The sequence below is a fragment of the Anas platyrhynchos genome, chromosome 8, assembly GCF_047663525.1.
Source record: "Anas platyrhynchos isolate ZD024472 breed Pekin duck chromosome 8, IASCAAS_PekinDuck_T2T, whole genome shotgun sequence".
Classification (NCBI taxonomy): Eukaryota; Metazoa; Chordata; class Aves; order Anseriformes; family Anatidae; genus Anas; species Anas platyrhynchos.
In genome coordinates, this window is record NC_092594.1 from 24247315 (window position 1) to 24707862 (window position 460548).

At 44.1% G+C, this 460548-nt stretch overlaps 9 protein-coding genes and 3 long non-coding RNA genes across 31 annotated transcripts; 6 read left to right on the forward strand and 6 right to left on the reverse strand.

Annotated features, from left to right (window-relative positions):
- Positions 1-2076: 2076 nt before the first annotated feature.
- Positions 2077-22022, reverse strand: LOC113844376 (uncharacterized). Its single transcript, XR_005267461.2, has 5 exons — positions 21765-22022; positions 6521-6745; positions 5522-5792; positions 3430-3666; positions 2077-2800 (listed from the first exon to the last, which is right to left on the reverse strand). It is a non-coding gene; the product is annotated as an uncharacterized lncRNA (long non-coding RNA).
- A 4163-nt stretch (positions 22023-26185) lies between these two features.
- LOC119717614 (pre-mRNA-splicing factor CWC22 homolog) lies at positions 26186-41705 on the reverse strand. Of its 9 annotated transcripts, none has more exons than XM_072041549.1 (16): positions 41353-41617; positions 41130-41225; positions 39902-39969; positions 38504-38623; positions 38137-38394; positions 37451-37579; positions 35710-35878; positions 35247-35300; positions 34146-34281; positions 33850-34056; positions 33668-33730; positions 33154-33249; positions 31788-31869; positions 31392-31452; positions 27470-27647; positions 26186-26521 (listed from the first exon to the last, which is right to left on the reverse strand). In XM_072041549.1, exons 2-15 carry the CDS (start codon positions 41154-41156, stop codon positions 27513-27515), a joined length of 1605 nt encoding a protein of 534 aa, XP_071897650.1. In that variant the 5' UTR covers positions 41157-41225; positions 41353-41617; the 3' UTR covers positions 26186-26521; positions 27470-27512. The 9 variants fall into 9 exon arrangements, with proteins under 9 accessions (XP_071897650.1, XP_071897649.1, XP_038038997.1 ...); XM_072041548.1 differs by having other exon boundaries at positions 26186-26574; XM_038183069.2 differs by lacking the exon at positions 27470-27647.
- A 3491-nt stretch (positions 41706-45196) lies between these two features.
- Positions 45197-47536, reverse strand: LOC119717615 (uncharacterized). The gene is made up of 3 exons (XR_005267462.2): positions 47277-47536; positions 47109-47202; positions 45197-47027 (listed from the first exon to the last, which is right to left on the reverse strand). It is a non-coding gene; the product is annotated as an uncharacterized lncRNA (long non-coding RNA).
- Positions 47537-85097: 37561 nt separating this feature from the next.
- Positions 85098-91312, reverse strand: LOC119717616 (calcium-activated chloride channel regulator family member 3-like). 5 transcript variants are annotated; one of them, XM_072041554.1, is made up of 7 exons: positions 90970-91312; positions 90432-90569; positions 88629-88779; positions 87928-88036; positions 87716-87818; positions 86975-87183; positions 85102-85635 (listed from the first exon to the last, which is right to left on the reverse strand). In XM_072041554.1, exons 1-4 carry the CDS (start codon positions 91273-91275, stop codon positions 88002-88004), a joined length of 630 nt encoding a protein of 209 aa, XP_071897655.1. In that variant the 5' UTR covers positions 91276-91312; the 3' UTR covers positions 85102-85635; positions 86975-87183; positions 87716-87818; positions 87928-88001. The 5 variants fall into 5 exon arrangements, with proteins under 5 accessions (XP_071897657.1, XP_071897655.1, XP_071897656.1 ...); XM_072041555.1 differs by lacking the exon at positions 85102-85635 and having other exon boundaries at positions 86040-87038; positions 87164-87183; XM_072041556.1 differs by lacking the exon at positions 86975-87183 and having other exon boundaries at positions 85098-85635.
- Positions 91313-94088: 2776 nt separating this feature from the next.
- Positions 94089-118313, forward strand: ODF2L (outer dense fiber of sperm tails 2 like). Its single transcript, XM_072041545.1, has 17 exons — positions 94089-94532; positions 95694-95852; positions 97217-97395; positions 98986-99109; positions 100062-100193; positions 101109-101171; positions 103413-103484; positions 104939-105055; positions 108226-108426; positions 109673-109782; positions 110463-110694; positions 111255-111365; positions 112803-112961; positions 114279-114364; positions 114467-114629; positions 115567-115692; positions 118140-118313. Exons 1-17 carry the CDS (start codon positions 94425-94427, stop codon positions 118266-118268), a joined length of 2271 nt encoding a protein of 756 aa, XP_071897646.1. The 5' UTR covers positions 94089-94424; the 3' UTR covers positions 118269-118313.
- A 20099-nt stretch (positions 118314-138412) lies between these two features.
- On the forward strand, positions 138413-288824 carry COL24A1 (collagen type XXIV alpha 1 chain). Of its 6 annotated transcripts, none has more exons than XM_027463007.2 (60): positions 138413-138582; positions 163026-163090; positions 167542-168827; positions 176506-176559; positions 179614-179667; positions 183200-183253; positions 184272-184325; positions 190262-190306; positions 192323-192376; positions 193552-193596; positions 195747-195800; positions 196422-196466; positions 199802-199855; positions 201971-202015; positions 205379-205432; positions 205524-205568; positions 205944-205997; positions 206603-206656; positions 208179-208232; positions 216693-216746; positions 220775-220828; positions 222222-222266; positions 227337-227390; positions 228461-228505; positions 237541-237594; positions 239395-239448; positions 241193-241246; positions 241922-241975; positions 247673-247726; positions 248050-248094; positions 248211-248255; positions 249170-249223; positions 252154-252207; positions 253206-253259; positions 253468-253521; positions 254837-254890; positions 255508-255615; positions 258614-258667; positions 259205-259312; positions 260275-260328; positions 261077-261130; positions 262148-262204; positions 263628-263681; positions 264721-264774; positions 264885-264938; positions 267820-267873; positions 269500-269607; positions 271523-271630; positions 272776-272883; positions 272970-273023; positions 273335-273397; positions 274614-274667; positions 276114-276149; positions 281541-281576; positions 281669-281695; positions 282491-282556; positions 283308-283476; positions 284832-284941; positions 286084-286299; positions 287119-288824. In XM_027463007.2, exons 1-60 carry the CDS (start codon positions 138428-138430, stop codon positions 287263-287265), a joined length of 5160 nt encoding a protein of 1719 aa, XP_027318808.2. In that variant the 5' UTR covers positions 138413-138427; the 3' UTR covers positions 287266-288824. The 6 variants fall into 6 exon arrangements, 5 of the variants coding, with proteins under 5 accessions (XP_027318808.2, XP_027318809.2, XP_027318814.2 ...); XM_027463008.2 differs by having other exon boundaries at positions 167545-168827; XM_027463010.3 differs by lacking the exon at positions 138413-138582 and adding an exon at positions 156135-156415.
- On the reverse strand, positions 147907-156148 carry LOC119717608 (uncharacterized). Its single transcript, XR_005267445.2, has 3 exons — positions 155952-156148; positions 153418-153547; positions 147907-148346 (listed from the first exon to the last, which is right to left on the reverse strand). It is a non-coding gene; the product is annotated as an uncharacterized lncRNA (long non-coding RNA).
- A 684-nt stretch (positions 288825-289508) lies between the features above and the next one.
- Positions 289509-323179, forward strand: ZNHIT6 (zinc finger HIT-type containing 6). The gene is made up of 11 exons (XM_027462888.3): positions 289509-289657; positions 290750-290815; positions 290897-291003; positions 291097-291182; positions 292515-292618; positions 301877-301945; positions 302720-302800; positions 303301-303381; positions 313563-313640; positions 317924-318048; positions 322772-323179. Exons 1-11 carry the CDS (start codon positions 289590-289592, stop codon positions 322855-322857), a joined length of 951 nt encoding a protein of 316 aa, XP_027318689.1. The 5' UTR covers positions 289509-289589; the 3' UTR covers positions 322858-323179.
- An 8646-nt stretch (positions 323180-331825) lies between these two features.
- Positions 331826-334362, reverse strand: CCN1 (cellular communication network factor 1). The gene is made up of 5 exons (XM_027463187.3): positions 334199-334362; positions 333880-334096; positions 333194-333541; positions 332854-333056; positions 331826-332744 (listed from the first exon to the last, which is right to left on the reverse strand). Exons 1-5 carry the CDS (start codon positions 334256-334258, stop codon positions 332445-332447), a joined length of 1128 nt encoding a protein of 375 aa, XP_027318988.1. The 5' UTR covers positions 334259-334362; the 3' UTR covers positions 331826-332444.
- Positions 334363-334843: 481 nt separating this feature from the next.
- DDAH1 (dimethylarginine dimethylaminohydrolase 1) lies at positions 334844-427294 on the forward strand. 3 transcript variants are annotated; one of them, XM_072041620.1, is made up of 6 exons: positions 334844-335379; positions 409296-409395; positions 410513-410586; positions 411173-411292; positions 422195-422338; positions 422788-427294. In XM_072041620.1, exons 2-6 carry the CDS (start codon positions 409305-409307, stop codon positions 422902-422904), a joined length of 546 nt encoding a protein of 181 aa, XP_071897721.1. In that variant the 5' UTR covers positions 334844-335379; positions 409296-409304; the 3' UTR covers positions 422905-427294. The 3 variants fall into 3 exon arrangements, with proteins under 3 accessions (XP_071897721.1, XP_038039299.1, XP_038039300.2); XM_038183371.2 differs by lacking the exon at positions 334844-335379 and adding an exon at positions 373212-373596; XM_038183372.2 differs by lacking the exon at positions 334844-335379 and adding an exon at positions 392968-393088.
- A 3619-nt stretch (positions 427295-430913) lies between these two features.
- Positions 430914-439422, forward strand: BCL10 (BCL10 immune signaling adaptor). The gene is made up of 3 exons (XM_027462839.3): positions 430914-431358; positions 435591-435879; positions 436970-439422. The coding sequence occupies exons 1-3, from the start codon at positions 431119-431121 to the stop codon at positions 437332-437334; spliced, it is 894 nt and encodes a 297-aa protein (XP_027318640.2). The 5' UTR covers positions 430914-431118; the 3' UTR covers positions 437335-439422.
- A 695-nt stretch (positions 439423-440117) lies between these two features.
- Positions 440118-442934, forward strand: C8H1orf52 (chromosome 8 C1orf52 homolog). Its single transcript, XM_027462840.3, has 3 exons — positions 440118-440431; positions 440520-440727; positions 442384-442934. The coding sequence occupies exons 1-3, from the start codon at positions 440168-440170 to the stop codon at positions 442464-442466; spliced, it is 555 nt and encodes a 184-aa protein (XP_027318641.1). The 5' UTR covers positions 440118-440167; the 3' UTR covers positions 442467-442934.
- Positions 442935-460548: the final 17614 nt, after the last annotated feature.

Consider the following 460548-nt stretch of genomic DNA (forward strand, 5'->3'; position numbering starts at 1 on the left):
GGGGTTTCACAAAGGAATGTAGGCCAAAGTAACACTGGACTGTGTGCCATGCCTTGTGCTGGAAACACGAAAGACTTTCCAGCTGAATCAGGGAAGTGATCTGGTTTACCAAGGCTACTTGGTGGCAGCTGAAGGAGGGTGGTGGCTGAGCAGTTATGGGTAAGGGAGCAGGGCCTGTCCTGGCTGCAGCACCAACTTCTTCCAGACCAGGTCCCCACTGAAATGCCTGGGTCATCCCTTTTCTTCCTGCTCCTTTTTCCATCTCACCTATTCCTGATCCTAAATTCATTGAATAATGCAGAGTTTTATTTCTTTCACCTCCTACATTAGTATAGGAACTCTTTAAGCCTCCAGATACAAAAAAAAAGTAGTGGATAAAAATCCACCACTTCCCTAATTCTTCACTCCATAAGGATCAGGAGCAGGCAAGAGGGCCACCTAGCTCCAGTAGTTTCATGCCTATTCCTTTTACACCACCCTGTCTCTTTCACAGAGAGAGATCTCACTGGGAGAAGTCACTGAGAGAGAACTCAGCGTTCTCAGAAGAGCCCTCAGTTTTTTACTCTGTATAGATTGTGACAAAGGTCCTTCCTGTCCCCAAACTCCTTTCCCTGCCCTTCCCTTTCCTTTGCCTTCGTGCTTTTGCTCTTTCTGATCTGCATTACTGCTGAGGAACTAAAGCACCAAACAGCAATCTCACTACTGCCATAGACTGGTTCTCAGCAGAACCCATTTATTTCCACCTGCAGCTGCTACAAAATTGGCTGCTCCTGGCGTGCAGCAGCAGCAGCAGCTGTCACCTCACAGAGGTGCAATAAGGAGATGGTGGTGATGACATGTAAATGTCAAATTTTAGCAATGTGACAATCTCCCGAAGTTTGCATCTGCTCTGAAATGCTCTGTACACTTCTGTATTCTCTGAGGAAAAGATCCTTTTAGCAATACAGAATCTGTCTGACTTTGTTGTATTTAATTCAGTATCCAATTCATTTCAAAGAAACAATGCAAATTTGACTTTACATAGAGGACACATTCTACAAGTTTCCTCAATTCTTTTTCTTCCAGGTACTGAAGAACAAATTGACCCAGACTCCAGCTATAAAATATTGCACTGCCTTATCTTCATACATGGTTTTACAGCAAGATAATCGTTACGTTTGCGATTTGATGTTACAGGAAACAAATTTAACCACACACATTGCATGCACACACATGCACAATACACTCATATATATTAATATGCAGAGATGTAGTTAAAAATGTGTTTATAGGATCAGAAGAGATCCTTGAAGGGCATAGTAAACTCAAAGCAATCCCAAGTGTTGATAATCAGCACTTTTCAGTCTTCTAAACCCCAGCAGAGCAGCAACAATAGGGCTAATCCAATTCTAATGCAACTGTTTCCTTTAGTAGCAGCTAGCAACCAAGAGATTCAGCTCTGTGGTTTAAGGATGTAAGTGATGACTAGAAGAGAATAACATACTGGAAACACTTGTACACTGGCACAGTTTCCCTCCAAACACCCTTAATGTGACACTTTAGATGTGAAAGCAGAGAGTGTGCAGGATTGGCTTTGTGTATACCTCTTGTGCTCCTTCCCTTGTCCGCTCTGGTTTCCAGTAAACACTCTTTTGCCTTCCGAAGGGTCAGGACAAAGGTTATTTCTGCCTCAACAGAGTTTCTCAATTAAGCGCCCTCAGCCTCTGATCTTCTTCCTGTGGAATTCCCCACCACACGTGGAAGCTGAATGGCACATGTGCTTACATAACTGTAAATGAGAACTGTAGGAACTCATACTGCTTTGTTTTGCTCCTTCCCCCCCCCCCCCCCCCCCCTCCTCTCCTCTCTGTTCTCTCTGTTATAAATGGCTCAGGATTCAAATTAGGATTAAATAAAAAATAGGATTTATTAAAAGAATATAAAGGAATAGAGGTAAGCAAACAGCGCTGGGTGCACCGGGAGTCTCCGCTCCACCAGGACGCACACCAGTTACATCAAGCAGCTGATTTTTATTGGAATTGTTAAAACATTCCTCACACTCTCCTCTCCTCTCATTTTTAAATAAGACACACTGTCTTCGGTATCTCTGTCAATTTAATTACAACTTTTTCACCACACAATAAGAATACACTATGACATCGCACAGCACCCATGTAAGTTCCTAGACAGATATTGCATCTCTATGGTGCAAGATGGTACAGCATATGACTTGTTTTACAGCAACCAAGCCTTCTGTTATCAAATTCATAGACACTATGATATGGCTAATAAATCACTTCAATATCTGGAATGTGATTACTTATTTATTCTGTTTATTGTAGGATATCTACTTTTGTAAGTCAAAGCAGTTAAATATTATCAAGTATCCGGAGCTCTAACAAGCTCTGACACTTTATGTTAAAGCAACTTAGCTGCATTTTCTGGAAGTGTCTTTTTCTTCTTCTTTACTAAACAAATGGTTGTGCTTACTGTAATACATACTACTGTTAGTAATCCAAAGACTAGTAACAATATTGTTGAAACTCCATATTAGCAGTGGGATACACCATTGGGGGAACAAACTTTACAGCTTGTGCAATATTAGACAGCTCAGAGTGAAGAAAAACATCATCAACGGCACACATTGCAACATAAATTATGGTTATGTTTCCTGTTGTAAAAGCTTCTGGTTTAAATGCAAATATTTCTTTGCAGCCAGCATGCTGAGGTGATAAAGTGGAAGTATTCACTAAACCAGTTTTATAGAAGCTGCCCCTTAGTTCCAGAGGACTCTCACTTATCCTGATTTCATAACTTGCAGCTGAAAATACAAATATTAAAAGATATTGTCATCTGTGTATTAGCTATCATTCAAACTTCTGATCTCTCTCCAAATACTCTCTTTACAAAACGCTTCCAAAATAATACTTACCTAATATTTTCTTCATAAGTCAGTTGAGCACCATAAAAAATTAATGCAGCATGACAGATAGATCTACAAAAACTTGTTACCTAAACTAAGTGCTTGAACGATTCAATTTCTCACAGCAGAGCATTGAAATGAAGAAGTGATGGTGGTCATCATGAGCCCACACTGAAATCTGACAGTAATTCTGACTTCACTTACTGTTATGTTAAAGTTGGTGAAGTAAAATTCCTACTTGAGCAAATCTGATGTTTATTTACACTTTTTCTTTACATGTACAGAGTAATATGTCTACCTTCCATGAGTAGCAGAAAACATCAACTTAGTAAAAGTAAGCCTTCCATCAAAATCACCAGCACTGATTTTGAAACTCTCAAAAAGCTTATCGTCTAATTCCATTTAAAATCTTTGCAACTAGAACCACCATAGTTTATAAGAAAATTCCCACTAGTGTCAGTGAGACTAAACTCCATTACAGATCTTCCACTTTGGGTAGGAAGCAGACTGGCAAGCTACAAACATACCTCGGCTTTTGTCAAAATCATTTCCTGGTGCGGTCCATGATAGAATGACCTTATCATCTTATATTCTGGCCACAAGGTCAATAATTTTACACGGTGGAAACACATCAGCATGAGGTCCCATTGGAACTGCAGATATTATGAAGGATTCTCCCACAGCTGTTCTATGGAAACCTCCTCTTCTGACTTGAATATCACTTTTAATAGCTGGGGATCTTGATGGGTTCATCTTGAGTTTACCTACAGCATTAAAAAATGCTCATCAATCTTAACTTCTTGCATATTATTGTACTCTGCAGGTGACCTGAACATCACCTCATTTATACTGTTTTAAATCAGAAAAATCTATAAACCTCAATTATGTACAATCATTTCTAGTATAGTATCTGTTTCTTTACAGTTTCAAGAGTGCTAATTACTAAGAAAGCTAATATAAAATTACAGTAACTGTTGCTTGTTATAAAATAATTACAGGAGAGTTTAATATCCTAATACTGTAACTGTTCTTAATTTAGGATGACTGAATATAAGTAATAATAGTCATTATTACTTAATAAACTTATTGTTAGTCTTTTCACAAACAAAACACAAATCCTGTCTATCTGTACTGCATAGGTACTACCCCATTATAGTTGTTTGTGGTATACTTTCAGTATTCTGGGGTATAGACACTCTTTTGGTGTTAATGCCTTCATAACTGAACATTTCCTAGCTGGGCTGTTGTTGTTCTAATGCATCCTCCTAGTATTTGTGAAGGGATGTGATGTATTCAGGTGCTGGAATAGATAGCTATATCATTTTCTCTTCATTGCTTTACCTTACCATTTTCTATATAACCTGGTATATACATGGCATGACTCCACAGCTTTGCAGTTTGTGGCACAATAGTCCTGTTAGCTTGGACATGAGCTTTCAGGCTGTATCTGCCACTCCCAGGGAAAGAAAACAAGTACTTGGAATATATGCCATCATTCTTAACAATGTCAGAACGTAGACAGAAAAATGACATAAATTAACATCAAACAAAAATGGATGTGCTTATTTATGCTTTCTAGATTCACATACAGAAACTAGAATGTAAGAATAATAGGTAAACTCTCCTCTGATGTGCAACCTGTGCAGATCCTCTGCATTTGGTTGTATGTTAAAACTTAAAGAAGATTATGATCTGAAGCTAAGATACCTCTTTGTATGGCATGTTAACTGAAGGAAGAGCTAACAGGAAAATCATCTATTATTTCATAAGTTGTTACACTTTGGCCCCTGAGCTGGGATCTGGGAAACCGCCCAGGAATTCAGGGAAAATGGGGTGGGTGGACCTTCACCTCCAAAGTCCTCAGTGTACATTCCTGAAACACACTTCTCATTTATGGACTTACTCCTATGGTGGCACAAACCAGAGAGTATTCGTTACTACTTCTGACTGTTTTCAGTTGTGAACTTTAATATAGAAAAAACACTTTATTGAAGTAGCTCCAAAAGTTACCAAAGTGATTTTGTAACTACCTACTCTACTACTCTACTCTTCATAACTATCCTTTCTACCAATATGATGGACTGCATGTGAGATGTTGCCTTGCAGCATGCTGAAGTAACCAGAATAATTTCTGCAAAGCAAATGCACAAGTTAAAATATTACTAAATCCAAACTCCTTTGGATATTTACATCTTTGCTTGGCAACTGTAAGAGGGAGTAAAGCATAGGGCCTGCAATTTCTGCCTGTAAGTGGTCATACTTCACTCTGCTAACAGCTGTTTAAGTTACTGCTCTTTGAAGACCTCATCTTCCAATGTGCTGAACATCATTTATTTTGATCAGCTTGAATGACAACTGGTAGCTCCAGCACACAACACAATTCTGATTACTGGAACATGTCTATGTATTTTATTTATGCACATAAATCCTTTTCTGAATCAAAGTGCATCTAGAAACAGCACCAACTGTTTGTTGCACTCTTGTGTGTTACCACAGAATCTTGGAAACTCGGTCTCAGTGCATTGTATCATACAGTATTCAATGAAGGTAGCATTTAGGGGAGCCCTATAATTTCATTTTCTAGATATTTTTGAATTTATATTCCTAGAGTCTTTTTACCTGCTCCGTTGTCCAGAAGTTCCAAGGAAATGGGATCTCCATTCTCTGGACTGATGACAGCAGTCACGCTTGCTCCAAGAACAGGGGAAAAGCCGTGACTCACCTGTACATGGACAACCATTGCACTGGGATAGTAATTTATATCTTTACTCATATGGGTTTTTACAGCCACAGGAGGTATAGTAGAGTTTGCTGCTCGAGAAGTTACTGTCATTGTTAGAACTTGAGGAGCCAGGTGAACATTTGTCAGTGTGTATGTCCACTCCCCTGTCTGAAAAAACAACAATCAAATATTTTCAAATGAAATAATTCACTTTTGGATAATTTAATTTATGCTTATTTAAATTCTGACAGCCTCCTTAGACTAAGTAACATCCTTCAAGTAACTTTGTTTCTGTCACTGGGAACACTCATAAATGCAACTCAGAATGAAGAAGCGTTTTCCAGCTGTCCTCTGTCTTTTGCCAATTGTTTGGCAACTATTCCATGTGAGACCACAAGCATCAGATTTGATTTAGTTTCCTAGCGTCTGTGGACTATTTAAGAAATTAAGGACTAATTTTTATGGGGAAAAAAAAAGTTTTCAGAATTTTAATGATGGGAATATGTTTCTATGAACAATGGAGTAATTTTAAATGAATTATTAATTTAAAAAGAAAAACCACACACTTGTAATGCTATCTACTACTTAGAATAGTAACAAGACAGAAGATTCGCCTACTGGCTCAGTTTCTGATAGTTCTCAGAAACTTGTAGTTAAGTTGTAAACCAAGTGTGAAGTAATAAAAAAAACACACCTTCAGATAGCACTCTTGAACACAGCAGATGCTTCTGTTTGGCACGCAACAGCAGTCATACTAACATAGTGTAGCAGACCCATTCTGTCTCACGCTATTAAATGATTTTCCTTAACATAACTTTATTAGAATCTAGGCAATGTAGAGTCAGGATGTTAAAAAACAAAATTGTTAAAAGGCAAAAAAAGACCGTAAGTTGTACCTCTGCAATTCCTGGAATCTGGAGACGTGCTACATGGAAAACCAAATCAGAGACAAAGTCCTTGCTGGTGTAGCTTTTCCGATTGGGATCAACCAGATTGATCTCAGGTGGTTTAGCAGCTTGCCAAGTGGCTACAAAGAAGGTTTCTCTTCCCAGGGTGCTATCAATAGTCACTGCCCTCCTGAGTTGTTTGTACCCTCCAATACTTTCACTAGCACTTTCGATCTATCAAAAACAAAATTATTCTGTCAGTTTTGAAAATCACATATATTCTGTCAAAGAAGGACTTATTTTTATTCAGACTACTTTAAATATCAGACCAGATAGACTTGAAAAGAATTGAAAACACACACCAATATTATTCTTTTATAATAAATGGGGACTTTATTCTCCCCCTCAAACACAAAACAGCAAAATTTAGTGACAGTTCCATGGAATCACAGAAATGACAGAAAAATTAGGCCCAATGGCCTTCTTTTCATGTTAAATTTCTGCTGGATGGAATTCCAGAAACATATAGCTATGTAGTATATTGCCACTTTCCCAGCTCTAAAGCAATGCTGCTGTTAAACAGCATGTTAGAAATGGCTCAGGATTCAAATTAGGATTAAATAAAAATAGGATTTATTAAAAGAATATAAAAGAATATAGATAAGCAAACAGCATTGGGTACACCGGGAGTCTCTGCTCCACCAGGACGCATACCAGTTGGGAGCGAGGACTCGGGGAGCGAGGACTCGGGGAGCGAGGACTCGGGGAGCGAGGACTCGGGGAGCGAGGACTCGGGGAGCGAGGACTCGGGGAGCGAGGACTCGGGGAGCGAGGACTCGGGGAGCGAGGACTCGGGGAGCGAGGACTCGGGGAGCGAGGACTCGGGGAGCGAGGACTCGGGGAGCGAGGACTCGGGGAGCGAGGACTCGGGGAGCGAGGACTCGGGGAGCGAGGACTCGGGGAGCGAGGACTCGGGGAGCGAGGACTCGGGGAGCGAGGACTCGGGGAGCGAGGACTCGGGGAGCGAGGACTCGGGGAGCGAGGACTCGGGGAGCGAGGACTCGGGGAGCGAGGACTCGGGGAGCGAGGACTCGGGGAGCGAGGACTCGGGGAGCGAGGACTCGGGGAGCGAGGACTCGGGGAGCGAGGACTCGGGGAGCGAGGACTCGGGGAGCGAGGACTCGGGGAGCGAGGACTCGGGGAGCGAGGACTCGGGGAGCGAGGACTCGGGGAGCGAGGACTCGGGGAGCGAGGACTCGGGGAGCGAGGACTCGGGGAGCGAGGACTCGGGGAGCGAGGACTCGGGGAGCGAGGACTCGGGGAGCGAGGACTCGGGGAGCGAGGACTCGGGGAGCGAGGACTCGGGGAGCGAGGACTCGGGGAGCGAGGACTCGGGGAGCGAGGACTCGGGGAGCGAGGACTCGGGGAGCGAGGACTCGGGGAGCGAGGACTCGGGGAGCGAGGACTCGGGGAGCGAGGACTCGGGGAGCGAGGACTCGGGGAGCGAGGACTCGGGGAGCGAGGACTCGGGGAGCGAGGACTCGGGGAGCGAGGACTCGGGGAGCGAGGACTCGGGGAGCGAGGACTCGGGGAGCGAGGACTCGGGGAGCGAGGACTCGGGGAGCGAGGACTCGGGGAGCGAGGACTCGGGGAGCGAGGACTCGGGGAGCGAGGACTCGGGGAGCGAGGACTCGGGGAGCGAGGACTCGGGGAGCGAGGACTCGGGGAGCGAGGACTCGGGGAGCGAGGACTCGGGGAGCGAGGACTCGGGGAGCGAGGACTCGGGGAGCGAGGACTCGGGGAGCGAGGACTCGGGGAGCGAGGACTCGGGGAGCGAGGACTCGGGGAGCGAGGACTCGGGGAGCGAGGACTCGGGGAGCGAGGACTCGGGGAGCGAGGACTCGGGGAGCGAGGACTCGGGGAGCGAGGACTCGGGGAGCGAGGACTCGGGGAGCGAGGACTCGGGGAGCGAGGACTCGGGGAGCGAGGACTCGGGGAGCGAGGACTCGGGGAGCGAGGACTCGGGGAGCGAGGACTCGGGGAGCGAGGACTCGGGGAGCGAGGACTCGGGGAGCGAGGACTCGGGGAGCGAGGACTCGGGGAGCGAGGACTCGGGGAGCGAGGACTCGGGGAGCGAGGACTCGGGGAGCGAGGACTCGGGGAGCGAGGACTCGGGGAGCGAGGACTCGGGGAGCGAGGACTCGGGGAGCGAGGACTCGGGGAGCGAGGACTCGGGGAGCGAGGACTCGGGGAGCGAGGACTCGGGGAGCGAGGACTCGGGGAGCGAGGACTCGGGGAGCGAGGACTCGGGGAGCGAGGACTCGGGGAGCGAGGACTCGGGGAGCGAGGACTCGGGGAGCGAGGACTCGGGGAGCGAGGACTCGGGGAGCGAGGACTCGGGGAGCGAGGACTCGGGGAGCGAGGACTCGGGGAGCGAGGACTCGGGGAGCGAGGACTCGGGGAGCGAGGACTCGGGGAGCGAGGACTCGGGGAGCGAGGACTCGGGGAGCGAGGACTCGGGGAGCGAGGACTCGGGGAGCGAGGACTCGGGGAGCGAGGACTCGGGGAGCGAGGACTCGGGGAGCGAGGACTCGGGGAGCGAGGACTCGGGGAGCGAGGACTCGGGGAGCGAGGACTCGGGGAGCGAGGACTCGGGGAGCGAGGACTCGGGGAGCGAGGACTCGGGGAGCGAGGACTCGGGGAGCGAGGACTCGGGGAGCGAGGACTCGGGGAGCGAGGACTCGGGGAGCGAGGACTCGGGGAGCGAGGACTCGGGGAGCGAGGACTCGGGGAGCGAGGACTCGGGGAGCGAGGACTCGGGGAGCGAGGACTCGGGGAGCGAGGACTCGGGGAGCGAGGACTCGGGGAGCGAGGACTCGGGGAGCGAGGACTCGGGGAGCGAGGACTCGGGGAGCGAGGACTCGGGGAGCGAGGACTCGGGGAGCGAGGACTCGGGGAGCGAGGACTCGGGGAGCGAGGACTCGGGGAGCGAGGACTCGGGGAGCGAGGACTCGGGGAGCGAGGACTCGGGGAGCGAGGACTCGGGGAGCGAGGACTCGGGGAGCGAGGACTCGGGGAGCGAGGACTCGGGGAGCGAGGACTCGGGGAGCGAGGACTCGGGGAGCGAGGACTCGGGGAGCGAGGACTCGGGGAGCGAGGACTCGGGGAGCGAGGACTCGGGGAGCGAGGACTCGGGGAGCGAGGACTCGGGGAGCGAGGACTCGGGGAGCGAGGACTCGGGGAGCGAGGACTCGGGGAGCGAGGACTCGGGGAGCGAGGACTCGGGGAGCGAGGACTCGGGGAGCGAGGACTCGGGGAGCGAGGACTCGGGGAGCGAGGACTCGGGGAGCGAGGACTCGGGGAGCGAGGACTCGGGGAGCGAGGACTCGGGGAGCGAGGACTCGGGGAGCGAGGACTCGGGGAGCGAGGACTCGGGGAGCGAGGACTCGGGGAGCGAGGACTCGGGGAGCGAGGACTCGGGGAGCGAGGACTCGGGGAGCGAGGACTCGGGGAGCGAGGACTCGGGGAGCGAGGACTCGGGGAGCGAGGACTCGGGGAGCGAGGACTCGGGGAGCGAGGACTCGGGGAGCGAGGACTCGGGGAGCGAGGACTCGGGGAGCGAGGACTCGGGGAGCGAGGACTCGGGGAGCGAGGACTCGGGGAGCGAGGACTCGGGGAGCGAGGACTCGGGGAGCGAGGACTCGGGGAGCGAGGACTCGGGGAGCGAGGACTCGGGGAGCGAGGACTCGGGGAGCGAGGACTCGGGGAGCGAGGACTCGGGGAGCGAGGACTCGGGGAGCGAGGACTCGGGGAGCGAGGACTCGGGGAGCGAGGACTCGGGGAGCGAGGACTCGGGGAGCGAGGACTCGGGGAGCGAGGACTCGGGGAGCGAGGACTCGGGGAGCGAGGACTCGGGGAGCGAGGACTCGGGGAGCGAGGACTCGGGGAGCGAGGACTCGGGGAGCGAGGACTCGGGGAGCGAGGACTCGGGGAGCGAGGACTCGGGGAGCGAGGACTCGGGGAGCGAGGACTCGGGGAGCGAGGACTCGGGGAGCGAGGACTCGGGGAGCGAGGACTCGGGGAGCGAGGACTCGGGGAGCGAGGACTCGGGGAGCGAGGACTCGGGGAGCGAGGACTCGGGGAGCGAGGACTCGGGGAGCGAGGACTCGGGGAGCGAGGACTCGGGGAGCGAGGACTCGGGGAGCGAGGACTCGGGGAGCGAGGACTCGGGGAGCGAGGACTCGGGGAGCGAGGACTCGGGGAGCGAGGACTCGGGGAGCGAGGACTCGGGGAGCGAGGACTCGGGGAGCGAGGACTCGGGGAGCGAGGACTCGGGGAGCGAGGACTCGGGGAGCGAGGACTCGGGGAGCGAGGACTCGGGGAGCGAGGACTCGGGGAGCGAGGACTCGGGGAGCGAGGACTCGGGGAGCGAGGACTCGGGGAGCGAGGACTCGGGGAGCGAGGACTCGGGGAGCGAGGACTCGGGGAGCGAGGACTCGGGGAGCGAGGACTCGGGGAGCGAGGACTCGGGGAGCGAGGACTCGGGGAGCGAGGACTCGGGGAGCGAGGACTCGGGGAGCGAGGACTCGGGGAGCGAGGACTCGGGGAGCGAGGACTCGGGGAGCGAGGACTCGGGGAGCGAGGACTCGGGGAGCGAGGACTCGGGGAGCGAGGACTCGGGGAGCGAGGACTCGGGGAGCGAGGACTCGGGGAGCGAGGACTCGGGGAGCGAGGACTCGGGGAGCGAGGACTCGGGGAGCGAGGACTCGGGGAGCGAGGACTCGGGGAGCGAGGACTCGGGGAGCGAGGACTCGGGGAGCGAGGACTCGGGGAGCGAGGACTCGGGGAGCGAGGACTCGGGGAGCGAGGACTCGGGGAGCGAGGACTCGGGGAGCGAGGACTCGGGGAGCGAGGACTCGGGGAGCGAGGACTCGGGGAGCGAGGACTCGGGGAGCGAGGACTCGGGGAGCGAGGACTCGGGGAGCGAGGACTCGGGGAGCGAGGACTCGGGGAGCGAGGACTCGGGGAGCGAGGACTCGGGGAGCGAGGACTCGGGGAGCGAGGACTCGGGGAGCGAGGACTCGGGGAGCGAGGACTCGGGGAGCGAGGACTCGGGGAGCGAGGACTCGGGGAGCGAGGACTCGGGGAGCGAGGACTCGGGGAGCGAGGACTCGGGGAGCGAGGACTCGGGGAGCGAGGACTCGGGGAGCGAGGACTCGGGGAGCGAGGACTCGGGGAGCGAGGACTCGGGGAGCGAGGACTCGGGGAGCGAGGACTCGGGGAGCGAGGACTCGGGGAGCGAGGACTCGGGGAGCGAGGACTCGGGGAGCGAGGACTCGGGGAGCGAGGACTCGGGGAGCGAGGACTCGGGGAGCGAGGACTCGGGGAGCGAGGACTCGGGGAGCGAGGACTCGGGGAGCGAGGACTCGGGGAGCGAGGACTCGGGGAGCGAGGACTCGGGGAGCGAGGACTCGGGGAGCGAGGACTCGGGGAGCGAGGACTCGGGGAGCGAGGACTCGGGGAGCGAGGACTCGGGGAGCGAGGACTCGGGGAGCGAGGACTCGGGGAGCGAGGACTCGGGGAGCGAGGACTCGGGGAGCGAGGACTCGGGGAGCGAGGACTCGGGGAGCGAGGACTCGGGGAGCGAGGACTCGGGGAGCGAGGACTCGGGGAGCGAGGACTCGGGGAGCGAGGACTCGGGGAGCGAGGACTCGGGGAGCGAGGACTCGGGGAGCGAGGACTCGGGGAGCGAGGACTCGGGGAGCGAGGACTCGGGGAGCGAGGACTCGGGGAGCGAGGACTCGGGGAGCGAGGACTCGGGGAGCGAGGACTCGGGGAGCGAGGACTCGGGGAGCGAGGACTCGGGGAGCGAGGACTCGGGGAGCGAGGACTCGGGGAGCGAGGACTCGGGGAGCGAGGACTCGGGGAGCGAGGACTCGGGGAGCGAGGACTCGGGGAGCGAGGACTCGGGGAGCGAGGACTCGGGGAGCGAGGACTCGGGGAGCGAGGACTCGGGGAGCGAGGACTCGGGGAGCGAGGACTCGGGGAGCGAGGACTCGGGGAGCGAGGACTCGGGGAGCGAGGACTCGGGGAGCGAGGACTCGGGGAGCGAGGACTCGGGGAGCGAGGACTCGGGGAGCGAGGACTCGGGGAGCGAGGACTCGGGGAGCGAGGACTCGGGGAGCGAGGACTCGGGGAGCGAGGACTCGGGGAGCGAGGACTCGGGGAGCGAGGACTCGGGGAGCGAGGACTCGGGGAGCGAGGACTCGGGGAGCGAGGACTCGGGGAGCGAGGACTCGGGGAGCGAGGACTCGGGGAGCGAGGACTCGGGGAGCGAGGACTCGGGGAGCGAGGACTCGGGGAGCGAGGACTCGGGGAGCGAGGACTCGGGGAGCGAGGACTCGGGGAGCGAGGACTCGGGGAGCGAGGACTCGGGGAGCGAGGACTCGGGGAGCGAGGACTCGGGGAGCGAGGACTCGGGGAGCGAGGACTCGGGGAGCGAGGACTCGGGGAGCGAGGACTCGGGGAGCGAGGACTCGGGGAGCGAGGACTCGGGGAGCGAGGACTCGGGGAGCGAGGACTCGGGGAGCGAGGACTCGGGGAGCGAGGACTCGGGGAGCGAGGACTCGGGGAGCGAGGACTCGGGGAGCGAGGACTCGGGGAGCGAGGACTCGGGGAGCGAGGACTCGGGGAGCGAGGACTCGGGGAGCGAGGACTCGGGGAGCGAGGACTCGGGGAGCGAGGACTCGGGGAGCGAGGACTCGGGGAGCGAGGACTCGGGGAGCGAGGACTCGGGGAGCGAGGACTCGGGGAGCGAGGACTCGGGGAGCGAGGACTCGGGGAGCGAGGACTCGGGGAGCGAGGACTCGGGGAGCGAGGACTCGGGGAGCGAGGACTCGGGGAGCGAGGACTCGGGGAGCGAGGACTCGGGGAGCGAGGACTCGGGGAGCGAGGACTCGGGGAGCGAGGACTCGGGGAGCGAGGACTCGGGGAGCGAGGACTCGGGGAGCGAGGACTCGGGGAGCGAGGACTCGGGGAGCGAGGACTCGGGGAGCGAGGACTCGGGGAGCGAGGACTCGGGGAGCGAGGACTCGGGGAGCGAGGACTCGGGGAGCGAGGACTCGGGGAGCGAGGACTCGGGGAGCGAGGACTCGGGGAGCGAGGACTCGGGGAGCGAGGACTCGGGGAGCGAGGACTCGGGGAGCGAGGACTCGGGGAGCGAGGACTCGGGGAGCGAGGACTCGGGGAGCGAGGACTCGGGGAGCGAGGACTCGGGGAGCGAGGACTCGGGGAGCGAGGACTCGGGGAGCGAGGACTCGGGGAGCGAGGACTCGGGGAGCGAGGACTCGGGGAGCGAGGACTCGGGGAGCGAGGACTCGGGGAGCGAGGACTCGGGGAGCGAGGACTCGGGGAGCGAGGACTCGGGGAGCGAGGACTCGGGGAGCGAGGACTCGGGGAGCGAGGACTCGGGGAGCGAGGACTCGGGGAGCGAGGACTCGGGGAGCGAGGACTCGGGGAGCGAGGACTCGGGGAGCGAGGACTCGGGGAGCGAGGACTCGGGGAGCGAGGACTCGGGGAGCGAGGACTCGGGGAGCGAGGACTCGGGGAGCGAGGACTCGGGGAGCGAGGACTCGGGGAGCGAGGACTCGGGGAGCGAGGACTCGGGGAGCGAGGACTCGGGGAGCGAGGACTCGGGGAGCGAGGACTCGGGGAGCGAGGACTCGGGGAGCGAGGACTCGGGGAGCGAGGACTCGGGGAGCGAGGACTCGGGGAGCGAGGACTCGGGGAGCGAGGACTCGGGGAGCGAGGACTCGGGGAGCGAGGACTCGGGGAGCGAGGACTCGGGGAGCGAGGACTCGGGGAGCGAGGACTCGGGGAGCGAGGACTCGGGGAGCGAGGACTCGGGGAGCGAGGACTCGGGGAGCGAGGACTCGGGGAGCGAGGACTCGGGGAGCGAGGACTCGGGGAGCGAGGACTCGGGGAGCGAGGACTCGGGGAGCGAGGACTCGGGGAGCGAGGACTCGGGGAGCGAGGACTCGGGGAGCGAGGACTCGGGGAGCGAGGACTCGGGGAGCGAGGACTCGGGGAGCGAGGACTCGGGGAGCGAGGACTCGGGGAGCGAGGACTCGGGGAGCGAGGACTCGGGGAGCGAGGACTCGGGGAGCGAGGACTCGGGGAGCGAGGACTCGGGGAGCGAGGACTCGGGGAGCGAGGACTCGGGGAGCGAGGACTCGGGGAGCGAGGACTCGGGGAGCGAGGACTCGGGGAGCGAGGACTCGGGGAGCGAGGACTCGGGGAGCGAGGACTCGGGGAGCGAGGACTCGGGGAGCGAGGACTCGGGGAGCGAGGACTCGGGGAGCGAGGACTCGGGGAGCGAGGACTCGGGGAGCGAGGACTCGGGGAGCGAGGACTCGGGGAGCGAGGACTCGGGGAGCGAGGACTCGGGGAGCGAGGACTCGGGGAGCGAGGACTCGGGGAGCGAGGACTCGGGGAGCGAGGACTCGGGGAGCGAGGACTCGGGGAGCGAGGACTCGGGGAGCGAGGACTCGGGGAGCGAGGACTCGGGGAGCGAGGACTCGGGGAGCGAGGACTCGGGGAGCGAGGACTCGGGGAGCGAGGACTCGGGGAGCGAGGACTCGGGGAGCGAGGACTCGGGGAGCGAGGACTCGGGGAGCGAGGACTCGGGGAGCGAGGACTCGGGGAGCGAGGACTCGGGGAGCGAGGACTCGGGGAGCGAGGACTCGGGGAGCGAGGACTCGGGGAGCGAGGACTCGGGGAGCGAGGACTCGGGGAGCGAGGACTCGGGGAGCGAGGACTCGGGGAGCGAGGACTCGGGGAGCGAGGACTCGGGGAGCGAGGACTCGGGGAGCGAGGACTCGGGGAGCGAGGACTCGGGGAGCGAGGACTCGGGGAGCGAGGACTCGGGGAGCGAGGACTCGGGGAGCGAGGACTCGGGGAGCGAGGACTCGGGGAGCGAGGACTCGGGGAGCGAGGACTCGGGGAGCGAGGACTCGGGGAGCGAGGACTCGGGGAGCGAGGACTCGGGGAGCGAGGACTCGGGGAGCGAGGACTCGGGGAGCGAGGACTCGGGGAGCGAGGACTCGGGGAGCGAGGACTCGGGGAGCGAGGACTCGGGGAGCGAGGACTCGGGGAGCGAGGACTCGGGGAGCGAGGACTCGGGGAGCGAGGACTCGGGGAGCGAGGACTCGGGGAGCGAGGACTCGGGGAGCGAGGACTCGGGGAGCGAGGACTCGGGGAGCGAGGACTCGGGGAGCGAGGACTCGGGGAGCGAGGACTCGGGGAGCGAGGACTCGGGGAGCGAGGACTCGGGGAGCGAGGACTCGGGGAGCGAGGACTCGGGGAGCGAGGACTCGGGGAGCGAGGACTCGGGGAGCGAGGACTCGGGGAGCGAGGACTCGGGGAGCGAGGACTCGGGGAGCGAGGACTCGGGGAGCGAGGACTCGGGGAGCGAGGACTCGGGGAGCGAGGACTCGGGGAGCGAGGACTCGGGGAGCGAGGACTCGGGGAGCGAGGACTCGGGGAGCGAGGACTCGGGGAGCGAGGACTCGGGGAGCGAGGACTCGGGGAGCGAGGACTCGGGGAGCGAGGACTCGGGGAGCGAGGACTCGGGGAGCGAGGACTCGGGGAGCGAGGACTCGGGGAGCGAGGACTCGGGGAGCGAGGACTCGGGGAGCGAGGACTCGGGGAGCGAGGACTCGGGGAGCGAGGACTCGGGGAGCGAGGACTCGGGGAGCGAGGACTCGGGGAGCGAGGACTCGGGGAGCGAGGACTCGGGGAGCGAGGACTCGGGGAGCGAGGACTCGGGGAGCGAGGACTCGGGGAGCGAGGACTCGGGGAGCGAGGACTCGGGGAGCGAGGACTCGGGGAGCGAGGACTCGGGGAGCGAGGACTCGGGGAGCGAGGACTCGGGGAGCGAGGACTCGGGGAGCGAGGACTCGGGGAGCGAGGACTCGGGGAGCGAGGACTCGGGGAGCGAGGACTCGGGGAGCGAGGACTCGGGGAGCGAGGACTCGGGGAGCGAGGACTCGGGGAGCGAGGACTCGGGGAGCGAGGACTCGGGGAGCGAGGACTCGGGGAGCGAGGACTCGGGGAGCGAGGACTCGGGGAGCGAGGACTCGGGGAGCGAGGACTCGGGGAGCGAGGACTCGGGGAGCGAGGACTCGGGGAGCGAGGACTCGGGGAGCGAGGACTCGGGGAGCGAGGACTCGGGGAGCGAGGACTCGGGGAGCGAGGACTCGGGGAGCGAGGACTCGGGGAGCGAGGACTCGGGGAGCGAGGACTCGGGGAGCGAGGACTCGGGGAGCGAGGACTCGGGGAGCGAGGACTCGGGGAGCGAGGACTCGGGGAGCGAGGACTCGGGGAGCGAGGACTCGGGGAGCGAGGACTCGGGGAGCGAGGACTCGGGGAGCGAGGACTCGGGGAGCGAGGACTCGGGGAGCGAGGACTCGGGGAGCGAGGACTCGGGGAGCGAGGACTCGGGGAGCGAGGACTCGGGGAGCGAGGACTCGGGGAGCGAGGACTCGGGGAGCGAGGACTCGGGGAGCGAGGACTCGGGGAGCGAGGACTCGGGGAGCGAGGACTCGGGGAGCGAGGACTCGGGGAGCGAGGACTCGGGGAGCGAGGACTCGGGGAGCGAGGACTCGGGGAGCGAGGACTCGGGGAGCGAGGACTCGGGGAGCGAGGACTCGGGGAGCGAGGACTCGGGGAGCGAGGACTCGGGGAGCGAGGACTCGGGGAGCGAGGACTCGGGGAGCGAGGACTCGGGGAGCGAGGACTCGGGGAGCGAGGACTCGGGGAGCGAGGACTCGGGGAGCGAGGACTCGGGGAGCGAGGACTCGGGGAGCGAGGACTCGGGGAGCGAGGACTCGGGGAGCGAGGACTCGGGGAGCGAGGACTCGGGGAGCGAGGACTCGGGGAGCGAGGACTCGGGGAGCGAGGACTCGGGGAGCGAGGACTCGGGGAGCGAGGACTCGGGGAGCGAGGACTCGGGGAGCGAGGACTCGGGGAGCGAGGACTCGGGGAGCGAGGACTCGGGGAGCGAGGACTCGGGGAGCGAGGACTCGGGGAGCGAGGACTCGGGGAGCGAGGACTCGGGGAGCGAGGACTCGGGGAGCGAGGACTCGGGGAGCGAGGACTCGGGGAGCGAGGACTCGGGGAGCGAGGACTCGGGGAGCGAGGACTCGGGGAGCGAGGACTCGGGGAGCGAGGACTCGGGGAGCGAGGACTCGGGGAGCGAGGACTCGGGGAGCGAGGACTCGGGGAGCGAGGACTCGGGGAGCGAGGACTCGGGGAGCGAGGACTCGGGGAGCGAGGACTCGGGGAGCGAGGACTCGGGGAGCGAGGACTCGGGGAGCGAGGACTCGGGGAGCGAGGACTCGGGGAGCGAGGACTCGGGGAGCGAGGACTCGGGGAGCGAGGACTCGGGGAGCGAGGACTCGGGGAGCGAGGACTCGGGGAGCGAGGACTCGGGGAGCGAGGACTCGGGGAGCGAGGACTCGGGGAGCGAGGACTCGGGGAGCGAGGACTCGGGGAGCGAGGACTCGGGGAGCGAGGACTCGGGGAGCGAGGACTCGGGGAGCGAGGACTCGGGGAGCGAGGACTCGGGGAGCGAGGACTCGGGGAGCGAGGACTCGGGGAGCGAGGACTCGGGGAGCGAGGACTCGGGGAGCGAGGACTCGGGGAGCGAGGACTCGGGGAGCGAGGACTCGGGGAGCGAGGACTCGGGGAGCGAGGACTCGGGGAGCGAGGACTCGGGGAGCGAGGACTCGGGGAGCGAGGACTCGGGGAGCGAGGACTCGGGGAGCGAGGACTCGGGGAGCGAGGACTCGGGGAGCGAGGACTCGGGGAGCGAGGACTCGGGGAGCGAGGACTCGGGGAGCGAGGACTCGGGGAGCGAGGACTCGGGGAGCGAGGACTCGGGGAGCGAGGACTCGGGGAGCGAGGACTCGGGGAGCGAGGACTCGGGGAGCGAGGACTCGGGGAGCGAGGACTCGGGGAGCGAGGACTCGGGGAGCGAGGACTCGGGGAGCGAGGACTCGGGGAGCGAGGACTCGGGGAGCGAGGACTCGGGGAGCGAGGACTCGGGGAGCGAGGACTCGGGGAGCGAGGACTCGGGGAGCGAGGACTCGGGGAGCGAGGACTCGGGGAGCGAGGACTCGGGGAGCGAGGACTCGGGGAGCGAGGACTCGGGGAGCGAGGACTCGGGGAGCGAGGACTCGGGGAGCGAGGACTCGGGGAGCGAGGACTCGGGGAGCGAGGACTCGGGGAGCGAGGACTCGGGGAGCGAGGACTCGGGGAGCGAGGACTCGGGGAGCGAGGACTCGGGGAGCGAGGACTCGGGGAGCGAGGACTCGGGGAGCGAGGACTCGGGGAGCGAGGACTCGGGGAGCGAGGACTCGGGGAGCGAGGACTCGGGGAGCGAGGACTCGGGGAGCGAGGACTCGGGGAGCGAGGACTCGGGGAGCGAGGACTCGGGGAGCGAGGACTCGGGGAGCGAGGACTCGGGGAGCGAGGACTCGGGGAGCGAGGACTCGGGGAGCGAGGACTCGGGGAGCGAGGACTCGGGGAGCGAGGACTCGGGGAGCGAGGACTCGGGGAGCGAGGACTCGGGGAGCGAGGACTCGGGGAGCGAGGACTCGGGGAGCGAGGACTCGGGGAGCGAGGACTCGGGGAGCGAGGACTCGGGGAGCGAGGACTCGGGGAGCGAGGACTCGGGGAGCGAGGACTCGGGGAGCGAGGACTCGGGGAGCGAGGACTCGGGGAGCGAGGACTCGGGGAGCGAGGACTCGGGGAGCGAGGACTCGGGGAGCGAGGACTCGGGGAGCGAGGACTCGGGGAGCGAGGACTCGGGGAGCGAGGACTCGGGGAGCGAGGACTCGGGGAGCGAGGACTCGGGGAGCGAGGACTCGGGGAGCGAGGACTCGGGGAGCGAGGACTCGGGGAGCGAGGACTCGGGGAGCGAGGACTCGGGGAGCGAGGACTCGGGGAGCGAGGACTCGGGGAGCGAGGACTCGGGGAGCGAGGACTCGGGGAGCGAGGACTCGGGGAGCGAGGACTCGGGGAGCGAGGACTCGGGGAGCGAGGACTCGGGGAGCGAGGACTCGGGGAGCGAGGACTCGGGGAGCGAGGACTCGGGGAGCGAGGACTCGGGGAGCGAGGACTCGGGGAGCGAGGACTCGGGGAGCGAGGACTCGGGGAGCGAGGACTCGGGGAGCGAGGACTCGGGGAGCGAGGACTCGGGGAGCGAGGACTCGGGGAGCGAGGACTCGGGGAGCGAGGACTCGGGGAGCGAGGACTCGGGGAGCGAGGACTCGGGGAGCGAGGACTCGGGGAGCGAGGACTCGGGGAGCGAGGACTCGGGGAGCGAGGACTCGGGGAGCGAGGACTCGGGGAGCGAGGACTCGGGGAGCGAGGACTCGGGGAGCGAGGACTCGGGGAGCGAGGACTCGGGGAGCGAGGACTCGGGGAGCGAGGACTCGGGGAGCGAGGACTCGGGGAGCGAGGACTCGGGGAGCGAGGACTCGGGGAGCGAGGACTCGGGGAGCGAGGACTCGGGGAGCGAGGACTCGGGGAGCGAGGACTCGGGGAGCGAGGACTCGGGGAGCGAGGACTCGGGGAGCGAGGACTCGGGGAGCGAGGACTCGGGGAGCGAGGACTCGGGGAGCGAGGACTCGGGGAGCGAGGACTCGGGGAGCGAGGACTCGGGGAGCGAGGACTCGGGGAGCGAGGACTCGGGGAGCGAGGACTCGGGGAGCGAGGACTCGGGGAGCGAGGACTCGGGGAGCGAGGACTCGGGGAGCGAGGACTCGGGGAGCGAGGACTCGGGGAGCGAGGACTCGGGGAGCGAGGACTCGGGGAGCGAGGACTCGGGGAGCGAGGACTCGGGGAGCGAGGACTCGGGGAGCGAGGACTCGGGGAGCGAGGACTCGGGGAGCGAGGACTCGGGGAGCGAGGACTCGGGGAGCGAGGACTCGGGGAGCGAGGACTCGGGGAGCGAGGACTCGGGGAGCGAGGACTCGGGGAGCGAGGACTCGGGGAGCGAGGACTCGGGGAGCGAGGACTCGGGGAGCGAGGACTCGGGGAGCGAGGACTCGGGGAGCGAGGACTCGGGGAGCGAGGACTCGGGGAGCGAGGACTCGGGGAGCGAGGACTCGGGGAGCGAGGACTCGGGGAGCGAGGACTCGGGGAGCGAGGACTCGGGGAGCGAGGACTCGGGGAGCGAGGACTCGGGGAGCGAGGACTCGGGGAGCGAGGACTCGGGGAGCGAGGACTCGGGGAGCGAGGACTCGGGGAGCGAGGACTCGGGGAGCGAGGACTCGGGGAGCGAGGACTCGGGGAGCGAGGACTCGGGGAGCGAGGACTCGGGGAGCGAGGACTCGGGGAGCGAGGACTCGGGGAGCGAGGACTCGGGGAGCGAGGACTCGGGGAGCGAGGACTCGGGGAGCGAGGACTCGGGGAGCGAGGACTCGGGGAGCGAGGACTCGGGGAGCGAGGACTCGGGGAGCGAGGACTCGGGGAGCGAGGACTCGGGGAGCGAGGACTCGGGGAGCGAGGACTCGGGGAGCGAGGACTCGGGGAGCGAGGACTCGGGGAGCGAGGACTCGGGGAGCGAGGACTCGGGGAGCGAGGACTCGGGGAGCGAGGACTCGGGGAGCGAGGACTCGGGGAGCGAGGACTCGGGGAGCGAGGACTCGGGGAGCGAGGACTCGGGGAGCGAGGACTCGGGGAGCGAGGACTCGGGGAGCGAGGACTCGGGGAGCGAGGACTCGGGGAGCGAGGACTCGGGGAGCGAGGACTCGGGGAGCGAGGACTCGGGGAGCGAGGACTCGGGGAGCGAGGACTCGGGGAGCGAGGACTCGGGGAGCGAGGACTCGGGGAGCGAGGACTCGGGGAGCGAGGACTCGGGGAGCGAGGACTCGGGGAGCGAGGACTCGGGGAGCGAGGACTCGGGGAGCGAGGACTCGGGGAGCGAGGACTCGGGGAGCGAGGACTCGGGGAGCGAGGACTCGGGGAGCGAGGACTCGGGGAGCGAGGACTCGGGGAGCGAGGACTCGGGGAGCGAGGACTCGGGGAGCGAGGACTCGGGGAGCGAGGACTCGGGGAGCGAGGACTCGGGGAGCGAGGACTACATGACAGAAACTTTAAAAAACCCCAAGTTCCATGTTACAGACACAGTCAAAAAAATCCTCAAGCTCCCCAACCCGTATCAAATTTTTAACCCAGGAGTACTTACCTGCCAGCTTCTGAATTTTACTTACTACCAAACAACTTCATGGGGAAGTAGCACCACCAGGGTTTTCCCATTCTGAGTAGTCACCACCGATGTTACTAGCTCATAGAGTGTCCCAAACTATTTCACAGAGATTGTAGAAAACTGGGTGAAAAAGCAGCCAACTTAGGAACACTGAGTCCATTTTACGAGGACAGTAGAAAAAGCACCCTAAGTAACCTGAATCTCATACTCCCCTAGAGTGGCAAGTCTTCCCATGCTCCTCATGCTTCCTTTATATCAAATGTCAAATGATCCCCACCTGGCAGATTTCGCTTCACATGTGTGGAGTCATGAGACCTTGTGGAATAGGCTCATCAACCTAGGTTTCAATGTTTAAGGTTCAATTGCTCCTTATCGCTAATAGAAATAACCTGGCTTAGTGGTTAGAGTTGACCTAATGAATTAAATACAAAAGGCACATAAGGCTCATATTTCTGCTAGTCATTCTGTGAGGAAAATTAGTACAGAGCCTGTTAAAATAAGATCAATAAACTTAAATAAAATAAAAAAGAAAATGACCTAAAAGGCAAAATTGCTGTCATAGTTTTTCATCTGTCTAGTCACGACAGATAAAGAATATAGCAATCAGAAAGACTTTGCTTGACATTAATGTTGCTTAAATTTGCTTTTCTGAGATCTCTTCTTTATGCCGGACTTTTCAAAATCTAGCGCCATGACCTCCGACTGCAGTATTTACTTTGGCTGCACATAACCTATCACGTATAAATGCCAGGATACGGATCCTCACTCCCTGTTCAGGTCAAGGACCGGGCTGAAAGTTTTGGCTTCAATTTGGTTACATGACTACATTGCTGTTGTCATGGTTTCCCCTAGCCGGCAGCTAAGCACCACGCAGCCGTTCGCACAGCCGTTCATTCACTCAAGGCTTGTTGGAGCTGTGCCAGGGGGAACAATGGCAAGGCTGGGAGAGAAGGCAATGGCCTGGCTGAAGTGCATCTACACCAATGCACGCAGCATGGGTAACAAACAGGAGGAGCTGGAAGCCATCGTGCAGCAGGCAGGCTACGATTTGGTTGCCATCACGGAGACGTGGTAGGACCAGTCTCATGACTGGAGTGCTGCAGTGCCTGGCTATAGGCTCTTCAGAGGGGACAGGCAGCACAGAAGGGGTGGTGGTGTGGCTCTCTATATTAGAGAGTCTTTCGATGTTGTGGAACTCGAGGCTGGGAATGGCAAGGTTGAGTCCCTTTGGGTTAAGATCAGCGGGAAGGCCAACAAGGCTAGCGTCCTGGTCGGGGTCTGTTATAGACCGCCGAACCAGGATGAGGAGACGGATGAGGAGTTCTACAGGCAACTGACAGAAGTTGCAAAATCGTCGGCGCTTGTTCTCGTGGGGGACTTCAACTTCCCTGACATAACCTGGAAGCACAACACAGCCCAGAGAAAGCAGTCTAGGAGGTTTCTGTGGAAGGTAGTTTCCTGATGCAGCTGGTTAGTGAGCCTACCAGGGGTGGCGCCCCGCTAGACCTTCTCTTCACAAACAGAGAAGGACTGGTGGGAGATGTGGTGGTCGGAAGCTGTCTTGGGCAGAGTGACCACGAAATGGTGGAGTTCTCTATTCTTGGCGAGGCCAGGAAGGGGACCAGTAAAACCGCTGTATTGGACTTCTGGAGGGCTGACTTTGAGCTGCTCAGGACACTGGTTGGTAGAGTCCCTTGGGAGGTGGTTCTGAAGGGCAGAGGAGTCCAGGAAGGCTGGGCGCTCTTCAAGAGGGAAATCTTAATGGCGCAGGAGCGGTCTGCCCCACGTGCCCAAAGACGAGCCGGTGTGGAAGAAGAACGGCCTGGCTCAACAGAGAGTTGCAGCCTGAGCTTAGGAGAAAAGAGAGGGTTTACAATCTTTGGAAAAAAGGGCGGGACACTGAGGAGGACTATAAGGATGTTACGAGGCTGTGCAGGGACAAAATTAGAAAGGCCTAAGCTCATCTGGAGCTCAACCTGGCTGCTGCCGTTAAAGACAACAAAAAATCTTTTTACAAATATATCAATGCAAAACGGAGGATTAAGGAGAATCTCCAACCTTTACTGGATGCGGGGGGAAACCTTGTTACAAAAGATGAGGAAAAGGCGGAGGTGCTTAATGCCTTCTTTGCCTCAGTCTTTAGCGGTAATACTGGTTGTTCTCCGGATACCCAGTACCCTGAGCTGGTGGAAGGGGATGGGGAGCAGGATGTGGCCCTCACTGTCCACGAATAAATGGTTAGCGACCTGCTATGGCACTTGGATGTGCGCAAGTTGATGGGGCCGGATGGGATCCACCCGAGGGTACTGAGAGAACTGGCAGAGGAGCTGGCCAAGCCGCTTTCCATCATTTATCTGCAGTCCTGGCTATCGGGGGATGTCCCAGTTGACTGGTGGCTAGCAAACATGACGCCCATCTACATGAAGGGCTGGAGGGCAGACCCGGGAAACTATAGGCCTGTCAGTTTGACCTCAGTGCCAGGGAAGCTCATGGAGCAGATTATCTTGAGAGTCATCACGCAGCACTTGCAGGGCAAGCAGGCGATCAGGCCCAGTCAGCATGCGTTTATGAAAGGCAGGTCCTGCTTGACGAACCTGATCTCCTTCTATGACAAAGTGATGCGCTTGGTGGATGAGGGAAAGGCTGTGGATGTGGTCTACCTTGACTTCAGCAAGGCTTTTGACACCGTCTCCCACAGCATTCTCCTCAAGAAACTGGCTGCTCTTGGCTTGGACTGGCGTATGCTTCGTTGAGTTAGAAACTGGCTGGATAGCCGGGCCCAAAGAGTCGTGGTGAATGGAGTCAAATCCAGTTGGAGGCCGGTCACCAGTGGCATTCCCCAGGGCTCGGTGCTGGGGCCGGTCCTCTTTAATATCTTCATTGATGATCTGGATGAAGGCATTGAGTGTACCCTCAGTAAGTTTGCAGATGACACCAAGTTAGGTGCGTGTGTCAGTCTGCTCAAGGGTAGGAAGGCTCTGCAGGAGGATCTGGATAGGCTGCACCGATGGGCTGAGGTCAACTGCATGAAGTTCAACAAGGCCAAGTGCCGGGTCCTGCACCTGGGGTGCAATAACCCCAAGCAGAGCTACAGACTGGGAGAGGAAGGGTTGGAAAGCTGCCTGGCAGAGAAGGACCTGGCAGTATTGGTGGATAGTCAGCTGAATATGAGCCAGCAGCGTGCTCAGGTGGCCGAGAAAGCCAACGGCATCCTGGCTTGTATAAGAAGCAGCGTGGCCAGCAGGGCTAGGGAAGTGATTGTCCCCCTGTACTCGGCTCTGGTGAGACCGCACCTCGAGTACTGTGTTCAGTTTTGGGCCCCTCTCTACAAGAAGGACATCGAGGTGCTTGAGCGAGTCCAGAGAAGGGCAATGAAGCTGGTGAGGGGTCTGGAGAACAAGTCCCACGAGGAGCGGCTGAGGGAGCCGCCTGTTCCTCCTGGAGAAGAGGAGGCTCGGGGCAACCTTATTGCTCTCTACAGGTACCTTAAAGGAGGCTGTAGCGAGGTGGGGGTTGGCCTGTTCTCCCATGTGCCTGGTGACAGGATGAGGGGGAATGGGCTAAAGTTGCCCCAGGGGAGTTTTAGGTTGGATCTTAGGAAGAACTTCTTTACCGAAAGGGTTGTTAGACATTGGAACAGGCTGCTCAGGGAAGTGGTGGAGTCACCATCCCTGGGTGTCTTTAAAAGACATTTAGATGTAGAGCTCAGTGATATGGTTTAGTGGAGGACTGGTTAGTGTTAGGTCAGAGGTTGGACTCGATGATCTTGGAGGTCTCTTCCAACCTAGATAGTTCTGTGTTTCTGTTGCAGTCTCCCAGCTCAGAGCCAGCCACCTATTAGTCTGGCGCAACGGATTTGTGTGTTCCTTGCACTAGCTCTTCCTTCACCTCCTCTTCACATACAAGGACACGCATCTCTTTCACGCTCCTTCAGGAGTAAATAAGCCAGGAGAGATTAAAGCCTCTTTCCTCAGGTCAGTAAGATCCCTGCCTTTGGTTTCAGTGAGAATTCAGGCCCTAAAAACTCAAGTGTCTTCTGGACGGTGTTTCTTCTGGTAGGGTGATTTCATTTCTCTTTTGAAGGCTTACAGGGATGTAGTAGCAAAAGCAAAGGCATAAAACGGTACCTGAGGCACAGGCTAGTTTTCAGCCTGCAGCAGACTACAGGTATGATATCATCCTTTGATATCATACCTATATCATATATCACGTTATCATATCAAGAAATGTAGAAAACTGCCTGTTGCTTCTCGGGTTTAAAGTTTTCCCTTTAAAGGTGTATGCAAAGGTGTAATCAGCTGTCTGAGTACAATTCTCACGTATACATGAACATTTTCCTCTCCCCTTCCCAACTTGGAGTGCAACACTTTTCATCATACTGTTATAAATTCCAAGTCAACTTAGCTTTATGAGATTTATTTATGGGGTTAATAAAAGGCAAGTAAAGAGCGCTGGGTGCGCGGGGAGTCTGGGCTCCTCCAACACGCACACACGTTACATCAGGCGGCAGCTTTTTCTGCTCCTAGGCTAATACATGTTCATTACTACTTCTAGAAAAGGCAGTGTTATTATAATTAGTTCCCGGATTCTGAACCCTCCCACTGGCACATGCATATCAGTCCCCGGTGGTCCCTCTGGGGGTCTCTCGTGCTGAAAGCTCATAGTCTTCCTCCCAGGCTTTGTCCTTGTCCTTCTCCTTTGTCCGTCTTGGCTGGATATCAGGCTTGCCTCTAACTCTATACAAAAAAGAGAGAGGCACACCTTTCTACTCTGTCAGCTACTGGCAGACCTAGAGAGAAAAAAAAAAAAGTTGTTAATTAGAAAGTAATGTTGTTTTAAGGCATTTCACCAAATATGTTAATATTTGGTAGAAACCAGACAACAAATGAAAGGGAAGAAGAAACGGTAGAAGGTACTTGCATGACCTTAATTTACACGGCAATGGACAACAACAACAACCTGCAATGATTCAGAAGTGCCTTACACCATTCACCCTTGAGACAGAAAACTGGGATTCCCATATGATGTAAGGGGAGTGCAATCCCTCTCAAAATACAAGAGCCTGGGGGACACTACCAAGTACTGAAAAAGTTAAGGCTAGGCAGCACCAAACTCAACAGAGAAGGGAGGCCGAGTCTCCCTGGCTGTTCACGTAACAGACAAGAGCCTCAGCTTTTAGCCCTAAGCCACAATTCGTAGTGCCAGGCGGGGAACTAGTTCTTCTTAAGCCAGGGACCATTTCAGCATCTTTAAAGCTACAGAAAGGCTTGAAGGCTCTGTGGAATCATGTTCCTGGCACAAAAATCTGGGGACCAGGACTGGGCAAGTGGGGCACAAGTGTGCTGGGGAGCAAGCTCTCTGGGCTGATTACCAGGGCTTTAAACTAGGTTTGATGGGGGAAGGGAGGGGAGCTAAAGGTGACAGAGAAGGGCTGGGCGAAGTCCTCACTACTCTTATAAATGGCTCAGTCTTCAAAATAGGACTATAATCAAAGTTTACAATTTATTAAAGGAATAGAGGTAAGCAAACAGTGCTGGGTGCACTGGGAGTCTCTGCTCCACCAGGACGCACACCAGTTACATCAAGCAGCTGATTTTTATGCTCCTAGGCTAACACATGTTCATTACTGCTTCTAAAAAAAACAGGGTTATTATAATTAGTTTCCAGAATCCAAACCCTCCTACTGGAGCATGCGTAACAGTCTCCGGTGGTCCCTCTGGGGGTCTCTCATGCGGAAGGCTCATAGTCTTCCTCCCTCTGGTCCTTCTCCTTTGTCCAGCTTGGCTGTAAGAGACTTGTGCAGCATCCCCTGCAATCTTTGTCTTTTAGTCGTTCTTCAGCTTTCCCCGTCTCCTTAGTCTCCTGGCCAGATACCAGAGACTTGCATAGCGTCCCATGCAATAGTCATAATAGTTAGCAGCTATTCTGAACCCCCCCCAGATATCAGAGACTTCAAGTAAAAGCCTACAAATACATTTCCCTTCAAGCTCTCTATTGACACAAATTGAATTGCCAAAATATTCCTTTGCAAGGTACAAGAACTACATACATGTACATTAACCACTCTGTTTTTCTTAGACTTGTGCTTATAGAAGGGTCTGTAGGACAGAAGGTCACATTCATCATACCATGCAGCCCTAGCATTGTTCCATACTGCCACGGATCAGATGAACACATTTCACACCACTGTCACTGTTGAAGACAGGGAAAAACTTCTGAGCTCTCCCATAGGATTGTCTGAGGGCTCCTCAGAGAAGGTAGCGTTCCCAATCCCCCGTCCAGTATCTTCTTCTTGCATCCTCCCAGGGTAACTGTACCTGCTGCTTCCCTAAAGTGCTTGTGCATGGAGCGTGGGAAATAAACAGGATGAGCTCAAGGTCTGCATTCGGACGCGGGGCCACGATCTCGTTGCGATCACTGAGACGTGGTGGGACAGCTCACATGACTGGAACACAATCATGGAGAGCTACACCCTCTTTAGGAGAGACAGGCGGGGGAAACGAGGGGGTGGGGTTGCCCTTATGTGAGGGAGCAATTAGAGTGTACCCAGCTCCAGCTGGGGGAGGGTGATGGACAGGTGGAGAGCTTGTGAGTAAAAAGGGACGGGACCAGGACTGGGGACCAGGACTGGGGACCAGGACTGGGGACCAGGACTGGGGACCAGGACTGGGGACCAGGACTGGGGACCAGGACTGGGGACCAGGACTGGGGACCAGGACTGGGGACCAGGACTGGGGACCAGGACTGGGGACCAGGACTGGGGACCAGGACTGGGGACCAGGACTGGGGACCAGGACTGGGGACCAGGACTGGGGACCAGGACTGGGGACCAGGACTGGGGACCAGGACTGGGGACCAGGACTGGGGACCAGGACTCTTACAGATGAGGCTAATTTACTGAAGTTCCAAACTTTGCTGTAAACCAATGTTCACATCACATCACAACCACTGAAAAGAACAAATAGAAGCCAAACCTATTTTAGCCAAACTTCTAAAGAGCAAGAACAAGGTGTATTTTTTCCCCACCGCTGTGGGCTGAGCAACAAGGGAAGAACACTTTATGCTCTCAGCTTGAACAATGCTTAAATCCTTTTGAAATTAAGTAGTTTGTATGCAGTAAGATCTTCCAGAAAAAGCTCTGCATTCCTCATGCACTAAAGAAGGAATGATTCTCTAGTTAAGCGCTTCTTTCTTTCTGTCTAGATCTGTACTACCATGAAGATTCTCAAATCCTTTTAACTAAAACCACCAGAAACTGAAACATGCTCGTCCAAGAGCAGAGGCAACAAAAATCTGTTAAGGGAAAGCAAACTGAAAAGCCTATTTCTGACATTTTAAACAGGCTTCCTTTTTGCTTTCGTTGTAGTTCAGAAGCCAGAAAACTGGTAATATCATATTCCTCTACTAGTTTTAATTTATTTTTCTTTGGCAATGCATTACATTAATGCAGTTTTAACACAGATAATAACAGTACTTTTTAAGAACAGAAATAGCCCAACAAACATATGCTTAAGAACTAACTGAAAGGCTTGTTTAGAACAGCTTGTCACAGGCTCTAGAAGAGACTACAACAAAGCTCTTCAACTTCTGATCTGCAGGCAGCAGTTGGTCCCTTAGCACTTAAGAAAAGCAAGTCTCTTATTAAATTTACTGTAAAGAATATCAGTAATGTTTTTTTTTCCTTACAAGCCAAACAAAAAAGAAAAAAAAAATCTGAATATTTTACATACTAAGTACTTCAGTGCTACTGCTAAACGGTGCAGAGCAGAGCATACCAAAATGCATCAAATCAACAAAAAAAAAAAACCTTAAACCCTATGTTAGAGATCAAAAAAGGAAAAACTGCCTGTAAACTTGCAATACAAAATTGTAGAAAGAAAGGGTGGTTTAGATAAAGAATAATAGACACTGAGGCATAGAAACTTTGCATCCAAAAAAAAGGAGCATTAAAAAAAAAAAAAAAAAAAGATGAGGTTTAGGTGAGTAGTCTCAGGAAGGAGAATATACAGCTGAAGAAGACTACAAATTAAATGCATGCAAATCAGATAGGAAATAGAAGACTGATGCTTCTGTTTAACAGCATCATTTATTTCTGAAAAAGCAGCATTTCATAGCAAAAATAAGAAGTGTCTCCACCTCAAGTCAGAGAAAAACAGCTTACTAAATAAAAACAAAAAAAAAATGTTGACATTCTCATCACTATCCTGTAGTACACTGCAGTGTCAAGGAGTATTCTGTTGTTCTTGTATTTTAAATTTTGATTAGTAGGGGAAATACCAAGTTTCTCAAAGCCCAAACTTCCGTTTTTATTTCTATAAAGCACATACAATTCATACAATTATGTAACGTAAAAAGATTCACATTCAGTAAATTAGTACCCTATAGATTAGTCCTACATGGAAAGTAACACCTTCATTGCATTTGTGCATCTTGGGATATTTTATTTTCAGCAAGTAAGGCATTCACAGAAAGTAAAAGCAAGTATCCTGGCAGCAAATATTAAATCTCAAAAACACCTAGTCTTCCCAAATTAAGTGATAAAAAAAGAGTCTGATTTACATACCTAAGATTCTGACTTATGTTGTGGTGTTTTTGTTTTGTTTTCTTTTTAAATACATTTACTTTGTAGATCTTGATCACAGAATAGCTGGTAGTTGATAGACTGCAGTGGTATTAAACACCAACATTTGAGAAGTATTTTGCAAAGCAATTACTCAATAAGCAGCATTACTCAATTTATACCTTCATTGTATGATGTAGCATATATATTCTAGATTGTTCTCCCTATAGCTGAACTGATTTGCTGCAAAACAGGATTTCTTTCCTCTACTTAGAATACTTCAGGTTATGGTTTCATGGGAAGCCATAATCCTATGTGTGCTTAGTATTTCATTTAGGTAGACTTGAAATACTCCATGCACAGAATTAAATACGAAAATACACAGCAGTCATCTGAATTCTTCATATGCTTTCATGTAAATTACTTACTGACTGAGGAACAATTTCCTTTACTTGAAAACATACCAATGAAAACATACCAATTGATCTTAAACAGTGTCTGCAAACAATTTCTTTCTGAGAAGATGGCAATAAATCATCCATACCCAAGTTGTTTTAAATCAATACACACTATTATTCAGAACACTGTAGAAGCAAAACCACAATTCATTCTTTTAGTACTAGCCTATATTCCTAGCTCCACTGACAATGTTCACAGCTGCCTTCAAGTATTGTCTCCAACTCCTCTTTCAGGGACAAAATGCTGAGAATGTCTGCCATGCTACAGTACTTTTGTTAGAGCTTAACTCTTCCAACAGTCCAACCAACCAGCATTTTCAAATAGGCCTTAAACATTTAAGCTGCTTGATAGAAAGTAGAAACTGTGTGAAAAAAAAAAAAAAAAAAAAAAAAACATTTTAAGAAACAGGTATCAGCCTATTTGCTCTAACAGTTTAAAGACATTATGAGAAACACCTGTAAGGAGACTGCCTGTTCATCCGCTCTTTATAGCAACTGGGTCTCAGGACAAGGAAGTATTCTATATACTACCACAGGACTACTTTATAATCATGTTAATAACAAAAAAGAATAAAAAGCAAGGCTTACAGTTTGACTTTCGGGGAAGTCCATCTTCAGCAATTTGTGAGCACATTCTTCAAAGTCTAAGCTATAATAAGATAAAAAAAATTCTCCTTATCCGTGCAATGTAACTACAATAAAAACCACTGACCTTTGTTCACTAAAACAATTCTGATTACAGCAATATTAATAGAAAAGTCCCAGCACGCTAATTTCATAAACACTTTAAACAAAATGAATTTCTCTTAGGATGATAACTCATCTACCCATTTGTCAAACAATAGTCTGCTTTACACTATCAGATCGGGCTCTGTATTGAACTTCTTAAATCCTGATTTGGCATACAATTTAAAGAAAAAAGAACATTCAATTTCCACCACGTCAAAAGAAACGCACTTGAATATAAATTATATAAACCTTTACCTTGACTGAATAGCAAGATAAATTGTACGACGGAAGGAGACCAGGTTAATTTCTGTTTTGTCATGGACTGTAACTTTCTGGCCTGGGAAAAGAAAAGCAGTTTGAAATAGCAAAACATCAAGGCAGGTCTAAGTAATCTCTTATAACACATCTGTTTTTATTAGGTCTGTAACACACTATGCAATACTTTTTATAGTCTTAAATATTTGTAATTAGCAACTTTGTGTGTGATATATATATATATATATATTTTCTTTTACAGGGGGGAAAATAAAAAAGCAGTGTTTGTATGATTATTGACCAACAGGTAAATATTTAGATAAAATTTTAAGAGTTTGATTCCTTTGAAATCCTAAAACCTGATTTAGCAATTGCACCACTGGGTTTAACATTCTTTGCTTACGTTATTAACAAAGTATTTTCTGAATAATGTAACTATACAATGCTTTATATAGGTCTTCCTGTATTTTACAAGAGAATTTTTATTTCCACTACATGTAGAATACATTCTGCAAAGTCCTTTTTTCTCCTGAATCAAGAGCAGAAAAATCTATTATTCCAAACCACAACCATTCCAGAAACACCTCTATTCACTATTCCTTCAGTCTTTAAAGTTTAGCAATAGCATAAACATCCTGTGAATTCTCATGCTCTTCCCTTCCTTGACCCCTCCAGTCAGCCAGAGGTTCTGTGGAAGTTCTGCTCTACTGTAAAATACTCTGCTAAAGTAGTGAGGAAATTTCATTCTAAGTACTCTACAAGAATAGCACTTTGCTTGCTTTTCAGTTACAGACTCTACACTAATGTATATAATACAACCGAACTGAAACAACGTATATACAACAGTATATGAAAACACATGAATAGAGGACTGGCACAGATCAAGCAAGGGGGCTGAACAGAACTGAGATATAAACAAAAGATGTACATACATTTTTAAGAAAACCTAATCTGATTTCAAAAGCAAGTTAATAACAAGATATAACACTAGACATGACCATAAAGTTTTTGTTTGTTTGTTTGTTTAAGTTAGCATTTTCATGTAAGTTATTTTTAACATTTTAGGTCTGCAAGGATCTTCTTGAATTAAATTGATAAGGTCAAGAAAAATCAAGCAAAGATCTCTCTCGTTTTGTCTATGCTGAATGCTTCCTTTTAAACGGAAGGAATACCGGATGGAATGGAATACTACTTGCTAGTATTAAATACTTAGATCTAGGAATAAGTTTGGATTAAAACCTCCCTCAATATTGCAACATTCTTAGTTTTGGAAAGCGTGTAACAGAAGTTAAGGTCTCCTTTCCTGTTTCACCTACAAAAAAAACACACGCACAATAGGTCTCCAAGCTGCCAGTCACACACTTACCATCTTCATTCTCCTCTTCATCTTCCTCTTCATCTTCCTCACTACTTCCAGCTTCTTGATCTGGTTCAGATTCACTGTCACCTTCATCAAGGATTTCTGAAAGAGCAGTATCCCAGATTAAAGAAATGTAGTATCACAGTAGTTTCACCATTAATGAACACCTGTTCCAACACCTAAGAGTGAAGGAGTGTCTCAGGTGGACAAGGTATGTCATAACCGAATGATACATAGTTGCAGAAACAACACTGAAGAAGACAGCAGGAATACACTGTAAAGGTGTACCATGAACTAAAAGACAGTTATTTGGGATACAGATACCACCTGCTGTTAAATAATAAAATTGGTAACAGTTGAATAATTAAATTAATTATTAATTATTAAATGAATAATTAAATAAATTAAATAGTTTACATTTATAAACGTATATAAGTATCTATAGACATAAATATGCACACATTATACATGTAAAATACTTAATACCTCTGTTATATATGAAATGTGTATACACACCTACCTTTCTTGAGCATTTTATGTTTCTCTTCATTTTCTATAAAGTTTGGATCCATCTTGAAAACATCTTTAAAATAAAAAGAGAATCTTTAAAATACATCAGTGAAGAAAAATACTGCAAATTACATCTCCAGTTTATATTCTTGGGGAATACAATCACAGAAGTACCTCCCATTTCTAACTTACTAAGAATATCCTCTGGGTTGTATTCATCCTCTAATGGCAACATATGAGTAAACTGATCCTCCTCTTCCACTAGATCTAATCCCTCTGGAAGGATTGGATGATCCTTGAAGCCATCTTTCCGTACAGCAAACATGACTTCTATCATGTACTGAACACGCATGTCAATTTTAGACTCATGCAGGATGTGTCGAAGACGGTCAAAGATTGCTTTCAAAATAGACAGAAATGTTAATATGAAAAAGGACTTTCTAATACAAACAAAAACAAACCCTAATGTTATTGCTAATTATACTTACCATTAATACCTCTAGGAGAAACTTCAGTTAATTTGAGCCCACTCTCCTTAAGAAACCCAATTGCTACTTCAATACTGTCATCAGTAGGCCTTTCAAGAAGCAAGGTGAGCATTTCCAAACATAAAACCCCATGAGCCTGTAAAAAGAATATCAGTAAATAACATGAGTTTACAATGTTCCACAATTAGTAGTGATTTACTTGACTGAGAAGTCTAGCCTTTGAGGATGTCACATGACTCTTGTTTAATCATGCATACACAAGACAACACGCTGGACAAAGCTAATTAAGATGTAGTCAACATTTCAAATACAATTTTGCTATCTGTACATACATCATCTCCATAGTCAATGACAATACTACCGAAATGTGGCTACACTCTGGTGAGCAAGCAATGAAAAACATTTTGCCACTAAGAAAAACAGAATGTATTTCCAACAAGCAAATAAAATAACACATTACTAAAACTACCTGGATGTAAAATGCTAGTTTTGGAAGTGAATCGTGTCTATAATCAAGCCAATCTTCCAGGCTTATGTATGTAAGCAAATGGCATATATGAGATTGTTTCTTTCAGTCTTTTAGAAAACCATTGGGAATATACATAATTTTATTAAAGAAGAAACTAATGTTTTAAACTGGGGTATCCCATTTAACTGAGGTAGAAATCCTGGTATTTATAACACAGAAGATAGTGGCATACAAATAGGTTCAAATTTGATTTAAATACAACTGAATCTAATTCTGCCTACAAAGATGCTTAAGACTGCGTGAGATTACAGCATTGTGAGAAAACTCTGTTTAAGATCTGTGGGACAGAGCCCCAGACTCAGCCTTTGAAAAAAAGCAAACTATTGGAATACTAGCCTACACACTTACATGAAGTTTTGGGAAACTCTGAAGCATAAGTGCAATGGCAAGTGAAAACATCATAGCCAAATTACCAGATAGAACGTCTTTTCTAAAAAAGGTCCTAAGCACTTACAGCAAATACTGTAACCTTTAGAATAGAGAAAACATCTTCACTTGGGCTACCATTGTCTTGAAACTAAAAAATAAATACAAGAATAGCCATACAAAGTATGGATCAAATAGTAACATACCACATTCTGATTCATCAGATGTGCAACAAACTTTGAAGATGTTAGACAGAGTTGCTGCAAAAAAATAGAGCAGGAAATTACAATGCGTCAGGAAATTACAATGCATCTTATACAGAAGAAAAACTTACAAGTCAGACACTCTTACTAAAGATTTGTGCATATCAATCAAATTAAGTCATGAAAATAAATATTTTGGTATGTTCTACAATTAGGACTACATATTTTCAAATAAAAAACATCACAGTTCCAACATGAAATAGGTTGTCAAGCTTTCGTGATACTCTAATACTACTGTGCTTCATGTACTTATGTTAAGTCAACATGTTAAGTCAAATATAATGATGGGTCCCAACCCACACGTCTCAGCTGCGTTCCTTCCAAGTACATCATTCGAATGTACACGGTAGAAGTTCAGCACAGAAGAACTATATATCAGAATGCTGCTTCTTGACATTTTACATACCTTATCATTTCTGCGATATCCTTTGCGAAAATTTAGTATCAACCTCTTGAGAATCAATTCACCAATATTTGGAAACTTGGAATTGATAATTGCCACAAGAGCTGCATAAACATGGGTAAAAATTAGAGAGGCACCTTGAGCTTGCAGAATGGATCTAGACAGCAACCCCCTGTAAAAATACATAAATGTTTTATTACAAGAAAAAACTTTTATGCAGTACATATCATAAAATAGGATTGCATTGTTAGAACAGTTTGAAAATGACAGTCTGGTATCCTTCTATCAGTTGTTTATTGTGCAACAAATGGAGTTCTGCAAAAATCAAGTTTCCCAAACATGACTGAACCCAGAAACTCTTAAACTAGCACCATATCATTCAAATATTATGCCTATTAAAGGTATCTTTTTAAGTGGTAAGCACTTAAAAAGTCTCTATCTTGTAACCTGCAATTATCCTATTTTTAACCACACTGCAGGCTCTTAAGCTTTTAAATTTGTATGACTGTGCTGTTTCTTCCACAGCCCCCTCATTGGAAATAGCAAAAATCGCTTTGTGACAGAAAAAACATCTGCTCTGAAACTATTTACAATGAAGAATTATGATCCAAAATACTGAATAACGTAAGCAAGCAAAACTAGATGGGAAATCAAAATTATATTTTCATGAAAGATCCTTAAAAGATCTACCTAGGAATAATAAAATTGAATGCTTAGCAAAACCAGAATAGGCAAAATAATACTTTTCAATGATTTTCTCAGATGAACCTGCATTCTTCAGCATCGTAACTATGTTTTGAAACACAAGATCACCTTTTTAGAACCGAAATAAATAAAAGCAGCGAGCTTGGCTTATAAGTTATTACATCATCCTATGTATATTTCAATAATGAAGTCTGAAAAGAATCTTCTGAGACCTCTCAGATATACTTTTTCTAGTGCAGTAGTAGATAAGCTAATGCAACAACATGCAAATTCTATAACAAAAGGGAGACAAGAAAAAAACCCTCGCAACATAAATCTTTAAAGTACATACTTGAAAAACAACTGTCTTGTCTATGGTCAATTGAAATTCGACTGTCTTTCAAAAGAAACCCTACACAGATCTAAATTCAAACTGCATCAGCTTATTTGTACTTAAATCAGAAGTCATCAGTTGGAAATAATCACTTTATACTGGTGTACAGGAACAGAATATTTTGTTTTGAAACTTAGATGCTCTCAGACGCAAGTGAAAATAGTCTAGTTCAGACCGCATTTACTTATGCGGTTGCCATGACTTAGTAGTGATCTCCAGGAGCACAGTAATCATTTCTCCACATTACAATGGCAAAGATAAAGGTGGAAAACAATCTAGTCGAACAGCTGTAGTAAAAAGTGTATTTTCAGACAATATTTAGCTCCAGATAAAATCTGGGAATACAGAAGTAAATAGACACAGACATGTATGTTTCAAAACATTCAAGAAAAATGAGCAGGTAAAACTACTGTGAAAAGGAAAGCTATCATCTGTTGTACTGTCTTATTCTTCCAAGCATACAGTACTTCCTCTACCTCCCCCACTCCCAGTCCCTTTTCCCAAGTAGGGAGCTCCTCTACACTGGACGATACAGCCTAAGGTATTTAAGGAATTTTAAAATCAGACCAGTATCCATATACTAAGCACACAGAGTGATGCACAAGTGAACAATATACCTATTAACACAAAGACAAAAGAGATGCTTTAAAATATTTTATCGCTTACCTTCCCCGAACAATATTTTCCTGAAGGAGCTCATGAATGATATTTTCTATATTAGAAACATTCACTTTATTGACAAGACCATTGATCGACTTCTTCAAGGCTTCCCAACTCATTCTCTGATATGCCAAGCTATTACAAAGGTATCACAAATGATTAATATGTAAGTTTAAGGCAGTATTGTTGTAGAGTGTTATATAAAAGCATGAAGGCAAGCTGTATTAAATAACATAGCAAAGAAAACATTCACTGCATAAATGTGAAGGTCAGTTCACAGTTATACATTTAACTACCAGGAACCTACAAAACCAACATGATATACGAAAATGTAGTTCTCCACAGATATGGTATTAACCCAGCATGTTTGGTTTTCTGCGGTATTACAAAAAAAAAAATAAATCCCTGTTTATGCTCTGTATTCTACTTCTCCATTAACAGCAGAAGTGCATATAGTCATAATCTGGTTGTTGTTTTTTTTTTTGTTATTGTTTGCTTTTTTTTTTTTCTTTGTCTTGTTTTACTGGTTGGTGTTATACTGTTTTCCCAAGAGACAAGAAGGAAGAAGACTACAAGGAGACAGCTCACAGCTGTTTTTCTGAGAAAACTGTACCTTCAGAAGAATCATTACAGCCCACAAAAGGTATCCCATTTTCACCAACATTTCCTAAAATCCTTTACCATCAACTCACCTATTTTTATCAGTGATTTGTTCTTGCATCATCCTGAGCTTGGCAGGTGGAATATATGCACCACCTGTGCGAGTAAGGATTGGATCCACTTCTTCTTTCTTTTTCTTTGATGTGGCCTCATCATGAGCAAGCGAACTCTGAACTGTTGATCTCTCTGGACTTCTACGATCAGGGGAAGAGAGTCTTCTCTGCTTCCTTCGATCAGATTCTCTTTCCTCCCACTTCTCATAATGTCTGTCTCTCCCTCTTTCCGTCCTTCTAAGGAGACAGAAAAAAGGCAATGAAAATGTTTGTGAGAAGTTTTTGTCTTTTATTCTTTAAAAATCAGTACTTCCATACTGATTAAAAAACATGGATTGGTATTCACCTTCCTTCTGAAGTTCTGTCATCGTAGTAGTCCCTTCTTGAACATTCCTGATCATACCTGCTGTCATCAGAGTATCTTCTTCTTCTTCTGGGAGATGGAGACCTGTCCCGCTCTATATGCCTATTCACAACCCAAAAAAACAAAGTTCTCAGTAAAAGGCTATGCTATTCTCTTTGTTCAGAGAAGGGCGACGAAGCTGGTGAGGGGCCTGGAGAACAAGTCCTACGAGGAGCGGCTGAAGGAGCTGGGCTTGTTCAGCCTGGAGAAGAGGAGGCTCAGGGGCGACCTTATCGCTCTCTACAGATACCTTAAAGGAGGCTGTAGTGAGGTGGGGGTTGGCCTGTTCTCCCACGTGCCTGGTGACAGGACGAGGGGGAATGGGCTAAAGTTACGCCAGGGGAGTTTTAGGTTAGATGTTAGGAAGAACTTCTTTACTGAAAGGGTTGTTAGGTACTGGAACAGGCTGCCCAGGGAGGTGGTGGAATCACCATCCCTGGAAATCTTCAAAAGACGTTTAGATGTAGAGCTTAGGGATATGGTTTAGTGGGGACTGTTAGTGTTAGGTTAGAGGTTGGACTTGATGATCTTGAGGTCTCTTCCAACCTAGAAATTCTGTGATTCTATTAATATCTACTTGAAAACAATCTTTTACATATATGCCAACAAGTCCACCTGTGCACTCTGGGTCTTAATACATGCATCACTCAAATAGAAGATGCTCCCTTTATAACAACATGTTGACAGCCAGGGAATAATTTTATATGTTTCACATATTTATATTTCTTAATCAAGAAAAGCACTGTAAAAGGAAGCACCTCCTACAACTTAGAAGTATGTGCCAAACAGTAATAGCATCAAATACCAAAGGCAAATGCTGCATGTGGTATTTCTTAAGATGTATGCATTCGTTTTGCCTACTTTTACTGGTGTTGCGTGAAACAGAAAACACACTATTGAAAATGATATTCTGTTTGGTACAAGATGTTTTATACCAATTAAAACATGAAATTAAATTGCTAGCAGTTCATCTCCTGCCTCAGTAGACTGCCCTTCAAATGATATTTCTGCTGGCTTTCATAAGCTTGCTCTAAAGCAACAGTTGTAGTATCAGCAATGAGTCAAAGAAAGAAGCTGGCATCTGATTTCCATTTTTGAGACCCTTGAGATTTTAACTAAATGAGTAAGGAATTTTTAAATAATTAGTTATAACAAGAAGTCTATTTAATTACCGTTTTCTTGGCATGCAAGTATTTTATTAAACCTGCAGTTATTTTTCACTGCTCAGTTATGGTAATAAATAAAAAGATAAAAAGCACGGAGTTTTTTTTGTTTTGGACTCATCTCTCTATGGGAGGTACATAAATGAAATAATAGGTTATATAAATCAGTCATTTCTACCTGTCCTCTGGAGACAAACTTCTGTGGCGTGAACTGTATTCCTCTTTCCTTTCGTGACTGGAGCCATGCTTTAAAGAAAACAGGGAAAAAAAAAATCAAGCCCCAGTGTTATAATATACTCAGTGTGAACATATGTATTTTGACATCAAGGCATATCATGGCTTTAGTCTCCTACTCCCTTACAAGAAGCAAAGGCCATCAAATAAAGCTTATAGCAGTCAGACTCATGACAAGGAGAGTTAGATCCAAATAACGCCTGCTTAAGCAGCTGAATTCCCTGCTACAGGATGACCCAGATTTTAAGTTTGGGCATGGGTTCATGACTCTCAGACTGAACACAGAAAACCAAAAATCACACAGGTTACCAAAGAAACTATCTGGCTCAGGAAACTGCAAGTAGGTGGAGACTGGGAATGCGGTTGTGAAGAGCAGGGCAGCCATTAAAGTACCTTCCTGAGGCATCTACTGTTGATTAGTACCAGAGACTACGGTAGGCTGATCTTCAGTCTCCCTTTGATCCTTTACTGCTTTCTTCCTCCACACATTACTGTACACTTTGTCACATCATATCCAATACTATTAACAGATTTCTACCACTTTGGTGTCTTTTCCCTCTTCTAAGAATCCTCTTTATTACATGTTTTTTGTTACACCTTCCTCTTTTTTTTCCTAATCATAATTTGTTTTCTTACTAAATCATTTCCAACTTCATAAATCATATAGATATCATAAATACAATATGTATTTAACACATGGGTAGAGCCAGGTCTTTTTAGGACTCCATTCTCAAGTTCTAGGCACACACAGCATGTGCCTTCGCACAAGCAGACCCTAACAGATAAGCGAACGTTCGCAGGAGTAAAACAATACTGTGGATGCAGCTGAAACTGCAAGTTCCCATGTCTCCATGCAAAAGCCAGCGATATTTGTTGAAGTCACCTGCAGCTCTTGGCCAGGCTTCCTGCCACAGCCACCAGCCTCCTTCCTAATCAATTTCCAAACGGCACACCTCTCCTAACTGGCTTATTTGGTAGATGAGGGAGCACTACTATAATCACATGACTGGGAAGATACAAGAAGATATCAACGTATCCCTCAAGCACCCCTATCAAAAGCCACATCAATCAGAAAGGTCAGGACAAACCTAAGAGCAAGGAAGCCCATGGGGGGTTCTAACCACCAGTAACAGAATAACCAACCCCCACAATTCAGGCTTAAGAATACTTACATTTATTTGCGTCACCCTGCTCTTCATCTCGACTTCTATTTTATGAAGCTCTGAACACGCAGCAAAGTGGAGATCAATGCATCAATAACATTTCATCTATAACACATAAAACACAATCAGTTTTTTTCTACCGCGTGAAATGGAGGAACCCGAATTTCTAGTTTGCTGTTTTCATACGCTCGAATGTTAAACCCAAACAAACAGCCCCACCACAGGTACGCACCCAACCCCCTCCTAGGGCTGCACAATACAGGCACAAGGCCGTGCGGGGCGCACAAACAGCAGCTGGACTTGGCCAGCGCCCCGCCACAGCCGGACCGGGCCCAGCCACACGGCCCCGAACCGCCTCAGCGCTGCGCCACTGCCCACGGCGGAGGCCGCGACCACCGCACCCCAGCGGCCGGGAGACCCAGAGGGGCCTGCCCCGCTCCCGGGGCTGTGTGCGTGTGTGTGGGGCAGGGCCGCCCCGCTCCCCTCCAGCCCCTCCCCCCCCCCCCCCCCCCCGAGCCGCCCACAGCGCAGGTCCCTGTGCAGGGCCTTCCTACCGTCTGGCAGATCAATGCTTCCCTCCAACTTCGTGTTGTCTGCAAACTTCCTGAGGGTGTGCTCAATTTCCTCATCTAACTGATCAATAAAAATATTAAAAAGGATGGGCCACAACACTGACCCCTGGGAAACACCACTGGTGATCAGTTGTCAACTGGATTTCACTCTGTTCACCACTACTCTCTGGGCCTGGCCATCCAGCCAGTTTTTAACCCAGCAAAGAGTGTACCTGTCCAAGCCATGGGCTACCAGGTTATCCAGGACAATACTGTGGGGAACCGTGTCAAAGGCCTTGCTGAAGTATAGGCCTTTTCTCTCATCCACCAGGAGGGTCACCCAGTCGTAGAAGGAGATGAGGTTGGTCAGGCAGGACTTGCCTTTCATGAACCCATGCTGACTGGGTCCCACGGTTGTCCCACAAACGTTACGTGATTGCATTTGAGATGACCTATTCTATCACTTTTCCTGGCACCAAGGTCAGGCTGACATGCCTGTAGTTCCCTGTGTCCTCCTTACGACCCTTCTTATAGACGTCCATCACATTAGCAAGTCTCCAGTCATCTGGGACCTCCCTGGATGACCGTGACTGCTGATAGATGATGGAAAGGAGCCCAGCAATCACATCTGCCAACTCCTTCAGCACACTTGGGTTGGATCCCATTGGCTCCATAGACTTGTGACAGTCCAGGTGGAGCAGCAGGTCTCTAACTTTCCACCTGAAGTGTGGGGGGTTTCTTCTGCTCCCCATCTCAGACTTCCAGGTCAGGAGGCTGAGACTTGACCACCTTCCTGGGCAAACCATTCTAATGCCTATCCAGTCTTCCTGAGAAGAAATGTCTCCTCATTTCCAACCTAAACCTCCCCTGGCACAACTGGAGGCCATTCCCTCTAGTCCTATCACTGGTTATCTGTGAGAAGAGGCCAACCCCCAGCTCCACACACCTTCCTTTCAGGTAGCTGTAGAGAGCAGTAAGGTCTCCCCTGAGCCTTCTCTCCTCCAGACTAAACAACCCCAGTGCCCTCAGCCGCTCCTCACAGGACTTGTGCTCCAGGCCCTTCCCCAGCTTCGCAGCCCTTCTCTGGGCACGCTCCAGGGCCTCGATGTCCTTCTTGTAGTGAGGCACCCAAAACTGAGCACAGTACTCAAGGTGCGGCCTAACCACAGCAGAGTACAGGGGAATGATCACCTCCCTGGTCCTGCTGGCCACACTATTCCTGATACAAGCCAGGATGCCGTAGGCCATCTTGGCCACCTGGGCACCCTGCTGGCTCATGTTCAGGCAAGCATCAACCAACACCTGCAGATTCTTTTCCTCTGCAGAGCTTCCAGTCACTCTGCCCCAAGCCTGTAGCGTTATCTGGGGTTGTTGCAGCCAAAGTGCAGGGCCCGGCCCTTCGCCATGTTGAACCTCATCGCATTGGCCTCTGCCCATCGATCCAAGCTGTCCAGGTCCCTCTGCAGGGCCTTCCTACCCTCTGGCAGATCACCACTTCCCCCCAACTTGGTATTGTCTGCAAACTTCATGAGGGTACACTCAACTCCCTCATCCAAATCATCAATACATATACTAAAAAGGGTAGGCCCCAATACTGACTGCTGGGGAACAAGAGTCAAAGAAATTTACAGGATACCTGTCTGTACAAATAAAGTACAAGTAAAAAAAATAATAAATTAAAATAAATTAAAAAGAAAAGAAACAAGCAAAAACAAACAAAAAAACCAACAACCAACAACAACAACGAAAAAAAAAAAACACCTTCCCCTAAGGGGAAGAGAATCGCTCCAAAATGTTTCATCATCACTGTGAAATGTGTGGCAGTGTGGTACATCCATCCTTCCAATAAAACCTGTACCTGCAGCATGCATGTCTGTCACTTCAGTAGGAGCTGTGGGTGAAACATTACCTGAAATACGTCAAGGACGTGCACTACGTAATACATTATACCATTTTGAGTGCTTTTGTGTGCTGTTGATTAGAGGGTTTTTTTGGCCGCTGAAAGTTTGAAGTAGCAGAGCACCACTGATTGACACTAAAGGGGAGTCTGGCTCATTATAGGCCCAAGTTTGTTTGGACTGTAAAAAGTAATTAAAGGTATAGGGGTGAAAAATAGGAAAATGCTATGTAAGGTCTTAAAATGCTTACAGTTCATTTTCAGCTCATGTGAGATAATGAAAACAAACTCTTAGAGGACACAGCAGATCAGGGTCAGAAAGGCATTAATTCAGCAGAGCCAGATGGTTTCTGTAGGGACATCTGGAAGTGAGCAGCGTGCCGGGAGCCAGCAGGGCAGGAGCTCTGCAGCAGCACTGCCTACGTGCAGCCTGCCAGCTCTGGTGTGTGTGCCCCTCTGTGTGCACACCTGGTGGGGTGCAGTATTTTGTAAGGTGGAGGCAGTGGCAATGAGGTGGGAGTCATGTTGGCAAAGCACATGATTTCCTCCTTCAAACAAAATGAAGAAACGTAACAACAGAGTAATTCTGGTGATCATTTGTGTACTTTGGCCTCACGGTTACAGCCAAGAATAGTGATGGTACTCTCTGCTAGCGCATTGCTCCAGCTGAAATTTGTTTGATCATAATATCCATAGACCAGTCTACAAGAGCTGCAGATATTAGCATGCAATATCCCTGTGATGCGTTGGGAAAGCATGTCATTTTACATGCCTTATTCACATTCCCCCTTTCCTTCTGTTAGAATTGTGCCCACGGTCACACACGGTGGTTGAGGCTGCAGGACAAGGATCACTCTCTTGTGTCTGGGTAGTTGTTAAGAAGACTCTGTCCTCCCCTGTACTGTAAGGTCCTTGTTCTGTCCCAAACACTCAGGGGCAGCTCAGTGCTTCATCTCCACTTTGTTACATGATGCTGGGAAGTCTTACACACCAGACAGCAACAGTATGGGTAAACAGCATGCATGGGGAAAGAAAGTAGAGACGCATTACTTCCTGAAAGATTTGGGAAATGTTACTGAAATGGTGCAGAAAGCCAGCTAATTAAAAGTGCTCCAAAGTACCAAATAAACACTGAAATCAAAATGGTTAACTAAAGAAAAATAGAAGTTTAATTAAAAAAAAAATACTGAAAGAAAAACACTTTTAGAAGTACCACTTGGTGCTTATTTCTAATTAAAATCCCTTTAATAGATAGTTTGACATCCTAGTATTTATAGTTTAGGTAGCAAATTCAAAGCTCCCTACTTTTTTTTTTTTTTTGGAATATGTATTTCTCTTTATTTTTTTGCTAGTTTCTAAAACTAATTTACCCTCAGGAATCCCAGAATTTTTTCATGTTCACGAGAGGTCTGATTGCTGGAATATCTAACTTTTTTTTTTAAATGACCTTTCATGACATTCATTTGCTTCTTTTGTTATTTGGCAGCCTTATTCTTCCGTTAACACATGTAATTCAGTACTTGGCTCCTTGTGGGAATGGTGCAAGGCATCCGCTTTTCAAGAATGGGACATTGATTAAGAAAAGATAGTTACTGAAAAGATGGGGATGTTTGTTGCTCTTAATAACAAAGCATTCTTAATTTGTGCATGCTCTGTTATATTTGTCATTGCTTAAGTACATGCGTACAGACCACTGGATAAGAGTATTAAAAATTGAATAAAATGTGAAGTGTTAAATATGTAAGCACATTCTCATTAATATGGAAATATAGTATTTATTTTTTGAGAATTCTCTCGAGACAAAGCTATTTGTACTAAAAACAAAAATACTTTTTAAATCCCAGTGATGAACACAACCTCCTCATTGTGCCCTGAGGATTGCTTTGCAAAATCATGACTGCAACATGCTCTACATCCAACAGGGGTGTTCTCCTACTTGAAGTATGGTGTGGAGCTGGTGAGTTTGCAGAGCTGGGGCCAAATAGTTGTGAATTTGTGAACAGCATGGGCTTGGGATGATGACTTTGAGTGGAGCCTTAATTGCATATTTTATTTATTTTTAATGATTGTCTTGCATATTTTCTAAAAATAAATAATATGTTTAGTTATATAACTAGCAAATGTGACCATAATTATGATTCACTTTAGATAAGCCTTGATTCTACTACCAGGTTCTGTCCTGTCAGATGATTGCCACTGATATTAGGACATTATATCACATCAAAAAATATTCTGAAATGATGTAATTTGGAAGAACCATTCATGCGTGGTATTTATGATCACATTGAGTATACATAAACATAAAAAATATGAAGCAGCTATCTTTTGATTCAAGTATAGGAAAATGTTTTAGTCATGCCAACTTTCATATAGTTGCACCCTGTAGTTAAAAGACAAGTAAAAGGCCAATAGCAGGAATGAAGGCTACTTTTTAAATAGGTATTACTTTATGGAAATGAGAATTTCCATTTTAGACATAATTGGCTGCAACTTCATTATCTGAAACCTGCAGTGTGGTGTACCATATCTCACAGTATTGCTAGAAGAAGTCTGCTTTACCAGCAGCCATCCCTCAAAAATTAGCTAAGTCCTTATTCAAGTCCAATTTTAAAAATGTATGCTGATACAGCTATAATATGCAATTACAGCTGAAAGCAGGAAAGACGCATTCATGCCCACGCCCTGTGCTCAATTCAAAGACAGATTCCAAGACGTTTTGATGAAAACACGCATCTGTAGCAAATGTTATATCGTCAGACACATAGAACTAGTAATTCCCATTTCTTAATTATCAAAATTGTGAAGTAACTCAGGAAAGAAAACTGATCAGATAATGAATTATCAGGTGTAATCTCAGTCAGAAAATCTACTTATACCAGTGAGGCACCTGTTGGGCCAGACTTACAAACTTTATGACCAGCATTGAGTAGTTTGTCAAACATCTGATTCATACAGATACTGTATATGATGCGGAACACCTGCTATTTTGCTTTCATTTTAACAGACATTACAGGCTTCAGACCTCAGCATTCAACACACAAAATCGTGACATAGTGAGTCGGGGACACTCATTAAATAATAATTATACTGGTCAAAGTCTAGTTAATTTACTGCAGCAGTTTAAGACTTAGCCCCCAAAGTGTAAGCTGTCTGTCCTGCCAAAGAATACAATCCCACACAAGAGTCAGGGAAATGGAACATCAGGCCATGCCTGAGATGGCACAGCATGTATGCAGCATTTAACTCAAACCACTTTAATTTAAACAGTCTTTGCTCTTGAAGACTTGAAGAACTTGAACACTTTAACGTACTTGAAGAACACTTGAACATTTTAACACACACAAATCCATGGGCCCCGATGGGATGCATCCATGTGTGCTGAGGGAACTGGCCGAGGTGATCGCCAAACCACTCTATCATCTTTGAAAGGTCTTGGAGAACAGGAGATGTGCCTGAAGACTGGAGGATAGCCAATGTCACTCTGGTCTTCAAGAAGGGCAAGAAGGAGTAACTGGGAAACTACAGGCAAGTAAGTCTCACCTCTGTCCCTGGGAAGGTATTGGAGCAAATTCTTGGGGGGGGACCAGGAGCGGGGACCAGGACTGGAGACCAGCTGAGAATCCATCTAAGTTCACTGGAAACAGACAAGGTGAAAGAAGTCCTCAAGCTCCCCAACCCAAATCAAATTTTTAACCCAGGAACACTTACCTGCCAGCTTCTGAAGTTGACTCACTGCCGAACAACTTCACGGGGAAGTAGCACCACCAGAGTTTTCCTGTTCTGAGTAGTCACCACTGATGTTACTAGCTCATAGAGTCTCCAAAACTATTTCACAGAGATAGTAGAAAACACAAAGAAAAAGCAGCCTACTTGGGAACACTGAGTCCATTTCACAAGGACAGTAGAAAAGTACCCTAAGTAACCTGAACCTCAAACTCCCCTGGAGTGGCAATTCTTCCCATAACTCCTCATGCTTGCTATATAGCAAAGGTCAAATGATCCCCACCTGGCAGATTTCACTTCACATGTGTGGAGTCATGAGACCTTGTGGAATAGGCTCATCAACCTGGTTTCAATGTTTAAGGTTCCATTGCTCCTTATTGCTAATAGAAATAACCTGACAAGGGACTTAGTGGTTAAGAGTTGACCTAATGAATTAAATACAAAAGGCATGTAAGGGTCATATTTCTGCTAGTCATTCTGTGAGGAAAATTAGTACAGAGCCTGTTAAAATAAGATAAATAAACATAAATAAAATAAATAAATAAAAGAAAAATGACCTAAAAGGCAAAATTGCCGTCATAGGTTTTCATCTGTCTAGTCACAACAGATAAAGAATATAGCAATCAGAAAGACTTTGCTTGACATTAATGTTGCTTAAATTTGCTTTTCTGAGATCTCTTCTTTATGCTGGACTTTTAAAAATCTAGCGCCATGACCTCCGACTGCAGTATTTACTTTGGCTACATATAAACTATCACATATAAATGCCAGGATACGGATCCTCACTCCGTATTCACGTCAAGGACCGGGCTGAAAGTTTTGGCTTTAATTTGGTTACATGACTAAATTGCTGTCGTTGTGGTTTCCCCCAGCCAGCAGCTAAGCACCACACAGCCGTTCGCGCAGCCGTTCGTTCGCTCAAGGCTTGTTGGAGCAACATGTGTAGGAGCAGTTTAATATTTTATGCATACAAGGGATTGAAGTGTAAATATGGCCTCATGGCTGAACAATGGGTATTATTAAGTTTCCATTGGTCTTTGTGGGAGAACAGCACACAGGGAATCAGCAGGAAACAGCTAAAAGATACTTCATCACAATTCATAGTGGTTCTCAAAATTACATTTTATTAAGAAAAGTTATTTTATTAAGAAAAGGTTACACATAGACAAGTTCATATAGCAAGTGTGGGGTGTTGCAGAATTCTCGTCTGCAGCTGATGGCACTATCTGCTCCTCTGTAGGACTGTCCCGTAGGATGTTGATGCATCTCCAGCAGTGCATCAAGGAGAGGTGGCCAGGAGCGTGGTATCATGGGCTCGTGTCCATGTCCAGCGCTGAGGCTAGCAGAGAAGCAAAAGCACTAACAAGCGAACCCCTGTGTGTTGTGCCACCCACCTCCTGGGCCCACCCTGTCACCAGCCCCACTGTGATGTGACCGTGATATCAGTGGGGCTGGTGCCAGCAGCACAATGTGGGAAGGGATTGGGTGTTGACCTTCCTTATCATGTGGCCATGGAGTCCAGAGATCTCTCCTGTAGAGTGTTGACACGTCTCCGGCGGAGTGCTGGAAGAAGGCTGTAGCCATGGTCTTGCTATGTCCTTTTCCAGGATTCTATCTGTAATAATAATAATAAAAAAAAAAAAAACAGCTGGAAGGGAGTGGCTGCCCTTCATTGCCATGGAGGGCCTCTCCTCTCCCTTCTCAGCCCACACTCATCTGGCTACTCCTCGGCCGGACTGGCTGGACTGGCCTGCTGCGGCCCTTTTATAGCCGCCAGGGCTGGCTGCATCACAGGCTCCCTCTGTGACATGGCCACCGCCAACATTCTGTCCCCTGTGACATGGCCATGGCATCATCAGGACCAGTGCCCACTGAGCAGAAGAAGCGGTTAAATAAAATAAAGTAAAATAAAGTAAAATAAAGTAAAATAAAAGTAGAACAACAAACAACAGCCACTTGTAATTCTGGGGAGAGAAATTCAGCAGCTGTAAGATCGGTTTGAAGATCAGCAGCTCAGCAAAGGTTAAAAGAGCATCAAATCCTGCAGGTACTTCCTACGCACTGCCACATTTTAAAGATTTGTGTGGTACTTCCTGCTGAGATTTGTGGGCTTGAAGGCTCATTTGCAGCAGAAAAATGTTTGCTGTCTGGAGGTGATGCTTCACACTTTGGGTATGAAAGATGTCCAGAAATTCTGTGATTCTGTGTTCATCCTAATCCACAACATAGCACCCTACCAGCTCCTAGGAGGAAAATTAACTCTATCCTAGCTGAAACCAGGACAGCTGTTTTCTGGCAGGTCGCGGGGAGAAGATTGGCTGGCTTGGGGGAGCTTCTGTACATGTAGCTTTTAGGCTGCAGACAAAGTGTTCCTCTAGATCTGGAAGTCTGAAGATTTGCTGAGTGGTTAGAAAGCTGCCTGGCAGAAAAGACCTGGGAGCATTGGTGGATAGTCAGCTGAATATGAGCCAGCAGTGTGCTCAGGTGGCCAAGAAGGCCAGCAGCATCCTGGCTTGTATAAGAAGCAGTGTGGCCAGCAGGGCTAGGGAAGTGATTTTCTCCCTGTACTTGGCTCTGGTGAGGCCGCACCTCGAGTACTGTGTTCGGTTTTGGGCCCCTGGCTACAAGAAGGACATGGAGGTGCTCAAGCGAGTCCAGAGAAGGGCAATTAAACTGGTGAGGGGGTTTGGAGAACAAGTCTTACGAGGAGCTGCTGAAGGAGCTGGGATTGTTCAGCTTGCAAAAGACAAGGCTCAGGGGCGGCCTTATCGCACTCTACGGGTACCTTAAACGAAGATGTAGTAAAGTGGGGGTGGGTCTATTTTCCCATGTTCCTGGTGACAGGACGAGGAGAAATGGGCTAAAGTTGTGCCAGGTTTAGGTTGTTTAGGTTGGATATTAGAAAGACCTTCTTTACCGAAAGGGTTGTTAGACATTGGAATGGGCTGCCCAGGGAAGTGGTGGAGTCACCATCCCTCGGTGTCTTTAAAAGATGTTTAGATGTAGAGCTTAGTGATATGGTTTAGTGGAGGACTGGTTAGTATTAGGTCAGAGGTTGGGCTTGGTGATCTTGGAGGTCTCTTCCAACCTAGATAGTTCTGTGTTTCTGTTGCAGTCTCCCAGCTCAGAGCCAACCACTTATTAGTCTAGCGCAATGGATTTGTGTGTTCCTTGCACTAGCTCTTCCTTCACCTCCTCTTCACATACAAGGACACGCATCTCTTTCATGCTCCTTCACGTGTAAACAAGCCAGGAGAGATTAAAGCCTCTTTCTTCAGGTCAGTAAGATCCCTGCCTTTGGTTTCAGTGAGAAGTCAGGCCCTAAAAACTCAAGTGTCTTCTGGACGGTGTTTCTGCTGGGTAGGACAATTTCATTTCCCTTTTGAAGACTTACAGCAAAAACAAAGGCATACAACAACAAAAGCAAAGGCATAAAACGGTACCTGAGGCACAGGCTACTTTTCAGCCTGCAGCAGACTACAGGTATGATATCATCCTTTGATATCATACCTATATCATATTATCATGTTATCAGGAAACGTAGAAAACTGCCTGTTGCTTCTCGGGTTTAAAGTTTTCCCTTAAAAGGTGTATGCAAAGGTGTAATGAGGTGTTTGAGTACAATTCTCACGTATACATGAACATTTTCCTCTCCCCTTCCCAACTTGGAGTGCAACACTTTTCATCATACTGTTATAAATTCCGAGTCGACTTAGCTTTATGAGATTTATTTATGGGGTTAATAAAAAAGGCCAGTAACGAGCGCTGGGTGCGCGGGGAGTCTGGGCTCCTCCAACACGCACACACGTTTCATCAGGCGGCAGCTTTTTCTGCTCCTAGGCTAATACATGTTCATTACTACTTCTAGAAAAGGCAGGGTTATTATAATTAGTTCCCGGATTCCGAACCCTCCCACTGGCTCATGCGTATCAGTCCCCGGTAGTCCCTCTGGGGGTCTCTCATGCTGAAGGCTCATAGTCTTCCTCCCAGGCTTTGTCCTTCTCCTTCTCTTTTGTACATCTTAGCTGGATGTCAGGCATTGCCTCTAACTCAATACAAGGAAGAGAGAGAAGCACACCTTTCTACTCTGTCAGCTACTGGCAGACCTAGAGAGAAAAAAAAAAAAAAAAGTTGTTAATTAAAAAGTAATGTTTTAAGGTATTTCACCAAATATGTTAATATTTGGTAGAAACCAGACAACAAATGAAAGGGAAGAAGAAATGGTAGAAGGTACTTGCATGGCCTTAATTTACATGGCAACGGACAACAATGACAATCTGCAATGATTTACAAGTGCCTTACACCATTCACCCTTGAGACAGTAAACTGGGATTCCCATATGATGTAAGGGGATTGCAATCCCTCTCAAAATACAAGAGCCTGGGGGACACTACTGAGTACTGAAAAAGTTAAGGCTAGGCAGCACCAAACTCAACAGAGAAGGGAGGCCGAGTCTCCCTGGCTGTTCACGTAACAGACAAGAGCCTCAGCTTTTAGCCCTAAGCAATGATTCGTAGTGCCAGGCGGGGAACTAGTTCTTCTTAAGCCAGGGACCATTTCAGCATCTTTAAAGCTACAGAAAGGCTTGAAGGCTCTGTGGAATCATGTTCCTGGCACAAAAATCTGGGGACCAGGACTGGGCAAGTGGGGCACAAGTGTGCTGGGGAGCAAGCTCTCTGGGCTGATTACCAGGGCTTTAAACTAGGTTTGATGGGGGAAGGGAGGGGAGCTAAAGGTGACAGAGAAGGGCTGGGCGAAGTCCTCACTACTCTTATAAATGGCTCAGTCTTCAAAATAGGACTATAATCAAAGTTTACAATTTATTAAAGGAATAGAAGTAAGCAAACAGTGATGGGTGCGCTGGGAGTCTCTGCTGCACCAAGACGCACACCAGTTACATCAAGCAGCTGATTTTTACGCTCCTAGGCTAACACATATTCATTACTGCTTCTAAAAAAAACCAGGGTTACTATAATTAGTTTCCAGAATCCAAACCCTCCTACTGGAGCATGCGTATCATTCTCCGGTGGTCCCTCTGGGGGTCTCTCATGCGGAAGGCTCATAGTCTTCCTCCCTCTGGTCCTTCTCCTTTGTCCAACTTGACTGTATGTCGGAGACTTGTGCAGTGTCCCCTGCAAGCTTTGTCTTTTAGTCATTCTTCAGCTCTCCCCGTCTCCTTAGTCTCCTGGCCAGATACCAGAGACTTGCATAGTGTCCCATGCAATAGTCATAATAGTTAGCAGCTATTCTGAACCCCCCCAGATATCAGAGACTTCAAGTAAAAGCCTACAAATACATTTCCCTTCAAGCTCTCTATTGACACAAATCGAATTGCTAAAACATTCCTTTGCAAGGTACAAGAACTACATACATGTACATTAACCACTCTGTTTTTCTTAGACTTGTGCTTATAGAAGGGTCTGTAGGACAGAAGGTCACATTCATCATACCATGCAGCCCTAGCATTGTTCCATACTGCCACGGATCAGATGAACACATTTCACACCACTGTCACTGTTGAAGACAGGGAAAAACTTCTGAGCTCTCCCATAGGATTGTCTGAGGGCTCCTCAGAGAAGGTAGCGTTCCCAATCCCCCGTCCAGTATCTTCTTCTTGCATCCCCCCGGGGTAACTGTACCTGCTGCTTCCCTAAAGGGCCTGTGCACGGAGCATGGGAAATAAACAGGATGAGCTCTAGATCTGCGTTCGGACACAGGGCCACGATCTCGTTGCGATCACTGAGACGTGGTGGGACAGCTCACATGACTGGAACACAATCATGGAGGGCTACATCCTCTTTAGGAGAGACAGGCGGGGGAAGCAAGGGGGTGGGGTTGCCCTTATGTGAGGGAGCAATTAGAGTGTACCCAGCCCCAGCTGGGGGAGGGTGATGGACAGGTGGAGAGCTTGTGAGTAAAAAAACAAAAAGGGTGGGCTTGTATAGGAGACATGGTGGTGGGGGTCTACTACAGGTCTCCAGATCAGGAGGAGGAAGTCGACAAGGCCTTCTACGAGCAGCTGCTAGTAGCCTCACAATCACGAGCACTGGTCCACATGGGGGACTTCAATTACCCAGACATCTGCTGGGTAAGTAATTCAAACAGGCACGAGCAAATCAAACGGTTCCTAATATGCGTTGAGGACAATTTTCTGATGGACTCGGGCCCTGGAGGACTCGGGCCCTGGAGGACTCGGGCCCTGGAGGACTCGGGCCCTGGAGGACTCGGGCCCTGGAGGACTCGGGCCCTGGAGGACTCGGGCCCTGGAGGACTCGGGCCCTGGAGGACTCGGGCCCTGGAGGACTCGGGCCCTGGAGGACTCGGGCCCTGGAGGACTCGGGCCCTGGAGGACTCGGGCCCTGGAGGACTCGGGCCCTGGAGGACTCGGGCCCTGGAGGACTCGGGCCCTGGAGGACTCGGGCCCTGGAGGACTCGGGCCCTGGAGGACTCGGGCCCTGGAGGACTCGGGCCCTGGAGGACTCGGGCCCTGGAGGACTCGGGCCCTGGAGGACTCGGGCCCTGGAGGACTCGGGCCCTGGAGGACTCGGGCCCTGGAGGACTCGGGCCCTGGAGGACTCGGGCCCTGGAGGACTCGGGCCCTGGAGGACTCGGGCCCTGGAGGACTCGGGCCCTGGAGGACTCGGGCCCTGGAGGACTCGGGCCCTGGAGGACTCGGGCCCTGGAGGACTCGGGCCCTGGAGGACTCGGGCCCTGGAGGACTCGGGCCCTGGAGGACTCGGGCCCTGGAGGACTCGGGCCCTGGAGGACTCGGGCCCTGGAGGACTCGGGCCCTGGAGGACTCGGGCCCTGGAGGACTCGGGCCCTGGAGGACTCGGGCCCTGGAGGACTCGGGCCCTGGAGGACTCGGGCCCTGGAGGACTCGGGCCCTGGAGGACTCGGGCCCTGGAGGACTCGGGCCCTGGAGGACTCGGGCCCTGGAGGACTCGGGCCCTGGAGGACTCGGGCCCTGGAGGACTCGGGCCCTGGAGGACTCGGGCCCTGGAGGACTCGGGCCCTGGAGGACTCGGGCCCTGGAGGACTCGGGCCCTGGAGGACTCGGGCCCTGGAGGACTCGGGCCCTGGAGGACTCGGGCCCTGGAGGACTCGGGCCCTGGAGGACTCGGGCCCTGGAGGACTCGGGCCCTGGAGGACTCGGGCCCTGGAGGACTCGGGCCCTGGAGGACTCGGGCCCTGGAGGACTCGGGCCCTGGAGGACTCGGGCCCTGGAGGACTCGGGCCCTGGAGGACTCGGGCCCTGGAGGACTCGGGCCCTGGAGGACTCGGGCCCTGGAGGACTCGGGCCCTGGAGGACTCGGGCCCTGGAGGACTCGGGCCCTGGAGGACTCGGGCCCTGGAGGACTCGGGCCCTGGAGGACTCGGGCCCTGGAGGACTCGGGCCCTGGAGGACTCGGGCCCTGGAGGACTCGGGCCCTGGAGGACTCGGGCCCTGGAGGACTCGGGCCCTGGAGGACTCGGGCCCTGGAGGACTCGGGCCCTGGAGGACTCGGGCCCTGGAGGACTCGGGCCCTGGAGGACTCGGGCCCTGGAGGACTCGGGCCCTGGAGGACTCGGGCCCTGGAGGACTCGGGCCCTGGAGGACTCGGGCCCTGGAGGACTCGGGCCCTGGAGGACTCGGGCCCTGGAGGACTCGGGCCCTGGAGGACTCGGGCCCTGGAGGACTCGGGCCCTGGAGGACTCGGGCCCTGGAGGACTCGGGCCCTGGAGGACTCGGGCCCTGGAGGACTCGGGCCCTGGAGGACTCGGGCCCTGGAGGACTCGGGCCCTGGAGGACTCGGGCCCTGGAGGACTCGGGCCCTGGAGGACTCGGGCCCTGGAGGACTCGGGCCCTGGAGGACTCGGGCCCTGGAGGACTCGGGCCCTGGAGGACTCGGGCCCTGGAGGACTCGGGCCCTGGAGGACTCGGGCCCTGGAGGACTCGGGCCCTGGAGGACTCGGGCCCTGGAGGACTCGGGCCCTGGAGGACTCGGGCCCTGGAGGACTCGGGCCCTGGAGGACTCGGGCCCTGGAGGACTCGGGCCCTGGAGGACTCGGGCCCTGGAGGACTCGGGCCCTGGAGGACTCGGGCCCTGGAGGACTCGGGCCCTGGAGGACTCGGGCCCTGGAGGACTCGGGCCCTGGAGGACTCGGGCCCTGGAGGACTCGGGCCCTGGAGGACTCGGGCCCTGGAGGACTCGGGCCCTGGAGGACTCGGGCCCTGGAGGACTCGGGCCCTGGAGGACTCGGGCCCTGGAGGACTCGGGCCCTGGAGGACTCGGGCCCTGGAGGACTCGGGCCCTGGAGGACTCGGGCCCTGGAGGACTCGGGCCCTGGAGGACTCGGGCCCTGGAGGACTCGGGCCCTGGAGGACTCGGGCCCTGGAGGACTCGGGCCCTGGAGGACTCGGGCCCTGGAGGACTCGGGCCCTGGAGGACTCGGGCCCTGGAGGACTCGGGCCCTGGAGGACTCGGGCCCTGGAGGACTCGGGCCCTGGAGGACTCGGGCCCTGGAGGACTCGGGCCCTGGAGGACTCGGGCCCTGGAGGACTCGGGCCCTGGAGGACTCGGGCCCTGGAGGACTCGGGCCCTGGAGGACTCGGGCCCTGGAGGACTCGGGCCCTGGAGGACTCGGGCCCTGGAGGACTCGGGCCCTGGAGGACTCGGGCCCTGGAGGACTCGGGCCCTGGAGGACTCGGGCCCTGGAGGACTCGGGCCCTGGAGGACTCGGGCCCTGGAGGACTCGGGCCCTGGAGGACTCGGGCCCTGGAGGACTCGGGCCCTGGAGGACTCGGGCCCTGGAGGACTCGGGCCCTGGAGGACTCGGGCCCTGGAGGACTCGGGCCCTGGAGGACTCGGGCCCTGGAGGACTCGGGCCCTGGAGGACTCGGGCCCTGGAGGACTCGGGCCCTGGAGGACTCGGGCCCTGGAGGACTCGGGCCCTGGAGGACTCGGGCCCTGGAGGACTCGGGCCCTGGAGGACTCGGGCCCTGGAGGACTCGGGCCCTGGAGGACTCGGGCCCTGGAGGACTCGGGCCCTGGAGGACTCGGGCCCTGGAGGACTCGGGCCCTGGAGGACTCGGGCCCTGGAGGACTCGGGCCCTGGAGGACTCGGGCCCTGGAGGACTCGGGCCCTGGAGGACTCGGGCCCTGGAGGACTCGGGCCCTGGAGGACTCGGGCCCTGGAGGACTCGGGCCCTGGAGGACTCGGGCCCTGGAGGACTCGGGCCCTGGAGGACTCGGGCCCTGGAGGACTCGGGCCCTGGAGGACTCGGGCCCTGGAGGACTCGGGCCCTGGAGGACTCGGGCCCTGGAGGACTCGGGCCCTGGAGGACTCGGGCCCTGGAGGACTCGGGCCCTGGAGGACTCGGGCCCTGGAGGACTCGGGCCCTGGAGGACTCGGGCCCTGGAGGACTCGGGCCCTGGAGGACTCGGGCCCTGGAGGACTCGGGCCCTGGAGGACTCGGGCCCTGGAGGACTCGGGCCCTGGAGGACTCGGGCCCTGGAGGACTCGGGCCCTGGAGGACTCGGGCCCTGGAGGACTCGGGCCCTGGAGGACTCGGGCCCTGGAGGACTCGGGCCCTGGAGGACTCGGGCCCTGGAGGACTCGGGCCCTGGAGGACTCGGGCCCTGGAGGACTCGGGCCCTGGAGGACTCGGGCCCTGGAGGACTCGGGCCCTGGAGGACTCGGGCCCTGGAGGACTCGGGCCCTGGAGGACTCGGGCCCTGGAGGACTCGGGCCCTGGAGGACTCGGGCCCTGGAGGACTCGGGCCCTGGAGGACTCGGGCCCTGGAGGACTCGGGCCCTGGAGGACTCGGGCCCTGGAGGACTCGGGCCCTGGAGGACTCGGGCCCTGGAGGACTCGGGCCCTGGAGGACTCGGGCCCTGGAGGACTCGGGCCCTGGAGGACTCGGGCCCTGGAGGACTCGGGCCCTGGAGGACTCGGGCCCTGGAGGACTCGGGCCCTGGAGGACTCGGGCCCTGGAGGACTCGGGCCCTGGAGGACTCGGGCCCTGGAGGACTCGGGCCCTGGAGGACTCGGGCCCTGGAGGACTCGGGCCCTGGAGGACTCGGGCCCTGGAGGACTCGGGCCCTGGAGGACTCGGGCCCTGGAGGACTCGGGCCCTGGAGGACTCGGGCCCTGGAGGACTCGGGCCCTGGAGGACTCGGGCCCTGGAGGACTCGGGCCCTGGAGGACTCGGGCCCTGGAGGACTCGGGCCCTGGAGGACTCGGGCCCTGGAGGACTCGGGCCCTGGAGGACTCGGGCCCTGGAGGACTCGGGCCCTGGAGGACTCGGGCCCTGGAGGACTCGGGCCCTGGAGGACTCGGGCCCTGGAGGACTCGGGCCCTGGAGGACTCGGGCCCTGGAGGACTCGGGCCCTGGAGGACTCGGGCCCTGGAGGACTCGGGCCCTGGAGGACTCGGGCCCTGGAGGACTCGGGCCCTGGAGGACTCGGGCCCTGGAGGACTCGGGCCCTGGAGGACTCGGGCCCTGGAGGACTCGGGCCCTGGAGGACTCGGGCCCTGGAGGACTCGGGCCCTGGAGGACTCGGGCCCTGGAGGACTCGGGCCCTGGAGGACTCGGGCCCTGGAGGACTCGGGCCCTGGAGGACTCGGGCCCTGGAGGACTCGGGCCCTGGAGGACTCGGGCCCTGGAGGACTCGGGCCCTGGAGGACTCGGGCCCTGGAGGACTCGGGCCCTGGAGGACTCGGGCCCTGGAGGACTCGGGCCCTGGAGGACTCGGGCCCTGGAGGACTCGGGCCCTGGAGGACTCGGGCCCTGGAGGACTCGGGCCCTGGAGGACTCGGGCCCTGGAGGACTCGGGCCCTGGAGGACTCGGGCCCTGGAGGACTCGGGCCCTGGAGGACTCGGGCCCTGGAGGACTCGGGCCCTGGAGGACTCGGGCCCTGGAGGACTCGGGCCCTGGAGGACTCGGGCCCTGGAGGACTCGGGCCCTGGAGGACTCGGGCCCTGGAGGACTCGGGCCCTGGAGGACTCGGGCCCTGGAGGACTCGGGCCCTGGAGGACTCGGGCCCTGGAGGACTCGGGCCCTGGAGGACTCGGGCCCTGGAGGACTCGGGCCCTGGAGGACTCGGGCCCTGGAGGACTCGGGCCCTGGAGGACTCGGGCCCTGGAGGACTCGGGCCCTGGAGGACTCGGGCCCTGGAGGACTCGGGCCCTGGAGGACTCGGGCCCTGGAGGACTCGGGCCCTGGAGGACTCGGGCCCTGGAGGACTCGGGCCCTGGAGGACTCGGGCCCTGGAGGACTCGGGCCCTGGAGGACTCGGGCCCTGGAGGACTCGGGCCCTGGAGGACTCGGGCCCTGGAGGACTCGGGCCCTGGAGGACTCGGGCCCTGGAGGACTCGGGCCCTGGAGGACTCGGGCCCTGGAGGACTCGGGCCCTGGAGGACTCGGGCCCTGGAGGACTCGGGCCCTGGAGGACTCGGGCCCTGGAGGACTCGGGCCCTGGAGGACTCGGGCCCTGGAGGACTCGGGCCCTGGAGGACTCGGGCCCTGGAGGACTCGGGCCCTGGAGGACTCGGGCCCTGGAGGACTCGGGCCCTGGAGGACTCGGGCCCTGGAGGACTCGGGCCCTGGAGGACTCGGGCCCTGGAGGACTCGGGCCCTGGAGGACTCGGGCCCTGGAGGACTCGGGCCCTGGAGGACTCGGGCCCTGGAGGACTCGGGCCCTGGAGGACTCGGGCCCTGGAGGACTCGGGCCCTGGAGGACTCGGGCCCTGGAGGACTCGGGCCCTGGAGGACTCGGGCCCTGGAGGACTCGGGCCCTGGAGGACTCGGGCCCTGGAGGACTCGGGCCCTGGAGGACTCGGGCCCTGGAGGACTCGGGCCCTGGAGGACTCGGGCCCTGGAGGACTCGGGCCCTGGAGGACTCGGGCCCTGGAGGACTCGGGCCCTGGAGGACTCGGGCCCTGGAGGACTCGGGCCCTGGAGGACTCGGGCCCTGGAGGACTCGGGCCCTGGAGGACTCGGGCCCTGGAGGACTCGGGCCCTGGAGGACTCGGGCCCTGGAGGACTCGGGCCCTGGAGGACTCGGGCCCTGGAGGACTCGGGCCCTGGAGGACTCGGGCCCTGGAGGACTCGGGCCCTGGAGGACTCGGGCCCTGGAGGACTCGGGCCCTGGAGGACTCGGGCCCTGGAGGACTCGGGCCCTGGAGGACTCGGGCCCTGGAGGACTCGGGCCCTGGAGGACTCGGGCCCTGGAGGACTCGGGCCCTGGAGGACTCGGGCCCTGGAGGACTCGGGCCCTGGAGGACTCGGGCCCTGGAGGACTCGGGCCCTGGAGGACTCGGGCCCTGGAGGACTCGGGCCCTGGAGGACTCGGGCCCTGGAGGACTCGGGCCCTGGAGGACTCGGGCCCTGGAGGACTCGGGCCCTGGAGGACTCGGGCCCTGGAGGACTCGGGCCCTGGAGGACTCGGGCCCTGGAGGACTCGGGCCCTGGAGGACTCGGGCCCTGGAGGACTCGGGCCCTGGAGGACTCGGGCCCTGGAGGACTCGGGCCCTGGAGGACTCGGGCCCTGGAGGACTCGGGCCCTGGAGGACTCGGGCCCTGGAGGACTCGGGCCCTGGAGGACTCGGGCCCTGGAGGACTCGGGCCCTGGAGGACTCGGGCCCTGGAGGACTCGGGCCCTGGAGGACTCGGGCCCTGGAGGACTCGGGCCCTGGAGGACTCGGGCCCTGGAGGACTCGGGCCCTGGAGGACTCGGGCCCTGGAGGACTCGGGCCCTGGAGGACTCGGGCCCTGGAGGACTCGGGCCCTGGAGGACTCGGGCCCTGGAGGACTCGGGCCCTGGAGGACTCGGGCCCTGGAGGACTCGGGCCCTGGAGGACTCGGGCCCTGGAGGACTCGGGCCCTGGAGGACTCGGGCCCTGGAGGACTCGGGCCCTGGAGGACTCGGGCCCTGGAGGACTCGGGCCCTGGAGGACTCGGGCCCTGGAGGACTCGGGCCCTGGAGGACTCGGGCCCTGGAGGACTCGGGCCCTGGAGGACTCGGGCCCTGGAGGACTCGGGCCCTGGAGGACTCGGGCCCTGGAGGACTCGGGCCCTGGAGGACTCGGGCCCTGGAGGACTCGGGCCCTGGAGGACTCGGGCCCTGGAGGACTCGGGCCCTGGAGGACTCGGGCCCTGGAGGACTCGGGCCCTGGAGGACTCGGGCCCTGGAGGACTCGGGCCCTGGAGGACTCGGGCCCTGGAGGACTCGGGCCCTGGAGGACTCGGGCCCTGGAGGACTCGGGCCCTGGAGGACTCGGGCCCTGGAGGACTCGGGCCCTGGAGGACTCGGGCCCTGGAGGACTCGGGCCCTGGAGGACTCGGGCCCTGGAGGACTCGGGCCCTGGAGGACTCGGGCCCTGGAGGACTCGGGCCCTGGAGGACTCGGGCCCTGGAGGACTCGGGCCCTGGAGGACTCGGGCCCTGGAGGACTCGGGCCCTGGAGGACTCGGGCCCTGGAGGACTCGGGCCCTGGAGGACTCGGGCCCTGGAGGACTCGGGCCCTGGAGGACTCGGGCCCTGGAGGACTCGGGCCCTGGAGGACTCGGGCCCTGGAGGACTCGGGCCCTGGAGGACTCGGGCCCTGGAGGACTCGGGCCCTGGAGGACTCGGGCCCTGGAGGACTCGGGCCCTGGAGGACTCGGGCCCTGGAGGACTCGGGCCCTGGAGGACTCGGGCCCTGGAGGACTCGGGCCCTGGAGGACTCGGGCCCTGGAGGACTCGGGCCCTGGAGGACTCGGGCCCTGGAGGACTCGGGCCCTGGAGGACTCGGGCCCTGGAGGACTCGGGCCCTGGAGGACTCGGGCCCTGGAGGACTCGGGCCCTGGAGGACTCGGGCCCTGGAGGACTCGGGCCCTGGAGGACTCGGGCCCTGGAGGACTCGGGCCCTGGAGGACTCGGGCCCTGGAGGACTCGGGCCCTGGAGGACTCGGGCCCTGGAGGACTCGGGCCCTGGAGGACTCGGGCCCTGGAGGACTCGGGCCCTGGAGGACTCGGGCCCTGGAGGACTCGGGCCCTGGAGGACTCGGGCCCTGGAGGACTCGGGCCCTGGAGGACTCGGGCCCTGGAGGACTCGGGCCCTGGAGGACTCGGGCCCTGGAGGACTCGGGCCCTGGAGGACTCGGGCCCTGGAGGACTCGGGCCCTGGAGGACTCGGGCCCTGGAGGACTCGGGCCCTGGAGGACTCGGGCCCTGGAGGACTCGGGCCCTGGAGGACTCGGGCCCTGGAGGACTCGGGCCCTGGAGGACTCGGGCCCTGGAGGACTCGGGCCCTGGAGGACTCGGGCCCTGGAGGACTCGGGCCCTGGAGGACTCGGGCCCTGGAGGACTCGGGCCCTGGAGGACTCGGGCCCTGGAGGACTCGGGCCCTGGAGGACTCGGGCCCTGGAGGACTCGGGCCCTGGAGGACTCGGGCCCTGGAGGACTCGGGCCCTGGAGGACTCGGGCCCTGGAGGACTCGGGCCCTGGAGGACTCGGGCCCTGGAGGACTCGGGCCCTGGAGGACTCGGGCCCTGGAGGACTCGGGCCCTGGAGGACTCGGGCCCTGGAGGACTCGGGCCCTGGAGGACTCGGGCCCTGGAGGACTCGGGCCCTGGAGGACTCGGGCCCTGGAGGACTCGGGCCCTGGAGGACTCGGGCCCTGGAGGACTCGGGCCCTGGAGGACTCGGGCCCTGGAGGACTCGGGCCCTGGAGGACTCGGGCCCTGGAGGACTCGGGCCCTGGAGGACTCGGGCCCTGGAGGACTCGGGCCCTGGAGGACTCGGGCCCTGGAGGACTCGGGCCCTGGAGGACTCGGGCCCTGGAGGACTCGGGCCCTGGAGGACTCGGGCCCTGGAGGACTCGGGCCCTGGAGGACTCGGGCCCTGGAGGACTCGGGCCCTGGAGGACTCGGGCCCTGGAGGACTCGGGCCCTGGAGGACTCGGGCCCTGGAGGACTCGGGCCCTGGAGGACTCGGGCCCTGGAGGACTCGGGCCCTGGAGGACTCGGGCCCTGGAGGACTCGGGCCCTGGAGGACTCGGGCCCTGGAGGACTCGGGCCCTGGAGGACTCGGGCCCTGGAGGACTCGGGCCCTGGAGGACTCGGGCCCTGGAGGACTCGGGCCCTGGAGGACTCGGGCCCTGGAGGACTCGGGCCCTGGAGGACTCGGGCCCTGGAGGACTCGGGCCCTGGAGGACTCGGGCCCTGGAGGACTCGGGCCCTGGAGGACTCGGGCCCTGGAGGACTCGGGCCCTGGAGGACTCGGGCCCTGGAGGACTCGGGCCCTGGAGGACTCGGGCCCTGGAGGACTCGGGCCCTGGAGGACTCGGGCCCTGGAGGACTCGGGCCCTGGAGGACTCGGGCCCTGGAGGACTCGGGCCCTGGAGGACTCGGGCCCTGGAGGACTCGGGCCCTGGAGGACTCGGGCCCTGGAGGACTCGGGCCCTGGAGGACTCGGGCCCTGGAGGACTCGGGCCCTGGAGGACTCGGGCCCTGGAGGACTCGGGCCCTGGAGGACTCGGGCCCTGGAGGACTCGGGCCCTGGAGGACTCGGGCCCTGGAGGACTCGGGCCCTGGAGGACTCGGGCCCTGGAGGACTCGGGCCCTGGAGGACTCGGGCCCTGGAGGACTCGGGCCCTGGAGGACTCGGGCCCTGGAGGACTCGGGCCCTGGAGGACTCGGGCCCTGGAGGACTCGGGCCCTGGAGGACTCGGGCCCTGGAGGACTCGGGCCCTGGAGGACTCGGGCCCTGGAGGACTCGGGCCCTGGAGGACTCGGGCCCTGGAGGACTCGGGCCCTGGAGGACTCGGGCCCTGGAGGACTCGGGCCCTGGAGGACTCGGGCCCTGGAGGACTCGGGCCCTGGAGGACTCGGGCCCTGGAGGACTCGGGCCCTGGAGGACTCGGGCCCTGGAGGACTCGGGCCCTGGAGGACTCGGGCCCTGGAGGACTCGGGCCCTGGAGGACTCGGGCCCTGGAGGACTCGGGCCCTGGAGGACTCGGGCCCTGGAGGACTCGGGCCCTGGAGGACTCGGGCCCTGGAGGACTCGGGCCCTGGAGGACTCGGGCCCTGGAGGACTCGGGCCCTGGAGGACTCGGGCCCTGGAGGACTCGGGCCCTGGAGGACTCGGGCCCTGGAGGACTCGGGCCCTGGAGGACTCGGGCCCTGGAGGACTCGGGCCCTGGAGGACTCGGGCCCTGGAGGACTCGGGCCCTGGAGGACTCGGGCCCTGGAGGACTCGGGCCCTGGAGGACTCGGGCCCTGGAGGACTCGGGCCCTGGAGGACTCGGGCCCTGGAGGACTCGGGCCCTGGAGGACTCGGGCCCTGGAGGACTCGGGCCCTGGAGGACTCGGGCCCTGGAGGACTCGGGCCCTGGAGGACTCGGGCCCTGGAGGACTCGGGCCCTGGAGGACTCGGGCCCTGGAGGACTCGGGCCCTGGAGGACTCGGGCCCTGGAGGACTCGGGCCCTGGAGGACTCGGGCCCTGGAGGACTCGGGCCCTGGAGGACTCGGGCCCTGGAGGACTCGGGCCCTGGAGGACTCGGGCCCTGGAGGACTCGGGCCCTGGAGGACTCGGGCCCTGGAGGACTCGGGCCCTGGAGGACTCGGGCCCTGGAGGACTCGGGCCCTGGAGGACTCGGGCCCTGGAGGACTCGGGCCCTGGAGGACTCGGGCCCTGGAGGACTCGGGCCCTGGAGGACTCGGGCCCTGGAGGACTCGGGCCCTGGAGGACTCGGGCCCTGGAGGACTCGGGCCCTGGAGGACTCGGGCCCTGGAGGACTCGGGCCCTGGAGGACTCGGGCCCTGGAGGACTCGGGCCCTGGAGGACTCGGGCCCTGGAGGACTCGGGCCCTGGAGGACTCGGGCCCTGGAGGACTCGGGCCCTGGAGGACTCGGGCCCTGGAGGACTCGGGCCCTGGAGGACTCGGGCCCTGGAGGACTCGGGCCCTGGAGGACTCGGGCCCTGGAGGACTCGGGCCCTGGAGGACTCGGGCCCTGGAGGACTCGGGCCCTGGAGGACTCGGGCCCTGGAGGACTCGGGCCCTGGAGGACTCGGGCCCTGGAGGACTCGGGCCCTGGAGGACTCGGGCCCTGGAGGACTCGGGCCCTGGAGGACTCGGGCCCTGGAGGACTCGGGCCCTGGAGGACTCGGGCCCTGGAGGACTCGGGCCCTGGAGGACTCGGGCCCTGGAGGACTCGGGCCCTGGAGGACTCGGGCCCTGGAGGACTCGGGCCCTGGAGGACTCGGGCCCTGGAGGACTCGGGCCCTGGAGGACTCGGGCCCTGGAGGACTCGGGCCCTGGAGGACTCGGGCCCTGGAGGACTCGGGCCCTGGAGGACTCGGGCCCTGGAGGACTCGGGCCCTGGAGGACTCGGGCCCTGGAGGACTCGGGCCCTGGAGGACTCGGGCCCTGGAGGACTCGGGCCCTGGAGGACTCGGGCCCTGGAGGACTCGGGCCCTGGAGGACTCGGGCCCTGGAGGACTCGGGCCCTGGAGGACTCGGGCCCTGGAGGACTCGGGCCCTGGAGGACTCGGGCCCTGGAGGACTCGGGCCCTGGAGGACTCGGGCCCTGGAGGACTCGGGCCCTGGAGGACTCGGGCCCTGGAGGACTCGGGCCCTGGAGGACTCGGGCCCTGGAGGACTCGGGCCCTGGAGGACTCGGGCCCTGGAGGACTCGGGCCCTGGAGGACTCGGGCCCTGGAGGACTCGGGCCCTGGAGGACTCGGGCCCTGGAGGACTCGGGCCCTGGAGGACTCGGGCCCTGGAGGACTCGGGCCCTGGAGGACTCGGGCCCTGGAGGACTCGGGCCCTGGAGGACTCGGGCCCTGGAGGACTCGGGCCCTGGAGGACTCGGGCCCTGGAGGACTCGGGCCCTGGAGGACTCGGGCCCTGGAGGACTCGGGCCCTGGAGGACTCGGGCCCTGGAGGACTCGGGCCCTGGAGGACTCGGGCCCTGGAGGACTCGGGCCCTGGAGGACTCGGGCCCTGGAGGACTCGGGCCCTGGAGGACTCGGGCCCTGGAGGACTCGGGCCCTGGAGGACTCGGGCCCTGGAGGACTCGGGCCCTGGAGGACTCGGGCCCTGGAGGACTCGGGCCCTGGAGGACTCGGGCCCTGGAGGACTCGGGCCCTGGAGGACTCGGGCCCTGGAGGACTCGGGCCCTGGAGGACTCGGGCCCTGGAGGACTCGGGCCCTGGAGGACTCGGGCCCTGGAGGACTCGGGCCCTGGAGGACTCGGGCCCTGGAGGACTCGGGCCCTGGAGGACTCGGGCCCTGGAGGACTCGGGCCCTGGAGGACTCGGGCCCTGGAGGACTCGGGCCCTGGAGGACTCGGGCCCTGGAGGACTCGGGCCCTGGAGGACTCGGGCCCTGGAGGACTCGGGCCCTGGAGGACTCGGGCCCTGGAGGACTCGGGCCCTGGAGGACTCGGGCCCTGGAGGACTCGGGCCCTGGAGGACTCGGGCCCTGGAGGACTCGGGCCCTGGAGGACTCGGGCCCTGGAGGACTCGGGCCCTGGAGGACTCGGGCCCTGGAGGACTCGGGCCCTGGAGGACTCGGGCCCTGGAGGACTCGGGCCCTGGAGGACTCGGGCCCTGGAGGACTCGGGCCCTGGAGGACTCGGGCCCTGGAGGACTCGGGCCCTGGAGGACTCGGGCCCTGGAGGACTCGGGCCCTGGAGGACTCGGGCCCTGGAGGACTCGGGCCCTGGAGGACTCGGGCCCTGGAGGACTCGGGCCCTGGAGGACTCGGGCCCTGGAGGACTCGGGCCCTGGAGGACTCGGGCCCTGGAGGACTCGGGCCCTGGAGGACTCGGGCCCTGGAGGACTCGGGCCCTGGAGGACTCGGGCCCTGGAGGACTCGGGCCCTGGAGGACTCGGGCCCTGGAGGACTCGGGCCCTGGAGGACTCGGGCCCTGGAGGACTCGGGCCCTGGAGGACTCGGGCCCTGGAGGACTCGGGCCCTGGAGGACTCGGGCCCTGGAGGACTCGGGCCCTGGAGGACTCGGGCCCTGGAGGACTCGGGCCCTGGAGGACTCGGGCCCTGGAGGACTCGGGCCCTGGAGGACTCGGGCCCTGGAGGACTCGGGCCCTGGAGGACTCGGGCCCTGGAGGACTCGGGCCCTGGAGGACTCGGGCCCTGGAGGACTCGGGCCCTGGAGGACTCGGGCCCTGGAGGACTCGGGCCCTGGAGGACTCGGGCCCTGGAGGACTCGGGCCCTGGAGGACTCGGGCCCTGGAGGACTCGGGCCCTGGAGGACTCGGGCCCTGGAGGACTCGGGCCCTGGAGGACTCGGGCCCTGGAGGACTCGGGCCCTGGAGGACTCGGGCCCTGGAGGACTCGGGCCCTGGAGGACTCGGGCCCTGGAGGACTCGGGCCCTGGAGGACTCGGGCCCTGGAGGACTCGGGCCCTGGAGGACTCGGGCCCTGGAGGACTCGGGCCCTGGAGGACTCGGGCCCTGGAGGACTCGGGCCCTGGAGGACTCGGGCCCTGGAGGACTCGGGCCCTGGAGGACTCGGGCCCTGGAGGACTCGGGCCCTGGAGGACTCGGGCCCTGGAGGACTCGGGCCCTGGAGGACTCGGGCCCTGGAGGACTCGGGCCCTGGAGGACTCGGGCCCTGGAGGACTCGGGCCCTGGAGGACTCGGGCCCTGGAGGACTCGGGCCCTGGAGGACTCGGGCCCTGGAGGACTCGGGCCCTGGAGGACTCGGGCCCTGGAGGACTCGGGCCCTGGAGGACTCGGGCCCTGGAGGACTCGGGCCCTGGAGGACTCGGGCCCTGGAGGACTCGGGCCCTGGAGGACTCGGGCCCTGGAGGACTCGGGCCCTGGAGGACTCGGGCCCTGGAGGACTCGGGCCCTGGAGGACTCGGGCCCTGGAGGACTCGGGCCCTGGAGGACTCGGGCCCTGGAGGACTCGGGCCCTGGAGGACTCGGGCCCTGGAGGACTCGGGCCCTGGAGGACTCGGGCCCTGGAGGACTCGGGCCCTGGAGGACTCGGGCCCTGGAGGACTCGGGCCCTGGAGGACTCGGGCCCTGGAGGACTCGGGCCCTGGAGGACTCGGGCCCTGGAGGACTCGGGCCCTGGAGGACTCGGGCCCTGGAGGACTCGGGCCCTGGAGGACTCGGGCCCTGGAGGACTCGGGCCCTGGAGGACTCGGGCCCTGGAGGACTCGGGCCCTGGAGGACTCGGGCCCTGGAGGACTCGGGCCCTGGAGGACTCGGGCCCTGGAGGACTCGGGCCCTGGAGGACTCGGGCCCTGGAGGACTCGGGCCCTGGAGGACTCGGGCCCTGGAGGACTCGGGCCCTGGAGGACTCGGGCCCTGGAGGACTCGGGCCCTGGAGGACTCGGGCCCTGGAGGACTCGGGCCCTGGAGGACTCGGGCCCTGGAGGACTCGGGCCCTGGAGGACTCGGGCCCTGGAGGACTCGGGCCCTGGAGGACTCGGGCCCTGGAGGACTCGGGCCCTGGAGGACTCGGGCCCTGGAGGACTCGGGCCCTGGAGGACTCGGGCCCTGGAGGACTCGGGCCCTGGAGGACTCGGGCCCTGGAGGACTCGGGCCCTGGAGGACTCGGGCCCTGGAGGACTCGGGCCCTGGAGGACTCGGGCCCTGGAGGACTCGGGCCCTGGAGGACTCGGGCCCTGGAGGACTCGGGCCCTGGAGGACTCGGGCCCTGGAGGACTCGGGCCCTGGAGGACTCGGGCCCTGGAGGACTCGGGCCCTGGAGGACTCGGGCCCTGGAGGACTCGGGCCCTGGAGGACTCGGGCCCTGGAGGACTCGGGCCCTGGAGGACTCGGGCCCTGGAGGACTCGGGCCCTGGAGGACTCGGGCCCTGGAGGACTCGGGCCCTGGAGGACTCGGGCCCTGGAGGACTCGGGCCCTGGAGGACTCGGGCCCTGGAGGACTCGGGCCCTGGAGGACTCGGGCCCTGGAGGACTCGGGCCCTGGAGGACTCGGGCCCTGGAGGACTCGGGCCCTGGAGGACTCGGGCCCTGGAGGACTCGGGCCCTGGAGGACTCGGGCCCTGGAGGACTCGGGCCCTGGAGGACTCGGGCCCTGGAGGACTCGGGCCCTGGAGGACTCGGGCCCTGGAGGACTCGGGCCCTGGAGGACTCGGGCCCTGGAGGACTCGGGCCCTGGAGGACTCGGGCCCTGGAGGACTCGGGCCCTGGAGGACTCGGGCCCTGGAGGACTCGGGCCCTGGAGGACTCGGGCCCTGGAGGACTCGGGCCCTGGAGGACTCGGGCCCTGGAGGACTCGGGCCCTGGAGGACTCGGGCCCTGGAGGACTCGGGCCCTGGAGGACTCGGGCCCTGGAGGACTCGGGCCCTGGAGGACTCGGGCCCTGGAGGACTCGGGCCCTGGAGGACTCGGGCCCTGGAGGACTCGGGCCCTGGAGGACTCGGGCCCTGGAGGACTCGGGCCCTGGAGGACTCGGGCCCTGGAGGACTCGGGCCCTGGAGGACTCGGGCCCTGGAGGACTCGGGCCCTGGAGGACTCGGGCCCTGGAGGACTCGGGCCCTGGAGGACTCGGGCCCTGGAGGACTCGGGCCCTGGAGGACTCGGGCCCTGGAGGACTCGGGCCCTGGAGGACTCGGGCCCTGGAGGACTCGGGCCCTGGAGGACTCGGGCCCTGGAGGACTCGGGCCCTGGAGGACTCGGGCCCTGGAGGACTCGGGCCCTGGAGGACTCGGGCCCTGGAGGACTCGGGCCCTGGAGGACTCGGGCCCTGGAGGACTCGGGCCCTGGAGGACTCGGGCCCTGGAGGACTCGGGCCCTGGAGGACTCGGGCCCTGGAGGACTCGGGCCCTGGAGGACTCGGGCCCTGGAGGACTCGGGCCCTGGAGGACTCGGGCCCTGGAGGACTCGGGCCCTGGAGGACTCGGGCCCTGGAGGACTCGGGCCCTGGAGGACTCGGGCCCTGGAGGACTCGGGCCCTGGAGGACTCGGGCCCTGGAGGACTCGGGCCCTGGAGGACTCGGGCCCTGGAGGACTCGGGCCCTGGAGGACTCGGGCCCTGGAGGACTCGGGCCCTGGAGGACTCGGGCCCTGGAGGACTCGGGCCCTGGAGGACTCGGGCCCTGGAGGACTCGGGCCCTGGAGGACTCGGGCCCTGGAGGACTCGGGCCCTGGAGGACTCGGGCCCTGGAGGACTCGGGCCCTGGAGGACTCGGGCCCTGGAGGACTCGGGCCCTGGAGGACTCGGGCCCTGGAGGACTCGGGCCCTGGAGGACTCGGGCCCTGGAGGACTCGGGCCCTGGAGGACTCGGGCCCTGGAGGACTCGGGCCCTGGAGGACTCGGGCCCTGGAGGACTCGGGCCCTGGAGGACTCGGGCCCTGGAGGACTCGGGCCCTGGAGGACTCGGGCCCTGGAGGACTCGGGCCCTGGAGGACTCGGGCCCTGGAGGACTCGGGCCCTGGAGGACTCGGGCCCTGGAGGACTCGGGCCCTGGAGGACTCGGGCCCTGGAGGACTCGGGCCCTGGAGGACTCGGGCCCTGGAGGACTCGGGCCCTGGAGGACTCGGGCCCTGGAGGACTCGGGCCCTGGAGGACTCGGGCCCTGGAGGACTCGGGCCCTGGAGGACTCGGGCCCTGGAGGACTCGGGCCCTGGAGGACTCGGGCCCTGGAGGACTCGGGCCCTGGAGGACTCGGGCCCTGGAGGACTCGGGCCCTGGAGGACTCGGGCCCTGGAGGACTCGGGCCCTGGAGGACTCGGGCCCTGGAGGACTCGGGCCCTGGAGGACTCGGGCCCTGGAGGACTCGGGCCCTGGAGGACTCGGGCCCTGGAGGACTCGGGCCCTGGAGGACTCGGGCCCTGGAGGACTCGGGCCCTGGAGGACTCGGGCCCTGGAGGACTCGGGCCCTGGAGGACTCGGGCCCTGGAGGACTCGGGCCCTGGAGGACTCGGGCCCTGGAGGACTCGGGCCCTGGAGGACTCGGGCCCTGGAGGACTCGGGCCCTGGAGGACTCGGGCCCTGGAGGACTCGGGCCCTGGAGGACTCGGGCCCTGGAGGACTCGGGCCCTGGAGGACTCGGGCCCTGGAGGACTCGGGCCCTGGAGGACTCGGGCCCTGGAGGACTCGGGCCCTGGAGGACTCGGGCCCTGGAGGACTCGGGCCCTGGAGGACTCGGGCCCTGGAGGACTCGGGCCCTGGAGGACTCGGGCCCTGGAGGACTCGGGCCCTGGAGGACTCGGGCCCTGGAGGACTCGGGCCCTGGAGGACTCGGGCCCTGGAGGACTCGGGCCCTGGAGGACTCGGGCCCTGGAGGACTCGGGCCCTGGAGGACTCGGGCCCTGGAGGACTCGGGCCCTGGAGGACTCGGGCCCTGGAGGACTCGGGCCCTGGAGGACTCGGGCCCTGGAGGACTCGGGCCCTGGAGGACTCGGGCCCTGGAGGACTCGGGCCCTGGAGGACTCGGGCCCTGGAGGACTCGGGCCCTGGAGGACTCGGGCCCTGGAGGACTCGGGCCCTGGAGGACTCGGGCCCTGGAGGACTCGGGCCCTGGAGGACTCGGGCCCTGGAGGACTCGGGCCCTGGAGGACTCGGGCCCTGGAGGACTCGGGCCCTGGAGGACTCGGGCCCTGGAGGACTCGGGCCCTGGAGGACTCGGGCCCTGGAGGACTCGGGCCCTGGAGGACTCGGGCCCTGGAGGACTCGGGCCCTGGAGGACTCGGGCCCTGGAGGACTCGGGCCCTGGAGGACTCGGGCCCTGGAGGACTCGGGCCCTGGAGGACTCGGGCCCTGGAGGACTCGGGCCCTGGAGGACTCGGGCCCTGGAGGACTCGGGCCCTGGAGGACTCGGGCCCTGGAGGACTCGGGCCCTGGAGGACTCGGGCCCTGGAGGACTCGGGCCCTGGAGGACTCGGGCCCTGGAGGACTCGGGCCCTGGAGGACTCGGGCCCTGGAGGACTCGGGCCCTGGAGGACTCGGGCCCTGGAGGACTCGGGCCCTGGAGGACTCGGGCCCTGGAGGACTCGGGCCCTGGAGGACTCGGGCCCTGGAGGACTCGGGCCCTGGAGGACTCGGGCCCTGGAGGACTCGGGCCCTGGAGGACTCGGGCCCTGGAGGACTCGGGCCCTGGAGGACTCGGGCCCTGGAGGACTCGGGCCCTGGAGGACTCGGGCCCTGGAGGACTCGGGCCCTGGAGGACTCGGGCCCTGGAGGACTCGGGCCCTGGAGGACTCGGGCCCTGGAGGACTCGGGCCCTGGAGGACTCGGGCCCTGGAGGACTCGGGCCCTGGAGGACTCGGGCCCTGGAGGACTCGGGCCCTGGAGGACTCGGGCCCTGGAGGACTCGGGCCCTGGAGGACTCGGGCCCTGGAGGACTCGGGCCCTGGAGGACTCGGGCCCTGGAGGACTCGGGCCCTGGAGGACTCGGGCCCTGGAGGACTCGGGCCCTGGAGGACTCGGGCCCTGGAGGACTCGGGCCCTGGAGGACTCGGGCCCTGGAGGACTCGGGCCCTGGAGGACTCGGGCCCTGGAGGACTCGGGCCCTGGAGGACTCGGGCCCTGGAGGACTCGGGCCCTGGAGGACTCGGGCCCTGGAGGACTCGGGCCCTGGAGGACTCGGGCCCTGGAGGACTCGGGCCCTGGAGGACTCGGGCCCTGGAGGACTCGGGCCCTGGAGGACTCGGGCCCTGGAGGACTCGGGCCCTGGAGGACTCGGGCCCTGGAGGACTCGGGCCCTGGAGGACTCGGGCCCTGGAGGACTCGGGCCCTGGAGGACTCGGGCCCTGGAGGACTCGGGCCCTGGAGGACTCGGGCCCTGGAGGACTCGGGCCCTGGAGGACTCGGGCCCTGGAGGACTCGGGCCCTGGAGGACTCGGGCCCTGGAGGACTCGGGCCCTGGAGGACTCGGGCCCTGGAGGACTCGGGCCCTGGAGGACTCGGGCCCTGGAGGACTCGGGCCCTGGAGGACTCGGGCCCTGGAGGACTCGGGCCCTGGAGGACTCGGGCCCTGGAGGACTCGGGCCCTGGAGGACTCGGGCCCTGGAGGACTCGGGCCCTGGAGGACTCGGGCCCTGGAGGACTCGGGCCCTGGAGGACTCGGGCCCTGGAGGACTCGGGCCCTGGAGGACTCGGGCCCTGGAGGACTCGGGCCCTGGAGGACTCGGGCCCTGGAGGACTCGGGCCCTGGAGGACTCGGGCCCTGGAGGACTCGGGCCCTGGAGGACTCGGGCCCTGGAGGACTCGGGCCCTGGAGGACTCGGGCCCTGGAGGACTCGGGCCCTGGAGGACTCGGGCCCTGGAGGACTCGGGCCCTGGAGGACTCGGGCCCTGGAGGACTCGGGCCCTGGAGGACTCGGGCCCTGGAGGACTCGGGCCCTGGAGGACTCGGGCCCTGGAGGACTCGGGCCCTGGAGGACTCGGGCCCTGGAGGACTCGGGCCCTGGAGGACTCGGGCCCTGGAGGACTCGGGCCCTGGAGGACTCGGGCCCTGGAGGACTCGGGCCCTGGAGGACTCGGGCCCTGGAGGACTCGGGCCCTGGAGGACTCGGGCCCTGGAGGACTCGGGCCCTGGAGGACTCGGGCCCTGGAGGACTCGGGCCCTGGAGGACTCGGGCCCTGGAGGACTCGGGCCCTGGAGGACTCGGGCCCTGGAGGACTCGGGCCCTGGAGGACTCGGGCCCTGGAGGACTCGGGCCCTGGAGGACTCGGGCCCTGGAGGACTCGGGCCCTGGAGGACTCGGGCCCTGGAGGACTCGGGCCCTGGAGGACTCGGGCCCTGGAGGACTCGGGCCCTGGAGGACTCGGGCCCTGGAGGACTCGGGCCCTGGAGGACTCGGGCCCTGGAGGACTCGGGCCCTGGAGGACTCGGGCCCTGGAGGACTCGGGCCCTGGAGGACTCGGGCCCTGGAGGACTCGGGCCCTGGAGGACTCGGGCCCTGGAGGACTCGGGCCCTGGAGGACTCGGGCCCTGGAGGACTCGGGCCCTGGAGGACTCGGGCCCTGGAGGACTCGGGCCCTGGAGGACTCGGGCCCTGGAGGACTCGGGCCCTGGAGGACTCGGGCCCTGGAGGACTCGGGCCCTGGAGGACTCGGGCCCTGGAGGACTCGGGCCCTGGAGGACTCGGGCCCTGGAGGACTCGGGCCCTGGAGGACTCGGGCCCTGGAGGACTCGGGCCCTGGAGGACTCGGGCCCTGGAGGACTCGGGCCCTGGAGGACTCGGGCCCTGGAGGACTCGGGCCCTGGAGGACTCGGGCCCTGGAGGACTCGGGCCCTGGAGGACTCGGGCCCTGGAGGACTCGGGCCCTGGAGGACTCGGGCCCTGGAGGACTCGGGCCCTGGAGGACTCGGGCCCTGGAGGACTCGGGCCCTGGAGGACTCGGGCCCTGGAGGACTCGGGCCCTGGAGGACTCGGGCCCTGGAGGACTCGGGCCCTGGAGGACTCGGGCCCTGGAGGACTCGGGCCCTGGAGGACTCGGGCCCTGGAGGACTCGGGCCCTGGAGGACTCGGGCCCTGGAGGACTCGGGCCCTGGAGGACTCGGGCCCTGGAGGACTCGGGCCCTGGAGGACTCGGGCCCTGGAGGACTCGGGCCCTGGAGGACTCGGGCCCTGGAGGACTCGGGCCCTGGAGGACTCGGGCCCTGGAGGACTCGGGCCCTGGAGGACTCGGGCCCTGGAGGACTCGGGCCCTGGAGGACTCGGGCCCTGGAGGACTCGGGCCCTGGAGGACTCGGGCCCTGGAGGACTCGGGCCCTGGAGGACTCGGGCCCTGGAGGACTCGGGCCCTGGAGGACTCGGGCCCTGGAGGACTCGGGCCCTGGAGGACTCGGGCCCTGGAGGACTCGGGCCCTGGAGGACTCGGGCCCTGGAGGACTCGGGCCCTGGAGGACTCGGGCCCTGGAGGACTCGGGCCCTGGAGGACTCGGGCCCTGGAGGACTCGGGCCCTGGAGGACTCGGGCCCTGGAGGACTCGGGCCCTGGAGGACTCGGGCCCTGGAGGACTCGGGCCCTGGAGGACTCGGGCCCTGGAGGACTCGGGCCCTGGAGGACTCGGGCCCTGGAGGACTCGGGCCCTGGAGGACTCGGGCCCTGGAGGACTCGGGCCCTGGAGGACTCGGGCCCTGGAGGACTCGGGCCCTGGAGGACTCGGGCCCTGGAGGACTCGGGCCCTGGAGGACTCGGGCCCTGGAGGACTCGGGCCCTGGAGGACTCGGGCCCTGGAGGACTCGGGCCCTGGAGGACTCGGGCCCTGGAGGACTCGGGCCCTGGAGGACTCGGGCCCTGGAGGACTCGGGCCCTGGAGGACTCGGGCCCTGGAGGACTCGGGCCCTGGAGGACTCGGGCCCTGGAGGACTCGGGCCCTGGAGGACTCGGGCCCTGGAGGACTCGGGCCCTGGAGGACTCGGGCCCTGGAGGACTCGGGCCCTGGAGGACTCGGGCCCTGGAGGACTCGGGCCCTGGAGGACTCGGGCCCTGGAGGACTCGGGCCCTGGAGGACTCGGGCCCTGGAGGACTCGGGCCCTGGAGGACTCGGGCCCTGGAGGACTCGGGCCCTGGAGGACTCGGGCCCTGGAGGACTCGGGCCCTGGAGGACTCGGGCCCTGGAGGACTCGGGCCCTGGAGGACTCGGGCCCTGGAGGACTCGGGCCCTGGAGGACTCGGGCCCTGGAGGACTCGGGCCCTGGAGGACTCGGGCCCTGGAGGACTCGGGCCCTGGAGGACTCGGGCCCTGGAGGACTCGGGCCCTGGAGGACTCGGGCCCTGGAGGACTCGGGCCCTGGAGGACTCGGGCCCTGGAGGACTCGGGCCCTGGAGGACTCGGGCCCTGGAGGACTCGGGCCCTGGAGGACTCGGGCCCTGGAGGACTCGGGCCCTGGAGGACTCGGGCCCTGGAGGACTCGGGCCCTGGAGGACTCGGGCCCTGGAGGACTCGGGCCCTGGAGGACTCGGGCCCTGGAGGACTCGGGCCCTGGAGGACTCGGGCCCTGGAGGACTCGGGCCCTGGAGGACTCGGGCCCTGGAGGACTCGGGCCCTGGAGGACTCGGGCCCTGGAGGACTCGGGCCCTGGAGGACTCGGGCCCTGGAGGACTCGGGCCCTGGAGGACTCGGGCCCTGGAGGACTCGGGCCCTGGAGGACTCGGGCCCTGGAGGACTCGGGCCCTGGAGGACTCGGGCCCTGGAGGACTCGGGCCCTGGAGGACTCGGGCCCTGGAGGACTCGGGCCCTGGAGGACTCGGGCCCTGGAGGACTCGGGCCCTGGAGGACTCGGGCCCTGGAGGACTCGGGCCCTGGAGGACTCGGGCCCTGGAGGACTCGGGCCCTGGAGGACTCGGGCCCTGGAGGACTCGGGCCCTGGAGGACTCGGGCCCTGGAGGACTCGGGCCCTGGAGGACTCGGGCCCTGGAGGACTCGGGCCCTGGAGGACTCGGGCCCTGGAGGACTCGGGCCCTGGAGGACTCGGGCCCTGGAGGACTCGGGCCCTGGAGGACTCGGGCCCTGGAGGACTCGGGCCCTGGAGGACTCGGGCCCTGGAGGACTCGGGCCCTGGAGGACTCGGGCCCTGGAGGACTCGGGCCCTGGAGGACTCGGGCCCTGGAGGACTCGGGCCCTGGAGGACTCGGGCCCTGGAGGACTCGGGCCCTGGAGGACTCGGGCCCTGGAGGACTCGGGCCCTGGAGGACTCGGGCCCTGGAGGACTCGGGCCCTGGAGGACTCGGGCCCTGGAGGACTCGGGCCCTGGAGGACTCGGGCCCTGGAGGACTCGGGCCCTGGAGGACTCGGGCCCTGGAGGACTCGGGCCCTGGAGGACTCGGGCCCTGGAGGACTCGGGCCCTGGAGGACTCGGGCCCTGGAGGACTCGGGCCCTGGAGGACTCGGGCCCTGGAGGACTCGGGCCCTGGAGGACTCGGGCCCTGGAGGACTCGGGCCCTGGAGGACTCGGGCCCTGGAGGACTCGGGCCCTGGAGGACTCGGGCCCTGGAGGACTCGGGCCCTGGAGGACTCGGGCCCTGGAGGACTCGGGCCCTGGAGGACTCGGGCCCTGGAGGACTCGGGCCCTGGAGGACTCGGGCCCTGGAGGACTCGGGCCCTGGAGGACTCGGGCCCTGGAGGACTCGGGCCCTGGAGGACTCGGGCCCTGGAGGACTCGGGCCCTGGAGGACTCGGGCCCTGGAGGACTCGGGCCCTGGAGGACTCGGGCCCTGGAGGACTCGGGCCCTGGAGGACTCGGGCCCTGGAGGACTCGGGCCCTGGAGGACTCGGGCCCTGGAGGACTCGGGCCCTGGAGGACTCGGGCCCTGGAGGACTCGGGCCCTGGAGGACTCGGGCCCTGGAGGACTCGGGCCCTGGAGGACTCGGGCCCTGGAGGACTCGGGCCCTGGAGGACTCGGGCCCTGGAGGACTCGGGCCCTGGAGGACTCGGGCCCTGGAGGACTCGGGCCCTGGAGGACTCGGGCCCTGGAGGACTCGGGCCCTGGAGGACTCGGGCCCTGGAGGACTCGGGCCCTGGAGGACTCGGGCCCTGGAGGACTCGGGCCCTGGAGGACTCGGGCCCTGGAGGACTCGGGCCCTGGAGGACTCGGGCCCTGGAGGACTCGGGCCCTGGAGGACTCGGGCCCTGGAGGACTCGGGCCCTGGAGGACTCGGGCCCTGGAGGACTCGGGCCCTGGAGGACTCGGGCCCTGGAGGACTCGGGCCCTGGAGGACTCGGGCCCTGGAGGACTCGGGCCCTGGAGGACTCGGGCCCTGGAGGACTCGGGCCCTGGAGGACTCGGGCCCTGGAGGACTCGGGCCCTGGAGGACTCGGGCCCTGGAGGACTCGGGCCCTGGAGGACTCGGGCCCTGGAGGACTCGGGCCCTGGAGGACTCGGGCCCTGGAGGACTCGGGCCCTGGAGGACTCGGGCCCTGGAGGACTCGGGCCCTGGAGGACTCGGGCCCTGGAGGACTCGGGCCCTGGAGGACTCGGGCCCTGGAGGACTCGGGCCCTGGAGGACTCGGGCCCTGGAGGACTCGGGCCCTGGAGGACTCGGGCCCTGGAGGACTCGGGCCCTGGAGGACTCGGGCCCTGGAGGACTCGGGCCCTGGAGGACTCGGGCCCTGGAGGACTCGGGCCCTGGAGGACTCGGGCCCTGGAGGACTCGGGCCCTGGAGGACTCGGGCCCTGGAGGACTCGGGCCCTGGAGGACTCGGGCCCTGGAGGACTCGGGCCCTGGAGGACTCGGGCCCTGGAGGACTCGGGCCCTGGAGGACTCGGGCCCTGGAGGACTCGGGCCCTGGAGGACTCGGGCCCTGGAGGACTCGGGCCCTGGAGGACTCGGGCCCTGGAGGACTCGGGCCCTGGAGGACTCGGGCCCTGGAGGACTCGGGCCCTGGAGGACTCGGGCCCTGGAGGACTCGGGCCCTGGAGGACTCGGGCCCTGGAGGACTCGGGCCCTGGAGGACTCGGGCCCTGGAGGACTCGGGCCCTGGAGGACTCGGGCCCTGGAGGACTCGGGCCCTGGAGGACTCGGGCCCTGGAGGACTCGGGCCCTGGAGGACTCGGGCCCTGGAGGACTCGGGCCCTGGAGGACTCGGGCCCTGGAGGACTCGGGCCCTGGAGGACTCGGGCCCTGGAGGACTCGGGCCCTGGAGGACTCGGGCCCTGGAGGACTCGGGCCCTGGAGGACTCGGGCCCTGGAGGACTCGGGCCCTGGAGGACTCGGGCCCTGGAGGACTCGGGCCCTGGAGGACTCGGGCCCTGGAGGACTCGGGCCCTGGAGGACTCGGGCCCTGGAGGACTCGGGCCCTGGAGGACTCGGGCCCTGGAGGACTCGGGCCCTGGAGGACTCGGGCCCTGGAGGACTCGGGCCCTGGAGGACTCGGGCCCTGGAGGACTCGGGCCCTGGAGGACTCGGGCCCTGGAGGACTCGGGCCCTGGAGGACTCGGGCCCTGGAGGACTCGGGCCCTGGAGGACTCGGGCCCTGGAGGACTCGGGCCCTGGAGGACTCGGGCCCTGGAGGACTCGGGCCCTGGAGGACTCGGGCCCTGGAGGACTCGGGCCCTGGAGGACTCGGGCCCTGGAGGACTCGGGCCCTGGAGGACTCGGGCCCTGGAGGACTCGGGCCCTGGAGGACTCGGGCCCTGGAGGACTCGGGCCCTGGAGGACTCGGGCCCTGGAGGACTCGGGCCCTGGAGGACGTTGCAAATGGATCAGCCATAGTCTTAATTGCAATCAAGTCGATATAAACCCCTCTTTGTAAACGGCCACTTAATTTTAAATATCTACAGATACTTTTAGAGTCTGTATTTATCAGAGAGAAATAAGGCACTGGTACAGTGGCATGCATCAGATCTATGCCATGCACTCCTAAGATATATGCCTGAGGATGAGAACCTAAAGGCATTAAACCTAAAATAGTTGGTTATGAACCTCAACTTAAGACAGGAGAGACAAATCCTAAATCTTAGTGCAAATATGCTTTTCAGTAGCTGTGTTTTGCTTATCCCCCATAGCTGAACGTGAGAAGCATTCAAGAAATCCAAGCTGGAAATGGAAAAAAAATAAAATAAAAAAAACAAGGTCCACACTTACAGACCAAAAAAAAAATATGTAAAAAATAAAATCAGACAAATCCCCTTTATTCTCTTCTACGCTGTCTTTGCCCACTTAGTGCAGAGGCATACCTTTGTAACTAGGACTTAATTCAGGCACAGATATGATAGCTTTGCAGCATCAAACAATCAACATGCAACTTTCAGCACATACTTACTTTTCAAAGTAAACATTCAAGAATAAGAACTAATTTTTTTACAAGAACTGTCAAGCATTATCTAGCTTCTTTATGCTTTGCCAACTTCACCTCATTTTTACATCTCACTTCCAGGAGGCAGGCTTTTATATGAAGTTGTGTTTTCATACACTCAGAAAAAAAAAAAAAAAAATGAAGCGATTATATCTTTGACAAGCCAGACTGCACGAGCATGGCAATTATACCATACTGTATGTCTCCTGAGGGACAGGAGTTAATCACATCACAACATCATTTTGAGAAGATAAGCAATATCTTAGATGTTTTAAGTTTTTCCCTGTTCTGTACATCTAGCTGACCAAATTGGTGCCATAAATAACTGCTACCTGTGGAAAGCAGATTTGATTAAGTGAAGATAATCTGTGATATTGTTCTTTAGTCTTAGTAGCGGATGCTAGTTTTGATAACATCAATATATTGGAGGACTCGGGGCCCTGTTACAGACACGGTCAAAGAAATTCTCAAGCTCCCCAACCTGTATCAAATTTTTAACCCAGGAGCACTTACCTGCCAGCTTCTGAATTTTACTTACTACCACACAACTTCATGGGGAAGTAGCACCACCAGGGTTTTCCCATTCTGAGTAGTCACCACCGATGTTACTAGCTCATAGAGTGTCCCAAACTATTTCACAGAGATTGTAGAAAACACAAAGAAAAAGCAGCCTACTTGGGAACACTGAGTCCATTTCACAAGGACAGTAGAAAAAGCACCCTAAGTAACCTGAACCTCAAACTCCCCTGGAGTGGCAAGTCTTCCCATACTCCTCATGCTTCCTTTATAGCAAAGGTCAAATGATCCCCACCTGGCAGATTTCACTTCACATGTGTGGAGTCATGAGACCTTGTGGAATAGGCTCATCAACCTAGGTTTCAATGTTTAAGGTTCAATTGCTCCTTATTGCTAATAGAAATAACCTGGCTTAGTGGTTAGAGTTGACCTAATGAATTAAATACAAAAGGCACATAAGGCTCATATTTCTGCTAGTCATTCTGTGAGGAAAATTCGTACAGAGCCTGTTAAAATAAGATCAATAAACTTAAATAAAATAAAAAAGAAAATGACCTAAAAGGCAAAATTGCCGTCATAGATTTTCATCTGTCTAGTCACGACAGATAAAGAATATAGCAATCAGAAAGACTTTGCTTGACATTAATGTTGCTTAAATTTGCTTTTCTGAGATCTCTTCTTTATGCCGGACTTTTAAAAATCTAGCGCCATGACCTCTGTGAGGAATGTGTTAACAATTCGTGTCCATAAAGAACAATTCTGTTTGAATCCTGTCTGCCTCTGGGTCCTGCACTAGCAATTTAATTCTTGAACCACAGATGCAGTGTGTCCCAGTCTCCTCTTCATTCTAGTCAATTTATCGCGTCTTCAGAAAACACTCCTTAAATTTATGAACCTGTTTGCTTTTGTTATTCCGGACTTCTATTTCTAACAGTTACAGCCTTTTTTCCTGTCTTCTTCGAGATTAACTTAACACTGCTATAGATGTGTCTGTGAATGGCTGGGGAAGAATGTTTTAATTACTCATGAAGCGTCAAATAAGAAAGCTGTTTGTGTTTGATGTCTGGGAGTTTCAGAACAACTGATAACAACTAGTGACTGTTATGGGATACTATATGGATCTTTGGTATCTGGCCAGGGGGCCAAGAGATTAAGAGGAAGGAAAAAGAAGCTGAAGGACGGTTGGGAGACAAGACCTTCAGAAAGTGTTCTATAAACTTGGAATTGTGCCAAGTGAGTACAGAGGTGAGAGGAAGACTACGAGCCTTCAGCATGAAAGACCCCTAGAGACCCCCAGAGGAGACTGATGCGCATGTTCCAGTAGGAGGAACTGGACCCCGGAAGCTAATTATAATAATCTATTTTTTTAGAAGTAGTAATGAATATGTATTAGTCTAGGAGCGTAAAAATCAGCTGCTTGATGTAACACCAGCAGAGTCAGATCATGCTTCACCATTTTATTGCCCGAATAGACCAACTTTTATAGTGAATTTTACAGGGGTGGACAGTGTTTCAGACAAGATTATTGGTCAAAAGCACCCAGACAAACCGTTAAGAAAATAACACCACCTGCAAGAAAAGAACCCCCCCTTTTGATTAGAAGTTAGGAAAACAACCCCCTTTGTGCTTAACGGTCGCGTAGACCTAGTCCTTGAGGCCAGCTGCTGATAACAATATTTTCTGAGTTCCTTAATTGGGCGATGTGGGAGTCATTGCCGTGGGAGCTTCTCACAGTTACTCTGGCAGCTTGGTTTGCTCAGCTACAGCAGGCCCTGAGATTTCTAAGGCCTACCCCTGGTTGCTTAAAGCAAGGTTAGATCGAACAATTATGCCAATTCCCAACAGAATATAGCAATCAGACAGACTTTGCTTGACATTAACGTTGCTTAAATTTGCTTTTCTGAGATCTCTTCTTTATGCCGGACTTTTCAAAATCTAGCACCGTGACCTCCGACTGCAGTATTTACTTTGGCTGCACATAAACTATCATGTATAAATACCAGGATACGGATCCTCACTCCCTGTTCAGGTCAAGGACCGGGCTGAAAGTTTTGGCTTCAATTTGGTTACATGACTACATTGCTGTTGTCATGGTTTCCCCTAGCCGGCAGCTAAGCACCACACAGCCGTTCGCACAGCCGTTCATTCGCTCAAGGCTTGTTGGAGCTGTGCCAGGGGGAACAATGGCAAGGCCGGGGGATAAGGCAATGGCCCAGCTGAAGTGCATCTACACCAATGCACGCAGCATGGGTAACAAACAGGAGGAGCTGGAAGCCATCGTGCAGCAGGCAGGCTACGACTTGGTTGCCGTCACGGAGACGTGGTAGGACCAGTCTCATGACTGGAGTGCTGCAATGCCTGGCTATAAGCTCTTCAGAAGGGACAGGCAGCACAGAAGGGGTGGTGGTTTGGCTCTCTATATTAGAGAGTCTTTCGATGTTGTGGAACTCGAGGCTGGGAATGGCAAGGTTGAGTCCCTTTGGGTTAAGATCAGCGGGAAGGCCAACAAGGCTAGCGTCCTGGTCGGGGTCTGTTATAGACCGCCGAACCAGGATGAGGAGACGGATGAGGAGTTCTACAGGCAACTGACAGAAGTTGCAAAATCGTCGGCGCTTGTTCTCGTGGAGGACTTCAACTTCCCTGACATAACCTGGAAGCAGTTAGCAGAGAAAGCAGTCTAGGAGGTTTCTGTGGAAGGTAGTTTCCTGATGCAGCTGGTTAGTGAGCCTACCAGGGGTGGCGCCCCGCTAGACCTTCTCTTCACAAACAGAGAAGGACTGGTGGGAGATGTGGTGGTCGGAAGCTGTCTTGGGCAGAGTGACCACGAAATGGTGGAGTTCTCTATTCTTGGCGAGGCCAGGAAGGGGACCAGTAAAACCGCTGTATTGGACTTCTGGAGGGCTGACTTTGAGCTGCTCAGGACACTGGTTGGTAGAGTCCCTTGGGAGGTGGTTCTGAAGGGCAGAGGAGTCCAGGAAGGCTGGGCGCTCTTCAAGAGGGAAATCTTAATGGCGCAGGAGCGGTCTGCCCCACGTGCCCAAAGACGAGCCGGTGTGGAAGAAGAACGGCCTGGCTCAACAGAGAGTTGCAGCCTGAGCTTAGGAGAAAAGAGAGGGTTTACAATCTTTGGAAAAAAGGGCGGGACACTGAGGAGGACTATAAGGATGTTACGAGGCTGTGCAGGGACAAAATTAGAAAGGCCTAAGCTCATCTGGAGCTCAACCTGGCTGCTGCCGTTAAAGACAACAAAAAATCTTTTTACAAATATATCAATGCAAAACGGAGGATTAAGGAGAATCTCCATCCTTTACTGGATGCGGGGGGAAACGTTGTTACAAAAGATGAGGAAAAGGCGGAGGTGCTTAATGCCTTCTTTGCCTCAGTCTTTAGCGGCAATACTGGTTGTTCTCCGGATACCCAGTACCCTGAGCTGGCGGAAGGGGATGGGGAGCAGGATGTGGCCCTCACTGTCCACGAATAAATGGTTAGCGACCTGCTATGGCACTTGGATGTGCGCAAGTTGATGGGGCCGGATGGGATCCACCCGAGGGTACTGAGAGAACTGGCAGAGGAGCTGGCCAAGCCGCTTTCCATCATTTATCTGCAGTCCTGGCTATCGGGGGATGTCCCAGTTGACTGGTGGCTAGCAAACATGACGCCCATCTACATGAAGGGCTGGAGGGCAGACCCGGGAAACTATAGGCCTGTCAGTTTGACCTCAGTGCCAGGGAAGCTCATGGAGCAGATTATCTTGAGAGTCATCACGCAGCACTTGCAGGGCAAGCAGGCGATCAGGCCCAGTCAGCATGGGTTTATGAAAGGCAGGTCCTGCTTGACGAACCTGATCTCCTTCTATGACAAAGTGATGCGCTTGGTGGATGAGGGAAAGGCTGTGGATGTGGTCTACCTTGACTTCAGCAAGGCTTTTGACACCGTCTCCCACAGCATTCTCCTCAAGAAACTGGCTGCTCTTGGCTTGGACTGGCGTATGCTTCGTTGAGTTAGAAACTGGCTGGATAGCCGGGCCCAAAGAGTCGTGGTGAATGGAGTCAAATCCAGTTGGAGGCCGGTCACCAGTGGCATTCCCCAGGGCTCGGTGCTGGGGCCGGTCCTCTTTAATATCTTCATTGATGATCTGGATGAAGGCATTGAGTGTACCCTCAGTAAGTTTGCAGATGACACCAAGTTAGGTGCGTGTGTCAGTCTGCTCAAGGGTAGGAAGGCTCTGCAGGAGGATCTGGATAGGCTGCACCGATGGGCTGAGGTCAACTGCATGAAGTTCAACAAGGCCAAGTGCCGGGTCCTGCACCTGGGGTGCAATAACCCCAAGCAGAGCTACAGACTGGGAGAGGAAGGGTTGGAAAGCTGCCTGGCAGAGAAGGACCTGGCAGTATTGGTGGATAGTCAGCTGAATATGAGCCAGCAGCGTGCTCAGGTGGCCGAGAAAGCCAACGGCATCCTGGCTTGTATAAGAAGCAGCGTGGCCAGCAGGGCTAGGGAAGTGATTGTCCCCCTGTACTCGGCTCTGGTGAGACCGCACCTCGAGTACTGTGTTCAGTTTTGGGCCCCTCTCTACAAGAAGGACATCGAGGTGCTTGAGCGAGTCCAGAGAAGGGCAATGAAGCTGGTGAGGGGTCTGGAGAACAAGTCCCACGAGGAGCGGCTGAGGGAGCCGCTTGTTCCTCCTGGAGAAGAGGAGGCTCGGGGCGACCTTATTGCTCTCTACAGGTACCTTAAAGGAGGCTGTAGCGAGGTGGGGGTTGGTCTGTTCTCCCACGTGCCTGGTGACAGGATGAGGGGGAATGGGCTAAAGTTGCCCCAGGGGAGTTTTAGGTTGGATCTTAGGAAGAACTTCTTTACCAAGAGGGTTGTTAGACATTGGAACAGGCTGCTCAGGGAAGTGGTGGAATCACCATCCCTGGGTGTCTTTAAAAGACATTTAGATGTAGAGCTCAGTGATATGGTTTAGTGGAGGACTGGTTAGTGTTAGGTCAGAGGTTGGACTCGATGATCTTGGAGGTCTCTTCCAACCTAGATAGTTCTGTGTTTCTGTTGCAGTCTCCCAGCTCAGAGCCAGCCACCTATTAGTCTGGCGCAACGGATTTGTGTGTTCCTTGCACTAGCTGTTCCTTCACCTCCTCTTCACATACAAGGACACGCATCTCTTTCACGCTCCTTCAGGAGTAAATAAGCCAGGAGAGATTAAAGCCTCTTTCCTCAGGTCAGTAAGATCCCTGCCTTTGGTTTCAGTGAGAATTCAGGCCCTAAAAACTCAAGTGTCTTCTGGACGGTGTTTCTTCTGGTAGGGTGATTTCATTTCTCTTTTGAAGGCTTACAGGGATGTAGTAGCACAAGCAAAGGCATAAAACGGTACCTGAGGCACAGGCTACTTTTCAGCCTGCAGCAGACTACAGGTATGATATCAAAGGATGATATCATCCTTTTGATATCCTCTTGATATGATAACATGATATATGATATAGGTATGATATCAAAGGATGATATCATACCTATATCATATATCATGTTATCATATCAAGAAACGTAGAAAACTGCCTGTTGCTTCTCGGGTCTAAAGTTTTCCCTTAAAAGGTGTATGCAAAGGTGTAATCAGCTGTCTGAGTACAATTCTCACGTATACATGAGCATTTTCCTCTCCCCTTCCCAACTTGGAGTGCAACACTTTTCATCATACTGTTACAAATTCCGAGTCAACTTAGCTTTATGAGATTTATTTATGGGGTTAATAAAAGGCAAGTAAAGAGCGCTGGGTGCGTGGGGAGTCTGGGCTCCTCCAACACGCACACACGTTACATCAGGCGGCAGCTTTTTCTGCTCCTAGGCTAATACATGTTCATTACTACTTCTAGAAAAGGCAGTGTCATTATAATTAGTTCCTGGATTCCGAACCGTCCCACTGGCACATGCATATCAGTCCCCGGTGGTCCCTCTGGGGGTCTCTCGTGCTGAAGGCTCATAGTCTTCCTCCCAGGCTTTGTCTTTGTCATTCTCCTTTGTCCATCTTGGCTGGATATCAGGCTTGCCTCTAACTCTATACAAAAAAGAGAGGCACACCTTTCTACTCTGTCAGCTACTGGCAGACCTAGAGAGATAAAAAAAAACAGTTGTTAATTAGAAAGTAATGTTGTTTTAAGGCATTTCACCAAATATGTTAATATTTGGTAGAAACCAGACAACAAATGAAAGGGAAGAAGAAACGGTAGAAGGTACTTGCATGACCTTAATTTACACGGCAATGGACAACAACGACAACCTGCAATGATTCAGAAGTGCCTTACACCATTCACCCTTGAGACAGAAAACTGGGATTCCCATATGATGTAAGGGGAGTGCAATCCCTCTCAAAATACAAGAGCCTGGGGGACGCTACTGAGTACTGAAAATGTTAAGGCTAGGCAGCACCGAACTCAACAGAGAAGGGAGGCCGAGTCTCCCTGGCAGTTCACGTAACAGACAAGGGACTCAGCTTTTAGCCCTAAGCCACAATTCGTAGTGCCAGGCGGGGAACTAGTTCTTCTTAAGCCAGGGACCATTTCAGCATCTTTAAAGCTACAGAAAGGCTTGAAGGCTCTGTGGAATCATGTTCCTGGCACAAAAATCTGGGGACCAGGACTGGGCAAGTGGGGCACAAGTGTGCTGGGGAGCAAGCTCTCAGGGCTGATTACCAGGGCTTTAAACTAGGTTTGATGGGGGAAGGGAGGGGAGCTAAAGGTGACAGAGAAGGGCTGGGCGAAGTCCTCACTACTCTTATAAATGGCTCAGTCTTCAAAATAGGACTATAATCAAAGTTTACAATTTATTAAAGGAATAGAGGTAAGCAAACAGTGCTGGGTGCACCGGGAATCTCTGCTCCACCAAGACGCACACCAGTTACATCAAGCAGCTGATTTTTACGCTCCTAGGCTAACACATGTTCATTACTGCTTCTAAAAAAAACAGGGTTATTGTAATTAGTTTCCAGAATCCAAACCCTCCTACTGGAGCATGCGTAACAGTCTCCGGTGGTCCCTCTGGGGGTCTCTCATGCGGAAGGCTCATAGTCTTCCTCCCTCTGGTCCTTCTCCTTTGTCCAGCTTGGCTGTAAGAGACTTGTGCAGCATCCCCTGCAAACTTTGTCTTTTAGTCGTTCTTCAGCTCTCCCCATCTCCTTAGTCTCCTGGCCAGATACCAGAGACTTGCACAGTGTCCCATGCAATAGTCATAATAGTTAGCAGCTATTCTGAACCCCCCCAGATATCAGAGACTTCAAGTAAAAGCCTACAAATACATTTCCCTTCAAGCTCTCTATTGACACAAATCGAATTGCTAAAACATTCCTTTGCAAGGTACAAGAACTACATACATGTACATTAACCACTCTGTTTTTCTTAGACTTGTGCTTATAGAAGGGTCTGTAGGAGAGAAGGTCACATTCCTCATACCATGCAGCCCTAGCATTGTTCCATACTGCCACGGATCAGATGAACACATTTCACACCACTGTCACTGTTGAAGACAGGGAAAAACTTCTGAGCTCTCCCATAGGATTGTCTGAGGGCTCCTCAGAGAAGGTAGCGTTCCCAATCCCCCGTCCAGTATCTTCTTCTTGCATCCTCCCAGGGTAACTGTACCTGCTGCTTCCCTAAAGGGCCTGTGCACGGAGCATGGGAAATAAACAGGATGAGCTCTAGATCTGCGTTCGGACACAGGGCCACGATCTCGTTGCGATCACTGAGACGTGGTGGGACAGCTCACATGACTGGAACACAATCATGGAGGGCTACATCCTCTTTAGGAGAGACAGGCGGGGGAAGCAAGGGGGTGGGGTTGCCCTTATGCGAGGAAGCAATTAGAGTGTACCCAGCTCCAGCTGGGGGAGAGTGATGGACAGGTGGAGAGCTTGTGAGTAAAAAAAAAAAAAAAGGGTGGGCTTGTATAGGAGACATGGTGGTGGGGGTCTACTACAGGTCTCCAGATCAGGAGGAGGAAGTCGACAAGGCCTTCTACGAGCAGCTGCTAGTAGCCTCACAATCACGAGCACTGGTCCACATGGGGGACTTCAATTACCCAGACATCTGCTGGGTAAGCAATTCGAACAGGCACGAGCAAATCAAACGGTTCCTAATATGCGTTGAGGACAATTTTCTGATGGATCTGGGAAACTGCAGGTCAGTCAGTCTCACCTGTGTCCCTGGAAAGGTATTGGAGCAGCTTGCTTGGGATGCCACTGGGACCAGGACTGGGGACCAGGACTGGGGACCAGGACTGGGGACCAGGACATGTGCTCTATTCATAAACAAGAAATAGGAATGCCTCAAGACTTCATAGAAAAACATCAGGCAGCTTCCTGAAGTGCACCAAAAAGGGCTTGCAGAAGGAAAAAATGCTGAATTACCTTGTAACTTTAACCTGATTCTTCTCGGTGACATAGAAAGGTCTGTCAGTGTCATACTCATCAAACACCCCCCATCAAAGGTGGGCCCACTCATGCATAAAGGCTCTGCCTGCAGGGAGGACAGAAAGGCAGACGTTGTAATGGGAGTCAGCCACTGCCTGCAGAACTAATCAGCAACGCCACAGCAGGGACTTCCTGAGCAGCACTTTTCCAGCAGCAATCAGCTGTATGCAGTTTTAATATCAAGCAATTTACATCTGTGTCTAAGTGTGACTAACTTCAAATAACATCATTTGAAAGTCTTAGATTTTACATCACTTAAAATTGGCTTCTTTGGTCATCATTTGTTTGAGCTTGAATTCAGACTCCAGGAGTGTATGACAAAACAGCAATGCTTTTTAACATACACTTACAGGAGAGTAAAACATGCATCAAAATGTAATTAAAAATTTGATGTTGGAAGTGGAACTAACCTCAACAAACCAGAACTTCATTTTCCATTAACCACACTAGTGTGGGATTAGGAACAAAAGGCTATCTTTATGCACTTAGCACAGGTTTTTGCACAGCAGCACATGCTACTGAGATATGTGCACGAAACGTACAGGAAAGGGTTATGCAATGTAGTTTTTAGTATTCTTCTGTCTTTTGTTCTACACTGCTACGGCAAGCTGGAGAAGTAAATAGTTTAAGGAATTTACCCCATGAGCCATAGATGTCCGTCAAATAATCATTTACTAGGAAGTTAGGTGTGAAGTGAATATATTTTCCCATTTTTCCACATGCTTCATGTTGTAGGGTGTATGGATCATCACCGTAATTCCAATAAGGATTGGCCACTATGACATCTGCCTGAAATTACACAAAAAGTAACTCGAGTAATGATAGAAATATTCTGCTGTAATATTCTGTACATGATCTAATGTTATCCAGCCCATAACAGAACTACTTTCTGACACAGAAAGACTAACAGCAGATTATGGACAGATTTTCCCAGCAGCATAATTGAAGCTTGAAGTGGGAGACTACTGTATTTATTCCTTTATTAAAGCTTTTTACATACTAGACACATTTCTTAGAAAAAAATGCTTCTGACTACAGTAATAAAATAGAGAGCCAAGCAAGCCCTTTCACCAGAAGCCCAGTGATCTTGAAAGGGGTGTTTCTTTTCTTGCACATAGCCATGCTTTTCCTTTCTGTACTGCTGTTTCATGTATTAGCTTAAAATTCTTGGCAGAAAACATCACAGAGAGAAGGAACATAAAATATTCCTCTTTGCAAGTTCCAATGTTAATTTAATTTAGAATATAAAATCCAAATATGCTATTCAGTTTATATCAATGATATCAGCCTTAAATTAATCAAATCAAGGGACTGATCATCTTTAAAGTCAAAACAGACATTTCTATGCACTTTTTTGCTGAGGTCTCCTGTATCCACCCACAGTATGCCTACAAATCTATAGAACATCTTTTATAGAGCTAGCTTCTTTTTATTTAAAAACAGCAAGTGAGGAAGAATCCACATCTACATGTTTTTGCAGGTATAAACACAAGGACAGGTCCAATTTCCAAGGGTCTTTCAAGTGGAAAGTCTCCTTTCTAATTACCAATACATTTTCATGAGGATTTGTTGATATTATTACACAACCTAGTGAGAAAATATATTGTAATATCTGCTGCAAATATCTCTTACTTGTGGAGTTGGTCATAAGTACCAGTGGCCATGCATGTAGCTAAAACACAGATTAACATGCATCCCATTTCCTGGATTCTAGCTACACAAAGTTTGGAATAAACGGAGAAAACTAACCATTATGAACTAGTCTTTGCTTCTTTTTCTACCTCTGTAGCAACAAGCTGACTTTGCTCTTTTGGATTTCCTTGGCTTTTGAGACAGACCTTCCCTAATAAGTCTGAAACTCCACCTAGACAGGTATTGCTGCTGTCATCAGCACAACTGCCAGCCAGGAGTTATTAGAGGGATGATAGGTTAAGACAGCAAGAGGGAAAAAAACAACAACCAAACCAAAAACACAACTAAGCAAAACACTGGAACTCACAAGCAGAGGTCCTTGACTTGTCATAAATGCGAAAACAAGCAGAGAAACAAAACTGAGTAACAACAAGGATATTCAGAGCAGACAGGATATTCAGACTAAGGTTATTCAGTCCAGCTGTCGGCCAGGTTTTCAAAATAATTAAACAATCTGCAAAGGACTGTGTTTATGGACTATGACAGATTTTCAGAGCTTCTTGCAGTTCAGGACTCTCTTGTTTCTCATTTAAAACCAAAAGGATGGTACAGCTCTGTGTTGTTACTGATGCTCATTACTTGTGGTTTTACTAGCAATGGTTCCTAGATCACGATTTTGCCTGTTTTAAGGGCATGTGGATGGTTGTTCACATCACTTTTTAAAAGTTAGTGTACATGTGGGTACATGAATAAATGTTTAAAAGATTTTTTAGTGCACTCTATTCCCTGCATCAGCTGTTGAGCCTTACCTTTTCATAGGTCTCGTGTTTTGGTTTCTCATAACTCTTGTCCTTCCATGTCGGAGGTATCAGAACCTTCACGCTCCTGAAATAGACCCTTCCTCTTGTAGCATTGAACAAATACAAAGAAGCCTCAGTGATCATGTCCTGGCAAATAAGCAATGGAAAAAACAGGTTGACGGATTAAGCAGCATGTTCGCTCTGCGATCGGTCCTGACTACGGCATTTGCCAGCAAACATTAAAGAAAAGAGCTCAGCGATCTCATCAAGGCAGTGTAACGATCCTACCATCCCATCGTCCCATTTCTGCAAGACCTTGCATTCAGGCATCTCAGGGCCGCTTTAGAAGCACTCATTCACCGTCGAGGATGACATAAACACTAGGGCTGCCTCTCTGGAGACCGGCAACATGATCAGTCGAGGTTGGTGGCAGCTAAAGGGATGCGTCGGGACTGTTCTCCCCCGGGGCCGGGGGGCACCGGGCAGTGACCACCAGCACGGGACCACGGCAGCCGTGGGCCTGCTGCCCCAAGGGCCGCCGCCTTACCTGCAGGCTGGCGAGGAGCCGGCCATCCTCCGGCAGCCAGCAGTCCCTCGTAGCCGCCGTCCCGCAGCACCGCCGCCGCCTCCCCTGCCGCCACCAGCGCCAGCAGCAGCAGTGTGGCCCCCACTGTGGCCCCGCCACCCACGCCGGAGCCGTGGGATCCCTGCTGCTACGTGGGGGGAATGGCTTTGACAGGGGTGAAGTGTGACCTCCAACTAGGCTCCGACCCGCCACATTGCTGGCTTTCAACAGCTTCTTGTTTCCCTGCAGGCACTGTCTGTATCCACGCCAACCACATGCCCTACCCATGTGCAGCAGGGCCTCTGCCTCCACACGCAGCACTTGCAGAGTTTTAGGATTTCCAGGACTACTTGTTCATAGTAAGAGAGAAGTTGGCCAGGTGAAGGGCTCTACAAGCCTGTTTAAAACTGAAGTTATACTTATGTCCGAGTATACCTCTGCGTGCTGGAAAGGAATTACTGTAACTGAACCGTATTACAAAATGCTTTTTGAAAATACAATGCTGTCCCAGCTGTTTCTGCCCTTCTGCCTGGAACACCACTGTAAGGTGTTCCCTTCGCTTTCTTTCAACCTAAAGCTCTCCATCCCATTTCCCAAGTCTTGAGCAGATTCCTGTAGGACCTGCCCTGGTTCTGGGACTTCTCCCTGCTCCCCAGGCACTTTTCAGAATATGAAAGAATCTGTAGCAATTTAGGAACTGGTGCCAGCAATTTCCCAGGAAATGCGTACAGGAGCAAACAGGGCTCATATACTCACCCCCTGGGTAGCACTGCACAGGGAGAAAGACTAAACTGAGGAATGTGGAGTTAAGGATTCGTTAGTAAGAGAAATAAAACTACTATTGCCTCTCTAGGCAATACAAAGTCTCCTGCAAGTAGCTGAGCTGTCTGTCTGAGCTAGATGTGACTCACATGGAAATGAGTGGCACCAGTACAGGTGGGTCTATGGGGATCAAAGAGGACTGGGAACTCTGATCTGGGCAGGTTTATGCATGCAGTAAGGGAAGTTCTGCATTGCTATAGCTGCTGTATAACTTGCATGTAGGGTGAGAAGTTCCCAAACACCTCTCAGTCAAAACCTAACAAGATCAACACCAAATCAGTGATCACCAAAGGAAGGACACCCAGACCTTCACATAAAATATTGTTAAGGAGAAAGCGCTCCCTGTTACTGCCCTGTACCTTGGAATTTCCTTATATTTCTTTCAGCTCTTCAGGTGCAGAAATGCCTGCTGCTACTCTACGAGCAGTGAAGATGACCTACTGCTTCTGCCAAGTCTTCTATGTAAAGAGACAAGGGTCCTTGACTGGGACCCTGAAGCATCATAACCCCAATGGGTAGCTCTCCCTGATGCCAATGACCCCGTGCACTGCCAAGTGAAGGACTTCCCTGCTGACATGTTGGAGAAGTTGGCATGACACATCAGGGAGTGGGGGATATTGACAGGCATGCGAGGAAAGTAGCAAAAACCACCACACCTATTTTGCGGAAGAGAGCAGGAAGAAATGTTGTAATCTCTTCTGGACAAATATTGCTGTGTAAGACAGTGAGTGTCTAAAGATTGGACTAGAGAAAGGAAGGGCAAGTTCTTCCTTTTGGAGAGACGGTCAGTCTTAGACCTTGTGTTGGATAAAAAGGGTGGGGAAGGAACGGTTTTATAATCAGGGCAGCAGCATATCAAGAGAAAAAAATCCACCCACTGATGGTGCAGTGGAGGAATTATGCAGGATAACAGCTTCGTTTTGTATTTTCTCTCCAGAAATGTTAGCAAAACCTTCCGTTTGAATCAGAGAGTGTATGACTATGCAGGTTACTCAATGATAAGGTTATTTGATTACTGTTTATTGCCAATTTATGGTCCCATGGGCGCTAACTATGGACTTGGGAACTATTACAGTCCTGTTTATTGATATGAGCATGGAAACTTGAGTAATGTTTCCATACATTTTGCAGTGTATCTTTGCAAATGACAGATTAGTCCGGGTCATGAATGCACTGATTAATCCATGAAGACTGGGGAACTGAAAGCACATTTCTTTCTTCAATAACTTCTCGTTCTCCTGGATAAGATTTGTTATTTGTATTTTTTTTTTCCCTCTTCCTGGTTCTCTCCCCACATTAAAATATTAGCAGTAGTCTAATTTATTTTTAAAGGTTGATAGCTCTTTCTCTGAAATATAAAGATGTAGCAGCACCAGCACAGCATTGCAAACACATTATATGCAGTTACAAAGCAGCCAATTCCATGACTAAGAAGTGAAAATAGAGACTTTTTGTGATAAGAAGCTATTGCCAAAATTTAACAATGAACAAAGACAGACTTTGGAGTCTTGAATTTCTGGCACAGAAACGAAAAGTTCTGTTATACCTTTAAAGCAGATAAAGTCATGAGCTGGGACACTCTGCAGAGTTTCTTTAGTATTTGAAGAAGCCTCTCTCTAGAATACCTCTTTTATTAAGACTTTCAATTATGTGATAGCTGAATTGTGTGTTATATTTCCTTTAATTATCTTCCACTCTGTGGATTGTGCAACAGGGTCATCTAAATGCAGCTTTCAGGACTGAAACTTGTACTTCTTTGTTCATGAGGTACACAGTCTGATGTCAATTATCAGGGTAATTAGCCTTGACGATAATATTTATTACATAAGCAGTCACCTCAATTTTAGATAACTACAACACTGTATTGCTTTAAAAATAAAATTATCTTGGAAAGTTCTGAGAAGCTAAAATTACAAATCTGTCTAAGCTGAATATTAGCCAGAGCTAACAAACTGCTTTGCCAAAGCAAAGCTACAATGGAGGTGATTAATTCACAGTTCAAAGCTAAGGTTCCTGTAAAGAACAAAACACTAGGCTTTACACACGCAAAGCCCCAAAACCCTGTGACACAGGTATAAACAGGCAGCCAATCCATAATGAATAATGGCGTGGTTTCATCTCTCCTAGCACTACAAAGGATGAAATATAGCCTTTGATTTTTTATTTATTTATTTATTTTAATTTATGTATATACGGAAGTTTTTATAGCTGTTCAGAAGAAGTAAATGCTTAAAGCCCATTTGCTCTCGCGGCTGGGGCGCCCGCCCTGGGCAGGCCGCGCCGCCCGTTGCCGCGGCAACAGCCCCAAGCGGGCCGCGGCGGCGCTGAAGGGGGCTGAGGGGGCGCTGCCCACGGGAGGGGGCCGGGGGACACGCAGCCCACCGGGGGGCAGCAGCCGCGGGCACCCCAGTGCTAGGTGAGGGGAGCGGGGCCGAGCTTTCTCATGCGTTAATTGCCTTACATCTCCCGTGAGACTGCTTCTTCCTTGCAGTGCAGAAGGTATTCACACGGTATTTTCTAGTGCGACTGACCAGGGATACCCAAATTCAGCTAGTGACGGATGAACACCGGCAGCAGGTGTCAGGACGCCCAGACTTGCTCCCCAGCACTCCAACATGTCATCAGCACCTCAGGCAGCCTCTGCTCTACCTGCACCTACCTGCGCTGCGCTTTTCTTGGACTCTGAGCTTCAGGAAAAGTTTTTTCTTGCTGATGTTAACGAGGCAAGTTCATTCTCTTCCTGTTAAGCTTGATTTTTCTTTTTTTATTTTATATTTGCTTTGTTACCAAGCTTCAAAACTTTTTTAAAAAAATTCTGTACCAAGCTCCAGGTGGAAGTAGGGGATATTTCAGAAAATGGGTGAGAGTGGGGAACGCAAAAATGGCTCACTGAAACTGTGCAAAAATCTTATTTGTTCTTTTCTGCAAACATAGATGAGCTAGGATAAAATAAATTCTATAATTAATCTTCCAATAAGCTGTTTTCACCGGAAGCTATTAAATTCAACAACTTGTTTTTGGTTATATAACTTACAAAAAGGTAAGAACCTGGATTGTGTGACACAGATGGAGCTCTGTCACGAAATGTAAGCACGTAATAAAACAAGAAATGCAAGTATGTATTTTTTTAAAACACATTGGAGTGTTTAATAACTATTGGAGTATAGTTATTTGCTTTACAGCAAGAGCTGGAAGCAGAACAGCCTACATCCTGATTTTGTGAGGAAGGGATTTTTTTAGTTAGGAGTCTCGCCAAATATTGTTACACTCAAGTATGTTCCTAAGAAGATACATATGGAAGAATATAAACTTAATTCTGATGAATCCTTTAGGAGGGGATTTATCTGGCATAGTACAGAGAAGGAAAGGCGATCCACTTGTGAAACATAATCGGTAGTTAGTGAAGCACAGATGAAGGGAAGTTCCTGGTGCTTGACAAGGAAGTAGGGCAGAAGGCTGTTTTTGCCTGTAGGCCCTGATACTTTGATCTGGACTTACAATGGTGTGGGCAGCATCATTTTCCTGTACAGCTACAAGCCAGGAGCTTTTCCAAACTGGGAAAGGAGAAAAACCGTTTGTGCCTCAAAATTGGCTGATCTCTGCTGTGACATGTAATATCTCTGCATTCACTGAGTTTACCTTTGCCTCATAGATAAGGCGTGTTTTGTGAGTTGTCAGTTTGAGGGTACATCCTATGGTATCACAGGATTGTACGCTTGTTGAAAACAATAAATGAAAGTGAGATTTCTTTGGTCTTTAAAACTCCTTTTAAATAATTTGCCTGAAGAGCTGACTTGTTTTTTGTTGATATGCCTTGAATTGGGAAGGTGAGTGTTCTAACAGTCAGTGATACTAAACAGTACATGATTATGAATATATTTCAGGGAAAAATGTGTGTGCTACCAATTACATCTGGAGAAGCAGAAAAACTCTGTTCACTGATTCAGTTGTATAAAGATGATTATTATAGAACTAAAAATGCCATCCAAAGCGGAAAATACTTTACTGATCTCAGCAAAGAGTCTGATTGTCTTGAACACCAGGTAAGAATATGTGTAAGACACAGTGCCAATGCAAATATAATTTTCTTATGCAGGTCTTCAACACTTAATCTTATCATTTTCTTTGTTAGACATACTTGAGAAAGGTTTTGTGTTTGTTTGTTTGTTTGTTTGTTTTTCTTTTGTTATGTCCTGTGCACAAAAGTAGTTCCTGCAGAGTTGGAAGGAATCCAAAGGGCTAAATGTGACCTTTCATTTCTAACTTTCTTAGTTCTCCTTCATAAGTCATAACCTTTTATTCTTGCAGGATAACAGATGGGTATTTATTCTGAACATATCGTTATAAATGAAGTCTCAACTCACTCTGAATTTAGTAACATAAAATAATATTTATAAAAGGCAAGTAAACAGTGCTGGGTGCGCGGGGAGTCTATGCTCTACCAACACGCACACCCAACCGTCGAACTTTCCAAATATATATAGGACATTGCCGTTACATATTTACAAAAAACCCGAGTACGCCTATACATATGTATATCCCATCCCTGCTTCATATTATAATTCTCTTTGTGGTGGTCGTTGTGGGTGAAAGGCTCACGGTTTCCCCATCACTATTAGCAACCTTTTGTTCCAGACTGCAGGAGCAGCTTCGACTGTCTCCCTCTTCTTCTGCACATGCTCTGCCCACCACAAGGTTCCCGAAAGCAACAAAACGTGATTGCTTTTCCCGCGTTTCGTTAACCCTTGAAACCACACTAATAATATTATTATCATATAATATTAAACAATAAATGTTAACAGTTCTAACCAGCAAGCCCCCCACAGCAACTTCCGTGCCTTAACAGAGGGGAAAACAAGCAACCCCAGATGACAGGGCGTCGCCTCAATCTTTGTTTCCTCTAAACTCTTTACATTCCTGATGACCTCATCGTTAAGAGTCTGATGTTATCACCAACCAGGAGGCTTTCTGACCCCCATTGCCACATTCCCAAATCTCCCCCGTCTTTATTAATATCAACCATTTTTCTGACACAAATTACCACTCCATATATAACAATATATATATTTTTAATTTTAAATACATTATTTTTGATCTTTAGGTTTTCAGAGAGCTAGCTGTGAGGCTACAGCATGAGGCTTTTTATTGATCATTACAGAGGAAGTAGTTTCATAGACAAACTGTTAGAAAGACAACCATGGGAGTAATGGAAAATGGTATTATTAATTCAGGACCAGTCACTCCCAGTTCTTGGAAGTTTACTGAAAAATTCCCTTTAATTTTCTGACTAATTACTCAGAGGTCATAAAATGACCATTTGTGTTTACAATTTACTTACTCTGTGGTAGCAATTCTTATGCATTGTAGTCAGGAATGGATTAAACTAACTGAATACATTGTTTATAAGCTTGCAGAGCCTACACAGGAGAAAATTTGGAAGAAGAGTTGGGGTCCATGTCCTGATAAATACTGGATCAAGATTACAGAACTGTCACCACTGCTTAAAAAAAGGTCACCAAAAGATCACCTACAACAAAGTTTGAATGAAAGTGCATTGAGAAGGTGTGCTTCAGGCAAAGATACATGGTAAAATGTTAAGATATAAGGAATGTATTTATAAGCTACTTAAGCATTCGAAGCTTATGAGTATATTAGGTCTGTAAGTACTGGCCTGTGAAGGCCTAGATAGAGAGCTGGCATAGATTGGTGTTAGGATATTCTTTTTTTGTGTAGGTGTGGTGGTGTTATCCTGGTGGGCAGCTGAACTCCACTACAGCTGCTCTCTCACTCCCCCTCCTTGAAGGAGAAGGTGGAGAAAATACAATGGAAAGGGCTCAAGGGTTGAGAAAAGGATGGGGAGATCACTCACCAATTATTGTCACAAGCAAAACAGACTCAGCATAGGGAGATTAATATAATTCATTACCTATCACTAGCAGATTAGAACAGTAAGAAACTAAAACCAAAGTAAAAACACCTCTCCACCAATACACCCTCTTCTACATTCTCCCCCAGTGCGGTGCAGGGGAATGAGGGCTGCGGTCAGTCCCTAATGCTTCCTCTCAGCTGCTTCTTCACGGTCCCTCTCTGCCCCTGCTCCATGTCCCTCCCATGGGATGCCATCCTTCCTGAACTGAGCCCTCATGGGCTGCCCACAGGCAGCAGGCCTTCAAGAACTGCTCCAGTATGGGTCCGTACCATGGGGTCCATCTGTCAGGAGCAAACTGTTCCAATGTGGGTTCTCCATGGGCAGCAGCTCTCCCCAGATCCCCTACTCCACTGGGGGCTCCTGCACAGGCTGCAGCGTGGAGATCTTCTCCATGTGGGACCCATGGGCTGCAGGGGGACAACCTGTTCCACCAGGGGCTTCTCCACAGGTCACAGGGGAACTGCTGCTGTGTGCCTGGAGCACCTCTTGTCCTCCTTCTGCGCTGACCTTGGGGGCTGCAGGGCTGGTTCTTACCCCTCTCTACCAGCTGCTGTTGCATAGCGTTTTTTTTTTTTTTTTTTTTTTTTTGCTTGTTTGTTTGTTTGTTTGTTTTTTTCCCCTTTTGTTAAATCTGCTCTCAGATGCCCAACCAGTGTCACCCCCTTGTTCAGCTCTGGCCAGCAGCAGATCCCTTTTGGAGCTGGCTCTGATCTGACATGGGGCAGCTGCTGGGCTCTGCCCACAGAAGTCACCCCTGCAACCAACCTCTGCTACTGGGCCCTACCACATAAATCCAATACATTAGGCCCTTCTGAAGAAAGACTAATTTTATTTATTTATTTATTTTTGGTTACAGAGGCACTGCGTTTTCAGTTAAAATCTTGCAATACTGCAAATGAATGAAAACCATAAACCGGTCATAGTTAGGAGGGTATTTTATTAGCATTTTCTAATATATGATTTCAGTGCAAGATATTTTATTTTGAATTTTTCACATTTAACATAAAATATCTGTCAGCAGAGGGCAAATGCTCTTTTGAGTAGTAAGTACAAAGTAAATAATTTCAAATATGTATTTGAAAACAGTGATGTAGAGAAGCCAAAGTATGAGGTACATACCCTGTCAACTTTACTATGCATATTAAAAAAAATCAGTTGTAGAATTCTGTATGAACTAGGCATATGTGTCTTGCTTATTTACTTATTAAGAGAAGTCAATTTGCATTTATTATTTTGCATGTGGTCAGGCAGAAGGAAAACACCCCTTGTGAAAATGGTGCTTTACAGGAGGTTTTTGAAACAGACACGGAAATTAATTCAGCAGAGGACTTTATGCCAATTTTAAAAGATGTTATTAGTAGAATAGAAAATGTAAGTATATTTTAGTCAAAAGTTCGTATACATTCTAAATGCCACATTCAAAATAAATTGTTATTGCTTTAATCTTGTCTCTATCAATGTAGAATTGTTAATTTAGAAAAGCTTAAGTTTTAATCTCTGAAATGCTTGCCACATTTACAGAGGCCATATGAAAGATTTCTCAAAAGAGCACAAAGAGGTGTGAGTTTTCCAATTTTAACCTGTGTTAGGTATAACCTGAACCTGGAGGGCCATAAATGGATGGTGAATGTTTCAAGCATTGCTAGTTTTTTTACAAGAGAGATACTATTTGCTCATTAATTCAGATAAATGCATTTGTTATCTTTATGTTGTTAATTTTGCATGCAGTGAAAAACCTTGTTTACAGATAGTCTTTAAAATCCTGCCTCTTTTTTTTTTTTTTTTTACATTCACAGCCTAACTATAGAGGGGATTTTTTTCAATTTTTTTTTTTTTTTTTTTTTTAAGTAATTTCTCTCTTTAAACTGTTGTCTCAGAGTTCCATTTGAACTTTTCCCAAGAACATTAACATGAAACATTCTGTATAATTATGTGCAGATAAGGATAGGATGATTTCTTTGCATGGATTACCAGTAAAGCTTTTGATGCCAAAATTTCCACTTGTTTTTGTTTTGTTTTTCTTGTAGCTACTCTGACTGGATTTACTCCTTTACAGTGAGATTTGGAACATTTATCAGAAAGAAAAAATAAAGTTGATAAACATACCATATTTCTGTTAGGTTGGAAGATGAATCTCTATGTCTCATACACAGTTTAAACACTACCGAAGCAGCATTTTTGCTTTTAGTTTACTGTGTAGTTGCAAACATTAATTAATTTTTAGTGACTGTATTTTAAAGCCAAATTTGAATATTAATAATGTATGTTTGAGGAAATACTGTAAGTTATCTATAATATCTTCTTGTTTATGATGTTTTAACAGGTTTGTAAACGTTCTGTATCAGAGATGACAATTACTGGTACACAAGAGGATTTCCTGGTAGAGGAATTAGAAACACTCAAAACCACAAAAAGATTGTTATGGCTTTCAATTCAAACAAGAGAACATGACCATGTAAGATTATCTCAAGCAATCAAACCTGTGGGAGCCAGAGATCATGTGCCTGTAAATTGCAAGACAGGTTCTGAATACCTGGACTATGGAGGCAAAGGGAAATGCTTTAAAATAGTGGGAATGCAGAAAGATTAAAGACACAGATTCCTCCTCAGGTGACTGGGCAGGTAGGATGCAGGAGCTAGTTGGGCACAGGTAGTTCCAGCACAATACAGTTTACAGAGCTAGCACAGCAGGTACTAGAATGCCAAATTTAACTTAATTTGACTGTCACTGTGCTGTGGCAAATAATTAAATAGCTGGTACATCCATGCTCCAGGACATTCCATGGTGCTGATCATTACTTTATTGTTGTTCAGAGTTCAGGTTTGATTTGATAAGATGCTGACTCACCCTTTTCTTCTTGGAGACAGTAGGTTCATCCTCTCACCAGTGAAATTAAAATGTTCATGATTTACAATCCGAAAATCCCACCAGATTATGTGGTTTTGTTTGTTTGTTTTCAGATTGAAAGTTAGCCCTCCTCCAAAACTGATACTTTAAAGTAAACATTTCATTGACCATGTTATAACTACATAAATTCTTTTGGATTTTTAGTAATAGTTAACATAGGTTGTTTTTTGTGATTTCCCAGCCTTTGTTTTCCTTTTTGATTTTCACATTCTCATACCTAAATGGAGTTCCTAGAAGCCTTTAACATGTAATGTTAGTCTTTAAAATATTATGGTTTGTACAAATGCTTTTACTATTTGACTACACATTCAAATAAGATTTAAATATTTAAGGTATTTAGACTGCTTCTCACTAAAATAAAAACATATCAAATTATGTGTAGGAGATTCAAAGCCATTGAAAAATGCAGAATCATTTATAATCTGAAGTAATTTGTTAATATTTCCTGCTTTCGTCTTACAGTTAAGCAGCAAAAATATTGATACTTTGATACAGAAGTTAAGTGAAAATGAAACCCAAAATGCTGTAAGTAAATTAAAATTTCTGCCTCTTCTTTTGTTCTACCTTGTACACCTAAAAATGGTTATTTTGTAGTATCATACAATTTTGTGTTAAAGTGGCAAGATGGGCTTAGGAACTATACTGATATAGACTGTATTAATTAGCAACACTGAACAACTACCACTATATTATTCCATATTTTAGGATATGCAGTGCATTTTAGTATTCCTTTTGTTACAGGATTGAATGCATTGCACATTGATTTTTATTTATTTATTTATTTATTTATTTATTTATTTATTTATTTATTTATGTAGAGTAGATTCAGAGTAATCATTACAGTTACTGCAAATGAAATAAATACTGCCATAAAATCACATACTGGCTCTGCCTCATGCAATAGTCTTTCAGCTAGAACCTGTCTTTTGTTCTGACATGAATAGGCAGGTAACATAGTGAACTTTAACTTCTTTCTTTCTTGCTCCCACCAAAATGACTGCTAAAAAAACACAAACCAAAACAAAGAAACAAACAGACAAAAACAAACAATAAAAAAAAACCACTTTATAAACCGGTTCTGATACAAATTGACAGTACCTAGGTAGCCATGATGATTGAGTAACACAGCTTTGAAGCAAAAGAAAGAAGCATTTAAATCCCCGATTCCATTTCATTTATTGTCATTTACCAACATTAAGAAATATACTAATAACAAAAACCCTAAAATTCAAATATTGAATTCAGACAAGTATTTCTTATTACTTTTTTGGGGGAGAGGGAGGTGGACTACTTATGCAAACTACTGCTTCCATAAGTAACTTCCAATTTTTTAAAGAAAAGATTAAGCATATCCGAATTCTGAAGAGAGAATACAAAGAGATATGTCAGTCTAGGTGTCCTGTTTGAGAACACTAATGTTTTCTTGCTAAGACTAGAATAAAGTGTTAGCCCAATGTAACAGATGAAGAAATTTAAAGCACTGAAGGCTGTGATCATGCAATTTTACAGTCTGCCTATGGAAATCAAACTCCACTGCCGTCAAGAGTGTTAATTCTACTTGCTATGCTCCCAGCTGCATTCCTGACCTTTCACTTGAGTTTTTCCCAGGGTAAAGGTAGCCCCGTGTGGCTTGGGAAAAGAGAATAGCAGAACTGCCACTTTCAGGAGTAGTCTGCAATCTGATCACCTGAAACCCTCAAGATACAGAATCACAGAATTTCTAGGTTGGAAGAGACCTCAAGATCATCGAGTCCAACCTCTGACCTAACGCTAACAGTCCCCACTAAACCATATCCCTAAACTCTACATCTAAACGTCTTTTAAAGACTTCCAGGGATGGTGACTCCACCACTTCACTGGGCAGCCTGTTCCAATGTCTAACAACCCTTTCGGTAAAGAAGTTCTTCCTAACATCCAACCTAAAACTCCCCTGGCGCAACTTGAGCCCATTCCCCCTCATCCTGTCACCAGGCACGTGGGAGAATAGACCAACCCCCACCTCGCTACAGCCTCCTTTAAGGTATCTGTAAAGAGCAATAAGGTCGCCCCTGCAATATATACCCTATGTAATTTGTCCAAAGTTAAACAGTGAATAACCAGAAATGCAGGTGAGAGTCTGTGATTTCCAAGCAACCCAACCAGTAATAAAATACTAAAAAAAAACCCAATCTTTTATATTTTAAAACTGTTCTTTATTTGATCATTCAATCTGGTAAATACTGACCTAAGAGCTAAAATAAAAGAGGTCTCCACTCAAAAAAATGTGTTAGTTGGATTTTGTTCACAAATGCTTATTAGGTCTATGGTTATGTTGTATTAGCTTTTTGTTTTCTAAGATCTTTGGACAGAAGCCTAAATATCGGCTCTGTGTATTCATCTTCACTTCTCTTGCCCTCCTCCCCCCATCACTTTTCCTACTGCCTATTGTGTTGTTTTTTGTTTGTTTTTAAGCAACGTTTTTTCTCTGTGTAGCAATAAAACAAGAAAATATTAAGAACAAATTGATTTGGAGGAAATTGTGGCAAACGTTTCAAAATAAATCTTAGTGAAATTAATCAACCTAGTGCCTATTATGATCTATACAGTCAGAGTAAATATTAAACTTCATCAGATGTTTTCAGGTACATAGTTGAGGTATTTGTGGTGTATCATCACAAAATGGAATCTCAGTTATTTTTACAACTGAAATACTTATTGGTGCACATTACTGCTGCATTTTTGTGTAGAAATAGAAAAGTAATTTTTGTTATTTTTTTCCCCATGAAGAATCTCAGGAGAAAAATACTTGAAAGGGAGAAACATGTCAAAGAACTTTCATCAATGCTTCAGTTTAAAAAAGTGAGTGACCAATTATTTTGAAATAAATGTTTTCTTCCAATGTACTAAATTTTTATTTACAAATTTAAAGTTTTGATAAGAGCAATTATTTCAAAAGATTATTAAAAAGGAAGTCTGAAAGGCATTTCTATATAAAAATATATTCAAACCTTCAAGACCGTATCCACACCTACTTAAGAGTATAGATCATCCTTACCACTATTGCCCTGCAGTTCTGGGAGGATCATAAATCCAGACTAATGGCTTTGGACCCCTTTGTGGCTTCTCTTTTGCAGAAGTTCTGGAACAAACTTTTACAGTGAAGTAATACAGAATAAACTAAACTGATACTTTCACAGTTAGTACCCATGGCCCTTTGGAACTCAACAAATAAGGAAGGGTGGTGTAGACAGCAGATCTGATACCATCAAAGGCTGGAAAGACCTCATCGCTTCTCTGAACCAGGCAAAGGAAGGGGCTGAGTGGAGAAACAAGATTAAAAGAATTGTCTGTAGACAATACAAGGATACAATAACAATTTCAAGATTAGTGTGGTTTATACACAGTTTAGCAATCTCTTTTACAGTAGTCTTATACCTGAATTGCACTTAACGTGTATGTAGTGCAGGGTCGCCCAGAGTTATAGAGTAGTCCCAGTTAAATCTTTAAGGTGTACTTTGATTTTTGTAGCTCCTTAGGGTTTATTGAAATCCATGGCTTCTCTCCTTTTTTTTTTTCTCTCAACCAAGAGAATTACCTCGCAGAACTCAGCATTTTCTCAACACAGTTTTCCCCACTAGCCTTATGCAGACTTGGAGAAAGCATTCTGCAGGTTCTAGGTTCCCTAAACACAACCTGGAGTTCCAATCTACTAGGACTGCCTGCACATTATTGCTTCATTCTAATATATTGCCTCAAAAGCAACAGAACACCCTAGGAGGTTTTTATGTTTGTTTGTTTGTTTTTGTTTAGTATCCATCCCTTGCTTCCAAAAGTAGCTATCTAGTATAATAAAGGTTAAATGTATTCAATTGGATACAGGCTTAAACATTTCTTAGCAAAAAAAAAAAAAAAAAAAGAAAATGAAGTGATTGCAAATAAAACATACAGATCAAAGGGATGTCCCATATCACATGGTGCCAAGTGAACAATACTTCCTTACTTGGCAAAGACACTGGCACGTCCTTTTATTTATCTGGAAGTGAAGCACCATGTTTTCATAGAAACATCCTTTTGTTTAAGAGAATAAATGCTGAATAGGGTTGTTTACTTCTAAGAAAGTCCTATAAAAATTCTGAAGACCATAATGACAGCAAATGTCAGCATAGATGGAGTCTACACAGCAAACCATGCCTTTACTAGAACTCTACCTGATACTGAACAGCTTGGAGGGCCCAGTATCTGAAAGTATAAAAGATTATCCATCTATGCTATCCCCTTGTTCCTTTTCAGTTGTGTTTATTTCTCTTTATTAGATCAATGTACTGAAAGAAGACCGCATGTCAAGATCAGCAAGCACGGTAGAAGCTCACCTGCAGTGTCAGATTCAAAGAAAAGGTGTGGAAAATGAGGAATTAAAACTGAAAATACAGGTAACATATTTTTACTTGTGTTTAAGCTTATATGTAAATTAAGAAAGCCCTACCATAGTCAGAGTTTAAATCACAACTGAGAGTTATATCTTTTTTAGATATTGCTTTGATTTCAAGTTTTTTTGTTTTTGTTTTTTTTTAATATATATTGATATATTATCAAATCAAATATTTTTTTAATTTATTTATTTCGGGTATCATTTGAAATAAACCCTTGGTAAAAGAAAATTTTGAAACAACAAAAAAAGAGCATTTTTATTTTGCACAGTCTGTCTGATTGTATTATTTTAATTGCAAATTTACTTTTTTTTTTCTTATTTTCTTAACTTGTCCACATTGAGAAAATAAAAAAACACTCCACTGAAGAAAAGTCAAGCACACAAAAAAGTATTTATACTCTCTTAACTTTATTATCTGGGAGAATTATATCTATCCTGAAACAGTTTCCATATAGTTAACAGAAAGAAAGAGACCAGTCCTCAGAGTGAGTCTGTTTTTGTAAGCTGTTTAAGATGAAACACAGGTGTGAAACACACCTGTTTCTTCTTATAAACTGTGGAAGACTCAATAAAGCTCTTAATGCTGATTAAGAGAGAAATGGTGGGTCTAATCTCATTTTGTTTAAGATAGATAAAATATTTTCCACTTTCTTCAAAATAAAAATTAAAACAAGCAAAAGGAAGATTTAGGTATTTACAGCAGTTAGTGGAAAAGTTAGGTAAGGAAAAGTTCACATGCCAGGGGCTGGAGTTATAAGTAGTCTCTGATTTAAGTATTTGAAGCTTGCAAAGAATGTAGGTATAAATGAGAAAGCCTTGTTTCCAAAACAGTATATTATTAATTTACAAGCTTTTTTTTTAATAGCATGCAGCTCCATACAAATTGTATCATTTGAGCTGGTTAATGAACCTATAGCAACTCAATGGCAAGAAAAAAAAAAGCCACTTACATTTATGTCTATATAGGTACCTCGTATTTTCCTCTGAATAAAAATTGCTTTCTTGTTCTGCCTAGTGTAGTTATTAAAACTACAATATTTTCCTTCAGTGATACTTGAATAAGTAACTTGATATATAACTGTATTTTCTTTAGATCTTTATGTAAAAGTTTCATTTGTTTGCTTTTCAAAAAGTGCTGAAGTCAGTTGCTAGCTGGTGATCATCTTATTAGCATCTAGACAAGAGTTTGGGACCGCTTATGAAATTAATTCTCCCTTTAAATTTACCTCAGCCACTGAAAAATACTCAAACCACCTATTTTTAGTGTGATTGTGACCCCCTGTGGTTATAACAGGGGATAACAGTTGTTTGCTTTTATCAGCTTTAAGGAAGCCTGTATATAGAATGTTCATTTGCTGTTTGTTGAAGTCATTTTTCCCACAGGTCATGTGTTTGTTTATTAAATACCTCCTAAGCACCTATATTTGAAAAATTTCCTGAATATTTTTTTTTCTTCTTCTTTTTTAATCATTTCATTTTTAGAAGTTGTACTTTTATCTTGTTAAGTCCAAGTAAGCTGAGGCCATCTTTCACGTTGCAAGTTACATAGATTTTGCATTGATTGTGGATAAGTTTTGGGGCTGTCAGCAGCACCTTCACTGAGAGATATCCTCTCCTATGCATATTATGTGCACATTATAGCAATTGGTAAATAGCGTCATGAATGAGGCTAGCAAAGTAGCATAGTTACTAGGTAAATGGTGTGTCACTGTGGTCTCATTCAAGTAGATCACAAGTTAAATATTAGATGTTAAATGCATGTTTCTGACCATTCTTACAATCGGGTTGTTTATCAATAACTTTAGGGGAAAAAATTATACTGGTAGCCTACTGATATTGCCGGAGGAATAATAAGTGATATGAATGGAACTTGCATGTGTCTTTATGAAACTAATTGTCTACTGCTAGCTTGCTTATATTTTCAATAAATTATAGTAACTTAAAAATAATGTGTCTGAGATTCTTCTTGAAGCAGAGTCCAATATGACTTCTGTTGTATGTCATCATACAGTGTTTTAATGTTTGGTCTCCTTTTCTATTCATATTTAAATAGAAAGCTTATATGTAGATGAAAAATATAGATGTCAGGAAGTTAGAGAGGTCAGTTTCCCAGATCGGATGGGATTAGTAAACTGTGTTCATCAGACATTTCTGGTTAGTCAGAAACATTAACAACAATAGAAAGGATCATATCATTATAGTTGTAGAACCCAGATTTAATCTCAGTTGAATCATGTGTATTTGATAAAGTAATTAAATGGATGAAAAATACATGAAGGCTGCGAAATCAAACAAGGGGAAATGAGAGTCACAAATTGCCCATACAATGTGTGATATCCTACATTAGTTTAAGCTTTGTCATAGCCAGTTTTAATTATATATTGAAACTGTCTTTGATAGTCTTCATCACATATAAAATGCTAGATTTTTTTAAAAAATTACTTACTATGCAATTTTGTTTCATTAATAGAGTGGTGCCATTATATGCATGGGGGAAAACTCAGAGATCTTGCAAGAAAATAGTATATTGCCATCTAATAATAGAACATATCATAGACCTTGGCTTTTCCTAGCTTGATTTAAAACAGAAGGAACAACAAAAGAAACAAACAAAAATAAATAAAAAAAATAAACCACACAAATTCAAGATCTTAACTTTTGTTTTCAAATTTCATATGCAGTGTTACTTATCTCCAGTCCTAGATATGAACATGCTGACTTTAGGTTCAGAGCACTGACTGCCAGTACATCAGTATGTATCACATTATTAAGGTGATAGTCTTTATAGAATTAAGGGAATGACATAACCACATTTATTTTCCATCCAATAAATGGGTTTAATAGCTGTGCCACATCATCTACATTGAAATTTTACATTCATTGCCAAGAGCACAGCCAATGGTTAGATTGATGTCTCTCCTGCTACTCCTGTTTGTTTCTATTCGTCCTCAACCTTTTCTCTTGCTCATCTTCGTAATGAGATTCCCAACATGTATTTTCTCTTGCCTACTTCTGTACCCACCTTGGCTAGCTCCTTGTGTCAACTACAAGATACAGAGACATTAACAGAAACAGATCAATATTGCAGTTGATGTTCCTCATTATGATATCTCACAAGCTGATTTGTAAGGTACAGAATTTGAGAAGATATGATGTTTAATTATGCTGCAGACTCTAGAAAAGAAAATAGCAGAGTACAATCTTCAAGTTGGAGAATACAAGCATCAGATATTAGCCTTAAGGGAAACAAGTGAGCAAGAGAAGACTGGTCTGAGAAAAGCAATCACATCCCAGAAACGAAAAGCTGCACATTTTGAAGAAACTGTGAAAAACTTAACCTCCAGAATAAGAGAACATGTGAGTGACTATACTGTGAGTAATGTTGCACTGTGTTCTTTTAAACTGAAGATCTGGGAGATTTTTACCTTTGGAAAATGGGAAAGTTGTTTGTTCATGCTATGTTTGCATCTCTTATTTTTTGTTCTTCAGTTAAGGAAAAATTTGCTATAAGTGACCTGTAAACTATTAGTGTATTCACAGCCTTTGTTTGTTAAAAAATTAGTGAATGTCTTAAGCCATGAGGTTGTATGCTCCAAACTGTAGTAAATGAGAGGAGTCTGATCAGCTTCAATTACACTTTTACTGATCTTTCTGTTAGACCTTTGTGGAGATGCACTGACTATTCTCAGAAGTATGGTACAGTAGCTGGCAGTTCAATTGGGGGTTGAAATCTTTATTAGTTTAGGGCATCCCATAGGGATAGTTAGCTTTCTATTTCTAAGCTGCTTGCTCTAGACTTTTTCAAAATCCAAACACAACTTCCTTAATCTATATTGTTCCTTGGATTCTTCCGTGTCCCTTATATCTGTACTGCATGTAATTTTTCAAAAAGGCTAAGTGGATCAAAACTGTGCTGAGATCTTTATTGACCTATTTGGATTTCCAAATAAGCGTGTGTTTTCATACTCCTGTGTGCGTCGCCATCATTCTGGATACGTCAGTGTTAAAGATGTATCTTTCCAGTTAGTATACCTGGAGATGGTTATAGTTTTTTGTTTTCCTTGATCTCTGTGAGAAGACAGTAATAGTAGTAGTACAGAGGAGTGGCATTTGTCTAACTCCTAAACTTGTGATGTTTTGCAGTCATACTATTGTTTTCTTTGCCCGTAGAAGACGTACTTTTAAGATAACGTGTTGGTTAATGATCCATACTTCTCTGAGGGACTTTATATAACATTGCATTTCTTATCATGCTATCGTTTTTTAAATTCTTTAAATGTTTTGGCAGAATTTTATTTTGTTACTAATGTAATTTATATATAGTAGGGATGTATTGGAGAAATATTTTTGTTTTAAGGAAATATTTTCATCTTAAATGCTGGTATATTCTGAAGTTGATATACAGCACCGGTGTTTGACTATCTCGCTGCCTTGAAAGCAACTTTAAATGGGGATAGGGTTTTTTGTTTGTTTTGAGACAAAAAGACAAAATTAATGTTGTTCTGTACTAGGGAGTTCCAGTAGTGCCAGCTTATATTAAATAGCTCTTGTGGTTTTTGTAGAATGAGGTGGCATTCTCTGTGACACCCTTCTGTTACATGATATGTGATTCATGTAGGAAGTCAAGTTGTCTGAAATACTCTCAGCTTCTGATGTCTGGAAAAATCAGCATGATAGAATAGTAGAAGAAAAGACAATGTTAGAAATTCAAACAGAAGACCTTAAGAAGTAAGTTAAACTGTTGATTGTTGATTTTATAGTTTCTGTAAACTCGATATTTAGTTGTGTATTAGTGTTGATAATGTAAGCAAGTTTATGTGTCGATATTGTAAATTTTTGAGCAGAGTTTTATACTTGGAAACTAGAACAAATGTGAAATGCAACTAGAATTATTACTTTTTTTTTTTTTTTAAATTCATTCTCCTGTGGAAGTAAGGAATATGTTATTTCTCTGGCATTCTTGCTAACAGTCTGAGTTTGCTAGTGACTACTATTCTGTTTCCTCAGAATCATTTAATAACTGATTCAACAGCTTGAATCAACCCTTGCATCTGCTGCAGCATAGAAGCTTCTTACTTAGTCTTCCAGTTTCTGCTCTGGACAAAGGAGTAGCAAAATTGTTCTGGTTGCATTAACGTCTCACAACACTAGTGGATGGTTCCTCTCAAATACACATTTGAACAGCTTACTCTGCCTTGGAAAAGCAAGGCAAAACTGTCCAATCTTATTCAAACTATCCAGTCAATGTACATACAGAATATGCCATATTTTCACTTCATTGATGGGTCACATCTCTTTTGGAAAATAACTTATTTCAATAGATACTGCTTTCTTAAGATCTTTAAGACATTTAAACATATTTTCCATTTTCCTTTTTTTTTTTTTTTTTCTGTTTTCTTGTAATAAAGAAAAACAATGAAGAAATGTATCTTAAGGTACAGTTTAATTTGCATAGTGAGAATTTTGGAAATATCTTATGCAGAAGTTCTTGCCTATCTAACAAGGCAGGTCACAAGCCTTTTGGAAGACCTGAAAAGAAAAGAGGAATACAGAAGAAACTCTAATGAGGAAATTCTTGGAAAGCTAAATTCTGTTAACTCTGAAAATGAAAAGATTTATCTTGAAAATGAAAAATTAAAGGTGAGATGGTTGTAAATTACTGAGGAATGGCTCTGTATTTCTGATATATTAAAAACAAACAAACAAAAAAACACATATTAGTTCACTTTTGCCCTTCTGTCTAGAGATACCACACTTGTAGAATAATTTTGCCACCCATTCTTTTAGAGCAAGTGAAATGAGGCATTTAAAATTTATCTACTGGATAGTAGATATCAAGTTAGGAACAGGATTTTCTAATCATCCTGTTTAACCAGGATGCCATTTATTTTACTGTCAATAGCTACAAAATTGTTTACCTAGAAATTTTCTTTAAATTAAAAATAAAGTTTTGCAAACATAAGAATTAAGTTCACCTTGATTACTAATTTCAATTTAAGTTTCCAGATTCTATAGTATATTTATGTTCCCAAGTAAATAGTCTTAAAGCTAATAAATGAACTGTGGACTAATGTTTTTGTTTGATGGGATAAATAGTTGCCACTCCTTTTAATGTCTGCAGGTCACTTGATAGTAATATCATGTTGTATATTATGTTATTTTTACAGCACTGTAATGCTTTTTTCTATGTTTTAATCAAGGTTTCCCTTGCTACATTGGAAAACAGTACCAGTTCCTTTGAAAATGAGGTGTTAGATCTGCAAGAAAAGGCAAAGTTACAGGAAAACCTTGCTGAACAGTGTAAAACTCAGGTGACTAACATATTGAAACATTCAAATATAGGATTTAAATCTATAAGTAGTTTTGAGGAAATTATGAAGCTTTTATTTGTAACAAAAAATTTGTTGTCATGGTGGTTATAATGCTGTTGTAATATAGGAATGACAGAAGCAATACAAATAATTCTATCTTTTCTGGATTTAAAAAAAAATAAAATATGTGGGTATAAATATATTGTGTTATTGGTACAAAAATTATAAATGGAAGTAGAAGGATTGAAATCCAGATATGAAACAGTCCTAAATAAAAACAAAAGAATAACAGAAAACAAATGCTTAGAGAGAGATGAGGTAAGTTTTGCAGTATTACAGCATTCTCCCAAACAATTGTGCAGGACTTCGATCCTTCATATGTTAGCGATCCACTTACTGTAGTAGTATCAAGGTACTGGCTGTCTTCCTTTTTCCATCTACAAAATTGTACTTAAATGCATTGAATGTTGTACTGACTGTTACTTGCGAGTGGATGTGTTTTGCATACTATACATGTATAATTGCAAACAAGTAGGAAAAGATTCTTAGACAAATGACTATAGGCTTGGGCTGCTATTTTAGAATTCATTTTTTCACTGTTAAAAATACAATTTTGTTGATTTAAAAACTAGATCTCGTGACAGAACATCTGTGAAAGTTGTGTAGAGAATAAAACCCACTGTAAGACTGCTCTGCAGCATAACTTCATTTTAAATAGTAGTTAAAAGAGAACCCATACAGAGATGAGATTTAATTTTTTTTCAGCAGGTAGAGCTGAATGCTGGAACACATGGTAGGAAAATCACTTTCCTGAGTTCCACTGTTCATCACAATACATTTTCTTTTCAAGCAATAAAGGTGGGGCAGGGACAAGTCTTGCATTGACCTGATTTTAGAGAATTGAATTAGTCCTCACAGAGGAGCATCTCTAATGTTCATTCTATTTCATACTAACTTTATTTTTCCATGATTCAGCTGTAGAATGGAGAAAAATATTTTCTGATCCCATAAATAATATTTGTGCAGCACTGTATGCAGCTTTAGATGGCACTAGTTGTTGCCTGCTTTTCAAACATTGCAAAACTTTTATGGCCAGAATTTTTCCTATAAGCTGTTTAGTATGTTTGCGTGCCGTCTTCCAACATATATTATGATAAAAATAAAATAAAAATTTAGGTGTTGCATGATTAGCTGCTAACACTTGCATAATTTTGTAAATGTTCATTATCAGTGTTACAGAGTCTTTAATGACATGTAGTCAGAGACAGAAATTTCCCCAGTCATGAACTTGTAACTTTGTTGGTTTTTTATAAAATAGATGACCTTATGCAACCTGTGTAGAATTTCAGATTTACTACTTGCATGGAAAGCTATAAAGTTTTATAATGCTTAATTTATGGTTTCACGCTTAAGTTTTTTTACTGTGATATTATGCAGGTGAAGGACAAAACAGAGGCTGAGTTAAAGGATTTAGGACATATTTGTGACATACTGAATACAGCTGAAGAAAAGCTGCAAGGATTTCAAGAAAAGCTTATGTACTGGGAAAGGATCAGTGCACAGAAAGGCAAAAATCCTAGGGAGCTACAGGTTCAGGTGCCTAGAACACAGTGATTTTTTAAAGATAAATCAAAAAAATGTGAAAGTCTCTGGAATACTTTTTTTCCCCCTCTATTAGTGCATGTGCCTGTTAAGCTGTTTCCTTTGTTTGCTTCATAAATCAAAAGCTCAGAAACTTTTGTCAGAAGTACTTATATGGGTTCAGTATGTGACAAGAAATCCTACTTACTTGTCTTTACTTTCAGATTTTCTATTTTTTAAATAAGTATATTCTTGAACCTTTTGCATAGTTATGAGAAATCTTTCAGGATTCTTCCCTGGAAATAAATGGTCAAATCTAAGTATTATCTGTATCTTGTGGAGTAATTTAATACCACATTCATTTTGTTTTTAATGACTCATTTATAAACCAGACAATATTCATACAGAGAAATAGCCATAAATTATATTTTTAAGATAATCAACTTACTACCCCTATGCTGAAGGTTTCTTCTACCCCCAGTCTGCTAGTAGAGCAGCCTATATAATTAATGTCAGCAAATTCAGCCAGGTTAGCTCAAGTTAGTGAATGGAACTGCTTGAGGCAGTCCAGTGAATGATGGAGGTTGTGTTATACTACGGTGCCAGCAGAATGGTGATACGGCCATTTACTGCTGATCTGAAGCTGATGGTTGATAGCAGGAGCAAAAATCCCACTGCTACTGTTATGGGATTTAAAAGAAAACAAAAATCTGTCAATCTGGATGCTGGGTAGGGGTAAAACAGTTTGGCTTCTTATTTCTTTTTTTCCATGTCCTGCTAGTGATATACCTCTTTTCATGAACTTGATTATCTTTTTTGATTATAAATATTTACCACTTTCTGAAATCCTTTGTAAGTGCTACCCTGTTCTTCACAGGTAACTGTGTGTTTGTGTGTGTGTGTGTGTATATATATGTATATATATATATATATATATATATATATATATATTTTATGGTTTCTGTGACTGTAGAGTGAGGGAATTTATTCTTGCTGGGATTTAAAGCTGAAGAGTTAAAATTCACGAGGAGATAGACCTGGCCAGCTCTCAATACACAACGCTGCATGGGCAGCATATGGGTTTTCTTAGGATTTCACTTTGTTACATAGCAGGTTATCAGTCTTAAGTGTTCACATGAAGTTTTAGTCTGCTACTTTGACTGCATTTTTATTTGTTTCAAATATATGATAGTTCTTACATGAGTATAAGATAGGATGTGCTTGAAATTGAAGTTAAATAATTTGACTGGATTTTAATAGGCAGGTTTACTTTACTTTATAATATCCTGCATATAAGTCTCTTCAACTAGAAAGGAATTGTCATTTTCACAGGAGGAAGACAACATAAATTCCATAGACAGTCATTCCTTGGAAGTAGAAAACTTTAATATTCAGAAGAAATATGAAGATCTTAAGAGGTAATTCTTTAAAAAATAAAAATAAAAAAAATCTGACTGTAAATAATTTTTTTACTGGTTTGCTGTAATGAATTATAATACATTAATCTCTTTTGCCTAAAGGAAATTAGAAAAGATAGAATTTCAAAATGAAGAACTTGCTTATCAGCTCAAAAAAGAAGATGAGAGTCTTCAGTGCGGTAAATTGCAGCTTGAAGAGAAAACCGCAGAGTATAATGATTTAACAAGACAACTGGAATCTGCTTTGGAGGAAGGGAGAAAAATGGTATTGATTTAGTGTACCTCTTAGCTTTGTTTACTATTTTCTGCTTTCATATGGTGTTAAAAACAAGGGAATAAAAGATGGGAAAAGATTATTTGCATATAATTGTTAAAATTTACTTGGAATTCTGGCTGTTTAAATATGAATCATGCAATTCAACTTCTTTCTGGAATACAAATTGTATTGAAATTAATGACAAAGTTCAGTGAACCAACATTTCACCATCATTTTTGTGACAAATCAAGGTGCTTTAACTACATGTACTTAAATCTCACAGAGTGCAGGAGGTTTCTGAAAAGAATCTTAATTCTGCCCTCCACAATTAATTTTGCGGTCCACAAGAACTTTGGTGCTAAAGTCTCTCTAATTTTAGAGGAAGAATTTGCACCCTTTAAGTAGAGATTTGTTGTTCACACAAAGGATGAGAACAGTATGGCAGAGGAAATGTAGGAATTTAGATTGCAGTGTATTATATTAGTTTAATCAGAAAATAGGCATGAGGTTGTAATTTCCATCTTGGCTTATTCATATTGACAGTTGGACTTGATGGTCTTAGAAGTCTTTTCCAACCTCAGTGATTCTATGTTGATAAACACACTATCTCAATACTATTTTTCAGTACTGTCTGAGAATATAGATCTGGTTCTGAAAAAAATAACAAGTTAGGGTACACTTACAAATTAGTTACTATTAGTTACTTGTTTGTGTGTGTATATATATATATATTTATTATTATTATTATTATTATTTTTTTTTCCAAATTGAAACTTTATTCAAATTCAGCCAGAGTACTTCCCAGGTTTTTTGTAGTTTCTGTGCATGGGAAATAGCTGAAGTGTTAGATAATGGAATGGGAAATAGAGCTGTTAACAAGAGAACAGTTTGGTTTGGGCTTTAACTGCAAGTAAATGTAAATATGTTCTATCTTGTACTATAATAGGTAGCTGAAGAATTTGAAAAACTGTCATACACAGAACAAGCCCTTCAGACAAAAATACTACTCCTTGAATCTGAACTGAGAGAGTGGCAAGAAGAGAAAAAACAACTTCTCTGCAGATTTCACCATGTGAGTAAACAATACTGTTTATGACTTAAGAAATTACTTACGACATCATTGTTTCCATAAAGTTTTTTTTACTGAAAACCACTGTTTTAATAGAATTGATAAGCATTTTAGGAAACAGCAAATTAATTCAACTTAACAATATAGTCTGTATATTTACATTTCTAATAGGCTAAGCATCTGTTGAGTTTATCTTAATAACTGGAATAGCATTGAGTTTACGTCTCTTATGCAATCCAGTTTTCCCAGGAAGCCAAAATCAAAAAAAAAAAAAAAAAAAAGACTGAAATTTTAATTTCTCTCTCAGATTAATCATCTTCAGTAAGCATAACTAGATTTGAGTAATAGAATAACAGTTTCATAACCATGTAGTGGTACCTTTTTCCACCCTGAGTTGGTAAAAGAATCTGATCTTACTGGAATTTGTGCAAAACTTTCAGTTGCATACTGATGTTGCACATAAATGTAATTAGTAACAGAAGAGATGTTTTGTTTTGTTTTTCAAAGTTTCAGCCTTCTAAATGCGTAGGCTTTGATATACAGATACTTATCTTCTTAAACTGTGGCTCTGCTGAATAGGTATTTTGGATGGGTAATACTATCTGAAAACCAAAAAAAGTGTTGGGTTGGAATAGGGGGCTACTTATTGTTTTAATGAATCTTGGAAATCTCTTTTCATTGTCTCTTAATAAAATGACAGCCACACCTGAATTCCCTACACTGGCAGTGGTATATCATTTCTTCAACCAAAGTTTTAATACAGTTAAATACTTGTCCAGCAATCAGTGATGATAAAGTACAAAGCTATTTAAAATAAATATAAATGGTGGTAAAAAGGCACTAAAAGATACTACTACACTCCTAGACTCTCAGAAACAATATTATGTATTCTGACTTAAAGCTTTCAAGACTAAAATCTTAAGCCAACCTAAATGCAAATTCTATTCAGGATTCATATACGGCATCAGAGATGTAGTTCCGTGTTTGATATGCTTAATTTTTATCTGCATCAAGTGTAACTTAATGTCTGCATTTGCCCAAAGATAAAAGTGTTGTTAAAACAAAGTCAGACATTTAAAATTATTATTTCAAATATATATTTTTTCATAGTAATCTCTTACTATGCTAAAATTAAGTAGAAGATTAGGAAAATTTTCTTGCCTTCTGTCCCAGAAGAACACTCAGGTTGAATTGGGGTATAAAATTTAATCATATTGAGCCAGCAAATTACCACAATATCTTTGCTTTAATTTTAAGAAAGAAATGAAGTTCCTTGCCCTAAGGAGGTGTATTAAGACTAGGCATTCATAGCTTTTTTTTTTTTTTTGGGGGGGGGGGGGGGGGGAGGGAGGGAAGGGGAAGGAGAGGGGGACATACAACAGTGAGAATGTAGTTCACCTGAAAGAGATATAAAGAAAAAAACAAAAAACAAACAAACAAACAAACAAAAAAAAAACCAAAACAAAACAAAAAAAAAACAAAAAAAAAACACCTCTTTATTGAATCCTATCCCTTATCACCTATGTTCAGTGATCCCAGTTTGGTTTGGACTTCAGGAGTTTTTGGTAGTAGAGTATGTGTATGGTGGTGTAGAAACAGTGTATTTCAACTTTATCTTTTCTATTCTTGTTATGAAATCAAGTGTAATTTGGGAATCCTTAACTAAGTTTAAAGCCCTGGAGATTTAAAGAACCTGAAAATGTACAACATAGTGTGTACCTTTATCATAGAACTGTTCTGGTCATCTTTAATATAATACCAGGGTACAAGGAAAAGAAACAATATGGAAGGGGTCAATGCCAGCACTTACAAGGCAGAGTTACTGTTACGTACACTGTTATTCCTTTTCTGATGTCTGAGCATACTTGAGATTGGATCCCAATTTATTTCTCTCTGCAAAAATTTGATCCAAAATTGGATCTCTAGCACATGGCTCTACTTCAAGCTATTTGCTAATATATTTGCTAATTTGAATGAAAATACCAGCATATTTCAATTTCTAAATTCTGAATCATTATTTGCTTCTTATTCCATTTTAAGTGCTCACGCCAATGACTGGAGGTAAAGAAACTCTAAGAATCACCAATCCTAGATAATAAGAAGATAGATAATAATCACCAATCCTAGATAATAAAAAGGTCACTTGCCAGAATATTCCTGCTGATCATTCTGTGTGAAAATAAAAGATTTTCAAATTGTTTCCATTTTACAGTTAAAAACAAATGCAAAAGGTTTTTTTGGATTATAAACCTATTTAAACATGTTCATTTTGTTTCTGATTGAACATAAATCTTCTATGTCTTGAGACCCTTTTGAGGACCTTATGTTTTCAGAGCCCCTGAGAAGTTTGAGTAACTAAGGCTTATAAAATTTAGGTAGTAATTCTATTACATTAATATTTTGGTTTGTATTTTATTTCTAAGCTGTGTTGTGTTACTTTTTTTCTTTAGAATGAAAAGCGCCATGAGATCATCTTGAAAGAGCTGGAGAACAGCCTACAGAGGTCAGAAAACAAGAACCAGAGCATCCTGAATTATGTGCAGTTTTTGAAAACATCATACATAACAATGTTTGGCTGAATCCTCTAACTTCATTAATTTTAATAATAAAGAAACTTTACAAGATTTGGCTTTAACTCTTGTTAGAGGCAATGCTATTGAGGCCTCAGAATTTTGCTGGATTGAACTATATTAGTTTAGTTTGTTCTAGGAAAACTTCTGCTATGGATCTGGAAACGTGGGTCAATAATTGTATATCCTGTTGGTTGATTACATTCAGATGATTTAGTTGGTATTACTTATATAAATAATTGTATTATTCATGGAAAAGAAAAGAAAAAGCAGTCCGTGATAGTAGTGAAATGTGTGTAAGTGAAGGGTATGTAGAGTTGTAAATTGGTCTCTGAATTTACCACGTGTTAGGTCTTGTGCTATAATTCCTTGTGTGTCCTTTTAGTCCAAGGTAAATGCCAGCTTATCAAAAAATACTTTGCAGTCTCAATGGGGGAAGAGAAACACCCATGGACTGGCTGTATAATAATTTGCTTATCTTTGTTATTAATTATTATATATTATTTATCAGTCATTATTCATCTGTTACTGTAGAGATCTGGCTGCCCAAGGTGATGACACGTTTTGTTAAGACAAGCAGGAATTTAGAAATAATTAGGTTCTCTTCCTTTCTTTTTCCTGTAATTTAGCACCATGTGTAACGTGTAGTGTATTACACAATACTGAGCTGTGTGAAATGCTTGCAGCCACCAGGCTGTTCCATCCAGCCTTGTTCCCTACATCCCACCATCCCATTATGAAAAGGAGTACATCTATCTTTTACAAATATAATTAGAAAAGTATTTTAAATACAAATATAGTTTAAGTTCTGAATGTGTTGAAATACTCTTTCATGTTGACACAGCTTCATTAAGACATTTAAGTGTTTCTCTGTTTGAGTACAAAGCTACCATTCCCTGAGGTAAGATTTACTTATGCCTCAGGTTTTATGTGTAAATATTCAGTTGATACAGGACTAATACAGAAAAAAAAACAGCACACAATTCTTATTCAGAAAGTAGCTGTTCATAGGCTTATAGAACTGTTATATGCTTTTTTTTTCAGAATAATACATTCAGATAAGTTAAATATATGTAATTTATAGTGCATATTTAAATAAAATTTTTGGACTGGAAACAGGTTGGTGCACACTGTTTGTTATGCATAGTATTTTATTGTTATTTATTTGTAGAATGTTGATGTTCTTTTTTCATTATTTTGCAAATGCTTATCCATCCTACCAAACACTGATATGTCATAATTATCTGCTCATGCATACTTTTTTGGATAGAAGTCCATGAATAGCTTTTAAAAGGTTGTCCTGAAAAATTGCATGCTTTTCATTGATTAAATGATACAAAGACATACAGTAATTTGATTTCAGCCTATCTGTTGCTACTCAGGAAATAAGATCTTTTCTTTTTTCCCTTGTGTCATTTGCCAGAAACAGATCTGAAGTTACTAAAGTTGTTGACAGCTTCAGGTACCTCTTTATCTGTGAATGTCCTGAACAAGTTTGTATATGGCAAGTTCTAGATGTATATAACATGCATACTGCTTGTTACTAATTGTATATCTTTGGACTGTAAGTGGCTCATACTCATCTACTTCTGAATTGAGACAGAAAAATTCAGCTCTATGTGAATTAACCTGTGTAGACCTTGGATGTTTTTGAAACCTCTAAACCAATCAGATACTTGATTTAGTTGATAATAGGCATCTGGAGCCACTCTGTGCTGTAAAATGTTATTAACATATTTTGGAGAAAAAGATTCATTTAATCAGAGAAGAACAGTGTATTTTACATCATAGAAGACAGAATTAGAGAAGAAACTTGTCCAAAAAGAGATGAGAATAACCAACATAACTGAGTTTAGCTATTCTGAAGGAACCATAGAGAATATATTTATCAGTGTAAAGATCAGCTGACATGTATACAAGGTATGTATTGAATATCAGACATTACTAAATTCTGATCTGTACAACACTTTTCCTGTGGTGCACAAGTGGGTTATTCACGTGGTGCTGAATCCTTTAACCAAGTCTTCAGCTGCTGAGTAGCAAAAAAAAAAAAAAAAAAAAAGTTAAAGTGCACCTATGTCAATTGGCTGTGGTTCACTTTGAGCCTAAGGGACATCTTAAGTCTGGATACAGGAGATGATTTTGGTGTTTATTGGAGACAAAATTAAGCCAATTCTGCCATGATGGTGATCACAATTGGCCCATACAACAAAGTAGCCTGGACAAACAAATAAGCTTTGACAAGATCAATTTAGTATGCTTGGAAAATAGCAGCTGAGTTGTAAAAATGTGGGGTTAATGACGTTGCATGTTCATAATAGACATTTGTAATGTTATGTGGCCAATTTAGTTTTAGATTGCAAGTAGAGGAACCATGTATTAAGAGTTAATACAAAATATAGCTTACTTGTGCCTGCAATACTATATCCAAGTGTGTGTACTTAATCTCTAGAAAGAGCAATTGGATGGAATCATGACAGCACATACAGTCTTTGCATTTCCTATAGTATTTTGGAAAATGAGACAACTCATCCCCCCTTAATATGACTTTTTATTATTATTTTTATTATTTCTTCCAAATGACTGACCACCTTGCTAGCTCTGTCAGTTCTGTAATGCTGAGCCATACCGATGTGTGTGTTCTGTAGTAAGCTGACTGACAACATTGAAAGAAAATAGTCCCTGCCCCAAATCAATTACTGCAAGAAATGTTTTTTTGAAGTACTGCCACCGAAAACATGCATCTGCATCTTTAGTCATTTGTACTTTTTTTTTTTTGCTTTGTTCTAATTCATATGCCACTGTTATAGATTGTTTTTTAACTTCACTTCTAACTCAGTTGATTTTTTTAAATTATTTTTCATATGAATTTCATTGGTATTTTTCTAATCTGGTTAGTGACAAAATTTGCCATTCAGTCACATCATTCAAGTCAATTTCAGTTTTATTTAACATGTTGTCCTTTGGTTGTATTTGGCACTAGAAAAACACTCCAGAATTCAGTTTATTCTGTAAGCTGTTTATTAAATGTTTTATGCTTTTCAGACAGTAAATTAAATTTGGATAATGCTTTTTTTCCTCTCCTCCTGGTTTCCAATTTATTAATATCACTGCTGTTGTTTCTTTCTTAAGCTAAAAAGGGAGAAACCCTCCATGGATTTTCAACCAGGCAGCAATGTCTTGAGACATAGCATTATGAATTTCCTACATGAGATATGAATCACTCTTTAACTTCAAATTTTCTAGTTATGTTTTGTTTAGAGTATTCCTACATTTATCATCATGGTATCAGAACAATTCCATTTATCTATTTGTAAAGACTTATTTTGGAGATTTGACAAACATCTTGTTTTCTTGAGCGCTCATCTATTTTTCAGTTATGTCAGTTTGCCTGGAAAAGGTATTGCCACTTTTTTACAATCCTGGTCTTGCTTATTTCATTACTCCATCTCATAGCACTGCTCCTGAGCTATTCAAAATAGTCTAAAGAGGGAATGAGACATGGGGCCAAAATATTTAGTGCAGTTCTGGTTTTACTTTTTTTTAAAATGTAGTTTAGAATCAAATATTTTAAACTGTATGATATTTCTTATCAGTGCTTTGCTTACTGCTGTGCATGTTTCCTAACGTGACAGGATTTCAGTGTTACAAAAAGCAAAGTGCTCTGAGGTTGGTAAGTTCACTTTCTGGCTAGTGAATTTTCTTATTCAAACAGACTTTGGGAGCTTTAATTAGGATAAATTGCAAGAAGTTACAGTGCTGAGATGCATAGACTTTAAATGGTTGAGCTGAACTCCCAACTCCTGCAATTCTTTATCAGTGATAAAAATAGAGGGTAACACATCAGTGCCTCACTGTTGTTTTTGAGAAAGAAAGTATTTGAAGCAGAAGATCATTATCTTATCATATGCTTTAGATTCGTTAATGTATGGGAACATGGAATTTAAAGCAGAGGTCTTTGGGCTACTTGGGGCCCTACCCCCCTTTAATCCTATCTGCCAAATAGCTCATTACAAATGGCTTAAGGTTGATAGAAGAACTTTATCTGTTTCCTATCTATGGCACAAAAACTGCTATAAATCCTGTTGTAAGATGGACTCCTTCCAGCAAAACAGAAACTCAGCTATTTCTCTCTGGATACCTGCCTCCTTGAGGAGTTCCTGTGCAGAAGTTGTAGCGATCACTGGATGATTGGTAGCTCCACGTGGACAGCTCATCACTGCAGAGTGATAGGTTGCTGGCACAAAATGTCTTTTGAATAGTCTTTTTATCTGACTGATGGTGAATAAAACCAACACTTGGATTTTTGAGAACAATAAATAAATATATAGGGACTGTTAATGTGCAGCTCCAAGTGTCTGCTGTTAGAACAATGCCCAACACTCTGCCTTGGAAAGGAGCGAGGTTAGACCTTTTGTGACAAAATTACTTTGTTGGTATCTTCCTACAGGAAAAGTGACCCAGCCTCTTCTGCTGACAAGCTGTTTGCAGCGCAACATCTGTGTACAACCCCTACTCTGCTGGGAGGCTTGGAGCTGGCCAGCACAAACAGTGATCAAAGCAGGGCCCCGTAGGAAAGGGTTGTGCCAGGGCATGAAGTGGACACAGTGATCTCTTGCAGTTTTCTCTTTACTTTTGTTGAAAAGCTTCCTGCAGATTGTTTTAGGCTGACATAGGCCATGCATGTGAAGGCGAGAGGAGTGGGAGTACGATGATGATGTTCACTGACAGGGAATTCAAGCAGTCAAAACTGTGAATTTACTGTAGTCACACAGGTCACCCTGATGTGCGTTTGGGTTCAGCGTATTTTCTTGTGAACTCATGGTTGAACACTACTCATACTGCAGCTGTCACTCAGTGGTACAGCTTCCAAATATTTGAAGGTAGAGTATGTTTTATATTTCCATGCCCATTTATCTGCACCTTTCACGCTGAATTCCTGATGTAAAGCTATTGGCTTGCAACCTTTTGCAGCTACAAATAGTACAAGCAAGCAATAGGTAAATCATTCCCTGCCCCAGAGAAAGTTAGTGTCTTTAAAGCTCTGCATTAAGATCGATATTATTTCTTTTCTTTTTTTTTTTTTTTTTTTTTTTGAAGTAACTGATACATAAACAGGCCTTTTTGGTTTGGGTGTTTGACAGAACAGATCTGATTACTGTATCAAATTACTTTTTGACAGAACAGATCAAATATCTGATTACCATATCATGTTACTTTTATAGCTGATTAATTCACTTCACTGAGAAGTGATAGAAAAAAGGATGGTTTAATGCGTAGAGACTCTGCTGCCATCTTGCCTCCCTATTATGGCAGAATAAATATGGCATTTTTTGTCTGTAAAACTGTACCTTCCAATTTAATAACACACTATTTCATATGCTATTATTCCTTTTGGTGGTACAACCAAAAATTCTAACCAAGCCTTATTGGTTAAGCTTTCTATGCTCTTCATCCAATTTAATCTTTCAAAAATCTTTGATAACATCTAATTTCTAAAGCAGCTGTTGCACATCCAGCAACCACCTCCAGATCTCCCATCACCATTTCAGGCACGCTAAGCTCTTGTTCATTATCACGGTGACCACATTCCTATTCTTAGTAAAGTTTATTTTTTGCAGCGTAGCAGCATACTCTGCTGTGGCAGCAATCCACTTACTAATTTACAACTCCACCCACTAAATGCTGCTGTGAATTATAAACTACCAAAGCAAACCATGTATTTTTAACAGCCTCAATTTTACCATCACGCCTGCTTATAAAAGTCGAAGATGTTTTTGAAGTGCAAAAATGCGAAGTTGGCATTTCAGACTATTCTCAGACCATTGGCTGTTCTTCCACAGTGAGGCTTTTTCCTCCTATCCCCACTTGAGAAGGTCAGTACACTAACGTGTTGCAAAACACATATTGTTCCATGTCAGCATTTCATTATTTTCTAGAGGAAAAATACCTTAAGAAATCTGAAGAATGGCCCTCAAGCTAGAAACTTTCAAATCTTTGTGCGAATCCTTTGCCGGAGCACAGGCAAACTTTCCTGATTCTATCCTGGGCTCTATTTCCATTTTGTTTCTGAACTTCTTACCATGCAGTATGTATTAGGTGCTGTGTTTTCTGAGTCACATAAAATGTGGTAAGGACATGAAGAGCTGTTCACTTGCAGCTGTTTAGTTAGTTTTGAATTTGGTTGTGTACTAACAGAGAGGATGTTTGAACTTCAGTGGAATCTGCTGTAGCAATTTTTGTGCAGCCTGGTAATTGTTTATGGGGCATGAGGCACACCAGTAGCCCCTCTGACATAGAAGCTAACCTTTTTTTTCTTACAGATTAGTTTGTAATGACAAACCATATACTTCATGGTTTATCATATTTTGATATCCAAGATGATGATATAATTAAAGCATAAAATCCATCTCATGTTGGCAGTACCCTATCAAAGCTGTAAAGTATATTAAGTCTTAATTATTGCAGTCATATTTTCTTAGAAGTTTTGAGGCTGTGTAACTGCTTAAAAAACAGCAAATACAGAAAGCATGTCACATTAGGGTTTAAATTGCCTGTTTTTCCTCTACTTTTGGTACTCATTGCCTGTCCGCAATGTAGACTGCCCTAACTTTGTGAAACAGTGAAATGACTGACAATATCGACTGACGAATAGAGTCGTAATAAAATTTCAGAACCAGCTCAGCTAGGCTAAAGTGTCAAATCTTTCTCTAGAATATGCTTGAAAAACAAAGCAATACTACTGGGAAAGTTTGTTTGGAGGCCTGGTCGAGGACTGTTAGAGGCAGGCAAAGTGGTTGAGGATTAATGATTTTTCTTTTCTCCAGTGGCTTTTGCCTCCACCTTTTTATGAAACCACAGAGCTTGAGTATGCAAAAGCATCCTTGCTTTGTAAAGCAAGGAGCTGGCTCTGAAACAAGTTTGGTAGGATCAGAAGATCCTGGAATTAGCACTCTGTAGGTGTCAGCCTGGCACTAGAGAGCTGATAGAAACAATCAAGAAAGAGAGGATTGTCTTTAAGTATTATAAAATTGCTTTTATCTTGATTGAAATGAAAGCTGAATGATATGGTTCATCTTGCAATAATTTTAATCCCAGCTATGTTAAACAAACAAACAGTTTCATTCCATTTAAAATAGTTTTCCTACCCTTGTTAAATCTTGTTTTACTAAGATTATGGTTTAGGAGAAATTTTACACAGTTATTTCTGAAGAGATTGAATCCTACAGTTTCTCTACAGAGAAAAAAAAATAGAAGTTTGAATTCTAAAAATGGAGAGTTCAAATATTGCTTTGACATCTGATGACATTCCAAACTTCGGTAATTCGACGCAATTATGCTCAAGCACTGATCTATTCTGTCAGGCATGTACATGTATGACTTGGAAAATGACATTTAAATTCTTCTTTGCATACTTGTATTTCTTGGGAGTTTTCCTGAGCCAGAAGCATTCAGAGGTGGTGGCCCTGCTGATTTTGTTTTCATTGTGCACATATAATAATGGAGGGGAAATGTGGTTGTCTTCTAATGACATGTTTCTAGTAGGCCCATCATCCCAAGATCTGAAATAAATCCCAGAGACAGAAATGAAAACTTCATGCTGTTGTTTTGCAGAAGACATCATTTGCATCATACTAGGTATTTGTTGATAGCACTCTTGGTGTTGTTTCCCTACTGAATTTTGCATGCTTCAGCAATGCTTACATTTTGGATGCTGTTCAGGGAACTGGGAACAGTGGTACAAAGTGCAGTTCCTGTGTTTTGGTAAAATACTGCTTGCTGCAATTCAGCTCTTCTGGCTTCCTTTAGCAACCCAGCATCTGGAAATGGGATAGATTTATGATTTTTGTATAGGTCTTGTTTCTTTCTAGCACTCTAATCATTTCACCGTTCTTGGCATCATACTCAGGGCTGAATGATAGACATCAAAAATCCCTGTTCCCTTCTGTCTTCTCACTATATTTAATAATCTAAAATTCTGTGTTAAAACAGGAACTGTTCTCTAGCCTGTTTGGTCTCCTTTTCAGCATCACATAACAGAAACATAGCGGCCCACCCTGTGAAGGTGGGATTTGTGAAGATACTTTATTTTAAAACAAAGTGCAAAATCTTCAAGTATCCAAGCACCCAATTTTTCACGAGCCCTCAAAGCATCCATACTGTCTGTGTCTTTTGTCATATGCGCACTCCTTGATCTAATCACAGCAGTTTCTAGAGGACACCTTGCTTCTCTTTTCTTTGAGCTACAGTAAAGCTGTTTAACTTTTTTTTTCTTCTGAGAGAAACAACAACAAAAACGTATAATTTCCTAGAACCTACAGAGGAAATTTGCTTTACACCCTGTTATTTACATTAGTTGTGCAGGTTTCAGAAACTGTGGATGATGTACTTCCCAGAGCTTATACGATTCTACAGTAAAGACTGTTTTGAAAAGCCATTTCCACCCCCCTCCCAAGACTGTTTTGAAAAGCCATTTCCACCCCCCTCCCTCCCGGCGCATTTCAGTGACAGCAGTAATTTGGCCAATTAAGTGCTGGAAACAAGAAAATCAGGCCCAAAAGACCTCAGTGTGAACTCAAAAATTGTCCTCTGTGGCTAATTATTTCTGTTTGCCTCTAGCGCAAGCAGCCCAAACCCTAAAGCAAGACAATAGCAGAAACTGTTTAGCAGAAACTGCTCTCCCTGACTCATTTTCTATTAATCTCCTTACTTATTCAGGATCATCCTAATTTTTTTGTTTGCTTTTTGGCTACCACTTTTGTTTTAAAGTGTTACAGTTATTAGTCTCATATAGGGAAAAAGCATATTTTTCTTGTAACTATTACTTCTTGGGTAACTATTGCTTTATAATAGTGAACCTTGTATTGCATGTCAGGCTTCACTTCCTAAGCATGAAAAGATTCATCTGAGAGCTGTGCACTTGGATGAAGTATTAAGAGGTTTGTACAAGGTTGCCACATTTGATTCCAGATTTTGGTGATTTAACTTTGGTCAGGGATGATGCAAATGGAGTACTTCCAGCAAGAGATCATAGCGAAGGCTCATACACACTTGCAAATTTATGTGAAAGAGCATATGGATTACAGAAACCCTTCCAAGGTGAATGGGGGATGGACAGTTTTAGGGACAATGTCTCAATGTCTGACTGTGCAGTCAAGTTGCTCTTAGAATGAGATTATTTCTTTGATGATAGATGAAGCCTCTGATGGGGCATATGATACGTGATCAGGCTTCCTGAATTATCTTACTGCTGTATGTATTTGATTAACCATTCAGAAGCTCACGTTCTTGAATGTAAAAATTTGGAATTAATTATGCTTGTTTAACATTTATCACACTGGAACAGATTAACCATCCTTTGAACTATATTGTTTCCATACCAATATATTACTCAAGATTAACAGAGTTATCAAAATTTTATTAACAAAAAATCCATAGGCTATGAAAAAAGGCTTTCTGGGTGTGTGACAGTCTAGGAGATTTCCTTAAAATCGATGAACTGCTCTGTTTATTTTGATTCTACAATGGCTTTTGATAGTATTCTGTTTGCTACTTGAATGTGCTCCTAATCATTGCTAGCACAGAGCATGTCTCCAGGTGCACAGCGATGAAGGCACACATGGAGATTCAGTCCTATGTTTTGTACGAGAAACATGCAAATGTTCAACACACAGGCTTACAATGGATTTTGTGAGCAAAGTGAGTGTGTGAATGTTTGTGGCTGCAGCAATTGTGCCCTCATTTCAAAATATATTCCCTTTTGTCTGGTGTAGCCCTTATTCCTAGTTTAAATGAAATAATACTCTCATACAGAAATATCTTAGAACTGCTTGGGTTTGTTCTTCTTCCCCTCCCTTCCTTCTTTAAAAATAAAATTTGCATACAATTTCCTGGGGAAAGAACCTCACAAATTTGTGAGCTTCGTTATCTCTACTTGGAAGTTGTACACAGCTTCTTCCATACAACTTCAGGCATGCTTTTGTTCTTAGTTGAGAAGAAACAACGGTCACTGTCCTTGGGGGTGTTTAAGGAAAGGTTGGATGTGGTGCTCAGGGACATAGTTTAGTGGGTGATACTGGTGGTAGGGGGATGTTTGAAGCAGATCATCTTGGAGGTCTTTTCCAGCCTTTATGATTCAATTAAAGGCAAAAAACAACAGCAACAACAACAACAAAAAGTTTTAATTCAGACAATGTGTTACATTACATTGAGCAACTCCTATTCTTACACTTAGCATCTACCTAATACATTATTTGCTATTCTAGATCTAATAGTACTTGTTAGAGTCAACAGCTGTGGTTTTATTAAAAATCTATAGGAATTTCTCCAGTGACAAGAACAAGGCCAGGACCTTGTCACAGACTTTCCTACGCGGTGTACATGAAGTAAATGTCTATTCAGAACTATAGAGAACTGTGGACTGTTTCAACCTGGCCATAAACAAGTACGGTACTATTTTAGGTGGTGATCCTGTTCCAGGTCCTTAGCTTGCCCACTTGAAAATATCTCTATTAAGTGCTCAGAGTCTAGCCCATGGGAGAAAAATAACTTCCACACAATTGACCACTTAAATCTGTCAAATGTGAGAAATTATTTTACACAATATATTTTAAGTTTTGAATTTGGCAATTTCAGTGACATATTGCACCATGAATCATGTTTCTTAAATATGTCCGTAATGATGTAAAATTCATAGCATAATGCACCTGGTAACCACCTGACAGTGTCAAGGCATTTGATTTTAATTTTAGACCTCTTATTCCACTGTGTAAAACTTAGCATTACCATCATCTTATTTAATGTGCATATGCGCTGGCAAATACAAAATTTGTATTTTGAACTGCACACCTGTTTGTGGGTGACTATTGACTGACCATATTTTTGAGATTAGAAACAACAGACTTCGTGTGCATATGAACGCCTCTCAAAAGAACATATTGCTGACAGCTGCTTTATTCACTAGGTACTAAAACATTAAAAGAAGCTATATTTAGATTCCTTTAGATACATATTCAGGGGTTTTGTAATTCTTAGTGTAACCTTAATCTGCAAAATGAAATGATAACTTGGGGTTGACTTTTTGGAGCATCTCCTCAAGAAAGAATGTAGAATAGCCTTTCAATTTTACTGATCTTGTTAACTAAAACCTTCTTACTTAACACAATGATCATATAACAGAACAGAGATAATGATTGAGCTTGGTAAAATGAGATGAAAATTTAATTTGCACATTGAACAGTAAAACTTTACATATAGCACTAAAGGAATTCCAGACTCAGTGAATGCCCTGGTAGAAATTACTTATGTGTTGTTCTACCTTATTTTTCCTGAATACTCACTGTACATTGGTCTTTGCTCATTTGCCTCAATTTGCTTTGAAAAGTTCTCTTTCTCCAGTAGCACTTACCATCTTCATCAAGAGCTATAAAGTTTATGGAACTACCTACGGAATGTAGTACCTCCTGACATTAATCTGGAGCTAAATAGTTTCCGGCTTTTGTAAACTCCAGTTCAACTCATCCTAGAATAACAAATCACTTCGAACAGACAATTTCCTTCTCTTATTTACAGCTGACCTCTGGTGAGTTGCTGCAGCTAACTATTTGGGCAGTTAGCAACCTGTATATGCATGTACATCTGTCAGATTTTTATTTAATCTTAACATTATTGTGTTTAAACAATGTTCACACTCAAATTTAGTGTTGTATTTAAGACTTGCTAAGTTCAAATTGCCTGCCTCTAGTTTGATGTTTCAGAGCCCAACAGTTTTTGAATTATTCCAACAAGTCTTAAGGTAAATATTTTGGGAAACAGGTGTTATATGGGGAAATATTTTTACCATTATTAATTTTATTGTTTATAGAGAGATTTTGTTCAGAGTGACACTGTCCCAACCCCATGGGAAAGCACAGTAAAGCTCAGATTCTACACCGGCTTACAACTGGAGCACTAAAAGAGAGAGCATGATCAGATCATTTCCATTGTGTTTAATTTCCATAGTCCATATAACAGAAATTGTGGGTAAAAAGAAGTTTAGGGACTGCCAAATCCATTGCTGATCTGTGTAAAACTGGGAGCTATCTTTAAAATGTACCATTAGTCATTCAAAATTAGAAATACAGTTGGAAAGTACAGATGAAAGACTGGGAAAGAAACTCTAAATCTGCCTCTTCCAGGGTCGTTGTTCTTAGGGAAATGCTAACGTGCAGAGTCATTTTAGATGTAGTAATAGCATATGTTCATAGTAGGAATAATGAAAAAAAAAACAACTTTGCCATTGACATATGACAGCAAAATACCTCAGAAAGGAAATTGATTCAGTTTTAGGAAAGCATTTATTATGTTTTCAGTCTGCATACTTTTCATTTTTCTGTGCAATGTAAGGGTTTACAACATGGTAATACTGAGAATACTATATTTTGGTGGCTTATGCAGGAATATTCTTAGTAGTACGGCAGTAGTACAAGCACTGGAAATGGGAAAGGAAAATAAATGAAGCATGGCATTATTTCTATTTTATCTGTATGAACTCTCAGATCAGTTTGATTCTGTTCAAATGGCTAAATAGTTGCTCTCCTGTGGGTATCGTGATAAAACTCCCTAGGCTGCTGTATCATAGTATCCAATGAAATGAACTACAGTACCAAACTATCAGTAGTTTGTGATAATAGTGTAGACTATTAGACTTGTAGATTTCCTTTACCCATCATATGCAGTTACATGTACTTACATATGTATGTCCAGAGACCATTCACATTTCGCAACACAAAATAAAGTATTGATGTGAAAAAAATCCTCCAAATAAGTCCAGAAAATACAAATGTATTAAGCAGTACCTAGAGAAGTTGTAAGCTCTCCATTTATGATTATTATTGAAAACAAGTGCTCACATGAGAGCATGTCATAATCTTAAAAGCTTCTACATGTTTCCTGATCCCAGCCTCACAGGTGTTTGCAGCAGTGCTTGTTACTGACTGCTGTGCAGGGGCTGCACAGGCTTTGCCACGCCCAGCATGACTGGGAATGCACAGAAGCAGAATTTCAGGAACCTGTGAAACTTCAGTGTCAAAAGGTGAGGGACATGGACACTGCCAGCATCCGCAGGGCCAGGTGGCACCTGGGCAGAGGTTGTCAGGCCTGAAATCTAGTCCAAGTTTCTGAACTTTGTCTCAACAGCTGTCTGCAGCCCCTGACATACTATATGGGCAGAGAGCTTGTGCGTGACAATGTCAGCCAGCAAAGGCAAGGGCCATTCTGGGAGGGTGGTAAGTGCAAGAAGCAGCATCAAGCAGCAGCATTTGCTCAACAGTTGAAATAGTGATGCCTGATAAAGATGTTTGTGTTCACATATGCATTTTAATACTTTATTTTTAACATAACAGCATGTACTGTATAATTCCATGTATGGATTTTCTATTTTACAGTAATTTTAATACAACCAAGAGGGTCATGCTGCTGGCAGTGGGTGAGAAAAACATTATATGCTCTTCCTCTGATAGGGCTTTGCTATAGGGAGTGATTTGAGGCATCTGTTACTGCAGGGCAAGGAAGTTAAAGGAAGCAGGAGAGGGTGCTCAGCAGTGTGCGACCGGCCTCCATGCTTTTCCAAACTGAGCCCTGAATTCAGTGTGCTGTCCCATGGATGTGTTTTCCTTTGAAAGCTGCAGGAGTGTGTCTCAGAAACATAAGGGTCAAATTAGCTTTCTTTTTCTCTTTCTATTGGGTAACACCACAAGAGAAAATAAATGTGATCAAACCATATCAAATGGGAACAATTAAGTACATTCAGCTTATTAATCACAAAGAGAGATTCCAACATTAGGGGCCATCTCAGCATTGTGTTGTTGTTGTTTTTTTTTTTTTTTTTTTTTTTTTTTTTTTTTTTTTTTTTTTTTTTTCTGCAGAGACAAAGTGAAGCAGATCCTAAGTCAGAAGGAATAAAAAAAAAAAAAAAGCACTGAAAGAGGAGCCTGAAGTACTGGGAGAATTTTCTGCAAGTCTGAGTTGCGTTAGAGCAGGCAAATGCCTGTAATCACATTTGTTCAACTTTTCTCAACACGAGAAGTTCTCAGAACATGTGACCGGGAGTTAATTAGAGGAGAAATATGGTAACTAGAGACCTAAAACATGAAATAGACCCGGAGGCAGTCCAACCGGTGGAGCAGCAGGCCCTGGGCAGTGAGAGCTGCTCGCATATGGCTGTCCTGGAGCCCTGCTGTGCGCATGCTGCCTTGTGTCCTGTCAGCTTCTGCAGAGGTGTTTGCCTGGAAATGTGGTCAGGCACGGGCTCCTGCTGCTCAGAGCCTTCGTTGCCTGCCCATCAGGCCAAACAGACAGGTAGGTCCCTGACTGGAAACAGGCCCTGGCGCCCATGCTTAGGCCATGTTCTGGGTGCAGGTCCTCGAGCACCACAGGGCCGTGGGGAGGTGATGACGTGGGCTGCGACTGGCAGGCCTGCAGCCAAACTGGGCACCTGTTCCTGGCCTACAGGGAAAATTGTTTCCCTCTAATCTCCACCATAAAATCATGTCTCGAGTTAAGTGGTCAAAATGCAGCTTTTACTGGTCTAGCTCTCCAGCTGTGAACAACCTCTCTCTAAACTAGAGCCACATCCTTGGTCCTTTGGAAACCAGTGTTGGGAACAGTATGAGATGCACAATGTCACCAGTGTTGTGCTTCTTATTTTGTTTCTAGCACCTCACAGTAAATTGTTGATTCTTATTCCCACAGGCAGTAATGATGCTCCTACATAAGCCTCAACTTTTCTGTGATTATGTATGATTACCATACTTGCAGTTTTTATTCATGGATGGGCTTTTCCAGAACTTATAACCAATAACTATATCTGAGTGAATTGTAGATACTTAATCCAGTGGTTACAACCAATTTCTGCCAGTGTTAGCTTTGAACTTCTGTCAATCTATAAAACATAATGAAGCATTTGTGATCTCATTCTGGTGGGGAAAAATTCCAGATCAAAAGAAGTTCTTTTAAGCTTCCTTCATTTTATTATCTACAGTTTTATTTCTAAAGGCTATTATGATTCACCAGATGAAAATGCTTAATTAACAGCTAGTAAGCTACATTGATTCCTTTCAAGAACTTACTTCAAAGATGCCAGATGAATTATGCTTACAGCTAAATTAGCATTCTTGATCTATTTTTGGTGAAGATCCTTTAAAAATATACATACAAGTGAAACAGGGAGCTTAAACCGGGCAACAGTTGCTCCCTGTGTGCCAAGGAGTGGGAGGTGAAGACAGACCAGTGCTACTCCAGTATAGCCACAGCCACACTTAGGTGGGACCTCTCCCATGTTTCAGCCCACAGGGATCCTCCCACAGACTGAAATTCAGTACTAAAGTTTTTTAAAACAAACAAAATGGAAATAGAGTCACAGAAATATGCTTTCCTCAGAGCTGTGTTGTTTCAGGTTGCATGCCCTGTAAAAAGGGCTAGATTCACAGAGGTGGTAAGGCTGAGGTTACAGCAAACCTGAAATATGAGCGAAATAAGCATAAACCTAACACCCAGGGACAATTGCCATTTTATATATTTTTTTTACCACTAAACAATGAAAAGAGACCATACAAAGCACTTTGAGATCGACTTTTTTCTTGTTTTTATCTTTTGTTTTTCACTTTTATGTTGACCCAAGCCTACCGATGAATTTCATTTTTTATTAGCTCACAAGCATTGCTCTCAAGAACAATAGGAAGAAAAAAAAATATTTCTTTTACAACAAAGCAAAGTCCTTCACTGTCTGGAAAAATGAAAACTCTGGACGATGTCAGTACAAACATCTATTTCTTTCCTGAATGAGAATGATACAGAGGAAGCATGCTCTGCATAACGATACTGATGTATAAATAGCAATGATAAGTTCAGCAGAAATGTAAGTGGAGAAAACAAACCAAACATTTTAAGTCTGGCAATTACAAATTCAATTTCTTTGCTTGATGGATGAAAGACCACCATCAGGTGCAGTGGGAAGAGTAGGAGCTTTATTTGTCTTTTTGCCCTTGTGATTCTGCTGCAGCAGTAGGCTGTGGCTGAGACATCCTCCTGAGCCTGTGAAGGTGGAAGAGGCAGTAATTTGGCTGCTCTTGGCACACCTAACAGCGGGGTTTGACCTTGAACACGAGCACCGTCAGGAGGGATGGACATGAGCAAGCAGGAATGGAGGTGAAACATCTCCAGAGTGGTTAGGGGGGAAAATGCTGGAACAAAAGATGCAGCAAAAAAGAAATCCTAGCTTTGTATTTGCCTGGACCAGGGTAGACAGAAGGGGGCATAGCTGCCTCCCTCTGCCACCTCCCCCTTTTCTGTATGTGATTAAAAAAATCCTACTGAATTGTTACTAAAATTTCAACTAATGTAAAATCTAGTACTCGTTCAGTTCCCTTAGTTATTTGTGCTGCATGAATGCTGCTTGGTACCACAATAACTGACAGAAAGGGCTGGAGAAATACACTCCTGCCAGTAAAGGAAAAGCCTCTCTTTTTCTGAAACAAGAAGGATTCTGACGTATTTGCTGTATCACAGGACTGGAATCTCATTCAGAAATGGAGCAAAAGCAGTTCCTTAAAAATTTGACATCTCAGCCATTTCAGATCTTCTCTTCCTTATGCCTTTGTAGCTTCTGCTTGTATTTTGCATTGTTAATGCTGAAATATCAACACTTGGTCCCTTCAGAGGGGATAGAAGAAATGTACAAATACTTCTGTGGTGGCTGGCAACTTTGGCCCTTTGCTTCAGATGATTTATGCTCGTTAATTTACTATTGCTGCAACCTCAGTATGATTAATAACAAGATTTGCTTCTTTCTGTTAAAAGACTCACTCCAGAGCATCCTGGGCTACTAAGAACTGGAAATGACCTCCGAAGGAAGTTTCCTCCAGGGATGAATAAAGAAGGTCATCAGAAAACCAAATCAATGTTCCGTATTACATGTGTGCTCTGTTCTGTCAGAGTGGGTTTCAGTAAATCAGGCTCATCAACTGCACCTTTGTTTGCTGCCAGAGACCAGATAAAAAAATTGAAGGAACATGTTATTACCTATTGCCATAGAAAGAAAATGAAGGGGTATGTTATGGGGGAGAGTTACTGTTGTATGGAAAGTTCCTCATGCTCCACATCTAATAGAAAATGTTTTGCTTGGAGAACTGTAAATAAGAAAACACATGGCACAAATTATAGCATAAGTGCTAAACAAATCTTAAACTGTAACCATCCTCTTGAGTTAGGCATTCTTTTAGCCATCTTCTGTCTCTGGCATAAGCTGAGGGCTCCAGCAAATATTATTTTACTAAAAGAATTTATTTTATTTGGAAGTTTGATGCAAGAAAAGCAATTCCATCACTGCGAGAGGCTGCTGAGCAGTGGCGCTACCTGCACGTCCCCACACGTAGGGAGGCAGAGAGCATGGCCTCCGTCCTGGGTCCTGCAAGGCTTTGAGAAAAGGGCTGGTTGTGTGACAGAAAATGCCTCGGTTCCTGCTCTGCGAAAATAGTCAGAAGGAGATTTTCTTCAAGAGGGAGCTGTGTTTGTGAGTCAAATACAAGTTTCTGTGGACATGCATTATAGTAGAGTAAGTTTCTCAAATCTTTTAAGCTGTTGCCAATTAACTGCAAATCTTACACGTGATATATCTTGAGTTCCCACCTGGACTCAGTCAAATGAAGGAACTCTGATAATGTTTCTGGAGTACTTTTGATTAACTAAGTGCATTTTACAGTAAGCAGGGTTGTTACCTGCTCTGTGCTTTATATCTAATCACATGAGACTTTCAGCAAAATCATCATTAAAATTTACTAAGCTCAGGGAAAATTTTTCCAAGGAAATTTTGGTGAACATTCAGTATGAGTAACATCTGTCCAATAAATAGCAGAAAATGGCTTCTGTTGGTGCTCTTGCTGTTTTGAGTAATTTAATCTTATGTCTGAAGCACTTTTAAAATTTTGTCTATTATTTATTGTGAATAAATATCTCATTCATGGCAAAATACCTTTATGTAATGTGAAAATAAAAGACATATGTTCCCTTTACAAAAAAAAACTTCACTGCAGAAGGATTGCCTTCATATTTTTCTAGTCTGTAAAGATAAAAATAAAAATCTTTTTAATTCTGAGGTGGAAAAAAGGAGCTTTTTTAATGCTAAAAATCAACCAACCAACAAACAACACCTGTAGATACTTAAAAATTTGGTCCTCCAAGCAAGACATCAATAACTGCAAAAATGCTATGAGTCTTCTGTGGAGTAGAAAGTTTTTTCATTATACAGATTGTGTCTAACTTTAGAAAGAAATGGGAGAATGGGAAAAAACAACTGAATTTCACATACTTTGCACTATCCATGAATAATTACTGACAACAGAATTATGTATGAAATCACACCAATTGCCTTGAATCTGTCACGTTATCTGAAATAAGTCACCCTCAGCTAACAAAGCTGTCAGATGTCTCGAATACCTCCAGCAAGATGGGAACCCAGGAACTGGTGGAGCACGCCCTAAGCTGCTGAGAAAGCAAGAAAAATACATCTCGCAACTGCTCTTGTTAGCTATGTGCACCATATACAGAGGAATACATGCTCCAAGGGTGAGGGCTGCCTCTGTGGGGCACGTCCCTGAGGAAAGGCAGTTGCTTCTGCCCTGACAGGCACCTGTCCTGCATCCTCAGGAGCAGCTGGTAGTGTCAAGGCAGCCTCTGACACTGTTTTTCTCAGCCTGACAGGAGTTTATCCCTCCTCGCGCACATCTGGTGTGTATTTATGTGCTGTGGAATGTGGAAAAGTAAAAGCTAAACACATGGGTTTAACCCATTTCACCTAAAGAGGTGAAAAGTGGGTGTTTAGATATTATCAGGTCTGTTGCTGGCAGTCATATACACACTGTGTAAATCTCATGGCACTGCAGCTCCCAGGTGTGGAAAGGCATCCAGGGCAGTGGCCTGCAGAGCCCAGCACATTTACCCTTATGGTCTCTCAGTACCCAAAAGATCCAGGAAAGTGCTCAGGTGCACTTCCTCTTGCACAGCATTTGTTCCTGGTCCCACTGAACACTATGCAGTGGCCTGGCATAGACAGATCTCCTCAGTAAACTATGGTTTGAGTAATGATGTCACCTGGAATGAGACAAACCTGGGTCATACACCGATTGTGGTATTTTGGGCTTGCATGCAGTTTAGCAAAGCAAACCCGGGGCTGGAGGGCAGGCAGAAGAAGCTTCTTTGCCATCAGCCCATGCAGGGCAGTTTCCGTGCAGCCAGAGAGGGAGCAGAGAGGGAACACCTCACAACCACAGCCATAAAACATCATCTGGTGGCACGGCCTGGAGGGGTGGCTGGGGCATGGATCTTCCTGCCCCTCTGCTGACCAAGGCCAGATGGGCTCATGCCCTGCCCTTTCTATTGCACCTGTCCCAGTCAGGTGCTTTAAAATAGAAAACCATCAGTGCCACAACATACATCATATTGGAAGATGCCCAGCATCAGATGCAATTTTTAACCTGCTTTGAAGTGTGCCATTTACAGTGACCCCCATTCACTGGGGGCACAAGGTGTATTTATGCTGTGGAGTGAGCCAGAGCTGCACCTGCTTCCACCACTGTATTTATGCCTTTTTCTAAATAGCTGCCTTATTAGCAATTGTTGATTCTACTTTAAAAGGTGCTAACAGACAGATGACTTCACCACATAAATCACTTCAATATAAAGATGGATGGGCTTTATGCAGAAGTGAAATTTGGGGCTTCTTCTCTTGCTTATTTGTATTAACAGGAATGTATGCAAATCTCCTATCTCCCAGCAGCTACAATAAATTGCTCTGGGGCACTTGAACCCCTTCCAGCTTGATTTAGAGGTTCAAAGGAAATGTAAATATATCCTTTAAAAAAAAAAAAAAAATGAGTCAGGGGCAGTTGACAGGTTTTAACCCCATGTTAGCAGATTTTGAAGGTGCTGAGGTTTTCGTGTGATATCACCTCCTTGCATGTGGGCTCCTATTCAATAAGCAGGAAAAATGTAAATAGCACATGTGTGAGTAATCCCAACACATAGTCTGATCGTTAGAGATGCTGTGGCCCTCTGTGCCAGAAACAGCCCTAGCAGCCTGCCTGGGTAAAACCCAGGTGGGATCTATTCTCTCCACTTGCCATGATCAGTCCCAAATGATGAGCCTCTTTCCCTATAACCCCCTAGGCCTAGGCTACCCCTGTTTTGCTGGGGTGAGGTGGCTGGGGCCTTCCTCTGCAGAGCTAGCTCTTTGTGCCTGGGTGAAGGGAGGCTGTGCAGCTGATGTGGGCATCACTGTGAGAAGTCCTGTGTAAGTAGGGTTGTTAGATGTGTTGTAGTTGGAGCACTGGGCTTAGTAGGGTTTGAAATAAATTGATTCACTGTAGAATGGTGGTGGTTTTTTGCCCCTTGCTTTGGGGGGAAATGAGTGTGCTTTCTCCTATAGTTTTTGACAGATGGTTGAATGCAGTTGCTAGTGCGGACTCTGTGTCTGAGTAGAGGCTTTGAACCATTCTTTAGTTCTTCCTCGCTGTTTTCTTTTTCTGTTACTGTGCTTATGTATGAGTGTACGGAAACCCCTTCAGGACTAGCTGTAGAGTTAAATGGTTGTTCAGCTATGCTGCTACTATGTGAGGCTATAGCTGTTATATGTGTGAATATCACAAAGTGGCTGTGCATATATTTGTGACTTAGGCCTGTGCTTGGACTTCTTCACTATAACGTTTCTCTTGTGGCCTTGGTGTAAAACAAAGAAAGCAAAACCATCATTGGCTTTTTGTAATACTTTGAAAAGTGTATGAAAGAACGTTCTGCTTATTTTGCATGCACTGTATTACTGTTTGCAGGATGCACTAATTACTCAGCCCTGTTAATTTTAGGATTACAGGTATATCTTCAGTTTTTGTAGCTAGTAAGAAAAAGAAAAGAGAGAAGATAGCCTAATAAATAAAACATGCTGTGCTCAGCATCACTTTTAAGTCTTTCCCATTAACAACCTTGGCACATATCAAACTTCCATCAGATACCAGGGGAGAACTTTTGCTGCCTGTTCTGGTGGTGTGCAGCTGCTTCCCCTGAGTTTCCACTGTTCCAATTACATGTGTCACACTACACATGAGGTCTTCAACGCCGAGTGATTTAGCTTTGTGCTAATAAGGAAAGCATTTGGACTTCTGCCTGCTGAAGTAAGCCCTCATTTTTCATATCCAACATGCCTTTGCCTCAACCTGCAGCACACTGAGATTTAATTTCAGTAATTTAAAGCTTTGTCAGCTACCTCTTTTGGGGTGCTGGGTAGACTGGGGGGACCTGAAAGCATTCTGCTAAACAAAGGACTTTTTTTTTGTTTTTTATTGTGCTTAAAAATTGAAATATTTTCAAGGGCCTACAGTGCCACAAAAACCTCTTCTTGTCCTTAAAGGCAGGATGTTCTTGGTTTGTTTCTGAAAGCTGACGGGCACTTGGGGTTGAACTGGCTGTGGAAACGCTTAGGAATAGCTGTTCTATCCAGTGTAGTTCTACCCTATTGCAACCACAAACTTCATCCTGCAGATCACACTCTGTGTTTAGCTCAGAGTTTAAAGGCCACATTTTTCTGATAGCTTGATAAGAAATGTTAATGAGTTTCTAGAGCTCTCAGTAGAAAGTGAGTTTATTCATGACTAGAAATGTGCTTCACGTTTGAATAAGGTACTGGTGTCCCCATTACATCTGTCCTCCATCACATGCATGTGGAGATTTTGCTTGCAACTCTAAGGTAACATTTGGATTTTTAGACCAAAAGCTGGCTTGAGAGCAGCTGTGAGTGTGTGGTGTACTGCGGAGTATTCCTGTCTTGGTGTATGCCACATACAGTGTGGAGAGGAAAACAGACCAACAGTGTGGCTTGCTGAGGCACATCTTTAGCTTCCTGTTACACCATTACAACAGAAAAAGCAGTGTTTGGTGGCAGGATGATCAGATTTGTCTGCCATCTGGGGCAGATGAGCTAAGACCATGGTACCTGGGCATGCTCCCACACTCGTGGCACTGCTCGCTGAACAGCATTAACTTCCACCCCTGCTTACCACTGGCAGTGTTTGCATCCACTGGGCTGGCAAGAAAAATGTCTCCTCTGCTCTTGAGGATGCAGGGAAATGGTCAGTGAGGAGCTGCAGCACAACTGATCTGCTGGATCTGAGAAAACAGCTCTTTCACCCTCTACAGGGAACAAAACAAGGATGTGTGCTAACTGAAACCAGGACGGTTTATCTATTTCTCCACTGAATTCATCACTCAGCAAGAAACTCTATTGTAGGAAAGCATTCCCACTGTTTTGGCGTGGCAGCTGCATTGCTTACTTGTCCTGGGAGTATCATTGTGGTAACATAAGAAAGGAGGTGTGTGGTTTTTGGAGAAAGAAGAGCTCAGAGGGGAAGGGAACAATCTTCAGTGTCGTATTTTGGTGAAAGAGGTTTTGTCCTGGGTGACAACTGGAATCATAACACGTTTACTTAGGGACAGTCTGTTTGGTCAGCAATACATGCCAGTGACTTCCTTCCTGCCAAGGACTCCAAGCCTGCTGTGAGCTTCTCTCCATGGTGCAGTGTGGGACTGGCCTGGAGTTACCTGTCTGAGCAGAGGAAGAAGTGAGCCCTGTGCTGAGTTTTGGCCCTGTGCGGTGCCACATGCAGCTTGTGGATAGACTCCTGAAACAGGAGCAGAAGTCGGATTCACCACAAATGGTTAACTTGTACACAGCTCCTCTTTCATCCAAACCAGTTTCCTTCAAGTATTGCAGACTTGGGGAAAGCTGCATAAAACAGGCTTTTAAGTAAAAAATTGCTGAAAGCTCTCAGCTTTGATGCTTTCCACTGGCACTGTCAGCCTGCATTCAGATACCTGTGTGAAGGAGTAAAATGGCAAATACCTACAATTTTTACTCTGAGATACTTGCCAGACCTGGAGGTGTCAGAAGCAGGACTGCACGTATGTTTTTTGTAGCAGCATATAGGGACTGTAATACAATGGGATTTCATTAAAAAACAGTGGTGCACTGGATGCCTTTGGGCCCTGGCAGGCAGGTGGGTGCTGAGCAGGACCACTCTGCAGACCACAGCCCCACTGCTGCACGCATGGCTGCACACCAAGAATCTGCTCACTGCTTGCAGCAAACCTGGGATCCTCTGCTGTGCATGTTCCTGTCCTGCAGTGGAACAAGGCAATATGAACTAGTTTGTATCACATCAAAATGTTTGTGAGAGTCATTCCCTTTCTTCCTCCTGAAACCATTGCATGAACTCAGTCTTGTAGTTGAGCCCAGACCCTTCCTGTGATCTCCCTGCTGTCCACAGGGCTGTGGGAAGCTGTGGATATGATGTTTCAGCAGCACCCCTAAGTCCCTGATAACCCTAACTCAATGCAAGAGCTATTTCTTTTGGTACTCCAACCCTTGCTAAGGGCACCTGGGTGAGGGCAGGCTCCGGGCAAGGGCTGCAGGAGGTGGGGCAATGTGCTGCTTCTCTACTGGGGCCCCTTGCAGGTGCAAGGCCATGGCTTGATCTGTGGGCAGATGTGCTGTGTCTTCTCCTATAAATGGCTCTTCTTGATTATCGGTCTGTCTTGCAGCTTCCGTTTCACTAGCCTACATGTAACTTAGAGCAGGACTATATATTTGCATCCCTACAGCCAGCTCCATGTCCTTAATTATATGTCTTCATATGCCTAAGGAAAATTTCAGGTTTGAAAAAGGGTGAAGAAAAGAAAGGACCCTATATTTGTAGGACTATGTGTTTTTTACCATGTAGTGTTTCCCGTAAAGACTTTTGAGGCTGATTGTTGTTTTATATTAAGGCTGCTTTACATTACACAGAAGGGAATTTGAAGCATGACTGCTGGAGTTTTCTGCTAAAGCAGTGTGGTGGGACTGGCAGAAATGGGAACCTGTCAGAGTCCAGCTGCATGAGTGTGATAGCCCTCTTCTGATAGCCCGCTGCCCTCCCTTCCTGTATAGGATGCTCAGATGTGCTTTTCATGGAAATTGTAACAGTCAAGGACATGTCCTGGCTATCCTGATTTCAAGTAGATAAAAGGGGGACTTCTGAGCCCCAATAGTAGAAACCAATGTAAGCTCCTTGCTGTGAAGAGTGTTTATTCACTGTCATTACAATGTTCATTACAAGTTTCCTATTGTACCTGGCCATTTGAGCCATGTTTGACCACACCAAATATTTTCCATTAAGGTGTTGCTTACTCTTGTCTACTGTCAAACATCTTATGTTCTTCTCAAACATACCATGTTTTCTGGGTTTATAGTATCTGCACAGATTACTTTTTTCCTTCCCCACTCCCCCATAAATAACTTGTGCAAAAGTCACCAACCACAAATGCTTTCATTTTCAGGGCACCTGTAGGATTTGCTTGTTCTAGTAACCTTCCTACAAGAAAGTCAGAATTCACTCTAATCTAGAGTGAAGAGGAAACATGACAAAGCTAACACAGATTTCTTTGTTTTTAATGCACGAACCACAGTCTTTTCCATTTCCTCTTCTAAAACAAGACTGGAAAGCTCATCAAAAAGATGTATTCATTCATTTTAAAAAGTTGAATCAGGAAATGAAATGGAAAAGTAATTTATGCTAGATGTTTTCTGGTGTTTTTCATTTAATGTTCTGGGAGACAGTTCCTTTGCTTTGTCACCAGTTTGCTTCTGTCCAAGTCCCAAAACAGGTATCAATGTTTAATGTGCCTTATAGATGCCAACTGGTTTTGTTGGATCTCTTATTACCTTTCTATTATGGATGTACAGCTTTGGCAAATGGTAAAAATACCTGTTCACTAAACCAAAGTGCCAGATGCGAAGGACTTTCTTTCATTTACACATGTATTGTAAAGAATGACATTATTTCTTTTTTTTCTTGTTAATGTCATTTGTTGGCTGATGAAGGTTCCTGGTTAAGCATGGGTCTTACTACTAGATGAGCTGGAAAAACAAAGATGATAATCACCAGGGAATCCAGAAGGCCTGATTCTACTCTTCTCATTAGTACAAATCTAGAATATGGTCATGGAAATCAGTGAGGTGAGTAGAAAACAAATTTGAAGTGAGGACAGAATTAATTGAATGTATGTGATAAATATAAACAGCTGTATTGAATAGCGAGTGTACTTTTTGATTAAACTTGCTCTTGATTATGTTTACCAATTACCCCTTTGGAGCTAGCCCTTTGCTCCTGGCCCCAGCACTGGTGACTGGGGAATGTAGCTGAGGGCAGCAGGGTTTGGTCCCAGATACATTTGCTCCTCTCTAGCTGCTGTCCCTGGTGGATCAGAGGAGAGATGCTCATTCCCAGCTCTCCACCCTGTCATGAGTTAACTGCTCTGCACAGGCTGCAGAAGTCCTGCTGAAGCGTTCTTCCAAGGGCCACTACTCAGGCCCAGAGCAGACACTTCGTGTCAGTGAGAAGGGCTGTAACAAAGCCACGTTGCAGAGGAGTCCAAGTTGTGCTGGAGCTGGTGGGCAGCTGGAGGGAGTTGCTATCACATGCACCTGAGATTCCATCTCACCAGAATGAAGAGGGTGGGGCAGGGACCTGAAACAACCCTGAGTCTTCCTCCTAGCTCTAGAATGTCTCACTTTTTTAGGGGTAGAGGCTGCTTCCATATGACAATAATACTGACTAATCCTCTAAAATTCACTGTGCAATTGTATAAATCTTAGTGCAACTATACCAGAGGCATGTTCACCTGTAATGCGGCTGATTGAGCTGGCCCACAGAGCAAGGCATGAAATGGAGTCCTCTGACAAACCATCCACCCTACCTCCCTCTATGTTCAGATCAGCACAGCTTGCTGTTTCAGTGTCAGGAGTGCTTCTGTACTGCCCAGGCACTTGCTCCATTGCCATGAGGTGAGAAGCCAGTAGTACCAATGTGTTTCAGCACAGCTGCTTGGTGCTTGCGTTGGTCAGGCTGAGCGAGCTATGAATGTTGAAGAGAACATGGCCCTTCAGGCAGGACACATGCCTCAGCATTGACAGCTGCAGTCCTGGCAGAGGCTTTAGGCTCGGGAAGACTTCTGTAAGCCTGAGGATGGCATTGCACCATGGTTTGTCCACAGACTGAAAAAAAAAACACCAAACTTGTTTCATCCAAAGCAGCCTACAAGTCAGTGAGGTTCAACAGGCTGGTATCTCACATGTTACTCTTTCCACTGTTACGTCAGTCTGATACAGTTCTGGATCTTTAAAGACAGGCATTTTGGTAACTGGTAGTTTTCTCCATGTCCTTTCACACCTCAGCTTCCATCTTTGTTAAAGGGAAAGTCCTGGATCAGAGAGCAGAGGTTCAGACTCCAGGTGAGGAACAGGCAAAGGTCCTAGGGGTGAAAACAACTCAGCCCAGAGGCTGCTGGCAGTGGAGGCCATCTGTCTCTGGATCTTCACGTTAGGAAGCTGTAAAGCAGTCCTAACTGTAAGGTCTTGCAAATAAACTGCCCATGCTTCATTCTCCCTGAAGAAGCAAACAGTGTCAGGTTCAGGTTGAAAACCCCTTTTCTTCATGGAGATTGATGCTCTCCTAACTACATCTGACACTGCTAACTTCCAAGTTAGGCGTCTATCTTCTTCCAGATTTAAAAGGGGTTGAAATTGTTTGCATAAAGCTATGGAGTCTATATACTAACCTTTCAAAAGGTTGGGGCAAACATAATCTTACAGTTTTTCTTCAATTCTGTGACAGGTCTGAAAAAAAAGAAAAGGCCTTAAAGGTTATTCTAGTACAGACTAACACCTCACAGCGGAGTTAACTCCCCTCTAAGGCAGTCGCTTAACCATAATATATTCACAACATTTTATTTCTTAGTTCCTGAGAAATCAAAAAGAGGATTGTCTTATCCAGTAATGATTCGGTTTTGTGCTGGTGAATGAACCGTATTTCTGAGACTTGTTCCACGGTATGGCCTGGCTTGCTGTATTGACACACTAAAGCCATTCCCCTAAAACTTATTTGCAAGCACTTATTTTAATTCTTCATGTACAAAATCCTGTCATCAGTAATACATGAAATGCCAGATGAGATATTTGTAAGTGACTTGCTGTTCCTCTCAGTGAATTTCTAGGATGCAGGACTGCATAATTGTAAACTAAAGTAAAACTGAAAAATATGTCAAAGGGCAGCAAACCAGAATAAACTCCTACTTGTAGGGTGCTGTTACCAGTTGTTGGGGAAGCAGTTGAAGATTTTTGCACAACTGACTATAATGTTTCCTGATCTATATTACCCTGTCAACAAACAACATAAAAGTAATTTAACAAGTGTCAGAGTATTTTTTTTTTTTTCTTGAGGGGAAAAAAAACCCACAACATGGAAGGACAAGGGTATGATTGAAGCTACTGTATGGTCTGTCATGAGAAGCAGTGAATGAGAAGAGATTTTTGAAAGCCTTTTTTGAAGAGCAAACAGGCACAGTGCAAAGTGTAAGTCTGATGCAGTAGCAACAAATGTATGAGGTTCCAAGTGACAGTGAGGAGGTGCAATCGAATGAAACAGGAAAACTAAATAACTTTCTATTCATAGACTGTTCTTGTCTTTGTTTTAAAGTTGAGCAGGAAGATGATCAGGGTGCAGTATATTGCTGTTTGCAATCCTTTCAGATGCAGGAGCTCAAGCAGGCAACAGCAGTCTGTGCTGTAGAGGCTAGTGTGGTGGTAAAAAAAAAAAAAAGTCAATCCAAATAACTGAGTGCTAAAAAAAAAAAAGTTATCATAACACAGCTGGTATTGTTTGGGAGGATAATCTCTTCAGACTTTAGGACTAAAGGACGTTTGGGGGGGAAAAAAAAGCAACACAATTCCAAGTGCCAACATCCATCAAGCTTTTTGCATTTACAGCCCTTGGAATTATACAATAGCAAATAGAGATAGAAGCAATTGTGATAAAACTCTGTGCTGCAGCACTGTTGTAATGAGAGAATAAAGGTTCTTGCAAGGTTACAAAGGGACAGACTCTGCTACAGTACAATTGCCTGATATCACTGTGGAGAGCAGCTCCCGGGGGAGATGGGGAAGTCAATGAAATGAAACAAGACCATGAGTTTTGCATCCCATGGAGAGCCACGATGTTAGCTGATGGTGCTTCATTTAAGTCAGCAGCTCAGGGGAGAGACTAGCAACACAGCCAGCACCTACCTCCAGCCACCAGTTTTACCTCAGGCTCTGCATGGGCTACTGTGAGAAGTGCTCCCTGGCATCCCCCTGCACTGTGTGCACTTCTGGTGCAGCCAGGCTCTTGTGTCTAAAGCTAGAAAACACTGTGGGCTCGTGGTAGCCCTCCATATGTTTAGACCCTTAGAAAAATTATGATTTGAATGATACAATGCAGGAAAAAAAAAGCCTTCATAACTATATTCTCCTGGGAAATGCAAGGTTGGAGAATTGGTTAATATTCTAGACTAGAAGAAGAAAATCCACAGACAGATGTGTGTATACAGTGTAAGTTCAGAGCTGCTGTTCAATTGACTTCAGCCGCATATCTTAGCACATGTATATCTGTCTCCCAAAATGGGGATTTAATCCTTAAGGGTTCCCTTACTACACATTATTTCTCTAAACAAGAGACATATAAGACAGTATTACTAAAGTCGATGATTCATTCTGATATGCTACTTAAAACATGCCAAGGACGTTAGCTACATCCCAGCCAAACCTCACTGTCAGAAATAAACATTGATCTGATGGAACTCTGCATTAATTTTTAAAACATAACAGCAGGGGGCAAGGAGGTCCAGGGATTTTCACTGCTAACCAGCAGCTTCCACAAAGGGGTTGAGGTATGCTTTCAGTGCTTGCTGCTCTTTGTCTAAATAAAAGCAGGATTTGCAGTGGTGGATAAATTTTGAAGAATTCTAAGTTTTTTTTAAGGATCTTTCAGAATAATTCAACTTTCAGTAAATGCTCTAGGAGAAAATGTATCCTGCCTTGCACATTGTACCTAAGATTGCCGAATGTATTTTTAGGGCCATGAGCTAAACTAACATCTGGCTTGATTGATATTTCATCTGTACTACATGCACTTGGACTGAATGTAGCCCGTGGCTTATTTTGTGCTCACATTTTGAAGTGGCATTCATCATATGTTCATATCGCATGCAACCAAGACTAATTCAGCCATCAGGGCTTGCATTTTCAGCCATCTGACATGCTTGCAAGTGCTCCACGTTTTTTTATTACTTTGCTTACAACTAATTACCCAGGCTATATCAGACTATTTATATGCTTTGTAAACACTCCCCCTTCCAAATGTTCTGTGGCATAATTTTCTTCAGTCTCTTCATGGAAGATTGTCAAATGAGTGAAGCAGCTGAATGGGAGAGGCATAAAAATGAATGGAAAATAAATTGTGTAGTGTCAACAAGGAAATGATAGTCATTGTTAGAAAATATTTCTATGATAATTATGTTGTTTAATTACACATTTGGAGTAATATATTACCTGCTGCTATACAAAATGAAGATTGGCGTTTTCTTTCTGTCCAACTGCCACATGGAGTAACTTCAGCACAAATTGCCGTAGTGCAGAACAAACAGCTCTGGTGCCATTGGGACTCTTCCCACTCCTCAGTGATGGTCTGATGGCAGTGGTCAGTCTTCAGTGCCAGCATTTCCTCAAAAGTATCATTAAGATAAAACGATCTTTTTCCTAACAGATGCATGCCTTGATCCATGTGAATTAACGGTTGTATATGCAGAACTGGGGAAGGGTTGCTGCTAGCACATGCCTCCTTCCCAGCAGTCAGTATGAAGCCTGGAAGGATGTTTCCTATCACCAAGTTTGCTAAACCAAAGGCCTTCAAAATCTCTTCCATCCTCCAAAGTGCAGGAAATGGAGTAGAGTGAAGGCATCAAGTTGTGGCTGGCTGTCAGAGGCGCATCTGAAATACTTCTCTCTTCCACCAAGTTTCTGAAATCTGGACTTCTTCCACAGAACCCATGTCTGTGTTTTACAGTTACTGGGATTTTGCTGAGGTAAACTGGACTCAATAGAGATGATGTTGCCAAAAATGAGGGATCTGTTCATGTCACCGAAGTATCTGGAAAGATCTGAAAAGAGGGTTTTATTTCTTGGAAAATGTAGCCCTTTTTTGCTTGACCCAGTTTCCTCTGGAGTCTGCTCTGACAAACGTGGTGTGCTAAGACCTGGGAATGCTTGCTCCACGGGACCTACCCAGGCTTTCACAGGAAGTCTGCTTACAATCAGCTCATACTGCCTCAGCTACCCAGTGAGCTGAAGACCCCTGCCTCCCTCCCACCACCAAAAAAAAAAAAAACAAACAAAAAAAAAAAAAAAAAAAAAAAAAAAACCAACAAACACAACACCCCAAAGCTCAACCTATAGACTATTAAGCTTAAGGAAATCACTTTGTAAATAATGCTGCTTCAAGAATAATGCCAAACTTCTGGAAATATCTGAGGATGTTCATCCAATTTTTAATGTATATTTAAACTATAAAATGCAGGCTACAATTCTTTGTAAAGAAGTCAGATATTGATTTATTTTTTTATTAAAACCTGTTTCTTTCAAATTCTCCAGCAGGTAAATAAGTGCTGTTTTATTACATATGTAACCTTAAAATCATTGTAAGTTAGCTCTTACAGGGAAAATACTTCCCTTTGGAAAAGAGCAGCTAGCTTACATGTGTTGGGCAATCAATTTAAAGCAAAGCTAAACATCTGATAACCATAAATGCCATATTTTTTTGGTAAGCACATTCTAATGCCTTAAATACTTAGGGACAGAAAAGTGCTCCCCAAACTATGAAGTAAAAGAAGAACAAATTATAGAACTTCTATGCATTTTTCTTCTTACTGGTTTTAGGGAGGTCTACATTTCAGACTGCAGAGGTCTGTCTCAGCTGGATCATTTCAGAAAGCTTTGTACTGCCCCAGAAGTTTCTGAAGGGAGATGAAAACCATATTGTTGTGCCTATGTTTGAAAATGGGGACTAAGTTAAGGTTTGGCATCTCCTGCTTCTGCAAAATTACCTAAAGTCTGGTATTAAGATGTATCATTGTGCCAGTCTGATAGCTCTTGCCTTTCCACTAAAATTCAGGCAGGTTGTGAGCCTTTGAAAATGTAGCAGTTCCCTTGTGTCCAGGAGAGACTTCGCAGCTTCCACCACTGCTCTCCCTGGAAGTCACAGGGTGCAATGCTGGTTTGTCTTGAGAGAAACCTGAGCACCAGAAAAAGCTGGAACCCTGTGAAAAATCATTCACAATCCTGCAAGAACTCCAGTGTGCACCGCCAGACTGCAGGCAATAGTTAATGCTAGTACTTTGACTTACAGTTGAGGAGTCCAAAGCTTGTAACAAGGATCACTTACTAAACCTTTGTGTGAGTTTGGGTCAACACAGTGCAGTTACTTGCATCATCTGTTGTTCAACTCTTTTGATGATTTTTAAGACAACACCACATAATTAAACCACCATGAGGCTTCACCACTGTCTAATAAGAATAAGCCAGGCACATCTGGCTTAACAATTTGTTTTAGATCCAAGCAAAAAAAAATCTCATCTTTCAGATGTATTCATCTCTTTTTTTTTTTTGTATTATTTTTTATTTTTAATCAGTGCTTATTGTTTGGTTCGGTTTTACTCCAAGAACAGTCTCTACTGTGGAATGACTGGGGACAGAGGGAAAGGGGAAGCGTTGCTCTGAAATCATGCTGTGCCTGGTGAAAGTCCCTTGCTGTAACAGTAGTTCTTGTTTGCATATCTAATCAATTTTAAATAACTGAAGAACAGGATTAAAACCTTCATCTCTAAAAATAAGGTGATGAAAATAGGCTATTAAAAATACCACACTATATTGGTGGTACAGCTGCAAAGGATTTAAAGAAATTAATTATACTACTACTATAAAAATATCAGCATTGAAGTTGGTGCCAATGTATTTTGGTCTAGGATTCCACATGTTCAGCTGTCTGGTATTTTCAGAAAAAGTGACGTACTTTAAGTCCCTTTCTGTATAGAAAACTTTCCTGCCATTATACATGCCTCATCTAGAACTCTCACTTTGGAAATTAAATATCCGTGACGCAAAAATACCAAGTCCTACTTAAAAATACTTTTGGCTTGCTTCTTTGATCCAGAGGTTCCAAGAAAGTAATTCACAGTTTTTCCCTTTACTGGAAGTTAAAGAGTACAGGAGAAGTCTGATACTGACATACCTGTACCAAAAAAAAAAAAAAAAAGTGCAATTTCCATTGATAATGTTAGTATCTACTGAGTCTGGAAACTCCTGTTTTAATGAACATCATCAACAAATACTGTCAAATTTAAATTACTCCATTGCTCTGCATGATTTAGATAGGCTTTGTAATAAGAGACTCAAAAACCATTGAAGAGAATTGGTGAGAAGTTGGAGGAAACTTTCTGATGTAGCAGATCAATGGGAGAGCATTGTGAGAAGGTTTTCTGAAGTGAGAACAAGTTCCCTTATTCCAAGACAGAGATTTAATGTGGTTTTAACTACCACTCATCATGAGTAAGTGGAGGAGTGAATCTTCTGTAACCTGTCCTTAATGTTGCCAGAAGCTAATTTTGCAGAAACAGGCCAAAAGCATGTTTCAGCCCTGTTCCTCTAGTGAGAGCTGGAAGCAAAGATGGACAAGTCCTTTCTAGGACTAACGAACTGAGGATTGAAGCATCTTCCGCAGTTGCTGAGAAAAGAATGGGAAAGTCTTTGAAAAAGGACTGGCCTAACGCAGATTTCTTTGTGGCTTGGGAGCGAAATACTTCTCAGATGACTGCGCTGTTTCTTCCAGATGTGTGAGCAATTTTTAGTGCTGCTGAGATTTTGCTAGCAGGCTGTGAAAGCCCTATCAGTGTGGGCACTTTCACTTCAAATGAGTTCCATTTTCATTCTTCTACAGAGTGGTTTTCAGGAAATAACTGCAGATTTTATCCTACAGAAAGATGTCCTATACGATGCTAGTTCTTTTGTCCCTTTCTTCTTATGCAGAAGGGTGCCAGTGAGCTCTACCAAGGATGCCAAGCATCCTTGGGTGACACAAATGAGTTTCATATAGAACTATCAGAGTTTTCCTGTTATTTATTTATTTATTTTCAAAAATAGGTTTTTACATCCCTTTATGGATGGAGATGAGGCAGGTTCATACAGTGACAGAGGACTGGGACCCTTTAGGAAAGGCTTCTCCATGGGAATGCTCCTGGAGCCCTGCTGAGAGAGCCCTGTGGTGCAGGAGACCCCACCAAGGTTGCTAAATGCCTGTGGTGGGAGGTCACAGCCACCACCCCAGTGGGAGCACCCACTGAGGTCTGTCTTGCTCTCTGTCTCAGCACATGCCTGTAGAGTTTGTGATTTGGTCCTGGGCATTCCAACTCTCAGCCATATTTATGAATGTCACCTACAAGTAGCTTCTCAGCTCCATGAGTACCCAGAAATACCTCATGTCAAAGACATCTTTCTGCCCGTGAGAGTGGGTATCTCCGCTTCCTTCCTGGATCGCAAAACACACCATTAATGATGGGACAAAGGTTAACTAAAAATGAAAATCATAGGGTTTTCTTCTCCTCTGGTTTTTCTTTCATTAGCTGCTCTTGGGCTTCAAAGCCTTTCTGTGAGATGGAAACTTACTGTGCTTCTCTCTTGGCAGTTTGGCCTGTTTGGTAATTGGAGTCTTCTTGTCTGGTGAACCATTCCCATGGTTCCTATGTTGCACTCGTTCTTGCTCTCGTACTTTCCATTCACTTATTACTTTCAGACTAGCTGCTTCTCAGGCTTCTCTCTTCCTTTAATATTTTCTTGTGTGTTTGGCTAGGCTTCTCCACATTCTTGGTATGGCATATGATGTGCCATCACTGGAACAACACATCACAGATTTTCAGCTGCTGGGTGTGGGTTTGCTTCTCCAGCACAGTTTGCTTCAGTTGCACATTTCAGCTTTCCCTAAAAGGCTCTTTAACTCTGTTAAGGTGAGTTTCTGCCATAGGTGTGGCTTATTAAAATGGGTGATACCAGGTCTCACAAACAATTGCAAGTATCTTGGCTTCATTTAGACACCTTTCCCAGCTGGAGTCGCTGGAGCCTTGTGGTCTGGAGCCTGTACTATGTCTTGCAGTTCACTGGGGCTCTCTTCTCTTTCTCGTTCCTGGCTGGATACATTCCCTTGTTTGCTTTAACTAAGCAACTTGAAGAAACTCACTGCTCTGTATGGTCATTTGTAGTTTGGCATTTTTGTCAGTCCTGACTATTGCATGCTTTTATTTTATCTCAGTTTTATTTATTTATTTTGCTCTGTGCCAGGATCTCTGAACTTTAGTCCTCTGAACTCACAGCATCTCTTTTCTTCTCTTAGCCCCTTCCCCTCACAGTGTTTTGTGTTGGTCTTGTAAGGTAGAAAAATCCTCTCCACTTATAATTCTTTGGAATGTAAATTTAATTATTTCTCTATGGCAGAAATTTTGCTAGTAGAAAATTAAAAGTGATAGAATTCATGTAAGAAGTCATCAAGAACCATGTTCTTCAAAGGCATTTCCAGATTTGGCATATTCAGAACTGGAAAACATTGTTTCTCACTAATTCCTTCTATCAGAAGATAATAGGCATAACTAGAGAGAGAAGGTCATTACAACTTCTTTCACATTCTGCAAAGACAAATGGTTTCAGACCACTTTTCCTTTTTCTTTGATTTTAGGCATTTTTGTCAAAGACATGCTGTAATCCTTTCCATTTCTTGTAATTCTTAATCACATTTGATAGCTCGGTAACTTTCTTTAACCAGAGTACTGTGTTAAACATTTTTTGGCTGCCACAGAGAGAATTCTAAATAAATATTTTGCTGAACTATGTTCCAACAGTTTTGGTACATAGCCTAACACCATATATTGTGGTGTGCAGGGAAAATCAGTCGCCAGTGGGAACTCAATAATGGTGTAGATCTTCTGCCAAAAAATCCTAATTCTGGGACCGGACCAGGAAAGTTGTATGGGTCCCATTCTGCTCCTACCAAAGTCAAAGGTAAAGCTTATTGAGTGCAATGGGATAAGACTCAGAGTCCAACTCCAAGCCCTTACATTCCCATTTCACACATTTTCCTTCAAATTCTTATTCCTTTATTTCTTGATTTTTAGGCTCTGGAAATATACTTACTATTGCTTTCTCCTGTACTTATTTTGGAAGGAGAATTCCAGATAGGACCCTTTTTCCTTGCCTCTTACACCACTTAAGAACCGCTCCTGTTATGTGCCTTGCAGTGGGGCTGGAACTCAGCAGCTGTAATCTGGAGTGACAGATGAGCAAGTTAGTTCATGAAAGGAGGAAAAAACTGATGGAAAATGAGAAAACAAACAGAGCTTGCAATCAAATCAGAAAGGCCAGAAGTGGTGCATTGAAAGAACTAATTTTGTCTTTCAGTAATCTTACTTGGAGAGATAAGAGAAATCAAGGACAGGACAGGCTGTAGTCAAGCAGGAGAGAGCAGACATGGAAAAACGGGATCGCAGGACATTTACCATAGGAAACGAAACTCCAGCATCACTGTGTTGGAATGAGAGCTAACACATTTGGAGCTTGAATGTGTCTTTCAGTGTCTGTAAGTATACAGATGACTAAATATAGCTCTGGAAATAAACACAAGTAATCTGATAGCTTTAAACATGGTAGGCTTTGTGTATTAGGCTGTAAAAACACTTGGAAGAAGTGTAAGATTAAGACTGATGCTGACTTTTGGCATGAAACTTTGAAGAGAGCTGGCGCAGATCTAACACGCAAGGTGATGGGCTACGAGGTGGGGGCTGCTGGACTGTTTCCAGCAGTGCCACGCACTCGTGGAAATGTTTTCCTCATGCTTTTTGATTTGCTTTCTTTGTCTGCATTTGATGGTGCTCATTGCTTCTAGAAGCTAGAAGCTTCAGAGGCTCTGAATGGTGTTAATGCCAAAGGAAAGCAACTGAGCTGCGGAGTAGCATTACTCACTTTACAGAAAGAGGCTCAAGACATGGGCTGGGGGCACAAGGACCTGCCCTCACGTGGCCCCAACCTGCTGGTGCACGCTTGGCTCTGCAGCGTGTGGGCTGCATGTGGCAAGGAAACGGGAGGGCACAAGTAGCCCTGGCCCATGCCTCCCATGTCCTGATGGGCCCCTGGACTCCGTACAAGAAGGCAGCCAAGGACCCTGCCCAAGTAGCCTGAATACAGGGCTCGAACCCATAGCACAGGCTTTAACAAGGACATAAAGAAAAAAGCGTCAAGCAGGAGTCAAGTGTCCTACTTGTGAACTTAATTTTGTCATTCTGCATATAGAAAACTGAACAACTGGTGTTAATTTTTAAACCTTATATTGCTTTAAGTCACTGCATAGTCAGGGTCAGCAAGCTTTATTTATACCCTGCACACACAACTGGCGAGAAGCTCAAGTTGTGCCATCCTTGGCACAAGCACTGCAGGAAGGGGTGATCTTGGCACATGATGTCCCCACTCCACCTCATCTTGTGCTGCAGGACGGCTCTTGGACCTGTCAGTGCACACTGAAATGAGGGCAGGATTCACCCAGGAAGCCACTCAAGTGTGGTTGAAACTAGAAAGAAATACTGGCAAAGACTTGATTGCAGCAGCATCTAATACATCTGGGCAGGAACAAAGTTTCCTCAGTGAACAAATACATTTTCATGTTCTCCTGTCACTTATTTTTAAGGCAAGGTATGTAGACAGGAAGGCAAAATGTTGTCAGTTTTCTCCTTCAGCTTTCAATATGCAAAGGAAATCAGAAATCCCAGGGTAGTCAGTGAGACGATGAACATTCTGGGTGATTCAAGTTGTTGAAAATGAATTTGTGTGAAACTAAACACTGAAACATTAAGGTCAGTTCTCCGGGAGTAATTTATCCCCTGTAACTTTGTATTCTGATATACTCAAGAAAAAGTCAATGGTCTAGGTTTGCCCTTGGATGCCTTGGACCTTTTTTTTTCCCCTATTTTTATGCCTATTCCCAGCTCCTTGGACCATGCAGAGGAGGTCTTTTCAGCTGAGTGGAGCATCCTCAGTGACAACAATACACAATCCTCATCTTGAGCAACTTTTGTTGTGCTTTAGCAATGTTTTTCTGCACATTCAGTTTTATTTCATGTCACCTTTCTCCATACCTACAGCTTGAAGATCTTTGCTGCAAGTCTGATGTAAAATCTTTGTGAAATTACACTCAGAAAGAGCCAAATACCACAATCCTAACTCATGTAAAATTTCTGCTTAGGTCAATGGAAGTTTTGCTCAAGTGAGGCTGCAGGATTTGACCGCGAGTTTGCAGCGTGGTGTGTATTGCAACATCTCGTATCGTCTAACTTTACCTTGTGTGTCTTGAGGGACAGCTTGCATCAAGATGTCTTATGGTTAAAAAGTTGTGCTAGACTGTTCCTGGGATGAGGTAGGAGAACTGCAGATGACAGTTAAGACCTCTGTGTCTTTAGGAAGAGACAGGGAAGGGAGTCATATTTCTTTTGGCATCCCCGTGCTTCTAAATTACATCTGCTCTTCAACCATTTTCCAGAGGGAGGACTGCAGGACCCCACTCCCTTTCCACCCGAGAAGCAGAAACCTGCCGCACGCTCAGCTTTTCCCCCCTCACACCGCATCACCGCCCCAATCCCCGCGTTTTGACCCAACCTGCGCCTTCCAGCCCCGGTCCCCACCTGGAGCCCGGCGGGCAGCGCCTAGCGGCATCACCTGCTGGGGTTTTGGGGTTGGGGTTGGGGCCGGCCCGCCCCAGGGCCGTGTTTGCTGATGTAATCTCCCGGCAGCGGGCGGTGAAATCCAACACCGCGGCGGGTGCCGTGGCGGGCGGCGGCAGCACCGGACTCCGGCAGCCGCGGGGCTTCCCCGCGCCCCCTGCACCGCCCCCGGCCCCGCCGCGCCCCCTCCGGCTCCCGGCCCTGTCCCTGTCCCGGCCCCCGCGCCCCCCCCCCCCGCGGGCCGTGCGCGGAGCTCGGCGGAGAGCTCGGGGCTGCCGGGGTTTGATGGGCAGGACCTGAGGCTCCGGCGGCGCGGCGCTCGGCTCCGGCTTTCCCTCGGACCTCCGCTGCCCGGACAAATGCATACAAATGCATTTGGGAGCCCAGAGGACAAGGCGAGGACGCATCTCTCCCGCGGCACCAACGTAAGCGGGAGCGCGGGCAGGGGACGGGGTGGGATGGGGGCTCGCCTCTGCTCTGCTCCCAACTCGGGGGGTTTCCCGAGCTGCCAGTCCTAACCCGGCGAGGTGCTCGCTTTCCCCTCAGGTAGCTGAGGGGGTCCCGGTGCTCTGTAGTTCTCCCCTGTCCAGCCCTGAGGGGTGTGCGGTCGAGGAACGGTGTCCCCCGTCCCCAGGTTGGAGTGGGGCGCTTGGGGGACAGCGTGTCCCTGCATCCGCAGGTGACCTGGTTGCATGTCCCCCCCCTTACTGAGCGTCTATTGAAGAGCAGCAAGCAAAACCTGCAAGGCTTAACGCTTAACAGCTGAGACTGCTCCCTCTGTAACGTGTATCACCAGGTGAGGTGCCCTGCATTTACGTGCTTCTGCAAGAGGCTTACATGTTTCTAGAGTACAGTCGACTGCGGTGTGAAGGTAGAGCTCGTCTCTCCTCCGTGGTTTGCCTAAATGCAGACTAAGCAAGATGATCATGAACTTTTGATGGTTGAAATGACATTATGGTAACAGTATGTGTCTTCTTTGTAAAGTGCTTATTTTATTCAGGTAGTGGCTAGAACGAGGTTTACTGCGAGGTCTGGGTGGGAAGGGGAAGGATTTGTTTCGTGTTGTAGTGAGGATTGTGCTGCTGGCATGTTACCTGGGTCTGCCTGAGCGGTGATCAGCAGCTACGTGGCTGCCCGAAGGTGGTCTGAGTGGCTGTGTCTGTGGAACTTCTGAGCACAAGTTAAAAACAGTGGTGTTTTTTTCATATTTGTGAGGGGGTATTGCTGATGGAAAAAAAACTGAATTACTGTAAAGTAACACAGATGCAGTTTACCCGAGTACAAAATCTGTATTGCTGAGATAGAATTGTAGTAGATACAATATATGTTCTGAAGCTACATGGACAGTTTATCTTATTTACCTGAATCTCTTGAGAGAAAGCAACCCGGGTGCTTGCCTGTGTTAAGAAACCAGATTTATTTTTTTTTTTTTTTTTGCCAGAGGATCAGGTTTCTTTAGCGTTTCTCAAGCCAGTCAGTCCCTTTCAACTTAAACCACGTTTTTGTGGAAACGCCATTAGGTCAGACCTGCTACTTCAATAGGATTGTCTCTGCAGGTTAAATACATAAAACTCCTAAAGCTGCATGATGCCTGAGTCTGACACAGTTTGCTGACAGAATATTTCATTTTAAAACATGAGCAACCTTGTATTCCCCTTGTCTCTTGCAAGCAGTGAGCTGTAGGATCTTTGAAGAGTGATCTACAAAATACACAGAGACAGTCCTAGAAAGACAAGCATGTTTCACAGGACTGGGAATCCAAGATGTGTACTTATGCCTTGATACAGAGGGAAACTTACTGTCCTCTGTCCAGACAAGAGCTAATATAAGGGATAAAGTACACGCTCATAATAACAGTTCTAAAATCCTATTTTCTCATTCATTTTTCTGCTTTTAGAAATGCTAACACAGTTGGTTGTTCTGGATGTGCTAGGTTGTCGTCATAAGCCACATGCTGTCCCGAGAGCAATGGGGCCACCGGACAGGGAGTTTCTTTCCTCCCACCACAGCCCTGTTGTAGGACTCATCTTAGGCCACTGCTCCTCAGGAAGGAAGAGCAATGCATTTTTTGATCCTATTCCTCTCGCCTTTTCTTCCATCTCTTGCTTCTTCCCTTCTATAAAGTTGTGAGCCTGCTGCAAGGTTTTCAGGAGTCTCACTCTTGCTGGTTACCAGGTGCATGGTGAGTGAAAAGTGTGCAACGCTCACCATGCACCAGGCTGTGGAGGCTGCCATGTCCCTGCCAGCCACACCGGCTGCGGGCCTCAGAACCCAGGAGCAGCACCATCCCTGCCACCTTGTCTCATGATAGTGGCAAAGAAAGATGTCTGTCTTCTCAGATATTGAAATAGGTGGTCTTTAACTGCTTGGGGTCATTGGGAGGCATGGCGTGACTCTGTCCGGAAGGTTCTATCGCCATTCCCCAGAAAACCCTCGGGGTTTTACTTGAGTGCCTTATTTGCCTTCTGCTTTTGAGAGGTCAGAGAGGCTGTGGTGGGCAGGAGCTTGGCGACTCATTGTTCCTCTTACTTGGTGTGGAGACAAGGCTCGTAGGAAACTCTAAGACGTCTGTGTGGGAGGCACAGGGATGTGCTAGGGCTGCCTGGCTTGAGGAGAGCAGTGTGAAAAACAGATACAGTACTTTCAGGATGAGAAAAAACTGGAAGAAAGGAAGGAAATGACACTAGTGCCCATCAGTGAGGGAGCCATGACTGCACTTGCTGTGAGATTTGACTTAAAAAGTTATATTTATGGATACTTAGATGCTCAGGTAGGTCCAAGTATGAACAACTTTGCCAGTGCGAAGCCACGTGGAGGGATGCACCATCAGGAGATAGAAGACAACTGCAACACCAGCCTAAGCACCACTGGAGCCGACAGAGACGGCGTTGTGCTGACTGGAGTTGTAGACTGCCAACAGCAGGGCCATCTGGAGAGGATAATCCAAATATCCTGATATACTACTGTGTGCTGGGTCTTCCCGGTGTTTAAACACTTGCGTAAGATTTCCAAGGGGGCGGGCTCTTGGTTTGAGTGGAATGAGGGGGTGCACAGTCTGTGTTTGCCCAGGTGGTTTTTAGGGGAAGGGTGTTATGGGGACAGCTGCTGGGTGGAAGTCCACATACGCAGCATGCACTCAAAGATGTACATGATACTCTTTCAACTTCTGTGATGGACACAAACTGGGCTATTGTCTTCAGAGGAGACCTAAAACAGCAGTGCGTGTGGGTTCACTGAAGAATGCAGGGTTGAATGCAGCCCTCAGGTTTAGTATGTACTGTGTCTGTGCTGGTTACACTGGGATCAGGTTTTCTAGCCTTCTTTAACAGCCAGCTAGTGGTCTTCCTTCCTTCAAATCTGAGGTTTAAGAAACTGTCAGGGAATGAAGAGGATGCCGTTATGCTACGCTGCAATGCACTGACCAAACCCAAGCTCTGTATGCTGCTGAATAATCTTCAAATGTGGAATTTTGCATTGTTGCTTGCCACGACTTGCTTTGAAGCTTATCAGTTTCCTCAGCTGTCTGTCATCCTGAATGGAAAAAAAACAAACATAGTCACTGTCCACACATAGGAAGAGACAAACAGCCACAAGATCTTAGAGATAAACAGAAAGATAAGCTCTATTTTAAGTGGTGGAATAGCTCAACCACGTTTGGTAGTTCCTTCCTGCAAGCAATTATGTAGTTTCCATCAGCTTGTGCTTCCATATAAAACAGGAGAGAGGATGCAAAGGTAGGAGAAGGGGAGGAAGCTCAAAAGATAATTGGACTCTAGGACAGGACGTTGCGAAGGGGCATTGCTGTTCCAATACGGAACAGCTTCAGGCTCATTGTGTGTTGTTAAAAGGGGGAATAATGATCAACATTTGAGTCAGTCAGAGAGATTGATCTTCCTGCCGTGCACTTCTGTATTTTTCTGTTGTCATGTCCCAACAGGGCAAGTCTCCCCGAGAGCTAAGGCACGTGGACTGGGGCTGAGCTTCTGTGCCTTGCACACTGCTTAGTTCATTCCTGCAGCTATGGCAGAAGACGGGTTCAGCTGCGTATGCGTTATGCAGCAGGGAACCTGGTCTCTGTGTGTGAGGATAGGGGCTGACAACTGGGTGCTTTTCTGCTTCTAATGCCAGCAGTAGTGATCTTGACCAAGAAGGGAGGTTTTGAACGAACAGGTTCTCTTCAAAAGATAGAATTTCCTTTTTTCATCTTCCATCTTTGGCCATGGAGGAGGCTGCATTGTACAACTTCAATTTAGTTTGCACATGGTTTCATTTACAAAAATGTGTACTTGTTGTGGAAAAAGGTAGAAGGAAGAATAACTTTTCCCATGCATTAGGGACCTCCAGACCTATGGTGTTGTCTGTGGTCCCTGTTTTTACTCTTAGCTGATTGCTCATCTGTTCTTAACATTAGCTGGAGTGCACTGTGTAAGCCAGACATTTGTCTTTACTTCTCACTTAATGTTTCTGTATATCCAATTACATCTGTGTAATTTACAGCCCTGGGAGCATTTCAGAATTTCTTGCCTTCCTATAACATTTGCTGGGAGGTGACAGGGGAAGATACCTGACACTCAGCTTGTCCCTGGCTGACTTTGTGGAAGAGGTTGTTGTAATGTTAACGAGTGATCTTTTCACTTTGGGCAGGGTTCTCTGAGTGCCCTGGCTTTGGATTTCAGTTAATTAAAATGTTTCATGTTATTTTTAATTGGAAATCCATTTTGTGTCCATGAAAGATAGGAAAACAGAAGAAAATTTCAAAGAAAAAAAAAGTTATGGCTGATACGGTGCAATACTTGGACTTCCTTGCTAACACAGCTGTCTACTGTCCACCTCCAAGGCTTTTTTTCATTGACCTTCTTACTAGATGCAAGATGAAACACTGTGACACAGAAACTGTTTACTCGTGAAATTACACCAGAACTTGAATTCTGGTCTTCAGAGTTGAAAAAAAAAAATGAAGTGTGAGCCCAGTAACTGACCTGTTGTCTGGATAACAGGCAATATTAACTCTTTTGCAGAAGCAGCAGAACTGGTGCAGTAGAAGTTTTGTAACTAGCAGGAGAAGGACTGAAGAGAAGAATAGCTAGGGACTGCAGTGGTTAATTTTAAAGTGTGCCCTAACAAGCATATAGGGATTTGTGAGGCATAGGCTTTCCCCCCCACCCTTTCTGTGATCAGAACCAGAGCAGTGATGGTTATTGCCAAATAATCTACACAACCTGGAGAGTGGGTGGTGATGGAGAGCATGCTTCTTCCGATTGTCTCTTGAACCGGAGCACCTGTAAGGTGGTAACTGGTTGGGCCTGTAATGCTTCCTTTCTTCTTCTGGCACTTGCTGCAGGTGTTTCTCCTTGTAGCAGGCAGGGGAACACTCAGTTGGTGGCAGGCGAGTGCCAGCAAGGGCGGCTGGGCGGGGGGCAGTGGCTGAGACCCGCCTGCTGCTTGGGCTGGAGCGCAGGGGGTGCACCAGGAGAGACTTGGCTCTGACAGCCTCACGGTAAAGCTGCCTGAGTGGAAAAGGGTAAGTACTCAAACCCACCCTCTCCTAGGTCAATGAGCTTTGACTCTATTTCTCTGAGGAAACGATGATAACAGATTTTTGCTCTGTGATTTCTGGAATGTTTGAATTGCAAACACTTGAAAGAAATATTAAGACTTTCACTAAATACTGCTTTATAGAGGTAAATCATAGCACAATTTATTTTCATTGAAGCGTTACTTCCTGGCTTATGTATACATTATCCTCTGTGCTGAAGGTAACCTGGCAGCGAACACTTGGGGGAAGAAACTTGTCTGCCATTACTGTTTGAACTGTACACTCCTCTACAAAGGCATGAGGATTTCTTCCTGCACTTTCTTGACATGCAAACCTGACTAACTGGCAAGATTAATTTGTACTAAGTTACAGGTGTTTAGTTGCAGTTTTATTACTTTCAAATGCTTTCTGTTTACTCCAGATGCTTAAGCACTCTGGTGTGGTCCAGCAAACCCTTTCTGTGGATCTCATTCATTGATTTTTCTTGATATTAAACATATGTTAGTGAGCAAGAGGGTTGAGCTGAGAGTTGAGCTTGAGGTGACTGCTCAGCATCACTTTGTAGAAATATTTCTTCCCACTGCTAAATTGGTATACGTCGCTATTATTGTTACGTAAAATTGTGTATGTGCCTGGATATCTAACATTAACAGAAAAGATTTCTCAGTTATTATAGGATTTAGTCACTGGTAAGAAGATTATGATTAGGTGCTAATCTGGCTAATTTGTGAATTAGTTGGAAAATAGACTATTTCCAACCCACAGATTCAGCATTAATGGTATCTTTGTTTAATGTGAACCTCAGGTTCATCATCTGTATTGATCTTCCTTGTTTTTTTTTTTTGTTTGTTTTGTTTTGTTTTGTTTTTACCATCAGCAAGACCAGAGTGTTATTAATATTCTATCAGATCATGAAGTTTTAAGTCAAAATGTGATGGGATTTTTTACTTTGAAGAGCGTATCTTGTTTCTAATATGATAAAACTTTATCATACAGGAAGAAAAGTGACACAACACTTTAATTTATGGTACACGATGTGATATGGTGATGAGACATTATAGGTACACTGGGACAAAAGTATGTAGTAGGCATTAACTTGTCACTTGTGTGTTTTTTTTTAATTTCTTTACGGTAACTTTTTTTTCCAGGAAGAAATTTACTACGTAGCAGCATTCATATTTGAGGGCTGCCACAAGAAAATATAAAACAGATGCAGTTATATTATTAATAAAAGCCATTGTGAAATGTATGTGCTATATATGAGAGCATCCATGGTCCTTGATATCTGTGCGAAACGCATTCTCAGCATCAGTGGAAAGTTGTAGGATGTGAGGGCAAGCTTGAAGGTTTTGATCCAGGACTTGCTGAAATCAGTAGTATCCCAACATGGGTTTTGGATGTCGAATCAAGTTCCTAATTCCTTGGAGTATGAACCTTTGCACGTTTTCCTAAAACTTTACATATTTTCTCACATGTTCTTTTCTTTCTTCCCTTTTTAGGAAGCCCTTCCTCCTTTGTATTGCAATATGTATAGCTGCGAGTGTTGCGCAAGCACCAAAACAAGGTGAGAACACTTTCTTATACCAGGAAGCTTAGACGGTTACTAGATCAAGAGAGTAAATGTCTACTAGTGACCCTAGGTTCAGTTCCTTATGATGACTTAAATAGCAGCAGCAGCATGATGAGAGCAAAAGTTTAAAGTAATCAGTTTGGAAAAGATGACCTTTTGAAAATTACTCAGACTTTCTGTCCATGAAATTGCTTACATATTTAAGCAGACTATTCGTAAAAGAGAAGTCTTGTACAGAGAAAAGGCTTTGATTGTGTCTTCACTGCAAGTGGGTGTCCTTGGGGGTGGCAAGCAATGACTGAGTTACCTTTGCACTACTGAGGGCAAACAAGCAAACCACTGCATATAATAAGGGCTTAGTCTAGGCTAGAATCATTAAAGCAAAAAGTGAAATTGTGTATTCATTTGGTTTTGCATTCAGATGCAGATGTTAGTGAGGAAATAGGGTTGTCTTATTTTTTGTTTCTTTTTTGATCTGCCAGCTGCACCAGATGAGCAGCCTGTACTAGGGACTGTTGTGGGAATGTTAGCGTCCCAGCATGGTGAAGGCTGATGTGCTATTTACTCTCTTATTTGAACGGAGAGTGGCAATGTCAGTTCTCTACCATATTCCTTCAACACACAGACGAAGCAAGAAGTAGCTTGTCCTTTGCCGATGATGTGTATGGTAACTGCAAATGCTCAGCTGAATACAAACAGCCGGGTCACATGGTGAAGTCAGGGCATGTTCGTGATAAGGTTTTGCTAGAGCCCTGTGGGATATCTCTGCAGCCTCCCACCATTACACTCACCAATGCCTTTTTCATTCTCATTATATAATAAGAGAGCTTTTTTTTTTGTCATGGTTACTCTTTTTGGGGAGGTGGGTGGCTTCCCCTTTCTCTTTGTACTTTTATCTTCCATCAGCTGTTCATTGTTTGCCTGGTAAGATTGTTTGCTGTTTTTTTCACATTCAGCTAAATGGGGGACATGTGCTTTTGTGATGATGGGATTTTCCCAGATTTTCTAGTCACTGAGTCAAGTTCTGCATCAGAGGAGGGGGAAAAAAAAAAAGTCAGCTTGCCTGACAAGGGCAGCAGCCGCAGATGTGTGTGGCCTGCAGTGGTCCAGGCCTGCGGGGACAGGAGGGGAGAAGCTGGGGCAGGGAGGCTGTTTGCATCTTCCCAGTGGAGCTGGGGAGGGATGCCAGAGAGACAGGTCTGTAGACGTGGTTTGAGTTGTCTTCACTTCTCCAGCCCAGTTTCCTCTGCAAAGAAATAAGCAATTTCTTTTGCTTCTCATGTTCTGCAGCCTGAGAATTGGTTTGTTGGAAAAGTGTTAGGAGAGGGCTGTGAAGGCTGCTGGGCCACTAGCCCTGGAGATGCTCCAGCACCTTCTAGCTCTGTTGGATTTGCTTTCCTACTGGTGGGGATGAGTGCAGAAGCCTCATTTTCCCTCTGAATCCCTGTATAAAGGACTTACTTTTCAAGAGCCACACTTCTGGTAACTGAGTAAGTGCACCTGCCAAAAACCTTTCTTTAGGAAGTCTTGTAGTTGAACCATAGATTTGAAAATCATCAGGAATGTAAGTGATTGAAGCCATTTTCTCAAGACAGCTTGTGCATGCTTTACCTGACAAGCTCTTCCTTACTCATTTCAGTAGGGTGCTATGAATTGTGTTCAGTGAAATATGTGTAGATATACAGCCTCGGCCTTTAGGAATAGTACTTTGAGTTTGTCTTAAGGACACACAGAATCCATGTGTCGGGTTGTTTTTTCTGTGCCAGTACTCAACCTTGGTGTCTGGGAGAGTATCTGCTGCAACCAGGTGTCCTAACTTACCCAACTCCAGATGCAGCATCATCTAGAAATGGGGGATGACTAATCACCTGATGAGTAATTATCCTCTGTTCTGGTGGGGCTGACTGAAGAATGATCCTTGCTGTTCCCTTACCAGTAAAAGGAAAGTGAGTAATGTGTGTACTGAGATTGTTGAAAGGAAGAGAACACCCCAAATATCCCACCTTCAGAGAAGTCTTAAGTATGAAGGAATGTGGAAAACGAACATCAGAGACTGAACAGAATAGTGATGCAGAACACTACTACCAAATAACAGTCTGATACCACCACCACCCCACCTATCTCTTTGGCATTATTTTGTGCCACAAGAGGGTCAGAAGATTTTTCGCTCAAGTTCATGATATGTTTTTCCACCCTTTATGGTCTGATTATGTTATGTTAAAAGTAATCCAAGGAGATGGGAGGAAAGCACTTCACACCAAAAACCCCAAACAGCTTTTCTTTCAAGGAGCTGAGCCATTGCAGTTTGGGGGACTAATGCATTCAGTGAACAGTAAGCAAAGACAGATGTTGTGCAGACATGGGTAAACAAAGAAAGCTGACTACTGATAGGTAAAGAAAGTTGCGGTTGTCAAGCTGGGAGGAAGAGTTAAGAGGGTTGCCTGCTCCCAAAACCCTATGTACTGCCAAGAGCTTCTGAAAGCTTAAAAAAAAATTGGACCAGAAGTGAAATGACTGGCCAAAAAAGTCTGGAACAACCTTTTGGCTTGACAGTGGGTTAACAGGCAGCAAGTCAGCAAGGAATAATTATCCGACACTTAATCTTTTGCTGTTATTTTTCACACAGCATTTCTCAGCATTGAGCCTTCTCAAGACCTGTCATTGTTAGCAAGGATCTGTTTGCAGGATGTGGAGAATGTTTTATTTCTCATTGTGCTCTGGATGCTTTTTCTTTTTTAAAATAACTTTTAAACGATGTGCTGCTTTCAGATTGGAACTGTCAAAATTCGTAGTTTAAGGTTTAGGAGTGATCCTCTAATATCACTTTAAAATTGATTGTTTTCTGTCATGAGAGGCTGGATGCTTTATTCTGCAATTTATAATGTTTTGGACAGAGATCATAGATGCATTGCTATTTTTAAATAGGACTATTTAATTTCAAATATTTACAAATACGTGCTGAATATCTCAGGTTAGAAGTGTGAAATCCTTAGATTTGACTGGCTTTCATGGTGCAGTGTATTCTCATGCACGCAGTCAGCTGGTTCAGCCAGCGCACAGCAGTGCTGGAGTTGTCTCTCTGAACCTCAGGGAATTATTTGCCTGTGTAAGACCTCTGTGTTGCCCAGAGCTCAGGCCCGTGTTTCTCCTTAGCTTTCACAAGGGTAACATATGCAGAGCTTTCTCCTGTGTAACTATGTTCAGACCAAGCAGGACTGGGGTCCTGGGAAAGTGTGGTGGTTCATTAGCAGAAGTATTCTGCTTCGAAGCTCTTCTATAACCTGACCTCTGTTATCAGTACGACAGATTAAAATATAGCCTAGTAAATTAATTGCTCTGAGGCAGAACATTTTGAGAAATTGGCGTACGCGTGACTTTCTGCAAAGATATGCTTTCCCTGTACCTCTGGCTGGGCTGGCTGCCCGCCAGGATAATCTTGGCACGCCTGCACATCTCTAACATGGCTAGAAACACTACAAGGTGTGTAATTAATTTTCAAGATGCACAGTGCATTCAGGTTGATGCTTTTGGTTCCAACTTATAAACCACTCTCAAGGAAGTCTCAGGCTCTTTTCATAATTTACTACTGAAACTAAGCCAACATCTGTCTGTCCTTAAAGTTTGCAATGAATACATTCAATAAACAGAAGAAGGGAAGGCTGGGAAAGGAAACCTTTTTTCCACTAAAATATTGAACATCTGTTTGTTTCGGTTGCTCTTTTCTCTTAAGATAGCAGTGCATCCTTAGCTTCTGTTGATTACTCCCAGTTTTTGTTATGTCATTTGGTAGCTTTGTTTACTTAATATAAGAACAAATTATGCAGTAAAAAAAAATAAAAAAAAAATTAAAAAACATTCTCAGCTAAACACTGTGGGTAGTGCCAGTCTCTTCACAGTTAGGCTTATAACATCAGTGCGACTGTTAAATAATGCTAGTCATTTTTAAAATAGGGTCTTCATATTCATCCTGACGGAAGAAGGTGTCTAGGCACACCAGCTCCAGTGTGTCTGTATCTAATTTAGGCAATAGCAAATGAATTCACTCATCCTTGACCATTTATTTCTCCTTTTGGAGGAAAGTGGCTTTAATTTTTTACTCGAAGTCGGAATGGAGAGAACCATTCTGAATTGCCTCAGACAGCTGGTGTGGGACAGCACTGGGGATTTTTCAGTTTCATAAGTGAATTACTCTCCAGTGGGCATTACATGAGTGTTTTCTTTTAGTTACATTTTGTTCATCAGGAAAGCTGGCTTTAATTGTATTTGTCTGATTTATATGGAAGTTTGTTGTACATTACTTCAGGGATTTGGAGGCTTTGCTGCATGCAGTATTTATGCTTTAGGAAGCACAGATTTGTTAAGATGCTGTGTGTACATTTGTTTACATGGATCTGAATTTGAGCTTGCAAACAAAATCAACAACTTGCTTTTATTTCTTTTTACAGCAGTAGATGTTCTTCATCAGCTAGGCCTCGTGAGCAATGTTCAACAGCCTTCAGAGACAACAGTGCCCTCAGCATCGCCATTAACTCAGGGGGTTCGTCTGACTGTAGCAGGAGTTGTACTGACTGGTGATGCACATATTGAGTCCCCCATCGCTCAAGTCATACCAGCAAATCTAGGGCATCGTTTCACCATATTGGTTGGGTTGTACTCTTACAGAGTAAATAATGCTTTTCTTTTCAGTATTAGGAACAAGAACAGGCTGCAGTTTGGTGTCCAGTTGCTACCAAGAAAAGTAGTGGTGTTCACTGGAGGGAAGCAGTCCGTATACTTTGAATACAGTGTTCATAATGAACAATGGCATTTGTTTGCCATTGACATTAGAGATAAGACTGTCTCAATATTTGCTGAGTGTGGAAAGAAGTACTATAGCAAGGAAATACATTTTGAAGTGGAGATGTTTGTTTTGGATGGTTTATTTACCCTGGGAAGGATGAACTCTCACTCTGTCAGCTTTGAAGGAGTTATATGCCAGCTAGATATTATTCCTTCTGCAGAAGCCTCTGCAAACTATTGTAAATATGTGAAACAGCAGTGTCGCCAGGCTGAAACGTATCGATCTCAGTTAGGAGCTCCACATGTGTCAGATGGGCTGGATGTTTTTTTAAAGAAAAATATGGGTGAGAAAAAACAGTCAGAAGATGTACCTTCTTACAGAAGGAAAGGAGTATCAAACATTCCTGTTACTAATGCTGCTCAGATTCACTCTCTACCAGATTACTTGGAATCACGAAATGTCTCAGCAGAGGCCAAACCTGTGCTGGAAGCATGGCCACAAACAGAACTCCAGGAGGAGGTCAGTCTGCCCCTTCATCAGCAGGAACCAAGCATAAGAAGAGGCATTACTGAAAAACCCATGGGTTCATATCAAAATACTTCACATAATGCCATAGAAGACGCAGACAGACAAAGTGAGCCTTCTCTGATCTCTCCTGTAAAACAGAGTAAAATTAAAAGCGATGGAATGGACAAAGAACGACAGCATGTAGGTGAACCAACCAAAAAGCAGCGAGTCTTCAACACAACCCTGTACAGTTTGACTGCTGACCTATCTCTGGATAATCAACTCAGTCTAGCATCAAATGGACCTTCTTCCCCTAATAAGTCTTATCACATGGAAAACAATTATGAAATTGATGTTGATAATTATGCTTATGGCTATGAAGATCATGACAAAATATTTGAAATGGGAAGTATCAGAGGTTCAAAGGGGGAAACTGGACCTCCTGTAAGTTAACTTTACTACACTCTTTATTGTAATGAAGCAACATACCTTTTAAAGAGGCTTTAAAATAAGTTTTGCAGAGCGTGCCATGCTGTGACTGCTATTTCTCCCAACTGTACTGTACAAATGTTTGTCTGCAGTAAGTGTGTCTCACATGTAATTTTGCCCTAAGTGTTGTATATTTTTATTGACTGGCAGATTACATAGGCATTCACTTCTGGTGAAGTGATAGGCAAGCCAGGCTTTTTTAAAATTTGGAATGCAGCCAGATGTTTGTAACTGCCAACTATGGATACAGCTCACTTAATAAAATTATAGGATAAATTCATACTGTACACAGACAGACACTGATCCATGAAAAGAACAGTCAAGCTGTTTGGAATAATGACATGGTTTTCTCAGTTGAGCAATCCTATCAGCATTTGTAATGGCAGAAGCAGACCAGTTGCAGAATCTAGATCAGTAAAACCATTCCCAACCCACAGTTGCAGGATCATGAAAGCTGGGTGCAAAATAATGTTTAAACTCTTACATTACTCTGGGGCCTCTCTTCAATTAGTGGGTAAGCCACCTCTGAAATGATTTGAATGCACAGTAGTGATTTTAATAGCACTAATTTGTCCTTTCTTCTGTGTGCGTGAAAGCCATGTATTTTTTAATACATAAAAGTGGGAACAATGTATATGATGCTACAGGCAAGTTTAACAGCAGTTTATGTTTAGTCTGGGAAATATAGTAGTTACTGCAGAAGTCTTTGTTTAAATTTTTTTAAACTATAACGTGGGGAAGGTAGTTCTACTTGCTCTTCTCTTCTGTGCGTTTATGTGAATATTACTGGAAAGCAATTTGGTAAATGTCAAGCAGCCCTTAATATACACTTTAATGTGTCCATAAACTTATTGCAAGTATATTTTCAGCACTGAAAAATATTTTGTGTAGTCAGCAGCTGACAACTTATTTAAAAAATCAATTTTTACTCTAACCAGAATCCTGATGCCAAGAGAGGTTGTTACACAATTGAGAAATGCATTAACAAGTAATTCATGCTAGTTGAGGGGTGCTCTTGCTTAATTTCTTCTGAATGTGATGTCAATCTATCAATGTCTCTCTTACAGATGGGATGCAGAAGTTTCTCATCTACAAGTTAGTGACAGCAGACCTTGCATTTGGCATAGTCTGTTGCAGTGAATATTGTGTGTTTCTGCTGAAATGTTTTGCTGGATCAGCATTTAATGTGCCCAAGGTCTTAAAAGTGATCTGTTGCAGAGCCAGGAGCTAGGTCTAGACCTCTGTGGGCACAAGCTCAGCTGAAAGGGCCAGCAGCAGCCACTGAGCAAAGCTGAAGCATTGTGTTGTGAAAGTGAGAAAAGCCCTCTGTATGGCTTTTCCACAGAAGATTTCTGTAATGTGCTTGGTGCAGCTTGTGTGGCACAGCGCCTGTCACTGTCGTTAGACTTGCAGAGGTGCTTTTGGTTTCCTTTCTCAGCCTAGTACATCCATGGAGAGAAGACAGTGATAATCCAGGTTTTATCTGCATGGCTCTAACCCTTTAATACATAGGTACCCACAGAGTCTTATCAGTGAAGATCATAAAAAAGCAACAGTGAGGAACTTGCAGAGTTCCCTTGCAGGGGAAGAAAAAAGTTCTGATGAGGCATGAAACCCCCTTTCTTTTTCTTTCATTATATTGTGGTTGGTTTGAACCTTCTTTCAAGATTTCAACGCAAAAATAATGTTCGTTCTATTAGAGTTGACAGGCAAGAACTAGCTTTTGTGGTTCTTAAACTCCTCAGCTTCATGTTAGCTTTTAATCATCTACCAGAACTGATTCTTGCCTTGTATAATTAGGCCCCTTGTGTTCCATGATCCCACAGCTGTGGAATTCACCCATCACTACAAAGCAGGGCTCCAGAATTCAGGCTTTCGTTTATGGATAACATATGGAAAAGGGCATCTAATTCTTCAAAAGTACTATGACTGATTAAAATCCTAGCAATTGCAATGACCAAAATCCCCCCAAAAAATATGAAGCAAAATTAAAGTGAAACAGTGTGGTCTCCTGAACCACTAGTTTAGAGGGAAAGTTGCTCCATTCATCTGCTGAGCCACTCCTTTTTGTATTGCACGTGGTATTGGCAATGTATGAAGGTTAAAAAAAAAAAAGAGAGATAAAAAAATGTGTGTTTTAACTGTTTAACTTTCCAACTGATACTCTTAATTGCACAGTGCTAAGGCTGTTTATATTATGTATATATCGTGTTGCATGATATATAGTTCCACATGGCTAAAAGGAAGGGTTAGTAAGAGCTGAAGAGCCAATTTCAGTTACTTGCTGGCAGATAACTGCATCAGCCTGCCTAGCTGCACAGGATTTGACTAACCCTGAGAAACGAGCTAGGAATTATTTTTCTTTGTTGGAAAAGCTTTCTGGGTTATGAAGACGCTCCTGGCAGGAGAAGTGATAGGAGACAAAATGCTGTGTTTCTTAGGCTATCTGGTTGGTAAGAACAAGTAGTCTGGAGATACTGCCAGGAGGAACTGGAAATGCAGTCCCTGCGTTAGGAAGAATTGAGCCTTGGACGAGTTCCTCTTATTACAGACAAGAGGTGTGAGGCCGAGAACCCTTGAAGAGGGCAGAAGTTTAGACATCCTAAATGTGGTGCTAAATAAAAAAGCAGTAAGAATAGTGTCATCTGAGATTTCACTCAGTATATTTATCAGTTGAACAAAATTGCTTGCTGCAGCTCTCCCTAGCACCAGGGGATGTACTGGGCAGTTAATTACCTTCACATATCTTAGCTCTGCAGGTAACACTCACAGTTCCCTGCCCAGGCTGGGAAATCTGCTAATTCAGTTAAAAAGTTAAGCTACTGTTTTATTTTTCTTACTAGAAAAAAAAAAATACCCTAATTATTTAAACATTTCTTTTACTTCACCTGAAGCTGATACATTTTTCCTATATTCTCCACAGCAATCTTGAGAAGCTTTAATCTGTAACCCAAAGCCATGGATATTCCTCTGATGTTAATGACATTGCTTTGGTTGCTGTAGCATTCTTTGCAGAGAAAGCCTTCAACAGCTGTACTGAAAGGAGGTTAATCCTACACAAGTGACTGCCTGCTCTAGGGCATTGGGGAAGAGAAGTGTGTTTTGTGTATCACTTCTAATAAAATTCAAATGAAGCAAGAGGAAAAAAATAGGTGGATGTTCATGTTTGGTAGAATCCTGATTGCTCAAAAATTAATGCTTAGAAAAGGTAGAGAGAGCATGCTATATGTAGGTAGAATAATTTTGAGTGACAGAATCTGAATTCTAGATGGCCCAAAACTGATGGGGTGACATTTAGTGCAACATCACATTATTAGTGCAATATGACAGAAATCAAAGTACAAACAGATGATGGGGGACTGATTGGTTAGGCAGTCAGATGAGGGTATTAGGGTGTTGTTACAGTACAACTAGAGAATGCATCAAGCATTACAGTAATAACCTGTATTCATTACTAGGAGTGATGAGCTTCGGAGACTGGCTATTTTTCTACTGGTTTGAGTATGCAAAGACCACATTTGAGAGAATTGTCCTCAGTTTTCATGTGCTGAGTTCTGTCTTTAAATAAATTTAATAAACAAAAACATACCAACAGCCATTTGACAGGCTGGAAGAACTGCACATGCATCCATAGAAAGGCTGGATTGAATATTCTAGGAAATCTGCATGCTCAGTGAGGACTCATTGAGGACCTTTCAAAAGGTAGTGAAAATTACTGGAAGTGTGGGATCTACTCTTATTTTTTTCACGATGAAGTCACAACTAGAGCTTCTCCCCTCAATTAGATCAATTAAATGCTCACAATTCATAAGGATGATAACTCCTAGCATCTTTCTTAGAGAAGCTTCATCTGTTTTGTGCAAGCTGATGCTATTAAAGCAGTGGATTTAAAGTCTGCATCTGTAATGTTTACCAAAGTAGTAATTTTTTGTTGGTAGTTAAAATGTCAAGTACAAAAACGTTAACACTTTTAATTGCTTCAAGTTTGTTTAATTACTACTGTTGGCAGCAGTTGGAGGAGAAACTATTCAAACAAATGACTAATTCCTTGGTTTAAGAGAGACTGACTCACTTGAAGAAGTTGTCTTCAGGAGCTTAAGTGGATGCCTGAGAGATGCCTGTCTACCGTATTCATAAATTGCTTCCTAGCTACTATTAAAAGTCATGCTGACTTGAAGTTTGCTGTTGCTTAAACAAGTTGAAGAAGTGTATGGGGTGTAATAGCTTCTCACAATTAGTTGCAATAACATTTCCAGGAAGACTGGTGTGTGGTGTGCTGTCTGCTCTCAGCTGAGAGGTTGCGTAACTTGAGGAGTCTGAGCCACTGTGGGTTAAGGAGTAAGAAAGATGCTGTGGTCAAGGAGGGTCCTTGCTAATGCTTTAATCAATCACCTGGGAGGGGCAATAATGTTTCCTTGAAATGTGTTGCATCGATATAGCAAGGTAATGCTTTGAGAAGTGTTTAACTATAGTTCTATGACTGTTGCTTCACAAAAAGTTAAAATATCCTTTAATAGGATGGAAGATCAAGGCACAAATCAATGGGATGCCTTTTGTAGGACTACCCTTTGTAGAATAAGGTCATTAAGACATTTCCCACTGCATATTTTCTAAGTGGTAATGTTTTGCAGATGCATTCAGCAAGCGGGTTTGTTAGTCCTTGTGCACAGGTATAAAGGCTTTCTGTAGAGAAAATGGTCTTGGAGGAAAAAAAAAAAAAAAAGACATCTTAAGGATGAAGGATTGCAAGAAGACTCAAGTATTTGTTCAATTGTTCAATTAACTGTTAATTATTGTTAACCAGAGACTTCAAAGTCAACAACAGTTGACTTTGTTTTAGAAAGCCTGAGGAATGCATTATTCACTCTTGGCTCTATAGTTCAAATTATTTTGCTATTTCTAGGGTTTGCTGAGAGCTTGATTGTGAGAACAGAATGTGTTTTCCTACTGTGTAGCAAAAAGTTTCTCCTCCATTAGTTTTGCTTCATTTTTGTGTTTTTAGATGAAGAGAGGTAATTATTCATGAATTAGTGTAATCACAAAGCATTTTTTTGCAAAGAAAGCAGACTCTATTAAAAAAGATATATCAAGAAAGGAATTGAGTAAGGAAAAACATTCCTGTTGTCCTCATTCAGTAAATCAGCAGCAAAGACAAGAGATAGCAATAAGTATGCATTCATGTTTCTGCGAGGAAAAAGGTGGATTTGATTATTTTTTTTTTTTTATGGAAACGTAGAGTGTCTGAAATAGGCGTTGAGAAGAACTTCTTGCCACAAAAGATCGTATGCTAGTTAAAACTATTTTTACTTAATGAAAAATGTGGTATATTTCATTTTGTAGCCAGAGGATAATTTTCTAAACAAAGTATATATCTCAATTTACAATTTGAGAGGAAAGATCAGAAAGCGTTATTCCAGCTGTGGCAGGGTGGGAACTCCCTGTGCTGTCTGAGGTGTGTTTTTGGAACTCTCCTGACGAGAATGCCAGGTGAAGAGCTTGCTGCGAAGTTTTTACTCTTAAACGCTACAAGGAACTTTTAACTGAAGAAAAGCATAAGGATGCTAGTGAGTGTTTATGCAATCAGGGTGAATAGTGAATACCCTTAGCTAAAAATATGATGTTAGAGTTTGTCTTTATGACCACGACTTGTTTCCTGGGACAGTAACAGACCTAAATTATGTGGGAATGGAAGCACAACCCGTATGTGGTTTGTGTCTGCATAACATTATTCAGGATGGGCATACATACGTTCCCTACCTGCACTGCAGGTAGGATGAATATTGCATTGAACAATATTCAGAGTCTTGCTCTGTTGTAGTATCTCCTTGTACAGAGCAAGACTTGCGTTGCTGTTTAGAGGTGCACGTGTGGGCTAGGGCTGCAGCAGGGCTGCCTCTCTGCACTGTCCCTGCCTACCACTGAGCTTTCTTTAAACAGCTATCACGTTTATGACAGTAACTTTGGGGGAATGCTACCAGTACTGCTCTTGAAGTGTCTTCTGTGTTGTATAAGTCATTATTTGTGCTGTGGGTGCCAACTGAACTTTCTGGCAGGCGGAGCCCAGTGACAATAGCCAGTGCTCAGCACTTCAGAGAGTCAAGGCATCTGGTCTTACTGCCCAAGCTGATGCCCAATTTCCCTGAGACTTTCATTGGCCATAATTGCCAGCCTGGGAAAAAAAAAAAAAAAAGTATAATTTGTTTACAGGAGAATCCACATTTGTTGCAAGGGCTAGCTCCAAAACCAGATGTTTCCCAATTCTTATGGTTTTGGGGCAGTCAGCAAGGTTCCAGGATTCAGCTAGACATATATTAATACAAGACTTAGTTTTTCCAATTTAAAATTCCCACTGTTTTCTTAGAATTAATTTTCATTTAATTAATAGGAGATATTAGTGTGGCTCTAGCAGATTTTTTTGTGAGTAAATGCAGTGGGATCTTACTGAGTCCAGAACACTGAAACTGTCCTCTAAAGTGAAAGATTTTATCACTTGAATTTTGTCCAGTTTAAAAAAAAAAAAAAAAGTCTCTGAAGATTACTATGATTAATTGGAAAGGAAAATCTTTTTTGTTGCTGTTCTTCCTCAGAATAAGATTTCTTTTTCCAGAACTGTGCAAAGAAGTCCGTATTTTGGCTAAATGAAGGTAATTGGCTTAGTATTTCCTAAAGCCTATAATCAGCACTCTCTTCTCTGCCAGTGATGTTCTTTCCAAGGTAAAAGATATGTCACCTCCCTAAAACTTTAGGTTTTTAAAAAATACAGTTTTGCCTTAATAAAGTAATTTATTTGTTGTTAATAAAACCTCAAAGGGTTTATTTTATAAATATACACATTTATTTTATGAAAAACGTGCTGGCTTTTCTTTTCAAAGCCTGCAAATTGGCCATTTCATTTCAGTCACCATGCATGACCTTTTGATATTCTCTGGTATGCCTGCCAGCTTTCAGCAGTGTTGTCTGGGGGTGGGCAGGATGATATTCAAAGGGTTTTACCTAGGCTTTCAGGTGAGAAGATGCAGAATCTGCAGAACACAGGAGCACGAGGAAGCCTGGGTGATTTATATAATTTATATACATATATATAAGTAATTTATATTATTTATATACAAGTGAAACTAAGGATGAACACGTTGCCAGTTATCTGTATCCCAAGCTTGTTATTGGGGAACCTAAACAATCATTTGTCCGTGTTTGTTTCTTTTTTTCATGTCTGTCTTTTCTGTGCAGTGGTTATCTCGTTTTTCATGATTACTTATCTGACTTTTATAAAATATTTGGCATGCCAGTGTATTTATTAAAAAGGCTTAATTATCCTTTGTTCTTTGTTTTGAAATACATTAAACATGTTTCTAGCTCGTGAGCATTAGCTCTCCTTCCTTTGTAAATTTTGCTTAAGCATATTTGTATTAATCTAGATTGTCTCCAATTCCTGAGGCATAAAATAATTTCTAAACATGATCTGATATTGAGCAAGGCTAAAAACACATGTGCTTGCACTTTGGGAATCAGTTTTCAACTAGAGAGGCTTCTACTACCGGAAAGTCATCAGCAAGAAGAATTGGTCTGATTCAGACTTGTGGTACTGTCCTTGTGCTGAATTTTAGCCTTAATTGTTTTGATTTTCTGTCACCAGGGTCCTCCAGGTCCTCCAGGCTTACCTGGTCCATCAGGAAAGAGGGGTCCTCGGGTGAGTAAACAGCTGTGTTCTTGTGTGGGTCTGCACAGGCCAATGACAATTAAATTCGAGTTGGAGTTCACATCTTTTTGTTTTATTTAAAAGCTTATTCATATACCTGTTGATTATGAAAGTATGTAATTCTGGTAGATAGGTTAAAATAAGGCAAATTAATCAACTTTTTCTTCTGCCATGACCCTTCAGCATAGTTCATCCTGTGTATGGGTGTGTACACGGGGTATTGTTAACACCTGCACCTAGCCTTTGTTGCTTGCAGTACTAACTTCTTGTTTTTCCATGTTGCTTCCATTTGCTGCTTTGCAGGCTAAGATCACGTTCGTTTGTATTTGGAATGAGAGGGAGTGAGCAATGTGTATCACTGCCACAGAGGAGCAGACGGTTGATACAAAATTAACCACTGCAAGACTGAAAAATAATTCCCAGTAATCTGTTTTGGACTCTTGTGTTACAATAGCTTGATAAAAGGGGTGATAGGCGTTTGTTATGTAGAAGATTTAGGGTCATGGTATTTGGGGATGTAAGCGGTTATGCTGTAGCACCCTAAGCTAGCCGAATGGAAAGTAGGAACTAAGGGAGCAGTTTATATGAAAATCCTAGCCAATGTGAGGGAGTAGTGTTGAGTCAGCCTTTGGAGCATATTTAAACAAGCTGTCACTCAAAGTGTTGAATGTCCTGTACGTTGCTGGCTTTCAAAACTTGATGTGGCTGGGTAGGAAAGTGCACTGGTTGAGGGGGCAGAAGACTGAATGAGCGCTTTAGAGCAGCTGGAGGTAAGAGAGTGGATAAGACACACTTAAAAGTATAAAATGAAAGCAATTTCTTCAAATACATATCTTTTTGACTTAATTTCTTGGGTTCTTTTTTCAAATTATCCTGCTACATAAGAGCTGACAGTACCTATATCTCAGATTTTTATACTGCCAAACAGTATTGCTTAAGTGGCCATTCCTGCCTTGGAGGCAGGATCCAACATACCCAAGTCAGCCCTCACAAGTTGAAGTTGCTTTTGTTTTGGAGGTTGCCTGTGCGTCTAAAGCCATGTCTGCTGGTGAGATCTCTCTCCTGCTCTGTCCTTATTGCTGCAAGTCCTCTAAGGTGTAGAGGACTTATGAGCATAGTGCTCTACTGTGCAAGTTTTTTGGATTAGTTATTGAGTAGGGCATCCTTTCTGATGTAAGGAGACATCATTTATGGTAAGGTACCTGGAGAAGTAAGGAAATGGCCAAGGTGATTATTTACCAGCAATTCTGCCACAGAGTTTAAAATACATATTTATATGGGCCAAGAAAGACTGGAAAAGTAGTTGAGCAAAGGAATATATATATATATATATATATTTTTATTTTTTTTTTGAAATGTCAGTGCTCTTTACTTTGCCTAATGCTGATAAATTCAAGCAAGTACAGCTAGTGAAAAGACATGGTATGTCAGAGTAGTTTGAGCCAAAAAGCATGTAAAACCCTGTTGACGCAAAGTTAATCTCCACATGTACAAGTCTGCCCTGTGACTTTGTATTCCATTGCGTGAACTGCCATTTGTGATATGAAAATGTGACTCGAGGTGTCAAAGGAAAGCAGCAGAGTGCAGAGCTGCATTGCCTGGGCCTTCTGCAAGGTCTCTTGGGTACGTGTCCAAGCCTGATATTGACAGAAGTTCACAGGGGTTGAAGACTTTGGGCACGGTACCAATGTCTGATTAATGGTCAGAGATTGCCATTAAAAACAGATTTTGATTTCTGTGTTTCTGTGGTGAAGTCCACATCTGACACTGAAGGTTTTTGGTTTTGCATGTGTTTGTTTTTTGGCTTGTTCCATGTTTTTCAAGAATGAACTTCCAGTGACTTCAGAATTAATCAACAATGAGATCAACTTCCCCTAATGCCTCCCATTCCACCAGGATACCTTTGCACCTCTGTGGTGCAGCACATCTTCAGTTGTGCTCCAACTTGCAAGTGACTCTTGCAAGCAGCAAAAGTTAGGAGCCACTTCAGCGCTGGAGCTCCATTGGCACTTTCTATTTGTTTCCTTTCTCCTAAATCCCTGAGAGAGCCTCCAATTTGCCAGCAGTCTAGCTAATCCCACGTGCTGTTTGAGAGATTAGTATTTCTATGGAGTTTTGTCAACATTGTCATTAGTAAGACAGAGTGCTTAAGAGATACAGCTTTCAGTGTTACTGAAAGGTATAATTGCTAAATTCAGAGTCATATGAAGAAAAAAATAAATGCTGAGTTTATCTCCTTTAAGAATACTAAGACTATGAGAGAGATGAAACAGATTTTTATTCTTTTGTTATTTGTTGAATTGTTTGGGTGAATTTTGGCCTTAGTAAATTCAGTGAAAGTTTCACTGCTGACTTACCAGAGATAGATTTTCACCAGTTTGGTCCTCCAGTTTTATTGGAAAAATAGCTGCTGACAGCCATTGCAAAAATATTTTCCCTAATGCGCAGTTTGTCGTGGACTGAGGATTACTCAGTGTATTGCGGGAATGGACGCTTATCCTGGATGGTGTTTTAACTAGATATAGATAGTCCTGGTTAGACAGCCTGTTCCTGGAATGGTTTTAGTTAAATTATTTTGGCAACAAACCCATTTTCTACATTAGCTGTGGGAGAATCAGACGGGTTTCTGTCTGTGATGATTTATTTAGAGGAGATGGAATGCTCCTGTTTGAGTTGTCCCTTAAATCAGTGAGAACTACTACAATTCCTTCTTTTTGCAGTTTATAACTGGGTGCCTGTGCATGTGTTTTCTGCTTTAATTCAATGCTTCCAAGTTTTGCAGCTGCAGAGCAACTTTGCAGTGACTGCATGCCAAATACCTGTTCAGATTTGGGAAGATGATAAAAGAAATATAAAAGAGAGATTTAAAAGAAGGGGGGGAGTACTTCATTTTTAGGAAGATATGCACATTTTTTGAGAATCCCTTGAACATCCCAAACAGTGCTTCTAAAAGCAACAATTATACAGTAAAATAATTCACAAAACTTTTCAGTTGTTCAGTGGTGTGCTGAATAATTCCACTCTCTTTTTTATTTGTTTTTACAGGGTATTCCAGGACCACATGGTAATCCAGGTTTGCCAGGATTGCCGGGTCCAAAGGTGAGTTAGTTTATCTATGTTGCCATGTAAATACATGAGCTTCTTAATGACTTTTTGGAAGTCATAGCACTGGTTCCTTTAATTGAAGCAATTGGCCTTCTTTGGTTTACAGATGGAGACTATTACTGTAAACAATTTTTAATTAAATATAATCAATCAAAATCAAAACAAAATAGAAGTTTATTTGGGGAATAAAAAACTATGTGCAGAATGGTGGTTCGGAAACTATTACCCATGCAAGTAGTCTGTGCTTCCCAAAAGAGTTTCTGTAAATTAGCTCAGCCTCTTCAATAAGCTGGAGTTTATGGAGAATAAACATCTAATTGCTGTAATCTTTTTGTCTTGATTGAAAAGAACAAGGGGGGAAAAAAGACTGAGTCATTCTCTATAAATTCCTTTTTTGTGTGTCAGTACCCAACCTTTCGTATTTAAATACTCTGCTATTTCAAACATTATCACTTGATTAATATAGTAGTTTTCTCTAAATGTGTGGATGATATTTAAAACTGAAGAAAAAATATGATACCTGGAAGCTCAAATAGAAACCCTTCAAACCTGTGTAACATAAGGCCCTTTAAACAGTTTTGACAGATTTGTGCAATTGCAGAATGCCTTCAACTCATATTTAGTTTGAATGATTTGATAGATAAGTTAGGAAAAAAGAACAGCAACCATGATTTGTTTTAGTGCGATTCCTTGTGGCAGGAATCTGACCTGTCATGACAGGTGTTAGAAACTACTTGAGGACATAAAAAGAAACTTAATAAAGCTTTCAGTGATAAACACTGTAAAAAGAAGCAACTCTATTTATGTCTTTTTGTTACTGTCTAGTTTTATAGGAACAGTTAAGCTCAGATGCATAGTTTATTATACAGCAAGCATAAATATTGTGACAATTGAGTACATTGTTAGGAAAATAGTTGTAGCCAATTACTTGTAGGTTTTGTTTGATAACAGATTTTCCCACCCCACTGAGTTATAATCCTGATCAGTCATGTAGCCATCTCCAGGAATTTAAAAACAGAAGGAATTGTGTGGATATGCACATATCTATACACACACACACACACAGATGCAGTTATATTGGTATGTATACACACACATTTCATTAGGTGGTTAGCATTCGTCTTAATCTGTTGGACTATAAATTACCCTTTCAGTACAAGTACCTTCTGAAATACCTTTATCTGAAAAGAAACTAACCAGGTGCTCACCAAGAATTGACTGTGAAGATCCAGTTGACCTATACTGACTATGGAAGCTGAAATGAACACTTTTGTTTGATCTTAACACATAACAGATGAGTTGCAATTATTTTCTGGCAGTAACTTCATGCAGAATTGTATTTTACCTTTGAGATGCATGCATTTTCCCTTCTATGTTGAAACATCCCTTATGCAGTTGTTTGAAGCATGGAACAACATTAGCTAATATCCTTCTCAGTGTTTCTACTGATCCTTTCAGATGAAGAGCCAGATTCCACCCTGAACATATGCTTAGCAGTTCTTACCAATAGCTAAGTGTCCTCAGCATTCAATTTCTGATAAACAGTTGATTGAGGGTGTTAAAGTCATTTTAAAATACTTAAGAAACTTAACTATGTTTCCGGCTCTCAGGAAAAAGAGTTAGGTCAAGAAAATCAAGTTTGTGGATTTTGGCGCTGTTCTAACTACACTGGTGTTACATGGATTAAATAATGATGTGCTTTATTTATCCTTGCATCTTGACCTGGTCATATGTTAATCCAAATTTGAAAAGGATGCATAACAATGGCTGGTTTGCTTTTTAGATTAAAAGCAATGAGGAATTATGTCTATAGAGGAAAGGAAAGGCTGTGAGTTTAGTTGTCAGAAGGCTTGTGTTTTTTTGTTTTTTTATTTTTTTATTTTTATTTGTTTGTTTGTTTTGGGGGAGCTGGGTTGTTTGTTTTGATTTATTTTTTTGTGTGTGTGTATTTTCTTTTTGGTGCTGGTGGGTCTTTGCTAGTTTTTATTTCCACTCTTAGTTTAATAAGCTTTCCTGCACTGGAAAATAGAAGCAGAAGACTGATTGGATTTTTTCAAGGAATATTATAACTTACCTTCCAAAATGTAAACCAGCTGCTGGAAAATACTTTTAAAAAACAAAACAACAACAACAAAATTCTTACCATGCTAAAGAGTCATGTTTTATCTGACAAATTAACAGTAAAGATTTGTTTTTAAAGATTTCTAGGCTTTATTTTTAGTATTCAACAAGCTCAGTTTCTCCAATGGCTTCACATACAAATCTTAACTGTGGTGGGATAATTCTTGATCTGCAGTAATGAAAGCAAGATGAGTATCAGGCCCAGTAGCATTTCATGTACATAAAATTTAAATATAAAGTTCAAATATGTAGATTTTAAACTATTTTACAGGTCTTAACTGGCAGACTGTCAGGAAGCCTCACACTGCTCGTTTTGTACATCCCTATGAGAGGAGTGTTGGCTAGCTAGAGATCTCCAGCCATGGCTGGCAGGTCTTGTACCTTGTCCCCAGGATGGCCTAAACTGTTCCTTTCAAAGGGTCTGGCACCAAGGTTGTGGAATAGTAGCGATCAGTGTGGCAGAGTTCTTCCCTGCTCTGTGGCCTAGTTTTAGATGCAGGCAGTAATTTCTGCCCAGGAATGATGAACAGCTAGGAAATGATTTGTAAATGAACAGGGGCCTTCCACCATGGTGTCAGCTCTGTCCTTCCAGAACGTATGCACTGGGTAGAGTAGGTGGTGAGTGTGAGGAAGACCCAGATGAGTTTAAATCAGCACAGTAATATAGAGTGGTAATCTTGCATTGTACTGGGGAATATGTGGTGTCCTGAAGTGGTGGGTCCTGAGGAAAGCATTTTAGTCCAGGTGACTACTGTAATCCTGTTTAGCAGGACTGCTTCACATGTGCCTTTTTAAAGGGTTTGTGCAGAAGTATATTAATCTTATGGACAAACTAATGGAAATACCTGTGAGAATAAAAATGGTTGCTGAAAACATGTGTTCCTTTAAAGCAGCCTTTAACTCGGAGAAGAACACTGACACAATTAAGGAAAGGTAAGTATTTGAAGTAAATGAACAGATTTAAACAAGCCTACTCTGAATTAAAGGATTTTAAAATACAGTTTCACAGAAATTGTAATAACAGCATGCTCTACTGGTATCCATTTACTGTTTGATAAATAAGGCTTTACAGGCAAAACCAAGAACAGGTCATATATTCAGTTATAATTGTGAATACAGACACACTGACATCTGTATTGCTAGACAAGTTGCAAATAAAAGCTTTGTAATAAATGTTGTTGTGACATGAAATTTCAAAAATACAAATCTTCTTTCAGTGTGAATTACCATAATTTGTCATCATGCTTTACAGATTTTTTCCAAAACTTTTTCAGTGATAATAAATACAGTTTATATATACATTCCCACTTCTCTCGCTGTAACAGTGGAAAACATTTGTTTCCACATACATAATTAAAAAATCTCTTCCCTGATAATATTAAAGAGCTTAATTTCTCTGTGATAGGGCCCTAAAGGAGACCCAGGATTCTCCCCAGGACCTGCAAAACGTGGGGAAAAGGTAACATCTTAATTATTTATAAGTTTTATCTGTTGCATTTTTTTGTGGAAGTATTCAGTATAAATATTTAGAATGATTCTTCATTGAAATGTGTTTGAAAGCTTATGGCTTACTCATTTTTAGATTACAAATCATCTGATTACATATGAAACCTTAAAACCAATGATAATGCTAAAATCTAATGGCATATTTACATTTTAATGTGTTAGACTAGTTCTTAGAGTGACCTGTATTTGTGAAAAACTTTATTAGGAGCATTTGCTGTTAGTTCAGTTGCAGAATATTTGTTCTAAGTATAAAACAGGTAGGAGTCCAGGACTTATACTATCTGTAACAAAGTAAAAGTTAACAAATAACTCTTACTTACTAGCTGCTGATGTGAATGTAAAATAGTATTTCTTTGTTAATGTGTAAATTTTGTTGAATCCTAACATTCACAAATACGTATTTTCAATGTTAAAGAAATGCTGAGCAAAATTCAGAAAAGTTTCTATTGATGCACTGGCAAGAAATTTAACTGCTGCTTTTGTAGAAATAGCAACATTATTTTAAGTTAGCGAGCTTGTACTTTTGGCAATCTAACCAGTATTATGAGCTATATATGGCCACTTGAAACTCAAAGTATATTCTGTGGCAGGAGCCCAACCTGTCACAGATATATTATTGAACAGTTTAAAGCTCACCCATACATAAGTATCAGCTACACCTAGTTGTATGTATAATGCCTTCATAATCCAAAAATATCAGATGGACAGGCATTTTTCTAGTTCTCTTTCTTTTAGATTCTTGATTTTTCACCCAAGTCAAATTTCTTCAGCCCAAGTACCAGTTGGTAGCACCTGGGAAAAGTGTAGCCTATTCTTTTTTTTTTCCTCTAAGCAAAAAAAATCCATGCCTAATAAAATATTTACTTCTTCATACCAAATGGCCAAGAATGCAAAGATATTAAGTCCTAAATATCGATAGCCCTAGGTCATGTTCCAATGAAACAGTGATTCTGGATATTCTTCTTGTACAGGGTGATCCAGGCCCAATAGGCTTTCAAGGCCCACCTGGGATCAAAGGCCAGAAGGTAAGGTCCTGTTTCCTTTTTCACACAGGCTTCCCTGCCTCAAATGCACAGTCATCAGAAGTACGTCTTGTGGTTAAGGGAACGGAAAGCGAATGAGCTTTGTCTGCTGTTGGTACTGTTAAATGTATGAGATTCCAGGGCTATCAGTGCAAAATTTCTGTAAAAATTAAACAGATTATGGCAGGCATGGCATGCCCCTACTTGAACAGAATGGGAGTGTGGGTGTGCCTGCAAGATACAGCCATTTGAAAATTGATCGTGTTCCATTTTCAGTAAATCTTTTCATTTTGTTTATTGTGTACTTCATAATATAGGAAAAGTTCTTTGGGATATAAAGATCTTTCATTGAATAGTAGTTCTGGTGTTCAATCTTTCAGTGCTGCATTGTTTACTACTTTTCCAAGAGTGTGCCAGAACTGCTAAAAAAAAGAAGCCAGGTGAAATAAGTTCCAGTTTTGGGTGCTATATAACAGCGATGCTCTTTCAGTGTGAGAAATGTCAGGTGCTACACACTGCATTTAAGAAATCAAAATTATGGCAGGCCTACATATACAGGAAAGCACAAGACAAACAAGGAGACTTGGGGAGGGAAATTGAAGGATATTAATACGGGAAATGAGACAACCTTAAGAAAATGAGCACAGAAGCATGAGCGAGTGGATATAGTTTATGTGGAAAGAGATTATATGACATGTAGGCTGCTCTGTATTGTCAGTATTGTTAATAAAATGGCACAGTAGCAAAAATAAAGGTTGGAGGGAAAGTAGTGTTAAAATGCTGTCTTTTAAGAAGACAATTTTGTTTTGCAATTGTAATAAAAAAGATGGAGAAGAGATACCACAGTAAAATTCTGCAGTTGTAATGTGTTCCTCAAAAGAATTGAATGAACTGTTAGAAAGATAGGCCCTGGAATTCACAGTCTTTCTTTGACATATGAAGAAGGAATAACAATTAAAGGCTTGCCTGTTATTGATTTAAAGAAAAAATGTTATTGCAACAAAACTCATCGTGTTACATTTTAAAACATCTTCATTCAGTGTTCTCTTGATCTTAGTGTAAGACAGTTATTTAAAATATATGTAAATAATCATTCACTTCTAGAATTCACCAAAACAGTGAAAATGTGACTAGAAAAGGAAGCTATCATTTATGAGCATCATGAGGTGTGAGTGTGGAAAATTGTGTTTTCCAAACATGTGGTCCACAGTTCTGTGAACTGAAAAAATGTATGGCTGTAACAAAAGTTTGCAGCCCTTCTGTAGGGAGCTAACCTACATGTTGATAGCTTTTGTTACTCACTGAACTTGGGCCACCTTGAGATTCGCCATGTATTGTTCTTTCTCATTTCATCAGGTTTATGCTTTTACTTAGAAAACAAAGTAGTTTTTGTTTCAAAGGTTTTTAGATGGGAAGCTGTCACTTCTGGATTATAGGACTGACATTTGGGAGCAAGGAAATGAAAATCTCATGGCCGTCATGCTTTCTTCCTGCCACAAGAATTCACTCCTTATCTGAGGCTTAGAGACTCAGTGGAGAATTGTGATCACTTGATCACTGGAAACTTTACTCTCTATTACCATGTTGTACACATCAGACACTAATTAGAACCACTTTTAAGTTAACTTCTGCCTGACCTACGTTGCAAGAACACCAGATTTTGAATGCACTACACCTGTAAACATTAAAAAGTATTTGCATTTTAAAAGTATTTGCCTTTTTTTAATGACAAGCTCACAATTCATTTTTTTAAATAATTGATCTTTATCACTTTTTAATAGTTACAAACTGGTAAATGTGCTATCAGACTAGTCCTTTTGTTGTTTGTTTATTGTGATCTTTGAAATTATTTTCAAAGGAATGTAAGCACAAATAGCTGTGAAATAAACCAGATACAAGAATAAACTGCAGGAAAAAAAAAAAAGCACTTAAATTTTTGTTTTGTAGCCCAGTACTACTGGGTAATTGCCATAGTACTGAATAAGTAACAGATTTCTGATATTCTATGTCTTCCACTTAAAAAGGAAGATAAGAAAGTCTTATATGAATTAATTGTGTCACAAATTCTGTTTGATATTTGGCAGATGGCTTTTGTTAACAGTTTCTAAACCATGAGATATTTGATAGCAAATAAGCCTACAGTTCTTAACAGATATTCTTTTAGTAGTGTAGTACAAATCTATGCTAGTTTCGTGAAAGTTACATTTTTTCGTTGATTTTTGTCATTGTTTTTCTGAACGACTTACAAGTCTGAAGTTTTTTTTCAGCAAATTCAACATCCATTCTGCATTACATTAACTGTAGTGGTGGTTGGTGGCTTTGGAGAGCTGAGGTTTGGGTACACTGCAATGCCTGCTGCCCTCCGCTGGGCATTAGCACACATGCTCTAGGCTGTCGCTGTGGCTGAAATTGTGTTCAAGTTTTCTAATCGGAATTTCCCTGCTTCTGGACTTTGTCCCTTGTTATTCAGTGCTTATAAAAAACATGTTTTGGAAATTTGAGACCAACATCCATATTATTATTATTATTATTATTATTATTATTATTATTATTATTATTATTAATATTATTATTATTATTTTATCTGAATGACTTCTGAGAAGCCATATGATCTTGTTTCCTTTTTTTTTTTCTTTCTCCTGAATATCTGAATTTAGTAAATCATATTAGGAAAGGTTCTTGGAAAGATTCTTTTTCCAAAAGAAAAAAAATTCTCAGTGCAGTACAATAGCACAAGTAAACTACTGTTTTGTATTATAACTATAAAATGATGTGTCTCTTTTGATAAAGCTGAATACACGGAGGGTTGTTTTTTTTTATGAGACATTAAAACAAAAGTATGTTAATAATCAGGACTGTGGAAACAGATTATTCTGATGGACCTTTTTCATTACACTCCATGTGTTGGAGTATGTATCCTTGTGGCTAGATATAAAATACGACATTTATTTTGCCTCTAACACACAGTATAAAAAGCCAAGCTTTGCTCAGTTTATGGTAGGTTTTTTGTTTGTTTGTTTTTCCCCTGGATATTGTTCCAAATTTGTTTTAGCATAAGAATAGAAAAATGCATGTTTATGAAGTGTTTAAAGGCTGTATTTTCAGGCATCTTTTGAAACAGAAGTGATGGCTGGAAATTCAGAATAAGGTTGAGGAGAACACTGTTTCTAGAGCAGTTGCACGTATTTCTTATCTGGAGTTGTCTTTGACAGTGCCACTTTAAAATCAGCACTTAAAAAGCTTTCATTATAGCAGTGCAGAGACTTCACCGGGGTGGAAGCCCCCTCGTTCTTTCCTCCTCCCAAAAAGAGCCTACTTGACCTCTACAGACAGACAAGTCGCCCCTGACAGCGTACTGGGGAATAGATTTGTCAGAAAGGACAGTGCTCATGTTTACAGAATTCACTCAGTCTGGGTTCTGCTGCACTGGGCGTATGGTAGACAGACACTTAAGCTCTCCGTGAAGGCTTCTCTGATTGCTGTTAGCTGGTGATAAGGATCATTCTGTAATATAGATAGAAATATTCTTGCAAATTGTGGTGTTCTAGTAATGTGCTTGAAGTCTGTATTGCTGTAATTCAAAATTTCAAACCTTTCACTTCCACGTTGATCTTTTAAATCAAAGTGTTGATCTGCGTTAGGATTTGGGAGGTATTTTGTTTTCTGAACCAATACATGTGAACTTGCATTCGTCTTGTTCGTTTTCATCTTAGCTCAGAGCAAACTGGGACTTGCTTATACGGGCATGCTTAAGAATATGAACCTGGACTAATGAACAATCTAGAATTTTTAAATACTTGCTTTAGTGTTGTTTAGTTTCATTCCCAACTAGCATTGAGTTGAAAATGAATTAGGACTGTGTTAAGTCTAGATAAGAGAATAGACATATTACGCTAAAACAGAAGTTCATAATGGCATTTTTCCTGTGGCAGAAGTAAGGTGGTGTTCTGTAGAAACATGCACGTGGTAATTAGGGCTTCTTCATCTCACAGTTCCCTTGTGTGCCGCATTTTGAGATTGTCCATGCAGCTGTCACTCAGCTAAACTGACCCACTTTAAAACTAAATTATGACAAACTTCTCTTCTAGTCTTTGCATGTATGACAGCACTCGCTTTCCTTTTTCCCTTGCACAGAAATAATAAACTGCTGAGAGTTCTTCTAACAACACCTATTTTAGTTGATCATAGGGAGGGTGTAAACTTCTAAAATGGGCAAAACTCACGAAATATAGAGGGGACTAGAACCATAACAAATGTAATGGATTTTGAAGCACAGTTTGAAATCTGGAGATCTGTTACTGAGTTATGCAGGCATTTTTAATTCTGCTTTAGCAATTTAATCATTTTTTTCTTTAAGCATGCATTAATATAGTAAATTAGAATATTTTGCATTAACTGGTTTATCCAAGATCAGATTAATTGGTTTACCCTGTATCTCTCTTACAGTTTGTGTTGTTTTTGTTTTTTCCTTTCCCTACAACAGCAATGCAGAGCGGCTTTCTTAGATACAAGATAGCATATATAAGTTGGACTTACGTTATGGGAGAGGATTGAAACCAGAATAGATTATAGTTTCGCAAAATGACAATGTCCTGTGTGTGATTAACAAAATGAAAGGACACACCTGCTGTGTTGGGTTTTGAGAAAATGAGGCCTTTGGGCTGCTTAATGAGTACATCTCTTCTGGACCAAGATTCTTCAAGCAATCCTATAATAGTAAAACTGCCTAGCAGATGTCATTATCTTCTTTTACCTAAAATTATCACTAAGGAAAGTCATTCTGTCCTTTAATTTTGTATATGATAATTAATTCCATGCAGCGGTACTCTTTTTGTCCTGCAGAAACTTATCAAAAATGGGGGGATACTTCGTTTTCTGAAATTGTTTCAGAATTCCTTATTACAGCAGGTCTGTCATGTTACCCCCAATCTCTACTAATAAGCAACACCATACCCCAAGGCAGCCAGATGTTCCACATCAGCCAAGGCACTCCTGCTCCTCAGTCAATGGGTTTGAAGCCAATTTTGTGATAGATTTCTATACGGAATGAGGATTGTTTTGGTCTTATCCCAAAGCTGAAGTTTGAAAGAAGCTTGTGTATTCCTGGTACCTCTGCAAGGGATGTGGAGACCAGACGCTTGGCTTCTGCATCAATCGCGCAACTGTTACGGTCTCTTTTTGGTCAGCTTGTTTGGATATGTTTGGGACAGTGTAAAGACATCCAAGAAGGTTTCCTTTTCAAGTGTACTGAGGCTGATAGCAGGTTCCAGGTGTATTTTTAATTCTTTTTATTTTTTTTATATCTTTAATACCTAAAATATGGTTGAAATGGTTGAAGTACAGAGAGTAAAGTTGGACGGTTTCATGATTCCAGCACCACAGGAAAGATTTCTGAGATGAGGAACAGGCTACTCTCTCCACTGATATGAACTCCATAGTATAATAAGAGTTGGAATTTGTTATAAATTAACTTTTAAAAAGTATTGTGTCCTGAAAGGTCTGTCTTCCTTAAGGTGTCCTAGAACAGTCTGGGTTGACCCCAGATACCTGTCCACCTTTCTGCTGTGTGCAGAGAGGGCATTATGACAAGGATTTGGAGCAAAGTAATAAACTGGACCAAATCCAGTTCTGTAGTTTCAGCAATCAGAGGGGAAGGCATCCTATATACTCCTTTGTTTAAAAAAAGCACAAGTCTGGAACTGTCTTTAAGCATGCTGATATCCTGAAATTATCTACACTGCCGTGAAGATTTTTTACTCCTTTTCTTGAAGTTGGCTTCTATGAGAGTTGCTAAATATAAACCACACTAATGCTGCAGGCAAACAAGTTTGGATTTCTTTTTTTTTTTTTTTTTTTCCATAAAGGGAGATTGGAGTGAGAAGAAAAAGTCTCTTTTGTGTTTAATTACATTTATTACATGTCTGTTTCTCTACCTGCAGGGTCATAAAGGTTACCTAGGACTGCAAGGGCCACGGGGTGATCAGGTAAGTGGTGAAAACATGGTAGACTCTACTCTTCGGATGAAAACTTGAGAATAGCAGAATGCACAATCAAATATAAGACTTCACTGCAGTCAATCAGTATAAATTACTGACTGGTTAAGGAAATACTTGATAGTTCTTGACCAAGAATCAGATTACATAGAGATCAGTGTGGTGAAAAAATTATCTAGATGAAGTAGAAAAGACTAGTTTGTTTTTCTTCAACTGCCGCGCTTGCTTGGCAAGGGCTGGTGTAAAATTCTTGTTAGAGGCACAGTTCAGATTCTCTCAAAACCTGTATTGTAATGCTTCAAATGCCTTTTTTTCTTTAGTCTCTTAACATGTGGAAAGTGAAGTGGTTATACAGTGCATTCTTCTCACTTCCATGTCAGTTCAAGAAACAACCTTTTGGAAACATCCAATTGACGAATGCATCGTGTTAGCATTAACAAAGCACCTAACAACAGGATACATGGAAACATGAGTGCCCTTTTGGACAATGCTGAAAGTGAAATGATGATAATAATAGATGATAACAGAAGGGAGATAAAAACTCAGGAACATCATCCATAGCTTAAATTATTTTTAGCCACCTTCTGCCATCTTTGCTGAGTGAGTGGCAATTTTTATTAGGCCCAGAGGTGTTTTTCTGTGAGGACTCTGAGTTAACCTTGAGGTTAACAGTACCTCACTGTAAATAGTTTCCTTGATTAATGTTTAGAAAGTACTCCGACTTCTCTTTTAAGAGAGCACTTTAGAGGACAGTGTTTTAATTTGCAAGTAGTTCTTACTGCTGGTATTTTCAGATCTGTCTGGAGAAGGAGATGAGTTAGACTAATTACTTGTCATCTGTAGCACCTACCCATGTCTGTAGTTTTTAGAAGCTTATATAGCAAAGACAGATATTCCTCTGCATTTTTCAATTGTTGAATTCCTTGAACAGCTAGTAAGCAAAGCAGAATTTTAAAATAGAAGTTGTAAATACAATGATTCTACTGCTTTTTGAGCTTTTTTCATGCACACGTGTTTGTTTTTTTTTTTTTTTGAGTTCCATTTGAGCTGAAGTAGGAGAGCACAGATGCCAGTTCCACAGCATAACATCTGTCAGAAGATGAATCACTGTTAGTTGAAATTAAGTAACAGAATTGTTTCAGTGACAGCTCACTGAAACAAAATATACAGCAACCCCTTTTTGCCTCTGCACTTTTGAATTCTCCTTTCTGTGGCTGCTGTTTCACCATAAATCAGCTGTGAATGGTTGGGGAAGTTCTGATCTATTGCTATAGTAACACTGACATATGATGGTGAGTGGAAGGGTCAGGCTGGGAGACGGTGCAGTTTATGGACTTGGCTTTTATAAAATAAAGTGAACTGAACAGAGGTAGGTGGACCTTCCCATGTCTTGGTGATGGCACCATAGCATATGGCACCATTTCAGAAAAGCAGAGATTTCTGAAAACAGGAAGTTGTGCAGATTTTAAGTAGTAAAACAGAAACATGATTGACTTTTAGATTTGATTGCGAGGAAGGAGGTGGAGAGAAGCTCAATGCATTCATGACTAGTCCAGTGCTATATTGACCTGATTCTGGAGAACACAAAGAAATTTGACTTTGTAAGGACAGAAGAATTCTATTTTAATGAAACACTTAACATATTTGTTCAAATATAGCTAAGACCAGTGCAGTTACTTTGCTATAAGGATCTGTCTCCTGAGCCCCACTCAACTACTTTCATAAGTTGTTTCTGTGTTTTTACTGTGGAAGTAGTAGACTTTTCACATAGTCTTACACTACTCTTACAAGACTTTAAGGATATGCATCTGATGGAATTACTTATATATGACAAGTAAGTTTTGGGTAGTTGCCTTGTAACTTTTTCAAAAAGCAATTTTTCGGTGAGCTTAAGCTGTTTCATATGACTAAGTCTTAAAAGAAAAATGATAAAACAATTGAACTGTAAACCTGACATTAAGCTTGTTTGCTGTTTCTGTATCTTTTTTTTTTTTTTCTTCTGTTTAGGGAAGTCCAGGCCTGGCTGGCAGTACTGGGGCAGTGGGTTACCCTGGCAGGCAGGTGCAGTAACTATTAACTAATGTCTTGGTAGTTGTTTTTTTTTCTTGTTTGTTCTTTTCAAGAGTATCATATCTAACTCTTCTGGAACTAAGAGTATAAATGTACTGATCTATATCCCATAATCTGTTCTTGAAACAAATCTGTTTCACAGATAATGCCTTTAGGTAATGTTGAATCTTGTGGCCTTTTAAACTTGGATGGCCTCAATACATAATGCTGTACCTTTCTGATGCACAAAAACCATGTTACTGTAGTACTGAATGTCTAAGCACTGTATATTCCTGCGTAAACCTCTTGTAGATCTGTGTTTTTTAACTGTATTTCAAGTTTAGAAGCAATAGGAAACCGCTTATTGCAGTATAGTTCCTAATGTTTTGCCCCAGTGTATTTGCTTCACTGCTAAAACTATTTCTTCAGCCTTTTAGAGAAACAGAAAGTTTTTTCCACTCAGATAATAGAGGAGAACCAACAAAACCAGAAAACAGCTTTCTATAAACACAAGCACTTATATGAAAAAATAAACCAGTATTTATATAAGCTAACAGATACCTCAGTCCAGTAACATGAATAAGATGTAAAATAGAAATATTCATTGTTTTCCCTATATAAAAATGTGAGCCAAATTCAACTATTGACTTGGTGTTTTTATGTCTGCTTGAAGAGTGATTTTGCCCAGTACTTTAGCATTTTATTGGGTTAGGTCTATAATGGTTATATATTTAAAAATTCCATTACAATATTTTATATTGTAATGAATGGTAACGTGTTTGTATTGAATCATATAAAACGTTTAGAGTATTTGGACTACATAAACTATTCAGACATTAGCTTGAAAATAAATGGAACTGTGTCCAAATATAAAAGCTTATATAAAGCTCTGTGAAATTATGTCACCGTCGTGCGAGATCACTGAGTCTGGAAAAAATTTCCTCTGAGAAGAAATAATTTTAATGTAAAGGAAGTTTTGGTCATTGTATAAGATTTAGCCATGAACTAACAGGAGACCTTTCTGAGCATGGCTCTAGGGTGCTGCTTGATGATAGATATCCTCTTCAATTTTAATCACTTTGAAGAACATGTTACCAGCTTGTAGTTAACAAATACTATAAACAAATATGCTCTGTTTGAAAGAACTGGAATTTAAAATTAAGTACGACTCATGTCTTTTTTAATAGGGCTTAGCTGGACCGGAAGGTAACCCAGGTCCTAAAGGTGCAAGAGTAAGTAAAGATTTTAAGCATTTTGGCATGCATGCCTATTTTCACACACAAAGTACTTAAGAGAGGGTATGGGGAATTTCATGTATCCCTGCCTGTTGTATGCACAGTGAACCACTATGTCTTTACAGAACCTGAAAATCAGATCCTAGTACATATTCCAAAATAAAAAGATACCTTTTTTTTTTTTCATAGTGAGAGGCATAGAACACTCATATCGATGCCCTTCCTCTGACTTGGAATGCATATGGGCAAGAAAAGTAAAGCAGTAATGAATGTGGGAGTGTGAGATCTGGGAGTGTAAAAGAGTGGACATTTCCTGCCTGAAGCATTATTTCCATAACCGAAACTGCCAAGAAGGAGAGATGTATCTGCCATTTGCAGTCTGCAACAGCTACAGAAGTTGATAAAGGGAAACAGTCCTGTCACATAAAAACCATAAAAGTGGTTGTCTTCTAGATTTCAGAATGGTTCAGTTGTAGTCACACACATTGCAGGGACTGAAGGCTTGAACTTTAACATTCTGTTGATTCAGGGTTTGCTCCTGATTGCTTTTGGAGGTAAAATAAGTAGCGTGGTGTTTTTTTTTTTTTTTTTTTTTTTTTTTTTCACCTGTGTGTTTTGCTTGTTTGTTTGTTTTTAAATAGGCACATGGGCATATATACATGTGCTTGTGTGTAAAAAATAAAATAAAATAAAATAAATGTTTTTGAGCCTGACTCACTGACTCACCATCAGGCAGTAGACATCGGTTGCATATAAGGGGTTTCAGGGGTCTTTTGCTAGCTATTTTCAGATCCTCAGCTCTACAGGGCTTATGTTGTACAGGTTGCTGAGCAGTTTGCTGTGTTCTCAAGCATCTATTGAAATAATCTTATTGTGTTGCTAGATTTGTTCTTGCCCCATTTTTTAAATGTAATTACTAAAAGGCTTTACCTGTAATATCTTCTTAAACTAAGTCTGTTTTTTGGTGCGGGGATATCTTTGATGTCAGTTTTCATTAAAGTGATGGGAAAAATACGTTTGCCGGGATCAAGTGCCAACACATACTGCACCCTCAGGGATTGTATCTCTTCTACATTTCTTCACTTTATTTTTGCACAAATTGTGACTGCATTTTGTCTCATTCTCTCAACCAACAAGGTATTAAGTGATCCCAGTTACTTCCTGAAAAGTTAGTACTTCTCTGTTGACACAAAGCTAAAAATGGCCAATGTTTAGAGGTATGACTAATTTCGGAGAGAAATACCTGTCAGGTCTTAAGACTAAATCCTTTATATGGCTTCTACAAGCAAACTTCAATAAAAATGATGACATAGTCTGTTGAGTTATACAACTGTGAGGTACCATGGAGGTAGCTACATGTTGCACGATATCTTTAAAGATTTAAGTTTAGAACATCCCTGCAATAAAACTATAGTCTGCTTCTTAGCTGTTTAAGAAATTATTGAAAAAAAATAAAGTGCCTTCCTTATCGTGAAAGAAATGAGTTTCTTTTAGAGAAAGAGGCTTTTTAGAGAAGCCTCTAAAAAGCCAGGGATTTTTTTTTTTTTGTAATTAACAATAACTTTGTTCCAATCTGTTTGAATCTGTTAATGCAGAATCCATTATAATTATTATTTTTTTGTGAATTGTACTGTCATTTCAACAGCATATTTCAATGTCCATGCAATTGATTATACAAGATCTATTTTTGACTTTCCGAGAGGAAAGTGGGAGAGAAATACATGGTGACTGTGCTTCAAGGAGAACATTCTGCTTATGACAAGATAAACTGTTGGGGACACTTGTGTACATAACAATGGTCAGACAAAGTTATTAGAGATAAGGAACATCTTTTCTGATGCATTTTGTGAATAAGGTTAATATCAGCAGCTTTTTCCAAATAAAGTCTCTGCTGGTCTGACTTACTGAAACACTCACCTCATGTTTCTTTGTTAATTTGTTCGGTATCTGTATAATAGGGAATTGTTTTTGCTTTTAGATGGAGAATAAATCCTGGTCGCATTTAAGTCAGTTAAATTTCACTGGTAATTTAAAATGAGCCTGGATTTAATACTTGGGTCCTGAACCCACAGCTAGAAAATAATAAGGGGCAAGCAGTGATGGTACGAAGCAGCCTTGTAAGCACTGAATTGTTCTTGTGTTCCCAGGGTTTCATTGGACCTCCAGGTGTAGCAGGACAAACAGGACCTGAAGGAGAAAGGGTAGGTTAATGAAATACCAACGAAATATTAATGTTTGGGTGGTAATATATGTTAGAATGGGGAAAAATGCATGTAACCATTTATTTGAGTCTTGGTCTAAAAGCAAAGCTGATGTGGAGGAAATTACATGAATGGGTCCCATCAAACTTGTCTAATTGATGAAATTAAATGGTATAAAAGGATTAGAGCCACTGAGATGTATAACGAGTGTTTTTTGTTGAAGCAATTTCAATCAATAAGTAATATTTGTCAGTTGCCACATGATGTTTGCAATAAAAACGGTCACGGAAATCTTAATCTCTGTCACTGTGCTCAAATTCTCTCTTGCTTCTCTTGAGTACAGAGGATGTCTGGCCATGTACTTTAAAGAAAGGCCACGTCGTGCCTCCATTATAGTTCTGCTATAGTTTTGCTATGGATAAAGTAAAGACAAGCACAATTTGTGTCTATGCCCCCCTGTTACAGGACATTTTCTCGCTGTTTCTTTGCACAATGTATTTTTTTATTTTTAATGGTGGTACTTCTCAAGCTGTCTTTTCTAATCAAAGGAAGGCTTAATTACTTGACTCTAAGCTGATGAAGAAAAGAAAACCCAGTTATGATGGGTTATTTCTTTCTCAGGGCATTCCAGGCTTCCGTGGAAAAAGAGGTCCTAAAGGGAGACAGGTAAAGCTGCTAACACTTGTTACAATTTCTACTGCTAATGTAAATGTACCTGTAATTTACTCTGCAACTTTAATCAGCTGAAAAATGTTAACTTTGCTTTCTTCACATATTTCTATTGTTTCCAGTTAGTACTTCACAGTATTGCAAATTCCTTGCAGGGTATAACAAGTAGGTATTTTGAAGTGAGGAGTGCTCAATATAATGTGCCTTGTGGATGGGTACTGGTATCAGCTGCCAGAGGGCTAAAAAAAAATGACAGAAGCAAATAAATATATTCAGTAAAATTAGTGTTAGCTCAAGGTACGGATATGATGCAAGTTTTATGAGGTCTGATTTTGGTGTTGGTTTGAATGCAAATCATCTGCTTCTAATGTATAATATTTTTGGATGATGGTAAATTAAAGCTGTCTTCTACTTAAAATATATTTCTACAGCTGAGAATAAACACAAATCTGCCAAGTATACATAATCAAGGTTCACATACTTCCTGTGGTATATCCTTAATGCCAAGTCTTTTGTTTTGTACTGCAACCTTATTATTTTAGGTCTTTGAAACTATCCAGGAGTTTCCAATTTTAACTCTCCTGTGGTCTGTGATTGGAAACTGAGATACCATTCTGCAGTTGTGCACTCAAGTTGTGCTTCAGATGACTTTCATCTACCATGTTGAACAAGCATACTAGGCAGTAGTAGTGTGATTGCTGTTGTTTGACCCTTGATGTATAGTATGAAAATTGTGGAGGATTCTGTTAATTAAGTTTTGTTTTCTGTGAGCTCTAATACCAGCCAAAAAAAAAGTCGCTAGACTTCAGTAGAGTTCCTTCTAGTGTAAAGAACGTCATGCAGAGGAAAGCGTCATTAAGTCGATAGACTGCTCTTTCTGAAGCTGCCATCAAATTGATAAGGTTATACCTCATCAAAGTAAGATTCTGGTTTTTAATTATTCAGCTAGCAGGACTGGGTGCTTCTGTGCTTATTGACAGTACTGTAGTTTGCTTGTAATTCGAATCAAACACTGTTTTTACAGCTGAGTGCTGGGCAACAGCTGTCTGTGCTGTCAGTGCATTGTGGTAGTCAGCAGTGTGTTGTGCCAGTGAGTCATGTGTGGCATTCAAGAAGGTGAAGCTGGATGGCAGGTAGAAGCTTGTGCTCAGTGTGGAAGAGGTGGCGGCAGCAGGGTATTCCAAAAATCTGCTTTTGCATTGTGATTTCATTCACTATGGCAGTCTTCACTGAGGCTTTTGATTGCCTGTGTAGTGGTTTGTTTCACTCTTTGAAAGTTGATGCTGTGCATGCTGTAGTAAGCAGTTGTTGTTTCATTTACAATAGTACAGCTTCTGTTAGTGCCAGCTTGTGCTCTGATGATGATTTCTAGTTATATAGATCAAGTGGTTTGACACAGGGGACGGAGCACCAAAAGCATCTCTGCACGGTCTTTATGATTATCTTCAGCCCTAAGGTTCATTCTACATCCTTTCTATATAGTCTTGTAAACTTTATTTGATTAAATTCCTTTAATGTAGGGAGCAAATCAGGAAAGCAATTACTTGGGAGCCTGTCTAGAAGTACTTTGCTGGATCGTAAATAGAGAAAATGTCAGTTATTTTAACCTTAGACAATGATAGTGATGATGACAATGGCTTTTGCCACAGTGTCCCAGAGTTGACTACTAGTGCTCTGGGGCAGGGCATTGTTTTAAGGAAAAAAAGCATGGGAATTGCGTAACGTCAGAAGTCAGACACCTGACCTTCTGTAATGCTAGTGGAAAGAAATATTCTACTGGTATAGTTCCTTTTAGAAAAAGAAAAAATCCCAAATATGATTCTTATTTTTGGAAAGTAATATAAAGTAGAAGAAAAGAAGAGACTGCAACCTTTCGCTGGTAAATAAAACATTTTGTGTTCATTTAACATTTTGTAAGCATTGAAGACTACACTAAGGACATATTAAAAGGGCATAAACAGTTGCACTTGCTCTCATTTAGTTTATCACCTCCAGGGACTGATAGGTATCATGTTTGATATCCAAGATACGATCGTTCCTTTAAAATTCAATATACTACCACTTATCAGGTTTATTAAATAATTACTCATATTTGTCTAAGTCATATCTTTGGCACAGTTGAAATTGAACAAAATCTGCAGTTACCAAAGATTATAGTGGGAGAACTTGTTTGAATTTTGGATTGTACATACAATTGTTTTAAAGAAAATACTTCATAGCCAAAGCATATGTATCCCATTTCTTGACGTTGTGTGCTTGTAACATGAAATTTGGCTCACTCTCCAATATTTTTAATGCATTGTCAGTCCTCTTAGTATGATGTATAGTGCTTTTATGTACATAGTTTGACCACATTTAGGGAGAATGTTTTTACATAGCTTTCTTCGGTATGGAATTAGTTACAACCAGCAGTCAATATGACTGAACAGATGTTGTCAATTATACCAAGAATTTACTAGTCCTGTCCACTATAACTATGCAAAACCAGTTTGTTTTATATTAAAAATAGGAATGGTTGTCCTTCATATGCTTTATAATAATGTTAGATGATGATATTGATGGAACAAAACATTTGTTGCACAACAGTACTATTACATTACTTTCAATTTTAGGCTCATCTGTTTTCCTGTTCGATATTCCATTCTTTTTCTACTTACTAGTGTAGTTTTATCAGTATCAGAAGATAACGGGATTATGATGACTGGGTAATCTAGTGACCTCCTAATTTGTGCCATGCTGTGTTCCTGTTGTATACAAATCATCAATGGCCTGCATCTGTGACCCAATGGCTGGCAAAACTCCCATTGTATTCTTCTTTTCACTTTATTTATAATCGATACTCCCATGTGTCGTGGTAACTCTGCTTCTTCTAACGTCTACCTGCAGTAGACTATACAACCAAAATATGTTATTAAGAAAAGAATAGTTAGAAAAGTTAAAATAGTTAAAAAAAGTTTTAAAAAGTTAATCTTTGTCTGTATCCTGTCAGCTGGTAACTTTTAACAGCATAGGCTGTTACATACATGTTTTGCGTACATGCAAATACACGTCTTGTGTGTGAGAAATTTCATAGTACACTTTCAGTGCCTTGCAAAAATTTGGCCACTGGTGTACAGACTGAGAATCAGTTAAATCTGCTGTGTTGACCGCTAACCTATGAACCTCTACTGATTAAATGATAAGACAGTAATGCTATGTACGTCACACCTTGGCAGTAGATTGTTGAAGTCTGCCTGGCCATAATACACTGATTAAAATTAATTCAAACAAACAAAGCGCTTAGACCATCCTTTGTGTCTTGGATAAAGAAAACATTATCTGTTCTGCTTCAGGGTTTTCCAGGTGACTTTGGAAATAGAGGTCCCCCAGGCCCAGATGGGAATCCTGTAAGTATTTATTATGTTTTGATTAACATAGTAAAATATGTAACACTTAATATTAACTCCTCTCCCAAACAGAAAGGAGATTTATGCATGAAAAGCAAAGTATTGAAGTCCACAGGAAAATTTTGCACTGCTACTTTTATATGGAAAGTGCTAGGGTAGTTCTGTAGTAAGCAGGTGTATTAGAGAACTGCACATTTGCTGAGAGCACAATTTCCACTTCTGCAGGTGCTGACTACCTTGAGAATCAGGTGTCTTACTGTCCTCGTTACATTGCTGATGAATGTCTTGTCTCCAAAACTTCGTGCTCTAGATATGATTTTGTATTTCCTATTTAAATCTTTATTCTAGGATCATCTTAACAAATGGGATTCTGTCTCTGTGCCAAAACCCCAGCTTTCGTATACTTATGCATTTAACAGTTTATTTTGTCCTTTGAACTGTTACTGAATACAATTATGTCATTTTGAATACAAGTATATCATTTAATGCATTATAATCGGTATGATAACAGCTTTGGCTTTGGCATTGTGCAGAGAAGTGCTCTCATGGTATGGTATTCAAACTGCAGCACAGCCAAGTTACTTTACTGGCTACTGTCAAAGGAGCTTTGCTGTCTTGCTCTGTTTGTAGGGAAATCTTGGCTGAAGGCTGCAAACTCAAGTTTCCTTTGATATGGGGAAAGGCAAATGACCAATCAGTGCTGGGCAAAAAAGCAACTTATCTGAATCAGCTCTTCTTGCTGGATGCTCCTTTGGAAAGTACAGTCAGTTTGTCTCTGAAGGCTGTTCTGATATGGACTGGAGTCAGCATCTGGGCAGAGATGGCCTTTCTGAAGGCTTGTCCTTTCCAGACACCCTTATAAGGAATTTATTTTAGAAAAGTTTATGTAAATTTTGCTGCTACAGCTCTTATTCTCTGGTGCTAATGTTTTGGAACATAAGAGATAAATATTCTTTATTTCTGGTCACTGAGGCAAAGTTCCCTTTATGGGAATGTTAGGTGATGCCAGCATGCAGCTTTTCATCCTCAAAGCACTCTGAGGGGTTGTGTGACCTGCTGCTTGGCAAAAAAATATTAAAAGATGAGTTCTTTCCTTCTTCTTTGTACTCCCAAGCCTCCCTCATTTGCTGAGAAAGCAGAGATGCTCTTTCCACAAGATCTGAGGAAGAAGATTAATTAATTTTTGTTAATTCTTTAACAGAATTAAACTCAGCCTAGATCTGAAATGAGACTTACCCACAGAATCACAGAATTTCTAGGTTGGAAGAGACCTCAAGATCATAGAGTCCAACCTCTGACCTAACACTAACAGTCCTCCACTAAACCATATTGCTAAGTACAAAGAAGCCTGTTTTTACACAAATATTTGCAGACAAGTTCCTTCTAATCTGTCAAGACAACTTCTGATCTTGCTGCCTTCTCAAACAGGCAGCAACATTTCTCCTCCCCCAAAACTCACCCTGCAGGGCTTGTTCAGGCAAGGGGCCAGAGCTGCAGCTGCAGGGGTCTGCAATGCTGATGGAATATTTACAGAGCCTTTTTCTGAGCTGCAGCAGAGACCACAGGCTGCTTAGGAGGCCTGTGATGACAGGAGCTTGAAGGGAAGACTCTTCTTCCCATCTTCCCTGTGCTGGTGACATTTGTTCTGTTTAAGAGTAATGCCATCCACATCTCCAACAACCCCTCAGTTCCCTGAGTGTCAGTCTGCTCTGGAGGATTTTGCTACAGCAAATTTTCCATAATTTTCTATAAAGAGTGTAGTCTTTAATTTGCAAAGGTCTTTCAATGAACTGAGCTGGTATTCTATCTATTTTCTAAGGAATCTATATAAATTTTCCATGTGTTTGTTTTTTTCTCCACACAAAAACATTTTCTTCTTCCCATTTGAAATACAAAGGTAACAAATTTGATATTCCTTGGTAATGCAGGAATGATTTCATGATGCAAATACTGTGAGATCCAATTCTACAGTCAGAGATTTTATAAGCGTGTTCTCCTAGAGTGAAAATCTGTCATTCTTGAGGAACTCTCTATATAAATCCCAATCTGATTGCTCTGCAGATTACTGAGAGTGAATACATGTTTATTATAATCTAAAATTCATTGTCTTTGTAGGGAATTGTTGGTGGTGTTGGTCCTCCTGGATTTCCAGGACTAAGAGTGAGTACACACTTATCAACTTATTTTGATATGGCTTTGAATATTTGTTAGAATATTGTCATGTGTGTTTGTGAAGTAACAAAAGTAAATACAAGAATCCAGAAATTCTGACAGTTGTTTAATCAGATTGGTTTAGATAGCTGTGATTTTAGTTAAAGTCACTATATAAAGTTGCTGTAATATTGCTGGATATGAAGCACTTCTATATTTGGTTTGGGTTTTGTATGCTTTAAATGTGTCTGTGTTTTTCATTTGAAATAACCAGCTTTTTGAGTTTCTACTCCTAAATCCAGCATGACTTTTTGAAAATGTGCAATGCTTTCAAAAACCCTTTTTTTAATGTTCACAGCCCTCATTAATTTCTGCATGTGGCTACCAAATTACAAGCAAAATTACTTTTTGTATGCAGTATCACGTCTGATTTTTTTTATTTGTTTTCAGAATTATGTGCTGCCCATTATGGACTTGCAATTGCAGTTGCATAAATGCAGTTGCACAAGAGAAACTCTGATGTGAATGAGTTGTGTAGGAGTTGGAGGTGGAATTGACTGTGATACTTTTGTATCATGTAGACTTCCTTAAGTAATTCAGGTGTATGCTGGTAGAGGACTTGGCTTTGATCTTTGGTGTTGGTTAAGTCAAGTCCTATCTACACAGCAGCATTCATAACATGGGAGAAAATAGCTTGTTTTCACTTCAGTTAAGAAAGCCATAATTGTGTTCAGTGTGAGTTGGGCTTGTTTGTTTGTTGATGGGGTTTTCTTGATAGGCTGAGATCTAAAACATTCTTGATACATTTGTTAGTTTACATTGATGGTCATCTAACTTTTCCTTTGAAGTGTGCCAGTTGATCATGATTATCATCATAAGTGTGATCAGCAACATTTATTATTATGTACCATCTGTTCTTGTCTCTGCACTGCATCATACTGGTGCTCTGGTTCCCAGCTTCCCAGTCAGTAAGATAATTGGAAGAGCTCTGCTTTGTTTCAGAGTGTTTTGTTGTTGTTGTTGTTTTTTACAAGAGTTCATTAAACTGTAGCAGAGTTTCATGAAGAGGAATTTCAGGTGACCCTACCACCACCAAGCACAATTTCTGTGGTGTAGCCCTGTTCCTGTACTAAACCAAATGGGTTTGTGCACCTCTGGCCTCTGTTTTGACTGGCTTTTGCTTGAGCAAGGGCCATGTGGCCATCTAAAACTGAGTAAAGAGCTAGAGACTTCAACATTTATCCTAAAACACTTCGTGAATGATAACACATTACATCATTACAAGATCCAGTGTTGAACATGAGATTGAGTGTAACGTTATTCTGGCAGAACCCAACATTAATTCAAATAGCTTGTTCAGCCCAGCTGTATGAATTGTCAAGCGCTAACTATATTTTTGTGTTTGTTCAGGAGAAGAATGGCAAAGCAAGCAGCATTGGCAAGCTGTGTCCAATAATTCCTTCTTTCTATGATTTTTTAAATATACAAAACTGTTGCCAAGCTCAGAGTTTTGGCTGGCTGAGCAGTCAGTCCCAAGATTTGCAAAGCCATGAGTTTTTGTAAGAAAAGGATTTTGAGAAAATTTGCAAGTACAGTTATCAGAGCTAGCCTTTCTTTTTAAATGTTTTTGACTGTAAAAATAATATTAATAAAAAAATCATAGTACTAGGAAGCATTAGTTTTCCTTTGCTGATATCCTGTCTTTTTGACAGGTAAAAGAATAAAAGGAACTTGGTTTTAGTTTAACTTCTCACATAGAAATAGCAGAAAATGTATGCTTTTTGTAGCTGCAGTAATTTGTTTCCTTTCTACTACCAGGCTTTAACCAAGCTGATAAACATGTGCTAACATAAAGCAAGGCTGATGTAGACAGGGGTCAATTTCAGAAATAGACTTCGTTATTCAACTCTTTTCTTATCAGTGATGTCAACTCTGCATCTTCATGTTAGGCTGGCAAATGTGACAGTTTCCTTCCTTCTCTCTATGTGAATGCCAAGTGAAAGGAAAGGTTATCAAGTTTAATTGAGGCAGAAGGTTTTCAGACCTTCCTCATACCTGAAGTTCAACACAAGTGTGAAAGTTGGGAATAAGGATGATGTCCTTTGAGATAGTTCTACTTTTGTGTAGTTCCAGCTCTTTGCTGTTCGTTAGACCAGGCAGTATCTCTGGAGACTGTGGCAGGAATTTCATTAACCTGAATTTTGTTCCTGTTTTGGAATTCCTTCCCATTGCTTTTGTAAGCTGAATTTCCCAGCTCTGTGCTTTTTCAGTCAATGAAAGGTCTTGTTACTATAAGTACATATTTCAACATACGGTATCTTGACATAGCAATGCCTTGCTGAACTAATATGTACAGCTCAAGAGTCAGTGTATTTGATTTATCTTGGTATGAGCTAATGTGGTGATATAGTCTATAAGCAGTCATTGAATTATGAAGCAGTATAGAGTGGCTGGAGTTTTACCAAGCACTACTGGGAAGACAAGACATTGTTATTCCTTCCATTCAGCAATCCATAAGGTTGATGATGGCTGTAGAGAAATGTTTGTGCTAACGTTACATAAAGAACCTCCAGAGAACAATGATGTGTGCTGAACTTGGCCCTTTTTTTTTCTCCACACCCAGAATACGCAGAAAGTAGATTTCCTTTTCTCCCTGTAATGCAGCTTTAGTTATTGCTGGATCATTTCTTATATTTAGTTAACAATCTTTAATATTATTGGTTCTGTGTTGATCGTTTAAAATTCTTTTTTTATTAAAAAAAAAAAAATCTGGTTTGTTTTTCATTTGTCATGAAACTGTAGATTTAAATCCCACAAAGGAGGGAGGTAAGAACAGCTTGAAGGTACATAAGAACAGAAGAAGTTAGCATGCTCATCTTAGGTTAAGATTGCACACTTGGTATTTGGGGAGAATCCCATCTTTTTTAGCTTAAAAAAGTAATGGAGAGATGAGAAATCCTAGAAAAAGCCACTTTTTATTCCGTGTCATCATTGGCAGTAGAATAATTCCTTTAAGCCAAATTTGATGCTTACAGCATAGTGTTGTCATGTAACCCTCAGGATGAAGTGAATAGCCACTGAATGTGCAGCTGTAGTACAAAGGAAAGCTTCCTTATTCTGCACTGCACAATGCAGCACTATCTTCTCTTGAATGCGTCATCGGCAGGAAAAGAGGGAAGTTTGGTTCCTGGTGCTTCTGTTCATGTACATGGGAGCTATAAGATGAGGGGTATACAATATTTATGCTTTTTCCATGATAAATTAGCCTTAAAACAATTTTGGTTTATCTATGTGGTACAGGAAATGCTACAGTTACAAGTCTCTCCACTTCATCAAATGTTTAATGTAGCCACCTTTCTTCCTGTCTCATAGGGTGACATTGGGCCAGCAGGACCAAGCGGACCATCAGGAATTCCAGGGCCTATGGTATGGCGTTGAACATTCCCACAGCCAAGTGCCTGTGTTGCTTTCCAAGTAATTGGAATACACTGGAATTTTGTTTTCTTTATTTTAATAGGGTCTCCCTGGGAGTATGGGACAGCCCGGAATGAAAGGTGATAAGGTGATTTAAATATTTCCATTATCCCAGAGATGTAGCTCTTTCAAACCCCTGTCGTCAAATCTTGAAATAACCTTCTTGACAAAGCCTTCTAGTTTTCCTTTTGATTTCTCTCTTTCAACTTTTATTTCTTAAAAATACTTCAGGATCTGATACTTTGAACAAGCTTTTGGACAGAGCACTGGACATGAGAGTATCTCATTGCTGTGTCTGCAGGGTTTCATGGAGCAGGTGCTTTAGTGCTATACACTGCATTGTTATTCAAAGATCTGTGTTAGTTTTAAATACTAAATATTGAATTCATCTTTCTCCTTTTCTAATTCTGAGAACTACTCCATTCTAAACCACAAACATGTCTGTATAAAATATGTTGTTTAGGGTGAGCACGGCCTTGCAGGAGATCCAGGAGACCAGGGGTACCCAGGAGACAAGGTAACTTCCAGTTGCATTGTTTTAAAAAAAAATTGTCCCTTTTCAGACGTTTCTTTAGGTTTCTGAGTATTACAATACGATAACTCAGCTGCATAAAAGAAGAATGCAGTAGTTACTGTATGCTACTGAAATAACGCTTTTTAAAGAAATGCTATGCTAATTAAAACAGTTGGGGAAAGCAATGAGCTAAGACAAGTAAAAGGCATGGGCAGAATAATAGCTGCTATCTGAGATACATCAAACAAGAAAATAATTATGGTGTAATATGAATCCTGCTAAGAAACTGTTGTAAAAAATGCTTTTCCTTGAGCCTGGCTGTTCATCTGCACCTCACCTGGATCAACTGTGGTTAGCAGCTGTACGTGATCTGGTGTTCTCTTTCATATCATGAAACAGTATCTTCTTTCCTATGTCACTAGTGCATCAAAAATCTTTGAAATAGCACATCCTGTGAGAACTCTTTCGTTAAGAGTTAAATGTTAGAAGTCACTTCTGATCCTACAGTTATTTTGAAGACTGTTTCAGATGGCAAAGTGTAATGATTTATTCCTTCTAATGTAACAACAATATATTTTCGTTTGCATTTAATGGCTTTCTTTTTTCAGGGTGCTCCTGGTTTGCCAGGCCCCCCAGGGATCAGAGGAAAACCAGGACCCCCAGTAAGTTTAGACATTACGTTTTGCTTTCAATATATCACTACATATTATTATATTTGATACTTCTTTGTATCTTATGCTCACACTGCATCTAATCCTCTAGAAGCTACCTACATCAAAAAGCATGAAGAATAAGGTCTAAGCTGCTTTTATTTCTGTTTAGTGAATGAGTCAGATCGTAGCATGTGTAGACAATATCACAGAGTTTAGTATGTGTGTCAGATTTTAATATGGGAGTTCTTATTACGTTAGTTATTCTTTGACACTCATTTTGCTGGGGGAATAGACATGTTGGTAATGTTTGAAACAAATCCAGCTGAGAGTTTTGGGAGCTGCCAAGATGACCATTAGGGCTAGATGGATTTGGAGAAAGTGTGAAAAATCTCATTAATACTGGTCAGTCACTTCTCACAGGGATGGGAGTAGTCATGAATTCAAGTATTTACTGATTTGTAGCAACTTTAAAAGCATCTGTGTAGTGCTGGCATTTCTGCTAGGTTTATAAGTGTTGAGGCATGAAAGGCTTACCTGCCTTTTCCTCACCTGTTTTTAGCACTATTAGCAGCCTCTTTTCTTATGTATAATTTAAAGCAGCCAATACCTAATGTTTTTAAAAGATTAATAACTCCAGTCTTAGTTTTTATCATGGTCCGTTAGACTCAATAAGAATAGCTTTTTGTCTCAGAGAATTTATAATATAAACTCTAATACTACAAAAAGACTTACATGAGTTTACTTAACCTTATATGGGAAAACCTGGCCTATTTGCACTTAAAGAGAAATGTGTGCATCAGCCTTTTCCTGATTACGTGTAGGTTTTAGGCACCAACTGAATGTGATCAGCATCTTGATTTGTTAAATTAAGATAAGAGACTTCAGTCCTTCGAGTAATGTAACATTTAACATTGTGGAATGCATTCACATTACAATCATTTTCATAAAAAATTAAAAAATGATTTTTCAAGGTCACGGTTTAATTTAGCTTAGTGAACACAGTTACGGCAGCAGCAGGAAATGTTCAAAAATGTGGAAGAAAAGGTAGACTGAGAAAAATTTTGGTCAATTTTTAGGTGTGTAAATATTTGTATATAATGGAGTCACAATAACACATAGGTAGGGCCCAATTTTGCTATTGGGCAAATTGTAGTGTTAATAATATTTGTATAATTAATAATATTTGCAATATTAATTGCCAGCCGCCATTAACTCTTGGACATGTCAATGAACAGTTAAGCTAGAGAGGGAGGTTTATAAAACACTATCTGCAAGAATTATTTCCTTAACTTTTAAACAACACATGATTTTTATTCTGAAAACACCTATATATTTCAAGTTTTGCTATATACAACTGTGTGGACCATTCCAAAGCCCCCAGAAAATATTTTTTTTATTGTGACTTCAATGAGATATGAAGAACTAGAATTTATATCCAAATAGAAGAAGGTATAAAGTTTGTTTTAAATCTTAGTAACAATCTGTTCTTTAAAAAATACATATATCAAAAATCTGTTTGCCTTTTTTTAAGGGGAAAATTGGAGATCCTGGATCCCATGGACCATTGGGTCCACCAGGTCCTGAGGTAAGAAATTGCTTGATAGATATAAACTGAATGTTACTTAGTTCTGAATTATGGAAATCTGTGAAGCAGACACCTTTACCTCTGAGATTGTTGTCTTAATTGAATCGGAGAGTACTTCTTAATGCTTGTGTTCTACTCCCTAAAGTACAAAAGATTCTAGCTCATATTTTTTATGAAAAATATTTATATGTGCAATTCTTGAATAAAACAAGTGCCTCATTCACTTATTTGATTGGGATTAGTTCTTATCTGAAACCAGGTGTTATGACATATACCTTAAATGGGGCTCATGATGTCTTGAACACATGAATTCTACACGATGTTGACAATTTGGATTCTTCAATATTTATCTCTTACAAAATAACTGTGTTTGGAAGGAATGCAAAGAATGAACACTGGATACATAGGAAGCATTGCCAAGCACTTTAGTCTGTCTCAGCAGTTGCCCAACAACAGGGCATAAAAATTAGTATTATGGAAGTGTACATAGAAACGAATTCTGTCCCTGAATCATTCAATTTGGGTGCTCTTTGGCATTTATTCCATGGGCTACTGGAAAAAAATGCTGCTAGACACCCACATGTATACAGTACATGTGTATACATGTATGTGCTGGAGATATGAAAGGAAAAAATCAGATATATTTTTTAATCAGATATATACTCTTTAATCAGATATATTTACTTTTTTAAAATACATTTAGACTAAGTCTTAGCAATAATGGCTGTCCTGCCTTACAAGATTTAACTCTAGGACTGTAGCTCAGAACAAATTATTCACAGAATTCACAGAACAAATTATTGGGTTTTATCACCTAATTTGCTATTATAGCTTCTCTAAGTCCTACATAACACAGATTTTCGTGTTGGAAGTGACCCCTCATTGAGAGAAAACTCACTGGGAAATGCGTGCTAGTAAAACAAGACAGTCTTTTCAGGCAACGCCAACATGTTTTAGTCAATGGGGAGAGATTATTTTCATGCCATTCAGTTACAATGAAAAATGCACAAAGCCTGTGCATGCTGCCTAGAGCTGCCTCCTTGTGTGGCTCAGGATCTCATATTTCGTGATCCTCTTTGCTGTTAGCATAAGAGGTTCCTGCATTATCCTGTTTGCATAGCTGCCAGCAAGGAAAACCTGTGACAGGTTAGTGTCCAGCTGTTGGTCTTGAACCTTATTCCAAACCAAGCATGCTATTCTTTTAGGCCTGCGGAGAAAGTCATCACTCAAAGTTAGTACCCTCATGGCAGGTTGTGTGGGAAATCTTCCTGTCTGACAATCTCACCATTTCCTTTTCCTCAGGGGTGCAGAATTGCTTTAGACATTAGAAGGCAAAGTGCTTCATGTTAAGTAATCAAAGCATGTAATTAAATCAGGTGTTTTCCTTTGAATATTTGTCTACAAAACATAAGGTTTAAAACTACAAAGCAGTGTTTCTCTTGGTTTTAGTCATACAAGGCAGATCCATATAAAGTAAAATAAATAAATAAATTAAAATTTGCCTGTATTATGCACACACACAAAACATGGTCACCATATGGCAAAATAAAAGAAGGGAGATTGGACAGCAGTATACCAGGATCTTGAACAAACTGGAAATTTCAGGAATTCTGTAATAATTTGGGTATATAAAATACAAGCGATTAGTGCAGGTTTTCCTACAAGAAAATCCTGCCGGCCAACAAGGCCAGGCTAGATGGGGCTTTGAGCAACCTGGACTAGTGGGAGGTGTCCCTGCCCATGGCAAGGAATCAGAACGAGATGGTCTTTAAGGTCCCTCCCAATGTAACCCATTCTATGATCACTATTTCCGTTTCTTCCAAAAAGCAGGCAGGTCAAACAGGGCTCCTGCATTAGTCGGAGCAAGCCTGGCCGGCTTTGCTTATTCTCCCAGGGTCTTGGCTTTTTATATGCAGGTCAGCAGTGAATTGCTTTCTAAATCTTTCCTCTGTAGCTGTTCAGTCTGGGTACACGAAATTGGCATTGAAATAAGCCACCCACTCACAGCTCTGTTTGGGAACTGCAATGCTGAGCAGCAGGAGCGAGTGGGGAAGGGACAGAGGTCTCTGCTCACTCTCTGGGTGGCTGTAGGAGGTTGCTGCAGCATCAAGCAAAATTCTTTTCTGGGTATATTGCCACAGAGCTCAGTTTGGTTGTATGCCTGAATGCTTGTTGCTCACACAGCACTGGATATCTTTAGTGAACACTTGACAGAGTGTATTCTTCGTCTGTTTGCGTGTTTTCCTGCTTTGTCATTCATTAAAAAACAAAACAAACCTGCAAAAATGCCAACTTTTAGAGAGCTGCTTTTTTTTTTTGGGGGGGGGGAGGGGTATAGCAACTAGAAGGTGCTGGTCTGACTAAACCCACAATTAGTCAAAGTTTCAACACGCTTCTCTATGTATTCAGAATATTTTTATAGGTAAATTTTGCTCTACAAATCACATCAGATGTGATTCACCCATGAATGGTGGTGATACGTGCCTTCAGATGTGCTTTGAGTATTATAAATAGGTTTCATCTGAAGTGGAGGGATCATTAGTCGTTATCTTCAATAGAACTTTCTTCATCTGTGCATTGTTTTGATCTGAAGTTGTTAGCTTATTCTTTTGGGAAGGTGCTCATATGGGATTCAGCTGCTTTGTTTCATGCTGAAGGCAGTAGCTTACAAAGGAAAAGAATGCATTCAAATCATAGTAAACAGTCAAAAAGGCACATATTTTCTAAGTGAATCACTGGTTGCTTTGAGTTGTTCGTTTCAAAAGAGAGAAGTTTATTTTTAATTCTTGTTTTATCTTATCACATGATGTTTTGAGTTGTGCAGACAATGCCATGAATGCAGCAATAACAGTCTTCTTTTTCAATATTACATCAAACAAAATAAAGTGTAAATGACTTGGCAGGAATCTAGAAATAAAGACAATTTTATAGCTGAATTAATTGCATGTCCTGGCATATGTCTGAAGAGCTGTTCTTACTGTAGAACTGTTTATATTTTATGCTTGCCTTTTGCACAGAATCTTTAATGTGTCCTTTTATAAATTTACTTGACATAAGTACCTCTCTGTTCTTTTTTTTTTTTTTTAAGGTGTATTACTTTTGCAGAAGTATTCAGTTTTCCTTGCCTTTTTAATGATATTCAACAGTGTTTTTCCAGATGACCATCCCATATTCTGTATTTTCAGAGTGAAACAGTCTCTGTCTGTTAGGTCCGAGGCTATATTCACAGACTTCCATAGGTGTTTTGCATTTGTCCTCTTGGAGACTTTCCTTTTTCAGGCAGGACTGTCTTGAGACCCCCCCTAGAAAGGAGGGGACATACAAATAAACTCGGTTTGTGTTGCTTTACCAGGGCAATATATTTACTCTTCAAATTCTGAATCTGCCTAGTAAGGCAAGCAAATATTTAAATGTTTTTATTTGACTTTAAACACCTGTACTGCTTTGCATCTTGGGTTTTGCTGTTGATCTTAAAAGAAATAAATTTGAAATTTCTTCCTTTGGGAGTGGGGAAAGGCCTGGGTCTAGCTGTGGTCTGATCTGTGTGGGCATGCAGTTGACAGCATAGACGCAACCTTACAGCATGCAGCAGCACCGTACCCAACATCTCTGCTGATGAGTTAATGTTGGCAGATGCCAGGATTGAATATCCCATTAAGGAGTGCAGGCCATCTGGTAGAACAGTCTTGCTCAGCTCAAGTCTTTGCTCTTGCGTGAGGATTATTTCACCAATCATTAGTTAGTTACTATTCCCTCTAAGCTTTAAAGGTAGTTGATCATAAAAATGCATGAATTTGTTCCTGGTGACTTTTCTTCTGCACTTAGGCTTTGCATAACCATGCTAACACATCATTAGAAGCATGCCTGAATGAAGACCCATTCCTCATATCTTAGATTTTTAACTGTTATTGGAGGACCTGTAACACAAAAATGAGCCTGGCTATTTTAATAGTAGTATGTAAACTTATATTTGTTCCTTAAGAAATTCTATCATTTGGTGTTTGTTTTCACCATCGGTCAGAAGAAAATGTAAAAGCATACATCTATGTGCTTAGCGTTGTTCTGTGTACTGGAAAGCTTCATAAAAGTAGCTGTCCAGCTGCGTCTGGAAGTCCCGTCTGTCCCTCAAGGTAGGTTTGCACTGACGTTCTTGCCAAAGCTCATCCCTTTATGTGTTGTAGACTTACAGAATCCATTAAGCTTTCACCTTTAATATGCTGATCAGAGGCCAGTGCTGCTGTGCTGTCAGTCAGGTCACTTGCCAGCCACTTAGTTAAAAAGCACCCAACCAGGTCTGTGGAAGACGTGTGTTTGGAAGGGCTGCTCTAGGGTTTCCTCATGCTACGAAGCAGAATGCACTAGATACATTACACTTTGTGTCTCGCAAGAAAAGCAGTCACTACGGTCTTGCTGAGCATGACCGAACATACCTGCTATGTGCAATTAGCAAATGCACAAGCCAGCAGCATCGCTCTGCTGACATCTCAGCAACAGTGAATTGTGAATCTTGCCTGCAATATCTACTGTAATCCATGATTGCTGTTTTTTCTGTTCTCTGACAAATTGCAATTGTGTGGTTTTAATTTATACTGTTAGATTCCTTCCTTCACCCTTTACAAAATCAGGATTGAAGGTTTGTAGGAAAAAAAAATAATAAGTTTTTGTCTCTGCCCTTTAAAAATGCTGGCATTAAGCTTTGGCTGGAATGGTACACATAGAGAAAAGCTCATTTCAATTTTTTTTTCCTTACTACTTTACTATTTGTATTTGGCACATTATTGACATCGTCACACAGTTGTACAAATGTCAGAGAGCAAAGTCCTGTAACTGTGTGAATAATGACATTTCTAAAATTGCGTGGAGAAAAAAAGCAGATTATTTGGATTGAATTGTCTCTCTCAATAGCCTGTCCTTTCAGCAGAAGAATGAGCGCTTCTTACTTGAGAATACGAAATTAAAGCTTTCTCTTTCTCAGTTATGAGAGATTTTAGTTTTAAGCAGAAATCTTTCTTTGGTAATTTGATAAGTTGCAATGAAGCTTTAATAAAGCTTCTTGCTGAGGTTCAGTAGCAGCATAAAGTCAGTATTGCTTCTGAAAATTCATTGTAAATTCTCATTCAAATGAAACAGCATGCAATTGAATGAAATTGCTTCTGAGAGGGGGCATTTGTCAACTGCAAGGACTAACGCAGTCCCCGGAGAGGTTTTTGCTCTGTGTTACTCTCACACCAGAGCTCTCATCCCGATCCCTCTGAGGGCTGCTGAGAAGCTGCGGGCACGAGGGCCAGTGACTAATAGTGATGCTGGCAAATGTCATGTGGAAACTGCTTGGAATGAGTGGGCTTCTGCAAATGCAAAAAAATTTCTAGCGGAAAGTGATTGTAATCTCCAAACATTTCTGATATTCTGCTCCCACGTTAGCAGTTGCACAGGAAAACAAACAAAAGGAAAGCAACAGCATTTGCAGATCCCTCATCTCTGAGGCACTGATTTCAGTACAAAAAGAAGTAGCCTGATGTAGTAGCAGCCCGTTCATCTCTGCATTTTTGTTGATTAAATATTATATAGATAAATGAGACCAATAAATGTATTATTTATAAAATAATTTTGTGTTCAAATAGTTGAGCAGAAAAAGCAACTTTCACAGCAAGATTAAACTACCTTTGTGTTGAGATAGGTGGTTACTGTAGTTATTTTCTGACAGTCTCTAGTATGATTAAACTGAGTGAACTCTAAAGTGCTTTGCTGGCAAAAGGCCACCTCTCTCTGCAGCAAGGTTTTGAAAATAATTGGTAGTTTACAGGCTGTCAGGGTTCTGTCTGATAGCAAGACCAGAGTCTGCCCATCACTTTCCCTTGGAGAAGCTATAATATCAAGTGATGCTTTGTTCTGCTCAATCTCTGCAGAAAACTATGTTGCGTCTGGAAGCTATGCATTGATCTCCCAGCCTTTCACTTATGGAAGAGTAATAATTTATAATCTGGATTGGCTTCCTACGGAACTGGCTGCTGAATAATTCTTAGCAAATTTAAGTGTAAATAGAAATGCATGCCATTTCACTGCTCAGAGTCTGAATGGCAGGTGTTATTGCTGAGGTGTTGTAAGAGCCCCTTCATTCGTTTTCTCTAATTGTTTGAAGTGACTTTTCTATGTCATGGATTACTCTATAATCATCTCCTGGACTCTCACTGATATGAGACCAGTTTGGGTATAGTGCTCTAGGACTGCTGTAACGTCTGTGTTGCATTAGTGGTACTGCTTAAGAAAAATGGTAGACTATTCTTTAGAGCAAAGACAAAATGATTCAAGATTTTAAATGTTTAAATGCATTGCTAGTGTTGATGCTGTCAGGCCAGTAGAGATCTCATAAGATTTGGCTTGAAATTTCCAAATGTCACCAGTGTATCAAGATTTTGTTGTTGTTGTTTAAATCTCTTACAATAGAAATTTTGACTGATACAACAAAGAAATTGAGCTATCCGTCACGGTGCCTTTGCCACGTGAATAATATGCCAAGTGCCACCTAGAGGCATGTTGGAGCTGTTGCATGGCTCTACCAGTTGCTTTATGGCAAAAAAAGCAATATCCAACGTGATGTTTGTGAAATGCTACCTGTTAGGGCTGTTCCAGTTACTCTGAACATTCTGCTCAGTTCTTTTTTCATTCTTTAGTGGGTTTTCTTAGTACTAACTAGTATTCATGTGCTACAACACTAAGGTGTTTTTTTTTTTTTTTTTTGATGTTTTAAATGTTTGTGTTTATTATATAAATGCACCTAAAACGTTTTCATCATATCTACATTTCTACATATAACTTCCTCTCTCTCTTTCTATCATGTTAAAAACAGTTTATATAAATCAAAAGGAAGAAAGCCCTACAAATAAGAATAGTAAAAAATAAAAAAGTGTAAACAAATATTTGTTTATATTTTATTATGATGTGACAGCTGTACTGCTCTAGTTTAGGGTGAAGGGATGTGTATCTTTTTTCTAAACCTCTTGCTTTACTATGATTTCTCTTTACCTTTCTGGTAAGTTGTGTGTTGTTGTTGGTTTTGGTTATTAGCTGTATTTGAAGTTCAGTTATTCTAGAAGAATATAGTATGGCCAACTATTACCCACCTAGTCAGACAATTTTTTTTAACACCTTTTGCATGGCTAGAGAACCGAAAATGTTACTCTCAAAGCTGTGATGAAGCCCTGCATTATCCTGCATTAGTACAGAAAGATAAGACAGAATTTCATGGTAGAAGGTCTTTCTGAGATACTGTTTAAGGTGTTCTGATCACTTTGGATGTTTTCACTTCCATTATTGGATAAGTATGAGTTCAAAGAGTGCTAGTTACAAGTTTTATTCTGCAATAATGTTCTGTTAAGAAGGAAACTAATTTTTCTGTTAGGCACTGTGTGCACACAGATGTAGTAGTAAATTCATCACTCAGAAGAACTTCTCAGTGCCAGACTGCTATTTCAAATAGGCTAGGTTTAGTGAAATTTACAACTATATTTAAAAACAAAACAGATCTATCTAGGCCAATGATGGAGTGAGCTCTGCATTAGCTAATGAGTCAGTTACCAATGCTGTATCCTACAAATATAAAGATTTTATTTCTTCACAGGGCATTTATGAAATTTAACTCTCTGCTGTTTGCATTGTGTAAGGGTTAGCTGCATCATTTTTATTCCCTTAAAATGCGTTCATTCCATAAAGCAATCTAGTTGTAGCATTGGAGCCTTCTCACAAAGGCGTCTTCATGGTATCCAACTTAGGGTCTACTGGCCAGATGGTTTTAGGTAATAAATTCAATTGATTCATTTCCTTCACGTATACAGTTTTTCTGTATCAACAGCTGGACCTATTCCATACTCTACTTCACAAAAGCTTATTCTGGATAATGCTGCAAGCTAGTGACCTTCAGTTACTGCCAGCCAGAACTGGATTAGCACCTGCTGATTTGGAGGCAAAAGGCTGTCTACTATGTTCTTAATCTTGCAGTGATCTTGTCCTAAAAGTGAGGACAAGGATTAAAAGGCTTTAGTTGCTCTTTAAGGTTGTGTGTTTTTTTTTTTGTTTTTTTTTTTTGTTTTGTTTTGTTTTTTCCAAGAAGCTGAATTCATGAGTATAGGAGCTGGTGCTGGCTGCTTTGTGTGTATTTTGTGTATCAAGACCAGTCCAATGGCTTAATTGTAAATGTCGCTCAGTGGTTAAAAAGTCTCATATTAAGAGAATTGAAAGCCATACTGACATCTGCTAAAATTAGTTTAATGAAAGCTGCCTAAAATCCGTCACTTACCCAAGCCTTTCAAGGGTACTTAATGTATTTTGACATTTGGGGAATGGTAGAACAAATTTAGTTCTTGCTTCTGTGATTCAAGTTTGTTAAATGAAAGGACAGAATCAGAACAAGTACATTGGAAACATTCCTAGGGTATAAATCATTTGTCTGTCTGATTTATTTAGGGTTTTCCAGGAGATATTGGTGTACCTGGATTAAACGGCCCTGAAGGTCCCAAGGTAAGACTGTATGAAAACTTATTCACAGTAATAGCTAATCAGCATAAGTCTGAGGAAAAACTGAGAGATGGACATTGGTATTACGGTAAGATAATCTGTCAAAATACAAATACTTTGCCCCAGGTGTATGTATGAGGAAGTTAATTTAATGTTTAATGCTGTCCACACAGTTATAAGGGTAATTACTGTGTTAGATGGAAGCTTGTAATGGCAAGTACAAGGAAATTTGGAGAAAGCACTGTGTAGCTAGAAAGTAACATATATATCACAAATATTAAAAATAGTCCTTGTCAAAGGCATGCAGACCTTTAAAACCTCAGCTAATATGATTTTTTTAAACAAATTTTGATAGAAATAGTAGCTAAGGTTACAGAAAAATGGACAAAGATCACATGCCAGGTTAAATAATATAGCGTTACTTAGCAGACTAATGTTGTAAACCAAGCTTAGCAAAAATTCATACAGAGGTTTCAATGACGCTTTGAGTAAAAACACATTATTTTTTTCCTAAAATGGAGGAGGTAGAGATGAATACCAAAAAATGCAGGTGGGTCAGAAATTAACCCAAAGGAGAGATGATTGCATAGTGCCTAAAGGTAGACTGCATCTTGTTGAAAGGACCAATAATGTTCCTAACTTAGTAGTTAATATAGTAGTAGGGAATATCCCTAAGTAATATTTTCATTAATAAATGGGCACAAGAGTGCTGGTATTAAATTTGTATATGAAATGAAGTTGAGCACTTTTAGATAGTCTTAAAAACTGCACTTTGCACCAGTTCACCCCACTTCTGTTACTTAAGACTGATGCATGCAGGGATTAAAACAATAAATCCTACTGTAAACTTAGAGCTTTGCAGCTGGCAGTAGAAGGAAAGCCACTGCCAGATCTCCTTGAAAGGAAGCATTAAAAGGCTGTTAAAAATGAGTGAAATTCTAGAATGCAGGAGGGAAGGTGTCATGTTAATGCTACTGTACAAAGCATGAGAAGGCTTTATCTAAGTAGTCCACAGAGTTCTGGGCATTTGTATTCCAGGACTCAAATGGGAATAGATGCCGAAAAGGTTACTCAGATTACTGTATTCTGAGACAGTTTGTTTATCCTACCAAAGCAAAGGGCCTTTCTGAGCTTTGTAAGTGAAGCGGAGGGCAGAATTTGTGGGGAGGCAGAAGAACTATGCAGAACCATGGACATGAACTATTCTTGCTTCAAGAACAACATTAGAATTGTCCATAAATAAACAGATGCAGATGAGAAGATTTTTCATCAGGAAAGTTGTGAAATTCTGCAGCAGGTTGCTTAAGACAATATAGAACACGGAGCTTTAAATACGAGCGATTATCAGACCACTGCAGTAGCAGTTGGTCTTGTGTTTCTGAGAATGATGAAATATCAAGGGACTTAAAAATTTGGTGATAGATTGTGTCCAGAATCTAAAGGAGATAGAAGAGAGTCAACAGTTTTTGAGCTACAAATCAGATATAATCCTCCACATTGATACATGAATGCTCTGAGACCTTATCCCTGCTCTGCTACCCAGATTCTTCAATAATTGAGATTGTATGTTTCCATGTTATATCCAACATGTTAAATTAGATGTTTTTGATAGAATTGGGTCAATATTTAACACATATCTTAGCAATCTATTAGTTTTTCATCCAAATTCCAACAGGGAAAAAAATAAAAGGTAGCCAACAATGTTTATTTAAGATTATGCATTCCAATGACAAAAGTTACATAGCAGAGTAGGATTCACTGGTCTCTTGCACATTTGCTCTTAGAGACAAAGCTTAGACAGTGTGTTCTAATCAGGGAAAATTGATGGCTTACATTTGAGATGGAAGAACTGGAAAAATTCTTAAATTGCTCCTAGAACATAAGAGAAAATCTGCACACTAGAAGTGTTTGTTTTTCAGGATTCCCAGCTGCCTTGTGTTGACTACAGCTTAAAAAAAAATCCTCCATCTTTCTATTTTTAGAAAACTGTTTTCACTATGCTGCTCTTTTCTGTTTTGTTTTGTTTTATGCTTCCTCAGAAGCAATACCCAGTTTTCATTAAAAAAAAAAAAAAAAAAGCAGGGTAAACTTTTATTTCTTAGTAGTTGGTGTGGGAGAAATTCAGCTTCTTGCTGGAAAGTTTAAGCTCTATAAGCATGATCAGCCATCTCTAAATACCAGTAGAACTTCTGAATTATTGATTTTTCCCTAAATTAGTGCTGTAATCAGCAAAAATAACCTCTCTGAAATAATGTTCAAGTGATTTATTACACCATCTGGTCTACAGCACATTACTCAGTTTGGAAGCAATATTTTAGAAGGTGTTTGATCTCAATCCACTGCTTATTTAACAGGGGGAAAAAAAAAGTTTGAGAAGTTCTGAAACAATTTAGTTTGTTTTGTATGTTATTATAAGTATTTATGCTCTGTAACTGAGAAAAATGGGAGGAAAAGACAGCGTATGTTGATCACAGCTGTTGTTTCTCCAGTAATGTGCATTTGTACCATGGAAGTAGCTGAGAACTTCAGTCTTGCTTGCTTATGTTTGTTTGGATAGCATGCTTAATACAAGTGGCTATTAGGAGTTCCACTGTTTTTGGAAGAGATGATCATCTGCAAAGCTATGTATGTGAAATATGGAATACACTGTTTGACTCCACAGATTTTTTCCAGACACTTTGGCACATGTCTGATAACTACCTTCAATTTCTGTTCACTGTCTGAAACCTAAAAGGGGAGGTGGAAATTTCATTTAGCCCTAATATCAGTTGTACAGTCTGGGACTTTTTTGCAGATCCAGTTAAGTGCAGTGCAAGAGTAGCAGTGTTGTTAACATTTTCATGGTGCGACTACATTGTACTGAAAATCGTATCTCCTATTGTGCTTTGCTATTAGAATAAAATGACCATTTCTTGACTACCTACACAGAACTATTGCTTCTGTGCTACTAAAAGCCATAAGCATGTTTTCTGTGGTACATCGAACAACAGCTCTTCACCCTCGTCTTTCCTAGTGTGATGGTGGCCTATGGACCTTGAGATGGCCTGTTCAGTTTTCTGTTCTGTTTTACTTTGTGTGCTGAGTAAACTGTTACTGCATGAATGCCTGCATCTTCAGTCTAGACTTCAGCTTTATTATTAAGCAATTAATAAGGCTTACACTTGGAACTTTCCCACCATGACTTTCTTCAGAGGCTAATCATCGGTGTCTTTATTCTTGCTTTATCTGATATTGTTAATCCCTGCTTCCAAGAACATTAATAATATGTTTACACAGATGTATAGATATTTTAAAAAAATAAAACAAAATAAATAAAAAATGTCCTATGCCTGGTCAACAAGTGCTATACCCAATTACTACCTTTGTAATTTGGATTACTGAGATTTTTTACACACTGCTAACTGCTAATTCATTTTAACAAACTTTTGAAAACATTGCTGTAAACAGTCATAAAAACTCAGAGTTGGCAGAGGCCAAGGTCCTTCATCTTGGAGAAGCTGAATATAATTCTGACAGAAAAGAAAGGGCTGAAAATCACAAGTAGTTTTGGACAAGGTGGTAGTTTAAACTCACTTTCTAGTTCATTTCCATTGCAATGTTGTCATCAGATGTTATACTAAAGATTACCCAAATTAAAGCAGAACCAATGCACCTCTTATAGATCTCTGATGTTAATATGATGGCATGCGTTGTCCTCAAAAAGAGAAATTGTTGATTTGAGAGCTCCAATATTTACTTTTCAAAAAGTCAAAATAATAATTTCAGAAAAATTAATATAGTTGAAGTTTGTAAGATACCCAGCTTTCCAGCACATAATAAAATTCTTCTGCATATTCTCTTAGCTTCCTAAGGGAAATGGACAGTAGTATTTAAGGAGGTCTGCTTACTCAGTTTTACACTTGTGCCCAGTTTTTTTAAGAGGAGAAGAGACTATACCAATATGTTTGTTAGTTGATGTAAGATCTCACTGTGTGTGTGTGTGTGTGTGTGTGTGTGTGTGTGTGTGTGTGTGTGTGTGTTCGGATTTTCAGGGACTTCTGGGTGACCGAGGGCCTCCAGGGCCACAGGGACCCAAAGGAGTTGAGGTAAGATTTAAAAAAACTATTTGATCAACAGATAGTTTAAAGTAAAATGTGAAGAGGAGGAGGAGGGCTAAACAGTAATGATTAGGTATTTATGGTGTTGTCATGCAAGATTTCAGTATTTATTTTTTTTTTATTTTGGCTGTATTTTGTTATTTGCAAAGAGACTTTAGTGGTGTTACAGGGCCATGCGTCCATTTCATAATTTAAGTAATTTCAGTGGAGTCTCAAAGGGTTCAGAGTCTGACATGCATCTTTTTGGTAAGCAGGCAGACAGCAGGGGTGAGTGTAGAGATAGATAGCAAATATGAACTTAATGACAATATCTTAGATACATTTAAGTGATCATTGAGACCTTTATTAATTGAAGGGGAAGGAAGGCAACATTTCGTCTTACAAGTTTATTAGGTATTCTTAATTCATCACAATAAAAATGAAAACTCATGTCTGTTAGGCTGAAAATAGTTAACATTAGAAATTATTTAATCAACGAGTCTGAGAATAGACCTTTAGTCTTCATAATTAAGCAGGCTACTTATGACGTTAATGACAGATATTGAATGATTAAAAGTTAACAATCACAAAATGATCCATTCAGTTAGCAGCCAGGAAGCTGCAGATAGTGTTTCTTAATTCCTTTGCTATGTATTTTTTTTTTTTGGAATTGAGAAGGTTGTAAGCCACTTCCTCCAAAAGCTGGAGAAAATCTTACACATTCAGGATGATCAGATAACTGTTAAATAACAGCATGAGCTCCTGGTATGGCACTGATACAAATCCATGCTTTGATATACGTGTATAAGGAGTCAACCCTGAAGAATTAACACTGGAGTCCCTTATTATGCATAGCTATATCAGTGCACTATGCAGCACAGGCACAGTGTCTCATTTCTTCTACTATACACCTGACAAGCCTGACCCTGTAGTCTCCCTCCATTCCCAAGAAAAGATGGGGATAAGCCCTGCCTAAATGGCTTGACTAACTTAGTGGCTGTACCATAGCCAAATGGAGGAAAAGAACAAGAATGTTCCTACTGTTCTTGTAGTTAGGAAGTGTGAAATGTTGCTACAAGTAATCATATTGGGCAGACAGAGAGGTTGACCCATCACTGCTGGGTCTCCCCTTGCTCAGAATCATGAAGATACTGCTGTGAAGGAAGATATCAATAGTTCAATGGCCTTTCTGGCCACTTCTGGTGGTGACATACAGCATGACTTTCTGGCTAAAGAATTTAAGTGAAATCAGATTAGTCTCTCTTACAGTGCTTCTGTCAGACCCATGTGTACGCATATGAAGCAAACGTAATGTGACATAATAAGTAAAATCAGTTGTCTACAGATTTATTTTTTAAGCTAGTCTTTGCATGAAGATTATTGAAGTCCTGATTTCTTGCAGGGAGAAGTAGGACCAGATGGACCTATTGGAGGAGTCGGCCCAAGAGTAAGTAATTTTGTTATGGAAGACTTTTTTTTTTTTTTTTAGCAGAAGTACTGGTTTAAAAGATACATTTACTGTGCGAAGTGACTGTGTTGAAATGCAACCTCATGAAAAAACTATTCTGTAAACCTGAACCAGCTGATCGACTAAAATATAAAAATCCAGGAAGAACCAAGCATGAGACTCACCTCGCAGAGAGAGATACAAGGGACCGATGCTTTAAGAAAACTTTCTCTAATTGCTGTGGTAGACTGCTGAGAACACTAAAGATGAAAATTGTCAATGCTGTTTGGGCTGATATGTTTTAAAAGATAATTTACCTTCGTCAGTTTCATTAATTAGGAATATTTATTAGCATCTAGGCGTTCTAGGGGACTTTAAGCTTATTTAAAAAATCAAAAGTGCAGTCTTTTCTACTGCTCCCCAGTTCTAGAGAGAATACACCTCTGTCATTTTTCCTGTTCATTAGCTAGTCAAAGCTGAGAATTTTCTTTCTGTTAGAAATAACATTAAAAAGCTTATTTGCCACATGAAATAAGTAAAATGAATAATAAAATTAAAATAACACCTTTTTTTTTTTTTAGACAAGGAAACAGAAAAAAATTGAACAGAAATTTGAAACACTTTGTGTCTCAGTTCAATATTGTTTCATCTGCCTGAGCTTCTGCCAAGAGCCTCATGGAAATTTTTATTTTGGCTGCATCATGCTTTGAATCTCCTCCTTGGGCAGGGCTTCGTGGCTGGACAGCATCTCCCATGTTGTACTATGGCAATTGGGAAAGATGATGCAGCAGCGGGTGACTCACAGGCAGTCAGACACCAATGGTCACATTCTCTGCATCACCATGCATGCACTGGCCACCATCAGCTGGTGTCAAAGTGACCCAAGAAGAAAACTTTCTGTGTAGCCCAGCAAGTAGAAATATATTTTTAATCTCTTTTGGGTCAGTTTGACCTAAATTAATTTGGTTTTGATTTCTCTCAATGGGAAATGTGTATACCGTTGGCATGTCTTATGGTTCCGTGGTTTCTCTCTCACTACAAGCTGCTGAGAGAAGAATGTGTGGATCTGTGGTGGGCCCCTGGGTTGCTGTCTCCAGACGTTTTTGAGTAGCTTCTTGGCTAATGTTCCCTCCTGAAATGAGAGGTAGGGGAAATGAGAATTTTGCTTGGTGTGGAGCCCTGCCTGTTTTCCCCTCATCCCGGGGCCCATCTGTTCTCGCCTGGATTCTACAGCTTCTGTTGGCTCGAGCTGTTTCACGACTCCAGGCCAGTTTCTCCTCACTGCCTCCCTGAACGCTGCTTGTCCTTGCTTCTTCCCTCCCGCTTGTAATGCAGACAGCATGCTCGTTGGAGAGAAAGTCCTAGTCATGAAGTTGTTCGATTATACATAGTTTAATGGGACCTAATCAGTTAACTCTGGAACACATCCATCTTTCTAAGTCATGTTCTCTTGATTGCGATTGATTACATTCATTTGATTTACATAGGCTTAATTTCCAGGTTCATTGAAGGAAGTTTAAAACACATTTGAAAGTAAATGCAGTCAAAGCTGTGTTGTTGTGTTTGTCTTCAGTGAACTAATTAAGTATCCAAGGAGGCAGGGGAGGTCTCAAAGAGGGACCTGAAGGAACTTCTCAAGCCATGCTTGGGGCCCCAAGGTGCTGTCAGCTCTGCCTTTCTAGGCAGATGTTTCTTACTTATTATTTGCAGCCCCCAGGGGTCAGGGATTCCTCATTCTCTCTGGCAATCTGCTTCAGTGCTTGCTTGTTTTACTGACACATTTTCTAATGTCTGGCCTTTTAGACAGAAAGTTTCACCTGTTTTTCTCACTACGACCTGATTTCCTGTCCTACAGACGTATAGGTACAGATATCAGTAGTTTACTCCCCCTTTCAGCAGCTGTTATCCTCACTTTCTTCAGTTTTCTCTAAACTCAGTAAAGTATCCATGTAGATTATATATTTTAAACCTCTGATTATCTTTATGAAAACTATTCCAGCTTTCTATTGAACAGTAATGGAGATAATTTCTAGTTTTTCTGGAATTCATCATCTCCTGACTGTGTAGTTTTCAGGTAAAAGCGTTCAGCCCCAAGGTCAGGTTTAGGCATGCACCAAGCAGGCAGCAATACAGTTTCTTCTCGTTTCCCCTTACCAGCCATCCTCCCCACTTGTTCCTAACAATTACTTAAAAACAAACAAAAACCAAAAAAAACGTACATGACACCAAAAACCTCTGTTCCCACCTGACAGATGCTGCCAGCAAAATAGATCATTCTCTAAAGGAGCAGAAGGTAAATATGAACCTGTGCTCCAGGTCCCAGGTTTGGAAAGAATTCGCATATGTCTCAAAGCTGGAGTCAAAACTGAGGATGCTTCCCTGCTTACTTGGGATGTCTCAGGTTCCACAGAGTTCAGCCTGTTTGGCTGAAAGGGATTTTTGAACTGAATTTGGTCACAGGACTTCCCATCTGTTCTACTCCAGTGTCAAATACTTGCATTCTCTTAAATGTATCCTTATAAATCAAAATATGTTGTGTTTTTTTTTTTTAGCATTTGTTTATTTGTCCTGTGAAAATTCAGTAGATGCAACATTAAAGAAATGCCTGTGTTTATTAAGTTCCTTCATAATAAACTTTTTCTCAAAAGCTTTCCAAATGTTAACACTGTAGTTGTCTGTAGTCAGCTGTTAGTGAAAGCGTTTTTTGTTATCTTCATCATAGGAGCAGAAAATGCTTTTGAAGAGGGGCAATTGTTATAAACCAAAACGTAAAATGTTGCTGCAAGTTGATATTTCTGAGATGTGCAGAACAGAAGCTGATATCTTACAGTCATTAGATGAGCAGTTCTTCCTGAAGGCTGGGGAAGTGCTCTCAGAAGTACCCCACTCCCCAGTGCAGTATTTCCTGAAAGCCACTTGTGTCTTCCTGAGGATTGAGGGCATGTGAGGTGCTTGTGGAGGAAGGATGGGAATGGAGTGATAATGAGAGAGATTTATATTAAAATACCCAAGCCTGTATTCAACCCATTGTGAGGTGAGAAGAAGCACAGGTGGTTGCTGTTTCCTGAAAGGAACTTTCAGTTAATATTTTAGGAAACACATTCCCTTTGGGATCACACTGCCCTGGAAGAGTAATTTTCTTAGGGGTTAGCAAGTGGAAAAGCAGCCATCCCTAGCCTAACCTTCTGTGTAATTTCCTCCACGTGTAATTTACAATTGTATTGCATTCCTGCTGAGAGCCAAATCTGTGCATTTCAAACGACTTTACCAGTTAAATCCACTTGTTCCATCCTCTAACCAACTTGCATCTGCCATGTGTCCTTCAAAGTTAGTACGTAATTGGGGTAGTACAGCCAAGAAAGCTTTACAAGCTGTAACTGCAATTCAGGTCTGACTGGACTGAAATAAATCATCTAGGTAGTTAATAGTGGCCACTCGTTCTCTTTCTAGGAATTCCATTTCAAACATTCCTGTGTTACAGCCTGCTCACCACAGAGACCTTCGCATTCTTTACAGCGTAGTAGTAAAAAAGAGCATGTAGGAACCTGCAGAAGCACATTGCTTGTTCTTTGCTAAGCACTGTGGAAAGACATGACTTGCTTTACTGGAATCTCTCAGAATAAGTCTTCACGGTCTCCTCTCCCCCTCTCCGGGATGTGTCATGTGCTAATCCATTGCTAAAACAAAAGCCTGTTCCTAACGCACTGAGACTTGTTGGAACTTGGAGAACAAAATGAAGTCATTCGGGCATGAAATCACAGAGAGAATGAGAGAGAAATAGGATTAATATGAGAAGTCACAAAACCTACTAAGTTAATAACATTTTAATATTATTAAAATAATTAATAGAGAATTTCTGAGATGCCCAGAAGCTAACATTCTGCTCTGAAAAACAGGCACAAAGAAGCCAGAGCAAAGGAGTCAAATGCAAAAATCACAACTTTTTTGAAGGAACTTCTTTGGTGTCTGCTGCTTTGATCACTTCTGTCTCAGGACACCCAATATGGAAAGGAAAGCTCTCATCACAGTCTGATTGAAAAACAAAAACAAAAAAAAAGTCTGCAGGAACAAACATATGGTCTAATGGCTGATAATTTCCTTTTAGCAGAAATCTGCATTTTCTGGATGCTGAATAATTAAAACGTGTTTATTTTCCTTCTCCAATTGTCACATTTCATCAGTTTCATTAACAGCTTGCTGAAGAGCCAGCTCCAGCCTATTGGACCTTTACTTTTGGAGCAAGGCTTTTGCCTCAGAGCTGATGGAAAAAGTTTGTCTAGACAGGGCTACGCTGTTAATATACCAAATTTATAGGTCATGTTTTAGATTGTATAGGCAGTAAAGACTGCCTGAAATAAAAATAACCTCTTAAAAGTGAGACATAGTAAGCTATAAACATCTAACTGAAAATTCAGGAGAAAAGTATTTCAATTTTTATGCCTTTGTGGTTCTGTCACAACAAAAGGAGGGATGTATTTTTGAAAATTTCTCAAGGAACTCTTCAATTCATGTCCTTCTGCTCACATTGGTCTTGTATTTCTTTCAGGTAATGTTATGTCATTGACAGAGTATCATAACACCCAGATCTACTAGCAGAGAAATGATAGTGGAGAGAAATGAGGTTTAAAATAATTAATTTGGTAAACATAGGAAAAGCTATTCGAGTTGACTTTGTCTCATTGAGGAAGGACTGTTACATGTATGACACCAGTCCCTAAAGTCTAAAGATCAAATTGTGTTACTGTTACTCCCTGTTCTGCTGAAATTAGCCAGGATAGAACATGACCTTATCTTTTGTCTCTTTTGGCTTTAAAATTGAAATATGAAGTGTTTGATTCTTGGATTGTGACTTTTTCTTAGTGTTAACTGAGAGTTAATACAGATTCTGCTTTCTGTGCTAATGCGGGCTGTAATAATTAATAGTGCTTTCAGACTTAAGTTTATAAATACACTGACTTCAAACAGAGGTATTAAATTTTAAACTGTACACTTTTTAATACATGTATTCTGGTAAACACAGAAATGAGGATGACATTAAATATTTTTAATATTTCTTTCTATTTATTTTAGGGAAGGCCAGGACAGAAAGGTTATGTAGGTGACCCTGGACCAGAAGGTTTAAAGGTAAATGCTGCTTTTATTTATGGAATGAACATGTGTTTGGAGTATCAGCTGTGTACACTTACACAGTCCAACGTACAGTGATGTGCCGGTGAAAGAATGAGAGTTATACATGCTTTTATATAATACAAATGTATATCATACTGGTAACTCTGCTTTCTCACAAGATTCATTTTGGAAAAGAAAATTATGCACGTCTAAGAGATGTATGTAAAAAGATAGCCCCTGCTAAAGAGAGGTTTAGCTGCAGAAAGATTTAAGGGGTACTGGACCTGGGGGCATCAAGGGACCAAGGGCAGTTCCTGTGCTGGCAGAACTTGGGGAGGCAGGGGAAGGAGGAGTGCTACGATTCGAAAGAGGAGCTTGTGGTAGCAAAATTTCTCAATGCTGTGTGGCAATCTAAGCAAACAATTCCCAAATCACTTTAAAGCACTTTTCATCAGGGCACCAGGATTATAGTCAAAGACAGGTAATTCATGCCACATACGCACCCAGCTTTCACCTGTAAAATGCATAGCAAAATGCTACTTGGCTGGCAGCATTATTAAGAACAGAATTAATTCATTTAATCCTTCAAGTTTGAATACAGAGTTTCTGGACAAAAAAAAAGCATTTATTAAAAATACAATTAAAATGTTAATTTTCCTAATAGAATATTTTGTAAAGTAGTAGAAGTTGTATAGTACACAGGTAACATTTGACTTCTGAAGCAACTGTAAAATAATGAAGGCAATTATATTTGCAAAGAAGATTTCAATTAAAATTATATCTTTTGTTTACAGCATTTGCTGACTTAATGTGTTTAGTGAGCCCTTAATACACAGCTTTCATTTTTACGGGCAACTTATAAATACTGTAGGACAAAACTTACATCTTTTTATAAAATTAAAATTAGCCAATGGCAATATTTATTTTTCTTTTGCTGGTTGCTTAATTTTATTTTTTAAAGTTATAATTTGCAGCTGTAATTTAGAAAATAGAGTGTCTCTTAGGAAAAAAAGAACTTTAATATACACATATGAAAGAAATTACTTCTCTAATGAACTGCATCATCTGTTTTCTCTATTTAACAGGGAGAACAAGGAGACCAAGGAAACACTGGAAAAACTGGTGAAGCAGTAAGCTTGAATTCTCTTTCAGATTTTAATTTTAATTCCATGCTCATTTGAGAGTTGAATGAGTAATTTTTTGCAGTAACTTTTTAATTTTTTTTCTCAAAGTAAATGTTTGTTTTTCCTTTGAATCTATAAGATGTCAGGTATAATTTTTGTGGTCTTTCAGAATAATGCTATTAAAAAAAAAAAATCCTCATTTGAAATATTTGCCAGAGTTAATTTTTTTTTTTGTCTTAATAGGTTGAGTGAACGTTACAGGTAGTTGTAGTGATCTTCCAAAGCATGTTCAAGTAAATGAATGACCAATTCTTTTCCAGTGAAATGATTTGAGAGGCTACATTTAGCCTGAGATGTGTTTAGCAGACTAGTTTTGTCTGTCCTCTGTAAAATCACAGAGCTCAAGGTGACCTTGAGTTGACATGTAGTCCATGTGCCTGGGCAGAATCAGTTATATCAAGTCTGACAAATGCTTGGCAAACCGGTTATTAGAAGTCTCCAAGGACAAAGGCTCCATGACCTGCAGGCAGCCTAGGGTTTCTCTGTTTTGAAGTTCCTCCAATTGTGTAAACTGACCCTCTTCTGCTTGAAACAACCTTATGCAAATGATAGCTCTTACTGCGTCTCTCCTTCGTTCTCTCTCTTCAGGCTAAAGTGTCCTAAGTCACTTAGCCTTTCATGTTTTCTAGATAATTTAGATCACCTTACTCTCCTGTAACCTGTTTCTAACTCATCTATGACTACAGGGTATTGCCCAAGCTGTTGAGACAGCTGAGCAGAAAGGAAAAATTGCTTCTTACAAGCTATATGTTTGTGTATACACCCCACTTTTTGCAATAGTGTGTTGTTCAGCTTGTGATCCACAGTCTCCAATCTTCTGTTTTGTAAAGTTATCTTTCTCAGTTTTTCCATTTTAGGTGTTGTTTTTTTGTTGGTTTTTTTTTTTTTTTTCAGTTAATTACCACTTACACATGCTGCTTTGCAATTCTCCCTGCTGTATTTCATCCCATGCCCTTTTGTATTTTTGACTTCAGTCTGGGAATTACTAGCAGGTGTGAGTTGGTTAACCCAATAGTTGAGTTACTGAGAGTTTGTGTGAACGTGACTAAATTGATTTTGTTTGTTGAGTTAATGCATCCCAAAGTGAGATACCATACGCTGGTTTGGACTCAGAACTGTCCTGTTCATGTAAACTGTTCAACTTAGACTGCAGTCAAAGTGAGCTCCCCATTGTCTGCAAAATACCAGGCAGACATACCTCCAAGCTCATGAAATGCTTGGTTACTGCTGAAATTTTCAGAATTACTTCTAAGTCAAATCCCGGCTCCTCTGGACATATCCCAAGAAAGGGGTTTGAGAAACTTAACCCTCAGTCAGCATTTAAAATATCTGCTTAGACAGGTACTGATAATGTCATATAAGGTCCATTCAAAAGCCAGCATCTCTCTGAATGTGGCAAGTATACTTAGCAGCAGCTTGATCCATAGCTTTATTCAGCAATTTATACACATAGCAAAACATTCTCTTTTTTTAGATTGTAATTAGAGTTGGAAAACAGTGGCTTTCTTTCCTTGTGATACAATTTGGAAAATTGTTTGTTTAGTTTTTAATGTTGCTGAATGATTAGGGCAAACAGATGAGTATTGGGGATTGACAATATTATGGTAGAGAAGAGTGGGTGGGACATCATAATGCTATGTTGCTGTTATGGAGTGACTGTGTACTGAGACACAGTAATATAATCTGTCTGCATAAACAGCATTTCTCTGCCAACATTACACTTCATTTTTCCAACAGTGTGCAAAATGAAGGTTTTATTACACAAATTTGATTTTTTCAGCCTGTAAGAAGTTAGGAAAAATCAGTATCATTTACTTGGTTTTTCCATGCCACGTGCATCAAAATCCTCAAAATAAAACAAAGCTAGACTCAATTCACTATCTAAATAGCACATAAAACAGTCACAGAAGTTACTTAACCTTAAGATTCTGAATTTTTCATAGGCTTTGTTTAGCTCCTCAGTGAACTTGAGTTCAGTGCACACATTTTCCACAACTCAGATGCTTTGTGTGTACGTAATAATCACTGCAAAGTGAGCTCCATTCTAATACAAATGTGAAATTGAGTAGCCAAAATGTATAATCCATTATTATATGTTACGGTTATGAGTAATAAAACGACCTACCTACCTAACTGCAGTCAGGAACAAGCTGCAAGAATAAAATAAAATATTCTTTATTCCCAAAGAAGGGTTATTGCAGCCCTGTACAGTGTTATAAATAAACATAATTATGGCCCGTCATTTACACTTCGCATACTTGCTGTTTGGACAGTTTGCATATAATAGAGGATGATATGATACCTGCAAACTGACGTCATTCGCCAGCCATTGTCTCTTTACTTTTACTTGTGAATTTTAGAATGTCTTCTGTTTTATGTAAATGTATTTTACTCAAATGAGATTCATTGGCCCTTGATCCTGTTGCATTACCTTAATTAACTGGCAGCAGAGGACTAATGTCCACTTTGTATCTGTTCTTTTGGAGGGCAATATATACTATCTCTTTGTTCAGCTTATGATAAAACACCTAAGGCAGGAGAGAGCCCTTCAAACACATTCAGCACAACTCAAGAAAGGCCTTTCAAAATCCCTTCATTTTATTCCCCACTGTAATCTATAATAGTTAAGCCTTGCCTAAGTAAATGAAAAGCACTAGCAGAAAATGTTTTTCCAGATGTGATTCCTGAAGCAAAATACTCACTTCTGTACACTTTGGATGCAGTTTTTATTTCCAGTTTCTCACTAGCTTCTGTTTGCAGTAATTTTTTGTCCGTGGTGTGCAGAGAGAATCCAAACTCCCTAAGTAGAGTAAGGCATCCATCCTTATTGATACCTTATCAAGCCTGTGTTATCAGATGCTTGGTGACACCAAATACAAACAAGATTTGTACAAATAACACTAAATAAATTGTATAGTAATTGTAAATTATTTAACAGTAAAGACAAAGGGAAAACGAGATTACTAAAAAGTTGGTAGTATGTTATTAGCCATTGGACTTACTGTGTTTATGGTTTCTTCCTTTTTTGGGGGGCTTATCTATTGATATTTATTCATGGTCTTCATTAACTGAGTTCTTCAAATTACAGAAAATGATGTAAACTTTAAAGCCCACAGCTGAAGTATACTACAGTAGTTTTTAGTACTGGGAAATCCATCACAGCATTCCAATTCTCTAAAAAAAAACATGCATTTCATGAATATTCTGTCAAAAGAAACAATTTTAAAATAAGTCCTGTAAATGCTAAATTCCTAAGGAATTATGACAAGAAGCATGTGCCTGCTACTGGTACCAAATGGCTACACCAATATTTTTCTTCTGTTTCTTTCTATTCTTCTGCTTTTCCCAGTAAGATCCATCTTGTGTCTTTAACTAATCTGTCTGTTAATAGTCAAGTACTGCTTAATATCAGCTTGGAAGAATACAGATGGAAACTGTGCACAAGCAGGAAAGTTTCAACAGTGGGAGACTGGAGCATAATGCTTTATTGTTCAGTCTATTAAGATGGGATATGTGCTGAAATGCACTCTGTCAATAGACTAGCTGTCATATTGTCCACCATCTGTTAGGTCACATGAAGCTGCTGACTCTTTAGAGCATGCTTCTGCAGAAGTATTTCTGGATGCTTGTCCAGAGTGGAAACTGTGTAGGCTAAATTTACAAAATGTTCAGTGTGCTCATAAGCTTAAAAATGACACACATTTTAATACTAGCAGGAATGTTCCTAAGATCAGACTTCAGACTGAGTTCTGCAGTTAAAAAGAAATAAAATAAAAATTAGTCTGGCTACAGCATCTGCCCTGTTTCAAGGGGAGGGTAGGTGGGTAGGTTCAGGTGGTACTGCTTGGCTGAAGAGAGCCCAAAGCTGAGTGGGATCCAGGGCTTTCCTTTGCTGTAAGATAGTCAGATACTTTACAATCAATAGGTGCAATTGAAGAGGAATCAGTTAAGATAGTGAAAAGTAACAGTCAGCAGTTAGAGCAAATTTACACTGCTGATGAGACAAAATCTTTTGGAAGCCATGCCAAAGGAAACAACCACTTCAGCTACTAAGAAAATTGCCCTTAGGTCGGGGGGAGGAAAAGATCACTTCACTGACATATGCAGTTGGATTTTGTATTCTTTTATCAGTGATGGAGAGCAAGTGTTTGAAACCATGTTGCTTTGAGCATCTCACACCAATGACCTGTCTGTGTTATACGTGTAGAGTCAGGGATGATTTAAGAAAATGATTAATTGTGTAGTTTTTGTGGCACAAAACTGAACTCATCTGAACTTAAGAGTTGCTTGTCAGGGCCACATTACTGTTTGGTAATATTAGCGTTTACTCAGACCAGGGCACTCTGCATAACTAAGTGGAAGCTATTTCCAATTTTTCCATACCAACTCCATTACAGACGTTCAGCCCTTGCTTGGCCCGTGGAGTTCTTTATGAGTAGAAATGTCTGTGGTTTCTAATTTTGAGGCAAGGTACAAGTGCAGAATTTAGTTTTCCTGTGATGCAGTCAGTTTGTACCCAGGTTGTGCATGACATCAAAAAAAAAAAAAAAAAAAAATTGGCCTAGAAGAATCACAGAATCAGAGAAAACCCTCTTAAAACTGGACAGTAACTAGGTGAACTGTTTTCCCAGTTTATTGATTGGTTATAACATTATTCACCTTTCTTAGTAGTCTGGAGACAGGGCTTTCTTTTAAAATTTCAGGTTACTCTTACCTATAAGGAAGAGGATAATGCTTCTCTAAGGATATTAACAGCTGCTCCATTTAGTTCGTACCTGGTACAGGTACAGCAGTGAGCAGATGTTCTACACAAAGGCGTTACTGCAAGTCTTTTGGTTTCAAAAGCCTGTCTGTGGTTTGACAATATACTAATTTTGGTCAGATCACTAACAGAGCTGCATGAAAGCACTGGACCAATAGAGATTTACCAGAAAACTATGACTAGCAAATGTTAGGATTTTTGGTTTTGTGTTGTTGTTTTTTTTAATCCCAGAGCTGGTATTAACTGTCCACAACACCTCCTTCCTGACAGATCAGCTACATTTTTTTCTACTACAGATTATATGAAGCCCAAATAGCAGCCAGCATAAACCCTTTGTCAGGCTTTCTTCCTCATCTGTGTCCAGGCCTAATCAAGGTCACAGCTGTTACAAGGGTGATCCAGAATTAGTGCATATGGTACCAGGGTTCAGATAGGTCAGTTTTAAAAATACTTTTAGGTACTGTTACGTCTGGCTAGTAAAACTGAGCTTAGATTAATATTTATTTCTTAAAACTTATTTTTTATTCTGAGTTGTAGAGGTATTTTTCTATATATCAGCTGAGTATGAACTAGTAGAAGCTGACTGTTAGAGCACCCATTCTTCCTTCTTCTTCCCATTGTTCTTGGCTTTTATTTTAACAGAGGTAGTTATGTGAATCTTCAAGCATTGTTAAATAAGTTTTGATCTGTTAAATTCAAACCGTAATGATTGCTCATCTGCTTTTTTGTATGTGTCATAAAGTCCCTCATGCAGTATGAAGCTGATGGGCTCTCAAGAAATGTTTAAGTGGGAAATGAAATGAGCAGACAGAGGTGATGACCTTGCTGGATATGGAGGGAAGTAGAATGCACAGGTTAAGGGTAGATTTTAATGAAAATTGATTAAAAATACTCAAAAGAATTTCAAAGAACAAAGTTAATGTGGAAAAATGAAATTTAAAATTTACTTGTGAAATCTCATTAAAAGAATACAGAATGAGGATATTTGAAAATGCTGAATTCTTCATGAAATGATGTTGGATTGGAAAGTTTTCACTTAAGACAGAAGATTGTGTTAGCATACAACCTGATATGCAACTGCTTCCACAGGAACTTTTGGAATCAGCTAAATATTCATTCCTCACTACCAAGCTTTTCAATGGATTACTCCAAACTTGGGTTTTCATTAAGTATTCTGTGTGTTTTCAATTATTCAGCTACAGTCCAGTTTCTAACATGGAGCATATGTGCTGGCAAGATGTTTTGTCTGTCTTAGACATGTGTTAATTGTGATATCTGTTCTCTGATTTTCCATGAAAATGCTTCTGTCAAGAAGGTTTCTAAAATGCTGTTATTGTCATTGTAGAGTTTTACATATATCTTTGTAAGTGAAAGTTTGACTTTTTTTTTTTAATTAGGTTTAAAACTATGATGATTTTTTAAACGTTTCAAGGTTGTTTTTTTTTGGTTTACTTTTGATTTGATTTTCGGAGTCCACCACGGATTCACAAAGGATTGAAGGGATTCTGGAAGACACTGACTCAACAAATGTGCCTTGGAGTGTGTTCATCCTCTTACATAAGAAGGAAAGAGGGTTGAAACTTCATCCCAGTCTTAGTGGCTTGTTTCTATAACAAACCAACCCAAAACTGATGTTTAAGGAGCCACGTGATCTTAAAGACAGTCCATAGGGAAAACATCACTTCATGGCTAATATATTAATGGAACAGGATGCTTTTCTTTCTGATTGCACTTTCTCTTCACTGTATGCTACTAATTATTTTGAAAACGAAAATGATATTCCTAGGTAAACTTTTTTCTCTCTTGCTTCTGCTGGTACCTGCCCTAGCGTTGTCTCAGTCTTGGGCACTTGATCTCTGTTTTTGGATGGAGAAGTGAAAGAGGGTTTAGTTAATCTGTCATGAATTTTCTCCTTTATTCCTCCTGAAGTCCCTATTGCTTTTCCAATTTCTTTAGCTTCAGTTCTTGTTCAGTATTGTTTTGCTTTCCATATGTATCCACTTCCTGTCACACAACATTTCTTTTCCTTCTTTTTATCACCACAACAACCTACTTTCTTTTAGTGTTTCTACTGTGAATTTTCTTTATTTAATTAGTTTCTTTTGAAAGAAACTAATGTTTCTTTATGTAGAAACATTAGTTTCTACATAATGTAGAAAACTTTATGCTTCATAGCCAACTTTAGTCCTCACTCTGGAAGGCATTGTAGGCTAAGACTAATGTGCTGGGTAACAAAATAGCATGTTCACAGTTGCTGCTTCCTAGTCATTCCTTCTCTCTCACACCAGAGCAACTTATTGAGAAACACAATACTTCTGGATTGAAAAGGGGACTTGATCAGGGGCTTTATAGTAAATATTTCTCTGCACGCAGATGGGGCACAGCTACCCATCTTTCCAATTGGCATCTTCAGCCCTCTAAACAGCGTGGCATTGACTGGGCACTCAGGAGTGTCTCTGTGGAGAGAGAACAGGTCTTGAGTTACATCTTGGCTCTGATTACATCTTACTCCCTTTCTGGAATAAGAAAATCAAAGTGATTAGTCTTCAGCCTTTCGAAACCAGACCTTTACAGCCCTCATCTTGATGAGCAAGAGTACAGGGTAATTCTTTGTCTCACAGATCTCTGCTTCATATTAAGGCGCATTGTCAGTTGTGAATCATGGCAGCAGTGGTAGCTCTCGTTCTCAAAGTTAGTCACGAAGTCCCTCGTTTCTGCCAGTGACCTCTGAGCATTGCCTTAGTGCCAGTATCACCAGAACAAATCTTTAACAGCTGCCAAGAGACGTCTTAGACTGACACATAATACACAAGTTCAGACATACAATACGTTACTCCAACATCCATTGAGGTGCCTGTTTGTCTGTTTAGCTCTTCCACAAACTTATTTGTGCTAGTGTTATCAACCTCAAAGATGGCTATCTCAGTGGATCATTGCAATAATTTAAACTATGAGATTTCCAGAGTAGCTAGTAGTTCAAAAAAAAAAAATGAAGAAAATAAAAAGCAATCCTGAAGCCTTAGTTACTTTGCACCTGTCATGCTAAAGTACTTGAGGCTGAACTGTGCTGAAATTATACAGGTAAAGAGCTGAAAAATGTATTTATTTTCAAAGACAATTCTCAGACTGAAATGTCTTTCTGATATGAAATGAATTCTATGGGAAAAAAAAACAACCACCACAAACACTATTATACTAGGCTTATGAAAAGAATATAACTGTTCTAGGGAACATAGAAATCATGTTAAAAATAAAAACAAACCAACAACAACAACAACAACAAACACAAAACAACTCGCTTTAGTGCCAGTCCAGTGCTAGTTAAGCCAGTACATTTCTACATGTGTAGAGACAGCAATGCCAAACTGTGAATTGCTGTTTTGTTTGTACAGTGCCCTTCAGAGTGTTACAGATAAGCCAGTTGTGTATTATGGACTTCTAGGAGCTTCCACGTTTCTGTCATCTTTCGTGTGTATTCATTCATTATACTCTGGACACCTATTTTTCTTCAAGCTCAGCGCTCCATACTTTTCATAGCTGGGGCCTTGCACTATAACTTATTTTCTATTTCTTAGTTTGATAATAGCGGAGTTATTGCAAGCACTGGGAATAAGATTGTTAAAGGTACTTCATACCTTGTTTCCCATTCCATGTGGTGGTTCTGTTCTACACAGTGGAAATTTGTGGGAGAGTCTCAGGAGAGAAGTTTTATTCCCTTTTTAAAAGGGCTGGAAGGCTCTGATCTCAAAGGTGTTCAGGGCTACGACAGTTAAAGGGAAATTCTGGCAACACCTCATCCAATATCATTTTTGACTGTCTTTTACTTGATTCTACTGAATTTATTCACCTTGAACTTTGTGGTTAGACACAAGGGCTAGCAGAGCAATTACTACCTTTAATTTTATGTTTGCAAAGCTTCTAGCACTGCGAGATTGACTTCAGAGGCAGACCTAGATGGTGGCATGGTATCATTAAATTAATGCAATTTCTATAAGTAGCCACTTATTGTTGATGAGTCTAAATGCAGTGATCCTCTTGCCTGGACTGTAAGCCAGGTTAGGTTGTGCAATCATCACTTCCTCCCATGAGCCCTTAGACAAAGAGACCAGTAATTCTCAGGGATGAAGAACTGTACCATGCTCCACTGCCAGGTTTTTGGGGATGTGCCAGCCATGAACTTGGACATTGCACTAATAATTCTCCTTACTTTTTATTGCAGGGATCAGCAGGCTTACCTGGAGAAACTGGGCCATCTGGAAACCTTGGTGAAAAGGTAGAAAAATGTATCTGACTGTTTAGCAGCAAAAATCGGAGTTAAAAATCATTGAGGAGATAAAATATTGGTGACAGATCATTTACTGTCCCCAGAAAAAGCTAGTATTTGTGTGGCTATTTCAGAGAACAGGGATGTATTAAATGGTAAGATATCAAATCTGACAGATTGTTGATAGATTCGATACCTTGTTCATGTCATGACACTTGCTTTACCATCCACTGCTATTGGTTCACAAAACTGGCATAAATTATACTTGGTGTATTCGATAATTGCTGATTAAGCCCTGCTATGTAGTTAAGAGATGAATGTAAAAAGATAAAATTTGGCTGTATGCATTAACTGAGTAATGAAGGCAACGTTGTTAGTTTTGTCTGCTGTGCAGTAACAGTTGTGTTTATGAAAGCAAAGTTTGGCAGGCAACCTGACTAGAACAGTATAAATAGCTTAAGCATATTTGACATGGTTTTATTTAGGTGAAATATTTTAAAACTCAAAAACAGGAAACTATTACGGGACTGCATGTCAGCTTCAATTATAATAAAAACATAATTGTTGGAATGATCCAGCACCATTTTTATTCCTGCCCTGCGGGGCTGAATTATTTCACCTGGACTGGTGGCTGCTATTTAAAGAGATCTCATTGTAAAAGTCTTTGCAATTTATTTGAGCACCCATGAAAATCTGATGATAATTTTTTATTGTCAGTTTATATAATATATGAACAGAAATACATCAGTGGAAAGCACTGTTTCTTTAAACTAAAAATTTAGAAAACTGTCATATGGTTTTAATCGCTATATCGTCTTAGAATTCAGCATCAAAGGATTCTTGTTTTTCGTAATTACATTTTACCCAACAAAGATTACCTTGGGATACTGCTGCTAGTTTAAGTAGGAGGGGAGGGAAGAGAGAAAAAGGCTAATCTATCAGCAAATGGAAGCAATCTTCTTCGTGGTACAATAATTATTTTCATTACCATGCTTGTTCTGTAGAATTCATCTTCCTCTTTTATGTATTAAATACTGTGGTGCAGAAGTGCTATGTGGTTTTAAATGATGAATGTACTTTGAGCACAGTTATTTTAAAGAAATGTGCCTTTAAAGTATGTAATGAATACAGGTATTATATATGACATAGTGATAATGCTGTAATAGAAGTGTCATCTTTGCAATAGAAAAAATCTATGGGCATAGAACTTGGGCTGGATGTGAAGTGAATAACAAATGAAAACATTTGCAACACAAGAATGAGACCATTTTTACTCCACCTACTCCAATTGATTCTGCTGCTGCCTTGCTCTTAGATCTCTGTTTTTCCCAATACGTATTGAAGAAATGAGGTAGACGGGAATGTATTTTTTTGTTTTGTTTTCCGTGGCAAGGTTTATGAGTTAAAGAATGTGGTACATGCAACAGAGACAAGGGATCTGCCAGCAGCAGTTCACGGAGACTGAAGTAGTACCGAATCCATTCTCTGGTCATCTAAGAAAAGGGAAGACACACCAACTCAATTTTATCATTTATGGAAAAGAAAAAAAAAAAAGCTTCTGTTCCTGAAGAGCAGTCCCTATACCAGTGGTGGTATTACGCTCAGCATGTAGTTGTTTCCTTGAGCAATCAAGTTGCTTATAGATTATGAACTATAATCTGATACAAGTCTTTTTGCATCACTGTTATCACTGTTACATTGTTAGTGCAGGTTAGCCTTGTTGACAGTATATCCAACAAGAATATGTCCATAACAATGGACATGGGACAGAGCACTCACTGTTATTTTCTTTTTAATTTTTCATTAAAGGGAGAGCGAGGCGGTCCAGGACCAGTAGGTCCTCCTGGAGAGAAAGGTGTCACGGTAAGTCACAAGTAATGTAGAATCCATATTTACGCTACTTATAGTGGCAATCTACTTTCCAAAACAGTGATAAATTCTCACCCTTCTGACTGTGCAAGCCTTATAGAAAAGAGTAGTATTTATGATGCATCATTCCCCAGGAGCTTCATTAGCAGCTTTAATGCTTTCTGAGTGATCTGCTGAATGAAGCAGCAAAACAACTGTTTTTGAAAATAGCTTTCAGCAGACTTGGAGTAAAAATAAAACACACTGTATTGAAAGGAGAGAGAAATAAAGGAAGGAAAGTAAACGAACAATTTATTACATGTGCTGGGGTAACGCAAGTTATTCTAGGAGGCAGGCTAGTAACCTCTTAATTCTGCTGCACAGAAGTACCCAGACAGCCCATGGGTACCACCCTGGTGGGAGGACTGACTTTCTGACAGCACCACTGGTCCTAAATCAGGATGCAACATTTCATGCATCATTTAGCAGTCTAGAGGTCCACAGTCATATTAGGTGGGTTATCAGAACACTGAAGTATAAAGCTATACATGTGTGGCCATTGCCAAATGCACATGGAAGTTCTTGAGGAGATGTAGTTAGGATTTGACTGTGCATTTGTTTGCAAGTATCATGGTGGTTCCAGAATGAACAGAGAATGCTTACAGACCGAACTGCTTATAAGGAAACAAGAAGGGAGGTTGTAGGCAATGTGTAATGCTTAACCTTCCCCTCATGGTCATAGTGTTCCTTTATAAAAAATTTTTGGTCTCAAAGCAATGTTACTGATGAGGCTCTGGGGTCATACCATGATTATGTGTTCTGTCAGGGATTATTTTGTACTTTTCTTTTATACAGTATTAAAGTCAGTGTAGAGCTGACATGCTGGTAGTTTGACATACTCATTATCCATTGACTTAGCGTGGGTACTCTGCCCTGTGTTATCTGGCAGTAATGTGGTAGGCTATGGTGAAGCCTCAGTGGTTCTTTGTAGAGGCTGCAGATGTGGGCCTGTGTGCGATGGACAAGAGCTTTGGACAAGAGGTGTGCTTGGCGTTTTGTCCTGGCCAGTTCTGTCCACACCAGGTTGTTTCCACTTTCTGTTCCCATTGTCACAGCCTTGACACGAGGATTTTGGATGGGGTTAACAAACCCTATGGGATGCATTGCCACAGTTAACTGACTCATTAGGTGCGTATAATGACCACTGAAATGAGTGGTTAGTGTTATTCTAAGCCACTGACTTTAATCACATTTTTCCTCCCCCAAATCAGTAGTCCCACAAAAAGCTATTTCTAGAACCAGCTAACACTTTGTGAGTTTTAGACATTTGAAAAATTCTATTCATCAGGAGGAGCTCACATTGATATATTGTAGTACTGGAGAGGAAATTTTGCTTATTGGGATCTCTCTGAGAATTGCATGACTAATTTTGTGAATGTGACTCTAAAATAATTAAATCAATTAGAACTCAGCAGACTTTGTTTCAGGAAATCCCTGTCAGCCAGTGCCCATACGCAGGGAAAAACATTCTTAGGCTGTTTTTTTTTGTGATATATCCAATATCTGGATATTTTTGTGATATACCCAAGTGGATCCAAATGGATCTCTGTTTTCTAAACAAAGTTTTGGGAATAAATTTTGCAAGATTAAACATTTTATTAATTTACCTCCAATTTTGCAGGTAACTGGATTTATTACTGTTGTTGTAATAACAGTTTTGATAAAACTGTGTCCTTCTCTTTATTTATTTCAATTCTAGGGCTATCCAGGACCTCCAGGAGGCCCTGGGCCTGTGGGACCTGAAGGATTACCTGTAGGTATAAAATAGTGCTTTGGTTTGTTAAAAAATGTGCCATTATTAAGTTGCCTTTATGCTTTGCTGGAATTAAGAATGTTTTCCAGTTGGTGCTGCAGTCTGTAAAACTGTCATGAAAGTTTACCCATCCAGACACAAAGTCTGTTTACCTGCTATTTACCAGGATAATCCATGAGAGACAAGAAAAGTAATTATATCATTTACTCACTGATATAAAAAAAAATTTAAGGATGGTTTATTATTACACAGCAATTTTATTCATTGATGCTTAATATAATTTATGTATATCATATTTAGTTTCATTATTAATAAAAATATTTTCTGATTTACTTATGTAATTGTGTTGTAATTTGGCTGTGTGTCATCAATACACAACTGTTAGGCTTTTTGAACATAATGTTGCTGAACTAAAAGTTGGAGGAATTTTTGAACGTTGGACAAAAGTAATGTATCCAACAGTCAGTGTGCTTTCTTATTCAGAATAAAATTACATAGAGACTATTATTTAGATTTTAATAGATAAATTGTACTAACACAATTAGTTGAATTTGAACCATGAGTAGACGTTACTGATTTGTGTTGGCTGCATGAGCTATTACTAAGCGTTCATGAACACCATAGTTTCTAGAAATCTGTCTGTAGAAGACAATAATAAGTTTGTTTGACATGTAGGGACCTTCTGGGACAAGAGGACCACCAGGGCCACAGGGACCTAAGGGAAGAAGAGTAAGTAATACTGATGTATGAATCTGATGTGTGACCCACATACAGGTGCTTCCGCTGAATTCTGTTCTGGACTCCTATCATTTGTACTGACATCAGATGGATGATACTTGTAATCCCATGTAGGAAGCAATATGATTCTTCATTTCTTCTCACATTGCAGTTAAATAGGGGTTTGCCATTGATTTCAGCTAACAGGACCAAAACAAAAATTGCAAATGGCCTTGTTTTCTGTAGGCGTAAATATGCAAACGTTGCCATTTATGACTACCATTGGACTGTTTCAGTGTTTTGGAAACTTTCTTTATCAGTATGTCATTTATATCTTTGGAAATAAAATCGAAGTCCTCAGTGGCTGTAAAAGGAAAGAGCAAAGTCAGAAGAGGGTGTAGTCCAGCATCTCTGACTTTGAATTGGACTGTCATTTGCAATTCCTGCATTTTGAAAAAAAAAAAAAAGAAATGGAAAGCTCTTTTCCATTTTATGCAAAGCCCAAATAAACCAAGAGGGATTCTGTCCTAATCAAATTGTATGAACATTTGATCACAGTGCATAAAACCAGTTCAGTGAAAGTATTCCACTTTGTTACCTTGGTATTGATGGCTTCATGATTTTCATAAACACTTTCCTTAATAAACCCCACCAGTCATTTCCTGGGCTTGAATGCTCTTATTTTTGCAGTTTGAGCTCAAGATGCCTGCAGGAAGCACTGGTGGCTCATTGTATAGAGGGTTCTGGTTACAGCACAAATGACCTTCTTCTGACTGGCTTTACAAAGTTTGTCAAAAATAGCAGTGAAGCTGCACCCTTCTAGCCATCAGGCTAGTGGCACATGGAGGAGAGTAAATATATGCAGACCCATTTTCACTGTAAAATGCTGATGTTTGAGCTTCATTTGAAAAAGAAAAATCCTTTGGGCCTTATCTGTCTTTTGGAGTTTGTTTCACCAATCACCTGTAGGTTGCAGTGAGTTCAAAGGCCAACTGAAACATAACTTAGTGTAAACAGTTGTCTCTAAAACTGGAACTGATCTGCTGATGTATGTTTTAATTCCAGCAGACACAGCATTCCCCTAGAAACTCCCCTTTCGATTCTTCACTCTTGGCAGTCCATCTGCCAGCATCACCAGAGCTGGATTCAGAACCAAGCTGCTGACATGAATGTGAATCCTGTAGACTCTCCTCCCTCCCAGCATTATCTGCTACCTGGTGATTGTTTCTGTGGGGTGGGGGACAGACTCATTGTAATTTAGATTCTGTTTTGAAGGTAGGAGATATTTTATTTAAGGAGTATCACATCATCTGCCAACTGAGACAGGAATTTTTGAGAGAGTCTCTATTACTTTGACAGCACATCATTGCTTATAATTAAAGATCACTCAAAATAAATCCCAAACATCACAAGCTCTGTGGAAGTGCTGGTTCAGAATTGTGGTTTGTGCCTTTGCCTTCATCCAGCATGGACTGTGAATGCTTCATGTAAGCATGTATTGGAGCTGATCCAGGTCTCCAGGCTCTGTGAACAAACTCCCAAGGAAACCATTGAGAACTTTTTCAGCTCTCGAGATCAAAATATCAGACCCTTAGTGGACTCTAGCATAAGGAAAATATCTGGAGGCCCCTGAAATCTGGGATTTGTCATCACTGGATTCAGAATGACAAGTGTAAGAACCCTAAGCTCTGTGTGGCAGCCCTTGGAAAAATGCATACCACAGTCACATACAGAAGTTAAATAGAAGCATATGGAAATTCCCCTTCACTGTGACTGAAACAACTTACCCCGTCTTCATAGCAGCAATCTGCAGGAAGTCTTGGGAGTGCTGACCCTCCACTTCTGCACTGTCACAGAGTGGAATTCCTTCATCTCATAAATTCTGGACCTTTCAGCAACCAGTTCACATCCAAGATTATCCAGCAGCCTACTTCTGCCTGAAAGCATCCAGCTGCTCAGTCTCCAGTACGCTGGGGAGTTCTGGCCAGCTGAAGGGAGGCTGTCTGGTTTTGGGAGCCTATGGAGAAGGGAGTAGGGAGCCTCAGTCGGGGTTTTGGTGGATGTGCCCCTGAGCACAGAGGTTCCTCAGCTCACGTTCAAGACTCCTGGAAGACATGCTGGTAGCAATGTTGGCAGCCATGAAGCCATTGATGCACTTTTTTATTTCTGTGTGTTAATGTAAGAAGAAAACTAGAATGCCAGAGACTGGTGCTGCTTTTTGTCCATATGATAACCTCTGATTAACATAACAATTATCTTTAATTTGAGAGGAAGAGCTCATGTATCATTAGATTCACTTCATGAGTGAGACTGAAGCAAAAATCTTAATAGCTTCTGAGTTTCTGAGCAGTTAGTATTCTTCAGGGTGATGTTTGCTGTTTTAAAGCTTAAAAACAATAGTTTTTTCTGCTCTTATTTTCCTGGAATTCTGCTCTTTAAGACAGATAAGTAGCTGCATAGTGCGCTTACAATGTGATTTTTACTCTTCTTATATCTAGGAAGTAGGATGAGAAAAACAAAAAGTTGATTGGCATTTCTTGCCTTCTTATATGAACTTTTTCTCATTTGATTATCCTTGAGCTTTCCATGCAATATGTTCCATTTTAGAAATAAAGCTGAACACTTGCCAAAGAAAAACAGTAGTAGCAATCATTTGGCAGCCCTACTCCTCAGCTCAGCTGCAACCGAAATTAAATAACAGCAGGCAAATTATGTGTATCTCTCATTCTGTCCTAGTTATAGTAGGAAAAGATACAGATCCAACCCATCCGTGCCAATAATGAGTCACACTGTGCTATTTATAGGAATGTTATGGTGTGCTTCTGATAGAATATTAAATTGGCTTTCCCTTGGATTCCAGCACTCTACTCTATGGCAGGCTAAGGGTAGGTTAAAAACAGGCATGAAGCTGAGCTTCATATTGGTTTCTTCTACTTTGTTTTCAATTCAAAATTATTTAAAGGTTGGTGTTTTGAATGATAGACCACTTGACTTTATTAGCAGTTTAAGTCAGTTGTCATTCTCTTCCTAATGACTGGGTTGCTCGTGCCATCACTACTCAAGTGGCAGTACCTGTATGACTTGCAGAAAGGCTTCAGTGCATAATACAGACAGAATCCTATGCAGTTTCCTGACAGGGCCATTTCTCGAACTATGGGCTATGACCCCTGTTATGACTAAAAGGAAGTCACAAGTGTTAAAAACAAGATCTGTCTGTTAGTATTATTAGTGACAGAAGATAAAATTTCTTTATTAAACAAATTCATACAATTAAAGTGTGTCCTCCTTGAATATTTCATCTTATCAGCCCTATGGAGAATGTAAAGACAAATGAGAGGCCATGTGTCTAAGAAGTCTGAGAAACACTTAAATTATTCTGCAATTGCTAACCTTAACACTCTGAATTTTCCCCTCCCTATGTTCCCCAGGGGATTCCGTTGTAGCTTGTTCTTGAACTTCTATCTCCCCTTACCCCCAGCTCATTGACCCATCCTCATTTCATCTCAAGGCTTCCCACCTTCACTTTCCTTTTCATTATTGGAGAACTTTCTCTTGAAAGCAATGTCAGATCATAGGACTCTAAACCTGCTCAGTCCTCCTTGAGCTTTCATCACAACTCATTTGGTGTGCATTATAGGTATCAGTTACAGAAAAAGAGCAGATCAGTAACCTGAAATTAATTTAATCCATATGTTTAGCTTTCTTTTAAGTAATGCTATATAATAATTCAGTAATTGGGCTTACACAATTACATAATCTGAACTTGAGACCCAGTCCTGTTTCTCTTATCAAGGCCTCCATCACCCATGAAAACACTGTTAGTCTTTTGGTCCTGATCTTTGAGTGTGTTGAAGTCCCTAGGAGTTTCTCCATAGACTTTCAGTTGTCTTTGGATTGGTACCTTTCTCAGCAAGAGCCCTGCAGCAGCCAGGAGTGTTGTTGTCTCTTATAGCATCTGTTCTTTTCTCCTTTGGTTTATCTAAAAAAAAAAAAAAAAAAAAAAAAGTGTCTGTAAATACTCAGTCATTATTTCATCAAAACGGAGAAGGTGGCCAAGATAACAAAAGGATTGCCTCACAAAAGCTGTGACCAAAACTGTCCAACGTTTCAGAAGTATTCAGACAGCTTTCCCTGCCTGTTCCTTTTCCTCATCCTGCGTTTCCTGTGTTCTCCCTCATGCTGACCGGCAGCAGCAGTGCTGAAATGCTGGCAGATAAGCTTCTCATGGGATAATTATGGCTTGGCCAGGGGATGTAATGATACATCAACTCAAAGGAAGGACTTTTTCTTGAGACAATTCTGTTGCAAGAGCAAAACCTAACAGATTCTGGATTCCAAGTTACCGGCCAGCCCCTTCTTTTAGTGTAGCTCCAAAGAGGGGCAGGTGGGTGTTCATCACCTGTTCTGACATAGGTTTTGATGTTCATTGGTAAACCCAAGTTAGAGTGAACAGAATTCTGCCCTTTTTTACCTCAGAAGCTCAAGAGGGACATGGAATTCACAAACATTTTTTAGTAAAGTAATATAAATAAAATAAGATGTATTTCCAGCACTTCCAACAAAGTCTTTTTATAAGCCCTGCAATATTACTTAATAGAACACTTTCACATCTGATTCCAGAGAGTTGTATTGCATGCCCTGCACTATAAACCATGATCCAAGAAGTAAGGTTCTCCACAACTGAGTAGTTCACTCTGAAAATGCAGATCTATTTCCTCAAGGTAATGCCATAGCAGTGTACTAGTTCCTTCTGCTTGGTACCAACACAGCCAAGAAGTCACCAGGAAAGCTGTCGTCTCTCATCCTCCCACAGCATACGGCTGTAAAGAGCCCAGCTCTGTTGTCTTGATATTCATCTAGCTCTTATTTAAAGTGGTCATTGGTTTCAGATTGTTGTTAACTGGTTTTAATTTTGTATTCTATATACAAACATTCATTGTGTTTAGAATTATGGAAATACCCTCCTGAGTCACTGTGGATAAAATGTTCTTTTCCATTTTGCTTGTTACCTATTTTAAGGATCCTTTTATTTGCTTGTAAACTAATGGATTTGCATTAATAATCTTAAATAATCATATCTGAACATCTTGGCAATAAATATTTGCTATATTTGTAATAGCATAGCATAATATAATAGTTTTTGTTCATATATTGATTGTAAAATATCAATTTACAGTAGACAGTTTAATAATACAGCAATTCACTCTGAGAGATTATAAATTGGTCTTAATCTTGCCTCAAATTGGTTTACTAATGGAAGAACTTTATCTGCCTGTTTTAAAGTCTTACAAGCTAACTGGATTTTTTTACATGTACAACTTATGCTCAAAAGCAAGCACCCCATATAACCAGTGCTCATCTAAATACTTCTAAATATGTGTTGCATGCTTAAAAAGTGGATGAAAAGGAGTGGAAAATATTTGTCTGCAAGCTGGGTCCAACAGAGTCCCTAAACATCTTGTTTATATATTTAAAAACAAACAAAAAGAAAACCTTACATTTACATTATAGTAAGCCAGTAATGAAATTTATTATTTAAAGCTCTATTTTACACTTAACATATAGTGAAAGTTTTTCTTTGTCCTGTGGATTTTCAGAGTACATGCCAACAAAACATGTTTCCCTCTCCTATAGCTTATGTTTCATCTCCCTGCTGATAGCCCAAAATAACACGCAATTAATGTTCCTAATCACTTGTTCAATATTCAGGGACCTAGAGGTCTAGATGGTCCTTCAGGAGAACCAGGAACACAAGGCATTAAGGTGAGTGCTTGCATTGCTCAGTACTGTACAAAACGTTTAAATAGATCATGACTGGCAATACCCCCCCAAACCAACCAAGACAAACAAACAACAACAAAAACACTAAACACTACTGTGTTAGAAGCCATAACAAATTTCCGTTTAGTGTAGGAGAAACCTTGCAAATTTTTGCCTTTTTCAAATACTTCCTTATTATGGTATAAACTCATCTAAGCCTGAATCTGCAATTTCTGCACTTAACGCAACTTTTAAACTTGTAGCAGCTGTATGCAGTTTATCTAGCAAATGCACATAGAACTCACATGTTTTTGGTTATTTATCAGGGAGAAAGAGGAGATCCAGGAAAGAAAGGCACTCCTGGGCTCATTGTAAGTATTGGAGACAATCTTTGTATTAAGCCTTAATGCAGTTACCGCAAGTTTCTGAGCTGTGTTTGGAAGTTATCTGAAGCCAGCATCATCTTTCAATATTTCTCTTTGATCAGGGCAAAGCTGGAAATCCAGGACAAAGAGGAGATCAAGGTGCACCAGTGAGTATGAAATGCTCTAGTACTTCATCCCAAACACCAAATACCATACTTCTTTATCACTCATGTAAGGGAATTTGTCTACTTTGGAGCAGCTGGAAAACTAACATAAGAGTTCGTATTTTTTCATGCAAAGAATCAGAGGCAAAAGTGAGAGTAAGTGTGAACTTGGTAGTCTGCTACTAGACCAGTGTTCTCATGGATGATTGCCCACAGTGCATACTTACAGTATGTTAGCAAACTGCAGCAGAATGGCAACTATGTGTAGCTTGGGAGTGCTAGAAGTTGTTTTGGTAGTGGTTTTATTGTAGTTTTAAGGGAGAAATTCATTGTGACAGAAAATAATTGACGTATTTTAGACTAGATGTGTGCCATCAGTGTTGGGATAAATAAAGAAAAATATATGAAATATATACATTGTGTAGGAGAAAATTTTTCTTTTAGGTCTTTTTTTTTTTTCAGTGGAAATCTAACAATCTAACGTGTTCTGTTTAAGTTTTTCTTCTACAAAGAAAGTTATTGGTCAATCCTAATGGTATGGTATTTTTTTTAAAAAGAAGGAAGCAGAAAAGCAGAAGCAAAGCAGTAATGGTAGTGATGTTGTGCTGAAATTGAGACTCAGAACGCTGGTTGCCACTGCTTTTCTCTTGCCTCTTCTGGCCAGATTTAGGAGCCTGGTGCCTCTCACCTTTGACAATGGGTTTTCATTTCATGTTCCTTTACTGGGACTTGTGTGTGTCTATATATACACAGATGAATGGCAGTGCATATCATCCAGAAGAAAAAATTTCTTAGGTATTCCTGAGCAAGTGATTGAGTGAGAAGAAATAAGAGAGGGAAGTCACTTTTCACAGAATGTGAAACAGCTTGTTCCCAACTGATTTTTTATTTTACTTCATTTTATTTTTAACTTTGAGGGTTTGCCTGGGCCTCCTGGAACCACAGGAGACAGAGGACCAATGGGAGAGACAGTAAGTCGATCCTTATGCCTGCTTTAAAATTTTTCCACATATTGTACTGAATTCCCTAGTAACTCAAGCTCCGTTTTACCAAGATTTGTTGTTAGCAGCGGTTAGGTAGGAATTGTGGGGTAATTGTTTTAAAACTACAGGGCTAGAGTCTGCCTCCATTCCTTAGCCTAACTTGTAAATAAGGGGACCTGTTAATCATGTTGGGAAGCACTGAAGTAAGGCATGCACAACGTAAGAGAGCATGGCAGAATCTGGATTGCAGTATTAGGCGGCTATACTGTGTATTGAGGTAGACATCCAAGTTATGGATTATGTAAACATATGTGCCAATACTGATGTTAGTGGCGTTTTTTCAGACAAATTTTAGGATTGTTACTCAGAAACTCAGGAACCACATCTATTTGGCAGGTTAAAGTTTCAATAAAAAAGAGACTGTTTTAATAAACCTCAGACATTCCTCTGCTGAATGGATTCTTGTTCTGATTATTATTATTTCAAAGCCACACTTGCTTTCATGTGGCTAATGTTGTAACAGATGAACGTGAAGGATCTGCAGCAAATACATACAAAGTACTGAAATATGTAGCTGTGATAGGAATATTATTGCATCACCATCTCTGCGGGTAAATCAGATTATGTAAGTACAATGAAAGTATGTGCTTTCCTAGAAGGGGGACTTGGGGAAAGGCTGCCATTTAATAGTGCAGAAGTCTGAGGTATCAAAATGCATGGTTTTGTTGCTTCTGAAATATTATTTTGGACATCAAATGACATACAGTTAATTTAAATCTTGAAAGTGAAGTGTTGATATAAAGTATGTTATTTCTAATATTATTTCTATTATTAAAAATTATTTCTAGTAATCCTTAAGCTGACAGATGCTTACAGAAAGCCATTGCACGATGGGGAAGTGTGGTCTAGAAAAATTTCAACAGCCAACATTTTAGAAATGTTAGCAAATTTTATTTTGAAAAAAAAATTGCCTGTTTACTTCAGTTGCCAACTTGTAGGAATGGCAAAATGTGTCAACAGAAAATGTATTTTCTAACATCTGTTATTGGATTCATGTCACTTTTTGCTCTTCCATATAATCTAATCTATTTTACCTAATTACCTAATCTTAATGTTGTGACATATGAGAGACTTATAACGCAAGATGTATACATAAAATTCCTAATATTTTCTGGTCAATACTGAATTTTTATACATATTAAATGACAATCAGCCTTATCTAATTTAAGTGGTCTACTCTTGAGCAACCTACGTTTCTGTTGTTCTCATCATTGTAGAATCTATACATGCACTGTCAGCTATGAAGGAAGCTATGAAAATGATGCAAGACATTTCAAATCAAATGCTTGGCTCTTTTTTTAACTGCTTTTGCAAGCAAGTTGATTTCATCTTCTGACAGCTGGTCACTATACAGAAGCCAGCTGCCGAAACAGTTTCTCTTTCCCTGTCACTAGTTTTTGCACAGAACAGAAAAATGCAAATTATTGATGGAGGAGCAAAGAAACTAATGCAGTTAGAACTATTTGTGGTAGCAGGCTTGATCTAAATTGCATGTTATCTTTACCTATTGTCAGGCAATTCAGTGAAAATCTTGTTTGCAAATTATCTGCTGTTAATGGTTAAATATGCTGTTATATTGCCCTTTTTGGCGTCCCTGAAAGTCACAGGGGAAAGATGTGTTACCAATCCAGCAAGTTTAGCTCTGTGTGAATATTACAACTTGACTCCTGAATCAGACTTAAGCTTTCTGTCAACTGTGTTGTGGAATGTCATGGAACTGCTGCAAACTAAAACCCAATGGACATAGTGTAGCCCAAGTGAATTATCAACAGGAAATTAACTGCAGTTTCAGTCATTCTTCACACTTCAATGAATCTATAGGTTAAAATAGATGCATCTGCTGCAATGTTCTTGTTCACATGTAGTTTACATTGGTACTGCAAGGGAAGAACAGACTTCTGTGATCACTGCCAAGTCATCAGGAGGAGGAAAACCATATGCATAGTTTGTAAGGAGGAGGTGAAATTAAAAAGAGTAAATACTTGCTCAAAAGGCTTCTATCACCAATACAAGTGGCAACATCTTTACTTTACATGAGATTTTATAAAGCAACAAGATGTTTTGAATATAGAATTACCTTAAACTCAAATGAGTCCAAAAGAGGTAAATGGGTACAAACTTTCTCAGAGTTCAGATTGGATACACCTAGGGGGTTGATTTGTCTTGACATGTTCATAGTGGCTCTAGAATCAGCTGTAAGCTGTTACAAGCAAACTCTGCTCCCCAGGCATGCAAATCCCAGTCCATATGCAGAGGTGGACAATCTACCATGCATAGAGTTTGAGCATGCGACTTTAGGAAGACATGTGTTACTGCAATCTATTATTTCTAGTAGGGCTTGTAAGAAAATGATCATAGCATTTTTACTGATATTACTAAAAGACTCCAGCCTTTACTCCATTACACCTCAATGATTGTTCTCTATAAACATTGCTAAATCCACAGTGAAGTACACAGTAGTTGCTTTCAGTTAATTCTGTACTAGACTGTAGGCTTTTCCACAAAACAAACCAGACAGTCTAACAAACCTTAATTAAACAAAGTCTCAGTTAATCAAGGGGAGAGCTTAGTACAGATAACACTTTACTTTTGGTCTGTAAGAAGAGACATCTGTGTTATTCTTGGAAATCTGTTATTTTGGTGTGAAATCTGTTATTTCCCTGTGTCAGGACTTGCAATGAGGTCTTTGGTACTGTATGCTTTCATGGTACTTGCATATACTGTGGGATTCAGAAGGAAAGACAATGAAGTATACTTCCTTATGCCAGCTGGTAGTGTTCTGAAGAGACAAATTCAAGGCTGTGCAACATGATTTAATGTTAATTGCATGATGTAGCCAAAATTTTTTTTAATGCCAGGGTCCAAGAGGACAACCAGGGGATGTTGGCACTATTGGAGAAATGGGTTTGGAGGTGAGTTTTTCATCATCTATATACTAATTACAAACACTCAAGCAACAGAATATGCCTAGACAAAGTGTTCAGAAATTATTTTTTGGATTACGTGTAGCTGACTTAAATACCATGAGCTGCTGAGAGTCTCTCTTAAAGCTTTTGCAAAGCAATAATGTCTGAACCAAGTACCTCTTTCTATTGTGAGCTGTTGTCAGGCATGCATTCACGACATCTGTAGTAAACAAGTTGTGGGGGAAAGAAGAAACATTCTCCTTGCAGTTAGACAGCTTATCCAAAACTGGGGGTTTGAAACTGGAATGGTATTAATCAAATGTCCTTGCAAATGGTAGATGAAGAAAAGCAGCTGCAGGCTGTCTTCTTCCTAACTTCTATTTTTTGCCTTGTTTTTAATATCTCTTTGAAAGAAGTATGACAGAATGTTTTAGGCACATTTGCAATGAAGTAGCTGAGGGATGAGCTCGCTTAGAACAAAAGGAATTTGGTTTCTTCAAAGAAATGCACTTCCTCAGTCACCCAGAACCCAGTCTTATGACTGCCTGTTAAAAACCAAAGCAGGAAAGGGTTTAAATGTAAACTCTACAAGAAGTAATCTAATACCATTTACACTTTGAAAGCTGAAGACCTGTATATTTGTTTTCCAGTGTCTGTATTTATTTAACTCCAAGCCTAAACAGTGATGAAGTAGTCAGTAAGAATTCCAAAAGGTAGACTATTGCTTAGCTTGCTAGCAATTTATGATGAAAGGTAAATGCTTAGTGGTACTGCTGAGTCTTCAGTGTATTACTGCTCAATGGTACAGTTCTGAATGCCTTTACAGTCTTCTTTTGTCAGTCTCTAGTAAGACCAACAACAGTTTTCTCTTATTTTTATTTTTCAGACATGCAGTTCTTTAAGTGTCTCATGTCATATTTTTGCTTCTATTTTGGCTGCATTATTTGGTAGTAGCAAAACTATTATTGATGATCATGTGTAAGAATAGCTCTTGTACCATGCAGGGACCTCCTGGCCCTGAAGGAGAACCTGGACTGCAGGGAGAACCAGGCACAAAGGTAAATGTTGAAATTATTCACTTGGGCTTTTAAAATTTTCCAGTTTCCAAAAACAATGAAATCAGAGTGATCTGACTTATTAGCCAAGTAGATAATGATACAGTATGTGATCCATTAAGCAGTGTTGTCATGATGATTGCATTATCTGTAAACCCCATCATTGTTAGAAATATCAACTTCAAGATTTAATTTTCTTTTGATATTCCAGGGAGACGCTGGACCTGCTGGGAAGGTTGGAGAACCAGGCGACCAAGGTTTAAGGGTGAGCTCTGGGTGAATCTTTTCCAGAAAGAAAAGTATGTTACGAATGTGTCAGAAATGCAAGTCAGAAAACCTTGATTTGTCAGAAGATTTTAAAAGAATGTTTGTAATGCCATGACAAGTTAAAAAGTATTGATTGTGAAGTTGAAATTTTTCTAAGTGTCTCATGTCACAGAGACCCATGATGTGGGTCTCTGAAGTGGTTTGAGCATGAAACTAAATCCAAGGGTGTCTAGCCCAGCTGTTAAGATAACAGCACAGAATAACACTGTATACAGATTCCTATGAAATAATGGGAACATTATAGTCCCAGCAGAGCAAGCTATCCCTCTGTACCACTGTCTCATGCAGCTGATTTGCTTCTGGTGCTGTGGATAGCTCATTCACCAACTAGTTTTAATAAATACTTGTGCACCTGCTTATTCTTTCTGCATGTGTTACCTCTTTCATGTGACAGTTGCCTACCTTTGAAGGATGATAAAAGCTTTTAAAATGCTCAAGACAGGTTTTGTTCATGGCACTTGTAAAAGAGCATAAACTGTATCCTTTTAGATTCGAACCTTACCATTGAGCTACTCTCAAGATATGTTAGCTCCTTGTTGTTATCTTTTTCTTCTGCCCAAAATCTCCAGTAAGGTGCATTCAGCAATCCACTAGCCCTGGCAGAACAGTAATACCTGGTACTGGTACACAGTGGAAGCTCTAGACTTACCATATTTCTATGCCTGAAATACCGCGTTAGCAGTATAGGATAGCTTGTATTTGCTGTTTTACTATCTGCATCAAAAGTTGCAAGTTGCCACAGTCTTTGAATATCAGACCCTGAGAAATGCAAATGTTCTAAAAAGTCATAGTAGATAGTACTGTTGGTAAATAATGAGGTTTTCATGGCCCTAAACTAAGTCACGGAACATACCAATATAGTAGTTATTCACATAAACGTGGAAATTTTGGAACAAAACAGATGTATTCTTAAGGTTATTGTAATTACACATCATGTACTCTGAAACTAAGCAATCTCAGTACCACTATTCAAACCTTCAGTGTTCCATGAGTATAGTATTGCCTCAATTTTGAAATGTAAATTGTCTTCTACATGTTCCAGTGTTCCAGATTCACAGGGCTGTAACTGTCACTGTAAATCTGTGAAAAATGAAAACAAATTATCACAACATAAAAGTAGTCCAAAATTCAAAAAGTCCAAAATGATGATAAGCATATGTAAGACCAGTCTGAGTTCTTCCAAGGCAATACTTTTATCTGGAGAAGTTCTGTTAGTGGCAATAACTTCGTTTTCAATTGTTCATTTCTATAAGGGTGAACCAGGACCTCCAGGAGAAGAAGGTGTTCAAGGAAAAGATGGCCCAAAGGTACATTCAGTTTTTATGGCAGATGTAAAGCAGTCAAATTAATTTAAAGACCAAAATATCTTTTTTCTCCCCGCTCTGTTTCACAAGTTCAGCAGAGCCCAGTTGAGTAAGCTCAGTTTTAACATGGGAGGCCCTATATATTATAGACTTTCCTGTGCCTTTTAGGCACAGATCTGCTCTGCAAGCTTAACAAAGTTGAATGGTTTGACAGAGAAAAGCAAACTGAAGAACTGAGTACATCTTATTTCCTTTATGACCATCATGCTGGACAGAGTGAGCCCAAAGTTGCTCCATGTCCTCTGCCAGATCAGTGCTATGCCAGAGACTGTGTCACATGCAAGGACAGGGGACGTCACATCCTCAAGGTAGATGGAGACGGATGAAGTAAAATCAGGCTGTAGGAGTGAATGAATGAGATAGAAAGGGCTTTACCCTAACTTGAAGCCTGATCTGAATTTGACTGGAAAAATTCCAGTCAGTTTTAGTGTGGTGGTTTTTCAGTTGTCTTTTATGGTCAAACCTGAAGATTTTAAATTCACTCTTCTCAAGAATAACTAATTTTGGAACAGTAACTCGATTATTTATTTATTTGTTTGTTTGTTTTTGTTACCCTTAAGGGAGATCCTGGAGAACAAGGCCTACTTGGAGAAGCTGGTGAAAAAGGAGAGATGGGAATACCAGGAATTGTCGGACCCCCTGGTGAACCTGGCATAATGGGTGTTCCTGTAAGTGTTTTCAACTTTAAGTGGGCTTTTTGTGGTTATTTCCTTTTTAATTTAGCTTACTTTTTTTTTTTTTTTTTTCTGTTTTGCTATTGCATTAAAGATTACCATCTTTAAACTAGTTTGTCTCCCCTTTCTATGTGGTTTCCCCATCCTAAATCTGGGGTCTCTTAGCAGACAGTATTTCCTCACACTTGTCACCTAGACACATACACCACACAGCCTGATGTCTCTCACTTCAGATCTCTCCCCTCCAGGCAACCTTCCATTGTTAGTCTCTATCCTCACCTTCATTTGGAGACGGTGGGCAATTTAACAGAATTAAATCATTCTATAATTTTTTTAAAATGCCTAAAGATGTTGGTGAGGTAATATATCCTACCATAAATTGTGCTGTAAGATGTTTTATTGTTCTGTATCTTTCCCTACCTTAAGGCTTTGTTTGCTGTTCCAGGGCTATTTAGTTTTTAGTTTAAATTAAAAGTTTGTCAGGACAATGAACTGCCATTTTGAGCAGTCTGCAAATAATAAAGCTCTAGAACTTAAAGCATCCACGTTCTAGCTCCAGTTGAAGATTTTGTGGTGATGTTCTCACCAAATACATGTTTAGCTGTCATTCTTTTAAATACACTTTAACAACAAAAGCTACATCTAAAAATAACATTTCTAGATGAAGTGATATCCTTAATGTTGAGGTGTCTTTCATTATAAAATGATTGCAGCACAGACACCAACAGCATGGGGTTTCTTAAAGTGTTGGATTATAGGTCCTTCTCTGGTGAGAGATACAAGACAGGTCAAATTGGCCTAAAACCAGTATCGCATGATAGTAGACACCACATAATCCAAACAACATCTGCTGGTGGTTCCTGATCAGTTGGCCTGTCTTTCCAAACAGTGGCCTTTCTGTATTGCTGACAAGGTGATGTAAAGACGTCGTTATGGATGCTGTCCATCCTATGCTGGAACTGACTTCCAGAAATGAAGGTGTGTCGTGCCAGGAAGCCTTGCTTCAGTTGATAGTTCTGTGCTGTGGTGTGAGGTCACATCTATGGTGGGCCTTCTCTTCTTCCTTTGTCAACAGCCCTGTAGTGAGGCAGATACTATAAAAAGCAAGGAGACAGAAGAAAGAATTTCATGATTCCATTTTGTTCTTAAAAGACACTTTTTCTTTAACTAACTTCATTTTGGTGCTTCTGTGAAAGGAATTAAATGAACATATATTTAAATGAACATATTATCAATTGCCATAGATAACTAAACCAGAAACTGCAGATGGAGAGAAAGAGCAGTACACACACAGGTCGAATAGCAAATGAGCATTGGGATCCACAGTCCACATTGTTATATCAGTTTGCTTATTTGTTCTGGCATAATGCCTAGCACCTAAACTCTATCCATATAATCTGTTTTGCTGAAGTTTTATGCAAGTTCTTAATGTAAACTAATATTTTAGAGCACGGTTTCCAAAGCAAGTACGTAGTCCTAATTCAGACATCAGATTCCCTTAGCAAAAATTGTCTTTTTCTCATTCACAGTCCTCTGGCTGCCTTCGCTGTAGCTCTTATGTGATGATGGAGTCTGAGTAAACAGTAGTTCAGAGGGCCAGCTGTTAACGGCTGTGAGCACTATCCTCTCTGTCCTCTAAGCCTCAGTGATACAATTTGCTTTTTTAAGTCTTGGGTTTTTCACAGTGACCTACTCTCCTAGTAAAGGAAGAAAGTGCACTTTCAGCTGTCAGCATGCTGTTAGCTCACAGTGTGCTGCAGAACAATTTTAGTTTCTCATTCAGTAACGTCACCCTGACTTCTTTTTTTGGATTGGCAATTCTGGAAAAGCTGGAATGTTTTGTACATTAAAATTATAAAACAGCTTGGCCCTGGCATATCTGCAAAGTATGTAATTAACTTGTATAGAGTAAACAGCATCAACAGTGCTGCTGCACCTCAGAGAGACAGGCGGGTCTGGTGATTTGATGTTTGGGAGGATGTGGTTAGCAGGGTATTTTTCAAGTTTCTGTTCCATGCGTTCCAGAAGTGGCTGCAGTCCCTCCTCACTCATCTTCCCCAGCATCTGGGAGTGTTCAGATCATGATTTTGGTTTGACCTCGTTCTAGGGATGTGGACAGATCATGCCGTTCTAGTTTAAACAAGGAAATGGATTACCTGTCATCAGTTGTCTGGTTGTCCTATTGGGGATGAGATTAATACTACATTTTACTTGAACAGATACATATGAAGCAACATATGTACTTCACAAATCAGCTTGAACTCTGTTTATCATAGCTCATCACCACAATATCTCTAAAAATATTATAGAAAGAGAGAGAGAGAGAGATCTCCCCTTACCCAAAACTGAAGCCTCCTTGCCTTCAAGGAGCTATCAGGTAACCTGAGGCCAGTGAGCTCCAGACACTTTGAGCCCTTCAGGAGAGTCATTTTTTGAAGTGACCGAGAGGACAGCGGGATTGTAGCTCTATACACTCCTCACCTGCAGGCAACTCACCCACTTACACCATCACCAGGAGGCTGGCGGTGGGAGGCACCACCACTAACTGAGTTAGGGCTCTCCTGCTGCAGTAAGTTGTGTCAGGGCCCTGCTCTTCACACTTGATAGTCCCAAAGTCTTGTTAATTTTCCCCTGACTGTGTATTGCATTTCTCTAAATCCAGTATTTATCTTGAAGCAACTTTATTACTAAAGTAATATTTCCTGTCTGGACAAGATTTATTAGTTGGTGTTTTTTGTGTGCTTTGTTTCTTCATTTCCAAAGCATTTTCAGTACTTTGATAAGTGATCCCTTATGTATGCCCATTTATTTCTGCTGTAATTTGAAAAAGTCCTACTCTACTGACTTTCTCACAGCAACGCTTAATGAGATTTTTCCTCCCACCTCTGTGTATTACAAAAGCCTGCTTAGTTATCCAATTTGGAGCACAATTTAAATATGTTTCCAGGGCTTTTCTCAATCATTTCTTTTTCTCTCCCTAATTAACATACAGGGTCCTGAAGGAACACCAGGAAATCCAGGTCAAAGGGGACGTGTAGGAAAGAAGGTAGTATTTTTCATCTCCCCAAATTCCCTTTTGTCTGAAATTTACATTACAAAATAATTTCATTCAATCACTTGACACTGTTGAGAGCCAGTCAGCACTGCAAAAGACGTCAGGTTTTATATGTTGGTGTTTTCATACTGCAATATAACAATAAAGTGAACTAAACCTATCCCTATTTTCCATCACACTTCAAGCTTTTTTTTTTTTCTTGTTAGCCATAGCAATTAGAATTGTCATTGTTCTGCACTTGATAACTTTTGAGACCTTAGGAAATTTAAATTTGGATCAAAATGTGCAACTCAGTTTCTGCTGCTATCAAAAATGTAAAGCTTTGGCTAAACCAAAGAAATTCTCTATCAAAATTATTTTTTTCCACTGCGGAGTTCTGGGCTCAGACATTCTAAAAACTACTGTAAATGACATGTAAATATAATAATCCTCTTAAATAATGCTGTTACATGCTTTCATTAGGCATTTAAACTGCATTTTAAACATAGTATCAATCTCTTATTATTTTTAATACAATAACACCAATAGGGGGAAAAAGGGCAGCTTGGCCCTCCTGGAGAAATTGGACCTGCTGGTGACTCTGGCCAACCTGGAGAAATTGGTCCCAAAGGTGCAAGAGGAACTCGGGGCCCCTCGGTTTGTACAAAACATGATTATTTAAGAGCTGATATATTTATGATTTAGCAATGTCATGTCTCTCCATGGGAGGAGGCAAGTCACAGGTGTAGCATGTACAAATATCACCAGCTGGAGATGGAGATGCAGGCAGTGCTTAAACTATTTGGAAGTTCTTCTCAGCCCCTAGGTATCGATGTGTGCCCTGGCCTTTAAGTGTCAGCATGAGACCTATGCACCCATCCAGGCAGAAATTCATGGACCTTCAGGAAGCGATCTCATGCACCGGTCATGTTCCTGATCTGGTAATCAGAGGAGCAGGATGGCAGGGCTTGCCATAGAGTACGCATGCCCCACAATCCAGATATAACTTAGTGATATTGCTGTTCCTTAAACCTTTCTAGTTCCAAGAAAAGAAATTGTGGGGTTTGCTATTACATAAAGAAAGCCTTAGTCATGGCTGAAACAAAGCATTTCAGTTGAGGACTGCTTGTCCTATTGAATGGGAGTCTGGCAATGTTAAATGATTTAAGGGTATTTTCATTAACTTTATGAATTTCTCTCATTGCAAGCTCTCCAAGCATGCTTCACATTGTGTAATAGCAGATGCAAAAACAAATGCACCCTCCATGCAACTGAGGCAATTTGCCCATCTCACAGGTCCAAGGTCCAATACTGTAACCACTGAATGCAGGATTGTTTCCCATAACACGTGAAGATTAGAGCTATAGTAACTGTCTAATGTTCAAGAGAAGGACTTGAACTCTTTTGTTAGGACTGAAATTTTGACCATCATTTCCACAGCACAAGGAGAAGTCCAGTATTATTTAATGAATGAAGCTGGAAGTAACAAGGAAGTAATCTGTGGTTCTCAAATCTCAGTATCTGAATTTTTTTCCAAGTGATTACTTTATAAAGTGTATTTTGTTGTAACATTTTAAAAGGGAACTATTTTTTCTATCACTGATAATTGCTTTTAATAGGGATATCTAGGAGGAATGGGACCAGAAGGAGAACTAGGAATTCCAGGTTATGGGGTGAGTTTTTTTTTAATGATTTTTTTTAATGAATTTAACTCTGGTGCTCTAAATAATTTTAAATATCATGTGAGATCTGTGTCTAGAATACACAAACATATTGTGTTTCAGATACATACTTTTATATCATACCTGATTGCCTACTTAAAAGCATTAGCCTTAAGCAATGGTGAGTTGTTTCTATGTGAGTTCACCAGCAGTTGTTTTTTCCTTCAGATTTGAAACTTGTTTGTCCAGTGCATCCCACTCTATTTGTTAATATAGCTCCTATGAAATTACTACAGCTATTCATTATAAAGAGAATTCAGCAAACCACCACTTCTGTTTACTGTCTGGCCAGGCAGCTTCCTTTTCAGTAACAAAACCAATGATTGAATGAGGTTACTTGAAGGGCATAAAAATATTGTGACTTTCACTGAAAAATAATCACTGTTCTCCAATGATCCCAGTAGATGGATTGAGTCTTGCTCTTACAGACCAGACTGCCATGTCTACTCCAAACAGAAATGTCCATCTGTGGCCCTAACCCTGAAGTAAGAACCAGCCCAGCTCCCCTCACTTGCATCAAGCCCTGCCAGAACTTCCGGTTTCTAACTGTGCACATAGGTTTTCCTGCACAGAGTAATTTTTCTGCCTGTGCCCATTAATTTTGCAAACAGCAAAACATAATGACAACAAGCATCTAAAAAATGAACTCTTTCTTTTATTATTTTGTGTTGGAACTAATTTTTTTTTTCTTCTTCTTTAGGGCCATCAAGGTCCTCCAGGGCCTTCAGGGCCCCCAGGACCCAAAGGAGAGAAGGTATGAAGTTAGATTATACTTTTCTATAATTTGAGTTGTCATAAAGGAAAGAAATATTACTGTAAGCTCACTGTTTTCCTCAGCATGCAGCGAAGCCACTATTTGGAGATATTAGTATTGTGAGAGAACAGTTTCTGCAGTTCTTGATCATTTGGATGCAAAGTTCTGAACTGTAGTTGAAATGTTTGAGGCTTTAAAACACAAGGTACCCATTGTAAAAAATATGTAATTGTATCAGATAGCACCACTGCCCTCAGTAAATGCTACTGACAGAAATAATCAGCGTGGGAACTGCTAAGTATTCACTTAACTTTAAACCTGTGAGTACTCCCATGGATTTTGCTGGAAGTTTAACTATGATGGTCAAAGCTCTATGCTTAATATAAAATGTTAGGGGCAGGATATTGCCTCAATGTTGCTATTTCAGTGTCAAATTCACTACTGTTCTTTCACTACTGCTCCAAGTCCTGCAAACAAATTTGAATGCTGAGAAGTCTGTGTAGCCCCAGGCAAGTACAGGGATTCCCTTCAGGAAGATTAATTTAGAGTTGAGCCTGACAAAGAAACCTATTCTTATGTTAGGGCCAGTTTTGCAATGAATACTGCTAATAGGCAATTAGTGAGGATTTTCTAAATAGCTGCCCAGGGAAGTGGTGGAGTCACCATCCCTGGAGGTCTTTAAAAGACGTTTAGATGTAGAGCTTAGGTATATGGTTTAGTGGGGACAGTTAGCGTTAGGTCAGAGGTTGGACTCGATGATCTTGAGGTCTCTTCCAACCTAGACAATTCTGTGATTATTTTTAATAGCTGCATTTAAAAGTAGAGCAAATACTTTTTTTTTTTTAGTCCTATATTTATTTCCTAAAACAAATGGTGCATGTTGAAATGGAGTTACCACTTCCACTGTATTAAAAACATAAGCATTACATTCACTAGTAGCATCTATACAGCATGCTTTGTCATGTATTACTAATATTTAAACATATATGCACTTTTTAACCCATATGTTTATTCTAGGGTTACCCAGGCGAAGACAATACAGTGCTTGGACCACCTGGGCCCATAGGTGAACCAGTAGGTCTTTATTTCTCAAAAAAATTATATTGGTACCTCAATACAAGAGACAACGCAGGCTCTTTCTGAAACTTCTTATCACTGTCTAAGGAGTCAGTACCCCCTCGTACAAAACTGTGGAATGATGGTCCTTTAATCAGTAATCTCTCTCTGAAAAAGGCAATCATATTCGCTTTCCTGCTTTAGGAGTATGTGCCTAACATTTAATTATAGTAATGATACCATTCTGTGTTTAGACTGGCAGATTTTGGAACAGAATTTTTATCCTCTATGTTTATACTGAATTATACCTAATTGCTTTACTAACCAGAAATATATTTTTACATACTTCATTATCACTCCAAAGCTAATTTAGATGATTAAGCTTAATTTTGTAACCTTTCTGCTTACTAAATTTCTATGCATTGTTTTTTTTAAGCATTTATGAGCATGTCCAAAAAACAAATGCAACCTCAAAATCTTATTAAAAGCATTTAATATTCAGGCTTTGTGCTAGAAAGTAGTGCTTGTACAGCCTACTCCTCTTCAGATTGACCTTAATATTTGTACCTCACCTCCCCAAAAAGCAGGGCCTATAAGACACAGATGTAACTGAAGACAGTCTGGACTAGGTTCTTAACTTAATTAGGGAAGGGCATGAGAGAGAAGACTCCATCCAGTTCTGTTGTAGGTGAGCGGACTGCTGTGCTGACTGTTCAAACATTGCAAGCAGGGCCTTTGCCCTTTGCAGATTCCCTTTAGGAAACGTGCCATGAACGTGCTGAATCCTTGGAGAGTATAAAAGCAGTTGCATAATAGTATCTATTGGTGGATATGCAGTAGATGCAGCTAACCTGTTCATTTCTGAACTGTAAAGATGCACTGCAGTTAGTGATGCCAGGCCAATTTTTCACGCTTCAGACATAGGAAGAAAAACACAGTTCTTATTTCATCCAATGAGTGGCTGGACGTCTTTTTGAAAGTCTTGGCTGTTGTTACAGCCAAGTGATTCCTTATCCCGCCATTTTTCTTATGAAAGCCGTAAGACAGTTTTCCTCACATGCCTTGAAAATAAAGTCTAGTCATTCACAGAGAGTCTTAATTCTGATACCATATATATATATATATATGGGTGTAAACCTGGAGAACTTCTACTGAGGCCAGTATACCTATTTCATTTTTCCCCCATAGAAGATTCATCTTTTATCTTCTGGTCTTCAGTTGCAAAATATGTTAGAAAGCGTCTCCTGCCTGATTGTAATGCATTTTGTTTAGAAAAAAATGATGTTTATTCCTTTAGACAAGCTAACTTTAATATTAGTAATCCTCAATTCACTCTTGTTGGTCTGTCTGTTTTGAGAGAAATCCCAGCTTTCTTTTTTCACTTCACTGCAGCAGCATTTCAGTCCAGCTGTTACATTGTGCTCTGTGTTTTTCTCTCCAGGGGCCTAGTGGAGAGCGTGGAGATAGAGGAGAATCTGGTGATGAGGGCTACAAGGTAATACCTCTCGCTATTTAATTCTTTGTATTTGAACACAGTGTGCTGTGTGTACACATAATGCTGCAAAAGTTTCATTGCTAGTATGCTGAGATGCACTTGCTGGTGTGTCACTGCACTGATGAGTTCTTAGTATAGATTGGAGCATCTATCATGTGAAGAGAGTCTAGGAGAGCAGGGACTCTTTAGACTGGAGGAAAGAGAGCTCAGGCAGGGGATCTTAATGTGTATAAATGTCTGATGGGAAGGAATGAGGATGAAGGAACCAGACACGTCTCAGTAGTATGTAGTGACAAGCAAAAGGCATGCTTTGAGAGACATGAAATATTCCATTTGAACACAAGAAAACACTTTTTTTTTTTTTTTTTTTTTTAACTGTGAGGGTACCTGAGTACTGGAACAGGCAGCCCAGAGAGAGGTTTTGGAGTGCCTATCTTAAGTGGCCCTGCTTAAGCTTAGTTGCTCTAAATGATCTCAAAAGGTCCCTTCCTACCTAAATTATTCTGTAAGACAAAATCAATTAACATTTTTATTTGAAATGTAAGTGCTATTGCTTTGTAAAATACAATCTTAATAATCATTCATTAATTGTATGCAGTCTTTCAGCAAATATAAATGGCTGGTAACTCATTCTGTTTGTTGAAAAACAGAAGAGACACCCCTTGACAGGGAATATCCTGTTTAAGTTACAGATAGACGTACTAATAAATCAATGAGCCAAATATAGTCTGTGCACAGAAAAGTGCAGGACTGTTTAAAATATATATTTCCCTCTTGCACTGAGGTTGGAGTAGAGAGTTTAAAGAAGAAAAGCCCTAAGGTCTGGTGTCAGGAGAGCTGAGCGTGCTTTATCCAGATGAAGTCAGTGAAGCTGAGGCCACTCAGCACTTCCCAAGATTGGCTTTCGAAGGAGATCTGTAGCTCACAGAGCATGACATCAGTTACAGTTACTTGTAATTGCAATACATTTTGCATACAGTTGCAACATATTTGCATACAGTTACTTGTATTGCAATATATTATCTTTTCTGCTTCCCAGGGTCACATAGGCCTTCCAGGGCTTAGAGGACCAACTGGACAGCAGGGGCCTCCAGTAAGTGTTGCAAACAATGAGGTTTCTATGCTGATTGCTGAAATTGCATTTTATTCTGCATTCCTATGATGTGTTGTTAGTTATTTATTTAATATATGTTCTTTCCAAAGGGAGAGCCAGGTGGATTTGGGAAGCAAGGACCAAAAGGAGAAAGAGGCTCAGAAGTAAGTAGAAAAAAGTAAAGAAATAGTGCACTTAATTGAAAATTGTACATTTTTACTGTTTGCTGACTATCCTTAGAAAATAAGAAAGTTATAGGGTTTTGATACATAAGACTTGTTTCAAGAGTAAAACATGATTTCTAATGGATATTCTTAAAGATGTAGTATTTGCCTACATGTTCCAGCTTTACAAGAAGATTAGGGCTCTCCATCACTTGTTCTCAAGTTGCACATCCTGTGAAGTCTTCAGCAACTTGAGCCAGCACGTCTGAGTTGAACTCTGTTTAAATTCTTATCATTGTCTGCCACTACAATTTGAATGATGCTGTAGACAGAATTGCTACAATATGTTTTAAGAAACCTCTGTGCTTGCTGGACATCTCTATACTAAAGATATTTAGGTTTCAAATCATCTCAAATCTAGATGCAAGCTGTTCTGTAGTTTTACGCTGAATTCTTGCTAATTACTTAACTGAAGGTTCTTTTTGTACTGTTTTACATCCCCAAACAATACATTTGAGTCACATAGTCTGAAGTGGGAACAGAGCAGTGCCCAGTGCTCACTGAAGCTCCAACAGTTTTTGTGGTTGCTTCTACAGCTGGCAGTAGCCACCTGCATGTGGATCACAGTGTTCTCTCTTGCAGGCACAGTTTAGCTCATCTAAGATGCGTGTATAGTGTCTTGGCATTGGTATGACAGTATCTATTAGTGGCGTTTTGCGTTTCCCTGGAAATAGTTGGTTTTCATACTCAAATTCTCTTTTGAAACTATTGGGCTAGTTTTTCCAAACATTAAGCTTGTAGGAACAGAGCAGCATGGAAATCATTTTGATTTTTTTGTTTCTTTGGTTTTGTATGTTTGGTTTTGGTTTGGTTTTTGTTTTACTGTTTTATAAGGTTGAAATTCAGTGTTTGGCTTTCATTTTCATAACTGAAGGGACAATAAATATATACAACAGAAAATTGATTAATGATCTTAGCAAGTATGTGTAATATGATAAGTAGTTTTACTTTGGGGTAATAGAAAGCATTATGAGAGGCTTTTTTGGAAAAATTTGAGTGATATTCAGTTATACCCTTAAATAGAGTTTCTTGTGACAAACTAGCTCTGAAAAACACACAGGATTTTACTGCTCTGATAAAGCAAAGTAAAATCTGGAAGCCTCCTGGTACTGCACTGCGCTGAATTTTCACTCAGACTTGGATGACTACTTTTTTTTTTTTTTTTTGCTACAGAACAGTAGGCTAAAAAGACAGAAAAGTCAAGAAAAAGAAAAAAGACTAAATATTTTCCTTTAGAAATAATAGTTCATCTTGGTGGTATGTTGAAAGTTGCCAAAAATATTTTATATTCTACCATAGGGTGACTTTTATTTACCTTTGAGATTCCAAAAGATTTAGGCTAGAAGATTTCTTACAACTTGAATTGCCTTTGCAACTTCAATGAGGAATTTTCTTCAAAATGTTCCATAGATGATTGTTAAAGTTACAAAATTTTCTAGGTGAATACAAGAATCTACAGTAGGTTAGGAATGGGGAGAAACAAAAAGGAAATACGATGTGTAAACATTGTCAGCATGTACTATAACCATGTGCTCAGATATATTGCATTTAACAAACTATCACAGCAAAGGATAAAATCAGTCATTCCTCTGCCTTTCCCTTGGGGAAAGTTTTCTTGATCTTGCAAATGGCCCTCAGATTAAAACTGCCGTTGGCAAATATGGAACCAATATCCAGCCTGGAGCAAACCAAAAGAGTTTAAAGATTTATAAAAAAAAATAGTGGAAACATCCACAGAGTCTTAACTCCATTGGCATGCCTGGTGCTGCTATAATAAGCCTCACAAAGCTGATCCCATAAATTGCAACGCTGAATCATCTGGGTTTAGTTTATGTGTTCAGAAATTTTAATGAAAACAATATAGAGTTCTTTGGATACACAGGTTCCTGTTCTGATTGGTGGACTTTATGTATGCCTTTATTAACAAAAAGATGTTAAATTAAAGAATAGAACACAATTTTGCTGATTTTATCATATTCATATTGTGAAAAACAAACAAACAAAAAATCTTAAAATTACTTATGTTTTTTTACTTTATTGCATGTTATGTAATATGGCAGTGTAATTATCAGTTTTTGCTTTAAAAGCACTCTTAAAAATGATTAATCCAGAAAATCTTGGAAGCTCTTTTCTATTTGATCAGTGCTTACAACTGTTATTTTTGTTTCTGCTGTCTGAGGGGTTATATCTGAGAGTTAAGATAAAATTAATGCCCGTGTTGTAATTTATGAATACTTCCTAATTTTTTCTGGTATGTTTGATATCTATATTCCATGAGGAATATCCCGTAAACAGAATTCTCAGATCCTTCTGACCTATTTCAAGCTTTTCTGCATTGGTACTTGGCTTCTGTGTAGCTAAACCACTTACAAGAATGCTATCTTCTGTCAGTATGACTCGTTTTTCTGAGACTACAGATTCCTAGATCAGTCAAGACAAAAAAAAAAAAAAAAAAAGTGGTTTTATGTAAATTTTATCTTTCTTTTTATCTAAAACGTAGAATAATGTTCCCATTTGTGACACTGTTTTCTAGTACTTTCCTCCAGATACACTCAGTGCATCTACATTGCCAACTTTAAATGATTTCCATTTTTGAAAGGTATTGAAAGTGCTGTAAAAGCATACTTCCTTACAGTGGTGTAGTTTTCCACAAAATGTATTAACTTGTTGAAAAACTTTCTGCTGTCTCCTGAAGTGGAAATGATCTGGTCCAAAGCCAGGCAATGTGAACATTTGTTCTAGAGGGAAAAATGATTCTCAGCTCTTCTTAGAGGATTGGGTTTATAACACTTGTCAGTTCACCAGTGTTTGTAACTTTTAGGGACCCACAGGGAAGAAAGGAGCAACAGGTCAGGCGGGCAAACCTGGAATTCCTGTAAGTAACAAAAGTTTAGTTTTATAATCTTCATGTTATAAATGAAACATATACGTTAGTTAATAAAAACAAAATCGGGTCATGCCAGAGTCACAGCAGAAAGTCTTCTGCTCACTCTAAAGAACCACCTCATTGTCCAGGAAGAGTAAAGGAGCCCCTGTGAAAGTAGAGTGACTTTTTGAAACTCTATGACAGCATCCTGAGTTAGACTCAGTTACTCAGCACATTGAAGTGAAGTGCAGCTATTATAACAAGGTGCTTCCTACTTGTATAGTTACTTAAATGATTTGTTTATGTGGCTCATAGTCGAGTTATCGCATTACACTGCACAGAGCTGTACTACTGTTCACTCCTGGCTCCCATCAGTTCCTTGAACAGCTGCAGCGTAGAGAAGGCTGTATCCGTATGTCCATGATGCGTACAGCTGACAGATCTCTTGAGGTTATCTTCCTTCTCACTTGCCATGCGCTGAAATGTTTAATGCTCTTTCTGGAGAAGCTAACTGGGGAGAAAATAATTTGCATCCCTTTCTCCCTGAGGGAAGAGAAAGAGCAGGAAGTAGTAGGTGTTCTGTAAACATAACCAAGAACAAAATGCATCCAAGGCTATTTTGGTCCCCTAATAAATAATACCACACAAACACGTGTTGTAAATATATTTTACTCCCTCGCATCAAACCATTGTCAGTAACCAGAGAAATGCAGCTGCTTTGCAGAGCTTGTACTTTCTGGGCAGAGTGGAAGAATAGCCTTTTGAAGGCAAGCAAATTGTGTCTTTTGTAAATATTTGGCTCTTCCATCTGGAGGACTGCAGAGAGATAATCATTCTGCAAATGGAGGCAAAGAGAAAGGCAAGAAAAATGGAGAAGTGAGGAGGAAAAGACAGTAAAGAGGAAATCTCAAAGCACATCCCAAGAATGTGATTCTTCAGCAATCAGAAGTTAGAAATGAGATTAAGATGGCATGCTTCTCATAATCTGTAAGACAGTTGTTAAATACACTTCTTACAGTGAGCTGTGTTCTAGCTAGATTGTTTTAAATTTCTGAGAGATAAATTCATACAGAGATAATTGCTGAACTCCAAGCCCCCTACGATCAAATGTGTCAGTCTAAAAGAAAATTATTAAGAAAAAATTCCTGTTGATTTGGTGAATGTGACATAAGGCTTTTCAGTGCAAGTATAGCAACAGTTAACACAAACTTGTCTAATTAGAAGTTTGTGTGTATTTTTTATGTGTACAAATTTGAACAGAATATATCTGCAAGCATAAAAAATATGCTATCTAGTAAAATGAAGGCATATAGTTAATTTTTTAGAGTTACTGAGATGACTTCATCAGGTTTCCCTGCTTCAGTTTAAGAATCAACACACTCAGCCATCTTCCAGGCCTTGCACAAAGAGCAGTCAGCCTCATGGTTTCAGCTGAATTTGCTTAGATCCCACAATACAACACATCTAAGGTTAAGCCAATAGCTATTTAAATCAAACATGCTAACTCAGAGCCATCTGTGTCACTGGGTCTGTTTTTATTTAAGTTTTAAGAAATACTGTGACTGTGATGTTGTTCTGTAATGGGGAAGCTAAAGAGAGCCAACCATCCTATATTTGGTTTGAATTTGTTTCAAGGGAAAACCAGGACCAGCAGGGCAGAAAGGAGCAGTGGGCTACCCTGGACCAGAAGGCATTCCTGGGAATCCTGGCAAGCCTGGGCTGCCAGGGAAACCTGGCCCTAAGGTAAGTTGCTTTCCACATTGCCCCTCTTCTTGTCATTCTGCTTTACGCATTTTCTGAGGCCAGAGTGTTTAAATAGAAGGAACAATTCCCAGTACTGTTGCCATCTTGAAAATTCGACCAGTTCTTTGTTTTCTTTCTTACAAATATAAATTTGCCTATCTGACAGAAGATTAAACAAGAGGCCCATAGGGGGCAGGTGTACCCTCTTTGAGCTTCTCAGGTTTCAGATAATGGCCTGCTGAATCTCTTTCAAGTACTTGATTTTCGGGGAGTTGGATTTAGGAGAAACACCCTGAAGAATTCTTATATTTTGACCTTTTCATTCAGAATGTCATCTTTCATATTAAAAGTTACTCCATTACTCCATATTAACTAGATATAGTGGCATTATAACCTGTACTAAAGAGAGACTTTTAACTGATATTTCTGATTATGAATAAAAGAACACAACTTTTGCTATATAAGTTTATCATTCAATGGGTCTATAAGCCACAGTACCATATTCAGAAGTTCTGGAAATCACATTTAACATAAAAATCATGTTTCACATAACACTTTTATTTCTATGAATACTTAGTAGAATATCATATGAAATACAAGATAACTATCTATGTTCTTTCTACTAAACAACATCACAGCGATGTTCGTTTGGGTGGTGGCAAATTTCCATTTTGAGTTTTTTAACATGACAATTGGCTAAACTCCATGCATTCAATAACATATTTTTTCATTCAAAATTCTTGCTATTGTTTATAGTTTATCATACACTTTCATAACAACTGTTCTGATCTTCCTTGATGTGGTAAACTTATTTTATATGTATGTCTTCAGAGCGTACATAGTCATACTAATATTATTAGTGTGCCTAGTATTTATAAACAGACATGTTGAATTTTGCATGCTTCTGCAGGAAGGGAGTCTCATTTTGTTTCTTAATGCAGAGTCCCTTCGTGAAAAATGAACAGTGTGAATCTCAACAGCATTTTCAGCTCATCCGTAGCAAATGAATTTAGCATCTTGTTTAGAAGATGCTAAACAAGCCCCTATCAGAAGGGGCTTCTTATTTTGAGCTCAGAATCCTCAGAGTTCTAGCTAAACAGATACCACACCGTGCTCTTCCAAGAAACATTTCAAGGAGTTGTCTTCTATAAGTAACAGATACTAGTGCTCTGTTCTGCAGATTTCAAAATACCATTAGCAAAGAATGACATGTTTCAGCTGTAAAGACTATTAATTTGAATATGCAAATTTGCAGGTGTGGGTAAAGTTTTAAGCCTCATTAACTATTCTGTATAATTCCCTGTGAAAGGTGAAAGCAGTCACTGGTATGTCCATAAAACTGACAAGTTCTGTGGACAGAAAAATGCTCAGGATTTGTAGGTCCCTGGTACCCAACCTGGTGATCCATCTGGGCCACTACTCCTATTTAGGAGTGTGCTAATAGGGGAGATGCCATGAGTCAACTCCAACAGACAATTGATTCTCTTGAAGGTGCTCAGAAGGTTCTCATCACAGATGACAGCAGGATATGTTTAGGTTACAACAGAGCAAGGTTTGTGATGAACACTGATAGGAACGTGTGCAGTGGGCTTAAGCATGTTTAGCATTTACTTTGCTTGGCAATCAGTGACTTGTTAAATTGCAATAATTTGACTCCTCAGAATCTTCAGTCTAACCCACAGTTAAAACACAGAGCTATGTTGCTAAGTATCATGGGTTCTGATGAATTAACAGAAATACAGAAGAAATACTGCCCATCATTCTTTTCATATGTTTTGATGTACTCCAATGTGTCAGGTATACAGAAAAATATTAAGCAGCTTTAGCTGACTGTATGTTACATGCCTGTTTTTGCATACAATGAAAATATATTTTTGGCCTTCTGCTTGTAATCAATTACTTTTCATTCACTAAGGGTAATAAAGGAAACCCAGGCTTAGCAGGTCTGGCAGGTTATCCTGGAGCTCGAGGTCCCAAGGGATTGCCAGGCATGCCAGGGCTTGTGGGAGCACCTGGACTAAAGGTAAGCATATAGGTCCTTGTTGTTTAAGTATTACTGATATTGCCCAGTCTTCATACTGCATGCAGTGATTGTGGAACCACCATGCTGCTGTTAATTGTACAAGTAGTTGATATAAAAATTTATGTGAAAGGTGAAACTGCAGATTTTGCTGCCCTCCTCAGCTTCTACTGATAATATTAACTACTCATTTCAATGGTAAAAGAAGCAAAGAATTGAAACATTACTGATAGTTTCCACCATTTGGAGTTGGATTTTTCATTTCAAATGATCATATGCACTGCGCTGTGTGGTTTTATCAGTAAGCAGTTTTTAAAACCTCAAGTGAAAACTGGAGAGGGAAATACTGTCTATCTTTGTTCTCTTTTCATGAAGATATTTTAGTATAAACTCTATTCACTATTTGTAGTGTTTATTGCCAGTGCTCCTAGTCTAGTTTATACGCCTTTGTCTAGGCAATGAACCGTAGGAAGGTAGCTCCTGCTCAGAAAAGAATGAAATCTGAAAAAGGCAGAGAATAGGTGAGGTGAAGGAAAAGGGATACTAGATTGTGCAAAATAAATGTTAAGAGCAAATGTACTGAGTCAGACCAAAAGTCTGTCTTTGTTAGAGCTAAAAGGAAACACCAAAGAAATAGCATAAGTGCAAAACAGTCATGGAAGGTGGCTAGTCCCTAATTACTTACAGATTGGTAATCTCCTGAGCTAGACATGGTTTTTGTGTGTTTGATGGTCCTGAGAGGATTTCCCTAGCATGAACTCACCTAGTTTCCATGTGAAATTACATGAACTTTTAATCTAACAACAAGGAGTTTGGCAGCTATACTGTGCCATGCTCAGGGGATTACTTTTTTAATTTGATTCTAACCTGCCTATTGTGTATTTCATTTTGTGTACTTTAGCACTTTAATGGCGAGTACCATACTGGAAATGGCCTGAAATGTATGTGGGTTTTTTTTTGTTATCAAGGAACAGTCAGGTCATATTTTCATTTTAGTGAAAAATAATTATGGAAATGAAATGAATAGAGTATGTTTATTTCTTAAAACAGAGAGAAAGCATGTTCCACGCTTCTGACCAGAAACTAATATTTATAACTTCCACAATTATAACAAAATAACAAAGGATGTATTATCTTCCTTTTCATAGGGTGAGAAAGGGCTTCTGGGTCATCCAGGAAAACGAGGTAAAAGAGGCCATCCAGGATCACAAGGTGAACAAGGACCAGCAGGAGATGCTGGTCTGAAAGGACAGACTGTACGTAATTACAGCATTTGATGCAAAACAACTACTCCCAAGAGTTACCAATGTGAAATTAGTGAGGATGCCTGCCTCTATTGCAGGGAGAAGACGGAGATCAAGGTTTGATGGGTTTTCAAGGATTCCCAGGTCCAAAAGTATGTGTTCGTTCTTTTCTGTTAGATCTTAAGATGAAGATTTACAGAGTGAAAATATTTACAGAGTGAAAATGTTAGGAAAGCATAGATTTAATCAGCTTTAACAATAATTTGTTTAGAATGTATCTGCACTTGGGACGTTTTAGGCAGAGCTATGTACTCCACTTTCAAGGATGAACGGTCTGGGTCAGTGAGCTTGGTATTTTCACTGTTACTGCTCTTAGAAATTATCTTACTTCCCTTGTTAACAAGAGATTAATACATGTTGATAACTAATGTTCATGTTTGACTAAACTTCTTTGTATTTTCAGGGCCCTGCAGGGGATGTTGGATTAGTTGGAATTCTGGGCCCAAAAGGTCCAACAGGGCAAATTGTAAGTGTTTCACTCCATGGAAGTGCTTGTCAGGATAGCTTGCGGGTGGCACACATTTTTAATTTAGGGAATCCTCTTTTTCCTACTGGAAAGGCTGGAGCCCTCTAGCTGAGCCTTTTTCTCTGACTACACTAGGAGCCCTTTGCCTATTCTTCTGCACTGGTCTGGTTACGATACACAAGCAGAACTGGGCTCTCAGTCTTAAAGGAAAAAAAATAAAAATAAAAAAACACCCTCAGCTGACAATTGTACTCTTAGCAATAATTTCATATACAAGTCTCTTGATTGCTGTCATTTCATTGTCTGAGGGGGTTTAATGCTCTCTTTCTTCTTACTGGCAATAATGCTGACTGTCTAACTCTGTCCAGCAGTGAAACAAAGAAGGGTCAAACTTTAGCTACAGTAAGAGAGGGTAGTGCTCAAAAGCATTGTGAATTAATAGGTAGCCTTTTAAATATATGTATTTCCTTGTTATCTATGGGGTTACTAGTCTGCATTAGCTCATTCTTCATGACGTCTTCTTCATGACATTCTACTTTCTTACTCTTCAAAAATGTGGAATAATTTTGTAATATTTGGGAGTGTGCATCCAGTTTACAGCATCAAGTTAAAGCAGGAAAGGGGGAAAGTTTGCAGTATGGGAAAACTTACTGCAAAATGCTCTGCTCTCACTGCTGCCATTGACATTGCAGAACTTACTCAGTTCAGTTAACCAGATGCAGAGCAAAAGCTTTAGTGGCCTGTTTTAATAGCTGTTTTCTTTTTCTAAACATTCCTATGCAAGATAAACACTGGAAATGAACAGTTTGCTCTGATTGAAACAGAATAGTAAAGTAACATTTTAGCAGTATTTACTGGCAGCCTTACAAGAGCACTTCTGGGCAGTAATATAGTTCAAGATAATACTGATTGTAGCTTAATGAATATTTGGGTTTAATACTCAGAGTACTTAAGTTTCCACTATTTTTAGTGCATCACCTCTCACATAAAAGAATGTGTGTGGGCTTTCCAAACATAACTATTACTAATTATTAAAATAACTACCTTGTTAATTATGTAGTGATGTATTTTCAGTATTCAGAAAGAGAATATTTCCATGGTATTTGGGATACTTGCCAGTGCTGAGTGCTGAGCAACTTGAAACCAGGACATGTCATAAGGATTTTCTTCATTTTGAAAACATGGTGGACTAATAAATCACTTTGCTTTTTTACAGGGATATATTGGTCCTGTTGGTCAAGAAGGCATTACTGGCCCAACTGGCAGGCCTGTAAGTTTCCCTTCTCTTTTGGATAGTTTGGTTATTTCACCTACCTTTATTTTTAATAATCTGTTTTACAACTAGATGTATTTTGCCATTTGTCAACTGGTAGGGCTGTCTTTGTAATATTACCATGCTGCCAAGCTAATATATGTGATTTCAGCATCTGATACAAACAAGATGATGAAAAAAAATCATAATGGCATTCTGCTGAAGTACAGTATACAAAGGACACCTCTACAGGAGCAGCAGACAAATCAAGGTGTAAACCAGCACCTTAATCGTCACCTCAGTATTCATATTCAGCCTTACGTCTGCAATGTTTCTAGAAAAAAAATATGTCTTGGCCTTTCTGATGACCTGTAGAGCTCCCTAGGTTCTCTGCTGTGGGACAGCTCTGCCCTCATCGCTTTCTCCATCCCTTGTCACATTCCCTATGCCAGAGACAGAGCAGCATCCTGCAGGAGCACATGCTGGCTCTCTCTGCTATGTCCAGAGTGCCTGTCCCACCCATGTAAGACACATAGAAGCTTTTATTATACCCCTCAAGTTTCTCTGCCTGATCAACAAAACTTGGAATGAGAATGTTGAAAAATTTGTAATAATAATCTTCAAAATAACAGGAATGCATAATAAAAATAATAAATACGAATATCTGAAAAAGAAAGGAGAAGGAAAGTGTTCTTCCTATAACTAGACTATTATTTCCACCTGTTGGGAAAAATACAGCGTTTTAAGTCTTGCTGCATTCTTTTCTTTGCTACTCGGGAGGAAAACTTTACAGTTATGTATACCAGTATGAAGGCTTTTAATCGACTTCATATTGAATGTAATAGTTTGCCATTATCATTCAGAAAGCATTAAAAGTTGGAGATTGTTTATATGTGATATGAAATGCTGCCATCAAGATACAACATTCTTCCAGGTAATTGTAAGATTGTTACTGGCTTCAGAAACACAGTGTTAGTGCAAAACTAGCAAAAAATGCCATGGAGATGGAAAAACAGAGTATACTGTGAGAGGGGACCTAATAGGCTAATAAAGCAGATATATAACTGATAGATGTTTTCAGTGACAGAGTGCCATGTTTGGCTCTCAACTCTTCAATAGTGAAATACTTATCTCCTATTACAGTGGATCAAATTGAAGAGAGTACAGCTGAGTGACAGTGAGAATGCTGACAGTTAAAATTACTAAGGAAAAAATCATCTACAACCTGAAGAAAACAATCAGCTTTCTGAATCTAGGAATTACAAGTTGTTTTCATTATTTTTTTCATTATTATTTTTCTAATAATGTAGAAAAATTAAAGCCCTAGATCTGTAAATATTTCCACAGATGAGATTGGACTTTTCATGGGAGCAGTATCCCATTTAGTATCCCATCACATTAATTTGCTTATTTCAATCCTAGAAGCCTAGAAAGCATGCTGGCTTAACAACTTCTTTCTTACAGGGACCAAGAGGTGAAAAGGGCACAAGGGGTGAAATGGTAAGTTGAAACAACTTTTGTGCTTTTGTCCTCTTGGCTGTGTAAAAAGTATTCATGTGTTACACTTAATGTATTTGTGCATGCTCAGAATGCCAGACAGCCCTGTTGTGCTCCTGCAGAGTGCTGTCCAAGAAGGGTTGGACCATGAGTCCAAAGTTGCACTTTTTTTTTTGTACAAGCCGGTTCATACAGGCATGCCTGGTAAGTGTATGCTGTCAGGCAATAGGGCCCTGATTGTGGAGCAGTCACATACTCCAGATCTGTTACAGTTCAGTTCTAAAAGCAAAATCCTTTGTCACATTTATTGTCAATTCTCTGGTACCTCACGGCACAATGTGTGTACAATGCCATGTTCATGACGTCTACACATCATCTCCTGTAGAGGAGAACAGGAAAAACCTGGAGTTGAAGGTTGGTGTCTACGCAACATATGCTGACTGCAGTAGCAGTAGGCAGTACAGATAGGTAATGAAGTTTCGCTCTGTTTTCAGTAAGAGTAGTACATTCGTTTTTGTATATTACTAAATGCTTGATTTTACTTAAAAATTGATAGAGCTAGTAAGGCCTCCAATTACTGATGACTGTGCCAATTTATTGTATTTATAGCAAATGTGAATACAATGTTAGCTGGTATTTATGACAGTACTTTATATGACAGATTTATAATTGCTTCCTTTTATGGTAACTGGCCAACGCAATCTGGTTCCTGTTGCTCTTACCCTGCCTTTTATCCCACCCCACTTTAAGTCATTCGGTTCCTCATCTTACTGTATTTTGGTTTAAGCATCCACCTGTGTACAATTCCAACCTAACTGCCTTATAAAAGCTTTGAAAAATAAATCATAAAAATCAAAATTAAAGAATTAAGGATTAGAATGAAGCTTGGTGTATGTGTCTCAAGGACCTTTCCTCATTGATTTTAAGGGTCTTGAGGTGATTCTTATCTCAGAGTAAGAGGAAAACTAGGCTCGTAATTCATACTACTATTAAACATTTCAACTGTGTTTTTCTCATCTTTTGTTCGTAAGAATTTCTTTGACAGCATAGAACTAAATGCTGACATTAAAAAAAGAAAAAGAAAAGATGATTTCCTAAATCATTAATTCATCTCCTAAGACTGCTTTCAGAAGAAGGTTTAATTTTAAACTATATGCAGTAGCATTAGTTTACAATAGAGTTTACAATTACTTTACAATAGTTTACAATCTTCTAGCCAAGAAAAGGATGTATTCCCAAATATTTTCACAAAGATGAGAAAATGCTTTTCATGCAACTGTGTAATCTCCAATCTGAGATTAGATTTCCACCTTAAAAATTATATTATTCTTCCTAGACTTGCAAAGATTTTTACATTTCTGTAAGAGTCCAAGTTTTAGTTACAGGTTTTAGTCTGTCAGGGACATAGCGTTCATTACTAGAAAGAAATGTTCTCTTATCCCCTGAAAAACATGGAATGTAAAATCATGCCTCCTTGTTTAGGTCAATGGTGAACCAAAGTTCAGCTTCTGTAGGCTATTTCTGGAGAAAAATTGATAGATTGAGATTTTTTTTTGAAAAAAAAAAATAAATTCCAAATATTCATATCACTTTGAAACATTTAGAAAATCATGGAATGCTTTTTAGAATATTGTTTCAGTATTCTGACATTTCTGAAAGTGTTTTCATTTACCTAGGATTTTTTATTTTGTTCCATGTCATTAATAGTACGTAATGGATGATGATATAGAATCATAGGAAAATCCAGGTTATTATGGATCTTGATGTATTCCATGTCCAACCTCCTGTTTAAAGTATAATCAGCTTTGAGATAAAACCACATTGCTTACCATCTTCAAAACCTCCAGGAACGAAGATTAGATAGTCTTTCTTGGCAAGTGTTCCAGTGCTTGACTATCCTAAAAGTAAAATAATAATAATAATAATACTATATAAGCACAATATGATAAAGCACAATCTGTAATTTTTCTATTATGAACTTTTATCTTAGGTTTACAGTAATTAATAGCCGCTGCTACGCTGGATGGTATATCAGAGTATTGTACTGCAGGATGCTACTATGGCTTACCCATTCTGAGACATAGTGAAATAACATCAAAGTGACAGAAGTGATCAGGGAAAGCTTAATTACTTGCGATGACATTTTTTTTCCTTTTTAAAATAATTGTTATTGATTTAAAATCATTATTTTACTTTGTTTCCTGAAAATTTTCAAAGGTTACGGAAAATATGGAAGTCCCTGGGATTGCTCATGTTTTCAAAGTTAAGCATGTGTATCATTGCATATAAAATCAGGGCCTTGTAGTTTTAGAAAAAGATTAGAGTTTTGGCCTTTGAACTTCTGTACTAGCAATCAAATTGGGTGATTAAGGAATTAAAGAGCACACTAAAACTAACATTTCTATTGTCTGATTTTGTTATTATGAACTAGAATTATACTCAGTATACTGGAGTTATAACGGAACCTTCTCACTTAAATTCTAGTATGATCAAAGGGTAAATTAAGTGGATTTGTAAAGGTAATCCTGCACATTCCAATGAAACATTCTGCAATTAGCTTAATCCATGAAAAGTGTAATTTAACCTTATTCTGTTGCTCTATAACAAACAAAGAGAACATTTATAACATCTCTACAGGATTTTCAACACACTCGTGCTGTTTTGTTACATTTTAAAGACTTGTAAAAGTAATTGATATAGACCTTTTGAAGTTTTAATGCATTTAAGAAATCTAATATCCCCCCCCCAAAGAAGTTTACTACAGTTACCAAATAGCATTCACTATTTAATTTTTTTTCCACATGGATTTTATTGGCAAGGTGACAGTAAATCAAGACAAATCACATTTATCTTTTGCAAAATACTTGAAATTCATTGGTACAGTGCACTTTTTGATTTAAGTATTCAGTTGTGTCTCAAGAACCACTATAATTTTTAGCTGTTCTAGTCCCAAGATGTTGGAAATCTTAAAATTGTGGCGTATGCCAAGAATATAGAATGTTAGATGAAGTATTCAGTCATCTGAAAAATCCACTGGAATTTCTAAATCTCAACACTCAGAGAACAAAGGCATCTATTCATCAGAGCAGTGGTTACTTAGGGACAAACTGCAGAAGACTTTGTGCCTTGCTTGACTCGATGTTTGCATAATCAAGTCCTGAACCAAGATAAATATGTCCACACGCTGTCAGATTCATCTGTCAAGTTTCTTTTTGACACTCTCTTTCATTTTATATTAAACATACTTCTCCAAGTATGATCATAGAGTTCAGGACTTGAACTTAGGATTTTAAAGAAAACTTCAAGCTGGACAATAATGAAAATCAGAGTAAAAAGGGAAATCTAGGTACTTGCCACAGAATCTACAAAGTTTTCTGTATTACTGCATATTCTAAAATGACTTATCCTCCGATTTCCATTTTTCAATACTAATCTAATCTAATACTAATTAATGCCTTAATTAAATATCAGTACAAATTTACCAACAATATGACTTGGAGTCTCTTATACTGTTACAGTTGTATGAAACACAACTGATGCATCCTGACCATATTTATTTTGAAAGTTGAATTTTAGTCTACTAGTGCTTATGCCATCAATGTCATCTTCACTGTCAGAAAGCCATATCTCTAAACTCCCAGAAATAGCTTCAGTTTCAGTTCTCCCACAGAACTTGCACAAAACATGCATCTCGGCCTCAAAATCATTTGTGGTCCCTTATCATAGCCTTGTTGGTCTGGTGCTAGGAATTGCATGATGGCCCCTTCTTTTCACAGCCTTCACTCTCCAGCACTTGAGCCCCTCTGGCATGGCCAGGGCAGGTGATGTGCAGGCACACTCAACCTTGTGCAGTTGTGGAGGTCATCATAATCCCCTGTCAGATTTATTCCCAGGTGGCTACCATATACTGTACTTTATGAGTATGTATAGGAATAGTGAAAAATGTAGCTGGTATTGTCTTAATATTGACAGATTTGGAGCCTCAGTGACTTAAATAAATTGCTCCTATATGCTTTGAAGTCTTCTTTATTTAAATATACATAAATCAATATAAAATTGAATCTGGTTTTATCCATCTGGTCATTTCCAGGTGAACCAGCTGCCTCAGCTGGTGGCAGGTTGAAGCACAGTCCAAGTTCAGCCGTTGTATCTTGCAGTGACACTCACACAGATCTTGCTGTGAAATCTCACAGCAGGAATACTTCTTATTCCTATATTAAGTGATTTACAACTTGATACCTCTTTGACTAGATCAGCTTCACAATATTCGCCAGCATTAATTACCATGTCAAATAAGATTATTTCTCTTTTTACAGAGACTTAGCACTAGCATAACCATATTGGTATAAGAGTGTTTTTGCTGGAACAGCTCATTGTACTTGAATAATAGGTACAATAAGTACAAACTAAAGAGTGTTTTGCTTAAATAAACTCAGTTATGTTAAATGGTTTTACTAATACATAATGCAGATCTAGTCTGTGCCTTTCATTCCTTCTCTTTTTTTTGCATTAAGCCACTGCCACTTATTCTTTCCCTTGTCATTGTTCTTGCTATTGTTTATGTTACAGCAGCTCCTAGAGGATTTAAGCATATAGAGACTGAAGAAGAGAATCTAACAGAGACCAAAGTATTACTGAATATTTACAGATATTCATAATCATTCTATCTCAGCGTGAATAGTTGCTCAGAGAAAGGCTAAATCAGACAGACTTTACATTTCATCAAACCCTGAGGCAAGACTAAAACGCAGGTATAAGACTATGTGCGTTATAGGCACTATAAACTAGGGAAAAGCAGCTGTTCCTTCTCTTCTCCTCCCTACTGTATCTTCCTGCATGCTAAAATATTGTTTCTTAAGGTCAGGAGCATGGGTGTAACTTCATTAATATGAAGGAAGCCTGCAGTAACTATTAAAAATTAAAAACGAACCTAACATGTTCTGGCTGAAAAGTGGCACTGCTAATAAATGGAGCTAATAAATGCCTAGTAGATATCTGTGGAGTCAAACGGATCAGTTTTTTACAGCAATCTATAAATTTTTTTTTACAATGCATTTATGATCATTCATCCACTGTAGTACTTGTATTGGCAACATGTGCATAATGCTGCCACATTGTATGTTAATAGCTTGTATAACTTTTATACCACAGGTGATTAAATAAATAAGTTTTGGTAAACAGACAACCCAGAAATTCTCACAGGAATAATTTCACATTAACAGAGCGTACTACTTTAAGAATAATAACTAACAATCTTGGTTTTACCGAGACCTGTATCACAAACATTTTCACTTCACTTTATGTACTGTGGCGTTTTGTCATTAAAAACATATATAAATATAAAAGCTGAAATGTTCATCTATAACCACTGCATTTTATTTCCATTTCTTCCAGGGACCTCAGGGACCTCAGGGCCAGCCAGGGCCACCTGTAAGTGTAATAAAAATGCCTGTATTATTGTACTGTGAATTCATCAAATAAACACATGAAGCACCTAATCTGTGATTTCTCCCATTTTCCAGGGACCACCTGGACCACCAGGACCAAGAGTAAGTACTGTAACTACCCTAAGTACAATATAATCCTCTGATGAAGGTGAAAATACAGGATCATCTTCAGTTGCTTATTCTGTCACTGTAAGTGAAATGCAAATACATTTTTCTACAATTTCCATTGCTACAGTAATATGGTTTTGGACCTGCCATGTTACACTGTTGGCTCTGCTCTACCACACTGTTGAGTCCTTAACAGGCAGTGTTACAGGCATGCTCATACTTCTAATACAGGTTAACTCTGTCGTACTCTAAAAGGGTTTTCTGCTGTTCTGTATTTGAACACACAAAGACAGCAACAGAAAAGTCTGTGTTATTTCTGGCCTTGCTGTTCTTCCTATATATGTATACGTGTCTGTGTATATATATGTGTGTGTGTGTGTGTTTATATAGATATATATAGATAGATACAGATGTATATACACAAATGCAATTAATCTGTTAAGGGATTGTACCACTTAAGACAAACTCAGTATTTGAAGTGTTTTAAATCTGTGATGCTATATGTAACCTGAGAACCAGAACCAACTGCAAGACCTAGTTGTCTGTATGGGTTTCTTAGTCCTTTAAAAATAAATAAACCTGGTGTCTGCTATGTACATCACACAAACTGTAGAGAATGAAGATACTATTTTAAAAGCAACTTTTCACAATGAATTATTTTCTGAAAATGACAAAATTATGACCATCTGTATGCTTCTACAAGAATACTGAAAAATTTACTTACCTGTAGTTTAGAATATTTCTATTTGTTTTTTTTTATTTTCTGAAATATCTTTTTTTATTTTTCAGAAACTTGTGGATATAAATGCTGCTGTTCAAGCTTTGATTGAGTCAAATGCTGCACTGCAGATGGAGGTAATGAATCTCACTGTATTTACATTGTCATCTACATATACAATTATAAAGAGACTATTTGAGGAAATATCAGGGCTTCTTTAGAAAAGCAATTTAAAACATGGATTACAAGCAATTACTGTAGAATGTAATTAAACATGTTGAGATACATAAGATACAATTTAAACAGAATTAAGGAAAAACAGCATTTCTATCTTTTTATCACAATTAGCAGTGATAGAAATTTATAAAATATCACACACAGTGGACTGTAACTGTTCCGCTACAGATTATAGTGACATTTAGGCCCTGTTCCAAAAACTACTGGCACACGTACTTAATGTTATGCAAGTATGTGGTCTCATTGCAAAAAAAAAAAAAAAAAAATCCTTTCATGTGTGAAGTCAAATATATTTGCATTTATTTTCTAGGGTAAGTCTAAAAGTAGATTTCACTACTCAAAATCTAAAACTGATGCATATACTTGTATTTTTTTCTTTTTCTCCCATACCCCTATTTCTGTCAACATGTTATGTTGTTGTATTTGCATGATCTTCAACTGCCTGTAACTTCACTGCTCTGATAATTTTAATAAAATGCACTAATATGTTTATTGGAATATGTTATTCTTACCCTGTTTTGTATGGCTGTTGGCATATATTATAAATATTTTGCTTCTGTCTGGCTCTTCAATGGCCACTTGATGTTTACTGCATATACTGCTGTTGTGATACTTCTCTATGGTAACACATTTGCTAATGGCCCCTGGCAGAGATACCAGAATACTGAAGTAACTTTACTAGATCACAGTACAGAGATATACAAAACGCTGCACTACCTTAGCAATTTACTGCACAGCATCAAGAACCCCCTTGGCACACGAGATAACCCAGCACGCATCTGCAGGGATTTGCTTAGCTGTGAACGTAAAGTGTCAGATGGTAAGTGTCCACTTTCATCAAAGCTTGAACACAGCTAGGCTTTGAAATGCATTGCTGCCAAATGATATGTTCTATATCCAGATTTGGATGAGTAGATTTTTTGTTAGATTCTGTTACAGTCTGTCAGTTATCTTTATTTTATCTTTATTTATGTTACAATTTCTGGATTTTAAAGATTGAAGTATGTAGCTACCTGGTATTATATAGATATTAGATAGAGATTATATATAAAAGCAAACAAAAGTGTCCAGAAATTTTTGAAAATTAATCTCATTTTGTGATCAAAAGTTTTCTGAATAGTTAGAGCCAACTTGGAATGAGTTTTATGTGGATCAGATTCTAGATTACTAATGAGAAAATTGTGTACAATAGACTATGTCAGATACATAGACATAGTCAGATACACTGGTAGCTGTTGATATCTTAGAAGATGTTGAATCAATAATTCAAATCAAAAATAATTATTTAATGTGTAATGTCAATTCTGTGACATAATTCTCATTCTGAGTGGTTAATAAAATAAATACCTGTCAACACCCCTATTATCAAGTGTGAGCATGAACTAAAGAGGAAATGAGAAATGAAATTAGAGATCACAGTGAAATCTCTGTTCCTTAACATAGGTAAGGACGAATCAGCTCTTCAAGATGAGCCTAATGCTTATTAGAACTATGAACTTCTAAAAAGATTTCCTGTAGGGCCACAGAGGTCACTGACATAGTCCTTCGCTTCACAGGATAATACACACATAAACCGGATGGCCCAGGCTAACCTATTTTCTAACCATAAATTCAGGGAAGCTAAATCCTACTCTAATTTATGTGTCCTCTATCGATTTGTGAACCAAACTCCATGGGTTCACAACAATAAATTCACCTTATTACTGTCACTAGCGCGTGTCATACAAAGTGCCTGGTGGAAGAAGGAGAGTGGAAAAAGCCAAGATCTTCGAGTTGCTGTGAGAGGAAAAGAATTTAAATTTCTGAATATATTCTGGGTATAAAGCCAAGGCCAAGGAAATAGTTAAGTTTTCATACATAAAGAGCAGACTGCAAATGCCATTTATTCTTACTACTTAGCCGTAGATAGAGAGGATGTTTTTGAAACTGTAACTGTATTCAGAAGTTATTGCATATGTAATGAGAGCTGATTGGCTATGATAATTTTGCTCAGCATTCATTATTAATAGAATTATGGTAGTGGAAAGATTTTCATGTTCCCTTTCTATCTATTTCCCACTGAAGCTATGGTAATAATAAATCTAATGCTTGCCAAAAAATATGAATATTTTAGCAAATTGTTTAGTAACAATTATAATTTGGGTTAATTTTCTATCTGGGATTATATACTAATAGGAAAATACTGGATTGACCCAAATATTGGCTGTCCTTCTGATGCCATTGAAGTTTTCTGCAACTTCACTGCAGGTGGTCAGACGTGTTTAACACCACCATCTGTGACAAAGGTATGCATTGTTTCCTGGGAGGTTCTGTTTGTGCTGAAACTTCAAGCAAATGATTGCTTGTTGACTCAATGCGTGAGAAGATGTTAGATTTCAAGGGAGTGTGGGGTGGGGGTGGGGGGCTGAAGGACGTGTTATGTTTGTCTTTGTGAAGGACGTGTTATATGTTCTGGTAAGGAAGTTGCAGAATGTCTGGAGACGATGTATGTTACTGTAACTGTCACTTTCTTCATTTACTCATCTTCCATGCTAAAGGAATTATTTCATTTTGCTTTACACCTTTCTAAAAATGGCATAAAAATAAGCCTGAAATGCTTCTAAGCTATGTTAGTAACTCATCACTTAGGGCGGCTAAGTGTGTAATGCTGACATCATTGCAATGGAAAGGAAAAAAAATATCCTGTTCAACACCTAGCTACTGTTAAATGCCTTGTTAGGTGAAGACTGGTTTCCTTTATGTCGTTAGTCCATGCTGCCCATTGCATGTGGTCCTCAAACCACTGGGAGTAGACATTTTACATTTATGGAGTTTTGCGTATCTACTTCAGCCATCAAAGAGCATCAGAAATAACATAAAGCTCCATATGCATTCCTACATTTGGAAGATTCCTGAATATGACCTGGTCTTGGAGAAATTCTTGTTGAGGAATGTATAACTGTATTTTCTGTCTAAAATCAAAGTATGCTTATAATTTTCAGGCTATTAACAGGATGTAGGTATTGGCAGCCAGAACCTGTGGACTAAGAAGACTAATTAGCAGAAAGGTGCAACTGCAGTTCAAGCACTGCTGCTGCTATTATCTTTCTTTGAATCACAAAATCCTTTGTCTCAGTTTTCTTATTTAAAAATAGTGTTTTCTGCCTAGCTATGTTTCAACAGTATTGTAAGCATTAGCAAATGTTTCTTTTTAAGCTTTGAAAATGTCCAGGGAAAGTTTCATTATGAAGTAAGCACTTTAACAGGACCTAATAGTTCTCCTGAAAAATACAAATGATGCTCTTCGGCACTGATCCCCATGTATAAACATGTGTACGTGCTCCTATGTGTAAATATTGCACTAGTATACGCATGTCACTTTGCGTTGTGGTGGCCGTTTGGCATGGCCCAGCTGTACGTCTAACTGTGTGTTTCTTTTGGAACTTAGCTGGAATTTGGCGTTGGAAAAGTGCAGATGAACTTTCTTCATTTACTGAGCTCAGAAGCAACCCACAGCATCACAGTTCACTGTCTCAACACACCAATGTGGGAATTAAATGAGGCAGGTGGCCAGAAAACATCAGTTAGCTTCAAAGGTTGGAATGGACAAGTATTTAAAGCAAATACGCTGCTCGAACCGAAGGTGCTGATGGATGAATGCATGGTAAATACATTTTAGCATTTGCATCATTAAAACCATAATGGAGTCACTGTTTAGGCAAGATTAACTTTCAGCAAATAATCTTTGAGAACAATTTTTTCCTGATGTTGTGACAAACTTAGATATATACGCCCTGAAGTTTATTTCTTACATTGTTCTGCACATGTAGGCATACACCAACCTTCTGATATTCAGTACAACATCTACTCAAGTACAAAAGCAATTCCAGTAATATGGAGACGATACTTGTTGTTCTCATTAAATAAAAAATATTTGAAGACCCTACTAAGACTCTGAAGAGAGATGGGAATAGAAGTAAGGAGGTCCTCAAGGGGATTTTAGGAATGGTTACTCTCAGAATGAAAATTCAGACTTCAATGATAGTTCGCTTGAGGTTATATAGCACAAAATCTCAGTTTTGAAGAAACTGGTAATTATTTTTGGACAGCTAATTATCATTAAAGTAATTGACTATGAGTAAATTATTTTTTTCGAGGTGATTTAGCAAGAGATCTAAGAAGCTGTGTGAGCCCAGGGCTTCTTGCAAAGTGGCAGGCTCTCTCCCCTGAGCCCTGTTGCCTTGCATCTGCATCTGCCCCAGCTGTATTCTGGAGTGGGCTGAGAAGTCACAGTTTTGCCATGAGTGCCTGTGATGTTCTGTGGGAGAAATAGCTTTTGTTACATTATAGAGTTTCTTTATGAACCGCTGGGAGAAGAAATGTTTCTGTACATTTCTCCTCTCACTCCTTAAGCACAGCTTTCATTTGTGTTTCAAACCTCATCTTTGATGTGAATTTAATATTCTGCTTCTGTGTGTTGCAGATTCAAGATGGCAGCTGGCATAAGACACAGTTCTTTTTTCACACTCAGGACACGAATCAGCTTCCAGTTGTTCAAGTTAACACACTTCCTCATCTCAAACCAGGGCAGCAGCACTTCATAGAAAGTGGTTCAGTGTGCTTCCTTTAAAGGTTCTGTCCTGGTTCTTTCTGCATCGGCATGGAATTGCTGCACAGGTTGAGTGCAAGAGTAATGACCTGTTATAGGCAAAATTGCTATGAAACTGAAGATTCATTTTGAACAGTGTTGGTTAAAGAAGGAAAGACTTCCTCCTAAGGAGAAATGGCATTTCAAAATAAAGAAAAGAAAAGAAGACTGCAAGATTTTTCCTAAAGTATTCAAATCTCTTTTTAATACTGGTTGGTGCTTTCTTGCATAATTTCCTGAAATTGAATATCTGAGCATGGAATTTTTCAGGACCTCTAGTGTTCTTGGCAATTTGTTTAACAGCACTACAAAAAAACATCCCAAGGAAAGCTGGAGACATACAATACTAAGGAGCAATACTGGCTAATGCTCCTAAATGTGCAATAGCTTATAAATGAAAAGTGAATTATGCCACAGTACAATACATCGTCTTTTCTTAAACATTAAGTTTTATTATAGTCCTTTGTGGACATATTCATCTTAACAGATGGCACACTACCTCTATGTGTTTCCTGTCCGCGTTGCCTTGGTGCTCTTCATAAGACAAGGTGCTGGTGGCCTTAGCAGAGATTGAGTCCCTTTTTATCTTTCAGACTGTATGTGCTGGTTACATCAGGATATGTTTCTGTTGTCAAGGTACTTATTTTAAATCGTTGGTCACATACTTCACTACAATTAAAACATTATTTATGTGGATTTCTTGTTTTAAATATTTTTATGTACTGTTGCAGAAATGGTATATAAGACAGCACGTTGTATATGATGCATATAGTCCGAACAGTTAGCTTTGTAAAAGTTGTTTTTAGAAGAGCTACTTGCAGTAGATTTGAGTTTTAGATTCTGAATGTCAAAGGCATCTTAAGATGATGATATATTGTGTATATATTTTGTAACTAGTTAAGCAAATTACTACAGCATGTCTTCTGAAAGACTGCTGTTAAATTATAATCAACATTTCATCAATTTAGAAATTTCTTTTTTTTTGCAATATTTTTAGATCATTTGTTTCCTTAAATTAAGCCTAAAATTTTCAACCATCTTTATTAAAAACAAACAAAAAACAATTTTATCATTAGGAAAAACACTCTTTAATAACTCTCTTATTAAGTGACATATCTATTATCAATCCAAAGTCTACTGAGGAAGATGGCAGATAAGTGGAAAATGATACCAAACCATACTGCACAGCAGGGGCGTGTTCAAACAACTGGTTTAATTGTCTTGATCCACAGGAAAGCATACTTAAGCTATAATAAAATAAGCTTCCAAACTGTCTGTTTGTCTTTTACTATTTTGTTTTGGTACTGTATAGTTCATTCTCAGCAATGATGGAAATACTCTAGAAACGTACTTTTTAGGTGCTAGTGCTTTGTTTTCCAAGGGGAAATGCCATGGAATATTGCACAAGTATTTACTTTTTACAAGGTAAAGTACATGTACATCTGATGTTTTTGATTAAAGCATTTTTTTGTTACCTGTGAGAAAATCTGATCAAAGACTCTGTAAGATCATTGAATGACAATAAAGGTTATAGAAAATTCCTTCCTGTTGCTTTTGCATTTTCAAGATTGCTAGTTTTGCCAGCATCACTTGATGTTTACTCTTAGTTTGTCTTTGGAGTTGATGTGATAAATATATATATATATATTTTGTAAGAATGTTAGAAAATGTTCTGCTTCATGTGTATTTTTTTAATCTTATTGTCTTACTTTTGGAAATTATTTATAGCCTGTATTTGTTTTTTCTTAGTTCCTATCAGAAATCATCTATTTTAAAAGCTAATACCTTAAAGCATTATTAGTCTGCTCAGATGTAAATATCTTCATTTCTGTTATTAAGTCAAAAATGTAAATTCCTTGCCCACAGCACAAAGCCCTTGTGCACCAGGCCACTACCAGACAGTAATGTAGTGTGGTGCTTGAAGTAGGAGGCTGCCAGAAACAGCTGGCAGAAAGTATCCTTTTTGACAGTGTACTTTATACATAGCGCAGCATGAGTTTTGGAAAGCTGCTTGCCTACAGCCACCTGAGCTCTTCAGAGCATTCCCAGGAGCTCTGGCACAGCTCTGTCCTACAGTGTTGTGACTGTTAATTTCTAATGGTTTGAGGCAATCATCCCCTTTGTTACCCTGAAGTTTAGACCAAGCCCTGAGCTAGCCCACGGCTGTGTGTCAGCCCCCTGCTGAGGCAGGGCCGTTTCCACCCGGTAGGGCCGCGGGAGCCGCCAGGCGGCGCTGCCGGCCGGGGGAAGGCCTCGGCCGGGCTCTCCCCATCGGGCCCCGCGTGCGGAGGCGGCGCCGCGCGGCCATGGCGGGGCAGGGCGGCCCCGGGAGCCCCGGGCGGGCGGCCGGGGGGCGGAAGATGTCCCTGCAGAGGTAGGGCCGCGGGGATGGGGCGGCCTCGCTGCGCCCTCGGCTCCCCTCACGGCCGCGGCCCGGCTCGGCTCGGCCCGGCCCGGGGGGCGCTTCCCGGGGGCTCCGGAGCTGGCGGGGGGAGGCAGCGGCCCGCGGCGGCCTCTCCTCACCGCGAGGCCGCTGCTCGGGGCCGGGCCTGCCCCTGCCCAGCGGGGTCCGAGCCCTTCGGCGCTGCCCTGCCCCGGGCATCCTCGCTCCTGCCGCTGTGCCCGGCGAGGGAGGAGCGGCGGTGCCGGCCTGGCTGCCCAACGGGGTGCGGGGCGGCTGGGCTTGCGGGCAGGGGCTGCGGGGGAGGCACCGTGTGGGCTCTGCCCGCTGGCGTTGGGTGCTGCGGAGGATATTTAAGGTGTGGCAAAGTGATGGGAAGCTCCGGGTAACGGCTGCTTCAGGCTCTGTTTCGCAGCTCGTGCAGGAATCCTCATGCTCGCCCTCTCCTCGTAAAAAGAGGGGAGATGTCATTCTTGTACCGGCCTAGTCAAAAAGTAGGAGGCCGTGGGTGTGGAGGAGAGCACAGCGAGGCTGTGTTCAGTAGCAGGGTTTGTAGGGCTTGCCCGTTGTGTCTGTGGTGGGTGCCCTCAATGCGGGCCTGCCCTGCTGGGGAAAGGGGATGTTAGGTCGTAGTGTGAACTCCGGACACTAATGAGCCCGGTTTTAGACAGATGGGAGGTAATAATGCACATTAAGAGTAGTAATGTAAATGCAGAAAGGCACTGAGAGAGCTGGCTGCAAAGCACAAAGTGATGCAGCCTCGCTGTGCTTCCAGCCCTGCATTAGCTTGGTGTTCCTCAAAGCATCTCTGTGGTGCGTTTTAATAAAGGTAGGACCCCAGTATGTGTTTGGAGATACTCACTGCAGCTCACGTTACTGTGTCTGCTAGTTTATCTAATCCAAGCTATCTGTGTTTTCCCTCCCTCCTTTCAAGGTCCAGGTAATGTTACCCAAACGTGACAGCCGATGGCACCGTGCCTGCCTGTTGGGTGGTGCCCTCCCTAGCCACTGCCAGCTGGGCACAAAGCTGCCGCTTTCCTAAGAGATACTTTCTGCTTCTTTTAGATGTGAAACATGTAGTGAAGAGGAAGCTAAGTACAGATGTCCGCGATGTATGAAATATTCGTGCAGGTATCTAATATCTAACTTAAACTGTTGTGTGTCTTGTGCTGAACGTGGCATATTAATGGTTCTTTATTTGTGTCATTTCAGTCTGTTGTGTGTAAAGAAGCATAAGCTTGCACTGAGCTGTAATGGAATCAGGGATAAAACATCATTTATCTCTGTAAATGAATTTACCGACTTGAACCTTCTGAGCGGTAAGAATATTCCTTGTGCTTTTTAAAATTCACCATTTTTAGTAGGTTAGCTAAAAAAACTACGTTTTTTTTCTGTTCTGTTTTTGCTTTCAGATTACCGTTTCCTGGAAGATGTAGGAAGGACAGCTGATGCTGCAGCTCGAGATCTTTCTGTGCATAGGCCAACAACAAATAAATTTGTAAGTTTTAAATAGCCAGTTGGTCTGTTGGAAATAGGGTTGACTACCTTTACATTCCCACTGAGTCAGTCCCAGTCCAGATTTCAGAGCTGATAACCTCTACTGTGAAGGTATGGATGACTCTGGATATTAGAGCCAGAAATCAAGGAAGGTCTCCAGGTTTATGTAATAGTAGTATTGGTGGCTACATCCAGTTGCTTAGAAGAATAAACTGCTAACAATCTATACATTCTCCAAATACTTGATGCATGGCTGTTCTCCTGGGTTGAGGATGACAGATGTGTATTAAGAGAGACTGATTGCTCCTATCTACCTCCACAGCTTTTCTGAATTTTTACATGCAATATTCTCATGTAAACAACATGGGATTTTTTTGGCATGTTTTTGCCTAAAAATTATTACATGCTTCCCCATTTACCAAACCAAGATAACTAGAGTTCTGCAGAGAATAAATCTAAGCAACTGTGAAGTAAAAGCTAACGTGCTAAGGATGAGAGGTGATTTTTCTTGAAATTCTTCTAGTTCCAGTAGAGCATCAATGAGATCACAGAATTAGATGTCATTTCGTAAAAGCCACATGACAGAGCAGGGAAGACCAAGATCAAGAAGTATAAACACCAAAATGCACTCCAAAATACGTTGTCTCATTTGTGTGTCAGAAAAAGGTGTCAGGGCCCTGTTTTCCAATCCTGTGAAGACACTTTTTAATACAGCACTCAACTCCTCAGTTGGAGAGAATTCATGTTGATTTTTTTAATGCCAAGTAGATTTAGAAGTCTTCATTGGTCTCTTAAGCTGCTGTCATACTCTGTGTTATAGTCATGATGTCTTGAAAATGTACATTCAAAATGGCGAGATGCTCCAGAGGTAGCAGTTTTTAGCATGCGGTACTAGGCGTGTTTGCAGGATGATATCCTTCACGCTACCTTTAGATAGGATTTTGTCAAAGTGGCTGAGGAGGTGCTTGTGTATCCCATCCACTAGCAGGGTTGTAGCTCAAAAACCGGCTCAGTGAGTGGTTTTGCACCCATGGTGGGTGTTCGTGACTTTCACAGTATGTTGAAGAACTTTAAGTGGGAAGAGGTCATTGGCATGTTGTTTTTAACTGGAAGACTTCACCTGAACATGTTTCAGGTAGTGTCCAGGCTTGCTTTATTGACTTGCTCACTCACAGTGTTTTGTTTATTCAAAAGTCAAAGTTCAACATTAAATATGGCCTTTTCTCTAATGTTCCCATAATTCCTTTCATGTTTACTCTTCATTTTTTGCTTTAATGTTCCAGCTTTGTGTATACAATTCAGATTCAAAAAAAAAAAATTTATTTTTTGCTAGATAAATTACTTGAGAAACAGAGCTCGAAGGCATAATATCAACCTGAAGACACTGCCCATTGGATTTACAAAAAGAAGAGAAAATTCAACCATCTTCAATAAGAAGTGAGTCTTCAGTCGGTTAGTTAGCAATGTTTTGCTTTCACTGAACACAAACTGATGGGAATCTAAATTCATACTGACATGCTTGCTTTTAAAATCTGGTATGCCTTTTTTTTTTTTTTTTTTTTTACAAAAGCTATTTCGATTTAATATCTCCTGCAGCACTTTTTTCATTTTTAGTCTCTTTGAGCTCAGTTTTATAGCTTATGCAATTCATACATTATTTTGAAAAATACCAACATTAAGTAGTAGGTGGACAAATTAGTACTGTTGTGATTTTCATCTGTTAAATGGCAGTCTGAAGGCTTTTGGGGGTTTTGTTGTTAGAAAAAAGAAAACTTTCCTTTAAAGGTTTATGATAGAAGATTGATGTAGAATGGTTGCTGAAAATTCCTCTCTCTGAAAATAGCTGTCTTTAAGGCTGAAAGGGGTGCTTCCAGTCCAGTTACCTGCTGCATGTCATCTTAGGGTTGATGTATGTTGTAGCATGTGCACAGCGTAGACAAGTGCAGACAGACAGATGTGACGTCAGGAAAAAGGCTAAGATTAAGAAGACTTTCGGTGTTCTTTCTTTTTTTCTACTCTTATGAGTTTTCTCTGGTATCCAGACTTTGTGTTTTAAAGTATTTTTGTTTGTTTTCAGTTTTGTGTTTGTTTTTTTTTTTTTTACTATGAAAAAAGTACTGCAGAGTACTCTGTTATGACAGGAAACAGGTCACGTTCAGCTTGAAGATCTGTGCTTCTTGCAGTAATTAGATGTGGTAGCTGTCTAGCACATCTAATCTATTAGATGTGCTGGCTCCTCCTCTTCATATCCTTAGTTCTGGTAGCAAGTTCTGGTTTCAATATGCATTTTTCCCTCTGTTCTTGTGACTTACAAACCACAATCTAAAGAGCAGTGGCTGGAAGTGGTGAGGTGCCTGTGGCTTGGGAGCTGCCACCAGGTGTCTCTCTCTAATAACCAACCTGAAAAGCTGCTCTGCACACTTCCCAGTATCATCCGGTATCATCTCCTCTCATCTGCTGTTCTGAGACACAAGTGTTTTTTTGTTATTGTTTTTTTTTTTAATACAAATATTTAGATTTTTTTAGCTGAACAGAAGGCATAAAAATCTGTAGAAGTGTAACCTTTGAAAGTTGCATAATTTGCAAGCTCTGCCAGAGCAAATCCATGGCAGACCCATGGAAAGAAAGGAAATCTGGGGTGTTTTCTCCATCTCTCTTCAGAACAGAGTAGAGGATAGACCCAGACCTGGTAGATCCTAGCCATACGAGCAGAGGCTGCCTTCCGTTGTACTGCCTTCCTTTGCTTTGGCCACATGTTCAGCCTTCTACAGATATCTTGTGGAGGGCTTGTTCTATTGAAGTATCTCAGGCTTATGGCCGAGCTGGGGCATTTCCTCAATGTTGTGGATAAAACAAAATAGGCATCCCTGGCAATACAGGGTAAGGGAGTAGTGTTATAGAGCCAGAGCAAGGGCAGAAGGCCCAGTGATGGTGGGATCAGCAGCTAGGTGTCTGAAGACAAAAGAACAGAAGAGGCACACATGAAGGGTTTTTGACTCTATTGGTAGGATCCTGGGCATGCTGCAACCCTGTGCTGACAGAAATTTGCCTCCACATAACACATTCTTCAGTTCTTTTTCTCTAGAAAGTCTTTTTGGGTACATACTGAAACGTACCTTCTGTTGATAACAAATGAAGCTTTAAGCAGGTTACGTTTTGACGTGTTTCTGTTGTTTAACAGAAGCAGATTTAAAACCTAAGAGGATGGGGCAACGAAAGTGACATTGGCAAACAGGTGTGGAAGTATCTCACAGGCTGTCTGGGATGATGCCTTACTCTTTTGTCAATCATGAGGACCTGGGGTGTTTTTTTGTGGTTGTTTTGGACAGTTATCCTTTCTGGGGCTTTCAGATCCCAGCAGAAAGAACATGGTAACGTTCTAAGAGGATAGGAAGTAGCCCTCTACTTCCTGTACATGCTGCCCAAGGGCATGAGGCATGCTCCATGATAACTACAAGAAGGACATTTCCTCTCTTGTGCTGCTGCTGTTCACTCAGCAGTGGGCTGTTTGAATTCAGTGATGTAGATTAAAAACTAATTATTTTTATTTTTTGTAATTGGCATGTTTGCCTGCTCCCTCTGTGGGTGCCTGAGGAATCAAACCCAAGGTTTGATCAAACCAAAAAGTATCAGCCATTTGACACCTACCCCATGTGATTTCATGGTATGACCTCTAATTTTTTGTTGAATGTTACATCCAAGTGGGGTAAAGCTGTGCAAATAGTTGCTTTCTATGAGCTTAATGCCTGGTTCTTGTCAGGCTCTGGTGTGTCTGCAGTTTGGTAGCTCCAAACCCCTTCTCACACTGTTTGTCTGTCAGGGTTTGTGGAGGGGTTCCTCTGGAGGGTGCCGGTTGGAAGCTGCACTGCATATGTGTGTGGAGAGCTGAGAACCTTCTCTGATGTCTTTTTCACGCTCTCCATGTGAGCCAAGCTGTTAGGCTATACAAGGCAGGAATGAAAGTAATCCAAAACTAGGAAGTACAAGATGTATTCTTGTGTCATCCCCTACCCCTGCCAGCTCTGGAGGACAAATCAGTGGTTGTTTAGATGTGTTAAGCAGACTCTTCATTTCCCAGTTTCCATTAGTTTGTTGTTTCCATTAGTATTGTGAAAGCATACGTGCCAGTGCTGGGTAACACACGGGTTAGATTAACTTGCAGTATCAAGCAATCCAGATACTGGAGGGTCAGCAGAGAATGGAGTTTGAGTCCAGTTTGTGAACTCCTTCCAGTGGGCCTTCTGTCTTGCAGGTGGTTTAGGACACCTTGCTTGCAAATTCTTTTTAATGCACTGCTTCACCATACATTAGCTGTAGTGCCCTCATTTTCCAATAGAAGTGCTAGTTCCCCTTCTGTAAGAGGTGCTGCCATGGAATTAGGGTGTGCTGCCGTGTTGGGGAGCCTTCGGGAGAGGGCTGCTGAGTGTGACCGGGCCGGGCAGCAAGAGGGGAGCTCCAGCCAGCAGGGGCTGTGCGAGGAAAAGGGGGAGCTCGCAGCTTGTGCCTCCTGCATCCTCAGCAGGAGCCTATTTCAGCAATGAGAAGCTGAACTGGGGCAGTGCAGCTCAGCTCCCTTGGTTCTGCAGTGTATGCAGCCCTGCTCAGCCCTGCTCTGCTGCTTATCTTCCTGGGCACCTCCACCCTGCCTCATCCTGTCTGTGCACAGCACCCCTGCATGGAACCCATGAAAACTTGGAGGTGGGAAGGAGGGATGCAGCTCCCCCTGGGTGGGAGGCGTTCCTGCGGGTTAGGAACGTCTGATCACATTATGTACTTTGGAGAAGAGAAGATCCTCTCCTTTGTCTCTCTTCTTCGGTTTAATAGTGTGAATAAAATCTGTTGTGGAGACTTGCTCTGTGTGTAAGTGATCATTAGTGCAATGGAAGTTACTTCTGAGGTACTTATGAAAACCCTAAAAAAAACCTGTAATCCTTAATTAGGTAAAGATAATTAGTGTGAATTTTTTGAAGTGTTGCTGATCTTGAGAATTTACCACGGAGTTACATGAGCAGGTTTTAGGGCTCATATTAAACTGGTGGGGCTACGAAGATGGTGAAAGGCCTGGAGGGGAAGACGTACGAGGAACGGCTGAGGGCACTGGGCCTGTTCAGCCTGGAGAAGAGGAGGCTGAGGGGAGACCTCATCGCAGTCTACAACTTCCTCGTAAGGGGGTGTCGAGAGGCAGGAGACCTTTTCTCCATTAACACCAGCGACAGGACCCGCGGGAATGGAGTTAAGCTGAGGCAGGGGAAGTTTAGGCTGGACATCAGGAAGGGGTTCTTCACAGAGAGAGTGGTTGCACACTGGAACAGGCTCCCCAGGGAAGTGGTCACTGCACCGAGCCTGACTGAATTTAAGAAGAGATTGGACTGTGCACTTAGTCACATGGTCTGAACTTGGGTAGACCTGTGCGGTGTCAAGAGTTGGACTTGATGATCCTTAAGGGTCCCTTCCAACTCAGGATATTCTATGATTCTATGATTCTATGGTGGAGCTCTTAAGCTTGAATTTAGTTGTTACTGAGATCCTGCTTTCAGTACTATGTGCATTTCTGAAAATCAGTAGCTTTCCAAATATCCCCATGTTAAAATAAATAGCTACTGAGTTCTGTAGCTGACATTTTTTAACATTTCTTTATTTTAGCAACTGTTTTTTTTTTATTCTTATAGTGAATCTGATGGCCATTTTGTTTATTTGCAGGAGTTAAAGAGGACAGTAGTTCTATTTTTTTTGAGAATTACAGTTTGGGTTACTCACTCAGCCTTAGCAGCGTCCCCTTGCCTTACCCAGGACTCAGCTCAAGCCTGTTGTGTTTGATTATTGCAACACACACAGTTAGTAACATCTCCTGCTGTTGTGAGGCCCCTTGTAGGAGACCATATGTGCTACAGCGGAAGTGCGCTTCAGTTTCTTCATCGATTGTCGTGCTGCTTACTGTAACTAGGAAACATTTGAACTTTCAGGAGAAATATTTAATTGTTTTATTGTTTATACATCAAATCCAGGAATAAGCTTAATGAAGTTTCAACAAAATGGAGACATCCTCTTTTGTGTGTTGCTGCTGTTAGAAGTACGGCAGCGGTCATTTTGGCACTAGGAGCACATACTTGGTGGTGGAGGGGAGAAGGAAACCATCACACTTCTGCATGTTCTCATTTGTTAATGGTGTTTCGACTCCACAAGGGAATCTAGTCACTTAATTGTGCTGAATCTCTGTTACGTAAGTTGAGAAAGGTAACGTTATCCAAAGGAGTGGATAGTGAAGGCCCTGTGTTGCAGTTAAACTTCGGTGTGTTAGATGAGAGTACAGGGTGTTATCAAGTTAAAGGTAACTGGCCCTTCATTAAACATTATTTCCTCTTCATCTCTTCTATCGATGTAAAATAATATAGATGGGAAATACTACAGTATTTGTGCTTTGTACATCACACAGACTTATTTAAAACATTTCAAGAATATTAGTTGCTAAATGGAAACAAAATTGTCTGAGATCTTTGATAGACCAACGCTTAGGTACTTCTGCAGAGCCAGAACTACAGTTGATATCTTAAGATGTGATGAATTTGGAACTTTTTGTCATTATATATATATTTATATTTTACACATCTATAGAAATATACATGTGAAAAGTTTATATATTAAATGGGTTTTTAATATAGGTTTTCTCTATAAAAAGAAATATATATGTATAAAGGTCTTTATATATGTATGTGTACTACAGCAATGTAGGCAAAATAGACTGTTCGGAGGAACTAGGTAAAAATGTTAAGCTTCATGAAACATTTATATTATGTGAAACATTTATGTATGAAATTGTAACAATCTCAAATGTTTTGAGAAATATGTAGACTTTGGACCCCTTTTACAAATCCTCCAAGGCACATATGGGGGGCTCCAAGTCCCGAAATCCTTCGTAGCACCCTAGCCAGATGCAAGATTTGTCCTGTACCTCCAGCACCCGTACTGCGTACACCCACAGAGCTTGGAACATCTCCCTGGGTGCTGCATTAAATGTAAAAGGCAGTGAAGAAAATCTTTGCAGCTGTGCCCAGAGCTACTTGACAGTAACAGCCACGTTGTGTATGGCACTGCAGTCTTCATGATACCAGAAATAAAAATCTCTCAGTTCTAGCTTTCAGAAATTGAAATATCACTTGCATGTGGTTCAGTGGAAAAAAAAATAGGGAGGAAAAATTAAGTTGATTATAAAAAATATTTTTTGGAAGTTTTAGGTGAAACGAGAGGGAGAGGGTTGTTTGTTGTAGAAGAGCAGTAATTGCAGAACAGCCTGTGCAGCTCTGAGCATAATTTGCAGCTACATATCACGCAAGGGAAGAGGTGCTTGGCTTCCCCTTCTCCTTCTGATCGGCTTGTATGGCTCTGAAGTAGGCAAAATAGGATGTGAAGCCAAGCAGTGCAGGGATGGGCGATGATGCTGCTATTACTGACATCAAGGATGTGCTGTGCCTCATCCAGATCCATGCAGTTTGGTAGTTTTGTAGTCAGTGCCTTGGTATTCAGGCAAACCATGGGCTGGCATTGCTCGGCAGTTGAGCTCTGCGGAGCACTTGAAGCAGCGAGCTGTTACTCAACTTCAGATGACTGACTCAATTAAGAGTTTCATTTAGAAAATGAACATGGTACATGACAGTTACATTTGAAGGAAATACTACCCCAGTGAGCCATAATGGAAAATGAAGTCAGTGAGATCTGGAGCCAGGATATCTAATTTTAATCTGAACTTTTTGTGAAGTAGCTTTGATAGCATCTACAGTTGACATCAAGTTCTCTAACTGGGCAGAAATCACTGATGGTGAGGGATGCTTTGCTTTAATAGGAGGCATCCAGCAGGTCGTTACAAATTTCCTCTACTTATGGAAACTTACCGTGTAAAAGTATTGCTGTTTTTCAAGACTTCATTTGACAGCAAAGCATGTGAGGCTATTCCAATTTTAAGCTTCTTTATCCCTTGCCTTCTTCTACCTAGTTCTCAATCTACCTTACCTCTTGTTTGCCATTTGTGTTCAGGCAAGAATATTTTGAAGAGAGATGAAGTAATTAACACTGGTTGAGGTGTTAGCGTGCTGACAATATCAACATTTCTGTTTTTCCAGTGGAACCTTCTGACAAGGAATGATATTTTTAAATGTAGTGTTCAGACATCTGATTCACTGGTCTTTCTGTGCACTAATCCATGGACTAGGTTGTGCCTGGAAGGGGGAGGGAGGCTGGGTGAGAGTCTGAAAAGAGCCCTCTTAAGCTGATTATACAGCTGCAGCGATGGACTGAGTCTGCCTCAGTGAGCCCACAGGGAACTGGTCTTGCATGTGAAATCAGGATGTGCTGTGTGACTACAGTTTCTGCAGGCACAGAGTATTCCTAGCAACAGGTAGGAATACAGCAGATAGCTGGAAGTAGTTCTGGAACAGTTCTGTTTCAAGTGCCTGTGTTAGAGGCAGCCCAGCCCTACAGGCCACGTCCGTGCTGCTGTGACCTGTGTCACACCGTGCTGGGCCCAGTTGGGAGAGGCAGGTCTGCAGTGCTCCCACTGCTTTGCCCATCTTGATTATAGGTTTGGCAGAAAGTTCACATCACTACAAGGCTTGGTCACACTCGAAGACACGAGCATGGCCTGTTTGAACAAGTCGGTGGTGAATTAAATGCAAAATTGCTAAAAAGCCCTGAGTTAGTGGACAGTATGTAACAAATGGTCCTGTAAGTATGTGTTTTAATAAGTGTACCTATCCATCATTAGTGGACAGTGCAGCTAATGATAGTGAGCCTATTTCTGTTTAAAGTCTGCAAACCTTTACTGAAGCCTGCTTGGGAAGGTGCTTTGCATTAACACTGTGCCATGTTAAATGCCAGATATCACTGCAGCTTGCTCTGTGCACGTGCTGGTGTTGATGCTTCCTTCAGTTGTGAAGATAAAGAATTAGAAACTTTGTTTCATTCACCTTTCAAAATTCTTTCAAAATTCCATTTCAAAATTCCATTAAGCTCACTAATTTGGAGTTATCTCTGTCAGTTCAGTAGTTTAAGACAGCATCACAGCAATATGCAAAATAGCATAAAATGCATGAGGCAAGATGTCAGTGAGCTTGTTGCACATTACTTTGTGGATGTTAGCCTTCCTTGGTTCATTGTATTTAATTAATAACTCCTTGGAGGGTGCTTCTTGCTTGCTGCTCCCCTCCAACCCTCCCCCCCCCCCTTTTTTTTTTTTTTGGTAAAAGCTAAGACCACTGTACTTACACTGCAGGAAGCATAGTTCAGCTGTAAAGCTTAGCTTTAACCCAGAAATAACTAGATAAGGAAGTATTTGGTAAGTGCACTTCATAAAGAGCCTGCATTTAAAAATTGATTAGATAGTTAATTGAGCTTAGCAACACACTTGTTGACTGTTTTGCTGCTGGATACACATACCCTGTCTCCGCAGCTGACTAGACCCCGCTGGATGATGTTCCATCTGCCTGATAAGCAAATGAGAGAGCAAGTTGGAGCAACAATGTGTTTGTTTTTAGTTGTGGTACCAGAACCTTCGCATAACCGATGCCGATTATCTTGGATATAATGATTCATAGCTCTTACGTAGTTTAAAAAAAAAAAAAAAAGTGCCACCACCACGGCTCAAAGTTCCTGTGCTGCAGTTAAATACCTGGCACCTGCTTTCTAAATGGCACTAGTCCGTCCCTCCTTCCTCTCCCAAATCTGTACTGTGTGTCACGAGTGTAACATTCAGAACCACAGCAAAGGGCCTTGCACCTACCTTTTAGACTGCTCTTTTTTTTTTTTAATGAGATTTCATTTAGAAAAAGATTGTTACACACACCATACAGAGTGAAAGAATTTGAAGCAATGGAAGGAAAAATGTCTGGTCTTAAGTCATTATTGGCTTCTGTAGATTCTCTGCAAATGAGAGACAAAACCAGAAAGAGATTTTCTAGTCATAGGGGGGTGTCCTGTAGGCAGTACTGCCATTCTTGACATGATACTGCACTGGAACCATGCTCCAGGAATTTATGTTCTCAGGTACTAATGGAGCTAGCTTTAAAGGGAAGATGGTTTTACAGCCCACAAAGTGGAGAAGGGATGGTGGCATCAATTTTTGCGTTTACCAAGAGTTTCCTGATATTTCTGTAAAGCGTTTATTCTTTCCAACTTTTGTTAACCCTGTTATGCCAAAACACAGCTCCCCTCCCTGCCCCAGCACCTTTTCTGGTCAGAAAGATGAGTCCTTTATTTTGTGGGGAGCCAGCCTCTGCTCAGACCTGTGGCTGTTGTTGTGCTGGGTTGGCAGTCTGGCCTGGGTGATAGGCCAAAAAGTGTTTTCCTTTTCTCAAATGAAAGGGCAGCTGTGCACATAGAAAGTCAGCTGGAAGATGTTCCCTTTTAAAACATGAAATGCTGCTGATCAGTTGGTTGGTGGTACCGTCCCTGTATTTGCAAGGAAGAGGTTTTCATCCCCATAAGGACTTGAAATTCAGCAGGGGCTGGGATTGTTGCCTCTTTCGGAGTGCCCCTCTCAGTTTCTGTGTGCTGCTTTACTCTTTGAAAATGCCATTCAAAATCTGAGCTATATATTGTATTCTGCACTTGTGTCATAGGCTACCAAGCTTTATCATAGAAAAAAAGCAGCAGTTACCAGGTAACAGTAGTAAGGCATTAACAGTATGCATTTCTTTTTCTTTTCAGGGAGCAGAAGTTCTACTGGCATTTGAAGCTTGTATTTCCTCACTGTCATGCTGAATACACTTTAAAAAGGTACAGAGTTTGGTAAACAGCTTTGTATAAAGTTTAAATTCTTCTTCTGGAATTAAACTGGAAAATATTTTGATTAGTTCTTAAATATTTCTATTATATAAGGTAAACTTGAATATTACTTTCTGCCTTAATTACAGGAGTATTTAAGTTAACGCTGTGTAGTATTTTAGTCCTTGAAAGCTAGTGGGCTTTTCAAATCAGGTGAAATATTTCATTGCTAGTCATTCCTTGATATAAACAGAACAGCTTGTATATTCATGGTGGTGACATGCTGTACTGCTAATCTATTCTGCTCTCGTGGAGCAGGGATTCAGCAGGATTTCACTTTCCCCTCCGCTTGCACGCTGGAGCTGACCTTCACATACAATGAAATGGTTGCATTGTTTCCTTTGTAGGAAAGCCCATAAGCACATTTTGCAAAATCCCCAAACTAAGCTTTTATTGACAAATCTTTCTTCTTTTTTCCTAGCCTGAAGGGGTATGAGAAGTACGCCCGCATCTACTTCTGGGCTGTACGAACAGCACGTTATACTGCAGGGTTTGAAACTAGAGATACTCATCTGTTTACTCCTTATAGATGCCAGTAAAGTCCCAGTGTTGAAACTGAGATAGAGCTGTCAATTACCTGTGCTGTATTGATACACATTTCTAATCCTCTTTTAAAGTGCTCAGTTGTACCACTGTAGCATGCAAATACACAGTGACTCAGATAATAGATTTTTGTGTACACGATGAAGCATGTCTGATGTATTTGATTTTTATCTTCTGTGAAAGGGTGCCAGAGGATAAAACGCTCACCGATATCCTTAAGCCCTACATTGATCCAGTGGAGTCAGATCCTGTAGTTTGTCAAAGGTGTGTACTGAACAACTTTCTGTCTAATTCACTAATAAAAGAAAGTCATCCTGAACAGATTGCTTAAAGTAGTTGCACTTTCAATATGTAAAGTCGAGGTCCCTGTCAGCAGGACATCTTTAATTCCTGTGGCAAAAAACAGCCCAAGTTTCACAAATAAGTAACCCTGGAATATAGCCACAACATTTAAATCAGTAGAAGATTAAGATATTGACTCATAGCATACAGATCAAATAAAGGCATTGTAATTTTAAAAAATATGACCGTAATTATCTGCAGTGGGGGTGACAGTGAACCTTTTCTTTGGAGGAATTAGAAAAACACTAGTAATTTTACCCCTAATTTTTAGAAGGTGCTCAACATATGGCAAATGCTTGTGTTTTTATGAAGAAATAAATGCTTTTGCTTGTTGATGTACAAAAGATATCCATCTCTTACAGATGATAAGAGTGTGAAGTACGTCATTGTCTCTTGATCTGTTGTTTATTCTTATTTTTCAGATTAAAAATCTATACAATGTCTCCTCAGTCAGATGTACGAATTTTAATGAAAATAGAAAACAGAAAGCAAAACTCTATCAGGTAAGGTGGTTCTTTAGACTGTGTGCCTCTTAAGGATAGAAAAATATATATATATATATACATTTCTTAGTCTTTAGTATCACAAGGACAAATCACATATCTCATGGATTAAGCTTCGGTGAGTAATTACCAGCCATTTTAAGTGATTCTGCAAAAAACATTATTTCTTTGTCCTTTAGTATGTCAATATTGAAATTTCTGCACAATTACCGTGATTGGTAAATTCAGCTAAGTCATACTTGGATGATTTAAGAAGCTGTGTCACTCGCAGCTGCATTGGTGGACTGGTATGTGTGCCTGTGCCTGAACTGCTTCAGCAGCAGTCCGTGAGAGTGTTTCAGTGTTTGCACTGAAGTTAGGTTTGTGTTAAATGCTAAATTAATGCATTGACCAGCTGAAGCGTAGTGTCCATTCTCTTCTATAAGCTCATCTGTAGATATGTGAACCTCTCATGGGAGTCAGCTGGAGAGCTGTTTTTTTTAAACCACCATTGCAGCAAAAATGACTTCCCAGCATCCAGTTGCTGAATTGGAAGTGACATATTTTTCTCAACATTACTAGCTCATTACTCTTCATGTTAAGATATTGCTGGGTGGGGGCTTTTAAATTTCCAGAGTTTTGACTTGTGAAAAATTGTTTTCTTTGTTTCCAGAACAGACAATTATAATCTTGGACTTCAAAATTAAACTTTAAATAAATAGTTTTTGATGGTATAAATGCCATTTTAAAGACTCCACCCTGTTGTCATTGTTACTGAAAAGGATATGTACCAGCTTTAATATCATAGCTTATTGTGGTTGACCAGTGATTCCTAGTTAGGGTTCTTAAAGTACATTCTTTTCTTCAAATGTAACAAATGGAAATATACTTCTCTGAAGCGTGGTATGTTATTTCTAAGGGGAAGAAAAAAGGTATAGTAAAAGAACACCAGTTGTAACTGAACTTCATGTTTGTGCTATGTTTCTCTTTCCCAGTAAGTGTTATTCAGCAGTGAGTAACATACTTCAACATTCAAGCCACAAATATAAACTTCTCATGGTTTTGATTTTTTTCGCCTCTTTGCAATCACTGCTTGAAATAAGGTTGTAAAATTTGCCATCAGAGTTCTCAGCTATAAACCTGTTGGGTTTGAGTGAAATGTGTGGACTGACTTCCATTTAATTCAAGCATGGCCTAATTCTCTGCATTTAGGGGGGGAATTAAAAATGCTGGTATTGTGAGCTGATCTGAAGAGTTCTGTGTGGAAGGACCACAGGCAGGTGAAGCTTTCTCAGGTTTCTCTCTCAGCTGCATTTCCCAGTGCTCCATGAATTCAGTGCAGGCACTTCAGTCATGCAGGTTGTGTATGGTGCTGTACCCAAGTAAAAAAGCCATTCTAGAACTTAGTGCTAGGAAACAGCATCAGAACAATTTCCCATTTTACAACACTTTATAGCAGACTTGGGCTCAGCTGTCAGTAGTGGTATTCGGGACAGGTTTCCAGAGCACGAACAGCTTCTGTCCCCTTTGCAGATTAACATAGGAAAAACTGAGAATGCATTCAGTTTGTTAGTGCTGTACATCATTCTGCAGTGCATGGTTGGAAAGGCAGTATTCAGGTGATGGTGCTGAATATTCATTAGTATTTTTAAAATATAGTAATTTATACGCAGATTTTTTTCAGTTATTTTAGTTTTAAGCTTTTGGCATCTTTTTCAGTTACAGAAGTGTTAATGACTGCTTAAACTGCTCCTTAAACTTTCAGATAGGTGCTTGGAAGAAAAATTTGCTTTTGTAATAGCAGATTAAATTCATCTTTTAGTCATTTGATGTAGGATAGTAGTGTAGAAAGCTAGAGAAGGAAACCAATTTAATATCAAGTGGACAATTTCTCTTGCTCCTTGGTTCCTTTTGTTACTTAACCATTTTCATCTTCTGAAAATGGTATAATGCTTCCTTAGCTCATGTGTTTGTTGAGAGAAAACTCTTTTTCATGAAGCTTTTTAGAAGAATCGCAGAAGTTGTGCTATCTGCAAAATAAATATAACTAGCCTGAAATTGGAGTTTCACCCTGTACTTCCAGAATCATCTTTGTTTTCCAATATCAAAGTTATAGTAATTAGTATTTAATCGGTGAATCGTACATTTTAAGAAGAACTGCAGGAAGTTAACAAGAAGTCTTTTGGATAAGAAATACATCTCCTTGTCAGTAGAGCAGGCCCAGCTGTGGCAGCATGGGCAGGTCATGGAAGCAGCACACTGAAAGAAAATCCTGCTTCTGACAGGAAAGGACAAAGTTGGTTTGACATGATGGGACTGCCAGCTCAGCAGAAAAGCATCTTCTGTCAACATGAGCTGGGGCTCTGCCAGCAGGCTCTTGGTGTAGTTGTGCTAGCAGAGTTGTTGTGACAAAGGCTCTTGGAGGGAATTTAAGCTTTTACTGCAGTTGCATTATAGTTAAGGGAGAATTTATTTTGATTTTGTCTCCTTTGGGCTCCCCACCATTAAATTAATTAGGATGTGCGTTGTCTCGTAGTAAAAAATCAGTACCTGGGGTTGCGGTGGGAATGCTTGATACTTGCTATTGATACAGACCAGCTTGTGTCTTAGTGGGGAGCTGCTAGTTTGTAAAGTCAGTGGTGCCACTGTGAGCTCACTCATCCTGTGCCACCTCCTCTGCCTGGTTTTAGGCTGTGTGCTCCTGTAGGGCAGAACCCTCTTCGTTCCTCTTTGTCACTCCGGGGACAGCAGCCTGGAGGAATGCGGTTGGTGTAGTCTACGAATCATGCAAGTCTACATAAATACTCTGTTATCCAGCACTTCCTCTGGTCCACCAGAGAAATTACTTCTCCATAAGTAGTGGGTTAGTAGGAAGGCTGTAAAAATGTATTTGTTTGAGTGGATGTTGGTTTTAGGCTTAGCAGAACCATTTGAGAAAAATACTTTTCATAGCTGGGATTATGTATTATTGAGTCAGTGCAGTGGTGTTTCAGAGAACGTCTAAGTAGGATTATTACGGGTTATAAAATGTTAGTCTGCTAGTTTTAAGTATGTTACAGAAGGATTTTAGTATTTCCTGCAAATGTTTATGAAACAGGAGTTTGTGGTTTAGTTTTGTCTGTTTTCTGTATTTCACAGCAAACAGTCCTTTCAGTTTTGGAAGTCCTTTGCAGAATGCTTTAAATTGGGGATGGAGGGAAAGGGCGGGGGGAGGAGGAGGCTTTTTTTCTTTATCCAGAAGTATAAATTATCCACACAGAACAGATTTCTGCTTCGTCACAGGAATTGTGCAGCAGTTGTGCATTGTTGTGTGGTTCTCACAGAGAGCTGCCACGCAGCATGGTGCTGGCTTTCTCCCCACTAGGTGCTTTCTGTAATCCCTGGCAGTTCTTAGTGAACTCTCCTATCTGTGATAAGCTCTTGTGGGTTGCTGTTGTTGTTGTTCTTCATCCTGATCTCTAGCTCTTCTTTACTCTACAAGCAGCTTGTAAGAATTGCTTTCAGTTTGAGCTGGTAGCACCCCGTAGTTGTTCAGAGTAACCTAAAGCATGATCTCCCCTCGTGTCCTCTTGTCCGCATCTGTCACCTAGTGCTCCATGGCACTACACCCGTTACACCACTCGATAGTCTTGTCATGTAATTGCACTTACTTTATAAGGACTCTTGTGAAGGAGGGTTTAAAAACATGGGTGTTACACAACTCTTCTTTCTTTAAAACTTTGGTTTGGAAAAAATCTGCATTTGAATGGGTTGTTATAATAGTTTTCCGTTCTGTGGTGCTCTCCTCTATCACCTGTTACGCAATATTTAGTTGGTGTCCATTCTGTCCTTGGCTGAAAATATTCCAAGAAAGGTTTAGCTGCTGCCTCTTGGATGATTTTTACAGTCTACATTCTTTTATAAAATAGTCTTTTCTTTCTTCAGGATAAATTAATGTCCTGACTGTCTTCAGTCCTTTATTTGGGATGCCTTCAAAGTGACTTCATATGGTAAGAGCATTGCTTTTTCCACTAAGGAAAGAAAAAATGCAACTGCCAAATTATACAGTCTGGTTTGGGAAATACACCTTCTTTTTCTTCTGTTCCTGACAATTGCCTTATTAGGCTTTGTGTAAGCAAAAAAAAAGCAAAAACAAACAAAAGTCCGAAATCCAGCAGATCCTTGATATTTGTTACAGCTTGCTTAGTGGCCAGAGTTTTGGGGGGTTTTGTGACTGTAGATTTTAATGGCATCATTACTTACGCTTGCTTATCATAGAAGATGATCTTATTTCTACACGAGAATGAACTGCAAAAGCCTAGGATTACAGTAGATGTTTTTCTCTCTGAGACTATCAAATAAAGTTCTCTTTTACTGGGTTCATAACATCTTACGTGAAGCTAGTTGAGATAGTTGTCTGTCTTTAGACACACTTGTTTAGTTTAATGGAATTAAAAATAATGCCTTCTTAAACAACATTGTTAGGTCCTTTATAGGTCATTTTTCTTCTTTGACCATTAGTGTATTCAGAATGACATGTAAACATTGTTTCGGCATAAGTCATTGTAGAACACTTTGGAGGCACTGCCAGAACATTTAGATGTGTGGAAAATTGAGGCTGCTTGGCCTTAGAAGCCTTGCAAAAGCCCACTACTTTTGGGGGATGATGTCTTCCAAGGAAGTCTAGCTTTCCTGTTGTAAACCAGCCACACCACACAGGCGTGTTGGTGTATGGGATCAGTTGTAGTGTTGGTGTTTGTATCGGTGGTACTGGTATAGCTCATGCCTCAATTACTCAGAAAGCCAAAAATACCCAAAGCATTCTTGTACTGGTTCCAGCATCAGGGGGCTTCTCGCTTTGTGTGGTGACATTGGCCGGTGCACATGAGAATACTGGCATGGTTGCCGCTTAATTCTTGTGGACCACTGGGAAGAAAATTTGCTAAACAAGTATCAGAGGCTCTCCTCTACTAAATGTCATTGCTTTATGGTGGTGAATGCTTATTTTGCTTCAACTGATCCAGTGCAGTTGCTTCCCAGAAGCCTGGATGATGTTAGTAATGTTGGAGCACTTCCCTGTCTCAAGATCAGCTGGCAGAAATGAGAGTTATTTCCTTGGATGACTGAGTTCTGTGCTCAAAGAGAATTTTCTTTTGTAGTCCATTGTTTTTCAGCATCTGCGGGTTAGATCACATTAGTAGGTCGCAGTAGTCACAGTAATAGATTTAGGAAGATGAAGTCAGTCCTTTTTGCTTCAGTGCATGTGTGCCAACAGACTTTTAGAAAATTGCCTTGGAATTCCAAGAGTAATATAAATGCAATGGAATCAAATCTTTTTAAATGTAAAACTTACATAGAACTGATTATTTTTATTGTTGTTTGTTTGTTTATTTTTTATTTTTTTTTAAGTCCGTTATACCTGATATTTTGTCAGTGATTACAGGAGTATCAAATACTGCTATCTTTAAACACATCAGAGCCTCAAATGTCAAGTGTCAGTGTCTTCCTTGGATTGTGTTAATTTTTCATACCATCTTTCCAGGGCAATTCCTTCTGCATTATCATTTGTGAATAACTTCATGTGAAACCAGTAGAGCTTACAGTTATTGCTTTCTGCTTTTTCATAGGTGATTTGGTTGCTTAAAAAAATCAGTGCTACCAGTGCGGTGCTCAGATCAGTTTTTATCATCATGTTAAGAACTCATTTCAAAACTACTACTTCATTCATCTAGCAGAACAAAAGGCTGGAATGGGCCCTTCTTAGGCATTATTTCTTCCTCTGCATTTTCTGCAAGTGTTGAAAAGTGTGGGGTGGTTTATTTAATATTCCCTAGCCTTACTTAGGAAGCAATTTCTCTTCATGTTTATGTAGCGCTTGGTATACATGAGACAGGAATTACGGATACAAATCCCTGGCTGAACTGCTGGCCTTGGCATGAGTTGGAACAGACCCCAGGCTGGCTTTAGCCTATGCCAGCAGAAGATTGACAGTAGAATTCATTACTCTTCTCGAGCTCACAGCAGCTGGCACAAAAGCAGCTCTGCCTGCTTTACAAAGGCAGGGAGTTAGCTTACAATAGTTATTCTTCACTGCACAACTCTAGTCAGGCTCTGGCTACTTTGTCCTGTTCAAGGGGAAATCAAATTTGTCCTGTAGTCTGTTTCTTAAACACAGTGCTCCTGTGTATTACTTGCTGCTGTCTTTTCCCAGAGTGTTGGGTTTTGTTTTTTATTAAAACTTTTGATTTTCTTCCTAAATACTTTGCTGTGTTTTCTTATAGGTCACTTTCGTCTTCCCAGGTTTGTTACTGCAGCCATTTCAGTGTCATCTTTCACTTGCTCCCTCTTTCTCTGAACAGCGGTCTCTTTGCTGACAGAAATGATGGAGAGTAACAGATTCCAGGATGTGCAACTTTTACTGTAAAAAGTAGTCAGTTTTCCGTCCTTTCTACTTATGTTCTTAATCGAAATCATCTTACACAACATAAAAGGAAAGCAGAAAACTAGTCATTGCTGACTATAAAAAGTACGTATGATGTGAATCTGTAGCATGCATAGCTAAACGTTTATGACGGTTGACTATAATTACTTGACCTTTGAGAAGATTTTTGGGATGATTCCAAAGAAAACAGAATTTGTCCATCTTACTATCTTGAGCAATCATTCATTTTTTCTTTTCCTGAAAAGAATTCCTTTATGAACCAGTATGGGCCTGTTTTTTAAAGTAACAATCCAGCGTTTTGTAACCCATGCTGAATTCTTTTGGATGAACTGTTTTATAATTAATGGTATTGCATTAGGATTTCTGGAGTGTCCCAGCTAGAGAGTCTCAGGCTGAGACATCTATTGCACAAAGATTTATTTGAAATTGCTCTCTCCGCTCAAAAATTCTGCAGTCTGTTGTGGCAAGTTAGGTCCAGACCACTTACAGATGAAAAATGTGTGAGTAAGTAAAGAAGTGGAGGATAAGATAACAATAAAAGTGTTGGTGTTGGCTTCACCCGAGTGGTTTGCCCTGTCTAGTCATCTGGTGGTGATCTGCAGGCACCACAGGCAGGCTTAAAGACCTTCAGAGCCTTCATGCTTTCAAAGCAAGTAGGCAGACCCCAAATTGTGAAAGATGAGGAAAAGTGCACACCATAGCTTCTTTTCTGCATCATAACTAGGCTTATTAGCATGGGAGCGATGTGCCCAGCATATGTGCAAGCCGATTTTCTCACCTCTCTCTGAGCAAGTGTTCATCTAGGAATGGGTTTCCAGAACCACCTCTTCTGGGGGGAGAGAGGAACCTGTGCATATGGCCGTAACATGTAACATACATATGGTGTGGAAAAAGCCTTCAATGAAGTTCGAGCGCTGTTCACCATGCACACCTAGGGCATACCTAAAGGCAAGGAGACAGGCCACAAAGCCCAAGGGACAACTGCAGACTGAAACCTCCTGTTGAATAAAACACTGCCCCTCAGCTAGGGGACGGACTTGCTGAAGGTGGGTTGTAGACTGGAGAAAACGTTCAAACCATTTGTCCTGATGCAGCCTAGCTTAAGTATCGTGCTGTGAGACGTACTGAGGGTTTAATTCAGCTGTAGCTACCTGGGTTGCTCTTCAGTGTCTTCCAGAAGGGGAGAGAGGCAATGCCCCGCAGTACGTTCAGCTCTGCCTTGGAAGGAAGAGGCACAGTGAGGCTCTGACTTGAAGCCAGACGAGTTTCTCAGGTTTGGGGACCAGGCAGCACGGGGAGGCTGGAGTAAAACGCTTCTAGAAGCAAAGATGCAAACTTGTTTGTGTTTGAGAGCAGTCAAAGTGACAGACTGAATTTGGAAGCCACAGCACTGTGAAAAATGGCAACTCAGCCATTGGTGTTTTCACAGAGGCGGAGGAAAGGGGAACCTCTTTGTGCTCCAGTGGGAAAGGCGAGATCCTGTTATTTCCTTGTGATGCTGCCAAAGGGGAATCCCTCTGTTTTTTCGCTTTCCTGACGGAAATGAGCGAGGACTGATTGTTTCGACCCAGCCAAAGAGGGAATTGACCTTCCTGCTTGTTTGCCAAGAAAATAATTTGTTTTCTTTATTTCATAGCTTTTCCTTTTCATTGTAAAGCATTAGTAACCCCTTAATGGAAGGTTTGTTGTGCTGTGGTTTCCATGCAAATAAGTGTAAGTTTGTGGATACGTTTCCAAAACTTAGTGCAGAGGGTTAGAGGTGTTCAGGCTGTCTTCATGGGAGCTAAATCGGAAAACGTAGAATTTGCTATCGAGGGATCCCAAATTACAGAAGTATCAATTGTGGTTTCTGAAGTAGCAGTTCATTAGACTAGCTCAAATGTAGTAAGAAACTTATTGCCAACATACGAAGGGTAATTTCTCATCAGCTTTATATTTCTGTTAATTTTGTCAGTGCACTGCTGACTTGCATTAAGTTGTCTAAGAGATTTGACCTCTTAGTTTTCTGAAATTGCTATATCAGAATTTTTCATGTCCTTTGTTACTCCTTTGTAACACCTGCCCCACACCTCTAAGACTCCTTGCAGTAATGTTTCATGGGGCAGTGTAACAGAAGGACTGTAAAGCAGACCTCTGACATTTACTTTTCCTCCATGAACATGCCAGAATTTTGTTTATGGCACGAGTTACAGAACTCAACTTCCCTGGATTTTTGGGGAACCACCCACAGCTTTTGCTTGTACTCGAGATGCCACTAATATCTTTGCAGGTTTTGAAACTTAAGGAATTCGTCTTCAGTATTAAACCCACTCTCTTTCTAATAACTTTTCCCTTGTGCAATTTCATTTTCCCTTTAGCCTTCTGGCTAACATTAACTCATTAGGCTGGTTTGCTTGTTTATCTTGGGCATGTAGCAGCAGCATACGATCGCACAGTACCCTTTTACAATGTATCTGCACTGCACAACTTAGATTTGTAAACCTTAAGCTCTTATTAGTCTGTGAAGCTCCATGGCAAATTTTTGTACATATGAAGGACTGCTTGCGGTGATGCACTTGAACCATAGTATCTTTACTTGTTGCTGGATTTTATTATTTCTTTTCATTACGTCTTAGGAGATGGGGAAAATATTTGCTTTCTTGAAATTCAGTATCACTATTTCTGTATTCTTTGAACCAAATTCTTCTGAATCCAAGAAAATGACATTAGTCAGCTTCATATTTTCCTCCTGTTTGTTTTGTTGTATTTTCTCCAATAACTAAAAGATTCATTATGGTTTGTACTTGAGTTAATCTTTAGATTGTTGTTTTGCATCCTGAGTCCTTTTACCACATCTCGCCTAATGCTCTGTCCACTCAGTTGTTGCAACAGATGCCTTATCTGCGTTGTTTGCCATCAATTGATATTTTTTTTCCATGGTTGTCATTAAAGAACTTTCGCTGTGTTTTTGTTTTGTTTTGTTTTTCCTTCATGCAATTGCCTCATTCTCAAGAGGTTTAGACAAGGACAGCCTTTGTGCTTCTGCAGTAACATACTTGTACTCTTACGTTGCTTATCTTTTCTTTCCACAAACTACTTTGTATATTGGCTAGGGTGAAAATGAACAAACCAATGAATCTTTCTGGACAGCTACTATTGTGCCTTTTAATTTAGGTGACAGTGTCCCTGTTATTGCTTGTCTTAGAAGGGTCTTTGTGTGAAGATGGTCTGGGGTAGAGATACGGCAAGGAAAAGGAGCAGTGTCGTGGTCTCCTCATTACTCTGAAGTGGCTTTATGCATTTGAAGTGTGTAGGTATAGTGAGGAGGTGGTGATGCAGTCTGAGATGCCTTCCTGGTGTGCTGGCAATGTGTCTTCCTCTGCTTTGTTAATTGTATCCTAATGGGACTGGTGGGCCAAATGCTGAAAATAGGTTGCTTGTCCTAATTTTCCTTTTTTTTTTTTTTTTTCAGAAAAAACAAAAAGGAAAAATGACTGTATAGTGATAGAACTGTTGCTGAAAATGTGAAAATGACTATGATTCAAAAAGAGATTGGTCAGGCATCTGTTCTGCATTGGTGTAGGTTAAGCTGTGCAGATTTTGACAGTAGGGAGTGTTTTGACAGGTCAGTGAGTGTTTGTCAAGGCAGGCTGTGGACATCCTGCACTGGGAGAGAAACCATAAAGCAAAAGTGGAAGGAGGAGCCTCAGAAGTTTTAAAATATTTGTGTAAACTGTATTACAATTTTTGTATTAGAATATTAACTTAAACTTGGTTGGTCCCTCCTGTCTCTTTCCTTAAGAGTGGTCAAGCAAAGTAGAGACTTCCGTGTTCTTCAGCTGCTGTTATTAATTACGTTACAAAGGAAGAGTTACGGCAAGTAATTTCCTTTATTGTTTTCTTTTTTTTTTTTTTCAAGGACACTGCCTTTTTGTTTATTGTGTTTCTGTAGTTCTTTTTCACACATAAGGACTAACAAAATTCACCGTGTTCCAGATTTTTATGGTCAAAATTCTGGTGAGAAAGTTAAATTTTAAAAGTCTGCGTTGTTTTGGTACATTGTGTTTACTTTCTGCCATATAAGCCTCCTTTCATATCTATTCAAGACTGCATTTCACTACTTCCATGTTCACCAAATCATAACCACACGACGAGGTTATTCACCACTTAGGAATGAAAGTCCATCTGTTAGTTATTATCTTTGCTATGCTACAGCCCTTCACAAGGAGTGCTTGGGAGAGCCTTTAAATGCTGTACCCAGTCTTTGCTCTCTTCTGGGGAAACGCGGATAGCTGGAAAATGCTGCCTGCCTTACTTTGGGGTGTGGGGGAGAAATCCTTCTTTCCATAACTTAGTAGAAGTTTGAGTGTGGATTTTAAGATTAGGCCCGAAATAGATACCATGATTTATTGTATCTGAGTTATGCCAACTGAATACCTAGATGTTTCCACTGAGTTCTAGGAAGAAAAAATGTCTTTGTTTCAAATATGAGTAAAAGCTTTAATTTATATCTCTCACAGGAAAACTATGAACATCATTACACAAGCATGCATCTTACTAATATTTGCAATTTTAGATTGGGAAAACTTTTTTGCTCTTTTCTTCCAGTAGCTAGAAGACTAAATGAGAGAAGTAACATGGTTACAACTTATCTTTAATTCCAGGTTGCAGATTTTTCTTTATTATTAAAATCAAAGTTCCTGTTGATGACATTCAGGAAAACCTGATCAGCAGGGAATTTCCTGCTGTCTGAAGCTGTGGAGACGAGTTACACCACTGCGATGACAGCCGTAGGCTCCATCTGAGGGACGTTGCTGTGATGCAGTGACCTAATGGAGCATTCCTGCGGGGGGGAGACAGATTAGGAGGCCAAATTGTTGAATTCCTGGAAGGTAGCAGAATAACTATAGATAGTGAAACTGGCCTGTGCTGATACTCACAGATGATATCAGAAGTGCAGAGCCATGTGAATTTCAGCATTTGGGAAAGGTAACAAAGCAATTCGTAGGATAAATGTAAAAGATTATATGGGAACTGATGTGGGATTGCTGAATCTTGTTAAATTTTCTCAATTGTCTCAATTTTTGTAGGCTTCTAAACTGCCTGCTGGCAGGCAAATTCTGCTTAATTTTTGTCCTTTAAAAAGCAGTTATTGTTATTTCATCCCAGCTAAAACCAAAAGCTGTTGTCTGCCAAGATTGTCTCTTTGTGGTCCTTATAAATGGAATCTTCTTATTAAGAAGAAATCCAGGCCCATTTCTTGCTTCATGACATGGGCGTAAAGCCTTGCCTGGGGCAAGATAACAATCTGGAAAATGTATTAGGCGGCGGGTGTAGGATGAGGAGACTAAGGGAATGTATGGAAGGGGCAGTAAATAGAAGTAAATACCAGGGAGGAAGGAAGAGTCAGAGAGAAGAGTGCAATGAGAAGTCCTGCCGAGTTTAGGAACTGGAAAGCTGAATGAGGCAAGGAGGGAAAACAGCGTGCGTTCAGTACCAGAACAGGATAGCTTCCCTGCAGCGGGATGCTTAACCACAACTTAAAAAAGAAAAACTCCATGCATTACTTTGTGTCTTACCAAATGTGCACTTCAGGGTTGTGATGAACACCAAGGTTTGAACTTGAACTACATGCTGGAGGAAGGGCATGAAAAAAGGTGCTGTAGGTTCTTGCTGAGCAGGCTAGGCGATGTTGGTGATACAAGACTAGCAGGTAAAATGATGATAAAGGAGTATCTGCTCCCAGCTCTCATCACACCATCCCTGACCATGGTGAAACCACTTCCCTACAGCTCCTCATGGTGAGCAGGACTTGTAAGAAGCCATTCCATTTCTTTAGGATTCATGCTTTTTGGTTTTTCTTCAAACGGGTCTAGTAAAAACTGAAACTGGGGTGAATTTGGGTTTCTAGAAATGCTGTACAGGGCGGTTGTCTTTGGCCAGAGGCCTGTGCTGCTCTCCCCACTGGTATACAGCTGTGTTCTGCTGCTGGGGTACAAAAAGGAAGGTTTTTCTCATGACAAAGTCCTTTAGAGAGAACCTGAAGTCAGCATTGGTCTGCGAGCCATCCTGTATTTGAAATTGAATGACAAGTATTAGTTTTCTTTTCAGGTCTTTAAACATGCACAGTCGAGGAAGAGATTGACGGGTGGATTAGCAGAAAACATCAACTTGTGCTTGTATATTGAGTAGGGAGTGTGGTAGACTGAGGTCTTCTGGATAGAATAGACACTAACAGCACTGAAATTTGAAAAAGACAGGCATTAAGCTCATTTGCTATATTTTCCCTGAAGTTTACAGACCAGATTATGAACTAAACTTTGGGATTTTTTCTCTGTCATTGTCAAACAGTACCATTTACTAAACACTGAAAAAAAGATAAAGCTCTGACTGTGGTGATCTAACACTTCAGTAATTTACTATCATAAAATAGTTTTAAGTACAAATGTTTTATCTTATGCCAAGCTGGACGCTAGAGATGTTTTGTCTAAAACATGAGATAATGGAAAGTGTATTGTGGCATGTGAATTAGTTTAGCCTCTTGGTGGTAAACGTTTGCTTAACCAGAAAAGAATGTGTTGAGATCCTTGCCAAAGGAAAGGTATCGCCATGCTTTGCATTTAGAGTACTGTAAATAAAGCAGTAAATATGTTTCTGTTCATGTGTGTTAATCCCCGAGTTATGAATGCATTCATTCAATGAGAAATACAATATACTGTTATCCCTTCTAAAGGGTTTCAGAAAGAACAGGTCATAATTACTTTGGGTTAAGAGAAACTTGAAACCAAATATTTTCATGATGATTGATGTCAAATATGAGAGAGAAATAGTTTTTGCTTAAACTGAGTTTCCCTTAAATCCCAAGAACTCAAATCCTGCTTTGCCTTCAATATTCTTCTTGTCTGCCGACTTCTCTGATGTACTGTTCATATATACATGAAAATCATAAAGTGTACATTTCCTTCACCCCTCCAGGGTTGTTTTGTTGGTTTCTTTCTGGCGAAAGAAAGTCCAAGTGCATAATACGTAACTGCTCAGAGAAGGTGGAGCAGCTGTGCGAAATACTCCCCTCATTGCCCACAGTGTATTTTGGTTTTGAACTTCCTTTGGCTTTAGTTGATACAGTAGCTTAGTGGTGATTTTATAATCCCGATTACAGAAAGAATTGCATAACTCAGATTGCAGTGTAATACTATCAGAGCATTTGTTGGATGCCGTGGTTGTATCAAGTGAAAGCAGCAGAGTTTCTCTTGTAGAGGGCTTTGAAACACCTTTCTGTTCCCCAAAATCCCACGTGCAGGCTTCTGATGAGAGAGCTGGGAGAGGACATTACAGTTTTAGGATATCATTGCAGATTAGGAGAAGATTCTCGGTTTACTTTGTATTTGTATAACATATGGCTGTGTAACCGGCCTCAGCCTGGGGGGTGTAGGGGAGGGGGCCCTTCCATGGGAAGGGGCATCGAGCCACCTGCCTCCTGCAGCACACACAGGTGCACCCTTTGCTGTAGGGAGTTTCTTGGAGGTGGTGCTGTAAGCAGAGCTTTGCTCGGCCGTAAACAGGGATGTTGCACCACCTTCTAGAAATGATTGCTTATTGTTGTCTGTTCTGGGTATCCGAGCCCTACAAAAACGGAGCTCTAAGCGCTCCCAACGTGCAATACTTAAGTGACAACTCATATGAAAACATGATAAGGTGCACTACTAGGCATGTAAATTAAATCTGTAGTATTACAGGTCATAAGCATGAAAAATAACAAATGTATACATTTACTATGCACATACTGAGAGTGATTGGAAAAAACAAGCAGGACCTTGTCTTATTTTCAGCTTAGAATCTGATTTTGGTAAATATATCCATTTTGATATCCATATGTCCATTTCTGATTTTGTTAAAAATATTAATTAAAAGGTCTGAAAACATTTTGGCCTGTAATGAAACTTTAATTCCATTCTCCTCTTGTTCTTAAGCTTAGATGTTAGGAGGGTTTAAAAAGATGTAGTTGGATAATAAGGCCAGATACGTAATTTGAATCATAAGAGAGTTCTTCTAAACATGATATCATCTGAAAATCCTGTGAACTGCAAGAAGCTTTTTTTAGAAACTGTACATTATGTTCTCAGTAGTTTTAAAACCCAAAATAACTTTCCTGTTATTTTTAAGGTACAATGAATTGGATGCCAGTAGAAGCCTCCTAGAAAATTTGAAAAACAAAGTAATAATTGAGTACCCAACGTTATTTGTTGTCTTAAAAAAATTGAAGAATGACATGGTGGTTCTTGGCCAAGGTAAGCATATATTTATTTCCTGTTATTCTATACTTAGATATTTTAGTTGAATAAACAATAATTAAGGATACACCCATTGTTGATGCCAGGAATGCACAGTATGTCTTATATTTCTCTCAGACTCTTAAAGATTGATATCAAACTGTTATGAACGTTGTCTTAAATCTCCTGGTTGATGTTAACTTCAGTGTTACTGTATGTATTTCTCCTAACATTGTTTACTGGTACTTCATCTGTTTTTGTATAGTTTTAGCCACAAAGGTAAAACAATTCTTCAGATTTGTGCTAAATTTTGTACAAAGCAGTTGGACAGAGTTGCTTGTTTCTAAAAAGTCAAGCTGTCAGAGGGAGATTAGGTGTAAGTAAGCCTGCTACAGAAAAGGGAATCTTTGTCCATGATTTCCCAGCATAACTCCTAAAATTGGTCAAATAATTCTGAATTAGATGGTGATTATTAGAAATTTTAATGGCAAAGAAGCTTTTTGTGTGGGTTAAAAGCACTGTTGTCTTTTTGGAAAGTACCATCTTCCTCCCTAATACAAAGGCTTCACTTTCTGTATTTCTGCATTTCCATATAAAAGCTTTGCTTTCTGCAGCTGCTGATAGAGGGAGCCAGTTCCTTGTCCCTTAGTCCCCAGCTAGTAACTATAGTTGTCAAAGAAAGTACTTTTCAGTGATGGGCCCGCCTGTTATTTTTACAGGTTTCTGAGGAAAAGCTTTGAAATAGGTTTGCTGTGGCTATTTCATTGCAGCAACCTAATCATGGCTCTGTATGTATATAATTAAACTGAGTAAATCTGAGACTAAAAATGTCATACCAGTGATAGCAAATCTCCCTGGGTCTCTGATGTTCTGGCTGGATTTCACTAAGTGAACCACTGGAACAATCTGCTGTCAAGGAGCCATATGCAGACGTTTCTTGTGCTGTATATTGCAGGAGAGGGGACACCATGCCAGGAGATAAGATCGTAGTCTTGTCTGAGCAACTGCATCTCCTGATGTTCGCCCTGGGAGTACTTGCAGACATGCTGCAGGACAAAGACATGAGATACCTTTAGTTTGTCCATTGTTTCTTGATCAGGGTCCCTTGGCTTCAGTAGTCAGCCCTGCCCCAATGATTTGGATGTCAGGAGGGAATTAGGACCGATTGACTCAAACTCCATCTGAGTAGCGTGGTTGTCATTACCGCCTCCTGAGCTGGCAGGGAGGCTGTCCTTCTAAGGGGGTAGTTACAGATACGTTGACTGAACAACCGTATTTTGAGGTCATGCTGCTGCAGATACAGGCTGGCCCTGTAAGACCACAGGGCAGAGGGGTGAAGGGAAGGGAGCTGAGAGCAATTGGAAGTGCTGATAGCTGGTACAGGGCAGTGCAAGCATGTGTCCTCAAGACAGTGACCTTCCTCTACTGCAGGCATCATTCGGTTAGCTGTCATCCCTGGAGCTGGTATTCGGGGAACACAGGCAGCTATTGCAGCTTTGGGGAACCATTACATTTTCTTAATCTTTGGTAATTGTTTCTTTAGATTCCATAAAAATCAGGTTCATAGCTCTTTGTTGAGGTGTCTTGTTTGTGACAGGAAGATTTTATAGCTAATGGCAAAAATAGGATGTAACGAGAGCAAAGGGAAGAGAAATTGCTATACAGCATTTCTTCACACTTAAAGGGAGGTGGGAGGTAAGAGGGGTGAAGACAGTTTATAATCAGGTGATCTTTTTAAGATTCATATGCAGCCATCTTCAACAAATTGTCTGGAAGCAAACTGAAGACAGAGTAACTGAAATAAAACATGTATAGCTGCGTATATAATAGCTGCACAGTCTTCATACCGTGCTTGTCTAAATATTCCCAATACGTTAAAATGCAAAGTAGGGATACTTGTATGATGCAGGGGATTAATGTCTCTTCGTTTGGATACATGTAAGTTTCGATTTGGCCATAGCTCATCATATTCAAAATACTCTTCAGTGCCAGTTCACATCACTTGCATAAGAGTAGGAGCGTTCATTTACATTCTTGTGAAGGGGGTGAAGTACGTTGTTCACATTGAAGTAGCATGGTCCTTTCCTCCCTTACTTAATACTTGCTGTAAGAGAATTTTGGAAAGTAAATAAAAAGCCAACTATTTCAATAGGTTTATATACTGAAAATGAAAAAAAAAAAAGCCTCTCAGTCTTTCCAATCTTTTTTTTTTCTTTCCTTTTATTACATTTTTTGTCTTTTTTTCTCCCTAAAGCTTTAGGGTTTGAATTGTGGAGGATATTACTTTACTAACAGGCCAACAAAAATTGCACATCTGAAAGTTGACTTCACAAAACCAATTATATTTCTGGTACTTTGGTTAAGGAATATATATATATCTATGTAATATATAAATATTATATAAAGATATATAATGATAATAGGTACTTCTAAATGAATAGGAAAAGAATGAATCGTGACCTGCAAAATATTGCAAATTGTATATTTTTATAAAGTCTTTATTGTAGGAATATTAAAGATGTTGAGTGTGTATTTGTATGCTTTCCCACTTCCCATTTGTGTTTCTTTTATGTATGGAAGCCAAGCACTGAACATTTTCATTGCTCTTTCTTGACTGCGCATTTAGGCATTTAGCATAGACTGGGCTTTGCAAACAAGCATATTATTTTCTGGAGTTGAATTTGCCAAGTTTCCAGTCCTCCAGATTGTTTCAGGAAAAGCATGCTCAGAACTTAAAAATGGGAGGGCCTTTCAGTGCTGTTACTCCACTTGAAGACAAAAAAACACTTTTGTAGAAGTGTGTCACAGTCATCAAACTCTTCTCTTGTGTGCTATAAAGAGCCTTACAGAAAAAAGGAGAAACAAACAACACTTTTAGCTTGCTTTACCAGTTACGTTCACAGATAACTGCTAAGAGTGGAAGTCATGGTTTCACCTCCAGCATGGCCAGGGAGAAGTACACTCGAACAGGAGCGAGCTAGCCCGCTCACCTCCCCAGAAGCCACCTTACTGCTGCAGCATGTGGCATGTTCCTTGCAGTCCAGCTTCTTCACCGAGTATGTCACCCTCACCCCACAACGAGCTATTACTCTGAAAGACTAGGGAAGAGCTAGAGCTGGACACCTGCTAAGAGAGGCTGCTAGAAGTTAGTGAGGGAAAAACCCATTTTTCCTGTCCTCATTCTCAGAAATGGCTGAAGTATTTTGGCTGAAACTTCCAAAAAATATTCCAGTGAAGGAAGGTAACCAGCACTGAACAATTTAGACCAGGAGTTTAATTTTACATTATCAGTAAACTGCAGACAGCTTTATGGTGAGAGGGACTGGACAATCTTAATTTATAGGCAATGCCATTATGATTGTAAAGGCATGTTCTTTTTGAGTGAAGACAATCTCTAATACCTGTCAAACAAAACTTAACGAACTAAACTAGAGCTAACATTGGTCTGCTGACCTTCATGGTGAGTCAGGAGATGGCCACATTCTTTTATGGGATGTTTTGAAGCTTGACTTGCTTATAGCAAAAAATACAGGTGTGCCGATTCCAGCAGGCAGGGTCAGTCATGGCTGAACATAGGAGGGGATTACAGAAGTTTTCACAGGACTTAGAGGCAAAAACAATCCTTACTTTGTGCATTACTCGGTACATATCTGGCGTATAAATGTTAATTGATTATACACTAGATTTAATATAGACAAAATGTGACCTCTGATGTTTCTGGGTGAAATCCTTCTATTTTCTTGAACAAATTCCATTGAAACTGTACAGGTGCACACTGTGTCCTATGTACTACCCATGCTTGCCAGATGTAGAACTGAGCTTGACAGGACAGCAGCAATGCTTCACCAGCTCCCTTCTGGTAGTGTTTCTTTAATTGAGCATCTGACACTAAATGCTCAAAATCTCCTTTAAATTTGTGGTCGGATCAAACACTGAAAATATCAATGAGAGCAGTGTGAGAGGCATGTGCCTACTTTGCTGTGGTTTATTTTTGTGCTGCTCAAGTGCCACCGACCAGTGGCATTTGGTGACCTCACCACGAGGTGACAGGGGTCGGTGCTTGTTAAGGAAGGAGTCTCAGGATGTATGGCTGAAGACCAGTTTGGGAAATGAGTGCTTCATGATGTGATCTCAACAGAATGCAGCAGCCTGTCCTAAAGCACACGTTACTGTGAAGCTTTAGCCTCCTCAGCCTTAGCTCATGGATTCATGCAGCTTGACACCATCTTTGGGATGCAGGAATATGTGGAAGGAGCACATATATGTGCCGCATCTTAATTTTCTGTTCAGAATTTCTCAATAGCTCCCCATCTTAACAGAAATGCTAACAGCACTGCTGATGACCTATAATTCACTGCAGTTGTAATACACATATGTAGCAACCCAGAAAACAGCATTTAAAACAAACCAGGACAACCATTTGAAATTCTCAGTGGATGAAGAGGAAGAGCCTTGTATGGAATAAACATTCTGCTTACCTACCTGACCGAGAGACCAAGATTTTTTAAAAACTAAAAGAGATCCTAAACATTGTCTTGCTTTCTCCTTCAGCAACAAAGTACTTCGCAGGGCCGTATCCTACATTTTGAGACTCGTTAGGAAATAACTGTCCTCAAGGAAACTCTGATGAAAAGGAAAAGAAGATTCAAAACACTGCTTCTGTTTGAGCAAGCTGGAAAAGGGGGAAATGGCATTGCTGAGACTAACTGCTTGTTGTTTTGTTTGTGTCCTTCACCCTCAGATGCCAGCGAATCTGCAGAGGACTCGGACAGTGAAAGTTCGTCCCTTTCATCTGAGGAAGAAGGGGAAATTCGGGAGAGTTCATGACAGTTCTTTGTGAGAAGAGGGTGGGATGAGCCTTTTATATATTTTTTTTAAATTTAATTAAATCTTTTTAACACAACAGATTTCTCTGGGGTTTGGTTTGGCTTGCTTCACTAAAGGCAGCACTTCCAAGCTGCCTCCCTAACTTTGGATTTAGTAGTGCATGTTTAGGTATGTAAATAAAGAGGTGGGCAACTAATGGTTCAAGAGAAATCTGGTATTATTGCATAGCACCCTTTTATCCATGTATCTTCACTAAACAGAGTAACCCAGATTTAAAGTTTCCAAGTTCATTTCAACAATATATTTTTTCCTTTTATCTTAATATCTCAATGTCTGATTTGTCTGACCATAAATATCTTATCCCATATTTGCATTAATCAATGGATATGAGTCATCATGCTTCAACTTACTGAAAAAAATCTGGTGTTTCATCAGATCAGTTTTCTTTTAGGTTAGTTCTTTGTCATGTTGAGCTGCTGCACATGATCTTACTTTACTTTTTGGTTTTAATTTTCTTAAAGTTTTCTGACTTTAATTTTTGGTGGCATTTTGGATGTCCAGTGCAGTATCTTTTTCTTGTTTGGTTGTGTCTTGCTTAGTATATCAAGAAAGGACCAAGCTGAGCCATGTTTTATGCATGGCATGTTAATCTTCTACCCTCATCTTCTAAATTAGCATTGGTTTAAAAAATAAATAGAAATAGATGCATGGAGTGTCACTAGTGCTAACGTATTGATCTTCTAAACAGCGCTGATGTTGTGCATCTAGTAATCCTGTGTTACTGGTTTACCTACTGAAGCCAGATACTGCAAATGTTTACTGGCATATCAGCTGAACTTACCTACTTAAAAGCAAATAAAGACAAACCAGAAAACTCCTGTACTGTATCAGCTACCAACGACAGCCATCTGTTGCTAACTGCCGATAGAGGACTCCACAATCCCCAGCACTTGTGGAGGTGTCTGGTTCGAGCCCCCCATGCCCGTGGGGCTGGCTGGAGGAATCGGAGGGCGCGGCTGTGAGTGGCAGGTGGGCAGGTGGGTGAGCCCCTCTGAGCCCTCACGAGTCTCCGGAGTCAGTCCAGGCATCTGGGATTAGTTTGTGGTGGGGGCTATGGTTCACCTAAGGTCTAGCTGCAAGTCAGTGTTTGTAAAATCCTAAGCACGTGGTTACTCAGCTCAGTAAACAGCTCCACCAGCTCCTTGTTGCCCTGCTCTGTCTGCTGCTGGAGATTATCACCTTCGTGACCAAAGCTGGCGGCACGGGATGCACACCGGTCAGCCACTTGAGTGCAGAGCTTGGTGTTTTGACCGCAAACTCCCGTGAAGGTGGTTTGTCGGTCACAAGTGCTCTTCCTGCCAGGGCTGACATGATAGAAAGATAGCACAAAGCAGTGAAGTTGCCTGTTGAGGTCACACAAGGCTGTGACAGCAGTGAAGGGCTCAGGCTTTCAGGCGCTCTATCGAGACTCCAGGGCGCCAGCTTGTCCATTCCTGGCCAGCCATACTGCTTGGAGAGGATTGCTGAGATGTACAAGGTAGTAGAAGTTATTTTTTCACGCTTTTGCAAACAAATTATCATTAATAAATTGTTTGCAGCAACATCCAACCAACAAAGTTTGGAAAGAGCATCAGACCTTGGTAGTGACATGCTGCTTCTCCTCACAGTGATTTTGTGTGCCTTCTCCTTCATCTGTTTTGCAATCTGTAATAAAACAGGGAAATTTTTGTACTTGCCTGTCAGTAGCCACCTGTGCTCTATTTTCTTTTTTAATCATTGTTAGTCTTCTGCCCACCTCTCATTGCAATGTTTGTTTTCTTAACCCTCTTTAAAGGACCACAGTTCCTAGCTGTAGGTGTTGCTTTCATATTTTTTCAGTTCAGTGACAGTGAATAAACTTTTCCTAATCAGTGGTTACTGCATGCTCACTTGGTAGTCGCAAATTACTTTAAACCAGCATTGAACCCATTCATATTAACACCCATAGAAGAGCAGAACAGCAAAACTGCCACAGTTCATTTGCTAAGAACTGTTTCATCTGGAGTAAAAGCGTGGTAGTTCTGCCCGGAGTCAGAGCGTGCAGTGGAGATGAGAGTGCCGCAGATACTAACGCTGCTCTGCGTGTGTGTGAGGTTATGCTGTGGCTGAGGAACACACATTTGTAGTCAAAGGGATTTGCATTACTTTCCTGCTCTCTTGGAGGTTTTCATTAATTGACTGAGTGTTTCCCTGCATTGTGTTTTCTTGTAGAAATCTAATTTAAGCTCTCGTGGGAGTCAAAACCACAACCCTGGTTTGTTTTTAAATGAAGATGCTGTTAAATTCATCCTTTAGATGTAAATCTTTTCCTACCTTAAAGAAGGTTCTGAAAATTTGGAAAGGTTGTTCCTGTAGTTGTTACCAGAAAGGAGATTTACCAAACAAAGCTGTGAGCCATCATTCAGATCTCAGACAAATTGAGAGTGAAAGGCCTTGTTAATAGGTGTGTTTCCCATTCATTCCCAGGTTGCTGTCTAGTGAGTTTTATTTAGTGTTGTAACAGTCACCCTGGTCTGAGCGGTGGCAATTCATCAAAAGCAAGCCAAGGTGGAATTCAAACATTTAACTTAGCAAAACTTGTTGAATAATTTGTGTATAAAAATGAATTGAAGTGATGGTCTTGGGCTAATAGCACTGTCTCACTGATGGTAGCTGGCTAGTGCAGGTCCTGCAGCAGTCATAACTGGTAACAATACTGAGGTTAGGGATCTAATCACAGCTGATGCAGTCTTTGGCTGTTAGTACTTTCACAGGTGGTTAGAAGTTCTTAATACCTCTGAGTGATTTAACCCAGAATGAGCATCTCATATCATAAACTGAGGAAAGAAAATACACCTTAAAAAGCCATATTTTTAAAATTCTGGTCAAGCACATGAAACTTAAGACATGGGGCTGAGGATGCCTGGAAGACTTCAGCTGAGTCCATTCTGAAAACATCCTCTCATAATCGCATTGTACTGGCATCCCAGTACAGGCCGCTGACTTGATTCAGCGCAGATGATGCCTGTGAATGAGAAACCCGTGCTGTTGTTTTAATCTTCATCCTTCAGCACCAGCTTGCACTGAGTGCTTGATTTTATGCCTACTATGCTTACTCATTTGTTTTCCTCTATAAACGAGTTGTCACAGAAGGAACAAGCCCTGTGTGCAGCGTTGTTACAGCACTTTTAATGTTTAGACTGTTCAGGTTTCAAACCCTGAACTCTAACAGCGTGCTTGAACTGAAGGACCAGCAGCTTACAAAGCAAAGAGTAAAGCAAAGCAAAGAGTAAAGGCTCTTGTACTGAATGAACGTGCTAGTAAAAAAAAAAAAAAAAAAAAAAAAAAAAAAAAAAAAAAAAAAAAGTAATGAAGTCATCCTTTTCACAAACTAAGGGACAAAAATAGAGCCTAGCTAAGAGCATAGCAATAGCTGAGAGCTGGGCTTGAGTCAGTCCTAGGAGAGCTTGGTCTTTTCCTTTTTTGTACAGCTTCCTGGGGGGATGAGGCACAAGCAAGGGAACTGTCATGGGTAAACAACTGCCTGTCAGTATGACAGCAAGGTTTTGAATGAACACATCTGAATGCTAGGCTTTACTGTATTTATTCCACTTTAGGGATTGTTGATTTGTAGAGGAAAAGAGGATCATGCTGCAAAGAGAGTTGCTGCCCTAGCTCTTAGAGGCAGTCAGGACTAGCGAGCTAACCAAGAGTTGTTGCTTCAGTAAAGCAGGGTGGATTTACTTCGTCTTAGGAGTAAACCTGCTCACAGTGCAGATCACCCTTTCTAGACTAAAAAAGTGCAGAAATGTCCAGGCTTAGTGCTGATAGGAAGCCCAACCTCTGCACTGAGCACAAGGACAGCTGTGGTTCGGGCCCTGCCCTGCCAGCTAGGGCTGTGCTCTGTTGACATCTGTAGGAGCTGGGAATGCATCGCACCTTGTCAGAGCAGGCTCTCAGAGAGTAAATATACAGCTGTGATGATGTAACGTCAGGCCCTGCTTGGTCACAAACATCTCATTCTGCTTTCTCAAGTCCCACACACTTTTCCTGAAAACATTTATTCTTCCTCCCTCCAAAGAAAAAATATCTTGAATTTGTGTTTGTGTTGTTGCTATGACATTCAGTTAAACTGTATGCAGATGCAGGTTCTCTTAATGAGAGGGAGAAAAAAACACAACTGTGTACTTCAGCAGACAAAGATTACCCTGTGTTTGTATTAGGATGTTGCTATGGCAGTGCATATGGTTTTATTTGGTGGAAATTTGTGGTGAGATGGAAGGAAGTCACATGTATGCGGGACAAACAAGAAGTGGCAGCAAAACCAACTCCAAATAAATACTGAAACTGAAAGGGGAGTTGCAGATGACACGTGAAACCAGGAAAAGACAGGGATAGGTGTTTTGCTGCCTGTCTCTGTGAACTGACAACAGAAACGTGCTCATGCTGTGTCCTGCCAGTCTCAGCGACGCCTCGGACAGTGCCATAGCTGTAATGATGCTTTCACTGCCTGTGCTTCTTGCCCTCCTTGGCTCTGCGTGCTGTGACATATTTTGTTGTTGTTGTTGTTTTGGAAGCAAAATTCCACTCCCTTGGCCTGATCTTCCCACCACTAACTTCTGCAGCCTATCCTAACCTAGTGGGCTTTTTGGCAGGTAAATTAACAGAGTGATAAAGTGTGGAAATCCACTAGTGCTTTGCCTACCTTTGGGGCAAGGTAAAGTCTTTCTGGACTGGTTGCCTCCTGCTTGCAATAGAAACAGGATTTTTCTTTAACTGGCACAGAAGTCCTCATATTTGTCTCGTCCTTTTGCATTGGACTGCTTTTTGCATCAGTTGCATCAGTACAGCTGTTGGTGGGGTTGCGTGACAAATGAGAGCAAGTTAAAAATAACCTGCCCGAGAAACAGGGATAGAAGTGAGGGAGGAGAGTGAGTCCTGGTTTGGAGAACAAATTGCCACACTGCGCTGGGAGCTGGCTGGTTCCAGCATGATCCCAGCTTGCAGAGAAAGCAAAAGTGTTTTGAAAATCACATTGCCACTTTCTTCCTGGCATCCCATTTCAGCCACAAGGAGGAGGAAGAAATGACTGTGAAAGCTGCCTGTTGCTTCTGCTTTCAGCTGTGCTTGGGCATCCATGTTGGTTTTAATGGGATCGTTTCACTGCAGCACAAGTAAAACCTACTCTCTTATTTAAAGTCCTCATAAACAGCTTGCTGATTTTATAGCTGTGCTATCTTAATGTCTGATGATGTTAGATTTTACGAGCCAATTTAGATCTAACCCGTTTGGTATGAGATGCTCAAGAAGCTCGGTAGCTTTGGAGAATCAGCTGCTTTGAGTCTGCAAACCCACGGCTATCTTTTTGGCCTCCTGTGGAACTGGTGCTCTCAGAATGTGGCTGGCCTGCCCTGCTGACTTCTACTGGTGCGTATAGCAGTCTTGTCACTCCTCTTACTAAAACTCTGGCTGCATTCAGCACGAGGTTGTTAGTGCTTATATCCTAGCCAGATTTCCATCTGTGCAAACCTGTGTGCCCTACCTTTACAAGTCTTCCTTCTGTCCAGTAAACAAAAACCTTACAAAAGCTTGTGTAACATTTTGTCCTGGATGGCTGCTGCATTCCATCTGGTAAGTGGCTGCACTTCAGGACAGATAAAGTTGCTTATGTGAGCGGTGCCTTGGGGTCTTCCAGGATGTTTTCCAATATAAATTGTGTATGTAGACTTTTTTTTGGAGGGGGTGTGGGGATGTCATAGCGCACTGGATGCCATCTGCTCAGTTTCTTGGTGTTTGGTCTCTACAGGATAACACAGATAGGTGCTCATTGTATGGCTTTGTTGGCTAGATCTGTGTTTTCTGGATACCAAGTCTCATTGCAGTTCTGTGTAGTTCAGTTGTTTGTGACCTGAAGTGCATTTACAGGTACCTCCAAAGTGAGCTGTATTTGCTGCTTTCTTTGTGGTTCCTCGACGTTTCTATATGCTATTTTCTATGTGGGTGTGTTACCTGGAGAAAACAAACGTGAAGGTGAAAACAGGGACATGCCTACATGAAAAACAGGCATGAGGCAGAGTTGGTAAAACCACAGACCCAGCATTGCCTCGTTGGGTGATGGGTGCTGCACGTGCAGAGATCAAACAGGAGACGAGCTGTGCAGGGCTTCCCAGCTGGAGCAGGGAGCTGGGCCTGCTAGCCAGAAGGTGCCCACTGGCGGCCCTGCAGCCCTGCTGGGGCTCCCTGGTAGCTTCTGTGTAGCATACAGAGGTTCCTGGGGCACAGCCCCGCTAGAGTTAATTACTGGCTGGGCTGTCCCTGTGTGAGGAAGGTGTTGGCGCTCCCTCCTCATCAGCTTCCCTGCTCACTGATGGCAGTGTGAGCTGCTGCATCCCACCGCAGGGGGTGGTACAGTTACAGCAGCCCCTTTTCTGCATGCTCTTACTTTTGTTTTGTTTCTTGTGATGCAGCACTCAAGGAAGCGTAAACTGTGTCTTCACTGTGTTGCTTTCATTGGTAGGGAAGATTTTATGTGCACCCCTGATACCACAGTGGCTGCCTCCACCAGGCACTTGTAAATAATTGCGCCGAGTACAAGAGGCATTTCTTCCAGGCCTAAAGCTGTAGTTTGACAAGTGCTCCTTTTGGCGGCAGCAGCAGCTGCAGCAAACTGCCCCGTGCTACGCTTCCCATCCCTGGGTAACCCCACTGCTGGCAGCCCCTTTGCTGCTTGTTGCAGGGTGTATGACAGACGGAGCACCTCAAACGCAGCGCTGCAGGCACGGGTGGGCAGCAGCAGCCCTGCTGTGCGAAGACTCGTGAAGAAGGATGTTGGTATTTTAGTTTTCCACCCAGATATCAAATAGTTATGCTCATGTATCTTATCTGTGAGCCCTCCTGGTTGCACTTAAAGGAACCTGTGTTTTTATCATTGCTATTTTCATGCATGGTATCTGGGGTTCTTTTTCTGCTAGAAGAACAGGGACATAAAAATTTCAAAGCAAGCACAAAGGCAATATGCAAGATGTGATGCTGACTCCTTTTACGGTTTTGTGGGGGTTAGTAGTTTTGCCATGCAATTGTGAAATGCAGTAAGTAAGAAGAGAACAGCGTGGTTGATGCTCGGTTGGTGTGAAGTCCCAGCTCTGGAAGACTGGCAGTTCTTTCTCGTGAGGTTCGTTTCCCTTCTTTATGACAGGGTAATTTTATTTAGTATATTTTGCTCTTATGTTTGCATGTTCTGCTCCTGCAGTCCTTATGCTCCCTCCAGTACGTTTTCCCAGTAAACAAAGATTACAGACCCACCCCTCTACTGGATGAGATGTGGAAAGCCCAAAGTGCAGGCTCTAAAAGCTAGGACCTGTGTGGAACCACACTTGGGACAGAAGTTGGAAGGGCCGTTCTTGCTTTCAGACTTACTCTGTGGATATGTAGTTATACCTGTGTGGAATTTGTAGGAGAGCTGAGGTAGGTTACTCTAACGTGGGTTCATTCAGGTATAGTTGAAAGTGGAAGTGGCCAAGAACAAGCAGGCAGCTCCTCTATGTCTGCGAACTGTGTGTTCTTACTCGCCGTGCGGTAACCCGACATGCAGACCCAGTGATTCCTTGTTGCGAGGTTGATGTAATGAAGTGTTCGGTGCTAGATGTAAGTCAAAACCAAACAAAAGCGCTTCACTGCGTTTTACACTTTTACTGTCAACAAATATTGTACAGACAAGTTTAGGTACAGCTACGACTGGTGGCCAGGTGGTAAATTCCAAAACAGCTCAAGTTTTGAATGCCTTCGGGGAGAGAACTTGACTGAGCAGAAGAGAGACAGCTGTAATTTTTCAGGCAAAGCATTAGGTGCCAGAGATGAGCTCCTGAGATATTTGGCCATCTATTCTATTGAAATATTTATGTCTAATCAAATGAAAAGTGAACTCTTAACCACTTGCATGTCAAACCACATGACGGTGGATGACAGTGCTACCAGTCTAAAACCCCACAATCGGTCTCTGCCTTTTCTGAGAAGTATTTTTCTCACTAAAGCCTACAGGAAAGCTTCTTGGCAGCGAACTAACTGGTGATGATGAGGAGAAAAAAATACATTGCAGGTTTCCTTTCAGCCTTATCTGTAGCGCAGCTTTATACTAACCAGCATAGTACAAATGTTTCATGCAGCTTTCTCGTTCTTCCTCTAGGTCATTTTTTTAATGTCATTTTCTTAACGCATGCCAGCTAGCCTTCTTAGGGCTCCCTGGGTTTGCTAAATGTCATCCACATCCCTAAAGTGCAGTTACATATTTGAAAAGTGGGAAGGGGCAGCAAGGAAGAGAAAAGATTGGCTGCTTTGCCTTTTACTCTATTGGAAAAGTACTTGAAATTCCTCACATTCTTCTGCTGTTAACAGTATGTTTACTTTTCATCACTGGGTTATTAGGATTAACAAAAGTCATTGCTTCAAGCTCATTTAATTTGAATTTAGTGAAAGCAAACTACCTCCTGCAGACTGTAGGAAACATTCTTCTTCCACAGAACTCTATTAATTTGCAAAAAGCAGCCACCAAAAAAAATGTGAGACCTGACGACCACATCACTGTGCATATACTGCATTCTAATGAAGTGCCTTATGTTGCAAATTCCAGGACAGTTTGAATAATCTGACACTCTAATTAACATTTCTGTCTCTCCATCAAACATTGGCTTTCAGTGCCAGGAACCTTTTTCTGCACATGCTTCCTAGAGCATGGGGGCAGATTGTATATACCACACCAATATATCATTTACCCCAAGAATTAGACTCAGCTTACTGGAGTTCATGGCTGCATCTGCAGGAGAGCTTGCTTTAGTTTCCAGAGAATCTTGGCTCTTAGGATTCAGGATATTCATAGAAAGGTCTTTCCTTTGCTGCAGTTAACCGTGCTATAAAGTTAAAGCTGTTGCCTCTTCAAATGCTTTACTGAGAATAGTTAGGTAAATATTTCTTTATTAAATGATTAATTCCATAAATAAATTTTTTTAATTCATTGAATATAAAATTAAAATCATTTACAACTTATTCCAGTATTACAGGGTCTGGAAGGGGTTAAAAAAAGAAAACAAAAAAGCTACAGTTTGATAAATAAAATACTCAGCTTTAAAACAACTGATTTCTGTTTGCCATTAAACTACAGTTGGTACATAATAGCTGCCACTGTGAGCACCTCACAAGTGCCCACCTCAGGAAGGAATGTAACTTCCAACTTGGTTGGGAAAGGAGGGAGAAGAGAGAGGGAGAAAAAGCACGGTGTTAAATCAAACAGGATAGTAAGAAGGCTTTCATAACCAGAACAAAACACTTCTCAGATCACTTACAAACAGAAAACAGTATATAAGATAAGGTGCTCCAAAAAGAAGCAGTGAAGTTGCTCCAGTACTATGAAGCTTTAAGTATGCTTAGATTTGTCACATTAGTGTCCAGTTGCACAGTGCACTCTTGTAACATCTCAATGTTGCCCTCCAACGGGCAAGGCACCACTTCCATCAAAGGTCCTTTCTCCATGGCTGGTTACTTCAGAACTCTGTTTAGCATCCCACCCCCACCACAGCTTAGTCCCTGAATTTGTGAATGTCATTGACCAGTCTGTAGTAGGGGTAAGCTTCGTTCGCATGCGGACAGTTGTAGTTGCATCGGCAGGACTGGATCATCATGACACTCTTGGTGAAGGTTTCTCCATCATCGCAGCGGAACCTGATCTTGACAGTCCTGGTCTGCTGGGGCGTGCAGCACCTGCCATCCACGCAGGAGCCACAGTACTTGGGGCGGTACTTCTTCACACTGGAACATCCTGCATAAGTGAACTTCACTGGGGATGGGGACTTTTTAGTCTTGGTACACTTCTTTCCCTTCTGTAAAGAGAAGGCAATAATGTTATTAGTGGGAGATTCTTGTGCAGCCTTGCCCCTCTACCCAAACCAGTTTGGAAAGAAGAGGAGCACCAGAGGCGTCTGTATTTACCTTTAGGGAGGCATAGCTTGGCTGGCCACATGGCCTCACTTCGCATATCCTGGTCTCTTTGATGAGCTTGCAGTCAGGATTATCATTGGTAACCCTCGTGGAGATGCCGGTTCCACATGTTTTGGAGCACTGGGACCAGGAAGTTGTTTGCACAATGCATTTGGGATTCTCAAAAGCTCGACTTTGTGGCTCGGATCCAAACACTGGAAGAGAAAAAGGAGGGCTCAGACTTAAGTGCATCTTCTTACTGGGCTTCTTCCTTTCCCCTGGGGTCTAAAGACCCACATAGCTTTCCTCCCCACTTTAACTGTCACTGTTACCCACGCTGGCTCATACTCACCAGGTAGCATCTTCAGGCCTCCTTTCACAATGGCAATTAGCTCGTTGTTCCTGGTCAGTTCACCTTCAGAAGCATCCAGACCAAACTCTTTGCTGAAGAAACCCTCCAGCTCATCCAGCGCATCTTTGCTCTCGTCACAGACCCACTCTTCGCAGCACTGCCCAGGGACTTTGACCAGCCTGGGGCTGGGGCAGCCCAGGTTAGGAAGGGAGAGTTCTTGCGGGCAGAGCGGGATGCAGCCCACAGCTCCATCTATGCACGTACACTGGTGTTTACAGTTCGGCTGGAAGCTCTCGCCGTTCTGGTAGATTTTGGAGTTGTATTCACAGGGTCTCCCTTCGGACTGTGCTGTAGAGAGCAATGAGAGAGAGGAGAGGGAGTCAGCGGTGGGAGTCGCTCCTTTAAACGCACGCGTTTGCTGCTCTGTGAAATTCAGTTCGCGGTAAAGCTCCCTACAACCCCCCGGAGACGCGGGGCCAGAACAATAACTTAGTCAGGAATCACTTTTCCTTATGTGCTTTTAGCGGAGCCCAGACATACTGAATCGCATTCCAGACTGCTGAAGTCATGTGCCTTTCTGCCAAGCTACCAACAACAAAGCATAACCATACAAGGACTCAAAATTACTAAACTCCGGCGCTCCGGGGAGCACCGCTCGGCCGGGGGAGGCGGCGGCCGGCCCTTACCTCTGCAGATGCCCTTGGTCGCGACGGGGCTGGCGCCGAAGTTGCACTCCAGCCCCTTGGTGTGGTCGCAGGGCTGCGTCCGGCTGCAGTCCTCGTTGAGCTGCTTGGCGCAGACCTTGCAGCAGCCGCAGCCGTCGGGCACCAGCCCCACGCCGGGGGCGCACTGCGGCACGGCGGCCGGGCACTGGCACACAGCGGGGCAGGGCGAGCCGAGAGCCTGCGGAGCGGAGACAGCGGCGGCCGGTCAGCGCCGGGGCTGCCGAGCCGCGGGCGGACAGCCGCGAGCCGAGCTGAGCCGAGCCTCCCTCCCCGGACTTACCAGGCGGGCCAGGCACAGGAGGGCGGCCGCCAGAGCGGGGCGGGTACCCGCGGAGCCCATGTCGAGCGGCGGCGGCGTCGGGCACTGAGGGGAGGCTGCCGGCGGCGGGAGGCTGCGAGCGCAGAGCGGGGCCGGCGCGGTCTGAGGCGGCGGCGGGGCGCGGGCCGCCTTATATAGGGCGCGGGGCCGCCGCGTGCGCCGCGCCGCTGACGTCGCGCGTTCCGGGCCGCGGCCGCGGCCAGCGCTCGCGGCATCCCAGGAATGCGCCTGGCGCGCGCCGCGCGGCCGCCCCGCCCCGCCCCGCCCCTCCCGCCCCGCCCCGGGCCCGGCCGCAGGGGGCTCCCCGCGCCCGCGCGGCTCCGGCACCCCCCGTACCCCCCCGGCACCCCCCGGTCCCCCCCCGGCCCCCCGCCCGCCGCCTCTGCCGGGCCGGGCCGGGCCGGGAGCCCGGCGCTCGGGCGTCCTTCCTCCCGGCCGCCCTGAGCGCCTCCAGCTGGGAGCGGGCACCAGACGTAACGATATGGCCTTATTTGGTAGAGCAGTAGCCCGCATTTTTGGCATTTTTGTGCTCTGTTATCCAGCCACAAAGCATTCTTGACAGCTTCGGAGGTTGTTAAATATAGCCCTCGCTTCTGTTCCCAGGGCAGGAAATTCTTTGGAATTCCTGTTTTTCACGCAATCTGTCCATCATGATTTAGGAGCGCCGTGCCGGAGGAGCCAACTGGCGCAGCGCTGCTGCTCCGCTCAGAGCAGCCCCGCGCCGTGTGCGACCCGGCGGCGGTGCGGCCACCCCATTCCTGGGATGCTTCCTGGCAAATGAGATTACTGTGCCTAACACAACTCGGGGGTGGGCTGGGGGGGATTATTTTTTTTTTCCTTACTTCTTTTTTTCGATTGCCTTCAACGATGGAAGGTGGAGGAGCAGATGCAGAGGAGAGGAGAAACTTTGCAAAAAACCCTCGAGAGCCCAAAAACACAGAAGGGGAGGGGGAGGCAGAGCAGAGGGAGGGGATGCGGAGAGGAGGGGGACCCGGTTAACCTGCCCACATAGCGCTGCCAGGCACCGAGCCTCTGCCTGCTGCTCCCCGCGAGGGGCTCCAGCAGCACCCCAGCACCTCCCTGCCGGCAGGGGTACGGCCAGGACGGCTTCACTGCGACGGACGGACGGGGCACATGGCTGGGTAAGTGCTGGGCAAGGGCTGCTCCCGGCGCTCAGCCCACCGAGGGGCTGGGGGCTGGCGTGCGCACGCCCGTGCACTTTGTTTTGCTTTGTATTTTAATACCAGCAGGAATAATAAGGCAGCCTTGTTGGACCTTGCCAGAGCCGCAGAAAAGGGGGCTCGTTGTTGTCTTGGGAGCGCTACTCCTGGGCTTGGCTTTGGCCGGAGGAGTGCAGCGGGGGGACTCGGGCTGCCAGGGAGGCACGGGCGACACAAGAGGGGTCCCGCACAGTGGGACCCTGTCCTCGGCTGCACCGCACCCCCATGGTGGGCTCACACGGACACACACTGAGCTGCAGCGCCTCTCCTGCACACATCCTTTCTGAGCAGGGGGCTGGTGAGGCAGCCCTGGTGTCATCCTCACGCAGAAAACACCCAGCGCGGTGTCCCCTGTGCCCTGGCACCCCACCTGGCCTCCCACTGCCAGCCAGCCGCTCCCCACTGGGGAAGCTTCCACAGAGGCCCGAGCTGCCCCAACACACAGCGGCCAGGCTCGGGCCAGGAGCTGGCTGGCCCAGGCCAGGCCTTTGGAGCCCACCGCTGCCTGGGCAGCAAAAGGGCTGGTGCCCTGTGGTTGCTTTCCCCCACGGTTGAGTCTCATCATGTTTTTCTCTCCGGTTAGATCCCTGCTGTTATTTCGGGTGGTTTGGTGGTTCATGAAAGGTGGCAGGAGAAAAGCTTTGGGCCGGCTTTGCCCTCAGAGGGTGGCGCTGGTTTTCTGTTTCCTTTGTACACCTCCAAACTTGACTGGAAAGGACGATAGATGAAAGGAAATTTAGTCTTTAATTATATGCAGCTATCTCCCGAGAATGCCAATATATACCAATTAGTGCCATTACTGGCGACAGGAATCACTTTATGTGTCCATGAAGAATTGGACAGAGAGAGCTGGCGAACTCAGGCCAGTAACAGCGGTAGCAACTTTCCAGCCCCACCGATCTGGCCGGGCTCCAGCTGTGACGAGGAGGAGCTGCGTGGTCCTGCTTCCAGCCTCTGAGCTACCCAGTGCTCCAGGCTTCCCTGGTCTGGTAGGTGTGTGTGTGCTATGGCACTTTACTTTTACAAAGCCTAACGTTGGCTTGTAGATGGAGTACCTGACCAGCAATTTTTTTTCAAGGTGACATTGTGGTGGAGACGCTGTGATCAGGAGGAACGTTTTTTTTGTTCAATGCGTTTTTGTTAGTGACAATTTTGAAAATGTTGAAGCAGAAAGAGCTGCCACACCAACATGCAGTTAAATTGGACAGTTTTGCTTTTCAGGGATTTATGCAAACACTTGTTTGTTTAATCACATCTAATTTAAGGACACGCACCGAGCATTTTGCTTTGATCTATGACTTTCACAACATTCAACAAATGCCACAGGAACAGTCAATGAATGGCGCCTTTTCTCGTTTGGTTTCATGTCTTACCACACATTCATACAACTTTGATGGGAAACTGTAACCGAACCTGCATTTGCTCAGAAAAGGTCACTTTGAAAGCTTTGAAGCACCTTTTAACAAACCTGTCCTGAATTTCAAGTAGCTGACAACACTCGAGATCAGCTGCATTTCTCTGGAGCTCAGGTTAGACTGTGAACCTTTCATACGCTTCCACTGCACACATTTCCCTGTCACAAACTGTGACCCTGAGTTTACGTTCCAGGCTCTGCCTATGTCTTGTGGATGGATGTCAGGAAACAGGAAAAAGTTTTTAGCATCTTTCTTTTCTGAGGTTATATTCAGTATAACATCAAGTTCCAGACCTTTGTTGTCCTAAGGGAAGTGTTCCCAGCTTTATGTAATGAAGGGTATTTTACTGTCTCTTTGTGCCATAGGCAATAATAGCTGGTTGTAAGGTAAAGTCTGCTGAGAGCTTAGCTAATGCAAGGCAGGAATTTGAAACAGTTGGCTTCTACACCAGGTATTACAGATTTACTGTGTACACACTGTCATCTCCACAGGCCTCTATTTCTCCAGGAAAAGGAATTTCCAGAGAGACAATTCAAGAAAAAATAAATAAATAACTGAATGGTTGATCTTCCTTCTATGTGGTTTTCCACGGCTATGTGCAGGGACTCTGGAGCAGTGTAAGGGGATGTATAGGACAGACATTCCTCTGAGAGCTGCTATGTCCAGTGGCAGTAGGTATCCAGCACTGAACTAGGGAACATCAAAAATTCACAACCATGTGAATTCTGGGGAAGGTTCTTACTAAAACCAGCATACAGACCTTTTTGTACTGTCTTTTATTTCCTCTTCCCCATTCTCTTTTTCATTTGCCCATCCTTTGCTGTGCATTTCTTCCATCTCTCTTTCTCCTTTTCCCTGTTCCAGTCTTTTTCCCTGCGGCCTTTCCTCTTCTAATGTTTACCTACCTTAGGTTGGGCCTCTCCTGCAGCTCCTGCCAGGCCGCTGGTTCCTGCTGCACTAAATCAGTTCTTCCAGTCAATGGCTCCTCTCAGTGACTCACAGGAGGTGCAAATCCAGTGGGGCAAATTAAGCATACCAACACACAGGCAGAGTAGCCAGAAGACTTCAGCAGCTAAAATTCAAGTGGGTTCAGATTTTTTTTTCTTGCTTTGATTGCTCAGAGTTTATGCTGAATTCTCTGAGTATGGCATTTCCTATTTGTTTTCTTCCTTTTCCCTGCTACCTTCCCTTCAGCTATGCTCATGCCTGCCAGTTTTTGTATAGTATGAACCTTGCCTGTGTTTTCTAATACTTGTGGGTTTGTGCTTTGCAATATTTGTGCACTGAGGCCCTTTGCTTTGTAGGTGCACTGATTTTTCCTCTGGCTGCTCTCAAGATATGGTGAAGGTTCTGCTTCTGTGAAAGTGAAAAGGGAACTTGTGAGTTTCCTGAGCCTGCAGGGGAACCAGAGAGGTAAAATTTGCAGTAATATTCAGTTGTGCCCATTGCTGTGTCAGCTTGTGAACTGGACCGCATGTAGGTAAAAGGGACATAATAACAGAGGTGAGAAGCATCCCTGCTGATGGTCAGCGTGTTCCTGTTGAACCTCTGACTGGTAGTAGTTACTGAATGGCTTCTCACCCAAAGCCTGGATACAGAGAAGCAAAGCAGTTACAGTCATCTTCTGCATAGTTCCTGCTGTCCATTCAGAGAACTGAAAGCTCTTTGTTGCTGCTGCTCAAGGAGCTCACATTCAGTTTATTTTAGTACTAGCTATTGCTCTACTATGGGGAAGTTCAATTTTCTCAGTGAGGCAGGTGGATTACTTAGTATGTATTAACCCACTCTCACGTGCATATGCTTCAACATCATGGTACACACAGAAGACAGAATTTGCAATCAGGCCCATCCCTGCATCTGAAGTTTGCAATGAAAAGACTGCTGGGGGCTTTGGCCTAAGCTCAGCACAAAAAGACCATCGGGTGGCCCTGGCTAGCACCTGGCTGTGCATGAATTCCAAGTCATGCCTATCACCTTGTGATGCAGGAATTCGACTTGAAATGTAGGCTGAAATCTCTCTTATGTATCATAGAAAAATTCTTTTCACAGCTGCATTTTGTGAATTTCGTTGAAGGAAGCCTAGGCACCAGGAGCATACACAGGTTCTTTCTCAGCATCAGAACACTTGCAGGCTGCAGCCCGTAATGGTTTTCAGCTGCTGTCTGCCTCAGTCTACATCATAGCTACGCCTTGGGGACAGCTGCCTTCTGCATTTATCTGCATGTAGAAGTCTGGCCAGAACACATGCTACTCAGTGCATTCAGGTTTGTTTTTACATTTCTGCATTTAAAATACCTGGCAAACTCTTCTTCCCCAAAAGGCGTTTTGTTACGTTATAGTTCTTAATCAAAGTTCTGTTTCCTTAAGGTTAGCCTGTATCTAAGCTGGCAGAACCTTCTGCCTTCGTTCTGGTGCTTTCACTCCCTCCCTCCTGCTAATGACCTGAGGAAATGTTTTCTTGTCACTGGGACGTCGACATTCAAAGGACTTGCCTGGCCTTTGGTTTTAAGAACACATTTTTTTTGTAGATTTTCAGTTGTTGTCATTTGGTCTTTTGAAAAAAAAAAATAGCATTTCTGTTACTTTGTGCACATATATAAGGGAAGGCCTGATCTTGCAAGACACTGAAGATGCTTTGCCACACAGTGAATTCTGTCAGTTTTCAGGCTAGCTGCTATAAATGTCACAGGATTAATTGCAGAATAGTGCCGAATCCCCTGAGGTGCCTGTTGGCATTGTCCAGAATCATTACTCATTCTCTGCTACATACACAAGGTTATTAAAACATGGTGAGATCGTAGTTGTGTTTGCTGTGTTACTGTTTATTTCCATTCTGCTCTCTCCAGGCTCTTACCCTTTGCCTACCAGTCTGTTATTGTGAGCACCTTTCAGTGGCAGCTAACCATGTTCTTTTCTTCTCCTGTGTGTGTCTGTCTTGTGACACACAGGAGCTAGCTGAGAGAAGGAAGCCAGCCCAAGGGTGGCCTGCTGGAGATCAGCTGCTTGCACTGCACTCTGGCTTGTGCCCCTCACTTCTAGTCAGTGATAGTGGAGTGTAAAAAATCAGTGGCAGACAAGTAAGTAGACACGATGTCATCCTTGCAGATAGGGAGGACTTGCAGGCAGCCAACAGATCATGTATGTGCTTTGAGAATGTTTCTGGAGACAGAGTTACGGTCCAAGAATGTGCAAATGACTGCCCATCCCAGTCCTACGTGTCTGTGATTCAGAAGAAGTGCTAAACCATCTCTAGGCTTGAGTAGCATTCAAATCTATGTGTCTTGCTCTATTGAACTGGTTGGGGGCATTTTTTCTCGGGGAGTGAAGAAGAAACTATTTGAATGGAATCTTTTCCTCAATTTGTCTCTGCTGGAGACTGAAGGGAAGCTACTGAAGGGAAACTGGAGGGAGCCGGCAGGCAAGACTAGGTGGGCAGCCCGGTGAGAGGCTGCTGTGTTGCATCGGGTCCTCGCGTGGCTCCCTCCAGCACCACGCAGCCCATGGGGAGAGGACATCTCTTTGAGTCAGCCAGGAAGCGTGGCTGCTGCCCACTGTTTTCCCAGGGACTGGTGTCCTCAGGAAGTACGGGGTTAGCAGGGCTATCAGCAGACCGCTGTGGTGTGGAGACTTTTTTACGATTGCATTAACATATCTTTTCCTGTTGTTGTGCAGAAATTATGACTCCTAGTGTCAGTGTTGAGATGAAAGCAGAAACCTTTCCGCGTGGAGCAGGCATTAAAAGCTAGCTGTTATGTTAATCATAAACAAAAAAGTGCTGATTGGCAGCTATTTGATTTCAGAGATGTTTGCTCTTCATTTCTTTTAACTCTTTCCTCTCTTCTGCATCATACTGCACTCAGCTACCTGCATGTTGATCGCTGTCCTTTCCTGATGCCTAACCGGGGGTCTGATTCTGAAACTCCCACAGACTCAACTTTTAATGGTACTGTTTGAGAACAATGTGGAGCAGCATGGGTCTTTCAGGTGAGCAATGTGTAATAACAATAATGTTTGTCAGCAGTTGTGAGAGGAGAGCCTCTGCTTGGAAGGAGTGGGCTTTTTCAGGATGTATCCGTGCCATTTTTTAACAGTGCCATGTCAAAATAAAAATCAGTGATTAAAAGTGCACCCTCCTTGTGCTGCTAAAAACACTTTTAGATTATACACGCTGAAAACAGTAAATATTTAATGTACACGTTTACTTTTCCTGGTTTATGCGGAGCTCCCTAGGTCTGACAGAGAAGCTAGACAAATCTGTTTATAGTGAGCTCTCCGGGCTGGCACAATGCTGCAGTGTTTGGTCTGCGAGCACCACAGGGGGATGTTTAAAAAAATAAAAGCGTTCCATTTACATTGGGGGAAAAAATCCTGAGAATGTTTCTATTAATATTAACTGGTGTAAAACCCCAAATTCTACATTTCAGGCCTTAAATATTTCAAAAATAGAGGACTAGATTGTGGTCAGTGAGGATGTGGGGTAAGAAGCTTTCCCTCGCTCACATGGCCAGCGAAGGAGGCGGTCAGGATGGAGTTCTGGTTGAAGAAGAACAGAGTTATTATTGAGATGCTCCCGATGAAGGGCTGGTGTGGGATGAGGAAGAAGAGCTCAGGAGCAAGCCACGCTGTGCCAGCCCCCCTCCTGATAGTGGGTGCGGATGGATGCCTGCACAAGTCTGGCCAGGACGCTAAGAAATGCACTCCCAGATTCAGGAGGATTTCTTGAAGACCTGCTTCAGTCTTGACTGAGGTCTTACCTGAGCACTGGCTTCCCATCTCACTTATACTGACATTAAACCTGATTTGTCTCGTCAAAGTTAATGGCATTAATTAGCACGCGTTAATTAACTTAAACAGCTGACACTGGAGTTTCTGGAGAGCTCCCAAGGAGTGGGGGGCTGCATCAGTATCTCTCTCATTTCCTCTGAAGTTATCTCAGATAAGAAGTGAGTTCATTTTGATGGTTTGATTAAACAGCTGGCTGATTTGTAACTCTTGCAAGAGATTAAGGTAACGTTTAAAAAGAGATTCTTGGAGTGTCTGGCTAGTTTCTCAGGGAAACGTTCTGTTGAAGAAAAGTAGAGTTAGGGAATGGGAGTCTGCACTGTGGTGGGCTAAGCACTGTGTGATTACATAGAGCCGCCTATATATATAAAAATATAAATGTAGTAGTCATCTCAGCACATGAATAAAGCTGGGAGATGAGGTGGGATTGTCCTGCTTTCCCACCACCCAAACCTGCAGAGGGGCACGTTTCCCAGCCACGTGCAGCCCCTGTCCTGCTGACAAGAAGGGCCAGGCCACGGGGGGCAGCCCAGGCAGGGCAGCAGCCGCTTGGTGCCCCAGCACGGGCACCCTGCCTGGTCCGCGAGCTCCTCCTAGACAGGGTCTGGTTTTTCATCTTCCCCTGGGCTATGTATCACTGTTTTCTGTCACTAGTCTTGTGGAAAGCCTGCACGTCCTTTAAGAGGATGTGCTGCTGGGCTGGATGGTGCAGGGACACAGCCCTTCCCTCATGGCAGAAGAAGAGATATCAGAGAAGCAGCTGAGATGCATCCAGGGAGCAGTTGTCACCATGACCACAGGCAGCAGCTCAGGTCGACGCAGAAAGCACTGGCAGGGCTCTGCCTGAGGGGCTCCAGCCCTGAAACTGGTGTCTGGGCATTGGCAGCATGGAACTGGCTGAGATGGGGGAATGAAACTGAGGAAGGCCTTGGAAGGAGGGTTGGGTGACTGCCCAGTAAGGGATGAAGGCAGGGAAGAGCCCAAGGTCGACCAGAGCAAACCTAGAGGTTTGCTGGTGTGAGGCTGCTGTGCTTATTTGGACTTTGGGATGGGAGAAATGACAACAAAGGGAGAGCAGGCTGGCCGGTGCCCTTTGGAGGGGTGGTGGAGAAGCAGGAGGGACTCTTGAATGTGATGGGCTGAAGTAACCATGGTCGAGGAAGAAGCTACTGAGATATTCTTACAATCCAGAGGAGGACAGACACAGGGCAGTAAGCGAGGTGAAGCATTGTTTGGGTTGGGCTCTGCTCACCTTGGAAGGAGGTGTTTGCTGGGCAGACTGGCTATATCCTGCCCCAGAATTGCCCAGCCACAGACCTTGTCGGTGCACCCCTCATGAAGCTGGGGTACCAAGAGGAGGAAACCTCTGCTAAGCACTGGTAGTACAGCTACAGCACTGGGGGCCATTGCCCATCCAGAGGAAGAAGTGGTGGAAAAATGCAACTCTTTCTTTGCACACTGAGTTAGAGGCCACGTTTTGGTATGGCCTGCTTGCACCTCCTCGTTGTGCCTTAGTTGCGAGCAGGGATCCACACAAAACCAGCAGTCCTAGACCCAGACTGAGATTCATTGATTCCAGAAGCAGCCCTGGCCTGAGGCAGCCTGCGCTGCTGTGGCTGCTCCCCCGTGCCCTGTTCCACCGCTTTTATGACCTCCCCTTTGCTGCTGGAGTGGCACACAGGTCTGCAGCAGAACAAAGAAGCCAGCCCAGGTCTCCAGGGGGTGGAAACCCAGCACATTAACCCACTGTGTGACCTGGCAAAGGCTTGTGACTCTGGATTTTATGGTAGGATACCTGCGCCCAAGTATTGCACATTTAGGAGCGAACACAGTTGATGCACAGTCAGCTCCTGAAGGGCAGCTGGCATAATGACAGTAGGCTTAAAAAATGAATGAATTGTCAGCTTCAGTCTGAATGTCACCATCATTTTAATGCTAATGTGCTTTTTCCTCAGCCAGCGTCCTGCCTGAATGTGGAGCACAGAAACATCGCAGTATTTATGGGATTTTAACTAGATTAGTTACAAACCTATAAAGCAAAGAAAGAGACAGTTCATCCAGTATTGGGGAGGGGAGTGTTAAAAATGCCACCTCAGATAAAATATTATGGGAGTTGAGTAACTGTAAATAAGAACCTTGCCTATGAAATAGCTTCTTATGTGAGCTTGGGATGAGGGCCAAGAGAATGTCTAGGGCTTGGGGAAATTTATTAGCCCAGATCAACAGGATTTCTGGGACTTGGGAGATGGGGTGGCAAAGAATTTGCTTGCTGGAGTCTGCACTTCCTCCATTCATGCCTACAGCAGGAGTTTTACTTATAAAACTTTCAAGATGGCTCATTTGCATTTTTTGAATTTTCTTGGTTCTCGTTAGCAGCTGCAGTTCTGGCCTGGGACCTGGGAGAACTGGGTTCAAGCTCTGGGTTTCACAGCCTGCCAGTGTGGTCCTGGGCAAGGCAAGCATCCCTCTCTGCTTGAATGCCCCATCTGTGCAGAGGAGACGTTCTGTGCCCTGATTCACAGGGATGGTGTGGGGGTGTGCTGAAGACCGGAAGGCATTCAGATGCCTGAAGTAGGGCTGAGAGGACTGTGGATGCTTACTCACGGATGGCAGGAGCGTGTGCGGAGCAGCCACAGCACATGGGGTAATGACCTCTGTGGGAAGAATGGCATTTTGGGGACGATGGGTCTTCCCTTTCATCCCAGTCATTTTGTCTAATTGGTCCCAGCAGGGATTCTCCCTGCTCAGAGACTGCTCTGTTTTATACCCTCTGCTAGTGCAAGCCACCTGTCTGACAGTGTTGTTGGTGTCCAGATGATATTAGGGTCATCATGGCTATTTGTTTGCTTAAATAAAGGGCATGTGCACATCCAGGGGACCCACCACCCCTTGTCTCCCCTTTTCATCTCCCTTATTCCCACTGTCATCCTTCTGGTGTCCCAGCCTGGCTTCCTTATTCCTTACTTGTGTTCAGCTTTCTGTCTGGGTTCTTCTAGGTCCTGTCTCCCTTTCTGCGTTCACTTTGGTATTTCTGTCTCGACCTCTTTTCTCACTCTCACGGTTTGTCCCTGTTTTATTTTTCTTGTCTTGTTTTCTGGAATTTGTCCTTAGCCTCTCCTATGTATTTCCCTTTTCCTCTCTCGTGTTCCAAGAGATTTTTAGTAAACAATATCTGTATCCTATTCTGACTCACTCTCCACTGATAGTGGAAAGAATTGATCACGCAAGCAATGCAAAGATCTTCCATTTGAGTGTGCAGGGCAGGTCAGGATGACCTCGCTTCTGCTGTCAAGTGAAGAGCCATAGGGTCTAATTCCTCAGTCCATGCTTAGTTGCCAGCTTATCTCACAGGCAGCTAAAACTGTTCAGTCGTTCTTAGGGCACCCGCCAGCAGACACACATCTATTCCTTGGCCATGCAGCCTGTGTGCATTAGGGGTGTGCTGCATTGTGCCGTATGTCATCACGCTCCCGTGTGATCGCCGCGAGTAGCACATCAGTGGCTGTTGGTAATGTACTTAGCCAAAGTGTGGGAAAAGTCTCAGACTTGAACTTAGCTTTGTATTTCTATGCCATATGAAACTCTTTGAATGTTTGTCCTTCCCTTCACGTGGCTGCTGCCTGCTCTTGTATTGCATTGACATATGTGAAACCTATTCTGTCCCCTTTTTAATATGCTGCTTACAGTATAAATGCAAAAGCAGACAGTGCTTCCAAAGAGAAATGAATGTAGTTGTGGTTGTTGTTATAAATAGTGCAAAGGATTTAGAAGCTATTTAATCTTTCAGGCAAGAATCACAAGTGTGCTGTGTAATATGATCTTAAAGCTCTCATATTTAGCATTGAAGTCTTCCTAGTTGAGATGGGCCAAGTTCACTCATTAGTTTGGCTTCAGTGCAGGATGAGGATGCTCTTCTCTTCATGGGAATGAGGCTTAACCTCCAAAAATGCGGTATGCTAGATGATGTGCCCAACCTGTACATGCATATAGTGCAGTTATTCAGGGAAGTCAGGAATTTGCAAGCGCAACTAGCCCTTTTGCATGAAGAACTGTGGTATTTCAACACATGAATTTTTGAGGTTGGTTCCTAAAATCAGTACTGCATTTTTCCTCCACTGGAATGAAATACAAATATTTATTTATTGACAGAGCTGGAGCTGATCGTTTTCCCTGTCCAGGTCTGAGTTGTCTGTTCCATCAGATGAAAACAAGTAGTATTCTGACTTCTTCTGAAAATGCGTTTCTTCATAACTGGCTTAAAAACAATTAGTGCCTGCTCTTTGCCAGCCCTGGTAAAGTGCTATATGTGTGTATGTGTATATGTATATCAAAAGGGGCTGAACGCCCAGAAATTCTCTTGGCAGCCCTGCTGTCTGGTTAGAAAAGGAAGTGAGCTACAAAATTTGAACATTCAGTTCTGAGACTTGAAAGCTTTCTGGATTTTATTACTGACTCAACAGGGTTTTCATTATGCATGTGGCCAAGAGGAGAGGTTTACGCAAGAGGAACATATTGTAGTTGAATATGTTTGTAATTTTACACATTGTTAAATAATTGAGATAACTAGATGTCTCCTAAATGAACAAAATAAATGAAGTGTTAGCAGCACTGTCACTGTGGCACAGACAAGGAAATACAAAAGAATGGCTTGCCCCCCATCTGAAAGCTGATTTCCAGTGCAGAGGGGTCCTGATCCAGATGCTGACTGACATTTTGCAGTAGATGTGAATGGGAGCCAACTTTTCTCTGAGCATATCTGGAAGTGTCTTGCTGACTTTCAGTCTCTTCTACTCCAGAAACTTTCATCTACAGCTTGATTTTTTTTGTTTGTGATTTTTTTTTCCTGCTTTTTAGTAACAGTGCTATTTAAACAGCAGTTTGAGGCTAAGCTTTTTTCTGCTCTCATTTTCATGTTAGTTTTAGGAAGGAAAATATTTCAAGAAGCAGATTATCATGCAAGGAGAGAAGGTGTTGGGTGCATGGACTAAGCTGTAAATGCAGATGGAGGCTCTGGCCTGATGTCCTCCTGGTTGCCTCCTTCAGCAGGGAATGTGCTCCGTCAGGTCGCACCCCATGTCATGCAGCTCCACCACAAACCAGCACCAGTGCTTGAAGTCACAGCAAAGTAAATCCTGTCCCACAAACAACATGCCCCTGGCTAATTTTGTGCTTGTTCATGTGGAGGGTATTTATTCCTCATTGTCTTAAAAGGATATTTATATTTAAACCTCTGTGGTCACTGATGCCGCACAGTCTCTTTGGCCTGCTGGTTCCCCCTATGGTTTTTGAATCTATTGGATCGATTTCAACCCACCATAAACACAACGGAGTTTCAGGGAGATGAAATCACAGGCAGAGTCCAGGAAGGTGAGCAGCCAGGGGGCTGAGGGAGGCCCTGCGGGAGAGGTGCAGAGCACCCCCACTGCAAAAAGTGCCTGCTTGGAGCTCCTGTGCGCCTGGGACACTGGAAAGCCCAACCGCACAACATGGGTCTGTAGGAATTAAAGTTTCATGAGTCCCACTGCTGACAGAAGTTGTTAGCTACTCTACCAGGGCTTCCAAGCATTTGCTTTTGGTCAAAGGGACAGTGGGCAGATGTCTGCCCTGAGCCACCCCGAGCTTCCACCTCCTGAGGGCCTGGATGGGTCATGGGGCTGTGCCATCCCGCTGAGCCCAGCCTGCCCCTTGGGTGCCACCCTGGCTCCCATGCTGCGACACCCAGCTGGATCTTTTGTGCGTTTGCTGGAGATCTTACTGACCAGGAGAAATGTGGCATTATAACAGGGCTGTGCTGGTTTGTTTTCATGTCTCCTCCACAGAGGGAACAAGCCAGAGAGGATGTTTTAAACGTAGTGCCTGGTCAGGGCAGTGTGGGGAGCGCTAGAAGCCAGGGATGGTCTGGCAGCAAAATAATTTCCCCTTTTAAAACCACTGAATAGCCCTTGTTTCTCCACGCTGCAGTGGGCTAGCCGGGCCGTGCAGCCTGGGCTCAGAGACGTGGCCTGGTCCTGGCAGCGCTGGGCCCATGCTTACCACAGCCGCCTGTCGGCGTTGGAGGAGGCCGTACAGTGAAATACCCCCCTTTTTAAGAAAGTAAAAAATAAAATTAAAAAGATAGCCTGTTGGGAACATTGCTAGGGAAAAATTGTGTGAATGCTCGAGCAGCTGCTGTTCAATGGGCAGTAAGGCTCGAAGTGCCACCAGTACGAACAGACACACTGCGTGAGGGTTTCATGGTGCCAGCCGTGCTGCCAGGCCTTGCTGCACAGCCTGCATCGCGCTGCACCCTGCCTGGCCCCCGCTAGCTCAGCAGCACCCAGACACGCAGTTGTCCGAATATGGGATATGTCTCCAAAGCTGTGCTCTAGTGAGATCACCTAGCGAGGAGCCAAGCTCCTCTGGCCCGCAGGTCAGTGGGTGGGAGTCTCCCGGCCTTCCTCCACAGCTGTGTTTCTGCTGTGGGGAGCTGCCACCTGCACCTGTGGTGCAGCAGGTTCCTGGGGATGGGGCATTTTGGGAAGCAGGCACTGGGTGCAAGCAAGGCAGCGGGCAGGCATCCGAGCAAGGATGACTCGAAGGAATCCGCAGAGCTGGGAGGAACTGGGACAAAATGCCAGCTCAGTCCTGCCGCGTTCCCTCCCCACCTTCCTTCCTCCCTCCCCTGTCAATGGGCTCCTTCTTGCACCAGAGGGGAAGGCAGCGCTTCTATATGAAGTCCAGTCTGTTAAAAATAAAACGATTAGGGAGAGTTTTACCTCCGCTAAGCCCACCTGTCAGTGCTGGTAGCTTTATTATCATAGTTTCCAACATCTTCCCAGTGTTTTTCTCTCCTCTGTTGCTGTACACAGAGGCAGAGGAAACTTGTCTGTGCAGAGGAAAAAGTGAAGCAGACTTTCTCAAATGTTCATAAACAGCCTGAAAAAGCTTTACACATTGATCTCTCTACATTTTAGTCATCAGAGGTCTTATTTACAACTGCAGCTTGCTTAAAAAAACAAGCCAACCACAAGCACTGTAGACCCTGCACCTTCTGTAAATACTGATCATCTGTCTACCTGAAGAAAAATCCCCCCAAAAAATTAACTTCTAAACCATATTTTGTTTTCTTTGTTATTAATTATTTCTTTAAATGTGCATATTGTCCTTTGGAGAAGATGGCACCATTAAAAAAAGCCAAAGTAGTGTAATAACTGGACTAGTACACTGTGCACGTTGCCTGGCCTCGTTCCATGATGCTCATAAATATTTGAACCCTTTGCTGCATTAATTCAGTATTCCTTCATAGCGAAGCTATTAGCCAAGAAGGGCTTCAGCCATCTGAAACCCCACGTGATAGGTTTGATGCTTCATGTAAGGATTGTAGGGTTTGATTTTTACTTATTTTTGGCAAATGGAGACAAGTTGAGGTGAAGAAAGTGGTGCTGCCATGCTGGCACAGTGTTAGGTAACTGCCTCTCCTTGGCAGGGGCTGGCAGTGCTCTCCCCTCAGCCACTGCCAGCCACACTTGATATTTCTTGTTTACTTCCACTGTATGAAGGCAGAAATTGAAACAATTTCACCGGAGAGGACTGAGGCAGGGTAAAGTGGGAGCCTGGAGCAGGACACAGGCCTCTGATGGGCACTGCGACGGCACAGCAGGGAGGTTTACACAGCCTCAGCGTGATTTAGAGCAGGCTAAGGCTGCTCTCAGTTATTCAGGCTATTAACAAATCCTAGGAAGTACCATCCCGGTGTTTGGGGTTCAGCCAAAGCTGCCTCCTGTCCAATGTGTTACTGGCACATCCCCTGCCCAACCACAGTGTAGGGGCCCCTGTGGCAGAGCATCAGCCCCGGGCTGGCTGCACCAGCTCGTCCCTGAAACCCCCTGGTGGGGAGGAGGACACGTGTGTCCTCTGGAACAGATTTGTTCCAGTTGGAGGAAACAAAAAAGGTCAGAAGCCACATGGAAACAGAAACATAGCATCTCTTAAAAAAAAAAAAAAAAAAAAAAAGGTACAAGGGTGAGGTGATCACAACATGTTTGTAATCAGCAGTCACACTGAAAAAATCCATAGTTGGAGGCCCAGAGCAGAATTATATGCAAGTGTTTTATTTCATTAGGAAAATCAACATCTAATCCATGCGGGAAATTGTAAACTTAGTTTCCACAGAAGTCCTGTTTTTTTTATTTATTTATTAGTTTGTTTGTTTGCCATCATACTTTTATTTAACTAAAACAATGTGTATTTAAGTTAAAATATGACGCAGAAGGTTCAGGGTGCCATTTTATAAACAATGGGCTGCAAGTTGTCAAAAAAAAATAAAAAGACAAGTCTGGCACACGCTGAATCCATTCCTTTCTGTGGAGGAAGAAAAATAATAATTTTTTTTCCCATACAACTGAACTCTTTCACAATCTGCATTGCTCAAAGCTGGAGTAATTGCCCTGAGCAGCAGGGCCATTGGTTTGAGACCTCGCCCTCCCCTCAGCAGGCTCCTACAGTCTCCTTGCCTTCACACAAACAGCTCCAGGAGCAGTGTCTGCCCAGGAAAGGAGCCCCTCGTGCCAGGCTGGGTCTGTGGCTCTGGCTGTGCAGGCAGTACGTGAGGCACAGGGTCTGTCCTGGCCTGGGTGGGAACATGCGGCTGAGGAGCGAGCATCCCTTGGGACTGCCTCAGAGGGCATCATGGGGTGGCCGGGGATGGCCCCATGGTCATGCGCTGGGCTAGCTTCAATACTGACTGAATCCTGATACAAGGATAACCATTTTTCCCTGCCAAATTATAGTGGGCAGCATCTTAAACACATGGAGTGCTTTTCCATTTGGGTGAGGTAGGCTGCTCATGATGCTGTTTTGGCTGAAGGTTGCTTACATGCCTCAGATGCCTAAAATTAGTTGTTTTACAGCATTACCGATTACAGACTCAAGATGGTGATACAAACAGTACGAAGTTTGGCTCTCATCTTTCTGGCTCATGTTGGCTGACAAGTTAATCTTAAAATAGCAATTATCTAACGGGGAAAATCCCGCAGATCTAGGCAATTGGATTATAAAAATAGCCACTGTTACTCGTAAGATTCCCAAAGTCATTTTTGGACTGTGCTCTTGCTAAGTGTCATGGACATATACCTGTTATCAAAAGAAGGAAGAAAAGGCTGGCAAGAATTTCCCTTTAATCTGCCTGGCATCAGTAAATATCTGCAGGTCAGCAAAAGATGTATTTTTAGTTGTAACCACATGAAGCAAGAAAGCCTACACTTGCCCTGTATTTTTCCATGAAAGAGGTGAAGTAATTCAGGGTTTGTGAATAGATCACTGTTCATGGACCTTCTTTTTTGACCCCAATTCCCTTTATATAACAGTCTTCTGTTCTTCCTGTGGATATGTTTTTTTGCCGGAAAGTTATTTTTGGAGTGATGGTTTATAATTGATGTTAAAACATGCAATAAGGCTTTTATACATATTCTGTATGCTCACACTTACTTTATGTAATTGCCACCAAAATTCATCCCATTTGCTTTCAATTTGCTTTCCATGTTTATATCTACTTTTGTTTCCTTCCTATTACAAAGTTTTTTTATTAAGCCACATGATTGGAAAGCAAGGATTCTCTGTCCAATTCAGATTCTAGCACTGCAATAATATCTATTATGTTAGTGCAAAAGAATTGATGTCTTAATAAGTGAATTGTATTACATCATCTACATTGGCTTGCTCTTTTTTTTTTTTTTTTTTTGGGGGGGGGAATGCTAGTGAGCTATTTTAGAATATTTATATGTACTCAGAAAGACAACATAATGAATATATATTTAGGACTTACGCTGTTTCCCATTAAACCCAAGAGAGGAGGGGTAGAGCAGGGAAAGAGAATTTTTTTCTGCTCAGTTTGTGGTGACCTAAATCTGGCCTTCCTACAAATAAAGACCAGCAATCCCAATCTTAAAATACCTATGTACTGTACAGCTGAAACTTGACCAGATAGTGACTTCATAGCATGATGCCACATTGTTATTACGTAAGAGTGCTCTGACTATCTGAGTTCCAAGACACTTTCAAAATCTAGGAGTGAAAATACTTTCTGTTAGAAGGATGGAGACACTGAAAAATTTTCTTGGGAGGGTGATGTTGAATAAGGAGTGGGTTTTTTTTGCAACCTTTCTCTGCTTCGCAAAAAAAATCTATTAAGGGCAGTTTTGCTTAGGGAACACATGTAAGATGTGTTTTTGCAAAGGTTCTTCTTCTTTACTGTAAACTGTACCCACACAGGGATGGCTGCCAGTGTTATCACATGTTCCTGAAATCTTTCTTAGGCATACAGTCAGGTTTGCCTTATGTTTTGGGGGTGTTGAGCGTATAGGTTTTCTAAACCCAGTACAGGCCCGATCCTGGAAATGAAATGCATGGAAGGCTCTGTCTTACTCCTAGTCAGAGGATTGCCTCATTTGAATAAAATTAGGTTCAGTAACCCACATTTGAAAAAGCCCTCAAAGTTTATGGCGTGGGTGACTCAGCCTGGGGGTGGATTGTGCTGGGGCTCATGTTGGTTTTCTTTAAGGAGTATTTTTATCCTCATTTTGTTTCACAATTCATGAGCTTTTTTGTGAATGAGATAATCTGTTATTTTCAAAACTACAACTAGGTACTTTTTAGACGGCTGATTTTATGCCATTTTTGGTACCAATTATGTCTTTCCTGTAACCCATTCCAAGGTCTGAACAGATACTCTCGAACATGTGGTAAAGTAATTTTGTCTCTGAAGTGTATATAGATCATTGCAGACTGCATCCCAGAGCAGGTGTCCATGGATGGGGATGACCATTTTCCATCTGTTTGTTTTATTCTCTGGCTTATTTGTCACTTTTAAGTGATTACTTCAGTGACAGAACTCCCAAAGTATGCATTACTGAATTTCTATTTCAGCCGGAAAGCAAGATGATAGCTCTTTGGCACGCACACAGCTAAGGAAAGAAGAATATGAACAAAGTGAGGCTTTTAGTTCCGGTATCTTTGCGCCTTTTTTTTTTTTTTTTTTTTTTGTAAAATAGCCTTGTAAGGCTTAGTAAGGAGCCTCTACTAAGGCAGGCTTGGCTGTGAAGCTGTGAGGTGAGAGGCGAGGTGGGAAGAGGGACTGGGAGAGGGAGGGCTGGGTCAGCATTTGCCAGTGCCGAGCCCATCAAGGCGTGGGCTGGGGGCTTGAGGATGGCTGGGGGCTGTGTGGGGCTCTCCCCAGCCAGAGGAGCATGGAGCAGGGGAATGGAGGGGTTGCCAAAAAAAAAAGGGAGGGCAGTGAGCGCTGTCTCAGTCACCCCTCAGTTCAGCCCAACGTGTGCATTCAGCTAGACTGACCACAGGGAACTGTGTTACAGAGCGCTGCTTCAGTCTTGGCTGCAGGTCCTGGGTCAGCTAATAGCATAAGCTTTGTAATGTATAAAACCTATATTTATTCCCCTGCTTGGTTCTGTTTAACTATAAACACTCCACAACGTTACATAAATCCCATCAGAAGCTGAAGTGCTGCTATAAAAACGTGGTGTTATCAGGGCACACCCCGATCCCTTGTCCCTAAAGGCATCTGGTGCTCCTGGGGCGTCGGTAAGAAAGAAGCAAGTGACCAAAACAAGCGTGTATCAGGTTTAAGGAGTGAGCTCTGGATGAAGCATGACACATCCCTGAAATTACCGGGCTGCGGGTTAAGACAAGCCCAGGCAGGCCACTAGGCTGGCCGCTCAGTGCTGCATTTCCAGCATGTGTGTTAGAGCCGGGAGATCAAACGGCCAGGGGCTGGAAAGGAGCCACTCTTATTTTTAGGGCCCTGACTCAGCCTGGCCTGGCACGGTGATGGCAGGAGGTGCCGCTCAGGGCCGTGGCCACAGCTGGTTTTGGACGAGGAGCAGAGCGGCCGAGAGGGGCACCAACTCGCCCTCTGTCCCGGCGCATCTCTTGCACCCGGGGTGGCGGTGCCGCTGTCACAGAGTGGCGGGGCTGCCGGTCTCTGCCCCCCTGCCCGTGACTTCATGCTCTACATCTGCTTGTGGAGGTGTGATTTTTATAAATCTTAGAATTTGGAAATCGCAGTATAAAGGTCAGCCCCTGTTCAGCCACCTTCTGTGTGAGCCCCTCCAGTGCCCCGATGCAGCCCCAGAGCCGATGGTGATCCCCTGAGGTGGGAAGGAAGGAGACAGACCAGGACCTGGGCCTGGTGGCACGCATCCAGAGCAGCCACATCTTCTGCTGGCAGAGCAGGGAAACGAAGAAGCTGTGTTCCTGGCACACTGCATGCTCTGAACGGATGGCACTGAGAGAAAATTCACCCAGAAAGGTGTTTGCACAAAACACCTCCGAGCCTTTCAGGCATTTTTTGAGGTGGGGACAGGAAGGCATTGGGGGAAAAACTGTGGGTTGGAAATGTATTTCCAACTATTTTTAAAGTAAACAAATTCCTTTTGAAGTTGTGGGCTTGTTGCATAAATTGTGCATTTGACAGAGTAAGTAGTGGGATGTTATGGTAATTACTAATGTCCCTTGAATATTTGGTTAACCACTGTATGTAATCCCACATGCAGTAGCCTTTCCAGGGAGAATTTAGATTTACCCTTTGGGCAGGATTAACTGTTAGTCTCTTGTTTCAGCATCTTTTCAATTATTTGATTCCAGCACAAGGAGTTTTCCATTTTGGGAGAAAAAAAGAAGAAAAAGGTGTCCTTTGGACATCTGACTTTTTAAAAAGAAAAGAAAAAAGTTCCATTCTGTGCCTAGGCACGATGAGCTGTGAGGTGACTGCTTGGGCCCTGGGGAGGAGCAGTGGGAAGTCTGTCCGAAGGCTGGAGACCCCAGCTCTGTCGCAAAAATTGATTTTATTTCTCTCCCCCCTGGATCCAGTGAAACATACAGAAAATGCATTAGTGTAAGGCTGAACTCTGTGTTTCAGGTCAGATTCTTGCAGAGATATTAACATTTGAGAAGGTATACATCCCTAATCCTCTTCTCTGACCGGTATCCGAAACACCCATACTGCCCCACCCTGTCCCCAGATATTTTTCTTCAGCCTGTTATTTTATCCTCGCTTTCCTTGTAAGCTCTTCCTAGTAAAGTCTCCCTTGATTTACACCCTGGAGAGTGCACACACGCGGCCACATAACATCACGACAGGAAGGTGACCTACAACCTCTCAGCTCAGTTTTCTCTGCAGGGAATGACACATCCTTGGGCTATCGCTTTGTGAGTTAGAAGAATTGCCAAGCGGTACAGGATCTCTGTTCCATCTTGTCATTTACCTTCATTCATCAGATACTTCCGAGAAGGGTGAATCCTTCCAACCCAAACAGTGTCTAGACAGATGGACACTGCTGGGCCGAGGAAGACTTCCTTCCCTAGGCAGGAAATTCTTCAAGCGTGTGTTTAAAGCCTTGTTGTCTTCTGTGGGATTTCAGCATGAGCTTGGAGATAGAAGCATATGCAACTAGTTGATCTCTTAAATCAGAGGGTTTTGTATATGTATTAAGTACAAAAGTACACCTGTGCTTTCTGAGGAATTTCTAGTCTGGGCCAGATTGGCTGGATAGGGTCTACAAGTGGTATCAGCACCTCTCTGCCTAGCTGCACAGCATGCTTTCATAAATTTTATTTGTATCCAGTTGTTACCCATTTTCAGCTCATTTTTGTGTGGTTGGGATGTTCGTCTAGTTCGTCATTACTGTGACAGGGCATGTCTTACAGTTCCTCTAGCCAGAGCTCCATGGTGGTGTGGTTTGTGTGGGCTTGGAGCACTCTTTGAATCCTGCCTCGCTCACTTTCCTACTGCTGAAACTTCTACTTTCCTGATTTCCATCGCTGTGGTAGTTTCTCATACACGCACTCAGGCATCACTGGCTCTGCTCTGATATCAGAGTAGAAAGCAGACTCTGTAACTGCTATCTTCAATACCTTCTGTTTTAAAGACAGTAACTGCAAATAAAATCACAGAATCACAGAATTGTCTAGGTTGGAAGAGACCTCAAGATCATAGAGTTCAACCTCTGACCTAACACTAACAAGTCCTCCACTAAACCATGTCGCTAAGTTCAACATCTAAATGTCTTTTAAAGACCTCCAGGGATGGTGACTCCACCACTTCCCTGGGCAGCCCATTCCAGTGCCTCACAACCCTCTCAGTAAAGAAGTTCTTCCTAATATCCAACCTAAAACACCCCTGGCGCAACTTTAGCCCATTCCCCCTCGTCCTGTCACCAGGCACATGGGAGAATAGACCAACCCCCACCTCACTACAGCCTCCTTTAATGTACTTATAAAGAGTGATAAGGTCGCCCCTGAGCCTCCTTTTCTCCAGGCTGAACAATCCCAACTCCCTCAGCCGCTCCTCGTAGGACTTGTTCTCCAGACCCCTCACCAGCTTCGTCACCCTTCTCTGGACTCGCTCAAGCACCTCCATGTCCTTCTTGTAGCGAGGGGCCCAAAACAGAACACAGTACTCGAGGTGTGGCCTCACCAGAGCCAAGTACAGGGGGACGATCACCTCCCTAGCCCTGCTGGTCACACTGTTTCTGATACAAGCCAGGATGCCGTTGGCCTTCTTGGCCACCTGAGCACGCTGCTGGCTCATATTCAGCCGACTGTCCACCATCACTGCCAGGTCCTTCTCTGCCTGGCAGCTCTCCAACCACTCATCTCCCAGCCTGTAGCGCTGCTTGGGGTTATTGCGCCCCAGGTGCAGGACCCAGCACTTGGCCTTGTTGAATTTCATCCAGTTGACCTCAGCCCATCGGTGCAGCCTATCCAGATCCTCCTGCAGAGCCTTCCTACCCTCGAGCAGATCGACACACACACCTAACTTGGTGTCTCTGCAAACTTACTGAGGGTGCACTCAATGCCCTCATCCAGATCATCAATGAAGATATTAAAGAGGACCGGCCCCAGTACCGAGCCCTGGGAGACGCCACTAGTGACCAGCCTCCAGCTGGATTTGACTTCATTCACCATGACTCTTTGGGCCTGGCTATCCAGCCAGTTTTTAACCCAACGAAGCGTACGCCAGCCTGGACTATTAGAAGAGGGTAATAGTTAGAGGGGTGAACCAGGTTGGGAAGCTTTCTGGCAATGTCCCTGACCCTGGCCCCAGGGAGGCAGCAGACTTCCCTATGGGTAGGGTCAGGCCGACAAATAGGGCCCTCTGTTCCCCTGAGAAGGGAGTCGCCCACAACAATCACCCTTCTTTCTGTCCTGGTGGCGGCAGTCCTGAGGCGTGGAGTCGACTTCCTCGTCCTAGGCATCCTCCTGGGTAGACTTTCTACCTGTTCCTCAGCTACTGGTCTCTCAAGCTGCAGGGCCTCAAACCTGTTGCATAAGGGCACCTGGGAAGGTGGGGCTGGTGGGGGAGGGCATCGCCTGTGATGTTGAGCAGGGACCTGTTTCCATTCCTTCTCAACTCCTAGGTCCCCTGCCTCTGCCCGACAGCAACAGGGCAGGGGGTTCACCCCCATTTGGGGTGTCTCACCCCAGTACCTGTCCTTCAGGCCGTGCAGAGAGTCGCTCCACAAGTCTATCTCCCACTCACATTCCCTGATATCCCTCAATCTCTCGACCTCCTCCTTGAGTTCTGCCATGAGGCGGACCAGGTCATCCACCTGCTCGCACCTCACGCAGTCTCTTTGCCCCCCACAGGTGGTAGCAACAGGCTCAGGCACTCCCTGCACCCGGAAACCTGAACTGCTGCACTTTTGAGCAGGCAGTCGGTCTGGGTGTGTACAGACTTCCTAGAGAGCACACTGTGCCTGGTGTACACCATTGCAGCTGAGCTAGCGGTAGACCGCCGTTAGAGGAGGTGTTCGTATGGGCAGGGGGGAGCGCTTTGCCCTGCCTGTGCGAACTGCCGTGCTAACTGCCGTGCCACGCCCTAAAATAACATGTCACAGCCAACAAGAAATTTCTTACCCACAGAAATCCTTATAAGCAAGTTAAAGTAAGATCTTAGCTCATTGGAGTACAATTTGAAGCTTAGGAAAATGTCAGACGTTAAGCCTTTGTGCTCTCCTGTATAAAATAAGTCTGGGTCTGGTTTCCAAAAATGACATTAAATACAAATTAAATACATATTTCACTAGAAATGGGCCTTTTTATAACTCGCAGAAGTTACAAGAACAAACTTTGGCCAGCTCTCAAATGTAGAAACCATAACAATAACTGCGATGCATTTTTGGATGTAGGAATGGGACAGCTACATGGCATGAGTCATTTTATTATTTAGATCTATGCAATACAAATCCAGTAGCATAAATATTTTACAGTATGTATAATTTCTTGATTCATCTTCCATCTTTAGCTCGCATGAAGTCTACTAGCTTTGGCCTTTTAAGTTATTTACTACTAATCACACCGTAGAATAAACCAGACATAGGAATTTTGTAGTTCTCAATCCGCATCAGTAAGCATTTATCAAATACTAGAAACAAACATTGCAAATTCCATTCATTTTCATACTGTTTGGCAATAGAAATGGCCTTCCCTTCCCCGTGGTAAATTGCACTGCCCATGGATTTGCTGGGTGCTCTAAGCGAAATTCTCTTATCGATGACAGCCCAAGTTTCCTGGTCAGGGATCTTAACAATCCAAACTTAAGCAAGGCCAAGAGCTGACTGTTCCCAGCAGGACTGGGGACAGGGAGTGGGGGACAGCAGCTTCGAGGTGTGCGCAGGGGTGCAGAATGGGGTGAGCAGGGCAGCTGTGGGCTGTGGCTTTTTCCTCCTCGGATCCCCAGTGTGCAGGTCCGTCCTGCCGGACCTGGCTGCAAGCCCCTGGGAGAAGGGTTGGGTTGTTTTCGCAGTGTGACATGATGTCCTGAGAAGCTGTTGCAAATAACTGGGTATTACTTTGTTTGCATTGCGAGTGGTCTGGCGAGAGTGAGTTTGAGGAGGGATTTAAAAGAGAAGATGCAGTAAGCTGAGCAGAATTAGCAAAACATTTCCTTATGGAGAGGTGGCAGAAAATAAAGAGAAGAAAACATTGCTCTGGGAGGGCCTGAAAGGAGTATCAAGGATGTGTATATGAGAGCAGTACCGGAGTCTGAAGGGACCAGGAATGGGTTTTTAAAGTAAGGGCAAGGAGCAGATGTGCAGGTCAAAACATTGATCCTGAAGCCAGAGGGACCTAGGATGGCTCCCACCAGCTTTGGGTTGCTCCAAGAAGCCCAAACTTGACAAAGAAGTGTGAGGAGCTCCAGTTTTGAGGGATCCTTGAGTCAGACGACTTCAAAAGCAACGCTTTAGCAGGCTGTAGGGGTGGCTGAGTGCCAGGAGGGCAGGAGGGACGCTGCACTTGCAGCCCAGTGCAGATGGCCAGATCAGAGCTATCAGGAAAGTTGTAGAGAAAGAAATATCAGAGACTTGATGCATTTGGGGAGGACTGAAGGGGTAAGGAAATGAATGCACCAGAGGTCATGTGATGCTGAAGGCTTGTGTGGAAGGAGGAGCGGTGGCACTGCTGACTTGGATAGGGCAGGAGGAAGGGGCTTCAGAGGAAGGTGAGGATTGAGTCTGTCCTACTGCGAGCACTGCACAGAGTCCAGTGCTACCCAATGCCAGTTCGAGCGCTGCTCTTCATTCACTGCTGCCACCTTGGTGGGGAGCCCCCAGGACACAGAGACCTCTGCAAGGACCAGCATAGCTGCAGGTGCTCTGCTGGGTGGGGAGGGAGGAGGACGGTACACAGGGATGTGGGCAGCTCCAGGGGCTGCTGCTGCAGCTGAGAGCATTGGTGAGAGTGACTGAGGGCTGCTGCTTCCCACTGCCTCCAGAGCAAGCTTTCTGCAGTGGTTGTTGGTTTCCGGCCATCAAGTTAAAGCACCAGCTCCAAAAACAGTCATAAATCTTTAAAATATATTACGTCTCTTACGAGGAAGCAATCCTGTGCTGCTCTTTCTAAATAATTCTAACTTATTTCCATAAAAATCATAACTTTACAGTAAAACATTAGGGTTCAGGCACACTTGTAAAGGAATTGGTCTCACCTAAACTGGTGTGCACAAAACCCATCTGCGAAGGAGCTACACCTTTTGCAACAGACATCCATTTTGTTTAATATGAGACAGGCACATCCGTACGCCAGCACCAGGCTTACAGGCTCCTGGTCAGATGGTATGTTGAGCACCCAGATACTCAAAAGTTAGGAAGACTCAAAAGAAAATAATGCAATGATTTCTAAGCAGTTCTTGATTCCAGGTTGGGTGAAGTAAGCTCTTTTACATTTAAATGCCATAAGCTGCTGGAAGAGTTTGAACTTCCCATTATGTTTGGAAGAGAGCTTTTGCTTTTTTCTGTACTTCATGTTACTCTCTTATTTACAGCTGGCTCTTGTCTTTTCTCTGCAAGGCCTCTCATTCATGAGCAGATCCTTTGCGTGAGATGCACTGGATGGTGCTGAGTCTTTCCTAAGCCGACCTGTTTCAAAAGTCCCAGACTGTGCTGTAAGCTCCTGCACCAAGCTGTAGCTGTGAAAAGTACCCCAGATGTTCCTAAACCTTTTCAAGAGCTTCTCATCACTTTTTCCTGTTTTTGTTGTAGAGTCATTTGTTGTAGAGTAGCATTTTATGGGTGCAGTGTTTATCAAGGTGGTTCATTTGTGATACGTTAATTAAAGTTGCTATTTGGGTTTGCCAGGATGATTTTGTGTAACAGGTTTTTGTTATAAAAAATGCTGACCTTTAAAGTCCAAAGGCCGTATTTATGAATGACTCATCTGCCCTCAGAGAGGCTGAAGATTACAGTACACAAACAAAAGATGAAACATACTTCTCCCATGTAACTTTTTGAGAAAGCAGTATTTGCCTATGGCATTCACCAAGGGAGCTTTCCCTTTGTGTGCAGGATGAAAATGGGGCAGGCTACAATAAAAGGCATTGTTGGTCCCAGCATGCAAAGAATGATGATCCAAGAACCAAAATAATAGAAAAGTGTTGGGAGGGAATTTAGTTCACAAACATGTCAGGATAGCTTCAGGCTTACTCAAGTTTTGATTCAAGCTTCTCATTCTTCTTAAATTCTTTCCAGGCCAAAATGAATTAAATAGTTGCTAATCCTCAATCACGCAGTGTTTCACTGGGCTCAGTGGCTGAGGACGGCCTTGCGGGGCAGCGATTTCAGGCTCCGATTCCTCGGTGACAGCAGACCCCAGGGAATGGTGCAGTGTGTACTTTTGTGCCATGATTGGGATCTGTCCCTTCAAACTCCACCGCTAAGTTCTCTGCAGGAGAGGCCTTTGTGCTGTTAGTCCTGGAGAGCATCTGTCATGATGGTCGGCAATACGACAAAGTTTTGCAGCCGATGTGTATAATGGGGTATAAGCTATCGCCTCTACAGAGCTCGTTTCCAGACTAGAATATTGCCTGACATCTGCACTTTGGAAGCATTGAAAATATGAGAGGAAAACCAGTCTTCCTGTGCTGTACCTAGATAGATAGTGCCATCCCCAGACTTAACTCAGATACATAAATGTATAAATTGTCTTTTTTTTTCTCTTGCTATCAGGATGTTGTCCAGTTGAAATGATAACTCTGTTAGCAGTGAAATAACAAGGATAACAGTAAAACCTTTCCACATAAGACTTTTTCCCCCCCTAAACTTCTTTTTAAAAATAATGTCTCCTAAAAAGTTCAGAACATGTCTTTTCCTCCTCTTCGTTATCCCTAGTGAAAACTCATAGGGTCTGATGCCAGGAAGGAATTTGCGGTAGCAGCTCTGTGTAATAACTCTGTAATTTATGTCCTACAACCCTATCAAATATCACTACAAACCATGTTCACAGTGCTGCAAATTACACAGCATTCACCAGTGTGGGAGATGGCATGTTGCCTGTTGTGAGAGATGATCCCACACCTAGAAGTGACTGGCAGCTTTTATAAAATAGCCAGGCATCCCTTTTGTGCCTGGCTGGTGAAGGACAGATGGTCTTTTTCTTCTTCAAGGAGAATTCCCATCAGGCTTTATTTGCAATAGTTTTTGTGCATATGAATTATTTGTATTAAAGGAGAATGAATATAGTGTTTATTTGCAAACTAAAATGCATCTAGATGAAGTGAAGTTATTAACTATTTCTTGTACCAAAAATAGTTCTGGTTGTTTGAGGTTTATTTTTTCTCTGACAATGGAGATAATTTTCATTATCTCTAAGGCACCCCAGTGTTTGTCTGGCAGCAGAAAGCCATTTATACCTGCCTCTAAGGCCTCACTGCCCTTCCAGAGGGTTGCAGCAGACACAGGATAAATGAGAAAAAAAAGGCATAGGATAAGTTAATATCCTTAAATGTTTGTAATGTTTGTAATAGTCAGCCTTCCTCCTCCTGGGAAGTTCGTATGTAGATAGGAACGGCCCAAGGGGAAGGACTGATTCCCTCTTACCCTTTCTTTTCTCTCCTCACCTTTGAAGTATCTGGTAGCTTATTTATTCTTTAGTGAATATAGTTGAACCCTGTTCAGCTAATCTTGTGGATTAATAAAAATGATCTAGCCTCTGTGCAAACACAAGGTGATTTACACAGCACAATGGCTTGAGCATTGTGGTCTTGAGCTGTCAGGCTAAGTGGGGTGGTATTTTATCTTTGACTTTTTAGAGCTTTTAGAGCCCTTGCTCTTGGCTCCACAGGTACTTAATGGGTGTTCCCACTTTAGTTCCTAATAAAGTGATAATCATGATGATAAAAGAAGAGGCCTGAGCTTTTAGTGGCTTTTTTTTTCAGTGTGCTTTGCACAGCTTCACTAATTGCATTAGATTCAGATCTGAATTATTGAAGGCTTCTAAAAAAAAAAAAAAGAAAAGAAAAGAAAACATGTTTTGGTCAAGGCCAATTAGGAGGCGTTCCTGGAAACTGCTTGCACCACTCAAGTTCAGCTGTCCATTAGGTACTATTATTTATACGGTACAAAAATGTGCCAGGAAAATTAAAGAGATTATAAAGAATTTTTTTGCTGTATTGTTCCTAACAAGAGAAGTAAAATCTGCTCTTTCCTGTTAGAATCCCAACCTGCCTCGGCTCACAAAGGTGGTATGAACAAAGCAATGCCAAAACACATAATAGACGGGGCTTCGTTTCCAAGAGAACTACGCAGGTCCCTGGATGTTGCAACGACAGAGCTTGCCGCTCGCCTTGAGTGCTCTGCGCGGTGTGCACAGCTGATGCTGCACTGTCCTGGAAAGCTGCTCACCTGCTCATGTGGACGAGTGGGCAAAGGAGGCACCTGCAGGTGGTCTGCACGCACAGTCCCGCACGCAGGTGCAGCCTCACTTTTAAGCCATCGTTTTATCTCCACACTGGTCTGTGCTGCTTTTTGCTGGCTGTAAGTGCTGCTCTGAGGGGTGTGCAGCGCAGAGCCCAGGTGGCGAGAGGGATGGCCAGAGACAATCCAAGGTAGTTTGGTGCAATAAAACAAGTGGCTGGTCAACGAGCAGGCAGGAGAGCAATTCTTCTCGGAAATTCAGTAGGAGGTGAAAAACAGTAAAAATGGAGTGGGAGTGGGAAGAGGATGCCCGGGTGGGCCTGGTGAAAATCCCGTGTGATGGCTGCCTGGCCTCTGCAGGGGGGCTGGAGGCAATTGTGAAGCATCCACTGGCCTCTGGGTGGACCGCTCACTGGTGGAGCCAGGTGCAAGCGAGGATGTGTTTAGATAGATAGATAGATATTAAAGAAAAAAAGTCAGTGCTAGCAACAGCAGCAGGTATGACTGTAATGGGCTTAATGAATGTGGCCCAAGGGATGGGTCAGGTAGAAGGAGATACGTGAAATTTCTTGTGTGTGTAATTAGGGCACTTGGCAGCTGGGTGAGCTTTAATTGCCATCCAACGCTCCCGATCTTGCCAAAAATTGAAGAGAGCTATTGATTTCCATCTGGGCACACAATTTACTTCTTAGTGCTCACCAGCCGGATGTGTATCTTCAGTCTCTGTCACTGCTGTGTGCAAGCTAAAGCTGCTTTCATCTGCAGGTTTCAGGTGGGGGTTCAGCTGAATATGTGGATAGAATTGCAAGGAGTTAACTGTAAAACAGCCCTCCTAACCACACTACCAGTACACAATGTGCTGTCAGCTTTGGAGAATCTCCACGTCTCTAGGTCCTCAGATAAAGCATCTCATTGCTGTAGTGTCCAGTTGCTTCCCAATAATAAAACGGGTACAGAAAGATCCTGCCTTTCTCTAGTCAACAAGAGCAAGGCACTGTTTATTTTATGATGTGTGTTTGTTTATAAATGTGGTGTTACTGAGCAGAGGACTAGACAAAAGAAGTGGATTTTACATTTTACTTTGAAGACACTAATGCCCATAGTCAACATGAGCCCTTTTGTGGGTGACTTCCAAATTTCATGGGCTGAATGCCACATTTTTGCCCTGTCGTTGACAGTTTCATTGTTCCAGGGGAGCACAGCTGGTGCAGGTCGTGATCTTGAAACAGAGACATGAGAAAACTCGTGTGCAGGCACAAAGTGTAGCAATTTAACTTGGAAAAAAAATAAGGGGAATGTTACAGGAAAAGTTTGGGAAAGGAGCAGGAGTTAGAATTGCTTTTGCAAACCTATTGAAAATATAGATTTGCTGTGATTTACAGTTCAATATGCAAATGGCATCATTATGCACAGTTTCAGATAACTAATCCAGCATTGTACGTGTAATGGAGATTGGTGTGCCTGTGCTGGGGGAATGTGCGGATGGCTTTCTGAAATTAAAAAAAATAATAATACAGGTTCGAATAATTAATTCCCTTCCGTTGAGGAACTGATAATTAGTAAAATGCTACATATTCAGCAGATACCCCTTACGCATATAAGGAATTCTGTTATATAGTGCTGCAGGCAATTTTGCTCTACACAGTAAAAATAAGCACAGGCAATAGTAAAAATTGTTAGACATACCCAATTCTAGCAAAATGACTTGTACACCAAATGGGAAGAAACAAATGCATAGATTTTCCTTTTGCCCATGTGTCCATCTGAAGTGACTTTACTGGAACAACTCTTCCCTGACAGCAATGATAAGGCAGAATCAGCCTCCAGATAGCTAAATACCAAGGAAGTGTGCCAAGGTTAAGTGATGGTTTAGAACTTATGATGAAAGCGGTACTCGACTTATACCTAAAAAGTAATCGTCTAAAAGTAATATTGTGTAATAAGGATTTTATGTTTTAATCTTTTTCTGATTTACTAGGAAAGAAATGAATAACTTGGATTAGTATAGTCATTCACTGGTAATATCTCACTTTTTGTGTGTGTTTGCCTTTGTTTAAGAAAGATTTAATTTGAAGCAGTAGGGAAAAAATAATTCCCAAATTCAAACATTCTTGGAGACAGGGATTTATTTATGTTTGACTTTGATAACTAATCCCATTAAAATAGCCTGTAGTGGAAAGCAAACCATATACATGAACAAGATAGTGGAGATAAAAAAGGCAAGTTTTAGATCCATACTTGCCAACTTTAAAGTAAGAAAACGATGCATTTTCTGTTGGTTAGTTAGATCTTGAGTTTCACCTTGTTCTATTGGAGTATTTTTAAATCATGATGTCACTGCTGCTTCACTTTCATGTATATATATCTGCCTTTCTAATCAGGAGATGACAGTATGCACAGCACAAGTCATCTGGTACCTCAGACAGCTGTTAGAATACAACAGCTGTTGATACATCTCCTTTGTTATTCAGTGTTGGATCATAGCCTCATTTTATACTCAGAGTAGTGCTACTGTTTGTAACAAAATACTTCCCACATGACACTGTCTTGTCATCTTCACTGTTTCTAGTGAGACTTTGAGAAATGACTCATGGTGTGGTGTGTCCTACTTAGGAGAGTTCAGATGTTGCTTTTACAGAAGCGCTTTCCCAGGCCTTTGACTTTCAGGTCGTGAAAGAAGAGAACCCAGAAGTGTAAATGCTTAAAATAATTGGTTATTTTTAAAGATAGGTCTTTCTCTTGTGAAAAATAACTAAAAGAATGCTTTTCCGTCTGCTAAGAAAAAGATGTTTTAAATTGCTTTATACAGTTCCACTCCTGCTGTTTAATGCATCTGTGGAAGTGAGCAGATAATTATACTTTAGGTCTATATATCCTGTGAAACTACAACCATAATCATTAAATAATTATATTTTATTTAGATGCATAATAAAATTCCTTCTATTCCTACTTAATGTGGTCATTACCATATGGTATTTCTTCTCTGATCCTGAATGGATGAAGAATATGAGCATTTTGTGGTAGTAGTCTAGATATATTTATAGCAGTAAGGAGTAGAACTGGCAAAATACACCAAGTATACTTTTCTATTGCTGCTTTCAGAGAAATCAATATGAGAGCTATCTGCTTTCAGTGCTGCCTTTGTCTTTGCAGTTATGTTGTGAAAGGCATAACTGGTCCTCTCCACTTCATTTCACAAACCTTTCAAACAGAACAGAATTTATGTGGTCAGCAAAGCCATTGGCAAGCAGACTCAGTATGTGAACTGATCTCTTCTAGTTGTTTATTAAGACAACATTTATTCCTTTCAAATAACGTGGCTGGCAATGTTTGTATGTCTGCCTAAAATTTTAATGGTTGAATTTCTGTAAAATATTGAATTGCTATCAAGTGTAAAAGGATAGAGATTCTGAAATGTCAAAAGATCAGGCCAAAATGTGAGCATCAGTACAGAATACTTGCAGCACGTTAATTTACATGTCATCAGAAGCCCTCAGGACTTGGGGAAAAAAAAAGAGTTGTAATCATCAGTTTCAAGACATCATTAAGAAAATGTGAATGAGAACTTTTACAGGTGTACCTGCTTGTTCTTTGGAATATGCTGAAGTGCAAATCTTCAGTCTGGGTTGCGCTGATCTGTGGGATAATTTGGACGGACCCTACAAACCCATCTTCGTGAAGATCAATAACAACACAGCTACTCAGCAGTGCTCTGGTGGTAGACCGTGCGTACAAACTGCTCGCAGGACAGGCAAGCAGGAAACATTTACTCAAGCGATGCGCATAAGGAGAAATGATCCTAGCAGTGAGTACAGTGAGATGGTTTCTGGTCTGGTTACTGCCTTTTGGAAAGAAGGTCTGGAAGTTCAGTAGGTGCTTCAGCTCAGCAATTCCTCAGAACCAGACATTAGGTGGTGTCAAGGATGCCTCAGCTCCTGCTCATCTGTCAATTAATTGGCTTGAAGCCCGTGTTCCCAGCGCTGCGTCCAGACCCGGATGTGTGCAGTGGCACTGCTTGTCAGGGGACTTGTGTGCACTGGCAGTTATGTCCTTTTCTGAACTGCACCTTAACTGTTCTGTCTCTCCATTTTCAGCTGGCATATTAGAGGTATTCAGAAACCTCTAAATTAAGTGATAAAGAATAGCACAAATCAAAACGGAACAAACTGATTATCCTGTATCTCATCAAATCTTCCAACCAGTGTCACTCCCCTGCTTACTATCTGCTTCCCATGGAGGCGCTACAGATTGTGCTGGTTTGGAGGGGCAAACAGCTATTGAATATTTCTCTTTGAAGAATAAAAGAATCTTTTATGTCTATTCTATGACGGATTACAGCAATGCTTATTGCCACAAGCCTGGATACATTAATACTGAAGCTAATCTGTGCATCTTTTCATGTCTTGTAGCTTAACTCTGACACTTAAGACAGAATATTAACAAATTCTTTTAAAAAAGCATATTGGAAATCTTTTAGCTTCTCAGTTTAATTTGTGATGTATTAACCTGTTTGTCTCTAACAGTAATCTTAGTGCCAAAGGAGCTGGCAAAAGACCTGCTTGTCCTTTGCAGGCACGCCAGAGAAACCACAAAGTTGTTGACTTATGTGAATACATTTATATATATGGATGTATATTTAGGTGTGTGTGTTTACATATATATATACCCCCATATTTTCTTTCTTGAGGATACAAAAGCTAATTCCACTTTACCACGTTCATGTGAATGTACAGTTTCATAGTTGCATTTGCAGGTTATTGACCAAATCAACACCAAAAATGTACCAAGCATTTACAAACCAAGGTAAAAGATGCCAACGTGACAAGAAAGGCTGGGAATTCATTCTCAGGCAGCTGGCCACTAGAAGGAATAAGAAATGCAAACTAAGAAAAGCAAGAAATGCTACAGCCAAATGTCATTGCATCTTACTGCTGAGCTTGCGAGGGCTTTTCAGGCAATGAAATGGAAGGACAGCTTGCCACACCTGCAGGGTGCTGCCAACTGGTCAGCTGGCTCCGTAGAAAAGGCAAATGGAGACTTAGGGTAAACATTAAAAAGCAACTCAAGTCACTTTGTAAAGGGCTTGGGTCCTTTAGAAAATATTAACCTGGATCAATCAGCATTTCTAGGCTCTTGGATTTTTAGGGATTAGAGATGTATTTTTGCTGGAGGACTGACGGAAAGAAAACACAGCATGTGCATCACCCCTGTCATATAGTTGCTTCCCTGTTTCAGCAGCTGTGACTTACCAAAGCGTTCATCCCATGCTTACCTCTGGCAGCCTTTTTGCGCTGCCCTTCCCTGCCCATGGGGGCACCTGCAGTGCTGCTTGGGCAGCCACCCCACAGCAGGCATTTTGGGATCTGTGAGACCCATTGAAAATTAGCTGCGTAAGGGCAAATGGCATGAGCCATCCCTCTTTCTACTGCTGGAGCTGATATTCCCTTGCTAAGCTGATAAAATAGCATACTTTATTAAATATGCCATCTGATACCAGGAAAAAGTCTTATTGTCTAGTTTTCCCAGGGTAGCCACAATGAGAACAAATTACAAAGCACTTATCCTAGCCCTGTCTCCTCTTTCTTTCCTGGCTGGCGTAGTATTTCTGACATATTGCTGGGAAGTATATCCATCAGGGAAACAAATGGTGTCTTTCTATTCCTTTCTGTAAGAGAGATGTCAAATATTGTAATTCTGCATAAATTCCCACAGATTACTAGTCTTGCTTTTTAGTCCTGGTCATCTGAAACTGTGGTACCTAACCCAGCCTTTTTTATTATTATTATTAATTGAACAAGAGACTTTCCTCCTACAGAGGAAGAATGGCAGAAGTGCATGTAAATGGTGCAGGTGAGGAAACATGAGCACGGCACATGAACAGAACTGAGCAGCTCCCTCCTGAATGATCTGTTTGCTCAGCTGAGTAGCCGATCCTGGTGGTACCAGTGCAACCTATTGTAACGAAACCCGTGGGAAGGCTGTAAATGCTAAGAATGCCCTGAGCCTCTGAGTTTTGTCCAGGCTCTTTGGTGCCATGTGTCCTGGCAACAATGCTGCCAGAGCTGACTTTTAAAGAATCACCCTTTGACAGCATTGTCCCCCAACAACTGCTTAGCTGTCAGCTCAGGGAAATTCCTCCTTCTCCAGAGTATGCAAAATGCCAGCTGAGAACAGGCGCGCTTCATTAGCCCATACCAGACAAAATAAATATTGTGTTTGTCCTGAACCAGCTATATATAGAATTAATCTGACCGTAGTAGGGCTGTGAGATAGCTCGGGTTCAGCTCAGGCAAGGGAAAACGCTGCTCCTGCACACTGGCAGATGCACTGCTGCTTTACACCACCCAGAGACATTGGTACCTCTTCCAAGAGCAGCCTGTTACACTGAGAGCTAAGTCTGTTCAGCATTTGGAACACATAAACAGCTCTGGAGGTTGTCCATGTGCTGGGGCAAAGTTAAGGGAGGTGACATGTTGCCTCAGGCGCCCGGCCACTTAGTACAAAGACTGTTCAGTGGACTCATGGTGTTGTTTTGCACTATAGTACTAGAGCCGAAGTTGAAAGTTAGTCATCTAGGTGAAAAGCCCTTTCTGTGACTTTTCATGTATCCAGAGGATGATTAAAATAACATTTTCTCTTTTATGGCTGTAAGACCCAATCCTGCACCTTTGCTAAGAGAATGAAAGACCCTTGGGTCATAATGGGAGCTTTTCCTGCAAAGTGTCTGCCTCTGTTCATAATGGCATTTGGCTGGGCAGTAGATGCACGGGTCCTGTACTGAGGTGAGGAATCCCTTAAACATGTACTCCTTTTAAAAAGTGAAGCTCGGCGTCTCTCCATCTCTCTGGTACAGCTTCAACCACCACAGCAGGAAGTGCTGGTGATTGAGGGGCTCGGTGGCCTTCTAGTCCTAGGTCTTCGTTGTCTTGAGCTTGAGGTGGCATTCAGTTAGAGATGGTCATTAAGGCTGTAGACCCAGAGGTGTCTTTGCAGCCTTCTGGCACATCCGAGCAATGAGCCCAAATCCAAATTCTTTGTTGTCATTGTCCCACAAACTGCTCAGCAGCGGTGAAAAAAAGTATCAGTCATTTCCAGTGTAAAAGTGATAAGAGAAGCCCTGGACTGGAAAAGACCTCCTCTCATCCATCCTTCTTCCCCAGCTCAAGCTTTCTGCTCCTGACAGATATATTTTTAACTTCTTAAGAACAGCTGGTATAGCAGCTGCACAGTGTTCCCAGGCAATCTTTTCCTCTGCTCCTTATTGTTAGAAAGTTTTCCCTACTTTTTCTTGCAGTAAGCTCAGTCCCATGCTTGTCTCCAACCTTGTGGGTAAGGACAAATTATTCCCGTCATCTTTGCAGCAGCTTTTCACAGAGCTGCAGCCTGTTCTCAAGTTACAGCTGTAAAAACTCTTATTTATATGCTGCTGGTGATTTTGTCAAATGGATGAAATTTTTCTCTGTTTATTGATGACTTTTCCGTCATAACTTTTAAGCCATATCTTCTTTCTCGATATCTAGTGCTTTCTCCTGCAAGTGAATGCGCTGCTCACATGTGCTTCCTCAAGTGCATTTTGCAAGGCAATTTTCTTTTCACTGTCACTGCCAGCAGATGAGACTGTGTAGTGTCAGTCAAAAAAAAAAAAAAAAAAAAAATCACATTTTTCTCTATATTTTCTGTATAGTGTTTTCTCCTTTCTACATGCAGCTTTCTATGATAGTGCTTGAGTGGTCTGCGTTATGTCTTATGCTACCAGCACGGTTTTCTCCTTTTGCCTGAATTCCGTAAGGTGACACAGCTTTTTTCTTGCTGGGAGGCAGCTTTGTTCTTTAACAGCACTTGCTCCAGCAGGACAAAATCACCAGGAAAATACTGGCTATACAGCAAGGCAGACGAGAAATACTGTGTAGATGACTGTAGCTGACCCACTTTGTATTATTGCCTATGATGAATTTTAACGTAACTCCTGCAGGACTATGTGAATACATTCCATTATGTAACGCTAATTTGTGTGCAAACTGATATTTTGTTAATCTTATTACAAATATGCACAATCTTGCTCTGACTGCATCTGTTCCTAGATTGCTGCTGATGCCTTTCTGTTCAACATAAATAATAGAACGATCGCAATCAGCAAACAGTTCGTCATTTGTATGTACACTGCACCCTTTATAAATTGGTGGAGCCAGACAGGGCTTTGTCTTTCTACTGCGGTAATTATTTCTGTAACCTTGTCTAAATAGGTAATGTTTTATGTTTCCAAAACACGTTGCATTCTTTGCATGCTGCTGCCCGTAAAGAGATTATCCTTCCTGCAGCCCCGTCCCCCACAAGAGGAAGGCACCCAGCGTTGCTGGCTGTGATGCGAGGGCAGCTCCCACGAGCCACCTGGGGACAGCCCAGTCAGTGGCAATGCCTCCGGGGCAAACCGCGCTGTCCTGTCATTTAATATGCAGCCAAGATGACTGCACGGCATCTCTCATTGAGATCTAAAAATTGTCAGAGCATATAAATTCACAAGGTATTTATGAAATTCAAAAAATCTGTATTGACTGGACCTCTCCAATTGAATGGCTGCAGAACCAAGTCTTTTCAATACTTTTTCAGGTAGGAACTATGGCAATTTTTTAAATTGTGGAAAGATAGTAGTGTTTTTTCTTCTGGCTAAAAGTCATGCTAACAAAAATAAATAAATAAATAAACGAAGACTGCCAATGGCCAAATCCTGAATCTGTAAGGTGTAAAAATCAGCCTTAATGATTGTGGGAGGAGCACACATTCTATATACTCTGTGAGCTATTGAATCCTGTATACCAGAAATGGTATAGTACCATTTGTAGTTGTTTTTCAATAATTAAAATTGTCCTAAATGATAGCAGCTCAATTGCCTGACCGTTTGTGTAAGGAGAATGATGTTTGCACATTACTCAGTGAATCACAGTTATTCAAATAACTGCGCCTATGCACGTTAAGTAAAGGCAGCTGATAGGGGGTATTTGGAGAACGTGTGAAAAATGTGGATGAAAATCTAGTCAGCTGCCATTTTAGAAACACTCTTTGATATTTCCTTCAAGTTACTCATTAATCATATCCCAAAAAGCTGAAATGTGCTTGTGTCTGCGATAGCACAACCAAGGCAGCTGCTCTGAGCACCAAAAGGGAGCACGGAGCCATGTGCTGGGGGAGTTCAGTGATCAGAGGGGCAACCGAAACAGCCTTGCCAGGAAAAGAACAGCTGGAAGGGAAATTTATGTTCCTCCTCTCTTCCCATCTGCTCTGATGAGAGGCTTTGAGGTACCCGGGAGGGTATCTCCCTTGATGCGAGGTCTGGCGCGAAGCCGAATTCGCTCCCTGGGAGCCAGAGGTGTGCAGCTGGAAGGACCGGGGAGGGCTGGGCCTCTTCCAGGGTGACCTCCTGTCAGGATGAAGCCTGGGGAAAATCCAACATGGGGAAGGGCTTCTTTTTAGGGGAAATGATGGAAGCTCCTCATTGTTTCAGTCTCCAAGGCAGAATTGGAGCAGAATTCTGGTTTCCCTACCACCCTGCAGAGGTGGAAACTTTGGTACCTTAAAGCAAGGGAAGAAGGTGGACAAGCTGTCCCAACAAATGGTCCTACAGAAAGGCATGAAGAGTGATTTGGGATTGCCTGGTTTTATTTGCTCTGGATTGTATCTGGAACTGCCTTCCTTCGTGGCAGATTCTCCATTTGGCTTTACGGATCCATCTCCCAGCCATCCGCCCAGTCCCAGGGAAACAACAAGGGGGAGTGTGCTGACAGCACCCCGCTTGGGCATGGCAGAGCAGCAGGCGGCCTCTCTGTGCTGAGCCTGAACGCGGAGGTGCGGGGAGATGCCGGGGAGATGCTGGGAGATGTTTGGGTACTGGCGGTGTTTGTAAGAGCACTGCACGCCTGGAGGCTGGGTCACAGGATGAGCCCAGCAGCTCCCAGAACGGCGCGGAGCGGTCAGTGGGCGCCTGGAGCCTGACGTGAACAAACTGAGGGGCACGCGGGCCTCTGGCCCTCGGGCTGGCGCTGAGATGCCGGCCGTGGCGAGGGGCAGAGCTCGAGGTCCCTCTCCCACACGCCGGGCATCGCCCAGCCGGCCCTGGGGGCTGCCGGCCCGGCACGGACCCCGCAGCGGGCGGGAGGGCTCGGGGCCGCCTCACGTCGGGGCGCGGCCTCGCCCCCAACCCCAGCCGGGCCGGGCGGGTCCCAGCCCAGGTAAGCGGCTCCCGGCGGGGGGCGGCCAATGGCGGGGCGCGGCCGCCGCCGCCAGCCAATGGCAGCGCGCTCGGCGGCGGCCCCGTGGCGCCGTGCCCGGTGGGCAGCCAATGGGGCGCGGCCGGGCCGCGGGCGGCGCTTTATCAGCGCCAGGGCCGGCGGCGGCGCGGGGCCGGCGGCGGCGGTGCTGGTGGTCCCGGTGCGCGTCCCCGCGCCGCGGCCGCGCGCAGCATGGCCGGGCTGGGCGGCGGCCCCGGCGCCTTCGGGCGCTGCACGCACGCCGTGGTGCGGGCGCTGCCCGAGTCGCTGTGCCGCCAGGCGCTGCGCAGCGCCGCCGGCCCCGAGGTGGACTTCGCCCGCGCCGAGCGGGAGCACCAGCTGTACGTGGGCGTGCTGCGGGGCAAGCTGGGGCTGCGGGTGCTCGAGCTGCCGGCGGACGAGAGCCTGCCCGACTGCGTCTTCGTGGAGGACGCGGCCGTGGTGTGCGAGGAGACGGCGCTGCTCACCCGCCCGGGCGCGCCCAGCCGCAGGAAGGAGGTAGGGGCCGGCACCGCCTGCGCGACCCCCGGCCCCGGCCCGCAGGTGCTCGGTGCCGCCGGGCTCGGCCCTTCCCTTCCCTTCCCTGCAGCCGCCGCCCGGGGGTCGCTGCCGCAGCGCGGCTCAGCCCCGGCCCCGCGGCAGCCGAGCGCGGCGCTTCGCGGAGCTGCCGCCCGCGGACTCGGTGTCGGGCGCGGCGGGGCGGTGCGGGGGGCAGGCGGGGGCTGCAGCCGGGCTCCGGGTGCTCGCGGGGCGCCTGCCGGGCGCGGTCCGGGCGGGTGGCCGAGTGCTGCCCGGCTGCTGCATCCTCAGGGGCTGAGGGACCTCTCGTACCCAGCCCGGAGCTGCAGGGCTGTCCGGCCGGCCCCTGGCCCCTTGCCTTCCCGCAGGTGTGTCCCGGTGCAGCCCTCTCTCATCTCGCAGTGCCCGTCTTCCCCGTGGGCAGGACTCGCCCAGTGATCCGTGGTCACCTGTAGCCTGCTGCTGCCCGGGGTCAGTGCGTGCCCCTGGGCTGGCTGGCAAGTACAGCGGGGAGTGGTCTACGTGGCCTTAGCTTAGCATGCTTGGTATGGGTATGGTGCCCTCGTTCTAGCAATAAGGCTTGCTTGAGTATTGTCCTCCAGTGAGTCCTGGATGTCTCACAGCTCTTGCACACATGTGCCTCCATGAGCGCACACACGTGTATGTGCTGCTTCAGGTGCATCCCAGCCCTATTGGAGCCAACAGCACCAGTGTGAAGCTTCCAGCAGTGGATGTTGCTCAGCTGGAGCCCAGCTGAGCTTTCTGAGGACCTATCCCATGAGTCACTGGTGTGTGTCGCCATGTGCGCTCCAGCGGCCTGCAGGAGAAATGCCACTGTCACTGGCTGGGCTTCGCAAGTAGACAGGAGTCTGCGCGTGGAGGTGGGGGTCAGCTCTGGGTGGGTGTGCTTAGAAGGAGCCTGGGAAGCAAGGGGTGGTGGTGTATGTTACCAGCTGGTGGCAATTGGTGGCACTGGCAGGAGGTGGGAGACACCAGTTGCCACCAGCTGAAAGTAAGAGGTGGTATTTCGTTGCCTACTCTGAGGTCTCAGGTTATGCCAATGCACAGTGAGCATGAAGAGATGAGATATGGCAGCAGGACTGTTTGCGATAGTGGCTGTAACTGTTTGCTCTGCTATTTGAGGTGCCATAAGGAAACTGAAAAGCATGAAACAAGGAAGCAAAGGATGTGGGATACTTCTTTGTTTAAAAAATCCCGAGTTATGTTTTCTTCTTTATTCCTTCCTCTTTGTTCTCCTCCCTTCAGTGTTACTAGCTATTCTGGTTCCATGAAGGCAGTGCACAAAGATGCATAACCTGAGGCTGCAGGGCTAATGAGGGGGAGTCAGTGATGCTTGAGGCTGCTTGGCCCTTTAGTGAAGTAGCGTTGAGTGCAAGTACCTGATGGCATCAGCCCTCTCCTGAGGGTTAACAGCAGCGAATTAAGTTCCATGAGTTCTATCCTGCTTATTATAAGAATCAGTCAAGTAAAAGAATCAGTCAGGTAAAACAGTCTGTTTTCTACCTCATTAACAAAAAACAAGACATGGCATTTACTTATGTAATTCTAAATATGTTAAATTGTTTTAAAGCATAATTAGAAGTTGCTCCCCAGCATCCACAAAATAATTAAAAAGGATTGTGCTGGAGAGGATGCATATGGTAACAATTTATCTTTGAATTATGTAGTGTATTGTCAGTTTGAGGGTAATACAAAACTTGTTCTGTTTATATTCCTTTTTGCTGGGCTAGATCTCCTATTGATCAGCACCAGCTACTTTGCATGAAGTCGTAACTCAGCCATGATTTGAAATAAAGCCTGAACAGGGTAAACTCTTAGCAGAAGCAGCAGAGCAGATTTACTTCTTTCCTTGGATGGCTTGTCCAGGCGCTGTCACAAATCAATGTAAGAGGAAGCTTTGAGGCACAACTTGAAACTTATTAGTTTCCTTGATTGAAGGGGCAATCACTCCCATGAGCTTTCTATGAATTAAAAAACAAACTATAAATATCCTTCAGCTCCTGAGCACCTATGTGGATGTTATTCAGAGCATGAAGCCAGGCTGTTCACTTGTGTGGCAGGAAGGCAGGAGACAACAGGCTCAATGGAAGCAGTACATTTTAATGGGGTGGAAGGAGGCTGCTCACAGTGAGGGCAGCTGGGCAGTGAAATGGGGGCCTGGAGAAGCTGTGCAGTTGTCTGTGGAGGCTTTCAAGACCTGACTGGATAAAGCCCTGCAAGAACCGATCTGTTCTCATAGCTGGCCCTGTTTTGAGAGGGAGGATGGACTAGGAACCTCCTGAGGTCTCTTCTGACTTGAATGACTCTGGGCATGAAGCCTGTTGTAGGTTGGGGTACTTGGAGATGGGCATTGTCAGTTAATGGTCATGAAATTTGCCTGCCCAGGACATGAACAGTCACCAGATCTGGGTGGCTCCAGGTCTGATGGATCCACTGCCAGAAGTCAGAAGGACAAGGCCCTGTGAAACCACTTTTCTCATGCTTTCTGGAGGACTTAGCTCCTAGCCCAGCTGGCCTGTCCAGCCCAGCACAAACATGACTGGGGCTCGTACCGTCAGTGGGCTGGCGGAGGGAAGGCAGTGGCTGCGGTCCACATGCGGTAGGGGTTTCTCACAGCGCAGTCCTGCTTGCTTTATGTAACAGAGGCGTAGCCCCATGAGCACTGCAGCAGTGCGGCTGGCGCTCGGCTTAACCTAGTTAACGCGAGGGCCGTGTGCCGAGCACGCGCTGCGGCCCTGCCTCCCGTGAGGCTGGGAGTTGCTGCAGCCAGGCATGGCCTGCTGGTCTCAGCCCTGACCTGTGGGGCTGCTGGACACCGCCTCTGGGAAGTGTTAACAGAGGAGGGCTTGCCTCCAGGCAGCTTGCTGGGAGGCCTGTGGTGGGCCAGGCTCTGAAGCCCCATCAGGACAAGGGGAAGATGAAGGGCCTGGGGGCTGCTGTGGTACAGCCTGGCTGGGCACAGCTGGAGCAGCGCACAGAGCCGCTCAGCCCTCCCGCCTGGCAGGCGGCTCATCAGGAGGCACCATCCCCGTCCTCCCCCACTTCATGTTACTGAAAACCATAATGCAATATTTAAGAACTGTCGCGGAGTGTTCTTTTGCTGACTAGACTCCTTATTAAGAAGGCTTGTTATCAATTACTGCAACGCTGTGTGTAGCAGGCATGCTTCTGCAGCAGTCTTTAATAGCACAGACTGAGCTTCCAGGCTGTACAGAGACTGGTGGTTCCCCTTCCAGCACCATTGGACTCTTTACTGGTTTTCTGCCTGGAACAAAACCCAACAAAAACCTCAACCCACAGACTGCTTGTTCTAGCTCCAAGTTATTGTAGGGAGGAAAAAGAGTTGAATTAAACTTGGTCATGTTCAGTCAGTACTGGGAAACAGACCAGTATTTTTTTAGTAAAGTAGAAAAATTGGTCATGCATTTAATGATTTGTTTGCAAGAGGCAGAGGCTTATTTTAAGGCATTATATTTCTGTGTTATCAACTTCTGAACTTATTTTAAAATTCATAGTTTCTGGAGAGTTTTGGATTTAGCAGAAAGGTAAAAGCATTTAGAGTAAGCCAGAGGTAGATACCTAATGCGGATAAGCTGCTGTTTTGTTTAGCTGTGTGCAGTCACCAGTGCACTTAATGTTCAAGTTGAGTAACTCTAATGGAAATGTTGTGATCACTGATCAGGTTCCAGCACCTTTTGTTCCAGCAGCGTGTTCTCAATTGCTTATTCCTCTAGTATAAATATTTCACGTCACCTCCTGAACGCACCAGGGCTAGATGGGGAGAAGAGCCCTGATCAGCACATTGCTCGTACTGCCTAAGTTGTCTTAATATGCTTGGGATAGCACAAACAGCACTTCTACCATTTCTGTGCTTATGCAGGCAGATGGAAATCCAAAAGCTCAGCGAAATATAGCCCCCGCTAACCTGGCCTCTTCTTTTCAGCTGCTGCATTGGGAAGGGGAGAATGTCTGGGATCTGCTGCAGAAGAGATCACAGTGATTCTTCCTTCAGAAGTCAAGAGGAAATCTTGATCTAAGAGCCCTCTCTCTTCCCACCAAAACCCATGGGGGACCAATCTGTGGGGCTGCATTCCTACAGCATGGGGAGGGAGGAGAGGCAATGAGGATGGGGTGAATAACAAGGGAATATGTTTATCATGTGCTGTCTTCTCTACAAGCTTTGGAAGAGCCTCCCAGTTGCCCCTTGAGCATCTCTGGGTTCTTCCTGAATCTGCTCGCTGGGTGGCAGGGCCCTGTGCACAGCTGTGGTCCTGCTGGGCCATGTAACCTGCTGCTCAGCACCAAGCAGCCCCCTGCACAGCCACCCCATCCTGCTCCGTGTGCTCCCATGGGGCTGCGTGGAGAGGTTATCCTGGAGCTCGAGCATGCGCTGGGCTGTGGACATGACTGCAGCCTGGTGGTTCGTGGGCTGGGTGGCCAATGCCTCTGAGAAAGCAGAAAGCAAACAGGAGAGAAGTTGCCTGCACAGGCAGCTCTGGTTGTGGTGCAGCTGCCAAATGACAGACATCTCGTTCATTCCATCTGTAGACCTCAATAGTTCTACAGGATAATGTCTGTTGCAAAGTAATAAAAGAGCTTGACTCTGGAGAAATGTTTCAAGGCTCTGCTAGTTCCTGAACTTAATTGGGCTATGGGGGTTTATTTTATAGCACATGCTAGTACACAAGAGCCTGTATTTGCTGACTAATCACTTAAACCAGCATTTTTCTGCACAACTGGCAGAGACCTGTCTCATTTCCATGGAGGATTAGTGCTTGCTGATTGTTAGAGAAGCAAGAGATTAAAAAAATCCACCAACTTTAATTCATAGTTCTGTAAATTGTCATAACAGATCCTGGAGGCTGTCTTCAGTTGCACTGGCTGCTCTGCATTCACTTACTGTGCTTCACCCATGCTGTTGCTGGTTAATGTTCTGCCTAGAAAGCTCAGGAGGGAGTCTCAGGGGTTACCCCTCTGTCATTGCTTAGTGTTTAAACCAGCTGGTGAGTAAACAGGGGCAAAAGCTTTGAGGATTGACAAAACAATTAGAAATGGTGTTAGGCACCTTTCTGCCCTCAGGCTGTGTTTGTTTTTTCTTGAATGCCTTTCCCATTTTACACTGAGCCATATACAAGCTCCTTTGGCCTCTTCTTTTCAGTGTCCTCATTCTAACTTCAAAATCAGAAGTGTAAAAGATACTGTCACTGGTTGTCACTGCTATCTGCGGCTGTGCTGAAAACAAGTCCAGAAGTCCCAGTCAGATGTAGGAGAAGATGGTTAAGATGGATGGATACCTGGGCTGTGCTTGTCTTTTGCAGAGACACTGTTCTCAGTGCTCTCTACACAGAATGGATGTAGCCAGGTGCTATGATCTTCCCTCTCTGACCTGTAGGGCAGAGTGTGTGCTGGGGCCTTTGCTGAGGGAAAGCAGCTTTCTCCAGGAGCAAACAGGTGCTGCTCATCTTGGGGTACAGAAGGTGACCAAGTGTCTCTCCTCAGAATCTACATCAGTACTTTCTACAACTGGTTTCATTAGCTGTCATTTCAGTGTTTTGGTGCTAGCATATAAAATAACGGAAAAGCACCCAGTGGAGAAGTTCTGTCTTGTGTGCAGCTTTCCTCTTGAAGAGAACCTGAGGTGAGTTTTAAAAGAATCACTGACAGCATCAGACCTGTATCAGGAGCCTATGTAATTGCAGCCTCAGACACGTGGAAGGAACGTTTTAGCCTCTTTAAGCAGCCTACTTCAAATGCAGGTTGTGTTTGTTTCTGTGGCTCTGTTCCTCGTATCTTTCTGCAGCTGAAGTGTTGCTGTGTAGTTTGGGTATGTTCTGCTTTGGTCTCCAGGTTCATTGCTGATGAAGCTCTGACCCTGCATTAATAGGGCTGACACTTCAGGCAAATGGGTCATGCCAAGAGTTGCATTCTTTGATTTTTCAATTTTGCTGCTGTAATCACAGATTTAATGAAAATATTAGGAAGCAGCTTCTAGTCAGATCAATATAAGTGGACTGTATTCATTATAATTGGTTTCTATCTATAGAACTGTAAAATGATCTTTAAGGATGGTCTAGGAGCAAGTCGAGTTCAATGCTCTTCTACCAGAGGTGATGTTTAGACTTTAATAAATTGCTACATCAAGTTTCTCAGCAATATGTATGACTTGCTGACCAAAAGATTCAAAGCAAGAAAGGCAGAAGCCAAATTAAATGCCTGCTTTTAATATCCTGTGAACACCAATTATGATTTTGCAAGCCTGATGTCAGCTTTTGTACCTCTTTAATCAACAATTCTGTAGCTGTGATAGTTGTTGGTGAACTTACGGTTCAGTGCAAATGCTAAGTGGTTAAAGGTTCCAAATAACCTTAAGCATTTCCATAAGAAAGCGAAAAGAGCCTTTTCTACTGTTCTGACTTATCCATATGGCTCGGAGCTACCCTGCTTCTTCCCCAAGAGATTCCTGCCCGACTGTCAGATTGAAGCTAAATCTTTCTCTTTGGCAGCTGCCTTACTTAAAAGCATCATAAAAATTGCTTTAACTCAGTCGCTGCTGGAAGCTTTTTTGGAGTACAAAGGCGGGTTCCTGGCATCCGCAGTTGTTCAAGAGTATTTTTTTAATCTCATACTCCCTACAGTTCCGCAGTACCTCGTGTACCCTGCCAAGGAGAGGGTTTGTATGTGGGCTGCAGTGCTGCCTTTCTTGTGGTGTGATCTGGCAGCACCTTCTGAGAGCTGAGTGGGATGCAGCGGAGCTGCTGTGTGCTCTGCTTCTGCCTGCTGGCTCTGAGACACTTCAGTGTGGGGAGCACAGTCCCCAGCTGAGCTTCCGAAGCTGTACCAGTAGCACAGGCAGCAGCTGCTCCCAGTGCCGTGCCAGGACACACGCACAGGAAGAAGTGCGTGTCTTTGTTTCCCCCCCTCTGCCTCTTGCATGCTTCCACTTGCAAATTCAGCTCTGGTTTGCTGGGAATACCTGTGCAGAGTGCCTGTCCTGTAGGTCAGAGAGGTGCCTGTCTGTCACTTTGATAAAGCTTGTAAAACTGTTGGCTCACTGTAAAATATACTTACTGCTGACTTAAGAGTGTACATGTGGCAAAGGTAAGACCCTCTGGTTTGGTCAGGTGGGATTTGGGGAGAGTTAGTAATAGGTCCAGTTGTCCTTAACAAACTCAGTGCCTCTGGTTGTCCCTCTTGTGAGGGCAGCAGACCATGCAGCATGTCAGCGAGCACGACTGGTGTAAACACTGACCTTTTTAATTAAAGCAAGCACACAGGCTTGAATTTCTGTCAATACTGTTCTTCTGCCCTTGCTGGTTTCCCAGGAGTGATTCTGGAGGATCAGGCTGGTACTTGACCTTGGCTGCAGACACAGGAGGACTGCGCTGAGGATGCTACAGGAGGTGACCATATAGCAAGGTTTAACTTGCATTACTCCGTTCTGTTGAATGAGTTGGTGAGCTTAGTGGTACAAATTAGTCCAAGAAAATGGTGTCTGTGCTTCTGTGCTCAGTTTTCAGAGGACTTCTTTGTTTTAAGTCTCCTGGTAAACAGTACTGGATGAGATGTATAGGCTAGATTAGTGAATGTCTGACCTGAAACATGAGTTGTCTATACAGAGCAGGAGTCTCCATCACCCAGAAATCATCCCAGTGCATAGACATCTGTGTACGAGCCCTTGCTTTTGGAAGGCCTGCAGAGGTTAGTGCCTGCAGAGCATGTGCTTCTGTCAGAAACGTAATTACCACGGTCAGTAACTACTGATCAGTTTTTGCTTAAACACGCTTTTTGTAGAGGAGCACATCTCTGTTCAGTCAAGGTTTATGCTGTAAGAGTTTCGATCTGGCCAGTGGTAGGAACTGGTTAGTCATAGCTCTAGAGTGAGACAAGTGATGTGCTCACAGCATTGGGTGACAGTATCTTTTTTGCTGCCTTTCTTTGTAGTAGTAGCAATACCTTCTTTTAAGGAAGTGTTTTATGGCTCAGATGTACCTGAGTCAGGCCTTGCTTCCATCTAACGCAGCTGACAGCACACAATCCGGCTGAGTCAGCTGGTGTATTCTTTCTGTTACTTCACACTGATAGCAAAACCAAACAAGTACATCAAAAATAGCTTGTTTGAGACTTGCAGGATTCATTTTAATTTCAGTAGACATTCAATGCTTGGCACTGTCTTTAAAAAAAAATAATTGTGCTAATTTGTTTCTGGAAGGGCTGTATGTGTTAATAGTAAAGGAGCTGGCGCTCTGCCTGCTTCTGAATGCCAGATGAAGTTCTATGGTAAAACCAAATCATCTGTCTCAGTTCAGTCCCAGCTGGCCACTGCAGCAAGCTGAAACAAGACCTGCCACAGAATTGGAAACTAGGAGCAGCGTTGTGATATCTTTCTGGATTTCTTTCCTTTTATCTGTGAAGAGGCTTAACCTAGAGTTGTCATGGGAGCTGGATGCTGTATGTTTGTTCCCACACCCCGTGGGGGGGATGTTTCAGGACAAGAGCCTTGCACACACCAGTGTCTCTGTGTGGTTGGTGTCCTTTGAGTTGCAGGCCAGCAGCCATGGAGGCGGTCATCTCCTTCCAAGCACTCCTGTTCAGCTAACTTGAAAGGTGAGTGCTTTAGAGAGGGAGCCAGGTTGTGGCCTGCTGTCCAGAAGTAGCAAGCTGCTGTTTTAAGAGCACTTCAGATGTTTAGTACTAATTTCCAGGTTATGCCTCTTTGTAAAGATGAGATGTTTACCAGTCCTTCAGGAGTTCATTTTGCAAACAATTTAAGTGATTTGGAGAGTTTCATCTACCCAGATGGCTGAGTGCCTGGCATCACTGTGCCTGAAACCACCAAGGTGGTGCCTCTCAAGCACCTCATGTTCTTCTAGCCCTGACTGTACAGAGGAGCAGAGCTGCAGCTATTACTAGCCACTAGGTTTCCCCAAGGCTTAATGCTAGTTTGTGGCTCATCTTATGTTGAAAGCCTCTGATGGAAATATTAATGCCTGTGCTGACAACATGTGGTAGTTAGAGCTGAAGTGAGCAGCGCTATTGAGAGCCAAATAGAAACTGCTTAAAGATACTGCTGGAGGAGGATATGAGTTAGATAACTGTTTCTAGAATTTCTTGACTGTATTAGGACATTCCCTTCTGAATGAGCACTTCTAAAACTTTCTTTTAAATACTGCATACCTCCAGTATTGCTGAGAGGCCACTTTTTTTTTTTTTTTTTTGGATGGGGCTTAGATTATTCACCTGGATAAGAAATGCTGTGTGATGTTCTGGTTACCTGTCTTGGAAACACAGCATAAGCAGAAAAGGTAGGGGTGGCTGAGAAGACCTTGCTGTGGCACAGGACTGCTGTTGTGTGAAGTGGGGCTAATTAGACAAATGCCTTCATCTTAAAAAGCTATTCTGGGGAGGGGTGAAATATGAGAGCTCTATAATATTTCAAATGGTACAGAGAAAATGAACTGGGAATGATAAAAACAACCTGATGACATCCAGAGCAATACCCAGGCAGCAGACTCGAGCCGAAGGAAGTACTTCGTCATGCAATGCACAACTGAGCTGTCAAGTTCATTGCCAGGATGTTGTGGGGTCCAAAAGTGCAGCTGGGTGTAAGTTAACAAAAGAGATCCATCAATAGCTGTTCAACACTTTGATCCAGATGTAATATCTGTTTTTTCTGCCTCTTACAATGTAAGCTGAGAAAAATTATACCGGAGACAGAATCACTCTATACTGTTATTCTTCCCTTAAGCTGCCAGTGCTGCTGGAGTCAGGCTACTTGGATATCCAGGTCCCTGTGACCCACTTAAGCAGCTGATGTATTATGAATAAGCTGTAATACTGATAGCTGGTTAGCAGCCTCATAATGAGTCACTCACTGTGATCCTGAAGGTTATGAGTGGTTCAAGGGCTGCAGTTTGGGACACGCATCTCCACTGCTGCCCTGTGTGAATCCTGCAGTCACCTTGCTGGTGTTTCTGTCCCGTGGGGCTGTGGGAACCTGTGCTCAGGCTTAGTTCGGGTGTCAGGTGGTGCTAGGTGGGCTGCTGTAGCACCACATGTGGATGCTCTGAGTTCAGGTGTTAACTTTTGTCTTCTCTGCCTCTATCCATCCTAGCACAGATACTAGAGAATTGCATGATTTCACTATTGAGACAGGCTGAGATATTTTATGTCAACAGTATGGAAGGATTTTTTCCCCCTTCCAAGTCAGATTAACCCTAAGAAACAGTGCATACTCTGTAATGCGGAGATCTCTCATTGGGAAATGTTGTTTCTAGCTTTTCCACATCAGCTGTGAAAACACATAGCCATCCAAGCTCTGCAAAACGATTCTTAGAAAGGCCTAGCAATGAATGCTTGGCATACAGAGGTTTGATGTATTGAGAGCCAGGCTTAGTGTTGTGAAAGAGTGTCCTTGAGGAGGTCTGGAAAAAAGGTGCTCTGGGGAGGGTGGTCTCCTCTGGGCTTTGAGGTCAACATTGTCATGGGGGAGCTGGTGCCGGCAGCTGATAATCTGCCACTGTTGGCTGTGGAGATCATGGTCAGGCTTTCCTGAATAGCATGATACAGATAGTAAGCCTGAAGGCATCAGCCTTGGTGGTAGGAAGCTCTTTCTCAGAGGAGCCTTTTGGAAAAGGTGTAGCTCTTTTCTGCACTTATACCCCTGCTTTACAGGTAATCAAATTTTTAAATATCTGCAGAGCAGAACTGATCTTATGCCTACAAACAGCACTCACAGGAGGCATTTCCAGGTAGATCTGATGAATGGCAGAGTGCCAGGAGTGGCATCCATCTTGTTATCTGAGATAATGTCATGAGCAGTGTAAAAGCCCTTTCTGACAGCAGAGCATCGAGCTTGGCCTGCAAAGCCTCCTGCTTGGCCTCCTCCCAGCTGTGAGCCCTTTCCACAGACACCTGGTGCAGCCCCATGGCCTCAGTGGTGGGCCCCTCAGATGTGGGCTGTGTGAGCCTGGGACCTGGTGGTTTGCACCCAGGCCCTGCTGGGCAGGAGGAAGGGCTGGAGCTGCATCTCTGTCTGCTTCAGTGCCACTCGTTTGGCTGCAGTGTGCTCCCTGGGGCTTGTCTGGCCTGCTAGCTGCAGCTTCCCTTCAGCACCTACTGCCATGGTGCTGTGCAATGGCCATGCAGGATGACTGAGGAGCAGCAAGAATAAATGCCGGAGAATATGAAACCAGTATGAAGAAGAGTGCTGCTATCCAGCCTCTGACAAAGACGGTGAGTTTGTGGTACCAGTGGGGAAAATACTGCATTGACTGTCCACTGGCAGTGAGCAGCTCAGGCCAGGGTGAGTGTCTTCTCCCTCCATGGGCTGTCTGGTTCATGATCCAGTCTTGATACTTGCCGAACATGGCTTTATATTTCACATTTCTCCTTACATAAGGGAGCTTTGGCATAGACGTCAGCAGTCACCAGAAACTGTGGAAAGCTTCTGAGCAGCTGAAATGCTATCATGCTTGTTTTTTTTCTTTTAGGCACTAAAGGCTCTGATTGTAATCTTGCACCAGGCTTCTGATTTATGCTTTGAGTTTCTTCACCCTCTACAAGCTTGCTGCACCCAACCAGAGACTTAGTGGGAGCCCATGCAGGTCTGCCAGCCCTTCTAGTGGGCAGCAATACTCCCAAAGCTTCTGAAGAGATGAGTTTGTATTGTTCAGGGATAGAATGTAAACAGAGCTGTTAATAAAACAGTGTGTATGGTCCTATTGAGATCGTGTAAATATGAGGTCTGTGCCTAGAAATAGCTCCGGTTTGCGTTCCTGAAAGCAGATTGACCTACGTCGCTGCACGTGAGGTGCTGTGCTGCCAACAAACCCAACTTCCCTGCGCAGTGTGAGGGGTCGCAGGAGGCAACTGTACCTTTATTACCTTACAATGTGCATATTGACAGTCACTGTGAATATCTGAGTGCACAGAACAGAGCATGGCCTCGGTATCAGCAGGAGGGATCCGGGGTGGGAAGCGGCCCCCTGTGCCCATGGAAGTGTGAGGCTGACCAAGTGTGGGGGCTGCTGCAGCCCGCACCCAGGGTGGCTTTGGGACCTGAGTGTAGGCCTCACCCAAGGTAAAGACAAGCAATTGGTGCTTGTATGTAACATTAGTGTTCAGGAAGGGAACTCCTGGATTTTAAATCCTGTCTTATGTCTGTGACGCAGGTATATAGGTAGCGAGGGCTCAGTCCTGCAGGGTGCAGTGCTTAACGCGCAGCCTGTAATCGTTCTCCTTGGCTTAAAGCGCTTAAACTCTTTCCTGTGTTGTCTGCTTACTTACCCTCTCTCTGAGCTGATCTCATGACCGTGTTTTGCTGTAGTGGAAAGTCTGATGTAATACAACATTTGTCAAAATGACATGGCTTTAGCTTGAAAGTGTTTCTTAGCCTGAAATGTTGACTAGGAGATCTTAGACTGTAGCACAGTGCCTGCAAGTGTGGTTAATAGCACAACAGCTTGTAATAGTAATATTAAATGCTGTGTGTAGTAATATGTAATATATACTGCAATGGGTTTTATGAACCCATCCATGGGTTCATGGTTTTATCCATACGTAGCACACATCTTTAAAGAACGCTCGGTCTGTGTCTGCTTTGTGTGTGCCCCCCTGGGATGGGGAAAGCCGGCTCTTTGTTGGTGATGCATAAAGCACCTGATACACCTCCCCCAAGTGCTGGCTGCTTTAGTACTCAGCCTTCCTGTAGGCCTGTCCCTTTGCACTGAGCAGAGAACAGATGCAGTTGTGTAGCTTCAGTGGGAGTACTCCAGAGCCCAGAGGGGCTGGGGGTGAGGAGGCTGCTGTAAGCCCCAGCTCCCCTTCAGGAGGAGCAGAGCTCACCTCGTGCTGCCTGGTGCAAGGCATTACCTCCGCCCCTACGCAGGCACCTGAGTAGGTGATAACTCTCACAGATGAGATCAGCAGCAGGGTCTTTTTAAAAGTGCTTAAGCATGTCTGGATGACAGTTCATGGTGTGCTGAGTGTCCTCTGACCCCTGGCCAAAGCCTGGGATGGGAAGTCCAGGCACAGCATCTCTGAAAGGCAGGGCTCATAGCTTCTGAGCTTAAAGGGGATCTAGGAGCCCAGCCCAGCTGTAGGAACTTGTACTGAGGAGTTTTGGCTCTGGTTTCTAAACTGGTCCTTAACACTCTGCCAGTATGTTGGGAGTGTGCTGCCACAAAGGAACCCTCTCCAGTGTCCAGCATGGCCGTGTTACCTCCTGCCAGCAGCATGGGTGTATGTTCAGGCTGTTCTGCAAGGTGACTCCTGACAGGAGGAGAGGAGATGGCTGAGAGCATCTGTACGTGGTCTGAACTCTGCATTTCCAGCAAGGCTTTACCCAAGCCAATCAGTGGGAACTGTATTGTCCTACCAGTGATGCTTAGAAAGATGTTCCCTGAAGTACAGATGGGGGCTGCAACAGCCTGCAAGTATCCAAAGTGTTTACCATGAGATTAGTCACATTGAGAAGTGTTGTCCGAGTGGGGTACAGGCTTGCACAGTAACTTGGTAGAAGAGCTCTTCAGTCCTTCATGGGTTGCACTTCTTAGAAATGTGCATCTCTAGGTCTTGCTTGAGGCTTCTATGCGGTTTTCACCAGCTGGGTCATCTTGATCAAAGCACTTGCTGGAAATACCCACAGACTCCTGGAAACACAATTTACTGTGCTAGGAGGGTCAGCTGTTTGTTCTTCCCATAACACTTGTGTCTTAGTACTGAACTGCCATGATGTCCCACTGTGATGGTGCCTTACCAAGCTGGTTTCTGGGAAACACATTTTTTGGTGATACCTTCAGCACTGTAACTTCCAACTCAGTTCATTTCAGTGGAAGCCACCCAGACACCCACTGCAGCAGAGAGAAGAGCCAAGTTATTTTAAAATTCTAAAAATTATTTTTTTTCACTTTGCATTCCTGGGTCTTGGCCTGAAGAAGGAATGGTAGTGCCAAAATACCGCAAGAACGTCTGTTGTTGCAGTATGTCTGGCTGAACCAGAAGCAGGAAATTCTTGTGAGAGCCTGTCTCATGAGATTGCCAGCCAGCTCCGAGGCTGGCCCTGTTGCTGGCTATTAGTGCAAAATGGGGAGGTGGGGATGTAGCTGAGAAGGAAATAGCTGAAGATGGGCAAAATGGCTAATTAGAAATGATGGTAGCGTGTGTATGGGGGGAGGCAATGGTTTTCTTTGTTTGGAATGTAAAAGCAATGAATAAATGAAGCAAACGTGCATCATGTCCCTTCTTCCAGTGGAGGAGGACATGGGGAAGCTCCCTTAACAGTTTGAGAGCTCCTCTGCTGGAGCAGGCCTGGCACTACTCTTCCTTGGGGCCTCCCTCTGGTTCAAGGGGGGCCAAGCCCAGCATTTTGGTTCACAAGCCTTTTCTAACTTGTAGGTCAGGAATTTTTCCTTAACCTGGGCTAGACTCTGCTCTAAAACTTTCCGCGCTGTCGTGTGCAGGGCTGCCTGGGCAGAAGCCAAGATGCCGGCACTGAAGGGAGGGAGCTGAGCTTTAACCTCCGTCCAGCAGACTTATTCCACCTTGGCTCCCTTTCAAGACAATTTTAAAAGCTGTATCCAGCTTATGCTGCCATTTTCGGCATTATTACTCCTGGTGGAGCTGTAACGGTGGGGAACTTTAAAGGAAAAGGGCATAATGGAAACTGATTAGAAAAGTGGGGAAAGTCTCGGGGTGCAATAAAGCCTTGCCCAAAGAAGGGAAGGGGACAAGGGGAGGCCTTAAAAGGCATGCATTCGATCACAGCAGGGCAGGAAATAGCTTTAGGAGAGTTTTTCTTTGGTCCATTCATAACCTGGTTTGTACCTCATTAACTTTCTGTTAGTGCATTTTTTCTTCTAAGGTCCAGGGTAGTTTATTCCCACAGAAGTCAATGTGAAGAGTCATTCAGTGCCAAGTGTGATCTCTCCTGCGGATTAAACAAGAGAAGCTCCCAGCATTGCTTTCATCTGAAAGAGATGAGAAGCGTGTTGAGGATGTGCTGATGATGCATGCTTTATTTACTCCATCTCCATGGAGCTACAATAAGCTTCCTGGAGGTGCTTTACTAAGGCTCTAGCACCTTTTTTCTGTAATACGTTGAATGTGCAAGTGACAACCCCTGTGAAACCAGTTGCAAACTTGCTGCTGCCTCCATTAAAGTTGTTAGGCAGCTAGAAACTACTGATATGAAGGAATCTCTATAAAAGCTGCATGGATTAAGAAGATGCCTGTTTAAGACCCTGAAGATTTTCTTCTGTTTCAGATACTCCCTGCTTACCTCAATTTCATCTTGCTAACTGTTGTTCTGCAGTGCTAAAATCAGATTTCAGGTATTTTCAACTCTTTCTTGATATCCTTTAGGAAAGACAGCTGGGGTTCTGTCTTGCTGATGAAGCCTAATTTGAATGACTTTACTCATCAAGTCCATTTAAAGATTCATTATGTTCTATCTAGTCCAACAGTAAAAATACAGAAGTATCCTGTGGGCAGCCAACTGCTGAAAGGGAGGAATTAGTTACAGGAGATAAGGTAAGATGATGTGGGATTAAAATGCAGCGAGCAAGATTCTGGTTTGATACTGGTGGAAAATGAGAGGGATGCTAAGGGAATTAGAATAGGCTGTGTGTCTGGGGCTTCCAGTCCTGGACAGCAGGGTAGGTGAGCATTTGGGATTAGCTCATCCTGCCCGTGCCTCTTCCTGTGCTCTGTAGCCCTCTCCTTCTAAGAAGGCTTGCCACAGACAGCACAAAAGACAGAGGATGGGCTCTTGCAACCTTCTGCAAAGCCTGGATGGTTAGCAGTGCAGCGGGTCTGCGTCCGTAGTGAGGAAACAGCAACCCAGAAGATGGGAAACCCATGAAACAACACACTATGTCTGAGGTGGTGGTGCTGGCCTTTACCCCAGCTGCCATGGGGTGCCTGGATCCTATGGCATGACAGTAGGCACCGAGCCTGGAGGATGGGTACCGGGTAGTCCAGGGCTATGGGCAGGTCTCTGAAACTTGGGGAGAATTAAAACTAGGTGCTGTAGGTTGGAAAGTGCTGAATGTTGTCCGGGTTGGGTGTATCTACTAAGTTATATTAAGGACCATTTGCTTAGTCTTTAGAGTGTGAAATAAGCTGCAAAAAATAAAATGCCTTATGGACTTAGTTCGACTTTGTCCCTGTATCACAACTGTGTGTTAAGCTGTTTCTCCAGTAGACATGCAGCAGATCTTTGGAAGTGCTTGCTGCTAAAAAAACACTAATGCCAGAAAACACTAATGCCAGGGTCCTTGGGGAAGGTCAGCTCTGGGCTGGAGGAGAAACACTTCGTATGGTTCCCCAGGTGGCCCAGGAGCATCCACGCAGACCAAGGTGTAGCTCCAACTTCTGTTTCCTGGCAGAGATCAAGCTGTGTATTCATTTTTATCTTGTTCCGGTTTTGCTTGAAACAAGGATGATTTGATGGGTTTTACTTCTATTTGTATGAATAGAGGATCTTTTCACTATAAATCTGAGATAAAAATTCAAGGCAAATCTCAGGAGTCTGGAAAACATTCCAGGCTGAACTTAAAGCATTTCTGTACTCTTTCTGAAGTGCTTGTTTATCTTGTTTGCTCTGATCAAGAGAACATCTGAAATGAACAAATAAGCTGCCTGAACATCTAGCATCTCAGGTCAGTTGCAAGGAGCCCGCTGAAAGCTGCTGCTTGTTTTTTCAGGTCTGAATTCTTCCTGTCTAAGTTCAGTCTTTGCTTATTCAGGTAGGATTTTGTGTACCCAGAGCAATTAAGTGGTGGGCACGGGTCCTTCTCTAGCATTTCCCTTCTCAGGGCTAAGGTGTGTTCTGAGCAGTGCTGGCTCTTGTCCTGCTGTGGTGGTGCCTGGCCCCTTTCAGGCAGGGCTGTGCTGTATGCCTGTGGTGGGCAGCAAAACCCTGTGCTGCGGGGGTGAGGGAGGCAATCAAGAGCTCCTGCAAGAATTCGTGAAAGCTGTTGTTCAAGTGTTTGTTGATTCCACTCTAGGTTTCAGTTGCAAGCAAGAACAGATGTGTACTGCACTCCTAGTTCTGCAGCCTGAGACTCCAGGGTGGCGCTATCAGGGCTTCTCAGTTGAGCACTCCCACGTTTTTGGGGTGTACTCACACATGAGACTTGTTGGGCTGATTTGGCAGTCTCTGCACTTAACCCCAGCAGGTGGCTAGGTACTGCTGGCAGTGGCTTCTGGCACCATGTGCCATTGCTTGTGCCTGGATGCGTTTACAGATGTAAATACTGCAGGGCCTGGTTCTGCTGTCCCATCATGTTAGCAGTGGCCATTAAATCCTCCCTTGGAGGGGCAACATGAGTGCTTAGATCCTGCACTCCACTAGGTTTGGGTTCCCATTGCAGGAAAGCTCAATGCACCAAGATTCATCCATGTAAATCCTCTGTGTCATACAATGGATTAAAATAGATTCGGGGTTTAGCTTTGCTTCCTGTTGGATCCCAAGGTGCAGAGCAGCTGCTGTACCTGGTTTCTCTGGCAGAGCTGAAGGGTGTGCACAGCTTCAAAGGGGGCATTAGGGTCTTTGAATGTCTGCTGCTATTGGTGTGAAATTCCTGTTCCAGGAGATATGAAAAGTAATAGGACTTTTCTTAGATTGCCCAAGTTTTCTCTTGACTGAAAACGTGAATTTTTACCGAGAATGTCATGTACATGTGATATAGTTGCATATTAAGGGTACACAAATCTGTACAAGTTGCATACTCTTTCATAAAGGAAACTAGTTCCTTGTGAATGATGCTGCAGTTTTTATTACTGCAGGGAACAGCTATTACATGGCAATGTCTGCTGAGGGTTGGTTGAGTTCATCCATAAGAAATATTTCCAGTCTTGATCTAACCAGCTTTTAAACCTGGCCCCCAAGAGGCAGAATGCAGAGCTAAATCATGACACCAGTGAACACTCTGAAGCAGCACGGTGTGTTTGCTGCCCACCTTTCTCTTTCATCCTTCTCCCTGACTCTATTCCAGGACATCTTGTGGAAAAAGGAAAAGCAGTTTCCTTTAGAACTGGCTGTTTTTCTTCTTCCCGTAGACCTTTCCCCCCTCAAGTTAAATGGGAAAACATATTATGCAGTATTTCTGCTGCAGAGTTAAATATTGATGAAGATTAAGATGCATTAAATGACTGAGGAAATTCATGGGACAGGAAGAAAAACAAACAAAGCCCAGAAAATTAAAAAATGTTCAAGTGTATGAATAGCTCTTTCTCTCTGCACCTTCTGCGTGACTTCCAAAGAAATGTTTCAGCATCTTGATGTGAATGTTCCAGCTTCCCGGAGCCGGGGACAAGGAAGTGCTGTACGGCAGCAGCTATGGGGGGGAAAATGTTCAGTGCTGTGTTGCTCTTGGACTTCCTCGGAGTATTTTTGTTCCAGATGTTAAACTGTTATTTTTTCAGAAGCCTTGCAGAATTGCCAGAATGCTGGATTTTTTTTGTGAAGGATTTTCCGAACCCCAGCTGATTATCACAACACACAAGAATCCGAACTCAGTCTTGGCTTCGCGGTGCTCCAGCAGCTGCAGAAAATCTGGGGGAAGGCGCAGGTTCACAGTGCTGTCACTGGCTGCCCTTGGACGGTCACACCAGGAGCGTGCAGCCCTGCTCCCTGCCTCCCTGGCGTGGGCATCGTGTCAGCCCCTGAGCCACGCGCCCCAGGCAGGGTCACCAACGCAGCGTGCTCCGAGGCTGCAGCAGAGCAGCTCAGGGTGCAAAAATTACTTCCATCTGCCTCCACTCCAGCAAAGGGTAGCTTGCTCAGAGGCAAAATCAGCCCCTAGCATTTTTTGTTTCTAGATACGATATTTTTTTTAGCCTGTGGTACACGGTGATGCTGGTGGTGCAGGCAGATCAAGCACTGCTGTTCCCCACCAGAGTGCCAGTGCTCTGGCTCTTCTGCGGCCCTGCTGCTCGTATTCTTCTGAGCCCTTTGGTCTAATCCTTGTGGAAGCAGATGGAAAAAACTTCTGGGCTCTGGTTTGTCTATCGAGTGTATCCCACTGACTGTCAGTGAGACGTTCTCTCTACAAAAGAAGTAACTGTAGAAGCACTTTCTGTACCTGCTTCTCTCTTCATCTGCCTGATTTTTGTCCTTGTATGCTTACAGGAACTCTCAGCTGTGGCATTCTTGCACTTCATGCATCTCCCCAACACTTGCTGCACCTCCCCAGCTGCCTTCGCTGTGCTCTGAGGGGCTGTCAGCCAGTACAGGCAGAAGCCTGCAGCCAGCCTGGTGTTAAGGCAGCTGGGAGCTCTGTGCTCAAATTCCTTCCCCTGACCACAGCCCTCCTTCTAGAGGCAAAGTCTGCCAGCCGGCCTGGGTGCTCTGCTCTCCTCTGCCGAAGAGAGCTGCATATTTTGCCAAGCTCCTCTGCTTTACCAGGAAGAGGGCTACTGTGGGCAGTGTGAGAGCCATGGGCAGATGGTGAGTGGGCTGGTGTGCTGCAGCTGGGGGTTCTGCCATGGGTCTTGGGCTGGAGCCTGGTCGGTAAGGACAGTTGTGGTGGTTCCCTGGGTGGCAGGGGGGCACCATGCTGCTGCTGTGCCTGAGCTGAGTGTTGGTGCCCTGTGGCTGCAGAGCGTGGGAGGGCTGGAGGATGGGACCCACTGAACAGGTGAAGGAGAAAGGAGGCTGAGAGGTGCCTTTTTTAAAGGGTGTCTCTTCAGTTGGTACTAAGTGGGTGGCAGGAAAAGCTGTGCTCACTAATCGTGACTGGAGCAGGAAGGGAAGGGGCCGTGACTTACCCTCTGTGCCTTGGTGCTCTTGCAGTGTGGGACTAATCCCAGCAGTGTTCTTCCTGTGTTGTTTGTGCTTTATAATATTTTGTAAAGATTTCTTCGAGTTTGTTCTTGTGTATTACAACTTCCACATGGAGCGTATACAGGAAACTCTTCCAAAGCAAGAGATGAAGTGTGGAGTAAAACCGGTCAGTGAAGGCAGAAGTTTGGCTGTAGAAATACAAACAGCCTTGTCTTTGCAGGAACAACCCTCAGGAGGAATTCAGCTGGATCCCTGACTGTGCTTTGTGAGCAGTAAAGCAAATGCAGCAGTGCCTCAGGACAGCTGTTGGCACCCTGTGCCACCTCCTGCTGCTCTGGTGGGGCTGGCGGGTTGCACAGGTCTCTGAATACGTGAGGCAACGCTGGGCCTGCAGCAGCAGGAGTGAGGGTAAGCCCATCTCAGTCGGTGAGGCCTTGGGTAAGAACCTGGAGGACACTGACAGGGGTTGTTTCTCTTCCTGTTTTAGAACAACGGGAACGGAAATGGCAGCTCCCTGCTCACACACTGATGGGTTTTAGTGGTTCTCTTTGAAAGGTACCATTATTCCAATTAAGCAAAAATAACCCCAAAAAAGTATCAGTTATCATAAAATCAAGATGTTACAGTTCAATTGTATTTCCAGACTCCAACAAGCTGCTGGAATGCATGCAGTTTAACTTTCCTCTATGATATAATAGTTTAAAAGAGATCAGGGTACATTTTACCATAGTGTCTAGCAATGTGCGTTTATTCAGACTTTTGGCAGGCAGTTCTGCACACTCTTGCTAAAACTGTGAATCATCCATTGTTGGCCGATTGCACTCTAGTTGCTAAGAGATCTGTCAAGTGCATACTGAGGCTTAATTCTACATTTCTTCTAAGAAGGGCTAAATGTATTAAATTGGAACATGTCACATCCTTCCTAAACAAGTAATTAAGGCGCTGCTATGAGCCTGTCTGAGGGAGAGAAGAGAAGGAGCTGGGAACAGCTGGAAGACATAACTTGGGCTGGGGTCGGTCCTTCTGTCTGGGAACGTGGGGCTCACTGCATGTTGAGCTTTCACAACTTGATGCACAGTGGAAATGGAAAGAGAGGAGGGAGATGTATTTTAAAAAAAATTGCAAAATGACTTGTTTTTTAGTGTCCTTATATAAACCTCTTAAAATGACCTAATGCTGTTTCACACAGTGTAATTTTCAGTAATGGAAAGACAAGACGTCAGTGCTTCCCGGGCTGCCTTGCCCCCAACCCCTCCCAAGCCAGCTCCCTCCCAGTGCTGCTGCTCCCCGCTTGCCCAGGGCCTGCTGTGGGCATGGGGCGCTTTGATTGCGGGCCAGGCCCTGTAACATCCCTGCTTGCCAGCAGAAGTGCCAAGTAAGGGGTGCTGGCAGGTGTCTGTAACCACTTTGCCACTCCTGAATAGCCTCAAGGAGGCCTTTTACTACCCACAAGGAGAAAATTGATCTGTGCGGTAGCACATCAGCCTAGTACATCTGTTTCTGTGAACGCACTTATGCCTGTGTGTGGATGTGGGGCAGTGAGTAAAAAATGGTGAAAGAAAAGAGTTCTGTAGTTGGGATATTTGGACTCATCTGTTCCTCAGTTACCTCCTGGGCACTGGCAGCAGTCTTGACAGGAGCCCCTGCCTTGCTCACCAGGCTCAGCACCTGCCTCCCTCTCACTGAGTGGGGAGGAGGTGGTGCCCAGTCAGTCTGCCCATTGTGGTTTGTCACTACACAGGCATGCAGTGGGGTCCCGGCTCCAGCCTCTTGTCCAGCATCTTCTCGCAGACTGGGCTGCCTGCTGCAAGTTACCTGAGCGATGGATTCCCCTCCTTTTTAAACATTTCCTTGTGTAGCTCTTTGTGAACATTGCTGAAGCCCTCTTTTAATCCTCTCTAGTCAGCAAAATAGACTGAGCTCTGACAACCCTGCTTTGACTGAGGTTTCCGAAATGGTGCCCTCCTTCCCAGTCCCTGGTGCTGGCTGGCCCCACTCTGAGGGCAGGGACACGGCCCTGGGGAGCGGCGGTGGCACCGTGGGCACTGGGCTGGTTGGCTTCTGCTGTTCCTGAGGGTGCCCCTGCCTGTCTGCCCAAAGGCCCATCAGTCCTGGGGTCACGGCAAAAGGCCCCATGCAGGTGATGGTGCTCTTCTGCCATGGCTTGAGTTGCAGATTAAAGATGGTCCTAGCTGCTGGGCCACAGGGCCGCACACATGGGCTGTCCCTCCCTGCTTGTGGCCTGGTTTGTGTGCTGCTCCATGCTCCTGTGCTCTCAGCAGTGCTGGCTTTGTGCTCCTTGTGTGCTGCTTGTGTAACCCCACAGCAGTGGGCTTCCTTTTGAAACACCTGTTCTGCAAGGATTTCCATTAGCATTACATCTTGAGACAGACATGAGAACTTTACTTGTATACCTACAGCTGCACCCAGTCTTACACATCTCACCCTGCCATTCAGTGCTGTCACTCCTATTGACTGGAGTTATCCTCTCACTTAAAACTGTGCCAAACTAGGCAGGATTGATTTTATGTAAAAACACGCTGATTGGTATCAATTGCTTTAACCTCCTGCAATTCCCTGTTACTCCCCTGTCAGTCACTTTACAGTTTGTTCTGGCATCCCCATTAGGCCACGAACACCGTGCAGCTCTGCTTCAGGTGGAGATCACCCTGACCTGCTGTTTTCAAAATGAATTTTAGTATCTGTTCTTTAATGTCCTCCTGGGTTACAGCTGGATCGAAAGTGACTCTCCATGATGCAATCTGAATATTTAACTGACTTTTTCCCAAACACAGAGCAAAAATATTTAATGCTCTATTTTTATATGAATATTGAAAAATTCACCCTTTCCAGCTAGTAATGAATCAGCACCGCTGTTGCTGTTCCTGCTATTCCTTAGATGGAGAAGCAAAGCTGAAAAAAATGTCCTTCTGAATCTTGATTCTGCTGTCGAGAGGCTTTCACCAGGTCCTTTTGCTTTCAAAAGTTCCTGTAATTTCTGATATATTGCACTGTAACTCATTTCATACAATTGTTCTGGCTTTTTTAACTGACTTTAATTTTTCCTCTACGCCAGCTATAAATATCCATTATGTTTGCTTCTTAATCTTGTATGGTGCTTTCTCACATGTGAGTGCAGGAGGCTTTCTGAACATTTAGTGACATTTTCATAAAACTGCTCCTGGGGATACTCATTTCTAGCATGTGGATTTGCTGCTTAATGATTTGTCTTACAACTATTTCAGCCTTGAAAAAATCGTGCTTGTGAACATTACTCATTGTGTAGCTGCTTTTGCTTATTAGAGACATCTTGTCTATGAAGTCTGTCACTCATTCAGTGAATTTTACCTTCATCACTTTCAATGTAACTGGAAGAGCATGGAGTATTATCCATATTCAGAACAAAATAACAGGCTTTATAAACTAATATCTGCTAACCGTGTGTTAGGTTTGTCAGGAACGCCATCCTCCTGCTCACTGCGATGAGTGGTCTCTGGAGGGAGGAGAAGCTGTGTTTCTCCCCCTAGCTGAAGTGAGTATTGAAAAGATGTACATTCCAGTGTGTTGCAGACATGCTTGATGCCTTCACTTTCATTTTATCCTGTTAATCTGCTGAAGCTCAAGATAAACAAGCCAAAGAGAAGATCATTCTTCCTGCTCTGACCCTCCAGACTATGTGTTTCTGTGCTTTTTCTCTTTGCTGTTGTGTAGCCACACTTAAAACTCTTCAGCCAAAATGGGTAGGAAAACAGGCTTCCTACCTTTCTCTTCAAGCACTTACTGCTTGTAGGACATCAAAAGCATTCAGCAGTCAATGGAGACGAGTTTTAAAAACCCATCCTAACATCTACAAATAATATAGCCGCTGTTATCTTTCTAAGTTTCCACTTTACTGCTTCACCCGCGTATCTGTAAGTACGTGCAATGTGGAGATTCACCAGCAGCACCTTGTGCTGTGGAAGCTAAAACATTTGCCATGTGACACATGCTTCTCTGGTTCTCCCTGGAAGTAACCCAGTGATGGTGAGAAGTGAATGAGGAACTCTGGAGCAGTTTAGCTTCTTGGTGGAACATAATGAGCAAGTTTTAGGGCATCTTTTATTTCCTCTGGCAGGAGGTGCACTAAGGGCTTGATGCTACACTCACACACAATTGTCATTAGGCCGGGCAATCCCAGCAATTCCCAAATGCTTGCCCTGTGATGCAGGTGCTATTTCCCTCCTCCCAGTCTGGGCTGTGTGTGCATCCAGGGCTGTGGTTCTTGATGGGCTTAGCGGCCCAACGCAGCAGCGCTGCCCTCCCCTGGGACAGCAGCTGCTCCTGGGCCCATGGCTGAAACCAAAACACCCCCTGAGGAAACATGCTCTTAGCTCCTCTACAACAGAGCTCATGAAATGCTTTCCATTTAACTCTCGTGAATGACCCTGCTCCAGCATGAAGCTCGCTTTTTATTTGCTCCAGGTCCTGCAGGTACCTGTAGGCTCTGGCATCGCCTCTGTCTGGGCGTGCTGCAGTTACAAGCTGTCGGGTTGCTGCCGCACCTCAGGCAGTTTTGATAACAGCTGGTGAGGTAATCGTTTCCATTTTGTTATGATTTTATAAATTTCAGCCTTCCCCTTTATTTCTAAGCAGCGGTGAGTTTATGTAGTGCTGTGTGGGGAAAGGAAAAGCCATCAGGCAGTCTGCTGCATCATCACCTCCTGGCTGTTACTCCAGCAGATGTGCTCTCCCTTCCACCCAAGCCTAGACACAGGCTGTTCTGCCTTGGGTCCTTGTGTAGTGGTGGGCTTGAGCCGATCTCCTGGCACAGGCATAGCCCTGAGCAGGGGACATGTCAGGGGCTGAGGTGGTGGGAGGATAGGGCTGAGATGTGCTGGCACCCAAACCTTTGGGAATATCGTGGCCACCCAGCAAAAACAGAGGCTTGGATGCTGTGAAACTTGGGCACATGCTGCCTCAGGTACAGGGGGTGTAATTAGGAAATGTGGGTCATCAAACTGTATAATCTGGCTATGAGTAGTTCTTTCTGGATCTGCTCCTCCTTCAAAGTAGCTCTTATTAAATAATACCTTAGCTTAAACCCCCCTAATTTCTAATATGCATTTAGAAGCCTGCACAGAGATATTTCCCTTCCTGAAGTAAATGCAAGACAAAGTGGTAGGGTGTCTAAGCAGCTGCATCTCCTGCAAAGTGCACAACGAATGGAATTGTTAAGTACGTGAAGGGAGATGGCTTTGCAAAGCACTTTCCTCTTTTAAGGAGTATGCTTGGGTTAGGAGTCACATTTTTTAACTGAAAGAGCTTTTGATAAGTGGAATCTTTAACCTGTTGTTTTTTTTTTTAACTTTGTTATCTTGCTTTTCTTTGTTCTCTGCTGTTCCTGTACATTTAAAACAGGTGTGGTGGTTTCCCTTTGTTTAAAATCCATTTGCATTTTATATTTGTACAATGCAGAGTTTATACAGCAGCACAGTGCAGCAGTAATCCAGTTGCAGACATGTCAAAGAAATTACTCCTATCAAAAACACAACAGCCCCCCCCCCCCATTTCCCTGCACTTTCTAGCAGAACGTGGTATTTAGCGCTGTTAAAACAATATGGTCTTGCTTGGTGGGGAAGGGAGCACCTGTTAGTGCCTGGAAAGTGGCTTCCTTACAGGAAGGCTGAGATTTGCATTCCTGCAGTGATTGTATAAAACATTAAGGACAGCTTGGAGGGGGTTCTGACCTCAGTGGGGTCTGGGTTCACACTGCTACCTGCCCAGGGTTTGTGCCCCACGTTTGGGTCTGACCATGTGGGCTTACACTTGGTGGTGCTGGCAGGGCTCCGGGCAGTGTCAGCCTCTGGGATTTGACTCGGAATGACTCGGGCTTGCAGTCGGCTGCTGCCATGAGCGTCCCATGGTGTGGCTCTGTGCCCGCAGCCTTCCTGAGCAAGCACCTCGGGAGGGCCGGGGGCATGGCGTAGGTGCGCTGCTTTGGAGGTGTGACCTCTGTCTTGTGTGTTTAACGTTCACATAGTGTTTGTTACGAAGTGCTGTGGTTTATGTGCGGGTGTTGGTGCTTTTAAACCAAGCCCTGCCTGCGAGCTGTACGGCTTGGCCCTGCAGGTGGCTGGAGGGATCTCTTAGCGAGATGCGAGGAGGTGCAGGGTGCTGAGCAGTGCCTGTGGGGCAGCACTGGGCAGCATCGTGCCTGCAGGGAGTACCGGCAGTGACTTGGGGAGCCCCAGGCTGTTCCCACACTGCCAGGCAGCATCCGGCGGGCTCACAGGGAAGGGGGTGTGTGTATGCATGGCTTCCTACCTCGTAAATACGTGCAGATGCGGAGAGAACGCACCAGCCGCTCTGTCTCCTTGTGTGTGCTGCTTCTGTGCTCCCTGCTCTGTTCTCCTCTCCTCTTGTTGCTGGCAGCCTGTAAAAGCAGCTCGTGTGAGGCGGGCTCTTCCTCCAGCTCGGTCGCGTTGAGCTGAATGCAGAGTAGCTAAAGAAGGACAGTCACTTACATTTGCTGCAGATTTTCCTCTAGGGCTTAAGAACTTGTTAAAACCTGTCAGTATTGTATCAGAGTACTTCAGGTTATTTTCAGGTTGAGGTGTCACAGCTAGCGCTGTGATGACCGATTTGTTCAGCGGATCGCTTCTGGTTTACTTGTTGGTACCGGGGTATATCGATTTTGACTACTCTGACTGTTGGTATGTCTTCGAGGATTTAATTCCATTTTATGTGTTTCAGCACATTTCTGTATTCCTTCTTGGATGACACCTCTCAGACAGCAGAACCTCCCTGGAATTAGATGGGGGAAGAAAATGGTCAGAACTCGCATTTTCTGCTGTTACTGTGGTTATATGTCTACACACTTTAGGGCACTCCTGCAGGATGTGTTAGCGCAGCTAAAATAAGGCCATCAAGTCAACTTCTGTAAAAGCATGAATGAAACCTATTATTAGAGGGGGAAAAACACTGGGTTAGTATAACCTCTGCCTGTGGGGCCCTCGTTATAAAATAACAAGGGAGCAACCGGATGTTTCTCAGTGAAAGGTCAGTTACTGAGGGAATTTAATGCTCTTTGCCTGTGGCGATGGTCATTGCTCCTCCTGGGCTGGCTACTGGGGACTTGGCTTCTCCTTGCTGCCCTCTGCAGCTTGTGGACCTGCTAGTGACCACTGTGTGTCCTTCATGGCTCCCCACCAGACAGGTGAGGTAGGGCCAGATCTTCTGAAGATCCTCTGCCATTTGTGCAGCTGAAGTCCTTGGGTTGCTCAGTGCCCACCTTGGCTGGGCAGTGGGAAGAGAGTTCGGATCTGGATGGGAACAACTGCTCCAGGGCCCTGCTGAGACAGGGCTGGGTAGGAGCCGCCTCTCAGCAGAGTAATGTTAGCTAGTGTAAACGGAAACTTCTCAACCCTGTTCTGAGAAGGAGGTTGATATGCTTTTAGAAGTTACAAAATTTGGAGACCTCTTGGTAAAAATGACACACACCCAGCAAGATCAGAAGGCAGTATGCTCGTGTCGTGACAATTAACTCTTAGGAATCTCAGCAAAATCTGCTTTAATGCAAAATTAACACTTTTGGAGTGTTTTTTTAGGAGTCTTTTATATTTGTTTTGATTGTTAAAGCTAAGATTTGGTGAAGAGAGGAGGAAATGAGTTGTTGAAATGAAACTGCAGACAAGAGCAAACCTGATGGGGCACTTGGAAGCCCCAGAGGCCATTCCTCTGCAGGAAGCCCCAGCAGTATTGCAGTATTTACTGCTGCACCCAAACTGGGAGCACCTCACTCAAGAAGTTACTATATATATATATTTTTATATATATATATATTATCCTGCTTGAGGCATAATTATTTTTCACTTCTTTAGTGTAGATTTTCCTTTAAAAAGAGTTCCCTACCTTAAAATAAGTGGAGTATTATCCTTGCCAGAGATCTTTCAGCCTCTTTAGAATAGGGCATTTAGATGGCTTGGGACAAAGTAAGCATGGTGAATGCTCGGTGTCAAGTCATGAACAAACGGCACAGAAACATTAGTACAGTACAGAGTGAAACCTGACAACTCGCCGTTAAAGGAAAGGAATGCTACTGTATGGTTCGATTGTGATCAACTTATCTTCAAGTGGGTTTATTAGCAATTTAATGGAATATTGGTTATTCAAGAGCCATAATAGCCCTGGCTGAAATGTCCCTTCTGCTCAGCTTTCCCATACCCTGTGGAATGAGCAGAATGTGACAGTCGAGCTTTCAACAGGCTTCATGAATTTTAAATACTTTTCAGCTGTGAAATGGGGCACATGGCGTGTGGTCAACAGTGGACAAGAAGCTGGCAGCCGCTGTGGGTATTATGGGATATTGAGTGTCTGGGAGATAATGAATGCTTGGCTTATCCAGGTGCATTCTTGGCCCACTGTACATGTCCAGGCAGAGTAGAAGATATTTCTCTGTCCAACCTTTAACAATTGATCATTTTGTAATTGTAAGCAGAAAGTATTTAGAACGTTACTTTCTCAGCATGCCTGTGTACGACTTAAATTTCATGTCATCATCTTTATCCAGCAAAATCTTCGCTGTTTTTCTGTGGCAGTGCATTCACACTGCTTAAACTTTTCCACTAACCTTATTCTATGCTTAGTAGATCTTAGCGAGCCTTTTTTCTATAGTGACTTGAAATCTCCATCTTTTAAGCATTCTTTTTTTTTTTGCTGTCAACTATTTATACTTGATTGAAATTATTTCCACTTGCTGTGGGTTGAAATTTCAGCCTTTTTGTAGTAAGCAAGCAGATTGCTGGCTCCTGTCTTGTGGGAAACAGTGTCCCTACATTTCATAGGCGAAGTGTTGTAAGAGAAAGGGGAAAGCCAGGCGTCCTTTACTACTGGTGAGCTATGTAGAGTTGTTCTTGTGTGCTTCCATTCTGCTTAGCTGTTAAAACATGACACACTTCAAGGACATCCCGTTCAGTGGTGTTTTAACTGTGTACAAATCTAACTACAATGGATTTGTTGCAGATCAGTGGAATAACAGTGGTCGAGGGTAGAGTTTTTTCCACAGTATGTTTTATCTCTTGTCTATGTAGGAATTTGCTGAAGGATTTTCGGTCATTTTACGTCTACATAAATTTATTTCTATAGGCATTATGAAAAACACTTACTAAAAACATGTTTGGGACTTAATTGTTTTAAGCTAATGTTTTGAAATCACGTAATATCAGTGAAGATAGAAAATCCAGACTATTGTTTATTTGTTATCAGTTCATCCTGTTGCAGTTTCTCTGCCACAGGATGGGTGTGAGATTAGATGATGCCTTCTGCACTGCTGAAAGGTTGTGTGTGTCTGTGTGTGTGTACATGTGCGTGAGCAGATGGGGCACCAGCATTTGGGGCACCTATGGGAGGAGGTTGCCACAGGACCTCCTGAGATGTGCCAGGCTGGAGCTCTCCTGATGTGCAGCTGAGGAGACTTACTCATAAAGACTTGACATGAAGCCCTGGAGGCTACCTTCTACTTTCTGCTCCTCCCCTATCAGCTGGTCCCTTCCTGTGTTTTCCATGGTCCAATTCTCTGGATCTTTCCTGTTCCCCAGCCGTTCCTAGTCATGCTGTGCTTGCTCTGATCTCACGGTGCTCTAAGGGCCATGGACATTGAGCACCAGGTACATCAGCTCTAGGCACAGTTTGAGACTATTTTAGTAGTAGTGGATTTGGATCCATAAGAAGCAGTGTGTGGGCAGTAATGCGCGGGGTAATTATCCGTGTGGCCCTTTCTGAACTCCATGGATCAGGAACTACCCAAACCCTGCTAAAAGCTGCACCTGTACCTGGTGGGCTTTGTGTATTGGGAACAATGGACGAGCTCTTTTCTGCTTGAGGACGTGGCTTGGGAATACCTAGGTGTTCATTCTTGTCCCCACTGTGGCCTTGTCTGCGTGAGGAGAAGTGATCACGGGTGAGCGGGAGGAGGGAGCCCCACTTGCAGGCCTGGCAGCACAGCTCCACGTTGCTAGGGCACTGAAGGGGCAGGGTTCACTGAAGCCCCTGAAAAGGGAACCCCTGAAAAAGGTTTTCTGGGTGTTCTGAAGCAGCACCGCGTTGTCCACACGCAGCAAGGTGCAGTCTGGTTTGGTCATGTTGTGCTCTGAGAGCTCTGAACTGAGTGGTTTGGGTGGGATCCGTAAGGGTACCTCGGGCACAAGTACCCCGTGTCACCCCGTAATGTGGTGCCGAGCAGCTGCAGGTCTTCACCTTGCCTCCCCTGCCTGAAAGAGGAGGGGGTGGACACGAAGGCCCTGCGTGGGTGGAAAAGAGGAATCACTTGCCAAGGCAGACTGCAGTCCTTCAGCTGGCACAGGAGGCAATGGCAGTTACAGGGCGTTCGTACCAGGCTGTGCTGGAGCCTGTTTGCTGGGATGAAGCTGATGTTCCTTGTCTTGTACATAACTCTTCTGTGATTTGATCTGCTTTGAAGAGCAGCTCTGGAGCGTCTTGTTCTTCCACTGCTTCCTGGCTGATGTCTCAAAGCTGGGACCTTTTCTGGTGTCAACAGAGCTGCAAACAGGCATCGGAAACTCTGCCATAACCCACATCCCACTGATTTGTGAGATCAATGCACACTAGGGTGTGTATCTGACCTATTTAAAGCGAGAAAATAACCAGTACTGGGTTATTCTTAAAGGAAAAAAAAAAAGCTCAAAACTATTACAATGCTGCTTTATTTTCTTTGAAGCCTCTGCAAGCCCAGAATGGCAGTGCTTATCATCAGGGGGAGACAGGCCTTCCTCATCTTCAAACAGCAGATTCAGACAGGCGAGCATCTGGACCAAGACCAACACTGGTATCTGTTTTTGCAGAACTGAAGTCTACCCTTCCCTGGCCCCGGATTTGTCCCTCTCTATTTATAGTCCTCACTCGGAGCCTTGCTGAAAAATGCATTATATATTGACAGTGGCACTTCGTGAACTCGGAACTAATGGCTCCAGAAATAGTCACCTCAGAGATATCATAGTCCAACTTTTGCATATATTGAGTCTGACATTTGCTTTGCATGGCTATAAATGACAGTTTAAAGCACAATGAAGTAGAGAGTGAAATCCAATAATTGTGATTTACCGTGCTGAAGAAATTGGTGGTGGACGTAAAATTCCAGGAGACAATGCAGTAGTGTTTCTTGGGCTGCAAGTCCTTTTTGTTAGGGCTGCGGTCTCCAGAGAACTGAGCTGTTAGCACTTAAAGCTGAACTCTGCTGTTTCAGGAACCTAATTTAATCTCTGGTTCACTAGATGATCATCTGCTTTCTGAATCTCTTTGCATCCTTTCATTTGAAACAGATCTGCAGATATCTCCCTTTCACTGAGAGCTCGGAGACAAATGCAGATGGGTAATTGCAGTCATTAAAGAACGCTTCATTTGGTACCATGCACAGCTTCTGCCCAGATCCAGCTGTGCCCCTGCACCCAGTGGCATTTTGGAGCCTCGGGCATGCGCTGCCGAAGTCCCAGCACCCAGCCCAGGTGTTAGCCCGGCAGCTTCTTTGCTGGCCTCTTCTTTGCCTGGAAGAGTCCGTGGTTCATAGTGGAGTGCTGGCTTCAGGCTCCTCTTGCAAAATCATTTCCTCGTTTCCACTGTCCTTCGAAAAGATAGTTTCCTTCTTATTGTCAATAACATAAGTCTCATAATGTGGTTAGCACACAGAATACCAGTAAATAATTAAGGAAACGGCCTCTGTTTGGAGTGCATCAAATAGTAATATAGAGAAGGAAAAATCCCAGCACATCAGTTACAGTAATTGCTGGAATCAGCAGTCCGGCGGGTAATGAGCTCCATTTGTAAAGCACGAGGAAATTAGATTCTTATAAATGTCAAACGCAGTTATTGTCCTCTTTCCTTGAAACAGAACCAAGCTGGCTGAAGTCCATTGTCTCTCCATCAGCTTTGTTATGGATTAGACACATCCCGTCTCACACCAGGAATGTGCTTATTAGAAAAAATATCACCACACAAAGCATACAAGCTTTAACACTCATCTGATGTACTAATGGCTACGTTTACAATAAAACCCAATATTGTGTTACAAACCTTAAGCTGACCTGAGATAATACGATACAGGAATCTTAAACGATACAGATGAGTGTTCTCTTTGTGTGATACAATTCTGACTACCTGGCGTTTTATTTTTCAAATAAAGGAGATAAAGTGAGGGAAGGTGACTTTCCTTTTTGGCTACTTTGAAAAAAGTAAATGATAATTCTTCCTCATAGTGAATACGCTTGTAGTCGGTTCATGTCTAAATGCTTAATGTATTTTGCAGCTGTCTCCTGGGTAACGTGGCTTTACAGAAGACTTAGTCCATCTACCTTTCTTCACTTCTTTCCTGGGAAAAAAAGCAAGAGGTGGTTATGCATTCAAAATCAAAGCTAGCTCTGTGAATTAGTCTTTAATTCATTGTAAAATCCCACCACTATGCATTAAGACTTTATGCCTCAGAAAATCTGGGGTTGGTTGCTTTGGGAGAACAAAACACAAGGATAGAGGGCTCTGTACAAACCCCTTTCCTGCAGCCCTATTTTTAACTTGAGGATAGTGATCACTTGTCTCTCATCAGCTAGAGATGGCACCTTGTGTTCTCTCTGTGCAGGAGCTGCACTGAGTGACACAGTCCTTCCTCATTTGGAAACACTTTCACCAAGGCTCAAGGATGGAGCCAAGCTCTTGATTCCATTTTGCAATGAGATACAGACTCAAGCAGCTTGTGTGGACTTTACCACCTATTAACCCTGTCGCTGAATGGTGCAGGTCATGTGTCTTTGGTGACAAGCACTGACACTGAACGTGCTGTATTGGAGAGCCTGCTGGGGACTGCAGTGTTGCTTTGAATATGTCATTGTGGTGCAGGTGATGCAAGTCTGCGCCCTCCCTGTGCATGAAACTCAGCTCTATGCAAAAGCAGAAGGGCTGGTCATTTTTGGTTTTGTTTTTCCAGAATACTGTATTTATGAATCCTTTTCTCCCAATAGTCTTTTTGATAATGCTGTCTTCCCTCCAATTTTCTGTCTCAGTTTGTGCTCCTTCTTCCATTTTTGCTTCTACTGAATGAAGCTCCTGGTGTTGTCCGTATAAAAAAAATAAATAACAGTAACTTGAGCCTTCTTTTTATTTTACGTAAGCTGCAGATATTGAAAGAGATTCCTAGCATATGTCACTAGGTGTGTGAACAGCACTTTCTAATTAAAACTCTAGGAAATTCCACTGGTTGCTTAAAAACCTCACAAAACACAGAGCCATAGACTTGAATCCATAAACAACCATGATGGAAAAAAGATCCAGTTATTTACACGGCAATCGTTTTATTTATTTAAATTTGGTTTTGTAAGTTAAAATGAGCACAGCCCTGGGAGAAAAACATCTTGAGCGTTTTATGTATATCTGCAAGGACTGGAACAATTACAGAGCAAATTAAACCAGTTTTCAGTGATTTTGGACAACTTACAGATGTGATAACTTCCCTTAATGTCTATGCCACAGCTGCATCAACCTCTGCAAATTAAATAAAGAAACAATTTGAGGCATCTCTGACATAGCCTGGTGGTTAAATTGTAATCGGCACCTGGTAATTAAAACACGTATGGTTGAAATGACAACTCTGAGGTCAGTATTTACTGTTCACTGTTCTCATTAGCTGGGTCCTTTGCTTAATTGGTTCTCTAGCAGAAGGGCTCCAAGCCTGTGCTGGCGCAGGGCCTGGGTGCTGCTGCCTGCACCAAGGAGCTGTGGATGCGCTCCAGCCTCATTGCCTGCAGCCCACGCCCTGCTCACTTCTACCAAGGTGACTTTGCTGGCTTCAGGGCTGCTTCTCAGGGCAGTGCAAGCATTTGCATTGCTGCAGTGCTCCGGTCAAATGCCTGGTGTAGTTGCATGCGAGGGTATCCTCGTGCCCAGCCTTTAGTTTGTTGGTCTGCTTCGTTCTGGCACAATGCAGTGAGTCTGTGTGCTCTTGGACTGGGCATGGCACAATCGTATTATCCCCTGTAAGCCAATTGTTTTCTTCTTTGGGGGTCTTATGGTTTTCATAAGCACCAGGATGGTACAAACAGTGGGGCTGCACAGGCAAAAGAAATCCTGGTATCAGAGAGCACATGGATGTTAAGAAGCATTGTGGATTTTGTACAACAGGCAGTTTTCCAATTGTAACTCAGCTGCTTCCCATTGATTTTTGAAATACCACACGGGTCCACTCCTCCTTTTAAACCTAATTTTAAAGATCACTGGAGATGGAGCAGCAGGACCAAGAAAGGTGAAGCTTACTGCTACACCTGGAGACTCGAGTGCAAAGACGCAGCCTGAAGTCATTCTAGCATCAAGCGAAAGACAGGATCAAAAAGAAACATTAATAATTGTAAGGGATGTGCTTCAGGCTCGCTCCAGACTGCATCTCAAAGCAGGGAGGACAAGTCCCTCGGTTTGGGGAAGCTCCTGGGTGCAGCCCTGTGTTGCTATTTAACCCGTGTGCAGGTGGCACAGAGACCTGCCTTCATCCTGCTCAGCCTCAAACTGAGCCTTGTGCTTCAGCAGCGTGCTTGTGCTGTGTCTGTGAAGTGACTGGGCAGGGCAAATGGGCTAGAGGAAGGGGTACCCGCAAAGAGCACAGCGGATCTGTGGTAAGATGCCGACCCGGTGCATCCCTTAGGTCCCTACGTCAGCTGCCCGGCAGTCCCTGCAGACCAGCCTGCTCTGGCTGTGCTTCAGGGCTGGGGCAGCGACACGGGTGCCATGTAACCGAGTCATGGAAAATGAGCAGCAAAAGTGGGCTTAGGTGGATTGTGTCTGCCCCTTCTCTTACTCCCTGAAGTCAGCACTGCACCTATGAAGGCCTGACAGCTATGCAGCGTGCTGCCACTGCTCTGAGCCTGCTTTCCCTGCTGTGACAGGCCTGGCTTGGGGCGCCCACGTCGCTGTGCTGCCAGGGTAGCCCCTGTTGGTGCATGGTGCTGGAGGACAGGTATTGTGTCACCTACTTTAGCTCCCTGTGTTCTACCTAGAAATGCTTAATGTATCGTGTTAAAGAGGTAAAGGACATACAAAAATCAGTGCTGTCTAGAAGGCCCTCGCTGTGTCTTCCATGGGTTAATGCTCTGGTTAACCACGGCAAGGAGGTTTCGCCAAGCACGGAGGTGCTGCTGTGCGGGACCAGAGTTTGCACGTTCCTGTGGATGAGGCAGTACTCAGGTTGATATTTTGCAAGGTGTAGTCGTAAGCTTTGGGGAGCAGTTGGTTGTGTGGGTGCTTCTTTTCAATTACAGGGCACCAAGACAGTGGTGCTTGAATGTAACGTGTGTTAACCCCTCATGCGGATGGCCAAAGACATGAAACTGTGGGAGCAGCTTCTGCGCTCAGCATCGTTAGCAGCCCTCTTGGGAAAGAAGAAAAATGGGAAAGCTGAATTCCCCAGTTCTGTCATGGACACCAGGCAGTGGGAAAAGGGCTGGGGCAGCCCTAGGCGTCCTGCCACACACAAAGCCTCACAGCAAGAAGCCACACTGACAACATGTAGAAATGGGAGATGCGCACACACACACCGAAATGACAGATCTTGCAGTTCTCTGATGTGGTAGCTCAGAAGTGCGGAGAGAACTAGTTCTCAGGAAAGGTGGAAAACTATAGAGAAAATGGACACAATGATTTCAGTTTTTTTCTCTGACTGAATGGAGGTTGACACATGGACACAAGGGGCTCTGCTGTCCATCTTTCTCTTGGTGTGTTAAAGAGCTTTGATTTTTATTAAAGATAGTGTTTCAGGTAGGGTTTGAGTTGTGTGTGTTTGTTGTGTTTTTTTTAAGTTTTCAGTGATACAGACAAAGTCTGATCAAAACAACTTTTTCTTACACAGGTTGAAGCCATGAAGAGAGTACTAGAAAGTCTTAACCTCAATATAGTAGAGATGGTCGATGAAAACGCGACCTTGGATGGTGGAGATGTCTTATTTACAGGTATAGTGGTAGTAAATTTGCTGTTTAAATATTCCAACTGCCTAGAAGACAGCATGTTATCTGTTGTCTGCATAACAAGATGTTGTTCACGTGGCTTGTTAAATCAGTTGTTTGCTAAATGTCACACAGGTAGCCGAGAGATTAATTTTCAGTGCAACCCTCAATGTCCTGCCTAATGTCTGAGTAAATGAAGTAGCAGTACACACAGTACAAAGAGCAGTACTGTGCATACAAATTTTATTTTAGCTTGTAAAACGCCAATAAGAAAAATGCTTTCAATAGTCAGCTGCCTGCAGTTGTTTCATATTTCTTATTACAAGCAGCTATGCTTATACAGACGCGTTTTCAGGAATCATGAGGGCTTGATGCAGACAATTGTCACCGGTTCAACGAATCAAATACAAAAAGTACATTTTAGTTTATGCAGAAAGTGGCGGAGTTGTCTGCCAGATGTCATGTGCTAGACAACTTATATGCATGGTTGACTTCAAGGATGAAGATCCTGACAGTGTTTTTTGTGTCATTAAGCCCATTAGGCATTTTCTCACATCAGCTGTGTATACGCTTGCTCCCCACCTGCGCTGAATGAGCCTGTTCATTTTGATCAGCATCACAGCAGACTGGCTGCTTGCCTCTGCTCATGGAGGGGAAGGAAGGGTCTCAGAAGAGGCAGGCCAAGAAGGAAGGCCTTTCTAACACAGCACAGCTCCAGCACCGATTGATTTCCTCTGGAGCTTGAGGGTGCCAGCATCTGCAGAGCTGCCTTGAGACCAGAGGAAATCTCAGAGGGAGGGGGAAATGGTCAATCAGTGCTGTACTAATCCAGCTCAGCTGTTCTCTTTCCTTACTCAATGACCATTGCAGGGCTTTAGGAGAGGAAGCTATTTATGCTTCTAGCAAAACACATCTTCTGGAAAAAATAATTGCTTTAAATTATCAGCTCACGATTGTAAGTTGCATGCCTTGAAGCTGAATTTTCAGTTTTACTATTCAACTTAAGAAGAGAAAGATAAGAAAATATATTAAAGGTTGCCTCAATATGTCTCTAAAGTTGGCCTGGTTTTGAAATCTGCTTGTTTGACAGAGGAGCTGATGTGATTTTTTTTTTCTATTCCAGGCAGAGAATTTTTTGTGGGTCTTTCCAAGCGGACAAATCAACGTGGTGCAGAAATTCTGGCTGACACATTTAAGGTTTGTGAATTCATTCATGCCACAGGAAATACAAACTGTCATCCGCTGGATCAGCTGAAAAATTATACTGGGCAAGACACTTATCATATTCTTAAGTGCTTTGTTTAGAATTTCTTTGTAAAAAATGCTAAAGTTAATGAAAAGGTTTGAACATCCTTTAAAGAGACAGATAATGAAGTTAGATCTGAATTGTGGGATCACTGCATAAAAGTAATTTGGAGAGTGGGAGGCTGTTATTATGTGAAAGCATATTGACATGTTCTTAATGTTCTCATGTATCAGCACCGTGTTCTTAATGCTTGTCCCTGGGGAGTTTTTAAGTACATACTGTTTAATTACGCATTTTAATGCATTGCTTTACAGTGGCAACAATAGTATTATGAAAATGTTCTGCATTTTACTCCAGTGCACAAGACACGCTGGTCCAGAGGGGTATGTTGTACTTAAACAGTTGACATTGTGCCCTGGGATATGTTGCTATCGCTAATTTGCAGAGAGTACAATTAGTTATGGAATGTCTCAATATAATTATGGAAATAGGACTAATTAAAAATAATTATAGCAACCATTCTTTGCTCTTGTACAGGATTATGCTGTCTCCACAGTCCCCGTTCATGATTCTTTGCACCTGAAGAGTTTTTGCAGCATGGCTGGACCAAACCTGATTGCTATTGGATCAAGTGAAGCTGCACAGAAAGCCCTCAAGGTAAAGCAGATAAGAAAATTTTCTTTAACCTGCAAACTAGGTTTGTTTGTTTTTAATCACTGCTCAAGGATGCTGGAATTTTAAAATAGATATAGATCAGTGAAATAGGAAATCAGTACATCTCCTCTGTGTGCAAGCTGTGAAGAATGTTTATATCAGGTAAGAGAACAGTGACATTAATTTAATTAATTTAGCTTAAGCTATCTACATTGATTTATAAAATGGAATACACAAGTTATTATTTACATTTTTTTTGATTGAATGCAATGGGTTGGTGATAAGAGGGAGGAAAGAGATATTATCAAGGCAGTAGGAGATGTTTGAGCAACCTGGTCTAGTAGAGATGTTTGAGCAACCTGGTCTAGTGGAAGGTATCCCTGCCCGTGGCAAGGGGGTTGGAACTGGGGCTTTAAGGTTCCATCTAACCCAAACCATTCTGTGACTCTGTATTTACTTCAGATGTTGCTGTGAGAAATTGCCAGAAGATAAGTAAAAGGAGGAGGGAAAGGGGCACGGACCCTGTCATGAAGGTGGCTGGTGTGTACATTTTTTTTAGTGTAGGCTTTCTGGATAAAATCAGTATGGAACTCCAGCCACAGGGACATGGGTGCAGGACTCCCCATCCCTTCATCAGATGGCTACAGGGTCAGGTTCCTTTCTGTTCACTTTTTCCTCTCTGCTCGCATCAGGCTTTCATAGCAGGATGGCTTCAGCAGAAAGGGAGAGTTGTCATCCGAGCCTTGCCTTTCTCTGAGCACTTCGCTTTAAAGGACCAGGGGTGGGTTTGAGCCTTCAGGCTAGGGGGCCTTGTGAATCTGGGTCTCTTTGCTGGCAGACTTGCTTACCTGTTCTTAGGTTTTGCCAAAGCCTTCTTGATGCAATGTGATCACTCATGCATGGAGGAAGCCAGCAATAGATGGGGAGGGGTGGAGTAAGCTCTCCTTAACTATAGTGAGAAAAGCCTCTGAAGTCCCTTCAATTTAAATGCATCTTATATCTCTTGCTCTGATCATAAAGCATAAATTATTTTAAGGAACAGCGCTGCTATTGGTGCCCATGGCTACTGATCTGTATCTGCAACAAGTAGTACATTTACTGTGGACGTAATAAATAACTCTGAAATCTTGTTCCAAAAGAGCTTTGGAACCGATCCTGCATGTCTTGAACACCTCCTTGGCTTCAGCAAGCTAGTGATACCAACTTCAAAATGTGACGCTGGCTTAAAAATGGCCTTACTTGCCCGCAAGGTGGAAGCCTGTTCTCATTCTTACTGCTGTGCAGAGATGTTTCCTTGCACATTTGCTCTTCAGGTTTTTATAGATCCTCTTCATGGGCATAATCCCAGGACTTTACATTTCCCAACAAGATCATTTATTCTATCAGAGCTCAGCAGAGGTTTGTTGTTTGTTTGTTTATTTTCCATCTTGTGATAGCTCAAGATTTAAAATGTCTCAGTGCCCCGCTGATGTAAAACCAATGTTTCAAATCTGCTCAGGATCTCCCCTGCTGGACACTGCTTGAATTATGGAGGGGGAGAGAGGGAAGTGCAATTCTGGCTGGCTTAGATTTGTAGCCTGACAGCCACGGAGGGAATAGGGTAGCAGCCTAATTGCTTTGATGAGCAATAAGCATGAGCTTGGGGAGCTGTGAAACAGGAGGATGGTCTCTTGGTTTCCTGCACAGCTCTGAGTGGCTGTAAGTCTGCTCGTTCATTTGAATGACCTGGGGAAGTTACTGTCTCGTTAGAGATCACTGCGTGGAGCTCTGGGAGCCACATCGCCCTCTGCTCTTCCCTGAGGAACTTATGACAAATGGCTTTGGTTGAAAAGGTCTGATGTTCCTGATGCTGTGAGATTGATTTAGTCTGGGATGGAAAGTGCTCTGTCTTTCCCTGTGAAATATGCACTATCCCAAATATTCAGGCTCAGACTCAAAATGCCTCGTGAGCTGCAGCCTGATGAAGTTTGCAGATATCCAGACAACCATACTCTTGTATAGAGTGTTTATAAACATGAGCAAAATTCAAGTACAATACTGGTTACTCAGAGCTGCAATTTGAACTTGAGCCAGGACTAATCTGAGAACTCATCAGTCTGATTAAAGCCTTTTGCACAGCTCGGCTAATCGTGTTGCAGTGCATAAATTTAGCTATTGTAGCCAAAAATATTTTTGTATAAGCTGATTAAATGATGCTGATAACTAGCCATTAAATAGAGCAGATACCACCATTAATCAAGGTGCAGTGAAAAGTGAATACACTTTGAAGAAAGTACACTGAATAACAAGGTAATCTAGCAGTTTGTTGTTTAAAAGAAAATCAATTTTGTCAGTTTTCAGTGTATTTCTGTGCATCAGAGACTGAGTAGCATGTTCACATGTGTGTAAGGGTTATATTTGCTCACGCTCTGCGAGCTGAGGTTCTCTTCAAAGAAATTATATGAAAAGAAGTAAGTAAAGCATCTCCCCCAGAAACGATAGGAATGGTCGTGCTGCTTCTCCCCAGCTTTGTCTAATGTTTGAATTCTTGCTTTTTGACCTAAGTGATTTTTGTATTTATTTGCTTCCCTCTGAAAAAAAAAATAATCAGTTGGTAATCAGTCTCACGCCCTGGTGGAAATAAAACCGCCTTAGGATCTCTATGAGGTACTGATCCTCAGAATTAAAAGCTGCTGCCTGACTTTGGGCCTGTCTGCCAATCCCCGCAGCCTGTGCGGCCGTGCAGTCCCCTGAGCACCTACCAAGTCATTGCCTGTGGCAGCCCAGAGTGCTGCTCCCTTAGCTGGATGGCTCCTTGTGTTAAGCCTCGGCTTTGTTGTTGCCGTTCTTCATGTCTGCTCTGGAAATGCTCTTGTACAAGAAAGCTGATGTTTCTGAGAAGTTACGGTAGTCTGTTTGGTTTTGTTCTGTGGGCAACAAATGAGATGCTGTGTCATGCTAGACTAAGATTTTATAATTAAAATAGGATTGTTTTTTTTCCTATTAGCAGTCTTATTTGAAAGACAGCAGTTTTTCTTGATTGTTCTTTCTGGTGCAACTCATGTATCCATATGATTCCATAAAAACAGAAAAAGAAAGGACATCTGGTGCTCAAGTCTGGCAGAGTGCTGTTTATCAGGAGTGTAACGGAGAGCACTGCAAGTGAACTATAAAATGAGTGTACAGGGTTTAGGATTATAGAGCACATGCTAGAAGCAGATAATAAATCAGAAGTGACATTTTAACCATGAAATCCTCTTCAGACTCTGGCAAGGATAGAATATTTATTTGGGCTGCAGCTGAAAAGAGAAGCTTAAGGAAACTGGGTGAAAGAGAGAGACAAATTAACTACAGAAACTACCGTGGCCTGTCCTGGTTTCACATCTGAAATGTTAGCTTCCCTCTGCTGCTTGCAGTGTGCATTTAATTCCTTCTTGCAGTTAACCCCATTCATAATTCCATTGCTGAATGTTTGCCATAGTTGTTGGGCAGATAAAGCCTGGGGCGATTTTTTTTTTTTCCAGTTCTCTCAGTGAGGCCAGGAGTTCTCCAAACGTGTCACCTTTGGGCTCTGATCCTGCATCTCTGGAGGCTCTGGCTGGGGCCCTGACCATGAGCATGAGGAGTCGATGCCTGGGCAGGTGCCAGGCGGTGCTGCTGGTGCACGCTCTGCTTCCTGCTGTCTGCACCCAGGGGTGCAGTGTGGGCTCCTGCCGGGACAGCAGAGGAGCAGGAGCCAGCCTGGGGCCCAGTCAGGTCCACTTTCAGCAGCAAAGGCAAATGCTAGGATTGCAATGGGATCAGTGCCCCAGTGTGTGCTGACACTTCTGTCTGTGCTCTCTCCGTATGCTAAATCTTGAAAATTGTCCTGCTGGAAGTGAGGCTGCCCTCTGCCAAGCATGAGGCAGTGTGGCCAGGCGATGTCTGGGCTGTGAGCAGTGTGGCCAGGTGACAAGGCACTGCAGTGAACACGGCTGGGCTCACCTCCACTCGCTTCCCCCAGCAGTGCTGCCTGTGTGGGACCCAGTGTGCTGGAGACACCTGCATGTGGAGCTGCTCCCCAGTGCCCCAACCTCACTAGTCAGTGAGATTGATACTCTCCTGATCATAAAGAAGAGTACATACAGTACTGGAGTACTCTGACTTCAGCAAATACCTATCCTTTTTTCTCCCTTGAATAAAAGATTGGACATTATCGCTTTGCCTTGTTATCAACTCTTCTGTTCAGTATCTTCTGTGGGTAGTGGAGCTGTTCATCCATCTTCTGGAGCATTCCCTGGAGGACGCTATTACAAATGCAGCCCCTCTATTTTGACAGAGGTCAAGGAAGTCTTAAGAAAACCACATCGTAAGCACACAATAGAAAGAAATCTCTTTTGGGCAGCTAGGCCAACTAGTCTGTATCCAAAGCTACGATCACAGCCATGCTTTTAAAGACTTGGGCACAAGAAGCTGTTACAGCATTGGCAGAGTTGCCCCCATCCCTGTGATTAAATGCCTTTTTTTCTCACTGTGTCTTGGATAGCTCAAGTCCCTGCAGCGTGTGCCAGCTTTAAGGAGCAGAATGCTGTTTGCCTGCACTACAGCAGGGACGTAATGCCTGCATAAAAGCTTTGGACTTCCCAGCTCACAGAAGTGTCTCCAGAATGGGCACCTAGAAGAAAAGGTCGTATATCCTGTGTGCTTACAAAGCAGCCCATATTCCCCGGGCAATACAAAAAGGCTAATCCGGAGCTGCTCCTGCTATTGTCTGTACAGTGGCTTTCTTTTCTAGTAATGCAGCAGTTTGCATGAGCACATTATCTCTTATTCCTTAAGAATTCATCATTTGTGCCTCTGCTTATTCCCTGCATGAAGTCATAATCCTCTATTTACGATATCACAAAGGGTTGCTGTGGAAATGATTACTAATATTAATAACCCAAGGAGGATGACTTCAGGTACGGAATTAGCAGAAAGTGCAGATGAATCCTGACTTGTGTAATGCAGCAGCAAAGAAGTTAGTGAAATCCAGAGAACAATTGACAACCTGCTCCTTAAAATAATTAAAAAAAACAAAACAAAACAAAAAAAAAAAATGTGCTCAGCATTATAGGTAGGAAAATTAGTCAATTTATAGGATTCTGTGCACTTTCCTTTAGCACGTATTTGCTTGCTCTGGATCAGGTCCTGTGAGACATTGCATGCTTTCAGCTCCTCCTGATTTTCCATTACTTCATGAATTAAGGGTGTGTGGCATCTCAGAGGACACAGGTCTTCACCGGGTACCGGATGACCTGCTGTTTTAAAAAGGCAACTACTTGTGCTTTTCTTTTAATTAAGGTTGGATGCTGTAATGAATCTGCTGCCCTGAACTGAGTGTCAGTGTTGTTCAGTTTGTATGTAGGCAAGAGAGCTGAGTCTTTTGTAAGATACAGACTTAGAAGTGTATTTATAGAATAAAGTGTTGTATTTGTTTTTGGTTTGTTATATTGCTTTTTTTGTTGCTGTTTTTTTTTTTTGGTTTGTGTTTTGTTTTTATAAAAGGCGAGGCAAGTGTCACTTTACGTATGCGTTTGTCATCACCAGGAGCTGGGTCAGAGGCTGACAGGCGATGTCATTCGACTTGCGTAAATGAGGGCTCACATTCCTGTGCCTTATTTTTCCTTTGCCTGCTCTCTCCCTGGGTTCCTGTCCCAAACGACAGGATGTTCGTCCTGCAGGCGTCTGGCTGAGAGCAACAGCAAAGGCTAGCCGCTTCCTCTTCCCCACCTCAGGACACAGCGGCCCTGAGGCGCTGCCGTGGGCAGGGGCCGGTGAGGTGCTGTGAGGGGCCATGAGGCGCTGTGAGGGGCCGCGCAGTGCCACACATCTGTGGTGAAGGAAGGGGTGGCCTGAGCCCAGCCACGCCGTGGGCCGGAGTGGGAGAGGTGTCTTAGGGAACTCGGCGTTCTGGAAAAGATGACTGGGAGGGCGCAGGAGGGAGGAAAGGGCCCAAAGCCCAGCTGCCGAGGACATGTGGGGGCAGGCGGGGATTAAAGCCGCGCGCTGGCTGTGTGCCCACTGCAGACTGGGTGCCGTGGCCATGGCCGACTGGGGGCGGCATGGCTGGTTTGGATTAGGTGTGGCGTGCGGTGTTCTGTTGTACTCGTGGGATCCTGTGCTTGCATCTGCAGGGTTTATTTTTATATTGTATTAAGTATATTATATCTCTAGGAGATGTCTGTGTTCTTCACAAAAACACTAGATCATTCCTAGTGCTATTTGCGCTGCACAGACCGGCTGTGCTGTCCCCTTCCTACTGTTGTCCCTCCAGCTCCTCCACCGTACTGGTGTGATGCTCCTGACAGACCCTGGCATCTGAGCAGGGCACTGGCTCTAACAGCTCCCCTCTCTTGTTCCCTCCTGCCCATCTGGTCAGGGTCGCTTTTGTCACTGCTGCGTTCAGGGAAGCTCTCAGAAAATGTCGCATGCTGTGGTGCATGTGCAGGCTGGGCACTGGCACCCAGGCGAGTAATACCACGGCACAGCTCCCCAGCCCCACTCTCCGGTTCAAGCCCAAGGCTGCTGCTTTCTTGCTCCAGTGTCAATTATTTCTTCCAAATGCGACGAAGCGAACTTAAGAGGCAGAGACAGGGCAACAAAATGTGAATGAAATTCAGTGTAGATGAATGTAAAGTGATGGGGCTGGGAGAATGCTAATGTGAACTTCGTGTAAGAAATAACGTGCTCCGGCTGATCGTTACCACAGAAATAAGATCTGATCAAGAAACTGAGATTGTCATCTGAGCTGAAAGACAAATGGAGAACATTATTACGCCACCAGTTAAAGCTGTGGTGTGTCTGTGTGCTGTGTGTTGGCTGTTACATGCCTTTTGCGTGCACCATCCCTTCATTTAAAAAAAAAATAAAATAAAATTGAAATGGAAAGACTTGGAAAAGGGTAATAGATGGACAGATACCCAGAATAGTTTGTATAAAGAGACAAATTAAGCAAGCTCTGACTATTACCTGGAAAAGAGACAGCTAAGAGGGGATGATAGATGCCTGTAACACCATGAATGGTGTGAAAAAGGAGTTTGGGGACTGATTGTTCTTTGTCTCTTCTGGTGCAAAAAGCAGAGGAATTCCAAGGGCCAGGAGCTTCATCTTGCTTCCTCCGAGTTATTTTCCTGATAGTGAGCAATAATTTATATTCCCAGACAAGTGCTCCTTCCTCCAAGCAGAAGAGAAGCACACTGTGCTTCCAGACTGCCCAGCCAAGCGAGGGAGATGTTACTGCGTATTGCTGGGTTACTCTTCTCATCAGCATAGATCACCCTGCACCCCAGAAAGCCGTCATTTTCATCATTGCAGGCAGACCTGATGTAGCTTAATTTCTTCTCACAGCTTTCAATCTGTTGGGTTAAAATCTCCCAGTTTACTCTGTACCCCAGGCCATGTGTTCCTTACACTTCAGTGTAAAACAGGCAAAACTTGGATATGTTTGGAAAGAATGAGGAGAGGAGGGATGGAAAAATATTGTAAATAGTTTTTTATAAGAATACCATGACTAGAAGGATTTAGGAAAGGTAACTGGATAGAATGTAGAAGGGGAATGATCCTGTGGGTATGGATTTGCATGCACTTGCATGTTTGTTTTTTCTCTTAAATGCTAAGGGCTAGGAAAGGAGAGCTAATTAAAACAAAAATCAGAGCCTGAAAATTGAATTTTGTTTCTCTGTCAACGTGATGTGGGCATTCTTACATACAGTGTTTACTGTCATGTTGGAAGAAGAACAGGTGCTGTGTGTTTGTCTTTGCTTGTGTGGTGCTGGAGGTAAGAAGGCATGGGGCTAGTCACTGCATCCCATAGCTACCGGCATGTGAGCAGGTCCCGAATGGCAGCAGGGCTCCAGCTGGGACCTTCCTTCTACAGGGACAAAGTGTCTGGGCCTGGCCTGCCTTAAATGTGCATGTGGTCATCTCAGCTCAGCTTGTGATAATAGGCCCTGAACACATACACATTTTTCCTTCATGCATAATGCTGCTTCATATTTAGGATTATTTAGCTTATCCATTACCTCAGTTGTCTGAGGACACACTGTAAAAACTATAGAAAAAGCATTTTAGGCTATGCGAATGACTTCAACATAAGGAAAGCATGACTAAGGGCTGAGAGAATGTGCAATGAAAATTACCCTCTCTGGGCTGAAGAAAATTCCCAGAAAAACTAGGCATGCGGGAAATGCCTGACTGTTAACATAGCTGGTCATATGTTTGTGGGCAGAAAGCCAGCCCGAGCGCATTGTGCGAGGGCTATAGTCTTTGTAAACCTAACTTTTCCCAAAACAATACATATTTGGGGGGGTTATTTGATAGAAAATATGATCAAAGAACCTTGCTGTCGTGTTTTTCTCTGCCTTGTAGTCCTGTCTGGCCAGGTGCATGTGCTCAGTGACTTTATGTCATAGAAATATGTAAGACCATGGGTCAGGTTAAAATAACCTGATTACATCATATCAGCGTATTTCTGTTGGATCCAGAGTCTCCCTGTGGCACAGGTCTGGGGTGTTTTTGCCTGTACACACTCTCAACAAATTGGTTTTTGGAATTTTATTTCAACATGCAGACATAGTTATAACAGGGATGAAAGCTTGCAAATATGATTTCCTTCTTATCTTAAAAGCCAAGGAAGAGAGTAATTTTATATTGTCAGACCACCAGTTACTAATAAATGCTATCTTGCAGCGGTGTTGTTGCTAACAGAACCCATCCCCACTGCCGCAGCCAGGTACTAAGACTCCCATGCTTCTCTTTCTCATTTTTTTACTCATTTTTTCTCTTCATTTGTTCCCAAATTAATTCATACACCACTTCTCTGTTTTTTATTTTTGAAATCAATCCTCCTAACGTGCCCTCACCATCATCTCCCAGGTTTCCTGAAGCTGGTTCGTGTCTGCTCAGTGAGGGCCTTGCACTTGTTCTTCATTTCTGCTCACTGTGGGTGTTCCAACTTGGAGCATTTTATGGAAGCAAATGAATGGGAGATGTGTCCATACACTTCTGTTTGAGAATTCATTTATAATTTCTTATGGAAATGTTTCAGAGTGAGTCACAATGCATTTCTGATGAACAAACTGTTTCTACAGAAAACTGGTAATATAGGATTCTGTTACCAACAAGGACTGGAGAAATCACAACTGCTTGGGAGCTGAGCGAAACCCAGGCAGTGGCTTTTCCTCTACCGCTATGTGTGTTTCAGTGTGGATTTAATTAATATGTTTCCTTAATCCAGACTTAAAAAGATTATTTAGGAAAGGGAGGCTGTGGGTAGAGGACAAGTCTGCAGACTTGTTACCAGGGACAGCAGCAGCAGGGGGTGCAGGCGTGTCACCTGCTGCTGGATGCCTGCAGCATCGAGGAGAGCTTTAAAAAAATACATCATGGCAACGGAGCGGAAACAAATTCATAAATAGGGAAGTCAAACATGGTGAGTGTGGTAATAAAAATACATCCGGTAAAGTAAAGGCGCAAGGATTTTTCCCCAGCAAAACACATTAACCTTTTATGGAGGTAGATGTGACCTTGGGAGCTCAGCTGAGATTCATAACTGAAGTAGGAACAAGAAATAACAATCTGATAATGCTTCCTCAAGAATGCATTGCATTCTTCGCTATGAGTTTCCATGTTCTCCACGGGATGTGGATGACTCAGGCTGCAACATGAAAAATGCATCCAGGCCTATAAAGGAATTACTGTAGCTGTGGAAGTGTGAGTTGTTATGGTGCTTCACAATATGTTGGAGATGCAGTTGTTCAAATTCAGCTCCATATGGCATTTTTTATGAATGAGTAGCAGTACAAATGACCTTACCAGTAATTTGAAGATGACTGTACCTAAGATCAAAGTTTGCTCTCTGCTACATGATGTAGATCTGCGGGATTTCCCTGAGAAGGGAATTTAGTTGAAGAATTTTGTGAACAGAGTGCTAGTTTATTTTTAACATAATTTTAATGTGAGTAATTTTAAGCTGAAAAAAAAGCTTAAAAATCTGTGTGGGAACACAGGAGGACTAGGAGAGAAACTGAAATACTTGAATTTGCTTAGGCTTTGGATAGGGCCAAAGCTTTGAGCTTTGTTTGCTTCTGCATTATTCTAGGTCTCTGTCAGAGACACTGGTATAAAGCTGGAGTGGTACAAAGGGGAGCCAGGCTTCTCGTCTCCAGGCTTTTTCTATCTTTAGTAAAAAGTTGAGCCTAATCCAAAACTCGCGATCTCAGGCTTCTCGTGTGCTGAGAGTCTCTGTCTCGGAAATTCTGCCAGGATCCAAATTTGAGTATGAGCCCTATATTTATAAACCCAACTTCTGAAAGCCACCAGCTCTACTGTTCTGACAAGGTTATTGTGTTGTCCCCTTGGGAACGAGGATTAACTCAGACGTGCCTTCTCGCGCCCCGGCACAGGTGCCTAGTGAAAGAGTAACTGCTTGGAAAGCAGAAAGGAGGTCCTTGAAAAGAATTAAGATTGGGCTGATAGCCAAGCTGGGAACCGTTCCTGTCCTGTTTGTGTTAATTCACACTCGTTTTATAAATATTGAATGATGGCTGCTTTTCTCAAAGGTGCTGAACACCTATAGTTTCTGTCAAAGTGAGCGGGAGGTTTGCATACTCAATGTGCATTCCTTAAGGAAAAGTCCACGGACTGCTCGTTGAGTACACTGCTTAATCCTGCTGTTTCCAGGAACTGTTTGACAGAGGTTTTCTACTGCTCTTTTTGGGTAGGGTTAGTAGATTCTTCCTTGAAGGCAGAGATAAAGACAGATCTCCTTACTTGCTGTATAGCAAAATGGCTCTTGGCTGACTTGGCAGTTGCAATTAGCACTTTTTTGAAGGCTCTGTTCTTGTATTTGTGTGGACCCCTCTAAAGCGTTTGGTCTAAGTAGCTGCACTTTTTGTCTCCTGGCAGACCATGCAACAGATGAGTGACCACCGCTACGACAAGCTGACAGTGCCCGATGATGCCGCCGCAAACTGCATCTACTTAAACATTCCCAGCAAAGGCCACGTCCTGCTGCACCGAGCCCCCGAGGAGTACCCAGAGAGCGCAAAGGTGAGAGAGGTGCTGAGCATGGCTGGGAGCCCGCCAGCATCCTGGCCTCTCCGGGAAGTCGCTGGGCACTGACATTCGGTGCTTTCCAGAATGGGTTATATCCTGTCATGGAAAAAATCAGAGGGCTGGCTTTTGAAAGGTGTTGGGCCTGGGCTCTACGTTCATCTCCATTATTGATTTAATTTTGTCTCTTGTGCCCCTTGTGCTTCTTCTGCATGACTGGGAGCAGTAACAGTTCCCCTTGCTGCACTATTGTTGGTTGTGAACCTTTTGAGAGCTGTAGGCAGAAGGCCACATACACCATAAATGTTAGCATTGATTACAAACCATGAGACAGCTTAGCACCCACTGAGCCAGCCATGCCTGTTCATTCTGTAAATAGTTAGAGAAAAGGGAAAATAGTAAGTGTAAAATGTAATGATTTCTGTTGTATTTTCTTTCCTAAATAGGTTTTTGAAAAACTGAAGGACCACATGCTGATTCCAATAGCCAACACAGAACTGGAGAAAGTAGATGGGGCACTCACCTGTTGCTCTGTGCTTATTAACAAAACTTCAGAATTATGAGTTTACAGAGTCCCTCCCTTGTAACTGGCAATAATGTTACACACAAGGTAGACGAATCTGTATCCACACTTCTATTGTTTTTATTGACAATCTACTGTACCACTGTGCTACTAACCCTTGTTTACAAATTTTTTGCTTTGTGTAATTTTATTATGTCCTTGCAGATGGTATTTAAGGTGGATGTATGCTTTTCTTGAGGGGTGCATAACTGAAGTATGTTAGTCCCATGGGCTAGCAGAAGACACTTAAAATGGCTGACCCCTTATGTTAGTGATTTAACTTATCTGTGTGAAAATTTTATGAAAACCAACTAATTCTCAACACTTCAAGAACCTCTGTCTCTGTACTGTTGCCTTCTCCTGTCTTTCTCTTGCTTCCTTGATCTGCGTCTTTTTTTCCTTCTTCAGTCTTTCATCTCCTTTTCTCTCTTTTCTTTCAGTAATGCAAGGTGTCGGTGGGGACTAAAGAAAGTTCAGGGGGCTCATGAACTTGGTATCTTGTGTGGTTGGGAAGCTGGAACAGTGGGCAATAGACTGCTCACTGTCTCAGCCATATCACATTGCTGCTGCTGGGCAGAATCATGCCTAGAATCAGTTTCAGACGCCAGGTAGCAATTTTGGGAAAAGCTTTCTCTGACAGGTGCATTCAAGGGCAATGTCTGCCTGGGAAACTTGGATGACAGAGAAAGAAATTGCAGTGCAGCCACATACGACATGTCCTGCAAGTTCAGGTCCTGGTTTGCTGCTCATGCTTTGTATTCACTTTAGTGAGAAAGAGAGGGGTTTTTTTTTTAAAGGCCAGATCCCAGGGAGCACCTGGACGACAAAAATGAGAAGTTCAGATGGTCTTGGAAAAGTTAAAACTCTGAAAGTAAGCAAAATTGGTTTTCTATTCTATTGTTTACTTTCCTTGTATTTGTCCCTTAGTTCTGCTGTTTTCTCTTCTTTTGGAGGCCACATACTAGCAAAATTCAAAAGGAAAGGCTGATAGAATGAGTTGAAGGACAGTTATTCCTGGATTATGCTCATGAATAAGGGAAGCTATTGTTTCCTGAAAGATTGGCATGTGTACTTTATCTGCCCTTGGGTTAGTTTTCCTTGGAACAATTACCATCTTATTTTTTTAATTGCATGAATATTTACTGTGGTATTCATTTAAAACAAATACAGTTTTTGTAGCAAATTCCACTACATGTTTACCCACTGAGTCATACTTTTTTTCACCACAGTAAAGTGAAGCATTCCCCATTGTATTCACATGCTTCTTGGTAAACCATTTGTAAACTAAGGATGGAGAAATTCCCAAACAGAGGCAGCAGTGGGAACTCTCCGGAGACTGACAAATAGTCTGAACATGTTATCGACTTCCTAGGCACCTCCTCCACCTTTCCTGAACCACTTGGGGCATGTTTCTGAGGTACAGTCAGAAGCAAGCAGCAGCAGGGAGGTTAGCAATGCGTTCTGTAGCACAGCAAATAGTATTAACCGAGTGCACACTTTGGTGTCCTCTGGAAACCCACACGATTTTCCACACAACCATAAGGTTGGAAACACAAGTACATATATCTATAGGTTCACAGGGCATTTCTCACCCTACATCAGTGGCTAATGTGGAGCAAACATCCTGGCAGCCATGGCAGGATGCATCTCATGTCTGGGCGCACTGTACGTTGTGATGACACGAGGCACCGTGAGGAAGAGAACAATGATGAGCAAATGAAATGTATCTGAAAAGGTGTGTCCCAAAGGAGGTCCTTCACCAGCCAAACAGCAGCTGTTTTTGTGGCTGTCCCAAAGGACTCTCCTGATGTTTCTCCCTTGTCTCCTCCATTTCCATGAGCTACCATTTCAGCTTGACCCACATGATCAGACTCTGAAGATGTAAATGTTGCAGTGGGAAATCTCTGTTCTCCCCTTCCCTCAGTGCTTTTTATGTATCTGGTACAGCGTCTTGCATTTTAAAATGAATTCATACTAAACAAAGATTTTGTGCCAAAAAATAACCCTTTAGTATTTAACTATAACTTCTAGAGCCAAGCTTTATGCTTAAAAACTTCCGTATCTGTGGAGGCTGTTGTAAAAAGCCTGAACAGAACCCCCTGACTTGTCTGTACTCTCCTGGCCTATCTGTTTCAGTCCCTCTCCATCATCTCAGTTGGGAGCGGGAGCATCCAGCTGGCCTGTGCCAGCTAGGCTGTGGGATTTCCATTCAATTCATGCCTCAAACTTCTAGTTGTATTTTTGCCCTCTCTTTCTCCGACTACGGCTTCTAGTTTATGGTACAATAAGCACTTTTCTCTTTTAACTCCAAGTGGAGTTTCCTTCTGCTGCCTCAGTTCTCCTACTTGTCTTCTTTTTCTGCACTCCCGTCTCCTTGCTGTTCATTCCACAGTGGACAGTCCTAAATTTTCTCCCTCCTTGACTAGGTGCGAGGTGGGAGGAGAAACCGAGGTGTCCATTTTTACTCTGAGGGACTTCTTTTGAGCTGGAAGGATGACTGTCAGCAAGGGCTGTACATCTAGAGAGTGACAAGGGAGGTGACTCCTCTTCAGGATTGCTCCAGAAAAGAGAAAAATGTGGTGGACATTGTTGATACCTTGTGTCCCTGAAAGCAACAGAATAGGTGATAATGGCTTTCCTACAGGAGGGAGAGGGAAGAGCAGATCTCAGAGCTGAGAAACACCTCATTTTCCAGAGAGGTTGTTGGTATTATTGCCATTTAGGTTTCCTTGCCTTCAAGGCTGTATTTTGGCATACAGAAAGAGGAGAGGATTGGCTGAGGGATTTGAATTCCCTCAGGTGGTTATTTCAAATTGTACTCTAACTTAGGTGCAGAATTTGGGTGCTCTAAATCACGTGTGCTTCGTTTCCATTTGACAGAGTTTGTCGTAGGTGTGATAGGCTCCTAATATACATGCATCTTTGATGCCAAAAGTTACCTAAACTGATTAATGGGATTGCCATCACTTCTCTGCTTTTAGCATTATGCTTTGTTATCGCATTAAAAAACAAGCGACAACTTTAAAAGCATTTCAGTTTGTGCATTTACAGTATGGTACTAAGAACTAGAGTCATGCCAAATGCTGCTACTTCTTGCTGTTTGCTACTTTTTCTACTGCCCAAACAAAGAATTCAGTTGCGAGGACATTTCTGCTGTAACACACATACATCTAATGGGCGTCCTGTGCATCTTGTCACTTGAACATTTCTCAAATGTCTGATGTGAATCATCATCCTTGATTAATATAAATAATAAGATGAGATCCCCAAAAAAGGAGATGAGACACTGAACTGCCCACATAAAACATTTGATAACAGCTGTCAGGCTGTATGACATAGAAGGTCAGTGCAGAAGATATTGTGGTTAATAGCTCAGCAATGGGGTTTGAATTACTCATCAGTATTTTTTTTTTCTATGACCAAGCAGTTTAGCTTAGATCAAATGAAGGAGCGGCAATGTGCATTAAAGATCTTTCATGGTTATTATCTTTACTATGAGTTTAGAAAGATCTGTGTTATGTGGGTTTCTCTCTTTAACAATGTGAATACAGTATCTCTCTCTGCAATGAAAATGTGAATGCATACTGTACTTACAAGGTAATCTTGAATTCTTCCATTTCTGCATTTTTGTCATTTCCACGCTAATATAATCCTTTTTGGTCTTAAATAGATGCCACTATGAAGCTGTTCTCTGACTTTTTGGATGTTTTCCATGTAATAGGTACAGAGGTCATAGGCAGCATCATGTCCAGTTTTAAAAATAAACATTCAGTGAAATGCAGAACAAGCAATCTGCTTTTTCTGTTTGTTCACAGCAAATTGGGGATGAAATATGGAAAAAAAAATAAGCTTTTGATTTCACTCATCTTCTTAAACATTTTATCAATGAAGTCAGAGCCAAATTACTTTAATACAAAATACTGGCATTCATGTAGAATCATTTTGGGAAAATAATTTACTATTTAAGATTCTCTATTTTTGTTTTTATCAGTAAGGAAGCTGAAACGATAAGACTGCTTAAAGAATGGTATTTGTTAAGTGATTGTGAACAAAGTATCATTGGAGCTCGTGTATTTTCAGAAAAGTTTTAACTGGACGTATGATGTAACTTGTTTAGAGTTGCATGTGAATCGTGTTAGTCACTGTTTTACATTGTATTGTTCTGCAGTACACAAATATGACTACTGAACACAGAAGTGTTACATTTCATCAAACTTAAAATCTTGCTGCAGTATATAGTTTCCCACTTTTTGTGCCAAAAACATCAGTACATTCCATAATCTATTCTAATAGAGGTTTGCACTTTGATTTTTTTTCTTTTTTGTGATCCTTGCAGTTTCATTACTATATATCCCCATCACAATGGAATAAAGTGTCAATTGTACTGTGAACTATGTAGTTCTTGCCTCTTATTTTGAAACTGCAAGCACATGCATTTAATTTAATACTGTGTCATGACATCTTTTTATTGGGAAGCCTGCTACATATCTAGAAATAAAGCAAGTAATAGACACAAGTACTAAACCTTCAATCCTGTTAGAAGAAATCTTGACTCTTTAAAAACAAATCATGATTTCAGACTTACCTTTAAGAATAACGTAGATAGAGGAGTTATTGGCTAAGTGTGCTTAGCCAAGATAACTAAACAGATGTTATTGTAGTACAGCATTTTTCTGTAGTGTGTGTATTTCCTGCAAGTTACCACAAATGAAACGACAAAGGTACAGTGGCATGATCATTGTTTTAATTCTTTCTGTAGCTCTTGCACCTTTCCCTCCTGCAAGATGTCAAGAGAGTTGACAGCGTTTCAGATGTTGCTGTGTGGTAATATGACAGATGGCTGCGTGTTTTATATCTAAATACGACTTGTTGCGTGCTGCAGATAATGCAGGTGGTGCTAATCTCTGCTTGTACTCTCGTGCGCTAATATGACTAGACTGGTATTAGGAGTAATGATACTAGGAGACAACTCAGTTGTCTCCTAGTATCATTACAACAACCCACCTCCACGAAGCCTAGGGTAAGTGCTTGTAGGCCTTCAGTGCCACCGTGTGGCAGTCAAAGTTTTAACTGTCTAAGGCCTCAATATTGTTGCTGCAACTCTATATTTAGGAAATGCAACATAAAATAACAGTACTGAAGCGAAAGAATTACATAAATTCCAAACTGTACAGCTTGGCTACTAATAGGACTTTAAATAGACTATAATCTAATAGAGCTTCCTGCTGGAGAAGCAAGGCTAAGGAAATATTTTGTTACAGCTGATGTAAATATAGCCATTGTACTAATTTACAGGAGTTAAAAGTAAGTTTTTTATAATATTGTATTTAAATTGGTGATACCTACTGTGGTAGCTTGGCACAATTACTTCATGTAGTAAACTGCATCATTTACACACATCTTTGTGTACCTATTTCTACAGAAGAGACTTGGTACCAATTTACTTGAATTTGTTTCAAAATGGCAAACTTCTTTGACTCAGAAATTTATTCTATATGAACATGACACATGTACATAATCATGTAAACCAATGTAGTGTCCAAAATCATTCCACCTCCCTTGAAAAACGTTGTAACTCACTCACTTCTCAATATTGAACTACTGATGCTAACCTTCTGAAATTAATTACATACTGAGAGTAGTCGTCTTCCAGTTGCCTGGACCATTCTTTTTTTTTTTTTTTTAGCAAATCTGCTAAATCTATTCTATTCTTGTATTCTCTAACCACATGCCCTCCTCCCCGATGGCTCAAGTTAATCCCTTTCGGTTTGCCTCACGCTGGCCTACGTGGCTGAGGAATCCAGAAGCCAGACATTGCGTGGCTTTGAACTGCACCTCTCGCTGAGCAAGGTTATTAATAACTACCCTATGTTATATATGGAGTGGTAATTCGTGTCGAGAAAATGGTTGATATTAATAAAGAAGGGGGAGATTTGGGAGCGTGGCCATGGGGGTGGGCAAGCCCCGTGGTTGATGAAAACATCAGACTCTTAACGATGAGGCCATCAGGAACCTAAAAGAGTTTAGAGGGAACAAAGAAGGGTGATTCAGGAGACTCCATGCAGTCTCAGGTTGCTTGTTCTCCGGCCGTTAAGGCATGGAAGTTTCTGGGTGTTTGCTGTTGCTGTTATTTGCAAAGTTGTTTGACCAATGAAAAGTTGTTTTTGAAAAGGACTGATGTGGAGAAAAGGGTATAAGAGGGGAGCCTGCCCTCCAGATAATAAAAGGCAACGCGATGTAATGAAGTTGTGTCATCAATAAAGAAGCAGAAATAAGGAATGAAAAGGAACAGGTGAGCAGAACGGAGACCAGGACGGGAACAGGCACATTGATCGCCTCATGAAGATGGGTTCGGCCTGTTATATATAGAGTGGTAATTCATGTCGAGAAAATGGTTGATATTAATAAAGAAGGGGGAGATGTGGGGGTGTGGCCATAGGGGTTGGAAAGCCCCATCGTTGATGATAACATTAGACTCTTAACGATGAGGCCATCAGGAATATAAAAGAGTTTAGAGGGAGCAAAGAAGGGTGATTCAGGAGACTCCATGCAGTCTCCGGTTTCTTGTTCTCCATCTGGTTTCTTGTTCTCCAGCCGTTAAGGCATGGAAGTTTCTGGGTGTTTGCTGTTGCTGTTTAATGCAAAGCTGTTTGACCAATGAAAAGTTATTTGGAAAAGAACTGCTGTGGAGAGAAGGAAAAGGCAACACGATGTAATGAAGTTATGTCGTCAATGGGGAGGCATAAAGAAGGAATGAAGAGGAACAGGCTAGCGGAACGGAGACCAGGACGGGAACAGGCACATTGATTGCCTCATGAAGATAGGTTCAGCCAGACTCAGCAAACCGCTCAGAGAAGCTCGTACTGAAAGTTACTGGAAACAGGCGCACCGGAGCTGGGAAGAAGCTCAAGCTGAGAGAAGCGGACCCAGCACACAACTGCCCCTTGCTGGTAAGCAGCCGGGCATTATGGGGAATCATACGTCCTTAGGAACAAAGACTGTCCTGGTAACCTTACAGCTTATTCTCCTTATTAACAGTTGGACAGTTTACTATCCTGAATTATGGGACCAAATTGAGGTCAAGGTGTGGGACTCTGCAACTAAAAACGACAAGGTTGCAGTGGAATTGCTCGGCACCTGGCGAGCAGTCTCTGAGGCCCTAAAGAGCCCTGTGGGACCACAATCAAAAACGTGTGGTTTGCCAGACAGGGAGCTACTGATCCTTCTGCTACACCATCGGCCCCTCTGCCGCTACAGCCATCGAAGGCTTTTGCTGTTCCGCCCCCTGGTGACCTGGACGTGCCTTTTGACCCAGGCTTATTGGCCTTGAAAAGGAGATGGATATGCTTTTCTTCGGTTTGGGAAGAACGGGATACATAAGGCCCGAAGACCAAGTAAAGCAAGACATATTGTTCAAAAGGAATGGAAAATGGAGACTTGTTTGTAATTAAGAAAAGGAATGGAAAATAGAGACAACATGTTAAGTCATGGAACTTAAAGGATTGTTTGTTACCTTTCCTGATTTTACGTATGTGTAGGCATACTCGGTTTTAGTATGTAAAAGCAATGTTCTGTATATTTAGAATGTTTGATGTTCTTGTGTGTGTGTTGGTGGAGCATAGACTCCCCGCACACCCAGCACTGTTTACTTGCCTTTTATACCTTTCATAAATATGTCTTTTATAAATATTACTAAATTCAGATTGAATTGAGACTTCATTTATAACATCTAGGTCCAGAATGCACAACAGTTATTTTTATCAGAGTGTTGTAGGGAGCCAGCGAAGCCTACAGCAACATTCGCCTTGGAGAGAAGGAGCCAGAAGGCGTTTGGTTTAACGGACAAGGATAGAGCTGGGAGCGGGGGGGCACTGGCCTCTGCCTCAGATGTGCCACAGCCACCTCACTGGGAGCTCCGCACACCTGAAATCTTGCTGAGCCATTTTGGGACTGATGTTAATGATCTGGGCCAGGTAAGAAGGGTGAACATCCCGTGTGCATGTGTAAGTGTTATGAGTGGAACCAACGTGCTTTTTAGGGAGCCGGATCAACCGGCAGCGTGAGGCAAACACCAGCACGGTCACACCTCGCGTAGCACGGCACTGGCAAGGCAGAGCGGGGCCGGGTCGAGCCGTCCCGGGGGTGCCGCAGCCGAGAGCAGCGGGCGGGCGACCCCCTGCCCCTTCCCCCTGAGGCGGCCCGACGCGCGGCCGCCATGTTGTGCGGGCGGGGCGGTGACTGCGGCCGCGCCCCCTGCCCGTGCCCGGCCGCCATCCGCCGCGGGGCGCTGCCACCGCGCACGCCCGGCGGGGCGGGGAGCCTGGGTCGGAAGCGGTGCCGGGGGCGGCTTCCCGCGGCGGCGGCTTCCGCGATGGAGGCTGCGGGGTCGGGGCCGGCCTCGGTGGCGGCGGGGCGGCCGCTGACGGAGGACGAGATGGCCGACGTGAAAAAGGAGGTGAGCGGCGGCACGGCACCGGGCGGCGAGGGCGGCGGGGAGCGGGAGGCGCGGCCCGAGCAGGGCTGAGCCGCTGAGGGCAGGGTGAGGCCGGGCCTCACCTCACCGCCCCGCCGCCCCCCGGGCCCTTTGTGTGATTTATTCTACTGTCACGTCATCTGCCAGCTCGTTACAGAGCTGAGCTGAGTTCTGGCTCCTTGGTACCATTCCGTGTATGGAATTTTCTGTAAAAGCTTTGTCATGGCTCCAGGAGGTGTGTTTTGCAAGTTACTGCTTGCTTCTGTAGAGCCGCAGGGTAACGCTGCAGTAGGCAGCATCCCGATGTTACAGGGAGAAAAAAAAAATGTTAAATCAGACCATCTGTGTAACGTTATCTAAATCAGTCTGAACTACTGACTGTATTCATAGCTTCTGCTCACAAAAGTCCATCTGTGTCACTTCAGGCTCCAATCTTACAGTTTCCCACAGTAATCGGAGGACTTGGTGGTAACGTACTGGGTAGTAACAAGTGATGTTAGGTTTGTCATCAGAACACAGTACAGTAAACCTGACTGCAGAGATCTTCCTCTCAGGGAGGTTCATAGCTCACTGTAAGCTCTCGTAGCTGCTCTAAAGCTGTGCAGGTGGCTTTGGCCAAGTAATCTTGTCAGGATGAGCTGGGGATCCAAGCCAGGCATTGGTCTCTTCTCGCAGACGGCACAACACTGCTGTACATTGCATGGCAAGATGTGTGAGCATAACAGAACGAACAGTTGTCTGGGCCTCCTGTGGATTAAACAATGAACAAGACAGCTAGGGTATCGGATATGGTGTAGACCCAACTAATCGTTATGAAGGCATAGCTGTAACAAAAGTTTAACTGCTAATTAGCATCAATAAGCAATCTTCTTGTAGATTACACTTAAAATAAGAGGGTGGACTGCTTCAAGTCACTCAAACTGATGCTTTTGTTAAAATAAAATGCAAATCTTTGTATCCTAGGTTTAAAAAAAGTCAGGTAGTTAAATATATTTGTGCGTAATTTCTTTTGTGCTTGTATTTCGTCACGTGCATTGTCAGATGGTTATTGCTCATCACTGACAGCTGTGTCGCATAGATGGCTAGGTTAAAGGAAATATTTTAGCACCACGGGCTAGGTTAAAATGTTTTATATTCTGTCTGCATTGCTACTTATATTCTGCTCTGTGCACCAATCTTAAAGCCATCAAAACCAGGGTGCTGTGTTAAAGCTTTATTTCTTCTTGGATATAGGTGTTATCTTTGTGAAACTGAAGGTATGCTTGCTTAGGGTTGAGAATGTTGAAGTAATTAAAACATGGTATGTTTTTTGTAGGGTATGCAGGCAGTTTCTGCTGCCTTTTGCTACAACCACACAAGCACTGTCAGGATTTGCTTTGGTATCTGAGATCAAGTAGACTAGCACTGAAATATTTTTCCCCAAAACTTTCTGTATCTTCTCCCTACTGTTTTGTCACATCAGGGAAGAGTTGAGGTGACCTTACCCTGTGTTACCTCCTTCTATTCCTTACTAAGCGGACTGCGAAAGGGAAGTGATGCAAGAGCAGGAATTCTCGGTGCGTGGTGTGGCAGCATACCTCAGCTGGCTTGCAGGGGTGGTCTGCTCTGGGTAAACTTGTCTTGAGGAGAAATTGTAAAGGTTGGAATCTCACCTCCTCCAGCTGGGAAGGGGGCAGTGAGCCCTGCAAACACATCCATACAGAGCAAAGGGTTCTTAATGCTTGTGCTCTGTCCTTCCTGTCCTTGACAAACTGTTACCCTCTGAGGACAGCACAGAGGGGAATTCAGGACTGGTGCACTTCATGCAGCGTAAGACTCATTGCAGAGCAGTGTTAGTCAAAACACTGTAGTCGTTCAATTGAGTAACAGCTTGCTATATTCTTCTAATGCTGAAAAACGTACTGACTCTTCTGCTTTGGAGTTGGTTGACTGATCCCCTTTGGTGGTAGGAAGAGGTTTATGAGAAGTGAAAGAACGCCGCACTGCCCCCAACACTCATAGCCAAGCAAGCACGGGCCTGTTGCACTTGGATACTTGATGGCAGAGAAAAATGGTGGGAGTTGTGCTGTTGCCCTTTTCTGTTCCTCCCAGTCTGCTGCACCAGCACAGGGGCCGGTAACTAACCCACTCCATTGATGGATCCTCTCAGCTGCCAGAGCTGGAGCGAAGGTGGGAACAGGGAGCTGCCCACAGCCTGAATTAGGCACCCTGCAGCCGCGCCCTTGGGGCTCGGGTTTTGTGTTGTATTCATTGGTGATGGTCTGCTGCCAGCAGCCTTCCTTTCTCTTCCTTGCATGCCATCCTGATTATTCCTTTAACTGCATAACCACAGGCTGTTTATTGATGGCTTGCTTTTGTTGGACCTCTAGGAGCAGAAAACTACAAGAGCACATTCCATTCTTCCTTTGCCGTGCTTGGTGAAGCAGTCCAGAAATTTTTTCTTTGAGTTATTGGTGTTTTCCACAGCACAGGATGCCAGGCAGTTCTATTGAGCTAGTAAATTCCTTTAAAGCAAAGTTGTCTTCATGCTGCTTTCATGGGATATAATCGAAAAGCAAGAGGATATTGGAAGACTTTCTTAGGGAAAAAAGTTGTGATTGTTTCTTTTCATCTTAGCACGTCTCTCAGATGTAAAGGTGTTTTTTTTTCCTTGTAGCTCTCAAATAATTTACTTTTGTTGAATCAAATGAGGCAACTTCAGGAGGAGAGGAGAGAATGTTTTTTCACATCAATAATTTTCAGCCAGTGTGTATCTGACTTGTGTATTTCTTCACAGGGAAAATTGTTGGCAAGGGAACCTGCTGATTCTGCAGTGTTATACAGAGTTTGCTTTTCAAGTAAAAAGATACTTGTGACTCTCATCTTGATAGAGCAGTTGATTGGGTATTGAAAGCAGAGTTGTGAAGGCAGGCGTTAGTTCTGTTAAACTGCTGGCATCAAGCAGGCCTCTTAATGTGCAGATTGAAATACGGTGAATGTCATTTACGCTTCGGAGGTGCTTGTGCGGACCCTTTGAACAAGGGGGGTGGAGGTCACTGCTTTCTTTGCCAGATGTCTGAATAAACCTGTCAGTGTAAGAGAGGACGCAGGATCTTACAAAGAAGAGTCCAAAGTGGTGACTTTGCTCCTCTAAATTACCTCCGAAATAAACTGGTAATCACATTCTGCCTGCATGCAGTTAGAAGGATGGCACATCTCTGCAGGGAGAAACAGAGGGAATGGGACGGGATACGACGTGTTGCAGTTCCTGAGGATGTGAAGGGCTTGGAACAGACTTCTCTACTTTATCGTGCCCCGTGGTAACTGACTGCATGCGAGGGTCTGTAGACAATGGATGGAATCTGCTCCCAGGGCAGATTGTTGCCGCTTTTTTCCTTTTTCTTCTTTTTCTGGTTACAGAGAGGATTAAGCAACCAGCTGACACTTGGTAGCTGAAGTTATGCTGCAGGTGGGAGGCATTTGACTTCTGCCAGAGTCCTCAGAGATGTACTAATTTTCAGGAGTCATTGCAGTGTGTCATAAGTGTACAGGGTGCTGCAGGTGTTCAATATAAAATCTTAAACCATCACAAAGCAGATTGATAAAGAAAAAGCAGCCAGTAAAGTTGTTGAGAGTAGGTACATCTGTGAAAGAAAGCGCAGGTATTGTGGATGCTGGTGAACTCAAATAGAGGTGTCTGTCTAATAAAACTTTTAAACAGTGAGTATACACGCTGTTGCTCTGAGACTGCTCTACTCAATGCACAGAAAACATCAATAACAGCAGTGCCATGGAGTTGGGCCTCTGGGATACAGATAATATGAAAATGTTGCAGTTGGGTAGTAAAATGGGGAGAGTGGGTATGCATGTAGGCAAAATAAGTAGTTGCTGTTGTATTTAATTTAATTTCATTTTTACTTGGTGGCTGTTCTGAAATGTGATAATCATAGACCTAATGTAATATTTTCAGTAAATATCTGCCTTAATTACTTAAGATGCATTAAAACCTCACAGGTCACTCAAAGGAAAACTCCTGAAAAGGATAGGTAAATTAAAATGCTTTGTTTTTTGTTTTTTTTTACACAGCTGCACTGAGAAGATTCTCCCCTAGGTAACATGGTGGCAGCTTTAAAAATTGCTTGACTAACTTGTAAAAAAAAATCATAAAGATTTTTAATAAAGGCTTCTAAATGAATTGAAAGATCGGCTGATACTGGTTTGTTTTGTTTTTTCAGGCTTTAGAAAGGATGCGACCTTACTTGTGTGACAAGATAATAGCTGAGAGACACTTTGATTACCTACGTTCAAAGAAAATACTCACCAGAGAGGACACAGAAGAGATCTCTTCTCGATCTTCCAGCAGGAAAAAAACTGGGAAGTTGTTGGACTACTTAGCAGAAAACCCAAAGGGACTAGATGCTTTGATTGAGTCTATCAGGCGAGAAAGAACACAAAACTTTCTGTTACAAAAGATAACTGACGTAGTGTTGAAAGTCAAAAATGAAAAACTTGAAGCTCTCAAAGGTAAGAAGTTTATAATAAAATCATCTAAGATGGAAATTTTATTTTGAGGGTCTGCAAAATAAAACTCGCACTGTTCAATCCATGTTTCTTATTACATATTTTTTTCCTTTCTCTAGTGTTTGGGACAGTGTTCTTGGAAACTGCCTCAGTTTGGGTTTAAAATCTCAGGACAATACCTCAGGCATATCAGGCAGATAGCTCTGCCTCTTTACTATCTGAACACAAATAACAAAGTGGGGAGAGGGGGGGAAAACCGCAAACATACTGTTCTGTTCTGATGGATAAGTCTTTTTTCACACTTCAGTTTTGCTTTCTATGAGGTTCTAATTCAGAACGCAAAATAAGTGGTTATCTTCCATCTTGTGTTTCTCTTTACTGCAGTGGCAGGATGCTTGGGTTTTGTTCAACTCTGCACCTCAGCAGAGGATAAGCCCACAAATGCAATATTGAGGGGAATTTTCCCCAAATGCTTTCAGTGCAAAACTTAAAAATAGACTCTGAATGTATTGCTTCACACAATCAGAAGTTTTGCTGACACAGAAAACTGAAGTTGCTCTATGTATTCACATTTGAAGGCGGAAAAAGAAAGCATAAGCTTTCTAAACCAAAAACCTTACTTCCCCTTCCACACCCACCTAAAGAGAAATAAAGAAGGAAGAAGGTACGTTTTTGACCCTAGTCATGAAAGGTCTGAAGTTTTCTCTGGCTTCAAGTGCAGCAGCCTTCAAAAGCAGTCCAGTTTGGAGCAGAACAATGTGGCTGAAGCTTTTAAAAGGTTCTTTGAAGAACACAGTGAGAAAACTCTAACGAAAGATAGTTCAGGCTGCCTATAGAAATGACATCCTAAAGCGAAGCTTAAGTTACAGTGTGCTTTTGTCAACTAGTAGCTGGCGTAGAGAAATCATTCTGTGGCTGATGAGATGACCTGCATGTATTTTCTAATTTGTCACAACTACTTGGACATCACAAGGTGAGATGAAAAGGATGGTTGGTTCACATCATAGACAACTGATCTTTGACAATGTTACTGATGCTAAATCAGTTTTAAGAGTGCATCATATTGTAATTGTTTGTGTGTTTTTTGTCTTAGGTCTAAGCTGCAGCACCTGCATGACCTCGCTGTATGAAGGAACAAATAATCTTTCTAGATCATATTCTGATGAATCTAATTTTTTTGATAAAACAAAAGATAAAGAATCAACCCAGATGCATCATCCAGAAGAAGATTATAGCACTGCTGTGTTTATGTCTGCTGTCTCTCTTCATTCCATGAATTTGCCAATTGCAGAGACGGGAAATGCAGAGAGTGTGGTTTTCTCAGCCACCCTTCCAGGCCCTGGAGACCCCGGTGCACCCCCTCTCCCACCAGAGCTCCAGTCGGAACAGCAAGAACCATCTAACAGTTCAAGTGACAATTGCTTTTTGCCTCTGAGATCACGTTCTCTTCAACCTTAGTGAACTTAGTGACTTTTGTCTATTCATCCGAAGGGTACTGAAACAGCATGTGATGTCTTATAAGGGTAAAAAAAAGTTTTGAAACTGTTAGTTTGTGAAATCAGAGGAAACAGTCCATGCTATTTACTGTTTTAACTTTTTTTTTTTTGTAATCAGGTGACTCTAGCTGCTTGATTTCATGTTACTTAGGAAGCTTTTATTAGAAAAAAAAATCATGATACTACACCAGCAAAGTTTTGTGTTTTTTTTTTTTTAACCAATATATTTAAGATTTTGTGTTTAGTTGCAGACACTTAAGCTGCAGTTTACAGAACAGTAAGTAACAAACCTGGTGTTCTTAGCCTTTCTGTGACAGGTGAAAAGCAAAGGTGGTTAGGAAAAGTACTGAGTATTGAAGTTAGCTTCCTGAACTAAAAGCTTTAGCTCGCTTGCAGAAAAGCTTGACCTCATTTGCCAAATTAAATACTTCTCTGTAGGATAAAGTCTGTCCTCCATGTATGTATGTTATGTGCAAAAAGTATTTCCATTTGCAAATAACACATCTGACCAAATCTGTTGCTATGCATATTTGCAAGAAGTCTCTTAATTTTTTGAACTTTTTGTCTACCAGTACATTGAAAGGCACTCAGCATCACAGTGATGTGAGCTAGCGAGTATACTTCCACAAGCCTTAGCATATTATTCTTGTATATTATTTAGAGATTTGTGATTTGAGATGCACTTTAAATATAAATTCTCATTAATATTGGAAAAGGAAAGTAAACTGCTGTAACCACATCATGTGGGCTATGAGAAACTGCTGTTGTATAATACTGTTAAGGACTAATGCTTCTATGTTTTGTCCCAGTAGGTAAGTAGAGGAGTCGTGTAGCAGGAAAGCATCCTTAACTGCGGGATTCTTGGAAATGTTGCACTTAAGATATCTACTCCTCGAGGCAGATAGACACGTTTACATTTCAAATTGCTTAGTCAAAGGTATTTAAACCATTTGAGCATGGGACGGTTCTCATATAGCATGTTATATTGTGTCAAGAAATATTGCTCTCATACTCTGCTCTTGAGTTGAAATCTTTTTATGAAGGTGGCCTTTAATCACTTTAAAATTACTAGACAAAGACAAACTCTTCCTTGGAAATGTGTACAGTTATGTTCTGCAAAACTACACTTCAGTATTTTTAGTATATCGAAAGGTAGGTTTGTATTTAAGGTTTAAATTATTTGGGCTCTTATGCAGTTCTGTAACTGTATCATTCCATTCAAATTCAAAGCCAGGGTAATAATTTAGGGCAATAACCCTAAATTGTGCTCTCGTTTTGAGGTCCTGCAGAAGGCCTCTCTAAATTTTTATTTCATGATTGCTATGGTTTTGGAAGTAGGTTAAAATAAACTGCACTGTTCAATTATAGTCTGTATTCAGTATGTAAATAGCTTACATTTGCTAAAGATGTGGGCTTCTGTTTAGTGTTTAAAATCCTTGATTTTCTGGTATGCTTCTAAGGTGATAGACTGTCAGGATGGTGCAAATGCTTTTAAATGAAACTTCAGTACAGAAGGCACTCTGGGATTTAGGTACCTAAGTGCAAGCAAAATCTTGCTCTCTAACATGAATTGGAGAGTAGGCGTAAATCTCTCTTCCACTAACTTGAATTGTAGTTGCATGTACTCTGGATGTATATAAATTTGTTTAAATGTCCCTTTGTTCACTGTAAACCACTTGAATTGCATTTGTGTTCTCAAACATTTTTTTTCCCTCCTTGTTTTAACCTCCTTAGAAGCTTAGTTTTGGGTTTGTTCTTAGATCCTCGTAAATAGAGGGGAGAGAGGGAGGGAGAGCAAACTTGGCCTTAACTGAAAGAGCATCAGCTCAAGGTAAAAACCGCATTGCAGTTCTAAATCGGAACTTCCACTGCTGCCTGCCACACAGCACAGTGTGCAGTAGGCCTGCCTGTACAGGGATTACTCCTGCAACGGAGCCTGTTAACCTGAGACTTTAAATGAATGTATTATCTTACCAATGTTTGCAAGGTGCATTTTGTAAAAAATATATATTTTTATCACAACTTTTGGAATAAACTCTTTTGTATAATTGCTTGTTTTCTGTCTGCCTTTATCATTGTTAAAATGTATAGGTTCTAAGTGCAGTTCATGCCAGCATCTGGATGTGGGGTTTCGGTTTTGTATGTGAAGGGAGGCTTTTGTTCTATTTTTAGAGAGGTTTGTCTCTGGGGGAAAGACAGTGTGAAACACCGGTGTCTGTAGGACTGCATTCAAGAGCAGTGTGTAGGGAAGATGTGTGTGTGGGAATGAAGACCTCATTCTCCTTAACTACAGATTCTGTGGTTCATGACTAGTATCGCTAACCATATTCTTGTGATTTTTTTTTTAATTATTTGATTGCTCCACTTTGTAAAGATGTGAGAAGTGTTGCTTCTGACCATGCATACAGTGACTTCAGTCTCAAGACATCTTTGATTAGCGAGGGAGAAGAAAACCTTTGTGCACTGAGCAGCGTAACTCAAAAGGATTCTGAAGTGTTGTGGGGACTTCAGTGCTTGTTATCCTTGTACTGTGTGTAGGGTTTCTTGTGTTCAATGGTATTTAAGGCGAGAGATCAGCTGGACACAGTTTAATAATTCCCAGCGAGGAATTTTATCGTATTACACTCAAAGGCTGCTTCCTAGCCCCCTGCTCTTTTAGAAGAACCCGCTGGTTGTCAGTCTGTCAGTCTGTCAGTCTGTCAGTCAGGGCCGTTCCCGCCGCCCGCCGCCTCAGGCCGGAACCCCGGGCGCGGGCCCGGTTTCCGTGCGGGCCGTGCGGCGGCGCAGGCCCCGCCATGGCGGCGGAGGGAGGGGACCCGCTGGGTTTCTTCGCGGCCTACGGCAGCTCCAGCTCCGACTCGGAGCCCGACGAGGCCCCGGCCGACGAGAGCCCGGCGGGGGCCGGCGCGGCGCCGGCGGAAGGCAGCCCGGGGAGCCGGCCGCGGCTGCCGCCGCCCGACGAGCTGTTCCGGGAGGTGTCGCAGCCGCCCGCCTTCCTCTACAACCCGCTCAACAAGCAGATCGACTGGGAGAGCCGCGTCCTCAGGGCGCCCGAGGAGGTACGGGCGGGGCCGGGCCGGGAGCCCGGGGCTGCTGGGGGCCGGCGGGGTCCCGCTGCAGCCCCGGGCGCCGTGTTTCTCTCCGCAGCCCCCCCGGGAGTTCAAGGTGTGGAGGAACAACGCCGTGCCCCCGCCGGAGGTGTACAGCCCGCCCGAGAAGAAGCCCCCGCCGCCACCCGCCGTCGACATGGCCATAAAGTGGTCCAACATCTATGAGGACAACGGCGACGATGCGCCCCGGCAGGCCGGCAAGGCCAGGTTCTTACCGGACGAGGAGCAGGAGCCCCCCGAGTCAGGTAGGGCGCATGTAGGACACCCTGCTGGTGGCCCTCAGGTGTGCCAGTGCCCTCCTACCCCTCCCTGTGGCACTGTTGTAATGCAGGGAGCCGGTGCAGAAAGCCTTGGCAAAAATTCCCTTTGTCTGCAGAAATGTAAGGTAACTTAATAAATACGTAGCTTCAGAGAGGTTAACTGAAACCATACTGTTACGTACAGTACTGAGGACTGAACGTGACAGGAGGTCGTTTGAAACTGTTAACATCTGAAGGCTTCAATGGTTAAAACTTGCAAGTTCTTGGAGGCTTATTCAAGACGTGCTATCTCCTGTCATAAACACGTAACAAGTGATGCTCTTGCATGGTTTGCAATCTGTTCCTTTCCTGTGCAGACCTGGTGTGCTTTGCACAGACACATGCTTCAAATTCGTGTGCATAAAGAGCAGAATTGCCGGCACGTGGTTTCTGTGAGTAGCCTGTGACCGGAGCTGTTCCTGACTAATTCAGAGGAAATTCTGCTGGCCTCTTCTACGTCTGCAGTTGCTCAAGGGCAGAGCAGTAACTGGCTGCAGTGATGGTAACCGAGTTCAGTGTGTGTACAGCATATTCTGGTGTTCCTGGAACCAACGAAGACCCATCAGGAATTTCTCTGATCCCCTTCCATTGTCATTAGTGGAAGCAGGGAATGATTAAAAGGCATTATAGAGCAGCAGTTATGAGAGAACAACAGGCTCAGGACTTGCTGGAATACAAAGAGGAGTGAGAGCTGCTTTTAATACTTTCGTCTCAACCCTAGATGCAGATGCGTTTGAGTAGCAGGTCAGATTATTTTTATAATGTTTGCAAAACTTGGGGTCCAAGGTGGAAATTAAAAAAAAAATAATAATAAAAAAAATGCAAGTGACAGATTACTGAAGAAAATACTTACCGTCCTTTTCACTGTTAATCGTGGAACAAACACTAGTGGTAATCTAGGAAATACAGAAAGAAATATTTGAGAGATGGAAGAAATGATTTTATTTAACAAAAATAAAACAAAACAACAAACTAATGGAGAAAGAGAACAGCCAATGACAAACAAGAGAACAAAACCAGAAGTAGTAGTTTTGGACTTCTAGAACAAACAATAATGTTTTGATTGACCAGTTAAGTTTTCAGCAAACCTTTTGCAAACAAAATTTGTTCTTTTTGCTTTCTTGCACTTTTTCATTCTCTACATTCCTTTGTCATTTTATCTCTGTCTTGCTCTATTTGTTCTCTATGCTGTTATTTTTCCTCCACGCTTCTTTTTTCTTAGGCTTCACCCAGAAACTAAAAAGATAAATTATTAATTTACCTTTGACTTTACTTTCTGCTTCTAAAATGTATTTCCTAGCTTTTTACCACATCTATTCAAATAATATTTTTTTAGAAGCAGGTACTGCATATTATCTAGCATAACAAGGCCTTTTCTTAGTTATACTCTGTGATCCGTGGTAGTTAAAGCAGCAAATCAATCCTATTGTGACCATGTCTTGTCCACGTTCCAAAAATGAGGATGTTGTCGGTTAATATTACTGTGTCTCTTTTCCAGGCATCTCAGGTGCGGCTAAGTCAGTTGCTCTGGGATAAGTATGGCGTTTAAGACAAAAATACTGGTTTTGCTGACTTGGATTAATTCTGTCTTTTTATTTAAAGATGATGAAAAAGACGACGAACCAGCTTCTGCTAAGAAACGTAAACTAGACTCTGGGGAGCACACAAAGAAGAAGAAGGTATAAGCAGAGTATGCTTGATTTCACTATAATGAGAATTTCAATGAACTTGGATTCCTCTGTTGGAATGGGAAACAAATACATGTTTACTGAATTCCTCTCTCCTGTTGGGTAGGGAATCGTATTTCAGCAGTATGCTTGCCTTTTGGAAAGCACAAAACTCCATGGACAGTGTTGCGATAGGAACTCAGCTACTAAACAAAACTTAAACCAGTTTATTTAAAAGAGGTGTCTTAAAGCATTGTGGTGGGTACTTGTGCAGGTTACAGGGTTTCCTGGTATTTCATTTGTCAAGAAACCTGGTAGCATGAGCTTTTCTTGATCGATCTTTCCATTGTGTCAAAGCCTTTCATAAAGGAGTGTATTCTAAAGATTCTTTGGGTATTATACTGTGACATGTTTTAATAACGCTGTTTTGGAATTTGTGTAAAGACTGTAAATAAGCCACTGGAATAAATCTTACATTTGAAAACATCTGTGGTATAAGTATTGCACTGCATGCTTGATGAATAGGAGGGATGGATTCCGCATTGTATGCTTTTTGGTGATGTATCTCTAATGTCTCAACAGGTTCCTCAGTTTTGTTTGTAATAAATATACAACTGCAAACTGCAACATGGACCTAAAAATGGAGTTTAGTATTGGATGATTGATTGTGATGTTACGTGATCTGCATCAGTGAAACATGAATCTAAGTGATAAAAGAATTGAGGCATCTAAAGTATTATTCCTAAAATTGAAAATAGCAACTGTATATTTACATGACAAATATTAAGGCAAAGCTGTGACAGTCTCTGCTGTCAAATTGTATCTACTTCAGTCCTAGCTGTAGTTAAGCTTCTTAAAGTATTACAGACAGTGCATGTTGCATTTGTGATGTGCTGCCGCATGGAGTTTTGGGTCTGTATATGAAAAAGTAACAGCAAACTTGTGGGGGAAAGGGAGGGTTACCATGGATTTGATGTCAACTAAAGCGTCTGTACCTTGGGAAGTGTCTAGTGAGATTAAGCCTACTGACTGAAATGTATGTAATTAAGCAATCAGTATAAACACTGGTATTTTTTATTTTCCTAATTGCTGCAAGGAGAAACCTTGCTTAATAATGATCTTGCTGAGTTCCAGGTGGAGTCAAGAGCCCTGCACAGCAGTCACATTTATCCTCTGCTGAAATGGAGTTTGTACTATGTGGGGAGCCAGCACAGGACATCTGTTCAGGAACTGCAGATATCTGTTCAGTTCTGTTCAGATATTTTGGTCAGTTGAGGGACTATACTCATATGTCCATACTTAATTTTTTCCTAGAAAGCTAGTGTAAATTTCTCAATATCCTAGTAACTGTGCATGAAACTTTATCTAAAAGTTACCATCTATCGCATACCAGTTCTCTTAAACGAATACCTGTCCCCGTGCTTGTAATGCAGGTTTAGGTCATCATAGCAGATTGCCATAAGCTACTAACGCAGCTGCTCTCTAGCTTTTGTTTGAGATCAAGTATTTGAGTGTTGAGTACGACCTCTCTGAATGAAAAGGCTCACTGTGATCTGTTTTTTTCTGTATCTGCTGTCCTGATATTGCTAGCTTGAAGGCACTAGAGTCCTCAGAGAATGCAGTAAAAAACAGTGTTTATGCTCCTTTGTTAGTGGAAATGTATTTATGCTATAATTGATGTAGAGACCTAAGAGTAGGGAATAATAGCAAGCTCCCTTTGGCATAAGCAAATCAGTTACCAGGTCAGTTTCTCAAACGTTCAGCTTGTGGCCAGGCAGCAAATTGCAGGTTACCTTGTCTAGCCAGATACTTTTGGAGAGATCTGCCTGTATGTACCAAACGTATTGCAGGTTTATGTGGATTGAGTGGAAAAAATTATTGAAACCTGAGGGATTTGATGTAAGCACAGGGTTTAATGGACTGCCCAATTCAGAAAACTTCTAGCAGTAATGTCTGCTACTGATGTGCTACTTGAAGAGTGTTACAGCTGGAGGTTAATGTCATTACCTCTGGAAATAGGATGCATTCCCACAATTGCCATGACCAAGGAGGCTTTTGTCCTTGCATTGTGTGCTCTGCTATTCTACATGGCAGCTCAGGAAGCTACCATGCTAATCACGCCATTTGTTTTCAGATAACATGATACACGGGGTATCCAGTTGTCTTGAAGCTAGCACCATCTGATACTCAGTTTCCATGGAGAAAACCAGCATGGCTAATCCGGGAGAAGAATGATGAATTGTATTATTTACACATTTAGGGAAACTCCATTGTAAGCAGTGACCATGGCAGCATCCCTATTCAGGACACGTGGTAAAAGCAACTATTTGTCTTTTTCTTAAGACATCTGAAACAAGGCTGAGGGCCTGAACGAGGTGGAGTTACCTGGGTGAACTTCTATTGCTGGACAACTTTTATGGTAGAGATGCTTCTGTCCAGGGAAGTTCTGGAGTTGCAGCTACTGAAGCAAGTCAGAAGTGTTCTTGGGTGTACAGAAAAGCCTAGAGCAGAGAGTGGACTGTTTCCTGTGTGTCCTTTTTGGATGATTAGGAGGAGTGACGTTGATTTGCAAAACACGAAAGTTTGGTAATGACACAGTGCTTGAGAGAAGCAGATCAGGCAAGTGCAAAGAAATAAGCAATGACATTTCCCCATTTGATTCAAAAGTTGAAGAGGGGAAGATGAAAAGCTGAAAAGCGAAGCTAGCTTTGGGCAGCTCATAATGAAAATTTGGCTACTCTGCAACAGGATCTGTGAAGTGCTTAAGTGAACACTTATTAAACTTAAACTGATAGCTCAGTACAAAAAATGTCTAGAGAACACTTTATCCCAGATTGTCTTTCAAGAGGAGACAGTGACAGGGAGCAGACATTCCTGCTTACAAATGTGTTTTCTTGGCTTTACACATTAGCCCACTATTAACTCATCATTTGCATTGTTTTTACCATGAATCAAATGTGATGAGGATCATTACGTGTAACAGGGAAGGAAGGCAGTGAAAAGTCCCTACAAGTTTGATTTGAATTCTCTAAAAAAAAATTATCAAGAGTAGAAAAATGGTGGCTGGAAGGCAATTTATGTGCAATGAACACATGTTGCCTCCAGATGCTGGCATAATAGCAGCCACATAATGTAGCTCTCCAAGATAGGCAGGATGATCCAGAGAAGAAATATTCAAGGCAGTATAAAACCACAGCTGTTTAGGATAATGGCTTTCATGGCAGGCAGTGTGTCCTCTGAGAAGTGCTGATGGAGAGATTGCTGCAAGGCATCCCTCTGTCAGTCTGCTTGTTGTTCCACTGCGAGGGCTCTATGCGTGTGAACACCATTGAAGAACTGATTCATTTACAAATGGTTTGTGATAAGCCTCAGGCTGCCAATCTGAAATTGAAGCCGGGGAGATGCAGTGTGTTCCACAAAGAGTAATTTATCTTGAACCTGTAATCAGCAAAGGAGGAGGATTTTTTATCAACAGAGAGAAATGGGAGCTGTGTGGAGCTGGCTGACCCTTATTTCTCTGATGACAGGAAGCTCATTTGCTGGTTTGCCAATCTTGCAAAATCTTGGCAGAATTTGGATGAAAAGTTGTAATGCTTTCAGTGACCAGCAGGATGCAATTTGGGTTTTCTTTTCAGGCTTGAAAGGCTCTTGTGACTGTTTCTGTCTTAGCTTGCAGTTTTTTCCACAATCCTTTTACTGCTGGACACAGACGTTTGTGCTCTTGGTTTGGGTGTAGGTTTGATGTGAGAATGACACAGAACTGTCCTGAAGGCATGTTGCAGACTTCTCAAAAAGAGGACTCCAATGGGATGTGTTCAGAAAACACCTTGGCGAATGGAGGCACCTTGTTAAGGAATCTAACTAACCCTGTTAACTGCCAAAGGCGTTTTTTGGGTGCACTGACTAAGGTCAAATGTAAAGGGTGATGCAACCAGAGGCAGAGAGTAGCTAGACATTCTGTGGGCTTGATGAACTTTCAAAATGGAAATGTAAGCAGTGTTTCTGTATAGCAGGTGGTAGGCAAAATACAGAAAATTGCCAAGAGAAATGCCATGCTGTTGTTGTACATGAGGCTTCCAGTGAGACACCGGAATCGCAGTGAATGATTGTCTTCTTGAGACAAACCTTCTGGTAGCAGTGGGCTGTTTATCAGAGCTTGTGTAGTCGTATAATTAGGAACCAAGAAATAGTGGGAATAACAGAGGAATGGAGATCAAACGTGAAGAACTAGATCATAATAGAGTCCCTGAGGTATCACAGGTCAAAGGGAGTATTCATACGAGTGCACTGAATTTGTGTTGCTGATAGACATGTAGACTTGGATCAGTTTGACTCGGAGGGGGGAGTTGCATCAGGGATTGGAATGGGTTTATGCTCTGGTTCCTTTGAACTATTTTCTTCAGGGCACCTCTGAAAAATCAGGAATTTTCAGGGAAGCCAGGACCTGTGGAGCTGGATTGACAGAAGAATGCAATGAATTCAATGAATGGAGATAAGCATTTTTGATCCTTATCAAATACTTTTATCAGTGCTCTTCATTTAGAAGATGAAGTGCTCTTCATCTTTAGAATGCTTTCATCTTGGTAGTTTCAAAAGATAAATCACACCTTTGCTCTGCTGCGGCTGTTAGCAACAACACAAGTGCTCTGTGTTGTGCTGCCTTCTGACAAGGTGAGCTTGTTCTTGGGTGCAAACACTGATTTGCCATCCCTTTGCTTAACTTCTCCAACTGTCTGTTTCTGCTGTAGATGGATTGATAGAAAAAGAAATACAGAATGGATTAACACAGAGTAACCCCAGGAAAGTATAATGGGGAGTGAAAGCGAAGCCACAGGATTAACATCTCCTCAAAACAAACCAAACAAACAACGCCCCCCAGCAGCAGGCTCCTAGTGAGAGTACTTATGATCCTTTTAGTTGGGAAGCAAAGCATGGGCCAGTTTTGTTAAAGTTCTCCAGTTCTCCACCACACTGTGATAAGAGGCGTTTGAGGAACCAGTCCTGGTGCTGTGAGGGACTTAGTTCATTCCTTTTGTAGGAAGGAACACTGTTACTTAAAGAGATAAAAAAGGCTGTTTATAAACATAGTGTTCAATAGTTTGGCATACTGATTTTTATACAAGGTCCAAGTTTTTACTTGCCATTAGTGACATGTAAGTGGCATGGTCTCAAAGGAACCTTGGTGCTCGCCTCTGGGATGATTGTAAATTTACTGTATCTCTGAGACAGCTTCAATATGCTGTGTCTTCATGATCTTTGACGTTGTAATGAAATACTGTATACATCTCTCAAACAGAAAAAATTTAAGGTATCTGTATAAGTATGTATCCAGTAGAGGGTGCTTTTGTTCGCTTAGCAGTACTGCTTTATGCTATAGAGCCTGGTTTGCTTTGATTTAGCCTGAATTAAGTGTCTCTTGAAAGAGTACACAGCTATTTTGGTTGCTTTCTTGATACTTGCTCTAGATTGTCTTTGTCACAACAAAGGCTTTTCAAACTGTAGTTATTTGGGAAACAATTTTAGCCAGGTGTGTTTGTCTGCCACAAAGCAGTGAAAATCAGTATCAAAATAATGGATGGTTAAAACCATACCAAACTTCTTCTGAGGGCAAATGAATTAGTGGGTTTCAAAGTTTCTAACTTAAAAAAAAAGACCAAGAAGAAGAATTTTATCATTCTGTAATTGAAATAATAATGGTTGGATTAAATTTAAGACCACTGGAAAAGCTGATTTCTTGGAAATAAGAAAGTGAGGAGGAATTGGCTTTTAAAAGTTTTAGTTACGTAATTTCCCATGCAATCATAAGCTTCTTGTTTTATTAGGAAAGCAGGCATGCTTGTAACCTCAGTATTAGGCAGCGGTTTTACAGATCTTTTTTCCCTTCTTTCATAGAACTTACAAAAATAAAGCTGTCATGTGCCTTCGCAAAGGCCATCCAGCCCATCCGCCCGCCCCAGGCCAGGCCAGCCGTACCCACGCCATTCCTGGCAGACGTCTCCATTGGAAAACAATGCTTCCATGGAAGGCAGCAGTGCAGTGAGCACCACCAGCACGGCTCTCAGTTTTGGCAAGTCAGTACTTTCATGAATCTGTAGGAATCAGCAAAAACATGCAGTTGAGTAACGGAATTGACACCCTTCTTCTCCATTTTGGGGAATCGTATAACCTTCTCACACAGCTCCGGGGTTAGTCTTGTGTTTGCTCAGAGCAAGGCCTCCTTTGTGAGCACAGGTGTACGTGGCTCAGGATGACACATTCAGAGCTACCAAATGTGATTTACCTCAGGTTACGCTTGGTTCTCTGGTGGCACAGCCATGAGAAAAACATTTTTTATGTCAATGAGCCAGTTCTAAGCTCAATGACAGAATTTTAGCAAAGTACACAATTTCTGAGAGCATTTTGTCTGGTCAAAACAACCTGGTAATGCACTGCTACCACGTTCCCTTGGAGCAGGCTTCTGCTGACTGTGTTGCTGATGAAATGGAGCTTCTAGAGGTTGGAACTGATCTACTTTATGTATTTAGTTTTTTAATTTAAAGACCTAATTTAATATTTAACTGGATTTTGGCTCTATACTGGAAGTTAATGATGTTGTTTGCTGTGAAAATACCTGATGTGATGGGCTTAAAAGGCACAGGTTGCCATGAGCTGAATGTGTCCCCTGGTAGGTGGAAGTTCCTCTTGAACTACAGCTCCACGCGTGCCTTTGCTATTTTCTGCTGGGTGCAACACAGGTGTTTTCATTGACAGCTCTGAAATTCAGCCTTCAGTAGGTAACATGGAGGGGCATAAATGAAACAGTCATATTTATGATGGGAATGTTTTGCAGACCTTGTTTTTTGTTTTTCCTTCTCATTCTGCAGAAGTCCTACATTTAAACAATGTTCCACAGAAATTATCCTGAAGAGTTCTCACATTTAGTAACAGTAACACTAATTCCCAGGAAGCTCTCTACAATTTTCCATCAGTGCTGTGTTTATATGCCAGACTGGGACATAGCACTTGAACATTTAGGACCAGAGCTGTTGGGAAATTGTCTCTCCTGGTACTTGCTAATCTGTTTCAGAAAGTCAGTTCCATCTTGCAAAGCTGTTTGTTTTCCTCAGTTATATTGCATATGAGTTTTGCTTGTTGAATAAGTAGCTCTTCTGTTTTTATTGCAAAATCAGCAGGTTTACTGACCCTCCTTGTCAATACTATAGGGTTGCTGGGAAGCTATATGTGGTATAACCACTTTAATTCTATTTCTGTTATCATGCTACAATGATGCTTTTCACTCTGCGGCTACATTTCCTTCAGTAAATCATTTGGCACAAAAGGAGAGTATCTATAATGTGAAACTGTCTGTGCTGCAGGCTAGCTCTGCTCTGCTCCCATAGCCTTACCACCCAGCCGCAGCTGGAGGGCATTAACTGCACTCCTGCACTGCATCCTCTGGTTTGGGTTTCACCCGAAAGGAATCCAGCTGGTGCACTCTGAAACCAAAGCATGATCTGTGAGGACGATGGGGAGAGTCACATCAGAAGCATGCTCCTGACCCAAACCAGAATGCTTCTGCTGCCACAGCCAGCCCCTGCGAGCAGCCCTGTCTCTGGGACACGCCTCCTTGCCCAAAATAAACCTTGCTGGGACAAACACAACTGTATGCAGATTGGATTCAAGGCTTATGCTTTTATGCATGCCAATACTGACTTCTAAACTTAGCTTTTTCCATGCTTTAGATTATGGTGTTTTTTTGTTGTTGTTGTTAGTTTTGTTCTTTTCCTATTAATGGTTCTGATATTAATTAAGCACAGGGAATGCTGGAGAAAGAGAACTAGAGTAAGTTTAAGCACTTATCCTTGCTTCATTGTACCCAGACTGGTAACACTTCTCCTCAGAGATGCAGCATTTGTTGCTGCAGCACTTGCCGTGTCTCTGGAGCTCAGCTATGCATGAATCCCACCACAGGCAGTGGAAAATCTTTGTATATGAAATAAATCACATGTGGATTTATGCTGCCAGGGGCCATAGCACTGATCATCTAATCCTTGATAGGGACTGAAGCCTTGTTATATATCTCGCAGTAGAGTAAGGAAAGCAATTTGTGTTTTTATTACTCCTTGAAAGTATGGATCCCTTTCTCCTCCCTATGCTTTCTTCTCTAGAAAACTTACTAGCATCTGAATTTTGCAAGCTTGCAAAAACATTTTTTTATTGCAATAGAGTTGTCTTAAAAGATAAATTTCTCCCTGAGGATGTTTGGGCAAGGTGGAGAGAGAGATTGATCATTTCCAGATGCTCTTTGCTGGCAGGCAAACAAAAACTCTGCTTCAGGTAACATTTGTGAATGTATTTCAAAAATATCCATGTTGTATGCAAACCTGGCAGGGAGAGTGCAGGCCAGTACAATGGGCATCCCAACACTGCCTGAGATGCACACATTTGCATTGCCATGGCTGTGTTGGTATGATGGGGCTCACCCCTGCTGACTGGGCTAAAAGTCTTTGGAGCTTCCCTCCCTGTCTCCTATTTCTGGGCAGAGGATGGATGCATCTTTCATAGAGAAATACAGAGGTCACATTCAGTATGCTTTTTGTTAGACGAGTGACCCCGCACTGCTTGCTCAGAAGTGGAAATGGTCAGATGAGGATACATCATTCACCTTTTCTTTGATGCTTTGGGTACCTTTCCTGGTAGGCTTCCTGAGTACTGCATGCCCACAGGACTTGGCGCAGTGAATGACAAGGAATTTGCCAAAGGGCTTCTGGGGAGTTCCCTGAGATACAGAGGCAGGGAGAGCGCATGTCTTCCATGTCATCAGAGATGGGAGACAAGGAGAGTGACTGAGTGACTGCATTTGCATCCTCCTCTTCATACGCTCTGTTTCACTTCCCTGCAGAGCACAAGCAGGACTCGCACAGCAGCAGCTGCATTGCTGCTGCTTTTGCCTGTGCACAAGAAGTCGATATTTCCTTTGTTGCTGACTCTTCCCAGGCAGCAGTGTCCTGTCTCTAACAGCTACAGTATGCTGATGTCTAAATGGTGAAAACTGAGAATCAACCAGGTCTGAAAGAGACCCTGATAGCTGTAAACAAGGTTCTCCTCCCATCTGTGCTGTCTCTGAGGTAACAGCAGCCATGGCTCTGAGCAGTGGGAGTGGTGAGGCTCACGACTGTCAGAAGTGAAGGAAGTGCCTCCTTAGTGAGCAGTCCTTCATGTCCCCCCATAACCTCTGTTGTCCTCCTCAAAGGGTGTGTGGGACCAGGAGAGCTGGTGCAGACCGAATGCCTTCATGAGCCATGGTCTGGTTGCTGACTCGGTGGGCAATGGCACGTGCTGCCTGCCTGTGCGCACCCAGTCGAATGGGCAGCTGCTGTAGGCCTGCCGACAGCATTTTAGCACGTGCCCTGAGGCAGAGCCAGAAGACCCTGTCCAGTATGGGGGAGAGGGAGTGCCAGGAGCAGCAGCACTGCAGCTTTGTACCTCGTCTACCCAAGAGTAGGCAGCAAGACAGGGCTCAGCTCCTCTGCAGTGGCAAAACCCAGGGCCCTGGCAGCATCACTGAAGAACCCTTTTATGGCCAGAGAAACTGGTACATGAGGTCTGCAGAGGGAAAGCCATCTAGAGCTGGTGAAGTCCCACTTCAGGAAAACAAATCTGTGGAGCTCTGTCCTGGTACTCATCCCAAAACTGAGCAGGAAACTCAGCTATGGTGTAGTAACTGAGGAGAATGAAGTAAAGAGGGAGAAAAGAGATAAAGCTGGGGATAAAGTTCTCTGGGGTTGTATAGGTAAAGTAGGTATATGCATAAGGCTCTTCATTAAGCCCATTTATTGTTTAGAAATTAAAAAAAAAAAAAAGTGGCTTAGAACAAAGCTTCATTTGGTGTGTTTCAGAAGCAGGCAAAGTAGAGGGGGAAGATGCCTACTAATAGGTTTTTAGAGTGTTTGCTGTGAAAGCAGGAGAGCAGTAGGAAGAAGGGCAGGACTGCAAAAGCAGTTGAACCTCGCAGTTTGTGTCGCTAAAGAAGGAACATGTGCTGTAGGAAAGGGCACTTTGAATCCTAAGACAAGGCGCTAACAGTTCTGAGGGATTGCAGCTCTGAGACTTGATGCTCTAGTTGGTGAGGTGCCAGCTGTACTCCTCCAGCAGTAGTGCTTAAATGCGTCGTCGGTTTGGGGATATTTTATAGAGGGATTCTTTGGTCCTTTTTTAGAGTTATTGTTTTTCCCTTAAATATTTGATAGCGAACATGTATGAAGCTCTGAAGAACCACACGCATGATCCCATGATCAAAATGTGCTGGGTAGAGAGACCTGTTCCAAAGGATGCTAAAACTGGAGTCTTTACAATGGGACCTGCGTTTTATGTGTTGTTAATAAAGATAGAAGCCTCTGTGTGGTTAAAATCTCTTCTGTTGTGTTTGGTTGGTGATTTTTATTTTGAGGAGGAGGGAGGTAATTTTAGGTCTTCAGAAGTAAAAGTTAGATCAAAAAGCTGGCAACTGTTCAAGATAAATGTGCAACCTCACCATAAAGGCTTTTCTGTCACCTTGGAAACACCGTTTCAAAAAAATGAGTTGGAGTAATTTTAGTTTCAGACTTCCCTCTGCCCTCCTCCCTCCCATGCAAGTTCTGTTTTTACACTTGGCATATCCTGTTTAGCTGTGTTTCTTTTCTATATAAACAAGGGAATTTGCCAGACAAAGCGGGAAGAACACTGAAAATGACCTTGAATATGATGTTTCAGAGCATGAAACCAGTGTTTGGAAACAAAGTTAAACCCTTCTAAGAATAGATTTTAAAAAAAAAAGACATTTTTAGATCTTACAGATAAATGTAAAAAAAAAAAAGTTTAATTTTAAATGCTTATTTCAAGTCTTTTTATTCTGCAGAAGAATGTGGCATTTAGGAAATGAGTTTTAGTGATGAAAATAAAGGCTGGGGGGGGATTAAACAAGGAATAACCTAATTTGAAATATGGATGTGATGCAGCAGACACACAGGGTCTGTGAGCATCGCCAGTGCTGCGCTCTGCTGTACCTCAGTGCTGAGTCTGGGCGGGTGTTACCCAGATTAAGCTGTGGCGTGGCTGGAGACTCAAAGTAATTAGAGAGGAGATTAGGATAAAGTAGTACTTCTATCCACTAAAGAATGTAAACATTTTGAATATTTTCAGCAGCTCACACTTCTCAGTAACAGACCTCATCTGAAGAGCACCCTCACTGTGAGGGCCCACTACAGAAAGCACAGAAGCCTTCGTAGCCTTCCCTGTGCACTTGAAATGGACTGAGGTGCATGGACCACTCCCACTCAGAAAATATTTAAAAGTCAAAAGCAAATTGTTTTTAAATTATTTGAAAGATTAAATTGCTTTTAAATATCTATTTTATTGCCCAGGCAATGCTCTTAGAATCTCAGAGGAACCCATGCAGGACTGACTGATGGAGTGCCAGCGTTCAGTGCCTCCTCCTCCTGCAGGAGTGCTGCAGGCTGTGCAGGGTAGGAAGAGATGCCATGCAGGGCCATGTCATAGGTGTCACAGTGCAGCAGCAAATGAAAGCCAAATGCATCTCGCTCCGTGCAACACATTTTACAAGAATATTATCCTATCGTTTCCATATATAATATTGCTGTGCACCTCAAGAGACATGGGGTTTGTGATTACAGTTCTACTGCAGGTGTTCCTGGCTGCAGGCAGCTGGGTCAAGAGTTTTCTCTGCTGGCTCGGTGTTTGTCCTGCGTCCTAGCAGTGCCCGGAGAGCACCTGGGCAGGCCACCCCATCAGTCACTGCTTGTGTACTTTCTGCCTGGCAGTGACCACTGACTTGTAACTGCAGACTGAACAGCGAGCCTGCGCCTCGTAGCCAAGTGCACGAGTTGTTAACACAGCTTACTTAGTATATTAAATATGTTGTTTGATTCTTACATAATTTTAAACAGTGACTATGTACTGTCTTTTCCTCAAATGCTATGAATAGACTAATGACTGACATCTAGTTTCCCCTCCTGGTTGCTGTTTTCTTGCTGTTGTTAGTGATAATTCCATGTTTATTCAAAGCCTGCTCCTCATTCTGGCAGCACTTATTGTACATGTCATGCCGTAACGCACGCTTCACATCAGGAAAGATAAGGTGGCATTTAAGATATGTGTAGAGCCATAGGGTGCCTACTGCTTAGGATCAGGGGCAGGGGCGACTGTCAGCACTTCATCCCAGGAGCATTTTTTTAGTAGTGGCAGTGGGTGAAGCTAAAGAAGTCAAGCACCGAGCTGAATTTGGACAAAGTGCAATGTCCACATTTGGCGATGATGTTAGTGGCAGGAGGCAAGAGCCTGTGGTCTAGAGAAGGGGCCGCACTGAGGTGTTGTTCTGAATCGGGTCCTGCAGCTCACTTTGAGTCAGTGAAATTTCACTGAGTTTAATCCAAAATAGAATTTGAGTCTAAAAATAGCCAAACAAACCCTGGCAGCACATTGAAAAGGGTGGGACAGTCTTCTACAAGTGAGACCAGTGAGGAAGCACAGAACACTAGTAGGCCGTTACATTGATGTATCACGAGATGTGACTGGACACAACAGCAGACTAACATTTGGTTTACATTTTTGGAAGTGTTTCCTAACCACGTGACTGGTTAGGCCGTTGAGATGCTGGTAGAACCATGAATCTTGAGATACTTGTAACTCGATTGGTATGAATATGAACAAACAAGGAGATTTATGATTAAGGGAGCACAAATGTATTTTTTCACCTTTCTTTTCTTGGATTCTGTTGTCTCTTCCTGGGGTGAGTAAACATTATAATGGCCACAAACAAAAGAAACTTGACCATGGTGCCTCCCCATCAGCTGCTGTGCTTTTGCCATTCCATGTTATCACAGGAATGAAGAAGAGCTGGGAGCGAGCTGTCAGCAGATGGTAAGCAGCAACCCTGGCAAGTTTGCAAATGAGGGAATTTCCCTGTGTCAGCCGGTAGGATCAAGTACTAGTCTTCTTTGCTGGATTGTTCTTTACAAGTCAAGAAAGCTCATCAGGTCAAAACATGTGCTTCACCATGGCCGGCCTAAACAGGAAAGATTTTTTTCTCGTGTGAAATACTAATTTTTCTCTGTTCCACTTGGTAGGTACACTCCAGAAGATTAAAAAAAAAAAGAAAAGAAAACAAGCCTACCACCCAGACCCAGGGTTCATCTGCATAGGTAGACAAGAATGCTTTTCTAGTCTTCAGTCACCGTACTGAAGCAGTGCTGTTCACATTCTGCAAACAAATAGGTGTGAGCACGTTAATGCATGCACAGACTTCATTGCAATAGTTTCTTACTAACAGCTTCTCTGACTGCTCCCTTTGCTGCACACACAGTGAAGAGACAGAAGAGGATGGTTCACATATAAAACTGTGCAGGTCTTGTAGCAGCTTGAGGTGGTATGCTGGGTTTCTCTAGCTTTTTTCAATTCATTTTTTGGCTTTGCAACATCAAGGTAGCTATTGTGAAATGATCACATATGCAAATATATAAAACTATTTGAATAATAAAAGTATTTAACTTAAGAGAAAAATAAAGTAGGTGCTTTCAATATGTGAAAGCCATTGGCAGACTTTGCCTACAGGAACAGCATCAGTTGCTTAAAATGAAAGACTGAAATGCATCTTTGAAGCGTCTTGTGATTATCTTAAGTAAAGTACTTTGATCACAGCACGGTATATTCAGTTCCTAAAAACAATCAGTGTTCCAATTTAAGGGCCTTTCCATTTTTCTAAGTATTGCCTATCCTTCTACAGCATTTGAGTCCTTTACACTTTGCTCAGTCTTGAAACTCAGAGTTCTGAGGCTGATGATTAAAGAAAAATTCCAATTCCAAATTGGTAGAAATGAAAAAGGAACTCTAAGGAAGTGGAGTCTCCTCAGAGCACATTCATTAATGGTTTTCCCAATCTGACGCACTGTTGGTTATTAATAGATAATTAATTGGAAACCATTCAAAATATTTTTCTTACAGTGTTTGTTCTGCAGGATTTTTAATTAAATGCATATTGCATATGGAAGAGTTTTTAGGACCCTATGCATAAGAGGATTTATGGTAGGTGCACCTGGCAACATCTCATGGACATCACCGTGTAGGCTGGCAGGAAGAACAGTGGCTGTGCTGAGGGTCTGCCAGCTGGTCTCATGTTCCAAGAACGCTGACAGGCACTGCTGCAGGACACAGCTCAAAAACACCATGGCTCCAGCTAGTTACAAGATGAGTTTCTAAATTTGGGCTAATAGGCAAATGCAGTGAGAAACTGGATGAAGGCAATGACTTTGGGAAGTCATAAGGCTGAGGAGAAAGACCATAGACACACTGGTGAGAATTCTGCTCTTTCTTGTCCTCCTTGGGCAGAAATAGCAGGAAAATGCTTTCTCGTGACTTGTAAATATGTTTCTGGCCAGAAGCAGGTAGGACAGAGTAGACAGAGAAAGGTTATTTGGTATTTTCAGTTCCTTTGAAGAGGATCTTCTGATGTTTTAAGCATAGATTTGAATCTGCTGTTCTTCTGTCTAAACATATTACATTCTTGTTTGTGGTGTTTACGTTCACTTCAGCCAAGGTGGAGTGTCACTGATCTGTTGTTTTTGTCTCCATGTTAGGAGGAGGTAATGGTAATGATGGTCATTACACCAACTATTTTTACTGTGTGGGTAATGCTTTGGCTTCTTGGTAGCCAAAATACTTTGGTATTTTTAGCATATCTTCAGGGAGACTGGCATCCTACAATAGCACTCTCATGCTGCAAGATTGCAATCAGAGGTGGTAATGACAGCACTGAAGTTCAGCGGCATAGCTTGAAAAGCTCATTGGGATGATGTTAGCTTGCGTTCCTTAAAAAGACAATCACCAGCTTAAAAAGCTAAGTACAAGATACCAAAAAGAGCACAAGCTACTTATTTCTGCTTAAACAAAGCACAGAAGGCAGAGCCATGAGTACACTTGCTGCCTAACTTAGTTATGAACAGAAGTATTTCCATCACACTGCTCATTTGAATCTATACTTACCTTAGATAGTTTTTTAAACTCTCTCCTGTTTAATTTTAAATTCAGCTTAACAGAGCAAGTAGACCATTGGCAGCTGTATGAACATCCCAGGGTGGGCTGTCACACCACGTGCCACACCTCTTGGGAGTGTCCAGAAGTTCCTGGCTGCTGTCCAAAACCTGCAGTGGGCGTAAGTTTCAGCAGCGGTGCTTCTTAGAGCAGTTTTGGATTAAGGGGGCTTTTGGCAAGGATGTGCTGGAGAAAGGAGTCACTGGTCTGAGCCAAACACTTGACTGCTCTAAAAGTCTGTAAGAATTGTTTTTAAATGGCGTGACCTCAACTGCAAGTGGGGCCAGAGACCAGGGAGTTGATGGTGGAGCCACTTTGGTAATGAACACCTTCGGTTTTGTCCGGCCTCTTGTCTAGCAGCCTCCTTAGGTCTAGAATACAAATGGCTTATTCTCCCATTGGTTTGTCTTTGCAAGCAGATAAACAGCTGTATTACAAACTGTTGGAGCCACTGGGGTGCCTCGTCTGGCCCATTCAAAATAGGGTCTGGGGGTAACAAAGATGTGGGTGGCTGGAGTAGTGCCTGCATACGCAAGAGATCAGTCACTCGGCGGGCTGGAGATAATGCACGCTGCCATTAGCTGGCAGGTGTGGCCGATAGAATTTCATGAGACTCCTGTTTCAGTCCATTTGGATGTCAGCAAGGCAGACGCTTTCAATAACAAGAGTGCTCAAAGATTTTATTGGGTCATTCAGCTGCGTCCGGTTCCCAGTTGTCATCAGCTCCACTTTACTCGTATGATTTTCGCTTTATTCCCCTGCCTGTGACAGATCTTGAGAGAAGAAAGATACTGATTTGCTAGGCTTTAATGGAAAGAGGACTCACGCCTGTTTCCAGACACTTTTATTCACATGAATGAATCCCACTGAAGTAAAGTAAAGTGCATCTTTGCACAGTTACATCCTAAGTTAAAGATTAACTTTCAGTTCAGGTACACCTGAGGACAGCTTACATGCTAGGAGAGATGGAATTTTCCAAAATCACACTAGAGCAGTTCAAAACCAGCCACTGAGTCCATGTAGAAATGGAAGCCTGTGTAATTAGGAAAGCACAGACACTTAAAGGTGTTTGCTGAGGCAAAGCTGATCTCTGAAGCTGCCAGGGATGTTGTAGAAATTCTCAGTCTTTTATTAGGAGCTATTTATTTGTATCATGTCATCTTTCGGACATATCAGTGCCCAAATATTGCCACCTACATGTCAGCTTCTTCACCAGGGACATCCTACTCACCAGTGTGGTTTCTTTCCAACTTGAAATCGACCTTTTTGCTTGTGCAATCATTTACAATTCTTATGTCCTCAACTCACAAAAGATTAAGTAATTAATTGGCAAAATCTTGGTCTGGTGATGAAAAAAAAAAAAAAAAAAAAAAAAAAAGCTTGTAAAAACATTTCTTATGTACAGGAAAATACTGCTTGCTATTTGTTTAAAGTCATACTGTATTTAACCAGTCCTAAATATTTGTCAGTCTCCTAGTAAGTCTCTTCTATTCCCGTTCTGTTGAAGTCACTTCTGCATTTTGTGGAAGGCCTGGTAACGCAAATCACGTTGTGCACTGTGTGCTTTGCAGCTCCTGAACAAAACAGGCTGAGCTGAAAACAAAAGCTCAGCTTTGACTCTTACTCCACTGGCTCAAGTTAGTTCCAGCCAGATCCTTAATGTTATTTTATCTGCAGGCTTTTTTTTTTTTTTTTTCCTGTGATCAATGCCAACTCTGTTGGGCAAATACAGGATGCATAGGGATTTAAAAAAAAAAAATCCATCTGCCAACAAGAAAAAGTGCTTTGTAACCACCGTTTGGAATGGAAACAGTTTTCTAAGATATGGATCAAACTGTGTTTATAGACTCAACTATTGGCAGCTTTTCACCGAGCTATTTCCTGTGTGCCTACTGCAGAGAGGAATCATTTAAATGCTTAAACTAACATTTAAGACCATAGAGAACACGAGGAAAACTCTGTGTGAAGCAGCACAGAAAACACAATATTGAATTTTCTTTTGTTTCCATAGGTAATACTTACAGGAGAATGCAATGCTGCAAATCAAACATGGGTAGTCCACTTCTTTGTGGGATTTGGTCCTTACTCTGGCTAGTATGTACTTTCTAATGTTATTCTAATTGCTAAAGGAAAATATCCAAGTTACAAAAACTTCCCAAAAATGGCATCTGAAGAGGGACTTTTAGAGGAACTAGCAACGTACAGCTAGTTGCCATGCAGTAAGTTGTTACTCATTAGGGAGCTGATTTAGACAGCCTAACGCACGGGTAGGCAGGCAGGAAGCTGATTTGCTGTGAGAGCAGGTGGGGAATCTGCAGGTATGAAGGTCACAGTGGAGGGAGGTTAGGACTTAGTATGTTTGCTCCACTTGAAGTGGTTGCATTCACTTTTTCTCTCAGAAAAAGCATAGTTAACCTACAAGATATTTTGAATCCTTTCAGTGTTCTCCTCCAGCCATCAAATGCCTGCCCTTTGTGTTAGGCACACATCTGCTGGTGGCACAGCTGACCTGATAGCATCAGCAAGGTCAGCACTGTGGTGCCTGTGCAGGGTTTTACCCAGGAAATCACTGGTGTTCTGCTTGGCTGGAGCTCCTTGTATCCGAGCCATGCCTTGGCCAGGGAGGGCAGCAGCACAGATGTGAGGGGAAATTTGGGGTCAAGGGAGTGACTGAGGTTGGCCGAGGCCTCTGCAGCTTTTCCACATCATGTGCGTACAGGTCTTACTGGCCTATTGCGATTGGTGTTTTACATATTAAGACTTAAAATTTGAATCTAATGTTGTTCTTCAGAAAGATTCAGCTTTAAACGTTATTAAATTCCCCTCAGAACTTAGTAAGCAAGAAAATCTGTGAATGCACGCTATGCTCACGAGCTGTGGTGGTTTTCTCCAGAAACTAGGGAGCAGTTTCTGCAGCCCAGTATTTGGCCGTTTGTAGGGTACGGCACATGGAATGCTGCCAGATACTGTCCTGGAGTTATCTGTAATGCAATGAAGGGCACGAGGTGTAAGCCTGTGTGGATGTTAATTAACAAAA

Coding starts and splice junctions, on each gene's coding strand:
- COL24A1 (XM_027463007.2), top strand. CDS start 138,428: ATGATGAGCCTCTTTCCCTATAACCCCCTAGGCCTAGGCTACCCCTGT. Junction 208,233..216,692: donor TGGGTCCACCAGGTCCTGAG/GTAAGAAATTGC, acceptor TGATTTATTTAG/GGTTTTCCAGGAGATATTGG. Junction 281,696..282,490: donor CTGGACCACCAGGACCAAGA/GTAAGTACTGTA, acceptor TTTATTTTTCAG/AAACTTGTGGATATAAATGC.
- ZNHIT6 (XM_027462888.3), top strand. CDS start 289,590: ATGGCGGGGCAGGGCGGCCCCGGGAGCCCCGGGCGGGCGGCCGGGGGG. Junction 303,382..313,562: donor AGAAAGCAAAACTCTATCAG/GTAAGGTGGTTC, acceptor TCTTTCCTTAAG/AGTGGTCAAGCAAAGTAGAG. Junction 318,049..322,771: donor CATGGTGGTTCTTGGCCAAG/GTAAGCATATAT, acceptor CTTCACCCTCAG/ATGCCAGCGAATCTGCAGAG.
- BCL10 (XM_027462839.3), top strand. CDS start 431,119: ATGTTGTGCGGGCGGGGCGGTGACTGCGGCCGCGCCCCCTGCCCGTGC. Junction 431,359..435,590: donor TGGCCGACGTGAAAAAGGAG/GTGAGCGGCGGC, acceptor TTGTTTTTTCAG/GCTTTAGAAAGGATGCGACC. Junction 435,880..436,969: donor AAAACTTGAAGCTCTCAAAG/GTAAGAAGTTTA, acceptor TTTTTGTCTTAG/GTCTAAGCTGCAGCACCTGC.
- ODF2L (XM_072041545.1), top strand. CDS start 94,425: ATGTCATCAGCACCTCAGGCAGCCTCTGCTCTACCTGCACCTACCTGC. Junction 100,194..101,108: donor AAACAAGAGAACATGACCAT/GTAAGATTATCT, acceptor TTCGTCTTACAG/TTAAGCAGCAAAAATATTGA. Junction 109,783..110,462: donor CAAACAGAAGACCTTAAGAA/GTAAGTTAAACT, acceptor CTTGTAATAAAG/AAAAACAATGAAGAAATGTA.
- C8H1orf52 (XM_027462840.3), top strand. CDS start 440,168: ATGGCGGCGGAGGGAGGGGACCCGCTGGGTTTCTTCGCGGCCTACGGC. Junction 440,432..440,519: donor TCCTCAGGGCGCCCGAGGAG/GTACGGGCGGGG, acceptor TTCTCTCCGCAG/CCCCCCCGGGAGTTCAAGGT. Junction 440,728..442,383: donor GCAGGAGCCCCCCGAGTCAG/GTAGGGCGCATG, acceptor TTTTATTTAAAG/ATGATGAAAAAGACGACGAA.
- LOC119717614 (XM_072041549.1), bottom strand. CDS start 41,156: ATGAAGAGCAGGGTGACGCAAATAAAT. Junction 37,580..38,136: donor CAAATCACTGATAAAAATAG/GTGAGTTGATGG, acceptor CCTTTGTAATAG/CTTGGCATATCAGAGAATGA. Junction 31,870..33,153: donor TGAAGAGGAGAATGAAGATG/GTAAGTGTGTGA, acceptor TTCTTTTCCCAG/GCCAGAAAGTTACAGTCCAT.
- CCN1 (XM_027463187.3), bottom strand. CDS start 334,258: ATGGGCTCCGCGGGTACCCGCCCCGCTCTGGCGGCCGCCCTCCTGTGC. Junction 334,097..334,198: donor TCCTGTGCCTGGCCCGCCTG/GTAAGTCCGGGG, acceptor TCCGCTCCGCAG/GCTCTCGGCTCGCCCTGCCC. Junction 332,745..332,853: donor CAAGCTATGCCTCCCTAAAG/GTAAATACAGAC, acceptor TTCTCTTTACAG/AAGGGAAAGAAGTGTACCAA.
- DDAH1 (XM_038183371.2), top strand. CDS start 373,291: ATGGCCGGGCTGGGCGGCGGCCCCGGCGCCTTCGGGCGCTGCACGCAC. Junction 410,587..411,172: donor TTCTGGCTGACACATTTAAG/GTTTGTGAATTC, acceptor GCTCTTGTACAG/GATTATGCTGTCTCCACAGT. Junction 411,293..422,194: donor CTGCACAGAAAGCCCTCAAG/GTAAAGCAGATA, acceptor GTCTCCTGGCAG/ACCATGCAACAGATGAGTGA.
- LOC119717616 (XM_072041556.1), bottom strand. CDS start 91,275: ATGGGTAGGGCATGTGGTTGGCGTGGATACAGACAGTGCCTGCAGGGA. Junction 90,570..90,969: donor GGCTCCTCGCCAGCCTGCAG/GTAAGGCGGCGG, acceptor CTTATTTGCCAG/GACATGATCACTGAGGCTTC. Junction 88,037..88,628: donor GGACATCTATGGCTCATGGG/GTAAATTCCTTA, acceptor TCCTCCCTGCAG/GCAGAGCCTTTATGCATGAG.